Raw genomic sequence first — 576716 nt, forward strand, 5'->3', positions numbered from 1 at the left:
CCTTGATTATCACTACAAAAGGTTTTTTTTCTCTCCTGCTGGTAATAGCTCACCTTAAGTGATCACTCTCTTTACAGTGTGTATGGTAATACCCATTGTTTCATGTTCTCTGTGTATATAAATCTCCCCACTGTATTTTCCACTGAATGCATCTGATGAAGTGAGCTGTAGCTCACAAAAGCTTATGCTCAAATAAATTTGTTAGTCTCTAAGGTGCCACAAGTACTCCTTTTCTTTTTGCGGATACAGACTAACATGGCTGCTACTCTGAAACCTGTCATAGATATATTACTCATTTACATTTTCCAACATTTGTTTTGGGGGAATTTATGTCTCACATAACTCCCAAAGTATACTTAAACTTGCTAGCTCAAATTCATGAAGTCAATGGCATTACACTGGGGTGAGTTTGTCCCTTTAAATATTCTACATGGGTATTGCTTTGAGAACCTCCCAGTCACCTGGTTTAATTCAATCTGGATGCCAAAAGTAATATGCAGAGTTTCACACTGACGGCAACAATGTGGAGCTTCAGAATCTGTGCCACTGTGATGTCATAAGGGAGTCATTAGTGTAACAGTGGATTATGTTACATTGGAGGCCTGAAGCCCCATGTCAGTTAATCACCTTCCCCTATACAATTGTATGAAAGGTATCAAGCTAATCTTTCTGATCAAGTTTAATCCTTCTGACCTGTCAGAAATGTAACTATTCTCTGAAAGTGGGAATGCGTTAATGGACGTCCCAACTAAAGGCATCAATCCTTCAGAATAACATTTTTACATTATTCAGATCATTCCCACTTGTTTCTTCCCTCCTCCCCCAGGAGTCTGTTATTGATATAAAGGTTGAAGCTCAGGCAGCTTAACTGTTATGTGGAATGACCTTTACTTTTAATATTAATATATTATTGTAAAGTCTACGTGAATCATAAATGCAATTTTGGAATTCATATAAAATACCATGTGCTGAACCTATTGCAACTTTTCCTCTAGTCCTGTGGCAGGTTGCAAACCTACAGGTTGTGTGAATTAATATGCATCATATTCTTTCCCTTTTATTTACTTAGAGTGGTTTGCTGAGCAACTTTATCAAGAGTAACATTATCAAGAGCTTTCCTGCAAGCTTCTTTATCATATTCACATCCGTGCCTGCTCGACACTTGTCACTGTCAATCAAATCGCAATAATACGCAGATGATTTGCTCATTTGGTTTAATAAAATCTCTCTGCTTATTTGCACTGCAGTCATTATGCCACATAATTGCTCTGCCGCTGAGGTGAAAGGCAGCCAGTTGCCTGGGGGATAAGAAGAGACTATTGCTATATGAAGGATTTGTTTCTTTGCCTCTGTCTCTCCCTAGTCACTCATATCCCTAAAATTAATATTGTATTTGAATCTAGTCCTGCTATTCTTATGCAGGCTAACATTGTTATTACTTATTATTTGGATGTGAAGTCATTTATTTTTAGTTTTGATGTCCAACCTGTCAAGCTAAATTTAATTGTGAACGGCCACATACAATTTTTAACTGCCATTTAAACTAGATTCAAAATCCAAATTATAAAGAGACTATGTTCAAAGGAATGGACTGACAGGAAGTATAGCTACAATCGTTTTTTCCCAAGAAATCAAAGTATGATCTGCTGCTGCTGTTCTTTGGTGGGGAAGTGTGTGCATTCTTAGTACTTCATAATCTTCTTTGTAGTGGCTGGACACTGTGATTCAGGTAGAGAAGAAAATGGGGGCATTTATGCGCAAAAGCAGCCCTTAGGGTGCAAAACTAAGGCATCGATTTCTAGAAATGATCACAGAACTAAACCCAACTTACTGTTGTAAATCAATGAATGTTTTGTACTCCTTTTTCTAACAAATTCTACTATCATCAGAGATGGAAGAGGAAATAGGAAAGTCATATTACACAAGGCAGAGCTCTCCTAATGCACAGTTGATGTATATTAATAATTGCCATGGGGCAGTATTCAGGATTCCATCTTGGAGTGGGGCAGGGGCTGGGTGCCCAAAACTTCCATATTTTGAAATGACTTCAACGCTGTGAGTACTAATAACTTGTATTAAAGAAGGTAAGAAGACTCTCCTTAACTGCCTATGGTGGGCATCCAGGTTGAATACTCTATGCAGAGACGTTTAATTCCTCACAGATTTTTCCTATCTTGGCACTGTGCTCAATGGCAACTATGGTGAGGTGTCAGACAAACTAAGAAGTAACGGTTTAAATAACTTGAAATCACCATAGTCTGGATGTAGATCTTGAAGACCAGGGGAGCATGTTTTCTGATTGGGCATAAGCTTTCGTGGGTTAGAACCCAATTCATCAGATGCATGGAGTGAAAATACAGGAGCAGGTATAAATACATGAAACAATGGGGGTTGCTTTATCAAGTGTGAGGTCAGTCTAACGAGATAAATCAATTAACAGCAGGATACAAAGGGATACCATTTTAAAACCTTAAACTGAATGTGCTTCCTAAATTCTTATATGTACTGCTATCTTGATTGCAGACAAATTATTTTAGAAAGTTGGTAGTATTTACAAACATTTATTCTCTCTGTGTCACAAGTCAATATCTACATAGTTCAGCCATCTGACTGCTATATCAGTTAGAGGAGCAAGGTGTCGCAGTACACCCTCCATCTTCTAACTGCACTCCTTCACTATGTGTTTGACTATCTACATCATTTCTGCCCCACAGTCACATTGTGAAAATTGGGCTAGGCCAAATTTCCGCAATGTGACAGCCATCTAGCCATTCCAGTCAACAGCCTGTTAAATCTAGCCCAGGATCTGTGTCCCAGGTTTCAAAGAAGTGGATGTAAATGAGGGCTTTTAAAGTTCGCCAAGTTGCCTGCCTCTCTGACCCAAAGTTGCTTGCACTCTGTAAGGATGTAGCTGTCATTCCTGATAAGCCATTGTTCATGCAAGATAGGCACTTGGCTGGCAGCACTGGACAGAGTGCATGAATGGCTGACACAAAAGAATGTCAGGAAGTCAGTTGTGGCAAGTCAGCAGGAACTGCAGGTGTAGATGTTTTCTTCTGGAGGTGGGCAGATCATCTTGTGGGAAGTGTGTATTGCTCATTTGCACCTGTTGGGAATAATTTTTGGCCTTGTGTGCTGCCGGTGATTTTCATTCGTCATAGCCCTCTCTGCAGTTTTAAGGGTGATGGCATCTCATTGAAGATTTGGAGGAGCTAGATAAGCTAACACGTAAATTAGATGATAATGTGTGGCTACGGCAGTCACTGATGATTCAGGTGGCTATATTCAGCTTTGAATCAATGAGATGAGTGTGCTGAGTTCTGTCCCAAACTGTTGTACCATATTCTGCTGGAGTGAATACCAGCACAAGGACTGAGGTTCATAGAACATTTGCCTCTGCTCCCCAAGAGGATCCTACTAGCTTTTGGCTCAAGGAGGTGATCTTTTTTCTTTAAACGTTCTGAATGGGATTGGTATGTTAAACTCTGGTCTAGTTTAACTCCTAAATTTATTGTAAATTAATAAACTACCAAGAGTTGGTCTCATACTACTATAGACTTGATTTTCAGAATAACATACTTAATTTTGTGTGCAGTTGCCATAATAGATGGACCGTTATGCATCGATATGGCTACTTGTCCATGCAAACATCAGCTGCAACTTTCAAAAGATGCCTATGGGATTGAGTCTTCCCATTCCATCCAAATCCTTTTAGCACCTTTGAAAATCTCAGCCACAATGTTTTTCACAGACAGTTGTGGTAATTGTACATAAAGATTAGGAATGTAGTAGGATAGCACATTTTAAAAAAATCTGAAAAGTCACTCCATGTTGACAGCAGCTTTTAAATTTGTTACTGGACATTCCATATACAATTTTTTGAACAATCTAGTTTACTAATAGTCTAAATCCTCATATCAAATAGCACAGGAAATCTGACATCAGTATAATTTAAGGAGCATTCTGTTCAGTCTTTTCAGAAGAGCGATATCTAATATTATACACTCTGTAGTAATTAACAGTGGATTTACTATCTGGAAGAAGGTGTTTAAAGTACTGCAAAATGAAACACGAATATCTCCACTCCAGTCTCTTAGCTCTAATCTTCATCTTCCAAAGGAACTAAGGGATCCTTTATTTGCAAAGTGGAAAGAATTAAGGATAATTAAGATGAAGGTTCTGTTTGATGGAGGAAAATCTCATGAGGTTTGAAAGTATTCAGTTAAAATACAGTCTTCTCAGTTCACATTCCCACTTTTCTGAACTAAGAAATTGTGTAATGAAATGAACATGCCACAAATAACCAAACTGGACTTAAATATTGTAGAAATTTTACTTGCATTTTCTAAAAAGGAAAAAAAAGTGTGTGTGTGGGGGGGCAGTTGTTTTGTTTTTAATAACCAGGTCAATATAGAGGACAGGCCTAAAACCTAATAAGAACAGGAATTGAAAGGAGGATGTTCATTTGGGAAATGGGAAGGCAATATACAGGGAAACAAAAATCATCAATAAAGTTGGAACACAAAATGCAAACTTTTTAATGTTTGTCGCAGGGGGGACCCTCCCCCCAGATGGAATAAAAGCCTACAAATTGACACAAGGAAGGTTAGAAAAATGTAATCCAAATGTAAAACAGATACTGGCAGTTTATAGAGATGTAGGTTTTGACAGAAATTTTGGGCCACAATAATTAGTTACTGTAGAGGCAAGACACTTCAGTGGTACCTGCAGGGCTGAAATTCTGTCACCATTAAATGGATGGAAATTTTGCCATTGACTTCAGTGATTCAAGATTTCCCCCACAATTGTTAATTTTGGATAAACGTAGGCAAACAGCTAAGGTAGGCTGGAGTTTCTACACTGATAAAGACACTAATGACTAATTTGAAAGTGCTTGAGAGTGCTGGTAACTGAACACTCGAACAGCTAAACGTTTTGGTGTTTTATAAGGGTAGTCCTCTTGTGTAATATTTGAACAGCACTGTTACAATGTACTGTGGTGAAACATAAAAATTAAACTTGGAAGAACCCTGTTCATCCACCTAATCCATCTCCTTGCCATGCCAGTGCAGGACTGTTTGCTACACTACATTTTTCTAGTGTTTTGTCCTGTCTAGTTTTAAATGTCCCAAATGAAAGGGGTTCTGCTGTTTCCCTTAGTAGTCTATCCCATGTCTGAGTGTATTAGATGTTACCATTTACACTGTTATTTAACTGTACATAAATTACTTCCTATTGGACACATCTTTATTTGATTATTCTTTTATTAATGTTCACTTTCTTACTAAATTTCCCTGGAGAGCTAGTCACACTGTTTAGACATCTTATAGACCATTTGATTATTTATCCTTGACTACAGAGACTCCTGATCCAACAGCCACCATCCCAACACCCTTACCCTGAACTTCAAGAATTTTTTTATCCCGATCCAAATTTTGGGCTTGATTGTGTCTTTATGCACCGCTCTGAGCCAAGTGATATGCGAGCTACACCACCCCAGGAATAGCCCTGGCAGGCATTGTGCCTCAAGCACCCTCACTCCTCTGAGTCACAATGCCCTCCTTGCATCCCTCTTATTCCATGGGACTAGTACTTGCTGGCTTACCTTAGCAACACATTTCTACACTGCGTTCAGGTCAACCGTGTGGGTTGGCACACTGGAACAGAGCCACAGCTTTACTATTTCCTGCCCAGCTGCTCTAGCAGAGCAATAGTAGCTATACAGCATCTGTTCATTCCTGCATGCTAGGACCCAACATCGTCATTGGCTGTGCAGAGGGGTTCATGCTGTCCTTTATTTCCCTGCGTGAACATGTAGTCCAAGTCACAATCTAATCCTGTCAAAATTCGAAGGATGGTTCTTTTTTTCTTACTGTCCAGCTTTTGGAGTTATCTCCATCATAACTTCAATTAGAGATGTGCCTGGGTTACAACAATTTGGATCTTAACCCAGATTCCAAACAGCTCTCAGTTTGAGTTTATTTCTTAGCTTTTCGTTCACCCTTTGTAAAGAGAGGCTCAGATTCAAGCATGGATATCCGTCCTGCAAGTCCCAGGTAGGGTTTGGTTTGAACACTGCTCTAAGGAGGTAAGGTTGAGCTTTGTTGTGTTATTGTGTCTCCTACAAAATCAGTGTTCAGGCTTGTTTCTTTTCTGTAAAGGACCAGATCTTGCAAAGTCTTACTCATGTGAGCAGTCCTTACTTATGTGATCAGTACCATTAGGTTCAGTGGTACTACTTACTGAAGAGTGCCAAATCATCTTGATTTGGAATTGTGAGTATTAGCTGACCCAGACAGGCACATTCCTTGGTAATGTTTCATATTTTTCCATTTACTAGGATATTTTCTTCTTCCATGTTTCCAGTGAACATGATTTTAGTCTTCTGCACATTAATCCTGAGTCCAGTCTTTACTCTTCACATTCAGTTCTTTGATCAGCCAAATGCTAGATTTTTAAAATACGCAGTTTTTTAAAATTATCAACTACTTACAGCCTTGTTTAATATGTCACTTTACTGGGAAAGCAATAAGGAGATGAAAGAAGGTGAGTGACTTTGTGTAGAAATCTGGCTCCATACGCAAGTTGAAAAAAATATAGTTCTTTTTTATTATGTCTGATCATCTCTAAAATTATATAGGTATTCTTCAGTCAACAAATTAATTTTCACTTGAAAAAACACAGTTTTAAATTGGTTTCAATCTGTCTTTCACTCATCATGCTATACAATTACAGCTATAACTAGAGTTAGTAATGATATTATGGAAGATGCTGATCAAAGGTTGTTTACATAGGCTGTATTCACTGATTTGATGAAGTTGTTTGACACTTTACTGACTATTCTCTGCAAAATTGATTTCTAAAATACTGGTTCCTCAATCTGATTGATCTGTTATCTTCAGTTTTATTCTCAAGAATGTACAGTTACATGAATATCAATATCAGATACGTTTCTTACACATTCATTGTTTAAAGGCTTTCTATGGTATAAAAAGCGTTGTGGGGTGGGGGAGAGGGCATTAAAAAGGAAACTACTTACACCAATAATCAATAGCAATTTAAGTAATGAATAGCAAAGGGTTTAATGATTTTTCACAAAATTGTGCATAATCAAAGGGTAGTTCTGAATAAAAAGCCTAAGGTGACCAATTTTAGATCATCAAATAGAAATTAATATGTCTGTGTATGAATATAAATGTAGGTCCTCATCCTGCAAACACTTACTCATATATGCAGCTTTGTGCATTTGAATTCTGACTCTACTTACAAGCATAAGTGTTTGTAGGGCTGGGGCTATCAAGCGTATGATTACACTGCAATAAAACACCCGTGGCTAGTCCATGTCACCTGACTTGGGCTTGTGAGGCTTGGGCTGACCCTCGCAGGTCCCAGAACTGGGCTGAATGTCTACACTGCAATTTTACAGCCCGCAAGCCTGAGTCAGCTGACATGGACCAGCTGCAAGTGTTTTATTGCAGTGTACACGTAGCTACTTAAAAGCTCATTTGGAGTTGATGTCCATGTGATAAATGCATTTCAAGCTGGATTTTGCCATTCATTCTCTGTTGGGTAGCACCATACCCAGCGAGTATTCTCACTGAATAAGGAGGGCAGAGTTGGGCCATAATGTATCTCCCATGGGACTTATTCTGACATTACAAACCTGCAGCAGGCTTCAAACATCCAACTTTTTTTTAAATCCACAGGTAAAATGTTTCATTCAGCTCCACAAAATGTGATTGCCTCCTCCTCCCCCCCCGCAAAAAAAAATAAAACAAAACTACACTGGGCAGTGGCAATATTTGTCCTGGCAGTACTAGAGATTTTCAGCTTTCCAATAGGATCCAGCACCGAAGATACTCTACCCTAAAAATATGGCATTTGTAGGTATACAAAAACTATTTTAACTTATTTTTAGAAGTTGTTAATGGCTCTGAATTCTGAGCAGTAGGACTCATAGTAACCAAAGCAACTTGTTTTACAAATGGAGGAATTTGGAAAAAAAAATTAAATAGTTTTTCTGCAACATGTGTGATATGTGGAGAAAGCGTGATGAAGTTCTGTGGGATGACCTGAATCAGTCACATGTGGTTTTGCTACTCATGGACAATGCAGACAACCCAAAGTCATGCCAATAAAACTTGTACATACTACTATAATAGACACATATACAAACATAAGTATCAAAATATTTATATTCCGTGATTATAAATGAATGGTGAGGGAGGTTGGGGGCTGCCTCCAGGAAATAAGTATGTTTCTGGTCACCCAGCATGTGTCACAATTAAAGTTTATGATGCTGTTGTTTGCTGACCGAGGAGAATTCAAGAGCCCTCTCCTGCAACCCCACCATCTTCAAAACTCTAATTGAATTCAATAGGAACTCTGTGCGCACAAAGTTTGCTGGATCAAGCTCGATATCATATATTGTATATCTACCCTTTCCAATCTTGGTTTATACAGAAATTCTTTGATACATCTCTTCATTATATTATTGTCAGAGTCAATATGCTATCTGATCTTCTTTTTTACGGGGCTTATTCTATGACACACATCACTGTTATTTGATATCAGTCTCTTAACTGGACTGTCTTTGGTGGGAAGTTGGCATCAATATCAAATGATTATTTATCATAGCCATATCTTCCATTGGAACGCTCCTCAGTAGCTACTGGATTACTGTTGCACAGAATTCAACAAGCTGCTTTAAAATAAATAAATCCCCTTTCAAAATGTACAGTGTGACTTTTAAATGGGTAACTTCCTTTCCTGTCTTTTACCTAGTTTTCACTAAAGTTGAGCAGACACTCTAAATAAATGTTAATGAGAATGTATTTATCTCCTTGCCAGAACCAGGCCTGGAGCCAATTTACACAATCCAAGTGAAGCTCTAACAGCACCTTTAGCATCTAGGATGCACACTCATAATCACTTTGGGCATGTCTACACAGCAAAAGCTGTGAACAGGCTGACCTACTCTAGCTAGCTTGCAGTAAGCTAGTGTGGGTAACAATAGCCGTAAAGACAACATGGTGTGGGTTTCAGTATGGGTAATACCAGCCCGACACGGAGCCTGGGTATGTACCTGGCACATTAGCCTGCTGTGCTTCCCAGAACTCCATGCCGTACAGTGGGCATACACCTGCGACACCACCCATTGACAAGGTACACCATTCTCTCCTCTGCACATTGGACCAGCCAAACTTCCTGGGTGAAGAAGCAGTATAGCCAATCCCAATAGTTAAAAAATCATAAGTCAGCCTCCTGCAAAATCATGAGATTGGCTGAAAACTCCTGAGATTTTTAAAAATAACTTTCTTTTAAAAGTTGTCTCCTTTAATGTTTTCAAGCTTTCCTCTGCAAATTTTTATTTTTTAATGAAAGGTAAAATTTTCCTATGACCTGAGGAGCTGGGGCTTTAAGAAAAGCACCAAATATAATATAAAAAAAACTCATGATAAAATTGCAGGAGTTAGTTACAGAAGGAGAATGGCTAGAGCATGGCCATGCCTTTTTCCTCCTCCCTTTGGACTAGGTTGTGCACCAGAAGGCATTAGCAGGAAGCTGTTCCTATGATCAGGATACCAATTGTACCTGGTACCAGAGAGGGAGTTGCAGTATGGAGGAAAGTTTGGAGTTGCAGTATGGAGGAACCTTTCCCCCACTTCTTCCTTTATCCACCCGCAGTACGGGCAGGTACATCCTCACCCTTAGGATGATGGGGGAAAGGAGAGAGACACCAGCTGTGGTTAGCAGGAGACATTGGACAGAGCAATCGGTCATTCTGTTGTAATAAAGTGCAGGAACTATCACTCATTTCTAGAAGCAAAATGAATCCTTTTGAAGGATCTAAAATGTTCATTATTTTTTGTCCTCACTTTCCACTTTTCTTTGCACATACAAGGTCTAGGCAAGATCACAGTTTGAAATGCAGAATTCTATTGAGAGAGCATGAACATTCGCTATGTCTAGCCCAAGCAGAAGTTTAAAAGACCAGAAATCTTGAGTGAAAGCCTGTTGTACTAACACTGCCAGTCAAAGGATTCAGGGCTGCTCTAAACTTTGTCAGGCTGTAAGGGTCTGTAAAGGCCCCTGGTCAGGATAACACATGTGCAACTGCATTCCAGCCATACCCTTTCCATGCCCACTATATGTTTTGATAATTTCCATATGTCAGGGGAATCCCCGTGTGGTCCTAAGAAAATATCTGTTAGTTTAATTTGGTTTTAAAAATGAGCTCAGCTAACATTGTTATGTCTTCTCCATGTACAGACCAAAACAAGAATGTTCAGTCTGGATGACTTATTTTAGATTAAAGAAAACAAAACAAAAAAATAAGAAAGAACAAACATGAAGTCTCCCTGGCAGTGAGAACACAGTGACTTGCTCTGTTACATAAAATGGTAATTGCTGCACATTTTGTTTTGCCACTCATGAATAATGTGGCCATCCCAAACTCATGCCAATAAAACCTTTATACCAAGCCAAACTATAATGTGTGTTAGGACTCTGCGTGCCACTCACCCCCCACTTCTTCTTCTTGGTCCCAATCCTATGAAGATTTGGGCATCTGCTGCCTGGTGCTCAGCGCCCTCAATATCTATTGAAACTAATATGAGATGAGGGTGTTCATTACCTCTCAGGTCCATCTCCTCCTTCTCCCCCCTCAATGCCCAAGATGGTGTGGATCCTATGTCAGGGAAAATCCAAGTCCTCAGAACAAACTGATCCCATAGTGGCAAATCTTGCAGCTCCCCTCTCTGCAGCCCTGGAGACCTTAAACAGAGCAGTTCTGTTTCATGGAAGGAGAAAGGCAAGATGCCAGAAGCCCACATAGGGATCTGTATCCCCTGCCACCTGTGAATTGTTCTCCATGGGAATCCTGGATTCCTAGCATGCCTGGGTCCTTTAGGAGAGGCCAGATCAAGGGAGGAGGCGTTGGATCAATGAGCTTCGCTAGGCATGCTTGGCCCCATCCTACTGGAGTGAAGTGCTCGAGATGCAGGGGTGCTGCAACCCTAAGGTAACAATGGTGACAGTGGAGCAAATCCTTGGCAACAGAATGAAGCATCCTGGTCCCCCCCTATGAATCAGTTCAGTGTTGCGGGCAGTTATTCAGGCCCCATGATTGGATTAGGATTTGCACTGTCATAGTATACCATGGGATCATGACATAATTAATTACAGGTATCTGAACCTTACTCCCCCAATGGACAATTCCTGGTATTGCCTGCTCTGAATTATCCCTTTGCCCACTGACCTCATCACAGATGGATTTAGAATTAATGTAAAAACTGCTAAATATCCTAGTATTGCTTGGGCTTTATTGAGTTCTCTGTCTTTAGTTTACCTGCTATTGACAATTCCATATTTGCCACCCAATAGATTATCTAATTGAGGATTAATATGAAAAAACAAAGCCAATCTCAGAATCAGAAAAAAAATTGAAAGCTCATGTCCCACAAAGACAAAATCTTGAAATGCAAAAGGTTACACTATATCTATTATTATTTAGGGTTATTTGTCAAGTACTGGCAGTGTGCGTTGGTGCTGTTCAAATCTCAAAGGAGATACATTCTAAAGTGTAGAGTGGATGTTCAGAATCTTTTTTTTTAACCAGTTTGTAATTTGTAATCGTACTTCATTATATTCCATAATTAGGAAATTCCATCTTTCAAGCTGACATTTTTAGCAAACCAAAGTGATATTGATATCAATATTTATCAAATAAGAGCATATTTTGCACAAATTATGTAAATCAATTATCATTATTAATTATGCTGGTGCTATTCTGTGTGAACTGCAGAACTGGTCCTCATCTGTTTTCCATGTCATACAGTGTATATCATATGTTTCAATCAATAAAGTAGTGCTGTCACTTATCTGCCCATGGATTAGAATATGTGAATAGAACAGCTGCAGAACACCATCTAGTGGTGCTGTGTATTACCTTAAACTAATTAAATACATTTTAAACATTTCCTCACATCTCTCTGTGGTTATTTCTAAGGCACCTGTCATCACAGAGTGAAATTGTGGCCCCACTGAAGTCAATGAGAATTAATCCAGAGTATCTAAGGACTGTACAATTAAACATAGCACTAGGTATGCCTTAAATCAGTGGCTCTCAACTTTTCCAGACTATTGTACTCCTTGCAGGAGTCTGATTTGTCTTGCACACCCCCAAGTTACACTTCATTTAAAAACTACTTACAAAATCAGACATAAATATACAAAAGTATCACTGCACACTATAACTGAAAAATTGCGTACTTTCTTGTTCTTACCATATAATTATAAAATAAATCAATTGGAATATAAACATTGTATTTACATTTCAGTGTTATAGTACATAGAGCAGTATAAATAAGTCGTTTATGAAATTTTAGTTTATACTGGCTTCGCTACTGCTTTTTATATAGTTTGTTGTAAAAGTAGGCAAATATCTAGATGAGTTGATGTACATCATGGAAGACCTCCGCGTGCCTCCAGGGGTAAACGTACCCCTGGTTGAGAACTTAAATAGCACTACTCTCACAGTTGCCTTGTAGGTGTGAGAGTTGTTTTGTTTTTCCTGATGTATATATGTGCATTTGTTTTGAATGTTTTTTCCTTTTTTCCTATGCCATCCTAAAGTTGTTGTTCTGACCATAACATTAAGTATAAATGATTATACAGTACGGGCTTACAATTAAAAATAATAATTAATAAAACAAATGGCTTAGGGGACATATGGATTTTTATTATGAAAGCAGAGTTTCCTGAGTTTCACTGGCTCTGTATTTTACACGTGGAGACAGCCTGTCTCCCCCATAATCTCCTGAAAGAATTCAAATCAACTGACACATTTTAAGTGATAGTCCCTTGGTTTAAACTTGATGGAGCTGTTTTCCAGGGAATCTTTATGTGTGTATAGAAGGGGTACTTTAATAAGCATCTCAAGCTGGCCCAACAAACCATGAATCTCCTTGTCTTCAGAGCACAGTGCAAAGCCGATGTCTTTTTTTCAGATATTTGCTTGAGGGGATAAGAAGGGTGGGGAGATAAGAGATGGGGGTGGTAAGTAACTGGCGTTGATGGAGAAATGAGTTAGGATGCTTCTTTGTGGGGGATGATTCTTTTTTTCTACCTCTAGCAGAGGCAGCAAGATAAGTATTTATGTGTCTAAGGGCTTGTCTACACTGACACTTTACAGCGCTGCAACTTTCTCATTCAAAGGTGTAAAAAAACACCCCCCTGAGTGCTGCATGTTTCAGCGCTGTAACGCAGCAGTGTAGACAGTGCTGGGAGCTTCTCCCCTCATGGAGGTGGTTTTTTTATAGCGCTGGGAGACCTCTCTCCCAATGCTGGTGCTGTGACTACAGAGCCATGTTAAAGCGGTGCCACTTTAACGTTGCTAGTGAAGACATGCCCTTATTTTCTATGGGTGCTCTGATCCAGGTGAAAGGGAGCAAATTAAAAGGCTAAGGAAATAAATACAGGAAATATAGTTTCCATAATTGTTTAAAGTAAAAGCAGAAAGTATTCTTCAGTGTGGAAAATATCCAAAAAACATACCAAGCCAGATTGTGCTCTTATCTATAACAGAACAAATCCAGGCTTTCTGCATTTTGTTCAGTAGAATTCATTCAGATTCACACTGGCTAATGAAAGCAGAATATAATCCACTGTATTATACTCAAAGGATCATAAATTTTGCCCAACTTGTTGGACAACTTTCTTGTATTCCATTTCTAATGCAGCTTTTTCTTTCACACTCTAGTCTGATGACATATTTCTGTTTCAATGTTCTTTCTACCTGTTGTGCTTCAAGGGTGGACTGGGGATATTGTGGGTGCTGTTATCCGGACCTCAAAAAGAAAAGATGTTAGACTGAAAAAGGAAGAAAAGAAATGATGTTATATTGCACTTACACAATCACTATTTCTGAGTAATGAAGTAATGAGTATTACAATATGTACACAGAAAGAGGCAGATTTACTCTAAGATTACATGGGCATCCTTATCTTTGGCATTTCCTGACTGGACCCTTGGTCTGACTCAGTAGGGCCATTCTTATGTTCTCAAGACACCAAAGGGAGCATGATCCAGCCGTACGTGAATAGTAACAAGTAACTTTAAGGAAAAAATTCTGAAAATGTATGGTTGTGGGGAGAAAAGTTTCTTCTACTAGTGATACTTGCTTTGCCTCTTGGTACAAAAGTTAAAATGTGAAAATTCTGCCTAACATTATCATTGTGATGTATCTATTTAGCACTGTAGATGTACAGAATGGCATGGATCATGTCTTAGTGTGAGTTGTGTACAACATTCTGTACACTCTTGACATTACAAAGGCCAAGTACACTGTAATTTTAAACGTTTTATTTAAGTAGGGTGTGTGTATGTATATATATATATATATATATATACACACACACACTTACACACCCTACTTAAATAAAAATACACACACACACATATGATAAAATAATTCACCTGTATGTGCCTTCTTACTGGCTTTTGGAATAAGATCTAATGTGTCTAGTTAATATCCGATACATCTATTAAGGGACCATCTTTTTTTATCCTGTACTTTCAGGACAATGGGTTTCATGATCTAATGATGGATTTTCCATCTCTAACTTCTATGATCTTATTATTAAAACTATGATCATAATAAATTGCATCTATTACAGTTAGATCTATAATCATATTAGTATTATTCAGTTACCTACCTAAAAAGTATAGGTGGTGCAGTGACTGCTGTGTTCCACCTCAGAGGAGGTTGAGTGATTGCTGCCTATCAAGTCTATAAAGCATCTGGAGATCTTTTGAGATGAAAGGTCTTAGCAAAAAAAATTATGATTTATTACTATTATTACTACAGTACTTACAAAATGAACATAGGTTGCTTGGCATCAGGTCAGACTCCAAGCCCTCAGCCAATAATCAGGTAGATCAGGTAGACCTTGCTTTTTAAAGCAAGGTAAATAATTTTTATTAAGGCATTTTATGGTTTATAATTAAATAAAAAGTTTAAAATTACAGTGTACTTGGCCTTTGTAATGTCAAGAGTATGGTACTGGGGGGGAGGGGGAGTTTTTTTCTACTAGCGATACTTGCCTTGCCTCTTGGTATAAAAGTTAAAATGTGAAAATTCTGCCTTAGGATATATCTTCATTGGGATATATCTATTCAGCACTGTAAATATACAGAATGTTGTACACAGCTCACACTAAGACATGATCCATGCCCTAGACAGCTTGCGGTATAAGGTCCTGATCTTGCAGAGGGATCCACTCAGACAGACACACCCTGCAAGATCCCACTGATTTAAATCACCCTTGGATTGGGACCTAATGCAGACAAGACAAAACACAGTGGTGAAAAGATAAATGTAGAAAGGATTTCTGTAAGAAATGGGCTTTAAAGAAGAGACAGGAGGAGGAGAGACAGGGCTGTTAGCAGAAAAAAATGGGAGACTGTTCTAAGTGTCATGAACACAACATGAGAAAAGGTATCATGCTGAAAACAGGAGAAAGGAGTGAGCGAATGGAGCAGGAGAGTAAGTAGAATGTGGGGCGAGATTGTATAGGACTCTGAAGGTAAGAATGAGGAGCTTGAATATGATTAAATAAAAGATAGAAAATCAAGAAAGGCAGTAGTGGTATGGTTGGAACAAGAGAGGAAAAGGATTTTAATGGCATTTGGAAAGATTTAGAAGCATCATTTTGAAGATAAGCAGAGGAGGTGGTTATAATAATCAAGACAAGTGATGACCAAGGCATGAGCATGTTGATGATATGACAGGGACTTTAAAACCTGTATTTATTGATTTGTCATTTTCCCTATAATTTGTATTATATATCCAGGATGGCATGGATTTTGTTGTCATTTTCCAAACCTTGACAAACAAATGGCTTTAGCAATGGTATATCACGTTTGTAACTCCATTATACTGGACTCAGAGAAAGACCTAATTAGGAATAAGAACAGATTCCATTGAGTTTTATTCATGTTTTGCTTGTGTTATTTTGCAGCTGTGTAGGGCTAGACTATTGTAAGTAAAAACTGCTCACTGATATTTATGTATTAGAAACTGGTTTGTGTTAGTCAGCTGGCAGGACAAGATTGTTAGAATTTGCTATGTATGCTATCAATCTTTGAAGTGTTCTGAAGAGCCAGAGTGATCATGTAATCTGTCTGCAAGTTGGTCAAAGCTGCCAAGAATCTGATGGCTCATTAGGAGGACTCATAAAGGAAGCTGGAAGTATACAGGTTTCACATAAATTTTCTTAGATTATATAACACCATTAATTACAACTCCCCAAAGGAGTTCCTGAACTGATTAAAAGAAGCATACTTTACAACTTATTGATTCTAATGGAAAGAAGATTGTCCTACTTTTTTCCCTTTTAAAGCTCTCTTAGCCATTGCGTTCTTGTATGTAAGGTCCAGTAAAATTATACTGAACTGGTATCTCTAACCCTATTAGAAAGTGTTATAATTATATATCTGGACAATGTATCTAGTACTGTGTAGATAAGTGTTGTTTATCTAGCCCCTTGTGGTGATTTTTGTATATATCAGAATTAAAAATCCATTTAGGGAACATTTAGATTCAAGACTGATTCTTTAATGGAAATACCACATTTCCTTTCTTGACTAAGCATCTCCCAGAAGCCAGGGCACATTACTGATTGTCACAGCAGCTTTTCACCTCTGTTCAAATCTCTGTTTTGGATTACAAGAGAAATAAGTCTGTTGGTTTTAATATAGCCACTAATGGGTCTTTGTGTTCACCACAAAACAACCACAATTTGACCATATTCGCAGTTTATTGCTACGCAGAGTTCCAATTGTAGAACAGCAGAGAGATCCCAGGTCAGATATGAATTACTGTCACAGCATTATTCTCTGACTTTTAGAAGCACTAAAACAGGAGTGGGCAAACTTTTTGGACCAAGGGCCATATCTGCGTGGGGAAATTGTATGCAAGGCCAGGGCAGGGGGTTGGGGTGCAGAACAGAGTGCAGGGTGTGGGAGGGGGTGCGGTGTGCAGGAACGGGCTCAGGGCAAGGGATTGGGGCAGAAGAGGGGTGCAGAGTGTATGAGGGGGCTCAGGGAAGGGGGTTGCGGTGCATGAGGGGGCTCAGGGCAGGGATTCAGGAGGGGTGCGGGCTGCAGGAGGGAGCTCAGGGCAGGGGGTTGGGGTGCAGGGTGCAGGAGGAGGTGCAGTGTACAGGAATGGGCTCATGGCAAGGGATTGCGGCAGAGGAGGCATGCACGGTGTATGAGGGGTCTCAGGGCAGGGGTGCAGGAGGGGTGCGGACTGCGGGAGAGCTCAGGGCAGGGGTGCAGGAGGGATGTGGACTGCAGGACGGAGCTCAGAGCAGGGAGTTGGGGTGCACGGGAGTGCGAGTGCAGGGTGCAGCAGGAGGCTCAGGGCAGGGCGTTGGGGTGCAGGAGGGGTGTGAGGTGCAGGCAGGGGGCTTAGGGCAGGGAGTTGGCGTGCAGGAGGCGTTTGGGCTCCAGGGTGGCAGCGCCGCGCGCCAGGGCCAGGGCAAGCTCCACGCTGCGCTGCTCCGGGAAGCAACCAGCACTACGTCCCTGCGTGGCCCCTGGGAGAAGGGGGGCACAGGGCTTCCTGCGCTGCCCTTGCCACGTCTCCAGGTACCTCCCCCGAAGCTCTTATTGGCCAGGGTTCCCCATTCCCGGCCAATGGGAGCTGTGGGGGGCGGTGTCTGGAGGCGAGGGCAACGCATGGAGTCCTCTGCCCCTCCGACCTCCCCCCCGCCCCCCCCCCCCCCCGCGGCTCCAGGGATAGGGCTTGCGGCACCATAGGGGGCAATCACGCGGGTGGGATCCAAAGCCCTGAGGGGCCGGATCCAGCCCGCGGGCCGTAGTTTGCTCACCCCTGCACTAAAACCTCTCACCCTGTTGTCTTCTCCCACTTAAAGGGATTAATTCCCTGTAAGCCTGCAGTCACTGAATGTACAGCGGTGCTAAGCAGATGTAGAGTGGGTGTCAAACGCCGCCAGACCAGAACGGCAGTCTCTGACACTGTGCAGTGGTGTCATGTAAATGACTATATGCAATGCAGGGCAATGGTGAATCAGGTCCCAAGAGCCCACCTATCTGAATAGATCTGCCGAGGAAAACGTGCCCTCTGGAATAACTCTCTCTGCCATGGCCTAGCCACGATGCAGTCTCCTTAAATCTCCACGACAGCAATACTCTAGTACAAAATGCAGGGTCTGGCGACTGGCCCCCGGGCGGGATTACATGAACCCCGTGCAGGCTACAAGAATCGCGGGATGCGGTGCCCCCTGAGCAAGGGCGGTGAAGTCTACTGAAGAAAGGGTGTAACTGGGGATGTCAGAAATAGGGCCGGATTCTCAGCTACTGCAAATGGGCATCAGACCCTGCGTGACCCACAAAGCAACCGCAAGTCCGCATCCGCTCTGCAGCAGAGCCTGGTCTCCCTAAGCCACGGCGTCCCCCCGCTAAGCGCGCCCCGAGCTGCAGCCGCGGGCTGACACCGACGGAGGCCCCCAGCCGGGACACAGGGCTCCCTTCTCCCAGTTGAAGCCCGCGACCTAGAGCCCCCCCCGCCAGCGGCTCAGCAGGCGACCGGAATCGGGAAGCGCGCTGCAAGGAGCGGCCGGGAGCAAGGAGCTGGGCCTGGCTGTCCCCCAAAGGTGGGGCAGGTGGAACATCCCCAGCCCCGCCCCAGCGCCTGGCAGCTGCTAGGCTACCGCCAATCACAGGCACGTCTGACCCCACTAGTCCTGCCCCTCAGCAAGCGACGGTTCTGCCAGCCAATCGCTAGCATAGCAGAGAGCGGGACTATCAGCCAATCGAAATAAGTCATCTATCCGTTTACCCCGCCCCCAAGGAGTGACACCTGTATCAGCCAATCGTTGTCACTCACTATCGCAGCAATGCCCATTCCTAGTCATCCATGGCCCCACTAAAACCTCCCTCAAGTTCTCTCGCCAATCGTCGTCGTCCTCATTGGCGACGGGCAGCGTACCTTGGTAACCGGGTGCGGCCGCGTTTGGAGCGTCACAGGAGGGGCGGAGGTTTTGATTGGCCAGTGTGGTAGTCATCGAACCGCAGTCACAACACTTGTCCGGAAAGGTCGGCCTGTGATTGGCTGGCTCTGCGGCCAATGCGTGTCAGAGGCCGGCCGGATATTGCTGTTGGGGGCGGGGGTTAAACAGAGCTGTGGACTGGGGGAAGAGGACGGAGGCGCTGGCGGGGACTCGGCCGCGCTTGCAGTGAAGTGTCTGGGGAAGTCGTGAGGGTGAGTGAGGCTCTGGAGCCCGCCTGTGCTACGGCCCCGCCCGGTTCCCCTGGGTAGCGGGAAAGACGAAAACGCAGGGTCCCCTCCTTACAGTTAGCACAACAACGGCGGCCGGGTGGAGACAGTCTCCGCCGGAAGGCGAACGCGCTGAGGGCTGAGAGACCCGGTCGCTGCGGCGGTGGGAGGGGCTGCTGCGGGGTAGGTGACGGGGCTGCTCTGGCGGCACGGGGTGGGGTGGGACGGGAGCCAGGGGCAGGCGGCGGTGGCGGCCCTACCGGCTCTGCTCGCCTCGCGGCGGTGGGGCGGGCCCGCTCCCCTCACAGGTGCGGGGCGGTATCATGAGGCGGCGGGGGTGGTCCGGCCGGGGGCGTGCGGCGGGGCAGGGGGCTGGGGAGGCAGAGCCGGCCGTTGTCGCTGCCGAGGGGGAGCGGGCGGCGGGGCGCCGGCTTGGGTGGGCGAGGACAAGCCCTCGGCGTTATTTCCCCCTCGACTTGCACGCGCTCGTTTTCCAAGCTATAAACGCGGTGTCTCCGGCCGTCCCCGGCGCGCCCCGGCGGCTCGCCGCGTCTGCCTGCTCTCCTGTGACCTCCGTGTCCTCCTTCTCCTCCTCCCTGCGCTCTGAGCTCGAGCATCCCCAGCCCCGGCTTCTGTAACCTGCCCATTGAGCACAGGGGGCTGTGGGCTGCCCGCTTGTGCCTGTGAACCGGAAGCTTTGCAGGGCAGAAACGCATCAGCCTGGTGCAGCTTAACTAGTGGATTAGTGCGGTGTGCAATGACGGAGAAATAAAGGTAAAGCGTGAGAAGGGAATGGGGAAGGGACTGTCCCATGAGAACTGTGACTGAGACGCTGGGAGACCTTTGTATAAAGGTGTGGTCATGATACTGCCTTGAGGAAGCAGCGTTTGCAGACCAGTTTGACTGGTCAGAGATGTCTCAATAGTCCTGTTCATTCAGCATTTCTTATGATCTGATCCCAACAAATACCTGGTTTCAGAGGAACAGCCGTGTTAGTCTGTATTCGCAAAAAGAAAAGGAGTACTTGTGGCACCTTAGAGACTAACCAATTTATTTGCGCATAAGCTTTCGTGAGCTACAGCTCACTTCATCGGATGCATACTGTGGAAAGTGTAGAAGATCTTTTTATATACACACAAAGCATGAAAAAATACCTCCCCCCACACCCCACTCTCCTGCTGGTAATAGCTTATCTAAAGTGATCACTCTCCTTACAATGTGTATGATAATCAACAAATACCTGGGGGCTGTAATCCGAAGTGTGTGCTTGAGGGGGCAGGAGGGAGAAAACAGGGATGGGGCTTATTCCCTGTATCTTGAGTCCTGAATGTATCTTGTAAATTTGTTGGCTGGAGGGGTCGTGCTGGAGAACCTATTCATAAGGATGTGATTTTGAAGCCATAATCTGAGTGGGTGGATGGCTTGAAAATGAGTGGATGAAGTTTGAGAAGACTCAAAATCTGAGGGCTTGTCTGAGCTCTGTTAATATACCAATTTTAACTACTGAATGTAACTACATAGTTAAATCAGTGAAACACTTAGTGTGGCTGAAGTTTTATTGATATAAAATGCTTTATTTGTATCTAGTTGAATTGATTTTTTTCTTTAAAAAGCAGGCCGATATGGCTTTGTAGAAATTTTGTTGAAATTTCACGTTTTTACAAGTGCTGCTTTAAGTTTAAAGGAGCATTATTTCCTAACTTACCTGGCTGAATGTAATCAAATTGTGTAATGAAAAACAGGACCATTAGTCTTGACTGAGGCTAGCCACTGGTGATTATTTGATCTGGGAAAAAAGCTATTATAGCAGCCATAAAAGAAATGGACAGGCATTAATGGTGAATTGACTCATGAATCATTATCCTACAGAATCATATAGAAGTTATATAAAACTGTTACAAAATGCTTTAGAGAGACAAGGTAGGGGAGGTAATATCTTTTATTGGACCAGTTTCTGTTGGTGAGAGAGACCAGCTTTTGAGCCACACACAGAAGTTGTTCCAATAAAAGATATTACTTCACCCACCTTGTGTCCCTAATATCCTGGGGTCAACACAGCTACATCTACACTGCATACCAAAATACTTTAGTTACTATAACTAGAGATTGGGGGTGGGGGGAAAAACAGAAGAAATTGGGGAGAGAAATTCAGAGTTGGAAAGAGGTGGAGAAATGGGCTGTACTAGAGAGGAACTGCTTCACGCACAGAGGAGCTGAAATCTCTTTAAAGTAGATAAACTGATGTTAAATGGAAGGGGAGTAGTAGAGGCAGGGATCCAAATGGTAAGTGCCTCAATGAAATTCCCACTTCTACTGGAGTATTTTCTGTTGGGACCACTGATCATACTAAATACATAGTGTGCTTTTTGTAATGGAACACAATTTAAAAAAAAGGCTACAGAGAAACTTCTGCATTTTGTGACTTTATCTATTCCTGGCTGCATTTCTATGCAAATAAAAACACAATGACACACATGATGAAAGCTCAACAAGCTTAATTCCTTCATTGGGAATGGCAGAGACTTTCAAACTAATACTCTTAAAAGGCATATAGTCTTGCAGAGTCAGCTGATCCAAACCAGGGATGAAAAAACTTGCCCAAGCTACAGAATAGACTATTAGAGTGCCGTCCGCAATTGGACTTAGCTGTTTGTTGGGTAGCTTAGTTTTCTTGAATTCCCCATTGGGCGGTTGCAGGCCTGTCCAATGGCATCTTTGCAAAGAGGAGAGTACAGATAGAAATTCAAAGAGAATGGCTGAAAGGTGTTTATGTTCAAATATGATTTCTGTTGATTTTTATGAATGTTTAGAAATATCTTGGAGCGCTTTTGAACTAGTTGAGGTTGATTACTGTTTCAGAAACTTATGCAAAAAGAAAAGGAGTACTTGTGGCACCTTAGAGACTAACCAATTTATTTGAGCATAAGCTTTCGTGAGCTACAGCTCACTTCATCAGATGCATACCGTGGAAACTGCAGCAGACTTTATATACACACAGGGAGGAGGCATTGTTTCATATTCTCTGTGTGTATATAAAGTCTGCTGCAGTTTCCACGGTATGCATCTGATGAAGTGAGCTGTAGCTCACGAAAGCTTATGCTCAAATAAATTGGTTAGTCTCTAAGGTGCCACAAGTACTCCTTTTCTTTTTGCGAATACAGACTAACACGGCTGTTACTCTGAAATCAGAAACTTATGTTTCTGAAGTTCAAAATGAATGTTGTCATGTCCTATTAATAGGCTAATTAGATTTGACCCCAAATGTGTTGAAATCCTTGTTTGTTTTTTCCTTTATGACACACTTTTTAACTTCTAATTCTGTATGTTTTTAGGCTAGAAAGTGACATCAAAGTGCTGGAGAGGGTCTGGAGACAACATTTGCAGCCCTTTACTTGGGATACACGTTATGAACCCTTTCTGGAGCATGTCTACAAGTTCCTCACGCAAGGTGGATATTTTAATAAATAATATATGCATTGTTAATCACCTCATCGAGCTGTACTGCATAATATTACAATACAGATTTACATTTATCAAAATATAAAGCCTGTAACTATCTAAGTGACTTAAAATGAAGCCTCAGAATCCATCTTGAGAAAGAAATCTTGACAAGATAGCGTTATCAGAATGCTGTGGGTTTCTTGACTGTCACCTAGACAGCCATGAGGTAAACAGAAGGTAGCTCTGGTTAGCAGAGTCTAAAACTGAATCCTCTAACTTGCAGTATTATACTGCAATGTTTGCCTAAGTATAAGTCAGTCTCTTCATGGGAAACTGAAATCCATGACTACCTCATCAAGAGGTGGATATTAGTAACTTGAACCATGTTGAGTCTATCCAGGTTCTTGCAGCTGTGTTACTCTGGGCCAAGCTTTAACCTTTGTTGGACTTAAGGTGCGTACCTGGGACTTCTGTGTCTATTTGACATAAAAGATGAGCACAAATAGCAGGCTTCTGAAAGGTCAGATTTTTAAAACCTGTCTTCCATCCACAACTCTTTGTGGGAAGAGAGCAGGGAGTGCTCTTCAACATGGTTCTCACTCTCATTCTCTGGTCCTTCACCTCCCCAACCCCAGACTAGTGCTGGAAAATAGCAAAACTATGGATTGCCTTCTAGGTTTGGCAAGTCATGATTGTCATTGTTGTGAATCCAAAAGCTAACCTTGAATGCCTCTCTAGCATTCAATTAGGGCCATGTCAATTATATATTTTAAAGTTGGGCACTTGGGTGGGCCTATTTTGAGTGTAGATCTGAGGGCTCTTCCTCTATGCTATGTTTTTTAAAGAACTATCAGAGCTGCAAATAAAATAGATCTATTACAGATGAATGTGAAAAGCCATGAATAAAAATACTGGAAAAGGTTGCTGTTGGTTTGAATACTTATGATTCTGTATGTATCTTGAAAATTTGAATAATCCTACAGTGAATGTACCCTCTTAAAAAAATTAGTGAAGCAGCTCAGATTTACATAACATCTTGTTAGAAGTGGTTTGCCAAGGCTTTCCCCACTCTCTTCGTTGTGAGGACATTTCTGTATTGAGTTCTAGTACTGAGCAAGGTAGACGGAATATCCATATATTATTTAAATGGATAGTAAACTAAAGAGATGTTGAATACAGGCAGTCCTCAGACTTGCAACATAATTGGTTCCTGCAAATTGCATCGTAAGTCGAAACGTCATAATTCAGGATTGCAATTCACTCCATTGTGGGACCGAGTGTCATAAAGTCTAAATCAATTATAAGTGCCGTCCGTTGAATGTTGTAAAGTCAAGGACCGCCTGTACTAGTCTGAAGCAATCCTTTGTCAAAAATTTTAAGTCTGCATAGTTTATTTGTCAATAAATAAATGTGAAGGTTTCAGCATGGCAGTGGGGAGCATAGGGCACTGGCTGCACGGAGGTGGGAGATTACCCTTCAGCCCAGCCTAGCCCCCCAACCACCTTCCTCCTCTTTCACTCTCTTTTCCTCCCATGGACTTGGTGGTGAGGCTGCACCTGACCCGACACAGTGCAAAGGCTGGGCCTGCCTCAGGAATACACTCGGGCCCTGTATCTGCAAGCTAAGCACACAAAGATAGCAAGCGAGAGGGACAGCGTCTAGCGTACATGCCCAGCCTTGGCCCTGATCCAGATGTGGGGCAGGCAGGCTCATCCTGGCAGGATCCAAGTGTGGAGGGGCTTAGTGTGGGAGGGATCCAGGTGTTGGGTAAGAGGGTTCAGTGTGGGATCCAGATGATTGGGGGTGGGGGTTTGGGATGGGAGTGAGACTCTGTAGGGGGGTCCAGGTGAAGAATGTTTGGGACTCAGTGGAGAGGAGTCTGCATGTTGGGGGTGTCAAGGGGGAGTCTGGATGCATGGGGGTTGGGTGGACCAGGGAACAGCTCCATGTACAATGACCCATCTCTTCCTTTTACCCAAGCTGGGGAGTGATGGGGGCAGGAAGTGGGATGCGTGTGCATGGCACTTCCTGCAGCTGGGGGACACTTCTGGTATTGGGTGGGACCTGGCCCTGGCTGCTCCTTGCAGGGGAAGAGAGAGTCCTGTCCTCCCCAGCCCAGCCGGGACTAATAGCTGAGCCCCACACAGGGTAGAAGCCACCTGCCGGGACATCCCCAGCCCCATGGTGATTTACCTCTGCTACCTGTTTCAGGCACCCAAAATGACATGCCTGCAGTACTGGGAAGGGGGGCCTGCCCTCTATTGTGACTTCCCTTTCAGAAGTCAGTTTTCTTCAGGGAAGCAAAGAAATCTGCAGGGGACATGAATTCTGCACATGCTCAGTGGTGCAGAATTTCCCCAGGAGTGTGTGGAACAATCTGTCCCACATGTCGTCATTTATCAGGAGGAAGAACAACTAAAAGTTCAGTCTCAGACCTCTTCGGTCTTTTGCTTCCAAAATTCTCAGCAATGGTGAAAGTTATAGTGGTGGTGATTATGATGTGGATACTAGATCAGTTCTCAGACCTTTTACAGAAGACACCAGTCACATGGTAACTTTCCATCACTAAAACTAGTCTAAATTCTAACCAGTAACCCAGAAGTCTATGTCTTGGCCTACCCACTGAACCATAACTAATTCTCCTGTACTTAGAGTGAACACTTTCTCAGGCCTTCTGACTACTTAAGTGCAGTGGTGATTATTTCCTGGGTAAAATAGAAAGCATGATAGTCTTTCACTATATTAACCAGTTAAATACTTACAACTGACACATGTAAAATCTCTCTCTTCTGTGCAGATGGCTGAAGGACTGTAGGCAGCCCAGGCTATCTAATGCGATGGTTACAAACAATGAGGATAGGCTAGTATAATCTACTCAGTTATGTTGTGCCTGCCTCAGCACAAACATTTCCTACAGAAATGGAAGGCATCATTCCCTTGAACTCATCGCCCCAGAATGTTCCACTCTCTCTCACTTCTTTACTATACTAATCATTCATGTATTTAAATTGCAGAGAGACTTGTTAGTGGAATTGAAGTGGTTCATCTCAATACACTGAGTATTAGAAATGAAGACTGATTTGGAAGTTGATGTTAGATTACCTGTCAGTTTCTAATTTGAGGCTGTGGAGGCGTAATTTGCTTTAATCTACAGCTTTTACCACCTACTAAAAACTAAAGCAGTGTCTGCTCAGATTTCGGCCAGTGCCAGTAATAAAGAAAACCTGTAAGGAAGTGACTTGTGTGGAGTCCATGATTATGTAATAACAAGTAAGGTGAAATCTTTCAAACCTAATTCAACTTTGTTGGTATATAATTGAATAGAAGTTTTAGCTTGCAGCCTAAATTATTCAGTGTTATATAAAATATAAACTTGAAATGCTAATATATATTGTATATGTATTTAACAGAGACCTGAAACAGAAGAAAAGACCCTGACTGGAGAGTTGAGAACCAGTCCTCCACGCACCACTACAAAGAAACAGCTGCCTTCTATTCCAAAAAATGCTCTGCCGATGACCAAGCCTGCTTCTCCTGCCCCTTCATCCCAGTCTACGAATGGAACACATGCCTCCTATGGGCCTTTCTACTTGGAATACTCTCTCCTTGCAGAATTGTATGTTGCTTTAGTTTTAAAATATTTCACCTTTTTATCTCACTGGTCTTGTACTTCAGAAAACTTTAAATATCATTGTAGGGAGTAGCTTTAGAAACAGTTCTTGTATAGAACTTCTAAAACCATACCCAGGATGCTCATTTAAACACTAAACCCTGCAAAATTAATATAATCAGTTATCTTGGAGAGGAGTTGCTTTTTTGAAGTTTGTTTTTGGCTATAGCTTTGGATGGTCCTTTTGTACATAGGTATATTTGGATTTTAAGTTTGGTATCTTGGGCGCTAGGCATCCTCATAAGATGAAAAGTGTACACTAAATTGGTTTTAGGAAGGAAATATACTTTTTTAAAAATAAATAAATAAATGAAAGATAGCATGGCACCTTCCTGCTGGACATTCATTGGCTTTTAGTTAACCTATCTTCCTAATCACCACCGCCTAATATGGCGGGTGTATTGGCGATAGAGTAACCATACATCCTGTTTTGGCCGGGACGGTCCCTTTTTTTTAAGGCCTTTACTGGCTGTCCCTACTTTTTTGGCGAAAGTGGGCTTTTGTCCCATTTGTTCTTGCCCGCTTGATCAGATGGCAAGAGTAGACAGGACAAATGCCCACTTTTGTCAAAGGGTGCGGATGAACATGTGGTGGTGGGGGAGTGGTAATGCTGCCCTGCACAAGGGATAGGCAGGGCTTGGGCAAGCAGCGATGCCGGCTCCAGCCTGGCATGGGGGCCAGCCCTATATGGGGATGGGGGCTCAGGCCTGTGGCTTGGGCCAGCCCCACGTGGGAGGTGGTGGGTTCAGGGTGCTTGGACAAGCTGCAAAGGTGGGGTTTTCAGACTAGCCCCACATGGTATCCTGTTTTCCCTTTGGGAAATATGGTTATCCAAATCAGTGATTCCCAGATTTTCTCATACTGTGGACTGTTCCTCAGTCATGTGTGATCAATGTGCAGCAACTAAAGTGTCTACTTACATGGAAAGTCAATATTAGGAAAGCCATCTTCTAATGAATTTTACCATGAAATTTATAACGAGGTGGGGGGAGCCAATGAAATGTAACTAGTCAGCTTTCCCCGGATCACCAGGAAGTGCTTTGGACCACTGCTCCATGGATCAGTCTGGGATCGTGAGTGTAGGAGGGAGCATAAGATGCACATTTGTATTGCAAATTTTTCTTCTTAGTCATGTAACTTGTCTAGTCACTTCGTCTGGTGCATTCTCAGCTATGAAACGGATTTCTGAATGCAATTCCCTTAAGCCCTGATTCAATACTAACTTTGAAAAACACTTTTTCCATTTAAAAATCTTAATAAACTGAAGATGCGAGCTCTTTAAAAAGCTTTTAGTTCTATTTAGAAAGTTTACATACACTCTTTCATGCTGTGGGGCTCTAGTTAATCTTCTGACAACCTGAGTTTCTAACATCTTCATCAATTTAAGATGCTAGTGTCATGGAGTGCAGCGGAGAATAATGGTTTCCTGTTGCTAAGCAGTTGCTGATGGCATGGAAATCAAAGCCTGAGTGGAAGGCACTGATAACAAAGGTTTTTTTTAAAAAAGGGTACTATAACAAATGATGTTGTCTGACTTTGATGCTGGTACAGTCAGACAGTTCACTAGTTCATTGTTGGCCTTCTGTGTTCAGCTTAAAACAGACTTGTGAGTATGCCAGCTAATCAGGGAAGCCTATTTATAAATTGCTTTAGCTGAATACTGTTAACCATTCGTTTTCAGTGAATGGCTCAGTAAAATTCTATTTGGTGTTGGAAACACTAAATGTTGGAAACATACCAATTTTTTTCCCACTCTTGAACAGCAAAAATGTTGTTGTCTTTTTATCCACTCTCAGCATTGCAATGCTATTTCCATGATGTAATGGTGTCTACTAAAGGGCAAAAGCAATAGAGGAAGGTGAGGGGAGAAATTTAGTTGTAATCCATTGGACATGAACTGCGTAAAATCATCAAGTTAGTAACTCCATGACACAAAGTAGAGGGCTCAGCTCAAACTTGTATGACCAGTCTTAAACGACTGGGGAGTGGGAAGGGAGAAAATAGGGGTCAAAACTCAGGTCATACTTCGCATTGTTTTCTTGCCTTGGATTTAGTGATTCAGCCCTCACCTATTGCTCCTGGTACTCTGAGGCCTTACTTGTCTAAAATGATTTCTTGCACTTGCCTGCCCTCCTTGGTTGGCATCTTCACTTGCCCTATTCTGTTGCCACACCACTTTGCCCTTGACCTACAGTAGTTACCATGATTATGACTGAAAGCATTGTTTAAATTTCAAGTTAAAGCTTTGGTTAATATTAAAAAATAGAACCACAAGCAGTTATCCTTCACCACACCTGCCCCAAATCTGTCAAATTGTCTATAAAATCTCTCTTCCATTGCTGTGTAAGAGCCATACAAATGAGAAACTGACTATAGGAGGGAAAGTTCATTTTTCAGTAATATATTTAACAAGTCAGCACTGGGTCAAGTCATTTTCACTCTCCTCCTAAACATTCATTTCCAGTAACCTTGGAACAAGAGGCATAAGAATTTCCTTTAAATGGGGTGGGGGGAGGGAAAGTGGATTCTTTAGTCCCTTACCCCTCCCCCCGTGAGCACATCCACCCTTGGGATTGGAAGGAAAATATTTCTAAGAGTTCCTTGTTGAGATATTGGCAGCACAGCACTGGGCTGTCTTGTGTACTGAGAAGTCTTCTGCAGAATGCATATGCTAATCCGGTCCTCAGACAGCTCTTTATCCTAAATGACTGATTATTATTACAGCACTTTGGTCGTAAAGCAGAAGCTGCCAGGAGTTTATGTGCAGCCATCTTACAGATCAGCATTAAGTAAGTTCAGGAGTAGTTCTATTATTTTACCATATTTAAGGCATTTTGCACCAACTCATACAACTCTTCTCCCTTACAGTGTGGTTTGGAGTAATATTCATAAGACATGGCCTCTACCAGGATGGTGTGTTCAAATTTACAGTCTACATCCCTGACAATTACCCAGATGGCGACTGCCCAGTAAGTGCTGGAGTGATCTAACAACAATCATGAAACTTAGTTTCCTTTTATGGAGTTGGAGAATGACATTTGTTCAGTTCCTGGGACTGGCTTTGTTCACTGGTTGGTGAAGATTAGGAACACATTGCTGACTGGCTTGTACACGCTACCTACTGTCCGTGGAGGATCATCTTGTTACTCTGTAGCAACTCCACTGTCTGCATTGGGTGTGGGGTTGACTTTCAGGCTCGACCGGTCCTATTAGAGGTTTAGGACTTGCATTGTAGTAACTGTAATTATGACTCCTGGATCATAGTAGCCTTTAGAGGAGTGGTTGACTACTTAAAGTATTTTCTTGACTCTTAAGCTTGGGTCAAGGTGGGAATGGAGCTGTCATCTGCTACTTTGTCTCAGTAACTTCGTTTCCTTTTGATATGTAAAATGAAACACTATTCCTGTGCCTTTGTACAACTGGAATACTTTTGTTCCTTCCTAGGATCAAACTTTTTAGGACTGGCAGCAGAATATTGTTGGTTATGAAACTGGTCTCCTCCTTGGTCAATATGATTGCTTTCAGAGCACAATGAAGATGTGCTTAGCCAGGCTTTCATAATTTTTTTTATGATGGCAGAACATTACAGCCACAAACTCCTGAAGGAAGCAGTTTAATTGACCGCTTTTAAGAAGTAATTTAAATCCCTTTTAAAGGGACAGCATCAGTGGGGAAACTGTTTAAAAAAGAGTTGAAAATGATTAATTCTGCTCCTGTTCCTAGGTCCCTCTGCCAGTTTTGGTGTTTTAAATCATTTTTTCTATTAAAACTAACTGCCCTCTTGCTGTAGGAACTTACACAAACAATAGGAGAACTAACTATAAAGAGGAAACAGTGAACTGGCCAGACACAATACTGTCAGATGTTTAAAAGTAAAAATTTTTTTCCCCTCTTCTCAATTCAAGCAATGCAAGAGGTTGCTTCTAACAAAAGTGGCAGAGGTCCCCTTAAGGATTTGGGCACCCATTAACAGGGTCCTAAAAACACATCTTAGTGAAAGTTTATTATGAATCGGATTAACCATAGGCTTGAGTAATTTCACTAAAGCAATTTTGAACTTTTATCTTTAACACAGCGCTTGGTGTTCGACCTACCAGTCTTCCACCCACTAGTAGATCCCCTCTCAGGTGAATTAGATGTGAAAAGAGCATTTGCAAAATGGAGGTGAGTACTAATGTACTGGTGTCTAATACAGAAATGCTGAACCTCTGTCCCTCACTAACTACCTACTCTCTTCCTAGGCGAAACCATAATCATATATGGCAAGTACTAATGTATGCTCGCAGAGTCTTCTACAAGATTGATACGACAAGTCCTTTGAATCCGGAAGCTGCAGTGCTGTAGGTGTCCTCCTAAACTGTTTTGGCTATGTATTTAGAACTTCATATTCCATTTTCATTAAGCTTTTTGTTTGTTTCTTTACTTACAGACACAATACCTATGCCAGAGTCTAGATTAAACAGCTAAATTTACTGTATCATTTGTTTAGCACCTGTTTATGGTATACAGCATCAGATAGCTGAACAAACTTAAAATACCTCATTCCCCTAGCCTCCCCCATCATCTTGAAAAACCAAGACTACTTTACATCTTGCTAATTTCATATGGTGAAGTTTGAAGAAATGTCTCTCTTATAGATATGAAAAAGATATTCAGCTCTTCAAAAGTAAGGTGGTAGACAGTATCAAACTATGCAGCAGTCACTTATTTGATCAGCCTAAAATAGAAGATCCCTATGCAATTAGGTAAGTAGCCTATGCATTATACTTAATTCCATATGTTCTGCTGTTTGAATTCAAGCACAGTATAGCTTTTGATGCCAAGTCGTAGTATGCCATCACTTCTTGTCTAATAACCCTGACGGTTCCTTTTCCTCCTTTACAAAAATCCCTTTATACACACATCTGAATCAGGGTAGTTGACAGTTAATACTGAGAAAAAGCTTAATGCAGACTCGCGTAACACTGCTAGAGAGACAGGGTAGGTGAAGTAATTTTTTTTATTGGACCAATTTCTGTTGGTGAGAGAGAGAAGCTTTTGAACTTGCACAGTTCTAAAGGTCTGAGAAAGGTATTCAGCATGTCACAGCTAAATACAAGATGGAATGGATTGTTTAGAATAAGTAGTTAAAGCATTTCAAGGGACCATTCAAGGTGAAGTGGCTTGTTAACACCTCTCCAGTCATAAGGGATAAAAGGAGGAAAAAAGGTTTTGTGGGGGCCAGTTTCCTCCAGGACACAACTGACTTCCTCTACAAACTCCAGGTTTCAGAGGAACAGCCGTGTTAGTCTGTATTCGCAAAAAGAAAAGGAGTACTTGTGGCACCTTAGAGACTAACCAATTTATTTGAGCATGATGAAGTGAGCTGTGGCTCACGAAAGCTCATGCTCAAATAAATTGGTTAGTCTCTAAGGTGCCACAAGTACTCCTTTTCTTTCTACAAACTCCAACATTAACAACCTCCCTCAGAACACCATCCTTGCTGCTTGGATATCACCTCCCTGTACACCAACATCCCTCACAATGATTTCATTGCTGCGTACCTCAAGTATTTACTAGACTGGATAACCCTCAGATATCCATCCCAAACACACTGTCCAACTAATCCATTTCATCCTGATCAATTTTGCATTCACTAACAAACACTTGTTCCAAACCATGGGAACAGCCACGGGTATTAGAATGGCTACCCAGTGGGCCACCTGGAAGAAGAATTTCTGGACAAATGCACCACAAAACCAATGTATCTCAGATATATCATTGATATTTTCATCCTGTGGACAGACTGACTCATCTCATTGATGATTTCCACCACATCTCTTTAAACTCTCTCTAGAGTACTCCCACGCTAGCATCAATTTCCTGGACATCATGATCAGCTTCAGCAATGGAACCCTAAAGGCAACGATGTACAAGAAACCCCTGATCACCACACCTGTCTTCACAGATGTAGTAACCACCTCAGACACACCAAGAATTCTGTTACCTACAACCAGGCACTTGGATACCACAGAATAAGCTCTGAGGAAAAAGTCTGGGATATACACCTTAACACAATCACGGAATGTGCCACCCAGATATCCCAAGAGATGCTGTTTTGATACAGTAATAAACCCCCCTCTGACTGCACCTCTGGTTGTCACCCGCTGTGGGTTCCTGCCTATTGTAGTGAGTATCTTCAAACAATTACAACCCACAGTTGATGGGAACCACATCCTGAAAAATCTTTCCTGCACTCCTTCTCTGGCTGTCAAATTCCAGCCTCTCCAAGCTTATCAGAAGTAAGTTCCCCACAGACCAGGACATACCAATTCAGTGATACCATACCCTGGCAGAACAAGTGATGCAAAACTTGTAGACACATTTCCACTGCTGTGATCAATGCCCCCTTCCTCTACAACACACCTGTCAAAATCCATGCATCCTACACACGCCTATCACATGTGATGTACCTCATCCACTGTGCTAAATGCTCCAGTAACCACTATGTGGGTGAAACTAGTCAATCGCTACGCTCTTGAATGAACTCTCAGAAAAATAAGACACACACCATATCGCCTAATGGGTTAACACTTTTTTACAAAGCAGTGAGACTCAATCTGACCTCACTCCTCATTCTCTAAGGAAATCTGCCCAACATCTGCAAAAGACAAGCCTAAGACATTAAATTCATAACATTGCTAGATACTAAACATCATGGACTGAATAGATAAACTGGATTTATAGCTTACTACAATCTAGAACTCACTTAAACTCCCCAGCTTTTTTCCTCCTTTACCCCTGTGTCTGGAGAGCTGTTAACAGGCCACTTCATCTTGAATGGTCCTTTGAAATGTGTTAACTACTTACGCTTAAACCATCTGTTCCACCTTTTTATTTAGCTGTGACACTGTTTCCCAGACCTGAAGAAAAGCACTATGCAAGCTTGGAAGTCCCTCTACCTCTCCCTCCCTCCCCCAACAGACATTGGACCAATACAAGATATTACCTCATCCACCTTGGTAACCCTAGTCCCAGGATATTGGAGACACAGATAGCAAATGTGAAAAATTGGGACGGGGTGGGTGGTGGGTAATAGGTGCCTATATAAGACACAGCCCCAAATATAAGGACTGTTCCTATAAAATCAGGAAATCTGGTCACCCTATATGGGACCAACATGACTGCAACAACACTGCTAAATTAATATGTAAATTTCCTTACTGGTTATCCATTAAACCCTTGGCTTGCTTAATGAATAACTGATAAAATAAGCTGGTCACATTAAGGAACAGATCTGGTGTTCAGATAGTTACAAGTTGAACTTGCATGCTCATAGTTTGAACTGTTGCAGTGGCAATATAGCTCTGTGAAACTTAATTTTGATGGACCTGTCAGCTAATCACTATTAGTGTATTTAGCGTTGGTGGTGAATTCCTAATTCTTGGTGTTGGTATCAGCTGAAATGAGTATTTGGGTGCTTGACACTGAGCAGATATGTTGGATGAAATCTGTGATGAGCCACTTTGTGGATTAGGTATTTTTTCTCTTGATGCCGTTGGTGGGGGAAACAAAAGGTTTTGCAGCTCACTGAAAGCTCAGAGTAACATTAGAAATCTCCCCCCACTCATTGCTGGTTTTTTTCCTCTGAAGTGGGTAGCTGGGTGAGGGAACATTAAAGCAAAATGAAGTTTGTAACACTTCTGCTTTCTTCTATAGCTTTTCTCCATGGAATCCAGCTATACATGATGAAGCTAGAGAGAAGATGTTGACTCAGAAAGTATGTAGACAAAGTCCAACTTATTTATACTACAGTAACACTCAATGTATTGGGCACTATAGAGCAGGGATGGTCTTCATTTATTTTTGTAAAGAGCTTGTATTCTATATAAAATCCTACATGTACCTATAAGACTTTTATAAGTGGGTGTCAAAAGTTGGGCAGTTAAGTAAATGTCTTGAGTCTCAAAAGCACAGAGCACGCAGCAGCTCACTTACAAAATAATCTTGGCTACACAGCTCTTTGCTGCCTGGGAACTGTTAAAGATTCATGTGCTTTATTTCTCAGATGTGTCAAGTGATGGAAGTGATGGTTAATGACTAACACTAGTTACTGTCTGGTAGCCTGTCTGAGGTTGGATATGTTCAGTGTTGTGCTCCTGTTGCCTGAACAGGTGACTACTTAGCATCAACACAGTCACTTTCTTCATTTGAGGAGACTTGTTACCTAATGACAAATGAGTCAAAACTCCAGAACTTTCTAATTGCATTACATGTAGGAACTCTGGGAGGAGGGAAATGATTTACTAAAACTACTTGGATGCTGCTGCTATTCCCCTCAGGAAATGTCAGTTCTAGAACACTAGAAATAACTTCCCTAAACAATTTGGTCAATGTCATAGTTGCTTCATGATATACAAAATAAGAAGCACAAGCCATGGTATTTCCTGGTCACTAGGGATGCTGCTGTCACTCCCTATACAATGTACTAACGAAGGTATGTTACTGTTGTGATATCGATGGATTCTGGGAGTTTTGGACTCATACCCTAATGTAGTCTAATTACACCCATCTAGCTGGACTACTGGGTAAAGTCTCTAGACTTTGGAGATCAGGGGTAGCTAAGCTGATAGCTTTTGGGCAGGAGCACACCTTGCTGTGAAAGGCAGGAAATGGAGGAAGCTTTCTCTCATTTTTTGGGTTTTATTTACTATGAGGACAAGTCCCTGTTCCAAGGTGGGGATCTCCAATGGGTCTCTTCCACCCCTCCCCACCCCCAAAAAACACACACCGCTGCCCCCACTCAATCAGAAGTGTCTGCTGAACCACATCCGTGCATGGGAACCAACTGTGAAAAACTGACAGCACTCTGAAGTGCAGCATTGCAGAGCTTTATCTACTTGCAGAGAATGGAATTCCTATGTTGGTGGTATCCTTGCTGGACTGAGGCATTGCAGATTTGCAGGATGACTGACTTGGGGAAAACCCTCCACCAGCCACTGACTGCTGATCTTCTGAGATGCCTCTGATGGCAGGCCCTGCTGCTTTCTCAGCAGGCTCAGATTTGCATCTCCATGCATAAAGTCTCAGCTGTTGTGCTAGTCTTCTCTGGCCTAAACATAGGTTCTCTGTTAGGTCTCAATTATGTGCTGGCTCTACATGCTCCTTGGCAGTGTTCTCGGCAACATATACCAGATACTTTAGTCAGATTGCTCTTCTGTGGGTTCTGAGGCTGCAGGAGGATAACTTGAGAAATGCATTGTAGTTCTCTGGTTTGACGAACTCCCTCCTCCCCCCCCCCCCCCCCCCCCCCCCCGCTCACCTACTCTGAGGGTCCTGGTAAAGAGATTAGGAAGTCTTCCTCTATGGAACAACTGAGATTTGCAGGAGAGAAGTCTGCCTTGGTAGGCTTGGGGTTGTGCTGGTGGTAGAGGTGGGACTTACCACCACCACTGAGGTACATCAGGGCAACATCTGAACTTCACAACAAGCCTCAAAGAGTGAGAGGCTTCATTCTTTTTAAACGGAAGCCTAGGTCTCCAGCAGTCATTTGCTGCTTACTACTCTTGTCAGAGTAGGCTTTCTATAGAAACCTTGATAACAGCATTTAGTTGATTAAATGCCAATAACAAAAAAGAGCTCTGAGATCTCAATCTTTAGTGTCATTCTGCTACCTCTTGGCCAATTAACTTCAAATATTGTACATAAATTTTACTTAACTCCGACTACTGATTGTTACGGTTGAGACTTCGTGGATTTTAGTGGTGAGCCAAAATAGCTTATTTCAAAACAGGAGGCATCTGTCTGTGCCCAAAAAACTTGGGGAAACCGGGTCAGGCCTGTTGAGTTTTAAAGCACGTAGGAGGGAGGACTTCATCCAGGATCTCTTGCCCTCAAACTGAAATCTACATTGCAGCCAGCAACCCAGCAGCTGATTTCGTGTGTGTATGTATATACATAAAAAAAAAAATTTAGTTGATTTTTGGTGGATTCCTGGCACCTTCCCCACTTTTTTTTTTTTTGCATTTTGAACTAGCAGCTACTATTACCAGAGACTCTTGTCACTGTCTCTCTCAGACTTTCCAGGGCTGCCTTCCTCCTGGAGACTCTCTGGGCTTCTGCCAGCATGCTGACACTTCAAGATTAAATTTGTGGTGAATTAAGAAACCACTGGCTTACCGCCAAGGATGTGCTTCACTATTGGGGCACTTCTCATACCCACGTGGATCAGTTAAACTTTCTGCCTGGCAATGCTATCAGCATGTGAAACTTCCACTGCTCTCCCATCCAGTGGGGTATGTCATCTTGCAGAACTGGTGCATTGTCTAAACATAACATAATGGGCGTACACGTAGGTCTCTCGATACTAAAAGCCTAAGTGGAGTCTACCACACAATCCACAGCAACATGCTGGATAGACACATTCTTTCAATACAGAAATCTGCAACCTGATCCCCCTTTTTTCCTTTGCTAGATGCTAAAGTGAATATGTAATCTTCAGAAGATGCCTTACCCCCTTGCCTGTTGCCAGCTCCATTTACTAATCTACCCTCTCCCTCAATTCCAATCCTTTCTTTTGCTTGCTCATTCTCACTTCTACATCTAGCTTAGTAGTTGGGTAAGGTTTTTGGAGTGGTGCACCTTGTTCTCTACTGTTAAATGGTTTTCTAACTCTCATTCATCAGTTTTGAGGATCTCTTCCTACAATATTGGCATTCTTTATCACTGTTAAGGTTATTTATTTAGGACTCTTGAATCCTCTCTGGGTTTGGGAGGGTGCCCTCAGCCTCTTGCACACTAGGATGCTGTGGTGTCCAGAAACCTTCAGCAAAGCTGCTTCCATCTTCAAACCATGGATCCTATACACTAGTGCCACTATACTAGTGGATGAGTATACTGTAGTAGGACCAACTTGAAGTAAAGCACAGAACAAACCACCTTCCTGTTAGTGTATTTGTTTAGCTGTAAATGGGATTGACTCTACTTTTGACTACAATAACTTTGGTAGAAAAAATGGCAAATGCTTGTTATAAGGTGTTGGGAATGGGCCTCAATTTTTGTTCTGTTCTGTTTAAAAAAAAAAACAACCCAGCTTCTAGCTTTAGGTGTAGAGTAGCAAAAATGTACTGCAGCATTGAGATTCCTAATGTCATACTTTGCATGTCTATGGCATTAGCAATGTGTAGTGGCTTTCAGATTGCCAGGCTATCAACATATATTAAAATAGTAGCTAGGTTCCAGAGCATGCACTTATAATGTCCCTGTCTGAAAAGCAGGGATGGGTATAAAGATCTGCTAAGTGTAAAAATACCCAACCAAAAAAACTATATACTTTTTTTAAACACCGTTTAGTGGGTTCTGACTCTAACTTTGTTCTGCCTAGAAGAAGCCAGAAGATCAGCACTGCAAAAGCATGCAGGTGTCTGGGCTGTCATGGGTAAAGCCTGGATCAGTGCAGCCTTTCAGTAAAGAAGAGAAGACCATGCCTACCTAATTCTTCTGGACCATGATGCACAAAACACTTTCTATAGGTGGAGGGAATGTAATAGAGAGAGAGACGGCGAACTGGCAGTTTCCTTCTTGACAATGGATTAGTAAAAACTGAACGATAGCAGTGACTCAAGTAAACCTGCTCAATGGATTTTTGTGGACTCTTCTCAGTGTTTTACATATGCATTAAGTTTTAACAGCAGCCGAGAGGATGGAAGTATCTCTAAATATTGCAGTAATTCTGTTAAGGAAGACCACCTAGGATGGTAACTCCCAGGGCTCTAAAATGCCTGGAGGGTTTGTCTAAGCTTTTATTTTCCTTTCAGGAATAGCTATTTCAAATCTTAAGGAACTGGCAGAAGTATTAGCAGGAGAAACTGATGCCAGAGGTAAGCTGTGTTCCTATAAACTAATATAGCAGAGTTAAACACTATATTTAATGATTTTTAAATACATTGGTTTCTATTGTAAATACACTAGGATTTTAAATTGTAAATAGCGGGTTCAGTGACTCACTCCAACTAGCACTTTCAAGAAAGGCTGAGCTGAGATTGGCACTCAGCTTATGATATAGTACTGACTTGCAAATGGATGTTGTCACTAAAGCACACATTAGTCTGACAAGGAGAGAGCAGAGGGTTAGGTTTACTAGGCTTTTATTACATAAACACTAAAAATCAAAGCTTTTATTGGTGGTTTTGATCTAATAAAATATTAGAGGATGTTAGACTTCCTATGTGTTAAACCTTCAGGGATTACTAGGCTAGTTTGACTAATGTGTGTTAATAGTGACATCTTAAAAAATAAAAAAAAAAAATCATGTTAACCTTGCTGCATTGTTCCTTTAACTACACAGTAGTCTTGAAACAAATATCAGAGTAGCTGGTATGAAGACATCAGATTGTATGTTATAGATACTCTCTTTATACATAAATTAGTCTTACCTATGTGCTTTGTCCAGGGTACTAAAAGGAATCCTTAGTCTTGTGTGCACACAAGTTTTGAAATGGGAGATTTTTTTTTACTTTTGACACTAGTCCTTTAATGTTGGACAGTCTGAGGTCTGTTTTCTGTTTAACCTTTCTCATACACTGACATACCTGCTTCAGTTCCAGTTTCCAAACTCCACAGCCAGTACTCCTGCCTTGCTTCTCATGCTCACATTTTTTTAAAGAGAATCTACCCTTCTTAATTTCTCATAGTAGTAATGGTTTAATACAAAGCATGTTATCAGGCTACAACAAGTAGTGGCTCCCCATATCATATAGAATTCTTTAATATGTGTTTTTGTTTTTTTAAAGTTGCTAAATGACAAGTTCTCCATTCTAAAAAACCCAAACACCTCCTTAAAAGCAAGGAAACAAATAGTTTAAAGGCATCATAAATCATACACTACTACTGCTACACTAGATTTCTAGATTAAAGCAAGAAGAGACCACTGTGATCAACAAGAGCATAGCCTCTCTTATGCAGGAGGCTAAGACTTGCCTGAATTAATTCCTCTTTGAACTTTTTTTTTAAATCCACTCTTGACTCAAACTCTAATGAGGGATACTACACCACAACTTTTGAGTAGTTGCTCCAATAGGAATGTATCTAGTAGGCAGAAGTGCCTGTTCACTCCCAACACAACTTTAACTCTGACAGATGTATTGAAGCATTTTATCTTGGTAGCTAGGTGCAAATACATATTGGGGGGAGATTGCTTTAAGACATTTTAAGGGCCCTTCTAATGCTGGGTTATGGTGTCTTTCTGAAGTAAATTAGATATGCCCTGAGGCCAGTCTAAATTATATCAGTCTCATGGGTCTACCTGGGGTTTCAGTAGTACCCAAGCCCTGGCATGCCCCCTATACAAGGGCTTGGAAGGGTGGTCCCAGATGTCTTTCTCAGTTCCTGCAGTGTAGGGAAAGCTCCCTCTGCCAACACTGGGTCTTCCAGGGCCTGTGTATGCCATGTAAAGGAGATGGGGCAAGATCTTTCCCTTCTTACTTCCTAAGCAATAATCTGTAAGTGAGATGTTAATTGATGATTTTTTGGGGAAAAGTAACTTGTTTCTCAAAGGGTGTAGATGTGGTGTATCAATTTATGGTGAACTGAAGAGCTGGGTTTGCTTTTGCTCAGTAACAGAATAGTATATCCATAAACCAAGTTCTTTTAAGAAGTGTTTACACTGGGCGTGACTCAAAATACATTATAAAGGGAAGAGCAAAGTTTAAGGTGACTGCTGAAATTGTGTCAGAAGAAAACATGCTTAAAACAGCAATTCTCTGTCAGTGGATAACCTGACACAAGCAAGAGCAGGGTCCATACAGTAGTGTTAGTGAACAGTCTTCATCTGTAGCCAGTGCACAAGCTTCCCAAGAGATTCTCCTGTATTGTAGTTTAAGGTTACTGCTGGGGGAATTCTGCACCACTACACCATGCAGAATTTGCACAGAAATGAATGCATGTAGAATTTATTTCCGCCCCCCACAAATATGAGCTGCTCGCAGCCACTAGGAGCCTCAGGACCTGGCAGAGTCCAGCTTGCTTGCAAATAGACACTTGGGGAGCTGAAGGGTTCCTGGCAGTTGCAGTTCTCAGCATACCCTGAAGGAAGGAGGTGATGTGCAGGAAACTCCATACAAGCCCAGGACCCAGCATCACACTGTTTCTCCCTCTAGATCCCTGGGCTCTCGGAAGGAGGGCATGTGGGTGTCTGGGCTGGGCTCTAGGGAAAGGGGGGTGCAGGTGTCTGGAGTGGGCACCCCATGGCTGGGCTCTGGGGGAAGGGGGCAGAGACACAGGAACTGGGTTGTCATAGGGTTTCTTTAACTCTATGCCTGGGGGAATTTCTTTGTGGCTGTAGTTAGACATACTTGCTTACAGGTATTTTGAAATTACCAAAATAATTGAAACTGGTGTGATTATAGAGTTATTGTGACAAATAAAATGTAGAATTTTTAACTTTTTTGGTGCAGAATTCCCCCAGGAGTAGAAGGTATAAGCCTGTTTTCAGTTTGAAGCCAACAGATGAGTCTGCTTCAAATCAGAATCGATGGGACCCAAACTTAGAAGTCCATTTCTGAAACATATAAAGTAAATTCAACCTCTTCTGCCTTCAGAATAAATACAGCCCTCTTCCAAAGTCAGCGTGAATCTAAAAAAGTGCTTAAAACTAGATGTTTGCTGGAATGTTAGGCATCCACTGCTTATTTCCTCTCCACGAGGACAGGGATATTTAAAGTTAAACTGATAAACCAAGGGCTAAGTAACTGTTAGCTTTTTATGAAGGTAACTGCCATAGTGCTTCCATTGCATGTGCCATAACAAATAATGTTGGTCTTGTACCTCACCCTCCCTGCCTATAAAGGGACTGAGTCAAATGGAGTAATCTCAGGTTCTGTTACAAAAAGTGCTCTTAGTACTCCTCAGTTTGTAGGGTCTTGGTCACACTTTCCTATTTTAACCAGGCACTCTTTCACCCTCCTCCCCCTGCTGTGGGAATGACCTCCCAAAAACTAGATGCCTGATCTGGCAGAGACATATTGGTAACTTGACTCAAGGGAACAGTTGTTGGTTGATCCTTGTGTACACATGTTTGCAAGATTGGGCTTTACACCCTTCATTCTCTATGCCAGGGATTATGAATTTTCCCATCTGTGTAGCCTCTGCTATAGCAGCAGCTGGAAGGTGTACTATGGATAAGGCCCTATCACATTCAGGGTCCAATTTTGGTCAATTTCACAGTCATAGGATTAAAAAATAGCATATTTCATGGTTTCAGCTATTTAAATCTGAAATTTCAGAGTGTTGTAATTGTAGGTGTTCTGACCCAAAAAGGAGGTGTGTCATAAGGTTACTGGGTGGGCTTGCAGTACTACTACCCTTATTTTTGTGCTGCTGCTGGTGGCGGCATTGCCTTCAGAGCTGGGCAGCTGGGGGGTAGCGGCTGCTGGCCAGGAGTTCAGCTCTGAAGACAGAACTGCTGCCAGCAGAAGCAAGGATGGCATGGCATGGTATTGCCACCCTTACTTCGGTGCTACTCCCTGTAGAAAGGGGCTGTCAATCAGCAGCCACCATTCTTTACCTGCCCAGCTCTGATGGGAAACAGCACAGAATTAAGGGTGGTATGGCGTAGTATGGTATTACCACCCTTACTTCGGTGCTGCTGCTGGGAGGATGCCGCATTCAGAGTTGAGTCCTCGGCCAGCAGCCGATGCTCTCCGGCACTCAACTCTGAAGGCAGCACTGCAGAAGTAAGGGTGGCAATACCGTGACCCACCCCCTAAAATAACCTTATGACCCTCCCCATCCACATGTGCCTCTTGGGTCAGGACCCCTAATTTGAGAAACACTTGTCTCCCCTGTGAAATCTGTATAATATAGGGTAAAAGCACACACAAGACCAGATTTCACAATCTGTGAAATGTTTATCATGGCCATGAATTTGGTAGGGCCCTAACTATGGACAAGGCTTGCCTTTTTTACTACATCTCTTTCCCCCCCCCCCATGTGTCTCAGCTACATTAATAAACTGAAACAATAAAAATGCTTTTGCCTCTAATCCAGGGGTGGGCAAATTATGGCCTGGGCACTACATCTGTTCCTCCAGATCTTTTAATCAGGCCCTCGAGCTCCCACTGGGAAGTGGTGTCTGGGGCTTTCCCTGCTCTAGTTCTCCAGCTGCGGAGTGGGGTAGGGGTCTTGCCCCACTCTTCACGGCTCCCAGAAGCAGTGGCATGTCCCTCCTCCTTCTCCTACAAGTAGGGGCAGCCAGAGGGCTCTGCATGCTGTCCAAGCACCGACCCCACAGCTCCCATTTGTCAGGAATTGCAGCCAATAGGAGCTGCAGGGTTGGCACCTGCAGACAGGGCTGCGTGCAGAGCTGCCTGGCTAAACCTCTGCATAGGAGCGAGAGGGGGGACGTGCCACTGTTTCTGGGAGCTGCTTGAGGTAAGCACTGCTCAGAGCCTGTCCCTCCCTGACTCCATCCTGCACCCCTGCCCCAGCCCTGATCCTCAAAACCCCTCGGTCCCAGCCCAGAGACCCTCCTGCACCCCTAACCTCACCCCAGAGCCTGTATCCCCAGCGGGAGCCCTCCCACACCCCAACCCCCAATTTCCTGAACATTCATGGCCTGCCATACAATTTCCAGACCCAGATGGAAACTTTGCCCACCCCTGCTCTAATCTCTTGGACTCAATAACAATCCTTAACCCTTTCTGCCACATTTATACTGTGCTTCTGCTTAGAGGTGAAGAGGGTACAGCATAAATAAGGATGCAGAAGAGTACTGGATAAAAGCTATGAGTAAAAAACTTTCACGTAAGCCAAGTGACTCAGCCACTTTTTTGAAAATGGGATTTAAGTCACTTGACATTTTTGGAATCTCTTCACCGTATGGCTATGTGGAGAAAGAGACCTGCAGAAATTCCTCCTCCCTGACCCCCCTTTGAACATGTTCCTGTCTCCACTGTTTCCATGTCCAGTGCTGTTCTGAAAAGTGCAGCAGAGATGTCTTCCCCTTCCTTCCTGGGCTATGGGGGGGGGGGGGGGGAAACTTCCTGACATGCACAAATTCAGTCAAGTCATTCTAGCGCAGCAGCTCCATGCCACAACTCTTGCCTGGGAAGCTAATGTGTAACTAGCTCAAGCTGACTGTGTTTGGCTTCCAGCTGTAGGAGTTGGGGGGAAAAGGGAGTATTTAATGGCTAGGTTACACACTGACAGTGAAACTGGAATAGTCTCCAATTCCCTGCTCTCATACTGACTTAATATGTCCTTGAGTAAACCATTGCCTTATACTATAAATTAGGGTAAGAATGGATTTCTAGTTCCCACTCACCCCCCCAAAATCCCTACTTACTGTCCAGGATTCCCTAAAACATGGATCTGCATCCTTCTCTATGTAGCAGGGATTGGGAGAGAAGTGCAAAGAACCCCCTTGATAGCTTAGAGAGTTGGGAGTGAAATGAGTTTCTATGAGTTACAGAGCCTACTCCTGTCTGTGCTGCAAGGGCTCGCAGGCAGGTGTTCTCCATCAAAGGTAGCAGGCTCAGCCCTGGTGATTGCTTTTCTAAATGGGAAATCTGTGTCAGCTGGGCTTTTTCCTCAGAACACAGCAGAAGGTGGCTAAGTTTTTGCCCACAGCCCTCATGAAGAGGTTACGTGCTTTGTACACTATCAACATAGGCTTAAGGAGTATCTGCCTTTGTGTCTTCTTTGGAAAAGACAACATACAGCTACTTCGATCCCTCGAGGAAAGGGGGTAAGTAATTTTACTGATAATTAGTTTGTTAAAGAGGGAAGGGCTAGTGTTTTTGGTTAGAACAGAATTGTAACTCCATATTTTGCTCTATTTCAATTTTGAGTGTTCTCCCTGGCTAAAGACCAGGGGGAGGGAGGAAGGAAAAAGTTCCTAGGTAGCACAAAGTAAGAGCTTTCCTTCACATCCATCTTCTACTTCAACTTGTTTTAAAATTTTAAATGGAAAGATAGGCTGTGTAGATGCCATGACTGGATTAATGTCTGTAGAATAAAATATGTATCAGGGATGAAACTACTATCCTAACCAGCTTTTCTTGCTCAAAAGAGGCTTAGTCTATGTAGAAAGTGCAAGGTCTTTGGACTAGAGACTTACAAGGGGTAAATTTTAGTTTGAACAAATGAAAAAGCTATCCTTTCTAGCTCAGTTTTAAACTGTGAAACTCTGTCATTCCTGTCCAACTCCTCATGTGTTTCTCCTTTCTTTCTCTGTTTAATATAGCAGATTACCACATGTTGCACCAGGTAGATATGACTTTAGGAAGGAGATAAGCCTATACTTATACCTAGCCTAGGATCATAATGAACAGCAAAACTAATGTCTCAGCCCAGTTCTAATAGTGGATGAAATGAGTATGCTGAGCCTTACATTTACTAGTTTGGGATAAGCTATTGAGCAGTGTTGTAAACAATCAGAGTAGCAACGATCTTTGTGTTAAACGCTAAATGTGCATTGAAAATATTTCTGGAAACATACCCAATATGTGTGTGGTGTGCATGAGTAACTACCTGTCTTTAAGCTTAAAACCTCTAAGTGTAGTTTCTCTTCTGTTCACTCTACCTCTTCCAGAACTAGGGAAGTTGTGGGGGGAGGACCATTGTGATTTCTAGTCTGTTGCCTTAGCCACAAAAATATGGTTCCTAGAGCATGAGAATGGCCCAACTGGGTCAGATCAATGGTCTGTCTACCCCAGTATCCTGTCTTCTGATGCTTCAGAGGGAATGAAGAGAACAGGGCAATTATCAAGTGATCCAGCCTTGTCCACTCCCAGCTTCTGGCAGTTGGAGGTTTAGGGATACCCAGAGCAGGGGTTGTGTCCTTGACTACCCTAGGAAACAGAGGGTTATTAATAAGGCTACCTTTTAGTCATGGGTATTTTTAGTCATGGGTATTTTTAGTAAAAGTCACTGGCAGTAAACAAAAATTCACGGCCTGTGACTTGTCCATGACTTTTACTATATATCCTTGACTAAATCTTGGCGGGGGGAGGAGGAAGAGACAGTTCCTCCAATAAAGAATTGCTCAGGTGTGGAAATCTCCCCCATATCTTCTGCAGTGAAGATTAATGCAAAACATTAATTTAGCTTCTCTGCTATGGCCTTGTCTTCCTTGAGTGCTCCTTCAGCATCTTGATTATCCAGTGGCTCCACTGATTGTATGGCAGGTTTCCTGCTTCATATGTACTTTTTTTTTTTTTTTTTAAAGTTTGCTGTTTTTGTGTCTTTTGCTCATTGCTCTTCAGATCCTTTTTTTTTTTTTTTTTTTGGCATGCCTAGCTCAGCCTCCATTTTCTTAAAGAAAGAAGTCTGCCTAACGCATTAAGGAAATATTTCCCGATGAGTAAAACTTTGCATTTGCTTAGTTTCATTCCATACTCCTTGGTATCCTGACTCTCAAACACTTTGCCAGCGTGATTAATGGAAGGTCTATTGCGTGTATGTCTAAATTTAGTGCTTTTCATCTTTTCTTATGTCATTCTCTCTCTAACTGAAAGACACAGCTGATCAATTGCCTGCTGCTAGGGGAATCCGCAGAATTGTGTGCAATGTTCTTTAAGTGTAGCTTCAACAGTGCAGTGTTGCACTTGTAAAGATTTAAAGATGTAATTCTGGCTCTCATTTTCTTTTATATTGAATTACACAGTCACCCTTTGTCCCTTAACATGGTTTGGTCTTTCTTTTCTATTCCATTTGGCACTGCCCTGGAATATCAGCCTGCACTGTTAGCCAGCTGGTAAATGCAGGGGATAAATCTCAATATTGATACCAAAAATGGTTAATACAATTATAACTTATTCTTTTTGTAGTGACCCATTATTACACTTGCTAATGCCTTTACTAAATTTTAAAAGATAACTACAATTATGTTTAGAGCCATGATGCTTGGAGAATATGACAATACTTATTATTTTGGTGACTTGTTTTATTAATTGACATATCAAGCTAACAAAGATATTCCAGGAGGTTTCTGTCAACTAGTGACAAGCCAAGTGTCAGGGAAGATAACACCTCTTTAGCTGTAAAAATATGTTTATTACACCCAAGTGTCTTACACAGACCCTAAAATTCAGCTTTTAATTGTTAGTTATAAATGACAGGCTCTCAAGGCAAACAGACAAAAAATTTCCTCTCAAAGAACAGGACATGTCTCTTGTCTAAAGTTGGTGTAGATATCTTAGCTCAAAATATGAACTTCCAATATTTTTGTGTGTTAGAAATTCCTGACTTCAGAAACATGCAGTGCTGCAAGAAGGGGGTGATACATGGAAAGTTGTAAAATTGAGCTTTCCTTTATCCTCTTCCCTCCCCGCCCTCCCCCCCCCCCCCCCCCCCGCAAGGAAAAACCTCTAGTTAAACCTCTGCAGAGTTCTTGCTGAAAGTAACTAACTTGTTTTGTAAGCACTCTGTAAGCCTTCAAACTTCTAGAAAACCTTGATTGGCAAATGTTTTACGGAAGACATTGGTTACGCCTAACAAACTCCTACTTCTCTCAGTAATGCAAACCTTATAATCTTTTTAGATGCTTAAAGATGACAAGCCTCTTAAAATGTAAATTTACAAAACATTTGCAAATATACATGTTATTTAAATGCAACCATTTGATATAATTTCCATAATGTTGTGAATAGATGCATAAATATATGAATGTAATTTGAGATAAGACTAGTTATTAGTACAAATAGCCAATATTCTTATTAATTGGGGAACAAATTTGTAATCTAGTGATACTTGAAGCAATTTCTTCACCCAACTCAGAGTTCTCTCCAAAGATTCAAGAAACAAGGACAGTGACTTCCTTAATGGCTAGTCAAGTTTAAAGACTCTGAGTTGTCTTAAAGATCTGTTTTGAGAATCTGACTTGAGAATGATGTGGACTTAATTGAAGCAGAATTTCAACTCCTCTTAAACTCTGATGGAACTGAAGAAATATCTTAAAATGATATCTTAAAATTAAAATATCAAAATTTCTAAAGGTATTCTCAGAATTTTCAACCACAAGAAACAAAAGCAATAAGGAGAATACTGCATATATATTAAACAGATGACATAATCATGAGTGATCTTACTAAGTCCAACCCACAAAGGCATTGAGCTGATGAGAGCAGTTAACTTTAGACACACCCCTGAGAAGAGTTGTGCTGGCCTCCTTTCATGAAATTTTAGGAAAGAGACGGCTATAGGGTCTCTGAATTGAGAGAGCCAGCAGCTCCTGCTGGTCTGATATCCCTCAACTGCATACAACAGCCTCTCGCCTCTTTTCAGCTGTTCTACAAGCAAGACAGCTAAGGAAAAATAGCCACACAGCAACTTTAAGAAGCATCGACCTTAGACTTCAACAAGAATTGGTAAGATGGAAGTTAGCCAAAGCACTGACAAAGAATTAACATTTCAATATTCCATTAAAATCATTACAAGAAAAGTTTATTGTAACTTGCGATATTAATCTATCACCAAATTCTTTAGCCCATTTATTCTTGGTGGGAAGATGGAGGCTAACCAGGGGTAAGCAGAGAAATTTTGGGTTTGAATGCTGATTTAAGATTCTTTTAATTTTTAGTTAGTTTGCCTGTTACAAGAAAGCTACTTGACTATCTTCTTAAGTTAATAACTTAACCCTGTGAAATCAATTTAAGTATTTAAGATTACTCACCTTTATTTATAAACTGTCTAGGTTATCCAGAATAAACCAAACAGGACTCCTGTGCCCTTAAATTAAATTATTTTCCCCATCTATAGACTGTTATTTGAGAGACACTAAGATGGTACTCACTACTAATTTTGGTTGTCTTGTACCAAGAGAAGACCATCCCTGCCCCAGCAAGCCATACAGAAAGGATTGTAACTGAAGTGACCATTATGTTGTATTTTTAATCTTAAAATAAAATAGTTATACTTAATTGATTATTTTGCATACCTTTTAATTGGTGTGGTAATGAACTCCATGTGACTAAAATGGTGGCTGTCAATCCCTGAATTGGCATGCAAAGAGATTTGGCTCTTACCATATCTTGTTTCTCTAGAGTATACGTTTTCAGTAATTTTGGAATAACGTTATTTGGCATTCGACACTTTCAGTCCTACATAGGTTATGACAACCTCTTTTTGCCTGTTCTCAGTGGTGTTTGTGACAACTCTCAAATTAAGAGGTGCTTTGCAAGCTTTACATTGCAATCATATTAGGGTTTGTCCAATTTTGGGCTTCTGAACTTTGACTAGTGGCCAAAGTCTATATCCTCTTCTTTAAAGTAGAAATGAAGTAATTGGTGTGGATTCTAGTGATCCTGTACTAAAAGCTTTAAACTGAACAGGGCCAAATGCAATTTTATTGAGACCTGCTCAGAAAAGAGTTGGTGTGTTTGTGGTTTTTTTTGGGGAAGGGAGCTGTGATGTGTTAGTGTCTTAATTTACTGGCCCAAGGTATAGCTTATCCAGGTCTTGAGAACAGTGCCTCATTCTTTACTGGTGTTTGCAGTTTCATTCAAGCCTGTAAGTCCACCAATGTCAGAAAGGGAGTTTTTCACAACTTAGAATTGTGTATGGAGGTAAAAACGGATCTGAAACGCTCTTGACCAAACACACAGTGTTGTACAGGTTTCCTGGGGAGATTGGACCATTTCATTAAATTGGAAATGGAACGTACAGACTCCAAATTTGTGGCTTCTAAACAATTGCAAGGCTTTGGAGGGCTTATCAGTCACATAGGCAAGGTAAATCTCTCCAGCCCAATAGGTAGAGGACTTACACCTGTTACTCCATGAGCAGTTTCAAGCCCCAGCCCCCTGTGAGGTTGGAAGGGGTGGTGAGTGCCAAGTACCTTTCTACAGACTATATATTTTTAGTAATATTGGGGATAAATAAGAAATGGTACCAGTTTAGGGTACCCCCCGCCCATTAGTCACATGGGGTTCTTGGTATGCCTTAGGGAACACCAGGATTAGAAACAAGCAGAATAATCATGAATATTCTTAATAAATGAATTCTTTGCATTAGTCTTCACAGCTGAGGGAGATTCCCAAACCTGAGCCATTCTTTTTATGTGACAAATCTGGGGAACTGTTCCAGATTAAGGTGTCAGTAGAGGAGGTTTTAGAACAAATTGATACATTAAATAGTAATAAGTCACCAGGACCAGATGGTATTCACCCAAGAGTTTTGAAGGAACTCAAATGTGAAATTGCAGAACTACTAGCTGGTTATGTAACCTGTCATTTAAATCAGCTTCTGTACTAGATGACTGGAGGATAACTTAATGTGATGCCAATTTTTAAAAAAGGCTCCAGAGGGTGATCCCAGCAATTACAGGCTGGTAAGTCTGACTTCAGTACTGTGTAAATTGGTTGAAACTACAGTGCAGAACAGAATTATGAACATAATTTGTTAGAAAAACCATGTTGACTCTTCCCTAAAGGGAAATCATGCCTCCCCAATCTACTAGAATTCTTTGAGGTAATCAACAAGCATGTGGACAAGGCTGATACGGTGGATATAGTGTACTTAGATTTTCAGAAAGCCTAAAGCAAAGTAAGCTGTTATGGGAGAAGAGGGAAAGTCCTCTCATGGATTGGTAACTGGTTAAAAGATAGGAAACAAAGGGTAGAATAAATGGTCATTTACCTCTCTCCATTCTGAAAACTAGCATTGTCCTTCAGGGGCCTGTACTGGGACCAGGGGTAAACAATGAGGTGGCAAAATTTGCAGATACAAAATTACTCAATAGTTAAGTCTAAAGCAGACTGGGAAGAGCTACAAAAGGATCTCATGTGACAGAGCAACAAAATTTCAGATGAAATTCAATGTTGATAAGTGTAATGCACATGGGAAAATATTCCCAATTATACATAAAAATGATGGGGTGTAAATTAGCTGTTACCCCTCAACAAAGAGATCTTGGAGTCATTGTGGACAGTTCTCTGAAAACATCCACTCAAAAAAGTTAATGTTGGGAATCATTAGGAAAGGGATAGATAAGACAGAAAATATCAAAAGCCTCTATATAAATTGATTGTATACCCACCTCTTGAATACTGTGTGTAGATCTGGTCGCCCCATCTCAAAAAAGATATATTGGAATTGGAAAAGGTTCAGAAAAGGGCAACAAAAATGATTAGGGGTATGGAATAGCTTCCATATGAGGAGAGATTAATAAGATTAGGACTTCTCGTCTTGGAAAAGAGATGATTAAGGGAGTGGGCAAACTTTTTGGCCTGAGGGCCACATCGGGATTCAAAAACTGTATGGAGGGTGGGGGTAGGGAAGGTTGTGCCTCATCAAACTGCCTGGCCCCCGCCCCTTCCTGCCTCCTCAGAATCTCCCACCCATACAACCCCCCCGATCCTTGTCCCCTGCCCGCCCGCTCCTGGAACCCAGAACGCTGGCAGCATGGTGAGCTGAGGCTGTGGGGGAGGGGCTGGGGGCTAGCCTCCCTGGCCATGATGGATCTGGCCTATGGGCCGTAGTTTGCCCACCTCTGTGATAGAGGTCTATAAAATTATGAGTGGTGTGGAGAAAGTAAATAAGGAAGTGTTGTTTACTCCTCCTCAACACAAGAACCAGGGGTCACCAAATGAAATTACTAGGCAGCAGGTTTAAAACAAGGAAGTATTTCTTCATGCAACAGAGTGGAACTCCTTGCTAGAGGATGTTGTGAAGGCCAACAGGGTTCAAAAAAGAACTAGATAAGTTCATGGAGGATAGTTCCATCAGTGGCTATTAGCCAGACTGGGGCAGGGATGCAAAACCTTTCTCTGAAGTATCCCTAGACTTTGTTTGCCAGAAGCTAGGAATGGGCGACAGGGTAATCACTTGATGATTACTTGTTCTGTTCATTCCCTCTGAAGCACCTGGTATTGGCTACTGTCAGAAGACAGGATACTGAGCTGGATGGACCATTGGTCTGACCCAGTATGGCTGTACTTAGGTTTTTAAATTGAAGAAACAGACTAAAAACACAAGCAATAAAACAATGGTTACAATCTCTTCTGCATGTCCCTCTGTGGAGAGTTTTCAATAAAGATTATACCTTAAGAGGGATATGTTGTGGTGGAAAACACTTCTTTAGGTGAACTAAAACCTAATGAGGATATTCCCCAAACCAGCTGTGGGTCCTGTCTCAATGTATCCTACATAGATATCTCAACTGGCTAATATAGATGGGGAAAGGAATTTAATTTGAGTTGGTGACTCCTATTTGGTTTTGCTTGGATATCTTAGGAAGTTTATAAGTGAGCAAAGGTTAGTGATCTTAACTAAGAAGGCCTGGGAAACCAGAGACTCATCTAAATAGATTACTTAAAAGAAGTGGAAGAGTTCAGACATAATGAATAGTCTGAATCTTTCATTTAAACTATATCCCAAATTTCTGTTCACCCAGGTTAGCTGATGTACTACCCTATCTGGTGTTTAATGGGAGAGGCACCTTAAATGATGGCATTGCAATATTTTTCTTGAAATGTTTTTAATCCTTTGGCAGTGCTTGTGTGAAGGCCAGCTCACCAGTGGTACTGAGGTCTCGGTGATGTCATGTTGCAGCAGTAGTGCTTGGCTAAAAAGTTTCTGCTTCTTGCTGCTGTTCACTCACTTGTAAAGGTGTTGAGATGAAATAACTGTCTGAACCAAGACTGTGTGCAAGAGAGTCTAAGTGTAAAGCTGTGTCTTAGTTCAGATGAATTTATGATAGTTTCCATAGTCTCACTGAAGGTGGAAGACGCACCTCTTCTAGAGATTTAGCAGCTATTTGAATTAATCCATCAGCTGCTGTCACCTCACATGCTAGCATCTTCTGCTCCTGAATATGCAGCAAGGTCATAATTATATTGCTTTTGTCTTTGTGGTAGGGAAATTCTCAGAGCCTTTTAAAAGATAATTTAACTTTTTGTTTGTTCAGTTCATTTTCTGAGATCCCTTTAGTTCCCTCTGGATTCCTCAAACTTCCAAACCCTATGAAATCCTAACTCCTTCCTGTGTCTACTTTTAAATTATTATTAGTCATGTAAATATAAATGCTTATCAAATAAGGCATGGTCTTGCCATTTCTTAAGAATCCTTAGTTTGTTCTGGTCTTTTTGAGTTTGGTAAAGAGTGGCTGAAGCATTGCCGGATAGATAACTAATCCTGCCCATTAACAGCTTATCAGTTATATCATATGACTTCAGTGTATTTTTACATAAAACATCTTACCCTTCACCAAACAAGGTATAGTGCAGCTATTCTAGGAAGGGCTTGCATTTAGATACAATGTGTAAATAAGCTTCCTTTCAGATGTTTATCTTAAGCACTGGAGGGACACACAGGCTTTCAACAATTGAAGAGGAAACATGAGTTGGAAAACATTTTACAAAAGATATGGGTTACTTCTAACCATTAATGTTCTCAAAGTTTGAAGTGTCTATGAACAAAATCAGTTTAAATAAGGATATTTCTAGACTTCCTTGTGGGGGGTTACAACTGAAGATTTTTCTCTTTTACAAAGAGGCCCGCTTTCATGGCTTAGGATGCTTTATCAGAGCTATAAACCAATAAAGAATATCCTCCCACCTTTATACAAGCAGGTCTCTTTCTGAAACAAATCCTAAGTTTATTTTCTTAAGATACAGATCAGGTCTATACTACTCTGTCTTGTACAAGGAAGGTGCCCTGTTGGTTTGCCTTTTGACCTAATGGCTCCTAGATTTACAGTTTGTAATTAAAGGTTCCTGTCAAATATTCTATACAAGGCACAAATCATAGCAACACTTACTGATGTTTTTAAAGAAAATGTTATAAAGCTCTGCATTCCAAAGTCAATTTAAACACCTGTTGGAGGTAATAAATATAGTCTTGACAGATTTCCTTAAATAGTGCATTTCAATAAAAATAGCTTCTAGTATTGTGGTTGCTCTATTTCCCAAGCATCTGGTGTATGAAATTACTGAACTTTTCAGAGTAGCAGCCATGTTAGTCTCTAAGGTGCCACAAGTACTCCTTTTCTTTTTGTGAACTTTCAGAGATACTTGCAATTAAAGGTAAGATTGTATGCAACCTACCATACATGGCATCAGTAGTCAGGTCTAGCCCTTAAGCTCCTGTGGCTGAAGCAGCAGTGGTTTTATTTCCCCTGTTGCATGATGCCTCTCCTGGGGTGCGGGAAGGACTCTGGCTCTCATTTGAACAGTCTCTACCATTGAATAGTATCAAAACACTATCACCACTGCAGGATCTGAGTAACAGTAGTGACTCTGAACAGAGCTGCTAGTTTTACTAGATTGCTAAGTAGCAGAGAAAGACAGCATTACACAGATTCACCTTTAAAATGTGAATCTGTATGTTTCTTAGTGGCCACAGCTAAGTAGACTTGTAAATTGTAGAGGTACAGTCAGGATTTCATCCGTACTAGCTGCAACATGATGCTGTAGCATTCTATGGCTGTCCAGCCAAAATAATATATTCATAATAGCCCCATAGCCATCTGTATGGCTTGTCTCCGCTCAGAAAAAGCCACCAGTTGGGGCTTGGGTGACAGTTTCTCTTTCTTCATGCAGAGGCACAAACCAGTGATTCTTTGCCCACAGGAAATTACATCAGCTAACATTCAGTACTTGCGATGTTTATAATGTCTTTATTGAAAAATACACTTCAGACAAAGTAAGGTACAGTATTGTAATAAGAATCTGACAGTTCATAAATATTTTTACAGAAACACTCAAAACCGCTGTTGAATCTTTGTTATGCATGTTAAAAAACAAGTTACTGGTTAACTTTTGTTTTATTTTAATTCAATTTAAAACTGAATTAAATCCTAATAGTTTTCCATTCTAATCATTATTGAAAACAAGGAATTTAAGTAGCTGTTTAACAAATCTTGAAAGTGATATATGCTGTATTAGTGGTCAACAATACTCTCCTCTACAGGTCAATCACTCCCCTGCCACACAAGTACATATTCTACAGCCCAGATCTGAGGCTGTGCTGTGCCAGCAGAGTGTCAATGAAATTTGTCTCACTTTTCACAGCTGACTTAGCATTGCCTGCACAGGGCTATTTTTTTTTTTTGGGCGGGGGGGGGGGTTAATTGTACCCTGCCTTGTACATGGCCCCCACCACCTGGGGCAATTAAATAAAAAGCACAGGGAGGAACGCCCTATAGTTTAAGAACTGCTGCTTTAATGCTTCCTCAGTAATAGATGTACTTAGAAACATGTCAGCATGTTTCTAAGTACATTTTCCAGATTTATTATATGCATCAGTTTTCGGGAGAAGAAATGGCACCTTCATTGGACTAGACTTAATCAAAAGACATTTTTAAAAAAGCCAAATTGAATATAATGCACAAGAAAGATACGGCTACCATCAAAAAAATGATTCTGGATATTGAGTTTGAAAAAAAGCAAACTTCCCCTAGCAGTACTTGCATACACACAAAGAATTAGTTTTAGCTTAACATCATTTACTGACAGGGTATCTAGGGGATGTCATATAAATAGGAAGTCATCACTTTAATACAGAAAAACACATTTTAAGCCTCAGCCATTTGAAAAATATTTACATTCAAAAAGTGCCATTGCAAATATACAGCAAAACTAACTTGTTTTTTAAAATTTATGCTTCACAGCCCTATCAAAAGTGCCTCCCCTTGAACTTGAGTTCACTTTAAAACATTGCACAGCTAAAAAATGCATTAACAGAATTGCCTACACAGCAAAGTGCCCATACATTAAAACAAAACAACCTGATCCTGAAGAGAATCTGTTTAGGTAATTTCATAAGGTATTCTTTCCCTACCTCATAAAATTTTTTTTCCCAGTCTGCTCTGAAGTCCAAACTGGGCTGTCAGCATTCCTCACTGTAGCACTAGAGATCATGGGTCATCCCTACCACAGAAACAAAGCTTACACATGAGTAATTTGAATATCTTGGTGCAATACTCCTGGATCTGACCAGTAATAATGACTTGCTAGTTACAGCAAAAAGAATAGTAAAGCACCAAGTAAAACAGTGTATGCAGCTGGGGGCTAAACCCTGTACACAAAATTCCTATCACAAGCTAGGAAACTATATTGAGTACATTGTCTCAGCAATAAATATCAAAATAGTTTAGAAAGCAATTTAATTAAAAACTTGCATGTGTCCTCATAGTAAAGCACAGCATATAAGCCATGCCTGGGGTTAGCCTCAGAGGTGGAAGTATGACTTTAGCGATGTGCTTGACCACAATAGGACAAAGTATGCAGCATCAGTCTCCACTCCCCTTTATGGGAGAGTTCAAAGACTCAATGCCGTCTAAAAGGAGATTTCTGTTTGAAGGTCAAATACTACCATTTTCAGCTTGGAAGATGCTCAGCATTCACCTCCTCAAAACAGAATGGCCAGGGACAGATGAAGAAAGAGTATCTGCTCTGGAACACAAACAATTGACTAAACTCAGTGAGAACCTCTATCATTTGCTACATCTTGTAATCTTCTTAGTAGAGCAGTGTGATTCTCCTGACAGATCCGTTTGGCTGGTGATTCAGTACCATCTTCCAAGAGAATGCCTCTTTTCTTTGTGGGGGTCTCTCCAGTTCTAATCATGCTGTTAATCTCGCTCAGCCTCTGAAACATAATCATAGCAAGAATAGGAAATGTGGATATTCACAGGTTCATAGGATGATTCTAAAGTAAAACCCGTCTCTTTTCCAACCTTGCATATGGGGAGAATGTCATTCACTGACAGACTGAGTAGCCTTGACAAGGATTCCATATTGGTTTGTTACTCTCATGTGCACCAAAGCATGACCATATATAAACTTTGAAGGAAGCCGTGAGTTTCAAATCTACACCATTGGAGGGTATCAGTCTATCATGAGCATTAATTTAGGTCTATTTATTCCAGCATTATCTTCTCCCTTCGTTGTAACCCCTATTCCTGCTATGTCCCCTTCCACTACTGTAACTAGCCTGTATCATTATTGGCATGTCAAACACTACATCATTTTCTCCCCTTTATCGTTGCTTTTCTGTTACTATGGAACTTGTTGGAGTGAAATGTCTAAGGAGAATGTTCTCTCTAGTCTGGGTCACTGTCTTGCTAGGGTTTTCAGTTACTCCGTGTGAAATCTATGAATAAAAATACACTATCATATTTCATGTGCATCAGCTCCCTATTCTCAGTCATTATTTTCTCTTTGGATAGTGCGCTGTAGAGTTACTCCCTAGCTTGCCATATACTAAGTCCCATTTTCAAAAGTGACTTAGTCATTTAAGTGTAACAGAAAAGGCAGTTTAAAGCACTCTAATAACTGCATGTGCAACTTTGCAGGCGCAATATTTATTTATAGGCAAAAACAACAGCACTTGAGAGCTAGCTATGTGAATGCACCCGCAAATCTCACATCTCTCTACATGTCTTTTTTTTTTTTTAACTTGCAAAAAGGGATGCTACATTAAGGGCTCTAAAAATAATACAACTCTCTCCCTCCTCCCCCCCCACAATTTTTGGAATATTAACCATTTACTCTTACCTTAGAGGGGCTGCTGCTGAAGTAGTAGAATATTTTCTCTCGCGGAGGAAGTGTAGACTCATTTTTGTGTGGTGAGATGTAGACTGAGTGATTCTGAGACAGCTGAATTCTGCGGGGGGAGCCAATTCTTACAAATGGATAAGGAGATAGTGGAGGAGCATCAGTCTGTTAAGGTAAAAGAACAAATCAATCACTACCACTTTTTCAACAGAGAGACTAGTGTAGACATAAGGTCCTTGACTTTTTTTTTTTAAATGCAAATGGATGATCCAATTTACTCTATCCCGAAACATGGTAACAGATACTGTAATCTTTATAAAGCACAACGCTACTCTTCTTCATCAGAATTCAGAGATGCATACTTCACTGAAGGGGGAGGGCACTTTCTTCCTCTTGAATACGAAAAATACAGTTTGGTATGGCACCAAGGATCTCAAAATTCTTTTATGAACAATTAAAGCCCCCTCCATCCTGGAAGATAGGGTAAGTACAAATGCTTATTCTCTGCTGCTACCCTTTCTTTTTTTAAAGTGAAAAAAACACCTCTCTCATGGTTGCTAATTGCAACGCAGGTGAGGTGGCAAGAGCACTTTTACTATGTGTAAGAACACCACACCAACAGCAGTTGGTCCAATAAAAGATGTTACCTCACCCACCTTATTGCTCTAGTTTTTATTTACTAATGAAGGTAATTAAGATCACTTACAGCATTGGTGGAAGAGTACTTCAGGGCAAATTCTTTCATGTGTTCAATATAGATGTTGTTATAGAACCGAATAAGGTCCCCTCGCTCCTCCTCTTCAATATCACTGTTTGTGCCTGTCAGTCGTGTGGGAGTCGGGGGTGCACTATTCGGCTGTGGTACTGGCAGGGTGCTGCTAGATCTCATGACAGGACTAGAGTCTCTGCTAGCTGGAAAGGGAAGAGTAACATTACAACCCTCTTATCTGGCCATTACTATTAAATGCATTTCAGAGTCACTTCAGCACCAGTTGGTGCTCTTATTAAAAAACAAAAAACACACATTAAAATTGTTTAAGCTCTACGGTTGGCTGCACGTTCATCCTGTGGGAAAATACTGCACACAAAGGGACAGAATTAAGGTTGGGTGGGCAACTATTAAATCTGGTATTTTCTAACGGTGAGTGCTTGATACTGCAACCTAAATGTTCTTTTAACTTGGAAATTACCTTTTTCAAAATTTTTTTTTAAAAGAAAAGTTTAAAAAAAATGTGCAAGCGTATCAAGCCCCACCTTCCCACAACTACTTCATAAACAAGGTTTGATCACTGAAGCTCCAGGGCAGACATTAGCTAGAAGCAGCAGAAAAGGGGAGGGAGAAAGAGAAGGAATGGACCACTGAGTCCTGGGGTGGCTGGTGGGCCATATACCCACGCTTGTTCTTACCTCCGCTCTCTTCCACTCCCTTGTTGATGAAATTTTGAAGCATGAACTACTCAAAAGTCACAAGCAGCCTTGAAGATGGACACATTAGGCACCCTAAATCTAGGGATCACTACCAACATCCTCTATAGCGATGTTCATGGGGCGGTGCGATGGCGTTAAGTCCGAGCACGTAAGCATCAATTTCTTTGTGCTTTAGAAAAAGTTGTACCTGCACTCAGGGAATGGATGTTCAGATTAGGCCAAAGCAGGGGGCCCTGAGAGAGAAGTCCCTGACATGTGGATGGAGAATTTTTCCTCCTGTCATGCTAATGTAAATGGGGTATTCCTATGTTCAAAGAGAAAGTTAAGGGTCATGGGGCGTGTGTGCAGTGAGAACACCTCCCAAGGGCAAATGGACTTTGAGTGAATGTTTTTTTCAGTTCTCTTAGAGATGGTGCTGGCCTGCCTCAATTCTTGCTAAGGCGATCTCGCAATTAAACTCTAGTTTTTCTCTAGACCTAGAAAAGAAAGAGGAGGCTGCTGCACTTACATTTAACCCCAACTACTTATAAAGGCAGCCTGAACACGAGTAACCACTTTTGATACTTGCTGGTATTCATTTTGTCTGGGGACAGTTTACTTTACAGGGGAGTCTTCTGCAGAACAGCACTAACTGGTGCATCAGACTAGTGGCTTATGGGTCTGCCAGCACACATCGCTTCAGACAAGAGTGGGGGTCGACTGCTATAAAAACCCAAGCCAAACCTGAGGGAGACTGGCTGGGTTAGGGACAGCAAATATCAAAAAAAGCCTCTACTTGTTCGATAGAAATTCTCCTGAGTTGTAGTCATGAATGATGGGGGTTTAATTGATGTTATACTCAGCTGTAGAGACAAAACTGTAAAGGGCAGCTCCAGTATCGAGCAAATTTACTTGGAGTTAAATTCTGCAGCTGTCTTGTTACTGAAATATTACCATACCTGTCTAAATTTAAAATAGCTGGTTGCCCAAGAATTAAACCATTTGATTTTTACTACTCTATTTTGAGGTAGTGAAATCCATACATGAGAAGTGGTTGTTCAAATCTTCTTTGAAGCTAGATAAAACACTTCCTTTCCCCAGGATTAACATTAAGATGACAGTTCTCTTAATGGGGGAGGACTAGTTCACATACAATTGTTTGGAATCACTTACTTCTATCTTTACTCCTCTCTGTTGGGGAATTCTGCTGGATACTGCTATCACTGCTGCCAGAACGATGGCGTGGTCTTCTGCCCTTTATCAAGACGGCCCGATATACCTGCAAAAAGCCAAAGAGATAAACAAATTGAAGGAAGCCATATATGCAAGCAGCAAAGGGTTTGTATGAAAGATCAGTACTTGTTAAAGAGATGTTTTTATTACAAGAAAAACTAAAACAATATTGACTATCCCAATATACATCCTTAGAAAAGAATATTTTTGCAGCCTAATTTTTTAACCCTTAATACCATATATTTAAATGCATCTTCCTATTTATTTACAAGAATATCACCAATGAGGGCACTATACCTTAGGTTTTAAATGAAGACATTTAGAATCTAAACCAAGTTTTGTCAAACAGCATGTAGTTAAGAATTTTGGATTTAGCCATCCTCCTCTTCAAAAACTACTAAAAGGTATTGGCAACCTGCACTGTACCAAGCAGGATTTATGGAGTTTAAATTTTGGGGAAATAAATGGAATCCTCTTGGAACAAAGGAATTTATACCATTTCAGTGTTAAATTCCACTAGTGAAGATTAAAGGTTGTTACTCTAGATTCCCTTTCATGGAATATACCTGAAGATGGTAGCTACTATAAGTAATTGAGGGGCTCAGTAAAAATATAAACCCCATTACTTCAATATTAATTGTACTTACATGACTCCTTGCTTGTGGTTGGGTCCTATAGCAGCGCATGATGTTCTGAAAGGACTTATCTTCCTTTGTAACCTAAAAAAAGACAGTTTTTTTTATTGGGTGGGGAAATGCAGCTGCCTTACACTACTAGTAATCCAGATAAATTTTGTTTTACTGTTATGAATAAAAAGCAGATGTGTATTTTATTCATCTTACCTTAGCCATTACATAAACGGCACACATTAACAGCTGGTCTAAATGTCTGTCCATCATGAGCTCAGGGCACTGTACCAAGGAAAACTCAAAACATGTCCAGATTTTCTTCCTCAACTCATCAGAAATATCCAGTTTGACACAGAGATCCCGCAGCCGAACACTTGCTAAGTGATAAACCTTTTGGAAGGAAGAGCATTGATTAGGACAAAATCAAGCTCTTTAAACGTACATGGCTTTCTAAACATAAAACTTTATCCACTATAGTAATTAATGAAAAGGAAAGCTCAGCATGTTTTTTTAAAATATGAGCTGTTTAAGACCTCAGATCAATAGGCAGCATGTATGTGTACAATAAAATGTCCATTTTAAACCAAATTTGGAAACTAGTTCCTCTTGCTTGCCTGACAAGACCTGGGTTCAAGACTGTTTTTCCCTTGTAACAACCAACACCACAGATTTAAACCAAAGAAGGAACACGCTGTGTTTTAAGTACTTATGATACTAACGCCTACAGGAGAAATATGACTCTGAACTCCAAGTCCTGGTAGGCAAGTAAATAGTTTTCAAAAAATTGGTTTTAATATATAAACAGCCTGTTACTAATTAAACAATTTTACATTGTTCTGTATGTTTCCAGTAAAGCCCATGCTGCAGTGACATGACATTTCATAGTGGAAGGTACCTTTCTAAAGAAGAGACACAGAGAGCCAGTCTTTCGGGGTTTGCTGCTGCTGATAGTAGAGAACTGCTGGTTTTGTCTTTGTTGGTCTCCAGGAGGAGAGATCTGTTGAACTGCAACTTGGCCTGGTAACTGAAGGGCCGCCCCACTCATCTGAGTGTTAAGGGTACCACCAGCCAGGGTCTGGGCACTGAGTGGCTGGATGGAGCCAGAGACAGCTTGAGCCTGGCCACCTACATTTACCTGAACTGGGAAGAAAGTTATTCCTCCATTTTCATTGGCAATGCCTGTAATTAAACGGAAATGAATTCAGTAATGGGTGTCTTCAAAACCCCAGCCATGCTTCCTGAGCACCAGTAACCTTTCTAGTGATGAACAGTTATTTAATAAGTGTGTAGTGGCAGGTAACAGAAAATGTTCCGGAAAGAACACGGAGGAATCGTGATCATAAATGGACCAAATGATAACTGGCTAACCTTAGTTACTTTCAATCAATGAAGAGGAGGCTAGTTAAACAGATGACTTCTATACAAGGCAGTTGGGAAGCAAACATACGTTTGCTCCAGTGTTCAACAGCTAAATAGTACCCACGCCTTTTCCCATTTATTACTTTCCTGTTTTATAGCCCCCAGGCCTTTGTTTTTCATTTCCTTCCACTCCCACATGTCTACCTACTCTTTCACTCCCTACTGATAAGCAATTCAGTGTTTCTGGTGGTAATCAATGCAATCCGTTCCCCCAGAGCTTCCCCCTTACCTTGTACTGGTATTGTAACAGTTTGTCCGTTGTTGGCTGTGACAGTGGCAGTTGCCACAGTAACCAAAGTCTGTCCAGGCCCTGGAGTAACTGACACAGTTTCAGGTGTCACATTCTGCACTGGCACAGTATTCACTACAGGCTGCTGTGAAACTCTTACAGGAGTTCCACTGTCAGGGGGATTATCATTATCCACAAATAGCCTTCTCCTAGTAGGGTTGGTTGTAGGAGAACTGTATCTGTCATACAGTGTGGTTGGAGAAGACGAAAGACCTGAAGATACTTTAAAAAAAAACCAAACAAACATTTAACGTGAGCTTTACACTTCAGTAATGCTTAAGCTTTATCATTGCCCCAGTGCTGTAAAACTTCATCTAATCAAACCAATGTCCTCTAGAACTGTTCCCAGCTGGGCGTCTTTAAATCTCTCTGAAGCCACAGTGGTGAATAACACACAGTATTTAAAATATCCTGTAAGATGGGAAGGTAGTTTTAGAAGCTGTGGTCCTGTGATAGCTCATCTGAGAAACAGGTTGGCTATAATATAACACACTTTAGCAGAAGCAACTTTTAAAAGCCAACTTAATTACTATATGAATAAGATGTCCATGTCACATGCAACTGTCTAAATAAGGCTGCCATTTCAGTGTATTACTAAAAAAGCAAACTGTTTTAGCCAAACTGTTATTAAAGAACTTTTAACTTAATCTCATACATGAATAAATGTTAGAGAAATTACTTGTTTTTTGTAAATGAAACAATAGCCGAGGTGTTTTTTGTTTTTTTTTAATTATTATTCCTGAATAGTCAAAAACATACTACAACAGTTTGTGGGGCAGGGAAAAGTGTAGCAGAAAATCTTAGATTGCTGCTTTTTGTTCCTTAATGATTAAACCCAATAAGTGAAGGATTTATATGTATGATCCTATCCTTTGTAGCACTAATTACAATTAGTGAACACTACAACAGACCTTAAGTTTACTTTTCTCTGATGTTTTTCTTGCTCTTATCCCCAGGTTATACTAATGCTACTGATAGTCACTCTTATATAGAAAACTCACTAAATTCTCAAAAAGAAAAGGAGGACTTGTGGCACCTTAGAGACTAACAAATTTATTTGAGCGTAAGCTTTCGTTGCATCCGACGAAGTGAGCTGTAGTTCACGAAAGCTTATGCTCAAATAAATTTGTTAGTCTCTAAGGTGCCACAAGTCCTCCTTTTCTTTTTGTGGATACAGACTAATATGGCTGCTACTCTAAACTCTTAAAGCATTTTACCAAAATGGAGCAATTTTATCATTGAGCAAGAACTTAGGAGAACCATAACCTCTTCCTGTATTCTATAATAGAACATCTACACTGTCATTTCATAGATTTCATTTGTAGGCTAATAAGGTTGAACAAAGATTTCAAATGAAATATTATAGGTTTTTATTGCATCTCATTTGCTCTAATGTCAATATTAGAACTGGGCAATTTTTTTTTGTCACAATGAGTTCTCCTCCCAGTGTTCTGAAACTATTAATGAATTCAGGTCAAACTGGATGAATAACCTGGGCCTAGGGAAAGCAATTTAAAAATAGTCAAATGTTTTATTACTTCATTTTGACAAAGTTTTGAATTCATATTTGGCCACTTTTTTGTTAGTATACCAGCTCCACTAAAATTAATTATTTTTTCTGAGTTGACCAAAATGTTTCACTTGATGCAAAATATTTTTTTCTGATTCAATTACAATTGAACTGGATTATTTCTCAATTTGGCCTCAAACTGGGCAGCTGCTCTTTATGGGGACTTTTAAGGCCCACCCTGCCTTATGAAGGCCTCACTTGGGGGTAACTAACTGCCCCAGGCAGCTGCTTAGTTGAGCACCCGGACCTACTGAAATGGTTCCCTCTAACTGAACTTGGGTAACTCCAAAGTGAAACAATGCTCCTGGGGAGGGGAGTTCCCAGGAGAAGCTTGAGCCAGAGAGCTGAGCAGGGAGCCCATCAAAATGGAGAACTTCCAGGAGTGCAGTCAGCAGGCATCCAAGCGGGCCTGGTCTCCCAGGCAGTGGCCAGAAGCCTAGCCTAGCAAGGATCGCCTGCTGTCCCTGGAGAAGAGATACTGTCAACAGACCACCCTGCACCCTTGACTCCTGAGAAGGACATTACTCCAGAAGGGGCAAGAAGTCTAAAACCAGGGGGGAAGAGCCTGGCCAGAGGCAAGCCTTGAACTCAGGTGGGGTACATGCACTAAGAATGACCTAATCACCCTGGTGGGGATGTTCAGGTGAAAGTTTTATTTTCTGCATTAGCTTTTCTATTAATAAATGAGATCCTCCACCAGGAGGTGCTCTTTAGCATCTGTCTGGACTTGTTGATATCCTGGTTGAGGGGGAAAAAAATCAAGTAAGGGCCCACCTGCAATGGGTCATATCTGTGTCAGACTGGAATGATGACAGTCCTCTGAACTGAAAAAAAATATTATTTGCTTCATTCTAGTCAATGCATAGTTGCAACTTTCCTTGACACTATTTGGAACACACATTAGTTATTTTAAACATGTAGCAATATTCTATAGCTTGTAGGAACTGCGTGCAGGCTACACATTTTATTTTTAACATCTCACCTTTTCCAAGCCCTCCAGTTTCAGCACGAACTTCACTGATCCTTCTTGGAGTCAAAGGAGAGCCTACCAGACTGTTCCCATTAGACCTTTCAAAATAGTGAGGTGGCATTACCTAAAATAATATTGATGTAACCGTTAATTTCAGCATATTTATTTAATTATTAAATGAATTAATTGAAGAATCCAACTGATTTCTAGCCTTGTTTAGACACTGATGCACTCTAAAAATCAGGCCAGTTTAAGCAGCACATTTTATCACTGTGTCCAATTTCAAAGAGCAAGTTACTGGAGAGGGGAATGAAACAAACAAGTGAGAGAGAGAAACCCTAACTTCATTGAATTCAATGATAAAACTCTCAGTAAAGTAAACAGCCAGGATTTTATCCATCTTATCTACTGGGGGGAAGGAGGAAAAAGGCACAAGTCATATCAATTTTGTAGAGAGAATGCAAAGCACTGCTATGCTCGCCACAGTTGCACGCCTAAAGGTTGCTGTTAATACCTTGTCTCATTTTAAATATATATTATTTTAGAAGATTGGACAACTTACTTCTGTTTTCCATCATTTTAATCATGATGCTACTTCACCTCAATATTCACGTGCTGGGAAAGACTTGCTCAGGTTCACTATGAGGCCTTCATATCCCAAATGCCCAATGGCTGAACTACTAAGGAGTGCCATCTAAACTGAACAAGGCCTCTTGAAACTTATAACAAGGATTAAAAAAATGAAATAGCTGTTACTTCTCACACTTACCTCCTCACAGGTAGGAACTTTGTTCTCATTATCTCGGATTCTGTCCCACAATGGAGATTCGCGTTTCCATGCCATGCTTTCCAAGATTTGCTCTTCGATATGATTAAGGTGTTTTACCACCTCTCTACAAAGGCCATCTTCTGCTCTAATAAAAATCTCTATTACCTGTGAAGTGAGTAGATATGAAACCTACCTATTACAATGTTAAACCAGGACATTGTGTGACCAATACAATAAGTGAGATCATCATACCTTTCATATGGGTTTATATTAAATTTGTGAAGCATCACATTAATCCTGACAGAAAAAGGTCTGTTCTAACTCAGTAATAGTATGTAACTGTCATACTAGTTCCCCAACAGCTAGATACAATTAAATCTAAATCAGTCAATCACTATAATTATAACTCTGTCAGACCAAAGTTACAAGATTTGAAGATAAATGTTTATTTTCAATAAGTCAAGAAGTGAAATAGGAAGTGCCCATTAATCCATGTAAACGTTGTGGTCCAGTGCCATTATTTTTTAACTAGACAATTTGGACACCACCAATGCATTACACAGTTAACAGTACATGATTTTTCCAGTTTAAATTTCTCCACCAAAACAAAAAACCCCACCCCACATATGATCGTTTTCATAACTTAGAAATTTAAGCAATTACACATCCAACTGAGGAAAAAGTATCTTGCTTCAAGAAAAAAGTCTGTAGAAGTAACCAGCATGACTGGTAATCATCACTTCACATGATCAAAGCCATTTACCTTATAAAAGTGATAAACAGGTACATCAAAGATTTCCGTAATTAATGGAAAAGTTCCAGGAGGCTTGTATGAAAAAGTAATTATCTCAAGGCAACATGCCAGGAGAGACCTGTGAAGCACATCCTGCTCCAGTATGGCCTGCAATACAAATATTAAAATAAACTTCAGCCTAGCTTAGAAAAACATGTCTACATTGAAGAAAAAAGGCAAACAAATAGTCTTTGGTTTGAACTTTATTGTATTAAAAAGTTAGATTTTTTTAAAACAAATATTGTATAACATTGTTTGAATTTACATACTCACATGCATTAACAACTCTAACTACAGATGGGTAAATTGCATTCTATTCTGCCTTTGCATCATAAGCAAAATTGTCACCTAAGTTCTGCTGCCAGAACTGAATCCAGAGTCAGTGTGCAATGCCAGTTAGAAATATCATCTTTGCACTTGCAAACTAAACAATCTAATATGGAAATTGCTAAGAGAATAACTTCACTATGGAGTTATCTTCCCTACTAACTTTGAATGGCTTAACAGCATTTCTCATGCTGTGCAACTAGTTTAAAAGTGAATTATCTGATTGATTGACTGATTTTACTTACTGATAAGTCAGTGTCTCCTAATCTTCTCTTTTCCTGCTCAATGACAGACTCTAATACCTTGTAGTAAAGAACCTCAGCAAGACGAAAATGCTTGCCAGCATTATCTGCAAGAGGAAAAAGATAATGAAAAATTATACTAAAAACACTCTGTATATCTGATTTAAGGTCCACCTATTGCCATTAGTTTTTTTACTATTAGCTTTTTTCATAAAAATGAGGATAAAAATAACTTTATTAAGCTACAGTAACAAATGTTGTGATTACGTTTATATAGCTTTTCAGCTTGGGAGATCCCAAAATGCTTTATGATGGGGTGGGGATGGTAAGGAGGTAGAAGAAGACTGGAAAGAAAGTGAAGAATAGCTTTTATTACTGAAGTCTCAGAGGGAAGTTTAGGAAGGCAGAATTTAACTGCAACAGAAGCTGGAATTTGACCAGGACACCAGAGCTACCAATCACTCTTAATCTTGCTATTTAACAGAATCTTTTGGTGAATTTTACTATAAGTACAGAAGAGGTGCATCAGTATCTCAAGGTACAGATACTCCTTCAAATTTCTATTGAGTACAAACAATAAACAGAAAGTAGCTTTAATAACTGGTAGATACAAAATGTCCCATATTGATAGAGGGAAATTGTCCCCCATGTTTGTCCTTCAGTAGCTGAACTGTTTTCACAGGGAAATCTGACTTACAACATTCTGATAAATTTTGAAAATAACTTGCTCTTTTGGTTGTGCTTATAAACTTCCAATATATCTGCCAAAATTTTCAATACAGTGAATAGCTTTTTCTCTTCTCTTGGATTCTTCTTGTATTAATTCTAAACTTAATATCTAGGTTTGGAAGGAGTTGATTTTTATTGGTAAATGTCAAACGTCTATTTCACCATATGCACAAGCCATTGAAAAATATTTACACTGACAATAACAAATGTACAGATAGGCAAAGAAAAAAATGCTGCTTGAGAATGTAGAGTTTGATTGAAGCATACTTTCTTTCTATATTTTGACATGTGATGTTGACAAGTTGTCTTAATGGTTACATGTTTTGAATCAACAGCTACTGTCACTAAATAATTTGTCTGCCTCCCGCCTACCCTAATTTTCCACAGCTATGAAAATTTAAATGGATACAAATAGAAAAAAAATGCTTGAATAAACACTGAGAGTCAAAATTATAACAAAAATTAAAACCAAGCCTAACTCTTTCTAATAAGTATGGTTTCCTATTTCCTGGAGAATTTCCACAGGTGGGCTAAAATTGCTATGGGATTTTTAAAGAACACAAGTGGTCTGGGCCATCTGTTTCATTTCTACTTCAGAAGACTATAGCATCCAAAAGCACTGTGCACCATAAAGCCATGCTGGCCATTTCTTCAGTGCTGACAGAGAAAAGTGGCACCTGCAGCACCTATTTCCAGTCCCCTTACCCCTGCCCTCCTTCCCAGAGGTCTCCCATTGAAGTACTTATGACATCTTATGTGGAGATAAATTTTCAGTGTGGACCCAGGGGAAAACATAAAAGGCATAGCAGAATTCCACAGAAAGGATATGTTGTGCAGAAATCTTAAATTTGTTGAACCAAAATGAAAGTCTCAAATTATAAATTACTTTTAAAAGAGCACAGTATTTTAAAGATATTTTTAATTCTTACATTTTATAAATAAAATGTCTCACCCTTGGAGAAATTACTGAATTCTCCCTCAGATTGTGTGAACTGACAATATACTTCATACATTTCTTTCACTCTTTTTGCAATAGATTGAGAAGGATCCCTGGAACATGCCCTGGCAAAATAAATATTTTTTCAAAATGCTTTACTAAGCAGCAAGTCAGACAGAGCCTTATCTACTTTTTATAAATCTTCAACATAGTAGTTTTAAAGCAGTAAAACTGATGATGATCTAGAACTTCTTCTATCGTGCAAACACCATGTGCCTAACTTTATGCATTGTGATTAGACCCACTCAAGGTGGACTGACTTAGTGATTTAAATCACTGATTTAAGTCAGCAAACAGAAATCCTTGATTTGATTTAAATAAATTGTAATCTAGTTTTCCATTTGTACCTTTTAGCTATTTCCTAAACAAAAAGTGATTCTCATCAGTAACTATTAAATCATATTGATTTGCAACTAAATATAGCCACTAAATTTTGGTACTTCTGTTTGCTAACCAGGATGATGCACTATCTATATACATTTATTTAAGCAATTATATCATAACACATTTATTCACATTTAATTTTTATTATGTTAGAATAGTGCATGATGCATATTTACTACCATTTTTTAAAACTGATGTGTCAGGCTCTATTTAGATTGAAACTGGAATCCAATTAAAAATGCACAAAACATTTTAAAATTACTAAATTCAGTTACCTTAAATGTGCTGGTTACATAAGTATATAAAAACATGTCTTGCATTTAAACCCGATTAATTAAACAAAGAAATATTACCTGTAGCTAGTGAACTGTACTGATTATTTCTGGTCACAATGTCCTTAATCTTTAGAACTAGAAGAACTCATCCTCTCACATTAGTTTTTATTCACAGACTGGAAGAAGAAAATAAGCTTTCCTGCTTTTTCTACTACAAATCGGGTTTCTTAACTTTGAACAAACTAGTTATTGAACTGAAATGAAGTAAATATTCTCTCTGCATCCTTAGAAGAAGCTACTGCCATCAAAGCTGGTTTGACTTCAACACACTCTGGTTCTAGGTGCTTTGCCAGTGACTTCCACCAGTTCTGTGGTTTGACTTTCTTTACAATTTTGGCAGCAAACATGTTCTGCTTTAATATATACTAATTAAAGTTAAGCACATGCACATCTTTGCAAGATCAGAGCCTAATATTATAATTTAACAGCATCTTTCCAGATCTTACTTTATAAAAGGGTATTAAAATATATTGATTAACAAGTTATAAAATGTAAACACATGGTATTCTATATTTAATATTCTCTTAGTGTGTAATGGTTTTAATTTTTTAGCTTTAAATAAAAGTAGTAGAGGAAAACAGACTTGAAGATACTTTTCTTACTATTTTCCTGTTTGAAAGGGGTCTGATCCTGCAGCCCGTAGTCATGTGAATAGTGCTTTTGAATGAAAATATTTCTATTAACTTCAAGGACAAATGTGAATAAAATTACTGGACCAGGACCTCCTCTGTGGGATTTTCAGACTTCTCTGTGGGACTCCTATGCCCTTCCACAGCTACATTCCAGCACCTTCCGCTACTCATTTACTCGACAAAGTTACATGATTTTACCTGTGTGTCTTGAAAGCATGTCTCTCTCACCAAAAGAGTTGGTCCACTACAAGATATTACCTTACCCACCATGTCTCTCTAATATCCTAGGACAGCGGTGGGCAAACTATGGTCCGCGGGCCAGATCTGGCCCGTTAGGGCTTTGGATCTGGCCCATGGGATTGCCTCCTGTGGTGCTACAGGCCCTGCGCCACTCTCAGAAGCGGGCGGCATCATGTCCCTGGGGCCGCAGAGGGCTCCATGAGTTGCCCTTGCCTCCAGGCACTGTCCCCTGCAGCTCCCATTGGCCAGGAACGGGGAACCATGGCCAATGGGAGCTTCGGGGGAGGTACCTGGAGGCGTGGCAAGGGCAGCATGCAGAGCCCTGTGCCTGCCCCCCCGCCCCCCAGGGGCTGCGCAGGGAGGTGGTGGCGGCTGCTTACCAGAGCGCAGCAGCATGGCTTGGGGCCAGGGTAGGCAGGGAGCCTGCCCTGGCTGTAGTGCGCACTGCTGCCACCCCAGATCCCTCCTGCACCCCGCCCCCCAACTCCCTGCCTGCACTGTGCACCCCTCCTGCACCCCAACCCCTGCCCTGAGCTCCCTCCCACAGTCCGTACCCCTCCTGCAGCCGAGCCCCCTCATAAACCCCCCACCTCTCTTCTTCCCCAATCCCTTGCCCTGAGCCTGTTCCTGCACACACACTCCCTCCCGCACCCCAACCCCCTGCCCTGCATACAATTTCCCCACCCAGATGTGGCCCTTGGCCCAAAAAGTTTACTCACCCCTGTCCTAGGACCAACACAGCAAATATAATTTACCAACAACAGGTGTAATACAAAACATTTATCTATTTTTAAACGGGTATTAGTTGGCCAAAAAAATCATGTGATCACACTAACCTGAGTATTTGCTCCAGATTTTCACTGGGGGCATTTTTCAGTCCTGTCAGCATTGTATGAAGACGGCTCAAGTTGTATGTTGCTATGGAAACAGGGGTCACATTGGGGTTGCTCTCTTTAATATACTTGCGGCCAGTAAGAGGTGTGGTAATTCTAAGTGATTTAGACTAAAAGACAAAAATTGCAAGATTGCATATCAGTTTGTTATAAAATTGCACGAGATACCCAAGAAATGCTAGAGAACAGCATGATAGGAGAAGAGAAAACAAACATTTCACATGTCAGAAAAGTTCTCTCTTACACTGCATACTTCATCATGAATTAAATTCACCTCCAAGTAACAATTTCCAAGGTACTTCTCCTAGTTAAGGCCTTTTACTTCAAACAAAAGATCCCAAAGGTTGCTTTCAAAGTGATCAAGGCGGATAAGAAATATGGTTTCTTCTACTGGCCTTGAGTCAACAAGAATCCAAACACATTTCAGACATCAAATTTATTTCTGAGTGTACCACAATGGCCTGCTGACAGCTAATGTCACATGCTGTCGTATGGGCAGAATTTGTTAAACAAATCTCTCTCCATCCATGTGTACTTTTCCACTTGATGCAGGGTGGTCAGATATATTTCTTCTTGTACTTTGAACATGCGCTGTTTAATATACCCAATACATTTTTGCCTACACTCTCACTAGCATTTTAGGTCAGGCTGGCTGGCCATCACAAGAAGTAAAGTGTGAACTGAAACAAAATATATGAACACATTTAGGCTCTAAAGCCCTTTCCATGGATTTTCTACCCAGGAACATCCTAACCATATTTTGTCTTTGGTAAATCTGAAGGGGATATTTTTATTATTATAGCTCTTAGGAGCCCTAATTATAGACCATCTCCCCACTGTACTGGCACTGTACAAATACAGAACAAAAAGACAGTCCCAGCCCCAAAGAGTGACCGAACTTGGTTCTCAGCTTTATTATAGATTTTTAAAAAAAAATCAAATAAAATGAAAATAAGCCACCTCTCAATGTCACCGCCTCCCCTGCTATCTCTGCTGCCTCCTTCCTTCTAAGGTTTCAGAGTAACAGCCGTGTTAGTCTGTATTCGCAAAAAGAAAAGGAGTACTTATGGCACCTTAGAGACTAACCAATTTATTTGAGCATAAGCTTTCGTGAGCTACAGCTCAATTCATAGGATGCATACTGTGGAAAATACAGAAGATGTTTTTATACACACAGACCATGAAAAAATGGGATAAACACCCATTATCAATAAACACCCATTTTTTCATGGTCTGTGTGTATAAAAACATCTTCTGTATTTTCCACAGTACGCATCCGATGAATTGAGCTGTAGCTCACGAAAGCTTATGCTCAAATAAACTGGTTAGTCTCTAAGGTGCCATAAGTACTCCTTTTCTTTTTTCCTTCCTTCTAAGTCTCTGTTCTATATCTCCCAACCTCCCTTGGCAAAATGACAGAAACATGAACAGTATGGTGTTTTTTTTTGTGGTCACCAAAAAGCACCAAAAAACAGTTACTTACCTTTTCGGAACTGTTGTTGTTCAAGATGTGTTGCTCTTGTCCATTCCATTCCAGGTGTGTGTGCGCCCACGTGCAGTCACTGGAGATTTTTGCCTTAGCCGTATCCATACGGTTGGCTGTGTCACCCCCTTGAGTCTCGCATTCATGCACTGGTATATTAGGCATCGCCGGCCCTATGCCCTCTCTGTTCCTTCTTTCAGGCAACTCCGACAGAGGGGCAGGTAATGGAATGGACATGAGAAACACATCTTGAACAACAACAACAGTTACGAAAAGGTAGGTAACCATTTTTTCTTCTTCAAATGCTTGCTCATGTCGATTCCATTCTGTGCAACTCTCAAGCAGTATCCTGGGAAGTGGGCTTGGAGTTCACCGTCTTGTGGCTTGCAGCACTGCTCTACTGAAGACAGCATCGTCCTGGGCTTCCTGGGTAGGCACATAAATTGGATGTAAATGTGTGGACAGATGACCAGGTGGCCGCCCTACAGATGTCCTGGATAGACACTTGGGCTAGGAAAGCTGCCAAAGAGGCCTGTGTCCTGGTTGAATGGACTGTTACGATTGCTGGAGGGGGCACCATTGCCTGAATGTAGCAGCAACGAATGCAGGCAGAGATCCAAGAAGAAATTCTTGAGCAGACATTGGGTGACCTTTCATCCTGTCAGTCATTGCAATGAACAACTGCATTGACTTGCGGAATGGTTTGGCCCTTTCAATGTAGAAGGCCAACGCCCTCCTGACATCTAGGGAATGCAACCTACACTCCCCCTCCAACTTATGCGGCTTTGGAAAAAGGACAGGTAAGTAAATGTCCTGGCCCCTATGAAACTGTGAGACCACCTTAGGCAGGAAAGCTGGGTGTGCCGCAGTTGGACCTTGTCTTTGTAAAAGACTATACAGGGAGGTTCCAAGGTAGGCACCCTAATCTCAGAGATCCTGAGGGCAGATGTTATTGCAACCAAGAACACAATCTTCCAGGAAATAAGAAGGAGCAAGCAGGAAGCCAGAGGCTCAAAGCGGGGTCCCATGTCTGCACAAGTGCCTCTACCCATACTGAGGGACCGAGTCCCTGACGTGAGGGTAGAGGCACTTGAGGAACCTGGCAGTCATGTCCTGGGCGAAAACCAACCCACCCTCAAGCAGCGGATGGATGGCTGAGAAAGCGGCCAAGTGGACCTCGATAGATGAAAGGAGCTGCAGTGAGGCCCACTCAGACTGAATACTTTTATCTGCGGTCCAACAAGTGAACCTCTGCTATTTGGCCAGGTAGGTCGCTCTGGTGAAGGGCTTTCTGCTGTCCACCAGGACCTGTTGGACACTGGCTGAGCACTCCTGCTCTTCTGCATTTAACCATGCAGCATCCAAGCCTTCAGGTGCAGCACTGCCAGGTTTGGATGCAGAAGACTGCTGTGGTTTTGGGACAGCAGATCCAGCCTGAGTGGTAGCCTTAATGGAGCAGCTACCAAGAGGTCCAGCAGTATGCTGTATCAGTCCTGGTGCCAAACCAGCCAACCGAGAGCTACGAGGATCACCTTCACCCTGTCCTACTTGATCTAGATGAGGACTCTGTGAATTAACGGCACTGGGGGGAAGGCATATAACAGAGCCCACGACCACGAGAGCAGAAAAGCATCTGACAGAGAGCCTCTGTCAATCCTCTGAATAGAGCAGAAAACATGGCATTTCCTGTTCTGCCTAGATGTGAACAGGTCCACCCGGGGAGTCCCCCACCTCTTGAAAATGATGCTGATCACTTCCAGATAGAGGGACCACTTGTGGCAAGACGAGATGGTCCTGCCAAAGCATTCCTGGCCCTGGGGAGGTGTGTGGCTACAAGATGGATGTCATGTTGTACATAGAAGTCCCAGAGCCTGAGGGCTTCTTGGCAAAGGGCAGACGTTCTGGCTCTGTCTTGCTTGTTGATATAGAACATAGCTGCTGTATTGTCCATCAGGACCTGGACTATCCTGTTTCTTATGTGAGGTTGGAAGGCTTGGCAGGCCAGGTGAACCGCTCTGAGCTCCCTGACATTAATGTGCAGGGAGTGATCATGATTCGACCAACCACCTTGCATGCTGTGATTGCCCAGGTCGGCTCCCCATCTCAGGTCCGAGGCATTAGAGATGAGGGTCACCAATGGGGAAAGAGCCGTGAAGGGAACTTCCTCCAACACTGATACAGGATTCTGCCACCAGGTGAGTGACAACAGTACGTGGTCTTGGACCCTGACTACACAGTCCATGCTGTGTCTGTTGGGGACATAGACAGATGCCAGTGATGCCTGCAAGGGCCTGCGGCAGAGCAGCGCATGCCGGACCATGTAAGTGCAGGCCACCATGTGGTCTAACAATCGCAGGCACGTGTGAGTGGTGGTGAGAGGGTGGGCTTGCATGCACAAAATCAGGCCTGCCATGGCTTGGAACCAGGCTTTGGAGAGGAAAGCTCTAGCCTGAGTAGAGCTGAGGACTGCTCCAATGAACTCTATGCATTGCACTGGAATTAAGGTTGACATTTTCTCATTTATTCGCGACAGGCGGAGCAAACCAGATCGAGGTGCCACTGTACCTGATCCCTTTATTAGCCAATTGTTGAGGTACAGGTAAATTTGAACACCCCAGTGCCTCAGGTAAGCAGTCACTGGCGCGATGCACATTGTGAATACTCTTCGGGCTGACAAGAGACCAAAAGGCAGTGCCATGAATTGGAAATAGCACTGGCCCAGCACAGAACAGAGGAAGTGCCTATGCCCTGGGAAAATGGAAATACGTGTCCTTCAAGTCGAGGATGGCATACCAGTCTCCCAGATCAAGGGAGGGAATGATGGAAGCCAGGAAGACCATGCAAATCTTCAACTTCTTGAGAGAGTTGTTGAGGCGATGCAGGTCCAAAATGGGTCTGAGGCCCCCTTTTGCTTTCAGGATTAGGAAGTAGCGGGAGTAGAACCTTTCTCTTTTCATATCCTGAGGGACCTCCTCCTCCGCCCCCAGGTGCAGGAGATTCTTCACCTCTTGAAAAAGAGGGATGGGGAAGATATTACCTTGAGAACCCAACAGTTTGAGGTCAGCCATGACCAGGCTGACCGGAAGGGGTGCAGGCGGTTGAGGAAAGAGTAGGAGGATGGATCTTGGGATGTGACTGGGGCACCATCCTTGAGCACACCCTCAACCTGCCTGCTTCTGGCCTCCTTGGTTCCTGGAAGTGCTAGGCTGAGCAGACAAACGGGAAGACGGCAAGAGTTGCTGCTTAGATTCCTTGTCTTTATCCTTACTCCTGTAGGTGCTCAGCTGGGGAGTCCGCCAGGACCTAGACTGGGGAGGCGGAGGGTGGAACAGCTTTCTGGCCTGCTAAGGGGTATGAAGGCCCAAGAGCGGAGGGCAGCACGGGAATCTTTAAGGCCATCAAGCCTTGAGTCCATGAGCTTGGAGAAGAGTCCTGCCGCCTCAAATGGGAGGTCCTGAACAGTGGCCTGCATTTCCTAGGATTACCCAGAGGACTGCAGCCAGGATCTGTGCCTCATGATCACTGTAGAGGCGACCACCCTGGCCGCCAAGCCTGTAGCATCCCAAGGCCTTCTGGAGGGCCCCTCTCACCCACTGCTGTGCCTTCTTCCACTAAAGCTGCAAACTCCTGGCCTTGGTCCTGGTGGAGGGCCTTCTCGAATTTGCTAAGTGAGTCCCACAGATTAAAATTGTATCTGCTTAACAGGGCCTGGTGGTTAGACACCTGAAATCGCAGGCTGGCCATTGAATACATTTTCCTGTCAAACAAGTCTAGTCTCCTGTTTTCGGGCGTCTCACTGACTTGGCCTTGCCTGTCTCTTTCATTAGCAGCAGACGCTACCACTGATGCCACTGGAAGATGTGTGTACAAATATTTGAACCCTTTTGCAGGGATGTAGTACTTCTTTTCCACCTTCATCGAAGTAGGTGGAATGGAAGAGGGGGTCTGCCACAGTTTTTGGCAATCTTAAGGATCCCTGGGTGGACGGGCAGCGTGGCCCCGGGCCGGGATGGAGGAGGATACAACATTAAGAGGTTGTCAGACTCCTCCGTGAACTCAATTTTCAAGTTCAAATTGGTAGCCACCCTTTTAAGAAGGGCCTGGTGCTCCTTGAAGTCATCAGTGGGACTACCTGTTTGGGAGGGACCCGCCACTGCTTCGTCCAAAGATGACAATGGGTTCACCTTCCCTCTCTGGGTACGGCTCCTCAGGTGTTGGGGCCTGCTGCGCTGACCCACGTTGGATTTGGTACTGTGTTCCGACTCTGGTGCTGGAGACAGTTTTGTCCGAGGTGGCCAGGGAGGAATGCTGGACCAGCATTACAGGCTCCAGTATGGGCACTGAGTGGGCTCTTCTTCTTTTGCTGCTTCTTCGGCACCTCTATGAGGAGGGCCCTCAAGTGGATATCCTGCTCTTTTTGGGCAAAAGTTTTTACAGATTCTGCACCTGTCCTTTCTATGGGACTCCCCCAAGCACGTCAAACAGCTGTCGCAGGGATCACTAATAGGCATTGGCTTGTTGCATGACAAGCATGGTTTGAAGCCGGGGGGAACAGGGCATGCCCCGCTCCAGGGCAAAATCCCACCAAACTAATCTAACACTTACCATAATGGCTAACTGACTTCCTACAAACTATATGCAAAGAACTGGTAACACTCTTGCAATGCAAGGCGAGGCACTCCAACCAAGCGTCATGGGCAGTAAGAAGGAACTGAGAAGGCGCAGGGCCAGCAGAGCCTAATATACCAGTGCATTAGCGTGGCATTCAAGGGGCGCCACAGCCAACCCTGTGGATACCGCTCAGGCAAAAATCTCCAATGACTGTGCACGTGGGCGCGCACACACCTAGAACGGAATTGACATGAACAAGAACTCAAAGAAGAAACAAAGTTTAACACAGCACAGATGTGGCTACATACTACTAAAAGCAGAAACAGCAGGTTTATAAATTGGTATAACATTTAAAAAAGGTGTTATTTAATTGGAAGTCGAACATGTTCTAAACTCACAGCAGAACAAGGTATAAAAACAGTGACTGACTGAAGTTTGTTACATGTGGATGTAATGTCAGAGCCACAAAGACTGAGGTTTTTTTAAACTGACAATTTAACAATGAGTTTGCCTCATCCATGTGTAATACATGCACATGTTCCAATATCTAAACAACCACCGTGAATATACTGTAGTTGAGATTTTCAAAGCCATCTAAGGGAATTTAGATGCATCTCCCATTAGTTTCACTTTGAAAATCTCAGTGTATGTCCTTTTCCACTGCCTACAAGAGAGAAGGGAAATATATATAACATTAGAAAGTGGGCCAGTAACCTATCCATGCACAGTGGAAGTGTCCTTTATTTTTTTGGGTCCCAAGCTAACAGTGCCTTCTGGAGAGGCCAGGGTAGGTTTATATCCCTTTTGAAATAATAATTCTGACAAAACCATGTAAAAGAGGCTTTCCAGTTCCCCCCTCAAAGACTCTCTCAAACCTGTCTGAGGATTGCACACTGTCAAATAGTACTGCATATTCTGTGAAGTCAGCTATGATGCTCATATATGCCCCATGCAGCAGATGTCAAGTAGAAGACAATATTCATCTATATACAGCTACTGAGATGAGAATTAAAAGGCCTACACCTATCTCTGTTGGGAAGATGCACACCAACATCAATGGTGTGGGGTACAGAATCAGGGCCCAAGCCTTCTGTCTGCATTGCTCATCTCTCTTATTCCACTGGAAATAAGAAAGCTGTGTGACAGGTAGGTGCAGACTGAGGCAGGAACTGACACTGGATGTCCAGTCTAATGATCGGGGGTCACTTTGGCAAATACACAAAGTTTGAAAGGAATCATATACTGTTCGTTCAGTCCTGCTCAGTAGACACCCAACTGAAAAAACAAACAAACATAGTTGAGGTCTAACAAGTAAAGAGCTCAACTACAGAGGAGCAGATAGATTGTAAAAACAACCAACCAAACAAACAAATAAAAAAAACCACCTAGGCCTAAAATCACAGACATTTTCCTATCAGTTGTCTTCACTACTGAAACAAGGTTTTCTTTCAGCTCTTTAAATCAGACTTGAACTCTAAAACAGTCTCTTCTATAGTCACTAGCCAACTCTCATGAGCATTTCACCTCAACAACATGAGAGCAGTCGCTCATGTAAATTAATTAGTACTGGCATGCTTTTTGGATGAGCATATAATACTTTTTTTGAATAAGATAAGATATACCTCCTAATTTTCTTTCCAGGACTGAATCAGTTCAGAATGTTATCTCACTGTAAAGCGCACACTCCTTTTGCATTTCTGTCATCATCAACAAGCCAAGTAAGGTAAATGAAGATTGTTTTACACAAAGATTTATGAGTAACAAGCTTTTGAAAAGTCTCAACATCCTTATAGTGTCAGTCAAAGAAGAACTGGCAGTGTGAGTAAAAAGAATGTTGTCAGTATAAATGCTGATATAGTTGGCAGCCCTAAAAACACTGCCTGCTAAATAAATAAATAAAAAAGGTAAATCTAAAATGCATACTCTGAACAAAATTAAAATATTAATCTATAATCAGTTATTGTAATAACCGTGCTGTCTGCCATAGGCAAATCAAACAGAGCAGAACAAAAAGTAGTCGTAATTAAGCAGCTGCATCTTTCTTTGACACAGCCTTACTCAAATCATCCACTGACTAGAAGAAACATAAAAACAGCCATGTAACACAGACTACGTCATACTCACTCTGTCAAAATGCTGCTGCAGATTATACTTCATTTGCACTCTTTCAGCTGTTTCCATTCCTGAAGCTGTGTTTAGGCACCTTCTCAGAGTTCCAATTTCCTCATCTGCATCCTCCCCCAGAAATATCCGCTCGTCCAGATTTCCAACTGACAAAACATACTCTTCATAGGCTTTGTTGATGGCTTTGCTGTAGCAGGAAAAAAAAAGCCTCAGATACTCAAAGCAAAACCTGTATAAACATCTGCAACAACTGATGGGTTGCTGCTTTATCTACTTATTGTATACAGACGCTCCCCGGGTTACGCAAAACCCAACTTATGCAAATCTGCATTTACAGAAAAATTCTGTAAGCTAGAAAGAGGAGGATTTTTTTTAAAATTTTTTTTTTTTTGCGTAATTGTCGGATATACGTTTCTGACTTACGCAAAATTCAAGTTATGCAAGGCGTTCCAGAACGGAATGATTGTGTAAGTCAGGAAGCATCTGTACATTTATCTGGTACTTTTGCCTGTTGGAAATTTACTGAAGATATTTTTAATCCTAATTTAATATTTGGGATTTATGTCATGGTCCATAATATAACAAGTAAGATAACAGCAAGAATATATATCTGTCTTTCCTTTTCAATTTGACAAGTGGCTATGCCACTTAGTAACAGCCACAGAGCTAACAGAAAGCAGTATTAGATTTGCCTTAGCTCCTCTAGCTTTCCATACCAGTGAGAAATCTGTATTTGTCTGGAAGTTCCTCCTAACTGAGAGCGCCTCCTAGAATCAATCAGAAAGTGATTCTGGGTTTGAAGGCACGTGTCACCAAAAAATCATTTTCAAAAGTCCTAAAGGATGTTATGTAAGTTTAAGCATGTTTTTCCCCCAATTATAAAAAAGATTGTTAACTAAAATTTTAGGTACATATTATTCTAAAATTATTTGAGTATGAATTAGCAGAAGCATATAAGGCAAATAAGAATTAAAAATAAATTAGAAGTGGGCAATATAAAACAGTCTGTAAGTGAATAGTTTTTAGGATCAGAGTATATTAAATTAGTAATCAGCTGTCCCTCATGAGAAAACAAAAGGAGTAAAACCGCTCACTGCCAGTACACTGAGAAGGAAAAACATAATGTTGGAGCTACTTACAAACTGTATGTAACAGGCTAGCTGAGGTTTCCTCTAGTGTAAGGAAAATCTTTGGGTGCTGAAGAGCTCGCATACCTAGACGTATGTCACCTCACCTTGTGACCTCTGGTGAATGATACAGAGGCATGGCTAGAGTGCTGCTGCATTCCAATGATCCCCAACTGCCTTTGCAGTCCGTGGGGGCTCATTGCTCTAAATTGCACTGGGACATAATCCATGCCTAAAGGAGGGGAGAAAACACTCTTGTCCTGAACCCTTCTTCTTTCCCTCCACAATTAGGCCAAATGCAGACGATCTGGCTCTGTGTGTACGTATGTTTTCACTTCAGAGAAATGCATGTGTGTCTAGGTCTCCCACTGTCTGAAAAGGGGATCAGAGTAACAGCCGTGTTAGTCTGTATTCGCAAAAAGAAAAGGAGTACTTGTGGCACCTTAGAGACTAACCAATTTATTTGAGCATGAGCTTTCGTGAGCTACAGCTCACTTCATCGGATGCATACCGTGGAAACTGCAGCAGACTTTATATACACACAGAGAATATGAAACAATACCTCCTCCCACCCCACTGTCCTGCTGGTAATAGCTTATCTAAAGTGATCATCAAGTTGGGCCATTTCCAGCACAAATCCAGGTTTTCTCGCCCTCCACCCCCCCACACAAATTCACTCTCCTGCTGGTGATAGCCCATCCAAAGCGACAACTCTCCACACAATGTGCATGACAATCAAGTTGGGCCATTTCCTGCACAAATCCAGGTTCTCTCACCCCCCCCCACCCCCCTCCCAAAAACCACACACACAAACTCACTATCCCGCTGGCAATAGCTCATCAAAAGTGACCACTCTCCCCACAATGCGCATGATAATCAAGGTGGGCCACCCCCAGCACAAATCCAGGCCTTCTCACCCCCCCCACACCGAGAAGATGAGTGAGAAGATGAGTGTGGGGGGGGGTGAGAAGATGAGGCCTTCTCCCCCCCCCCCCACACCGAGAAGGCCTGGATTTGTGCTGGGGTGGCCCACCTTGATTATCATGCGCATTGTGGGGAGAGTGGTCACTTTTGGTGAGCTATTGCCAGTGGGATAGTGAGTTTGTGTGTGGTTTTTGGGAGGGGGGTGGGGGGGGTGAGAGAACCTGGATTTGTGCAGGAAATGGCCCAACTTGATTGTCATGCACATTGTGTGGAGAGTTGTCGCTTTGGATGGGCTATCACCAGCAGGAGAGTGAATTTGTGTGGGGGGGTGGAGGGCGAGAAAACCTGGATTTGTGCTGGAAATGGCCCAACTTGATGATCACTTTAGATAAGCTATTACCAGCAGGACAGTGGGGTGGGAGGAGGTATTGTTTCATATTCTCTGTGTGTATATAAAGTCTGCTGCAGTTTCCACGGTATGCATCCGATGAAGTGAGCTGTAGCTTACGAAAGCTCATGCTCAAATAAATTGGTTAGTCTCTAAGGTGCCACAAGTACTCCTTTTCTTTTTTTGAAAAGGGGATGTTACCTCACACAGGGATGTGTGCTGCAAGACAGGCTCTATTTCCATAAATTCCTGCCTTTCTAAAGTGTGTTCAAATACACACACTCCCTCTTGCCCCCTTCACATTGAAGAAAACCTTTGACTGTTTCATGAAAAAGGGGAAAGGCTTTTACTACACCAAGAGAACAGAACCATAGGAGCATTCTTTCATTGGCTTTGTCTTCCCTACAAAAGTGTGTTCTTAACTCAAGTTAGCTAATGTGAGGTAAAATCTTAGTGAAGACAGGGAAATTTGTAATTTTCACACAAGATAGCTGGTTCAGTTAAAGACCATGGGGGAGCCTAGCCTTTAACACAATCTTACAAAATTCCTTGTCTTCACTAGGATTTTACCTCACATTAGCTAACTCAAGTTAAGAACAGACTTTTTTTTGTAGGGAAGACACGGCCATTAGGATCACAATATTCTGGTGTAAAAACTGCTTTTCTTCTGAGTGAAATTTTCAAAAGCACCTAGGTGATCTGATTACTTAGACCCTTGTGAATGTCTCAAGTTCCACCTTTTAAAAAACTCCTTATATTCCTATATCAAGATATTTAAAAAAAAAGTTAACTAATTTTTTCTTCGGTGGAGGAATCAAGGGATGGTTTTGCTCTGTAAAGGGGATTTTAAAAGATTTTTACTGTATGTCTCCAAGTATGTGGAAAATACACATTTGATAAGTAACAAACATTTGTTAGTAATTCATACATGATGTACACATTTTCTTTCCTTAAAGGAAGAGTATAAAATTTCTAACTTAGATACCTCTTTTCTCTCAAACACATACTAAAATTAAATAACTCTGATCCTCGATACTGTTCACGAGAGACCTCCTTTATATTCCTCTTCTCCCTTACATAATGCTGTGAACCTTTACTCACAAATGATTTTGAAATCATGTGCCTAAATTTTAGAAAACAACTCTTCATAATTGGAAATAACATGCTCATGCTCACCTGCCATTCTTCAAAATGGCCTATCAGTGTCCTGTGTACCTCTGGACCTAGAACCACTTCCCAATTAACCCAAGAAGGGATTACAGGACAAACATGGGCTCTTCAGATGGCGAGAATGGGGGCAGCACTAAGGCAGAATTTTTGATCTAATACAACCTTCTCATGGGTCTGAGACAACTACCAGGAGGCATGGCCACATGCCAAACATTGAATGGAAAAGAGAAGTAACACAGATATCTGTAATCATTTCTGAAGATCTGAGGGGAACAAAATTCATGCCAAGGCTTTTCAATATACAGTACTTTTACTGTCAAATGCATTTCACAGTTTGAATACTATCTAGCTCGCAAATCATATGAATAGATTTTATTTTAAAGACTTCCATTCAGCAAGTTCATTAGAACAAATGTTATGTCTGAGACCAGTTTGTTTTAAATAATTTCCTCCATTCCCAAACATTTTCAGACAAATAAGGAAAAAAAGGAATCTTTCTGAAAAAGGTTGGTTTTTCATCAAGAAATCCTCCTTCCATATATCCTAATTCATGTTCTCAATATGAAAATAACTGTCTGTGGTTCCACACCTCTCTCTATTAGGCAACACAAATAAAATAAATCTCTCTCTCTTTCTGGTACTCTGATCTCTAAAAAACCAGAAGGGATACTAAAATAATGGAACACAGCAAATAATTTCTTCTTCAAGAAGTATGAGCCCTGAAATATGTCTCAAACTGAGATACCTCAAAACAAGAACCTGAAAATACATTTAATTCAGGACTCCAAGCAATTACATTAATCAACTAGTTAATATTTTACTACCACTCACAGGTGCAAAACATAAAAACATATAATGTCAATACAACTGCTTTTGTTTTGAAATTTGGAAGGAATTTTTATGCAAAACACTCACAAGCTGTCTCCAAAACTCCCAGGATCTAAAAATCCTGTCAGATTTTCTTCCTTGCCTCTTAAAATCTGTAAGAAAATTTAGTACAGATGGTGAATATTTCAATACTGTACCATTTTAAAGCCAGTCATTAAGCAGATTTCTTCCCCCTCTACAAGAAATCTTTTAAGTCTATTAGACAAACCTTCTTGTCAAAAAGTTTCCTAATATATGGCTTCCAAAAATGTTCCTTTATGCCTTTGGCGTCCAAAACCAAACCATCATGTAAGGAGCAGAGCTTTTCAATGATGCAGGGAGGGTCAGAAGATGGTTTATAATCCTTACTGTGAAAGTCTTCAGGAAGGCCTACAAATTAAAGAGAAAAATGTGATATTTAGTTCTATAAATTCCTGTCCTGCTAACTACATATATCTATATAAAGAACATACATACTGCAAGACTAAAATAATTAGCCATCTTGAAAAGCACTGATGAATCTTAGAATGTCAACTTAATTTGACAATATTATCAAACACTACTTACAAACATTTTTAATCTGTGACAGAGAAAAATAATCACAAACATGTAAAACCATTTTGTTTCTAATGGAAAATTGATCAAATACTTATGAATTCTAAGAATTAATAAAATATAGCCAAAAAAATTGGTCCTAAGACAGATGTGGGCAAACTACGGCCTGCGGACCACATCCGGCCTGCAGGACCATCCTGCCTGGTCCTTGAGCTCCCGGCTGGGGAGGCTAGTCCCCTCCTCCCCTGCAACTACGCTGCCTGTGAGCTCCTGCAGGGCAGCATGGCAGCATGTCTGGCTCCGGCCGAGCGGTGCAGCTGCCAGACATACTGCTCTGAGCGGCATGGTAAGGCGGCCAGGGATCCCGGAGGCAGTCAGGGGACAGGGAGTAGGGGTGGTTGGATGGGGCGGAGGGTCTAGGGAGCGGTGGTCAGGGGACAGGGGTCTGGATAGGTGTCGGGGCAGTCAGGGGACAGGGAGTGGGGGGGTTGGATAGGGATTGGGGTTTTGGGGGTCTTGGGAGGAGCCGGTCAGGGGACAGGAAGTGGAAGGGGTCAGATACGGGGCAGGGGCCAGGCTGTTTGGGGAGGCACAGCCTTCGCTACCTGGTCCTCCATACAGTTTTGCAACCCCGATGTGGCCCTCAGGCCAAAAAATTTGCCGCCCCCTATCCTAAAGAGAGGCTTACAGGCTCTCATCATCACCAATGATTAAACTAAGCTAAATATAGGAAAATGTTAGAGGCAAATAAGCTAAAAGCTCACTGCACTGAAAACAATAGTTAAAGTCTGAAGAAAAAAATTATATTACTGACTCAATGGAAACATTTCACTATTGAATTATATGTATGTGTTTATCATGTCAATTTACATTTTGTCACTGTCTATCGTCTTTAACGAGAAAGCACTGGTTGATTTGCTAGCTTCCCACAATGGTGCTTTCTTTGTAAATAATATTCCTGGCTTCTCTATGCACCATTAACGAACTCCAGTTGTCTATTTCAGAGTGTACTGTATAATGCAAATCTGTTAAACAGTACAGCCTGTTAGAACAAAGAATTAATAGCTTCAAGATGTTTAGTCCTTTTCATGGATCAAGCCAATATTCTATTATTTAGTCTCTGCCCCATACAGTCTCAAAAAAAGGATTTCATTTTAGCAGTTTTCATGGTCTTGGATTGAAGAAAACGAAACTATTTTTTTCTACGTACCTTTAAAGGTAGGATTCAGAAGTTCCCTACGATTAGGACACTGTAGAGCATTTCCATACACTAGATCCAAAGCACATAGCAAGAGGTGGTAGGAATTGACTAAGTCATCACTGATCATGGGAAAATTTCCTATGTGATTAGAAATATACATAGGGTTAATTTACAATAATATAAGCTTTCAAGATTCTGAAAAAAATTCACTCTTCAGAGCTGATCTATAATCATAATGCGGAATCATATCTCAACATCTATCTCTTTGGTGACTGTAATAAATATCTGATAGAAAAAGGGAACGATAAACAGATAAACATTTGTGTGTGTGTTAACTTTACTGGTTATTACTACATTCTGTTTTGAAAACAAAACTAACAAAATGTTGACATAACAGGTTGGATGTTCCAGTCTGCCAAGTTCACTTTGTGGCAGTGAAGCAGAGCAGAAGGCACTTAAAGTGGTCAGAGAACATCCCTAGTGAATTCGCCCAAGCAGGAGGAATCTCTGCTAGTACAAAGCTGACAAATGTGGCTTTACTGCTGCCTATACCAGCTCCACTGCCTGGCTCTGCCACCTCCTGCACCAGAACCCCTCTCTACCCAGCATGGGAACGCAGGGAATGTATCAGAAGAGACAGACAATGCACAGTGGGGAAGAGGCTTTCCTTATTTTATATATATTTATGTAGTTTTTTATTTATCCCTTTATTTATTGAAGAGTCCTAATAATAATAACCTCCAATTTCATCAAATGGAAGCCTATCCATGACTCCAATCAGATTTGTTGGCCTTCTCTGCAATACTCTTTTTCTGCAGAATCTTTTTTGAGGTGTGATGACCAGAATTGAACACAGTATTCCAAATGAGAACATACTACGAAACTTATATAATGCTATTATAATATTTTCAGTATTGCTCTCTATAACTTAAATACAGACTAATTGCATTTACTTTTTTGATTGCTGTTATGCTCTGAGATGTTTCAGTGTGTGGTGGTATAACATACATAGAAGAGAAAAGAGCTGTGCACTGAGTAGAAGTCTTCACTGAGTTATCCATATCATGACAAGCTAATTTAGAACACATCGATGTGTACATATAATTCAAAGTCTTTTTTTAAGACGTATTTCCTTGTATTAGCTCACTACTACATTAGCAGTCTATTGAAATTCTACATTAAGTTCTCTTCTCCACACTAGATTCCATGTTTATTAAAAGATAATCATTTCATCACCACATTTTCAGGAAGAACAGCACTTTTGATGGTAGAAGCAGTTTAAGACCTCCAAAATTTTCAGAAGAGGGGTTGCAGGCAGGGCAGTAGGGAAAAGAAGAGCCAACTATGTTGCTTTCCCACTTCTCTCTGTAAAACACCCTTCCAACCTCAGGTTTGGAGCACTATGATTCTGGCTGACTCCCTTACGTTCTTGAGGTTTCCCAGCTCTCTGGGTCTGTCAGAGTACAGAACCATCATAAACTCTGATAGGTAGCCTGAAATCTGCTGTCTGCCCCACCTATTACACTAACAACACCTCCACGCCAATTGGCAACAGGTTCACTTTTCTATAACAGAAACTCCAATCAGGCCTGACAAATTCACTACACTGAACACTTTGCTGTCATAGTCTTTATCTATAAAGAATATTGTGTGATATCTTAAATGAAAGTCAGGATCATTAATATTGTGAAATGTAGGTACTGACTATATTTGAAAAGTTACGTCTGTATACCTCAAATATGTTCTATAGTATTTATCAAGGTGTTACTCCCCAGCAGAGGTGAAAAACTGGTTTTGCCTGACTAAAGAATGTGCATTCACGTGTGCCTAGGTTCATACATACAGTAAGCAGTGCAAGCCAAACGTAATGGCAGTTACACATTTGTATTTAAAGTGAACAGAATCTGAAGACAACTTGGAGCCAGCGTACCTGAAACAACAGGGGATTATCCTGACTCTAGGATCAAAACAGGGAGTTTTGGGGGATATAAGAACAAGCAAAAAAGCCATTTTAGTATCCATTTACTGAGGAAACCCCTTGTAGGGTGTAGGATATTCATGAAAATTTGGATCCTGGTTTTAACTGAAAACCAGCAGCTCTATCAAAGAATGAATCCTTGAAAGAAAATCTATAATATAGGAAAGAACGATTAATAAACGTAGGATTGCATTTTACGTTCTGTTTGATATGTGTAACTAGTTCTGTTTTCACTCATCTTCTCTCTGTATCTCTTAAATCTTAATCTTTATTAATAAACTTCTGATTGTTTTTGCGATAAATAAATTTCAGCGCTGTAATGTTCGAATGGTCTTGAGTTGCACAAGCAAAGCTGCATGTATACTGTCGCTCTGGAGACAGCTTACTTGGTATTTCTCAGAGCATAGAGTGGTTAAGCAGTGGCCACTACAGGGAATACTCTTGAGGACCAGGTTTCAGAGAGGTAGCCGTGTTAGTCTGTAACGGCAGAAAGAACGAGGAGTACTTGTGGCACCTTAGAGACTAACAAATTTATCTGAGCATAAGCTTTCGTGGGCTAAAGCCCACTTCATCAGATGCATGCACTATATGCATCTGATTAAGTGGGCTTTAGCCCACAAAAGTTTATGCCCAAATAAATGTGTTAGTCTCTGAGGACTAGGGGGTTCATGTTTACCTAGCTGTAGCCTGTACAGAGGGAGCGAGGTTTGTGGAGACTTGGAAGTCAGTATGGAGGCTGTTGGTTTCAAGGAGCTGACCCACAGCAGGCACAGATAAGGCTGCTTTATGCTATGGGCAGGTAGTGGTGAGGTACCTCACAACCCTAGGTACTTCTGGGGAGCATTACTCCATTCTTCTACAGTAATTTAGAAAAGTTCCCTCACTGCATGTGCTCCCCCTGCCCTCTTCTCCCACCCTCACTTGGATGGTCTAGTGCAGGGGTTCTCAAACTTCATTGCACTATGACTCCCTTTTGACAACAAAAATTACGACATGATCCCAGGAGCAGAGACTGAAGCCTGAGCCCACCCAAGTCACGCCACCCTGGGCGGGGGGACCCAAAGCCTGAGTGCCACGGCCCCTGGTGGGAGGGAGCAAAGCCTAAGCCCAAAGACTTCAGCCTCAGGAAGGGAGCCTGTAATCTGAGCCCTGCCACCCCGGGCTTGGTCTTCGGTCCCAGGTGGTAGGGCTCAGGCTTTGGCCCCAGCAAGTCTAAGAAAGCCCTGGCGATCCCATTAAAACAGTCCCGACCCACAGTTTGAGATCCCCGGTCTACTGATTTGGTGTGACTGGGGGAAAAACAAGGTGGGCTGACGAAGAAAGGGAAAATAGGATCTGCTACAACTATCTTCACACCCAGGGGAGGAACGGAAAAGAATGTGATGCTACAATATACCATCTGGGAAAATGAAGAATATGATGCATCTAGGATCACTGCTGAAGCTCTACATTTAAGGAAGGATGGGATTGAATGCTAGGGCACAGTTAGGAAGAAGAAATGTGAGGTAGGCAAGAATCAGGGTTGCTGTTATGGGGAGAGTGGCTGGTAGTTAGGAGTGCAAGTTCATGCCCTGAAAAGTCAGCTCTGCTTCCAATCAATCTTAGACATCTGAATTACCAGACACATAGATGAGCATGATTTGTTGGGGTGGGGGAAGAGTCAACATGGATTTTGTAAAGGGGATTCATTTCCCCCGTATCTACTAGAGTTCTTTGGGAGGAGGGGTGTCAACACACACATGGACATGGGTGATCCAGTGTCTATAGTGTACTTGGACTTTCAGAAATCCTTTTGCCAAGGTCCCTCACAAAAGGCTCTTAAGCAAAGTAAGCAGTCACAGGATAAGAAGGAAGGTCCTCTCATGGATCAGTAACTGGTTCAAAGACAGGGCACATAGGGTAGGAATAAATGGTCAGTTTTCACAGTGGAGAGAGGTAAATAGTGGGGTCCCCCAGAGATCCGTACTGGCAGCAGAGCTATTCAACATATTCACAAATAATCTGGAAAAAAGGGTAAGCAGTGAGGTGGCAAAGTTTGTAGGTGATACAAAACTACTCAAGATAGTTAAGTCCGAAGCAGACTGTGAAGAGTTACAAAGGGATCTTACTAAGCTGGATAATTGAGCAACAAAATGGCAGATAAGATTCAATGTTGATAAATAAAAAATTATGCACATTGGAAAACTATACATACAATATGATGGGATCTAAATTAGCGGTTACCACTCATGAAAGAGATCTTGGCATCATTATGGATAGTTCTCTGAAAATATTTGCTCAATGTGCCACAGCAGTCAAAAAAATCTAAATGTTAGGGACCATTAGGAAAGGGATAGATAATAAGTATCATAATGCCACTGTATAAAGTTATTGTACGTCCACATCTCAAAAACTGCATGCAGTTCTCGTCGCCCCCTCTCAAAAATACATTGGAATTGGAAAAGGCACAGAGAAGGGCAACAAACATGATTAGGGAGATAGAAAGGAGAGATTAAAAAGACTGGGACTATTCATCTTGGAAAAGAAGTGACTAACGGGGGATATGATAGAGGTCTATAACAGGGCTGGCGAAACCATGGATTGTGAGCCACATGCAGCTCTTTTACAGTTTAAGTGTGTCCCAGAGAGACCTCCCACATTCTCCCCCTACCAGACTGCAGGGAAGAGCTCAGGACCTCTGCCTTGCAGCAGAGTGGTAGGTTAGGGGCTTCTGCTCAGTGGGGAGGGAGGTTCAGCCCTGTGGGGCAAGCCTGCCAGGGCTTGTGGCTTCAGCAGGAATGGGGCTGAAGCTCCAACTTCTGGGAGATATGTCTCAGCTCTCAAACTTCTGGAAATTGTTGTCTGTGGCTCAGATGGTCAGTAAATTTGGCCAGCCTGCTCTATAATTAGGGCCCTACCAAATTCTCCATCCATGTTGGTCAATTTCACGGTCATATGATTTAAAAAATTGTAAATGTCATGATTTCAGCTATTTAAATCTAAAATGTCACAGTATTGTAATTGTAGGGGTTCTGACCCAAAAAGGAGTTGTGGGGGGATCGCAAGGTTATTAGGGGGTGAGGGGGTGTTGCGGTACTACTATCCTTACTTCTGAGCTGCTCCTGGTGGCAGCGCTGCCTTCAGAGCTGGGAAGCTGAAGAGCGGTGGCTACTAGCTGGGAGCCCAGCTCTGAAGGCAGAGCTGCAGCCAGCAGCAGCTTAGAAGTAAGGCTGGCCTGGTATGGTATTACCACCCTTACTTCTCTGCTGCTGCTGGTGGGGCACTGCCTTCAGAGCTGGCCGCCCAGCTCTGAAGGCAGCGCAGAAGTAAGGGTGGCAATACTGCAACCCCCCTAAAATAATCTTGTGAGCCCCCTGCAACTCTCTTCTGGGGTCAGGACTCCCATTTTGAGAAACACTGTTCTCCCCTGTGAAATCTGTATAGTATAGGGTAAAAAGCACACAAAAGACCAGATTTCACAGGGGAGATTTCACAGGGCCCGAATTATAGAGCAGGCTGGCCAAATTTACTGACAATCTGAGCCACAGACAACAATTTCCAGAAGTCGAGAGCTGAGACATATCTGCCAGAAGTTGGAGCTTCAGCCCCATTCCTGCTGAAGCCACAAGCCCTGGCAGGCTTGCTCCACAGGGCTGAACCTCCCTCCCCGCTGAGCAGAAGCCCCTAACCTACCACTCTGCTGCAAGGCAGAGAGGGGGGAGACCAAATTTCATGGTCTGTGACACGATTTTCATTTTCAATTTGGTAGGGCCTGATCTATAGTATTGTAAATGGTGTGGAGAAAGGAAATAAGGAAGTGTTATTTACCCTTTCACATAACGCAAGAAATAAAATTAAGAGGGAGCAGGGTTAAAACAAACATAAGACAGTACTTCTTCAAACAATGCACAGTGACCTGTGGAACTTGTTGCCAGGGGATGTTATTAAAGCCAAAAATATAACTAGGTTCAAAAAATAAATAGCTAAGTTCATGGAGAAAAGGTTCCTCAATGGCTATTAGCCAAGATGGTCAGTGATGCAATCTCATCCTCTAGGTGTCCCTAAGCCTCTCCCCACCAGATGCTTTAATTGAAGAACGGGATGGATCACTTAATAATTGCGCTGTTATATTAATTTCCTCTGAATCATCTGGCATTGGCCACTTCAGGAAGACCGCATACAGGGATAGATGGACAATTGGTCTCATCCAGTACGGCCATTCTTACGTTCTTATGCTAAAGCATGGGACTAGATGTCAAGACTTGTGTTATACAGCTTGATCTGTCATAGACTGCCAATGGATAAGGCTCTCCAAGTTTGTTTCCCCTCCTGCAAAACTGAAGTAAGTACTTGCCCACACAGAATTGTTTTGAGATGCTTATAGGAACACAGCCAACTTGAGATCTAATCAATTTAAAACACCGATTTAAAAGTAGTTTCAGCAGTAATGCAACTTTTTTCTGATTTTTTTTTAATTAGATACTAGGAAAATGATTGTAATGTTTCTCTCTCCTCTCTTGCTATGTGAAAGATGCACACAAACATAGGAAACTAACTGTAAATGGAAACATTGTTGTAGCCATGTCAGTCTCCGGGTATTAGAGACAAGGTGGTCCAATAAAACATATCTCCCCCAACTTGTATCTAAAAATGGAAACAGTCAAACAAATATACAAAGTGCTGTCAAACACAAAGTAAACTAAAAAATAACAGAAATAATATTTGCTAATCTTCCAGTTACAGTAGTATTAGTATCAATAGTAGATAATCAGAAGTGTGATTTTTAAAATTGATGGTGTCTCTATAACAGTAGTTTAAAAAGTCAAAATCCTTGATTGAAAGGTCCTAAGTATTATTTCATGCTCTTGGTTTCCAGAATCATTTTTACTTCTAGTTGAATCTCTCTCTAATGGTATTATTTTATAATGTCATGATGCCCTAGTTCTGCATTTGTCATACAAGATTTAAAACAAAACTTTGAACTACATAGTACAACCTCTAAAATAACATACATTTCCATCACACATTAAGAAACAATCAATTATAGAATTTGCTACTCTACTCCAGTAACACTTGACATTCACAAGTTCTGTACTCTTCAAAATATTAAACAAACTCGAGTACCCCTTTCTTTTCACACCTTCCAGCTTTTCCTTGGAGGAGAGGAGAGACAAAAATGCACAGATGGACAACCTGAACTACAATTATTCAGCCTGGAAGATCTTCACTTTGTTTGGAAAAGAGTAAGTCTAACGCTCTATTTCCACTGAACATGGTATACTGCATAAGCAGTTGTTATGGCCCCAATTTAATAAAGCAAATGAGTCTCACTGAATATACTGGGTCTTATGCACATGCTTAAGTGCTTTGCTGAACAGGAATGGAATTACTCATGTGCTTAAAGTTAAGCATGTGACTAAGTGTTTTGCTGCCTTGGAGCCTATAAGTGGAAGAAGGCTCTGACTGCCAAGCTCTTATAGTATGTTTCCTTAATAGAAATAACATTTGTAAAGGTTTGTGTGGTTCTGCATTCACTATTTTGCTATTATCTATTCCTAAAATTACAAAAAAGTTAATACTCCAATTGTCATTCCAATGATTTTTGGAGACAATTTTTTATTAATAATTCTGTATTTTGGGAAACACCAAACAGTATGTTCTAAGTCCAGCACGTCTTGCAGGAGTATGACAGAATATACATAACAATATTTATTAAAATTCCATCAAATTGCAGGTAATGGCATTATTCCTGGGGTTCATTCTTCTCTCATTCCTTTCTTCCTCTTCTTTTGAAATCAGGCTGTAAGTGGAAGGAGAAGTTTCTATCTTGTTAATATTATGTAATTTTTAAAATTTATATTCTACCTCTAACTCTTTTCACTGAGTGTGCAGAAATAAAATAGGCTAAAACAGGAAGGTTTTTAATTATAGTATTTAAGGTGGTATAATAAAATTGTAAATATAACTATAAATTTCAGCCTCTTGGTGTTTCTTATATACTTCAGGGTAATAAATTCCCCATTCTCAAGAGGTTACTGTAATATTTTATGCTTTTACACTTTTAATTGCTTTCCAAATTATTTAAGCTCTTGTGGTGGAGATCCTCATCATTCAGGCTCCTTCATATAGCATAAGAGGGCCAGAGTGGCATAAAGGGGCCCTTAAAGCTCACAAATCAGCCAGTCGAGGATTCTCTTGACGCAGATATGATGGAAACAGCCAGGACCCCTTCTGAAATCCTGTCCTGTAAGGAGTGTGGCCAAGGTTGCATAGTTTCTGGGCAGCCCTGAGGCCCATAGGGCAGACTGGGGAGGCAGCAGTAATTTACATGCCCAGGGCTGTCTAAGTTATATCAGGGGTCTCTCCAACTCCTGGAACAGCCCATGATTGGGAGGGTGCAAAAGTTGTGTAAAGCCCCTTTAATTCTCTCCCCCAGCCAGGGTTCAAGTACCATGCTGCACTTCTAAAAATGCACAAAATTTCACTCTGTAAGTTAGTAATCAGAGTGAATGGAGTTACCTTAGTTACATTCTGTCACCACCCTTTTTTTTTTTATTTTAAAAAAAGAGACCTTTTCCATCATGTCCTAATTAAGGGAAGTTATTCCCTTACTCTCAGTTTATGGAAAAGCACAATATTTAAATTGAATATTCTCCTTGCCTGAATCCAGGGGGAATTCTAGTTTCCTTTCTTCCAACTTGAAAATCCTTATGTTACCTGCCTGATAATACTGCTTCAAGTTTAGAAGCACAATATCTTCCCCTCTTCTTATAGTAACTGTAAAATCTTAAAAAAACTTGAGGGCTTATAAAGACCCTCCAGAATCCAGTAGCATTATGAGAGCGTAATTTTATATATATACATACAGTCAACCTTCTTAGACATTTTATTTCATTCTGGCTTTGTTCGAGAAGTTTTATAGAAGACGAGGACAGGTTAGCCTTATAAAGTGAATCTATTGTATCAATTATATGTGCACACAAATAGGTACTTACATTCTCTACGCTTAGGTACGTCAGAAATGACATGACATTTTTAACTTCTCTATATGTTTCTTGGTTCATCAGTATTGACAATAACTAATAAAAAATGTACTTTATAATCCAAGAGCTGACCAAAGTGAGCTAATTCACAGAGCAACAGATACTGAAGAAAAGGCTTACGTATGTTACTACAGTGTCATCTGCATAGGAAATGACTTTCGTTCTGGAGTTTCAATTTTGGGTTCTGCAATATTTTCTTTAATGATAATTTTTTCAGGACTGGTTATTTTCTATTGCTAAGGCAAATAAGAAAGGCAATAGATATCCTAGATCTCTAGTTTCCTTTTAAAAGTAGTATTTCTCTATGGAGGAAGCTATTTACAAATGTGGATGTTTAAAATGGTTAGCTCTTCGTGTACAAGGCATTCAGTTGTTTTATGAATTTTATCAGTTTTATTGGTGCGGGCTAGGCCACTGCTTCCCGCAGCTCCCATTGGCTGGGAATGGCAAACCCCAGCCACTGGGAGCTGCGAGCGCCCATAACTGCGGATGCTTAGGTACACAAAGTGTCTTGCAGCCCGCAGGGGCTTACCCTGAACAAACCAGGAACCAAGTTTGGGAACCCCTGCAAGCTATTCATTAACTGTCTTCCCTGCCAGTCACTGATGCTTAAAGTTACACAATCTACAGTTTTTATTATGGAAGATAAAGATATATAAAGGCAAATACATGTAAATTAGAATACATATTTCCTTTGATATAAAAATCATGAAGCTAATTAAAATAAATTAGATCAAACTCTTCCAATTCTGTGTATCCTGAATGTTCTTTTAAGTTTTATACTTTTTATTTACAGATTTATTTGCAAGCTATTAAACAAACGTTAGAACAAGGCAAGCTCTAGAAATGATACTGTGTTTACTTTTTATTAATTAAGTAGGTGCTGTGTCACAACAGTAAAATGAAAGCCTAAATTTAGTAAAACAATAATCATTGACAGCATCACAGACAAGAATAAATCTCATTTTAAGGGCACCAAAAGATTATTCCAAACTATATTTCCCCAGTCCACAGCATTTCAAAGAATGATCTACTATTTTTCCCCTTCCCAATTCAAATAGCAAAAACAAGTTACATTCTGCTCAATGCTCTATTTCCATTTTAAATGAAAAGAAATCAAGAGAGAGAGTTTAAAGAGTGATTCTCTGACAAGCAAGATAAAGAGCAACACAAACAGCAATAATACTAGATTACAATGATAGTAATCATTTAGTACTAATTTAGTACTAATCTTACAAAGCAAATAAAACCAGTCACTGACCTACTTTGCTCCAGACAAAAAAAGCTTTAAACAAGCAAATCTGCTGTATTTTTTGCACTGGAAAAGGAAGCTGCACACACTGATCTTCAGCCTGGGAAGCTTGTTGCACAGACAAGCCCCAACTTGTCATCAATGTGTGGTTGCCACGATAAGGATAACGGTCAACCCTCAAAACAAAACAGGCAACTTTCAAAGCAAAAAAATGCCTTTAATGACCCTGAAGATCAATTTAATCTAATAATCTTTGTTGCCCCACTTTTATATCACTACTAATTCTGTGTTTTAGGCTTACAAATATTATAAAATGTTCCCTCTCTTTGTAAGATGCTATAGGTTATATGACACCTATGCCAGGCCAGATTAATTTAAATCAAAGTGATTTAAATCAATAATTTTATTATGATTTCAAAGACTGGGGAGGCAGCTGTAATTTACACACCCAGGGCTGTCTAAGTTACCTTAAACTAAACCTTGATTTAAAAAGGTACAATCTCATATGTTAGCTTAACCATGAAACATGCTGATTTGAAACGGACTACAGCCTTATACTAAATTTGGTGCTTTTTGCTAACCAAGAGCATACACTGTATCTATACATTTATTTAAGCCATTACACATAACTACCTTAAATTGTGTTGAATACATAAGAAAAGTTACTCAAGTTTGAATGAATTAGTCCATCTCTGCACTTACTAGCTAAACTGAAACCAAAAACAATGAAGGCAAAATCATTTCTGCACAACAGAAATGGAAAGTACTGACATTCAGAAAAATGTAAACTATTTCTTCTATTGTAAAGAATGAAATATACCTATATATTTAATGCAATACGACAATGCAATACGAAGCTTGGGTTGACCCCAAATTCAGAGACATTACCCCTCTGATTTTACATATATTTTAAAAGCAGCTCCCTTTACTCATCTTGCGTGAGTGAGCCCTCCTCAAATGTTAATGTTTTGTATTTAAATATTAACAGACTATAGTAAGTATGGGCATTAACACAGGTTGTCATAATATCAAATTACATTTTAAAAAGGATTATTTATTTTAATTTAAACTAAAACAATCCAATTTTTAATTTTTTTTTTTAAAAGTCAATTTTTATCCACACTGATCTCTTCTATTCTAGGCAGAAAAGTTAAGCTGTGAATCAGAAGTTGCTCACCACTGAAAGCACCACCTCAAAAATCCACAGCTAGTCAAAAATATTAATTATAAATCCAGCAGAAGCAAATGACAAAACACCTACTCCCCTCATTCCTCAGCAGTTTCAAGGGTGGCAAAGCTTTGTCTGGCCAGCAGAAGAAAAAGAAAACTCTGTCTCTTTAAGGATTGCCCCCCTTTCCCTGTTTCCTCCCATCTTTCTGGAAACTCAGACTTGAGGAAGTGGTGGACTTGAGGAATGAGGTTTGTGGCAGACTGGCTGGATACGAGAGTAACCAGCATAAGCCTGTTGTTCTCCATTGCACCCAAGGGAAGGTTTTATAAGCCCTTCACCCTGCCTCGGGGCACTATTCTGCACTGGGAAGAAATTCTAATCCAAATTGGAGGTGTGGGAGCAAAACCAGGTTTTGGGAACTTGTGGGCATTAAGCTAGTTACCTTTTTGGTGCTAGGAAAGAATTTTTTCCCCTCTCACTGCCAGACTGCCCTGGAGAGAGGTGTGTGGGCTATGTGTTTTTTGTTCTCAGCAACCCTGGCACAGTGGGGTAGGTTAGATTATAAAATTCATTTTCTTGCAACATGGCAGGTACCCAGTGAAGGTAATTATTAAATGAGGAGTTCAGTTCCCTGATAAATCAGAATTGGAGCAGATTAGGAAAAGGCAACTGCTAAAGGAGAGAAATGGGTACAGCAAGGAGACAACCCCAGGTTTGGTCTTATCTTAGTCACCAATGGACATGAAAATCCACATCATGAACATCTGAATATGGATCCATAAAAGTTTCAAGAGGCTTCCCCCTTTTAGAGAGAGAAACTGCTGGGAAAGCTGAAAATGCAGCCAACACAAAAGTTACAAGACTAAGTGGTCTCATCATTAATCTTAAAAATGCGTGGAAAGGTAGAACTGGAGAAGTAAAGGCAGGGAAAAAGAGGGTCATGGGGTCTGTTGTGGAATGGCATCTCTGTGGAAATTCAATGGGTTAAGATATGCTGAACTTTTTGATGCTTATCTGATGTACGAGGATCACTTCTTTTTATTCATACATAAGCTATACTGGAGACTAACAAAGAAAGTTTAAAGCAAATGTCCATCTCTTACCTTTTGCATGAACAAACAGCACCCAACAAAACTGGAAAACTTCAGAGACTGTGCAAGGCTGTCGTCTTTTGGAAAAAAAATATCGTAAGAATATAATATTCAACAAACTCAACGCATTCACACTGACAAAACAGCATGCCTTGAAGTGGCCCATTACTTGATGGGAAATTAAGCACAAGTACGTAGGACAGCAAAATGCCTTCAAACATTTGTGGATATTAGTCTATGTGGCACAGTGGGTTAGTGAACTCGACTTTCATCTGTGAAAATGTAAGTTGAACCCCTGTCTCTGTTTGCACACATTAATCACAAAGCCACTACAATATTCAGACATCAGTAAAGTTTACTTGAAAAGGGCCAAGACTTGAACAGCAGACTTCTCCAGATAATCCTAAGGATGGGCACAACTGTACAGATAAGATTCCACAGTGCTTGCTCTCCTGAACAGCACTTTCATTGGGTATTACTAATCTCACACAGTTTATGCATCTTGCTCTGTGACTCCAATATTATCTTACCTGTACTGACCAAACCTAAATAAAGACTTTTAATAATGTAATTGATTTTAGTCTGCATTGGTTTTATATGATGTATTTGTATACAATGAATTTTTATTGTATATGTTTTCTGTTGGATTATTTGCCCACTACCAATCTACATAGCAAAAAAAATCATACTGAAGACTCAAGTTTGAGACCTGTGACATATTATTTATTTATTAAAAACAAAGTTCTTGTAGTTTAATTTCAGGTTGACTTTGTGGCTGGGGGTGCTTATCTTGTAAATTGTTTTTGTCACCACCAAATGAAGAAGTGAGAATACCACATGTGAAGAACTGATATTGCAGACTTCATGGTGTCATAAATCTGATCCTTAGTGAGGTATAAATGTCTTGTGTGTAAATTCACAAGGAATTAAACTATAAAAGGGTACTCAATTAAAAATTGTGAGTGAAAATAATTTATTCACTAAAAAAAAAAAGACAGATTCGCTTGTATTGGTATTTGCTTGTTTCAGTCTGTAGCACAGAAAAAGGCTTATTCTGTTTCAATAAAAGTTACCTGTAAATTAAGCAGCATCAATATTTTTTTTTTTACTGTAGATTTAAAAATTCTTATCTTCATACATATAACAAGTGTTGCAAAATTACTGAAGATAGTAATAATTAGCAATGTGTTCTGAGAGTCAGAGTACAGATGGCTTACAAACAAGGTGTTTAATCAGTGGGGTATGTAAAGTCCATCAGAACATTCTTGTAAACAATGAAATATGCAAGGTGTCTGGTATTTAATCAAGTGTATTTAGTGAAAGCCAGATTTTTAGAATTGAGTGCTCACAAAAATTGTGGCATGCATTTGTTCTACACAGTTCTACAAATCAGGCAATGTATTTTCAGTGTTCCTTGCCTCTTACTTCAGTTGGTGACTAGACAAAATCTACCCTATAGCTCTTCCATGTGGCCTTCATGTAAACCAACAGTTTATGTACTGCTGCTGCTATTTTGTTTAACACTGGCATATCAGCATTTTTTGTTTTGCTTTTATACCCAGATGGTATTCTATTATTTGTGAATACCTGTTTCCCAATGTTATGTTTTTCATTTTTATACAACCCCTGCAAACCCTTATAACAAGGAAATGGCAAGTTAAGGGAACCTTCTTTACCTTTCCTCAACACCCACACATCACATTAGTCACTCGCACCAATACTCCATCTCTGCAAGGATTCACCTCCAAGATACAAAAACACTATACATACAAAAAGAAAAGGAGTACTTGTGGCACCTTAGAGACTAACCAATTTATTTGAGCATGAGCTTTCGTGAGCTACAGCTCACTTCAGCTGTAACTCAAATAAATTGGTTAGTCTCTAAGGCGCCACAAGTACTCCTTTTCTTTTTGCGAATACAGACTGACACGGCTGCTGCTCTGAAAACTATACATACACAAAATCTAAATTGATACTTTGATAAATTCATACTTCAATGTGAGTTAACACCTACCAGCCAGGTGACCAAAAGAGACAGTCTACCCCCCCTACACAGTGTTCTAGCACCCTCCCACTTTCCAACAAGTACAGACAGGGGCTAGGCTTCTTATCAAGATATTACCCAGACTTTGCCTATAGACCTCCTCTCTAAGACCTCTGCATCAGTCAGGCTAACAGGTTTAATTCTCTAGCTGACAGATATCTGTTACATTTTTCCAAGCCTTTCAACAATACATTTGATGAACTAGGAAATGTTAAACTGCTATTGTTATAGATTAATCTAATGACTTGTCTACATAGGTAAATTAGTGCACAGTAAGGTAGAAAGTGAATGCATTAATTTCTGGACATTCTTACTGTGCACTAAGAGTGCCTTTGTGCACATCAGTTTAATGCACTTTGGAACTGTACAAAACTAAACTGCTTGCGGGAGAACGCTTAGTACACAGTAAGAGTGTCCACAAGGGGAGTAACTAGTATACTTTCAATTCACATCCTGGCTTACTGTGCACTAATATTCTCCTCTAGACCAGCCCTAAATCAGGATTTTGCAAATATTTGTCATTAGAGTCATTCCCTAATGGGACAAACACAAGTTACTCTGTACACAATTTTTTTTTTGGGGGGGGGGTGGAATACACATGTGAGGGCAGTGTGCGGACCCTCACTGAGTGACTACGCACGCACCTAGGAGGCTGCAGAGACCTGGCGGCTGCTTCTTGGGAGCCGTGGCCCCACACCCCAACCCCTTACCCCAGCCCAGAGCCCCTCCTGCATGCAAACTCCCTTCCGGAGCCTGCGAGACAGGGGAGTTTGGTTGTGCGCGATTAGAAAGTTGGCAACCCTAGCGCACACGTGAGAGAGATCAATTCCACTGTGTGCCTGCAACCGAAGAATCTTCTGCTGAGAATGCAATTGTGCTATAAATCCTAAGCAAAAAGTGTGGGAGAGAAAAGCATTCCTTTTCTCCATTTTTGCATTAGGCCAAATCATTTTGCCTCCCTAATAGCGGACCTCTAAAAAGAGGGATATTGGTAAATTTAATAAATCTTTCCATATTCAAATAATCCTAACTGTAGTCTTTGGAGATCTGAGTTTCCAGACATTATAAAGCTCTCGAGTGTTTGAAAGAATCCAAATATTTTCAAAGGGCCTCTCCTGTCATCAGTCATAACAATGCCAAATGTAAGACCAACTCTGCTATTTGAAAAAGACAATTGTGATTTTACTATTTTTGGTACCTCTCCCTCCTTTTCTAGGAAGGGGTCTGAACCCTGCTGAGGGTTACATATTGGTTAATGCCTTGTGCTATTGTTATACAATTTTACCCAATCAGCCAACTCATCCCAAATGAAAAATGCTTTGGTATTGAAACAAAATCTCTACTCAGAAAGTTCTTTTATTCTAGTGTCTCCAATTCCCCCGTTCAGGTTTTATATTGAAAAGTCTTCATATGTTCTGTTTGATCTGGCATAAATCTTGACCAATCCAGGTGGAATCAGTCTTCTATTATTTTTCCCTTAAACTGGTTACAGCTATGGTACCTAAAATTCTAATATCTGAATTACTGAATGATTTGAAAGGATGCTAGTACTTCCACATTAGGTCAGAACTACCTTTTCTTTATAAAGACTGATATTTTAAACTCCACATCACCAGTCCTTGCTTCTCTCAAAATAAACCACCGCAACTGACATGTCCTGTGCCACACCTGGTCCCCAGGATAGAATTTTGCTATGAAATTGAGACAAAAGTAATAAAGTCCATGTTTCCCAAGTTTTCTTGTCCTTCCACTTTTTAAAAGTTGCCTAAGTTGATTTGTACAACAGGTCTATTAGCCTCACCTACAAGGGATCTTTGTATGACTTCAAGAGACCTCATTAGTGCCTCTCCATTTCGGACAGTACTTCTATTTTGAAAGACTAAATTAGTTAGATGCTCCCATAAGTAATTCTATTTACTTTTTAAAATAAATCAACAAGGAATCCAGTTAACCTCAACATTCTCCTTTTCCCATTTCCTCTATTTCCCTCTCCAATAAGTTCTTTTTTTAGATTCTGCTAGACTAATCAAATGTAATTTGTCAAGAAGTCTTAATCAGCTTTTATTCTGTTGGCACCATATGCCTATACATGGAATCATCTTAAAAGATTTCCAAACCATTTTTTTTTGTGTGGATGCTCCTAAGTGTGATTTTTCCAGTTTAATCTCCAGAATCATATTAGATCTTCTCTTGGTACTATCCATGCTAACAATTCGCAAGATTTACTACTCTTATTACAGAATTATATATGGGATTTACTATAACTTTCTACTTCCATGTTATAATCAACTAATTCATTTTAATAACTGGTTCTGTTTCAAGAGTTTTAACTCTATGTTACAGCACATTCAATTTTTTGATCTTCCATAACTCAAAACCAGTATTTGGACAGTCCCAAATGGTCTTAGGAGTAAGGTTTAAATAAGGTCAGTTTTAAATATTGTACTAATATAAGAAGTGAGAAAAAGATTAACTAAGTGTTAGAAAGGGAAAATAAAGGCTGTGCACAATAGACATGAAGAATGCATCAGCTGCACAGATGGAAGCACCAATGAATGGTTATGTTTCCATCTTGGTTAACCAGTCAAAGGAAATCAAGGGAAGCCATGCTCAACATAAACTCAGGCAGATGAAATTTTGACAAGTACAGAATCAGAAAAAGGAGTTACACCAAACACGTAAAATCTATTCATGTACAGCACATAAAATCTATTCAGTCTTTCAACATGGCAATGGAATAGAAATTTACTACCATAAAGAGAAGCCCAGAAAAAAGAAGTATGACCTATTAATGAAACTGCAGGAATTACCAGGAGATAAACTGAATTAAAAAATATAAAACTAAAGCACCAAGAAATTATCAATGAGCATTGCTCCAAAATCTGTTAGAAAAAGTAACAAACACACACCTCTGTTTTCTTCCTCTTTGTTGACGAGGTTGATCATCTTGAGGATACGTGAAAATGTCCTGAAAAATGGGGGCATACTTCTTAAAAATTACAGCAGAAACAGTGAAGTTTCTCTCCAGTCTCTCAGTACGTTCTCTGAATTGCAAGGGTAGATTTGCCATGTCTTCCCATTTCTTCATCTTGTTAAAAAACTCAATCAAGCTGAGAACATTTAAAAGATGGGGATGAGTTTATTTTTATGAAAACTAAACTATAAAAAACATTTTATAATAAAACGCAACCTGGTTTACACTTCTTGTAACTGTTGACAACCCGCGTATACAGCTTGATAACATTGCATGATTACAAGCAGGCAAGACAATTAAAACTCAGATCACTCTTTGTTCATGAACAAGGTTGAGTTCAGACACCTAACAAGAATATTGTACCACTACTTGCTGGTGCTCAGTGTGACTTTACACTGCACTTTAGTGGCTTTTTTCCACATATGTACCATCAGTTGCAGTGGCTCAGACTACTCTGCATATTAAGCTTCCCCCATTTCCCTGAGCCACTTATCTACTTTGGCAGGGAAAAAACCACCCCTGCACTCTTCACAGTACTAAGAAAAATCTACAGCCACAGAAGGAAAAAACAGAACATGACTATGTGTCATTTCTGCCACGCTTTTAAATAAGCTACACCAGGGGCTCTCAAACTTCATTACACCTCGACCCCCTTCTGACGACAAAAATTACTACACGACCCCAGGACGGGGGAACAAAGCCTGAGCCCACCAAGCCCACGAAGCCCTTCAGCTTCGGCCCTGGATGGCAGGGCTTGGGCTTTAGCCCCCTGGTGGGGCTCAGGCTTTGGTCTCAGGTCCCAAAGCAAGTCTAATGCCAGCCCAGGCGACCCCATTAAAATGGGGCTGCGACCCACTTTGAGACCTGACCCACAGTTTGTGAACCACTGAGCTACACTATATTTTTCATTTGTCTTATGGTTTTATTGCCCGTTCTTCCCTGACTTCTAATTCCACCCCCCGCCTTGTCTTTTATAGCTAGATTCATCTAAATTTATATCCTGTGTCTCTATCTTCCTCTATTTCTTTTTGCTTTTTAAACCAAACTTTTCTGCATTTTATTTAAAATGTCCAACAATATACATTATTATTATACTATAATATATCTACAGTTTCCTGCTATAACCATTTGTATGTTACACTGCTTGATCATCACAAAACACAACTGCATTACTGATGAACATTGACTCAGGTGAGTCAATAGCTTTAGGAAATAATTTATTTTATTGCTTTTATGGATTTTAAGCATGTGATAAAAAGGGATGTGTCAAACTTTGGTACAAATCTTATCACCTACAGCATGTCACAGGCTGAAGTGTGGAAGTGAAATGGAGATTACTTACCTCTAACTGAAGGTTCTTTGAGATGCATGGTCCCTATCTGTATCCCACAGTAGATATATCTGTGCATCATGCACCTGAAACTAGCAAGCCCCATCTGTAGGTTTGTGCCTGTGCAATTATTCTCCTTGTGTTCTGAACTGATAATATAGGGGGCAAGGCAGACCGATGACTCTTCATTCCCCCTTCTCATCGCAAACCAGATAAGATTGAAGCAGAGGGGAACGAGGGCAAGTAATAGAATACAGATAGGGATTACACATCTTGAAGAACCTCCAGTTACAGGTAAAGAACTTCCATTTCTTTTTCAAATGCAGGGCCCTATGTGTATTCCACACATGGGTAATTGTTAAGCAGTCTTCAAACAGGAGAGGGTTCAAGGATACAGCTGGCATAAATGTCTGTAAAAGTACTGTCCCGACAGATGTATGTGCAAAAGAGGAATGGACTATTCCTCTTCTGCAATATTTTGTGTAATATTTTGTGAAGATCTGGATGGAGCTCCAGATAGCCATCCTACAAATGTCCAGCAGAGGTACTTCTCTCAGAGATGCCACTGAGGTTGTTTGTGCTCTAATGGAATGGTTTCCCACTTCATCTGGTAGAAGAATATGTGTCAACTGATAAAGAACGATGCAGCCAGAGAGCCACACAGAGTCTCTGAGAAGTTAATGCTTGTCCTCATGATTATTTATTGCTATAGCAATAAATAATCTTGGTGATTTCCTGACTGGTTTCTTTCTTTCCAGATAGAAAGACAAAGCCCATCTGATATTGAGAGAGTAAAGTCTCCTCTCCTCTTTGAAAGTATGAGATTTTGAAAAGGATACTACTGGCAAGTGAATAGGCTGATTCATATGAAACTTGAAAATTACCTTGGGGATGAATTTTGGACGAAGTTGAAGGGAAACCTTCTACAGTATGGCGCATGGCAAGTCAACCATGAGAGCACTTAGTTCACTTACACTTCTGGCTGGTGTGATGGCAACTAGGAAGGGGACCTTGATAAAAAAGTGGGACACTGAACATAGCAGTGGTTCAAAGGGTGGTCTGGTAAATACTGACAGTACAAGGTTGAGATCCCATTGAGGTGCTGGTTTCACCACCGGTGGTAAACGAGACATTTCAGGAATCTGATTGTTGTTGGGTATGTAAAAATGGAGTGGCCTACTACCAAATAGAAGGCACCAACTGCTGCTGGGTGGATCCACAGCAAACTAACAGAAAGCCCTGAAGTCTTCAGGGACAGGAGACAGCAGGAATATCTGCTGATTCTAGGGACAGCTGGTTCCATTGCATCCAGCCTGAGAAACGCCTGCATTTAGCTAAACAGCATTTTCTGGTGGAGTCTTTTTCTCCTCTGATTGAGGACAGACTGAATGGTTGCTGAACACGAACAGTCTACATCTGATATCCATCCAAAAACCAGGCCATGAGGTGAAGAGAGTTTGGATTGGGAGGTTTGATTTGCTGTTCTCCTCCGGTGGCTTGTTCAGGATAACAGGAGGGCCTCGGCTCTAGATGATCAGCCTAGTGCTGCTCTGAGGCAGTACAGATGGAATTTTCTTGTTCGCCTGGGAGGCAAACAGATCCCAAGATGGCATTCTCCACTGAGCCAAGATGTCTTTTAGGACATAACTGTGTATCTCCTATTTGTGGTTTGTAGAAAAGTTCCTGCTGAGATTGTGTGCCAGAGCATCCTGCACACCTGGAAAAAATGGTTACTCTCCTTCTCGTAACTGTTGTTTTTCGAGATGTGTTGCTCATATCGATTCCAATTAGGTGGTTGTGCGCAGCATGCACATGGGAAAGTTTTTCCCTTGCAGCAGACATCGGCTGTGCAGCCCCCTGGAATGGCGCCTACATGGCGCTCAATATATGACCCTGCTGACCCGGTTTAGTTCTCAGTTCTCTCCTACCCCCTGCACAAGCCAGAACATTCTTTCTCCGGTTAAAAAATGAGCCTACCTTCTCGTTGGCCGTGTCTGTTGTTCTAGATGAGCCTTTGCTTCCTTACAGGAGGCAAGCACAGATGGAACCTCTAAAAAGTATTGGAGCCTCCCACGTACAACTATCCAGGGGGTTGATGATAAACAGTGTCTTGGTGTCTCCCAGCCAGTTGACCCTTCATATTGGCTCTACTGCGGTTCATGGGATCCATATATTAGACATCCCAGATCCGTGCATGAACTGCACCTACCCTTTTGTCCTAGTTGATGCCACCAAGCTCTGCTGCAGTACACTGAGAAAGAAACTGAATCAGATCCTTCAGTACTGACGGTTCTGATGGGCATATCATCCTCCTCACCTGAGAAGGCAATCACTCCATTATTGCCATCCCTGCATAATGACCACAGGCAATTCCAGGAATTTTTCCAGATAGTTGTGACTGAACTCCAGATCTGTCTTGAGGAGATCCATGACATACATAATAAACTCCTGTGTATAGGGGCAGTCCAGTTATGGAACTGGTGCATCAGAAACCACATTGTACTCCGGCAACATATTTTCATCTTCGAGTGATTACTCATATCGATTCCAGTTAGGTGTGTGCACATGCCGCATGCAGAGTCTTCCGAAAGTTTTTCTCCTAGCAGAACCCATCAGCTTGGCCGTGGAGCCGCCAGGAATGGCGCCTCCACAGCACTCAATATAGGACCCTGCCGACCCTCAGCTCCTTCTTACCATCAGTGACCGTCGTTGGAACTGCAGCGACTTACTTAGCAAGCTCTCCTCATTTTCCCTCTGAAACAGCAAGGCCGGGCAGCGTCCTCCATAAAGGTACACCTTGCTGCTATATCAGTTTTCCACCCGGGAGCATCTGGATGCCCCGTCTTTGCCAACCCTATGGTTGGTCGGTCCCTCAAGGGTCTGGAACAGCTACATCCCCAGATCAGACAGCCTGTCCCCACGTGGGACCTTAACCTGGTCCTCTCCAGACTGATGGGGTCCCCATTTGAACTGCTGGCGACTTGCTCCCTTCTCTATCTGTCATGGAAGGTAGCCTTTCTGGTCGCCATTACATCAGCAAGGAGGGTGTCTGAGTTAAAGGCCCTTACCTCTGACCCACCCTATACAGTTTTCCACAGGGATAAGGTGCAACCTCAGCCAGTTGTTCATAGCAGTGGCAGACCGGATGAAAGGACTCCCCTCTCCTCAAAGTGGTTTCTTCTGACAATGAAATGTGTCAGAGGAGGACTGGACCAGACAGGAAAGGACATTGTTGTCAGGGCAAAGTGAAAATATCCTCTGGTGAGGTAAATGTTTCAGTCCATCATGGAGTTTGCATAGTCCCAGGGGTCAGGACCAACAGATCCAAGGCATGCAGGGGCATTGTCTTAGAGGCAGATCACGAAGGGGATCAGTTCTTATGCCCATGAGTATGCGCCTTACTCTTGTAAGAGGCACGAGGCAATTGTTTCTGAGACTTACAGTTTTGGCCTCTGCTCCGGAACTTGTGCTCAGAAAGGTGCCTGGATCCGACTGGGGAGACTATACTAAATAGACTATAAAAACTCTAAAACACTAAGAATACTAAAAACTACATACAAATATATTTACACATTCGGAAGAAACAATGTCAAGATTGCTTAGGACTCAGAGGATTCTGAATCAGGTCATGCAGCAGTAAGGAACTGAAGAGACATCAATCTGCCCCACCCCTTATATCCTCAGCTTGGAGCACAAGGAGAATAACTGCATAGCCGCAAAACAACAGACACTACTTGCTAGAAAATTCCAGTCTCAGGTACCTAGAGTGTGTGGAATACACACAGGGACCAGAACTCAAAGATAACATCTTTCTACTGTTTGAAGGAGAAAGAGTGTGTGTGCACACGCATGTGCGTAAAATTCAAGAAAATGTCTCATGTGACTAGAGCAACTTAATAAATTCTCACTTTCATTTGGTTATTACCACTAAGTACTTGAGAAAAATCAAGACAAGAATATGAATATTATGTATTAAACAGGTAGTTCAGCTTTTACTTGATTTTACCAAATAAACCCCCCCAAAACACCCCAACACACCACCACTACTTTTTATGGGCCTGCTTGTGATTCCTGAGGTTGAAAAGCCAGCCTCAGAGATAGAACATGCTCTGTTACATGCTAATGATTCAGGTGAATTGTGTGACTAGATATAAAATCACAACAAAGTCTGTTAAAATGATTTTAACCTTCTTAGTTAAACATCCTCATTCAGAATGATGGAAAGTATTAAAGACAGAAACTGTCTTTAACTCATGATAGTGTTAAGTTATATTGCAAGACCTTTGTTCTTAGACACTGTGCCCTGGTCTACACTGCGTAGTGTACACGATCTGGCAGGTAGTGAAGACATACCGTGTGTCAAAATGCAGGAAATAAGAGTGGGTTAAAGATAATTTTCAGCCTTCACTCTCAATTTCTAGACCTTTGCAGGTGAAATGCAGTCTTTTACATTTTAACAACATAGTTGCACTTTTAAATGAGAAATTACCTCTGTTCCGAACAGCGCAAGATTCTTGTTAAGGATACATAGTTTCCCTCGACTGTCCCTCTGCTCACAGTTGGGACAGCTTTTCTGCAAGCCACATATAAGGCACATGCTAGCCAGTGTAGATCATTCCCCTGTGAAATTAAACATTACGCCATTTAAAGGATAAACTGATAAATATTTCTTTTACTTCAGCTATGCATCCAATATGGAGAAAAAAGCAAAACATAATCCAGGACATTTCAAGGGAAAGTTTGTAAAGCTTAACTCAATTATTCAAAAGCTCTTCCTAGTTATAATGTAATGAAGGAATTTAAAAAAAAAATGCTAAAATTGGGTAACATCAAAATTACGAAAGCATCAATTAACTTACACTTACCAATTTCATGTTTAAGCCAAATTTAACATGGGGTATTTTGCATGCTTTTTTACTTCTAACAAGAGAAGATTATTTTAAATCTTCTATCACCTTGTGGATATGAGAGCAACTGCTCCTGGCTACTAGAACATTCTTCTTCCCCAAATGATTTATGGAAACTGTATATTGGAGTCTGTTTCAATCTACTTGTATGTCTACTTTACACAACTGAATGATTACCCATTTGTGTGACCACCACAAAAATAAACTCCTTTGACTATACTAAAAATTGTTCCTAAGGACACGTGTTCATTTTTCCTCAAGGGCTAAGAATGAAAGCTTTCAAGTTTGGGCTCTCCAGTCTGGCTGCACCCACAATCAATACAGTTAAAAACTTATACACTTGATCCAGTTTCATGTGTCTATTTCATCAAGGTAATTGAAAGTGTCACACAGATGAGATTCAAGGCATTTTCTAGCAGTGGGCACATATGTCCTTGTGTCCTGTCAGGGAATATCTTATTGGTAAGTCTAGCATGTCACTCTCAATGTTCCATCTGCAATATATGCTCTCTACCACAGCCATAATTTTCCTGGGCTGCCTGGCCTGCAGAAAGATGTATTAAGATGAGATAAACCTATTCCTGATAAACAATCAGTACAAAAAACAAACAAACAAACAAACAAACAAAAACATGGTAGCAATTTAAATAAAATCATAACACCTCAACTGACAAAGTACAAATCAGGGAAATCCTAACTGCGTACAGCAGACAATGGATAAAACGTGTTGTGCAGTAAGCTACTTTTTCTGCTGACAGTGAATTGTTTGCAGTGTCATTGTGTCTGTAATATCCTGGGACTAACAGGGGTGCATGAGGTAATACCTTTTATTGGAAAAAATTCTGTTTGGTGAAAGAGACAAGCTTTCAAGCTACACAGATTTCTTCTTCAGGGAGATGTTTGAAAGCTTCTACCTTCCACCAACAGAAGTTGGTTCAATAAAAAATATTACCTAACCACCTTGTGTCTCTGACACTGAGCTAACATTCAAAATCTGGAATTGAGGTAACAATTTTCTAAATTACCAAAAAGTTGGTTTTAAATTTGGTGCTTTGACCTCACTGTTCCTTTCCAAATAAATCAGGCTTTTGATGCATGGTAAGAGGTATTGTATTATGTGGAAAATGTCCCCTTAACTCAGCTTTTCTTGGTTTTCTAACCTTTGTAGTTTGGTGATTTTTTTTTAAACTACTTTTTTATAAGAAGTATGTAACGGAAGCTGGTATTGCATCCTTTGAGTCTGGGAATTAAATTATCATATGCTGGTAGGGCACAAGAAGCACAGGGTGCCGGCTGAGTGCTTGTATCTTAATTCTCCTTTAAATATATTTTTGCATATGAATAAAAAAAGTTATATTTGCACAGTAAATTCTATTTAATTGCCATCCTAGTGTATTCAGATATACATATTAACACTTTTCTTTACTGCCATATTTATTTTTTAAGAAAGTTACCAGGTAGAAATATTTTTCAAATAAATCTGAATCTCAACGTCATGGGATCAAATTTAAAAGCTGAGTTTCCCAAAATTGACCATACAGATGTACATGCACAGTTCTGTGCTAGATCACACATAGAAACTGTGGTTATTATGGTACTACAGATATTTGTACGTCCAATAGGTACCTATTTATATAGCAATAGGTATGTGTGCATCTATCAGATTTTCATTCAATCACAGTAGCTGTGTAAGCAAACTGGATGTGTATATTTTGGAAATCAGGCCCATATTATTTGTTTTCCATTATAGCTAGACAGTTTGCCAACCGCATTGGAAGAACAGTCAGTTTTATTACTTAAATTTTGAATTTTCTTTCTTTTAGTATCTGTGTCCTTGAGTTCTGAATTTTTCTTTACTTTATTCTGTTGTTTAATCCAGAAACTAGTGTAATATGTGAAATAAAACCTAGTTCAACATTTAGTAAAACACCAACACAAAAAAGTACTTTATCTGGATATAATACACGATAGCTGAAAAACATATCTGCGCAAATCACCAGAAAGTACACTATGGTAGAATCCCATTAGTCCATATGGGAACATACACTGTAAACGACTGAATTCTGAAAACAGCAAGGCAAAAAACCAACAGAAAAACTGAGGCTACTGCATCACACAATGTTAATTTATAAAAAACTCTTCATACCACCTGCAAATATTCCACATTATATTTTATAAAAGCAACAAAGCTTTAGACTTTGTAGACTTCACCTAAACTCCCCACTTTTTAAACAAAGGTTTAATAGACGGGAAGAAATTTGTATTAGACTCGAACACATTTTTGGGTCTGAGGAATGTTACAGAAATGGACACATGGCAATTTTAAAGGAATTGGGAGAGAAATATCCCGGTTTGCAAATATCTCAGACAGGACTGTTGGGTTTGGTCTCGATTAGGGAAAAGCTGGAGCCTCAGGTTAATACATCACAGATCAGGGAATCCAACCCTCCTTCCCTCAGGGGGCAACCACTAACATCCTCGCCCTTGCTCCCCAAGAAGAGGGACCTTAGGACTCCTGCCCAGAGGGCTACGGAGCCATTTCCTGACGCTGGGGAAGAGAGTCTCTGAGGCAACAACAACACAGGATGCGATTCCCAGAGCGTTCCTGGTCTGGACAGGTCGGTCACAGAGAGCCCACCTCCCCGCAGCTAGCCCTCTGCCCCGCCCCTTACCTCCGCCCCTCCCCGCTCAGCTTGGTCCCCCCGGGCCACCCCTCACCTCGGACCGCCCCCCCGGCCGCCCCTCACCTCCAGGGTGTAGTTACGCTTCATGCCCTGGTAACTGAGCCAGGCCTCGGCCCGGGCGCGCTCGTCCATGTTGAGGCTGCTGCAGAGTTCCTCATAGCGCTGTCGAGTGCCCCACTCCTCCGCCGCGGGGGAGGAGGCGCTGCCCCCGGCCCCCGCTTCGGCCTCCTCCTCCTCCTCGCCCGGCATCCCCTACCCCGTCACTAGAGGGCAACGCCGGCCTGCCTCACACTGCGCCTGCGCCGGCCAGGAGCTGCGTTCGAATCCAAACACCCGGGCGCCGAGCTCCGCCCCCGCCCCCACTCTGCACCCTCATTGGCCGGGAGGGGAGCCTCTACTAATCAACGGGCTCCTTGTGGGCAGGCGCAGTACACTTAGCCCTACGCAGCCGCCGGCGGCGGCGCTTCCGTGATCGATCCCAGCAAGCCGTGTCAAGCCCCGCCCCCTCCAACCCACAGCCAGGCAGCAAAAACTACCACTCCCAGCACGCACTGCGATGGCTCGGGCCCGTTGCTGCGGGGGCGGGGGGGGGGGGGAAGGAGGATGGCGGCGTCATGCGCCGCCTCTAGCAGGGGGCCCCTGGGGCCCGGCCGCAACCAGCCGCCTTGCCAGCGCCCCCGGATGCTGTGCCCTGAACTAGCGCCGCTTGGGGCCCGTGAGCGCGGCGGCCACGTGGCAGCGCCGCTGACGTTTAACCCGCCCCCAAACGGAGGGCAGGTCTCCCGCCGGCCACCCCCGGCGCCCCTCGGCGCAAGGCCCCGGGGAACCAAAGCGCGGGGTTTCCGTTTGCTGAATTTCAGGCCCGGTCCGTTGTGAGGGGAGGGCACGCAGTCCTGTTTCGCCAGGAGAACAGGGACTCTGCCATCAGAACGGCTGGGTTTTACAGCGGTTCCCTCGGTGTCTTGCTCTGTCATCTTGGGCCAGTCACAGACGCCTTAATCTCATCCTTACCAGCAAGGAAGGGAATACTTACAGACAGTACCTTGCAGGGTTACACGAAGTTAATGAGTGTTCACTGAATGCTGTGAGATTTGCAGCTAGCACAGTGAGGCATTCAATTAGTTAAAAAACCAATTTACAGAAAATTGACACCCCCCCCCCCAAAAAAAAAAAACCCAAAAACCTTTTTCTAATGCCAAATGAAATAAGCCAGGGGAATTCAGTACCCCAAATAAGTTTTAGACTTTTATGAAGAATAGGTTCCACAATTATGGGCAGTAACTGTTAATGGTGTATGCAGTCTTTCGTTTCTGATTTCAGTTTGGCTGCTTGTTGATAGTGATCAAAAAAGTCATTACTTTTGGTCAGTCAACATGAAATGAACTGGTAGGTCTCCATTTTCAGAGGCTAAGTAGTCACATAAAGTAAATGCCCTACTAGTGGCTCTTTTCACCAAGACTAGACAGGGAAATTGAACAACCCTCTCAGTGAAGTTTACTGAAAATCAGAGAAAGACCAGAACCTTTGAGACCTTTGCTATGAAAGGTGTTTTTGCTATGTCTGGTCTTGTACTAGTCAAGTTTCATGTCTAAATCACACATATTAAGAACCGCTGGGATGATTTTATACATAAAAGTGAAACTGAAAAGCAGTGAAGGGTGATTTGTGTAGCCTGAAACAATTTATCTTCCAAGAACTAGATTAGACATTTTTAGTCTAGTCTAAAAACACTAGATGGCACCAGAGAATTAATCTAAACAACATGAAAGATTACATAGCAACTTTTGTTAACATTTACTGTGACTCAAACCTATAGTCCCTACTGTAGCAACATTTTCATTTAATTCAATAGTATTTTAGAGCCAAAATCCCCCTGAAGTCAAGGAACAGAGTCCCGTTCATTTCAGTGGGAGTTGGATGAAGCCATGGGACTGGAAGACTGGGCTCTAAGATGCTAATTCTTAATAGACTAGTTGGGAGCACAAACTAAATTTACCTTAAAATATGACTAATGGGAAAAGAACATTGCCTTTTAAAATAGAATGGTAAGATTTTCATATGGACTTATATTCACATGCTTAACGTGAAATTTTGTCCTTTCTAACTGAAATTTTCCATGCTTGATTTTAGTCTGGGATGATTCTCCTCCCTCCCCCGTTTGAGCAAGCTGATTTGGGGGGGGGGGGGGGAGCTTAAAACCTTCTGCTCTGATCACTCAAAATGGCTAAACCTTTTCCATTTAAGGTCCTGATCCTGCAGATCCTCAGATGATATTAATTGCCATAGTTCATTTGATTTCAGCTGAGCTATAGCAGCTTACACAAGTTGAAGATCAGGGTTCATGAGCAGTCCCACTAAAGTTAGTGGAATTATTATTCACAAAATGCATAATGTGAAGCACATTAACAGTTCTTTCCAGGATTAAGGCCTAGATGTTCAGGATGAATAGATCCTCACTGAAAATTACCCAATAACTATTTACAAAAATAATAAAAACAAACCCGAGTTAGAAAGTTAAAAGCATTTTAAAATAGAGTCATATTCTCCCAGTGTGGGGGCAACCTTAAGTGAGGCAAAGTCTACATAGCTAGCTCTGTGCCAGCCAGAAAGATGTGTGCCAGGGGCAGCTGTTTTATGGCTTTTCTGTTAAGCTACATATACAATATTATTCTCAAGAAAAAAGCAATTATAAAATATTTTACCACAATGTTTTACTGACTAATGATAAATATACTAACTGATCATTTCCACTGACAAGTCTCCCTTAAAAGGGACATTTAAGAGAAAATATTTAGACAGAAATCAAGATAACAAAAACAACATAAAAGGTCAATAAGCCATGGGTCAGAAGTAAGGTTGTTATGTGGTGATGAAATATGCATATTTCCCTACCTTTCTGTGAGCCTGGGTTTTGTAAATGAGGTGATAACTACATTGTTCTCACTTAGCAACCATAACTATGTATTTTTAAATAAAGTTTTGTATTTTAAAATATACAGTATCTACCTTCTCTACAGATATTTCAAATTATGTATTGAAATCTTGTTGCTCTTGGAAAAGCAAGTTAACATGCTAATATGCACAAAGCTCAGTTGTGCAAAACCAGATCAACACACAACTTTAAAATATTAGAATCATAGAATATCAGGGTTGGAAGGGACCCGAGAAGGTCATCTAGTCCAACCCCCTGCTCGAAGCAGGACCAATTCCCAGTTAAATCATCCCAGCCAGGGCTTTGTCAAGCCTGACCTTAAAAACCTCTAAGGAAGGAGATTCTACCACCTCCCTAGGTAACGCATTCCAGTGTTTCACCACCCTCTTAGTGAAAAAGTTTTTCCTAATATCCAATCTAAACCTCCCCCACTGCAACTTGAGACCATTACTCCTCGTTCTGTCATCTGCTACCATTGAGAACAATCTAGAGCCATCCTCTTTGGAACCCCCTTTCAGGTAGTTGAAAGCAGCTATCAAATCCCCCCTCATTCTTCTCTTCTGCAGGCTAAACAATCCCAGCTCCCTCAGCCTCTCCTCATAAATCATGTGTTCCAGACCCCTAATCATTTTTGTTGCCCTTCGCTGGACTCGCTCCAATTTATCCACATCCTTCTTGTCGTGTGGGGCCCAAAACTGGACACAGCACTCCAGATGAGGCCTCACCAATGTCGAATAGAGGGGAACGATCACGTCCCTCGATCTGCTCGCTATGCCCCTACTTATACATCCCAAAATGCCATTGGCCTTCTAGGAAAAACAAACCTCATTTAAAATTTTAATTGCTTAACTCAACTCATTGTGTCCCTCTAACTCACTTCTCAGTGCCATCTAAGGCCCTGTCTACACTAAATTTTCAGCTACCAACACTACTGTACTGTTGCAACCCCCTAATGTAGACACTGCTTATGTCAATGGAGTTCTGGTCCATGATTAGGGCTCCTAGATGCTACTGCAATATAAATAATCATAGACTTTCCATCCCAGAAAGGGCCCTGGGAAAGATTGGGAATGACATTTCTTACAAGACCACTGGGTGGGTACAGGGAGCTTTGGGAGCTGATGGGGTTTTTACATGTATCACATTGTTCCTTGGTTTCACTTCCAGAAACAGCTTTACCTCTTTGAAAGCAATAGTTACAAATTGAATTTTTCCTCACAAAATGGCATTTTAAAACTCAAAGCCATATGTGTCTAATACTGTAGAGCAACTAGTGCACCTAACCTCATTGGTGATTCTACCAGAAATTGTGTGGCAGAGAAGTAAGTCAGATAGCTCAAAAATCCTTCATACATGGCACTATTTTGTGATTCTATTTTATGGTAGCTTCTGCCAGGTTGGTGATCTAGTTGAGCAACTGCAGTGACCTAGCTATGTAAACCAAATGGGTTGCAATCTTGAGGGACAAGGTAACAATGTCAAAATCTTTGCACTGGCAGATGACCGAGCCCAATCTGTTCATGAGGGTAGCAAGAGAATCAATTTAGGGGCAGATTTTGAAGTAATGGCTGCTACCTTGCCATCTACCTTGGAGACTAAGAAGTACTTCTCAAAGGAGACAGGATACTTATCAGTCATAGCTTGGTCCAGATTAGGCTAGTCCAAGTCAACCAATTCTTGGAGAGATTTGTGCATGGGGAAAGTAGTGCATACCTAGGAATGTTTTGTCCCAAATATGATTCTTAGCATTTCCAATTGCGTCATCAATGTAGCCCGTGCTTATTGCAGTATTGCCAACTCACAGTTTTATTGTGGGTCTTGCAATAGATGTTTTATTTAAAGCCTCAGCTCCCAGAGGTGAGTATTTCAGCTTTTTTTTTTCCTTTTTAAGCAGTAAGATACTAGCCCTTGTGTTTGCTGAGAAAAGCTTGAAAAAATGTGATCGGCATGCACCCTGAAGGCCAAAAAACAGAATGCAAATGCAAAACCTTTTAAAAAAAATCACCATTTTTTTTTTAAAGCCAATCATGACTTCTTGGGGCCTGACTCGTGATTTTTGAATATTTGGGGCTGGCAATACTATGACTGTAAGGGTTTGTGTGCGTTTGGGAAGAAGAGGAAATTCCTTACTTGAGTCTAGAAGATGTGTGTTGGGTAAAGTGGGAGGTAAACCAAAGTTATGTCTATACTTCAGGGCCATGTGCAGAGTACAGATGCTATATGCCCAGCTAGCAGTGTAGATTTGAGGCATGGCTTATGCGAGTAGATTAGAGCAGTGGTTTTCAAACTTTTTTTCTGGTGACACAGTTGAAGAAAATTTTTGACGCCTGTGACCCAGGGGAGCTGGGGATGAGGGGTTTGGGGTGTTGGAGGGGCTCAGGGCTGGGACAGAGGGTTAGTGTGTGGCTGGGAATGGGGCAGAGGGTTGGGGTACAGGGGTGAGGGCTTTGGGGTGGGGGTGCAGGCTCTGGGGTGCGGCCAGGGATGAGGGGTTTGGGGTGCAGGAAGGGGCTCCAGGTTTGGGGGGGCTTAGGGTTGGGGCAGGGGACTGTGGTATAGGCTTACCTCAGGCGGCTCCCGGTCAGCGGTGCAGCAGGGTGCTAAGGCAGGCTTCCTGCCTGTCCCAGCACCACGGACTGCGCTGTGCCCCGGAAGCGGCCAGCAGCAGGTCTGGCTCCTCGGTGGAGGCGCGCAAGCCCGCAGGCACCGTCGCCCCCCCAGCTCCCATTGGCCAGAAACTGGCCAATGGCAGTGCAGAGCCAGTGCTCAGGGCGGGAGCAGTGCACAGAGCCCCATGCCCCCCCCCGCAGGAGCTAGACCTGCTGCTGGCCGCTTCCAGAGCGCAGCGCGGTGTCAGAACAGGTAGGGAGTAGCCTGCCTTAGCTGGGCAACACCGCCGGTGGGACTTTTAATGGCCCGGTCGGCAGTGCTGACCAGAGCCGCTGGGACCCAGTGCCTTACATTCCACGACCCACAGTCTGAAAACCACTGGATTAGAGTACCTAACATGTCAGAACACAAGGGTACATACCCTACATATCTCTCTACATGTCTAAGCAGTGCTTCCCACACCTACACTACTACTTTTTAGCAGTATAGTGTCCCGCTGCCTCTCCCCTGCCAGAGTCTTTCCTCACCACAGTAAAAGGCTCCCTCCATTGCAAAAGTGCAGAGCTGAGCTATAGCCACTCATTTTGTCCGAATAGACACAATGATGATCAAAGCAGCAGGAAACACCTAAGATGGCACAGCAGCAGTCACAGCTGAACTGCAAGACAGAGTCTGAGGAGAGGCTGCCACTGGCAGGAAGACATGGTAGAAGAGAGCCCCTATCTAACAGGACTCCCAACTGTTGGAAATAGAGTAGGTAACAGGATGTCATCTCCCACATCCCAGAGAAGAGTTGCAGAGGTTGCAGGAGGAACTGTCCCCCATCATCTTAGACTGAAGTGAGGAAAGAAACAGCCAAAATTTCTCGTATACATAAAGGTGGCAGTAAAAGGGACGCCCAAAGCACCTCTTACCTGGGGCACTCACATGGGGTTTTGCACTCTTAGCACGTGCTCAGAGATGAGTTGGAGAGCAGGCAGGGAAGCAAGTTTTTTCTCTTACAGAGGAATCTCAGAATGACCCTTTCACCTGGACTTTGACTTATACTCTTTTCTGTTTCTCTTGGATTGTATTCCTTCCTTCTCTTTTTTATCCATCATCCTTCCACCTGAGGGAACTGGAAGAAGAAAAGCAGAGAGATGAGGCACGGGCTACCTGATTCCAAGACAATGACAGAAAGACACAAGGAGAGATTAGTCTCAATCTGCCTTATTTATTTAAATTAACTTTCTTCTTGATAGGTGGACATTCCATAGTCTCAGATTCATTTTAAGTCATGTAGGAGGAGGCTCTTGTACAGTGGTAATTTTGTTTTCCGTTATCTTCTAAATTGTTTTAAAGTAGAGTCCACAATGTTGAATTTTATCCAAAATTAAAAATACAGAAATAACACAGCATTTCCAGGGAAGAGAAATTATTCAGAATGTAGACATCCATCTCCACGTCCTCTTTCTTGGTCAGCCCACATCACCTCAACCAAACTCACCTTTGAGGAAAGTTCCCTTAATTGTTCACTTTTAACTCTTGATGGAAATACTCTTTTCTTCCCTGCAAGTGTATTTTAATTTTGTACATGCCTTCAAAACCAGTCATTTAAAGTTGTTCCACAGAGAGCAGATCCTCAGTTGGGGTAAACTGTCATAGCTCACTGACTTCAATCAGAACTATGACAATTTACCTCAGTTGAGGATTTGCCCCTGTGCTCTTGTTCATGTCATCAACATATTCAAGTACTTAACCAGATATGTTTCATTACCTCAAATGGAGTAGGATTTTGTCTTTAGAGAGTACATCACCACCTTTGTTCATGCACTGAAACAGAATCCAGTGAAGGAACACAAAGTTATTAGGCCAGATTCTCTATTTCGTTTGGTTCCTTTTACTCCACCTGAGTGGAAACCTCCCACACACATCCAGCAGGGGATACCTCCACATAGGAGTCTCCTCAGAAGGAATAGTGTTGACAGAGCCAATTCTCTACACCTCCCATCTGAACCAGCAACATGCAGTGAAGGGGGAGTGTGTCTAGAGCACAATGCGCTCTGGTAATCCCCAACTGATGTACCGTCCTTAGGCAACCAGTTACCTGTCTGCCTTTCCACCTACCCCTGGAATGCAGTGAAAGACGGATGCCATAAACAATCTGGCCCAATGTGTTTACTTGGTCTAATCTGAATTCTTTCCTTCTGACTCGAAAATCTTGTGCTAAACTCCAAGACTTTCCCCTGAAAAAAACCAACCAACCAAACAAATCACCTTTGCAAACCTCTCTGTTTTGTCCTTGTAATCCTTACATTTCCACTGAAGGCTTTTAGCATTAGAACATCTTTTAGTACTTAAAAGTAAGTGTGAATTACACCTGTAGCCATGTTTATTTGAAATATGGTCAGTACTTAATTGCAATATGCAAGTTCTGCTTCCTCAAGGAAAGTTTCATTGAAACTTACTTGTTTTAGAAGAAACATTTAATAATCAGAAATCATTTTATCTGTAGTGTCTCAATTTTACTAGAATTAGACTATTTGCATTTCAAACCTGTGGTTAAAGAAAATTATCAGGACTATTAAATTCTAGAATCAGAATGCAGACAATGCATTTTAATCAGCTACCACTCAATTCAGGAAATCAAAACTTTTTTATTGTCCTTTCCTCTGAGGTGGCTACAAAGAATGGCTCTCTGCTTACTAAAAATAACATTACCGTGTTAGTTAGCAGTCAGAAAGCTATTTGCTGCAGTGTACCGTCATCTACATTAGGAATTATTTCACTGTAGCTACACAGATGCAACCTCTCCCCTCTCAAAGTACATGCATGGCACTGGTATATAAGTTGAAAACAGGGTAAATTGCAGTCATTCAAATCCCACTTTACACCAATGCAGATTCTCTACACTAATACTGGTATAGCTAAACAGTGCAAAAATTCCTACTGTGGACAAACCTTAATAATCTTTACAATGCAAAGTACGTATTATGCATTACATCCCAAAGTGCTGTATAAAATATCAGATATACAAGCCATACACAGATCATTTAATCTGCCTCTTAAATGCAGCCAATACTAAGGTGAAACATTTTTTTGACAGTGTAGTGGTGGTGTAATAATTTAGGGGAGGAAGTGAAGAATACCATATCCAGTTGAAATTGCAGCGAGAGTTTAGGTAGAATTAACATCTTGGGCTGGAATTTTCCCAAAACAGCAGATTTAAAATCTCATCTGGTATACCAACACTATGAGCCTTGGATGACCACTGATATTCATGACTTGTTAATCAGGTGCACTTAGCTTCCTGAGGTGCTAACTCCATGCTAGGATATTGCATCAGTACCAATTTACAAGACTTGTCACTTCATCTGTACATATACAGAGTAACCAGATGTCCAGATTTTATAGGGACAGTCCAGATATTTGGGGCATATTTTTTTTTTTACATGGGCTCCTATTACCCCCCCACCATCTGTCCTGATTTTTCACACTTGCGATCTGGTCACCCTACCTATACACTGCGTCTGGGAGCATGCTTCCCAGCTTGAATAGACACGAGCTATCTCCGCTCAAGCTAGCAGGCTAAAAATAGCTGTGTAGCAGCACAGGTGGCAGTTCAGGCTAGCCGCCTGAGTACAACACCACTCAGAACTTCTGGGTACATGCTTGGGCAACTAGCTCACGCCACTGTATGTGCTACTGCTACCCCTGACTACGCTGCTATTTTTAGTGCTCTAGATCAAGTAGAGCTAGCAGATGTCTGCCTGCTCAAGCTGGGAAGCATGGTCCTAGCTGCAGTGTAGAGGTACTCACTGAGTCACCAACACCACTGCCTACACCAGTGGTTCTCAAACTTTTGTACTGGTGACCCCTTTCACATAGCAAGCCTCTGAGTGTGACCCACCACTTATAAATTAAAAACACTTTTTAATATATTTAACACCATTATAAATGCGGGAGGCAAAGCGGGGTTTGGGGTGGAGGCTGACAGCTTGCAACCCCCCATGTAATAACCTCGCAATGCCCTGAGGGGTCCCGACCCCCAGTTTGAGAAGCCCTGGCCTACACAATCTGTATATTCTCTTTCAAGTACTGATCCTTCTACAGTTTAACTTGTGAGAGATCTGAAAGGATTACATCCAAAGATGGAACGGCTACAAATCATATATAATTTTCTTTATCAACTGCTTTGAAATGTATGACTGTTTCTTCTCAAATGAGCCCTTAGAAATAAAAACAAAGCTACTGGAGCTTCTGCAGGATCTCCAAATTTAAAATAGGACAATGACAGGTTAAGTAAATTAGGTATACATTCATCTGAAAAAGGAGTAACAGAGAGCACACTCAAGACCTAGAGATAGGATTCAGATGAGAATAGATAAGATGGATGCCACTGAACTAACAGTGAGCAGCAGACTGAAACAAGAAGGCGCAGACAACTAGGGAGCGTACAGGAAAAAATATATTTATCCTGAGTGGCTTAAACTAAAGGGAGCAATGGGAGCTGCAGCTGCCAACGTAATCAAAAGATTTAGACAAGCACTTAAAAGGTAACAGGATACAAAAGCAAAACAGATTGATCGATTTAGATGGACATTATGGCTCTCCCAGTCACATCCACCTTCTGGCCTAATATTTTACTCTAATACTAGAAATAAATGGCTTTAAAGCAAATCAAATTTTGGGCCTAAACCTTGACAGTCTCCTCTTTCCTAACAATAGCTATCCGGTGGCATATTTCAAAGACTGTGTGGCTATTAATGGTTTATTTTGTTTATAGGACCAGAGTTTTATTTTCAGTATAATTTGGCTGTTCGTTTCCCTTCAGATTTTCATAAAAATTAGAGATTAAGATTCATAAGGTTATCTAGTGCCTTTCCCTGGCTCTGCAGGGTGTGATATATCCTTCATGTTTTAAAATTACCTTATTTTGTGCAAAATAACCTGATTTAAAAAAAAAAATTGTTCTTGGTTCAGCAAGTTATCTTGTTATAATACTATCTCTGAACAACACTGATAGAATCAGCACAATACCCATATAAATGCTACAGGAAATAGGCTGAAATGGATTCACTCAGAAACAAGGGAAGAACACCAGTAAAGTTCCTATTAACTAATTCACAGAATTTGTATGTAGTTAAATAACCTTGACTTGAATTCTTAACTTTGAATAACTTCAAGTTTTATATTTTGTAACACATCTTAAAATGTATTTTAACACCTTGGAATCTTACTAATAGCTTCACCTACACTGCTCACAGATATAAATTTAATCTGTATTCATGTTAAAAATTATTTTCATGTATCAAGGCTGACATCATGGGTAGTCAAAGAATATGTTTAATAAAAAATAATTAAACTTCCATTTCCTCTATAGAACATCATAGAAAGTAATTCAATAAATTACAAATGACTTTTTAAGACGCTTGTTGAACTACAGAAAGCAAATTCAGACTACACAGAACACAACTGGCAAATATTGCAAATGTCCAAAAGAAAAACTGGACTAAGACTTGTATCATGAAGCCTGAAACAAGGGATAGAAATACAAGGCAGTAACAGCTAAAGTTCTTTTAGTAACTACCAACACACACTTTATCATCACCTTGGGTATCCTTTTAACTGCAACTTCAGTATTAGTGTAAATCTACTGAAGTTTCCTTACAACCCTTAACTTTATACAACCATATTTGCATATTGTTTAGCTGATAGTGGGACACATTTTTCCTCTTCCAATTGATAATGATTAAAAATAAATCCAATACATTATGTTCAAGTCTATATCAGCCTTAATTATTTTAAACTGCAATTGCCTTATTACATAGAAAGAGAATCACTAGAACGGTAAGCAAACTCACTTGACCATAATTAGGAAAATACTTTATTTAATAAATTTGATATAAATTATGTTTTAGCCACAAGATTTAGTATTTCTTTTGTGGGGCAAGGGTGTTGTTGAAATATTCCATCAGCAAACTAAGTTAATAACTGTGTTTGAAAAACTTTGGCTATTTCATAGATGCATCCTAGTTAAACAAAAGTGCTATATTACAAAGGGCAAAAATATTAAATATGCAATACATCCCTTCATGATGAAGAATTGCTACACCCCTCTCTTGGCAGGTTTTAATTTTCACTATTGCTAAGACACTGTATGAAAGGCCAAAAATCAGAATACTATTGTGGGAAAATACAGTAACCAGGACAATCCAAATGGGACTTGTATAATTGTGTAATTACATGTAATACTGCTTCTAATCATGGGGTTAATTATTTTGCACATAGAAACATATAATGTATTGGAAAAGTTCTTGGTAAAAAACAAAAGTCTTGTTTACTATACAAGCGAGCAACAGAACTATATCAAAATATACAGTTTTGTTTTTTTTCAAATTTATCCCTTTGAAAAGCTTTTTTCAATGATTTCTACTAGTACCTGTATCTATTCTCTCTGAGCACTTCCCTATCTTGGGCCACAAATGAGATAACTAAAGTCAATCGAAATCTCAGTTCAAACATGTAAGTGTGAATCTGGGCCTCTACCATGTCAGAGTAATAGCAGCTTCAGCAGAAAGAGGAATCATATCACACATCAAATATGAGACTGATTTTATACAGTAAAGGGTTCTAAGGATTTGGGTTTGAACAGATGTCTTATGCCCTCTTATTATTGTTTACAGGAATAACTTATCTGTCTTTACTATTCAAAGTGCTTTTTTAAATTTTAAATTGGGCAACTCAGCATAATATATAAACTAAATCCTCAAGAATGATTTTGGGTAACATTTCGTCATAACGTTTAGTCATATTTAAACCTGTAGAGAAGTCTAAACTCAAAATGAGTTTAAACCATCAATATTCTTCTTTACCATTATTATCTGGTAATCCCGGGAGGCATTGTTACATAAAACACAAATAAAAATCAACACAAACAAAGCAAACAAACATTTTTTTACATGAAGTATGCAGTGTTGAAAGGTCTTTTCAGTGGCACTTCATGACAGTTTGCCTTTTCTGAGTTTTGGGGATACTATTCCTCAATCAGGACCTCGTATTTCTGTGGTGGGAGCCCAAAACTTTGCAAGGTTTAAACTAAATAGGTCTCTGTGGTGCCAAAGTAGGATGAGATAGGAATATTTTGTGTCAACTTCCCTTTACTGTTATCAAAGAACGCGTTTGATCAGCAAAAACAGTCCTATCTCCTGCCAGATTAACATATCATAGAGGGTGTGTTTAAAAACAAAACAAAACCCGAAAACAAGTATAGAAACCAATGTAAACTTCCTAAACTAACTCAGCTGAGGTAACAGATAGCCAGTTTAACTGGCTGACTGGGAAACTTTTTTCCTCCTTTTAAACACACTTGTACCTGAATTGGAAACATCAGCAGTGCATCGCAACACTATAGCATTTTCATGTAATTAAAGCAATGGATGGTGATTTAGATTCTACAGCTTTCATGACATTCATTAGCTGCCCAAATTATTGCTGAGTTTTGATCTGTAAATTATAAGTGTCAAGGAGGCTGTAAAACTATATTCAAATTAAATCAATAATATGCCTAAAATATTCTGTGTTCACTGCAAATATATTAAATATACAGCTCTTACTGAGCATTATTTTCATAAAATAACCTCCCAAAATTATGCCATTTGTTGTAATTTTACACCATTGTGTATTGATAGTACATACAAGTTCAGAAACTTATGAACTTCAAGAAATATTACATGCAAAACATCTCTGAAAGCAGTTTGCACTTCTAAACAAATACTGAAAGTTGAGTCAATAAATCATTTGATGAGCTCAACACTGGGCTATTTACAATGAAATAATTAAAGAATAAATTCAAAATTAGTTCATAATTTAAGTACATAGTCTGGGGTCAGTCTTCATCACTAGAATCTGAATCTTCAGATGAAGACGATGTACTGTCAGATCCAGATGAAGCATCTGCTTTCTCTGAACCCTCATCTGTGCTGTTTTCATTATGAGAGCTTGGCTCTGTTCCCCCTTTGTCTTCCTGATCTCTAACCCTAGAATTTTTCTCCTTTTCCTCTGTAGGCTTGGCTGATCCTGTGTCATTGTTTTCAGCATTCTGTACATCAAAAATATTGGATTGGGACAATGCTGGGATATGAAGATTAAGGCCTGGAGTGAGAAGCATCCCTGGATAAAGTATATTGGACAAAAGTAATGGGTTAAGAGCTAAAGGGTTGGCAGCAGCAGAGGACGTAGAGGGAGAACTTGACACAGAGTCTTCACCACCATTATCTGCATGTTGGTTTTCTGTCCTTTCTTTCTTTACAACTGGCTCTTTTGAGTCATTTCCCTTTTTCTCCTCTGAAACAGATTCTGTTGACTTTGTTAGGAGTCCTCCCATACCCAGCAAGTTTGGTAATCCAGCCATTCCTGACAGTAGCATGGGAAACATGGCAGCCATATTCTTAGCTTCTCCTCCAGTAGTTAGTCCAGCAGGCATTCCCATTAATCCTGCTGTTACTTGAAGTGATTGCAAGTTCTGCAGGTTTTGCTGTAAGGCCTGAAGAGTAGATAGATCCACTCCTGGAAGTAATCCATTGGCTAGCAAAGGGTTGACCGAAACATTTGCTGCTGTTGCAGCTGCTGCTGCTGCAGCTGTTGCCTTGGCAATCTCACTTTTAGGCCGTCTCCCTCTCCTGCTTACTTCTTCTCGTACAACAGGCCCAGTGAGAATACGGTCAAACATACCTTCAGGAAGAAATCCCTGAAACAGATACATTCTATATTAATATATGAAAATGAATGCCACTACAGGAAGATAAGGTTAAAGATATGTCGTTAAAATTAAATACTCAAGAATAGTTCCAAAAACTATTCTGTTTAACTAAATTTAGCACAGCAGTTTGATTAACCAGACAACTCCCTGAAAGTTTGTGACTGATCTGTGCTGCCACTTCCCAAAGGTACCTCATTCAAGCCTCAATCCTGCCATGAGCCCTGTAACCCTGAATAGTCCTCTGTACCCACGTTGATACCTACTACCTTTAATGGGGCTCTCCACAGGCCCAGAGGATCATCCTCACAGGGTTTATTGTAGGATTTGGCCTAAGCAATCTGAATTTAAGATTTAAAATCTAGTGTGGATTTAGGATCTTTCAACAGATTTTAGTGTAATTTCCAGATTCCAATAATTTATTTGATTTTTTTAAATGCCTAGTTACTGTGATTACACAGGTAACAGAGCTATCTAATATAACAGGAAAAATAATTGTGCATTTTAATGTGGAGCCATAATCTGTGAACATTTTAATGTTTATTAGTATCTATTTCATCCTATCAAATTTCATCCTTTCTTCACATTTCACACAAGCTACTAAAGACTGAAAGTCCAAATAAATTGAAATCGAAGACACTTAAAATCTTCTCTTGGGACCTAGAATGGTGTTCTGCCATCTATGTAAGTCCTATCTAATGGCAAAGATAGGACTCTAATTGTGCTCTGGTGTTCTTTTTGAAGTGCAGTTTTGCCTTGAAAACTGACTATAAAAATGGCACCACAGGATTCAATGATTGTAAAATATGAAGTTTGCTCAGTATACAAGATCCCCTAATTTTAAAAAAATTGTCAGCCCTCATTCAACCAAGGATTTGAAAATCAAGCTCTATTCTTTCTGCTTTCAGGATCACCATTACAAAAATCTACAGGGCAAATTCTATTCTCTCTTATATTGTGGTAATCATTGTCACCAGTTCTGCTCCCGGTTACTGCTGTGATACTTCATTACCCTAAATGGAGGTGCCTGGGTATAAAAGAGGGCAGAACCTAGTCCTGCAACTGGAACTTTACAATTCTGTTGGCATATTAACCAGAACAGAATCTAGCTCATTGTTAGCTGTACTGGCGCTGTTATAACAATAAGAAAAAAAAATAGTAAAAATTACATTGTCACTAAAGCAAGTGCTCAGAACTTTCAATAAATGTAAGGATGAGGTAAGTAAGAAAATACCACTTTAAATACCGTAGTACTTATGATTAACTGCAAAAACCTAAAATGTTGTTAAATAAATAAAAACCTGCAATCCTCCGCCTGAGGCTGACTGTGTACAGCAAATGTAACACAATCCCTACCAGTTCTGGCAGGTGGGTATACAGACTTCACAGGATTACCACCAGAAATTATCTTCATCTCTATGGGAGACATGAGGAGTGGAAGGGTAAATAAAGTTCCCCAGAGCAGGATTTTGCTATCCAACATTTTGAGGCCTGGACCTCTAGTCACTTATATTTGCATGGAAATAAAGGATGGTGGGTTTACAGCTATGTGTCCATAGGTGGGTGGTAGTGGTGTTGTGTGTTTAAAAAAAAAAAAAAAAAAAGCACATCCCAATAAAACAAAGGACAGATGAATCAGATATACAGTTTTCACAATGAAAATATATGCATGCTATTTTGCTGAGCCTGCAGACAAAAAACAGCATCCATAATTAAGTGAAATTTTCCCTTTCAACTTACTGGGGTACAAATCTCAAATAAAATGATCCGTGTTATTTTGATCACTGCACTTATAACAGACTGTCACTTTTTACAGATAACAGAATTTGGTTTTTGGGTTTGTTTTTTCATTGCAGAAATAAAAACATCCTTGTAGATTCCTTCTTCCGTACCACATGTCCCATGAGATTTGGATATTTCCTACTAATTCTACAGAGAGGGGAAAATTTGTAAGTGGCCTCAGAAATTGTGGTCACAAATTTTTGTGTACACCTATGTGTGCACAAAGTCTACATTTGGTAAATTAGGTTGGCACATGCACAATTATTTGATCTGCAAATGTGAATGCAAACTGTGTGTCCACGAATAGCTGCAAATGCAGTTTTTCAAATTGTATATTAAAATTTGATCTACAATGTAGAAGGGGCTGCAATACATATATATTCTTAGAGCTACATTCATAAGTCCTAACCTGGGAAAAACTACACATTAGATGCATCTTGCTGTTGGCATTAAGCTGCTCCAGTGCCAGTGGGAGCATGTTCCTTCTGTTACACATTTCTAGTAGCACATACAGAGTGGAGAGCCAAACAGAAGGAACTGCGTGGGTGAGGCCAGGGCAGCACAAACCATTCTCCTGGAAATTAGAGGGCACAAGACACTAGAGTAAAATTTTCTGAAGTGCCAACTGATTCAGGAGCCTACGTCACATATGAACATGAGACTATAAGCAATTCAGAAAATTTTGCTGTAAGTCTAGTTTATGATCTCTACTTTAAAACCCTGCTCACTGTAGAGCTGTAAATATTAAGCATATTTTTTTAGTTTACAAGGACAGGTGTAGGACACCCCACACAATTGAACTTTTGCTACATATAAATCTCGCTTCCACTGGAATCTGCCTAACAGTACAGTTCTGAACTAGAAAATAAAATGCAGAAGATAATAGCTATTTTAATAAATAGTTGTCTCTTAATTTAGATACGTAGTATAATTAAATCAATCTTCAAAAATTCTACTTGCTCATTTTCCCAGGGCAAGTAATTGTATTTTGATGGCGAATTAAAATTTTAATTTTGTAATTACCTTCATCATTGTGGCAAAGGAGAGAGAAGTAGATACCATGGGTAGGCAGGCAGATTTTCCTAAGAGCATCCAAAGGTATATTAAACAATAGTTGACTGACTTTAGTACCTGAATCTAATGCTAGTATCTGTCTGTCTCTTTCTTTAAATAATAATAAAAAAAAAAAAGAGAGCAGACTTCACATCATAGATCATGATATTGTTCATCCTGTAAATACTCACAGACTGTTTCACAACATCTCCCCATTCAGGAGCTACTCCATACTCAGGATTTTCTTTCAAGAATCTGCACAAGTCCTTCAGCGGTGGAGCAAAAGCACCTCCCACCTAAAAAATAAAAGAAACATTTCTCAGTTTACTTTGGATTTTCCTGATTTGATACTCTGGTTTCATTTATGTCTTTTTCAAAAAAATCAAATGTAACCTGACCGCATTAGAAAGCAAAACAGCACTCCAGGTTTATCATTAGTTTCTGTCAGAATGGAATAGAATAGGTACTCTTTAATTTGTTCCAGATGTCGGCAGCCACTAAACTCGCACAGAGCAACTTCAATATCTGACAATCTTACTAATGTAAGATTTAGTATAAATGCCAGGGCTCATTTCAGAAGCGTACTGAAATGGGATAGTGTCACACTAATAATGAATATGTGAAAATAGGTGTCAAAGTTTTAGAAGGAGAATTCATACTCCTTTTGTTTATTAAAAATGTCTTACCTTTTGGTGGGTGAATCAGTTCTACCCTATGACCCCTGAATCTGCTTTTCTTCTTGTCTAATAAGAGCTGCTCTTTCTGGCAGGGTAAACTATTTATTTTCTTATACTTTCTCCCACACACAAAAATCAAACTTTTAATTTTGAGTTAAGGTTGCTAAACAGCATATCCCATCAATGTAACCCATAAAAAGCAAGGAAATAAGCAGTTAAGTCATCAAAAACTCCTGTAATCAACTCCCCTTTTTACATCTCATCATGATATGGAAGGGGAGAAGTACGGTTTGATCTAGGACAGAGCTGAATGAAAGAAGGAGAGGGAAGAGGAGCGCTTCCTCTTTGTTTTTCTCCACTCAAGCTCCTTTCAGCTGAAGCCTCATTTTTAATTCACACTCCCCATGTCCTCCACATCTCTGTTAACTGCTAGACCTTCTCTAACCAGCTCTTCATCCCTCCTTGGCAGTGACGGATTAGCCACTGGGCCAAAGGGGCCTGTGCGTAGTGCTGGGCGGGCGGGGGGCTGGGCAAGCCCCCGTGCTCTGACCCCATTTCTCTAGCAGGGGTGCCGGGGGGCCCACGTGCACTTGTTCTGGTCCAGGGCCCCACAAAACAGAAATCCGCCTCTGCTCCTTGGCTCCCCACGGGGCTGCTGCATGGAGAACTGAGAGAACCAAAAAGGAAAGAGCAGAAATGAGCCAGGGGATCAGGGATGTTGGGGCAAGGTAGTGATTGGGAACATAGAAGGTAATGGGGCAGGCAGTTTACAGTGATGAATCTCATTGCAGCAAAGGAGTATCACTGTGCAGGCAGCTTGTGGTGGGGAGAGCTCAAATGTCTCTGCACTGGGACAACCTCCTTTGATAGGGTTCCCCAGTGCTGTTGGCTCAGCTCCCTGGGGTACACTCTGTTCTCCCATGGTGGTATGTGTGTCAAGGCACTGACACTGGCTCCTCCTGGGGCTGCTACCTCAGTGCATTGGGGAGCTTAGGGGAGTCCTTCCAATGCTGGTACAGTCCTTGGTACAGAGACACTGGGATTCCCTCATTTTAGACCCCCCGCCTTCCCCACCAAACACACATATCCAGGCCTTCCTGAATCCTGCGCTCCATCCAGGCAGCTTTATGAATGAGTTGGAGGTATTAGAGGGCCTAAAAATTGGGCACTGGGGAGCGAGTGGCTAGCAAGGGCAAGGTGGTTTGGGGATTTTAGGTGGAGAAGCATGTTTTGACTAGGGGTCCTCAGGCCACAGAAGAGGCTTCGGAGACCAGTGCTTTTGAGGTAACGGTGCTTTATTTCCCTGCACATTACCCTTCCTCAAAGCCCAGCTGAATTCCTTCATGCCCTTCGCAAACCCTGATCCATCTGCCTGCAATTCCACATCCCTACCCCAAGCCACATCTTTCCCCCAGAACAGTTCCCTTTACCCTGCTATGAAACCTGGCAACCTGACTCAATGGACATGTTGGTGAATCAGAATGCAGGTTGGCAGAATGAACACAGAAACAGCTGACAAATCTGAGCAATTCTACTGGTCAGTCCGAGTGCAAGAAAACCTATTCAATTAATTTTAAAAACCTTGAAAGTAGATGATGTCTGAAATATAATAGAAGGTATGTGACACGTTTAGAATTTCTGGTGTTTGTGGCTGTTTAGCTACAGTCATCCAAAGAAGTGTATGTAAAGCAAGGCAAAACTTCAAGGGGGCATTTTTCAAGTGTTTTCTTTGGAAAAGTTAGCAAACTTTTTATTAAGAAAGATTACATAGATCATTAAATTGTCCTCTGAAAAGTTGTAGTGAACTTGCTGAAAGTGTAATTCTCAACACAATCATAACTAAGGAATCACTACTTATCCAATATACCCCTCCCCCCTTCTGTTTGTTCTCTCTTTGTTTTATCTCCCATTAAGGCTCCTTTGTCTCCATCACCCATCAGAGGCTACTCACATTTGTCTTTGGAAGTGACAGACTGGACATGACTGAGAAGTCAACACTCGCCAAAAGATGCTATACCATCAGCGTACTTATTTTCTATTCTAAATATTGGTGTGAACTGTAGTATCTTGGATACCACTCCATGCCAAAACAGTAACATTATAATAGCAAGCCCTGTATTTGTGATAGATATTTAATACCAGTAACACTAGCGTTGAGATCTATTCTTGATCAGACAACACAAAATGCTGTCTTTGGAGAATAAAAATCATGAGATGTCTAACAGACCGAATATACAACCATATAACCTGAAATGAATCATGCATGGAGAGGATTTACACACTCACAAAAAATCAAATGTTGAAGAAACAGGACTGGAAACTTTATCATTTTGGCTGTGATCTTTGAGAGCTCCTATTAAGGAGGATTGTGATGGGTCATTACTTTGACAGAAGACCTCCAAGGTTCTGAAGAAGTGGTTGGTGATCATTTTCCCCTCCAAAGTCAGTTTAGAACAAATATAACTGCGGGTCTTGTGATGCTGAGGATTACAATTTTCAGGTGACATTTAACACTAAGGCCTTGACCTCTCATACCACAGCAATTTTTGCAAGAGCAGGGTTGTTAATCCTGGTGTTCTGGCCCAATTCAACTTGGGTAATTATGTTCTGCCTACCTACAATTCTCCCTGTTATTTCAACTGGATAGGGCATTCTTCACTTTCTGTCCTAAACTGTCGAGCAATATTCCTGGGGACTTTTAAACGGTTAAAACACTTCCATGATGGGTGAAGTGATTTTGTAAATAACTTTGAGATCCTTCTGCACGAAAGGTGTTCTATAAATGCAAGCCATCATTATATGTCAAGCATCACAGACTTCTCAGTAAAAGTTACTACACTTCTGTAATAATGGATATTTTCAAGAATTTACAGAACCAACACCAAACTACATCAAGATTCAGCCTGTTAGTGAAGCGTACTTTCAGTGTTCTACAGTAAAAAGCCACATCATCTGCAGGCTTTGGCCTTTAAACTTTTGCCTTCAACCACACAATAATACATCAGTAATCTACTAATTCACACATTGGTGAGGCTTATTGCAAACTCCACTTAAGCAACAACTAAACACATGCTAAAGTAGTTTATGAAACTCTCCTTCCATTATGTAAGAACTGTTCCTAGTAGACGGATAATAGGAAATACTAGAAAAAAGGTTTTCTATGCAATTTTAAATATATTTAAATTAATTTTCAGTAACTTGTTTTCTTTATTGTTAAGTTTCCACCGACTCCTTGGATCCCTTTTCTCTCTTCTTATTCCCGCAGTTTCCTAAAGCCCCTTCCGAAGCACACATTGCATCCCTCTTGTTGAGTTCCAGGTCATTTTCAACAGTAACTAAACTGAGAATATTGAATAAATTATTATTTAATTTTTGAAACAGAAACTGAAAATTGAAAGTGTCCAGAGGTTCAAAGGTACTGGGGCTCATGAGACGAGATCATTTTAAAACCATCTCACCTCTTGGGTCTTTAAGTACATGACCCTCTAGTGTTAGCAGCCCATCATTAGCTAAGGGGACATTTCTTCTCCTCTATCATCCTATAAGGGTACAAGAGGATGAGAGGAGAAAGCTATAGATTTTGTGGAGTGGGATATGCTGTGCTTGTACAAGTTGAGCCACCAGAAGCTGTTGCAAGAACCATGATGAAAGAGAAGAAAGGAAATTTTCACCTGCTAAGTAGAGGTCTGCTTGTGCCTAATTTTTAGGCCCGACCCAGACTCAAGCCCACTTGAGCAAGTCAAGTCATTTTCCAACCCAACCCAGACCCTTTCCCACAAACCTTAGTCAGCATCATCACAGCCACCTCTTGCCCAAGGAGCTGACTCTCCTCCTCCTCCAGCCCAAGGGGTTGCCGTGGCAGCAGCTACATGCCCCGCTGATGCCATCCACTGCCCCTTGCTGTGCTGCCTGCGCTGTGGAGGGGGAGGCGCTGTGCTCCTTTCCACGCTCACTCTGCAGCATAACAGTGCAGCAAGGGGAGGATGGCCTGTGGCATGGGGCATGCAGCCGCCGCCATGCCAACCCCACAAGCGGGAGGACGACAACTGACCTGAACCAATACCAGGAGGGTCCTTTTGTTTTCCCATCTGACCCAGACCCAACATTTGTAGTTGTGCCCCACAGGATGCAGGTCAGGTCTACTCTTGCACTTGCAAACCTGGTGAATTCTTTTTTGCACTCACACTACGAATCATGCAGAAATTACTGGCAGCTCAGCCCGCTCAACTCTGTAGATTTACCCAACACACACACAGTAGCTCTAAAATGGTCTTTACCCTGCCAGGACGCTGCAGAAGAAATGTCCTTTAATGAGCTGTTAACATTAGAGGGATATGTGTTTGCAGACAGAAGAGTGAGGTGCCAGGAAATCTAGTCATTAGTATGTCTGTTTAAATAAAACTTTTAACCCAAGTAAGAGGCAACAGCACTTCAGAAATTTTTAATAAAATTATTTGCTGGAAATATTTATACTAAGTTAACTCTGGCAGGGATGGTCTAGAAATATCCAGAGAGGGGGTGACAACTGCATTTTAGCTTAAAAAAAAGTTTTCCATCTTCTGTGAAAGAAAAATTACAGTGTTAAAACATCAATTTAAGAATATCCCCCTAATAAGCTTAAACAAATCCAGAGCAGCTCCCACTTATCAATCTGTTTTTCCACACGGTGACTCCAACCTTATAGCTGCATTTTCACAGTACTTGATCATTCAGAATTTACTCGTTATTATGAAGCCTCAGTTTAATACTGTACTATTCTTAGTAGATGAAATTCACCCCAGAGCTGGGGGCTCCTGCATGGCCCTATAAACTTCTTCAAATTTTTTAACATGGGTTTGGAGTAGTGCATAGGACATTGTGCAGGCCCTCTGCATTGGCTGAACTCCACTGAACAGAAACATACAATGCTGTATATTCACTTAGTGCGTGTAATTTTGCACAGAATCTCCAGAATAATTTTGCAGCAACTTATTAAAGTTTCTCCGTTTACTAAATCCTGATTTAAACACTATAATTACGCTTCATGTCCCATTTACAAAACAACTTAATAAAACAAACTTTAGACTGTGCATAAGGACTTCCTAGCAGAAGATGTGAAAACTTCATTTCACATAAATTTTGTGTTTGGGGAAAGGGTGAGTGGACACAGTAATATGATTACCTTTCTAGCATTTCTTCTATTGATCAGCTGAACACGTTCTTCACCAGTGAGACTATTAACATCCAGTTTATTAGGGTTTCGACAACGGTGCCTTTTTTGTTTGGGCCTCCCATCATGAAGCTGCATTCTCTGTTTTAGAGGGATTTAAAAAATGAATTATAAATCTTAGTCTTCTAGGAAAACTACTTACAAAAGTGCTGAGAAAGTTGACTTGTTTATTTATTCTTATAAACCACCCTCTCATTTTAAGGTAAATGCTTTCATATTTCCAACATCACAAGCAGTCTTACCTTGTACAGTAACTTCTCACTTAACGTTGTAGTTATGTTCCTGAAAAATGCTACGTTAAGCAAAACGATGGTAAGCGAATCCAATTTCCCCATAAGAATTAATGTAAATGGGGGGGGGGGGGGGGGGCTAGGTTCCATGGAATTTTTTTTCGTCAGATAAAAGACTATATGCATATATACACACACACACAGTATAAGTTTTAAACAAACAATTTAATACTGTACACAGCAATGATGATTGTGAAGCTTGGTTGAAGTGATGAAGTTAGAGGGTGGAAGAGAGTGGGATATTTCCCAGGGAATGCCTTACTGCTAAATGATGAACTAGCACTTGGCTGTGCCCTCAAGGGTTAACACATTGTTAATGGAGCCTCACACTCTACAAGGCAGCACGAATGGAGGGAGGGGAGACAGCATGGCAGAGAGAGTGACACACCGTGTGTGTGTGTTTGTGTGAGAGAGAGGTGCATGCTCCTTTAAGTACAATGACACCACTCTAAGTACATTGCCTTTTTAATGACAAGTTTCAGAGTAGCAGCTGTGTTAGTCTGTATCCGCAAAAAGAACAGGAGTACTTGTGGCACCTTAGAAACTAACAAATTTATCTGAGCATAAGCTTTTGTTAGTCTCTAAGGTGCCACAAGTACTCCTGTTCTTATTGCCTTTTTAAGTAGATCAGCAAGTTGAGACAGCAGCTGCGGCCAGCAAGCTGACAGGGCTCAGGACGGAGGCATGTCCCCCCGCTGCCCTGTGGAAATAGGTTAAAGTAGTGGGGAGCAGGAGCGGGGGAAGAAGACACCCTGACATTAGCCACCCACACAGCTACCTCCCGCACAGCAAGCAGGAGGTCCTGGGAGCAGCTGCAAGGCAGAGGGCAGGAGCAGCACATGGCAGTGGGGGGAGGGACAGCTGACAGCTGTGGGCAACTGATAGCCTGCTGGACAGCTGCTGCAGAGGGAACTTAGGAGAGTGGGGAGCTGATGGGGGGCTGACGGCCCATCCTGGTTCCAAGTCCCCATCAGCTAGCTCCAACAGGCTGCTCTTTCTCCAAGCCGTGGACAAAGCAGGCAGCTGCCAAACGATGTTATAAGGGAGCATTAAGCAACTTTAAACGAGCATGTTTTCTAATTGATCAGCAACGTAACAACAAAATAACGTTAACCGGGAAGACTTTAATTGAGGAGTTACTGTACAGCTGTTGTCTTCTGATTTTAAAAACTGAGACAGAGTCTCAAAGCAGCGCATGGCCAAATCCCCTGCACTACTCTGAAAATCTCAGTATAAAATTCTGGACATTCATACTATGTTCTTTTAAAATTTATCAATACACTTAGAATTTTTTTTCCAATTATACATTTACATATCAGCTGGTCAACATATGGTAGAGTAATGGCATTCACTGGGATGTAATGAGTATGAAACACTAAGTTGTCACTCCCAGTTGCCAGTTTGCTGGGGGAGGAGAGTGGTGGAAAGGACAACAGAAAAAGGAAAACTGAGGTAACAAATGAAATAGGACGCTCTTTGAGATGTGTGATCTGTGTTCCACACATGGATACGCATGCACACCACATGTCTGAGTCCAGAATTTTTTGCAAGTAGCATCTTTTAACCCACACATGTGCAATGGCTCTCCTTGTGCTACAAACCGAGGGCATAAAGGACGGTCTGGGCCGATGCCTCTCCAGTTCCTACTCTTACCTAATATCCAAAAAATCCGGAGCAGAGGGAAGGGAGTGGAATACAGATAGGGACTGCACATCTTGAAGAACCTCCAGTTACAGATAAGTAACCTCCATTTCTTCTTCAAGTGATAGTCCCTATGTGTATTCCATAGGTGAGAGATTAACAAGCAGCATTCAAACAGACGGTGGGTGTGAGGATGAAGAAGTGAGAGCTGACTAATACTGCTATCCTTACAGCTGTATCTGCCAGAGAAGATGGACCAAAGCATAATATATTGTGAAGATATGCAAGGAGCTCCCAGTAGCTGCCCTACATCTCTCTTCTAGATATCAGCCTCCTGGCAGGGTAGAGACAGATCTGGTCTACACTACAGGGTTAGGTCGAATTTAGCTGCGTTAGGTCGATTTAAAAATGATTGTGTCCACACAACCAACCCCGTTCTGTCGACCTAAAGGGCTCTTAAAATCGACTTCTGTACTCCTCCCCGACGAGGGGAGTAGTGTTAAAATCGACCTTGCTGAGTAGAATTTGGGGTAGCGCAGACACAAATCAACAGTACTGGCCTCCGGGAGCTATCCTAGAGTGCTCCATTGTGACAGCTCTGGACAGCGCTTTGAACTCCGATGCACTACCAGCTACACAGGGAAAGCCCTGGGAACTTTTGAATTTCATTTCCTGTTTGTTCAGTGTGCCAAACTCAGCAGCACAGGTGACCATGCAGTCCCCCAGAATTGCAAACGAGCTCCAGCATGGACTGAAAGGGAGACACTGGATCTGATTGCTGTATGGGGAGAAGCATCTGTGCAGGCCAAACTCTGATCAAAAAGAAGAAATGCAAATATATTTGCCAAAATCTCACAGGGCATGTTGGACAGAGGCTACAACAGGGATAGTTCCCGGAGACCAATACCGTCTGTTGGGGGAGCAAACGGAGACGAAGAAGCGTCTGTTGGAGCTGCAGGAAAACCAACAAGAGCACAGACCCCCGCTGCATCCACCGTATAACTGCATACCTTCCTTCTGAAGTTCCATATCCGCCTCACCCAGATGCCCAAGAATGGGGGGGTGAGGAGGGCGCGCTCCGGGCACCCAGCCACTCCACTCCAGAGGACGGCCCAAACAACAGAAGGCTGTCATTCAAACAGTTTGATTTTTAGTGTGGCTATAACAAACAATGTGGCCTTGTTCTTCCCTCCTCTCCCGCCCCACCTGGGCTACCTTGTCCGTTATCTCTTTTTTTAATTAATAAAGAAAGAATGCTTGGTTTCAAAACAGTAGTTACTTTATTTCGAAGGGGAGAGGGTTGTTGGCTTACAGGGAATTAAAATCAACAAAGGGGGTGGGTTTGCATCAAGGAGAAACACACACAACTGTCGCACCGAAGCCTAGCCAGTCATGAAACTGGTTTTCAAAGCCTCTCTGATGCGCAGCGCGCCTTGCTATGCTCTTCTAATCGCCCTGGTGTCTGGCTGCTCAAAATCGGATGCCAGGCGATTTGCCTCAACTCCCACCCCGCCATAAACGTCTCCCCCTTACTCTCACAGAAATTATGGAGCACACAGCAAGCAGCAATAACAATGGGAATGTTGGTTGCGCTGAGGTCTGACCTAGTCAGCAAACAGCACCAGCGAGCTTTTAAGTGTCCAAAGGCACATTCCACCACCATTCTGCACTTGCTCAGCCTATAGTTGAACTGCTCCTTACTACTGTCCAGGCTGCCTGTTTAAGGCTTCATGAGCCAGGGAGCAAGGGATAAGCTGGTTCCCCAAGGATAACTATTGGCATTTCAACATCCCCAACGGTAATTTTCTGGTCTGGGAAGTAAGTCCCTTCTTGCAGCTGCTCAAACAGCCCAGAGTTCCTAAATATGCGAGTGTCATGCACCTGTTCCAGCCATCCCAAGTTGATGTTGGTGAAATGTCCCTTGTGATCCACCAGTGCTTGCAGCACCTTTGAGAAGTACCCCTTGCAGTTCACATACTGGTTGGCAAGGTGGTCCAGTGCCAAGATGGGGATATGCAATCCGTCTATCGCTCCACTACAGTTAGGGAACCCCATTGCAGCAAAGCCTGCACATTTCCCAGAGTCACTACCCTTGATAACAGAACATCAATGATTGCATTGGCTACTTGGATCACAGCAGCCCCCACAGTAGACTTGCCCACTCCAAACTGATTCCTGACTGACTGGTAGCAGTCAGGCATTGCAAGCTTCCACAGGGCTATCGCTACTTGCTTCTCAATTGTCAGGGCAGCTCTCATCTTGGTATTCCTGCGCTTCAGGGTGGGGGAAAGCAACTCACAGAGTTCCAGGAAGTGGCCTTACGTATGCAGAAGTTTCACAGCCACTGTGAATCATCCCATACCTGCAATACTATGTGGTTCCACCAGTCTGTGCTTGTTTGCCTGGCCCAGAATCGGTGTTCCACTGTATCAACCAGTCCCCCTGCTGCCATAATGTCCCAATTGCCACAGCCCGTGCTTTCAGGAATGTCTGTGTCCATGTCCTCATCAAAATCCTCCTTGTGCTGGCGTCTCTTAGCCCGTTCTGCATATACTCTAGGATAATGCACGAGGTGTTTACAATGCTCACAACAGCAGCAGTGACGGTGAGCTGAGCGGGCTCCATGCTTGCCATGGTATGGTGTCTGCACAGGTAAACCAAGAAAAAAGGCGCAAAACTATTGTCTGCCGTTTCTTTCACAGAGAGAGGGGTGACTAATGCCATGTACCCGAAACCACCCACGACAATGTTTTCGCCCCATCAGGCACTGGGATCTTAACCCAGAATTCCAATGGGCAGCGGAGACTGTGGGAACTGTGGGATAGCTATCCACAGTGCATCACTCTGTAAGTCGATGCTAGCCATGGTAGCGAGGACGCACTCCTCTGACTTAATGCACTTAGTGGGGACATACACAGTCGACTGTATAAAATTGATGTCTAAAAATTGATTTCTATAAAATCGACCTAATTTTGTAGTGTAGACATACCCACAGTTTCAGAGATGTAGCAGAGGTTCCTTGAGCTCTGATAGAATGAGCCCTCACTCCCTCTGGGAAGAGGAGGAAAATGTGAGCTAGCAGATAACACAAAGGATAATACAATCAGACATCCATTTCGAAAATCTCTAAACACATACAGCTTGACCCCATGATCTCTTTGCTATGGAAAGAAATAGTTTAGATGTCTTTCTAATGTCTTTTGTTCTTTTTAGGTAAAAGGCCTACTGGACAAAAGGCCCTTGTAAGTAAAAGGCCCTTTGGACATCCAGAGAATGCAGCCTCCTCATTTCATCCGAGGCACGTGGTTAAGAGAGGAAAATAGCAGTAAGTGGATGGTATGAGTCATATGAAACTCAGAAACTTCTTTAAGGATGAATTTGGGGTGGGATGTAATGAGACTTTTTCTTTATAGAAGTCAGTATATGGCTGGTTTGCCGTAAGTGCCCCCAGCTTGCTGAATCTTCTGGCTGATGTTATAGTGATTAGAAAGGCCAACTTCATAGACAGATGGACCACAGAGCATGTGACCAGAGGCTTGAGGGGATGCTGGTGAGAAATGACAGAACAAAACTGAAGTCCCACTGAGGTGCAAACTTCACCAACAGTGGAAAGGATCTAAGAAGCCCCTTCAAAAAACGAGTTGTGAAAGGATGAGTGAAATCATGTGGTTATCTGCCAGAGGATGAAAAGCACTGATTGCTGCTAAATGCACCTAGAAGGAACTGAAAGTGAGACCTGGAGACTGATAAGTAAGAAAATATTCTAGGATAGCAGGGATTCCAGCCAGTTCTGGTGTTGCTGAGCCCAAGTGGAAAAATGCTTCCATTAGGCTGAATAACATATCTTAGTAGAGTCTTTTCTGCTTTGTTAAGGATAGATCGAACCATTCTGGAACATGAGCACTTTACATGTGATGCCTATTCAAATACTAAGCTATGATCTGCAGTGGTTCTGGAATGGGGGTGCCTGAAAATGCCTTTGTGTTGTGTTAGAAGGTCTGGAAATAGGCAGATGTTTATGGTGGCTGAGCTGAGGCCTTCAGTAGATCTGTAAACCAGAACTGTCTCAGCCAATTTTATACAGATTCACAGATTCCAAGGCCAGAAGGGACCATTGTGATCATCTAGTTGGGCACAATAAGGATGACTCGAGCTCTGTCTTGAGAGATTTTCTATAGAACTTGTGGTATTAATGGAATGGGAGGAATGGCATACTTCAGGTGATCCTTTCATAGTAGCAGAATCAGAATAATAGAATATTAGGGTTGGAAGAGACCTCAGGCAGTCATCTAGTCCAATCCCCTGCTCAAAGCAGGACCAACCTCAACTAAATCATCCCAGCTAAGGCTTTGTCAAGCTGGGCCTTAAAAACCTCTAAGGATGGAAGAGCAGAAGAGCATCTCCCAATGAGACCCTGCCCAGGGCTGCTCTGGGGCAGTATGGGGGATGTTTTTGTTCATGTGTGAGGCAAAAAGGTTTGAGGCTGGCATTTCCCATTGGGTGAAGATCTTGCTGAGAACCAAACTGTGACTTTCCCATTCATGGGTAGCAGAAAAATGTTTGCTGAGATGTCTGCTAGGGAATTCTGCACCCCCTGGTAAGTATACTCCTGAAAGGGGTATGTGATGGCTGATGCATCATTCCAGAGGTTGACTGCCTCTATACAAAGTGGAATGGGGCTCTCGTTTCCCATACTTGTATATATAGAATATAGTTATCCTAATGTCCAACATTACTTGAACATGCCAGGATCAGGTAAGTGGGAGGAAGGCGTTGCGGGCTCAATGAACCCCTTGAGTTCTATTCCTTTGCATTCTGGACTCCCTAAAGGTCCACAGGCCCTATGCTGTATGATCACCCATATGACCATCCTAACCTAAGAGGCATGCATCAGTCAAGATGACTGCGTTGGGAGTCAGTGTGAAGGAAGGGATCCCCACCTGAACTTTGGCTTTGTTAACCAGATGACAGAGTCCAAAACCTTGGATGGAATTGCCACCAGAGATAATTGATGTTATCTCTCTCTGGTGAGTACACAGAGAGAAGACAGGCTTGACAACAATGAAGATGAAGCCTGGAAAATGACATCATGTGTGTACATGGTGCCATGTGGCTGAGAAGGGAAAGGCAAGTTCTGATTGAGGTCTGGGGTCTGTAAGTGACCTGGTGTAGGACGAGAAACTTGAGTCCACTTCCCGTCAGAGAATCATCTCATTAGAATGGTCCCTGAAAAGGAACTGTGAAGGGGGTTTGTGGGTAGGAGTAGCCAGAAACTCGATCAGACAGTTGCCATGAATAACTTCCAGTACGCATTTGTTGGCAGTTAGGGCCCTCCAGTTGCGAGCAATATGGGTAAGGTGGCCTCCAAAAATCAAAAATGATGTGGCAACAATAAAAGGTATGTGGGGGTTTCTACAGTCTCGTAAAAAGAAACTCTTGGACTAAGGGCTGAAATAAGATGCTGCAGAGATTGTATTCTTGGGCCTATAAAGCTTCTGTCTTTTAGTGGTGGTTCCTGAGGATAATGATGATAAAAGAGCTGGGTAGGTAGTCCCACCTTATACCTCTGTCGATGATATTTTCTTTTGGGGGCATGGGTATAGAGATGCCAGAGAGTGAAGAGTTGTCTTTGAGTCCTTGAGGAAGCAGAGAGATTCATCTGTCTCCTCATGAAACAGATTGATCGTATCAAAGGGCAGATCCTGGATGGTAGTCTGTACCCAGGACAAGAAGTAATGGTCTCAAGTTGCAGTGGGGGAGGTTTAGGTTGGATATTAGGAAAAACTTTTTCACTAGGAGGGTGGTGAAATGCTGGAATGCGTTGCCTAGGGAGGTGGTGGAATCTCCTTCCTTAGAAGTTTTTAAGGTCAGGCTTGACAAAGCCCTGGTTGGGATGATTTAATTGGGGATGGGTCCTGCTTTTGAGCAGGGGGTTGGACTAGATGACTTCCTGAGGTCCCTTCCAACCCTGATATTCTATGATTCTATGAAATCTGAAGATTGTAACCATAAGTCTCTCCTCATAACAAGGGCTGTAGCTGTTCCTCTAGACCAGTGGTTCTCAATCAGAGGTACGTGTAAGAAAAAGACTGGATCCTGGACTACTGATAGTACTGATGGCTGCACACCAAGGCTGGCAGGTTGGGATGGGAGAATTACTCTGCATCCTTGGGATAGTCTCTTCCTCTGGAGTGACAATGTCCCAAAATAAAGATGATCTCGACAGGAGGGGTGGATGATCAGGGAGAGCAAAAATGTCCTCCATGGAGACAAATATCTCAGACTGTCAGGAGGTGTGGGGAGAGTTCACTGATGGAGCCAATGGAACAGGAGTTTCCCTGGTTACAGTGGAAGTCTGATCTCATCTGGACCATGTTGCTTTAGGCACTATATCTGCTCTAGATGACGATGTGAGCATCAGAGGCTGTTTGGCTTGAGCCTTCGCCATAGGAACCAATGCTAGAATCAGTGGATCTCTACCCTTCCACACCATCTTCTCCTGCTGAGAAGATTTACTCGGGCCTAAGTCCTTGATGCCTGTGTGTGAAGGCTCTTCTGACTCTGACAGGGTTGGGGAGGGCTCCTTTCTCTTCAGAGCAGTCCTCAGAGAAGACAGTTTGTCCCTTTGCCCTTTACTCTCATTGGAAGTGGCTTAGAAGTCTTAGCCTCCAAAAGCCTTAGCCTTCATTCCCAACTTATGCTTGAGGAGACTGATGTATTGCGGGTGGAGGGGTCTCTCTGATCTGGATCTGATTGTTGTCTCATAGCCTTCTCCATTAGGTGTTTCCTAAGCCTCAGTTCCCAACCCTCATGAGTTCTGGGGGGAAAGGAGCAGCAGATGCTGCACTTGGCTAAGAAGTGAGCCTTACTCAGGCAGCAGAGACACTATTGATGTTCACTACTCACAGAAATGGAGCAATGGCAGGAAATGCAGTTTTTGAACCTCAAAATCCCAGGCATAATCTCAGCCTTCTTGGGGGGAAAAATTCCTTCTTGAGAGGGGTGGAGGGGAACAGAAAATAGCTAACTATACTATATGAGAAAAATACTAAAACTATTTACAATATATTTACAGAAGTGATACAGTAGAAAGGAGCTGAAGATATCAAAGATTTCAACTCAGACCATCCAGTGGTAAGAAGGACCTGGAGAAGCACTGGCCCTCACTGCTTTACTCTCCCAGTTCAGAGTACAAGGAGAACTACATAGCATATGAGGGCCAACAATGCTTGCAAAAAATTCTGTACTCGGGCGCATGCAAACCCATGTCTGGAATATACATTCAGACGATCACTTCAAGATGAATGGTATGTTCTGTACTAATTTATGGCAGACTCCTCAAGATGGCCTATAGGCTGCACGACAGCCCAAAATCTCTACAGTGATCACCACTATGGACTCTCAACGACCTACTTGACATGCCCCCTCCAGCTGGAAGTTGCTCAAGAGATCGCATAGTGACACTTACATTGGACCTCTGGTACTCCTGTGCTGGGGAAATTGTTCACATACTTCACTAGAGCAGCATGTAGGGACCACAACAGGAGGCACACCTGCCTCCTAGAGTTTTTACTACCTCTGATGTCTCATACAGTCATTGTTTTTAACTATTACCGTAAAAACTATATAAGATTAGATGTTTAATTTATGAGTGTATTCACTGCTTAATTTTACTATTTGACCAAAAAAACTGGAAACAGCATTTGGCTGAAGTCAAATTTGGAGCAGACTGGTGGCTACGACAATAACGATAGAAGAACATGTATTACATATTTATTCTAATATAGCAGGATTATTTACAATAACAGAATCCCATAGTTAGTCAAGATCATAACTTTGGAAGACGAAGAATTTGTTAGATATGACTGTCCCTGTTAGCGTGAAGAGTCTGCACCTGAGGGGCATGTAGATGATCAAGGTGCACTTTTATTATTTATCAACCAATCAGCATTCTGAAGACTTGACCATTAAGATAGATAATAAACACACTGTTTAATGGGCACAGACAAGATACTGGAATAAAAATGAAATATTTACAACAGATTGTATTAATATACTTAGCATCCTCAACCTCCTAATACCCTGACAGGTTTACCAACAGCGCAAGGACAGAATGGACAGGCCTGACACGAACCAGTCACGAAGAAGAGGAGGAGGAGAAAAAGTGGCTGAGAGTCTATGATACAGGTAGCTGGAGAATACTGATGCCTCCTTTTAGTTATTCAGCTTCTAATAGTTATTTGAAATTATTCTTAAACTGAAATATTAGAATTTAGTCCAAAATTTAACCAAATTTATATACACCCAGTGCAAGACAAAAGGTACACAAACAATTCCATTTTGAGCTCATCATTTCCTGCTTCCCCTTTTGTATTTATAAAATTGCAATTTTCAGGAGTACTTTACTTCTGGGTATACCAGTTTATCCTATATTACTTCATATTAAAACACTTTTAGAGAACAGAAAATTTTTGGTTTTAATCCCATAAATGTGATAATATCCCATTAATGTCTGTTATGTGCAGATTTATGGATCAGTAGATTGCAAGCTCAGAGGTATCAAGGTGGGAACAGCAAATCCATTTGACATTACTACACATTTAAAATATAGGTCCCTATGATATTTATTCCACTGTAACTAACTTACTCTTCTTGCATAATTGTGAGAATGCACGCATCTATTTTCAGTATCATTTATAAGTAATGAAACATCACATGAATACATATTTCCTAATTTTCATTAAAGAAATATTTGAAATGGATTAGTCTCCATAAAAAATGGCAACAGATAATGCATCTTGCTATTGATTATTTTTTATTAGTGATTAAATGCTATATTCCTGGGCTGGCCTTAGTGTACAAATTGCATGGAGATGGGAAGAAGATAGATAGAAATTAAGAGACCATCCCATAGACTTCCGCTTCAAATCAAGTGAAAATAAAGAAAGGGGGAAAAAAGAAGAGAATAAGGAATCCCAGGTGGTATATATTACAAATTTAAATACAATATGCAGAGGCAGAATGAGACTCACTATTTAGTTGAAGCAGAGTTCAAAAGAATACTCACAGGAATAAAAGCTCCTAAATCTTCAACATAACCAGGATGTTCCTTAAGCCATTTTTCTAAATCCTTCCTTTTTGGTGCATCATCACCTGCCAGTCTTGTTCCATCTTTCAGGTTAATGACAGGAACTGGGCTTTCTTCATCAAGTAGACCTTGGGACTGAGCATAAGTAAGTGTTGGGTTTATTACTGGAGCAACTTGCGAGGTGTTAATGCCTGGACTAACCTGTAGAAAGACAAAATATTCTGAGAAACACGCAATACATTGGAAAACAAATGTCACAAAGAATTTGTAGGTGGTCTCCAATTTAGTTAAATACACAGCCAATTACATTCTGAAAGAGATCTATATGTAATTTTCCATATTGTAATTAAGCAATACCATAGATGTGGCTTTTTGTTTGTTTTTAATAAAAATCCTTTCCAGCTCACATTTAAAAGATTATAAGTAAGGTAATACTTGAATTGCGGGATGATCATCAAAAAATTGTGAACAAGTCATGGAAAATTGCAGAAAAGTAACAATGGACCTTATTATTTGGAGTAATGAAGTCCATTTTTACTTTTGTGCGATTTTCCACTTTCGGCTATCCATGGCTGAGAGTGGTGGCTCCTGCTGTTGGCTGCCTGGGGCTGACGGAAGGAGCCAGGGCTCCCACTGTCAAAATTGCAGTGGAAGTGTAATATTGCAGAATCTGCAATTTTCACAATATTGCAAGTTAAGTAGGACCTTAATTATAAGCTTATACTGAGTAATTCCAGATGAAATCATTTGAATGCTAAAGTTTAGCAATTATTTGTTCGCAGCACAATATGCTCAATTAAGAAATTCAGAGTAAAATTGAACTTGTATTTTGGATATAGAATCAGATTTACTTACATGATTAGGTGGTTTATTTCTATTTATAAAGAGGATGTCAACTCCTTCTACATTCTTCCTCCTTCCTCTCCTCTTTTTGACTACAGGCTGGCTGTCGACCATCACTCCATTAGCATTAACTGTTAACTGATTGGAAGCACCTATCAAATTAATAATGCATATCATTAATGAGTCAAAGGTGTGTTCCATTTATAATCAGGAACACATTCAATAAAAAAGTTCCATAATTTGAAATAGAGTAGTTTACAGATAATTCCCACATATAAACAAAAAATCAAACTGCTAAAGAGACCCTGTAACAAGTACAGAAAAAACAAAAGGGATCAATAAATCATAAAAAGAAAAGGAGTACTTGTGGCACCTTAGAGACTAACCAATTTATTTGAGCATGAGCTTTCGTGAGCTACAGCTCACTTCATCGGATGCATACCGTGGAAACTGCAGCAGACTTTATATATACACAGAGAATATGAAACAATACCTCCTCCCACCCCACTGTCCTGCTGGTAATAGCTTATCTAAAGTGATCATCAGGTTGGGCCATTTCCAGCACAAATCAAACCTGGATTTGTGCTGGAAATGGCCCAACCTGATGATCACTTTAGATAAGCTATTACCAGCAGGACAGTGGGGTGGGAGGAGGTATTGTTTCATATTCTCTGTGTATATATAAAGTCTGCTGCAGTTTCCACGGTATGCATCCGATGAAGTGAGCTGTAGCTCACGAAAGCTCATGCTCAAATAAATTGGTTAGTCTCTAAGGTGCCACAAGTACTCCTTTTCTTTTTGCGAATACAGACTAACACGGCTGTTACTCTGAAACCAATAAATCATAGTTGCAGCTGCTAGTACTATTAAAATTAAAACGATCAACTATTTTTCCATCTCCATTGTACAAGGGAAAGATTTTTTTTTAACTCCAAATGATTTAATTTAATTTTCTATTACAGAAGAAGCCATCAGTGCTTACTGCATTTTATTTCTTTATTTGCGAACCAACATCATTCAGTGCTGTTAGACTGACCATGATTAGCTCAGAACAGTGTTTTTAGCAGACAACCGCTCCAAAGCCGGCAGGGATGACAACAGTTTGAGAAGGGTCCCCCAAATTGGTCCCCCCAAAAAAGGAAAGCAAGTGTTCTCAGACCAGTATTCTATATGTAAATATCACTCACCAACATAATGAACCAATTTTAAAGTAACATGTTTTGGACTTAAATTCCTAGAAAGTTGTACCCATTTAAGAATCTCCATCAAGGTACTGACAAGCTCAACATTCAACATATGAGACACTACACCATCTTCCAAAATAATGTCTTAAGAGTAACTTAAAAACATGGGGGGGTTGAGTTTTTTTTGTTTTAAATCACAGTTTTTCACCTGTCTTGATTTTTCACCTTTAAGGGGGAGCTCCCCATGCATACTGTATGTGTGATCATCTTAGGGTCAAAATGCAACCTTAAATATACACAAAAATGCAGCATCTTTTTTCACTGATTAGAGGGAACTCCACTTACCTTCTATTGTCCTCATGGGGGGGCATGTGGCAATTCCATTCTATCCAGTCCTTAGCTGAACAGGATAGGCAGCTGCTGCACTCACATTCTTTCCACACATTTCCCCACATTCTACTGTCACCTACATTCACCCCTACTCATATTTCCCTCCCTCACAGTTTCTTATCCATCACATTCTCTTTCTCTTCCATACCACATTCCTCTGCACTCTTTCAGCTCCTCTCACTTTGCCTTTATATCCTGCTGCCACCCCTCAGATGGCCTCCTGATCCCAACATTCCCTAGTATCCCATCCTATCTGTACTCTGCTTCTCAGAATCCTTTGATTCATAGTGCCCTGTCCAGTTCCCTAACCCACTCCATTCCCTGATAGTCCCTACAGTCCCATTCCTAACACCTCCATATTTGCCCGGCCCTCACAGAGTGACTAAGGGGACACTATCTTCCCTGAGAGTAGCCTGGCTTCAGAGCCATTGGAAACCAATAGGATGGCATCTATCTTTGCTGAGGGCAGCCTCACTTTCATCTGAAAAGGTCAAATGGATATACAATGCACCTTGCTAAGGGAAGCATGTGCCTTCAGACCCAGATGGTAATGGGATATGGGAGCCATTTTAGATGAGGGCAGAAATTTGCAAGATTGAAGAAAAAATAAATGAATGAGAACCCTTAAAGACCCAAAATATTGCATAAGTTGACAACACTGTTATACATGTTTAATAGGCTTAAGGATGTGAGATGTATTATCCTGTTTTAAGTTGAAACTTGACATACCAAGTTTCTACTTCTGTATTTTTATGTAGCTTGTATTCAACAAAATGATTTCAATAAGCTTCCATTTTACATAAATGAAAAATGTGTACAGTTTTCTAAGTGAAAGATATATTTTGGAATTGCTGTAACTTGAGCTTAGATTTTAAAAAAACTGTGTAAACAATTGGTCAATATTATGAACATCTTAAACATTGTGTCTACTTCATGTTTACACACATTACTTTTCATAAATGTTACTCACATGCATAACTCAGGTATATGTGAGAGATTATGTCTCTATACGAGTCATTATGGTCTACTTGGTTACAATTTTATATATATACACACACAAACACAATTACATTAAGTTCTTAAGAAGCTATTGTAATGTACAGGGTAAATAATATCCCTTTTAGACATTTTCTGAATACTTATTTATAAAATAAAGCTACTGAAGACTACTAGGCTAAATATCCATAGAAAAATCTAAATACGAGTTTACTACAATGAGACCATAGTAGCACCAAAGAAGTCATGACACCATCACAAGAACTAGAAGGCATCCAATGAAATGGAGAGGTAACAAATTTCAAAAGTATAAAAGGAATTCCCCCCCCACAAAAAATGTGTAATTAACCTCTGGAACTTAATGACTTTCATATCTATAATGAGAAATGGATCCAAAACAAATACCTAAATCTAAACATCCCTGGTATGAAAAATTGAGGATCCAGATCTTAAATTTGTATCAGAGGCTATTTTCTAGTTGTAACACATATTTCCGATTGAAATAGAATACAGTTTTGTTATTAAGATTAATAATACAGAATATTATTAAGGATCACAGTAGTAAAGCACAAAACTGTCTCTATCCTACTATACTTGACTGTTTGATTGCCTCAGACACAGGAGACAGATTACAAAGAGCACAGAAAATTAACACAGATAGAAAATGGCAGACAAAGTATAATGGCTCTTTGTTTATTTCCCTACAATGTACACTGTCAAAGAGATTCTTGTGACCAGGGAGCATTATGTAAATTGACACTATAATAAATCATAATGTTTACCTGATTCTGGTAAGGATTTTGGAAAATTGACAAGGCTGGTCTCTGAAGCATTCTGGAGCTCACGAAGCCGAGCCAGGTATTGCTGCTGTCCTAACGTGCCTTCTTCACTTTCAAACAGCCTTTTTTGAGAAAACCCCTGCTTCTGAAAAGTCAACTTCAAACCACCTTCCTGTTAAACAAATGCCAGGGTTAGAAGACTGTCTTCTGAGACAGAAATGACTACTTCATAGTTCAGGATTCTCACATAAAACACATCTATTACAGAAGAGTTGAGGGAAAATGAGATCACACAAGACTTTAATCAAGCCTTGCTTTTCTTCAAAGTAACCAGTCTAACCAGAAATTTTACAGGACCACCTTTCTGAATACAAATTGTGAAAAAATTAATATCTTAACTGAAAAATTCAGATACTGAACATCTATCTACTTCCTTAATCTCATCCTATGCAAATCCCAAATCCAATTACTAGAACAGAGTTCTCATCTATTTGTACTTACTACCAACAAATCTCAAATTACAAACACAGGAAATGGGTATTTTAGACACCTCTAGTATGTATGTGAAACTACAGGATTTAGTTGTAACCTTTTTAGAAGCACATGAAATTATAAAGTGCTAATTTGAGTAGGGCATGCTAAAATGTTCAAAAAAAGTCAAACTCACTGGAAACACCTATTATTTATGCAACTAACCAGACTGTTAGAAACTGCATAAAACAAACCATTTGAGGAAGCATCTTAACAGCAGGATTTCAGAAGTTTAAAGAGGGACATACATTCAATGATGATCCCTCTAGTAGGATATGTAAATTTAAAAATGCCCAATGCCCAAAAGAAACATATCCAAATACCCGTAAACTAATGTGCAAAGGAAGTAAGAGTGAGAGCAGGCAGCCACTTGCAGGTAAAGCATGCCGCACACCGCAATCGCAATCAGGTCCTAGGGCAATAAAAATAAACATACGTCATTGATTTTCACTGTAAACTCCTTTTCTCGTACATGCTTCTTCACCTTTGGCATCTGTGGCGACTGATCATGTTCTTCCTTAACACCTGCAGTTGGGGGAGTTGGTGCACTAGGTTCGCTGTAGTCTGCAGCTGCACCCGGGCTGTCCAGAAGTTTGGTTGTGTAGAAAGATGCTACTGTATTGCTGTCATAGCTTCTTCTTGCCGAAGGCCATTTACCTTTCAACACTGTTTGACAAATACTGTCTAGTCGGTTAATCATAACTCGATCCTAGAAAAAAAGAGAAAACTTTTTACAAAGGAACTGCTTATAAAATCTATACATGATGCCATTCAGAATGCAAACCCTACTCTTCTACAAAGAAGAGTAAGGATAATCTTATGGTTAAATCACTGGACTTGCACTCAGGATTTGGGTTCAATTCCTGGCTCTACAACATTTTCCTGTGTGGCTTTGGATAAATCACAATCTCTCTATACCTCACATAACCATTTGCAAAATGTGGACAATGGTACTTCCTTTCTTCTACCCTTTGTGTATCTTGTCTATTTTGGTCCTGCTCCTGCAAATACTTAAGCACATGCTTCGCTTTACTCACATGAGTAGTCCCATTAATTTTAATGGGAATACTCTGGATAGTAAAATGAAACAGTGCAGAAGTGTGTGCAGATTTTTGGCCATGACCATTTGGGGCAGGGACTATCACCTAACATATGTAGATGCTACAATAATATAATAACCAGCCACAAATATAAAAATAAATGTGCATGCTCTTATTCACAGTTCCTGTTGTCATGTTTGAATCTGTTCCGCTCCCGATTCAAATACCTTAGGTCACAAGCCGGCAAAGCACATATTTAATTTTAAACACACAAACAGTCCCATTGAAAAGTCAAGCACGTACTTAGACCTTAAGCAATACATGCTGAATTCCCCAAATAAAATGTAAGGGACCCTTTTAGAACCTATGTAATATAAAAATAAAATCCATAAAGTTTGCTGATACCATTAGAGCACACATATTTGTCCAAGAAATAAACTGCCCAACATATAAAATGCTCTTTACAATTCTCTCCTAATCTTGATTGTGTTCTACACCACCACATTCAGAACAAGGGCCTACATTTTCAAAAATGATTAGTTGTTTTGTTATGCCTCTATTTGTGGGTGTTCATTTTGACACATTCTAAATGGGCCTTCCACCTTCCCTAAGAAAATTAGACCATTTAAGAAGAGCTCAAGTGATGCTCTTGAAAACTGAAAATCATGAACATTGAAACCAAAGTTATTTTTAAGAAAAATATTCATGATGTTAATGTAGTGGAGATTAAAAGCTCCTGAATTTCAGATACTAATACTAATCTCTCTCTTCTGAGCTCCCCCACCCTTTTTGTCTCTTCCTTTGTCATGAAGTTCCCTTTCAGGCCCTCCTCAGCTGCTTGACTTCTGAAAACAATGCCTTCATCAGAAGCTTCCAATCTGGCTGCGTATTTTCAAGCCTCAGTGCAATCCATGCCTGCCTCCAGTGAATGAGATCTTTACCACTGCAAATTGAGAAACCAATAGCTATTTTTTTTTATAATATAGTACATGCCTTTAACAAATACAATGAAATTTTACTCTAAGACTGTGTTATAGTTATCTACATAATTTAAAACAGTTTTGTAGAGGGGAACACAGATTCTTTGGAAAGTAGCATGTAGAAGAATTAGAACACCACCAGTGACCCTTACATTCTACAAAATTATGTTAAAATAACTTTAGAACTACTGAATAAAATATAAATCCCAGAAAATTCAAAAATGAAGTTGAATCTACTTAAAATCCAACTAGCATGTCCAAGAAGGTGGTGATTTTATAAGCCAGATGTTCTGCAAACCATAAGCATAGCAGGGGACTGTGAAAACAAGATTAGCTTTAGACGCCCATAAAGTATTCCTCTTGGATCTTCTGATTTTCACGTCAAGTGTCAAAGCTAATCTAATCTTTCATTTTTAAAATAATATCTATCCTTTTCCATTGTGAAGGCAATTGTCAAAAGTATATTAATCACTGGGATTAAAGTTTATATTTTAAGTATACATTTTAACAAATCACAAAATCTTCATAGTTTGCCACTAGTACAGTTGAGAACAAGCCACTAATGCATGTAAAAGGATAGATTTACTCACCATGCAGTAAAAAACAGTTACCTACCTCTCGTAACTCTTGTTCTTTGAGATGTGTTGCTCATGTCCATTCCATTCTAGGTATGCGTGCGCCCACGTGCACCACTGTTGGAATTTTTTGCCTTAGTGGTATCCGTAGGGCTGACTGGCACCCTCTGGAGTCCCGCACTCATGCACCAGTATATGAGGCATCGCCGACCCTATGCCCTGTAAGTTCCTTCTTGCCGGCAACTCTTGCCAACAGAGGGGTAGGAGGGCCTGTCATAGAATGGACATGAGCAACACGTCTTGAAGAACAACGGTTACGAGAGGTAGGTAACCTTTTTTCTTCTTCGAGTGCTTGTTCATGTCGATTCCATTCTAGGTGACTCACAAGTGGTATCCCTGGAGGCGAGCTTGGAATTCACGGCCATGCGAATTGTAACACTCCTCTGTCAAAGCTGGCATTGCCCTGGACCTGCTGGGTGTAATGGGTATGGAGGTATGGATGGATGACCAGGTAGCGGCCCTGCAGATATCTTGAATTGGCACCTGGGCCAGAAAGGATGCTAACGAGGCCTGCGCTCTGGTGGAATGGGCGGTAATGATCGTCAGCAGTGGTATCTTTGCCTCTTCATAACAAAACCTGATGCAGGTGGTGATCCAAGAGGAAATTCTCTGAGCAGAAAGAGGTAGACTTTTCGTTCTGTCCACTACTGTGATGAAAAATTGTGTTGACTTACGGAACGACTTAGTTCTTTCTATATAAAAGGCTAGTGCTTTCCTATCGTCCACAGTGTGTAACCTGCACTCTTTATCAGATTTATGAGGTTTTGGGAAGAGGACTGGTAAAAATATGTCCTGATTAGTGTGAAACTGCGAAACTACCTTGGGTAAAAAGGCAGAGTGCGGTCGCAGTTCAACGTTGTCCTTATAGAACACCGTGTAGGGTGGCTCTGACGTAAGCACTCTGATTTCAGAGACCCTTCAAGCCACCAGGAAGGAGACCTTTCACAAAAAGAGCAGGCAGGAACAGTTGGGCAGGGGCCAGGGAGGGGCTGCTGCCAGGTTCATGAGCGTGCAAAACCAGTGCTGGTGAGGCCAAGCCAGGGAGACCATGATAACTTGTCCCTTGTCTCTCTTGATCTTTGCCAGGACCCTGCTGATGAGAGGAATCGCAGGGAATGCGTACATCAGGTTCCCTGACCACGACAGGAGAAAGGAATCGGAGAGGGAGTCTTTGCCCAGGTCTTGCTGTGAACAAAACCGGTGGCATTTCCTGTTCAGCCTGGTGGCGAACAGGTCCACTTGGGGAGTTCCCCACCTCTGAAAGATCATGCAGGCTACCTCCGGGTGGAGCAACCACTCATGGCGAGAGGAGAAGTCCCTGCTGGGGTGATCTGCTAGCGTGTTCTTGACACCAGGGAGGTGACAAGCTTCCAGATGGATTTCGTTGCTGATGCAGAAATCCCAAAGATGGAGTGCTTCTTGGCAGAGAGTCTATGAATGTGCTCTCCCTTGCCTGTTGATGTAGAACATCGAGGCAGTGTTGTCCGTCAGGACTCTCACCACCTTGCCCGACAGGTGAGGTAGGAAGACTGCATGCCAAGGGGACTGCCCTGAGTTCTTTGACGTTTATGTGTAACATCATCTCCTCTGGGGACCACATATCCTGGGTCTGGAGGTCACCAAGGTGCGCACCCTAGCCGAAATCCAAGGCGTCCGATACTAATTCGATGGAGTGATGGTGGGTGTTGACAGAACCCCCTGTAGGAAGATTGTGTGATCGGTCCACCATCACAGTGAGGCAAGTACCATAGGGGGAATGGTAACAACCTTGTCCAGGTGATCTCTGGACTGGGAATAGACCATTGCCAGCCATTGCTGCAGGGGCCGCATCCAGAGCCTGGCATGGTGGACAATGTATGTGCATGCTGCCATGTGACCCAGCAGGCGCAGGCAAACCCTGGCCATAGTCAGGGGGAACGCAGAGACCTCTGCGATGAGGTCCGTCAACGTCTGGAACCTTTCTAACGGCAGGAACGCTCTGGCGCAGGTTGAGTTGAGCACTGCTCCAAATGAACAAAGACTTTTTGTCATTTACCAGTAGGCGGCACATGGCTTGCAGCACCACATCATCCTCTTGGAACTGAGACATGGAGTTGCCCTTGATTAGCCAGTCATCAAGGTATGAGTAGATCTGGATACCCCAACATCTGAGGTGAGCAGCCATCACCGACATGCAATTGGTAAACACTCTGGGTGCTGTTGCCAAGCCGAACGGGAGGACCGCAAACTGGTAGTGGTGGGGGCCCACTGTAAACCAAAGGAAGCGTCTGTGACCTTGAAAGACTGCTATGTGGAAGTCCATGTCCTTCTAGTCAAGGGCAGGTCTCCCGGATCCAGGGAGGGGATGATAGAAGCCAAGGAGACCATGCTTCTTTAGATACTTATTGAGGTCCCTCATGTCCAGGATGGACCTCAGACGGACCTTGGCCTTTGGGATTAAGTGGTACCGGGAATATAACCTCTTGTTCCTGTAGTTGAGAGGAACTTCTTCCACCGCACCCAATTGCAGCAACCCCTTTACCTCCTGCATGAGGAGACTCTTGTGAGAAGGGTCCCTGAAGAGGGACCGGGTAAGGGGGGGGTAGAAGTAAACTGTAGGATATAACACTCCGCCACGGTATTGAGGACCAGCGGTCTGAAGTTAGCCAAAGCAGCAGAAGTTCCAGCAGAGTAACTGGCAGCAAGAAGGAATTCAGGGTGGGGGGAGCCAGCAGCGCTCCTCATACCACGCCATGCAGGCGCCACTCCACAGGGTGCCAGAACCGGTCCCCTACGGATACTGCTAAGGGAAAAACTTCCAGCACCAGTGCATGTGGAGAGCACACACACCTAATATGGAATGGACATGAGCAAGCACTCCAAAAACTATACATTTTTACCTAGCACTGTCCATCTGGTCCACCCATGTGCCTCTCTTCTCCTTGTGTACCACATCACAGGAATAAAGGGGGGGATTGCCAGACTGCCACCATCTCAGTTCCTTCTTTACCACCAGTTCCCAGTAGGAGACCAGGAAGCGGGGAAAGAGGGCAGGTAGTGCACTATACATAGGGAAAAGACATCTCAAAGAACTCCTGTTACTACAAGATGAGTAACCCATCCTCCTTCTTCCAGGGATTGTCCCTATGTGTTGTGCACTTCTGGTGATTCACAAGCCGTGTCTCTAAGGAATCCTAGAATCCTATGACATACATTGCTTCTCTAGGCAGGGTAGTTTTGCATCAGATGCAGTTGTTCACACCCAGTACACAGTGCCTAGCGAAGGTGTATAAAAAGTGCCAGGTCGCTGCTCTGCAGATTTCAGTAACAGGGATATCTTTAAGGAAAACTACAGATGCTGCGCCTGAGCTTTAACTGAGTGTGTTTTCACATTGCTTGAATGTATTTCTGGTGTAAATTAAGCAAGGTGTGACCAAAGACAAAGAAAAGCACATTTACATGCATGGTAAACAAAGCCATCAGGAGAGCAAGTGGGGAAAGATGACCACTTAATCTCGATGGGGTATGGAGAGTGCACCCCCCACCTCCCGAAGCCTTCCTGCCTCTTGAAGCAGCACCACTGAACTTTGGGAAGATATAAAGAGAGAAAGCCATTTTGCCTTCCTTGGCTTTTGCCTTCCTTCACATGAGAGACTAAAGGGGCCAGAGCTCTTGAAATCACAGAATAGTGGATCCTTTAACCAAGCAGTTTGAAGTCTCTGGGAACTGAATACAGATGAAAAACCTGCTTAAGCAAATATTGCAACTTGTTGAAAGTAAGTTTTAATCTTAGAAGCGTATTTTTACTTTTGTTTGCTTGTAACCTTTTCTATCTTTATTCCTTATACTTGGTATCTCTTAAACATAAGACTTTTTTGTTTAACAAACTTGTTTTACTTGTACTATACACCAACTCAGTGTGTTAACCCCAGTTAAGGTAATAAGCTGCCAGGTACTGTCTCTTGAAGGGTGCAGCAAACTTAACTTCTATAAGTTGTCAGTGAGAGGGCTGGACACTACAGGGCAGACATTTTGGGGGAAATACAGGACAGGGAGGGTCTTCGGGTCACCCTGCAAAACGTAACTGGGAGGTGGAAGCCAGAGTGTGCTCTGCATGCTTGCATGCTGGCTGTTGATGTCAGGGCTATAAGCCACAGCAGCATAACATTTAAGACATCCAGAGTTCCAGGCCAGGCAATGACTAAACCTGACTGGTCTGATTCGAAACCCAAAACATCATATCGGCATAGTCACAACAGGATTCACCCCCAGCTTACTATTTTAACTCGTCTATTTTAACCCCAAGAAAAATGACCCAGCTATAACATTTGAGCCTGAAAATGGTATTACAAACTTACCTTTGGCCAATAGGATGCAGCCAACATGTATCCACCTTGCAAGAGATAGCTGGAATTTGGCGTCCCGTTGTTCAACTGGAAACAGTCCTGGGTCTCATCTTGTGTGGTGCTCAGAGAGGCTACGCTCTCTTCGTCATATGCTTTGATGTGAGGGGTTCCTTCTGCTAAATAAAAGTACTACATATAACTTGAAGCTGTATAGAAAAATATACCATAGGTTTTTTTTTTAGGATGCTCATACAAAGTATGTAAAGATTTGGAAAGAAAAATTTGAACACGAATATAAAACGAAAAATGAAATTTTTATTCTGGGTATATGCAACGCTGATTTTTAAATTAGGAGTGCTGAAGCTCTTTCATGTAAATTGTGAACTACTACTACTCTGCACATAACTATATTCCTGTTCTCTTTTCTAGAGCTTAACATGTGAAGTATTCAGATATTTCAAAACAGGTTGCTTGCTAAAGTCTGATATGAAATCCCTTGTGACCATTTTAGAACACACACATTTCAATTTGAAGTGAAACAAAATGTGATTTCAAGACAATAAATCAATTCCATTTTTAAATAGAAAAGTAAGCATGGAAAGCAAAGTGGTTGTCACCAGAGTGTGGTAAATCTATTGAGGAGATATTACTTGTTATATGTGGTCCATTTCACTTATTAGATGGGGTGTAGAAGGCTCCATTTGCCTCCCCCAAATTTTTTTAATATGGTATGTCTACATCATATTACAATTTTAAACACTCATTTTTAAATTCTGAGTTTCTTTTCAACTAACATTCCACTGTTTCTTCTTCTCCCCTGACCCTCACATATTTTCCATACATCCCAACCTCCATTTTTTATTTCTTTCCTCTTCCAGATTATCTCCAACAGAAGAAGAAAATCAGGGATATTATGTCTCTGTGTTTGCACAGTATAAATTTCCTGGTAGCAAGGCCAGACATATTTTTAAACTAACAACCAATGCTGCGTAGGAAAGAGTACAGATGCAAGAGCAATGTGAGATAATTCTGCAAGGCTCAAACTTATGTGTAACAAAAAATGCAAGATTACAATTGCGTACATAAGTGAGAGCGAAAGATGGAGATTTTAATTGTTTTCATTGCTTAAAATCAGTTAATACCATATATTTTAGTTATGCATTGTGTGGTTAAGTTACGGAGGATGGGTGGGTGAGAGTGTGTGTGGTTTTTTATTTTTGTAGAAAAAGCATTTGTGTCACAACACTCCACTTTCTACAAAAAAGTGTTTCCATTATCACTCTAATAATAAAATATTGATAAAAAATGCTACCCACCACTTATTTGACAAAATATTAAAAGTTTCTATGGTAGAAGACCACAATTTGCCTCTGTGCTGAGCCCTTCCCCGCTACTCCCTGATCCTGGACCAGATGTGCATCAGGATGGTCCCAAGCATAATTCAGCACAGTCTGAAGGACATTGTAAATAGTACCTACCAATAGCACCAACAGACTGATAAGGCAGCTTGGGATCAGCAGGGTGTAGTGCAGTCCCAGCAATGTCTCCGTTCTCTAAACACAGTTAATGACTAACCTAGCTCCACACCACCAGATGACCCCCGTGCAAGGGAGACTGAAGGGAATATCATCTCATAGTGGCTAAACTGGCTTTGCACCCAGAATCTACTTGTGGCACAGCACCGAGCAGCCACAATACAAAGGTGAGAATGCCCTAGATAACAAAAGGTAACTCATAACATGCTTGTCAAATCTCAGCTCCCAAATATTAATACTTCAAAAACTGAAATGGATTTTGAATGCTTGGGACCACCAAAAACCTCTCTATTTCAAACTGATATGTAACCCATTTTTCCACTATTCCCCCCGCCCCTTCCATGAAGGTCCAATACGTAGGGCCTGCTGAAAACTTTCTTCCTCTAGAGCAGTATTTCTCAATGACCAGTCTGTGGATCAGAGCCAGTCACTCAGATCTCCCTGACATAGTTTAGGAAGGCAGCAGAAAGGTTCCTTGTATCAAAAAGGTTGAGAGGAACACTGCTCTAGAGCAGTGGTTCTCAAAGCTGGTCCGCCGCTTGTTCAGGGAAAGCCCCTGGCGGGCCGGACCGGTTTGTTTACCAGCCGCGTCCGCAGGTTCGGCCGATTGTGGCTCCCACTGGCCGCGGTTCACTGATCCAGGCCAATGGGGGCTGTGGGAAGCGGCGTGAGCCAAGGGACGTGCTGGCCGCCCTTCCTGCGGCCCCCATTGGCCTGGAGCGGTGAACCGCAGCCAGTGGGTGCCGCGATCGGCCGAACCTGCGGACGCAGCCGGTAAACGAACCGGTCCGGCCCGCCAGGGGCTTTTCCTGAACAAGTGGCGGACCGGCTTTGAGAACCACTGCTCCAGAGAGCCCTGTAGGTAGGGTGGAGGTAGAAGTGTTTTGGCTATCCCTTCCGTCAGCTGAAGTATTGTTTTCATGCAGAATAGGACAGTTGCTAAGCATGCAAATCCTGGGATTATAGAAATAATGGCAGTATTAACAATGGTTTAGTAACCAAAATTAAAATCACTAAACAGCGAGGCATTTGTTACAAATATTGTCCTCTCAAAAACTGCTTGAACGCAACAGATTGGTCTAAAATACTAGTATCTGTCAAGTGTGCAATATATAGAACAGCTGCTCAAAAGTGCTACGAATGGTGTATTACACATTAAAAAAAGTACATATTAAAGAGATGGTGCATAATGAATTGCACTGAAGTTAAGAGAACCTTCCAGCAGTTACCAAATCTTTAAAATGGAAATTTCTAATTAAACAGCAACAGAAAGACAGACAGACGGATTTACATTCCCTAGCTGACATTTTACAACTCGAGGGTTGGACACATCATTGGTTACATAGGCTCAACTGGCAGGTGGTGGAAAGGGCAGGAATACCGTCCCTATTACTAGAACCTGCAGCAATTTTACAGGATACTGCCACTAAACCTAAATTGTGTTACACTGTCTAAGCCAGTCCTCCTCCTCCTCTTCTCCTTTGTTTTATCAGTTTCTTATCAACAACATCCCCTTGACAATGCCCATTTGGTCCTGCAGGCAGAGGAGCATTGCAACATCAGAGGTTACTCAGCCAGTAATTCTAACCTTAGCTTTAAACCTTAACACTAACCTGTTGTTTACCTTGGTCATCTCCCTCCTTGACAGTCAAGGCAGAGAGATTCTACTAAAACAGGTTTAAGTAGGAGTGATCACTTTAGATAAGCTATTACCAGCAGGAGAGTGGGGTGGGGGGAGAGAAAACCTTTTGTAGTGGTAAACACTCATTTTTTCATGGTTTGTGTGTATAAAAAGATCTTCTGTACTTTCCACAGTATGCATCCGATGAAGTGAGCTGTAGCTCACGAAAGCTTATGCTCAAATAAACTGGTTAGTCTCTAAGGTGCCACAAGTACTCCTTTTCTTTTTGCAAGGCATAGTGTGGAGGGAGTCACAGTGCAAATGTCGTCTCATTCCTACTCAGCCAATATAGCTCCTGATTTAGAACAGAGGTTCTCAAACTGGGAGAGCACGAAATGTATTCTGGGGGAGCACGAGAAGCTGTAGGGGAAAAAAAACCTGACTGCAATCATTCAGAGCTGGGTGGCTAGAGAGCTGCGGATGCCTGCTAGACAGCGCTGCCACCAGCAAGAGCGGAGAAATAAGAATGGCAATATCATACCATGCCACCCTACGTCTCCACTGCTGCTGGCGGCGGCGCTGCCTTCAGAGCTGGGTACCTGACCAGCAGCTGCTGCTCTCTGTTCTGCCTTCAGAGCTGAGTGGCTAGAGAGTGATGGGGTTGCGGCGGGGGGGGGGGGGGAGGGGAGAGAGATAAACTGCTACAGACACAAAGAAGGGGTATGCAATCAAATAAGTTTGAGAACCATTGATCTGGAACAGCCCTCTATTCCAGTCCTGAACTCCCATGCCACCCCAACTGTCTTAGTTCTGACTGCCAGTTTCACTTGCTGATTCATTTTGACAAATGGAATTGAGTATGCAAATGAACTGTAGGAGGAGAGTGATGACTAGCTGATTTACTTCTGATGTCACAATGCCTCAGAGACATGCCATCTAGTTGACTGTTAGGCCTCACTTGTTGCTAAGCCAAATACATACTATAGTCAAGATTTTTACCATATGAAATGTATCAATAGATTTGCTATGGATGAGATTTTCAAAGGTACCTAAATAACACAGGAACACAAATCCTAATGAAAAAAAACAACACCATGGAACTAGTGCTCCCAAGCCACACAGCTGATTTTGAAAATTCTATCTGTGTTCCTAGGCCCTACACTAATCCACAATCTCGTTTACATTTTCTGAATAGTTTTGAAGCCTGAATATCGGTGCAAAAATGCTTGAAAATTTGTCAGTGAATGCAAATACACGTTGCACTGTGTCACACAAGCATAAATGAATGAGCAAACACCCACTTATATAATATGCCAATATCCCATAGTAACAAATTACTCACAACTGACCCTTGATGTTGCAGCCTAAAACCTTACCATTCGTGGTGGGAAACCAATCCTAACCCACACAACCCAACTCTACTGCCAGAAAGTTAATGATCACCATGATATAACATTTATTGTACGCATACTGGAAACCAATTTAAAGCAGATCTTGAATATTAGCACTTTTAATGTATTTTTCTCTCCATCACAGAAAACAGAGCAGAGGGTTATATTCTTAACAGTAAAACTGTTGAACTGAGTACAAGACATTGAGAATCATGCTCCCCCATTGTGTAATTCCTGTCATGAAAATCTTTGAGCTAATGCTTTGCCAGAATATGGTCCTTGTTGTCACAATTCTTTCTGCTGTTGGGAAAGTACTACATGACACGATAGTTTGCTGCTTTAGGAAATACTTTAAGATGAGGAAAGGAACAGACAAATAGTGTGCAGGGGAAACAAAAGGGAGGCACAGAAACAAAAGGGAGATTTTATAAAAGGAGGGCCTGTTGCTCTAGATATCTAAGTTTGGTAACCAAGATTGCCCATAGGTGGGTGCTGAGACAGTACCTCAAATTACTCTTAATGATCTTTGGCAGATTGCAGGACTGAGAGTTTTCAAGAGATACTTAAGAGTGGTGTAGTGATGTGGGACAAGGGATGAATGAGGAGGGAAAAACAGAAGCAGTACCAAAAGAACCTAAATATAGGAGGAAAGAAAAGAAATGGGGAAGAAGAGGAGAAAAACATTTTTGCAGAAATTCTGGCAATTCATCCCTTCCTCCCACACCTGAGTCAAATGCTGAACACAGCTCTCTATGGAATCAGTCAACATGATGCTTTGAATCGACAGAGGCATTGATAGGAGGTGATGGGAAATACAGAATATTTGCTTTCGTTTTTACTATGTATTCTCCTATTCCTATGCCTTTCAGATGTCTTTCAATATTCAGTATTTTTAGTTTTAAAATTATGATGTAGTAATAAGACTTTTGACACTTACCTCGCTTTTGTGCCTCTTCGTCATCACTGTCACTCTCTTCAGATGACGACGATGATGACGACGATGATGAAGATGAAGATGATGAAGAGGAGGAAGATGCTGACGAACAAGATGAGGATGAAGAAGAGCTGGATCCTGATTGGGAGCGTGAACAAGAGGAAGAGGAAGAGGATGATGAAGATGACCTGGAAGAACAGGATGATCTGTCTGAATCAGAGTCAGAATCAGAGCTAGAGTCTGACCCTCTTTTGTTGACTCTCTGTTTTTTGGAAGCAGGGTTTGGAGTTAGGGGCTCTGTCCTTGCTGCAACCATACGCCTGTCAGTTTCAGTTTTCACGCCAGGTTTGTGGTCTGTAGTCTGTAATGGCGTGCCATTCTTTGGGCTCAGAGGTTCAGATTTCATCATTGTCCGTGTTTCCTCAGTAGACATAGATTCTTCTTCAGACGACTGAGGGTCCTCTTTAAGGTTTTCATTTTTAACTTTTGTATCCTCAAGAGCATTCCCTTTAGTATCTGGCAATCTTGACTGAGGTGCAAGAGGAGAAGCAGACAATGCCATCTGATACTGATGTAAAAGTGGAGTAGAAGTTCTTGATAGTGCCACTTTATTCTGACTGTAGTTCCTCTGGGCAGACATAAATGAGAGTTCAGGATCACGAAGAATGTGATAGTCTGTTCTGCTAACCCCATGTTTAGCAGCTCCAATAAGTAAATCCCTGTCATGAGTCCCACACTCCCACCAGACTGGCAAGTCTGGATTTGGCTGACAAAGTTTCAAGCGTTCAAACAGCTGTGGATGTCGGAGAGCCTGTTCTCGTACCTTCCTCAAGAGTTCAATGCGATATAAGGTCCGAGAAGCACGCTCCTCAGTAATTGGTTGGATAAAAATGGTTGGGTCTACAAGTTCTATATAAAAATAAAACAAATGGGAGTATCTGGCAAACAAAACCTTGTAACGCAGATTAGAAGCAAGTGACATTAACCAGTTAACAGCCAAGTCCCACAAAACATTAACCTCATGTTCCACATTAGACTTTTCCCCTTTTTCTTCTCCCCTAATAAAATTTTGGAAAGCAGACAGAGTTGTAACTTTTTGGAAAGAGGAAACAAACAATATTTTGTACGATCAGTATTAACTACATGATTCAAATATTTTTTAAAACATACTGTACTCTATTTTCCTATGATACATACCTTCTTTTGAGGGAAGGCGACAGACTCTCCTGCACATAGACATAAAAGCATACAAGTACTTCTCTAAACTCTCATCAGTTTTCTTATGTAGCCTAGCCATGGCTCTAAATTTTGTCCAGTCAAATCGACCCCCGTCAGGATCAAACACCACTCCAAATGTGGATACAACCCTGTAAAAATCAGCTTCTTCTCTTCTCGTCCATCTGGATTGGCAATAAAAAGAAAAAAAAATCAATCAAGTTTGGACATTCAGTAATTTTCTTAATATTATCACCTGTGATCATTAGTGATTACAGCTTTAAAAAAATTTAAGAAGTCTTTTTGAGTTCCTATAGGCTCATGCATTTAAACAGAATACTTATTTTGCACAAACCTTTGTTGCCTTTCAATCTTGGCAGCAATTTTTGGATTTAGAGCAGCTTCTTCATATGGAGGCTGCATCACAGTGGCCTGAACTGGAAACGTTGGTTGGATTTGCTGGGCCTGCCTGTTCTTACTAGTACGTTGGTAGGCTGTTATTAGGCGTCGCAGACGTGTTGTTAAAGCAGACTGAGTGGGCCAATAAATTTTGTCTCCTTCCATCATCTGACCGTCTATATTAAAAGAAAACAACCAAACTCAAAGAAACAAGTCAATTATTGATAGTGTCTCAGGTTCTGCACTACACCTAAAGCAGGGCTGCGCCAAGCCATGATGTAGCCCAGCATGATAGGATACTATACGTTCACAATAATGATCATATATGAAGTTTAATTTACTTTACCTCCGTCAGCTATTACTAGATCTCCTGGTGATGAAGCATCATCCTAAAAAATCCAAGATTTGAAATAAATCAAAAATATAAATCCATCAGAGATGCAGTTAAAAAACACACACCTTAGATAGATAACTAACAAAAATAAAATAAGAATAATAATATTTTGTTATATTTTAGACAACTGGCTATTAAGGCATCTTTAATATGAAGGGATCACCCAAAAATACTTTGTCAAAGACTTCTGTGAGACTTATACTTAAGCTGTGCATGTATAGGAAATATTAAAAATGCTAAAATAACTAGCTCCACAAAGTTAGAAGTAACATTTTCATTATGATAGAAAGAACTAAAAACAGATGCATATCGTACCTCCATATCATCTTTAAACATTGCTGGGGCTGGTTTATATTCTGGATCTTCTACATCCCTGTTAAAATTTCAGCACAGTAAAATAATCCATTTTAATACTCTTTTAAAAGGACCTATTCTGTTTGTATTATGCAAAGCAATTCTAAATCAAGATGGATTTATTCTCTGGTTAACTTTCTACTGGGAAATCTCAGTCACTGTACTTTGGAGGGGAAAAAAACACTACAACAGGAACTATGGCTTCGACATTTTCCCTCTTTCCTGCCCCACAATCACCCCAAGAGGTCTTCTATGTCTGTGGCCCTAAATTGTGGCCACCAAACCTCTGTCTCATGAAAAATGAACCACCACTCCTCTTTGGAGGCTGTCAATGCTACTCAAATTGATTTAAAGGGGTTGCTGTTTAGCAACACTAGGCATTCCTGGCCTCTAGAGAAAAGGTTGACTAATATGGTAGCAACTCCCAATTCCTGCTGGCTTTTGTACTGAGGAATCAAACTCACATCTCTCATATAGCAATGCAAAGCACTATCACTGCCACATGGATAACCTAAGTTTTTATGTTACCAATGAATTCCCATGTCTAAATATTGTGCTATAAATACACTGGGCCTGATTTTCTTTTCACTTACACTGGAACACACCAGAAATAATGTCATTTACATCAATCAGCTTACACTGGTGTAAAAATAGTGTGAGAAGAGAACCAGGCCCAGTGTATAAGTTTAGTTCAGTTTACATCAAACAGCTTGTAACTAAACATTCATACCCATCAATGTAATCATTTGCTCTCTGTTCAGCAGCAACTGCTTTCTCATCTGGTTTGCCCACTCTTTCCAAGAAACACAGTGCAGGATCTGCTCTAATAGTGTTGTACTTTTCATACCCTGAATGGGAAGAGGCAACAACATAAAAGTGATTTTTTAAAAGAAGGCATAAAAGGAAACGAGGAAAGGTTTGTGTCGGGGAGGGTGGGGGGGAAATATATATATCTATTTAGTCATCCAGTAATCCTTATTACTTACCATGCTTAAAAACTCCAATTAGGAGGGATTTATCTGCATCTGCATCCCACCACTCTGCAGGGACCTCAGAATGCTCTGGCTCAGGGACCCAAACATCAACTTCACTGAAAAATTCATCAATAAAACAAACATAAATCTACACAGGGAAGGATGAAATTTAATTTGTCTTTGTTATTCCACATTTTATATCTCAATTTTCAATAGAAAGCAGCAATAATTTTACATATCCAAACACACAAAAACCAGCCTCTGATCAACAAGCTAAACATCATTTTATTCACAGCTTCCAGGTCTGTTAAAAGACAGAGTATATAGGCCACATTCTCTTTTGCAAAAATATCTGTCAGCTGTCATTCCAAGAAAGAAAAAAAAAAGCACTGACATGCATAAATCATAAACAGTGCAACATGAATGAAAAGGACAATTTTTTCACTGAGAACTGAGAGCTTTGGTAATTTGCAGCTAAATTAAAGCACATAAATTACTTTTGATGGCACTGAAACCAATGAAGGTTTTGCCATTAACGTCAATGAGAGTCAAAAGAGATCCATTATCTGAATTCTGTTACTAAAAAGCATGGGAATCCTGCTGACAGAGTATAAATCAGGTGAATTTTTATTTGTCCTAAATATATTTATATTTCCTAAAACTTTGAATTGCTAATGATAAAAAAGTAAATACAACAAAAACAGTTTTTTCATGGGCAAAAATGGTAAATTTTACTTGTTCTTCCCTGAGAGGTATTCTGAATTTTTACTTAATAGTCTACATTTAAAAACAAGCAAAAAAACTTCAGTATAGTTCACCTGGCATCAACTCCATCAAACACTTTTTGGCATTCATTACCAATGACTTCTTGTTTTAAGTAATACAGCATTCTTACTCGAAGCAAGACCCTAAAAACAAGCACATAGAAGAAACAGACATTAGAACGCTATCAATATTTATGTTTGGAAGGCTTTTTTTGTGCAATTAACTAGTTACTCGTTTTTTTTCAATTCTGCTTTTTCCTGAAATACAGGGGAAACTGGCAGTGATCCTATACTTAGGCTGCCTAACATTTAAGATTCGTACAACCTTTACCTGAGAATCTCTAAGACGGGGATCGGCAACCTTTGGCACGCAGCCCACCAGGGTAAGCCCCCTGGTGGGCCGGGCCGATTTGTTTACTTTCGACATCCGCAGGTTTGGCCGATCGTGGCTCCCACTGGCCGCGGTTCGCCATCCCAGCCAATGGGGGCTGCGGGAAGTGGTGTGGGCCAAGGGATGTGCTGGCCCCTGCTTCCAGCAGCCCCCATTGGCCTGGAGCGGCAAACTATGACCAATAGGAGCTGCGATCGGCCAAACTTGTGGACGCAGCAAGTAAACAAACCGGCCCGGCCACCAGGGGGATTACCCTGGTGGGCTGTGTGCCAACGGTTGCCGATCCCTGCTCAAAGACCTCCATTCTTTGCAACAAGCCTTTGAAATTCAAGAGGGAAAAAGGCCTTTGGCTAGAGACATGCCTTTTCTTGTCCCCTGAAATTCTGTTCAGGTTTGGCTGAGTTATAAACTGCTAAAAATTGCCATTTCCCTTCCCTCACTTGCATTCCTCAGGAAAAATGCTGGCTGCCCACCAATATCACGTTCTAGAAAGCCAGGCCAACGGCAAAGCATCACTGCCACACACTATACCACATCACTGCCACACACACTATACTGCCAGAGCAGCAGGGAGAACAAGAGTCAGTCTGGACAAGCCTCCTGCCCCCTGCAAGAACCTTCCAGCATCCAGCAAATGGTCCATCTGCCCCTTTGAGGGAACTACATGCAACAGGAACTCCTCAAACTCATGAGGGAGTGGGAGGAACACCGTCAAAAGATGAACTTGGGAGCTTAAATTCATAACTTTGCTACATACTAACAATCGAGGACTGAACAGAGACACTGAATTTATTGCTTATTACTACAATCTATAAGCCCATGGGCTGCATGTCACATAGGCTGGGGAAGGCTGTGCCTCCACAAACAGCCCCGTGTGGCCCCACCCACTCTCCTCCCTGAGCCTCCTCCTGGCTTGCTCTTCCCCCTTGGCCCCAGCCCAGGCAGGCTGCTCCTCTTTCAGGGCAGCGTGTTGGGGCTAGGGCAGCCGGGACTTGGGGGGTGGGGGTGGGAGGGGGAGACACCCAGCATTGGGGGGCACCAGGCACTGGGGTCACACCACCCAGCACTCAGGGGCAGGAGGCACTGGGGCTGCCTGCCCTGTGCTTGGGGGAAGCTGGGGGCATTGAGGCTGAGGAGGCAGTGCACCGGTCACCCTGAGCTCGGGGGGAGTGCGCCCTGCACTTGGTGGGGCTGCGTGCTGCCCACCCTGTGCTCAGGGGGGAAAGGGGACAATGCGCCCACCCTGCACACGGGACTGGGGGGGCTGTGGCAGGGGCCTCCCCCAGACGGCGATTCACCCGCCACACCTGTATAAGCCATTTAACCCCCAAACCTCCCACTCAGCTTTTTTCCCCCCTCTATGACTGGAGAGATGTTAACAGCACTTCACCTTGAGTGGTCCTTTGAAATGTGTGTTAAATATTAATGCTAAACATTCCGTTCTAACCTTATATTTAGCTGTCACTCTGAGCACGTTTCCCAGACCTGAAGAAGAACTCTGTGTAAGCTCAAAAGCTTGTCTCTCTCACCAACAGAAACTGGTCCAATGAAAGATATTACCTCATCTGCATATCTCACTAGAAACTCACTCATTTGTTTCCAAGTCCAAATGTAACTGCCAAACAAACCTACACTGTATCTCCAGAGTGAAAATCCTGACCCCACTGACATCAGTGTGATTTTTTCGCATTGACTTCATCTGGCCAGGATTTCACCCTTGACTAAACTAAGCCAAGGCCCCATGGTAGTTGCCAAACTACTAGCCAGGCCATACGTGAAATAGGAAAAGCCAAGCTTGCAATGTTTTAGTCACATACCTTGCTAAATGCCGTAGTGACAAATATCATATAAGGAGTGGACTTTTATCAGTGTTAGTGAAGCTGACTCTTGTAAAAGAGAATATATTGGGGAAACAGCTCTCACAAACAGATAACAGAGCTGTCAAGCGATTAAAAAATTAATTGTGATTACTCGTGTGATAAAAAAATCATCGCGATTAATCACACCTTAAACAATAATAGAATACCATTTATGTAAATATTTTTGGATGTTTTCCACATTCTCAAATATATTGATTTCAATTACAATATAGAATACAAAGTATACAGTGCTCATTTTATATTATAAATATTTGCAGTGTAAAAATAAAAGAAATAGTATTTTTCAATTCACTTAATACAAGTACTGTAGTGCAATCTCTTTATCATGAATGTTGAACTTACAAATGTAGAGTTAAGTACAAAAAATAACTGCATTCAAAAATAAAACAATGTAAAACTTTAGAGCCTTCAAGTCCACTCAGTCCTACTTCTTGTTCAGCCAATCACCCAGATTGTTTACATTTGCAGGAGATACTGCTGCCCGCTTCTTGTTTACAATGTCACCTGAAAGTGAGAACAGGTGTTGGCATGGCACTGTTGCAAGATATTTAAGTGCCAGATGTGCTAAAGATTCATATGTCCCTTCATGCTTCAACCACCATTCCAGAGGACATGCGTCCATGCTGATGAGGGCTTCTGCTCAATAACGATCCAAAGCGGTGCTGACCAACGTACGTTCATTTTCATCATCAGAGACATGTCACCAGCTCCAGAACTCGTGTTCTTTGAGATGTGTTGCTCATGTCCATTCAACCTAGGTGTGTGTGGATACTGCTGAGGGAAAAACTTTCGGCACTGCTGCATGCGGTGAGCACACACACTTAAGTTGAATGGACTGAGCAATCACTCGAAGGAGGAGGAGGTTGATTTTCTTTTTTGGTGGTTCAGGTTCTGTAGTTTCCGCATCGGAGTGTTGCTCCACACCTCATCCCGCTCAGATTTTGGAAGGCACTTCAGATTCTTAAATCTTGGGTCGAGTGCCGTAGTTATCTCACACTGGTACCTTCTTTGAGTTTTGTCAAATCTGCAGTGAACGTGTTCTTAAAACAAACACACTGGGTTCCAAAACTGCTATAACATGAAATATATGGCAGAATGCAAGAAAACAAAAAGCAGGAGATATACAATTCTCCCGCAACCAGTTCAGTCACAAATTTAATTAACACATTTTTTTAATGAGCATCATCACATGGAAGCATGCCCTCTGGAATGGTAGCCAAAGCATGAAGGGGCATACAAATGTTTAGTGTATCTGGCACGTAAATACCTTGCAATGCCGGCTACAAAAATGCCTCCATTGTCACTTTCAGGTGACACTGCAAATAAGAAGCGGGCAGCATTATTTCCCATGAATGTAAACAAACTTGTTTCTCTTAGCCATTGGCTGCCCAATAAGTAAGACTGAGTGGACTTGTAGGCTCTAAAGTTTTACATTGTGTTGTTTTTGAGTGTAGTTATGTAAAAAAAAAAAAACTAAAATAAAATAAAAATCTACATTTATAAGTTGCGCTTTCATGATAAAGAGACTACACTATGGTTCTTGTAGGAGGTAAATTGAAAAAAATTATTTCTTTTATCATTTTTACAGTGCAAATATTTGTAATAAAAATAAAGTGAGTGCTGTACATTTTGTATTCTGTATTGTAATCGAAAAAACATTTACCTACCTTTCGTAACTGTTCTTCGAGATGTGTTGCCATGTCCATTCCATTCTAGGTGTGCACACAACCCACGTAAGCAGCCGTCAGAGATTTTTGCCTTAGCAGTACCCGTAGGGCTGGCTGTAGCGCCCTCTAGCGTCCTGTGCCCATGCCGTGATATATTAGGCGCTGCCGGCCCAGGCCCTCTCACTTCCTTCTTGCCAACAACTCCGACAGAAGGGTAGGAGGGTGGGTAATGGAATGGACATGAGCAACACATCTTGAAGAACAACAGTTATGAAAGGTAGGTAATCATTTTCTCTTCTTCGAGTGCTTGCTCATGTCAATACCATTCTAGGTGACTCGCAAGCCGTATCAACAGAGGTAGGCTTGGAGTTCACCATCATTCAGCTTGTAGTACGGCTCTGCCAAAGTGTCATCTCGCGCCTGCTGAGTCAGTGCGTAGTGCAACACGAACATACGGACGGACGACAAGGTGATGGCCCGACAGATCTCTTGAATCGGCACCTGCACCAGGAAGACGTCTGCACTCTAGTGGAATGAGCTGTCACAAACGCTGGTGGGGCCACTTTCACCAGCTCATAGCACTGGCAAATGCACGCCATAAACCAAGACTAAATTCTCTGGGCTGACACCAGGCAGCCCTTTATCCTGTCCATGACAGCAACAAACAACTGTGTTGACTTACGGAACAGCCATGTTCTATCAATGTAGAAGGCCAACACCCGTCTGATATCCATCGTATGCAACCTGAACTCCTCATCTGAGGCTACAGACAGAGGACTGGTAAGTAGATGTCCTGGCCCATGTGGAACTGGGACACAAACTTGGGCAGAAAAGCTAGATGCAGGCGCAGCTGGACCTTGTCCTTGTAGAAAACTGTACTGGGTATGTTATTGCCCTGATCTCCGCCAAGCCGACATTATGGCGACCAGGAAGGACACCTTCCAAGAAAGAAGCAGGAGAGATCAGGAAGCTAAGGGTTCAAAGGGAGGGCCCATGAGCTTCCAGAGCACCAGATTTAGGTCCCACAGAGGAACCGGATAACGGATGTGCAGGTTCAGGTGCTCTAAACCTTTCAGGAACCGCGCTGTCATGGGATGGGCGAAGACAGACGTGCCCTGAAGCAGAAGGTGGAATGCAGAAATGACCACCAGGTGCAACTTGACCAAAGACAGCGACAAGCCTTGAAGCTTTAAGTGCAGCAAATAGTCCAGGATGACCTGTAACAAGGTCTCCTCAGGATGAACGCACTTGTCTGAGGTCCAAAATGCGAAGCGCTTCCACGTGGCTACATAGATAGCCTTGGTGGAGGGCTTCCTACTGCCCAGCAGGACCTCTTGGACCGCTGCGGAGCACTCTCCCTCGTCCGAGCTCAGCCATGGAGCAGCCACGCTGTCAGGCGCAGCGACACCAGGTTTGAGTACAGCAGATTGCTTTGGTTCTCGGACAGCAGATCCAGATGGAAAGGTAACTGCAGCAAGTCAGCCACCAAAAGACTCAGCAGCATGCCAAACCTGTGCTGGTGAGGCCATGCTGGTGCAATGAGAATGACCCATGCTCTTTCTTGTTTCACCATAAGCAGGACTCTGTGGAGAAGCAGCACTGGCAGTAAGGCATACATTAACACTCCTGACCATGGGATCAGGAAGGCATCCAACAGGAACCCTTAACCCCGCCATATAGGGAGCAGTGGTACTTCCTGTTCTTGTGGTACTTCCTGTGGTACTTCCTGTTCTGCGGGGACGCAAACAGGTCTACCTGGGAAGATCTTCCAACAGTGGGGGACAAGTTGACCACCTCCAGATGGAGGGACCACTCATGGCGAGAGGAGAAGGTCCTGCTGAGGTGATCTGCCAGGATGTTCCCAGTTCCAGGTAAGTGAGCAGCCACCAGGTGGATGGCGTTCTGCACACACAGGTACCAGAGGCTGAGCGCCCCTTAACTCAGAGCAGAAGACCTGGCGCCGCCCTGCCTCTTGATGCAATACATCATGGCTGTGTTATCCATGAGGCACCACCTTGCCTGTCAGATGGGTCAAAAACACCTGGCAGGCCAGGCACACCGCCTTGAGCTCCCTGACGTTGATATGAAGCGCGAAGTTGTGCTGCATCCAGCGGCCTTGGGTGCTGAGCTCGCCCAGGTGGGATCCCCAACCCAGATCTGACATGTCCAAGACCAAGGTGAGCAACAGTGATGGGGACAAAAAAGGGAACCCCCACAGCACTGACTTGGGGTCTAGCCACCAGTTCAAGGACAAGAGGACGCGGTACGGCACCATGACCGCTCGGTCTAGTGGGTGCCTGCTGGGAACACAGACCGTTGCCAGCCACGTTTGCAGGGGTCGCAGATGAAGCCGGGCGTGCTTGACCACATATGTGCACATTGCTATGTGGCCCACCAGCCGCAGGCAAGTGTGGGCCATGGTGATCAGATGCCTCCTCACGTGGGCAATGAGATCCACCATTGCCTCAAAGCATGCTTCTGGAAGGAAGGTCCTGGCTTGCGCGGAATCGAGAACCGTTCTGATAAACTCTATGCACTGGACTGGTGTCAATGTGGACTTTTGTGCGTTTATTAACAGGTGCTGGTCATTGCAGGTGGAGCATACCACATCGAGGCTTCTCCACACCTGTCCCGGAGACCTGCCCTTGATAAGCCAGTCATCTAGTTACAGGAAGATCTGGAATCCCCCCACCCCCAACATCTGAGGTAAGCCGCTATGGGCGCCACACATTTCGTGAACACCCTGGGGGCTGAGGACTGGCCAAAGGGTAGCGCTGTGAACTGGAAATGGCACCCCGTCCCTATAAAACGCAGGAACTGCCTGTGTCCTAGGAATATGGAGATATGGAAGTAAGCATCCTTTAAGTCAAGAGAAGCGTACCAGTCCCCTGGATCCAGGAAGGGGATAATGGAGACCAGGGAGACCGTGCAGAGACCATAGCCTCCGGGATTAGGAAGTAATGGGAGTAGAATCCTCTTCCTTCCATGTCCCGAGGAACCACCTCCACAGCCTCCAACTGCAAGAGCTTGTGGACCTCCTGAACCAGGAGTTGCTCATGAGAGGGGTCCTTGAAGAGGGACAGGAAAGAAGGGACGGGAAGGAGGGGTATCCACAAACTGCAGGTTGTAGCCCCGATATGCTACGTCCAGGACTTAGCGGTCCAAGGTAACTCACGACCTGGCCGAGCAGTAGGGTGAAAGGGGTTGAGGAAAGGACAGGCAGGATCTGGCTGGCTGACTGGGGCACACCCTCAAAATGATTGCTTTTGGTGCCCTGGGTGCTTAGTGGGTCCAGGTTGGGCTGGAAATCAAGAGGAGGAGGGACGACGGCGGCTAAACCCGGTGTCCCTTCTCCTTGTAGATCCCTGCTGGCCTCGCCAAGGCCTCAACGGTGGCGGAGGTTGGAATGGCTTTCTGGCAGACTACAGTGAGTGCATACCCAACAAGCGAAGGGTAGCCTGTGGAGCCTGGTGTCCGTTTGATCAGAGAAGAGCCCAACTCTGTCAAAGAGAGGTCCTGAATAGAGGCCTGCATCTCCTGGGACAGGACCGCCGTTTGGAGCCAGGAGTTGCGTCGCATAACCACTCTCCCTGCCAATTCCGCCGCATCCCATGTCATTTGCAGGGAGCATCTGACTGCTGTGGTCCTTTCCTCCACCAGGGTACCAAATTACTGACCCTAAGGAAGGGAGTCCTGGAACTTCTGGAGACTCTCCCATAAGTTAAAATTGTACCAGCATAGCAGGGCCTGATGGTTCGCCACTCATAATTGTAGGCTGGCCACTGCATAATTTTTTCTGCCAAATACATCAAGTTTTTTGGCTTCTTTATTCTTGAAAGTAGAGGCAGTGGGGACCTGCTTGTGCTTTTCGCTGGCCGCAAACACAACCAGCGAGCCCAGAAGTGGGTGAGTATAAAGGTACTCAAAACCCTTGGCTGGCACAAAATATTTTTTCTCTGCCCGTTTCAAGGTGGGTGACCTGCCACGGGATTGCTTATCCAGTGATCCCCCGGCCCTGGAGGGGTCTTAATGACTGGCTTGCCTTCTCAGGGAGCCGTAGTCTGGTCCTGTGGCACCGGAGATGTCACAGGAGCAGGTGGAGACCTGTGCTCTCTCTGCTCCCAGGCCTGGGATGACGAAGGTGCAGGCAGGGTGGTGGTCCCATACTGCTTACCAGAGTCAGTGATGGACTTTTAAGAGGGCCAAGAGCCCCAGCCGCAGAGGCATGCTCGCGCTGCTCTGGAGAATGCTGGCAGACAGGCCTGGTCCCTCTACCCGATGACCCTTGGGCCTTCTTGCTCTGCGCTTGCGAGTGCTTCTTCGCCTGCTTCTTCGATACTGGCAAACAGTGCTGAAAGGAGCCATACGCTGGTGCGGAGGCCGAAGTACTCGGTGCGGCCTGTGCTGAGGGCTCGGAAGTGTCAGGCGGAGAGCGGACTCCATCAGGAGGGCTCTGAGGCAAATGTCCCTCTCCTTCTGGGTGCGAGGCCGAAAGTTCTTTCAGATCCGACAACGCTCCTTAATGTGTGATTCCCCCAAGCACTTAAGGCAGCTGTCATGGGGGTCACTCACAGGTATAGGCCTGCTACAGACCAAGCAGGGCTCAAACCCAGGAGCTCGGAGCATGCCCCATTTGGGGCGAAGTCCCAGACAGAACCTTCGCTAACAGCTAACTATGCTACTTAACAGCTACTTAACACTAATTACAATTAAACAAAGACCCGAAGGCCCATGGAAGAAAACTGCTAGCTCTTGACAAACAAGAGAGGCGCTCTGACTGACCACCACGGGAGGTAAAAAGGAAATGAGAGGGTGTGGGCCGGCAGCGCTTAATATACCGCAGCATAGGCGCAGCACAGGCGCAGCACACTAGAGGGCGCTACAGCCGGCCCTGTGGGTACCACTAAGGCAAAAATCTCCGAGGGCCATGCACATGGGCGTGCACACACCTAGAATGGAATCGACATGAGCAAGCACTCAAAGAAGAATCAGTATATTTGAAAATGTAGCAAAATATCCGAAATATTTAATAAATTTCAATTGGTATTCTATTGTTTAACAGTGCGATTAAAACTGCAATTAATCGTGATTAATTTTTGTAATTGCGATTAATTTTTTTGAGTCAATTGCATGAGTTAACTGTGATAAATCAACAGCCCTAATAAATAAGTATAATACCTTACATTTTACATTGCTTTATATTCATTCATGCTGAGTTCTATTACACTAACATTACTCTAAAGTTACATGCTATAACCTTTGCGGCTTTGCACAACTGTGTTGCTCTGTAGACAGAAGGAGAATACAAGAAGGCTTGAGACATACTCTCAAACCAAAATCCTTTAGGCATTCTGCTATGCTTGGCTACTGCAGACAGGAGCATACATATGGAGCCAAATAAGAAAATGTCTGTAAGATTTAGTGTTTTTGTAGAACTATGAATTTTATTCATGTTCCGCTTTCCCCAAAGTGCTTTTTACTTATATTAAACTGTTTAAACAAGATGAGATGTGAAGAATTGTGATCTCTGTGTTAGCTAGAGAGTCATTCCAGAAAAGAAACAGATGAACAATTTTGTTGATGCTTAGCTAACATGCCCTCTGTTCCAAGCTGTAAGTGGTGAAGGCTGTCTCTAAAGTTTTGCTGATTTCTGGAATACTATGATCAAAACAAGGTAATAAACTAGTTACAAACTTTGCCCTGTTTAGTGCAGGGTCTGTGCAAGACTTTCAAAACATGTCAAAAACAGTAGATGAGAAGTAATGCAAAGAAATGATGAAACCCTCAACTGTAGTATAAAGAGAGCAAGAGTGAAGCTCAGATTTTGAGAGAGCTTACAAACTACACTACTGCATCCCAGATTGCTGGTAATGTATTCTTCTTTCTGTATTACACTGTTTTAATCTTTGACTAATAATCTTTGATTAATAAAACTGATTGAGCCTAGCTATTTATTTACTGAGTTAAATCAAACCCATAACAACCTCTAAAGTCCAGATGCCTTGCAACCGTTTTAAAACTGAAACGTATCTGTATCTTCTAATGCTTGTAACCTCAACATATAGTTTAACCCAACAACACAAACCCCCAGACTGACAGAAACACAGGAAACTGATGGTAACATTTTGGAAGCTGAGATTTTGCAGCAAGGGGATAGACAGAGAGCTGCTTCTACTCCTTCCTGCCTTTTATGGGCAGCTCCAAGCCACCCAAACCCAACATGCTTGTTGGATGTTTGGCACCGACCAATAGGTGCATTCTTAATAAGAAAGGGCCAACAAAGACCAGCAGGTGCCACACCATCACCCAGAGATGTGTGGCCCACCCTCCATAAGCCTGCCCCACAAGCAGGTGCTACTAATACCTCCTTCTGCACAACACCCACAATTGTGAATTCTGTGGTTCTGCAGAAGTAGCAGACTTCCCAGATCTCTGTTCACAGAATGATAAGTTGGCAAAGAAGCAAGGAAACAAACAATATTTGTAAGATGCTTTGGAAATGTACAATAAAATGCCATAAAGGTTACTACTACTACTAGAGCTATGTTACTTTCTGCTTCGGAAAATCATCGGTGGGGAAAAACGATTGCCCCTCCGCCCCTTTTTGTTCTTTAAGATATACTTTTTAATCTTTTAAGAGTATAACAATGAAGAGCTAAAAGAAAAAATAATCCTTTATACAAACTGAAAAAATACGTTCACACATTTATACTAGTACTTACTTATTGCAGTGATGCTTTATGTGTTTTTTATATCCTTCATCTTGCAGTAGATGTTCCGGATTATATTTTCGAAGCCATTCTGCTTTATGTATATCAAAAGTGCTAGCCTGAGTCTTCACTTTCTTTCCTTTTCTACCCCTCGGCACAGGTGCTGACAAACCTACACAAAATGAAAATACAAAGCAATGGACAGTAATGTACAACTGGCAGATGCTTTGTAGTGTTTTTTAAATTAATATATTCTAAAAGAGACGTAAACTCTGGTGGTGACCTCAAATGCCATATGGGATACCAGGCTCATTATAGGTCCTTGGCCTGTCAGAAAGGGAATCTCTAAGAGGTGTATTTCATCATTAGGACAGAAAGATAAAGGAGAGATTGCTTGTTGTCACTGTTAGCACACAGTGAACTAGGTTTCAGTGAGCAATGAACTGGGAAAGTCTACTTTACATACAGTATACCAACCCATAGTGGAAAGCCAGCAATAGCAAAGAATGGGAAAAAGGAGAATTTGCTTTTCCAATCAACCTTTTGAGATAACCTCAGCAAAATCCATTTACTTTAGTTATTTAATTATTCTTTAAACAAAAATTTTAGCTGTTTTTTTCACATACTTAGAAAATGTTGATTTCTTTATCACAAAATTACATACAAAAAGTTGTCTAATTACAGAAACACTTAGTTCCTTACCTAGATGATTCTGCAGCTCTCGTGTTTGCCCATCCTCTGTTGGGGTGATGAGATCCCATATAAAACTTTTTATCTTTTCATCTCCTCTGTAGTGAACAAGGCAATATGCTAAGAGTGCTCGGCAAATTATCTCCACGTCCTGTTCATTTAGTTGCCTCTTGAAGCGACCATGTGACAAAATCTCTCTCCAACGACCCCACCTGATCCAAAGTGACACACCCAGCAGAATTTTTAAAATACAATACTCAGGCAATCTGTATATGAGTATTATTGCAAAAGGAACAACTTCTTAAGATTTTGTGGTTTTCACTTTTTTGGTGTCTTCGGAAGCTTAAGCTCCTAGAGTCCAAAGGACTGTGAATCACTCAGGCTTCAGATACCATGATGTTGTAAACATCAAAATAACCGTTTCAAATGAAAATCTGAAGAATGTGTATCTCAAATATGGATTATTGGTTTAGGTTTTTCAAAAATCGTTATTACAGTACTGCTAAATGTACACACACTGTCTCTCTCTTTATGTGAACTACGACCAAGGTTTTTGTTCCCAAATGTTAGGCTCATAAATAATAGGCTTGATTTTCAAAAGTGCTGAGAATCTGCAAGTTCCTATTCAAACCAGCTGGAACTGCAGGGTGCTTAGTATATTTCAAAATAAGATTGCTTACGCACCTAATTATGGATTTATAAGCCTAACTTTAGGTATCTCTTTCTGAAAATTGTGTCCTATTTTTCCAGACTGATTTTAAAATGAACACATACTGTATGTGCATTATATTACGCAATTTCTAACTCTGCATAGTTCTTTCCAGTGAACACTTAAAATTTATGTATAATCCATGGATTAACAAATTTCTCACATTTTGATTAAAAAGGAAAAACCTCACTCTTTCTATTAAACTTTTCAGAAGAGAAAAGACTTATATAGGGTACAGAACAAAATTCCCATCCCAAACAGATTTCCCCAACGTGTCTCATGCATACAACTCTGATTTAAAAATTGATAGATAGTTTGACAGTGTTATTGGTGAGCTGCAGTTCATCTGAGCTCCTGAGAGCACTCCTCTTAAGAGTCGGGGAGGATGAGAATTAAAAATACAGAAGTACATTAAGAGTATATTAGAAGAATGACTTAAAATACTGAAGAAAAAGGAAAGGAGTTATGCTGCCAGTGTATCTCATACTTTACTAGTTTATAAGTCTCAACAGTTGGCAATATTTAAAATGCACATAACCATTTTACATCTTAAGATCTGTAATTCATTCTTGTTAATAAAACAAAAAGTATATTCCATAAATAGGATTTAGTATATTTAGAAATCAACACTATGTTGTGAGTTTCACTTTAACAAAATAGAGTATATTTTACCCATAGACTAATAAGTTTTTCTCCACCCGAAAGCACTCTGTTCTTCCATATCCACTAGAGCGGTCACAAGGCCTGCGGAGTTTTGGTTTATCATCCCCTTCACTCTCTGCTTCTGATAACTCAGCCAGCTCATCTTTTGTGGCACTAAAGGGTCTTGTTTGCTTCCTAATTCTTGGGGTATCAATAACCAGGCTGTTCTGTAAAATTTTAACAAATATTATTTAAGACAGAGTTGGTAACATTTTCTAAAAGTACCTGACATAATTTTGAGAGGGCAATTTCTATTTAAATTTCACATTTACACAAACATCAAAGAAATTCCTAGCTGTAAACCAATTATAGAATTCTTATGCAACAAAACAGACATTCTTCATTCTTTACTCCTTCAATGAGACCAATACATTAGATGTACATTACAAACTAGATGTAACATTTTATTTTGTTTGTACTGAATACTGCCATAGATATTGGGGACCAGTTTCTTCCCTATGCTCTTGGCAATGCAAAGGAGACATAAAGCCATTTTAAAACTGACAACCTAGTGATTCCTTCAACACAGGGGTGGCGTGGCCATGAGCAACACATCTTGAAGAACAGTTATGAAAGGTAGGTAACCGTTTTTATTTCGAGTGCTTGCTCATGTCAATTCCATGTCCCATCCTCCTACCCCTCTGTTGGAGTTGCCGGCAAGAAGGAACTGAGAGGGGGAAGGGCTGGCGGCGCCTGATATACCGCCGCATGGGAGCGCCACTCCAGGGGGTGCCACAGCTGGCCCTATGGATACCACTAAGGCAAAAATCTCCGACAACTGTGCACATGGGCGCGTGCACAACTAAAATGGAATCGACATGAGCAAGCACTTGAAGAAGAACTGACATTGTGGCTCTCTCTCACACTCTTTCGAAGCGCCTATGGTAGGGGTTGTGACCAATGGAAATCAAGCAGTCAGACTGGCTCTTGTGTTCCAGCCATTCTTGGGTGCTAAAATGGTCTCCTGGGTCATTTGGGAACCAGATTTACATTAGAAAAGCCCTGAACCTGCCTACTAATGCACTGACTAACCAAAGAAGTCAATTTAAAATAACAAGTGTGATGATTAGTTTTGGTTGAAAAAGTTTCATAAATCCAACACTGCTATCCTTAAAGGCCAAAGGTTTTAATATTAATTTGCAAAGGTGGTAACTTGATAGTTCAATCTCTATTGAGAATATTCAACTCACATGAGCAACATGATTATGAGAAAGACAAAAAGGACCATTAAAAAGAATGTACACAAATGAAAATATTCACACACAAAAAATACTTACTCTACCACTGATGGCATCTATATCTATTTCTGCTTTTTTGGCCCATTTCTGCCAGAAGTTAGGATCATCTAATGAAATATCAGTTCTATTTCCAGATGCAACAAAACTAGCCTGCAATAAACATCATCATATTCATTAATGGCATTAAACTGTAATACAGAATGACTATGTTAAATATACACCAAATTATTCTTTTTAAATACTAAGCCCCTCATGTTCAATGTGTGCATCAAAAATGCTTCTAAGTCCATAAATTCACAGAAAATTAAGGCAGCAGCTAAGAAAGGAGATGCTAAAAAAACATTGTAGCCTCCATCAATTTGGTACTGACAAAAAGCACTAAGAGAGTACATCCTGACTGCCAAAAGCTGGATGGTGGACAAGATATAAACTACTGAGAAAAATATTTCAGGATTATTATTGATTCATGCTCTAAAAACTTTGCTAAAACATGTACATGCCAACTCTGAGCTTGCAGAGTTAGAAGGGTTTCTCTATTTAGAAGATACTCCCAGCTCCTTAAAGGGATCAGAACATTTAACTAAATACATAATACTGGCAGAACAGCAGCAGCAAAAATATTCCCATGCACAGAAAAGTGATGGACAGCATCCTCTAAAAGACATTACAAAAAGAAAGTATCTAAATAATCAACTGCAGTATATCCTTGACCAAAAACATGCCATAAGATCAGAGGAAAGAAAACAAGAGCAGGACCTTTCATTTTGAAAAGAAATCTCACAAAGATAATTTGAATCCAGACCTGTCCTACAATCAGGTGTCTAATTAAGAATGATGTTTGGTAAAAATTACCATATATACTCGATCATAAGCCGGTTCGTTTATAAGCCAACACCCCCGAGATGGATAAGTAAAAATGGAAAATGTTTATGACCCATTCATAAGCCAACCCTATAATGCAGGGGTCAGCAAACTTTGGCTCCCGGGCCATCAGGATAAGCTGCTGACTGGCAGAGACAGTTTGTTTACCTCGAGCCCTCCGCAGACACGGAGGAAAACCTAAGTACACGAAGTGTCCCAGCACGCCAACTGCTTACCCTGATGGGCCAGGACAGCAACTGGTGGGGAAATTTGGGGGGGTGGGGGAGAAGCTGGGGATCAGGGAGTAACCCCTGTGACCACCCCCCACATGACACCACCCCTAGCCCGGGGCTCCTGCACTCTCCCTATCCCACCCCTTCCCACCTTATCTGGGGAGGGCCAGGGGAGGACGTCTCTGGCCTAGCTGGAGCTGCTCTGGCAGGCTGGGCAGCGCAGCCGCAGCATGTTCCAGTGGGCCGGGCCGGGCGACCACAGCCTGCTCTGGGGGGCCGGGCGGCGCGGCCACACCCGTGTAGCCAGGTTGAGGGAACAGGGGGAGCGATGCAAAAAAAAAAAAAAAAGAAAAAAAAAAGTGCCACCCACTGCGGCGCTTTTACTCACCCAGCGGCACTCCAGCGGCCAGCCCTCACTCGCTCTGGGTGTCTTTGGCGGCACTGAAGGTCCCGCCGCTGAAGACCTGGAGCGCTGCCGGGTGCGTAAAAGCGCCGTAGCGGGTGGCACCTTTTTTCTGGATCGCTCCCCCTGTTCCCTCAACATGGGAAAATTTAAAAGATGCCAAGAAATTGACAAGGTGCCACTTGTGCTCAGTGGGGGAGCGATCGCTGCCCCGCTCGCTAAGCCACTGGGCCACAGCCTGCTCTGGGGGGCCGGGCCGGGTGGCGTGGCCACAGCCTGCCAGCCTCAGAGCTGCAGCTGCTTCTGAGGCTGGGGGGAGAGCAGCGTAGCCAGAAGCGGAGAGACTCTGGACCCGCCTCTTCCCTTCTGGCTCTGCTGCCTCTCCTTGCCCCCTCTGTTGGGGGGAGGGGCTGTGCCCCACCTCTCCCCCTCTCTATACCCATTCATAAGCCAACCCCTTTCTCTGATGCTTCCCTTTTTTACTAAAAAAATTCGGCTTTTGAACAAGTATATACGATATATAGATCTCCATGTGACTGCCAAAGAGATCTCAAGGCAACAACACAGAGAATAGGCCACTCTAACACATCAAAACTGTAATGTGCCATTACATAATGCACCTTTAAAGTCTTCCGCCCCTTACATTCCCTTTTGCAGCAGTTTCTGACCTCCCCCCCCCCAACCCATAAAACACTGCTACCTTCCTTCGGCAAGCCCAGAAAACTTAAAAGTGCGGTGTGGTCATTTGAAATGTTTCAGATGAGAGGCAGACTAGTGTTTAAAAAAAAAAAGTTGGATGGACTTTCTAAAATGTTTATTTATTCTACGTACCATGTAACTTAGGATACACAAGACATACAGCAAGGTCTCACTGGTATGCATATTATAGCAAAGGAACAATTATAGGCAGGATACAAGGAATTCTGAACATGTATGCTAAACCCAACAAAGGCCCTGATTTTACATATAGGTCCACTTGGGCAAAGGGTTTCACCTGAATGGAGCCCACTGCAGAATCAGGACCTAAATATTTATATTTTTATGTAAAGTGAATGACTCAGTAGTGTTTGTAACCTGTCAATTTTGTAAAAAGACTACATGGCTATGACTCCACAATCATCCCTCAATATATCACCTGAATCTTCAGAGGAGACCTGGAGTGGAATTTTCATAAGTGTATTTCCCTCAGAACTTTTAAAGCAGGAAAGACAGAGCTCTACAAATTTTAACATAAGGAACTACTCAGCACTGACAGGGAGGAAGGACTAGATGACCCCAGGAAGTCATCCTTGCTGCTTTTAATTCCTATGACTAATTTAGCATAACAGAGAAAATAACTCTCTGAAGAGGCCACATCACCACTTAGGGATTTCATCTTACACAGACCTTGTCTACACTACCGGGGTAAGTCAACCTAAGGTACGCTACTCCAGCTACATGAATAATGTAGCTGGAGTTGATGTAGCTTAGGTCAACTTAATGCGGTATCTACACCGTGCTGCGTCAACGGGAGACGCTCTCCTGTTGACTTGCCTTAATCTTCTCGTTCCTGTGGAGTACCGGAGTCGACCAGAGAGCACTCTGTGGTCAATTTATGGGGTCTTCACTAACCCCACTAAATTGACCGCTGCTGCATGGATCGCAGCAGTGTCGATCTCCATTAAGTGTAGACATGGCCATTCAGGTTTCATTTAAGTAGAATACATTAAGGGAATGTTCTGATTTCCAGCCCCTGGTAATTTAAATTAGGGATTTGGGGGCAGTTTAATGCCAAAGACAGACATGCAAATAACACTGGCATGGGAAGAAAAGGTAAATTATATATAAAAATACTTTTTGGTTGTTCTCATAAAGAAGAGATGATAGCATTAAGCTTCCTGATTCTTCTTTCCTAAGATAGGTTTCACAAGAGAAACCTAACTCCACAATCAATAAGTTTAAATGGATCCTCAATCAATATAACTGCATGCATATTCTGAGATCCATAGAAAGCTAAGTTCTTCTGTCCCCCTCAACCTTTTTCGTTCTTTTTATTTCTGCCACTTCTGTCTGCTATAGTGAATGTTATATGTCAATGGCCTAACCAATTTGAGAAAGTTTATAACTCCCCATAATTCACATTGTTTGTATTCATTCTTGAAATCAAAAAATGCTTTAAAATTATTTTCAAGGGAAGCATTTTAAACAAAGAGATTTAGATGAATACAATTAGAAGTAGCCATAAAATAGCTCAAACATGGCCCTTGCCAATAACCAGCATAGAGTATATTCTATTTTCTGTCTTAAATGTAAATGCTGTCTCTAGCACCAGTAAGAAATTAGTATGGAATTATTTTCCTCAATTCTATCCTTGTCCCACACCCTCAGTTTCTTTTTCTTACATTTTATAGATCTTCATTTCCTCTCCTATACAACCATCCTTGCTTTGCTTTTCAAACACCTAACAAGAAAACAATATGGATAAAGAGATGCCTCTGCATTTCCAGTATAAACCTGAGTTATTCTTTAATCCCATTCAACACTTATTTGCTCGTATGTGCTTTACACCTGCAATGACTGTCTTAGTTTATGTGCTACTGTATGAATAAAGCAAAGCAAAAGTATTCTCAGTAACTGTACGTCCTCTATATCAAAAATATATTAGTAGTCGTTGCTTTTAAAAAAAAAACATAACAAAAATAAACACCAGAAGTACACAGCTATTGTTTTCCCAGCACGTGGTCCATACTTTTGAGTATGCAATTTACTCAATGTATGCCATGCCAATCAGAGATTTTTCCATGTGCACACGTCCATATAGGTCTCTCTCTAGTGACATCAGTATGCAAAATCTCTCAAGTACATACACAAAAGGTAAAGTAGACAGAAGTGTGCGCATGCAAAAGAACAGATGCAACGTGGGCCTCAAATTTAAAAACAAACAGTCCCATGAAATTCTTTGCTGACACAAAGTTCTACAAATCTCACATTCTGAATCTAAGCAACAATAAGAATTTTCTTAAATAAAAGGCAGAGTAGCATGATCAAATGGAAAACAAGTTGCTGCTACTGTACCTTGGCAAACGTTGAACCCCTTCCTTCGGATTCAATTGTGATAGTTTTCGTACGGCGCTGCAAGATTTGGTCTATGTCTTCTTCACAGAATTTAGAGCCCTCATCCTCTTCATCCATAATAGCACCATAGGCACCCCTTCGAAGCAGGTCTTCTATTTCTTTTTTGGAAAGCTGTTGGATCTGTACAAATAATTAAAGGTGTTTTTGTTTTAATTTGTTGTAAAAATGGATGAAAAATTCACAAAAGCATATGTGCAGTATTTTTTCTACCTACTTCCATGACCAATATTTTTATAATTAAGTTAACCTTTCAGATTTGTAGATTTAGTATCTACCTTTTTATAATTAAACAATAAAAACAATAAAGTGATAAATACAATTATATTAAATTTATATAAATATTATTATAGCATATTTCGTGTACCCTTGCGTCTACATTTGGGCACCTATTGAGTACCTTGATGAATCAAGGCTTTATTATATGTCATGATTCATGTGGGACTCGGGGAAAAAATAGCTTTGTGCCCTAGTTTAATCAATATCTAAAGATGTATATGATCACCAGTATAACTCAATTAACTCTTCCTTTACCAAACTACGATATATCAAGGTTTGATTGTGGAGCTAATGTAGTCCTGCCTTCTTCCATACAAACAGAAAGCTGCACAGAAAATGAGATAGGAATCCTGTCTCACTGTTGTGAAGAATTTGAAACGAATGTTGTGAAATGTGAAGCATAATACTTTAATGATTCTAGGTTCATGGTCTGGCATAATCTGTACAAATAAAATAAATAAAGCCTATACCATTTAAAAAAAAAATGTGGAAAGCAAAATATTTCACTTTTTCAGATACGTCACCAAGGCAATTATCTACCCTGTGGTTTAACAAGAAAAGATGGAGGAAGTAGTCTGTGCAAGAGTTCAAAGCAAATTTATGGCTAAGCTTTTGAAGACATTTCCAAATGTTCATCTTTGCCTTCATCAGAAAGCATCACATAGCTATGCACACAATTAAAAAAAAAAAGGCCCAAGAAAAAAGTTAAAATTAATTAAGCTGTTTCCTTGCAATTACAAAAGTAGCTTTAAAAATGGTAGTTATTCTGGCCAAAAACAAAAAGTCTACATACACCACCAACACTATTTTCTCTTCCACTCATGCTCTGTAAGACAGCTTTATCCAGACCCAATTTCAGACTTGCTCTGTCAAACATCTCTCTCTCATATGAGTTCCGAGTTATCAATCTGTAGACCTTTACTGCTTTGTTCTGACCAATCCTGTGACAACGGGCTTGGGCCTTTGAAAGAGGAAACAAAAATAAAATCAGGTTTCTGCCTAGGAGCAAGATATATTCCTTCATCTAAGAAACCTGCTGCGTTATAAAGTAATCTTAAAGGAACACAGTCTACTTGAAAACAAATCAATGTTTTTAAATGGAAGTCGTACAAATACAGAAGAGGTCTGGAAAGTTAAAAGTAGTCTTGAAAAGATTGATTAGTAGGAAGAATGCAGGTGAAGTGGTCTAAGTTGCATGATATCATGTTATTTAGCTCATAATTAAATCCTATCTATATATTTGTTCACAGTACTGATCTCTCCACATCACTCCAGTCAGATGCTAGACAAAGTCATTTGAGGATTTCTGAGATTTTGATTCCACTTCCTTTTCCTTAAATTCGGTCCATTTTCTAGGTGATCTTACAACTGAAACATTTTTGTGCTAATCTAAACAGAAGGTTTCTAGTTTTAATTTTAATCAATTATTTCTAGTTTTAATAAGTGATGAAAAATCTCTCCATCTTTGCATTATTCTTTTATCTACTTGTATTAAGAGTCATCTCTTTCTTCCCCTATGTCCTTAATGGATAACTTCAGTTTTCTGAACTTGTACATATTTTATTAGTTCAAATTTCTCTTGTGTGTACCCCCACAACCCTTTTTGTATACTAAATAGTCCTCTTGATGCAATCTTCAGTTATTCTATGAGATACGCAGCAGAGTGTCCACAACTGTATGCCAAATCCCAGCTGTAATCTAAAGAGCATGATGTAAATAAGGAGACACGTCCCCCCCCGATTCTTACATGTGATACCTCTAATTATAATTCCATGATTATATCTACTTCTTCACTTCAACATCACTTCACATATATTATTAACTTTTCTCTATTATTTACACAAAGTAATTTTTCTGCACTGATAATGAATAGCCAGCCACTGGCTTTCCACTGCAATTTTTGTGTGTGGATAGTTTCTGAAAGTCATTCCCACTCCTTCTCTAACACTATGAGCATCACAGAAATAACTGAAACTTAGCATAGGCCCAAATTCTTCTCTAGTTCTACTATTATAAATCCAGAGCAGTTCCATTAACATTTATTCAATTAATTATGTATGAGAGAGTAAAATCTGTCCCCCAATGTGTTCTGTGATATCCTCAAAACCTTCAGAGTTTTATAATCTCACTAATAGTTTGCCTGTATTGCACTTTATATACTGCAAATTTATTATGATTTAAGCAGAGAACTAATTTTATTAAATGAATAAAGAAAGTCTATTTTGAATATTTTTGGGGAGAAACAGGAAAAGTTAAAGAAGAAAGCCTTTCAAAATTTACATTTGTATTCGGATTTCAAGACAATTACAGAAAATGGGATGGAAAAATATAGCTCTGATTATCAAAGAGACAGTCCAGCCAAATACAGTTGATCTTCTGTTTGTATACTGTAATCCTATTGTAAAAAAAAAAAAAAAAAAAAAAAAAAAAAAAAAAGCTCTGTTATACTGTTACTGAAATATACAGCATGGTGGTTTTTATGCTCCAGTTATAACCTCAAATGAATTTACCTGGAGATCATTCTGAGGATTCCAGTCAGAATCAAAAATTATACATGTATCAGCTGCAGTCAAATTAATGCCTAATCCACCAGCTCTGGTACACAGAAGAAACACAAACCGATCAGAGTCTGGTTTGCTAAACCGATCAATAGCAGCTTGCCTCAGATTTCCTCTCACTCTCCCATCAATTCTTTCATATAAGTACCTAGAAAGTGCAAAAGAAACCCCTTATTTAGAAAAACAGGTATTACAAAAGCACAGTTACCTATCTATTATCTACAATAGAAAAAAGTTATCTTTGCTTTCTATTTACCTCTCATGAACAGCACTGATTTGGATACACAGGTGAATGCAGCTAAACACAGGGATGGATTTATATGGCCAGCTGCAACTTTCTTACTTTAACACTGGGAAAGTGTGCTATCTGTCCCGACTTGCATGTACCAAACATTTAATTGGATCCAATGAGGGGATTACAGGGCTCCCACCATATAACCCATAACTCAGCCCACACTTCTGAATCATCTCTCATACTCCCAGAGAGGGTATCAAAAGTGAAATCTCGGTATGCAAAGCTTTCAGGTCTTTCCTTCTCCCATAGGCCTGAGGTCCACAAATGAAATCTCACGTCTCTTTTACTTGTGGGAGCTGGCCATCTGGCCTTTATCCATACTGGATACTGGCTGCAAGTTGCGACAAATTAAACATTCCTACAAATGACTAATATTGATTTCTAAGTCCTATGTCTATTTAATTAAACTGTACTTCCATGATGCTGCAAGGAGGGTGAAAAATACCATCAGGCCTCTGACAATTTGGCCCCAACAGGAAAAACTCCCTACACATTAACATGTGTGATCATCATAAAAACACAGCTCCTATGCTATAATTACAGGGACGGAGGGTAGAGCAGCAAAATGGGACAAGAGGCTCCAAAAGACGCAGGCAGAAGTTTAAATTAATGAAGGGAAGGACAAGGAGTTAGCTTCCATTTTCCTCTGGCTGCCCAATCGGAGGCAGTGGGGCCCCACTCCGAAAGTCCCACTCCCTCTGGAGCTGTCTACCACATTTCAAGTCTTTAACAGGGCTCACAAAATGAGTGCAAATTATAACATACTTTGGTTTCGTATTGTAATATGCTAAATTGTCTCATCACATACGGGATTATTGGGTAATCAGTATAAAGCAATGTTTAGATAACTGTCACTTGAGAAACCAGTATTGCATTGTGAACAAGTATTCCTTCTAAAAATAAATGAGTCTTTCTTTAAATTTTAGCCCGGTTTATATTTGATTAGCATTTTTTTTTTTTGCAAAGTGTTGAACATTAGCCTAACTGTAATATGTAATAATTTCTATTAAATTCTAAACTAATAATTTTGTTCTATCAAGCTCTCAAGACCAAGCAAACTGGAACAAGAATAAAGTCAACCCCCCCCCCCAAAGTCTTTAAAGAGGCACCAGTGAAACTACGTTTTCCTTAAGAAAAGCTGACAAAATGAAAAACCTAGTTAAATTATTGCTCCTTTATTAACTTTTATAATTACAAAGACTCTTGTACTCTTGCTGTAATATCAAAATATATGTGCTTTGCTCCCACATCTTAAACCATAGAAAGACCACATGCAGAGAAATAAGCGGAGTAAACTGCAAAATTTTTATTTAATTGTCAGTAGAAAGCTTCACAAGCATTTTTCCCCCTTGCTGACCAACCATAAAATGGCACAGCAGATAATCCACAGGCATTCTGGCAGTCAGCCATGTTTCTGGTGTAATGCATTTTGTCATGTATTAACTCTGACAATTCTAACCAAAGAGCAAAGCCAAACAAGTTCATACCTCTATGGCATTCAAAAGAGTCAACCTGTTCAGATGCTGCACTAGTCTATGTATTATTTGCTTATAAAACAAGAAACATCTTTTTATACACATTTTTAAACAATATCACAAAATCATATGAATTGAAATCAAGATACTGATACAAGCTGAATTCCTCCTTGTGAGTAATTGCTAATTTGTACCGCAAGCATTGAAAAAAAAACATACAACTACGGTCCTAAATAAAATTGCATCATAAAGGTTATTAAATATATAAAATGCAAAGTCTTTCCAATATATTTTTGCATGCAGTGTGAAACATTAGCTATATATAAGAATGGTACCAACTTTGCTTTTTTTTTTTTTTAATTTTAGTAGGTTGCAATCATTTATCAAAAAGATATCCCTGTTGAGAACAGCACACAGAGTTTATGAAATATGTAGCATTCTACCTTTTATGTATAAGGTAGTCCTCAAGGATGTCAAGACAGCGCACCATTTGAGAGAAGATAAGCACCTTATGGCCTCCTGCTTTCATTTTTGGAAGAAGTTTATCAATGAGGACCAATTTACCAGCAGACTGGATCATTGCTTGTAGATGAAAATCAGGAGCAGTTGGGATATATGTTTCCCTAAACTCCCCAAGGATTTTCTCTTCAGCACCTGTCAAATAATAAAAATATATGACTAATCTCAAAAGAAATGGTGGTTGTTGTTTTTTCACCCACACAACAAGTTAATGATCACACAGATTGGTTAACCCACTCTATTTCACTGTTTAACTGTTCCCTTTGGGGCAAATTCTGTCCTCCAACCACAGCCATTTTTAAAAACAAAAACAAAACAAAAAACACAACACAACCCAAACCACACATTACAGGCTACAGCTGTAAGTAAAGACAGATTTTTTCCCACAGGAGGGAGCATAAATGGAAATCTTGGGAGGGATTCCCCCTCTCCCCACAAGCCACGCTCCCATATGCTGATGTGACAGCACAAAGGGACAAGAAAAGCCCCCTTACTTGGCTTAGGGAGAATTCCCCTAGCAATGGCTCTCCATAAGGCTTAGGGTTGCCACCCCTCCCAGACTGGCCGGAATCTCCTAAAATCGGAATCGATCTCCTGGTGGCTACTGAAACCAGTCCAGGAGATTTTAATAGGCCAGTTGGAGCCGTGGCAGCAGTGCCTGCAGGCAGGGGAACTAGGAGCCGGATATGACAGTCACTTCCGGAAGCAGCCCAAGGTAAGCGCCGCCTGGCTGGAACCCGAACCCCAAACTCCCTCCCACATTCCAACCCCTTGCCCCGGCCCTGAGCCCCGTCCCGCACCCAAACTCCCTCCCAAAGCCAGCACCGTGCACCCACTTCTGTGCCTGAAGCCCCCTCCCACACTGCAAACCCCTCTGCCCCACCCCCCAGCCCAGACCCCGCACTCCCTCCCACGCCCAACCCCTTTCTCCAGTCCAGTGTAAGTGAGGGAGGATGGGAGGGGAGGAAGAGGAGAGAGTGAGCAAATGAGGGAAGGGGGACGAAGTGAGTGGGTGGGTGGCCTTGGGAAAGGGCGGGGACAGGGATGTTGCCTTGGGGAAGTGGCGGGGCAGGGGTGTTTGGGTTTGTGCAATTAGACAGTTGGCAACCCTAGTAAGGCTGCCATTAAAATCCTGTTGTAGGAGGCATGCTGGGGGCAGTAAAGGTATATTTGGTGTCAGGAGAAGTGTGCTGCAGAAATTCTAGAAGAGTAGATATCTATACATAGCTAGGGATGAGCTGTCTAAGAGGACGGGAGGGTCACATTGGCCTTCAGAACAGTCCAAAATAAAGAAGACACACAGATGGCTTAAAGAGACAGAGCACATAATCACACCTGTCTGTCTATCTTTCTGAGTGGCCCTAAATTCATCAGGCCAAATTCACATTTTATGTACCTCCTCTGATGGCTACAGATTTCAAATAAGTTACACCTGGGCTGAATGGAGTAATTCATTTTAAAGTTAGTTATGACAAAAAGAGAAACAATATTTGGGCACATTGTTTCAGAGAATGGAATTTAAGGAACAGCAGTTGGCCTTATCCCATCAGAAATTTGAGTATACCCGCCGAAATAATTTACAAAGGTTTCAGAAACATTGTATTAACACAAAACTACCTTTTCACACTATAGGTTCACAGCTACAACATTCATAACCAATACAATTGTAATTACTGATTAAAACAAAGCCACTGGTAGCTAAGAATTTTGTTTTTTTGAAACCAGAAGAGCATAGAAAAGAAGAGATTACTCACCTTGTGGAAAAAGAAAAGGAGTACTTGTGGCACGTTAGAGACTAACAAATTTATTTGAGCATAAGCTTTCGTGAGCTACAGCTCACTTCATCGGATGCATTCAGTGGAAAATACAGTGGGGAGATTTATATACACAGACAACATAAAACAATGGGTGTTACCATACACACTGTAACCAGAGTGATCACTTAAGGTGAGCTATTACCAGCATGAGCGGGGGGGGGGGGGGTAACACAGGGACGTCGACGGACCTTTTCTAGTGATTATCAAGGTGGGCCATTTCCAGCAGTTGACAAGAACGTCTGAGGAGCAGTGGGGGGTTGGAGGGGGGAATGAACATGGGGAAATAGTTTTACTTTGTGTAATGACCCATCCACTCCCCGTCTTCATTCAAGCCTAAGTTAATTGTATCCAGTTTGCAAATTAATTCCAATTCAGCAGTCTCTCATTGGAGTCTGTTTTTGAAATTTTTTGTTGAAGTATTGCCACTTTTAGGTCTGTAATCGAGTGACCAGAGAGACTGAAGCGTTCTCCAACTGGTTTTTGGATGTTATAATTCTTGACATCTGATTTGTGTTCATTTATTCTTTTACGTAGAGACTGTCCAGTTTGGCCAACGTACATGGCAGAGGGGCATTGCTGGCACATGATGGCATATATCACAGTGGTGGACGTGTAGGAGAACGAGCCTCTGAAAGTGTGGCTGATGTGATTAGGCCCTATGATGGTGTCCCCTGAATAGATATGTGGACACAGTTGGCAACAGGCTTTGTTGCAAGGATAGGTTCCTGGGTTAGTGGTTCTGTTGTGTGGTTGCTAGTGAGTATTTGCTTCAGGTTGGGGGGCTGTCTGTAAGCAAGGACTGGCCTGTCTCCCAAGATCTGAGAGAGTGATGGGTTGTCCTTCAGGATAGGTTGTAGATCCTTGATGATGCGCTGGAGAGGTTTTAGTTGGGGGCTGAAGGTGATGGCTAGTGGCGTTCTGTTATTCATAGGGCCTAATCACATCAGTCACACTATCAGAGGCTCATTCACCTTCACATCTACCAATACGATATAAGAAGATGGGTGAAGGAGGGTGGGTAGTGGAGAACCCATAGGTGGACATATTTTAAAGAAACAGTTAGTACACAAACCGAGTAACAACTTCTTTTTTGAATAGTGTCTTTATGAGTGCTCCACCTCAGGTGACTTCGAGCAATATTTCCAGATGGAGGAGGCAGCTTCAGAATAGTTCAGAACTGAAGACAGTACTGCAGAATCAAGTGTCAAATCAGATCTGATGGAATGGATCAAGACGTAATGTTTTGAAAACGTAAGTACTGAAACTCATGTACAGGCTCTATATATTTCAGATACCAGCACTTTCTTTTATAATGCTGTAGATCTTGCTTGTGATCTGGCTGAATGTGCTAACACCCTTTGGGGGGGAATGAGCACACACAGCATCATAACAAGCAATAATACCAGATATCCATCTCAACAGTCTCTGAGCAGAGATCAAGGACCCTTTGATCTATCTGCAAAGGAAATGAAGAGCCTATGTGACTTCCTAAATTTTTTCATCCTATTTAAGTAGAAGGCCAATGCCCTTCAAAGATCCAGGGCATGTAAATAGAATTCCTGTAGAGAACTATGTGGCTTTGGGGAAAACACTGGAAAATGAATGGACTGATTAAGGTGGAACTCTGATAGAACCTCAGGTAAGAATTTAGAGTAGGGACATAAGGACACCTTGTCCTTAAAGAACGCTATAAAGGGGAGGTTCTGCCATCAAGGCTCCAATCTCCCGATCCAACAGCCTACATGATGACTACTAAAAAGGCCATCTTCATAGACAAATGCAACAGAGAACAGGTTGCCAGTGGTTCAAATGGAAATCTTACAAGGTCACTGAGTTCAAGGTTAAGGTCCCAGGTTAAAGCAGGGTTTCTAGTCTGCGGACAGAGATTCCCCAAACCCTTAATAAACCTATACAATATTGGATGAGCAAATACAGACAATCCTTCTACCAGAGGATGAAAGGCTGATATTCTGGCCAAATGGACCTTAATCAAACTAATTTATAACCCTGGTTTCTTTAGATCCTACAGATAAACCAGGATGACTGAAAGTGGCACCAAATCAGGCAGGAGGCAACAACGACAACACGAATGGAAGAATCTCTTCCATTTCTGCAGGTAAGTAGTGAGGGTTGATCTGTTTCTATTATTCAGTAACACCTGTTGTACAGACTAACACGGCTGGTACTCTGAAACCTGTTGTACTTACGTAGAGCAGGAGGATTCTAACCTCATGAACCATTGAGGAGCCACACCTTGAGGCAGAGAATTGCTAGGCTGGGATGAAGCACATGACCCATATCCTATAACAGAAGATGAGTAATGGACGGAAGTTCAAACGATGGTTGGGTACATAGGTGAAACAGGTATGGGTACCAAACTTGTCTCAGCCACGTCAGCACTATAAGGCTAACTCCGGCTCTGTCTTGTCTGATCATGTTCATCACACTTAGTATCAGCAGCATTGGAGGAATTGCATAGAACAGACCCTTCTTCCAAGGAGTGGTGGCCCAGATCCCCTCTTGTGCAGGAAAGAGAAGACTTCCTATTCCTAGCGGTAGTGAAGAGATACACCTCTGGCAGTCCCCATCTTATGAATATGCTGAGGAGAAACTGGTGTCTAGATCCCATTCATAATTCTGTGAGAACTGTCTGCTGAGGAATTGTTGTTCTGAATACCTTGGAGGTAGATCTCTGAAATTTGGATCTGATGAGCTATGTACCAATCCCATAGCTTCATGGGTTTGGCACGCTGGAAGGAGGATCTTGCTCCTCCAAGCTTGTTGATATAGAACATGCAGGATATGTTGTCCGCCGTGACCCAAATTGATTTGCCCTGATGAGGGGTAGGAAATGAAGGAAAGCATTCCTGACAGCCCTGAGCTCCAACAAATTGAGGTGAGTTCCCCATTTCAACTGTGATGCATCAGTCACTTAAGGGGCTGGGTGACGGAAAGGGACTCTCACACAGATATTGAGTTAATTTTTCCATCAGTCTAAGGAGTTCCTCACACATAGAGAAACTGTCATCTATCTATCCAGTGGGTCTCTGACTGGAGAACTGGTCATTCTGAGCCAACCCTGGAAGCAGCAGAGACATAGCCCTGCATGATTGGTCCAAAGGTTCAAGCTGCCATGTGTCCCAAGAACTGAATTTCTATTGTGGTTCAACGGTCCCCTGAATTGCTCACCCCAGACCTGACAAGGTTACAAATCTGTCTAAGGAAGGTAGTCTCTGGCTGTCAACAAATCCAAATATGCCCTTATAAACTGTATCTTCTGTACAGGGGTTAATATGGATTTTTTTTTACATTAAGCTGCAGACCCAACTCCTGGTACAGAGCAAGGGCCATCTGGATGGAAGACAGCACTGCTTCGCAGGAATGGTTGCCAAGGTACAGGAAGACTTGGATCGCTTCTTGTTGGAGGTAAGCAGCCACTACTGCCAGGACTTTCGAGAACGCCATTGAGACTGAGGAAAGGGCAGCACTCAGTATGGGAAATGATCTTGGGACTACAGTGAAACATTGGTATTTCCTGTGCAATGGGTGAATCTTTATATGAAAATAGACATCTTGTTGGTCGAGGGCCAAAAATCAATCCCCCTTCTCTAGTGAAGGAATTATAGCTGCCAGAGTTACCATCCTAAACTTCTCAGACTTTACAAATTTGTTTAGAAGTCTTAGATCTAAGATCGGTCTCCACCCTGTGTCCTTCTTTGGTGCAAGGAAATACGTAATCCCTTGTGTTTATAAGCTCCTAAATTCAAAAAAAGTTCACTTCTTGCCTCGATAAAAGTTTGTGAGAGGAGTCCCTGAAGAGGAATGGGGTGGAAGAGAGGGAGTGATATAAAATGGATGGTTTAACCAATGTTATGACTCCTATGACCTACTTGTCAGCAGTGAACTGCCTCCAAACATACTGAAAATAGGCAAGGCAGTCTCCAAAGTGGGAGAGGTGGGCTAATGGGCACAGCTGTCAATACAGAGATGCAGGGGGATTCAAACCCTGGATAGGTGGTCACAGAGGGTGGCTGGGCGTCCCTCTCTCTCTGAAATCTAGGTCTCTTTCTGGGTGGTTTGGTGGATTTAGGGAATCTGGAATCAGAGTCCTTCAGATTCTGCAATGACTCATGTTTTCCAAGAACAGTTTATGACCACTGAAGGGAAAGTCACATCACAAATGGTGATGTGTTATTGCAGGATCGTATTAACTAGTCTAGGAGACATGACTAATGTAAACCTTGGGAAGTGCTTTGTGCATCAAAGGACTCTTTTCAACAATGGCCTAAGACAAAAACAAACTGTTAGTTTAAGTAGGTTTCCCAGGAAATCTCTAGGAGGAGGGGCAAGCAAATGCACGCACTCTGCTCAAGCAAGAACTCTGCCTTTGAAGCTTTGCCTACAGGAAGGAAACTTTTGTCTGCTGACCACCTGTTACATGAGGACAGATCAAAGACCCAAAAACTATTTAAAGAAGTAACTCCCAGTTTAACAAGTGATCTTGTTCTGAGAAAAAGAAGTTATGAACTGGTAACCCCAGAAAAAACCCTTAGTGGGGTCTGAAGGACTGTTCACTGGCCAGAGTCCTTGTTGGAGTAGAGGTGATCTCTGGTAAGCTTATTAGCATCCTTGCATGTATTTTTATTGTTTTAAATATATTTTCTCTGTAATGCTTTTACCTTAAGAATAAACACGCTTGCTTAGACAGAGCCATGTGGTAACCGAACTGTGGCAACTACATTGTTTACTTGCTCTGTGGAAAAAAGAAAAGCAGGCCTGCTTAGGCAGTCTGACTTTGCTGGGGAATTCCCAGTCTAGGCCGGGAGCTGTGCAGACTGGAAACACCATGGTCAGGAAGGAGAGACATGCATGTCTCTGCTAAGAGAGGCAATACTCGGGAGCCAGAAAATTAAGAGTGGGTGCCTTGGCTAGACTATAGAGGGGAACTACAGGTGCAGTTGCCCTGAACTATGACACCAAGAAGGAAGTATATCAACTGAAAAAGTCAGTCTTTTAATTTATAATGTTTTACCTTTGATAAGATAAGGGTGGTTGCAGCACTTTCTGAGTTCCATCATAGTGTTAACTAGATTGGGTACATTAGCTTGGCCAGCTCCTTTTGACAAGAATGCAAAGTTCTTCTCCAAAATTGCCCGATAATATTTCTTCTGGATATTAGTTAGTTCTACTTCAATTATAGTTTCTTCCTTGGGAGCTAACTTTTTCTCTACATCTTCCTTCAACCGTCTCAGCATCATTGGTTTCAGGATAGCTTGTAACTTTTGCACCTGAATAAAATATATATATATAACTGGAATGTATGCAAAGGTAACAAAGAAGCTTAATTTAACATTTTACAATCTACATTACCTGCTTGCCAGATTTACATGAAATATTTGCTTGGAAGGGACATAGTCTCACTCTCAGAGACAAGTTACCAAAGTAATTTTTCAAGTGCTCTGATTAAGAAAGGAAGCTTTTAGCATTTGTCAGCAGACAGCCTGGCCTCAAAGAGGAAGAACTTGAATTTCCATTAATCTTATTCCTTTATTTATCATAGCCACATAATTTGTTATTTAATAGGAAAAAACGAATTATTTAATACCAAATAAATAGCAAATCTTTACAGGTTATATTTCATTTAGAGATGTTTGTTCTGTGCATCAAATTTGTGATGCTAAGTACACGTCCTTGGCTTGCTTAAAAATTTGAGAGGGTGAACCCTCTCTTTACCGTCTTGTGTCATGAAGTGAAATTAAATATCTATATGAAGAACTGATCTGCGTGACGGTTGATAGTAAGTTAGTCACCCAAATTCTTTTGGCACTGACTGAAAGGGCAGTGGAGGCAGAAAGGATTTAAGTATAACCCATTTATAAACCATAGTATTAAAGAGAAAAACAAAACAAAAAACATCCTCAAATTATTCACTCAAATTGGTATTTTGCAAGTAGAAAATTAAGAAGTTGTTTATATGTAGTACCTGCTCCTCCGTTTTAAGGTCCCCAAATTCCTGCATGAATGTAGATTCAGCAGGAAAACGCAAAGGTTCAAGAAAATGAAGGAGGCTAAACAGTTCTTCTACTGTGTTCTGCAGTGGCGTGCCTGTCAACAGCACTTTGTGCTCCTATATAAAGACATAGATGTCACATGAAATTCTTATGTGCACAGTTAGCAAAATGTTTTTTTTTTTTTTGTTTCTGAGCACTAACATCGAATTGATTTCAGTACACAAGCACTAGAGATCTGATGGTTTATAAACAAAAGGAAGAGCATCAGTAAGCAAACTATTTGAGAACCAGAATTTCTCTAAACTTTACATTAATATCATGTGTCCAGTGGTCTATGGCTAAGATACTATGTTAATAAACTTCAAACTACATTATTAATCTGTGAACAAAAAACTCTTGTTACAGCCAAGTAATAAAGAAATAGTTACACACTTTATTTCCCTCTTTCTAATATTCACATACACTTCTCTCTCAATAATTACTGAAGTTTATAGTAGAAATTAGAATACCAAATTTGACAGTTGATACATTTAGTCTAGTACTGTGCTTCTGACAGCAGGCAATATCTAATGCTTCAACGTAAAGTAAAAATTTATAAACTCAAAAAAATCCCATAATGCATCTAGTCATTTGTGCATTATAATACATGAATAGTCAATGGCAATGAATTCCTTTTAGAACCTTCCAGGAGACCAGACCATGGCCTCAGGCATAAGGTGTTATAACCCTTAAATCTTAAGCAAGTAAGTTGCAAACATATAAGCAATATCATCATCCAGTTCCTTTTAAAGGTGTCAATATTTGTGTATACTAAGAAGTTGAAAAATACTGTATAAATAAGAACTATGATTGCAGTTAAAACTCTGATTCAAAATAAATTAAGCTATCAGAAACAGATCTAGTAAAATGGATTCTGCTTATGCAAGTTGCATTTCAATCCCACAAAACTATATTTGAAAAGGTTTCTGAAAATTGTACACCTTAAGCTGCGAAAACTATCAGTAGTGGAATAATAAAACTTTCATAGCTGCCCACATATAAAACACGCTCTTTATGTCTAACAATTAAACAGCCTTATAATTTATTGTAGTATTCTCCCGAACAGGAAAGAAATCTCATTAAACCAAGTAAATGAAATGCAGCCACTCACAAGATTCATGAGTTTGAGTCCCTCCAGAAGTTTGCAATTTTTATTCTTCAGCCTGTGCGCTTCATCAATAATAACACACCGCCATTCAATTGCATTGAGTTCTGGACAGCCACCAAGAATCATTTCAAAAGTGGTGATAATAGCTTGGAACCGGTAAGTACCTCGAATGATACGCCCCTAGAGATTTATTAACAAACGTAACAGTTTGTCACATTATCTTGAATCTTCTCATTTTTCATTCTCAAGTTGCCAGTTTTGCTACTGAAATATAATCCAGTAGTGTTTTAAATCTTGAGGTATAAATCCTTTTCATCTTACCAGAGACTCACTACGATTGTGCAATTCTATAATTAATACTAAATGAATAACTGTCCATTTTCAGTAATGCTGTGTTGTTTCATGGACAATAAATTTCTAACCAATTTGAGTTGCTTTTCAATCATTAAGTGTCCTATCAAATAGAAGCATTTAGATAATAACACACTCTTATCATCTGAACAAAAGGCTATCTTAAGCATCTACAAAATGGAATCTAGACAATCAATCATAATACTGGATGGGACACCATTATGCACTAGTAAACTGTAAAAATTGCATATCAGCCACTCAGAATCAACTTATTCATAAAAATTCAACATTTAAAAACCCCTGTAATTTTAGCAATATATATGTCCGTTCTGCAGAAAGGCAGAATACAATAGTTCACACAGTATAGTGAGCAACTATCACTGTCACAGCCTATTGCACCAAACCTCAGTCACACACTTCATATCATTCAATATAACAAAAAACATTTTAAATAGAACTTTGCCTAAAAGAAAGTTCATACAACATGGTTTTCCTGTTTTGGATCAACATTTTGGTTTTGAAAACAAATGTTTCCCTTATATTTTTATATTCTGCAAAACCTTGATCTTTATATAGAAGAAAAAAGAGTAGAGTAACTCCTCGCTTAAAGTTGTAGTTATGTTCCTGAAAAATGCTACTTTAAGCACAACCATGTCAAGCGAATCCAATTTCCCTACAAGAATTAATGTAAATAGGAGGGGGTTAGGTTCTAGGGAAATTTTTTTTCACCAGACAAAAGACTATATTATATACACACACACACACACACATATATACACACACACACACACACGGTATAAGTTTTAAACAAACAATTTAATACTGTATACAGCAATGACGATTGTGAAGGTTGGTTGAGGTGGTGAAGTCAGAGGGTGGAAGAGGGTGGGATATTTCCCAGGGAATGATCTTACTGCTAAATGATTAACTTGCACTGGCTGAGTGCTCAAGGGTTAACACATGGTTGTTAATGTAGCCTCACACTCCACAAAGCAGCACGAATGGAGGGAGGGGAGACAGCGAGATAGAGAGACACACCATGTGTGATAGGTTTCAGAGTAGCAGCCGTGTTAGTCTGTATTTGCAAAAAGGAGTACTTGTGGCACCTTAGAGACTAAAATTTGAGCATAAGCTTTCGTAAGCTACAGCTCACTTCATCGGATGTAAGTAATCTAGTTAGATATGCGTTAGATTCTGTTTTGTTTAAATGGTTGATAAAAAGTTGTGCTGAATGGAATGTATATTCCTGTTTTTGTGTCTTTTGTAACTTAAGGTTTTGCATAGAGGGATTCTCTATGTTTTGAATCTGATTACCCTGTAAGGTATTTACCATCCTGATTTTACAGAAGTGATTCTTTTACTTTTTCTTTAATTAAAATTCTTCTTTAAGAACCTGATTGCTTTTTCCTTGTTCTTAAGATCCAAGGGTTTGGGTCTGTGTTCATCTATGCAAATTGGTGAGGATTTTTATCAAGCCTTCCCCAGAAAAGGGGATGTAGGGCTTGGGAGGATTTTGGGGGGGAAAGACGTTTCCAAGCGGCCTCTTTCCTGGTTATATATTTATTAGACACTTGGTGGTGGCAGCAATAAAGTCCAAGGGCAAAAGGTAAAATAGTTTGTACCTTGGGGAAGTTTTAACCTAAGCTGGTAAAAATAAGCTTAGGGGGTTTTTCATGCAGGTCCCCACATCTGTACCCTAGAGTTCAGAGTGGGGAAGCTACCTTGACATGGAGATGCACACTGCCCCTTTAAGTACTCTGACTCCTCTCTAAGTACACTACTTTTTTAAGTAGATCAGCAAGTTGAGAGAGCAGCTGCTGCCAGCAAGTTGCCTCCCTCCTGAGCCCTGTCATGTCCCCACCTTGCTCTGTGGAGATGGGGAAAAGGAGTGGCAGGGAGGAGACACCCTGACTTTAGCACCCCTTTCCCCATTCTCTCCCTCCCTCCCCCCACACAGCAAGCAGGAGGCTCCTGGGAGCAGCTGCAAGGGATAGGGCAGGAGCAGCACAAGGCAGTGGGGGGAGGGACAGCTGAACTGCCCGGCAATTGATAGTCTGCTGGGCGGCTGTCACACAGGGAACTTAGGGGAGCGGGGAGCTGATAGGGGGCTGCCAGTCCACTCTGGTTTCAACCCCCACCAGCTAGCGCCAATGGGCTGCTCTGTCTGCAAGCAGTGGACAAAGCAGGCTGCTGCCAAACAACATTATTAGGAAGCATTGCGCAACTTTAAATGACCATCTTCTCTAATTGATCAGCAAGGTAACAAAGAAACAACATTAACCAGGACAACATTAAGTGAGGAGTTACTGTATTATCCTGTAACAGTTCCATTGATATTACGGCCTTCCCGCCACAGGCACCAACGCTGCAAGTTGTTCAATGGGCTCTGTTCAGGCACAGGGGTCCACCTGGGAAGAGCCCAAATGAACTACTTTCACCACTGTGGCCTAGATCAGAGTCCTGGATTACTTATTTTGCTAAGACTGCCATATTGTTTATATCTCAGAGCACCTTTAATGAAAACATTATGTATTGCTCTTGGAAGAATTATTAATGTACAGATAAAATGATCAATCACATTATGTAGGCACTGATCCTGACTCCATAGTTAAGGATGAATTCATATCATACATATCGCAACAAATAAAATACATCAGTGAACTACTGTAAACTTCATAGGCCATCAGATTATTGTTTCTTTGGGTTCTGGGAATCTAGAACTGCTCCGTTTAGTTTCACTTATAATTTTGAAAATGAAGTAAACAGAAAGGTGGGGGAAAATTTTTTTTCTCAGACCTTCTTTACACAGTATGAAGTAGTAAAATAGGACACAAGTCAATTTAAAAATATCTTTTCCATGTTACATTTGATGTTTAGAATTTAGGTTTTGTATTTTGAAAAAACTATAAAACCAAATATAAATGTAAATTTAATTAATATTTTTAAATGAAAAAAATGCCTCTCTCAGGAAGTAAAAAATGGCCTTTGTAATGCTGGAAATAGCACACAAGAATCAAACAGTTTAGTCTAAGACAGGGCATATGCAAAAAGAAAGAACGTAAATGATGAAAATGAAATCAAATTTTTTTTTTAGTTATTTCAATAAAACACAAGTTACTAGTAATACATGTAAATTTTTTAATATATACAATTTGGATCTCAGTAGTGTTCATTTAAATCTTGAAAGGGAATTAATAGCCTTATACAAAGCAAGTAAATTAATTTTCTTTGAGACTATGTAAAGCTTGGAGAACTTCACTTTCTTTTCCATCTACTCTGCAAATTCAGGCCCAGATCCTGCAGTTGACTATATTTGGGCTCACCCTCGCCTCCCCATAGAGCCCTACTGAAGTCAGTGATGGGTTACACCATGCATAGTCAAGTGCAAAATTGGAGGGGCTCAATGATCTAGAGGAGCTGGAACAATACCAATTTTACCACATATATTAAACTCACCCATTATCACACACTAAAGATTGATAAATAGTAATTAAAAATATATACTCTGATGTAAAACGGCTTTTACTAAGACACATACCACTGATCTCTACCGTGTGATTTTCCTAGTTGTTATCTGAACTGGGTTACTAAGTTAGCCAGTAAGCTAGTGTACAAACACATCACTACAATACCTGTGAGTCCCTGAAGTACATCTCATACTGCTGTATCATCTGCCTGCTAACCATGCTCCCATGATATACCACGACATTAAGATCAGTCCATGTGCGAAATTCTCTTTCCCAATTGGTTATAGTGGAAAGTGGAGCTATGATCAGGAAAGGCCCTCGTATACCAGTCAGGAGGATTTCATAGAGGAATGTAATTGACTGGATGGTTTTGCCAAGACCCATTTCATCTGCTAAAATGCAGTTTCGTCTGAAATTACAAATATTTGTTATTAGGCTAGAGGGAACCATAAATGTTGCACTTTTACTCAAAAGGACACTATCTGAAAACAATTAAGGTTCATAAAAATATAAGTCTAAAACAGATAATCAAAACTGAGGCAGTGCAGAATAGGCTCAACGGTATTCCTCCCACTGTAATAAAAGCATGAAACTGGGTACCCACCCAGAGGTCGAACTGTACCTCTTAATGTAAAAACCCAGGAGGCAGTCAGGGAGGAGGAGAACTCCACAAGGTTCCTCTTGCAGAGTTTTCTTCAATTCTCTCTCTCACGGTAGTGTCAGCCTAACCACCGTCCTCCCAGTAAGACTAGGGAATTAGGCTACAAACCACACAGATTCGCTAGAAGGATCTACTGGAGGTGAGGTCCTGTGACCCTACATCAGCTCCTGGCTCTGTGCATATTCTGTGGAGGATCCAGCACACATGGGAGGGGTGAGTACCATGCTTGGAATATCCCATCTGCATCCAGATATAGGACCTATGATGTCCCCATCCCAAATTTTGGCCACTACAACTAGGACAACAGGTTTAAGGCCCCCAGTGCTAGCTTAACACTGGTAACATCCTTATGTCTAAGCTCCTGGAATGCTGTAAATATATGCATTTCCTTATGTTCTTTCTTCAACTTGTTTGTCCTTATGTGTGCTTTATTACTTTTTGAGACACAGAAGCCGGCAGTATAGAGACCCCCACCTGTTCCTTCCACAAGTCCCTTCCATTCCATTTTGTGCTATAAATGTTCAAAACCCTGCTGGTGACTTATTTCTGGAGCAGTCTTGGCTTGCCCTCAACCTCCTCCACCTTCTAATGGTTTTTTACTTCCCCTTTCTCTGGTACTCCAATAAGCAAGGGTCTGACCCTTTTGTCTTCCCTGCTTAAATGATATACTGGTGACCTGTGCACTTCACTGTCTTCTAGGATCCAACTTCCAGTAAAGTGCAGTGTTTGGGGTTTAGTTAAGTAAAAAAAACATTAATAGAACTTTTTGTTTGTTTGACTTTTAGTTAAAATAAAATCTCAAAGACTTGCAAAAGGATGCACATATCCAGACTGACAATCTGTATAACAAATTTCAATTGAAAGCCTCTTAAATATTTTCCTAGGTTTAACTTTTCCGCTTAAATACAGAAAAGTCAATGCAAATGAAACTAAAGCACTATTCCTTCACGATAATATAGCAATCCATTTTACCTGTAATATAATGTTGAAATTTACATCAAAATGTTCAGTGCCCTTACCTATTGTACCAGTTGAAAAGGAGCCAGTTGAGTCCTTCCAGTTGGTATTCCCTGAGCTGGTTGCCATTTTTATATTCTCTGGACTGTTCTAGCTTCTTCCAGGAGTTAGGAGGAGGTCGGTCCTTAAAGGAAAACAAAAATATTTTAAACTAAGCATAAATATTTTTCTGTTTCCAAAACATCTCTGTACTCTGTTTTTCCTCAGAGAGTGACTTGAAGGATTATGAGTTTGCCTGTTTTTCTGTGGTTGGGAAGGTTCTTGTTATTGTTACTCTCTATTGATTAAATTAATTCATGAATGTGAATTTACATACATTTATTACACATATGCCTAGAGCTCACGAGAAATGCTTTATTAATAAATTGAAAAACATATAAATCAAAATCAAATGTAACTGACTTTTTAGAAATAAATGCTAATAGTTAAAAGATTGCTTTGAATGTTACAGGAAGGAAAAAAAGATACAGTCTCGGCAGACTGAAAAGGCCTACTAAATGTTTGTTCAGATGACACTTACATCAAGTTTGCTCTGTTTCCCCACCCAACCTCCCAAAAGAATTAGGTAACAGATACATAAAACACTTCTGGAAAATGGTGACATTTTAAACAAGTACCAGAGGAACTGAGCAAGATATTAGCAAAAGAGGCTAATATGGCCTTCAAAAATGAAGAAATAAACTGCAAAGCCTGCACATTAAGCAACAAGGAAAAAACCACTGATTTTGTACAAAAAGTCATGCACCCTCTCCACCCCCTTGATTATTTATTTTGCCATAAAATAAAATCAGAGTTTTACTATATATGCCTTTTATGGTACATCGTGACAATGACATATACGACTTCTCTTTCAACAAAAGTAATTTATTTGTTGTACATAATTTTCTTCCTATTAAGTTTTTAATTTGTTCAATTATTATCAAGAGGAGAAAAATAAGTCAGGAAATAGCTATGGAGTATATTGTGACAGTTATATTTGCATATTTGCTCTGGTGTGGAAATGTAGGACCTAATTATCTCTCTGTTCATTTTAGTAGTGGATTTCTCTACAAAAGTGTTTTCTCCACTCACCTTTGTAAGTTCTACAATGGTAATTTACTTTCTATTACTCATCTCTTATTTTAAAGCTTTGCAGAAAGTTATCAGAATACTTCTGTAATTTTTTCTGATTAATAAAGTTAAGTATCTTACTAACAGCTATATATGCAGGCAGTATACGAGAACAGGAACATTTACAGTAGAACCTCATAGTTGCAAATACCAGAGTTACAAACAGTCAACCACAGACCTCATTTAGAATCAGACGTACGCTATCAGGCAGCAGCAAGATTCCCCGCCCCACCCCAAAAAAAGCAAATAGAGAACAGTCCTGTTAAACAAACTACTTTAAAAAAAAAAAAAAAAAAAGGAAAGCAGCATTCTTCTGCATAGTAAAGTTTCAAAGTTGTATTAAGTCAACGTTCAGTTGTAAACTTTTGAAAGAACAACCATAACGTTTTGCTCAGAGTTATGGACATTTCAAAGTTATGAACAACCTCCATTCCCGAGTTGTTCATAACTCTGAGGTTCTACTGTATCCGTACTTAACTGAGAATGTCTTGTCTGGGTAATAAAGTTCACAGACCTATTACAGTAGGTCTTCACCCTATCTGCAGCTTTGGAGGCAGAAAAAGAAATGTCTGTTACTTGCAGGAAGCGAATGGACATTAAGATTGGACAGTCCTTGATGACCCAGCCAGTTTTAGTTCTGCCTCCATAAGTGCAGGCAGACAGTTCTAGACTCTCCCTGATGCAGAATATACCACATCTGTGACCTTAACATATAAAAGAGAGAGCTGTAATGCATAAACTTGTAAGAGTGTTTTCAGTACACCTTACAGATTTTCAGTGAAACTTATACTATATTTTAATACAGTCAAAGCTTTAAAGCTGGAAAGGAAAAGTCCTATTTGACAAATTAGGTATATTTTTACCAATCTCCTTGAATCAGGCCTGGAAGCTTGCAGTTGTTCAAAATCTTCTATTTTTGCCTGGTCTACATCTTCTTTTAACTCCCAGGTGCTGTCCTCATATGGCAATGAACACCATTTTACTAGGTAGTAAATAACAGGCTGCAGGAAAATAAATCCTTAATATTAGCAATTTGTGTACTATAGACTTGAAGCAAAAATTATTGTGCGAGTTTAATGGCTTGAGTTTAGCAGGAGGTCAGACAGATGGTCATAATGGTCTCCTCTAGCCTTAAAAAAAATAAATCTATGAATATGTGACTCTTACAGCTGAATTTAATGTTCTCCATTCCCTTAACATAATTTTTTGTTTTTGTCATCTCATGCTTTTGTTTTGACTAGGTTTTTAGGGCATTCACTTTGTATTTTATTCTTCTCTAAATACCTAGTACCTAGTAATACTACAAAAAATGAAAAGGCATTACATTCTATAGAGTTTCTATTTTCCTTAGAGGGCTCAAAATACATATTGAACAAAAGGAGTGACAAACACACACACACACACACTTCAGTCAAAACCACTGATGAAACTCACATCATTAAGATTTTATTCTGAAGTCCACTAAAATAAAAACATGTGATACATCCACAAAACACAGAGAATTTGTGTTCTTGGCTTACTTCAAGCTACATTTGGTCAAATATTTACCTCACCAGTGTCCTTATCTTCACAAAAGGAGACTTCTAGCACCCGGTCCACTTCAACATAGTCAGGATTAAAAGGTTCTTCTTCCATCTACAATTCAAGAGTAATATAATTAGTAATCTGGGGTTATTTGGAGAGGAGATCAGTGCTGCTGTGATTTAATACACCAGCTTTTACCTGTTTAGGTATAAATATAAGTAAGCAGTCTCAATCTAATGCCTGTGAGCTTCTGTCCACATTATCCACCTCAAAACCACTGCTCTGCTGTGATACCTACCGAAAACTTGACAACGGTTAGGCTGCTGGTATACAGAGACCACAGCCTATCATACTGACCAGTTTCGTCTGTTTCCTTGTTCTCCCTCGGTCTGTCTATATCCATCTGTTGTCTCTTGTCTTATACTTAGATTGTAAGCCCTTTGGGGTAGTAACTGTCTTTTTGTTCTGTGTCTGTACAGAGCCTAGCCAGGACCATGGAGTTCTGGTCCATGACTAGACTCCCAGGCACTACAGCAACAGAAATAACAATAAAAACAACACCACCAAACAATTAGAGACAAATGATGCCACAGAGTGACCTAGCTCAAGAGTAGAAGTAGTATTGTAATTTAGGATTGAAGTACCCTGACATCACTATGTCAGGAAGTCTGCACTATACCCATACTCTGCGTGTCTGTCAGTCATTAATAGAATCAGTCTCTCCTGATCACAAAGTTACATAATTAATCCTGACTTTAAAAGACACAAGTACTTAAGTAACTACAGATGACATTCTTTTGGATCAAATAAATTTTAAGGAAGAGAAAAATCCAAGACCTTTTTATTTAGCATTAAAATTCAACCACGTAATTCAAAATAAATGCAAAAATAAAGAAAGAATTTGTAAAGCTTTTGGCAAGCAAAAGTCTAATTTACTGTGTATTTTTCTTACATCTGCAAAAAAGTGGGCTCTTTGTGCTTGCCTCAGCTTGAACCGTTTAATTTTCTGCTGGATTCTTTTATCCTTCAAAAGCTGCTGTTCTGTGGCCCATTCACAGTGAAGATAGGAGCTAAAATTATAAAACATTAAGTTAAAATATTATTACAAGAAAGTTTTTATACTTATTTTATCCTACAGGTTCCACAATATGCAATCATCGAAAGAGGACAGCAATGTGTCTTCACATACATTTTTATGTACACAATATGTTCTACCATGTTGTTCAATCAGTCGATTCCCCCTCCTTCCACATACATGCACTTTAGATTGACCCCATGTGGTTAAGGCACCCTTAATGAATAACATATCAATCACCTTTTCCCTCTCTAGAGCTCAAAGACATTTTAGGCCCCAATTCTGCAATGTATTGCATATGGACTGATTTCAGCAAGCGGATGGAACCCCATTGAAATTGATGGGGCTCCATACAGCTGCAGCAGTTTACTCACACACCTCACTCTGCAAGATCAGGGTCTTTGCTCATGCAGTGATAAGAGAATTAACATCTTAATAGAAATAGCTTATTAGAAAAAAAAATCTTGCTAAGTAAGTTTCAGTTCTTTTAGTGAGAAAACTTTTAAACCCCAGAACATCTGGGCCCCAATTCTGGAGATTTACACCGAGGAGTAATAATTTGATGAGATTATTCACATGCATAAAATTAACCAAGTGCCCAAGTCTTTGCAATTGAAAGATCTTAGTGATGAGAGGAAAGACGTATAAGCCATATGAAAGAAGGCTCTTTTTCATCATCAACCATTACTATTTTCCATTTTGGATTCAAGTTTATCATGCCTGTCTCATTGGCTTCAATAATTGTGATTGTATCCAGGTGGTCCAGTTCAGAACATCATCCTCACCTCAAGTGTGCCAGGAAAAGGGGGAGCTTGTAGCTAGCTTCAGTTGCTCCTCTCTTTGTTTTCCAAAGTGGCAGCCTAGCTCACTAGTCTGCACTTCTGGTTCAACCTTTGTTTTATGGCTGCAAGCTGAAATTCAGATTGGGTTCCCCAACTCCCTGTTGCATGGCTCCGAGGAAAAGGGTAAAGAATACACACTGTATCCAATTAACTCCCTGTTACAGGGAAACCTGGAAATCTAAAGGCGGCTGCTGGCAGGACCCAGCAGGGCAAAGCCACAGGTAACACAGTGTGGGAACTTCTGTAGCAAAAATGCTGAATTCCCCGAATTCCTAAATTCTGTAGGAGCAAAAATATATAGTACAGAAGGGCCTTATTTAACATGATGCAACACTTCACATATCTTAAAGCTTGTTTCAGGCTTTCTACAAACTCAGGAAGACAACACTCTTGTGATATAATACTTACTAGTTCTTGTATTTTACAAAAAATTCTTCTTCTTCCATTGTCATTCCAGCAGATATCTAAGAAAGTAAATTCAAGATTTTTTAGACTCATGAACATTTAAAGCACATCTTAGAATAAATAATTCCCTCGTGTACACACCACCCTCATTTTAGTCACAATTACTCACTTCTTTCTTCACTATCCTGGAGGATAAAATTTTATCTACAATTGCTGCATCTTCTTCACTTGGATTCTCCTAATAAATGTGGAAAAATAATTAAATGATTACAGTCAGTACTAGGCAATCTCTTTAGAGATGTATAAGGCTGAAAAAGCCTGGGAAACACAGTGGAACGTTAAAAGGCCAGCATGTACTGCAAAAACAGTTTCTTTGTCTCTTTTTCTTAATGTACATAAACTTTCCATTTCCTTTCAGCCAGTGACAAAAATCTTTCAATAAATCTTTCCCTGGACTGGTTATTAACTTGTCACTTTGTTTATTTCACAAAATCCAGATGAACACAAAATCAGTATTTTTAAAATGTGTATTCTAAAGTAATCATTGTACCTTTTACTTTGGTGAGGTCAATTCAATTCACTTTCTGTACCATATATAACCAGAGAAGCGGTACTTTATTGTTCAAAAATTTAAGGATGTAATGCTGAAGTTCCAACATGTGCTAGCATTTTGCTGATCCATCACACTATTTTTTCTTTCAGTTAAAGTATAAAATAGTTTCCATGTTTTTTAAAATCGAATGCTTATTTCTGTGAAGCTCACACAGTGTCACCAAAGCCCCCTCTGGGTTCTATATATTAATGAAAATGTTAGATTGAACTGAATACAGACCCTTTTAATAAACTTCTTTTCTACACAGTATGCAAGATGTCTCAATTTTTAATAGGTACTTATCTTTAACTGTAACTTAATTAAGCTGGCTAATATTTTTGTCAGAGAAGGAAAAGCGTTAATGGGCCATTTAGCTGATAGCGTTCATGAAAGCTTAGCAAGATGCCAACTGCATTTATATAAAGCGTATTTTAATAATAATCATGTTTTAATTTCTAATTGTTCTGCTTGAAGGTTAAGATGGTTTATAATATTACTTTATTATAGGTGAGATGTGGCATTATTCAGCACAATATATCCTATGTAAGATATGGATATCTTATAAAGCAAGTTTTTCAAAAACATCTCAATAGGTATTTGTTGGGTTACTTCTTATCCTCGTAGCAAGGTCATCTGGAAGCAACAATGGTTGTTTGAGTATAAGAGACTACATAAGCATATGTTGATGTCTCATGGAAAGTTAAAAATCATGGTAGTACAGAATGCAGAATTATCTCTAGAATGTTTGTCTTTTCTTCCTTAGCTTTTTTAGAATTTCAGAATGAAAACAGGGCATGGCCTCTCTTCTACTGTTTACTTTCTAAAATCATACCCGTCTCTTTGAGTCATCAAAATAATTGATTAGTTCGACATCAAACTGTGATCCTAGTTTTCTATGATAAAAAAACCCCAAAATTTGCCAAAAAAACCCCCATAAAAATCCATGTTTTTCCCAGACTAAAATGAAACGCTGAACTTGAATTTCCCTAGCCACAATTTATACAGGTATCAGTTGAACATAATGTGTTACTGATATATTTACATTTTTAAGCAAGTCTGAAGCCTACCAGTGCCATTATCATTATAATAAAATAAAATTAACAGAATTGTGATTTGTATTTCTTATATATACACACCAAATACTTCTATGTCTCCATTCTGTATTTTCAGCTAATATAGTTTGGGCTGTCAGCCTGGGCAGCAGGGCTTGGATGCCGCCCAGAGCTCAAGCCCAAGCCTGCAGCCCCGGGCTCAGGTTGACAGCCCTGGTTCTGTTAATATGGACAGCCGGATAACGGAGGCACAGTAGAACCCTGTTTTATCTGAATGTGTTTTTATTTTTTCACAAAATGTAAAAACTAAAATGTACTGTACAAATGCAAATTCTGTATTTTTCCATGGCAAACAGATTTCTAGGATCTCAATATATCACACAGAGGATGTGTTCTGACACAGAATAAGCAGCAAGCAACATATTATTTTTCATTAACAAACATCTTGTCTTAAGAAGTCAAGCTCTCTATCCACAATTTGCCAACTGAGGCTCCCCAGACATCAATCTTTACAAAAAAGAAACAAACAAAACAAAAAAACCCTCTCTCAATTTATGAGAAGATAAACATTAATTAAAAATATAAATACAGAGAATATCCCATAACCAAAAATACATACATTGGTAATACCTGCTACATACTTGTATCTTTAGTGAACATGTATAACCTCTCATTTGATATACTTTTTATTTTTAAATTTCAAAAGACAAAAATCTTTAGAAGCTAAACAGCCCATTAACAGGCAGCATTCACACCGTCAAAGAACTCTGAATTTACTCTGATAGTTCAATATCACCATACATTAACAAGAATTAAACCTATGTAAATAAACTGCAGGATTATGCTGCAAATTGCTATCACCCTGCACCTCCACAGCCGCACCTGCAGTCCCACCCACAAATTCTTTTTTGCCAGCACTACTTCGAATACTTCAAACTCCATCTTTTGAACAGCTCCCTTTTTTAAAAAAACCCTTTCCACAAAAATGTCCTTCCTGCCCCTCAAACCATGGAATTTTCCTTCATAGTTACACTGGTCTGAAGTGCTTGACAGTCCTTAAAGTCCTTAAAAAATAGGGTATACGGTGGGTCTGCCATGAGAGCTGCTATTTCTCCTGCCCGTCTAGCAGAAGTGATTGTCACCAAGAATGCTGTCTTCACAGAAAGGTGTAAGAGGGAGCAAGTGGCTAGGGGTTCGAATGGTTGTTGAGTTAAGCAAGATAACACTAAGTGAAGGTCCCACGGGGGGTAAGAGGTCTAATGTCTAGGTCTAGGGATTGAAGTCCTTTGAGAAAACGTTTAGTGATCGGATGAGCAAACACAGAGGTACTGTCAATTTTATTGTGGAAGGTTGTAATAGCAGCTAGGTGGACTTTGATGGAGCTGAAAGAAAAGCCAGATTGTTTGAGGTCCAACAGTAGCCAAGTATAAGAGGAAAAGGTGCAGACATAGGAGGCAGTTATTTAGTTGAGCACCATTGCGTAAATCGCTTCCACTTCTGGAGATAGGTGGTGCAAGTAGATTGTGTTCTGCTATGTAGGAGCACTCTTTGGACTTTGTCAGAGCATGCTAGTTCGTTTTGGGAGAACGATGTTGGAACCAAGCTTTGAGGTGAAGCATGGACAGGTTGGGGCGGAGAAATCGGCTGTGTTGCTGCGACAGGAGGTTTGGAATGAGAGGCAACGAGATTGGTGGTCGAGTTGACATCCTGGTGAGTAATGGGAACCACGGCTGTCTGGGCCATGCTGGGGCAATCAGGATCACTTTGGCACGATCTGTTCGTATTTTTGTCAGAACTCTGTGGAGAATCGGGATCGGGGGAAAAGCATAGAGTAAGTTCCAGTGCCACAGAATCATAAATGTATCTCCCAGGGAGTGTTTGCCCAGTCCTGCTCTGGAGCAAAATTCGGGGCATTTCGTGTTTTTCGCAGTTGCAAAGAGGTCTATGGTTGGGTAGCCCCAAATGCGGAATACGCTGGTGATGATCATTTCGTTTATCTCCCATTCGTGGTCTCAAGGAAAACATCTGCTTAATTCATCTGCTGTGGTATTCATAGCCCTGGGAAGGTAGGGGGCTGATATCCGGATATTGTTCGCAAGGCACCAGTTCCAGAGTTTCATAGCTTCTGTGCAAAGCGAATGAGAGCAAGCTCTTCCCTGCCTGTTTAGATAGAACATGCAGGCGATGTTGTCTGTCATTATCTATACATACATACGTCCAAGCAGATCTAAAAGCTTACTGTCTTTATCAACTGGGGCGGAGCGGGGATACTGGTGCTTGTTCTTTTGGTTCACTGCATCAACTACCAGCGAATTAGGTGCTGGATGAGTGAAAAGAAATTCAGAGCCCTTGGAAGGGATGAAGTACTTGCGGTCCGCTCGTTTGCAGGTAGGTAAGCTTGCAGCAGGAGTCTGCCAGATGGCTTTCGCAGGTTCCAGAAGAGCTGGATTGATCGGCAATGCAATCCTGGAAGAAGAAGGCGGCTGCAGAATGTCCGTTAACTCATGCTGCTGTTCAGGAACCTCCTCCGGATTAATTCTTAATTCACTGGCCATTCTTTTGAAAAGGTCTTGAAATTTTGAAAAGTCATCTGAAGATGATGGGGGAGGGGGAAGCAGGGCTTTGTCAGGCGTAACAACTGAGTCTATTGGGTTAGAGACAGGTTGTGCCTGATTCTGCACTTGTGATGGTGCTGTCTGGTGACTGGCATCGGTGGCAGGTTCGTGAGCTTGTGGTGCTGGGCCGGTATTGGGCCTGGTTGAGGTGGCATAGCGAGTGTGGTCTCGAGGATAGGATGCCCACGGGGCCCAATATTGCCACTGTAGTGGGAAGGGCATAGGTGGTGCCATCCACGGGTTTACACACCACAGGGCAGGATCCTGAGAGTATGACGAGGTGATGTTTCTATGACCTCTATTAATTGTGGTCTGAGGATGAGACACTTCATATGGTGAAAAATCCTCCTGGAGACCAGCTTCCTCCTCACTGGAGGAAGGCTGTTCGGAGCCTGGCTGAGCATTTGGTGAGAAGCAGGCATTCAGTAAGGGTGACTGCAGAACGGGTGACACAAGCACGTCACTTGACTGTGTAAATTGTAGTGCTGAAGCTCCTCTGTGTGGTGAGGGCTGTGCGAGAGGAATCTGCTGCGACAAAAAGTTCCTCTGCACCGGTGTCTTCAAAGTCGTTTGGCTGCCGGCCAGCTCAGCGGGTGCCGGGAGAGCGGTGATAGCCTGCGGGGCATCAGGCACGTCCGCATGTGTCAGCACTGCTTCCACCGTGGTGCCGAAAGGTGCTGAGAGGCAGGCAACTGGAAGCCTGAAGCCTCGGCACCAGAGCTCCATGCTACTGCCGCAGCCCCAGGCGGGTTTCGTGCAGCACTGGAGGAGCCCGGTGCGTCAAAACTGCTCAGCCAGGGGAGCGCTGGGAGGGAGGTGGTAGACCTGCCAGGAGAAGCCTTCTCCTGCGAAGCTCGCTTTGTGGCTGACAGAAGGTGATTTTTTTTGAATTTTTCTTCATCTTCTTAGCGGCGTGGGGGCTGTGGTCAGGAGCAGAGCCGAAATTAGCACCTGGCTCTGAAGCTGACCCTAAGGATTTTTGCAGCAGGAGCAGCTTTAGCCTCAACTCCCTGTCCTTTTGTGCCCTAGACTCAAGTTTGCTGCAGTGGGCACATTTTGGGGGGATGTGGGACTCCCCCAAACATTTTATGCATTTTGAATGGCCATCAGACAGAGGGATGGTATCCTTACAATTAGAGCAGTGCTTAAAGCCTGGGGAGCCAGGCATGCCAGGAGCGGCTGCACTGACAGGAACTAAGAGATTTTTTTTTTTTTTTTTTTTAAAAGAAACTAACACACTACTGGTAACACTAATAACGAACACTATTGGTAACAAACGAACTATCTAAAAGGTAAGAGTAACAAGGGAGAAAAATGACAGGTTTCAGAGTAGCAGCTGTGTTAGTCTGTATCCGCAAAAAGAAAAGGAGTACTTGTGGCACCTGCTGAGCTTTGTCTCAGGCTGGGGACAGTAGAGAAGGAACTGAGGGGTATTCTGCACGCGTACTATTAAGGTACACTCAGAGCGAAGGGGGAGGGGGGAAAGAGGAAGCTCTGCGCATGCGTGACTGGTACGAGTACTGCTGTAAAAATCTCCGAATAAAGGCGCAGGGACGCACCAGCACCTAGAATGGAACACCCACAGGGACAGCTCTCGAAGAAGAACACTGAAGCCCTGATAGAAAGCCAACTGAAGTCAATGGGGATATTTCCATTGGCTTCAGTGGGCATTAGATCAAGCCCTCAGTAAGCCAGGGCTGCCAAACCTGCAAGAAACAGAAGTAGCAGCACTCCATCACTTTGTATTTGGAGCAAGCGGTTACCTTTGCAGCTTACTCCACAGCACCTGAAGAGGAAAGGTACCTTAAGCTTCTCAGGTTGCTTCTACAGCAAAATTTTTATATAGTGAAATGGAAAGTTAATCTGTTGTGGTGAACACACACACCATTTTCGTTAGCAGCCTGCTCTTGGTAGCTGAAAAGAGTCTTTACATGGACAGTAAGAAGCCAAAGGGAAAACCGATTAGGATGCTAGTCAGTTTTCCTCTCCATTCAGTCTGTGTGTAAAGTGCTGCAGTTCTGCCAACTCTGCCAAGACGGTGAAATAAAAAACCAGGGACAAAAGGAACAACAACAACAACAACAAAAGCATAAAGAAGCAGAAACAGAAGAATTTAAAAAAAATAAAGGTATCAAACATGGCAAGGGAAAGAAAAGGGAGAAAGAAGGCAAAAAAGGTAAAAAAGAGAAAAAAGAAAAGACAGGCATAAGTGTGTGGGTGTGTGCAGTTTATAAAAGAAAAAGAAAAAAATGCAAAGGAAAAATGTCTCGCAATTTCCACAATTTGTCAAAAAATATTCCATATCTCAAGCCCTAAGTTATTACATATAAAACAAAAATACAACTAAACAAAAAACCTATGTTAAAAGAAAGTTAAGGTTTCAAAGTCCACCATTCAGAAGTTCAGTAAGATCAGAACAAAGGTTGCCTGTGCAGCCATAATTCCGCCCCCTTGTGCAAATGCATCTTAAGACAATTTTTAATTACATGATCACATCATATTTTTTTCCCACACAACCCCTTGTCAAAGTGTGCAGGGTTTTTTATAGCAAATACAAAAAACAAAAATTCCATAACGTGGTATCAGACTGACCCCAACGTGGGCCATCAGCAGAACTGGAACTGGCAGGAAATGAAGGGTAGGAATAAATGGTTAGTATTCATAAGGGAGAAAGGCAAATAGCGTGGTCTCCCAAGAATCAACATTGGGATCTGTGCTGTTCAACATCTTCAGAAATGATCTAGAAAAAGAGGTGAACAGTGAGGTGCAGAGGATATAAAATTACTCAAAGTTAAACACACACTTGGTCAGTGAGTTTCATGGATATCTGCTGACAGCAAAGGCACATTGGGACTCCGTTCCCTCCTAAAATCTGGAATAATGTATCTAGTGGTTACAGATCCTCTTAGCCTACCTGTCTGTCTCCTTCTGCCTGTCTCCTGGAATGTCCCTCAACAGCATATCCCCTTCAGTTCTTGTCAGTCCCTCTTCTATTACTCTTTGCACATAACAGTCCCACTCTGCTCCTGTCCCTGCCTAGGCCACAGGTTCTCAATCTTTTGGGGCTCAGGATTCATTTGTAAACCTCGATGGCCTGTCACAATGCATTAAATAGCTTTAGTGCAAAACACATGTGGTTTACTAAATATTTCTTATCCACAATATACAATATCCACATCAACAAAACAAGTACTAAATAACTACAACTTACACACCGTAGTGGCAGCTCCTGTGGCTCCTGTCCATCGGAACTAGCTGGGCTAACCTCCTTGTTCCAGGCACTGTGACCTCTGGGGTTGCAGCACCCCTCAGGTTTGGACCAGCCCCTCTGACTCAGCACAACTTACTCAAATTTGCCCCCTCATCCTACATCATGTGAGCAGGACAACTGAGCCAAACCTGAGTAGCACTGCAACCCCATGCACAATATTGCAAAATGCCCCAAGTGGGGAGCAGAGCCCAGCCAGCCCCACATGTCAGGAGCTGCCACTGCAGAATGAACGAGGGGTAGGCTCTGCAACTCCCTCCCCAAAGACAGGACCTACCCCGAGCTATCAATTCCCCAGGCCTCCTAAGCAACCCTCTGACACACATGCAACCTAATTTTGGGTCATGACTCCACAGGATCAGAAACCCTGGCCCAGACTGTACCAGTCTTCATACTCCTGTCCATCCCTTAAATATGTTGCTATTTCCCTTCTCTTATCCCCTGTACCTGTCCACCAATAGACTGCTCTTCCCCCTTGACTCTATTACTGAACTCCCTGAATTCAAAAAAGTTGGCTTCTGTCTCCTCCTTGCTACCTAGTTTCCAACAGGGGGAGTATTGAGAACAAGAGAGAAAGGCTCCTTATTCTCAGCTCTGGTGCCCACAGTCACAGCAGTCATCAACAGCCAGAAGGAGCAACTGCAGGAAAAGTCCAGTTCAGCTCTGGGCAGGAACATGACAGTTCTGTAGATGTGGAGCATGCTTAGTGGAGATGCAATGTCCTGAGAATTTTGCTGCCATTTTCTAACAAACCTCTTTGGAGCATGTGGAAATGGTAATTTTGAGAGGCTTATAATGTGGCTAAATTGGGGTGGATTTTCAAAAGAATAGGTAAAGGCATTTCTCTGACCCTAGGATATACCACCTACCATATTTCAAGTCCCTGCTCAAAAGCATGAGGTGCCATAACTTCTCAATGAAACAGCTGCAATAATTTTGTAACATTTGGCAAAACAATGTAATTTTTTCTAACCCTGTTCTCAATAATGGATGAACTGTTTTTGCTGCAGCTTTCCAAAAAAGTAGTATTTATGTCACACAAGATGACCTGAAAATTGGAAAGGGGAGGATAACTGTATGGAACCTGGGCACTTGCTACTGTGCATCATAATTACTGGGTAACTGACCTAAGTCAGCCAAACATGGCTAACAAAATGGGCTTTACCCATGATATAGTGAAGTTAGTTGGAAGATTCACACTACTCACAGTTCTGGATTTTTACGTACCACAAATAATTGTAAGGGTTGCTCAGCAGGCAAAGGAGCAGAACTCTTTTTGATTTTCACAGAAACTTTAGCCTCTTCCTCTGACTGTTTTCCTTCTCCTTCTTCAGCATACTTTTTTCTTTTAACTTGACGATTTGATCTTCTCTTCTACAATACAGTAATATCAACATAATATTTTTACTGAAAATTCTTTCTAGCAAGAACTGCTTATATTGATTTTTTAAAAATAGTCATTCAGCTACACTACATATTACTATAGAAAATTTAGTGAGCCGTAATTTTGATAAGTGCACAAATTTAAAGAAAAAAAGTAACTGTATAAACAACAACAGGGTGGGGAGATTCTAAGCCAAATTTTCGACCTACAAATCTTGTTAATGTTTCTTTAAGTTATACATAATAAAATATAAAAGTAGTTAAGTGGCTTTGTCTGTATTTACAGCTAAGAAATGAAACTGGAGTAATGTTTTCTGGATATTTACGAACAAAATTCAAGTGAGAGCTATTTTGTTTCATGAATTCACTGTAATTTCTCCCAATAGTAATTTCATAAGGATAAATACGGAAGACCACTGTGTGCTATTAATCTATCTAAACCAATAACCTATAAAGTGAAGATTTACACAATATGCTAAAGTGAGTCCTCTATTAAATAAAAGGTCCTTTTTGTATAAACCGGTATTATGAAGACTCTCAGAAATTAAGAAAGGGAAGAGACCTATCAGATCATGCCAGTCATACTGCTGATACTGTATGATTTTTATTAATTAATTATTATTATTATTTGTTTTCAACAAGTATACTGTCCATTCCATCATCTCCTCTACGGGTCTCGATCAAGGTTATTCTAGTATAACCAACATCAACTTTGAGATATCATACACATTTCAGCTTAATGTTTTTTTACTTTCTTTAAAAAATCTCATTACTAGACTATCCCACTCTTAACAATTTCTCTCACTTTGGTGTTATAACTTTCAAATACTTGCAGATTTTACACATTTAACCATTTTAAGCTTAATGATAAAACCACCTTTACAATCTCTTAATTATTTTGATGAGCTGATGACTAACAGGAGACTGGATAACAAAGGCAACTGCAATCAGTATAACAATTAACACAAAGTCTGACAACTAACTGATTTGAAAACACCGATTGCCTACGAAAATCTCTTATTTTGGGCAATGAATCAGCAGAAGTATAGAAATAAGACAGCTCTACAACTCCATACATACTGGACTGAGCTTTATAGCAAAGTAACTGAATCACACGGATTTACTCTGAATGAAGCACTCATTTACAGTAAGGTGTTTCTCTAATTAGCTAGCAATCAACAAGGCTCTACACCAAATATGGCAAGTGCCAAAAGCTTCTGCAGAACTTACACTACTGCATCAGAGTGAAAACTGACCAGTCTAGTCTGTTATCTGAAACATTAAAGCTATGAGCCACAGTGGAAGCAGGTGTCGGGGCAATTCATTAAGCAGAAATAAGGTGTACAATAGTCCCTGACACACTTTTGCAGTAGCCAAGAGGCTCTTATCTATTTTAAGGGTTTTGTATAGAGCCCACCACCATAATAACTAAGCATATATAAAGTAAAGTATATTGAGGTCTCCTGTGGAATCCTTGGAGTCTTTCATAACTAGTAAAGTGAGAAGAACAGAACGTTTTACTTGCATTGAATTTATATTGTGGGAAGGGAGGGCAATTTTTAAATGGGATGGGGGGGGAAGAGGATTGGTTTAAATATCTGATTATGGCAGGAATGCTCTCTCAAGAGGAAGATGGTGTGCCCAATGAGGAGGCTGAACTCCAAATTAATAAGAGGTTTCAGAGTAACAGCTGTGTTAGTCTGTATTTGCAAAAAGAAAAGGAGTACTTGTGGCACCTTAGAGACTAACCAATTTATTTGAGCATAAGCTTTCGTGAGCTCAGCTGTAGCTCACGAAAGCTCATGCTCAAATAAATTGGTTAATCTCTAAGGTGCCACAAGTACTCCTTTTCTTTTTGCAAATTAATAAGCGTTCCCCTGAGAGTCTGTTCCATAGTATGAAGACCTCAAATAAAAATACTTTATCTCTAGCTCTGACACTTTTTCCCTGGGTTTTGTGAGCTGCCTTGCTCCAGAAAAACACAAACATCCTAAAAGATAGCAGATGGAGATGTAGTGACAGAGCAGGGTCCTAATCTAACAATGGCCTTGAAGATAAGGATCACAACCTTAAACTGAAACCAGAAGTGGAATGTGTGTGTGGGGGGGAGGGGGAGGAGGTATGAATACAAAGAGATTGCTCTTTTTCCTTCCGTAAGTGAATGCCTACAAGAGACACATACCACCCAGAGGCTAATACAAATAAGAAAATTCCCCTGAGGAGGATTTAGAGATAACATCCCCTTGGGAATCCCAGACACCTTTTACTTCTCAACAAGTAGAGGATTTGGGAGTTGGCTTTTCACTTAGGTGAGCCCCTAGACAAGTGAAGATAGGCAATAACAGTAAACACAAAGCAAGAAAAGACACATCATGGTCTACAACAACACAGAAAAGAAAAAAAATGAAATAATGCCAAGAAGAGAAAGATATCGTAAACATTAGGCAAATTGTATTTTCTAAAAATTATCAATTTGATCAACTACGTTGCTATAAGGGCTATAAGTTGCTATAAGTTAACTCACGCGATTAACTCAAAAAAATTAATCACAATTAATTGCAGTTTTAATCACACTGTTAAATAATAGAATACCAATTGAAATTTATTAAATAATTTGGATGTTTTTCTACATTTTCAAATATATTGATTTCAATTACAACACAGAATACAAGTGTACAATGCTTACTTTATATTACTTTTATTACCCAATAGTTGCACTGTAAAAATGACAAAAGAAATAGTATTTTTAAATTCACCTCATACAAGTACTATAGTGCAATCCCCCTATTGTGAAAGCGGAATTTACAAATGTAGATTTTTTTTTGTTACATAATTGCACTCAAAAACATAACAATGTAAAACTTTAGCGCCTACAAGCCCACTCAGGCCTACTTCTTGTGCAGTCAACCGCTAACAGAAACAAGTTTGTCTACATTTACGAGAGATAATGCTGCCCGCTTCTTATTTACAATGTCACCTGAAAGTGAGAACAGGCGTTCACATGGCACTTTTGTAGCCAGCATTGCAAGGTATTTACATTCCAGATATTCTAAAGATTTGCATGCCCCTTCATCCTTTGGCCACCATTCCAGAGGACATGCGTCCATGCTGATGACATCCATTAAAAAAATAATGGGTTAATTAAATTTGTGACTGAACTCGTTGGGGGAGAATTGTATGTCTCCTGCTCTGTGTTTTAACTGCATTCTAACATATATTTCATGTTATAGCAATCTTGGATTATGACCCAGCATGTTGTTTGTTTTAAGAACACTTTCAATGCAGATTTGACAAAACGCAAAGAAGGTACTGATGTGAGATTTCTAAAGATAGCTACAGCACTCGACCCAAGATTTAAGAATCTGAAGGGCCTTCCTAAATCCGAGAGGGACGGGGTGTGGAGTATGCTTTCAGAAGTCTTAAAAGAGCAACATTCCGATGTGGAAACTACAGAACCCAAACCACCAAAAAAGAAAATCAACTTTCTGCTGGTGATGTGTGACTCGGATGATGAAAATGAACATGTGTCAGTCTGCACTGCTTTGGATCGTTATCGAACAGAAACCATCATCAGCATGAACGCATAAAATAAAAAATGAATATAATCATCACAGACTTTAGTATACAGGGAGAGCATATAAGTGAAAATAATTATGCTCAAGCCTATCGGAATGGAGCTCTGTCCGTCTGTATTAGGTAGTCGTTGTCAAAATGGGTTTTTTTATGCACAGAGAAACCATAAATTTACAGATATCCAAATGCTACATCATAATTAATAAAACACAGTAGTCAGCTATCTCTGAAAGGAGGGCATTTCAGGAGAAAATGTAGGCAGTCATAGAAAAAATGTCAGCTTATCAGTATGAAAAAAGAAACTAGAAAGGGATTTAAAGAAGTTAAGAGAGCTAGATAAAAGGTCAACTGTTCAGTCAGACATATTTCAAATCCTAGAACACTTGCAATATAAAAAGAAAAGGAATACTTGTGGCACCTTAGAGACTAACAAATTTATTTGGCTGTAGACAATGGATCGTGTGGTGTGGTCTGGATGAAAGCTGGAGGAATGTAGGTAAGTATAGCAATCAGTAGGTTTCCTGTAACCCAGGAACCTATCCTTGCAACAAAGCCCATTGCCAACTGTGTCCACCTACCTATTCAGGGGACAACATCATAGGGCCTAATCACATCAGCCACACTATCACTACCGCTGCATAAAACAGAACTCCAGGTAGCTAACTACTATTACGACTGCTATTACCTGCTACAACTGACATGATACCACAGTAGCACTAACACAGTCAGTTTTAAGATCAACTGCTCCTGACGCTACCTAGAGCATGGTCTCAGAGCATACTCAGCTCCATTTTTATTGGTTTAGAGAGGAAATGGCATTCTTCTTACACTGATTCTCACAGGCTACAAAGAACTTAGGTGACTTCCTAAATTCCTTGGGTATGATTTTCAAAAATGCATAAGCAATTTAGGACTACAAGTCTCATTCAAAGTAACTTATGGACTTATAAACCTCTTCTCTTCATCTTAACCAAACAAAATATTATCCAAAGCAAAGTGACTACAGTTTATAGAGATTAGCTACTTTTGTGCTCCAACTGGCAGGAGTTTTTCCTGACTGATGCATAAAGAGGCATATAATTCAGTCAGCAATGGAGTATCATCCTTCAGAAGACATTCAAAGAAGGTGCCTCTAAGTTCCAGAGTGCATGGTATTTAACAAGTTCAAAATTACCACACCATTGCAGGTAAGCCTTGCAGTACAGCTACACAGAGTTTGGATCTTGCAATTTAATTGTTATACTACAGCTTCATGGACACTGCATCAATTATAAGAAGCTATGGCAGTTCACCACTAGTACTACAAAAATTGAAGTAGAAAGATTCTAGGAAGGTGTGTTCATTCCAAATGGAATTGTACCACTTCATGCCGGTGGAAACCTCATCCATGAAGATGATGATCATATAGAAATAAATTTAGAGACCACTGATGGAAAGAGTATCTTCCATTCATTGGCTAGAGTGGTATTTTAAGAAGAGTCTACAGCTACCCAAACATCACAAGAAATATCACTGAAGTATGGGAGAGAACAGTTACTTCTTCTCCCTTGAAAATCAGAGTCTCTTACACACTGTGCAGCATTTGAAAAATCTAGAACACTTCCACAAGCAACACGCCTTGAAAACATTTTTGAGATGATCAACTGTGTCTGTAGGCAGAACAATCTTCTTGGCACAGAACTGTGTACAAGTCAAGGTAAAGACGACTCTGGTAACCCTTGCACTCTCGACAGAGATCATAATGATGAACAAGATGATGGATAATGAGGTTGACTAAAAATGTCACCAACCCTATTACATTTCAACGATACCTGTGCAGCAAATATATTATTAGAATTTGTTTTGCCCTTTAGATTGTTGTTGTGATGCTTTGAGGTCACAAAGAAATACAATTTTGTGTGTCTTGAAATAATACACAGAGTGATTAAACTAACAGAAACAAATGCAAATACTTCTAAGTGGTCATTTCAATGTGTTGTTGGTGTCGTTATTTATCCCTGTTTCTATGGTAACGGCACCACTAGATAGCTCCACATCATAGCTCATCTTAAAGGAGACATAATAGGCTTTCAAATGATGTATGAACTGCATGTGTATAGAGAGGGTACATTAGGCAGATCAAATTGGTGGCCTATCAGGATTCAATCCAAGTCAGGATTGCCTGCAAATCTAGCTGCTGCCACCTCAGGACTCCAAAGGCTGCCTCAAAGTTTCTCCTTTGTAAGGAGTCCTCTTTCCTATCTGTGGTGTCTTTTGTGGGGAAATTCCCTTTAGTAGCTACTGCAATGTTTTGAAGGATAAATGGAGGCGAGAACAACTCCCTGTGTGCTTGAAGGATGGTTTCTTCAATGCGCTGAGAACTAGACTGAGGTTCCAAGGCAGAGTAAGCTATCTGACATGAGAAAAAAGGTGAAATGAACCTTGAAGTCATAGAGTGTGAAAATACTGAAAACCCCTCAACAGGTAAGTGAAAAGCTGTAAGAGCAGCCAGGTGGACTTTGATGGAGCTCAGTGACAAGCTCAGGATTTTTGAATTCGAGTATATGAGTGAGGTGCTAGGAGGGAGAAAATGCCCACTGGGTGCATCAGAAGTGGAACTGCTTCCACTTTTGCACGTAGGTCTTTCTCATGAAAGGTTTCCTACTATTAAACAGCACATTCTGTTCTTTGAAAGAACAGTCCATTCTACACCCAAGAGTTATTGAGGAGCCAGGACCTGAGATGTAGTATGAAGAGGTGACAGTTTTCAGAGTAACAGCCGTGTTAGTCTGTATTTGCAAAAAGAAAAGGCATACTTGTGGCACCTTAGAGACTAACCAATTTATTTGAGCGTAAGCTTTTGTGAGCTACAGCTCACTTAAGTGTAGCTTTCACTTCACCTTTTTTTTTTTCACCTTTTTTCTCATGTCACTGTAGCTCACGAAAGCTTATGCTCAAATAAATTGGTTAGTCTCTAAGGTGCCACAAGTACCCCTTTTCTTTATGAAGAGGTGAGTCAATGTGCTCGATTCTTGGGTCAGTTTTTGTCAGAGGAGGGCAAAAATGTGGCTAAAGAGATAGGCGAATCAGGTACAAGAACCATATCACTGCCTTGGCCAAGCTGGTGCTATGAAAATGATTACTGTTTGTTCAGGGGCCTTAAGAAGTAACAGTGTTGGGGGACAGGCATATATCAGAATCTGAAGCAAAGACATGAGGAATGCATTTCGTAAGGAGTTGCAGCTGCGTCCTGCTCCTGAGTAGCATCGCAGACATTTTGTGTTGGAGGGTGTTGCAAAGAGGTCTATTTCCAGAAAGTCCCAGGAAAGAAAAATCTTACATAGGAAAGGATTGCTCAACCTCCCATTCATGGTCCTGGAAAAAATGCCTGTTCAGTGTGTCTATGATGGTGTTCTGCAGACATAGTAGATGTACTGCTGTGATTTTGAATTAGTGGTTATGCACAAGTTAGAGAATTATTGCCTCTGTGCACAAGGACTTGCTCCTTCTGGACAATTTATATAGTACATGATAACTGTTGTCTGTCATGACTCTGATCAAGTGGCCCTTGATCTCAGGTAGGATGTGGCTGCTTCTGTACTGAACTGCTCTGAGCTAAGCCAACTGATGTGAAGAGCAGACTCCTAAGGAATCCATCTACCTTGCACCATGAGGCCCTCACGGTGGCTCCCCCAGCCTACTACAGAGGAATTTGTGGTGATGATCTTTGTAATGGTATGGATGCAAGAATGGAACTCTCATGCAAACCTTTTGGGGATCCTTCCAACAACTGAGAGAGTCGAGAACTTTCTGAGTAACAGAGACACACTTGAACATATGTTGTGCATACTGGGACAGTAGACAGTTCTGAGCCAGGCCTGAAGGCATCAGGAATGCAGTCTGGCATGAGGTGTTACGACTGTATAGGCTGCCACATGGTTCAGAAGCTGAAAGTAGGCCACTGCTATAGTTTCAGGGCCCACCAGAGATGAGGTTGGAGAGGCAAACTCATGTTTTTGTGGGAAATATGCCCTGGTGATTGTGGAGTCCAGGGTGGCCCCTATGAAGTTTGTGTGTTGGATAGATGTCATGGTAGACTTTTATGCATTGATTCAAAAGCCCAAGGAGTGGAAGAGGACTAGAACTTTGTTGGTTGTTGACAACCTCAGGGAAGGAATGACCATTGAAGAACCGGTTGTCCAGATGGAGACTATAACTATTCCTATTTGCCGCAGATGGGCTGTGACAACCAAGAAGCTTTGTAAAGATGCCAGGTGGTCAGATAGCTGAAAGGAAGTATTCAATACTGATAGTGGCTGTTGCCGATGACGAACTGTAGGAAGTATCTGTGAGCTGGATTCACTACCATATACTAATATGCACCCTGAAGGCCAAGGGCCACAAATCACTCTCCTGGATCTAATGATGGTTTTATTGCTGCTATGGTTACCATCTTGAACCTTTGTATTTGAATAAATGTGTTCAGAGCCCAGGATTCGTCTCCATCCTCCTTTTTTCTTAGGTACCAGAAAATACTAGAAGTAGAACTCTTTCCAGAAGAAAGAGAGGGAAAGTGGTTCAGTTGCCCCCAAGAGCACGAGGGCCCTCCTGGCTTCGAAGATCCTCAAAAGAGAGAGGGAGGAGACATAGTGGGTGAAGGGAATGGAGTTGAAATGAATGGCACAGCCTGATGTCATGACTTCTGGAATCCATGTGTCTGTTGTGATGTGCTTCCAAGAAAGATTGAAATAAAGATGATGTCTTGTAGGATGTCTAGTGGAGTGGTGCAGCATAAAATCCAGATTGTGAAATGATTCATGACAAAGATCAAAATGGTTGTTCAGAAGAAGTTGCCAACTGAGAGGTGACAACAGATGGTCCTTTCTCATGGCATCTGGGCCTCTTTTTGAGTGGTTCTACAGTTCTCTGGGAAGTTTGGTAGGGAATCAACTGAGACGATTGGGCTGTCTATGACCTGCTAAATTTTTTCTTGGTTGCCCAGCAATCAGAGGGTTGCTCTAGAATTCTTAATGAATGAAGAGATTCATCTGTATCATCACTGAAGAGCTTGGGGCCTTTGAATGGAAGTTCCTCCACTATATTCTCGACTTCCCTGGGGAAGGAGGGCTGCAGCCATAAAGTATGGTGGATAGCTAAGGCAGCTGCTGTGGAATTAGAGGCTATGTCAGCTGCATCCAACGAAGCTTGCAAAGAGGGTTTGGCAATCCTCTGACCTTCAGTGACAAGAGCCTGGAACTGGGTCCTTCTGGTTTTGTGGCAAAGAGAACTTGCTGAAATTTGTGGTGTCCTATTTAGTTACCCTGATTTGTAATGCAGCCAAAGAACAGTTTTTTGCAGAAAGTTCCACACACTCAAACTTCTTGTAGTGAAGATCAATCTGTTCTCTGTTTCTCTCATTTACAACATCATCCACTAGGGAATTCAGGATGGGGTGGAAAAAGAGATATTCTGAGCCACTGGCAGGTACACAGTATTTCTTGTCCACCCTCTTGCAAGTAAGCAGTGTAGTGTCTGGTGTCTGCAATATTAATTGAGCTGCTAACAGAAGAACATCATTTCTAGGTAAGGCTATCTTACCTTTGGGAGAAGTGTGTAGGATATCTGCCAGGGCATGTTGTGGCTCCTGGGCCTCTTTCAAGGAGATTTATAAGGATCTGACTATCACCTTCAAGAGCTCTTGGAAGACTTCAACATCATTTGCAAAGGATGAGGGAAGAAGCTACCTGCCTTGTCTGGAGAGGAAGAGGAACTTGTTAGATGGTGCTGCCTTTTCTTCAACTTTTGAGGGTCATCTTGAGGAAGGTGGTCTTGAGGTACTGGTGACTGCACCTCTTGGCAGTTCCTCTTTTGTGAGGATACCTACTAAAGACAGTCTCCATACAGGACCCTAGATGCCAGAAGGCCCATTGGGGTGGGTCCTAAGGGAAGGAGGAGGAGCTCTGAAGGTACTCCTGCCATGGAGGTTGTCAAGTCAGTTGTCAGCTGGTTCCTAGGGTCTCTTCCTTAGGATACACCTCAGAGAAGGTTCAAATGGGGTGCAACTTCTCTCATGTGTCAAGTCGCAGCTTATCTGGGGCTAGATTTTTTTTTTTCAGATAGTCCTTTGTATCTGGGAGGCCGAAAAATTTCTCCCAGTGAAGAACTTCCAGAACTGAAAAATATTCCTGCCCTACACTTGGAGGGCCTGGTTAGAGCCCATTTGCACTTTGGGGCACGATTAAATAAGTATGTAAAATCTACCACCGAAAACCATCAGCAGATATGGATATTTTTATTTTCTATGATGCAGTTTGTGCCATGAACGTAGGATGGGTTTAGACGTTACAGGGATCACAGACAGGGAGGGAAAGGAAGTAGGCAGAAATGGCTAAAAGGGACTACTAGAGGGAATACAGGATCAAGGTTGGTTGTTGATGGGAGGATACCGCGCACATCCCTATCAGTCTGAGCTCTTGTCCAAAATGTTGCCCCACTGGCTTATGAGGCAGAAACAGATAGTCAGAAAAAGAAAAATATGCTTCTTTTGTACAGCACAGCACACATTTAACTGCTGACAACTCCAGACAGTTTAACGCTTTCCTAGTTTGTCTGGTTCCTCCTTCTCCTATTCTTCCACTCGAGGTAAAGTTTTGGAAGCACTTCTAGCTAATTCTCCTCCAGCATCACCGGGATAATGAGAGCCCAGTAAGTTCTGTTCTTCCTTGGATGAGAAAAGTTTAGGCATTTCCTTGCACAGCCTGTGGCTACCTTGTAGATATACTTCACTGTAGGTTGTTGAAGAAATCTCTATCATTGCATTCAATGATGGAGGATTACCAAGAGGAGTATACCTCTGCCTTCTACTTCTTTCTGGGCTTGCCTGACATTCTTGTGCAATTTGTGGTCTTGCAGCAACTCAGTGAAAAGGACTGACTCCTAGCAGGGAAATTTTCAGGACAAAAATGCATAGCCTAGGCAGAAGATCAACGCTTAGGATCTGAGGACCTCCCAGCGCAGAATATTTTACATATTGCTTAATGTACTCCTGGTGACTAACTGTCCTGTGACAACAATTAATGGCCACAGACCAAGAAAAGAAAATGGCATTTAGTGTACAACAAAGAGCTACAAATTAATAAAAACTGATGACATCACTACTTGGAATATTAAAATATCTGAAAAGCTGGTAGAGAATTCATTTTATTTACCATAGGTACTATTTAGAATGGCAGTATTTATCTCAATATTAAAACTAAACAGACTATCATCAGCTCAATATATGCCATCCTGTACAACAATTTTTCTTTTTAAAACTAACACCAGTGAGAATTTTCATCTAGATAAGGACTCATCATCCTAGGATTGCTACATCTATGGTTTCACGCAAGCCTATGGTGTTTTTAACTTCCTTTTGTTAGGAGGTGTTTATACCCTTCAAAAATTTTGCTAGGCCTTGCCAGTCAAGCTATATAAAAAATAGCGCTGTCAAGTGATTAAAATAATGAATCGCGACTAATTGCGCGATTAAAAAAAATTAATCACTGTGAAACAATAACAGAATACCATTTATTTAATTAGTTTTGGATATTTTTAACATTTTCAAATATACGGATTTCAATAACACAGAATACAAAGTGTACAGTGCTCACTTTATATTTATTTTTCTTACAAATATTTGCACTGTAAAAAATCAAAAGAAATATCGGTAGTATTTTTCAATTCACCAAATGAAAGTACTGTAGTGCAATCTCTTTATCATGAAAGTTGAACTTACAAATGTAGAATTATGTACAAAAAGAAACTGCATTCAAAAATAAAAACGTAAAACTTTAGAACCTAAAAGTTCACTCGGTCCTACTTCTTGTTCAGCCAATCACTCAGATAAACAAGTTTATTTACATTTGCAGGAGATAATGCTGCTTGCTTCTTGTTTACAATATCACTTGAAAGTGAGAACAGACATTTGCATGGCATTGTTGTAGCCGGCACTGCAAGATATTTACGTGCCAGATGCGCTAAAGATTCATATGTCCCTTCATGCTTCAACCACCATCCCAGAAGACATGCTGATGACGGGTTCTGCTCGATAAATATCCAAAGCAGTGCGGACCAATGCATGTTCATTTTCATCATCTGAGTCAGATGCCAACAGCAGAAAGGTTGATTTTCTTTTTTAGTGGTTCGGGTTCTGTAGTTTCTGCATTGGAGTTTTGCTCTTTTAACACTTCTGAAAGCATGCTCCACATCTCGTTCCTTTCAGATTTTGGAAGGCACCTTAGATTCTTAAAGCTTGGGTTGAGTGATGTAGCTATCTTTAGAAATCTCAGATTGGTACCTTCTTTGAGTTTTGTCAAATCTGCAGTGAAAGTGTTCTTAAAACGAACAACATCTGCCGGGTCATTGTCCGAGACTGCTAGAACATGAAATATATGGCAGAATGCAGGTAAAACAGAGTAGGAGACATACAATTCTCCCCCTCAAGGACTTCAGTCACAAATTTAATTATGTATTTAAAAAAACAAAAAACAAAAACCAAGCATCATCAGCATGGAAGCATGTCTTCTGAAATGGTGTTTGAAGCATGAAGGGGCATACGAAAGTTTAGCATAACTACAGGTTTCAGAGTAACAGCCGTGTTAGTCTGTATTCGCAAAAAGAAAAGGAGTACTTGTAGCACCTTAGAGACTAACCAATTTATTTGAGCATGAGCTTTCGTGAGCTACACCTCACTTGAGCTGTAGCTCACGAAAGCTCATGCTCAAATAAATTGGTTAGTCTCTAAGGTGCTACAAGTACTCCTTTTCTTTTAGCATAACTGGCACATAAATACCTTGCAATGCCAGCTACAAAAGTGCCATGCGAACTCCTGTTCTCACTTTCAGGTGACATTGTAAATGAGAAGTGGCCAGCATTATCTCCCATAAATGTAAACAAACTGGTTTGTCTTAGCAGTTGGCTGAACAAGAAAGAAGTAGCCTTGAATGGACTTGTAGGCTCTAAAGATTTACATTGTTTTGTTTCTGAGTGCAGTTATGTAACAAAAAAGTCTACATTTGTAAGCTGCACTTACATGATAAAGAGATTGCAGTACAGTACTTGTATGAGGTGAATGAAAAATACTACTTTTTTTGTTTGCCATATTTACAGTGCAAATATTTGTATTAAAAATAACAAAGTGAGCAGTGTACACTTTGTATTGTGTTGTAATTTAAATCAATATATTTGAAAATGTAGAAAAACATTCAAAATATTTAGAAAATTTCAATTGGTATTCTATTATTTAACAGTGCGATTAAAACTGGGATTAATTTTTTTAATCGCAATTAATTTTTTTGAGTTAATCGCGTGAGTTAACTGCGATTGTCAGCCCTAATAAATAACATCAATAAACTTTTATTGATAATCATTTTTATGCCACCTTATAGCCATAAATCTCAGAGCAACCTTCCAACCTTAAGTTTGGTGCTGTGTTTCTTGTAAAAAGCTATCCAGTATCTTTGTATTCCTAAGATAAAGCATGATGCTCGGCATCATCAGAAATTTTATGGTGATGTTTACTTTTTATTTTTTAATGACCTGTTAAGTCTAGAATAAGTTAATTATTATAGTTATATAAATGTTTCCACACATTTGTGTTGAAATTTAGACACAGTAGAACTATAATCACCACCTCAACGCAGCTTAGTTATAACACTTTAGCCATAATCAGCAATTTATTTCTTGTACAAGGAAGAGTGTTTGAATCATTGGTTTCATAGAATCATAGAAGGTTAGGGTTGGAAGGGACCTCAGGACGTCATCTAGTCCAACCCCCTGCTTGAAGCAGGACCAATCCCCAATTTTTGCCCCAGATCCCTAAATGGCCCCCTCAAGGATTGAACTCACAACCCTGGGTTTAGCAGGCCAATGCTCAAACCACTGAGCTATCCCTCCCCCAAATGTTTACAGACATTTGGTCTCATGTTCACTCATTTAAGAGCAGAAACCACAGAATCAGAAACATCAATTTATATAAACTCAATAGCAATAAAAAACCCTCTGCCTTCACTAGTAAGTATCACTAATGTCAAAAAATATAATATTTTGGAGTTTAAAGCTATAATGGCACAGAAAAATCTTCAAAAGCAAAAAAAGAAAAATTATGAATACTGACCTGAGAGTCCTCATCTTTAAATGACCGCTGTGGAGTCTGCTTAGTATCAGACATTTCATCTGAAGACTCATTCTTTCTCTTCTGCTTTTTACCCAATGTGATTATAAGCTTGCTGTTTCAAAACAAAAATAAGACAATGTTAAGACAGACTGTTTATGCACTATTGTGCATTTTGTATTTAATGTCTGGGACACTGACCAGGACAAAATAACTTTAATTTCCTTACTCTTTTTACTACCAGTACCATAGAGTCCCACCACGTCACAAATGAGAGGAGAAACGTAGGCCTAATTCTACTGATTTTGCCACTGACTTCAGTGGGAGTGTAAGACTTGACTTTTTGTGATTACTTAAGAACAAGGAGGCAACTTTACAATAGTTAGCATTTGATACTACTCCTGATTAAATCCCCAAAGGCCTAGTGGAAACATCTGTATTTCTCTCCACAGGCAAATCTCTCATGTATTCCTCAACAGTGTTAATATTTTAATTGAAATGTTTAAAAGTAAATTTATGATAAGCAAATGTGGAGCTGAGTTGACAGGGTACTTTTAACTGCATAGAGAGCTACAATTTACCATACTTATCTCCTCCAAATTACAGTACCCCCTAGATGCCATAATTTCTCTCTCTCTGAAACATGGAACTTCTGATATCTTTACTCATACAAGAAACTTTAGTTTGACAACAACAGTTATACATTACACAATTTAAAAGCAAATCCTATAATATGCAAAATTCATAGCATCAAGTAAATTATTAGATGGTAAAAATATGAAACTGTGAAGTCTGACTTTTTGCAATTTCACAAAAGCAAAAATTTGAGAAGCCTAGGTTTATCAACAATGGTTTCATCAGCACTTCGGAGGACCAGAGCTGTGCGGCAAATTATAATTCTACATGAAAAATACTAATTATTTCTTAGTTTAAATTCTGAAATCACACAGAGAGGGGCAATATCATTAATATCATTATTTGTTTTTAATGATAGGGTGACAAAATACATGGGTTTTTTTCATTTTTGAAATCTGACAAGTGCTACTCTTCAAGTGTATTCTCAGAGGAATAATCACAGAGTGATTACAAGCAAACAATCATGAATAAAATGATGTCCTTAAATATATACTTTACATAATATAGATTTGATAATTGCATACTATGTTAACACTGAGAAAATTGCTTTAGCATACAAATATCTTCTCCCACTTCATGGCTCGGCCTAAAGACAAGACTTTGGCCTTTATTCACAGCCAGTAAAATTATTTTCATCAAAGCAGCCTGAAGAAAGTAAAACGCACTAAGCAAAAGGACTGACTAGCCTTCAGCCTCACGTTTTCTCCTAGGAAAAGGGCAAAATAAGACAGGCTGATCATAATAAATACATTACATCTCCAACAGTCCACAGAGAAAATACAAACCCCGAAATGCCAAACTACCAATTCACTACTGATAGTGTCAATACAATAGTTCCCAAAATACAAAGCACAGTTGCATTTCAGAAAGAGACCAACATTTTTCACCAATTATTAATATCCAACCAACAAAGCAAGAATTCTTACTGGGAGGGGGAAAAAGGCTTTTAACAAGTAGTTTTCTTTCTGCTATATAATTTTGATTTCTAGTAGAAACTGAAATGTACGCTTAAATTTAGTGGCAGTAAACATAGGTTGGGCAATTCTAAATTGAAGGGGAAGTGCTTGCACATGTCTGTGGGATAGAAATTGGCTCCTGGCTTCCCTCACACCTCTGCCCCATCATATATTCTTTCTGTTAATTCTTATATATAAAAAAAGTTATTTTTCATTATCTCAAGGAATAAATTTTAAAGAATCAACACACTGATTTTCATATTTTTTCTTCAAAAGTAGCTTGGTTTCTTCTCCCTTGTGAATACTAATGGTTGTCTATTAGCATTTATTCAAACTTGAGAAGCTGAACGAGGTAGTTTTGTTCTTCGATGAACTGACTTTTCCACAGTATTCTAGCTTCATTTTCCCTTAAAGCACAATCCTTCAGACCTCCATGGATCACCCAAACTTGTTAATTCAGGTTTCCTGATTGATTGCCAATTGGTGTCCGTTTTATGGAAAAGTGTTTGACTTGGTCACTGCAACGTATGGCCTAGTCTAGACTAGAACTTAAAGGTATGATATCGGCATGTTAACTAGGATATTTTAGAAGTACAGTGTAGACAAGGAATACTGCATATTACACATGCTAAACTGGTTACGTTAAAGCAGTGGTTCTCAACCAGGGGTACATATACGTCTGGGGGTAGACAAAGGTCCTTCCAGGGGTACATCAACTCATCTAGATATTTGCCTATTTTTACAAGCAGCTACTTAAAAAGCACTAGCTAAGTCAGTACAAACTAATATTTCATACAATTACTTGTTTATACTGCTCTATATACTATACACATGGTGTAAGTACAATATTTATATTCTATTGATTTATAATTCTATAGTAAAAATGAGAAAAAATTCTCAGTAATAGTGTGCTGTGATACTACCAGCTACCTTCGAGACACCACTGACTTCCTGAGGAAACTTCAATCCATCGGTGATCTTCCTGATAACACCATCCTGGCTACTATGGATGTAGAAGCCCTCTACACCAACATTCCACACAAAGATGGACTACAAGCCGTCAAGAACACTATCCCCGATAATGTCACGGCTAACCTGGTGCCTGAACTTTGTGACTTTGTCCTTACCCATAACTATTTCACATTTGGGGACAATGTATACCTTCAGATCAGCGGCACTGCTATGGGTACCCGCATGGCCCCACAGTATGCCAACATTTTTATGGCTGATTTAGAACAACGCTTCCTCAGCTCTCGTCCCCTAAAGCCCCTACTCTACTTGCGCTATATTGATGACATCTTCATCATCTGGACCCATGGAAAAGAAGCCCTTGAGGAATTCCACCATGATTTCAACAATTTCCATCCCACCACCAACCTCAGCCTGGTCCAGTCCACTCAAGAGAACCACTTCCTGGACACTACAGTGCTAATAAACAATGGCCACATAAACACCACCCTATACCGGAAACCTACTGACCGCTATTCCTACCTGCATGCCTCCAGCTTTCACCCTGACCACACCACACGATCCATCGTCTACAGCCAAGCTCTGCGATACAACCGCATTTGCTCCAACCCCTCAGACAGAGACAAACACCTACAAGATCTCTGTCAAGCTTTCTTACAACTACAATACCCACCTGCAGAAGTAAAGAAACAGATTGATAGAGCCAGAAGAGTTCCCAGAAGTTACCTACTACAGGACAGGCCCAACAAAGAAAATAACAGAACGCCACTAGTGGTCACCTTCAGCCCCCAACTAAAACCCCTCCAACGCATTATTAAGAATCTACAACCTATCCTAAAGGATGACCCAACACTCTCACAAGTCTTGGGAGACAGGCCAGTCCTTGCCTACAGACAGCCCCGCAACCTGAAGCAAATACTCACCAACAACCACATACCACACAACAGAACCACTAACCCAGGAACTTATCCTTGCAACAAAGCCCGTTGCCAATTGTGCCCACATATCTATTCAGGGGACACCATCATAGGGCCTAATAACATCAGCCACACTATCAGAGGCTCGTTCACCTGCACATCCACCAATGTGATATATGCCATCATGTGCCAGCAATGCCCCTCTGCCATGTACATTGGTCAAACTGGACAGTCTCTACGTAAAAGAATAAATGGACACAAATCAGATGTCAAGAATTATAACATTCATAAACCAGTCGGAGAACACTTCAATCTCTCTGGTCACGCAATCACAGACATGAAGGTCGCTATCTTAAAACAAAAAAACTTCAAATCCAGACTCCAGCGAGAAACTGCTGAATTGGAATTCATTTGCAAATTGGATACTATTAATTTAGGCTTAAATAGAGACTGGGAGTGGCTAAGTCATTATGCAAGGTAGCCTGTTTCCTCTTGTTTTTTTCTACCCCCCCTCCCCCCAGATGTTCTGGTTTAACTTGGATTTAAACTTGGAGAGTGGTCAGTTTAGATGAGCTATTACCAGCAGGAGAGTGAGTTTGTGTGTGTATGGGAGTGGGGGGGGATGTGAGAAAACCTGGATTTGTGCAGGAAATAGCTCAACTTGATTATGTAAAGAGTTGTCACTTTGGATGGGCTAGCACCAGCAGGAGAGTGAATTTGTGTGGAGGGTGAGAAAACCTGGATTTGTGCTGGAAATGGCCCACCTGATGATCACTTTAGATAAGCTATTACCAGCAGGACAGTGGGGTGGGAGGAGGTATTGTTTCATATTCTCTGTGTATATATAAAGTCTGCTACAGTTTCCACGGTATGCATCTGATGAAGTGAGCTGTAGCTCACGAAAGCTCATGCTCAAATAAATTGGTTAGTCTCTAAGGTGCCACAAGTACTCCTTTTCTTTTTGTGATACTTCTGTATTTTTATGTCTGACTTTGTAAGCAAGTAGTTTTTCAGTGAGGTGAAAGTTGGGCGTATGCAAGACAAATCAGACTCTGGAAAGGGGTATAGTAGTCTGGAAAGGTTGAGAGCCACTGAGTTGGCGCCTTGACTCCCCTCTAGGCTTTTACTAGACCATTTTATCATGTTAAAGGCAGGCTTGTCCACACCAGACTTCTAAAACATGTTATAACATGAGCCATCAAGCCTTTAAATCCTAGTCTAGATGATTTAGGATTGTAAAGAATGTAAAAGTACTTGGGGAAATCCATGAGGTCAGAACAGTCTAAACGTCTAATTCTGCCAGCCTCATGTTGAGTAGTACCTTGCTCCACAAACAGTCCCATCAATTTCAATAACCCAGATTGTCCCTCTTAGATTTACATGTGGAAGAGACACTCTGCACACTGATCTCCCAATCCCATGCTGAAGTGGGATGGATGACAACTGCCACCTGGACACTGTCGTCCCCCCGTCCCATATAGACTCCAAGGAGACTACTCCATGGATAGGTGAGGAGACTGGGAGTGCGGATGGGTTTTGTTTTGTTTTTACAGTGGGATGTTGGAGTGGTCTGGGAAGCCACAGCCATGGATACTCCCAGATAGTGAAGCTCTGTTGGAGCTGTGCTGCCAAACAACCAAGAAGGGAGGAGCCAGGTGGGGCTGGATCTGGTGCAAAAGCACAGAAGTGTCTTTCTTTGTGAATCCCTCAGCATCTGCCAGGGATTTGGGGGCAATTGGGCTAACAGCCCATAGGATAACACACACATCACAGAGCAGAGTCAAAACAGATTGAATATTTTTACACATTTATCTACATAGTCTTAACAACCAATCTTGTTTTGTAGCCACATGTTTTTCACCTGTCTTTCAGTAGACTCTTAGAGATAAGAACATTATATTTTTGTACTTTCATGGAAATCAACATTCTGAAACTAATTTTAATCACTTGGTCAGCTAATACCAAAGAAACACACTTGTTTCTTTTCTCTTCACAGAAGTGACCAACTGAGATGATTTGCTCTTGTTCACTGTTTGGGACATTTGGGACAGAAGAAGAGAAGAGTAGTAAGCAATGCAGGCTCAAATTCATAAACAATCAGTTTGCCCTGGTGGCAGTCAGAAGACCAGGCACTGGTTGAAAAACAGGAATCCTACAAACTCCAGTAAATTTCCTGAAGAAATGGCTAAACATATAGACCCACCATCTTCTAGCAGGCATTCCTTCACATGCACATTAACTCTCCTGTAAAATGAGCACTGTAGCTACTAAGTGGGATGGCTGTCAGAGACCTTGTTAGGAATAAGTCCTATGTCACTTGGATTTTATAACACCATGCTTGGGGTTCATGTCCTGCTGTGGTTATTTATTTTGGAAGTTGTTTGTTGTTCAAGGAAGATATTGTCTCTTTCTCCAACCCATACTTGGCAGAGGCGGTCAAAGGTTCCTCATCCCCTGCCTATCGCTGAAGGAACTAGTCGTCTGGGTGGAGGAAGAGCAATATTGCTGAGTTACAACTGAGTAAGTGTGGGCAGGTTCTATTAGAAGGATGGAATTTGTGGGCCATTTCTAACCATGAGCCAAAAATGGAATGTCAGGATTTAGCAAACACATGAGCAGTTGTGATCTCTTCTGTTGTACATGGACATTATATGGGAACAATTTGGCTGGATTACTGTAACATACTTTATGTAAGACTGCTATTGAATATCATCCCAAGTGGCAACTACAGCAGAATACAGAAGGCATACTTACATGTCCATACTCCAGGAACTCCACAACGGCTGCTAGTTATCCAGCATAACCACTTCAAATTCTTATTAGTATTTGAACGCTTAAATATTGGATCAGAGTATTAGAATGACCATGTGTTTCTTCACATCCCATTTTGATATATCAGATTAAACAAGACCAAAACTAACAACTCATATAGTATTACATCCAGAGAATGAAAGACCTAAGATTTTCTGTCAAAGGTCTGTGATTCAGGAATGTTCTATCAGTGAAGTCAGAATACATCTATTGCATACCTCCAGGTGACAAAGATAATTTTTTTCTTTTACTTATTTGGGGTGATAATGTTTTACATTTGGGTTGCACCACATAGGAATGGCTGTATAATTTAGGATATATTTGAAGAGTTAATAATGAATAAGGCAAAATCCCCCTTAGTTCTTTTTAGGGCACACAACAATGCAGTTTATGATAACAAAAGGAAATTCTGAACATAAGAATTACTGTGCTAGATGTGACATTAGTTAAAAAGAACTTTACAAAATTATGTGTACAATATGATGATGAAGGTAACCTCAATATTTCTTGGGGAATTTAATTTCTTAATGGTCTTGTCCTGTACCTCATCACAGCATCACTGAAGCTTTTCATTAGCCTCCCATGCTATCCAGAGTTTAACTATATGTATGAGAGCATGGCTGTAATGGAGTTACAAAATATAAATGTCAGGTTTGGTTTTTTTTTAAGCAAATAAACAGCACAGAATTCATTACACCTATGACAGAAAAATGCACTTATTGACATTAATGTTTATTGTCTCCATAGTGGAATTCCACATTTAATCACCAGGGAAGCCCATAATAAATAGATGTGAAGTCAGAGCAAAAGCAAAGGGAAAATTAAATCAAATCCTTAACACCTTGCTGAAAACCTAGAATAAGGAAATGGTTTTGCTGTCATCAGATTGTTACTGTACAATAAGCATGTCAATTCACTGCTAATTAACTAGATTCCATAACCAACCCATAAAACAATTTACTTGAAGATCATCAACCAAATTAATTTTGGTAATCCTAAATTAGTAAACTCTCATGTACTCCTGTGGATACTGTATTACAATAACAAATGGAACTTACTCATTTATCTCAAGTAACATTTATCCAATTAACTAGACATGGAATGTAATTGATTTAGAACCTGATTCAGTGCCCACTAAATGCAATGGGAGACCGTCCATTGCCTTCAGTGAGGGCACTGGATCAGGCCCTTTATTCCCCTACTTCAAAGGTGATATAATCTGTCTAGGAGCAGGCGTTCTCAAACTTCATTGCACCACGATTGCACCTAGAAGGGTCGTATAGACACCTGAGCCCACCCAAGCCCCACCACCCTGCATGGCAAGGGCCAAAGCCAAAGGGCATTAGCCACTAGTGGGGGGCCTGTAACTTAAGCCCTGACACCCAGGGCTGAAGCCTTCAGGCTTTGGCTTAAGTGCCGGGCAGTGGGGCTCGGGCTTCAACTTCAGCCCCGGAAGGTGAGGCTGCAACTCCAGGCCCTAGCAAGTCTAATGCCAGCCCTGGTGACCCCATAAAATGAGCTCACGACCCACTTTGGGGTTCCAACCCATAGTTTGAGAACCGCTGGTCTAGAGGTAGATCCTTAAAATTTATATCTAACCGTGGTAAAAAAGGCTTTAAAGGTAGAAAAATTCACACTGTTGAACTTTGAATGGCAGAAGTGTAACATCCAGAAGCTGTTACGAAAGTTTTATAAAGGTCTACATTAAGACCCAAATGACATCCCAAATTATGTTTATTAATTTAACAAGAAAAACAGATGGTTCTCCGACTCTGGAGAAAGTGTGACCTGGAACTCATTCCTTTTTGCACATCAACAATTAGCAAATTCCAATCAGTTAAACCTGGGGAAACTCATTAACCATCACGGGCATTGCACAAGGAATCACTCAGGACAGAATATGATCCTCAGAACTTTTATGAGCCACTCAGTATTCAGAAAAACAGACCCAGTTTGACACACTGAATTTGCATCTCCGGTACTTGGAATAAAACAATTTTTATTTGTAAATTGAGACTATTTGATATAGAAATAATTGAGAAACAAACATGGGACCCTCACAATGTCTTTTTTTGGGAATGACTTTTCAAAGTGGAACTGCTTTTTAAAAAACACAATTACAACTTCTTAAATACACATGACCCAGTCAGTTCCTGCCACTGCTGTTTACCTTTATTAAAATGTCAATTACATTTTTATCTGTTAGGGGAGTAGTCTCCATTGCATCCCATATTAGGTGACATACCATGTCCCCCCCTCCAGGAGATAAATGGTTTTATTTCTTGGTTTCTTCACATTGTAAATTTTTATTTAGTGTGCTTGGATTTTAGGATGGTGAGGGCCTTGTCAGAGAAAACATGTATTTTTGTCTCCTAATTTCCCCCCAGAATAATGAAGTTTGAAATCCCAGTGAGAGAAATTTAATATCAATGTTCTCTCCCAATTTTGGATGATCTGGACATATCCGAAAAATTTTATTCCTACGAGAAAACCAAAAGTTTTCAGTTATATTTCAGGCTTTTTCCCCCACACTATGCACCTACACCTGCAAACATATCACATGAGCTCATAGTACTTAAAACAGTGAGTAGTCCTATTAAGCTTGATTATTAATTATATTATGATGATTAAGCTGGAATTTTCAAAAGGGGCTTACAGGAATTAGGTACCCAGTTCCCACTGGACTTTCCTCTAACTACCGTGGGCCACTCTGCAAATCCTATCCTTCCATTTATTTTGCAGTAATTGCTCATCACTGTACAAAAACACAGGAAGAAACAAATCCTGCCCTGAAGAGCTCACATGGGACAGTGTATGAGCTTGAGTTGGCTTTAATGAAATGTGATTTTTTTTTTTAATTTGTATGTTTTGCTAACAAACTCTCCTGATTCTTAAATGTCCTTATATTGATTTGGTAAACTTTTCAAGCAAGCTTTTGTTAATTATAGGATTTAATTTTTTTAGAAGATTAAAATAAAGTTAAAAATAGATATTATATCAACATGAGGTTATTATCTACTCTCCAGCCTCACTTTTCAACTAATGAAAATCTGAATTACATTAAAAACAGGATTTTGGTCCCATAACTAATTGCTTTTAGGAAAATATTTTAAGAACAGTCATTTTATTAGTTCTAGATATTATTTTTGTTATTATAATGGTAACAATTGTTCCACTGCTGGCAAGGGATCTAGCAGGATTTCCATTATGAACCCATATAATGTACGGAATTAAACATTCCCTGTGTTTAAAATTGCCACGTCAGATCTTTGCCAAACATTTTTCTCTCTCGTATCACTATTTTTACTTTATATTTTATTTATATATTACATATTATAAAATATGTTTAAAGAACACAAACTTTGGTTGAAAAATTAAGCACTTGAAAGTTAGGAAAAGCCATATTTACAGCTGCCTGTGCAAATCTACAAATACTATATATGTAATTTTAACAATCCCTCAACATCTATCATCAGCAGGCTTGAACCTTAAACCTTCATCGTTGCAGCATACAATGCTACCATTTCAGTTATTAGACATTAATTAGCAGCAGGAGACAGTTATCACAGAGGGGGAACTGCCAGTAGGGCAATATGCAGCATCTGGGTGGGAGTGGGGGTGGGGAGGTGTTACTGAGGGGGAGGCTCTATCGTTGCAGGAATTGGGGGGGCTCCTGCCTCAGGTGGCATGCATATACGAGGGCATACACCAGTGGAGGCATATGCTAGATGCAGTGGTGGGGAACTTAACCCAGCTCTCTTCTTTGCCCACCACCTCCCCTGCTGTAGCTGCTCCCAGATTTCCCCAGAACAGAATGTACGCCTGCTGCAGCAGCAGCAAAATCCCAGCCTTGAAACTTTTGTGTTATTTTGGAGAGCTGCCAACATTTTTTCTGAGGAATACAAATGAGAGAAGGGAAAGAAGAATTACTCACCTTGTGCAGTAACGACGATTCTTTGAGACGTGTCCCCCTTTGGGTGCGCCACTGTAGCTTGTTTCCTTGCAATGCTGCCAGAGAACTTCGCAGCAGTGTCCATTTTGCCCGCGCATGCTATGTCTCCCCCATGCCTCACCACAAGGCTAAACCAGCACGCACGGGGTAACCCACCTTCATGCCTTCTCTACCGCAAAGTCCCTGACAAGAATTCTCAAGTAGAGGGGAGGAGGGTGGGTTGTGAAGCTCCCATAGGGACACACGTCTTGAAGAACCATTGTTACTGCTCAAAGTGAGTAACAACAACTTCTTTTTCTTCTTCAAGTAGTGTCCCTGTGGGTGCTCCATTGTAGGTGACTCCCAAGCAGTATCCTCACTGGACGGCTGGGGCTTCGGAGTCAAATCTGTTACGAATGACAATAACGTGGAGCCAAATATGGCATCAGAGGTGGACTCCCCAGTAATCACATAATGTTCTGCAAAGGTATGGACTGACGCCCAGGTTGCCCCTCTACAGATTTCTGAGACAGGGACATTCTTGAGGAAGGTGACAGGGGACCAATCTTCTGCAGAGAGTGCGAATATCAGCTGGAGGTGTCATGTTGCAAACCTGATAACATTGTTTAATACAGCTGGAGAAGCATTTGGAGAGTCTCTGGGTGGATATTGTTGAGCCCCGGGATCTCTCCGCAACAGAAAGGAAAAGTTTACAAGACTTCCTAAAATCCTTCGTCCTATTCAGGAAAAAGGCTAGGTCTCTCCTGACATCTACTATATGTATAGTATAGCCTCCCTGTTATCACAGTGAGGCTTGTGGGAAACGCAACAGTTCCATAACTTTAGTGCTTCTACGCAAAGGGAGGACGACCTGGCTCTTCCCGGCGGTCAGGAAGGAACTGAGGGGGGTTAGCCTGCATGCACTAGTTAGCCTTGTAGAGGGACACAAGGGGCAATAGTGTCTGTTCATCTAGCACATGTGCTGCTACCAAAATTCGCTGATTAGCAGCACAGGGACGCAAGCGCACTTACAGTGGAGCATCCTTAGGGACACTACTCAAAGAAGAAGAATGATTTTTAACAATTTATATCTCAGCAAAATCAACATTGAAATCATGAGATAAAGAAATGGCAGTTGGAAACAACAGAGGTATGAGAAACTTCTCAAAGACCAGACCATAATAAATAATAATAATAAAAAAATGGAAAGAACATGACAAACTATAGGAGTTACTACCAGCTCCCCCTACAATAAAGACAAGATCTAAAAGAACTACTACTTAATTTAGTGTTCAACTTTAAAGCAGTCTGATTTTCTGAAACTATTTAGCAACCACAATCTGAACATTAGGCCCCTTGAAGGTGCCCCAGACAACAATTACTAGGCACGTTAGAAATTTTTTGTCATTTGTCACATATATATGCATGCACACACGCACACTTACTAACTAAAATGGAAGCAGCAACCATTATTGTTAAGACTGCTCAAGAATGTCCATTCTAGGCTTGTTTTCAGTTACTCATAGATTTTCAAAACTTCAGTATTTGTGCTAAAATTTTTTTGCCATGGTCTCTGCCTGACAGTGCATTTTTATGGATATTTTCAGCAGAAAATGTTTAAATAATTTCTGAGTAGATGGAGAGTGAAAAAAATTAATATTTATGGTTCTGATTGTGCAAACACATATATGCTTAATATTAAGCATGTACACAGTCTCATTGAAGTGAATGGAACTACCCATGTGCTTGAAATTAGACATATATGTGTCAGATTTCACAGGACTGGGGCCTAAATTAATACACAGTAGTTGTACATGCATTTTATGCTTCTTGTTGACAATTCACTGCCACCGTGTTATGGTTCTTGTGTGTAAAAAGCAGACATGACATTCTGATAGAAAGTTCTGCACATTCTTATTTCCCTGCTCAACACACACTTCATGCAGAAAAGCAAGCTTATAATCATATTAATTCACTAGTTCATAATTTCAAAATTAGGATATGCACCATTAAGGCTGGTTTCAGAGTAGCAGCCGTGTTAGTCTGTATTCACAAAAAGAAAAGGAGTACTTGTGGCACCTTAGAGACTAACCAATTTATTTGAGCATAAGCTTTCATGAGCTGAAATTTTAACAAGATAAACCATGGATACAGTTTCAGTTGTAATTCTGAACGTTCTTACTTTGTTTACATTAAGTTAGTCTTCTTCATACAACAGCAACTTTCATTTGTATAACTCAGTTCATCCAGAAGGATCAGAAAGTGCTCTACAAGCAAACTATACAGAGATCACTCCATCCACCAGTAAAACCCAGCCACCTCTGGAGTACAACACAGGTCTTTAACAGCACACAGTAATAGTACACAACAGAATAATATAGGAAAGTAACTAGCTCCATAAAATAATTAAACTATTTGTGGTTGCAATTAATAAACATGCTGAGGTTACCAGACCCATTAATGATAAAGTTTCTAAACTGTAAAGCATAGTTAGACAAATTCCTTTTTCATTTTTAAATGTCAAATTACTAAAAGTCTACTGGAGTAAATGGGAGTCTTTTAGGTGACTTCAATATACTCTGAATTGGGTCCAAAATAACCAAAATTAAATGTATTATATTTTTGAGTACTACACTACTGTAAATTTGGATTTTACCTGTCATGAAATCTTACTTGAAAATGAATCCATACCGTCATGGATAGAACAATGTCATGTGAACTGAAAACTGACTGATGAACTGTAAACAAAGGGTAATGACAACTTATTTATTTATTTTGATTTATACAATAAGAAGGGGGAAAGTCTGGTGTGGTATACCACACGGATTAGTTTTAGATAAGGTCTTATTAAATACATTAATTAATGACCCAAAAAGGGGAGTAAACAGCATGCTACTGACATTCACTGATAATATTAAACTGGAAGGAGTTGCTAATACTAGTGAAAAGAAAGATTAAAAATCAGGGCAAAACACAACCGAATGTGATTCAACTTGGAAAGCTGTGAGTTCATACAGCCTGAAAAAAGATTCAAACACACAAGTTATTAAACAGATGGGAGAAACCTGGAAAGTAATGATGCCGAAAGAGACCGGGGTAACAGTGGGTGTCAAAAAGGAAGGGAATTATTCAGTGTGGTTCACCAACAAATTTAGGGAAGAAATTAAGCCCAAGAAAATTTAGGTTGAAAAAAAAAAAAAAAATCAGGAAGTTTCATCAGATTGTTATTCATAATGTTGTGGAATAGCCTCCCAAGGTAATTGGAACATTTAAGAACTAGATGGCACAAAATTCTAGATAATGTACAACAGGGATTAACTTTACATTTTCAGGGAGATTAACTGGATGACCTAAAAAGGACATTTCCATATCTGTCATCTGAGGATATAATACCAAATTCAAGCACAGATAAAGTCATTGATTTAATATCACTATTCTTACCCAAAAAAAAAAAAAAAAAAAGCATATTTTGGGGGAGGAGGGGGGACACACAAATGGTCACGACTTCTGTTTTAAACTTTGTTTGAAAGTTAATACCTCAAATTATACACTGTCTTTTAAGACCACAATGGAGGAATGGGTCAGTAGTAAATCAGAGGCAGGAGTGCCACCTACCGAAGCCCTAGCAACACTTTCTACAACACCTTAAACATCCTGTGCAGTTTTCCCACCAAGATATTGACACATCTTGACCCTGCTAAACTTGCAAAATTTCAAGGGATGACAGAACAAGTGTGCATGGATGCAGAATACACAGTAATTAAAATAAATAAATAAATAAAATGTGATTGCAAGTTCTCTGTTACATCTTCTGGTCTACACCACAGTTTCTCAGGCATCTGCATTAATGTTTGTTTGCAAATATGCTAATTAGATGTCCAGTTTCTCTCTATATAGTATCATGGATCTCATCTCAAAAGAAATGCTGAGACTGATAAAAAATAGCATTGATAATACATCAAATAAAATTTAAAAACTCAAACCAAAAGGCAACTTAATAAACAAAAACAGATGGGTTCAAGATAGTTAGAGGAAGAATATCTATGATTAATAAGCAGTTTCTGTTCCAGTCAAATGTTTGCAATTTGAAGGGAGTTAAAAGGAAATTTTAGCCTACTTACCCAATTTTTGTTTTGTCTTTAATTTTGGATGAGGAACCAGTTTTAGTTTTTTTGCTCTCCTTGTCCTTTGGTTTGGATTTAATTTTTCTACCTTTCTTTTCCTCTCTTCCTTCAGCCGAAACACTGGGAAAGTTTTCAGGGCTCATTACTCGTGGAATGTTTCTCTCCCCTCTCTCTTTTGCTTTTGCGATTGCCTCCGATATTATGCGATTAGCCTTCTCCTGCTTACTTTCCGATTCTACTTTTTTCTTCTGTTTCTTTTCCGACATTGCCCTCACCTGGGTATTCTGCAATTTAGTATATGTCCCTGAAACATCAGTCTTCTTGGAGGAAGGAGGCTGGAAGAATAAAAACATTTTTTAAAGAAAATAAATATATTTCAAAATAAATTTGCAAATACTGTTCACCGAGTTCTACAGCAAAGTCAAGAATACATATAAACGCAATAAACAAGGAAAATGATTCTGTATTACTCCACTATGGCGTGGGTTCCTGAATAAAGTATACCAACAGTTACATTTAAACTGGTTCTACCTACAGAAAATCAAGGAGAAATAGATTTTCTAAAGTTCTCATAGCCTTCTTTACCAACCTCTGCAATTAGACGCTCCAGTTCTTAATCTCTGAAAATGTTTTATGGATTTAGAAGAGATTTCCCCAAGCTATTTGCTTCACAAAACTTGAAAGAGTAGTGAATTAATAAAGGTATAGCATCAATATACCTCTGAAAATAGTATCAAAACGGGAATAATTATCCTACAGTTGAATAGAAAAACCGCACTATTTTACGACCAACAAAACCAGATATTTGAACAAATCAAGGCTTTCAAAAAGAACAAACACAGATTATCTAGTTTTCTACATCAGTAAAGTAGTTAGGAAGCGTACGTTTAATTTATTTAAAATTACATAAGGTTATACTGCTCCTGGAAGGAGTTAACTTTCACTTTTTCCCCCCTTTGTCACTGTTATATCTATAGAGAATTCTTTATGCTAGAACTAGGAATTCTACATTCAAATTAACAGTCTATTTGAAATCATCTAGAAGGCATGTTGTTTAACCTTAAGGAATAGAAAGAATTTCCTATTCAAACAGACAAAAAATAGCAGATAACAGTTCTGTTACGTTCTCACCCGTAAATGTGCCTCTCACTACAGCATGGGGAAAAGACACCAGGAATTTCCAAACACATTTTCAAGCCAAATCCAGTGCACTTCACTGAATAATTTTTCTATACGTGCCTCATCAAAGGCTTAATAGCAATGCTGCAGCACTGAGAAGGACACAGGGTTTAGGATCGCTCACTAAAATGCCACCTTAAGGCCTACAAGCTATAACAAATAACCAAGACCCGAGAAAACAGCAACAAGCTCAAGATGGCGATGCAGCACGACTCCCGCAGCAGCAGCCAGTAATAAGGAAGGTTATTCAATCCCATTAGCCTTTTAGCCCAAAGAACCCCTCCTCCTCCCACTCATTCAGGCTTTCACTTACCCTTCCTCTTGGCCTCTTCACTGAAGACATTTTTGGCGTCAGACAAAGGCTTGCCCTCTGCTTTTTCACCACCCCAGGCAGGGCTCAAGAAAAAAGCATTGAAAGAAGATTGCTAAATGGCCTATTTAGCAAGCTGCAGCCAAGATATGCACAACCCTCCATAAATACACACTGTGATTTATCAACATATTTCCTCCTTGAGAAGTATACATCCACTGTTCATCCTACTCAGGTATGACAAAGACTACCATCTCCCCTAAAGAGCAGAATTTCAACAACAGCTGTTAGCCGATAGCCAGATTCCAACAAAGCACAGAAAGAAATGAATGCACAAAGCATCAAAATGCATCAGCATGAATATTAGAGATGTCGTTAAAAATACTGACTCCTTCTGCGGAAGTAGGCCAGCAGATGGTGCTACCAGTTATTATTCCATTAGACTCTGCAATTTAACCCCCAATGGGCTGCTTTTCCCTACATGTGGTACAGTAGTTAACTCTTACTCTTCCCCCTCCTACAGTAATGAAAAGATTGTATTTTACATAGGTAGAAGCAATCTTGCAAACTATCAATTCCAAGTAACATACTAGACACTGCTGCAATTTTACATTTCTGTCAAGTTTATTTGAAATAATCAAAATCTTAAATAAGTCTGGAGAACAAAATATTTTCTAGAGCTCAATATAAAGACACCGTAACAAATTTAGCCGAGAGGATAAAAGATAGGCAAAGTAGACTGTGCACTAAGCCTTATTTTAGACATTGAGAGTAAGTATTTTACTACAGAAATTTCATATAGAACAGATCACTAGAACACAAAATGGAAGCATTCCTTTTCTTGCTGCTGTTTCTTTTTTTCCCCATGGAGAAATAAACAATACTTTGAGCTGGAGAGCATTCAGTTAGATGGAACATACGCAATAATGAGCTCCGATTTATTCAAAGGTTTATAATTTTGTTTAACATAGATGAAATATTTTACATTTTGATTTTAGCATTCAAAATTAAAATACCACACAAAGGCATCTTGTATCTTTCTAATATTTAGCCTTATTTCCATCAAACTAGGTGAGCAGGTACATTGATTATTTTTAAAGGTTATTTAAAATATAGAACATGATAATTACTCCCTCTCCCCTGGCAATTCTATTCTTTTCACAATCAACTTCCCCCTTCAAAAAACAAAAAACCATATCAGGCAGGGTTGTCATTTTTCCAAACACTATTTATCATGAAAACAATAAATGACAATCACACTTCATGGGGGGTTTCATTTAAATGTTCACTATAATGCTACAGTGACTTTGAGCTTTTAAGAGTTTACATTGCTTAGGCTTCACTTTTATTAATAGTATGCTTTAATTCACAAATACGTTACTTACTTCAGAATTAAGTTCCCTGTCAGTTGAGAATACAAGTGATATAGACATAAGTAAGTTACTGCTTTTGTCAACATTATTATTTTGATTTAAATAAAACATCTCTGTGTTTGTTGTTTATATCTAATGCCGTCCCTTCAGTTTTAAATTATTTGGAGGTTCTAAATAAATAAAATTACAAAGTGCTTGTGCATTATAGTTGTAATACATACAGTAATACAAATTACAACAAATTTAACATTAATAAAGGTGTGTTATTTTACAAATTAAGTAAAACACACTGTACCAAATATGTTTTTCAGTCTATTATTAAGTATCTAGGCACAACATTCTTGTTACTGGGTTCTTAGTAAAATTTCAGGATCTGATCCAATGAAGTTGGCTACTGAAGCTGATGGCAGTCTTTCTATTGACTTCAATGTGTATTTTATCAGGGAGTGTTTCTTGCATCCCAGGCTTGTAGAGAACACTACACAAGCAGCAAGCTTAGTAGCTAGAGAACAGGAGGTACACTTTACTATTCCAGGGCAACATCTCTGGCCAATCTGGAACAGGCATTATGAGAACGAAGGAAAACAGCAGTGAGTTCTCCTCCGCTAAATAAAGATCACAATAAACCAGAATATAAACCTTCATTGAGAGAGTCATCACTCTGATGGACACCAAAAAAGAGGAATACTGAAATATATTGTCAGGGGGGTGGGGCATGGGGTGGTAGTGACAAAACCACAAACACACCCTCGCTCCCCAAAATAAAAAAAGTTTGCATGAACTTTGCAACCAAATTTAAAAATAAAATATAAATAAAACAAACAAAAGCAAAACTAATTAAATTTTATGTACTCATCTTATTAGCCATTTAATTTTCTGTAATATCAATATTGCAGCTTTTAACTACTTTTAATTCAATGAACATAATACAAAGAACTTGAAAAAATTACCCAGCACTTGCAAGGCAGTGTGACAAACCAAAAAGGTACTTCCCCTTTTTGTGGCTGATGATGACACTCTAGATGAGGATATCCCTTTGTCCAAGGCTTAAAATGCTACTCCTTTACTTTCCAGTGTTCAGATAGAAAGATTTCTCTAGCAAATGTGCAAGGGAGAGGGGATGTATTTAGAACTTATGATTTATTTGAAAAATACCTTTTTAGCTCGTAAGGCTGCAAAAATAATCTTCCAAATTTAACTGAATATAAACTGAAGCAGTGTTGTCTTCTTGAGACTGCAAAAAGACAGCTCCAGGTTATCTTTGCTGGTGCAAACAGCTTTGCCAAGCAGCAGCAATGTGAAATTAACAAGGCTCTAGTCAGTTTCCTGCTGCTATTCAAGATCCTGTGGACAGCAATGAAATTGTCAAGAATCATGACAATTTCATAGTGCAGCAGCTGCTTGGGAAAGTCATTAGCAGCAGCAGGCACAAGGAGTTTAACTATTCACAGGGCAGAACAAACAACAAAAGTTGAGGGTGGAGTGAAGAATTCCTTTCCTATGAACCACCTCACTGCCCTCAGGGGAGAGGCAGTAAACATCAGCCCTCTGAAGTGGCCAAGAAGCTCTGGCATTCTGTACCCCAGCTACTAGACTTTACGTCAGTTATGACATAAATTACATTTTTGACACCAGACTAACACAAAATCAACCAACTCCCCAAGTACAGTCCAGGGACAGAACTGTGATACAAACCTCTTCCTTCCCAGTAGCTGGGAGTGCTGCGCTTGCAGGGCGTCTCATCAAGCTACAGCCCCTAGACCACACTAGTAGGTGTCTGGTAATTTATTTTTTAAGTCCTCTGTGACACAGGAGCTCCTAGGTAAAGAGTTCTCCCTTGTTGTTTACAAACAGTTCTCAACTCAGACTGGACAAACTAACCACACTAAATATCTTACAAGATACCAGACTAACACAAAAACAATCAACTCCATGAGTACAGTCCAGGGACAGAACTGTGACACAAATCTCTTTCTTCCCAGTAGCTGACGGTGAGCCTCATCAAAGCACTGCCCCAGACCAGTGGTTCACAAAGCCGGTCCGCCACTTGTTCAGGGAAAGCCCCTGGTGGGCCAGGCCGGTTTGTTTATCTGCCGCAGATTCGGCCAATTGCAGCTCCCACTTGCTGCGGTTCACCACTCCAGGCCAATGGGGGCTGCGGGAAGTAGCTCGGGCCCAGGGATGTGCTGGCCACCTTTCCCGCAGCCCCCATTGGCCTGAAGCGGTGAACCGCGGCCAGTGGGAGCCGCAATTGGCCAAACCTGCGGACGCGGCAGGTAAACAAACCGGCCAGACCCGCCAGGGGCTTTGCCTGAACAAGCGGTGGACCGACTTTGAGAACCACTGCCCTAGACCACACTCGTGGTAGGTATCTTTTTGTTTTGTTTTTTAAGTTCTCTATGACACAGCAACTCCTAGGCAAAGAGCTCACCCGCAATGTTTGCAAACAGCTCTCAACTCAGACCAGGCTCACCACACCAAACACATCTTAAAAGATATTTATCCATAAAGAGTAACATGTAAGACATCTACAGAAAGCTTGTAATTTGTCGAGACTCAATCATTGTGAGATGTATGTAAAAGTAATATTTAAAGAATAACGTATTTATATTGAACCTATGCTTTATGGACTTGGGGTAAAAATTGATCATCAGGAAAAATATATATCAGTGATGGCCCATTCAGGGAGGAGAAAGTTCCCATAATGTCCTGTCTAGCTGTGGATGCAATACAAAGCTCAAATGTTTAGCCTTGCTCAATCCCAAATCTTTCAATGGAAAACCACCAGACAACTGAAAACAATCAAAACCTCCTGAAGATTTAAAAAAAAAAAAAAAAAAAAAAGGGGGGGGGGGGGACGACGACGTTACAAGACTAGTTTCCATTCATAGATAGGGCAAACCCCTATGACTATTTCAATATAACAGAGGAAGGAGAAAGACCCTCAAAGAGCAATTTCCACTCAAAAAAAATTGAATCTTGGTTGCCATGAAGCCAGCCAGCTCTGGAACAGACTGAACTGGGGGGTTGGGGGGGCCGCGCGGGGAGGAAAAAACCTACTTTATTAGATAGGAAAGATTATTATTAGTAAGTGTAGACTCAGGTAAAGACTTTTATTACTTTGTTTTGTATTAGAACCATTTGCTTCCACTACTTCCTCTTCTTTCTAGTTAAATCTTTCTTCTTTATTAAATAAATCCAATTTTATTATAAATTGTTCACAAGTGCTGTATGGTTTACAAGAGTGGTGATTTCAAGTATATCTAGTAAACTGGAGTACACTGCTCCTTTTTGAGCATAAGATCTGGGATTTCTGAATAGCCAGTGTCGGGGGTAGATATCACAGGGGAACAATTCAAAGGGACTTTGGGACTGGAGTTCACCTACTGTTAACCTACAAGGCAAAGACAGGGTGGATGCAGCCCACAGAAGAGTGGTTAAAAGGCTGGTAGCACTCAACAAGCAAGACTCCCTGAAGTGGTAACAAGGTGACACTCAGTCTTGAATACCCTTGAGAACTGTCACATTTTCCCTTAACAAATTTTGTGACAAAGTGCATATGCCATCATTTCCTTTTAGTAGTAACTCAATACTGTCTGAATCAAGTTTTAGGGCCATTAACCATCCTAAAATTTGAGCTCCCAATACTAAACCTTCAATACTAAAATCTACTTTAATACAGATATAATAATTCTGAGGATTGGAAGGCAGAAACAGACACTGCCAACTTTTTTGTCAATGTATTCCATGATCAGTTCCTATGCAAGAATAATGTAGTTGTCATCTTGGTATTTCCTAATTTTGAAAGTAGTAACACTGTTTATGAACTGCAAAGTAATGTCACAATCTTGCAAACACACATGTACCTAACTTTAAACAGGGGAGTAGTGACTCAATGAACTGGAGTACTCTTAGGGGAATTCTGCACCAAAACATTAAAAATTCTGCATGTTTTAAAATTCTGCATATTTTATTTGTCAAAACAACACAATATAATCATGCTAGTTTCAATTATTTTGGTAATTTATTTCAAAATATCTGTCAACAAGCATGTCAATACAGACAACAAAAAAGATTTCCCCAGGAGTACAAAGTTAAAGAAACCCCTATGACAACCCAGTTCCAATTGGGCGATATTAGAGGAGGCTGTGTGGGGCCCACCAGCGCCCAGACACCTGCACCCCCTCCCCCAAGCCAAGCCACAAGGCACCCCCAGAGACAACTCCCACATTCCCTACCCCAGGGGTTCTCAAACAGGGGGCTGGAACCCCTCAGAGGGATCACGAGGTTATTATATGGGGGGTAGTGAGCTGTCAGCCTCCACCCCAAACCCTGCTTTGCCACCAGCATTATAATGGCATTAAAATGTTTTTAATTTATAAGAGGGATCACACTCGGTGGCTTGCTATGTGAAAGGGGTCACCCGTACAAAAGTTTGAGACCTACTGCCCTACCCTCAGAGCCCAGACTACCACATTCCCTACCCCCAGACCCAGTCACAGGGCACCCTCAGCCCAGATACCTGCACCGTTTCTCCCCACCCTCTTTACTGTCCTGCTGGGGGATGTGATGCAGTGCAGTCCTGCCCTTCCTCACCCTTTGCCAGAGCCTCTCCCATACCCAGGCAGATGAGAATCAAGCCAAGCAGTCAGTGTGAAGAGCCCCTATCCCCACCAGGCTGGGTGCTCCACTCACTGCGAGCTGGAGAGCTAGGCTCTGCGGAGTCCAGCAGCCCCTAATGGCCACCAGCAACTGTGCAAACCCAATTCTCCAGAGAAACATGAAATTCTGCACAGAGCATTAATTCTGCACAAATTCTGCATTGTGCAGTGGTGCAGAATTCCCCAGAAGTAACTGGAAGACATCCTAAAACAAGAACAGTAAGAATTGCTTTAAGGCCCAAATCCGAGCCCCAGGGCACAGTCTGAACTTGGGAGTCCATCTGGTCTTGGGGATGGAGGAATTTCCCCTACCATGGAAGAGGAAATGTTCAATGGTCACTACTCCAAATTCATAGCTTGAATAGTGTCCACAGTGTGTGCCTCCTCACTATGTAGAGGAGAGCAGCTAGTAGAATTTCTAGCAATGAATCACCTACCGAAACCTACACTGCACAGCAACACAGACACAGCCCCATAGTGAGGTGGGTTTAACACAGTGAGAGTGCATTTCCCTGAACATGCTCCCCAAATCCTGCCCTACCTGCTCCAGAAACAGAACCACACCAGTTCTGCTATAAAAGCTCCTTCCATGCCATTTAGGGATGGGCAGGACTTGCACTTGAGACTTTAAGCTGTTGTCATTTATCTAAGGCTATGGCTACACAAGAGAGCTTAAGCAATGCAGTTGCATTGGTGCAGCTGTGCTGCTCAATCTATCTCCTGTAATTGCTCAAAGCCAACTAGAGAGCTCTGCCATGGACTTAATTAATCCACCCCCAATTAGTGATGGTAGCTCTCCAGCAGACATAGCGCTGTCCACACCACGTCGTTCAGGGGTGTGAATCACCTATACCAACATAAGTGGTAGACACAGACACAGTGCAGTATAATTCCAAAGTCTGCATGTGTGTAAATTCAAGACTTCATATATCCATCTCCTGAGCAGCCAACAACCTACATGCACGTCAGGTGCTGGTAATGAGTCTTCTGGCTACTGACCTAGTGAATTTTGTGTCAGTGGTTGAATTGTGTAAACCTCCCCATACTAAATACACACAATGAATCTTCACTTATGTATTAACATGTCCAAATAACCTTATTAAGATCCTGCCCCACTCTTAAGGAAAGGAGACTATGGGGTTACACATTTGCGTCTCAATGTTTTATATAATTCCTTCCAACAGCAGTGGAAGTATGTACATCTTTGAGAAGTTACTGCTAGGGAATTTTATGCATGAGAATGTAACAAAACATTTTTTACATTACAATCACCAGAATAATCTTCATCTCTTTATAATCTAGTACTGGTGAAGAGATTAAAAATTTGCAGGGTCAACCAAAACATGTAACAAAGTATGGCTTTCTTTTTTTTTTTAAATATTCCCAATTATTAGTATTACACATGGTATGATTCAGGGGACTTTACAGTTCCAATTTCTCACACCAGGGTAATAGTAGATTTTCTTAAGGGAATATATTTTAGATAATATAAATTGTAAAATTTTATTCAGAAATTAAATTCTGAAGAATTTGTAACCTAAAGTGGCTTTTGAAGTCTGCTAAAATAGGAACAGTTGATGGTTTTAATCAATAAAACATGTTGATTTGCAACTAAATATAGCCTTTACACTCAATTTGGTACCTTCTTTTTGTTAACTATGCAGATACACCATAACTACACGTATGTAGGCCCTTCCCATAAGGGGACCTCTGAACCTGGCCAGGGGTGTTCTGCTTAGTCCTCTTTGCACTGTGTACTACCTCCAAAGGACTACAAAACTTCCAGTTCAATCATAAGGGCTCTGCACTGAAAGGACTATACATCCTATGATGTAGTAATTGACATTCTCTGGGACATTTTCACCTTGACTCTGTGATCCTGTATCTGGGCCGAAGTTGAAAGACAGGAGATCCTACTGGTAGCCTGGAGGGCTGGCTAAAGGAAGTTGGAGGGGCAAAAAAGCGGATAAGGATGAAGTGACTGAAAAAGAGGATCTGGAGGTTCATGCGAAGGGAAGGCTAGGCCTGTAGCCAGCGGTGCTACTTCACCAAGTTAGGAGGCCCAGTGGGATAGGACCTAGTAGCAGTTGCCTATGTTTAGATCAAGAGATTTGGTAGACTAGGCTGCTCCAGATGTCCCTACTGAGGCCACACAAGCAGTATTAAGGCCACACCGCACCTGCACATTTATTCCTTCTCAGCAGCTGAGCCAGGAAGTGCTGATCATACTGGCAGATCCTGAACTGTGAAACCCAGGCAATTGTGGAAAGTATGAGTATCCCAGAGATTATCCTTGTTTAGGGAGACCTTGGTCATCTGATGTGAAAGTTCTTGTGCTAGGGAAAGTACCTCTTTCCAGGGCACCGGAGGTAAAGAGAAAGAAGCATTTAAGAAAAGCAACTGCCTGCATAGAGATGGTGGCTGTTTTATGACTTGATGATTACCAGCTAAAACTGTGTCAATTTTCACCTGTTCTACACAAAAATGTCTCACCCCGGTTATCTGGACTCTCTCTGATACATCAGAAACTCTTAGTGCTTCCCTTGAACTCCCGTTCACCAAATATGCCATTGCTAGACAGTACCTGGGATTTTAAAACTAAAGGGGAGTACACACTCCGGGAGGTGATGAATTTGTATATTATTAATGGTGAATGTTCTTGTGTAAGGTTAAGTTTTGTTTTTACATAAAGCAATACAGGCATAAGTTTACTTTAATGTTTGGAAGTTGCCACCATTAGCTGAAACTGTTGTAATGCCATCTTATTGGTTTGTTGCAGTCCTTACAGTAGGTACTCTATTTTATTCTATTGTACTATCATTGTATTTTGCTAAATTACTTCTAAGTAAAGTTGTTCCTTGCTCCAACTTGAGTGTTTAGTGCTTCTTTAGAGCAACAGTATAAATTGCCCTTATCTGCTAGGGCTGCTATATGATTTAGGCCAGAATTGTTCCTGGAAGTTACCCAGATACCCTAACAGAGATATATAGTGCTTATCAAGGTGGAGGCACCACAAACTGTCATTCTTCTTAATAGCAGAGAGCTGCTGTGAATGGGTGGATAGAAAATTCTCACCTATCCAACACCACTGTTAGGACATTCCCAGGATTTCCATTTTCTTCAAGAATATCAGGCACCCAGGCAAGAGGTAAGCACTTGCCTGATTGCAGGCAAACAAAGAGAGAAGACTTATGTTACACACACATTTATTCAGATTCTTAATGTTTACTTCTTAAATTATGTCAGAAAATGGTGAATGACATTTCTTATTTACTAGATGATACTGTTTTACATGCGATTTGTGTCAAGCTACAACTGGATAAAAATTGGAATTCAATTAAAATGCACAAAACCAGCATTTTTTTAACAATTTTTTTTATTAGTTAAATAAAACTACTTAAATGTTCTGGATACTTTTTTCTTACATAAGTTTATCAAACAGGTCTTGCATTTAAAACTAACTGATTTATTAAACCAAGCAAGTATTATCTGTAATGAGTGAACTGCAGATTGTTTCTGGTCACCATATCCTTCCAGATTTTAGGACAAGTATATCTCAGTTTTTATTCACTGATTGGAAGAGGAAAATAAGCTTTCCTGTGTTTTCAATTCCCAACTGGTTTCTCAACTTTGAATGAACTAGTCATTGACCTGAACTAGCTGAATAAACTGAAATGAAGAAAATACCTCTCTGCAGTTGCAAAAGAACCTACTGCTGCCAAAAGCTGGTTTACTAGTTCACTGAACTGGTAGAAGTTACTGGCTAAACACCTGGAAACAGAGTTAATTTGAAATATAGATTATGGTAAATTTACATGGAATATAGGATAACAATTTCATATTTAATTTTAAATTGGTTTATAAGAAGAAAAATGTATTTAAATTTAAAAATCTGATTCTAATAAAAATCAGCTTAAATAATTTTTGTCCTCTCTGATAAGTGTCAAGATCCTATGACATGAAAATGCAAGTCACCATCCACTATACATAACAATTGGGCTTAAGGTGGTTGAAATTATTTCCATTCCTCTATGTTCATCTTTACATTCAATCCACTGAAGAATAATAATAAACCCAAAACCAAACAAGCAATGGTATCATCTCATATAGGCAAGGCAAAAAAATGCCATATTTCTAAGCCAACCTTTGACAGCCACAAATTCCTTGGCTCTAAAGTACAATAGGGCTTATACAATGAGAGAACTTGAATTTTCAAGTATGAAATCTCCTAAGTTGCTGTTTCAGCTCCCAAGATATTATTGTGCACTGACATGCAGGTAATCAAACTGTGCTGCCTGATTTTTATCCAATAGTTTGCTTATAGTCTTCTTGACAAAAAGCAATTTCACTGCATCAAAAACAAAGGAGCAATAAAGTATTAAGCACCAACATTTCTCCAGTACATTATTTTGACTAAGTGGTTAAATATCAGCATCACTTAGTATCTCTACATTTTAATATCCTCATTCTTCAGCTCATCCTCAGTAGATTCCAACTTTGCTTTCCGCCCTTTATTTCTCTCCATCTTTCCTGTGCACTGGAGACGCACTAATTTGCACCAGTGACTTAGAGACCCATGGCAATTTACTAAATTTTGTGTATTAGTGTGAACACACAAAAAAGCCCTTGGTAATAAATTGCACTGTCCTTTGTTCACTTATGACAAGTGCAATTTAGTTTTATTGTAATATTTCAATAGCTAATTTTTTTTAATGAAGCAATAAAAGATATCACCATATTGTTCTGATATTAAATTCTTGCTGAGAAGTACCGAGACTGCCTTTTCTATGTGCAAATTCAGCCTGCATACTATGATGGCTCTTTTGTAATTAAATTGTGCCCTCCCAGAAACACTTATGTGTTGACCATCTTCTTTTCTATTTCAGAAAGTCTTGTACCCACATGTTCAGACCTGGGACTATACACGACCTTAATTTGTTGCTAATGAGAGTTCCATGTGTGGTTAATATTTTTATTTGTATTTCTCCAGAGCTTGTCTCAAGACTCTGGGCAAATGACAAAAATTAATTTATAATACTGCGGTGGTAGTACACAGCTCTAAATGTGTCAGTTCCAGCTACTACTGCTTACAGTGTCAACACTCTAAGGCCCTGATCCTGCAAAAAAATAATTGAGATGCCTAACTTTAATTGTATTAAATCAAGAGGACTACTTACGTGCTTAAAGTTAAGTACATGCCTGTCTTTGCAATACAAGGGCCTAAGTTAGGACCCTAAGACTTCTGTAAAGTAATATTTCCTACCAACCTCAAACAAAAGAAGTCTCTGTAAAGGCAGAGTTGTTGTAGCCATGTTACTCCCAGGATACAAGAAACACAAGCTGGGTGAGGCAACAGCTTGTTTTGGACCAATTTCTGTTGGTGAAGAGATAAGCTTCAGGTCTGACCTGAAGAAGAGCTCTGTGCAAGTTCCAAAGCCAGAGGAAGAGCTCTGTGTAAGCTTGACAGCTTGTCTCTTTCACCAACAGAAGTTGGACCCATAAAATATTTTACCTCAACCACCTTGTTTCTCTAAAGACAAAGATTAATTCAGAAGGCCAATCTGGAAAGGAACAAGCTCTTTTACCTTTAAGTGTTTGACTCAAAAGGAAGCCGAGCATTAGCACTTACTTCCAGAACCACAGAGATCAAGAAGAAAAACAAAGGCCCAAACAGAACACAGTGCCTCTGTTTGCCTCCAAGACTGGAACACTAGCAACACCCTAAATGTTAACCAATGTAAGTTATTTGCTGAACAATTATAAATTCTTACAGCTATGACCCAAAACAAAGAAGAATTCAAATTTCAAATATAATACAAAGTGAAATGAATAAAGGACACTCTGCTTTACGAATGAATGAATAAAAGGAAGACAGTCCCCTAGTCACTGAAAGAGCTGATGAATTTCTAAATAATTTTAAAAGGACAGGCTGCAAGAACAAGTATTGTATGGATACAATCCTACTTGGAAACAGCCCCATATTAAGCAGAAAAGAGCTTTTCGCCCTTTTTCCCAGGTCTCTAGCTTCCCTATGCAGCTGGGACAGTTCCTGGTCATTCATGCTTTTGGCTACCACTGCTGTGGCTGCCAGAGATGGCCTTTTCTCCCATTCTTCATTATTCCACCTGCTAGTGTTCTCACTCCCTGTTTTGGGCGCTTAGCTTTAGGGTGATCATGGAATAGGAGAACGCAGCTGGATTCACTCTCATCCAACCCATCCACTCACAAAGAACCACTTCAGCACCCCCATCAGAAGACATTCCAAGAGTAGAATAAGGAACTTGAGAAAGGAAGAGAAAGTGTAATAGGAAGAGAGGGAAACAGGCCTGCCACTAGCTTCCACTCATATGGGAAGCAAGTAGTAACCCACCTTTGTTCCCCCAACAGGTTTGGGTAGAGAATTGAGGCCCACATAGATGGGTAAAGGATTACTAGTGTGAGAGGTTTACAGGGCATGTTGTCGGTCCTCCACCAATCTGGATGATTTCTCACAACCCTTGGTGTTTTGGTGCTTTTTTGGGGGTGGAGGGGGAGGGAGGAAAGCATGCTATTTTAAACAACATTGACCACAGCTACTAGTATTTTAAAATATTGTCAGGATTATTGGGAAAACTCCCCAAGAGTCCTAAGGATTTGTAGATTGTCAACTGCTGGGCATGTTATATATATATTCTGGTGAATCACAGCATAATGGAACTTGAATATCCAAATTTTGGGCATAAAAAGGCTACCCATCCCTGAACAGGCTTTCTTGGATGCATTTGTGTTATTGGGCTTCTTGGTAGTAGGACAGGGTCGGGCCAGATGGCTACAGGAGAGTAATAGAAGGCAGACGTATTAGCCCCAGGCTAAGTAGGTCCCTTTTCTCTGGGTAAGGTAACAGGGAAGTTTCCAGAACAATCAGAAACCTTCTGGAGACAATTAAGACAGGCTGATTAGAACACCTGCAGCCAATCAAGAAGCTGCTAGAATCAATTAAGACAGGCTAATCAGGGCACCTGGGTTTTAAAAAGGAGCTCACTTCAGTTTGTGGTGTGCGTGTGAGGAGCTGGGAGCAAGAGGCACTAGGAGCTGAGAGTGAGAACGGGGACCGTTGGAGGACTGAGGTGTACAAGCATTATCAGACACCAGGAGGAAGGTCCTATGGTGAGGATAAAGAAGGTGTGGGGAGGCGGCCATGGGGAAGTAGCCCAGGGAGTTGCAGCTGTTACACAGCTGTTCCAGGAGGCATTCTAGACAGCTGCATTCCACAGGGCCCTGGGCTGGAACCCGGAGTAGAGGGCGGGCCCGGGTTCCCCTCAAATCCTCCTAACTCCTGGTCAGACACAGGAGGAGTCGACCTGGACTGTGAATTCAGAAAAACGGCCAAGCTGAGGGCTGCCGTGAAGCTCCAAGGCGAGCAACTCCACCAATAAGCGCAAGACCCACCAAGGCAGAGCAGGAACTTTGTCACAGTAGGAAAAGGGAGAGTAGCATGGGGGAGTGGGAGGGAAGAGAAAGCCGATCCTCTGCATTCAATGGAGGCAAATAAATACAAACTAGCTTATATTTTTCATCTGAAGACCTCAAAGCATTTTAACAAAGGAGGCAAGCCTCACTACTTCTATTTTAAAAATGGGGAAACTGAGGCATGCAGCAATCAAGTGACTTGCTCAAGATCTCAGAGCAGGCCAGTAGCAAAATTGGGAATAACCCACCTCTCATGAGTCTCAGTCTAGTGCTCTATCAACTAAGCCCATGTTTTCCCCAAGAGCACTGGTGAGGGGAGAACCAGCAGAGTTCCCTCCTCCCTGAGAGAATACCAGGTTTCACCTAATACCCCCCTTCTCCATGTAAGAGAGGCAACAGGACCTTTACTATCTCTCCTCCACTGTAGTCCTTCCATTTTCTCGCGTTACTAAAATCCTCCTATTCCTTTCTCCTTCATTTCTGTACTCTTCTACCACAAAGGTCATAGGTAATGAGTATAAAGGGGGATTTCTTTATTACGGCCGTTGAAGGGAAAAAGCCCACCAAAAAACAACCCTCCCCCACCCAAGACTAAACAGAACAAACAAACCCCACTACCCTTTACTTTACTTCACTCTACAACCCAACCAAACATAGCCTGTGCTTCCCGGTGTCAACACATATGGACTTTAAGTGACGGTGGTGCGGGCCAAGGGATGTGCTGGCCGCTCTTCCCGCAGTTCCCATTGGCCTGGAGTGGCGAACCGTGGCCAGTGGGAGCCGCGATCGGCCGAACATGTGGACGTGACAGGTAAACTAACCAGTCCGGCCCGCCAGGGGCTTTCCCTGAACAAGGGGCAAACTGGCTTTGAGAACCACTGTTTAAGAGGATCTAGTAACTGGAGTCCTTTGAGATGTGTGGTCCTTTTGGGTATTCACTGGGGGTGCACATACACTCTGTTTTCAGGGGACCAGAATCTTTTCAGTAGCAGTGTCTATTGGTCCACACCCGTGTCCTTTGCCTCCTTGCGCTTTCAACCGAAGGCATAAGGGGTAGTGCAGACCTACTGCCTCTCCAGTTCCTACTCTACTGCAAATCCAAGAGGATACAAGCATAAGGCAAGGAGGGCAGGACACGAATAGCCATAGAGACCACATATCTCTAAGAACTTCCGTTACTATAGAGGTAAGTAACCTTCCTTTGAGTGCTGGTCCCTAATGGTATTCACTGTGGGTGACTCCCAAGCAGCGTTAATTGAGAAGGTGGGTGTGAGGAAGTGCTCTGCACCACAGCTTGCAGGACTGCTAAACCAAATGAAGCATCCCCAGCAATGGCTTGAATCAAGGCATAGTGCCTGGTTGATGTGTGACTAGAACTCTAAGTTGCATCTCCACAGATCTCCGAGAGTGGGATTCCTTGCTGGGAAGCCATGAAGGCAGCTTGAGCTCTGACAGATTGAGGAGGAAGGTCTTCCATAAAACTCAAAGCCAAGGAGGATACAACTGGAAATCCATTTCAAGAGCCATTGGGAAGATATTTTCGGTGCTTTCATTCTCTTAACAATGGAGACAAATAACCTTGGAAATCATCTAAAGGGCTGTACTCTGTCAAGGTAGAAGGCCAGAGCTCTGTATATGTCTAGGTTGAGATGACTGGGACTGCTACCTTCTGTGACAATAGGTCTAGAAACGTCCAGATTCCAACAGGTTAACATAGGTCTAGAAACGTGAAGGATGCCATCTGCAAAGCTGAGGTGAACCTGAACTGTTGTGGCCACCGCGGTCTTATTCAGGTAACTGTTGACTTGTTCCACTTGATCTTTCAGAGGACATGAGGTTGGAGTGGGATGAGAGGGAAGGTGTACATCAATGGTTCTGAACATTGTGCTAAGGTGGCATTCCCTCTTGACTTGTGCCCCTGAATATTTCAAGAGCAACTGGCAGGACACCTCCCATTTCCCTGGCTTTCAAAAAGGTCCCATGATGGCAACTCCTGCCAACAAAAAAAATCCACTGGACCACCACCAAATGCAGCTCCCACTCGTGACCCTTGTAAGGCAGTCTGCTAGGGAATTCATTATACCTGGTAGGTGCATTGCAGAGAGGATGATCTGACGCTAGATGATTCCAGAGCTTGATCTCTTCCCTGCAGAATGAGGCATATCTTGCTTCCTACTGTGTGTTTAGACATGACCATTAACTTGACTTGGATCAAATGAAGGACAAGAACCTCCGGCATGTTTCATGAGTTAACTGAAGTTTGAGAAGGTTTATGTGGAGTACGAACTCTTGCAGAGTCCAGGTAGCTGTCCAGGTGCGCATCGCAGCCCAGAAGAGAGAGATCTGTAATGAGTGTCTCTGTGGGAGGGACAAGAACAAAGGCAACCCTTATACAAACCTTGTCCCTCTTCTACCACCAGATAAGTGACATGAGGACACTGTGACAAAGTGAAACACTTTTGTTCAGGGAGTCTCCGCTTTGAGCATAGACCTTCCTCAGCCAAGCTTAGAGATCGTAAGGGTGGACTCTTGCAAAGAGAATCACACAGTCATATGTGGCCATGTGACATCCCAAAAACAAGCAGGATCAGACTGTCATTTGACTTTTTTCAACCCTCAGACATGAGGTCTCATCACAAGGAATATGCACTAAGTAGGCTCTGGCTGCAGACATGTCTAGACTGGCTCCAATAAATTCTATAGATGTTGCAGGTGTAAATATGGACTTTCCTGGATTTATCTGAAGTCCTAAGGAGCGGCACTGGTCTAGTAAAGAGGGGACTGCTATCTATACCTCCTGATATGATCATATGATCATCCTATGAGCAGGCAGTCATGTAGGTAGGGAAATAAGGAAATGCACTGATGGGGCAGGTGCACTCCCACCACAGCCATGATTTTTGCAAAAACCCTCCAGGCCATCGAAATGCCAAATGGCAGTGCCTTGTATTAGAAACGCTCTAGGCCCACTGTGAAATCTACCAATCTCCTGTGTGCTAGACAGATGTCAATATGAAAAGAAGCACTGTTCAAATTAACAGCCACAAACCAGTTTCCTTCATGGGAGGAGATAATAGCAGCCACGGTAAACATTCTGAATCCTGAGCAGCAGATGAAGATGTCCATTTACCAGACATCCAGGATAGGTCTCCAGCCCCTTCTCTTTTGAGAGATTAGGAAATATTTGGAGTAAGAACCCTCCCCCTGAAATGAAGGGGTACTGGCTCAACACCCACTAACTAAATTAGAAGGTCCACCTCCTGTATGAGGGTGCTGTATGATTGACAGCTCTTGAGCATCTCATCACAATGTCTTCTCGGTAGGCTGCTGCATCTAGAGTGAGCACAGCAGTGGTGCGGTGTGTCTGCCATGCTCCACCCTCTGGGTTTTCTCGGTGCCTCCTAGATCTTCTGCTGATAAGACCAGCTGAGGGGTTAGCCAGTAGCTATCCAGCAGTGGCTTAGAATATTTCCTGTGAGGAGTCAGGGTATATATTCTCAAGGAACAGACAGTGAGAGAGTCCTTAAAAGAGAAGCGACTCTCTGGTTTTTCCTCACTGAAAAGGTTGTTACCCTCAAAGGGGAGATCTTCAACCACCACTTGGATCTCCTTGGGAAAACTCAGTAACTACAGACAAGAGATCTGCCTCGTGAGCACTGAAGTCACCATGGCGCAGGAAGCTGTGTCCACTGCATCAAGTGATGCCCGTAGGGATGATCCTGCAAACAGCTTCCCCTCACTAGGATAGCCTAGAACTGAGGCCTATATTCTTGAGGTAGTTTATTGACTAAATCCAACAGCTTGTTGTAATTAGTAAAGTCATATTTAGACATAGGTGTCTTGTAGTTCACAATTCAGAATAGTAGGTTGGATGAAGAATAGTTCTTTCTTACGAAGCAATCTAGCCTCTTGACATCTTTAGCTGAAGAGGTGGACCTGGGCTGGAGGAACCTCTTCCACTGTGACCGCTTAGACAACCCGAGTGTTCAAGGCAGGGTCGGGAGAATAGATATTCCACCACCTGGGAACACTTCTTTTCAGCCCTCTTAGAGGTTGGGGGACTAGTGTGCACCAAATGTCCTTAGCAGGCTCTAAAATGGTTTCATCACTAGGGAGAGTCACCATGGAAGGAGCCTTAGACTAGAGAGGCTCTCCAGAAGTCTGTGTGTAGGATCCTGGCCTTCATCCAGTGGGATTCGTAGGGTTTCTGCAATCCTCCTCAGAAGCTCCTGGTACTGCCTGTAGTCATCTGGAGAGGAGTGGGAAGGCCAGTGCTACCACCTCATCCAGAACTGAAGATGACAATTTGCAGATTCAGTGGTACTGATTGTTCCTGCTCTCAGGAGGCTGAGGCTCCTCTCTTGGAGGCAATTTCTGTCTGAAACGGTGATCTGGGTTTCTTAGACTGGGGCTTGAGAATATGGATTCCAAGAACTCCAGTATGGCCAGTGGTTGTGATCACAATGTATGGAAGTGGGCCCCAAGGGCGGGGGAATACCAATCGTCTCTAGCTCCACAGTATGGACCCAGGAGACTCTGGAAGCCCTGTTCGCACTAACGTTCCTTCTTGAGACCATGGGAACCTTCTGTTCATCCCCAGATTAAGAGTTACCTGGCTCTATATGCAGAACCATCAGTATGGTGTGACTTGAGGTAGTGAGGCCAAAGGCGTGCCCTGGCGAATAGTATTCCAATGATCCTGGTGCATCCACACTCTGTCTAGTGCTCAGTACCGGTGAATGATATACAGATGGCATAGTGATGTCTCACTTGAACCTGGCCTGACAGGATCATTTACTCTGTAGTCATGTAGGTCATCAGGTTCCTGAGAAGGGTGTAATGAGGTCTGGCTGAAGGAGAGCTAACAGGAGACTTCAGCACCAGGTAGTCTACTGGCGCAGGCTTGTATCACCAGTGGGGAAGGCAAATGCGTCTTCCTGTCCCTTTGCACCTTTGTGGACGTTTTCAGAGCACTGGAATCTCCCGGTATCATCTTTGTCAGTCCAAGTTCCCCATGAACTATAGAGGCACCTTGCTCCAGGGCATGGAGTCTCACCTGGTATCAAGGAAGTTGGCAAAGCAGTCCTTTTCTTTGAGAATGTAAGAAGTGATTGTTCTCTTCTTATGAGGGTGTCTCTCTCCTGAGGGTGTTTCATCATCTTTTCCTTTTTTTGTTTCGTGGAGTCCTTGGTTCTTAGGGTCTCAAGCTCAAAAGGTGCCTGTGTTGGAAGAACACTGCCCAAAGGCTCCAGCTGACAAAAAAGAGCAGAAGGGTTCCAGATCAGACCAGGGCCTCATGGAAGCTTCCATCAGGTACCTATGGAATCTGACCTTCCATGACTGCCTAGGATGAGGGGGAAAGGAGTGGCAAATCTCATGCTTCAATAGAATGTGTAATTTCCTGAGGCAGCGCAGGCAGCTCTTGTGTGGGTCACTCACCAGAAAGACCCACCCGGCACTGCTTGAAGCCTGGGACCTTGAGCATACTAAGTGCCCCAAATGATAGGGGAACCCTCTTGATCCCCACTAACTATAAGCTATATACTACCTACTAAAATAATAAACTATTTACAATATATTACAGATGGAATAGCTAGAGCTATAAAGCTACAGACTCAGAAGGGCATCAACTCAGACCACAAGCAGCAGAGTAAGCAACTGGAAAGGTGATCGGTCCGCGCTGCTCCTTGACTGAAAGCATGAGGCAGCGCAGGGTGCAGGCTTGGAACCAACGGACACTGCTATTGAAAAATTTGCTTTTGCCAGACACAGAGCACAGGAGTATCCATGAAGTGAATACCCACAGGGACCAGCACTCAAAGAAGAATGGTTTCAGAGTAACAGCCGTGTTAGTCTGTATTCGCAAAAAGAAAAGGAGTACTTGTGGCACCTTAGAGACTAACCAATTTATTTGAGCATGAGCTTTCGTGAGCTACAGCTCACTTCATCGGATGCATACCGTGGAAACTGCAGAAGACATTATATACACACAGAGACCATGAAACAATACCTCCTCCCACCCCACTCTCCTGCTGGTAATAGCTTATCTAAAGTGATCATCAAGTTGGGCCATTTCCAGCACAAATCCAGATTTTCTCACCCTCCGCCCCCCCACACACAAACTCACTCTCCTGCTGGTAATAGCCTATCCAAAGTGACCACTCTCTTTAAAATGTGTATGATAATCAAGGTGGGCCATTTCCAGCACAAATACAGGTTTTCTCACCCCCCCCCCCCAAAAAAAGGGGGTGGGGGGGTGAGAAAACCTGGATTTGTGCTGGAAATGGCCCACCTTGATTTTCATACACATTGTGAGGAGAGTGGTCACTTTGGATAAGCTATTACCAGCAGGAGAGTGAGTTTGTGTGTGTGGTTTTTGGAGGGGGGTGGGGGGGTGAGAAAACCTGGATTTGTGCTGGAAATGGCCCACCTTGATTATCATACACATTTTAAAGAGAGTGGTCACTTTGGATGGGCTATTACCAGCAGGAGAGTGAGTTTGTTTGTGTGTGTGTGGGGGGGGGGGGTGGAGGGTGAGAAAACCTGGATTTGTGCTGGAAATGGCCCAACTTGATGATCACTTTAGATAAGCTATTACCAGCAGGAGAGTGGGGTGGGAGGAGGTCTTGTTTCATGGTCTCTGTGTATATAATAAAAAGAAAAGGAGTACTTGTGGCACCTTAGAGACTAACCAATTTATTTGAGCATGAGCTTTCGTGAGCTACAGCTCACAGCTCACGAAAGCTCATGCTCAAATAAATTGGTTAGTCTCTAAGGTGCCACAAGTACTCCTTTTCTTTTTGCGAATACAGACTAACACGGCTGTTACTCTGAAATCTGTGTATATAATGTCTTCTGCAGTTTCCACGGTATGCATCCGATGAAGTGAGCTGTTATAGCTCATGCTCAAATAAATTGGTTAGTCTCTAAGGTGCCACAAGTACTCCTTTTCTTTTTTCAAAGAAGAATGTAATTTTAGCATCCTCTATCTGGATAACCCACCAGAACTAGAAAGTAATGTTCTAAATTGCCTCTGAGTGTGCCAAGCCGTTGGCATGAGGAGAGTATAAATCTTTCAGTCTAATGGTTTCTTCTAAAAGCATCCCAGAATTGAAATGCAAAACACACATTATAATAAGAATGATAAACCTACGTTCTCGTATTCCATGGCCTACCAACACTAGAAACATTGTGTAATGGGGTGGCATGCACCTCTACCGAGTGCCCCCTTCTGGTCGGGTGCGTCTAAAATCTTTAAACAGTCCCAACTGTGGTACTGGGCCGTACCCCCAGGGCTTCCTCCCTGGAGGCAACGGTTTCATCCTCTCCGGGCCCTTCCTGCCAGGTAGTTCAGATCCCTTTCTGGGGGCTTATTGCTGTCCAACTGTAGGCCAATTCCCCAGTGGCTTATGGGGGGGACCTGGGCCCACCCACAACTCCAGGTCCCAGCCCAGGAAGCCTAAGAATAGCAGCCATGCACTGTCATGTCCCTTTAACAAAACCGTTTTCAGTTCCCTGGGCCACTTCCCTGTGGCCCCAGTCTGCACCCATGCTTCACCCAGCCAGAAGCTCTTTCCTCACTCCCCTGGTCTCTGCCAGCATGGAGCTGTCTGTGGTGCTACAGTTCCCTTTGGCCAGCCAGGAGCACCATCTTCACTCCTGTGGCTCCAGCAAGGAACTGCCTGTCACTGGCACTGCAGCTCCTTTTCATATGGCCCTATTGGGCCCTCACTGGCTGCTTCCTGCAGCCTCTCTCATTGGCTAGCCCTTCGCATCCTGTCTAGGCTTCTCAAAGGACCTAGCTCCACTGCTCCTTTCCTAGGATGCATGTGGCAGGATCCTGAGGCCTCCAGGAGGAGGGACTCTGAGCCTAGTCCACCCTGTCAGACACTGACAGACCAAAGTAAATACTTTCAGGACCAATAACTTTTCTAAACACTGGACTGAAGCCACTGAATTTTCTTTCCCTCCACAATACCCTGAAGGTCAACAGACCTGGACTCTGTCAGACCAACATGAGGAGCAAAGTAGTAAAGGAACTCTGAGAATTCCTTACCTCCAACCTCAAGGCATTCAGAGCTATAGTTCAGTCAGGAAAAAGTATTTGGGTGACAAACTGATGGCCTAAATACTTAGAAACACAAACATTCTCACAAGAATGAGTTTCACATACATGTACATACCGAAAACTGTGCATAAACATTGTGTAATGGGGGTGGCATGCACCTGCAATGTATTTGCATATATTGTTTCATATGATAATCCTGAATAGCAAGCATACACTGGGTGTTTTGCAAATAGGAAAGCGTGCACAGTTCTTAAAGCGTGGACTTAACTGGGGAGCAACAACCTGAAAAAGGGTTATATGATTCTATTTAGCCAATTGTCTTGGGTTCAGCTCTTTGAAGTCCTCCCTTCCTGGCAGTCTAACCCTTTCTCCTTTACCCTCATCCAGTTTAACATAAATTATAATGATTATTTATGCATTCCTCTACCTTAGTTTACCTGCCTTCTCTTTGACAGCTGGTGTTCTTTAGCTGCAGCAGCTGGCAGCTGCTTTCAAGGCTCTTAAGAACTAAGGTTACTCTTCACCACCTACTTCAGTGATTTAATAGAATTTCTACAGCAAGCTGACAGAGCAATGCTTAACCCACAGTAGCTGTAGCTTCCACAATCCAGTGAAGGAAAAAGGAACCCAACTCCTAAGAATGTGCAAAATCTCTTTTAGAACTATTTTCTTATCCCTTTTAGAGCAGTGACAATCGAAGCCAAAGAGAGTATGGAGTAAGTCATGGAAAGCATAATAGCGTTTTTTCCTAGTGAGATTACTTACAATAACTTGAATCTTTCTTCTGAATATTTGAATTCTATTTAAATATATTATATTGCCTGAAACAACTGGTGCCATTTTCTAAGGCAGTTCCTAAAGTTTTTTTGAAAATTGTAGATAAGAACAAGTATTCCCTGTTTTACAGTATGATGTTCTGAACATACAAGCACAAAAACAAAGCTCAAATTCAAAGATAATGTTCTACTTCTCCAGTAAAAGAGTACTTATGTACAAAATCATTTCAGCTTTGTTTCAATAATCATATGCTAGCTATGGTTAGAATTCCCCTTCCTCCACCCACCCCAACAACTACAGGTAGAGGCTCTTGTCACTACCAGTGTAGGTTGTTTGGTGAAAAAAGGTCTTGAATACAGAGATGTTTTGCAGATTGAAATGCCAGTCTTCAAAATATGAAGGGAAAATACCACTAACAAATGCAAAGTCACAAGTCGACAGCTGCCACTTTTTGTAATAGAAACTGATTATTTTCTTTTAAAGTGGAACGAATGCCAACAACTTTCAAGGATGCAAAGCATATGTCAGTTGTTTCTAAAACATCTAAGTTACATTCCTGGATTCATCTTTCAGAGACTTCGCATCAACATTCTCAATTATGGTAACAATCTAATATAACATCATCTTATTCAGGGATATTCTTTAGGACAGGCATTCTCAAACTTCATTACATCTCGACCCCCTTCTGACAACAAAAATTACTACACAACCCCAGGAACGGGGAACGAAGCCTGAGCCCGCCCAAGTCCCTGGGCAGTTCCCTTTGGCCAGCCAGGAGCACCATCTTCACTCTTGTGGCTCCTGGCTTGTAACAAGTATATCTTAGAAGCCTGTAAGTACCCTCTGTCATAAATATAAAGGGAATGGTAAACACCTTTAAATCCCTCCTGGACAGAGGAAAAACCCTTTCACCTGTAAAGGGTTAAGAAGCTAAGATAACCTCGCTGGCACCTGACCAAAATGACCAATGAAGAGACAAGATACTTTCAAAGCTGGACGGGGGTGGGGGGAAATAAAGGGTTCTCTCTGTCTGTGTGTTGCTTTTGCCGGGACCAGAGCAGGAATGCAGGTCAGAACTCCTGTAAAGAGTTAATAAGCAATCTAGTTAGATATGCATTAGATTCTGTTTTGTTTAAATTGCTGATAAAATAAGTTGTGCTGAATGGAATGTATATTCCTGTTTTTGTGTATTTTTGTAACTTAAGGTTTTGCCTAGAGGGATTCTCTATGTTTTGAATCTGATTACCCTGTAAGGTAGTTACCATCCTGATTTTACAGAGGTGATTCTTTTACTTTTTCTTTAATTAAAATTCTTCTTTTAAGAACCTGATTGCTTTTTCATTGTTCTTAAGATCCAAGGGTTTGGGTCTGTGTTCACCTATGCAAACTGGTGAGGATTTTTATCAAGCCTTCCCCAGGGAAGGGGGTGTAGAGCTTGGGGGGGATTTTGGGGGGAAAAGACATTTCCAAGTGGGCTCTTTCCCTGTTATTTTTGTTAGATGTTTGGTGGTGGCAGCAATAAGGTTCAGGGACAAAAAAGGTAAAATGGTTTGTATCTTGGGGAAGTTTTAACCTAAGCTGGTAAAAATAAGCTTAGGGGGTTTTTCATGCAGGTCCCCACATCTGTACCCTAGAGTTCAGAGTGGGGAAGGAACCTTGACACCCTCAAATAGTTTTTCTGTACTTAATGATCTGATTTTTAAGTCATATTACAGAAACTTTCAGTCCAAGAATCAAATACCGTAAGAGATTCAGAATTTCCTTTTTTCAGAACAATGCTCCTGTTTCTAGCCTTCTTGCATGTCTTGAAATATCAGACTTTTAAAGTACTGACTTGCTGAGGAGTGAATATTTCCCACCTGAGTGTTGGAACAGTTGAATGTTTGAAAGGAAAATTCCACATTTTGAAAAATAGAGTACATACTTCTCTAGCAGGGTTGGGGGTTTTTTTTTTGGGGGGGGAAGCGATGGCAAGAAAAGGAGGAGTTAAGCAGAAGCTGCTTATAGACTTGAAATCTCATAAGTAATATTGCATGAAATACAGTAACTCCTCGCTTAAAGTTGTAGTTCAGTTGCTGAAAAATGCTACTTTAAGCAAATCCAATTTCCCCATAAGAATTAATGTAAATGGGGGGGTTAAGTTCCAGAGAATTTTTTTTCGCTAGACAAAAGATGTGATCTATACATACACACACACATATATATATATATATATATATATATACACACACACACATATACACACACAGTACAAGTTTTAAACAAACAATTTAATACTATACACTGCAATGATGCTTGTGAAGCTTGGTTGAGGTGGTGGAGGCAGAGGGTGGGATACTTCCCAGGGAATGCCTTACTGCTGAATGATGAACTAGCACTTGGCTGAGCCCCCAAGGGTTAACACATTGTTGTTAATGTAGCCTGACACTCTACAAGGCAGCACGAATGGAGGGTGGGCATGGGAGGGAGACAGCATGGCAGACAGAGACACACACTCTGTGTGTGTGTGAGAGAGAGATGCACACTGCCCCTTTAAGTATGCTGACACCACTAAGTACACTGCCCTTTTAAGTAGATCAGCAAGTTGAGACAGCAGCTGCTGCGAGCAAGCTCCATCCGTCATGAGCCCTGTTGTGTGTCTCCCACCCCCCACACGCTCTATGGAGATGGGGTAAGGGGGAGGGGAGAGGAGAGAGAGGGAGGGAGGGAGGGGGACACCCTGACATTAGCACCCCTCTTCTCCCCCTCTCCCCTGCACAGCAAGCAGGAGGCTTCTGAGAGCAGCTCCAAGGCAGAGGGCAGGAGCAGCTCACGGCAGTGAGGCGGGGGGACAGTTGAACTGCCGGGCAAGTGATAGCCTGCTGGGCAGCTGCTGCACTGGGAACTTAGGGGAGCCGATGAGGGGCTGCCAGTCCACCCTGGTTCCAAGCCCCTACCAGCTAGCTCCAATGGGCAGCTCCTTCTGCAAGCAGTGGACAAACAACGTTATAAGTGAGCGTTGCACAACTTTAAACAAGCATGTTCTCTAATTGATCAGCAATGTAACAACGTTAATCAGGACGACTTTAAGAGAGGAGTTACTGTACTTCAGTGGGCACCTGATTCAGATTCCTACTCATTCTACTTCTGTCCTTTTTTGCATCTGAGTGGACTGACACACAAATGGGTCAAATGGACACCACATTCAATGGATTGCTCCATTTAGATATAAGTCCAAGATATGCTTGACTTTGTTTCCTCTCTAGCTAGACAGCTCTTCTTCCAGCTACTGAACTTGCATAATTAGCACATGATTTTATCACTAGGTTAGCACTTTTCAGATAACTGAATTACTTGATAGTTTTCTGAATGTTGTCAGCCAGACATCTGTTGCATCTAATAATATTTATAAATTTAGTTGTACCTTTGTGGCTCTCTTCTGCAACAACAATTTAAGGACTATTTTCTAAATTGGGGGGGGGATTGGTCTAATCTCACTGGCATATGTGATAACTCTGCAAACATGTCTTGACAGAAGACTCCTTCCATGCCTGCCATCTGCTAATTAATTCTTGAATTTGTTTCAATATTATATTTGGCATCGTAGTCATCACTTGAATTCTAAATACATCTAACAGACCCTGCAATTATCCCAGAAAAAAATATTCAAAATAAACCTAAACCAGAAAATATTTTGAGAAAAAAATACACAAATTTGCAAAATCAAAACAGAATAACCTAATAATGTTTGACAACCAGAACAATCTCAAAGGGACTTATATAATCATTACAAGCAACCATTACTGCTAGTTAAAATTCAACAAAAGTAATAAAGGAATGATTCAACCACCTTAATTCTATCCAAAGATGGATAAGTAGCAACAGTAATACAGTGCCAACTGCATAAATCCAACACTAAAGAACGATCCTCATAGAAAGATACTACAACTCCAAATGTCTTTGCCACTTCCCTGACTAACATTGTACAATAGCAAACAACACTAGTAAGCAGAAAAGAAAACTACGCAAAAATAATAATAGATTAATTAGAGACACATGAAATATACAGTATACCACACAGATTTTAGTGGTCTTCAGTATTTTTCATTTTGTCTTTTTTTTCCAGGCATTTTATGATTTCAAAATGTTTCTGAATTTTAAGATGCTTTCAGAATTATCAGAACTTCATAAAATTGAATAATAGAAGGCTGGCACTATTGTAACTATGTTCCACATAAAAACTATAGATACTTGTTTCACTTAACATGTAAGGATGATTTCAAATTATTGAAATTATAGTGAAAACCATGGGCTGAATATATGGACTAAGATAAGGACTGAAAGTGTACTATATATAATTTAGTTAAACAGATATTAACTTAGAAAGAATCACATTTCAAGTGTTTAAGTAAAACCTTTGATTAATATAAAAAAAAGTCACACACACCCCCCCCCCCCCCCGCACTTGTGTATTTTGGATATTTGACAGCATTTACTGTATAGACTCCAAGATCAGATGGGACCATTGTGCTCATCTAGTCTGGCCTCCTGTATAATGCAGGCCTTGAACTTTCCCAAAATAATTCACAGAGCATCTCTTTTTTAAAAAAAAATCCAATCTTGATTTAAAAATTGTTAGTGATGGTAAATTGTTCCAACTATTAATTACCCCAACTGTTGTTAACTTACACCTCATGTCCACTCTGAATTTGTCTATCACCAGCTTCCAGCCATTAGATTGTATTATACCTCTCTCTCTGCTTAGCCTGAAGAGCCCATTATTAAATAATTGTTTCCCCATTTAGATAGGTGCTTACAGATTATAATCAAGTCACCCCTTAACCATCTGTGTTACACTAACTAGGTTGTGACAGTTGAATCTATCATTATAAGGCATGTTTTCTAATCCTTTAATGATTCTCATGGCTCTTCTGAGCCCTCTGTAATTTACCAACGTCCTTCTTGAATTGTGGGCACCAGAACTGGGCACAGAATTAAAATGACAGTTCGACCAATGTCAAATACAGAAGTAATAGATCCTCTCTACTCCTACTTGATATTCCCCTTCATATTTATATCCCAGGATCGCATGAGTTTTCGGCCATATCTTCATATTTGTGCTCATTGCACCATTGCCGTATATTAGCTCTTTAGAGTGAATATCACCTATGGTTAAGAAGAACAAAATGAGTCCTGAGCTCCTCATCCATAGACTGGTACAATGCAGGGGGTCTATGAATGGAATAGCCATACAGGAATATCTGTGCATCATGGATAAGAGCAGATGGTGGAGCTACATTTACTTGAATCCACTGGCCCCAAGACTCCAAGAAACTAATACTAAGGGGTTGTAGCTACTATTCCAGTACAAGACTGAAGTTCTGTGCTCTGGATTGCTGTGTGTGTAGATTACACTTCCGTAACCCTGCTGTATAAAGCCCAATTTCTCAGGTTTTACGCAGATGGAATGGATGTCACGCTCTGATATTAACACAGTGTATATATGAAAACAAATTTATACACATACACACAAACATATATACACATGCACTAATGTATACCACACCAAAAGCAGCATCTACAAATCTTGGAATTTCATTCACTTTTTTCAAGGGGGGCATGACAAATTCATTTTACAAATGCAGTGTCATCTGTTGCTTAGTAACAAGAGAGCAAGCAAGTACAGTTAAGATCTTGTGCTCACCAGCACAAATACAGTTTTAGTTTCCCACTCAGTCTGAAAATTGCACAGATTTTTAATTCGTTGAATATATTAATTACAACAGTAAAGTTAGAGTATCTGACTTTCAGCCAGAAAAGAAAAATTTGGAAGTTAAAACTACCATCACTTTATCCTATTTCATCCATGTGTATAAATACTGCTGCTCAGATAAAACCTCTCTTTGCTACTACAGTCTGTATTTCCCTCCTTTAATACATGTAATCAGTCCATTAACAATAGTGGTGGCAGCATACTTCCAGGAAAATGCATAGAAGAATAAAATTAAGTGCAATGGCCATAAAATGCTCACTGAAAAAATATGTATTTTACAATATCTGTCTACACTTGTTTTTATGTGGAACGCAGTTACAATAGTGCAAGCCTACTCTTCTTTAGACTGATAGTGCTTAAAAATTAATATGAAATCTAAATATGTTAAAACCTTTTCTGTTTTGTTAGTTAATAAAATCAACAAGACCATCAAAAAAGCTTAATAAATGTCAGGCAATCTGAGATCCTAAGATTATGAAATGGAAAATTATCTAAGTCAAACTAAAAGTTCTATCATCAAATTCTAGTATGTTTTTGTTTTAAAAAAAATCCCATAAAGATTAACATACGATTCCTCATACATTTCCAGCATCTCAGACTAGAGTGGATAGGTTTTAAAATCCATAGTACAATTCCATTTGTGTAAATATTTTCAAAGTTAAGAAAAAGAATATTAGCAAACCAAAGCTTTTTAGAGGATTTAATGTTCTTTGTTATTAAGGTACACTGTGGTAAACACGTTTAATATTTTGCAACACCTTAGCAGGTATATTTAAAATTATGAAAATGAAGTTTTGAGTCTTACATTAAGTTTTTAAGATACAAATGTTCTCAAATTCCAAGATGACCTCTTTCATTAATGGACTAAAATGCCATAAATTCATTCTCCAGTTGTCAAGCTGAACTTATTACAATGGATGTTTCACAATCTTATGAACTCCTAAAACATTAAAATAGTAATGCAGTGGGAGAATTCAACAAAATTTGCACAAACTCAGTTAAACTACTTCAAACGATGTTTCCATAATCATCAATCAATACCACTTTGTATTTTCTTCTTATTGCATTGATCTATAATAAAATATGCACAATTGAAGACTATAAAATTTATGGTTAAAGAGAATATTGCATTGTTCTTGATGCGATCAAATTACTGCACCTACAGAAAATATATCATGACCACAAAACATTCTAGATTATACCAGCTTTTACACTGCACATGACTAAGTTTTAGTGACCATGGCATGTTTTAAAAACTAATGTATACTGAAATCAGAGATACACAAGTAACATTGCTATGAACGTATTTCATTTGAAATGAGCATTTTCAAATGATAAACCACAGTAAGTTCCTCTTTTTTCCCTAATTTAAAAATCAATTTTAAAAGCTGTATCCAAACTTATACCTACTTAATGAGTTCTTCCCCTAAATGACAGGCTTTATCTAATAGCTAGTTAATAAAACACTTCATTAAAAAAAAAAAATTCAGTCTGACATGGTATTTTTTCCACCCACGGTCACAAAACTATTAAAACTGGTGAAAATAATCAAACCAACTGGTAGTTTTCTCAATATTCAAAAGTTAACACACTCACCAGTATGGGAAAAGGTGTCTGAAAAAACACATGGGCATTCCATCATAAGTCATTTAAATAGCATATAAGGAGGGCACACAACAGACCTCCCTACCCAAACCTATTCCAATTCCAAAGAGAAATGGTCTTCTGAGAGCAGGATAGCAAGTGTTTCTGAACATTATTTTGCAAGTGAAACTCATAAAACAAGCTTCTCTTGGATAATACATTCTACAAAACTATAAAATAAAGAATTAAACACTGGGAATTTCAGCTACAATCTTATTAGTTTTCATATAGTATACTTTAATATCGGACAACAGAAAACCTGAAGTATTTTCATAAATTTCACTCACTATTCAATAAGGGAAGATTTTATTAAATATTTATTTTAAAAACTGTAAATGTTTAGCTTTCTGTTACAATATGTCTCGTGGTTCTTTTGCAATGCATATTAGATAACCAGTTTATTTTTGAATAAAACAAAAGTCTGCCCTGTTAAAGAGAAATTAGAATCATTATTATGCATCTATGTTCAGACTGCTCATACACTGTATTTTTGTAAAAATATTTTCATAACATTTGGTTTTGCTAGTCTCATTCCAAAGTTGCAGGCAAGGCTGACAAGGAATATGTGAGGTAAAGTGCTTTGTTCTCATAATTAAAATGAGCTAAACCTTCGGTACGCCTCAAAACCTTCACTCTAATTATGTCAGTTTCAAAACTCTGTATTGTAACTGATGTCTCATTTGAAGATGGGAGTATTCTTAAGAGAGACTGAACCATACAACAGTAATAAGTCTTAGCAGCAGGAAGAATTTTGTTAGACCTACTGTTCAGTTTGGCTTGGATCCTACATGCTCCTCACATACTGGACTAATCCATGAATTTCTCGCAACTCCACCTCTACTTTTCCTGGAATCCACTTCCTGTTCACCCTTCACCTAAGTATGCACACTCGAGGCCAATAGCCTGAAAGCTACTGTTAACAACTCTGGTTTCTGTTACTCATTTTCCTGGCAGGGAGCTCAGGCTCTGCTTCCTTTGCAGTACAGTATGCAGAGTAATAAGTAGGATCATATTTCACCACTGACTGCCATTCCATGAATCTCCAGGTTATAGAGGCTTTTTGCTAAGACAGAACTGACAGAAGCGACAAAACCAGCCACTATGGGCGGTCTCCCATGACCTTAAAACTAGTATGTTACTAAAAATGATCAAAATCTTAAGAAAACATCTATATTTCATCTTAGCTGATCAAACCACTACAAAGCCTAGAAACGTGCACATACAGTATGGACCAGATTCATAACAACATTTACAAACAGCAAGATTTTTTTTAAAGAATGTTGCAGTAAAAGAAATGCAGAACTAAATTTGGGTACAAACATAAGCAGAGGATGAAATAATGAAGTAGCAAACATAAAAACAAAGATGAACTGTGCTGCACCAAAAATACTTTCATTTTTTATCATGTCACAAATGGAAATGGTAAGTAAGGTGAAGGACAATTTTGTAAAATATTTTTTCCTCATAGACACTGTTCAGCTTGTTGTCTCAAATTAGAGAGTCTATAAAAAAAAACAGTGTATCAGTAAGAAGGATCTAAAATGGCAAAATAATAGTTCGTGTACATTTAGCCATATGTCTTCTAACATTTATAATGTTTACATAGGCAGATATGTGACACTGGTTGCTTCAATTTGGAAATATAAAGTCTGACAATTAGAGAATAGATTTCTTACCTATTTTCCGCCTGCCAAACCCTCTAAATTAAATTTCCACTTAAAATTAGCATGACCATTTATATTACTTGTCTTGTTTATATACCAGGCTTACCAGATGATATCGCAGCTATGGAAAGTGTTTCATTTCTATTGTTTAAAAAAGCAGAAGTAAAGTTTCATGCTTTTGCAGCACTAGAGACCCAGCCCTGGCAACTGAATTCCTCTCTTTACCAACAGAACATGCCGCGATCAGTAGCAATGCCAGTTCCCTCGTGACTGATATGATCGTATCCTGCACTATTATGGGCAAATCTTATGGAATTAAATTAAACCTTACTGCATTAAAGTTTAATACCTTTAGTGTCCATTGTATTGAAAACACAAATGTTTGCATACTACTGTGGGATTGTATGGAACTTCATTCGTAGGGGCACTGCCAGATGATCAAGGGAAGTGATTATTCCCCTATATTCGGCACTGATGAGGCCTTGGAGAATCCAAAGAAAGGCTATTTATCTAAAAATCCTGGCTTTAAACAGGATCAGGGCTTTTTGTTCTGATCCCCAGCAAATGGTCAGGACTTCCAGTTGACAGAGGGCCCCAATCCTTAGGGAAAGGTTGGAAGGACTGACACATGCCAGAGCCCATGTTGAAGAAAATACATGAGCCCATGTTGAAGAAAACCACCTCTGTGCGCCAAGAGGGTATTTCATCCATTCTCATTTAAATGGACCCTTGGCTCTTCTAAAAAGATCAAAATGTGACAAGGTAAAAATATCCATTGATACATACTGCATAAAGTTTTGCAAACCACAAACTATTAAATTCATGACTCGGGTCCCAAAAAATCCTGGGACTGAATTAAAAACCTATGAAAATGTTAAAAAGCAATAAATGTTGGCAGCTTTTTTATTTGCCTAAGGGCCCCAATCCTTAGGGAAAGGTTGGAAGGACTGACACATGCCAGAGCCCATGTTGAAGAAAATACATGAGCCCATGTTGAAGAAAACCACCTCTGTGCGCCAAGAGGGTATTTCATCCATTCTCATTTAAATGGACCCTTGGCTCTTCTAAAAAGATCAAAATGTGACAAGGTAAAAATATCCATTGATACATACTGCATAAAGTTTTGCAAACCACAAACTATTAAATTCATGACTCGGGTCCCAAAAAATCCTGGGACTGAATTAAAAACCTATGAAAATGTTAAAAAGCAATAAATGTTGGCAGCTTTTTTATTTGCCTTTTGGTTTTTGAGCCTGTAGGGTACATTCACGATGTTTTCAAGATTTTCCTCTCAACTGAGAGAACTAGAAACTTGCTTTAAAAACAAAATCAGAGATTCTCACATAAATCACAGGACTGCAGTAGCTAGATTAAGAAAAACACCAAATATTGCAAAACTTATGATAAAACCATGAGAGTTTGCTGGCTGTGCAGCATTGCCAAAGGAGCACTTCATAAGTCCAAAAGTTTTTAAAAAGTATTTATCCACTGGAATAGAAGTTCGAAAACAGGCACCTGTTGATTTACACAGGTAGCTCAGAAACACATAAACAAATGCATACATACACGTGTGTGTATATATAGATAGAGAGACAGACACACACCCATTTTATTAAGCCAGTTCCTTAGGGTTAATTGTTCTGCACATGAACACGTAAGTCTGCAATTAAAAACTTACACAAGACAGGGACTTTCTAGCTCAGGGGACTGATAGCAGCATATGGACTTTTTCACGAATAGAGTGGTGACTTGAATCTTTCTAAACAATGATTTAAAGCAGAGGCTCTCAACCTTTTTCTTTCTGAGGACGCCCCAACATGCTATAAAAACTCCACTACCCACCTGTGTCACAACTGTTTTTCTGCATATAAAAGCCAGGGCTAACATTAGTGGGTAGCAAGAAGGGCAACTGCCTGGGGCTCTATGCCAAAGGGGCTCCTGCGAAGCTACATTGCTCAGGCTTTGGCTTCAGCCCCAGGTGGTGGGGCTCAGGGCCCTGGGCTTCAGCCCCATGTAGGGGAGCTTCGGCTTTCTACCCTGGGCCCCAGCGAGTCTAATGCTGACCCTGCTTGGTGGACCCCTTGAAACCTGCTCACGGCCCCCTGGTTGAGAACCACTGATTTAAAGCATTTCTCTTTGAATTCTGTTTGATAGCCAATCTGAAAAGGCTCGGTTGCTTCAGTCCCAGTTCCTGGTGGATAGATGTACACATTAACAAAAGCCATAGTCAACTACTGGCACCCTTGCTGGATTTAGCCCATACGAAGTTAGAACTAGAGGTGGTCTCTCTATAACTTACTTAAAGGAATATTGCCCTTAGGTAGCTTTTATTTGCATTATTAAAAAGGACTCAAGTCTACAAGAGTCTCAATAAGGTATTTATAGACACCATTAAATTTAAAAAAATAAATTTTTAACATAACAAAAAGTGATTATTTGTGTTATTGTAGTTATTACCACAATAGCAAATTGGTAGTCTATTACAATCTGCTGAATTCCTCCAATGGATAGGTAATATAGTCCGGGGTGGCCAATCTGTGGCTCCGGAGCCACATGGGGCTCTTTAGAAGTTAATATGCGGCTCCTTGTATAGGCATCGACTCCAGGGCTGGAGCTACAGGTGACAACTTTCCTTGTGCCGGGGGTGCTCACTGCCACTGTTCCCTCTAAGCTGTGCACGTGTGCACATAGATCCTAAACCCCACGCACACAAAAATTTGCACAGAAGCACAATTTGCACAGAAGAAATTTTTTGCACACACGGCCTGTCAAAAATTAGAGGGAACATTGCTCACTGCTCAACCCCTGGCTCTGCAACAGGCCCTGCCCCCACTCCATCCCTTCCCACCCCATGCCCATAACCTGCTGTGCCCTCACTCCTCCCTCCACCCCACCGCAGATCCTCCTGCATGCCACAAAAGGGCAACTGCCTGGGAGGTGTCAGGAGGGCTGCCAGTTGGTGGGAGGCAGTGGGAGCGGACGAGTTGATGGGGGGAGGAGGGGAGGCGCTGCTGATGTATTACTGTGGCTCTTTGGCAATGTACATTGGTAAATTCTGGCTCCTTCTCAGGCTCAGGTTGGCCACCCCTGATATAGACAGTCAGATGGATTCAGAGTAGTTTGAAAATTAGACGTACAGTAAAAGCTCTGTTATCCGGCACTCAGTTAACCAGCATTTCTGATATCTCCCAATACAAACCTTCAATCTAGTAACCGGGACTAGTATACTGCCCAGCATGTTATTCAATTGTACATTCTGGACTCTACTTTTATGCAAAAGAGGCAGAAGACAAGTAAGCAAGCTGATCTCAGGGATTTATTTAAAAAAAGCAGCTTCCAGGGAATGTGATAGGGTCATTACAAATTCAGCCCAAACTCCAACACCTGCTACATCTACAATGATAATTGATGTTGATAATGATGACCCTGAGGCACTGCAAGATCCTGAAGTGCCTTCTGAATCAAAGATTAAATTATGTTCAGTATAGTTTTAATGTGAAGTGTATTTTTAGTGATCTGGGTGTACACCATACACTGCCCATAGTGATATGTAGTGTCATAACCTACTGTATAGAAAACTTTATCTGTATACGCCTAAGTGCTTCAAGAAACCAACCACTCTGCAGTGCAGTACTGCTACTGGATTGGTGAGTACCTGTATACTATTTTATACTTTATTCATTTTATTGTATTCTAGTTCTTTGAAAATTGGTATTCCATTGGTAAACTATAACTCTCAGTTAACCAGAATATTCAATTAACCGGCAGCCCCCAGTCTCCAAACATGTCGGATAACAGAGCTTTTACTATAGTTGACCTTCTACCTGACTGCTTAATCAGGTCAATGAAACACCTGAAGCTAGACTAAATAAATCTGATTTTCATAAACCGTTTTATTGCACTGGGAGTTTAATATAGCACATTCCTCTACACTAAAGAATAGCCTGATGACTGCTGAACACCATTTTTTGTTCACCAGTTTATTCACTATGGTCCAAATATTTTTCTTGATGCACAGTAAATAGGCTGTGCATTGAGGAGGGTCACAGCTGTCATTATGGCAAGAACAAATCGATCCTTCGAGACCTCATCTATAGTGGGAAAATATATTGTGCTTGAAACATGTTAAACAATGCGGTAAACACAATTTTGAATTTATGGACAAGGAAAGTCATGTTTAAAAATGCTTCAGCTGATTGTGGTTAACCATATTTTTTAAATACAACTGTCCTTCGTCCACACTGAAAGCAATTTTTTAACATCATGTTATTCAACATATTTTCTAACACTATTCTTTTTTCCAGTACAGAAAATACCCCAAGCATCATTCTTATGGCTGCAGTATCACAGGTGAACACCTTCTTCTGCAGAGCATAAGAGAGAGTAACTGAAGAATCCAGCAACCCTTACTCCTCACTTTTTCTTGGCCTGACCCACTCCCAAAATCCTCTAGTTAGACTGCATGGCACACAGGAACCTGTAACACCTAGATTAGCCACTCATATCCATCCCAACCTGTGCAAGAGAACCTCAGTGATTTTGGTGTGTTCAGTGTGAGAGGAGGTTCCTCATTTTTATAAAGTAAATTAGGTTTTGGTTTTTGGGTTTTTTTTTTTTTTTTTTTTTTAAAAGGAACCAGAATCTCCTATACATAAAAAGCAATTCCATGATATGACAGTACTTCATGTCTAATTTTTTTTATACTTTGAACACGGTCAACAGAAAGGAACACATTAATGCACAAACAGAGGGCATCACTGGGAATGTGGGATCGCAGGATTAAAAGGGTATTCAGGACACAAAATTTTGCAGTAGTTTGAGTTGGAAATTCCTCGTGAAACAAAGAGATTACCTGTGCAAGTACTCTTTCCCTCACCTGCAGGCAATCAGGTAAAGAGTTAGACTTCATGCCCTATCTTTTAATTGATTTGGGTATTTTCAGAGGCCACTGAGAGCATCTTTTCCCTCTGCCAAAGAGATTCCCTGTAACTGGAAGGCTTCAGCTCATTGAGTTCCTCTAATAGGAGTAACAACAGGTTAGATACCAAGGCAGTAGGTCCCTTGTAAATACCTAACCTAGGTAAGTACTACATCAATACTTTCAAAATCCCTCTCAATCCTAGTGGTACAGAGAAGCCCCACTAGTGTCAAACCTTATAGGGTAAAATTCACACATGGTAAAGAGGGCCAGCATATGGCAATCTGAATGACTTAATCTGTACTTCAGGGATATATCACAGGCCTATTATGCACAGGCATCTGTGTACTTCCTGCATACCATGAAGAGGGTTTCTGTGTTGATCCCAGACAGGGTGGCAGAGAGACTACAAGGAGGTACACTAGAGGACAAGCCAAGGAATCTGTAGTTACAGAATTTCAGTGGCCCCAAAACCCACTGCAACTGCACAAAGTGCTGCAGTGGTTATTCTAATTTACAAGTTGTAATAGTAGCTGGGGAGAGGGTCCAGGGTCAGAACCATGTGTCTGGATGAGGGCAGGGAATGGACTTCACTTTCCAACTCTCCTCTATTGTATCCACATAAAACTTGCTTATTTCAAGCTCTACGGATCTATCAGATACGGTTCTGATTTCAAGGTAAAATGCTGTTGAACTGCTTAGTTAATACAGTCTACACGACAGTAACAAAACTCTCAGCATGAGTTAAAACACAGCTCCCTCTCAAATACCCCCGTAATGAAGAAGGATCACCATTCAGCCTTATGACTGCTCTTGTGCAGTCCCTCTTTCTAAGCAGTACAGACAGCAGTAACCAAAATAAAAGACATGGAAACCCCACAGTTTAATGTGTAGTTTTATTTTAAGCGTCAAGCTAATAATCTTGAAGTAAATTAGCGTTTTATGGTGGGAGATCCCACAAAGAGTAGGTTACAAGCGAGATGTAGAAGAATTCCTTAAGTAAATATATTTTCCTCCTTCCATGTTAAATAATTAAATGCAAAAAACCTATGTTAAGATAATGCATTTAACACATCAAAGTAAGGAATTGAAAGTGTTACACAACAAACCTCATGCCCGTCAGCCACTAAGCCCCTGAGGTTAAAAACATTCCCTTGTGGGCATGTCACTGCATAATTGTCTCTTATGGAGACTTGCACCTTCTTCTGAAGTACTGGCCTTCATTGGGAAGCCAAATATCTGACTGAACAGATCACAGATCTGTTCAAGTATAGCACTTTTCTATGCTCCCAAATCAAGCCATGCTAATTCGCTTGACTACTTACATTATACACACATAGTATTTTATGTGCAGACAAATTAAAATTGGCATAGGATTTTTCACTTCCTTATTTTTCTGATTTAATTTTGTAACAGTGCTGGAATGTAGGGTTTAACATTTAATTTATTTTCTCTCTTTTTAAAGAGGAAAAAAGATTGCTTGTGGCTAATAATGTTAACAAAATTTTCAAAACATAGATGACTAAGGCTGATATGGTCAAAAGTAAATAGCGGCTAGAGAGAGGTAACTAGTGGTGCTCCCTAGGAATTTGTACTGGCACCAGTGCTGTTCCACGTATTCATAAATGATCTGGAAAAAGGGGTAAACAGCAAGATGGCAAAATTGGAAGCTGATACAAAATTACTTAAGATAGTTAAGTCCAAAGCAGACTTCAAAGAGTTACCAGGGGATCTCACGAAACTGTATGATTAGCAACAAAACAGCACATGAAAATTAATGCTGATAAATGCAAAGTAGTGGGGATTATGTTTTCCAGGCACATTGGAAAACATAATCCCCACTACTGTTACCACTCAAAGATTTTGGAGTCATTGTGGATAGTTCTATGAAAATATCCGCTTAATGGGCAACGGCAGTCAAAAAAAACCCTAACAGAAGGTTAGGAATCATTAGGAAAGGAATAAAAAGAAAAAAATATAATGATGCCACTATAATAAGCCCACAGCTTGAATACTGCATGCAGTTCTGGTCACCCCATCTCAAAAAAGGTACACCAGAACTGGAAGAGCTACAGAGAAGGGAAACAAAAATGACAAAGGGGATGGAACAGCTTCCATATGAGGAGAGATTAAAAAGACAGACTTTTCAGCTTGGAAAAGAGAGGGGATAGAATATAGGTCTGTAAAATCATGAACAATATGGAGAAAGTAGTGTTATTTACTCCTTTACACAACACAAGAACCAGGGGTCATCAAACGAAATTAACAGGCAACAAGTTTAAAAAGAACAAAAGCAAGTACTTTTTTACCCAACGCTCAATCAACTTTTGGAACTCGTTGCCAGGGGATGTTGTGGATGCCAAAACTACAACAGGGTTCAAAAAAGAATTAGGTAAGCTCGTGGAGGATAGATCAATGACTATAAGCCAAGATGGTCAGCGATGCAACCCCATGTTCTGGGAGCCCCTAGCCTCTGACTGCCAGAAGCTGGAAGTGGACAACAGGGGATGGCTCGCTCAACGATTGCTTGTTCTGTTCATTCCCTGTGAAGCACCTGGCATTGGCCACTACTGGATGTCAGGACACTGGGCTAGATGGACCCATTGGTCTGACTCAATATGGCTATTCTTATGTTGACAATCAGCAAAGAATTAAAGATGGTAGTATTCTGAATGCCAATCAACATTGTTTTATGGAAAGTGAGACTCAAACTTCTTTTTTTTTTTTTAAGGAGATCACAAGTTTGGTTGATCACGGTAACTGTGTTAATGCTAACTTAGTCCTACATGACATTCTGATAACATTATGTTATGCACAAAATCAATGTGGCACATATTCAATGGATTAAGCATTTGTTAACTGAAAGATTGCAAAAAAGTAACTGTAAATGGGGAATCATCATCCAAAGTGGGTGTTTCTACTAGAGCCTTACAGGGATCTGTTCTTAGCCTTATACTAGCCAACATCTTGAATATAAAATATTATGGTAAAATCTGCAAAGATACAAAACTTGATGAAGTGTTAAATAAGGACAAGTCCGTTACACAGACTGACCTGGACTGCTTGGTAAGGTGAATTCAATTGATAGTCATACCTTTTAATATAGCCAAAAGCAAGGTCATACGTTTAAAAACCAAAGAATGTAGGCCACAGTTATAAGATGGAGGACTGTATTCTGGAAAAACAGGGATTCTTAAAAGGACTTGAAGAAAGGAGTAAGGGATTATGGTAGGTAACCAGTTGAACATAAGCTCCCAGTGCAATGCTGTAGCTAAAAGAGCAAATGTGATTCTTGAATGTATAAGTAGTGGAATATCAAGTAGGATTAAGGAAGTGTATATATGGCATCAGTGAAACCATTACTGGAATGAAAAAGGATGTTAAATGTTCAAAAAAGATGTTCAATTGGAGAAGAGAGCTACAAAAATGATTTAAGGTCTGGAAAACATGCCTTATGTGGAGAGACTAAAGCTCAATCTATAGTATATCCAAGAGAAGGTTCAGAGGTGACTTGATCACAGTCTACAAGCAGCTACAGGAGGAAGAGATTTCTGATAGTACATAGAAAGGCATAAGGAGATTAAATGGTTGCAAGGTGAACCTAGTCCTAGACCAATTCAAACTAGAAATAAGAACACACAAAAAACAGTGATGATAATTAACTTTTGGTGATGTGGTGATTCACCAATCACTAACACCAAATATCTTCCTAAAAGGTATGCAGCAGCTCAAAGTGAACTTCTGGGCTTGATACAGAAGTTACTGGGTGTGGTGCAGGCCTGTGTTATACAGGAGTTCAGACTAGATCATAGTGGTCCCTTCTGACCTTACAAATCTGAGTTTAAATGGCTCGGTGTCTTTCAAGTTCACACCACTGAGTTCAGTGGCGTGGGGTGAGTGTACATGTTTGGTGATGCAAGCTATAGAGTGGAGTTTTCTAAAAAGTTAGATTAACAGGACAGCATTGCACTGATTTACATGAATTCAGGTCTTGCTTATCCTGGTTTTCTGTGTTTGTTTTTCTGGAAGGGATAACTTGAGAACTAGTAAATGTATGAAATCACAAGAACAAAAAAGCTAACTAAAATCGAAGATGAAGTGATTTTTACTCAGTAATTTTCATCAAACACCTATTTAACATAAGCATATACCTAACAAACAGGTGAAAATGAAGATCACTTTAAAAAAAGACTCAACACAGCCACCCACTCAATTAAGGGCTAAGAAATCTAATCCACTTCTCGTGTCCTCCACAGAGGCTATAAGCAACAAAAGGCAATAATGCAGGATTTAGCATTTCTGGTATTTAAAGTTTAGGTAAAACAATGAGTTTTTCTCCTTAGTTCTTCAGGCTTTCAATGAAGCAGCATTTTTTTTTCCATTCCCCTGAAATTCAACAGGCATTATAGCTTTCAGGACAGATCCCTGTCTTTCTACTCACTCAACATAGTCAAAAAGTTACCTAGTAGGGAATATATACAACTGGATACACTGCAGGTAGTAAAGTAAAAGCATTATACTATGAGAAAAATAGTCCCTCAAATTCTTAAAGCTATACTTTAATCTTTTTTATTAAAACGAAAAACTTCTTAAAATGAAAAGGAGGACTTGTGGCACCTTAGAGACTAACCAATTTATTGGAGCATAAGCTTTCCTGAGCTACAGCTCACTTCATCGGAATACAGACTAACACGGCTGCTACTCTGAAACACTTCTTAAAATGTATTTGTACCTAAATACACATTAGTGACAAATTCTTACTCTAACAAAAATAAGATGTAGACCGCAGCAGTCACACATAAGGTTCTTAGTTTCAGGCAAATACTGTAGTAGTATTTCTAAAACTAATTCTGTTGTAACCATTTTAGTACTTAAGGAAGCTAAATTATAGATATTATTCATCCATTTAGATAGGAGTATGAATTGTAAGTGTTCAGTGTAACAACCAATGTTTATATTTAGGGTTTGACTTTTTTAGGGATATGGGTTGTAATTTCTTTTCAAGGATAGAAGAGTTACTTATTCTTTACTAACAAATGACCAACAACAGATCAGATATTTTAGAGTTATCTGTGGACAAAGAATGAATACTTACCAATATGATTAAGTTCACTGGTACAATTAAGCCATACCCTCCCAAAAAAGGGCTACATACCTGCCCTTGCAAGGCTATACGATTTCTATCTTGTAGATGCCGATTAGAAACTGAAGAATGCCAGGGATGCATCTGACTTTGAGACTCTGTCCGAGCAATATCCGATGACTGTGTTATTTGCTGTGGGGTAATATGGTGTTCTAGGTCATGCTCTAATATGTGGCTTGAAGTGTCCTGAACAAATGCTGAATCATCAAATTGGGGTAGGAGGTCTTCCTGAAGGAGGTCCTCTGGATCAAGTCCTGTAAATGGTTCAGCTTGAGACTCAACTTGATGAAGTAAGTTCTCATCCAAAGATGAAAAACCATTGCTTTCTATAGGATCACTGAAATGGCTTATCTGAGAAGCAGAACCCGCAGAGGCTGGAAAATTAATGTTCACAGGAGAGAGTTTTGAACTACTGAAGCTGCCCTGAGAATGTGCTGAATGCAACATCTGGAAACTATTTGAATTCAAAGGTGTGTTAGGATTCAAGAGGTGCTCGGTGGTTTCTTGCTTGGTCCCTGTTTGAGATGTAAAGGCATCACTTCCAGTATAATCAGATAAAGGATGAGTTTGTTGGCTAGTAGAAAGAGCGGTAGAAGACTGTAAAAGGCTAGTAGGAGAAATGTGGTTATTAGAGTAAGAATATGGAGAAGGAAACCGCTGTGTATTATTAACAGAGCAAGGAGTCATAGTTGGAGATTGTCCATCAAAGTTTCCTTCTTGATTCCCACAAAAATGTATTGAAGCACTGGCATTTTGAGAAAACTGTTGAACAGAGAGAGGCTGCTGTGAAGTTGATGGATTAGCAATTTGAGGTGGATGAGTAACACTGACTCTGCGTGGAGCAGATACGTTAACCTCCATACAGTTTTTTGGCTGATTCAGAGAGTCTTGCCCTGTGTTAATGTTGTTTCTGCTTTGTCGAGACTGTAGTGAGGCACACTGATGCTGCTGTTCGTTGGCCTGAAATAAGGCAAAGTCATGGTGTGCTACAAAACTTTTATTTTGCTGCATAGACTGAGAATGTCCTTGGTGAAAAGGGGACCCATTTTGATTTGGAACAGTTGTGTTAGTTTGATGACCCCACATAGGACTACCATCAGCCACATCAGGAAACATTCCATTGGATTGGTTTTGTGGATGGATTGGTGAGCAATTAAATTGAGTGTGTGGTGATAAAACACTGTCAGCTGGACTGCTGAAAGACTGATTTACTTGAAGTTTCAATGAATCATACTGATTTAACTGCTCAAATTCACTCATCTTTTGTTGAGTTTGAGTATCTTGCACATGGTTCAATGAGTCTATGTGCAAAGGCTCAAATTCTGCACCCAAGTTCAATTCATCAACTAGTGAAACAGGTCCAGGTTGTACAAAGGCATCATCCGACAAACCTTCTAACGTCTCGCTAAAAAGGTTGGCATCATCAAAAAAATCCATCATAGGATCAGTCATCTTGATACGTCCACACCGCTTCGTCTCTGAACTCCAAATGGAGTCAATTTAGCCTCTCTGCAGTGAGTAGCAACAGATTACTTCCAGTAGTCACCACCTTATCCAATGCATGTCAACATCCATTAGTGCTTCTGAAGAAATGTATGCCTTAAACTGTAAAAATATCCTAGGGAAGAAAGAATAAGAGCAATGACTTTAAACTTGTTTTTCTGGAGTTTTATTTTATTTAGTTTTTATTTCCTCCTCCCCTGGGTATTAGTTTGTCAATTTTACTCTATATTTAGATAAACAATAGTGAGCAATTAGACTCATTTTGGCTTTTTTAAAAAAAAGCAACAAAAAACAGAAAAGACTGTCAAATTCTAATAATGAATGGGCTGCTTTATTTTTGTATCTGTGTCCCACAAATAAAATATGTAACTATTCATTTATTTCCTTTCCAATTTTATATTTTATATAGTTGAAGTAATATTACATGTAATGATTCTGTATATTCTAGATCAAGTAAAATCTGAGAGGAGAAAGGAAACAGTCCAAACACTGGAGAGAGACAAATCATTGGGAAACAACTTTAGTAAGATGAAGCTCAGATAACCTATTTCTTTCCATTAAACTGAATGAGTGCTTGGTCATTTCAATGAAAATCTTAATTATTCAACATTTTTGTTGTGATTTTCAGTCTAATTAACCTGTCAATTACCATTACACATTAATAAAATGGTTAAGTCACATACTGCTCATGGATTTTGTGCTTTCACAATGGCAACCAGGAAATATCAAGTAATGTATTTTTTCAACATTTTAATGTTTAAAAATGCAACAAACTGCAAATCAACTCTAGGTCAAATTTTTATAAGTGAACACATGCATAATTGTGTGTAAGCAATTGTGAAAACCTGTCCCTTTGCATATAAATAAGAGGTGGGTATGGTAATTATTCTTCAGCTGAACAGAACAAGTTACAGAAACATTACATTAGGTTTAGATTAATTTAATTTAAACCCACTTAACCAAGACACAGTAGAATCCACAAAGGCATAACTATTAAACAACTTTTACTGTATTTGGAATCAAAATTTTCTGCTTATGAGGTCAAATCCCCACTGAAATCAACAAATACAGAGGGCAATCACCACTGGCAGGATCAAAACCATAAAAAAAAAAATCTTGCGGAGAGAGTATGTATATGCCAAAGGAAAAAGAGCAACTCATCAAGCTTTTGAACAGAATTGGCTAGAAATTTATTGGCAAAATTGAGCTATTCACAAGGTCCCTGAAATACAACATATTCATATTTCCATTCAACACAACACCCAATATGCAAGCTTGAATGAATTATGTTCTATTACTGCTATGTGTGATAGTTTGACTTCCTAGATAAGCAGAAAACTTAGTCTTCAAAAATACTGAAGAAATTACTTTAAAATATGTATTGGTCTTCTAACAGCATTCCCATCTCGTACGTAACTAACACTAACATTCAGATGGAAGAAAAAGTTTTAACTCTTGAAACCCACCATTGCTAAAACTTATCCAGGCTCCCCCAAATCTCTCTCCTCCAGTGATTGGTGAGGATGGAGTACTGTGTCCAGTTTTGGGCCCCACACTACAAGAAGGATGTGGAAAAATTGGAAAACATCCAGCGGAGGGCAACAAAAATGATTAGGGGACTGGAACACATGACTTATGAGGAGAGGCTGAGAGAACTGGGATTGTTTAGTCTGCGGAAGAGAAGAATGAGGGGGGATTTGATAGCTGCTTTCAACTGCCAGAAAGGGGATTCCAAAGAGGATGGATCTAGGCTGTTCTCAGTGGTAGCAGATGACAGAACAAGCAGTGGGGGAGGTTTAGGTTGGATATTAGGAAAAACTTTTTCACTAGGAGGGTGGTGAAGCACTAGAATGTGTTACCTAGGGAGGTGGTGGAACCTCCTTCCTTTGAGGTTTTTAAGGTCAGGCTTGACAAAGCCCTGGCTGGGATGATTTAGTTGGGGACTGGTGTTGCTTTGAGCAGGGGGTTGGACTAGATGATCTCCTGAGGTCCCTTCCAACCCTGATATTCTATGACCGACTCCCTGGATATGACCTCTGAACAGCAAGTTTTGTGATCTTCTGAAAGCTTACAGGGGCCCAACCCATATCCTGCAAAAGCCAATAGCAGTCTTTCCATTCTTAATGAGAACTGCATCAGGTTTCATGATGAGAAAATATCTAGTATGTAAATCTAGTTAAATGCTGATGCTGACAAAGAATAAGTTGACAGCCCTTCAAATTCTGATGCCTTCAATGCATTAGAAATGGCTCTGCAGTGGCTTGAAGAACAAGAAGAAAATGAGGCAATGCACCATTCTGCAAATTAAATTATGATTTTGAGGTGTTCAATGTTATAAACTGTTCAACCCACAATTCGTTTGTAAATTAGGGTTTGCACTGATAGATGCGTAAGGTCCATGTGAGGTACTTCACTATTACTAGCTGGTCTACTTCTTTAGGCAACGCCAACATCAGCAAGCCCTAATCTTGCATTTCCCCACATAAATAAAAGAGATGTACAAGGAACCTGAACATCTTCAGAAAATAAGTAGAAAGGGAAATAAAGGTGGGACTATCTAAATGCCCCAGAAGACCAGAGTATATTCTCTTCATCATTCTAATCAGTTGTGCTTTGGAAGAAAAGCTAAATATACTTTCCTCTACCAGATTTCGTATCAGTTATGTTAACAGAAAAATATACCACACAATTCAGTATTTTGAAGTGAAAAATTATGAAGATTGATGTTTCTCTTGTTCATTTGTGTTAAGCAAAATGTGAATAAAGAGCATATTTTTAAAAAGCATTGCTAATAATCAGATTTCCCACTTTGCACATTCATAGGCATATAGCATAAAACAGAAATTGTATTATCTACCTTTGACCAAGGAGGGGTGGAAGAAACTAAAGCAGAAGAACATAACCAAGTTAGATTAAGTATGACGTACAAGTACTGTAGCTGATAGTAAACAGATCTAGTTCTGAGGGGACCCATTAAATCAATGGACAGGTTTACTATATTTATTAGCTGTCTGTCCATCAAGGACTCCTGTGTTTAAAAAAGATCAGTTTTAAATGCCTGCATAATTGAAAATATTTTAAATGAAAATATATCCCTCTGGTTTCCAACTACTATCTAGGGCAAGATACTAAATTCCCCTTCAAAGGAGGGAATGAAGAAAAAAAGTAAAGTCCATTGTTTACAAATGAATGTCATACCACACATTAGAATGAAAATACAAAATATTGTTATAAGTATTACTTGCACATACATAATTCTTGTGTACTTCCACAGATCTCAAACTGCCACCTTTCATAAATTGGATGAGTGGGCACAAATTGTCCCCCAGGTCACATACGTAGTTGACAGTTCTGATGTTCTCCACCCACATCAATATTTTGTCTACCTGAATGCTTAAACACTATGCACCCTTGAGGAAAAAACTGTGTAAGATAGAAACCAGAAAAAGCTGTGTGTGACTGAAGTTAGATAAAGCTAACCATGGTTTGTGCTAAACATATAAATAAAATCTTCCTTCCACTTTAAGAGGCACCCTCTGTGTCCTAGACCCTTAGTCCTCCTGTCTTTCAGCACTGAAAAAAAAGGGGGTGGGGGGAATATAAGCAGCCAAGCTTTTTCCACTACAAACTTCTGTAAAAGTCATCAGAATTGCATAAAATTGGAAGGCCAAGCAAGACAAAAAAGGAAGAGGCGGAGAATGCCAGTTTCAGGAATTCCAACACAAGACGTAAAACCACAATTTGAGTTCCCAATTGATAAATCATCTGGCATCTCTGCACTAAAGACAGGATAAATATTTCCAGGCAAGTTAGTTCTTGGAGAAAACCAGTAGTTTCTTATAACAAATACAGACAGCAATTAATTTAAGCGGCAAAGAGTCCTATGGCACCTTATAGACTAACATACGTATTGGAGCATAAGCTTTCGTGGGTGAATACCCACTTAGTCAGATGCATGTGTATTCACCCACGAAAGCTTATGCTCCAATACGTATGTTAGTCTATAAGGTACACAGGACTCTTTGCCGCTTTTACAGATCCAGACTAACACAGCTACACCTCTGATACTTGACACCAATTAATTTAAGCAATTCTAATTTGTTTAAAGTAGTAGTTAGACATACCAGCAGCTTAAAAGAGACAGCGAAGCAAAATAAATTTCAAAGAAAGATGAAGCTCAGAAAACTGGATAGGTAGATTCTTGTTAGTTTAGTAACAATTCCTCTTTATATTACATATTATAGAAAAAGTAAAGGACATAAACCAACAAGAAAAATTGTTTAATCAGACGTTGCCCTTGTAAGACAACATGGAAGCAGCATGCATAGCACCATTGTTGTGGTCAAGAGAACACTTCTACTCGAAACCACTGTTTTTGAACACTTATGTAAAGTATGTAAAAATGTTATCCTTTTGTCAGAAATGTATCATGTTTGATCCAGAACAAACACAAATTTCTTTGGAAAGTTGAACGATATTCTGCTTTGGAACACAACCCTTCACACGAAGACATTTTCCAAACTTGTTTTGGTGTTTGTACAAACAACTGCTTTGCCAACCTTTTCTTGCTCTCTATCACAAACAGGTGGGTAGTGATAGAACTGCAGCACTGTGTTAGCACTACTTAGCCTTTTTTAGCTGCCTCCCTCCCTGCTAACAAGGTAGTGTGTTAGGAAACACTGCCAGCCTGTTACAGATCAGTTACAGGGAAATTGTAAAAGGAAGAAGTTTAGAAATCTAATCCTCATCTTTAGGGCTGCATGCCCAAGTTAACAAATAGAGATTCTGCAAGATCAAGCGGGACACAAATTTCATAGCCAAGTATCCCTTGCGGAAGATGTCCTTCCAGCATACTTCCATTTTAAACAAGAGTAGGGAGTCTAGACTTCAGCATGTCAAATGATTGAAATTACGGTAATAGCTTGAATAGGCAGAATGTGTAAGATACAGTTAGAATGAATTGGTACCTGCTCTTTTATCTCTAAGTTCCTTTACTTTAACTTTTTCTTCCATTTTGGCAAAACTACATTATTTCAGTGTTTTGAAAGGAAACTTAAATTCCAGATTCAAGGCAACTGGAATTCAATGAGGCTTCCAGATCAAATCTGATTTGCCACCTTTGTGCATATTCAGATGTAGTATTTTGTGACAAAGTAAAATTTTATCTGGAAGCCTCACTGAATTCCATGACTTTATAGGTTTTAATTCTTATCCATAATGGGGCATTATTGCACAAGGTTTAATGTTAATTTGAAGGAAAAAACGAATCTGATCACAAGCTTCAGATGGCAAGGTCATTTTATAAAGGTTAAGGTTTTTTTGTATTGAACACTTAAACATTAATGAACTGCCTGTATGAAGCCACTGGTACAAGTGGTGACTAACCAAGATGAAGAATACATTCTTGTTAGAGTTTTCAGAGGTCACTGATTACCTCTTATTAGCTAATATAATGTACATTTGATAAATTCATCATTTCAGGTTTCTCTCAAATATGTTTAATTTTTTAATCAAAAAGTGGCATTTTAACTCAAATTAATCTAAAATAGTTCCAGAATTTTTTTCAGTGTAAGCAATAAAATACAAATACAATGAGCAACATGTGTTCTGTTCTTATTTGATTTCTCTCATTTCTTGCAATCTCACAAGCTCAGTATTTAGAGCTTAGCTACATGGGGAAACTGAGCAGCACAGCCATTCCAGAATAATTCTGTGTGGATACTCTATTTCAAAACAAATGCAACTTTATTCCAAAATCATTACTCCACTTTGTCTAAAACGAATAACCAGGACACTATCTACAATAACCCTTGTCTTTTCTCAACTGAAACATGCTTTGCCATCTGTCATCTTCAGTCATGACATCACATTTAAAATGTAATATGTAAATTCTTTGTGATGGGAACCACCTCCCACCTTTACTTTGTCATCTCAATGACTGGTCATTCAACAAAGTATCTAAACTTCAATCTACTCAGTTTTTAGTAATGCATAAGAGATCTACTTCAAATCAGAGATTAAACCCTCAGATTTTTAAAAAAAAAAAAAAGTGGCTCCTTCAAATAGGTCAAAGTGAGCAGAAAATTTTCTTAGGTGGGTGTGGCGATGCCAAACCATCAACTTCTGCACAACCTGAGCTTCCATTTAAAATCAAATGAGTATGTTAACCCTTAGTTGTCAAGGAAAACAAAACATTACAACATTTTCCAATTAAAAACAGGGTATAAAGCAAAGCAGTGCTGTTCCTCTCAGCCTGCCCACAGTCCCTCTCCAGCACTTGGACATATTTTCAGTGCAGTTTAGGTTAGTTTTCACTGCTTATTTTCAGAACCATTTAAGCAGCAATAAAACTAGTAATGAGCAGGACAGTTTCAGTCTGCTGCTCATAAAGAAAGCTGTGAGCAATAAGGGGTGGCAAATATCAAAACTAAGCAGGAGGATCCAGACTGGACTGAGGCTGAGGTAAAGTAACTGTTTTTTGCGCATATACCTCATAGAGAAGATGAGGAAGGACTAACACACAGAGAGAGTGTACACTTTCTCCATTCCATCAGTCAAAGGGGTTAGTGATTAGGATTCAAATGTATCATACCCCAACTAGTCAGAAGCTATGAAAAGATAGACACCCTAAGTGGAATATATGTATGGCTGGAAACCTGGTCGGAAACAGTAACTACCATTTTCCCAGCAGCTGTGGAAGCTTGGCTTTTTACCTGGCATTGCCCCTGGTCAGTCTTTGGTTGGTATGTGTAGTCCTCTGATTTGAGTGTCTTGTAAATTCTGTAAGAAAGTGTGTGAGAAAGGATGGGATTAAGGATTAATGGAATGAATCAGCAAAGAAACAGACATAAAAGCTAGAGAGGTTGTTGGGGGAAGGCGTGGTGGCAGGAGATAGGAGAATGAAAAGGAAAGCATAGTGGTGAAGTTATAGAACAAAATATGGGGAAAGAAAAAAAAAAGAGGAAAGATCATGGGGGGAAGGCCATGCATGGAGAAAAAAGACAAATGAAAAAGGAGTGAAACCGAGAAGGAAAAGAGTGTAAAAAGGCAAGAAACAGCAAGTTATGCTTTTAAACATTTATTAAATGGAAAGTTGATGGACAGCATCACAATTAAATAAAGAACACCATAAAGACTACGGAACAGTTAGATTGCTTTAATTGCAGAGGCAGTGGGTTTTAGGGACACGGGAGCTATTATTCTTCCTGACTAGTAGGCTCAGTCCTTCAGCTAGAAGATGTCAAGTAAACATTCAGCTCAATCGCTAAACACAATATCATCACTTTTGCCTATTGTAAAAAAAATCCCTGCTCCACACTGAGATGGCAGATTGTTGAAAAGTACAACCACTCCCTGCAGAAGTGATAAAACCTCAGTCATCAGTGACTGCTTTCATGTGGAAATTTGAGACATCATCATCCACTTTAAGGTTAGTGTCCATTCAGAAGGCCGAAGAGGTTTAAAAAAAGAAAGCTCAGTTACCGACATGAGGCAACAAAATTCAAAATTCTTGTAAAAGATGGGAGTTCGTTCATTTCTCTAAGACTATAAAAGATCAAATGAAGGAAAAGTTTATATATTATACACAAAATACACATGCACCGTTAGTGTTCTAGCAGGGAGGGAATTTCTTGACCCATTCTATTCTAATTACAAAGAAATTTGACCCTGATCCATTCAATTCTTGAAAGTTTTTACAAAAAATGATTCTAGCTCTAAACTCAGAGAAAGTCTTTCTGCATATAGAAAAAAATTCATTTCATTGTAACAAGCAAATGTGACAGCAGTGGAAACTGGATGAAAGCATGGTAGTGGTAGTATCTGATGTAAAGCACTGGGAACTATAGCTAGGAAGGAAGATCTGAAGTTTTGTTTTTTTCTTTTCTTCTCCCCACCCCCGAAAAAGTTTCATTTTCTTAGACTTAAGAACTACCCTCCAAAATAGTAGAAGAGACTTGCTTCTTACTGGGCAGAGGTTTGCCAAAGAAAGTGTAGCGGTATTCTTGTTATATCTTACTAAGTTAAATGACACATTTTCATGTGCTATGTATGTTCTTGATTATCAAATCCCTTAGTCCAGTGGTTCTGAACCTGTGGTCCCCAGACCTTGGGAGTCTGGAGATATATCTAAGATTTCCACACAGATCCGCACCTCCATTCGAAATTTTTTAGGGGGTCCGCAAATGAAAAAAAGGTCGAGAACCACTGCCTTAGTCATTGGCTAGACAAAAAGTACACAATACCAGAGATGTAGACAACAGCGAAGATGAATGAAAGCTTTTTTTTAATTAATTTCATAAATTATATGTTAAGAAATAAACTGATATTTTAAAAACTTTTGTGGTTTTCTCTTGCACAATAGAACTAAATCCAGACATTCTCTCTCCAGGATCAGAGACATTCACGTTCTTATTTTTTGTGTTATTTTCATCTTAGTTAAGGTTCTCTTCATTTGACAAACTATAATGATAATGTAAAAGTTATTGCTCTTTGTTTCCAGAGAAAAAATATGCTAACATGGACTTAAGGTTGAGTGTATATATAGGTATTTTACAGTTATAAAAAACAACAACTATATAAGTATAATTGTCCCTGAAACATTCTACACCATGGAAATTCAGAGTTAAAATGAAATCTTATGCTAAGATTTGTTAATATGTTGTTGATGTGTTACGGTACAGAAATGCATAGTTAGGTTAACTCTGCCCTGCTACACCACCATGCAATAACTATACACTATGACTAAAGCATTTTATCATCTGTAGTCAGACAGATTCAACTGATTTTTCCCCTTTCATGGCATGACTACAGGGCAAAGTTAGGTTACTTGGTTATCCCACCTGCGCATTTCCATACTTTAAGATTAAATTTTAGAAGTCAAGATATACATTAACATGGATTTTTCTGTATTTATAATGCTTATTTTGGAATAATTAATCATCCTTATATCACACATACTAAGATTAAGTTAAGGTTGAGGATATATACTTGGTGCTTGGAAATTTACTTTTGAATTAAAAATTTCAGACAAACACTGAATTCAAACCCAAAAAGCAAATGTTTACATGTGATATTTCCTGTAATATGAAGAATGGAAGAATCAACCTTAAAGCTTTAAAATAAACAATAAACAAACAAAGTAAATAGATAAATTTAAAAAAAAAAGTAATTGTAGGAACATGTTCACCAGGATGCCCTGGCTGCTTTATACTTCTGTGGAGCAGCACAAAGCAGTCAGAGCATGCTGGCTAACTGAGACGGATTTACAACTCCCAGCAGCACAAAGTATACCTGCAGTTTCTGCCTCCCTCCTGCACATCATGCCCAAAGTCACTGCTCCATCCTGCACTCCCCACATCCCCCTGTACTCAGAGGCCCTAGTTTTCCCCCTCTCCTCCCTAACTTCTCTGCTGACAACATCTGGTGCAACAGGTACGTTTTTGACAGCAAAATTTAGGATTAATGGTAAATGTTAGATATTCTTCATAACTCAGTTTCAGTCCGCAGAGACAGACAGATGATGTCCTACTTCAGATAATTACACAAAAAATGGCCATTTGGAAAGAGGATATCTTTTATTACTCTCAATGTGAGAAAAGCCAAGCTTCCCAAAACAGGGAAGACAGTGGCCCCTAACAGCAGAAAGGGTCACTATCTTCTCTGCTGAGTGCAGCTTGGCCTCAGTCCAACTGAGAACAATCAGACATGGCAGCAATTTTAAGAGGGCACTTCTTCATGGAATTCTCTGTAACAGATTATTTGTCAGCCTCTGCTGAACAATAAACTTTCAGTTATGAAGAATACAGCAAAAAAATACTATTAATCCAAAAATTATTCCTTCAAATGCAGTCTATGTAGCATACACACATTTTAGTTTTAGCTAGAAGGGAAGTTTGAAGATGTGTTACTAATATCATTAGGGACAAAAGAGCTTTGAGGCCAGTTGCTTCTGTTCTTAAAGGACCTATTTTAAAATCAATTTTAACTCAAATTAATGGATTTATTTGTAAGTTCACAGACAATTATTGTATATTCAAAAAGTGCTGAAATATTGGGGTGTATACATTGTATTATATATAAATTGATAGAATCACTGCTACTTAATTCAACCTCAAACATGGAGCTGCAAATGGTGCCTTCATAATATGCTGAAAAGTTGTGTGTGGGTTTGTTTTTTTTTAAATCCAGCATAGCATGACCAATTTCTTACATATGAAAGTAGTAGATGTTTAGAGAAGAACAACAAAACTAGAATATGGGTGTCCATTTAAAAAACATCTCAGATTCTTCCTAAAGTCAGATCTTTTACTACTATACGTGGGTATATTCTGCTCAGTAAGTGAATGAAAATACATATGCAGTATGTTTCAGATTATATTTATTCAAAGCATTAAAAAGCATATCAAAATAAAAACCGAAACAGACTCATGAAGTTCTCAGTCCTTCTCTTTGCCTGGAGGAGGAAAGTGTATAAAAGACCTCTGTTGAACGGAATCTCCATCCACCTGAAAACTCTAGTTTGAAAATGCAGATTATTTTCCCAGAGTAAGAACGGGTTCCCAGAGTAAGAATGGGTTCATTTTACACTCCATAAAAGTAGTTTCATAGACCAACTTTTGAATATATACATAAACTCAATCATTCGGTTCCTCTCGCTCAAAAAAATCACCAAGATCAGGTGGCTGAGTTAAGACACTGATACTTGTTAAGAGATTATTCGGTTCCTAAAATGTGCTTTTATTAGTCAAAACAGGTTCAAAATTACTGCAACCTAATGCAAACTCTTAGATGATGCTATGACGTTAACTCTCTGATTAACACAGAAGAATCTGAAAAATAAACGGTCGAAAGTGAAATGTTCTTACTGAATTTTCTTCATTCTGTAAGATACTTGACAAAATCACAAAAGTCAAAAATCAAAAGAATCCTTACCCATGAATTAAGAGTGCATATCCTTTGTGAAGAGTGAAGTAACTCAGGGTGATACCTACCCCAAAATAGGTAGCTCATTATCATTAGGGACCTGAAAGTAAAGCACAGTAACAAAGGACAAATCACAATCACACTTCAAGATCATATCTTAGCATCTGATAATTCAACTACTGAGTACATCTATGGCATTGATCACTTGGGAAACATGAGAATTTACATGTATTCATAAATAAGGGAGATTTTTAAAGCAATTTTGCAAACGTCTGTTTGCTCAATTCCCTAAGATAAGTGAAGTTATTTTTTTTAATATGACTGGAAAAGGACAAAATGAAAGGGAGAAGGACCATCATTGTAACAGATACTTTGACAGTTTTTGTGCAGGAATTTTAAAATTTTTATGACTACTTAAAAGTGCTGAATATAAAGAATATGATAATTTTCAAGACTGAATAAATCGTGTTCTTAAGGGCTGAGGTTGAAACTTGCCAATGCTTATCCATTAAACTATTTATCTGATAGCAGAAGGGAAAGCCGAAGGTTGCTGTGATTACACACCAGGGCTTAACAGATGTACTTGCCAATATCAAGTAATATTGCTGAATTGGGGGAAGTGCACTTACTCGACAGTCATGCTCCAATCCCCCATTGGACATAGCGGGGAGTGGAGCCCACAGAGCCTAGAAGAGGCACCAAATGTGCAAACACACTGCGGGGAAGGGGAAGGGTGAGGGGAGAAGTAAAAGCTTCTGGGATCCCTGGAAGAGAGAAAACACAATGAAGCATACCATCCCCCTTCCCCAATGCTGCGTGGGAAGGAAAAGGGGGGAAATAAGTGGATTTACATTCTATATCAATATGCTTTTATAGCTAGATTTCCCCATACAAAAACATGATCCTTTTCCTAGGCAGATAAAGCAGCCTTAAATTCTGTTAAATACAAGCCTTGTCAGGAGATTTTTCTCAGGAGATCTTTCATTAATGTGCACTCACAAATTTATTAGTTGATGTAAAATTAAGAATAACATTTTATTTTTTGAAACTTCACAATATTTTAAGCAGGATACAACTCATTTTCCATATATCTTCCAAACAATGCACAACACAGTTATCAAGATAACAAGAACTGTTTGTCATAAACTGGTAACTTCACATTAAAACTGTACTTAGTACACACTCTTGATATACATGCTGCACTATCTGCCCTTCTTTTCTCACTTAATAACTTGTAAACTCATTCTAAAGTTGGTAGACTGAACTATGCCTAGCCTACTTAGAGGCTGTTCTATGTTAGGAATTTTTGTACTCTAAAAATTGATGCAAAAACAGAAATTGGTTTTGTCTAAAATAATTAGACAATTATTCTGAAACATCCTCTAATCGGTCCTCTACTGTCTTAAGTGATATGCAAGAATTTTGTATAAGAATATCCACAAAAGTTTCTTGTAGATTTTCTTTTTATACTGTGATTTCATATCACAACAGAAAAAAATTTGAGATCCCTTTAGAGATTCAAAAACCTCTCTTCCCATCTGCCAATCAAGGTGAGAACCCATACTTCTAGAGAGTTTAACAGTCAAGTATTACTAAATACAGAAACACAACTTTTCTAAATAATAAAGAGTTAATTGGTTAAGAAATACTACAAACAGGCTAAATTATAGCATAAGGTTTTGCAATACACAGATTATTGGTATTTTATTTACAACATTATCTAATTTAATCTGGAAAAAATAAACCATGATCTCGCAATCAAACATTTCCCTCCCCACTAGTTTACAAATTAAGAATATCCCAATTACAGAAAACTGATTTCTGCACTTACCAACTGTGGCAAACATCGACTTGCTTAAATGTTTTGTTATCTGAAACATAGCTGTCAATCACAAATTCTCTCTCAAATTGATTCTGTCAATAACTCAGAATAGGAAAGAGAGGATTCTCACTCCTGAAGCCAAGAGAGACCACTTGCTTGACCAGCCTCAGATATTAAGACAACCATGGAGTATTTGTGTCTTTGAAGAATCTTGTGTTAAAAAGAAAAAAGAAACAAAGGATAAAGTAATGAGAAAAACAAGGGATTATTAAAGCATTGCAAAGTGTTACCCATGCAAACAGATAGCTCAATGACAATTACACCGATACGTTCATAAAAATAAAATGTCTATGAAAAACTACAGAAAGCTGCATGCACGCAGCTTAGTCACAGTCAAAAAGAAAAAATGGGATCAAGCCCATTCTCATCTTTCTTGTTTACTTACGCAGTATTTCTTTACTTTGTGCGGTCAATTAGTGATTTTGCCAAACTTATAATGAGTAGTTACATGATGCATCAACTCAAAAGGAGTTCAGTTAAGCTTCTGTGGTTTAAAAGGGAACCCTATTGTTTGTCCTGAAATGTGTGGATGGGATTAATATGTTGTATATAAATTATAGGGACCAATTTTATCAACTTGAACTGGAATAAAGATTTTTTTCCAAACACGGCTCATTTGAACAAAGCTATCTGAGAGGCAACTCCTTTCAAAAATGATCTGCTATTACCCAAACAAGGAGACCAGTATTCTTTTGTAAAATACCAGTATCAAAAAATTTAAAAAATTTTAAAAAAGGATCTTCCTCTGCATACATGTACAAACTGTATAACTCTGAGAATCCCTAACACACTCTTGATGGAGCCAAAGCATCACTATTAAAAAAAAAAAATCATCTGGAACCATAAACAAAAATAATGTACCATTCAATTTAGACTCTCCATATACATTAGTAAAGAGTGGAATACAATATTTATTTCAGTTTATTTTGCATAACCACTCTGCTTCAATTGTAACAAATTGTGATATCACATACAACTCATGATAACAGAAAACTGCTAAGTTAAAGACTATTTACTTCTATACAAAAAGCACTTGGTCATAAGCACATCCAACAGAAGGTTTGATTTCAAATAAGACTATAAGAAAAGGAGTACTTGTGGCACCTTAGAGACTAACCAATTTATTTGAGCATAAGCTTTCGTGAGCTATAGCTCACTTCATCAGATGCATACTGTGGAAAGTGTAGATGATCTTTTTATACACACAAAGCATGAAAAAATACCTCCCCCCACCCCACTCTTCTGCTGGTAATAGCTTATCTAAAGTGATCACTCTCCTTACAATGTGTATGATAATCAAGTTGGGCCATTTCCAGTACAAATCCAGGTTGTCTCCCCCCCACACACACAAACCCAGTCTCTAAGGTGCCACAAGTACTCCTTTCCTTTTTGGGAATACAGACTAACACGGCTGTTACTCTGAAATAAGACTATAGTTCAAACATTGTAGAAAAAACTTGCTGGATTAGAATATTTCTTTGCAAGCACTGGTACCAACACAAGTGTGTGCTGCACCTTGTCAGTAAAGTTGATTTTAACATGTTGAGATAAGAAAGAGTTAAACATCCTTCAATATTCTGCTCTTAGAAAAAGGAGATATGCTAATCCAAAACTTCTGTATGGGAGAAAAACTGTCAGGGTCCAAAATTACTGGGAAAAGGAACAAAATATTATCTTATTCTACTCTTACAAGATTACTTTTATCTGGCTTTTCCAAAAATTATCTATGAAAGGTTCTGTAGTGATTTTGACAAGTTTCAGGATTCCATACAGTGAATCCTGGTTCACTTTATAACCAAAAGTGAACCAAAGTTCTCCATTTCCTCACCCAAATATAGCTTATCTGAACATGCCAATATGAAGAACATACTTTTCCCTTGGAAGATCAGAATGAAATATATACTTTAAGTGACCTGTGCGGAAACCAAGGCCTATTATAAGATTAGGAAAACATTTTAATTTTGGGAAGGAGGTAAAAGGTTTATTTGCTTTTTTTCATTATTTAGGATAAAATATGAAATGCTTCTAGTAAGTTTTTAGTATTTATAAAAGTAAGTGACAACTTAGGAGACAACTACAGAAGCTCTGCTACACCCAAGATAGATTCAAATCATCATTCAAGTTTTGTCACAAGTTCTGCCAATGCACCTCAAACTTGATCTGCAGTACCCCCATTTCTGTAGTCCAAGATTTTTCCTGAGCAATTACGTGGAAGTTGTGTGATATGGACAAATATTCACTAAGAACCAGGTGAAAGCTCGCTCTCATTTTCTCTTGTGGCCTAAAACAAGATTTCATTACAGATCTCCAGAGATAAAATAATGACCTTCTAACCCATTTCACAACCTAACCTCCTTTCATCGTACAACTCTACTAATACACATTAATCTTAACCTTCAGTAACTCCAGTATTCCAGTTTCAGGACTGTCCTGGTGAGCTATTGCCAGCCACCAAGTTGTGTGGTGGTTTTCTGACCTGTGACAACTTTATTACATGAACAAGGGTGTAAACAAAAGGTCAAAGCAGAGGCCATATTTATTTTGCTGTTGACTACGGCTGATTTGAACACAGATTGACAGTACTGAAGACTATTTACACATAAGCATAAGTAATTTTTTGTGCAAATTCAGAAAAACGGAATTTCAAGCCTCAATGAAGCTCAGATTAAGGTGCCACAGATATTCCTCCAGATATTACATTATATATTGTGCAGAACAAGTGCAGTTTCAGGCTCCCTCTCATCATCACATTTATTCACAAGGAAAGCCCCACATCTTTGAGACGAAGAGCACATAAAACTTCTTTAACATTATAATAGTCAAATCTGTATTAGAGCACATTATCGGTCGCAAACAATGTATTGCACAAAAGTTTTAGACTTCCTTAATAGAGTGCCTCTTTTCTAACTTAAAAACAAAATAAATTCAAAGTGACAGTATCTTAAACTGTAAGTATCTTAATGAGAATTTCATTATTTTTCACAATTATGGTTTCAGCAGAGACCATGGATTCAGAATACCTTCTTGAATTCTAGACATCTCAGCACAGAAGTGAAAAGATAGGAACACGTGAGCTCTTATCCCATTTTAGCATCAACACCTTTTGTCACAACCTGTTTCACTGCCACCCATCAGTAAATTGGCAACACACACTTATTTCACAAGCATGTTCTGGGGATTATAATTGTGAATTTCTCAGAAGACAAAAGATCTAGATTAGAGACTAAATTTTATTGTGACTTCTGAAAAATATGGATAAATATTTTGAAAAAGTGTACATTGCAGCCATCAAGAAACAAAGACCCAATGCCCGATTCTTTTCACATTTACACTGGTTTTACCAACAGTTTAATTCCACTAACTTCAATGGCGTTATGCCTGAGGTACTACAGTATGAGACGAGAACCAGGCCTAAATTCATTTTCAATAATATAGCGGATAAAAAAAAGTCTAATGATTTTTTTAAATAAAAAAAGCCAGTTTTAATTTAAATTAAATAAGACTTTTTTTTAAAGTACCTATTTAAAATGTAATTTTAAATTGACAATTTATATTAATAAGGGCTTAACTCACTATAATCTACTAAAATAATTTAAACTAAATACAAAATATAATGTGTGATATATTTGCTGCTAAATTTTCACGAATTGGTGGAAGTCACTGGTTTAGCACCTGGAACAAGAGTTTGTTGAAGTGTTAAACCAGCTTTTGGACAGCAATAGCCTCTTCTGAAGGTGCAGAGAGAATACTTTCTTATTTCAGTTTATTCAACTAGTTTAGTTCAATAAATGCCTCCTTCAAAGCTGAGAAACCAACTAGGAGTTGAAAAAACACAAGAAAATGAGATCTACTACTTCTAAAGTCTTGAAGGACATGGTGACCAGCCACAGTCAGTTAAATTCGCTATATTATAGACAATACTTTCTTTGTTTAATAAATCAGTTTGTTTTCAAGGCAAAACACGTTTTGATAAACTGTTTTCCCCTTATGTATCCAGCACACTTAAAGTAGTACTAAATTTAAAATGCCATTTCTGTACATTTAAAATTTAATTTGAATTTCCATCCAATTAGAGCATGACACAGATTTTAAATAAAAAATTAAATCTAGTAAATAAGAAATGCATCATTCACTATTTTTTATCAATTAAAATGTAATAATTAAGAACCTAAATAAATGTAAGTTAAGCTATGTAATTGCTTAAATAAATGTATATAGATCTAGTGTATCCTCCTGGTTCGCAAAAAGCAGCATTAAATTTAGTGTAAAGGCTATATTTAGTTGCAATCAACACGTTTTAATGGTTGCCAGCCAGTGAGAATCAACCTTTCTTCAGGAAAATAATGAAAAAGTGCATGCAAAACATGATTAAAATTGATTATTTAAATCAAAGTTTCCTGCATGTTCATTTAAATTGATTCAAAGTGGCAATGTGAATCAACCCACCCTATACAGAAATGAGAGCAAGTTCATGTTATTCATATTATTAAAGGGATAGAATATTATGCCATTATATATGTAAGAAAAAGTCTTCAGAAGCTATTACAAGTTTTTCCTCTTATGATATTCAGTAACGTGTTAAACTTTAAAGTAATAATAGGAGGCTATTAAAGTTTATTTACTAGTGAAAGCCTATGCAATTTTCTAGAATGAATTTTGGCAGACTATCTAAACTTCTAATTTTTTTAAGCACAGAAAACTGTTTTTATTCCTGTTATATAAAGGAGAGTAGCTAACACCACACTGAAGGAGGAGATCAATTTGGTACCCCCTGTTCGTAAATTTTCTATTAGGTAGATAAAGCAGAGTCAAAAAATTGGTATTTGGCCACAAGAAATTAATAGGATTGCCTCATCTTGTGATAACTCTACTTTTTATGCAAGTACAAGGTTGATTTCATAAATTAACAAAAACCTCAAGTGTCAGTGTTTTTGAGGTCAGACTAGATCAGTGGGTCTCAAACTTTTTTTTATTGGCGACCCCTTTCACACTGTAAGCCTCTGTGTGCGACCCCCCTAATAAATTAAACACACTGTTTAAATATATTTAACACCACTATAAATGCTGGAGGCAAGCAAGGTTTGGGGTGGAGATTGACAGCTCGTGACCCCCCCCATGTAATGATCTTGCGACCCTCTAAGGGTCCCGACCCCCTAGTTTGAGAACCCCGGAGTAGATTATCACAAATATCCCTTTTGGCCTGGAAAACAAAACAAAAAGGTAAACCAGAAAAAACCCCAAGGAATATCAAAGTTATGATCCACAAATTCACTCAAAGTTATACATAGTAGCCAAACATGTTAATATCAGACATCTGTTTGGCGTTCAGGCTGAATCAAGTTGGAGGTCTCAGTACAAATGTCCACAACACACTGGCACCTTTGTCGTAAAACGAGCCAAGAACGGAGCGAAACTGAGGACAGAACCACCACCTCACCCCAAGTATGTTCCCTCCAGTTTTATAAATGAAGCATGGTGGCAGGGTAACATGAAAGAGAGAACTTTAGTCTCAAATGCTACAATACAAACACCTTAAATGAGCTCTCACTAAAATGTAGCTGTGTCTCTAGCTGCACATGCACCATGCTGAAAATATACCCATACAATAAATTGAACTCAGCATTTCTAAATATTTACCTCTCTCGGTGGGTGTTATTGATTAAAATGCTTATATGCCTAACATGTGCTTTCACTTGCCACATTGCTCTAATACCACAATTTATTTTTGTTTGCATTTTACAGTTCAATATTTTATCAGTTCCTCCAACAGGTGATCTTTTTAGACGGCAACAGCATCTAGCTTTTTTATGTATTCTTTATGAGAATGTTGCACAAAAAATGAAATACCAAAAATTTACATTAAAAAGAGGAGAGTCTCTACGTTCAGATGGCCAATGGCCAAACAAGTTCTCTCTTGCCTATATGAGCTGGCCAGAGAAATAAAAAATGATCGGCACACTCTGATCATATTTGAATTAAGTGCTAGCAACTCATATTGGGGTTATTGTATCCCTGCAAATTCAACATGGTGAAGATAAAGAAAAGTCTTCACTCCTTCCTTTCGCTGAACAGGAAAGATGCCTCTCAGGGAGTCCAAATGACAGTGGGAATCCAGATGTCAGTTCTTAGAACTCTGGACTCACAAAATCCCATGACTGGGCTTTGGGTACATCCATTAAGGTGACTTCAGATCCTTCACGTTCCCGAAAGCCCTGCCTCTAGTCTGGCAAAGAGGCTGACTGAGAGAAAGGGGAAAACAGAGTGCAGTCTGAGCCTGAAAGAGAATGAGATTTCCTTGAGTGTATTGAGGAGTCTGCTCCTTAGTCTGAAAGGAACAGTGGCTGTAAGAGGAATGATCAGAGAAGTAAACAGACTGACATGATCTATACAAGGTAAGAAGAGCAGAGAAAATTTACTCAGGACTCAGTTTGTGGTTAGCATAGGAATCACAAATATTACTGTAACCCAGAACTACACAGGAGCAAACTAGAACACTGCATTCTCCTCCTTCTGCTCCAACTTCTGTTCATCATTCCTACCAAACAATGCAATGCTCCAGAGTCTAGACATTTACTTGAGGTAGACACAAGGACTTATACAGCAGGCCTGATATTTGGAGAACAAGGCAACACATTAAGGAATCCTACCTGACAATCTCTACAGAGTTGTGTGGCTGACCTATTCATTTTATAATATCTCAAGTATGAGTTGTAGTTTACATTAAATGAAGTTTGTATCAAAATGTTAAATTAATAAATAACACAACATAAAGAACTGCTAGTGCTCCCCACACTGGGGTGGAGGGCTGGCAGCATGCTGAAATTAAAACATACCTATTACCTAATGTCATAGGAGTAGAGCAGTATAAAAATGAGACTGACACAATTTTATTAATCTCTCTCAGTCACTGGCTCTTGTCTATTTTATAGAAAGGAAATACATGAACAAGGTCTGCTTTGAAGGCCTTCACAGTCCCTGTGTGATGGTCCAAATCAGAGCACTTTACAGATACAATCACTAAAAACATCCCCCCTCCCCCTCCACTCTGAGCTTTCATCGTTTACCTAATCAAAAATGACTAGGAACGTATGGCTTGACTTTCAGAAGCCCTCAGCATCCACTGCCCATGTTGAAGTCAGTGGGATCTGAAGCTACTCAGCATCTTTTAAAAAAATCAGATTAGTCATAATAATGAGGGACAAGAGTCCAACAAGTCTGGGGGGCAGGGGAGTTTGGCTACTCTTCACTGTAAAGATCTATTAGGAGCTTATATACCGAACCATTTGCTGACACACTATATATGTGGCTGAATACTAACAGCTTAAGTAACACAGACTAAGTTAACGATCTTAGCACCTTTGAGTATATCTTTATACTCAAATTACTGAAGACACGTTTGGCATAATATTTCCCTATTTGTTTCCAACGTCATGCAATGCACAATTGGCAAATTGCATATTGTGATGTTCCTAGAATGGCAAAATATTGATTGTTGCTGACAAGCTTTTGTTGAAGATATCCTATAAGTAACTATGGAGAATATTTTTCCTGTGAACGGTTAATTGTTATGACATCTATGACTGTCAAAAGCACAGCTCTGTGAATTGCTTACGTGAGAGTAAGAATTTATTTTGTATATTCTTCATGAGTTAAAAAATGAATTTAAGTCAGTGGTGTTTTGGAGCCCCATCAAGCAAGTGTGTCTGAACAGTTAAAGAATTAGCAGATGCCTACAAGCAGGAACATATCAGGTTGTCTTTTTGGGTGGAGACCACATGACTGTCAGGAAATAAGCAGGATATTATTTTGCTCTCTCACTTAGGTAATTATCAAAATCTGAAGTAAAACAAATAGGTTGTAAAATTTTGTTTACCAATTGAAGGAAGTCCGCACAAATATAATATAGGCTATTTCACCTACAGATATAAACCAAAATTCACAACCCTTGCTAGATAGAAACTCTGTAACTGCTCAAAGATATTAAAGGAAGTAGAAACTATTTACCTACAAAGTCCAACATAGTCTTTCTAATAAGAAAGATACTCAGAAGTTTTCAGCTGTGACTACTCTTAAATTAAATGAAAAAGATGGGATAAAGCTTGCACCTAACAAGCTGGTGTTTCTGGATTGGCACAAAAGTTAAATGGGGTACAGGAACCTCCTATGACAGACAAGCCTACTTTTCTTGTGGTGGAAGCTCAGAGACAACTACTTTTAAAAGCAAAGTCACAAGACTTCAGAGAAAAGGGGCAGAGAAGGTCAGAACCCTTTCTAGCACTATCATGGCTGTTGCAGCATTATATTTATTAATCCTTCCTTTTTCTCTGTCCACAGTCTCCATTTGCTCCTCAGCAACCATGCCTGCTGGCCCAAGGCTCTTCAGTCTCTCCGCTGTAGGAAACACCAGATCTATCTGTATCTCCTCATGGTGAGTTGATACTGCTTTCATTAAAGTTTTTAGTTACTGTGGGTATGGTCTTTTGCATGCAAACGTGAATATGGAGGGTGAAAACCTTCCTAAGAGATGAGGGCCTTGATTTCACCTTTGCAAGAAGAGACTTCTTGAATGTTCTCCCCCCCCAACCTGTCTGGGAAAATAGGTTTTCTTCCACACCATCCTGTTTACAGTAGGTCCCCTTGCCTCAGCCGAAAGCTGTCACAAGCCTCCCACCTTCAGCGGAGACACGCTCGCCTGACATATATTGTGCCAATCCACCTCACACACCCAGTAGGGAGACAGCCTCAAAATGACGACCCTGACCCTGCCATCCCAGGGCCCCAGTTTAGACCCCACCCCGACCTGGCCTATTAGCAACCCCCACAATCTGCACTCCAAACCTTTTCAATCTGCAGCCTCCCATCCCCCCCCCCCACACACACACACCCCGCCGCCCCGCCTGGTGGAGAAGCCAAGTCCGCTGCCCGCACCCCTCCCTTGCCTCATCGGTAGCCAGATCCAACACGCCCCCTCGCCCAGGGTGCAGCCAGCTCCGTTCCGCTCGGCTCCCCTCCCCCCCGCCCAGGGGGCGGCCAGCTCCAACCTCAGCCTCCCTCTCCACCTGCACCGCCCCGCACCCGCCCGCTCAGCGGGCAGCCAGCTCCAACCTCGCCACTCTTCCCCCGGCCGCCTCGCCCACTTGCCGGGTAGGCAGCCAGCTGCCGTCCCTCTCCCTCCGCCGCCTGCCTGCCCGGTGGGGAACCAGCCCCCGCCGACCTACCGTAGGCTGGGGCCGGCTCCAACCTCTCTCCCGCCCCACCACCCTGCCTCGGGCCCAGGCGCTGCCGGTGCGAGGGGCAGGGGCGACCCAGACTGTGCCCGTCGCCCCGCGCCCGCCCTGCGAGGGGGCGGAAGCAGGCTCAGCCGAGGCAGGGCGAGAGCAGGCCCGGCCGCGCCGTCCCCCCGCGTGGGCGGGGGGAAGCCAGGGCCAGCCCGTGTCTCTGTCACCTGAAGCGCGGCCTGCTCCGGGGGCGGCGGGGAGCAGCCCGCCGCTCGCACGCACTCACCGCCGGGTTCGCCATTACACGGCCGCGGCCGTCTGGCCGGCACGCGTGGGGAGAGGCGATGCCCCGCGCCTGACAGCTCCCTGCCTCGGCCAGGCGCCGGGGGAACGGGGCGGCGGCGGCGGCTCCCCTCCCCCCTCGGGGAATTCCCCTGCCTCTCCGGCCCCGCGGGGTGCGCAGGCCACCGCTGGCTAGGGGCACCACTTACCGGCCGCTGGCACAGGCCCGGGAGGAGGAGCGGGAGGAGGCGGCGCGGCGTGATTTGCTCTTCCCCCGCCCGGGCAGGGAAACAGGAGGGCTATTGGCGAAGTTTCACTAGCTCCGCGCCGCGACCCCACCAGCCCCAGCGAACCCGAGGGGACGGGCTGGAGGGGGGGCACATTTGCATATTTGTCAGCCACTCGCTGATTGGCCACCCGGCCAAGGGCCGCCTCCGCGGGCTGACACGGTGCCTCTGCGGGGGGGAGAGCGGGAGCGGGTCGGCGAGCCGGGGAGGAGTGAGCGAGGGGTGTGAGGAGGGGAGGAGCGTGCGCAAGAGGCGGCGTGGGGCGGGGAGGCGCGCGCGCGCGCGCGAGTCCCCTTCCTCGAGACGCCTTCTCCTCACGCTTCCACAACCCGCAGGGGCGGGGGGGAGCCGCCCTGGGCGGGGGCGGGGGCGGGGGCGGGGCCCCCGGGCAGATGAAAGAATCCGAGCCGCTGATAAAATGGTGCGCGAGCGGAGCGATGAGCTGATCCAATATGGCCCCCTTCCCTGACAGAAGCCAATCCCGGGCGCGTTTACTCTGGAGGTTCCCGCAGAGACCTGGATACTGGGTAGGCCCCGCTGCCGGGGAAAGCCAAAGGGAGAGTGGAGCGCTCCGGCGGACAGTGGCGCCCTCTTGCAGCGGCGGGCGGCCGCGGCGCACGCCCCCGGCCGCGGCCTCCTTTCCCCTCGCCGGTCCCAGCCCTGCTGCCCTGGCTCTCGCATCTGCTGCGCCAACGTGCAGGGAGAGGGGACAGGGGTTGACCCCCCTGGGGGAAAGGACCATTTCGTCTCACGGGCATCCCCGTTAAATACCGACCGCCCCCCGCCTCCTCTCCCACCGTTTTCCGCATCCACAACTCCCGTGGGCACCCCGCTCCCTGAGGAATTCAGCTTCATGCTGCGTGCGGCGGAGTAAATCCGTTGTGCGTTCCGCTGCGGTTCTGTCGCCAGGAACTTCAGAGTCTCCCCGAGATGTGTTCGCTGTTAGCCGCTACTTCCCTGCAGCAGGCGTGCGCTGTGGCCCTGCCTGACTTTTAGGTTCACTAAGAAAACTGCCCTAGTGTTTCCACTTCATTTTAAACGAAGAAAGACACTTACCCCTTCTTGGTTCCCAGGGGGCATACTAGACACAGTACTGATCCCAGCCTCAGATTCGTTTAAGGCCACTTTTCCAAAGGGCCTCCAGCACTGTGCTAACAAATGTGACCGTGTATATATTTCTACGTGCCAAAAAAAAAATCTACCACTATAGCTACAAATTATAGTTATTTTATTTTGTCCTTAAATCACACTTTTCAACCATAGTTCTCACAGCTTTACAAAAGGGGGTGAGCATTCTCACCATTTTAAACAGACAGTACTTGATGCACAAATACTTTGTGTGCATCTTTTACTGGAATACATTTGAAAATGTCTTAAATTCTAGGTCTCCCCAACCCCGAAATAAAACTACGGTTTCAACTCTCTGTAATCTGTGGGTTCTCTTGTCTGAAATGTCTTCCATCCTCAGCATTTTTGTCATTAGTCCAATATCAAAATATTTTATATATCTGATACCCTGTATAATATTTATGTACCACAATAATGTCATTTTAAAGACTGGACCATGCACTTCCTGAATAGCTCAGTTAAATTTTAATATATGCACACTGAAATATTACATAGGTCTTAATTTGTTGTACTTGTTTGTGTATTAATTTATGACAAATTGAAAATGTGATATTTGGATACCCCTACTTAAGTTTTTTTCATTCAGTATCTGGGCCCCCAAGGTTTTAATCCTATGTCCAAAAAGAGCACCACTAATCAGTAAAGTTTTTAAGTTTGTAAACTCTCTGCTACTTACTAGTCCTGATGAATTTCCCCCATTTACTTCCTAATCTCACCCCCACAATCTCAGCAGCTCCTTACATACAATATTTTGGGAAATAATATAGCTGAGTTTTTCCAATGATTTCTTGTCTCCCAAAAGAAATGAACCAGCACTCCCCTCACCCATCCCTCAAAGCAAAATAGATAATGAACAAACTTACACAGAGAGAGAAGACATATTTTTATAATAATTTCAAATTGGCATTAGTCAGCCAGTTGTCCCACTTCTGTAATGTGGCTGTCAGCACCATTATAATTTTGGTAAATGCTCTCAGAGCTGTAGTCAGGCAGAATGGTAGAGTCTTAAACTAAAAATATTGGGCCAGACTGGCATAACATGTGAGTCACTAGTGCAATTGAAGAATAGGAACATGGAAATAGCACTTTGTACATCCAGATAATATTGTATTTTGCTCACTTATTGCCTGGATGATGAACTGCAAAGACCACATTTGGAAGCTTATGCTCTGAATAGGAAGTTCATCTTCATAAAGTCTAAAACAAATGCTTTCTGTTATTTCCTTGATGATTGAGAGGGGGAGGAACATACAAGTCTGGTCCTCTAGGACTTAGACAGTGGTTTCAGTCTTCAGATGATGGTTCAGGGAGTTTTGAATCCCTTCCTTTTTGGATGGGTTGGAGGTGGACAGATTTGTATAACATCAGTTCAAAGGTTTGATACCACATTTTATGGTAGAACCAACGTACTGTGATTTCCAGGAACCACTGGTTCACCATCATGTGAATTCATGTGTTAAAGAGGACCACTGTCTTGGTCTGAAGCCCACTGAAGTCAAGGGAAAGGTTCCCAGTAGCCACTGGGCTTTGGATCAGTCCCTAGAGTCCATTAGTGGCTATGTGGAGTACTCTCTGGTTAAAAATCATGATGTCTGAAGAGCATGTAATAGTTGGGGAACAGCGTTGGGTTAAGGAGAGAGCTGACTAGCAAACTGTGGCTGAAGGTGCAAAAGGTGGTAAAAGATTGCCTAGAGAGGATAGGCTTGCAAATGGAAATTAAATGATGGGAACCTTCTGCTAGAATTGCATTCTGGCTGCTACCCTCTGACCCAGCTGTGCCTTCCATTCTACCTCATGCTAGGGAGCTGCTGGACATGTTTGCTTTAAGCAGGAACTAGCAAAGGGACTGCAGTCAGGGATTGCTGAAAACAGTTTTGCACTGGTGTGAGATGTTACCTGGAGCAGCAGTAGTCATAAGGTTTCTTTCTAAGTAAGTGAGGGCAATTAAGCAGAGAGGTCTTTTCTGGTTCTCTCTTGATTGACTGAATTGTCATTTGAATTCCAGCACATGTAGGGAGCTACTGTAGGCTGGGGAGCCAAGCATTTCTAAAAGGCCAGAAACTGCCAAGAAAAATGCCTGGGGTTGGAGTGGCAAAGGGGGAAGGCAAAGCTTCAAGTAACTGATTCAAGTCTGAAAACTTAAATGCTTTCCTAACTGTAACTGCCAGAAGACATACTGAACTGGGAATTTTCCCAGAAGGAGAGTCCAAACCTCTTCATGACTGACAAGTCCATCCTGGAGCTGCAAGCAGAGGAAGCCCCACTGAGGGAGTGACAAAACTGGATATAATGAACATCTGTGTCTATAAATAGGGTATTTAAACATCAAGGGCTGGAGCTTGGCTGGTATTAGCCAAGCTCCACTGACTTCCAGTTGAGGATCTGGCTCCAAAAACTTGCACCCACAAAACTATAGGTGAAAAAATCACCTGTGCCTTTTTGAAAATTTGTCACTACAAATAACTACATAAACTCATCAGCATTGCCATTCTCTACAGCTGCAACTCAGTTGCTCCTGAAAATCCAAACTTTTTTTTAATTTTGTCATCTCATATTCAGAACTCATCTACTGTATATTCCTTGGGTCTAGCTGTTTGCTGTTACACTCTACTACATATACCAGTGTATAAGCATTATTTAATTAATAAGTAATTGTTAATTCATTGTGCCTAAGAGATGAGTAAATTATAGAGATGGACATAAATATATAATTTCCTTTAATTGTGCAAATTAGGAAAATATGACAATACAGAAAGGAAAGTATATGCCACAGAACCAATTTAATAAATTCTTGCTTCCTAAGGCATAAATATATTGGAGCAGATTGGATGGATTTAATTCAATTGCATTTAGTGAAATTAGATCACTACTAGTGTAACTCTCAAATGTTTGTATATTATGACCTTAATAACTTGATGCTCAGAAAATAAATAGTGCTAGCAACTATTTTTGGCAACCAGAGCTGTAGGCACCTAGACACAAGCTTTCTCTGACCCAGTTGTTGCACACAGGCAAAATGGGTCTGTCATAAAAATAAAGGGAAGGGTAACAACCTTCCTGTATACAGTACTATAAAAATCCCTCCTGGCCAGAGGCACAATATCCTTTTACCTGTAAAGGGTTAAGAAGCTCAGGTAACCTGGCTGGCATCTGACTAAAAGGACCAATAAGGGGACAAGATACTTTCAAATGGCGGGGGAGGGTGTGTGGAAGAGAGAGGCTTTTGTCTGTTCTGTTTGCTTGGCAGAGAGAGATCAAGAAAGCAAGCAATCCAACTCCATTAGAATTACTAAGTACTAGCAAGGAAATGCGTTCGTTTACTTTTGTTTTGGCTTGTGATTTTTCTCTGTGCTGAGAGGAAGATGTATTCCTGGTTTTCTTTTTGTAACTTAAAAGTTTTTGCCCAGAGGGAAATCCTGTGTTAAATCTGATTGCCCTGTGAGATTAGCTTCCTTTCTAATTTTACAGAGGTGCTTCTTTTACCTTTTTTCTTTCTAATAAAGTTCCATTTCTTTTAAGACCCTGACTGATTTCTCTATTGTCCTAAGCCCCAGGGGTTTGGGTCTGTGATCACTTTGTAACCAATTGGTTAGGATATTATTCCCAAACCTCCCCAGGAAAGGGGGTGTACGGGCTTGGGGGGATATTTTGGGGGAATAGGAACTGCAAGTGGTCCATTCCCTGATTCTTTGTTAAATCACTTGGTGGTGGCAGCATACCCTCTGAGGGCAAAGAGTTTGTGCCTTGGGGAAGTTTTACCCTAAGCTGGTAGAAATAAGCTCAGGGGGTCTTTCATGCGGGTCCCCACATCTGTGCCCTAGAGTTCACAGTGGGGAGGGAACCCTGACAGGTAGACCTAACCATCTTTTAGGTAGTAACCATATAAACATATTTTAAATATTTTGTGGCTTGAGTCAAAAATTGAAACTTTTAAATGGTATTTCAAAGAGATATTCTTATGACATATTCTTCAAAATATTGCAAAAACAAACAGATGTCTTATCTATATCTTACACTACTAAAGTGTATACTCTAAAAATCTAACTTAAATATTTATACCCACTGTTTTCACATTTCAGTTTGGAGAATGAAAATAAAGTCAATTTCACCTTTGTTTAGAATCAGTTTTTATGCTACAATATTTGCTTTTCAAACAAGACAGTCAGAGGGGTGTATTTTTTTGAAGACCACTGTCTTCCACGATACATTAAAAGTTACATTAACATCTTATTGGCTAAATTTTGAACCACATAAAGCTAGCAAAGTCTATTTTTTAGAGAACTTAAAGTAGGCTGAAGTAATCTTTGGATCAGGCCTTTATAGAAAGTGAGATTCTTAGGACATTACTCCTGTATGGGGAAAATCACCCCTTTGCAGAGGATCGGTACGTGGCCAAATCAAAATACTCCTGTTGACTTTAATGCAATAATGCTAACCTCAAGCAAAAATGATGAGTCAACCCCACCCTCTACAATCATGACGGACTTGAAAAATCAGAAAGTTTAGAAGAAAAAAAACTATACCTTCTGGCTTATTTACCTTCTGGTTTTTGAACCTTTACAGTACTATGGGTTCATGTTTTCAAACTTCTCAGTAACCATAAGGGCCAGCAGCTTTCATTATATTAAAAAGAAAATGAATGGTGTGATTGTAATAGTCACATGACTAACACACTGTTGTGAGACTTGCCAACTCTATTTTATTTTATTGCAATGCTATTGTAGGGCCTAATTCAAAGCTCATTTACATTTACAGAAAATTTGAGGATGAATGACCAGAGAGGTCTATTCTGATAATTGTGGCTAGGGTCCCCCGTCATCATCCCATGTTAAATAACTCAGTAGTATCAAATTCTTCAGCCTGCTTACTTTCTCACAAAATTAGTGTCTTAAGAATGATCAGAAGCAGGAAGACTAGATATTTGTATTTAAATAAAACTGCTCAGACAGTAATTGAAACCCACAGTACCCTTCAGACCACTCGCATAGCCGCAAGCTCACCTACGCTGATACTTGTTTTCTTCTGTAAAATGCTTTGAGATCTGTGGCTGAAAATCTGGAAGTTCTAAGTTATCACTTCTCTTTATGGACTTCAGTCTGTGCTCACTTTCAGATTGATCATTTGTTTGTACTCATACTTCTTCTCCCACTCCTACCAGTCATTGCATAGGGGTGATAATTTGCTGGAAATAGGTAGGGCAAACACAGTTTAGTATGCATAAAAAAGCTAAGTGGTCACCACTTCTCACTAATAAAAGCAGCCCAACTCTTGGTTTGATTCTACGTGACGGGGAGGGCTCACAGAAAGGGTGTAGTCTTGCTGTGGCCTTCATTCAGAAAATGTTTAAGTACACGGTTAAATCTAAGTAGAAGCATAGACTCCATTGACTTACATTTTAGGACAAAAAGAAAAGGAGTACTTGTGGCACCTTAGAGACAACAAATTTATTTGAGCATAAGCTTTCGTGAGCTACAGCTCACTTCATCGGACAGAACGCTGATTTTTGTTCTAGTTTTTGTAAACTCCAGACCAATTACTTAGAGAAGGCATTTGCTAGCCGCATTGGCCGTGCTTAACTTTAAGCATGTGCATAAGTGGTTTGCTGGATCAGGGTCTAGAAGCTCTCAGGCAGGTAGGACAAGGTGTCAGTGTGTGACAAACCTGGAGGGGGAAGATTCTTGAGATGCAAACATACTTCGCCAAATGTCAACTTCACCAGATCTGATGGCTCCTCTAGGTGGCAAGACTGGAGTTCACAAAAAAGAAGAAGAAGCAAAAACGGGGGGGGAGACAAAACAGACCCTGGGGCTGCAAACCGTGATATTCCCGTTTATGGAGGGTAGCATCATTTATTATAAGTGGCATAACTACAAGTGGGTGCAGCCCTCAGTACATGAGTCAGTTAAAATGGTGTCAGGCAAGGATTTTTCTGTTTTGCCTTATCACAGACATGCGGACATAAAGCTTGCTTCAAAATTGTCTATTCATTATACTTAATTTTTCTTCATTCCCATTCTTCTATTAGACTTTAAGAGTGAAAACATTCTGAAAATTGTTTTCACTTGATGCAATGTCTTATATTCTAAAACAACAAGCTTCAATAAGTGTCCGACCACAGGGTGCCTGTCACTCCAAGCATAAGAAGTGTGAAGGTTTGGGATTACTTTCCTCAGAAAGAGGGCCATTTATCTGATGCTACTTCATAACAATCATGATTCCAGTGCTTAATTTGTAATGAAAGATGCAAGGGCTCAAGCAATTCCGTGTTGAGGCTCAAGCAATTGTTTTAGTTTCATAACTGATATGGTGAGCCCAGAGGTGCCGGGGCTATGAACTGCCAAGCCCAGAGATGCCAGGCTCAGCCCTTGCAAGCCCTGGCACAAATTAAGCCCTGCATGACTCAATCCTCAGAATCTGAAACATAAGGTTCCTCTTAACTTTTTGCTGCTTCAACTGCTGAATATTTAACAAGAGCTCTTGCTGCCCCCTTCTGGTATTTAAGTAGATAAAACTATCACTCTTTCCTGCGAGTTTATGCATCAGTCAACATATTTGATAGATTGAATGAATGAAAATTAAACCTTTTGCTTTTAAAAATACTTTTGAACCCCAAAACAACTTTACTATTAAGAGGTTTCAGAGTAGCAGCATGTTAGTCTGTATTCGCAAAAAGAAAAGGAGTACTTGTGGCACCTTAGAGACTAACCAATTTATTTGAGCATAAGCTTTCGTGAGCATCCGATGAAGTGAGCTCACGAAAGCTTATGCTCAAATAAATTTGTTGGTCTCTAAGGTGCCACAAATACTCCTTTTTACTATTAAGGGCTATAATCTCCCAGATATACTGCAACTTAAAATAGGTGTATATCTGTATGGCTAGTTTTTGCTATAATATGATATTTTGCTCTTTGATGAGGCCCCTTGTGATGCATGTACAGAATGAAAGCGAGTTAGAGGTAGGGTTTTTTTCCCCCTATGAATTTTCTTTATTTGGATATTGGTCAAACCTTTTGAACCAAAGCTTAAAAAAAATCTGCAAAACTAGGTCCCATTGTACTAAAACTCTGACTTCAAATTTACGTATGCAAATAGTAGCTGTATCCAGTTTGGTGTCTGTAGATCCAAATGTGGTTGCTTTCATTTGGATTGATAAATAGAATTTTTGTATGGTTCACCCACTAAGAAATCCATTTAAAAATCTGGCCCTTAAATATTTAATTTCATAAACTTGGTTTTTTATATATAGAATCATTTTATTAAGAATTTGGTTCTTATGAGATGCAGTGGATCTGATTGTGCTTTCATGTCAGTCTTACACTGATATTTAGTTGACTTCAGTGAAGCTACTGATTTACATTGATGCAAATATGAGAACTGATCCAAGTGCAGTCTCGTGAATTAAACACAGGACTAAGGGAAGGAACTCCTATTGTCTAATCCTGGCTCTGTTGACTGGCTGACTAGTTTTGGGGCAGTCACTGAACATCTTTGGCCTTGTCTAAAGTAGGAAGCTCTCCCCTTGCTCATAACTGGTGTCAGCAATAGTGCTAGATAGTTTCACTGTAAGTGTGTAGGTGGGGACAAACCTTGTTCAGTACCATTAGAAACGAGTTAAGACTTGTAGTCTACGTGTAGTATATACCCAGAAGGTGCCAGGCAGTTTCAGTGCACTAGAGAGACTCTTGCAGCACATTTTCCATGCCCAGCAATTAGGAAAAGTAAAGAAATCAAGGTTTTGCACACACCATGAAATATGAGAAGTCCTACCAAATATTATGTGGAAACTTAATTGCACATTGTCATTGCCTTGAGATGAGCCAGTAATATACCTTCCATAATAAATACAAGAAACTATTTAAATAAAACATATTTAATAAATATTTAATTTGATATTAGATTGGGTAAAGAGGTGCTACATTAAGAAACAGTTGCCACAGTGTAAATAGATGTGTTATTAATCCAGCATGGCCAGAGACAGCGTTTGGCAAAGTTATGGCTGGCAGCATAGGTGTTGGTCCTCCTAATCTGTCCTTTTAATCTGATGGGTGAGCTCTTTTCCTCACGTATTCACCTCAACAAATTTAACAACCTAATTGGGACTAAGCAGATAGTATTATTGGAAAGTTTCCTTTAGATAACTCTGAAGAGTCAGAAAATGTGAAAGGCTTTGGAACGAGGCACAGACTCACCACAGTGGCGCCTCCTGCTGGCTGGGAATTAGCTCTGTCAGTAGTGCACCTTAGCTAGTGGTGTCTTGCCCAGCGTTACTCTCTTGGTCTCTGCCATCAGACCCCCGTCACTCCTGGACCACAGCATCTGCTTCTGGACACGGCCTTCTGGCTGTGCCCGCTCCACTGGCTCTCCCCCATCTTCCAGGGGATTGGCAGCTTGTGGTTCTATCACTTGCCTCAGTGGCTCACTGCAGTCCTCAGTCTAGCCCCTTCCTCCAAGGGCAAACTGCAGTCTGGCTTAGCCATTCTCATCACTGGCAAAGGGGTGGAAGGAGAAGCCCAGGTCCACCCACTACTCTGGGCCCCGACCCAGGGACCCTCTTGCGCAACAGTTTTGACCCAGCCCTCGAGCTCCCACTGGGGAGTGGGGTCTGGGGCTTGCCCCACTCCTGTGTTCCAGCCAGGAAATGGGGTCTAGAGCCTCTCCATGCAGCTCCCGGAAGCAGAGGCATGGCCCCGCAGGGCTCCTATGTGCAGGGGCAGCCAGGGGGCTCCACTCTGCATGCTGCCCCCACCTCAAGCACCACCCACGTAGCTCCCGTTGGGGAGCACTGCAGGGGCAGTGCCTGTGGACAGGGCAGCATGCAGAACTGCATAGCCACACCTCCACATAGGTTTCAGAGTAACAGCCGTGTTAGTCTGTATTCACAAAAAGAAAAGGAGTACTTGTGGTACCTTAGAGACTAACCAATTTATCTGAGCATAAGCTTTCATGAGCTACAGCTCACTTCATCGGATGCATACTGTGGAAAGTGTTGAAGATCTTTTTATACACACAAAGCGTGAAAAAATACCTCCCCCCACCCCACTCTCCTGCTAGTAATAGCTTATCTAAAGTGATCACTCTCCTTACAATGTGTATGATAATCAAGTTGGGCCATTTCCAGCACAAATCCAGGTTTTCTCTCTCCCCCCCCCCCCACACAAACCCTGTTAAACCCTGGATTTGTGCTGGAAATGGCCCACCTTGATTATCATACACATAGTAAGGAGAGTGATCACTTTAGATAAGCTATTACCAGCAGGAGAGTTGGCGGGGGGCTGTATTTTTTCACGCTTTGTGTGTATAAAAAGATCTTCTACACTTTCCACTGTATGCATCTGATGAAGTGAGCTGTAGCTCACGAAAGCTTATGCTCAAATAAATTGGTTAGTCTCTAAGGTGCCACAAGTACTCCTTTTCTTTTTACCTCCACATAGGAGCAGGAGGGACTGCTTCAGGGAGCTGCTTGAGGTAAGCACCACTCAGAGCCTGCACCCCTATGCCTCCCCACATCCCAACCTGCTGCCTCACCCTGATCCCAGACCAGAGCACGCTCTGCACTCCAAAACTCATCCCCAGAGCCCCCACCCCCAGGTGGAGCCTGCACCCCATCCCCTGCCTGATTCTCCTCCCACCCTCCAAACCCCTCAGTCCCAGCCCAGAGAGCCACCCTACACCCCAAATTCCTCACCTCCACCACCCACTCTCCATACCCTGAACTTCTCATTGATGGTCCCATGCCAGAGCCCACATCCCCAACCAGAACCCTCACCCCTTCCCATACCACAGCCCCAGTTTTGTGAGCATTCATGGCCCACAATATAATTTTTATTTCCAGATGTGGCCGTCAGGCCAAAAAGTTTGCTCACCCCTGCTCTAGCAGCAGCCACTTCCTGCTCTCCTGGACTGCCTACTTCCCTGGGCCACTTCCCAGTGGCCCCAGCACCTTCTCTGTCCCTTTTGTATCAGGGCCCCAGTCTGGCAGTCATCAGCCCTGAGCTCTCCCAGCCTCTCCTAACCCTACCCAGCACTGCTCTGTCTTAGGCATTTCTCTAAAAGCCACTTTTTCTCCCTTTGTCTTCTGAGGAGTAACTTAACTCCTCTCAGCCCTGCAGCCTTCTTATAGGGCCCAGCCTGACCCTGATAGGCTGCTTTCAAGCCTCCACCTGATTGGCTCCCAATAACCCCTTCCATGATCCTCTCTGGCTTGTTTTAACCCCTTCCACTCCAGAGTGGGGCAGCTGCCCCACTACAGGCTTGTCTAAACAAATGTTATACTGATTTAACTAAATTGAGGAATTTTGGGGAACTGTTAGTGTAGCCCTTAGGCAGTTTTAAGTTATACCAAGACTGAACTAGCCCGTGCCAGGCCCCAGCATCGAAGGAGCAGAAAAGTGCCTCAAAGCTAGTTCCTTTCCTACCTCTCTGCCCCCTTTAGCCAAAGATCTGGCCCCTTGTATAGCTTACGGACCACATTTAGTAATAACCACAAATATAATACACTGCGACATACCAAGAAAACTATATACACTGAACTGTGCTTATTCCTCAATAATGATGGGGAGACCCAGTGTGAATTAGAGAGTTGGCAAACAACCATAATTAAAAAAATAAGTTGCATATGTATTTTATTCAGTTATTTTGATTGTAGCTTTATTATATTTCATATAATAGTAATTATGAGTTCCTCAAACTGATTCCTTATGCACTGAATAAATTCAAGTATCTTTTGAATCTTGATTTGCTAATAGCAAATATTTGAAATGTGCTTGCTAGTGGATTGGTGAGAAATATATATGACATATCAATATCATAATATTCTTAATAAAGAATAAATTAGACACTGAAATTCACTTTTTCTCTTTGCAAAATATTCATGAGCAAATTCCCAAATTTATCTGTTAGCTAGCAAACAGCACATTGCAAACCTTCAATATCTGAACTTTGAAATGTGTGCTTGCATAAGTTACATGTAGTTTTATTGTTTACATTTGTCTGTATCCACCTATTGTACCTTGTCCGATAGTTAGAATGTAAGCTCCTGGGGGGGTATTTTAGTCCTGAATCATGAGTAGGGCTCCTAGGCCATACGGTAATACAAATAATGACAGGCTTATACATGCTAATGAAGGGCTCACCAATAGTTCATCACTAAAGTTTCAACTTAGTGTTTTTTATTTTATAAAGTTTACTAGGTATAAAATACTCCTGGAAAAAAATCGAACTATCTCCTTGACCGGAGGCGAAACAACTACGATACATTATGCAAGAACATCTTTTTCTGTAAAAAATTACAGAAACTGAGATTATAGATTGGTCACAAGACTACTTCTATGCTCCCTTCCCCCCCCGCCCCCCCCCAAGATACACTCCTCTCATCTTAAGCTCTCACAATGGAGAGCGAAGGCGCATTGCCATTATCCAGCCTCATCTAGTTAAAAACAACACACTGAGCAATCCAGACAGAACAGGAGAATAATCAGATTCAGGAGAATCTAAAATTGTTCAAACTCATGCAGGAAGTTGATTGCAGAACTCTGTTAGGGAGCAGTGACAGTAAGTCAATGTTATGGGACACAGTGCGTGGTGATAAAGACTGTGACAATAGGACAAGATATATAGAAAAGCTCCTATATCTTATTAAAAATGAGATGGGAAGAAAGGCTGCCTGATTATAACATATCACTATTTATCTACCAAAGGTTTAAGTGTCACTAGACAGCTCAGTAGACAAGCCATCATAGTAGGGTTGTTGATTTAGTAGAGATTAATTATAGCCTCCAGCACACCAAGTTTATTATGTCCAATAAGCATGACAAACAACTGGAGGAACAGGTTTGTCTTTACACATGATAGTGTTCTTCCTCAAGGCCTGACTCATGAAAGAATAATTAGGTATTTAGGTTGAACTGCTTATATTTCGTGTTTAATGCATGTGTAGGATGTAGATTTTTATTTTCAAATGTATATTCCAAAATTCATTTGGATGATCCTGTAGTCGTTGTTCTGGTAATACTCCTCTAAGTGATTGAGATCAATGGAACATTTGAATCTTAATTTTGACTGTTTTGGGGATGAAAATCTCTTAAAGATAAGAATTTTCTGTGGATTGGAAACATTAGTTTGTGTCAGAAGGGGGAAAAAAATACTGGGTACCATTGTGTCCATAGGCCCAGCCTTGAGTAAGGACAGGGGTGTAGGTGTAAGCAGCACCACAGCAGGGGAAGACCCAGGAGGAACTGTACCTCATGCACTCATTGCTTAGCATTTCATCTCTGCTCCCGGAGTTAGTTATCTGCTTCTGGCTGTTACCAGTAGTATATTAAGAAATAGCTGTACTGGCTTAGCTGTACTGGCCAGCATGTCAGCTCTGCCCACTCCTCCCAGTGTATTCAAAGCCATAGTCTAGCCTAATTAAAATGCAATGCCTTCTTATAATGCAATGGTGTGCCCCCACCTGAAAAACTGATTGCTGTAAATTCTTTTCTCCGTAAAAACTGACATCTGTCATGAGTAAGTAAGTTTTTTATAATTGGCAGTATTTATTTTTAAGCATTTTCTTCTAATAAACTTTCACAGTTGCAGGAAATTATGAAGAGGTCAGATAATTTCTCAGTAGATTCTGAGACCGAAAAAGTTAGCTTCATAACCAGTAAAACATATGTAAACATCACATGTCAAAAAGGACCAAGTAAATATCCTTAAATCCAACTCTAAATTCTCAAGCAGCATTTTTCTTCCTTTGCTTATCAGTAACTTTTCAATTATTGCGGGAAATACTTTTTGTCAGTTGGTATGTATAATTAGTAAATGCTGATTTTACTGTAAAAATCCATTCCTTCCAACCCAACTCATAAACTGCCCAGAGTTACTTTTAATTTTGCTGATGGAAGAATGTTGAGTGGTTGGTTGTTGCTAGGATATTTTTTCCATTGCTTATTTTATAGGATTTTGTATTTAATGTCCTATAAATTGCTGATATAATGTCATCTTAGGACCCTGATGAGGACACACCAGTTTCCCTCAAAGGCTTTATGTTCTCAGCTTTTGATATTGGGGGGTGGGGGTCATGGGTCTTTGTGGCCTGCAAAACACTGAATAAATTGGTGGCTCAAACAGGGCTTTATCAAAAATGATCCTAGCTAAGGATGACTTAATTTGGATTTTATTGGACCAAGCTGCATGGCTTCAAGGTTGGCCTTCCACCTGATTTGCCCAAAGACCTTGGAGGGAGGTGCTGTAAGGCCTAGTAAGCAATGATTGCAAACACAAGAATCAAGGGTAAGGTCTGATGTTCCAGAATCCAGAACTCTGATCTCTGGGAGAGTAGAGATTATGACTCCAGCCTTTGACCAGTCTCTCCCTGCACTGAAAGGAGGCCCACAGGTGAGAAGTGCTGTGTCAGCAGCAACATCATCGGATTCCTTGATTGTAGTTCCAGCTGCTGCTCCATGCGAGTCTGGAAGACTGAGATGAAGAGTTTGTGAACCCTCTTGTCCTCGTTAGATGAGATGTCCCACTCTCTTTATTCTACAATTGTTGGGTGTGGTTGTGTGCAAGCATGTCTGTATAGACACCTATCAAGATCACACATGGGAGGTGTCACTCATCTGTCCATAGCGTGGCACCCCCTTTAAGCGTTGTGGGGAGCATGTTTGTGAGTCAATTATCCCACTGTAGGGAGTTTGCAGGGCACATCTTTCTAGCAGGCCAACACTCAAACTTCTGGCCAAAGTCTTTTGGCTGTTTCTCCTGCTGTCAGGGTCCCAGGTGAAATAACAAAACAGCCTGCAGTTAGCAAATGGCTTTAAACATCAGAAAGGAAAAGAAAATATCCCTTCAGGATATGGGCCTACCTTAATTCAGAGTTCACTGGGTCTCCATGCCAGTATTAGTCTCTTTTCCTCCCCCACATTGTTTAAAATGCCCTGAATATTGTCTCAGAACTTTCATTAATGTTCTGTGACATGTTTAAAATTTTGTTTGTAAATTTTGGTACATAAGAGTTAAACTTATGCTTATCATAAAAGGTTCTGCTGAAGTCTGTATTCTAATATTTCTGCAGGGTTAGAGGGAAGGGTTGGCCATTACACAAGTTTTGAAGTATAAGGCAGAAGCTTTATTATTGGCTCTGAGGTCATTGTTAAATACTAGATGATGACTTATTTTCAGTGTTTTTTAAATGAGCTCAAGTAAGATTTGATTGTGGGGCTTTTTTTGATTGGTTGTATACCCGAACCAAAGAATTTTACCAAAAGGGCAGCCAACTCTTTAGATCAGTGGTTCTCAAACTTTTTTTTCCACGGTCCACTTGAAAATTGCGGAGGGTCTTGGCAGGCCACTTAATGATCTTTCCAAATGTTGTTTGTACCGTTAGCTAACTATTGTAAAGCACTTTGGATAAAAGCGCTATATTAAAAAATCTTAAAAATAACTGTTTTGTTCTACAAATAGAAGCGCACAACTCATATTTTAATATCAGTAGTCTACCTTTCTAATGCGATGGATGTGCTCTCTTCCCCCACCGTGGCAGCCCTTGGGCTAGCAAGGAGTGTTCTCTCCCCTGCCACAGACCTGAGGCTAGGAAGGAGGGCCATCTCTCCCTGGCAGCTGGAGCTGGGGAAAGTCACCTCTTTCTCTAGCCGCCACAGCCCTGCATGTCCCAAATTCCCCCCACCCCCTCTTCTCACCCCATGGCCCCCTCCCGCCTATTCCCCGTCCCCTCCCAAGGCCACCACCTCACCTTACATGTGCGTCTTCTCCAGGGGTGAAAGTAAAATACAGCTCTTACCCGTACAGGTCCCACTCTCAGGGGCTGGGCCTCAGGGGGAAGAGGTGGGGCCCGGGGTGTAAGTAAGTTACATTTCTTACCTGCACAGTCCAATCAGGAGCAATCCACCTCTCCTACATACTTCATGGATCCCTACTATTGCATGACTTAGCTATTACTACTATGAGTACTGTCTGTAATAAAACTTTACTATTGGAATAAGCCTGAAAACTCACTGTCACATTTTTCTCCTTGTCCTCCCTCCTTCTCCTCCAGCCAGGCTGCAGAGGTGGCTAGGCTCCCCGTTCCCCGCACTCTGCAGCGGCTCCTACAGGGGCTCCCCGTCCCCGCACTCTGCAGGGGCTCCCCTCTAGCTTGTAGCAGGGAGCAGGAGGACTGACTGAGGGAGAAGCCTTCCCAGGTAGACTGCTGCCTGCATAAGAACAGTTTAAATTTAGCTGAGCTGTTCACTCCGCAGTCTGAACCCTGGATTGGGGCTATTTCTGGCTTCCTTGTTAATTTCACTCAGGATTGTTGCCCGGAGCGGGGGAGGGGGGAAGGTGAGACCAAGGCAGGGGCAGAATACAATAGCCATTTGGCTGCACAGCTTAAATCCAGAGCTAATAAAAGCCAGTGAAAGGGGAAAACTCACTGTCACATTGGTTTCTCTCCTCCCTCCTCCTCCAGCCAGGCTGCCGGAGGCGGCTAGGCTCAGTGCTTCCCTGAACCCTCGCACTCACCAGGGGCTGCAGTGACTCCCCTCTAGCTTGTAGCAGGAAGCAGGGGGACTAGCTGAGGGAGAAGGCTCCCCAGGGTGCCTGCTGTCTGCATAGGAACAGTTTAAACTTGCTGCTTCCTCCCTGGTTCAGACTGGGATTCCGGGCTCTTTCTGGCATCCTTGTTAATTTCATTCACAGTTGTTGGGGGCGGGGAGGTGAGATCAAGGCAGGGGCAGAATACAATAGGCATTTTACTGCACAGCTTAAATCCAGAGCTAATAAAAGCCAGTGGAAGGGGAAAACTCACTGTCAGGTTGGTTTCTCTCCTCCCTCCTCCTCCAGCCAGGCTGCCCGACTTGGCTAGGCTCCCTGTTCCCCCTCCCCCACCAGGGGTTGCAGCAGCTCCCCTCTAGCTTGTAGCAGGGACCAGGGGGACTGGCCGAGGAAAAAGCCTCCCCAGGATGCCTGCTGTCTGCATAAAAACAGTTTAAATTTAGCTGTTCACACTGCAGTCTGAATCCCAATGAGGAGCTATTTCTGGCTTTCTTGTTAATTTCACTCAAGGTTGTTGGGGTGGGGTACCAAAGCCTGGGCAGTTCTTTTCTGCCCCCTGGATGAGGCGATCTTCAATAATATAATACACAAAAAATACAATCAAAATCAGGAACCATTTCCAGGTTCAAATCTATCCCATTCCCTCCCCAGCAGAGGATCATGGTTGTGATGTCCAAACTGTTTGCAGATCCTCTTTGAAATGTTACTGTTTAAAAAAAAACCAAGAAACATGGAGAACATGGTGGGAAGATGTGTTCTGATGATCGGGGTTTATTTTGGGCAAAGCAATTTTGGTAAAACAACTAAAGATTCACAGGTAAAGCAAATAGCCCCATAGACAAAACCCCAAAGGGACTGGAGGGGAAAACTGGATATTCAGGGAAACTATTGTGCCTCCTTTGAAAGAAATAGTAGTTTTCATTCCACCCTCTTTATATTTGGAATTAAACACCTGAAATATCTTTAGGACATAGGGGCTCAGATCTCTTTTTGTTTTCTGAGTGTCCGTGTCCTGCAGAGTGCGGAGGCTGAAATTGACAAAACTTTAAGTATCTTGTATATTTCATGGCAGCTATTCTAGTTGTCCTTCATTCACCCCTGTCTTCCCCTACTAATAACCATGTATTGGTGTGCCCCCTGCACACTTTTATGTACCTGGGAGGGAGATTAAACAATCCTTGATATCTGACTTGCTAAGAAATAGGGAGTGTCTAGGGAAAGCGGGGCACTGGTGGGCATGGCGCAGTGGCTGGCTGGCTATGGTTTTTGCCTTGGTTACTTAATCCTTGACAGACCCAGCCCAGCGGCACCTGCTGACTGGGATTCCACAACCTCTCTTTGATAACCTATTCCAGTACTTAATTAACCTTATAGGAAAAAACACTTGTAGCTAACATCTAATCTAAATCTCCCTTGTTGCAGATTAAGCCAATTACTAATTTTTTCTATCTTCAGTGGACATGGAGAACAATTGAGCAGCATCCTCTTTTATAAAATACCTTAATACATTAGAACACTGTATCAGGTCCCCACTCAGTCATCTCTTCTCTAAACTAAACATGCCCAGTTTTTAACCTTTCCTCATAGACTAGGTTAGAAAACCTGACCTGTTGCTTTTCTCTGGACTCTCCAGTTTGTCCATCTTAAAGTGTGGCTCCCAAAATGGGACACTATATTCCAGCTGAGGTGCCAGCAGTGCCAAGTAGAGTGAAACATTACCTCATGTCTTATATACATTATTGTTAATAGATCCTAGAATGCCTAGTGGTTTTTTTTTTTTTTTGGTTTTGGTTTTTACAATGGCCTTACATTGGCCCATATTCAATTTGTGATCTACTATAACCTCTCGGATTATTTTTAGCAGTACTACTGCCTATGCATTTATTCCCCATTTTGTATTTGTGCATTTGATTTTTTTCCCTTCATCAGTTGAGTACTTTACACTTGTCTCCATTGAATTTCATGATGTTGATTTTTAGATAAATTCTCCAATTTGTCAAGTTTCTTTTGAATTCTAATCCTGTCCTCCAAAATGCTTACAACCCCTTCTACTCCATTATACACGTCACTAATGAAAACACTGAATACTGAGACCAACCTATTAATTTGACCTTGTTTTAATAGTTGTATTACTTTGGTTTTAGTTTAATATTAATAATAGCCCAGCTTGATTTTTTTTAAATAAAGTTGATACTGACTCATTTATCTCAATAAGCACAATGGAATCAGATGGTGTGAGGACATGGGTGGTTACCAGCTGGTCAATGTAAAAGCCTGACCAGCTCTCCACAATTAACCTTGGGTTCTCACCTAGGGATGGGTTACAGAAGATGTGAGGAAAGAGGGGAAGGACTGGGATTTCTTTTTTTAAAAAAGGGTCATGACAGTTAGATTTTTTTCTTCATACATTTGACTGTAATTTGACTGTACCTATAATTAACCTGTAATACTCCCTGCACAAGACAACATTGTCACAATCCAAGGCAACTGCACCTGTATTCCCCTTCCATGACCTCTGGAGGACACCCACCCTAGGCCTCTAGCTCCTCAGCCATGATCTCACTTGGGCAGAGAGGCCTTCTTCCCTCCCTGTCCCTGGTGGTTTTTTCCAGGCTTCACATTTCACTGCCTACACTGTGGTATTCCAAGCATGCTAGAGTGCCTAAACTGGCCAGTGTCTGCACTGTGCTTTCTCTTTGAAGGCTATGAACAGCTATAATTGCCATCAGTGATAAATTACCACATGAGCAAGCACCTTTATTCTTAAGGTGAAAGCATTGTAGAGAAAACATACAAGAAGTTCCTATATGAATGCTAAAAGCTTATTAGAAATCATCCATGAGTCTTATGGAGCCTCAGTAGGCCAAAAGTCATTCCAACCCTTCCCAGGAAGCATTGTGTACCACCCCCCGCCCCCTCCCCCCGCCATTGGACAGAATGCCCTGTCAATTTGCTGAGTGAAAAAGGCCTTGAGCCAATTTAAACTCAGGGTCTTTATCCAAAAGTGTCTCTTGATCTCTGGATAATCCAGTTTGAACGAGTATGTGTGAGCCTCTCCACATGATGCTTCACCACTTCATGGTGGTGGTACTTCTCTGGAGGTGTTGCAACCTGAGTGAATTTGTCTAATCAGACCCCATTGTTCTTAGTTCCTGGAGGAGCTGTGAATACCCTCCCCCATGAAGTTACATAGAATCCCTGGCCCACAGTGATACACAAACTTTATACAGAAAGCTCTCCCAAAGCTATTAAAGGAAATTGCCATATTTGTCACAATCATTAGGGCCACAATTTTAGTAGAAAATAAAAGTTTACACATCCATGCCAATAAACAAACACCTTTTTACATAAGACATACAAATTAGAGGTAGTAAAAATTTTTCAAAACAATATTTTTGTTGGGAAATGGCTTTTTTCAAAACTAAGTTTTCCAAATGTTTTTCAAAATTCAGTTAGCTTTGACAATCTCACAATTTCATTTTTTTCTTCCCTTTGTGGTTCAGTGGGGGAAGGAAAGGGTGCAAGTTCATCTCCCTTTCCGTACACCCCCCCCCCAGTAAACAATGTATCAGGGATATAATGCCTCACGGTATGAGGCATTGCTTATAATTGTCTGGTGTTGAAGACACTTTCTGTAAGGGCCAGTTGTTCCATAATGGATAATTATGAGTTTTAGCACTTTTTTTCTGAAGAATTTGGTATTGACCAGTATCATGCAGGTTACTGGCCTAGATGGACCATTAGTCTGATCTGATATGGAAATTCACATGAACACCAAATCCTGGAAATGCACATATCACTGATTCTGACTGCCTTTTGTCTACTCAATGTGAATAAAGTATTCGTAGATTGTATTAAGGAAAAGAAGGAACACCTTGTCATGGTATACTGTACATGTCAAAAGGGGATGAAGAGGATTATGAATCAGACCTAAAAGGGTGTAAAAATGAATCAATAAATCCAAAATGTATTGTGAGAAAAAAAGGATTACCTAGGAAGTGAATAAAGCCAGTGAGTTTCTTTAAATAAATGGACTGCGAAAAGACATCTGACCACTAAGAGATACTGGAAGGAATTTAATAACCCAGGAACAGGACTTCGCTAAAGAATTTAAATCTGTTTTTTTCAGTGTTCAGAAGGTAGACCAAAGATTAGATGTTAAAAATGGAAACATTGCTAGCTTTTCTATTACCCTCTCTCAGAAACAGACTAGTAAACAGACAGTAACTGGAAGAAGAAGAAGAAGAAAAAAAACCCAAATACGTAGCCCTAGAGCTGAAGAGGTTACACCACAATCCTGAAATGAAATGATGAAATTATTAGCTCAGTAACAGATTTTTGAATAGCTCATTGGATTGGAAAAGATAGCAAAGAGGCATATTGCAATTTGTTAAAAAGGGTTATGGTGAATGACTCTTCTTAGATGTAGAAGCTATTGTAGCAGCTGCTTATAATTCATAAGAAAACAAAAATTCAGGTGAGGTGACATTACATTGTGTTTTAAAGTCTAGAGAATCTACATGGTATTTTAATGAGACTTATTGGGGTATAAATCTTCACAATTCTTTGGTCTGTAGTCAATGTGCAAGCATGCTAGGGGTGAGGAGGATTGGAAGAGGAACCCCAAAATTGAACTCTACATCCTGCCTGTGATTCTAAATCAGTATAAAGGTGAGCGTCTGTTAGGCAAATACCTATAATGAATTATGTCAAACCTTGTGTAACCCAGGGTAACACTGTAGTGACTTTGTCCCCCTCCAGCAGCCGGACCATACATAGACTGAGTCTGTTACTGCTTCCCAGTTCATGGTTCTGGTCTTGGTCGTCTTGATCAAGAAGTAGAGGCTCGTGCTTCTAGATCCAAAGGTCCCAGGTGTAGTCTCCAGATAGCCCAGTGGTTCCCAAACTAGGGGCACCGCTTGTTCAGGAAAAGCCGCTGGCAGGGCGGGCTGGTTTGTTGACCTGCTATGTCCGCAGGTTCGGCTCTCACTGGCCACGGTTCGCCACTCCAGGTCAATGGGGGCTGCAGGAAGAGTGGCCAGCATGTCCCTCGGCCCGCGCCACTTCCCGCAGCCCCCACTGGCCAAGAGTGGCGAACCGCAGCCACTGGGAGCCGCGATTGGCCGAACCTGCGGACACGGCAGGTAAACACAAACTGGCCCGGTCCACCAGGGGCTTTCACTGAACAAGCAGTGCCCTGAGTTTGGGAACCACTGAGTTAGCTTACCCAGGCATATTGTTAAGCTTGGCCTGTCAAACTCTGGTACGTTACTGTTTAGATTGCCTATATCAAAATAAGAAATTAAGTGATTATCTGGAGGGAGTACAGTCATGTGCATTGCATTTAATGGGTTGGAGCCGATGCTGAAAAATTACTGTACAATTTAAACAATATATATTGAAAATGTTTAAGAGCATTTCTCTTTCCCTTCATATTTTCCTGGCTATTAGTCTCGTTCCAAATAATTCTACTGTGCTTCTAGATTTGTATTTAACATCTTGTCAAAGGACAGTCCCTGCTAGCAAGAAAGTAATAAAATCCTAGCAATCCATACTTAGAGCAGTTTTATATTTCTGGTTTTCTTCTCTCTCACAGTTGAGTTTATGATGGCTCAGGTGCCACCGCTTGCTATAATATTATCAAATATAGTATTAAATAAATGCTGAAATATGTCATAATATAACCGTTCTGGATGCTTTGTATGCATTCAATGCTCTTGTTTAATGGCATTATCAGGAAGACTAATGGATATTTTCAAATCACACTTGCCTTAGTGTTGTCCAAATTATTTTCATCTGCAACTGAAAAACATAATTATGTACTGAGTTAGTTTTTGCTTTATCAAATTCCATTTACATATGGGTACTACAGCAGTAGGAGCAAGTATTCTAACAATTTTGTCAGTGGAGCCCTTCCCCCTTGATTCAGCTTATGTTTAGGACAGAATTGTGCATTTTACACAAATGTATTTAAAGCGAGTATAATGAAGACCAGTTGAGACAATCAGTTGCCAAACCACTTTCATACTAGCAGAAATATGAAGAAATCTCTTGTGTAGCAAAATAATGCTGTGAGGCTGGCAAACCAGGTGCCAGTGCATGCCAAGTCCCCAAGGCCTCATTGAACACTGACAGATGCATAGCTGGAAACTAATCTGGCTCGCCTGTGTTACTATTGTTAACACATTTTTATAAATCTAATAACTATTTTAAGGCTTGATGAAATGCTTGTGAGTTGCTACATACATTCATTTCACTTACCTTATAACATGAGATACAAATATTATAATATTTGTGTTGGCTTTAAAACTGTAAACCTCCACAGTCAGGAGAGAAGCATTACCAAGTATGAAAGGCTAGTTTACCACAAAAGTTGTCATCTCCTCTTCAACAAAAGAAGGCCTATAAACTCCGGACAAGCCATTGTGGAACAACAGGATAAGAGACTTTGTTGATTGCTTCCCCAACCCATGAAGAGGAGACATGCACAGACACTCTTCCCTGCTATGCTTGGTTGGTGAAATCTAAGTATTGAACCCCCAACCAGTTTGGGGTTGTGCCTTGGTTTGTAACACACTGCCCTGAGGTTGGTACTCATGGTAGTGAGACTTTACAGACAGTTTGACAAATGTATCAAGTCCTAATGCCCCAGGGTACGCAGAAATAATGATCAACGATGTCCCTTTCACAGATGGGATGAGTGGTGTGGCTCTTACATAACTCTACACTGCAGTAACACTAAAGTGTGTCTCACTTCTGATTCTAGAATCCAAATTGTAAGTAAGACTGAAAGGGACCTCCATAGGTCATTTAGTTCAGTCCCCTACACTCAAGGCAGGACTACATAATGACTAGACCAGCACTTCTCAAACTTTAGCAACCTGAGGACCCCCATTTTGATTTAAAATATTTCACAGACCCCCACGCTGGCTTCTAACTTTCCCTGGGAATGCTCCACCCCTGCCTCTTTCCTCCTCCCCTCCCAGCGCCTCCTGCATGCCAATAAACAGCTGTTCCGCAATGTGCAGGAGGGAGGGAGAGGAGTTGATCAGTGGAGCCAGTGGCCCCAGACATGACTCGCAGACCCCCTGGAGTGCCCTCGCGGACCCCAGTTTGAGAACCATTGGACTAGACCATTTCTGACAAGTATTTGTCTAACTTGATCTTAAAAACCTCTAATGACAGCAGTTCCATAACCTCCCTAGGCAACTTGTTCCAATGTTTAGCTACCCTGACAGTTAGGAAGTTGTCCAACCTAAACCTCCCTTCATACAATTTAAGCCCATTGCTTCTTGTTCCATCCTCAGAGATTAAAGAGAATCATTTTTCACCCTCCTTCTTGTAACCTTTATGTACTTGAAAACTGTTATCCTGTTCCCCTCAGTCTTCTCATTTCCAGACTAAACAAACCCAATGCAAATCTTCTAGACAAAATACAGATTCCTTTTGGAGGCCATGCCAAAAAAGATACTTGAAGAAAAGCAACCTAAAACAAGTCTAGTGCAAATGAGCAAATTGAAACTATACAATTTGGTATTCTTTAGACTAAATATAGGGAATACTGTGGAAAACTTATTTAAAGAAAAAATATTTAAGTACAACCCAATCTATCACCACACCTGCCAACATTCACCTCCCCCTTGTGAATGTTGGCAGGTGTGGTGATAGATTGACTTGACTGTGATTGACTATGATCTAATTTTCATACATTTGCATACACACCCAAGTTCACACTCATTGCCTGTTTGTCGTACTTCCACCCATTTCATGCATCACATACATCTGAACTAGCATCCACTCCAGCCTGTCTCCGCCACTGATGCTCATTACACACATACTCCCCCAAAGCCTACTCTACCTATCCCATTCTGCACCAGACACTGAATACATGTAGCCATTCATTCTATACACCCATGTCCACACTTGCTCCTACATGTATGTACCCATTCTGATCACATCTCCTCTTTCACATTAGTCATTCAATGCACACCTCCCATCACCTACAGAAATAGCTCAAGATACATGAGCAGAGGGAATACACATCACAGGCCCTATTGTTTATAGGCAAAGCCCAAAGAAAGGATGGTGTTTGCATTTATTAGTGAGAGTCCCATGTTTCCAATAAACACCCTTGGCTTATGTCTGCTCCTGTCCTTATCTCCACCCCCATCAGCCAGAAGCCCCCCATTGCACCCACACAGGAGGGCCTATAAGGCCCACATCAGAAGCTGAGGCTCCCAGAGTCCTCAGCTTCCCCTGAAAAAGGCAGCTGCGGAGGAACCCCACTGCCTCAGCTTCCTCCCTCATGTGCCAGTGGTACTGAACCCACAGACCTAATTATTCCTCTTACCTTAGAAATCCGTTAGGGAAAGCCCTGATTGCCTTTCCCTTTTTCATCCTGTCTTCAGAGGATACCCAGCTGCCCCTCCATCTCCAGTGTTTGGAAGCTTGGAAAGGGGGAGATGGCTGTGATGGGGCTGCGTCCCCTTGCCTTGAACATTTCGGCATCCTTTCTGTAGGATTAGAGGGCAGACTGAGCTCAGCCAGCTCCTACCCTGCTGGCCCTGGGGAAATTACATCCCTGTGGACAGGGACTCCTAGTGATAGGGCCTTTCCCCAGCGAGTAGGCAGGAGCTACCCTAGGCCAGCAGCATTGGAATAGGTCACTGGGCTCACTCTGGGCTGGGCCTTCCTGGGTGAGGGAGCAGTGCACATTCCCCCGAAGATCCTAGAGCAGTCTCTGTGGAGTGGGGGATGTTAAGGCCCCAACTTTTTGAATATTGGACATTGGTGGGGGGAGAGCAACTGGATACCCCAAAAAGCTAGGAAGGAAGAGAGGCTCTTGAGACTGGCCTGTAGAATAGGCAGTCAGGGCCTTTACTAGAAGACTCCCAAGGTAAGATGGAGAGCTCTGCCCTAAGAGCAAAAAGGCGGGGGGAAGGAGGGCTGGAGACCACAAAGAACTATAGAGCCAGTAGGTAGCAGCAGACTGAGCTATTCACTAGCCTCGGTCTTTTGTTTATGTTGGGGGGTGGGGAGAGGGGATAGACCTCTGTACCCTATGCAGCCTGAGGGACCAGAGGGTTTGTCACCCTGTAGCAGCTCTGATTGGTTTGCTATCCTCAGGAGTGATGGGAATGAGAGGACAGAACCAGGGGGTTTCCCCCATAGACTCGGGGTCTTCTCTGTAGACCCACAGATGGCTCTGAAAATCTGTAGAGCTGACAGGACAGCATCACTTCAAGGGCTTATCTACATGGAGAAGTTAGTGTACATTCTGACTGCAAGTAGGTAGCCCTTTGTTACTCCTCATATCTTCCAAATCAGAGTTACTTCATTTACAGACCAAAATAGTACTTTTCTTTTAATGTATGGAATAAATAGATTCTGCCTTGAGGATCTAAAACAGAATTGTAGCAAGTTAATATATAGATCTTTCTTCTTGTTTGTGAAAGACAAGATGGATAGAATCCAGTTGGATATCCCTATACCAGCTGAGCTTACAGTGCTCTTTTATAGATTGGTTATAATGAATCCCAGATGTATTAAAATTACATTTTGATTCCAAGACCCCTTCTCTAACCACTTTAGTGCTACATCCCCATAATATAAGCAGATGGGTTGATCGGGGAGGCTGCTCAGGGCTTCCTGCTGTCTCTCTCATAAGCAGCAGGAAGGAGGACTGGTCAAGCATGCTGTTCCCTAATGAACACTGTTTGGGCTTTGTGCAGTGCCTTCTGGTAGGCATGTTTTAGAGGGGATGTCTCTCTGAGCTACTGGCAGGTGCAGGCTGCCTTGTAGAACTCGCCTTGCACTGGATCAGTGAGAGAGAGCATTGGCCTTGCAGCCCAGACCAGGCCTGAATACATGATATATAAACTACAACACAAGGGAGTAGACCGCTACAGGAAGAGTTGTCTGGTTGCAGAAATGACTACTAAAAACCTGCTGCCTATTAATTTCATTTGGGGACTCCTAGCTCTTGTGTTATGAGAAGGTGTAAATAACACTTCCTTATTTACTTTCTCCACACCAGTCATGATTTTATAGACCTCTATCATATCCCCACTTAGTCATCTCTTTTCCAAGGTGAAAAGTCCCATCTTATTAATTCTCCTCACATGGCAGCCATTCCATACCCCTAATCACTTTTGTTGCCTTTTTCTGAACTTTTTCCAATTCCAATATATCTTTTTTGAGATGGGGCGACCACACCTGCAGGCAGTATTCTCGATGTGGGCATACCATGGATTTACATAGAGGCAATATGATATTTTCTGTCTTATTATCCATCCCTTTCTTAATGGTTCCCAACATTCTGTTCACTTTTTTGACTGCCGCTGCACATTGAGTGTATGTTTTCAGAAAACTATCCACAATGACTCCAAGATCTTTTTGAGTACTAATAGCTAATTTAGACCCATCATTTTATATGTGTAGTTGGGATTGTGTTCCAAAGTGCATTACTTTACATTTATCAACATTGAATTTCGTCTGCCTTTTTGTTGCCCATCACCCAGTTTTGAGAGATCCTTTTGTAGCTCTTTGCAGTCTTCCTGGGACTTAATTGCCTTGAGTAGTTTTGTATCATATGCCAATTTTGCCATCTCACTCTTTACCCCTTTTTTCCAGATCATTTATGAATATGTTGAATAGGACTGGTCATAGAATCATAGAATCATAGAATATCAGGGCAGGACCCATCCCCACTTAAATCATCCCAGCCAGGGCTTTGTCAAGCCTGACCTTAAAAACTTCTAAGGAAGGAGATTCCACCACCTCCCTAGGCAACGCATTCCAGTGTTTCACCACCCTCCTAGTGAAAAAGTTTTTCCTAATATCCAACCTAAACCTCCCCCACTGCAACTTGAGACCATTACTCCTTGTCCTGTCCTCTTCCACCACTGAGAATAGTCTAGAACCATCCTCTCTGGAACTACCTCTCAGGTAGTTGAAAGCAGCTATCAAATCCCCCCTCATTCTTCTCTTCCGCAGACTAAACAATCCCAGTTCCCTCAGCCTCTCCTCATAAGTCATGTGTTCCAGACCCCTAATCATTTTTGTTGCCCTTCGCTGGACTCTCTCCAGTTTATCCACATCCTTCTTGTAGTGTGGGGCCCAAAACTGGACACAGTACTCCAGATGAGGCCTCACCAATGTCGAATAGAGGGGGACGATCACGTCCCTCGATCTGCTCGCTATGCCCCTACTTATACATCCCAAAATGCCATTGGCCTTCTTGGCAACAAGGGCACACTGTTGACTCATATCCAGCTTCTCGTCCACTGTCACCCCTAGGTCCTTTTCCGCAGAACTGCTGCCTAGCCATTCAGTCCCTAGTCTGTAGCTATGCATTGGGTTCTTCCGTCCTAAGTGCAGGACCCTGCACTTATCCTTATTGAACCTCATCAGATTTATTTTGGCCCAATCCTCCAATTTGTCTAGGTCCCTCTGTATCCTATCCCTGCCCTCCAGCGTATCTACCACTCCTCCTAGTTTAGTATCATCTGCAAATTTGCTGAGAGTGCAATCTACACCATCCTCCAGATCATTTATGAAGATATTGAACAAAACCGGCCCCAGGACCGACCCCTGGGGCACTCCACTTGACACCGGCTGCCAACTAGACATGGAGCCATTGATCACTACCCGTTGAGCCCGACAATCTAGCCAACTTTCTACCCACCTTATAGTGCATTCATCCAGCCCATACTTCTTTAACTTGCTGACAAGAATACTGTGGGAGACCGTGTCAAAAGCTTTGCTAAAGTCAAGATACAATACATCCACTGCTTTCCCTTCATCCACAGAACCAGTAATCTCATCATAGAAGGCGATTAGATTAGTCAGGCATGACCTTCCCATGCTGGCTGTTCCTGATCACCTTCCTCTCATGCAAGTGCTTCAGGATTGATTCTTTGAGGACCTGCTCCATGATTTTTCCAGGGACTGAGGTGAGGCTGACTGGCCTGTAGTTCCCAGGATCCTCCTTCTTCCCTTTTTTAAAGATTGGCACTACATTAGCCTTTTTCCAGTCATCCGGGACTTCCCCCGTTCGCCACGAGTTTTCAAAGATAATGGCCAATGGCTCTGCAATCACAGCCGCCAGTTCCTTTAGCACTCTCGGATGCAACTCGTCCAGCCCCATGGACTTGTGCACGTCCAGCTTTTCTAAATAGTCCCTAACCACCTCTTTCTCCACAGAGGGCTGGCCATCTATTCCCCATGTTGTGATGCCCAGCACAGCAGTCTGGGAGCTGACCTTGTTCGTGAAGACAGAGGCAAAAAAAGCGTTGAGTACATTAGCTTTTTCCACATCCTCTGTCACTAGGTTGCCTCCCTCATTCAGTAAGGGGCCCACACTTTCCTTGGCTTTCTTCTTGTTGCCAACATACCTGAAGAAACCCTTCTTGTTACTCTTAACATCTCTCGCTAGCTGCAGCTCCAGGTGCGATTTGGCCCTCCTAATTTCATTCCTATATGCCCGAGCAATATTTTTATACTCTTCCCTGGTCATATGTCCAACCTTCCACTTCTTGTAAGCTTCTTTTTTATGCTTAAGATCCGCTAGGATTTCACCGTTAAGCCAAGCTGGTCACCTGCCATATTTACTATTCTTTCGACACATCGGGATGGTTTGTCCCTGTAACCTCAACAGGGATTCCTTGAAATACAGCCAGCTCTCCTGGACTCCTTTCCCCTTCATGTTAGTCCCCCAGGGGATCCTACCCATCCGTTCCCTGAGGGAGTCAAAGTCTGCTTTCCTGAAGTCCAGGGTCAGTATCCTGCTGCTTACCTTTCTTCCCTGTGTCAGGATCCTGAACTCAACCAACTCATCGTCACTGCCTCCCAGATTCCCATCCACTTTTGCTTCCCCTACTAATTCTTCCCGGTTTGTGAGCAGCAGGTCAAGAAAAGCTCCCCCCCTAGTTGGCTCCTCTAGCACTTGCACCAGGAAATTGTTCCCTACGCTTTCCAAAAACTTCCTGGATTGTCTATGCACCGCTGTATTGCTCTCCCAGCAGATATCAGGAAAATTAAAGTCACCCATGAGAACCAGGGCATGCGAACTAGTAGCTTCCGCGAGCTGCCGGAAGAAAGCCTCATCCACCTCATCTCCCTGGTCCGGTGGTCTATAGCAGACTCCCACCACTACATCACTCCTGTTGCTCACACTTCTAAACTTAATCCAGAGACACTCAGGTTTTTCTGCAGGTTCGTACCGGAGCTCTGAGCAGTCATACTGCTCCCTTACATACAGTGCTACTCCCCCACCTTTTCTGCCCTGCCTGTCCTTCCTGAACAGTTTTTAACCATCTATGACAGTACTCCAGTCATGTGAGTTATCCCACCAAGTCTCTGTTATTCCAATCACATCATAATTCCTTGACATCACCAGGACCTCCAGTTCTCCCTGTTTGTTTCCAAGGCTTTGTGCATTTGTATATAAGCACTTGAGATAACCTGCTGATCGCCCCTCATTCTCAGTATGAGGCAGGAGCCCTCCCGTCATAGACATTCCTGCCTGTGCTTCCTCCCGGTATCCCGCTTTCCCACTTACCTCAGGGCTTTGGTCTCCTTCCCCCGGTGAACCTAGTTTAAAGCCCTCCTCACTAGGTTAGCCAGCCTGCTCGCAGAGATGCTCTTCCCTCTCTTCGTAAGGTGGAGCCCGTCTCTGCCCAGCACTCCTCCTTCATGGAACACCATCCCATGGTCAAAGAATCCAAAGCCTTCTCTCCGACACCACCTGCGTAGCCATTCGTTGACTTCCACTATTCGACGGTCCCTACCCAGGCCTCTGTTCTGGTCCCAGAACAGACTCCTGGGGGTCACCACTATTTACCTCTCTCCCTTCTAAAAACTGACCATTAATTCCTACCCTTTGTTTCCTATCTTTTAACCAGTTACCAGTCTATGAGAGGACCTTATCCCAAGACAGCTTACTTTGCTTAAGAGCCTTTGCTGAGGGACCTTGTCAAAGGCTTTCTGAAAATCTAAGCACACTATATCCACTGGATTCTCCTTGTCCACGTGCTTATTGACCCAGATAATTCTAGTAGATTGGTGAGGCATGATTTCCCTTTACAAAAACCATGTTGACTCTTCACCAACAAATTATGTTCATCTGTGTCTGACAATTTTGCTCTTTACTATAATTTCAACCAGTTTGCCCGGTACTGAAGTCAGGCTTACCGGCCTGTAATTGTCGGGATCACCTCTGGAGCCCTTTTTAAAAATTGGTGTCACATTAGCTATCCCCCAATCATTTGGTACAGAAGCTGATTTAAATGATAGGTTACAGACTACAGCTAGTAGTTCTGCAATTTCACATTTGAGTTCCTTCAGAACTCCTGGATGAATACCATCTGGTCCTGGTGACTTATTACTGTTAAGTTTATCAATTTGTTCCAAAACCTCCTCTACTGACACCTCAATCTGGGACAGTTCTTCAGATTTGTCCCCTAAAAAGAATGGCTCAGGTTAGGGAATCTCCCTCGCATCCTCAGCCGTGAAGACCAATGCAAAGAATTCATTTAATTTATCTACAATGGCCTTATCATCCTTGACTGCTCCTTTAGTATCTCGATCGTCCAGTGGCCTCACTGGTTGTTTAGAAGGCTTCCTGCTTCTGATGTACTAGCAAAAAATTTGCTCTTACTTTTTGAGTCTTTGGCTATCTGTTCTTCAAATTCTTTTTTGGTGTTCCTAATTATATTTTTACACTTCATTTGCCAGAGTTTATTCTCCTTTCTATTTTCCTCACTAGGATTTAACTTCCACTTTTTAAAGGATGCCTTTTTTCCTCTCACTGCTTCTTTTACTTTGTTGTTTAGCCTTTTTTGGTTTTCTTACTATGTTTTTTAATTTGGGGTATACGTACAAGTTGAGCCTCTATTATGGTGTCTTTAAAAAGTTTCCATGCACCTTGCAGGGATTTCACTTTTTGCACTGTCCCTTTTAATTTCTGTTTCACTAACCTCATTTTTGTGTAGTCCCCCTTTCTGAAATTAAATGCTACAGTGTTGGACCACTGTGGTGTTTTCCCAGACACAGGGATGTTACATTTAATTATATTATGGTCACTATTACTAAGTGGTTCAGTTATAGTCACCTCTTGGACCAGATCCTGTGCTCCATTTAGAACTAAACCAAGAATTGCCTCTCCTCTTGTAGGTTCCAAGACTAACTGCTCCAAGAAGCAGTAATTTAAGGTGTCAAGAAACTTTATTCCTGCATCCCATCCTGGGGTGACATGTACCCAGTCAATATGGGGATAGTTGAAATCCCACATTATTATTGAGGTTTTTTTATTTTAATAGCCTCTCCAATCTCGCTGAGCATTTCACAGTCACTATCACCATCCTGGTCAGGTAGTTGGTAAGATATCCCTACTGCTATATGCTTCTTATTAGAGCATGGATTATAGAACATAAAGAGATATCCATGGATGGAACTTATCTCTTTCAGACAAACAGCTCATCGAGACCTTAAGGGCGGTTTTAAAGAGAAATTTAATATAACAGAAAACATGTTTTTATCAGTCTCAATTCAAACTATTTATGTATATTTATGCACTAGATATCCGACCATATTCCCTGTGTCTGGAGGAATGAGCACAGGGTTGGGAATCAGGAGTTCCTTTAATTCTAATCATGCTCTCACTGACTTGCTCTGTGGCCTGGGGCAAGACACTGCATCTTTCTCAGTTTCCCAATTCATAAAATGGTGTTGATTTAAAAATTCTGTGAGGGAGATACGACTGTTGGCTATTGTCTGTACTGGGCTTTGAACATATAAATACATTAATTTTTTTAAATTAAAATCTAAACCTTTAAAACTAATTGGGGTAAGCACGTTTGTGAAGTACCATATTGTATTTATCAGTTTGATAGATTTATTTTTTTAGGCAGTAAAACACAGCTTGTGTTTCTAAAGGCAGAACAGATTGTTGTGGTTCCATTTCCTCAGTGTATAGAAACACAGACGTATTTGATAGTGCAACATTCTGTTGCTAAGGTGAGGAGACAAAGACTGGCTTAGATGGTTGAATACTTCCTGTTTGTCGGTTCACCGTCTTATTTTGTTAAGTTCATAAATTGCAATCTACTAGTGTCCAAATAAACCCTGAGCATATCCTATCCATAAATTAATTAGAGGAATAGAGGCTTTCCTTTTCAGCCTGCTACAAGGAGAGGGAACATTATTAGACTAAACAAGTTTTCACATAAGGACTTGAAACTTAACAACAAAATAAACTGGGGAAAGAACAGCTGCTTCCCTTGTACACTTATTATGGTTCTTTGAGATGTTTTGTCTATCTTATATAAGAATGGCCATGCTGGGTCAGACCAAAGGTCCATCTAGCCCAGTATCCTGTCTTCCGACAGTGGTCAATGCCAAATGCCCCAGAGGGAATGAATGGAACAGGTAATCAAGTGATCCATCCCCTGTCGTCCATTCCCAGCTTCTGGCAAACAGAGGCTAGGGGTAGCATCCCTGCCCAACCTGGCTAATGGCCATTGATGGAGCTATCCAAGAATTTATCTAGTTCTTTTTTGAACCCTGTTATAGTCTTGGCCTTCACAATATCCTCTGGCAAGGAATTCCACAGGCTGACTGTGCATTGTGTGAAAAAATACTTTCTTTTCCTTGTTTTAAACCTGCTGCCTATTAATTTCATTTGGTGAGAACACTGTTGGTGTTCACGCACTAACATCAGCGTTCTTTCTGCAGCCAACATCAGCAGTAGAGAAGTGCAGGTCATGAAATACCAACTCCTCTGGACTGCCCACTGTGTACGTATGCCTGACACTTGCCTCCCGAAGCAAGTACTTTTTTCTCTGTTAAGTCAGGAAAGAAGGGCTCGCGGAGGGCAGCAGAAGCGTTTCAAAGACATACTGAAAGTACATCTTAAAAAAAAAAGCATCAACTGAACAAACTGGGAGGACTTGGTGCAGAACGGAAGACCGTGACGACCCACAATACACCAAGCCACAACTCACTTTGAGGAAAACAGATGTGCTCATGAGACAGAAAATGGACAAAGGAGGAAAGAAAGGGCACAACACTCCAGCCAACAATTGTCTCCTCCAAGACTACACTTGTCACTTCTGTGGGAAAATCTGCAGGGCAAGAATTGGGTTACTCAGCCACTTAAAAACGCACCAATGAATGCCCTTGGCAGATATCATCTTTGCATTGAGGGACAGCCAAAGAAGTTGGTGTCCACGCATGCAAATTTGGAGTTCTAGCAAGAACTCTCTGTAGGGGGTAGCCAGGCCTACCTTCTGTATGCCCTCATGCTTCCCAGCCAAGAGCATAAAGGGAGGAATAGCCTGAGCATCACTCTGTTTCCTTACTGATTACTCCTGGGGGAATTCTGTGCCACTGCGGGTACATAGAATTCATGTCCCCCACAGATTGCTTTGCTTTCCCGCAGAAAAATGACTTTCTGACAGGGAAGCTGCAAGAGCAGTCATGCACCACTTCCTAGCCACACAGGTAGGTACATCATTTCAGGCACCTGGAGCAGCCGGCAGAGACGTAAATCACTGCAGGGCTGGGGACACCCCAGCCAGAGGCTCCAACCCGAGCCAGGATCAGCTGCTAATCCTAGCTGGGCTGGAGGTGGGAAAGAACAGGATTTCCTCTTTCCCTGCAAGGAGTGGCTGGGGCTGTGAGACCCACCCCCAGAAACCTCCCCTCAGCATCTTCCCGTTTCCTGCCCCCATTGCTCCTCAGCTGAGGGGGGAGGGGTCCACCGTATAGGGAGCTGTTCCCCATCCTCCCAAGCCCCATGCATCCAGACCTTCCATACCTAGACACCCCAGCAAGCCTCACCCCATATACCCAGATTGCCCTGGCCTTCCATACCCAAATCCCACCCCATTGAACCTCAACCCCTGCATGTGGAGCCCCCTGCACCCAGACTCCCTGCCTCCGGACCCCCATCCCTGCACCCAGATCACCCCCCACTAAGCTCCCTGCACTCAAACCCACATCCTGATGAGCCTCACTCCCTTGCACCACCCTGAGCCCCCACATCCAGCCCCAACGCCACTGACCCCCCAACTAGCTTCACCCAGATCTCCACCCTACCAAGCCCCACTCCCCCAGCACCCAGACCTCCCTGCTGAGATCCTCACACCCAGACCTCTCCGCTGAGCCCCAACCACTTTCACCTGGAAGCCAGAGTCCCACTGTCCCTGCACCTGGAGCCCCCCAATGAGCCTCTGTGCATCCAGATCCTCCCACACCTAGACCCCCCCACTCAGCTGCCTGCACCCAGATTGTCTCCCACAGAATCCTCTCACCCCACACCTGGATTCCGCCCCCCCTGAGCCCCTTGGATCTTGCCTGGTTGAGCCTGCCTGCCCCACACCTGGTGCGCCTGGTGAAAAGGGGCAGGGCCCCAGGGTATTTCAGGCCTTGTGGTGTGTCAGGGTTGAGTGCAGACTTACCACTGAGTCCATGTCCCAGGGAGTGGGGAGGCTGCAGGGTGATCTCTCACTCTCGTGCAGCCAGTGGCCTGTGCTCCCCAGTGCCATGCTGAAGCCTCTGCATTTATTTATTGACAAATAAAACTTGCAGCATTTTAAAATATTGTTTACAGAATTTTAATATTTTTGGCACAGAATGCCCTCAGGAGTAACTGATTCAGAATTGCAAGGAGATTACTCTGAAATAGTGAGAAAGGAAGGCAGGCTATAGCACCTACACACTCAAAAACATTTTGAACTATAGTTGCTGTACAAGGTAGGCAATTAATCTTTCTTCTTAGAGCAGGGGTGGCCAATCTATGGCTCCAGACCCACATGCGGCTCTTCAGAAGTTAATATGCGGCTCTTTGTATAGACACCGACTCCGGGGCTGGAGCTACAGGTGCCAACTTTCCAATGTGCCGGGGGGGGGGGGGGTGAGGGGCTCACTGCTCAACCCCTGGCTCTGCCACAGGCCCTACCCCTACTCCACCCCTTCCCGCGCCCTCCCCTGAGCTTGCCATGTCCTCTCTCCTACCCCTTCCCCCCCGCCCCCCGAACCTTCTGCAGGCCACAAAACAGCTGACTGGGAGGTGCGGGAAGGGAGGAGGAGAAGGCGCTGATCGGTGGGGCTGCCGGTGGGCAGGAGGTGCTGGGAGTGGTATGTGTGTGTGTGTGTGTGTGTGTGTGTGTGTGTGTGGAGCTGATGGGGGGCTGCTGACATATTACTGTGGCTCTTTGGCAATGTACATTGGTAAATTCTGGCGCCTTCTCAGGCTCAGGTTGGCCACCCCTGCTGTAGAAAGTGTTGTCATTATACCATAAGATGGTATGGCTGACATACAGAAAGTAGAAACAACACATAAGCATTCCAGCAAGTCCCCAGAGCTGCATCTATTGTGTTGAACTACACAACATTACTTTAATACTTCTTTATACAGACTAACATGGCTACCACTGTTAACTCTCACTGATACTCTCCAGGAGACCCAGGCACAAGGGGGTACATTTTTCAAAAATACCTGTGATCTTACACCTCCATTCAATTATTGGTGCAAAGATACCTGATGTGAAGGTGCATATACTTGTCTTTTAAATTAGTTGCTTGGCTTTTGTAACATAGTTGAGTACAGTTACAAAAGTGAGCATGTAGTTGAATGCAGATGCAAGATTGAATGCTGGATTGAGGCCTCTGTGAAAACGTTGCTCACAAGATAATTTTGGAAATGAAACAGGGTTATAGCAGAATGTTTTAGGCATCTTAAGCAACACTACATAGTTCCAGGCTGTGTACCTATCTAACTCAGATGCTGTCCCTATTAAGTATCCATCAGATGTAACTTCAGGGTTCTTCCTGCTCCTGAATCCTTCTCTAAGCTTTTATTTTGCTACTTTTGTTAACAAAATATTGCTACCACAGAGTAAGCCTTGAGTTGCATGTTTCAGTACAAGAGGATCTAGAAGCCTGCTTGTGCTAGGCTCTGAACAAAGGAGGGGCGTGGAGGTTAGGGGTCAAGTGTTCTATGGGCTGCCAGGCACTGTGGCAGCCACTCCAACCTGCATTTTAATGTCATCCCTTGTGTATGTGGGCAGCTTACAGGGAATGACACACAGGAGTGGAAACAGATCAGACCCCCACAATATTTAAATTTTGGGGGCGCTAGCCTCCCCTCCCCTTGTGAAATTTTGGTTGTGGCCTTGGACATCAGTGCCAGGGCTGCAACTGTGGTGTTCACCCACTTAACCCTTTATTGGCCTTGCTGACTGGCTTCTCCCCTGACCTATACCCCTTCCCAGTGCTTAATTTGTGCCAGAGATGAGCCCCAGCACTTCTAGGCTTGGCAGTTCATAGACCCTGCACCTCTGGGCTTACTGCATCAATTATGAAAGTTAAAAAAAAAATCTATTGAGCTGTGGCACCTTTCTCACTACAAATTGAGCATTGCCCCTTCCAGTGTTCTAGTGGTGAGTGCTCCTGTGGTCAGCTCTCTCACTAGATGTTGCATGCCTTGTTTTTCTTCCTGCACTCATGAAAACCACCTTCTATTTGGATTTTTAATGTCGTAGAATCATAGAAGATAGGGTTGGGAGAGACCTCAAGAGGTCATCTAGTCCAACCCCCTGCTCAAAGCAGGACCAACACCAACTAAATCATCCCAGCGAGGGCTTTGTCAAGCCGGGCCTTACAAACCTCTAAGGATGGAGATTCCACCACCTCCATAGGTAACCCATTCCGGTGCTTCAGCACGCTCCTAGTGAAATAGTGTTTCCTAATATCCAACCTAGACCACCCCCACTGCAACTTGAGACCATTGCTTCTTGTTCTGTCATCTGCCACCACTGAGAACAGTTGAGCTCCATCCTCTTTGGAATCCCCCTTCAGGTAGTTGAAGGCTGCTATCAAATCCCCCCTCACTCTTCTCTTCTGCAGACTAAACAAGCCCAGTTCCCTCAGCCTCTTTCTCATAAGTTGTGCCCCAGCCCCCTAAACATTTTCGTTGCCCTCTGCTGGACTCTCTCCAATTTGTCCACATCCTTTCTGTAGTGGGGGGCCCAAAACTGGACGCAATACTCCAGAGGTGGCCTCACCAGTGCCGAATAGCGGGGAATAATCACTTCCCTTGATCTGCTGGCAATGCTCCTATTAATGCAGCCCAATATGCTGTCTGCCTTCTTGGCAACAAGGGCACACTGCTGATTCATATCCAGCCTCTCATCCACTGTAATCCCCAGGTCCTTTTCTGCAGAACTGCTTCTTAGCCAGTCAGTCCCCAGCCTGTAGCAGTGCATGGGATTCTTCTGTCCTAAGTGCAGGACTCTGCACTTGTCCTTGTTGAACCTCATCAGATTTCTTTTGGCCCAATCCTCCAATTTGTCTAGGTCACTTTGGACCCTATCCCTACCCTCCAGCATATCTACCTCTCCCCACAGCTTAGTGTCATCTGCAAACTTGCTGAGGGTGCAATTCATCCCATCATCCAAATCATAAATAAAGTTGTTGAACAAAACTGGCCCCAGGACCAACCCCTGGGGCACTCTGCTTGATACCGGCTGCCAACTAGGCATCGAGCCATCTCCTGGTCCCCTCTCTCCGGTTCAGAATGTTGTGTTGATGTAGATACCAAGATCATAGGTGCCCTTGAAAGGCCCTCAATAGTCAGTTTGCTTTTATTCCTGTCTAGTTATCTATTCTTTTGAGGGAGGAGGAAGAAAGAGTATTATACTTGTTACATAGGTAGGGCTTTAGAATTCTCTTGAAGCAGCACCCCTTTTGTGTAAATTAGAAGAGGAGCGTTGATTCATATGTTGGAAAGGGAATCAGAGCAGCACCATTACCATGTTAATCCAAGACTCGGCAAAAGACCACAAACAAAATAGTAAGTACTCCTGTCTCACTACCAGTAGTATTACATGTAATTACCTTGCATTTGGTAGGAACACTTACATGATATCAACACACATCAGATTTGTTTCCTTTGTGGAGCTTTCACTGTTTCTCTTGTTAAGTAGGAGAAATTTTTGTTTATAGTTAAATGGAAGGTGACAGTGATGTCAAGTTAATGCTCAGCCAATTAACTCATCCAACTGGCTGAGCATGTACTGGCTGAATTATAAAGCATATATCTATCACTCATTAAAATCACTTCTCTCTGCAGTGCATATGCATCTATAATGGGTCTGATTTTTGAAAAATTGCCTCCAATTTTGTTATCACCGTTTTGTACCACCACTTGTAGGTGCAAGCAATAGGATTTAGCTGCCTAGGTACTGACTGCACCTGACAAGCTGGCAGCTTGTATCCTCAAGCTAGCAGACTGACTTATGTAAGGAATTTTTCCTATGTATGTCTGTTACGAGAGGTCTTGTATTGGGACAGAAGTAGGGAAATGGAGGCACGCATGTTGCAACTTGCCCAACGTCACACAACAAATCAACAGTGGAACCAGAAAAAGAATCTGGGTTTCTGGACTCCCACACCAGTGCGCTGTCCACTTAGCCCTGCTGTCTCCTTTGCATTTGTTGACAGGTTCATATCAAAAATGACCTTCCCCCTCAAACTATTTCATAAGTGCTGGTATTTGACTTCTATCTACAAGCTGAAAGATTTGACTAGGTTGGCTTGTAGATGAATTATGATTTGGGTATATATTTCCAGTCACTTCAGGATTTGTGAAATGCTCTCCCAAGGCTCCCCACTAGGTGGTGACTGAATACTGGTTCTTCCTTTAACAACATTAATACTTCAGTGCTATACAATACTCCTTGCTTAGCCTGCAGTATTCGTCTTTTTTTTTAAAGTTGAGAAAACAACTATTTAGTTGTAATCTCTAAAGATAGAGAATAGAAAATACAGGTTTCCAGGTCCTCTCTTGAGATGACACTGATCTTAATTCTTACTTGCCATTGTTTACATTTACATTCAGCAGAATTTTGAAGCAAGAGTCCAAAACTTTTAGCCATTATAAAAAAAAATTGTCCCTATTGTATTTAATGGAACTTCTAGATTAAAATATTCGTATAAATGGTTAATGCAGGAATTGTTCTTGCTGAGTATTTTTCAAGTATTTTGTTTTAATAGGTAAAAAAATACATCTTTCTTCAAACTGTCCTCAGTATAGTCCTATTTTGGGAGCAGTGGTAGGTTGAGGAGATGAGGAAAGTCCTCTCAGGCTTCTAAATTTCAGGATGACTAGAAAAGCAAGGCCCATTGGGACTGCATGAACACTCCATGGCATTGAACACTCAGAGCAAAGGTTATAAGAGGCTATGTCCCTTTCAACTGCCTCAGTTCTTCTTTTTCCATGCTTAGCAAATAAAACCTTTTTGCTCCATGTCTGTATAAACTTGCTGTAGTTTAGGTAGTGCATGTGCAATTGTATTAAGATTGCTGCCCTGCCTCTGACCCAGCTCTGATCAAGAGATCTGGATAAAGTAGTGTATTTTGTGCAACATATACCTGGAGCTGAAGGCACATAATGTTTGTGCCCTAGGGAAAGCTACTTTCCAGATAACTAATTAGCATATTACATATTAGGCCTGAAGAGAGTAGGGTGATCAGATAGCAAGTGTGAAAAATCAGGATGGGAGCGGGGAGGGTGATAGCCCTACATGATACAAACCCCTAATATTGGGAGGGTCTGGATAATATTGGGACATCTGGTCACCCTAGAAGTGAGGCACATCTAGTTCCAAGCCTTTCTAATGATGGAGTCCCTACATGCTAGACTCTCAGATATATATTTTAGACAGAGCTCCATTTCCGTTGCAGGGAAAGAATAGGCCTATGTTGCTTTGAAATCTGGTTTCAGCATGCATTTCCATTATTCTTCCTTCTTTCCCACCCTTTGGAGACCTTTGGTCTCATTTCTTTGAGGCATGAAGTAGAATTGTCTCAGATTACTGTATTTAGGGAAACTGAAGTTACTTCAGAAAATTCAAATTCCACAAAATGGTTACTTCCATATTACTATAAGATTGGCTATGAGAGGTGCAAGCACTTTTGCCTAAAATCAATCTCCAAGACTAAGATTTTCCCTCTCTACAGTGCCCACAATTCCCTTTTACTTTAGACATATTTTGAGAGCTCAGCAACTGATGATCACGTCTTGTTGTTTGAAGCTGGGCACCCAGGAAGTGGGGCACTCAAAATCAGAGACCACTTTAAAAGTTTGTGTCTCAATTCTTATACATACTCTGTAGTCCTACTTTCATTTCTTAAATAAAATAAGAGGGTGGGTTGACTGTGTTATACCAATAAAATAAAAACCAGCAGGATCTTATTAAAGGGAAAAAGGCAAAATACCACATTTATTGCGAATACAGAAAGAATCATAGTAAGCAGTTAGTTATAGCTATAACATTCCATTCAATCACACATTCATTCGTACACACACACACACACACACACAGATTCTGCAAGGTTGTTATCCTACTTACCAGCCTTAGAGTTGCTCATGCCAAGCTACTGGCCAGGTGGCCTGGACATGAGGAGGGAGAAGGGCCTTGTCAGATGCACATCTGTTGCTCCTGGAAGTTGGTTTGCAGAATCAGACCCCAAAGTTCTCACTTTCTAGAGTCCATTTTTATAGGAATTTCTTCCTATGACAGTCTATGGGAATTGCTTCATCATGCTGTTGCTGAATCAGTCAGCAGATGTCACATTCCTGATGGCTCTGTGCTGCTAGATGTTATCTTGTTCTTTGGTTCTCCCATTCTTGAGGCTGTTGGGTGGATTCCAGTCTGCCCTCCGGGGGTCCTCTGGTTATTTCCACTTGACACCTTCTTCAGCCGATGGACACTGGATTCTTAGGCTGGCACCTCCCTGATCATTCAGTTATTATCCACACCAAGCATCCATCCACATACATCCTCTATCTCTATTTTAATCACAAATAACAAAGCAAGATGAATACAACAAAAGGGCAGGGAGTCTCTGGGTGCTGTTTCTGTTGTTACAGTGTATTGCTTTGAGTCTCTCTCTGTGTGAGTAGTTGTTGTTACAAAGAATTGCTTTGAGAGCAGACTCTGTCTTAGAATGTACTAACACAATTAGCAGCTTGCAAGTTTCACACGTAGAGGGAGAGAAACAGTACCAAAAACCAAGAGACCTCTTAATTAGTAATACCCTGGAATTTAAACTATGGGGAATCAAACTCATTTGTGATTTTAATACAGAACTTCTTTAATATGATCCAACAGCTGTAGGGGTCTATTGAAACAGGAGTGGAAAAAAATAGCATATTGAGATACAAGGCCCCAAGATGTCTGTAGTATTCTGCTTCTTAAGGCAATTTTCTAAAGAAGTATCTTTGTCTAACCACACACTGTTTCTGCAACATTTATGATCAGCAGATCTTTCTTTGGCAACTTTTTAGCACACAAGTACTCCTTGGGAATATCTCCTTTAATTTCTCATTGCTAGCATGTTTTAGTCCTTCCTTTCTGTGGGTTAGGACTTCACACATGACCATTCTTATAAGGATTACTCCTTTCTCACCCATGTTCTAAAGTCTTTCACTTGAAAAAAGTTAGCACTTAAGGATTCTGCCCTAGCACCTGAAATTCATTATTATCTCTTGTGTGTCCAACATGGGGAAGGGGAAAAGATATTTTACTTGTTGCATTGCAGTCCCTTTTTTGGAGGAGAAGACTTTTTTGTTAAACTTTTCAACTAAAGAAAGCATTATTATCCTGTTTATGTAAGTGACCTAAAATTATATTTGCTGTCTGTCCCATGGATGTTTATTGCCCTTCTGTCAGGAATTTTCTGAAGTATTAGCTGTTTTGTTTTGGTTTTTTTTGTTATCTGAATGGGTTTGTTTCACAAACCTAAAGCTTCTGGCTTCTCTCCCCCTGCTTCTGCTGCATATTATAGAAACAGCCTTTCATCTATTGATGTGTTACCAACAACTCTCTCAACAACAGCCAGGCTCTGGTTGGCTTCAGCCAATTCTTGTTTCCATAGCAACATAACTAATTTTCCATCCTGTAGTTCCAGTTTTGAAAGGAAATGCATAATAGTCAAACAAATGAGAATCCACATTTCATGGTCAGTTTAGAACACCACCTCCCTGTTTTTATTTGACTACAGATCTAAGAGAATGTTTATCTCTTTTGTCTACTTAAATGGATAGAGAAATTACTTAGCAACTGTGCTTTACAAACACCAGAGGAAACAAAGAGGAGAATACTCAGTGTTGCAGCATGTTACAGAGCATATTGTACCATCAGAATTATGAGAATGTTTGCACATTTTTTTTCCTCACGTGGCACTGAGAGAGGGTCAGTTTGATTAAATAACTAGTACAAGATCCCCAAGGACTAGATCTTTGTTTGTATAGTTGTTTGACTGTACACAGAAGTTTGTGGTTTCATGGGACTCCTGCATTCTAACTGATATTCAGAAAGCAATGCATATCTTAGCTAAGAAGAGTATTTATCTCATAAGAACAGTTTCTCTTCATCTCTCCCTCCTGTCCTCCCTTCCCCCCCCCCCCAACCCTGGGAAAGAGAAAATTCTCAGGAATGAAGACTTCTCTGAGAAGTTGTGTGCAAATGTATTCATGTTTGACAGCTGAGTTCTAATAAGTATAAACAATATAGGTCATAGTAATGCTACGCAGCAAATTCTGGCAGAGGAAAACTTGGCAGCTGACTAAACTGTAAATTGGAGGATTGAACATTCAAAATTCATATTGGAGAGGCCTGGTCTCAAGTAATTTTATTCTTCATGTATTCATTCCCAAGCCCTTTACAAATATTACATAGACATTTATAGCTACTGACTAGAAAATATTTCAGAATAAAGTCTGGCTATTCCAGCTATGTGCAGAAAGTTTTAAAACATACATATGGGCCAATAGTGGAGACAGCATTCCAAATCTGACCTATTGCAGCAACGGTTTTTAACATTCCTATCCTGTGAGTATGATAAAGGCCAAGAGACTTCACTTTTCCTCTGCCACTCTGAGAAATCTTCATTAGCTGGATTGTGTTGAGTGGTAGTTGCAGAGTTGGTTCAGACTGCCTCTGCTTGAAGATAACAGCGTATTTTACACTGAGGAAAAAATATAGCACAGAACCTCTGATCCAGATACCCAGGTTATTGGATCCCAATCTGAACTTTCATAAACTTTGATTCATGCCCACTATTGTCAAGCTATTTCCACATATAGTACAAGTCTAAAATCCACACAAATAGACTGGAAAGTAGCAAGGGGCTGGGAAATACTGAACCCATGATGCTAACCCTGAGTGAGCTACTTTAAAAGGCTCCCCATCTTGACTAATGCCATGGGAAATATGAAAATAATTATTCTAAAACCTTTCCTTCTGGTCCTCCCAGGACAAAGTGGCAATAAACATGGACTGTATTCATTAGGGAAGAAAAGCTATGGGTGGGGATTTTTAGGTGTGCTGGTGCTGACCCCCAGTTCTGCACTCAGCTGTTGCTTCTGGGTGTTGTGGGGCCTTAGATCTGCTTGTGAGAGGAAACCAGGGCCTTCAGAGCTAGAGCTTGGCAAAGAAACGTCCTCACTCCCTTCCTCCTAAACTTGTTCCTTTTGGTTTTTTTTCTCCTAATCGCCCTAGAATCTGACGAGTGCTGATTAATCAACAAGGGAAAACCCTGTCCTTCTAACTTTCCCTCTTTCTTGCAGTTCCACTGGCTGGGATTTCTGTCTTTCATGCCTTTGGGTTGTAAATTTGCCTTATGTACTACTACTTCTGGCCAGGTCTGCACCTCTTTTCCACATTATCCATCAGACCTTGCATCCCCAACAGTCTTGAGAATTGTCACTGTTGCACAATACGCCCATATTGCTATCTAATCATTGTACAGAAGAGATGTGATCTCTTACTATATTCTTAACAAATGAATCTCTGTGGGATTCTATAGAACTTTTGTACAGTTATGAGACTTACTATTCGTGCATGCTATCCTATTATACAGCTATAGTTTGACGCTCTAGTGTACTTGGCATAGCTATTTGCAGTGCTACACTATATATTTACTTTAAGAACAGTTTTAAAAGTCAGCTTTTTTCCTAGAAACAAACCAAATATGTCTTAATGCACTCTGTGGCATTACTAGCTTGTAATTAGTAGTGGATGGATCATTACTATCATCCATCTACTATAAGCAAATTATATGCCACTCTTGCCTACTCAGAACTCTTGTTTTATCTGCTGGGATAGAATGCTAGTTGGCATTTCATAATTGAATACAACTGAATCGTTCCTTGGCACCTGCTGGAGACTAAGGCCTTGACTGCGTTTAAAAGTTAGGTCGGCATAGCTACAGCACTTCACTCCTGAGTGTTACAGCTGTGCCAACCTAATCCCAGTGCAGACAGAGCTAGGCTGACAGAAGATTGCTTTTGTGGACCTAACTACAGTCGCTCATGGAGGTGGAGTTCTACAGTGACCGAAAAAGTCCCTCCCTTCACTGTCGGAAGTGTCTGCACTATGGTGCTACAGAGGCATATTTACTGTAGCCCCCTTAGTCTAGACAAGGCCTAATATTGGTACATTCTGTATTGCATGCTTGAGCTTCAGGTATACACTATAGTCTTGCTCTTCAAAATATGTTGTAAGTATGCCACTGATTCTTTCAAGGCCCCAGTAAAAAAAGACTGATTTACAGTTCAGTTTAATGCAGAGAGCTGTTTGGTTTTCTCCCTACCCCCCGCCATTCCTACTTTTCTTTAGTTTAAAGGGATGTCTGCACTATGGAGGCTATACCAGCATAGCTCTGTTGTATAGAAGCAGCCTACGCTGACAGAAGGGGTTTTTGTCAGTGCAGGAATGCCACCTCCCCAAACGAAATTAGCATTTTTGATGGAACCCGTCTTCCATTGACAAAGCTATGCTGACAAATCCCCCAATGTAGATGCAGATATTTTGGTCAGGGATGTGGGGTTTTTCACACCCCTGACTGACATAACTATGACAATATAACTTTTCAGTATAGACCAAGCCTAAGACTCCAGGTGTGGCCTGAGATACGTTGTTAAGCCGACCTAAGCCCCGGTAGAGACACCTCTAGGTCAATGGAAGAATTCTTCCGTCAACCTAGCTCCTGCCTCTCGAAGCGGTGGATTTACTACAGCAATGGAAAAACCCCTTCTGTCACTGTAGCAAGTGTCTGCACTACAGCAGTGTAGCTGTAGCGCTTGTAGTATAGACGTACTTGCTACCACCACTCAACCCTGCTTCATTGAAATCAATGGCAAAAAGTCCCATTGGTTACAGCAGTGGGAGAATTTCATCCAAGGTGTCCACGCAGGCCCCTGAAGGCCAAATCTCTAGACAAACAAGAGATGAGGGCACTCAATGAATCACAATATTGAACCCTTATTTATAGTTGTTTATTTATTTTAAAAGTGCTTTGCAAATGGCCAATTATTTCTACAACACTTCATGAATACAATAAGTATCCCAATTTACTAGTTTTGGGTACACTGCTTCTTGCTAGTTTCTCTAAGGGGACAAATTCTGATTCAAAGGTAGGAGTCTAACTCAATAATTCCTGGTTCCAAGTCTTGTGCTCAGACTCACATCTCTAATGTTGAATCAACAAAAAACCTATTCAGACATATACTGTGTATAAAATAAACATCTCATAATAATATTGTGGCAGACCTCAGATATTATCAGAATATAAAGCTGTAAATATTTACTAGGTAGGACAAGTTTGTTGCTGTGACAGCATAGGTTTCTTTCCTGCAACCTGCCAATATTTCCTGGCAACTAAGCTCCAGGGTATTTTTAAAGTTAAAATTAAACAGAATACTTTGGGCAAGATAAATGTGATTTACCAGGCTAGAACAAGTGCTAATGAAAGAGAGCTTCTTAGCTTGCAAATCTGCATTCTGCTGGCTGCAATATGCTATAGGCCTTTATTATACAGTGCTTGATTGGCAGCATTGGTAGGTTGTCACAGAAACCAAACATTCTTGCTAACAATGCAACAGGAAGGGCTATTTAGCTATGAGTTCTCTTCCTTCTTCAGTCCTACAGCACGGGGATCCTATAAGATCTCGACCTCAGACTTTCATACAGAAACATCATTCGCTTAACTTGCTTTCGGAGCTTAATACCAAGATGGGCTGCAATACCAGCAAGAGTACAACAGCGGTGGAATCTGCTCAGAAGCCAGGAGAACAACCTGAGAGGGAAGATAAAAATGAGGACACAGGTGCTGAAACAACTGCAAATGACCTCCATAACTCATCTGTTAAGGATGGTGTTTCTGATATAACAAGCTGAAATTGGAAACTACTGCTCCACACACAGAACGTAACTATGAAGTATACAATTTATTTACTGATGTTTCTGGCTGGAGCACACAGATTCTGTCATCTTATTTCTCTACAAACTGAGGGGTCAATGGAGGGGGATGGGGGAAGAGGATTTCTTCTGGATAAAATCTTTCATAAAGAATCTCAAGGAATCTTCCTGGAAATACCCACTGTACATCACTAATGGATGTAAAATTCTGTCATCTAACTAGACTAAATACTGAGAAAATAGAGAGAGAGCTCTTCCCTCGTGAATACTCAAGGAAAACTGCATACTTCTCTGGGATAGGAACTAATCAACAATCAATGCCACTTTCTGGAGACTGGCAGGTCTGAAGCGAATTCACTTTGACATCAATAGACTCTAGCTGATCGAAACCATTCCACGCTCAAATCCTGTGTTTATGAAATAGCTTCTGTTTCACATGACTATTTTCAGTTTAAATAGCAATTTTACTAGTTTATAATATGCCTGTATTGTACGTGAAACAATGCATCTGATTTTATTTGAAAAAATTCAGACATAATATCTTGGAAATGTTAACTAATTCATGACATTTCACAAAACTCTAGCATAGTATTTTGTGGATTTTATGAAATCTTAATCACATTTCAAAACAATAACGATTTATCAAGCTGGAACATGCGGCTATTTACAGTTCATTTTTATAACTATGATGGAATCTGATTCTGCTTTCACTATTTAAAAAAAATTGAGTATAATTTTGTAATCTCCTGCATTTGAACGCTTTTCTATATTTGAAATGCATACCAAATTCACAAAACTTTATTTGTGTTTTTCAACAAGACTGTGTAACTACAGAAGAAAAGCTATTTCCATCCAGGTTAACTATGTCTATATTTGCCCGAGGGGGAAGGATGACAGTTAAAATTCATCTACTAGATGATAAAATAGCATATTGTAGTTCCTTCAGTTCTTTAGCACTTGTACTGTAACTATGTTAACTTGAGTAACATGATTTTTTTTCTTTTATAGTAACCTTTAGACAAATTTTCCTCTTCTGTTCAGGAATTGTCCATAAACCTACAGTTTTCTTCTTCATAATTTGAAATCAAATTCTTGAGAAAAATTCTTGGTCTGTGGATCAGTTGTGAGCTGTTCATGTATTCGGTACCTGAAATGAAATTTGTTTTGGCTGGGCATGTAAAGGTACTTGTAAGATTCCTTTCTGTTGTGTGGAGGGGTGTAACTCAGGCTCAAATCAGTTTTTTATTTTAAGGATTCAGGATGTATATTCTGTAATATTTGCATGAAATTCAAGAATGTATATAAGTACAGTCCAGTCATTCAATAGTTAAACAATGTTTTCAGCAGAAATTCTATCTAAAGCCTTTGTAACCCAACCCAGCAGAATTGGGATAACAGATTTTTGATTGTACTCTGAAAAATTCATACACCTATGCATCTGGATGACTACTTCTGTGATGATAGTAGGCCTTCACTTTGTTCCTTGATTGCTATGTATATCTGTAATGCTAATAACTCAAGAACAAAAATCTAGTAAAAGGTGACTTGCTTATATAAACACTTTTTATTTTAAAAGTTGTATGGGGGGACATAATCATTCGTTTCAGAGCTGAATCTAAATTTCATTTCATTTAATGGTAACTCCAAAAATTGGTAAGATAAGCTTTGTCTACTACTTTGTTTGAACATTTCTAAGCAGCCAAAGAAATTAATCCTTCAATTTCTTGAAAGACATTATTGGGCAGTGAGGAAATCTAGCTTTCTGGTGATCCTGAACAAATTCCAGGTTGGAGTGGGATTTGCACACCAAATTTTAGTCCATTGCAAATGAAGAAATCTTTGAACACTCAGAAGAGTGCTTGGCTACTTGCTGTTTTAAACATTCAAAGGCCAGCACTAAGGTTTGAAAAATATTGATATCTCAATTTGGAACATCATTTGAAGAGATTCAACTGCAGTGTCCTTTAGTAATGAAATATCTCAGTTGGGAGAGTCAAAGCTCCGATAGAAGTGTGTGTGTGTGTGTGTGTTTCTCATTCTGAAGGGGCATGTACTCTCTGTAAGAGTGAATAGCAAGTGGCATAAGCCCTGCAACATATGGAGGTAGAAAACAAATGGAGTAAAAAATGCTTAGGGTACTGAATTTAAAATGATCTATTGTTTTACTTTGCAGTAGTAATATTGTCCTAAAGATTAGATTTCTGTCTTGATCTAATAGCCCCATCTGGCCTTAAAATCTATGATTTGTGTTTTGAAACTGATCTCCCCTTTGCTGGTTTACACCAGTGTAACTTCATTTGACTCCTAGTTTTACCTGATATTAAGCAGGGGAAGAATTGGACCACATGGGTGACTTACGCAAGTTGGTAACCTGCAGTCATTGAAAGACCATGCTATGTACTATCAAACATTGAGGCCCAAAATGCTCTTATTTACCACAGTATTAAGTCCAGTCTTACACACACTGGCATGGTTGCACTGTAGTCACTTTCATAAAGCTGGTGAAGTGGAGGAGGTCAGGTCCATTGTTTTGTGCTATGTAAAAGTGGATTAGCTCTAGATTTTAAGCAAGTCCTGCCTGAGTTGTTTTTTACATTGGTGCAAACATGGTGCATGATTCTCTGGTGAGAGCATGAGCTGCTTTGCACATGAATTCTTTGAGGGAGAAAAATATTATTTTACACTCTATTCTTAAAGGATGGGAAATAAAGCTTTCTCAATCAGAAATAGTGCAAGGAAAGAAACTTTTTTCCCCAAAAACATCAAATTATTTTCTGCTGAAAACCTTTTTATTTTTTAATTAATGTTATGCTGAGTAATCAAGTCCATTAAAAGATGCAAAAGGGAGGGGTGAATTAGTAAAGTTTAAGATCTCTGCCAAGTATTTCATGCTAGCAACAGACAGTTCTTCCCCCTTCTGCTCTGGTGCTGGTGGCAAACAGTAATGAAATAGAGGCATTCTGGATTCCAAATAACTTCAAAGTTTCTAGACCAGCTGCTAACTTTCTGAAATCATGTTGATAAATGTGGACTAATCCTACAGGCTTCACTTAAGCAAAATCCCCCTTTGCCTTTTAGTTAAAGTTACAGGTACTCGACTGAGTAGAGACTGCAAAGTTAGGCATATAGATTTTATGTTGGTATCCTTTCTGATAGAAATTGAATTTTTTTGCCATGAGCGGAGAATACCCAAAATGCATGGAAATGTGTGCAAGTTCTTTCAAGCTTATCAGTAGATTCTTTCTCAACCCCCCACCAGTGCCATGCAAGCTCTAACATGCCTCAAGTTAAAAGTTAACTTTAATCCACCAGGTTTCTTACACAACACTCAGAGGCTACAAAATATTAACCCTTTTGAGTTAAACCACAAACAGGAGCAATTCTGTTCTTAATTTGCTTCAATGCTATAAGATCTCATTTAAATAATACTCATGAATGGCAATATTATTAAAACATCCATGATTTGTTTGATTCCTATTGTATCAAGTTATGTAACTGACAGATCTAACCCTAAAAATTCAGATTGGAGAGTGCTTGGGTCAAATCTGTTTCACTGGTGATATAAGGGGTACTGTCATAACATATAAAGAAGCACCCAAACTAACTTGGGTTAATTCTCTATCATCTGAAATAGAGAAACTTCTGGGCATTGGCAAAGTGGCCTCAGGGTTATCGGTAGCTGCTATTCATATTCTAATGGTGTGCATAGCACATGAACTTACAAACCTGGGAGGGGAGGCTTGGTAAACATAAGCCTGAGTAGTTGATGAAGGGGTAGGTTCACATAGTTAGCACCAGGAGCTAATCTTTTATGTCAGGGTTTGATATAGTGGAGAAGGGTCCATGTATAGCTGCTGATGGGTAAAGTATTCATCGTAACTGCATTTCTACCTCCAACAAGTTTGCCCCTACCCCAAAAATGCATTAAACTTTGGTTGTGACGCAGTTATAGTTGGTACACATGCACTATAGCTGACACAAATCCACACAAAAATGAGATATACTATTAAGTGGCTTAAACATTTTATATACCCTCTACTCCTTCATTCAGAAGCATGGACCTACCCATGACTGCCTAGGAAGAAGTACTGCAGAAAGGGATGTGGGGGTCATAGTGTCATCACAAGCTAAATGTGAGTCAACGGTGTAACACTGATGTAAAAAAAGCAAACATTCTGGGATGTATTAGCAGGAGTGTTGTAAGCAAGATACAAGAGGAACAAAAATGATTAAAGGTCTAGAAAACATGATCTATAAGGGAAAATTGGGGGGAAATTGGGGTTGTTTAGTCTCGAGAAGACAAGATTCAGGGGATATAAATTTTTAAATACATAAAACATTGTTACAAGGAGGAAGGAGAAAAATTGTTCTCTTTTAACCGCTGAGGATAGGATACAAAGCAATGGGCTTAAATTGCAGCAAGGACAGATTAGGTTGGACATTAAGAAAAACTTCCTAACTGTCAGGGTAGTTAATCACAGGAATAAATTGCTTAGGGAGCTTGTGGAATCTCTGTCACTGGAGATTTTTAAGAGTGGGTTTGACAAACAACTGTCAGAGTTGGTCTGGGTAATACTTAGCCCTGCCTAGAGTGCAGGGGACTGGACTAGAAGATCTCTCAAGGTCCCTTCCAGTCAGGGGTGAATAACTTAAAGGACTTACTAGTATGCACAAAGGCTGGGGTCCTGGGCAAGGTTGGGGGGCGGGGAGGGGGGCTCAGGCAGAAGGGGTGGGGTTAGGGCCAGACTCCACCAGTCATCCCTTCAGCGCTGCCCAGCTCCGGCCACTGCTGGGAGCCCCAGGCCTTTAAAATTGCTGGGCCCAGGGCAGCTGCCCCTTTTGCCCACACCATCAGTGGCCCAGCCGGCAGCGCTTTAACGTCGACTGTGTACTGGCCTGTACCGGCAGCCACTTTCTTACTGGTACGCTGTACGGGCTTGCTTTCACCTCTGCTTCTAGTCCTATGATTCTCTGATTACCACTGTGAGCGCATGTTATAGACAACAAGCCTCAATCTTAACGTCTGCTTACCCTCTCCTCCTATTCTGCCAGAATGCCAACCTTTCACCCCTCTTCTACATGCAATCCTTTATCAAAATATCCCTCCCAACACAGCCAACTATTAAATCAAATGTCCACAACTATGAGTGGGGGCAGTATAATCTTGCAGTGGAGGGTAAGAATTAAGATTAATATGTGGGCTACAGTATATAATAGTTGAAGGTGTGTGTGTGCGTGAGTGGAGAAGTAGAAGGTATGGTCTGTTATGTGGCTTAACTTCATTACCTTGCTGTTCTGGGTCCATGTCCGATGTATGTAGCAACTCAAACTGTTACAAAATAATTTATTGTGAATCTTAATTGAAGTAGATTTTTAATTAGATGGAAAAATAGATATTGTGGATGATCCACTTTGTTTGGTCCTGGTTACAATTAACTTGAAGTATAGGACCACTTTTGAACTGATGCAGTAAATCCTGTCCCCTAGGGGCAACATTTTAATATTTTACTGCTAGATTAACTTTTAAACCATTTTAAAATCAGGGGTAGTATAGTCATACCCAGCGTAATTAGCAGTATGCTGACCGAGGGCTTGATTCAACTTCCCCTTAATAAACCTGATTTACTTTTTTTTTTTTTTTCCCTTGGATCAGGCCTTTGCTAAGCAGAAAGATAACTTGTAAAATATATCAAGCTTGGAAAATTTAAAGCCACTAGAACTGCAGAGTTGAATTCTTTCACAATAGGAATGTGAATTTTACTCTTCATTTGTTTGGGTACTTTAGGTAACATCATCACAGGGTATCTAAGCACCTCTCCCAGTATTGATAGTGACTCCTCACAACATTCCTGCAAATGAAGAAATACTGTCCCCATTTTACTAACGGGGAACAGAGGCACATAGAGATTAAATGGCTTTCCCAAGCTCCCCTAAGAAGCCTCTGACAGAATTAGGATTTAAATTCTGATTTCCTGAATTCCAATCCAGTGCCTTAAGAATATTATGTTTATATACCTCCTCAAATGTTCCACACTCTTATTCACAGTGAGCACATTACTTGATCTCCTGAAACAGGCTGCCTTGATGGTTCATGGCATTAGTAATACTACGTCACAAATTCAAATTCAATCCAAGTTACCAGTGATCACCTGAAAGTTGTCTGGTGTCGGTCTAATTTCTACTGGAAGGATAGCCTCACCTCAGACTTTCCTTTGCTAGTGATACTGATTTGTGCCCTTATTCACAGTCTTCACAGAGTGTCTGAGGGCTGCATAGGTGTTCCAAGCTCTTACACACTTTTACTCTTTTGGGTGGTTTCCTGAGGGAATGGATGAAGAGGATGGCAGTAGTTGTGCAAGCTCTTCTAAGATAAAACTTTTCTGTAGATAAATATGACCGCAGTCACCTGTGCTGTCAGCCTAGCATCTTTCTTAAGCACAAAGTCACACAGGCAAAAATAAAATAGTTATTAAATTAACTGCATCGTTACAGTGCACCTTGAGATGAAAATATTCTGTATATAAATCATTCATTGCATTTACACGCCACTATTTACCTTTTGCTTGTACAGCCCATTCCCACCTAATTGACCCCCTTCGCCTAAGTCACGCGTTGTATCCTTAAACAATGCAGTACTGCACTTTGTACTTTATCTGTAAGGGATGGTATGGCACACTGCTCATTTGGAATGAATGATGTGGAAATGCTACTGTACTACCACATAGTGATGAGAATTTCACATGCTTTTTATGCAATCAAAAACAAAGCCTACAGCTTGGCAGTCATAACAATGGCTCCACGCCCTGCCAGCTTTCCTGACTGCTGCTACAGTGTCGCAGATACAATGGTAATTAACCCAGTGCACACATAGAACATCTAGGAGAGAGCTCTTGTTGGACCCTTAGAACAAAATCTAACTGCCCTTTCCAAAATGTGCTCTGTGCTCTCCATGCTTAGTTAAAGATGTGTAACACTAAAACATTTGTTAAGTCTCCTATTAAACTGTGACCCTGCTGTCTAAACTGACTATTAACCCTGAGGCGGAGAAGAAATAGCAGGAGAAGACGTCTCTTGAAAGACCTCCCTTGCTGTACCATGTAGTGACTTGGGCATCTGCATCTAGTAGTTTAGGATTAGCACTGAGCTGTTTTATGTCTCAATAGTTGACCACTCTAGGAGCTCAGTAGATGGTAGAATTGTTGCTTTTGAGCAGTCCTGGATCTAGATGATTTCATTACATCAAAACAACAGCAACAACAAAAAACCGCAACAATCCAAAAGATTTGTTGAGCATCTGCTCAATTCAGCCCACCCTCAAATACCAATGCAGTCAATAGGTACTGAAGGTGCTTGGCACTCTTTGGAGGTGCTAGGTGCTGGAAGGATAAAACCGTAATTCAGCAATCTGTTACTGAGCCTTATTTTGGCCATTTATGCAGAGCACCTTGCCAAGTGCTTTATTGCCCGTGAATATGAGAGAGCAGATAAACAATGTTTTCTCTTATCCAAGTATAAACCTATAGCTTATTGATGTCTCTAACAGACAATGTTAGATTAGCTCATGGAAACACTGAAAACCCAGTGACTAGAAAACCTCTAGGATGGGGGGGGGTTGTTTGTTTGTTTGTTTTTTGCACCTTACTTTATAGCAAATACAAAAATAATGGGACATTACATTGACATTAGAATCTCATAGTAAGCCAATGGGTGTGCGTGTATGTGTGTGCACAAGCTTCTGAACAGAGATCTTTAAATTCAAAAGCTCTCATGTACAGTGAAGTCAAGAGGCTATTGTGCAATTGCTGGCCAGTAACCTATTCTCCACATCATGCCTATGCACTCTCCATTTATAATACACTACTTTTACTTTTGAGTCACTTGTTTAGTTCCGCTCCTATTAAAGCTGGCAATTGTAACATTAATTTTTAAAATACTTTCAACTATCCTGTCTAACTTACCACTTCTTGATAAAATGGCAGAGCAGATGTGTAGCAAAGAACTTGCTTCATTGTCTGGTTACATGCTGTCTGTTAGAATGATGTGGGGGGGGGGCTTTTAAAATCATATTTTCAGACAGCACTTGGATGAAGAGATTGTGAAGACTTGAATTATTTGTACTGTCATTCTTGAGCAAATTGCTTCTCCCATGTCACTGAATTGTTGTGAGGGCATAGTCATGGATGTACAAGAACATAAATATGAAGACCATAAATGATCCTAAAAATGGTAGTATGATTTGCTGGTTTCAGAAACCCAATTTGAGCCGGGGAGATGCTGGCTACCTCCTAGGTTCCTGATCATCTGTAGCAATCACTGAGATTGCTAGCACCTTGCAGTACTGGTCCATTGAGAAAGTGGTTAATGTAGTCCTCCTTCATTTCTGATGAAGTGTCATCACCAGTAGTCGATCTTGGGGGCCCTGACTGTTTTTTTTAAATCTTGCTTCTGAAGCGTATGTCTCCATTTGTGAGTCAGTCTTTGCTTGTGAAACACTCCGAAAATTCAGCACCTCCTTTGATGCAGAGATCTTGATTCATGTCATTGTCCTATTAAATAAGTTTATTGTAATGATACACTGATCTGATATGGGACCTACTTACTGTACTGGGTGCCATCTGAGGTCTCTCGGAAATACAGATATCATCACTTATGGGGATTGTGGGTCACTTATAGCTACAGTACTATGCACTTGGAAATTATTGCCTTTTGACTTCAGAAATAGCTTTTGTCTTTCCCTTTAGTATAGTTTTAAAACGTACTTATATTCACTGATTCTGACTAATTATTAACTCTACAGGATGGAATAACTTTTAACGAGTACTTGGAGATGCTTCAAGATAAGGAACTATAAAAATGTTAAGTTGCTGCTATTCTATTAAAGGCACACTATTAAATGTTTAAACCCAAATCCAACTTCCCTTACATTCTCTCATCTTGTAACTCCGAAGCTTCAGAGTCCATTGACACAGATCTTGAACTTTATTTTGCAGGCCCACTCAAAAATACTGAGGTTGCCTCTCTTGAAGAGTATGTAAAAATTTTACAGTAATGATGTACTAATTGAACCTGATTGTGTAAGACCTGCTAGTATATTTGTGGGTAATAGTTAAAACAAATTTCAATGGGCTCTAAATTTAAAGCTGAAGAGGTTTGGCTTAAATCTTTACATCATTAAGCCAGATCCATTCCTTTTGTGCGTACTTTTTTTTTTAATAAAAAAACTAAACTGTATGCTATATATATTTTTGTTCCCTGAAGTTGATGATTACATCAGTGTCTATAACTTTAATGGCTTGAGTGCTTTCATCTTGTAGATTGGAAAGCTATACTGTTCAATCAGTTTTGAGTCACACTGAAGGGTTTTATTTTTGTAAAGGATTTTTACAGTAACTTTTGTTCAGTTACAGATAGAACAGCAGTAACTTTCACATTCACAGCATCGTGGGTTCTTATAAACATGGTGATGACGGATTGTATCATTAAGGCACAGCCATGAGTGGCCCTGGAAACTCTGGAACCACCAGTTAGGAGGTTCAGTGTGTCCTGCCCTCAGGAGCCAGCCAGTCTTGTTGGACAGTTTGGAAAAGGGTATTACCCTAACTCTTTCCACCTCTTTAGATGCTAACCTGAAGCAACCCTTGTACTCACAGAGTAGCTCAAGGGCTCCAGGTGTGGGTGAATTCTGCCAAGACTCTTAAGAGAAGAAAGGCTCTTTGTGACTTCAACTCATTGTGTGGCTCCTAGTGGTTAGCCCAGTCTGGCCTGTATCACTGTGGACAATCTGCCTTATATATTAATTGTTCCTTGATCTGCTCTTTTTCACCTACAGAAATATTTACTGAAGGATCTCTTGATATTTTTGACATATATGTAATCTAAGTTTATCAAATGCAGTGTCATGCACTGTTTCATATGAGACTGTTATTCTTATCCTTTATTATTGGCATATAGTTCATTACAAGCCATTTACCTAGAACCTATGTAAATTGATACACTCACACTAAGCATTTTATATTTTTTTTTAAAAAGTTTTCATTCCATGGTAGAAGAAATGGTATGTTCCTGCAGATCATGGAAACAAAACTGCCAATTCTGTACACAAATCCCACATTCTGACATACCATATAGATGGTAAGAGTGGAGAATGATGATGTAAATCAGTGATCTGGATTGGAATTTGTGTGATTTGATGTATCCTAATTTTGAAATTAGGAACAATCCTTCCCATCTACAGTTACAAATATTTTGTAATTAAGTATGATACCAAGTAAACATGGAGTGTATGAACCAGAAATCTGCATCACCTCCTTTACCCATGGAATGTTTGATGCATACAAAGCTATTTACAGAGAGCAAATAAATGTTGCAATTCTAGGAATGTGTTTGCCACTGAAGCAAAACAATGCATGAATTGTATAAGAAAATCTTTCTATATAACTTAAGGTAACACTAGAGGGCAGTGATGTAACAGGAATTAAAAGACCGACCTACTAGAAGATGTGGAGACACTTTTGTACTAGCACCTAATGGAAAATGTGTTCTTACACAATTATTCCAGCTCTGTTTATTGGCAAAGCTCTATCTATCTGTACTTTTTAAATCAAGTCTATACTCTTACACAAAGTAAAATAGTTTTTTTTTTATTAATGTGAATTATGGAGTTAGAAAATGCAGCATTTTTAAGTTGATTATTCTAAACATTTAAAATAATTATTCCAGTATCTGTATTACATAATGTTTTCTGTTTTCTAATCTTTATTGACTAATTTGGGCCACATTTTATAGCTCCAAATGTTAGAGGGGTGTATTGAGACCTACAGGATTTTGGGTGAGGGGTGGGAATCCATCTCTAATCCACTGAGCTCTTGGATAGTGATTTAAAACAGCAGTTTTAAATCATAATACCTGAAAGATTGCAAGAAGGCACCACTAACTCTCAGAAATAACAGAAACAAGTACAATAGATCCTAATCAAAGGTAATAAGCTGAACTGGCTTGACAGTGGCACCCTGTTTAGAGCCCTTCAGCAAGATACAGGCTAACTCTAAAATCAGCGGGTTGCTCCCTTTTCCCCCTGTCTAATCTAAAAGTACCACTGCAGTTTGTGAAAAATTTATCAATAATGCTGTAATGTTTTAAGATGGGGATTTGCAATTGTGCTGTCTCTTCAGGAAGTACAGATTTGCCTTTTGGTTTTAGCACTCCTGGGAGTGCACAGAAGGCCAAAGATTTAGGTTGCCTTTGTCTATATTGCATACCTTAGATTTCTATGCAGTCAAATCTAGCAGAGAGTGCTCTGTTCTGGCATAAAAAAAAAAATAGTTCCAAATTATGTCAAACATCATCCATAATAAGATCTTTTTCTGACTTAACAAGTTGGGAAAAAAGTAACTTTATTTCCACCAGTGGAAACATACAGTAGATTTTAAAAAATCAATTTTAAATTAAATGCATCACACCCTCTTGTACTGCAGTCAGAAAACTAATTACTTCTAAACATACGGTAATATGGTATGACTAGACGATATCATTAAGAAGCTAAAAATTCCTCATATGAAATAAATTTATACCAGAGAGGAAAAATACTGATGACTTATTCATAAGTGTGTTTAAGTACAGCTAGAGAACTCTAAAAGTCATGAAACCTTAAAGGCAGACTTAGCAGCACTAATCATTTACTATGTCTTACTCCCCTATTAAATGAAAGTTGTAACGTTGAATTTAAGAACATTTTTGTTTTATCCATATATAGTACATTAAACAAAACTGTCTAAAAATTGCTGGTCTCTATAATAGTCGCTTCTTTCTTGTGTCCATCCAATTCTTAATGAAGTATCAATCAATGCTATTTTATAGTCACTTTTTATTCTATCCACTGTCTTCATTAAGAACTTAGAAAAGTCCACAGAAACGCAGTGAAGTTAGACTTAGGAGGTGAACTACTCACAATGTATTTGTATTCACTGGAAACAATTTAGAGAACTGCCTTAAGTAAAAACAGGGTCTTTGTTCAGAGGTTTTTTGTGTGTTAGGATGTTTGCCACTGCAGCAGATAGATCAGTGATTTTCAATCTGAGGTCCACATACTATGTCTAAAATTTCCAAAGGGGTCCACAAATTAAAAAAGGTTGAAAACCACTGACATAAATAATCTAATAATGGAAGGAAACAAAACACTAACAAATTTGGCATCATGTTAGCCTAAAGATTGATTTTGTTTGACATTGTATAAAGATCACTTTTGTTTAAGGAAATTGGGGGCAGGAGAGAATCCAAAGATTTTTCTGACACTTGGAGTGTAACTGGGACAAGGACTTTCTCTTTTTGTTATTTGCTTGTACAATGCCTACCAAAATGGGCCCTTGATCCATGGTTTCCTAAGGGCTACCATAACAGGAAAATTATTTCCAAGGTAATTCTAGAGACGTCATTATAAGACTTTATGTACCTTCTATCACTCAGTCCTCACTGCTCAGTTGTACACACCTCTCTAATTGCCATAAAAGAGAGAGCTTGAGGATTCCAGTCCTTTCTATTCTGGCATTTGGTGAATTGCTTTCAATGTTGTGACTTAAATGTCTAACGACTACTAATGTTTGTGGTGGTTGTGCAACAAATGCTTTGAACATCAGGCTGAATGCTTACTTTCTACTGAGCTACAGTTTGCTCTTATTCATTCAATACACTATGGAAGCTGGGCCAGATTCAGCACTGGTCTAAGCTTAAACCGAGATTGAATTTGGCCCTCTCGTATCCCAATACCGAAGGAGGTAGAGCTTTATGAAAAACACCAAATATCATAAGACTTGCGATAAAATTGCAAGAGTTGTCATCTTCTCTTACACTTAAATTGTAAGCTTTGTAGGGCGGGGGCTGTCTTTTTGCTGTTTGTTTTAGCACAATGGGGTTCCTTTCCATCACTAGCGCTCCCAGGCCCGACAGTAATACAAATAATAATCTCCACTCAGGGACTGCAGAATCGAGAACTAAAATTCAGAACTGTTGTATGAGCACAATCCATAGCTGAACAAAATAAAACAGAGCCTACAATTTAACCTCTGGACAGGAAAACAAGCATATGGTCTGTTTCAAAAAGTTAATTCATGTGAAACACCACCATCCAGCTCTTAGATGGAGATTCTTCAATTTCTCATCTTGACAGAAAACTTGGGGTCTTCTCGCATACCTCTACCCTGATTTCGCAACACCTATTCCTAATTCTGAACACATTCAGAATATAGCTTCCCTTCCAAGTGATGATAATTAAGTAATCATGAAAAATAATACTAAAATTAAAGTGAAATCTAATTGTTCAACCTACTCCAATATCTGCCAGAAGATTTCAGTAGGTAACAGTATTCTATGAGCTGCCCCCGCTGGAATTTGTTACTGGTGGCAGCCAAAAAAAACTTGTACACATTAACCTGCAGCTATGTTGACAAATAATGGAAAACTATTTGTACAAATGCAAAAGCTTAAGAAAACAAACTTAAAAAATTTACTCTGACACCATTGTGTTGAAAATAAATCATTTTGCTGACTGGATATTTTAAAGTTTATTAAAAGTAAAAAGAATTCTTCAGTAAGGTTTTTATCCGACAAAGCCATATTAGAGCTAATCAATTTGAGGGAAAAATATATTGGAAAATCATTCTTATATAAATGGAAACTATTATAATTTAAAAGGGTGCAAATGAAACCATACATTTTTGAAGGAGATCAATGAAAAGCACTTTATTAGAAAATATAAATCACTTTTTAATTTCAGATGCAATAAGAAAAAACACTCACTTTTTCAGTTCCGTTGAAATTGATTGGTAACACCTGCAGAGAAAAGCAGCTTTATCATCTCATTATCAGTCAATTAATATTCAGGTCTAAATGTGAATACTATTTCAGTTAACTATAAACGGATGATTTTATTGAAGTGTTAATAGACCAGGAAAAGCAGACTTCCACTCTGGTAAATGAGGTCAGCTGGGAGGGAGGGGATCAAAATGAGTAGTTCTGTGCAGGATCTAAAATCTTTTCAATATTTCTGCAACTTGAATGGTCACCTGCTTCAAATAAGAATCCATTTTACATTATATGAAAGTGACATGAGTGAGGTGAATAAATCTGCAAATCGTGTGTGTGTGTGCGCGCGCGTGTGCGTGTGTAAACTGTGCATACTTTTTAAAATTTTTAAAAAGTCAACCTTTTTTTGGAATATATAAAATTCCCCAGTCAGTAATGGAAACCTCAAGTATATATTGTGCTGGCTCTGGAAATCCCATTATTCTGGTGCTAAAATCTGTTTTGACATGCCTTGGTGAGCAATACATTCCATCTCCAGCGTATGCACTCTAAACACTATTTAGGAGTAGGCCCAAGTACCTCAGTTCTACTGATTTCTGGGGACAAGGATTGGAAATGATAGATGTTCTCTTATAGCAGCGTGGCGACTCCCTGATGATGTAAAATGAGAGAACAGGCAGCCATTGGTTGCTGAAAAACCTATAGAGGACAATTGGAGGGTATAGAAGGGAGGAGTGGAAAACTTGTTCCATGGAAAAGAAGGAGAGAGAAAGAGGCTGGCTGGGACAAGGATGTTCTAATGGTGTCTGTGCATCTCTCTGCTCTGTGAACATTTCCCTCTTAGATTCTATGACATGTATCAACCCATAATCTTGGGGTAATACCCAACTTGAGTTGGTCCAAGCTGCAATGAGAGCTATAGTTGTAACATCAAGAAAAGGTGGTGACCAGGTGAAAATGGCAGGCATTGTACGAAGTGATAAGTATGAGTAAAGTAGGATTTAGAGGGAATCACTAAAGGGCCTCACTAGAGGGCCCCATTCAGTCCAAAGCTTTTATTTTCTATTTATAGCCCCCATGCATCACAATATTATAGAGGTACTGTCACACTCCATAGCTGAGGCTGCATTCTGAAATGGGCTTAAAATGAGGCCTAAATTTCTATTTCTTTTTCTCAATGTAGGTGGCCTTTCATTGTGAAATGTCCACGTTAGTTTGTGTCCCTTTGTGACCACCCATTAGGAGTGCTGTGATCTAAGCCTCTGTTGCTCTGGATCGAAGATATTTCAAGCTTCTGGAGCTTAAACAGAGCCTAGACACTACCCCAGTCTCAGGATGCCTAGGCACAGTCTCAGTGTATAGACCTTCTATCTGGCACCCCCCACTTTGAATGTAGGAACTTGCTGTCCCACTGCCTAGCACTGCTGGGTTCAGCGCTTACCCTTCAGACTCCCTAATACTTAAACACACCCTCTTCCAGAACTCCACCCAGAACACGTGAAGTTTCTGGTTTGCAGTTTCTCAAGGGCATGCAGTAGCTGTGAAACAGTCAACATACTTATATTTTGAACATTCTAAGACCTTATTGCTGTTTTTACTTCATCATGTAAACCACATGAGAGTACGGATCATACAAAACAATAAACATCTGAAACTGCAAATGTCCCTTACTTGCTAGCTCATCCTTCCCTTTTGTGTCCTTGGGGAACCATCTGGGCCCTGGAAGGCAAGTAGGCAGGGTGTCCCCTCCCCATACAGGCTGTTGCAATGTTAGCTGGTCTCTCTCCCCCATGGAGCCTCTTATTCAGCTTCTATGACCTTGCTGTCTCCTGCTCCATGCTTCATTTTCCTGTCGGTTTTCCCTGTTCCTGTGTGTCGTGTTATTTAAACCTACTTGGCTTCCTTTGTTCTGTCTTTTGGTTAACTTTCCAATGCTCCTGCCTCCCCCACGCCCCTTCTGCTAAACTGGATTTCCGAGGGTTGAGCTGCTTTTTTTAACATAACCTTTTGAGAGGTTTAAGTACCAAGTTAACCTTAAGTAATTCCCGTTGTATCTTTGTCTGCTACAGAACCTGTCAGCAGTGGTGGATCCACATACATATATGCACTCACAACAAACAATACAAGTTCACAATACAATCAGAATTCATAAATTCTATGGATTATAGCCCCCAAATGATCACAATTTGTATGTCCTTTGAATGCTATGTGTAGTTTTATTTTCATGAATGTTTAATAAGTACTACTTGAAATTGTGCCATGGTTGAAATTTGTCATGGAGGTCAGATTTTTAAAAAAAATCTATGGGTATCTTTTTATTTAAAAAAAAATCTACATGTTGTTGAATTTGAGTCTAAAATACATATACACACAAAAATAAAAAAGTAGGCTTGAGGGTCACTTTTGCAGTTTTTGTCATAACTAACAATATATGTACAATGGGCAGCCATAGGAGAAAACCTTCTCTGTCAGCTGTTGCACTTGTGGCACACTTCTGGAATCATGTCCTCAGCCAATCCTTCTCACCTGCATATATATATATGCCTCTGGGTTTTTTTTTGGTTTAGTTTATATTATATTATATTATATTATATTATATTTTATATTATATATAATATAAACGAAACCAAAAAACCCAGAGGCACTGAACACATGAACTTCACTGTGAAACACTTAAGGTAGCTACCTTAGAAACATATCTGATACAGAGGTAAAGAGAAGTTAAGACACCCAACTGCGCATACCATCTCATCCAGACTCTTTACTACTTCTGTTGCACACTATAGCCTAAACTCTGCTCTCCAGGGATACCAGCCTTCTGTTACACCCTCCCAGCTCAACCATCTCAGGAAACATCTTTAACTAATTGCATTGGGAAGAGGTAGTTTGGTAAAGGTGTGTCTTGAAAGGTAGGTTGAGGGGGTAAGTAAGGTGGTTTAAGGTCTAATATCCTTGGTTTGTGTCTAATGAGTGTAGCAAACTTAACTCACAAATTTTATGGTAGATTAGGTCTATTATTTAAATCTATCAGACAAAGGTGTAACAAGATCAAATGCTTGGAAGTCGAAGCTAGACAAATTGAGATTGGAAATAAGGTAACTAATCATTGGAACAATTTTTGAAGGATTGTGGTGGAATCTCTATCACTGGCAATTTTTAAATCAAGATTGAATGCTTTTCTAAAAGGTATGCTCAGCAGTTCTCAGACAGTGGTTGAGGACCACAAAGTGGGTCAAGATCCTGTTTTAATGGGCTTGCCAGGGCTGGTGTTAGACTTGCTATGGTCCAGGGCTGAAGCCTGAGTCCCACCTCCCAGGGTTGAAGCCTAAGGACTTTGGGCCAGGGCGGCAGGTTTCAGGCTTTGGCTTTGGTCTCCCCACCCGGGCCAGCTGGTCTCAGGCTTTGTCGCCCCGCCCCCCGGGTCGTGTAGTAGTTTTTGTTGTCAGAAGGGCATTGCAGTGCAATGAAGTTTGAGAACCCCTGGGCCTCAAATAGAAATTATTTCAGGAAAGTTCTATGGCCTGTACTATCCAGGAGGTCAATGATCCCTTCTGCCCTTGAATCTATTAATCAACCTATTCAGGTTCTGAACCCCAAAAGCTGATACTGCTAGTGATGAGGCCAGTTACCAAATGGGTATTATGTTTTTAACTTTAATGTTATAAGAATCAAGAGCTGTATTCTGATACCATCATTCACGCTGAATAGAACCAGAATCTGGCCTCAAATTGTTAAAACTAGTTAATCTGGAAGACTTCCAACAGATCTAGTCCCTGCCCTGTGACAGTTTGGATGGACCTTCCATAGCTCTTGTAGTCATTGGAACACACAAGCCTTTCTACTACATCAAGGTGTGCAGTCCCTAGGGAAGGACAGGTTATATACATATAGTCAAACTATAGAAAACCTGACATGGTGCTAAAATCTTACTGCTGGCATTCTTGTCTGACAATTGTATTTGTGCAATTGTACTAGCCTTAGAGCAGCAAAGAATAGACAACTTTTCAATACATACTGCTCAATCCTTTATTTTGCTCTACCTTGCATCATCTTTAAGAACCTGCTCCCTAGATCTCTATGCTATCACTCCTCTTACTGGATTCTAGGCTTCTTTCACCATAAAGTGACCTTAATAGAGATTGTCTTTACATACAGTTCCTATTCTCATAGCAGTGCTTAGTCATACAGGTTGGTCTTATTAAGTATCTATCTAAGCTGCTCGGCATGACTTCTCCCCCCCCCACACACACACCCTTTCCCACCCATTTTCAGGTTACCAGCAAGCATCTGAGACTGAAATTAAAAAGAGGCTTATCTGATCTTCTCAAAAAGCAAATGTTTACTAAATAAACTTAGTCACCCCAAAGTTCCTCACCTCATTGATGAGTTCTTCCAGTAACAGGCAATGGCCAGCAAGAACCCTCCTGCACCCGCAGTACTTTCCCCAAAATCAAGCAGTAGGTCTCAACACCAGCTTTTTCAAAGGGCCTCTCCATGTAAACAATTTAACTAGAGCGGGGCAGGATATGGTGGTTTTGTCCTGTGAACATTTTTAGATTTTTATTTTTTAAATTTTCCCATCCCAAATCATGACAAAGTTGAATTGAAAATCTAGGAAAACCTTTTGATTATTGGGTCAAGCGAAATATTTTGTTGAGATCGTGACCATTTTTTGTGCTATAAATTAACTTACATTTCAAAACAAAGTTGCTTCAAAACAAAAAATGGAATTTTTCATTGAGAAAATAGCTTGAAATTTTTTTGAAAACAAAATTTGTCAAATTTCCCAAGAACAGTTTGTTTTGATGAATCAATATTTTTGATCCAAAAAAATTATTTACCATCTCTAAGTTTAACAGAGCTCTTATTCCTTGTCTGTCCACTAATTCCTTCCTGCTCATAAATGCAACTTTTGTGCTGAATTTGTGTCTTTGTAATAAGGTTTGGGGCATATCAGACATTTTCTTGGTCAGTCATGATATATAACATGGGAGATCCTATTTTGAAAAAAGGGGGATTTAACTTTCTAAGTCCTTTATAGTTTACTACCTCTCTGTGGCTAACAAGGTGGAACGCTGCATAGATACAGTTATTGTCTCCAAACTTCATATATGCTGGGCACGGAACCAAAAAAAAAAAAAAATCCTGGCTATCCACTCAAAAAACTCAGCCCTCTGCCTTGTGACCTAAAGGAGCTGCTCCACTCCTTCGGTCAATAGAAGGAACTCTTGTAGAAGGCAGTAGCCTGCAAGGTATGAGAGAAAGAGACAGATTCTGCACTGTCCGAAGAAGAGTTGATTTAGCACAGGATACTCTCTAGCCTTTACAGCTTATAATCTTACCTGTCAATATGCCCTCTTGCCTCTTTCAAGTGCTTTTGTGTTTGGCTAGAAAACATACCCACTTCTGCTTAGAGACACCGTTTTAATGAGTTACAAACTCAACAATCTCTATTTGGCATTGTACCCAGTACCTCCTGAACCTCTAGATTTGGTATTAATCATTCTTCCCATGCATGAAAACTGCAAACAGCACAGTGAAACCAAAATGCCCATTGACATAAATGATCCACATACACTTAATTTCAGATTTAAAAACAAGCAGGTGAAACTGAGCTGGATGTAAGGGTAATAAATAGCTGCTTCAGTCATTAGCAAGCTTTCCCCACAATCCCTAATTATCTAATTTATCTAAACTTGTGAGGCATAATACACTAACCACTGCAAAGGGTCCAGACAATCGTTAGTAGACTCCCTCCCTGGATAGAGTAGATGGTGTAAAAGTGTAAACTCCATTAAAATCCTTTTTAGGGACCATCCCCCGGGGCAAGATACTTCTATACTTAAAGGGATTGTTATCCTCTCAAATGGAAATTCTCTTTCCGGCTTCTATATTATAAAATACAGTTATTGATCTCAGATTCCCCACATCCCATTCTTCTATTGAACATTCATTAGAGAAAACATTCATTAGAGAAAACTAAATCTTTTTACACTCAAAGTCATGGTTTAATTTTATTGGGGTTAGTGACCTTTGGTATCCTGGCTAGTTTGTCAACTGGACTAAGAAATGCATCTGTGACCCTCCCACAGAACATTTGTGCTTGTACTTCTAATTTCCCTTATTGTCACTCACACAGGCACTTGCTATATATTGTCATTCTGTACAACTGAATGTTTTAGTCCCATGCTAGCTGCCTGGCCTGTAGTAAAAAGATTCTCTGCCAAGTATTGAAGTCTACATTAGTCTACAGTATATGGAATTATTTCTAAGTACAGATTAAAATTCCACTTTACCCCATAATCACCATAATTTAATCCAAATATGAGAGTGACATGATAGCTCTGCTCAGTCTTGCAGTCCGTGGGCAGTGGTACTAACTGCTGACCTTAGGTACTATTTTGGACATTTTATGGTGTTCGTTCTATTCCATTCTTTCATTCTGTCAGAAATCCCCTTTAAGTTGCCTTACTCTACATGTGGCAGGAATAATGAATCCATCATTGATACAAAACCAAGGCAGGAAAAACATTATCATTGTTTGTCTACTAAGACATTTTCTCTCTTCAGTAAAACAGCAGTGAGTGAGATCTTTGAGATTCATCTGGAGTTCCTGGGTAGCTTTTGTAATGTGACTCCTCTACTTTAGAAATGTGAAGAGAATATCATTGAAAGTACACTAGTAATTTATCTCTAGGGATGTGAAAGAACAATTTCACAAATGTTACCTGCAGAACTAAGTAAACGGACACTCAAGGGAAATCCTTGATGGGAAGAAGTTAGGGACATAATAATACGTTTTGCTTCCTTATACATCCTCACTGAACAATTTTGCCAAAGCCAATTTTACCCCTTTGAATATTTCACATATCTTTCAATTGTGAAGCTCTGAAGTGGAGCCTAATCTCACTGAGACTGGAGCAACGTTCCCTGTTTCACTTTCCCAAGGTACTTTAAAACTATTTCTTGAAAAAAAATCCAAATACCTGTCTTGAGGCAGTAATTGACTGATCTATTCATTTTTCAAATGTTCAGTACATTTAGGCATCTCTGTATGGTAAGGTGCAATATGGGCAGCCCTCTGGTTCCTAGATCAGAATGATCAGTACAACATCTGTCTTGTTTGTCCTGTATTTTTCTGTCTCTATTGTTCAACACCTTCTGAAACGTATTGTAAGCTAGACAGTTAGGAGGTGCCTGCTTTTAATCACAATTGCCAGCAAACCTTTTGACCTAATGAGCCACGTCCTGATCAGAGCTGTGAATACATAATGTTAATTATTGGCCCCTTTTCAGGTATAAACTCTGAAAAAGAATTCCTCCCCCCCTTCTCCCTGCAGTCTGTGCTATCTTTAATCAAGATTTTGAGATCACTTCTACCAAAAGTGCCTTTTGAGACTTCTTTGTGTTGTGACGCATCACATCAGGTTGCATCAGCCACATCAAGTTATGTTGTGTAATGTAACATGACATGACTGGCAAAACCAACATGACATGAGATAAGAAACTTTAAAAGGTGCACATTCTGAAAATGCAGCCACAGAGATGATTCCCAACCTATAGAACATCCATTCTGACTGTTTGACACCCAAAGTTTTGTAAGTAATTGAAAGAGAAGTGTTGTTTTTCCCCCTTTAGCATTAGATTTAACTGTGAACATACAGTATTTCAGAACAATATCAGGTATACTAAGGAGAATTGCAAAAACAGGCTCCAGTGAATATTGCTACCAGCTATTGACCCATTGCAGCTCAACAGAAATTATATTCTAGCTTTAACAAGTGTGAAGTGTCCACAGATTTCAGGTGATACCCAAAATCACGTGCAGTTGACATTTAGAAGACCGCTTAATCAGTGCACACCACATACTGCATGTGTGTCACCACACTTTTTCTTACTTTCATGGTCCTTATAATAATGGTGGTAGGAATAAACTACAGTCTGAAACCCTTTGGGGAACCCAAGGGGAAAATGTTTTGGGATGCTTGATTTATTAAAATTATTACATGGGATGCTCACTAGCTGCATAAAATAACTTGCTGGGTTGAAAGGAAGCATTATTTCACTTGTGTTTAACACAATTCATTGGAGTGAAGGAGACAAGCAGGGATACAAGAAAGAGTGGAGATAAAATGAAACCAGAGATGAGATAAACCAAAAATCTGTGCCATGGATAGATCTTTCTCTTTGTTCCACCACCTTAATTAAAGTCCTTGGTATATTTAGGGGGAAGGGTGCTAGAGATGGGAAAGAAATGGCAAACACAATTGCATACATCTTTATTGTTTACTCAACTAGCAAGGAGCAAATAGCTGTTTGGGGCATGTGGATGATTTCAAAAGAGGAGACAAAGACATAATTCTCTTTGTATGCAGCTCTCAGGCACTGTGCATATGCCCTAGGCAGGCATTCCTAGTGTACTATAGCAAGCAGTTAAGAACATAAGAACGGCCATACTGGGTCAGACCAAAGGGCTATCAAGCCCAGTCTCCTATCCTCTGACAGTGACCAATGGCAGGTGCCCCAAAGGGAATGAACAGACAGGTTATCATAAAGTGATCCATGCCCTGTCACCCAATCCCAGCTTCTGTCAAACAGAGGCTAGGGACACCATTCCTGCCCATCCTGGCTAATAGCATATGCCCTAGGCAGGCATTCCTAGTGTACTATAGCAAGTAGTTGTTGAACCCTAAGGTGACAAAGGCTATGTCTACACTACCACGGTAAGTCGACCTACGCTATGCAACTCCAGCTACGTTAATAACGTAGCTGGAGTTGACATACCTTAGGTCGAGTTACCACGGGGTCTGTCCTGCTGGGGGTCGATGGGAGAAAATCTCCTGTTGACTTACCTTACTCTTCTTGTCAGGGGTAGAGTACAGGGGTTGACTGGAGAGAGATCAGCAGTTGATTTGGCGAGTCTTTACTAGACCCGCTAAATCAACCGCAGGTGGATCGATTTCAGAGCATTGATCCCCGCTGTAGTGCAGACCTGCCCAGAGAGTAGTTAGGAGACTTTGACATGCATGTAACATACTGAAGTTGACAGAAAACTACTTTCAACAGCTCTAGAAAAAACAATTTATGTAAAATATGAATCAGTGATATTTTGGAATCACTTCAGTTTGTGATAGTCAACATAAATCTTGGAGTGCTCAACTGCCACTGTTATTTCTGGATATTTTCTAGATTTTTGCTCTCCTTTTTACAACCAAATATGCTCCTTTTCCATTTTGTCTCTCTAGCTCTCTCTCCCCCATCTCCTTCTTCCATTTCCCCCATAAACTTTGTTTTTCTCATTTTCTGAGAACCCTGAGACCAGCCCTTTCTTTTAGCAGAGGAGAGGGAGTTGCACTCCCTTGGACTCTGGTCTACATTAGCCTTTAGACTGAACGGTATGCATTTAATCACCCTCCTGCCCAAAACCAAAACTAAATAGCCGGAAAAATATGTCTTGTTGGAAAACCATGTGGCTGCTTATGGGTTTACATCTCATTTTCTTTCCCTCTTTCGCATTTAGTATGCCTTTCAAATTTGTCTTTAGGAATCAGAAGAGAGAGAATGAAAAAAGCATAGGAGTTATCTCCCAGCAACAGGAAGCTGGAGGTTTTTTCTCCCCCTGCATTTACTTCTCTTTACAATGAATTGAATATTGTGGATGATGCATCTCTATCCACTATCCTTCATATAAAGGTGATAGAATTACTAGAGAAATAGACATCATGTACTCATCTTATTAGTTTTTGGACACCTTTAATATAGAACCTACTTCTAAGGCATGCTGAGAAGCTGCAACTTCCCACTGTCTTTAATGGTAGTTGCATTGAGGTGCTTGTCATTTGGGGCCTGATCCTCAGAGGTGACTATAAAATAACATTGTTGAAAACCTCAGAATTACTACACCTGAAAAACATGGAGATGAGACTCCTTTACTTGATAATTCATCATCTGCCTATGCATGGTCCTTTTCCTCCTGGATGCCCTTTATTTGTTGCTTTAAAGAGCATATTTGAATTGAGCCTGCTTAATTTAGCAGTGCTCCAGATCAGCTAGTTTGAGAAATAGAAGTTATTATACAACAAACTCTCCATAATGATTTATTAGGCTTCATGTGAACTACAGTTAGAAAATATCATGGCTGTCAGATTTATTTTTTACACGTTGTTTAGTTGTGTTTTGGTCCAGCAACAGTGCTGTACCATATAAACAAATCTAACGAAGTCAGCCATCCCTTTTTAAGTGTGTATTTGCTGTTAGTGAGAACTAAAATAACACCAACCACCAATCCCTGTCTGAAAAGAATAGCTGGTTTGGCAGTCTTGGCAACTGCCTAAGATTAAAATGCAACAAAATTGGTAGCAACGGCAATATCTGGATCAACAGCAACAAACCAGCGCATCAGAGGGGCTGACACCAAGATAAGGCCAGGCCCTTAAACAAGGTTCAGATATGAACAAATCAATGGGTACAAATATTTTTTAAAAATATTGCTGATCTGTCAGATTAGTAAAATATTTATTAGAGTGTAAGGGACATTTTACTGCCCATATATTTACCACTTCTTCCTCTTCCAATAAAATCCAGTAAGGTTCAGTACCTCTCATGAAACAAAAGGTAGGAGTTATCAGAACAACTAGAAGCACAAAAAGCCCTGCTAAAAATAGCAGCAGCTAAAAGCAGCAGTTAGTTAGGGGCAACAGTTATTAGACTATTGCTTAGATACCACCGCTATTACTGCATATGGGCTAAAAATAAATCATCGGTCAAATATTCATTTTCTTCTTATCCAATGTTCTTTCTAAGCAGAAAGGGTAGAACTGATGATCTGAAAGAGATGCATGCTATAAATAGACTGGTTAAGAGGACCTGGACACATCACTGGGTCATCAGGGAGGCTTCAAGAGAACCAGCAAACACCCAAAGAGGAAGCTACAGAGGATTTTGGGGAAGCACAGAACATATTGTCAAGCCAGCATGATGTGGTAGGAGAGGGTGCAGAACACATCACCGGACCCATGAGAGAAGAACAAATATAGTGTCCAGATGGGATAACGAATATGGTGCCTTTTTTCTTTTGTTATTTGTGGTCCTCATGAAGGTCCTCATGAAGCACCACAGAAACTTGGCCTCAAAGGCAATGCAATGCATCATGGGAGAGGTAGTCTGGCATGGGAGTACATCTCATAGCGGAGAGGAGAACATAGTAATGAGGGATTTGAAACAACAGCTCCCATTAGGCACTGTGGTGGCTCAGGCAGATGCAGAGTTTAATGTTCTAACACTTCATTCTCAGGCATGTTGAGACATTTTGTTTTGATCCAAAATGTCAAAACAAAATATCTTCCAAATCCACAATTTTTCTGAACATTTTGTTCTAAGAAAAGTTATTATACTTCTCCTTTTATGTCCCAGTTCAGGGCAAAAACAAATGTCCTACCATTAGACACCTTTTTTGTTTTTCAGTCAGCTCTAATTAGTGTGTGTGACATATGCCAGCCAGTATCTGTCTTGTGCAGATGTGTAAAGGACTTCATTGTTTGGGCTGGCTCAAAATTGAGCTGTGTAATGTTCACCCCGAGTCAGGATTGGTACTGAAGATTGGTGATATTTGGAGTTGGGTCTAGTGACTGAAGAAAAGTCATACTAACTGTGACAGGGGTATAAACCCCTCACTAGGTCTGAAAGGGGTAAAGAGCAACTCTGAGCACAGACACCATGGTGGTGGTGGAGCTGAAAAGGAAGCCAGACAGACAAGGCCGGGACAAGGACCTGCCGTGGAAGCTCCTGAGAAGGGACACAGTGGCAGCTCCTTTGGGAAGAAGAGCATACCTGGTAGGCCCAGAAAGACCAATGGTGCAGTTAATACCTTTTCTTCAGTACCTTTGACTACAAACTGAAAAGCTTGGGCTATAAAGTATGGTGTGGGGAGTACAGCTGTAAGGCGCTCTTGGGTATGTGGCCTTCAGTAACCCTTGCAGGGCCCTGAGCTGGAGCCCGGTGGAGTGGGAGGGCCCGGCTAACAATCAGAAAGGGGTATCCTCTCCCGTTGTTTCTGCTCTTCCTCCCAATCTCAGCCTCTTGAACATGTTGCCTTCTTAACATTTCTTAATGAAGACAATATTCCCTTTCCATAAGGTGTGTAGCACCACTGTCCCGTACTGTCTTTAGGACTTCTCCTTTGGACAGGATGGCAGGGATAGAGGGCACAACTGCAACAAAGCTGACGGCAGCATCATCATGCCCCGTTTACTTGCGTGCAGCTGGTATTCCAGAATTCTTCAGTCTCTGGAGCAAATACTGTCCTAGATTATACTTGTGCAGCCCCATAACTTAAGAGTGGGGTTACACTGGTGTATCTGAGGATGGAGTTTGGGCTCTTGAGAGGAGAATTTATACTAATGTCAGAATGATGGATAAGGGGTTGTATCTGTGGATAGGGCTAGGATTGGAGGTATTTCAATGTATTGTGAATTTTATTTCTTACCTTCCATCTTCTGCAAAACTTGTGATTCCTACATGCTGTCTCATGGAAGACGTTATTCAAATGTCTCAGATACCAAAACTATGCAGTGTAAGAATTTTTCAGTTCAATTATTTTCCACTGATTTTATAAACAGTGTTGCAATGATGTTCTTAACACTGTAGGAAAACAAATGGAAAGCTATTACTCTGTGTCAAATACCAACACAGTGGAAACAGGAATTAGTTACTGAACAGCTCGGTACAGTATTAATATCTTACTTCCTTAGCCAGATGCAAGGTGCTTCCAGAGAGAGATTGGGCACCTCAAATTCTTGATTTTTAGGAAGACTTTTGACTCAGTCCCACACAACATTCTCATAAGTAAACTAGGGAAATGTGGTCTAGATTAAATTATTATAAGGTGGGTACAAAACTAATAGAAAGACCATACTCAGAGTAATTATAAATGGTTTGCTGTCAAACTGGGGGATGTATCTAGTGAGGTCCCACGGGGATCAGTGCTGGGTCCAATACTAGTCAATATTTGTATTAATGACTTGGATAATGGAGTGGAGAGTATGCTTCTAAAATTTCAGGATGACCCCCAACTGGGAGGGGTTGCAAGCAATTTGAAGGATAGGATTAGAATTCATAACATTGTTGACATATTAGGGAATTGGTCTGAAACCAACAAGATGAAAATCAATAAAAACAAGTGAAAACTACTGCACTTAAGAAGGAAAAATCAAATGCTCAACCACAAAATGGGGAATAACTGGCTAGGTGGTAGTACAGCTGAAAACTAGGGTTGGGGGGAGTTATAGTGGACCACTAATTGAATACGAGTCAGGGTGAGGCAGGAGCTAAAAAGGGTAATATGATTCTGGGGTGTATTAACAGGAGTGTCTTATGTAAGACGTGGGAGGTAATTGTCTATCTCTATCTGGCACTAGTGAAGCCTCAGCTGCAGTACAGTGTCAATTTTGGAGCATCACATTTTAAGAAAGATCTGGACAAATTGGAGAGAGTCCAGAGGAGAGCAATGGAAAGGATAAGATTCAGAAAACCTGACATATGGAAAGGTTTAAAAACAAAAAGTGAGAAAAGAAAACTGTGGAGGGAATCAATAGCAGTCTTCAAATAGATTGAGGACTGTTATAAAGAAGGATGGTGATCAATTGTTCTCCATGGCCACTGAAGGTCAGTCAAGAAGTAATTGGCTTAATCTGCAGCAAGGGTGATTTTAGGTTAGATATTAGGAAAAAAATGTCTAACTATAAGGGTAGTTAAACCTTGGAATAAGTTTCCAATGGACGTTGTGGAATCCCCATCCCTGGAAGGTTTTAAGAACATGTTAGACAGACACCTGTCAGGGATGGTTTAGGTTGACTTGGTCCTGCCTCAGTGCCGTGGGCTGGACTAGATGACACCTCAAGGTCCCTTTCAGCCCTACATTTCTGTGAGGCTACGATTCTTTTGGCTCAAATTCATAAGTGATATGTAGAGTGGTGGGAGAGTAACTTAGGTCCACTTACACCCACCCTCTTAATAGATAAGAGACTTTAAGTGGATGAGAGTCACTGTTAGGATAGCTCCATTTAAGGTTTCTTATACATCGCTTCCAAGTTTGGCCCTTTGAAATCAACCAAATGTGACTTAAATGTGAGCTAAAGGGGCTCAGCACCTTGCAGGTTCAGGCCCCAAGAGAAGGGTTAAACAATCCTTTCATGTAAAAACTCAATTTTCTGGTGTTCTCACTTACATTATACTGTTGACAACAGGTGGCTACCTATTCAAACAGAAGAAGACAAGGATAATTCACTTTAGTAGATAAGAGATGAAATAAGTGTACAGCTTGGATATGTGTATAATAGGCAATCTGTATGCAGTAATAACATTTATCTAAAATATGCATATGGGAAGTGTCTGTCAAAGTTTGTATTCTGCTGAAGTGGATTATTTGATTTAGGGAACCTGCCTTGTTTACAGATCTAATCTGTGTTTCATAACAGATTTCAGATTACACCTCTTTAAAATTGTGTAGAATTTAGATGACAAAATTATTCTGTTTCTGTTTTATTTAATTTTGATGGTTTCTGGCAATCTTTTTTTCACATTAGACACACAAAACAGATAACATGGCAATAGAAAGAGTCTGTTTGGTAGAGTATTATGGTGGATAAAGCTGTTAGATGCTCAGAGTTCATGGCAATAGTCACCTTGGTCACTATCTATAACAAAACTTGCTCCCCTTCCCAAAATGTTGTCTTGTTTACATTTTCTTGTTAATTCTTACCTTAGTGTGAACCAGCATACTGGCACCTACTCTGTGACAGGAAGGATTAGTGAGCAGTTGTTAATATTCAGAAATAATATGACAGAGATACACCAGCATAAAGGTGGTCTATTAATTTCTTAGAGACAACACATTGTCTCTGTAAGGCAGCCCATGTCATCTGCCTGCCAGCCTGCAGAATACCGAACACACTTTTGAAGCTAGGACATTTTAGTGTATTGCTGCCAGACTCGGTTTGCCACATAGTTTGGCTCTTTTAAACAGTGTAGATGGTAATGCTATTACCTAGAACTTGCGATAGTAGTATTGACACAGTGAATCAGTATTCATGCTGATGAAAGGATCAGTTTCAACACTGTATGGCATTATGCAAAGTCAGGCAGTATGAATCTTGGCTCTGATCTTTATTTTTACTAGTAATATGAAATTAATCTTAACTGCTGAGTTAATTGGAATGAAAAAGGTGACATCAAAATCAGAAATAAGCCTAATGAAGCCCATTAAATAATTTAATGATTACATAATTGTATTCATTTAAAATTCAGGAATCGAACACTTCAAAATTAATTTTGCTGTCTTAGTATCTTTTTTAATACATTTATTTAGTCTAAAGGGAAGATTTATTTTCCTTTGACCGGCATTTTGCCATTAATACATTCTCATTATAAAGAGAGAATGTTGTTTGTTGAATATGTTTGTGTGACCATTTATTACATACCAGGGAAAAGCCTGTTCAATAGGGAGATCACTGCAATTTAAACAGACTTAACAATCATGACCTAATAAAACTGTAAATTGAATGAGTGGAAAAGGTATGGATAAAAGGCCTAACGTGCTTACACCTGAATAATAGAGGCCAGCCTTTTGGCTGACCTCCAGCCTTTTGTACATGCATATTTTTCTATGTGCATGTAACTATATGTACAAAACTGCATGTCAGGTTTTGACCAAATAATAGTGAGAGAGAAGACTTTCTCCCCCCAAGATATGTGAGCTATTCAAGTTTCTTTTTTCTCTCTATAACTAAGCTGCAAATTCCATATCTTATAGTTTAGCTTGTAAGTGTAAATCTAGATATGATAACCATTCCATTTATTTTTAATTCCATGTGTCTCTGTTTTTAGTCTTGGTCAATATTACTTTTATGTGCATAGTTTTATGCAGACATCCATTAAAAAACCCTATAACCTCTAAGGAGAAATGTTGAAAGGTAAAGAATTTTGGGACCAACACCCCAATCCACTTCAGACTCTACTGGCCATGGACGGTTGTCCACTCCCAATGACTTGTGCAGCTACCAGGCTGCAGCAGATGAATGCAAGAGGAGAAGCTGAAAGACTAAGGAAGAGATAGGTGTTTGCTCACAGTGAAGATTAGAGAAAAATGAGGAATTTGACTTATTTTTATGCTACCTTTCTTTAGTCTGACATGGTTGGGTTTTTTTTAATTGCACTTGTAAATATTTGTCAGATGTGCCTCTTATTTTAATTTGATGGCTTGGAGCACAAGCAAGTGTGTGAGAGGGATGGGGGTGAGAGGTAGGATCCTTGTCTCACTGCAATCCCCTTGTTGGGGCTGGGCACCTCCACCCATCTTCGCATGCTGAAGTGGCAGATGCCAGTTTCAGCTCCTGCAGTGTCTTGCCCAGGCCTGCTGGGGGCTGCTGTGAGGTGGGGTTGGCGGCAGCAGCAGCAGAAGCCTGGGATGAAGGTCATCCAGATGGCCAGTACCATGTAGTGAGTCTACTCCCTGAGATAGGTTTCAGAGTAGCAGTGTGTTAGTCTGTATTCGCAAAAAGAAAAGGAGTACTTGTGGCACCTTAGAGACTAACCAATTTATTTGAGCATGAGCTTTCGTGAGCTACAGCTCACTTCATCGGATGCATACTGTGGAAACTGCAGCAGACTTTATATATACACAGAGAATATGAAACAATTTGTTTCATATTCTCTGTGTATATATAAAGTCTGCTGCAGTTTCCACAGTATGCATCCGATGAAGTGAGCTGTAGCTCACGAAAGCTCATGCTCAAATAAATTGGTTAGTCTCTAAGGTGCCACAAGTACTCCTTTTCTTTTTACTCCCTGAGATAGGAACTAGCCTGCCACCTCCCCACCCACTTTTTGGAATAGGACCAGCCCACTGACCCTCCCTTATCATAGAATATCAGGGTTGGAAGGGACCTCAGGAGGTCATCTAGTCCCACCCCCTGCTCAAAGCAGGATCAATCCCCAACTAAATCATCCCAGCCAGGGCTTTGTCAAGCCTGACCTTAAAAAATCTAAGGAAGGAGATTCCACCACCTCCCTAGGTAACGCATTCCAGTGTTTCACCACCCTTCTAGTGAAAAAGTTTTTCCTAATATCCAACCTAAACCTCCCCCACTGCAACTTGAGACCATTACTCCTTGTTCTGTCATCAGCTACCACTGAGAACAGTCTAGATCCATCATCTTTGGAACCCCCTTTCAGGTAGTTGAAAGCAGCTATCAAATCCCCCCTCATTCTTCTCTTCCGCAGACTAAACAATCCCAGTTCCCTCAGCCTCTCCTCATAAGTCATGTGTTCCAGTCCCCTAATCATTTTTGTTGCCCTCTCCTGAACTCTTTCCAATTTTTCCACATCCTTCTTGTAGTGTGAGGCCCAAAACTGGACACAGCACTCCAGATGAGGCCTCACCAATGTCGAATAGAGGGGAACGATCACGTCCCTCGATCTGCTGGCAATGCCCCTACTTATACATCCCAAAATTCCATTGGCCTTCTTGGCAACAAGGGCACACTGTTGACTCATATCCAGCTTCTCATCCACTGTAAGCCCTAGGTCCTTTTCTGCAGAACTGCTGCTGAGCCATTCGGTCCCTAGTCTGTAGCGGTGCGTGGGATTCTTCCGTCCTAAGTGCAGGACTCTGCACTTGTCCTTGTTGAACCTCATCAGATTTCTTTTGGCCCAATCCTCTAATTTGTCTAGGTCCTTCTGTATCCTATCCCTACTCTCCAGCGTATCTACCTCTCCTCCCAGTTTATGAGCACCTGTGGCCTCAACGGGGTGGAGGGGGGGGAGCGAAAGCGGGCAAACCCACAGCAGTTTGACAGGGGACTCTGCAGCCGTTCATATCCTGCAAAATTCTAAAACTTATCCATGATGCTGCCATGATTTAGAAAACTCCACAAAACTCGTAATTTACAAAGGGCCTTAATCATAAAATCAGCTAACCCTTATGAGATTACTACCAGTTTGGGTTGATATCATTCAATACAGAAAAGATTTTAGAGCAATAAAACCTAAACCTTAGCCCAAACCCAAACTTGAGCCTAAATAAAATCTAAATTGAAATGTATAGACAGTCTTCTAGACCTGTTAGACACTTGCTGTTTATGTGAAATACATGCCACCGATGTCTAGATTTGCCTACTTCCATTGCCAAATGTATTTATAAATGAGAAGCCTGACAATCCAAACATACCTACCCAATTAACACAGCCCCTTGTTCTGTACTTAAATTTATTATGGGCCAAAAAGTAGAGGCCACAGTCTGTGTGTGGAAAAAGTGCAGCTGCTATTGGATGCAATTTTTAACATGCAATTAAACATGCATACAAACATGGCTAAGTGCCCTAACTAGCCGCCAGCTTTCACATTTGTGGTAACTGTTCATAAGGATGGGCACACTTTTATTTATATCTCCTGAGCTGAGAAATAGGTTCTTGTGGTCCACAGGTACTGTTCACCCTAAGTCTGCGCTACAAAGAACCATGCTAAACTTTTTTCTTGACTTGAAGGAAGTCACTTAGACATATCAGTTACGGCAGTAATAGGTTCAATCTAGGTTCAAGGCCACTGTGATGCAAGGGCTGTGAAACCCTGTTATGATGGCATTACAATGTAAAATTATAATTGCAGAAGAATTTCAAAGCAGGCCTATAGAGACTATAATATGATCCCATTACCATGCCATTAGTGTTTGATATTACAATGCCAAAACAGTTTCAGTTGAACTGTATGCAGAGTGGAACCTATTGCAATGTCACTTTGATGCCATTACAATGTGAATTAACAATGCCAAAATGATTTTAATGTAATTTTATGATCTACTAATTATAATGCCATTACCATACGATTATTATGTGAGATTACAATGACAAATCAATTTTAATTCAGGTCTTTGAATATGCCATTCTAATGCAAGTCCATGGAAAACAGGTTGTGGTGATGCCAGAATTATGTAAGATTCTAATGTCTAAGTAATAATTTTTTTATTCCAGGGAGTCCATTTTTAATGGTAATATGAAACAATTACAAGAGCAAATTACAGTGCCAAACAAGCTCATTGCAATGGACATCTTGTGATATCAATGTCACCTTATGAGAGTTTGAGAATCTAAGTGAACTTACAAATTCCAGTTTGGTTTTATGAACTCTCTGTATGTTTTTGCCCTTATGGTTTTCTTTCACTATATCCTTGCTTCATACCTCTTATGTTAAGGGGGGGGGGGGGATTGGCACTGGGTCTCTGCCACTGAATGAAAAAGGACCATCAACAATTAAATAACTTGCTTTTGTGGGACAATGAGCTGCCTAACACCCAGGGGAAACTGTTCTTCCAGGTGGATTGATAACCAAGGAACACCTGACAAAGACTTGAAGTCACTGAGGTGATCACCTTACAAAGGGGACTGCAGTTTTATAAAAATGACTTGCTCTGGCAAGCGGGATGGGGGTGAGGAGCGGACCAGAAGCAGACAAAACTGAACAGGAGGATTCCTGGATCCATTGAAAGGACACAGGCTGAATCTCAAAAGACTCTCGAAGTTGTGAGGAAATTGAGGCAGGGATTTGTATGCAGGTTTTGTTGTTTTTCTGTAGATCCGTATATCTCTTCTGTTGGCTACAAGTAAAGCGTTCATATGTTACTTACACTCTCATGTAGACCCTGAGAGGACAAATAGTAAACCAAAGTATCCACAGCTCCAGTAGAACTCAGTGCATGCAACAGGTACTGGGGATGGGGAGGCTTGTGAGAGCTGGTGCTCGTTTAGGACGTAGGTAATTGGACTACATGGTCCTCACGGCCAAGAGGGAGGCCTGACACAGTGTGTATCGAGATGCTCAGAGCCAGAGAGATAGTGTCCAAATTGCCCAGCCTCAGCAAACCAAGAGTACATGGGACTCAATGTTTGGGTCTAGGACATCAGTCTGGTGAGCGTCCCACAGGAAGAGCTCATCCAGGATTGTAACAAACCAGCATGACAAAATATGTGCATATCTCTTCAGGGACACAGTTTGTTTGCCAGAAATGCTGCATGAATAAGAGTTTAATGTAAGTTTATATACACTTTATGGTATACTAATTCCAGTGTACTATGAAAACTAAGTGCCATATTTATGAGCATGGGTGATTTTTACCATGGATTGGGAGAATTTGAAAATGTTTGCTTCAGAGCCTGCAAAGGTGGTTTTGAAAAACATTGTCAATAATTTTCTAGTAAAAAGAAACAATACAATAAAACAGTTGCTCTGACTAACTACTGTATGTTATTTTTCTTTAATGCACTTGTAAGATACTCTGTGCATTCTACACAAAGATTTAAGATCATCCCTATTTTAAAAATCTTGCTTTTAATACTATATATTTTTGCTTTAATTAAAGACTCTCAATAACCTTCTATGGTGTATTTTTAGCCAGGAACAACGCAATAAAACTTAGAAAAAAGAAATGTTTTTTCCCCGCTAAAGATCCTAGAGCTGGTGAGTTTCATTTGGTCTTGGATATAATTCTTCAGACATCTTTCCCTCTCTGCTTTCAGGCTCAAACTGTCTCTTCCTTAACACCTTTTCTTCTGTTTCTATCCCAAGAACTTCCTCTTTAATAATTCCTGTGTTGCCATGCTATTTTTCAGTTACCAAAAAGTGTCTCTTGGTATCAATGTCCTTTCATTCCTCCCCATGCTCTCCATCTTTTTGATGTCAGTTCCATTCTTTTCTTAGGGTTTGTCTGCACTGGCAGAATTACAGCACTGGCATTTACAGTACTGCTCAGAGAGCGCTGAAGGAAAACCACTGTTATGTGTTCACACTGTCAGCTGCCTGCACAATAGTGTGTTCATACTTGCGACACTTGCAGCGGTATTCAGAGCGATGCACTCTGGGCAGCTATCCCACAGAGCACCTCTTCCTCTTCTGCCGCTAAGAGTTGTGGGAAGGCGAAGGGGGTCATGAGGCATCCTGGGTCCTGTCCCAATGCCCCATGATGATTTGCTTCACATCCCAGCAATCCCTGTGCTTCCGTCTGCATTTGGTGCCATCTTTCAATGATTTGTGTACTGTGCGCTCTGCTCTGCCTCTTCGGTCTGCAGGAATGGATCCCAAACTGTTGACCAGTATGCTGCTTGCTCTTACTAACATGCCACGAGTGGCAGTGGAGTTATTCCTTAAACTACAAAGGCAAGAGGAGCGTGACATTGATCTTGCAACACGTAGTAGCTACAACACGAGATTGCTTGTGGCATTCACGGAGGTGCTGACCACAGTGGAACACTGCTTTTGGGCTCAGGAAACAAGCACTGAGTGGTGGGATCACATTGTCGTGCACACCTGGGATGACGAGCAGTGGCTGCAGAATTTTCGGATGAGGAAAGCTACATTCATGGGACTGTGTGATGAGCTCGTCCCAGCCCTGCAGCTCAAGGACATGAGAATGAGAACTGCCCTGCCGTTTGAGAAGCGTGTGGCAATTGCACTGTGCAAGCTGGCTACTCCAGACTGCTACCGATCGGTCGCTAACTGATTCAGAGTGGGCAAAGTTGAACGTTGGACTCATGTTGACAGAAGTGTGCAGGGCCATTAATCACATCCTGCTCTGAAAGACCGTGACTCTGGGAAACATGTGTGACATTGTGGATGGCTTTGCACAAATGGGCTTCCCTAACTGTGGAGGGGCGATAGATGGCACGCATATTCCAAATTCTGTCAACAGACCACCTAACCACCGAGTACATTAATCAGAAGGGGTATTTCTCAATGGTTCTCCAGGTGCTTGTGAATCATCATGAGCACTTCACGGAAATTAACGCAGGCTGGTCCAGAAAGGTGCATGATGCACTCATCTTTCAGAACACTGGCCTGTTCAGGAAGCTGCAAGCAGGGACTTCCTCCCCAGACCAGAAGATCACCATAGGGGAAGTCGAAATGCCCATCGTGATCCTGGGAGACCCCGCCTATCCCTTAATGCCATGGCTTATGAAGCCATACACCGGGAACCTTGACAGCAGTAAGGAGGGGTTCAACAACAGGCTGAGCAAGTACAGAATGACTGTTGAGTGTGCTTTTGGCTGTTTAAAGGCCTGCTGGTGCTGGCTCTATGGGAGGCTGGACCTGGCCAATGATAATATTCCTATACTTATAGTCGCATGCTGTACGCTCCATAATATTTGGGAAGGAAAGGGTGAAAGCTTCACTCAGGGCTGGAATGCTGAGGCTCAGCACCTGGAGGTTGAATTTGAACTGCCGGAGACCAGGGCTATTAGAGGGGTGCAGCGCAGGGCCATGAGGATCAGGGATGCCTTGAGGCAGCAATTTGAAGCTGAACACCACTAATATTTGTTGCTATGCTTGGGAGTGCAGTGCTTGTAATGCTAGGAGGTGATTGTGATTGGTGCAGAAGATGCACAATGAAGATTTAAGAAAATTGCCTGTTGCTTCACAGGGCTCTCTTTGCTTTCAATTAATGGAATAAAGATTGTTTTCAAATGAAAACAATTCTTTTATTGAAAAACAACAACTGGAGGACACACACACACACACACATACACACAACAACAACAGCACTGAGGGGAAAGGAGGGTCCCAGGAGGAGGTGGGGTCCTGGGACGGTTAAAGATTTGTGTATGTCCAGGAATCATATCCAACCTTCTCCTTTGGAGTACAGTGCAGCGGGTACTGTACTGCAGAGGGACAGGTGTGGAGTGCAGTGCGTACTGGGAGTCTGCAGTGCTGGACTGTGATGGGGGAGGAGTGGAATGCAGTGGGTACAGACTGGAGCCAGGAAGTTTATAAGAGTGTGTTGGCGGTGTCTGGGGGGGTGCGTGGGAAAGAGTTTTGCCACAGTAGAACTCTCACTTGTTAACATGAAAGCCATACTTAATATCTTATTTAAAATGCCATTTCTGTTTTTTCCTCCTTTTCTGTATCTGTAATAAAAGGTTAAAACAATTTTTAGTGGTGTGTTTGCCGTGGTACTAAGCAGGCCTCAGGTTTCTGTATACCAAACCTTGGACCTTGTTCAAAGCTGTTTAATGTTGGACAGTGTCAGGGACATAGTAACACCTTTCACTGTTGGGCCCATTGATTCCATCTACACCAATACAACAGACAGTAAGATACTTCTTTCCTGCTTGAGGGAGGTTCAGGGTCCAGAGGAATGCTTTAAAATGGTTTGAGTCTTTCTTGGAGGGATGTACCCAAAAGATAGTAATGGGAAACTGCATCTTCCCCAGTAGAACTCTCACTTGTGGAGTCCATTAAGGATCAGTTCTTTATCTTGTCCTATTGAATATCTGCATATAGACACTAGGGGACTGGTAAGATAATGCACTCAAGTGCCAAAAGTATTACAAATGCATAGCTCTATCTACCCTTCACCACCCTTGCTACCAAAATGACCCAGTGCTTGGAAGAGTTCAGCTCATGGATAAAGAACAGGTTGTTGAAGATGAACCCAAGCAAGACAGGTTTGTGCTGATTGGGAGAAGAAAGCACTCTGAGGAATTCACAACCATGGCGACTCTCCTTTGTTTGAAGACACAACAGCAATTGATCAATTCAATCTGCAGTTTTACAAGTGCTCTTGGATTCCTCGTTGTTATCAAACTCTCACATACTCTTTGATGCAGCTATATGAGCTAGTGCTTTCTATTGTCTTTGGTTGGCTAGGAAACATCACACGTGGCCTAGGTGCTACATGCCTGCATCACCTATCAGCTAGACTATGGCAGTGCTGTGTATCTGGACATGAACTTGTGAGCCCTAAGGAAACTTCTTCTAGTATCTAACATCTCCTCAGCTATACGGGCTACTGTGAGCACATCAAATCTGTCTACCACCCTCTACACTGGGTTCCCATAGCATATCAAGTCTAGTTCAAGGTCTTTGGTCCTTATTTTCAAGGCACTGAATGGCTTGGCCCAGGATACCTAAAGGTCACCTAAAAGTCCAGGATGATGGTGGCTGACAATTCTCCTCTGTGGGCGCAATGGAGATGCCCATTGCAGAGGTGAAGCTTGTCTGTGCAGAAGGCAGAACTTTCTAGGGGACTGGTCCAAGATTGTAGAACAAACTCCTATAGTAACTAAAGACAATCGCAAACCTCACCATTTCTCATTCCAAGTGCAAAATCCACTTCTTTGGCTTTGCTTTCATTAATATAAACACAAAACATGGTCTATATATCTTTTATATTAAAAAGGATAGACAAACTCACGAAAACACAGCCATTATTCACTCACTTTACTGGAAAGGGCTGAGATACTACAGTGATGAGGTCAGCATAAGAATTTCTCTAGAATAGAATAATGCACTGATAAGTAACTTTGAATTGCTGGAAAGCCACCGTGTCCTTAAATGGATTGTAGAGCCCATAATAATTGGAACGTTACTTCCTTACTGTCATGTTTGCTTTTTGTCCTTTATTGCATAATCATATCTCCATGATACAAACATGGCAAACACCATTGCATCATTTAGTGGCTGAACATTTGCAATGGAGTATCCTTCACTCTGGACTCCACTTTCCAGCTGATCTTGCACAGTTCAAAGGCTCCTTTATCTCCTCTGCTCTCAGTCTTCCCCATGAAACCTTTTCTTCAGACCTCTTTCTTGTTTATCTGAAGAAGAATGTCCATCCTTCATTATGATCTTACGTAGCCAGGCAAAACTAATTCATTGCAAATCCGTAGAGATATATTTATAAAACAAAAGTGGGCCCCAAATGGGAACATCTGGATCAGGATGCAGATTTCCAAGCACCTAAAGTTTGTATATGTGTGAGGGTAAATATTTGGGTCAGACTCTGGTTTTGGTTAAATAAATTAATAAAGTAAAATGGACATGAACTACAAAAATAATAATGCTGAAACAGACAAAAATAAGGAAATCTGAAGCCCTAAGATGGTATCTGTTTAATCCATTCTCCTTGTACAGACAGCACATGATTAGATCCTGTTATAGAGTTTTCCACAACAGTGAACAATATTACATGCCACCAAGAACCCGTATTTCACCAACATTGCTTAAGTGCGGAAACTATTTTGTTGTACTTAGGGTGCGCAGATGTCCCGATTTTATAGGGACAGTCCCGATTTTTGGGTCTTTTTCTTATATAGGCTTCTATTACCCCCACCCCGTCCCGATTTTTCACATTTGCTGTCTGGTCACCCTAGTTGCACCACTTCTACACAGACAGTGCCAGTTTCTTTGCAAAGTATCCAAGGGATGCAACATCATCTAAAATGTTTTGATATACAGTATTTGCTCTGTTGACAGTGTTTTAGAAGCAAATGGCTGAACAAACATTCTGAATGTAACTAGAAAATGAATGGTAGTTCAGTGTTTTATGGTGAGAACTAGAAGCTGAACCATTTTATGAAACAGTGGGCAATTGCAGTACAATAAAGACAACTTAGCCTTATGCAAACTATATTATTTAACTAAAAAGAAACAAAATATCAGCTTGTGGTTCTCTTTTGTGTGGTCAGGAACATTGCTGAAGCTGGACTAATGCCAGGGTAAAAAAATACTGGAAGATTCAGAGTGCCTGAGAAATAGAATTGCCAGTGCACTAAAAATTAAAGGAACTCAGTCAACATAAATAATGAACCAAATATTGATTGAAATCCACAATGTCTCAAATTTTTTTCTTCTAGCCAGTCTTCTCAGTCAGACTATGGTTTCAAATATCAGATTATACATTTAAATGTTTCCCCCAAACATTCTTTCTATTCAATATAAATTACTATATGTAGCATTCATGCCTTGATCTTCAGCTGCCATGACAACAGGATACAGAGAAATATATTTCCATAACAATCATGGGCAATGTTTAGTATCACTGCTACTTTTTGTGAAAGTGCTGCTTGCTCCAAGAAGAAAATAGCATAATTTTCTTTAACTTGAAAGGAGCTTTTGTTGTAATAATTGAAGGAAAAAAGTGCACAAAAATTATCATGGGGGGGAGGTCAATGAAAGGATACAAAGAAAAAGGTGGCTGCTATTTCTATAGTGACTGAAGATTGACTTTTTTGCAGTTTTTGACCAACTTTCTTAGTGAGTTTGTTTGTTTGTTTGTTTTTAGAGGAAACTGTAGTTAACTGAGGTCACCTTTTCTTCAGGTGGAAGGTTATTTAATATATGCATAACACAGAAGAATTCCTTAATAGATTGTAACTGGTGTATGTTGTCTTTTAGACTGAGGTCTTTTGAATCCTAGAGGCAGAGTCTGATGTACTAAGATTAAATTTCATATTCATATATTTTATGTGGACATTGCATAAGTAATACATATAGCATCGGTGGCTTGCTCCTTCTCCAACTCAGGTCAATGGAGAGTATCATGCTGGGGTACTTAGAAATATTTGTATTTTGTCCTTTGATTTGATTTGGCATTACCTCTAATTTACATTGCTGATCCAGTGAGCTAGTACTGTGTTAGCTCTAGTTGCTGGGTTTTTTTGTTTTTTGTTTTGTTTTTTTTTACTAAACCCAAAGTCAACTCATGACTGCCTGCGGTCATTAAAGCTTCCCTCATACTTCTCACAAGAGTATGGGTGTCCTAGTCAAATTCCAGTTAGATTAACTACATTCTTACTAAAACTGCCTCTTCAATTTCATTTAGATTTTTCCCGACCTATACTCTTGTGCAATGTTATCTTAAACTCTTGCCAAATTCTGCTCCTGAGGCAACAGAATTTCAAAACTCAGAAGTGTCTTTTCCAAGTATTGTACTGTTACAAAAAGTACATATTCTGTACTGCACATTACTAAATAAAGGTGCAACTATGGGATGTTGTTGCTCCTGGAGTATTCCAATCACTGGGGACAAATTGGTGCTTACTAACAAAAGAGTAAATCCCACAAAATAGGGAATGCTAGGAATCTAGCAGAACTCTTGGAGTATTTTTTTTTTCAGAGTAAAATTATTTACTGGCAGATTAAATTCTGCAGTCTCTCATAGCTGCAGATCAATAGGCTTGGAAGAATTTGATTTTTTTTTAAATCCGTAAACATTGATTGCACCGTACACACACAAATGGACAGAAATATTTCCTCAGGTGATTGAAATGTACAGATCGGCAAAGTAAGAAAAATGTTGCCTGAGAATGTATTAGTTTAAGAATATTTATTTTTTATATTTTGACATGTGTATAGACAATTTGTGTTTTAATGGTTATAAATTTAACTTTTTGAATGTCAGTGTCCACTGTCATTAAATAATTGTTTCTCCCGTAATTTCTTGCAACTGTAAAAATCCATAAAATTAAAGCTTAAAAATAAACCAATATAGCCCATTAAAATGATTAAAAATAAGTTCTGCAAACCTATATATAAAACACTGTAAACATTTTAGATGGGCCATTAAAATGGATCTGAAAACTTATGATTCTTGTGGTTGGTACAGAGTAATATATTTTATATTGTTACAGAATTCAAGTTGCTTTCAGGATTCTTGAAAACCCTCCATTGTCATGATATCTACCCCCCCGCCCCTCCAAAAAATTGTAGACTTGAAACAACACCACACTATTAAAAGAAATGCTTCTGCACAGAATGCTGGTGCCATGTAGATCATAGGTCTAATTTAATTATTTTATTAAGATGTTTAAACAAGACTCCAGAGTTAGAAGAGAATGTGTTTTTTCATAAAAGCAACTTTAAACTTTTATTTTAGTTCTGCTACCCACTTTAAGGGGCAATGAGGAAATCTCAGAAGAGTTGGATGTTGGGTTCAACTGAGTACCCAGAAGTTTGGATATGTCTCCATATCTCATATATAACCTATCATTTTTGACAGGTTTCAGAGTAGCAGCCATGTTAGTCTGTATCCACAAAAAGAAAAGGAGTACTTTTGGCACCTTAGAGACTAACATATTTATTTGAGCATAAGCTTTCGTGAGCTACAGCTCACTTCATCGGATGCATGCAGTGGAAAATACAGTGGGGAGATTTTATATACACAGAGAACATGAAACAATGGGTGTTACCATACACACTGTAACGAGAGTGGTCAGGTAAGGTGAGCTATTACCAGCAGGAGAGAGAAAAAACCTTTTGTAGTGATAATCAAGGTGGGCCATTTCCAGCAGTTGACAAGAACGTGTGAGGAACAGTAGGGGAGAAAAATAAACATGGGGAAATAGTTTTACTTTGTGTAATGACACATCCACTCCCAGTCTTTATTCAAGCCTAATTTAATGGTGTTCAGTTTGCAAATTAATTCCAATTCAGCAGTCTCTCATTGGAGTCTGTTTTTGAAGTTTTTGTTGTTGTAATATTGCCACTTTTAGGTCTTTAATAAAGTGACCAGAGAGATTGAAGTATTTTCTGACTGGTTTTTGAATGTTCTAATTCTTGTCATCTGATTTGTGTCCATTTATTCTTTTACGTAGAGACTGTCCGGTTTGGCCAATGTACATGGCAGAGGGACATTGCTGGCACATGATGGCATATATCCCAAAAGTTCAAAATCTAACAGGCTTTCATTGTGTGTTGTGTAAAACATTCTCATCAGTATTTGAAATCTGAGATTTTCACATTCCATTTCACATTTTTGAAAATAGAATAACTTTTAGGAATAACCCTGCATGCTTTTGAAGTGAAAATGAATGCAATTTGAATGGGAGATTGTTTTGCTTTTGATTACAAAAATCTCAACATTTTAGCAGTTTTGTTTAGACAGAAAAACATCAATTTTCAGAATAAAACGAAAAAATATGAATATGTGCATGCTTCAATGTCAAACAAGACCTATGGTGAAAAATTAATGAAAATGGGTTTCATGATCACAAAATCACGTGTCTGTAAGTAAGACAAGAGAGAAAAGTCATTTATTTTTCACTTCTCTAATTTCTCATGAGATTTCTAGTCCTATCTCCTTCCTGTTGGCTCAGAAATTGTAATGAAAACCAACATGGCTTGTGTTACTTTGGAACTTCCAGTTCTGGTCTTGGATGTGACTGTGTTTCATGACAATGAAAATCTCTCCCTCTCCTCTGCCTGCTGTAAAATTCACAGAAGCTATTTAATATTAGACAAAAATACCCTCAGGCTTAGTCTGTATTTTGAATCTGGAGCAGTTTTTGTTTTATCCAAACTGTCTCACCTACTCATTCCTTGTGTTTCATTTCACAACAAAAGAAAAACCATGCAGCCATTTGTTCATCCTATTTAAAACTTTGTGAGGATATAGAGAGATACTTAAAATAGCAACCATGGAACCAATAAAAAAAGTAAAATGAGAGGATTTGTCTGTAAAGTTCATGGATGCCTTATGCAGTGAGTATCATTTGAAAGTCTAAGTAGTAATTCCAGCCATATATGATGTTAAATTATAGATTGCTGCTCTTCTGACTTTCTCTTTCCAAATCTTCTCAATATGGGTTTGATCCTGTTCTCATCGAAGTCAGTAAGAGGTTTGCTACTGAATTCCAAGGGCATCAAATTGGACCTTATGCTTCTGTGTAGTTTTAAAATATTTGAAAGTGAACATGTCTTTAACCTTTTATTTTCAGATTACTCTTTTATGTACTTCCCCTCAATATTTAGAAAGTGAATCAGAAATAAGGAATTTAAGGATTTGGAATGGTGTCTGCTTTTTCAGGAAAAAGGAAGTTTTGTCATCTAAGTCCTTTGACGCTCTTTCTCTGCAGACTTGCTCATCTTCAGGCTTTACTCAGCGATCAGCTGGGATAATTAATATCAGATGTTAAATAGCAGACAAGTAGTATTGCTAATTATCCAAACACACTGTACGGCAGTGCATGTATTGTCTAGAAAATTCAGAGATTATGAAGCAACAGAGTAGATACAACATGGAGACTGCTTAACTGAGCATTCTGCCTTATGTCTGGCATTGTATGTTTCTTCCTCCAGTCTTAAATATAATTTGCCCTCAAATGACACATTTCTTCATCTAAGACACTTTTCAATACCTGCATTTATAGAGAAAGTAATCATTTTTAGTTGAGTTATTTTCACGATATTACCAATGCTTCTCCATGTTGTCCATCCACATAATTTTTAGATGCTCTAAGGAAAATCCAGAAATTATAAATCACTAACCAACGATGACAGGGAGAAGAGTGCTAGATGTTTTAACTTCTGTTGCAAGGGAAAGTGAAAATGATTACAACTAGTCACTGAGCAAACGGATACATTACCCAGCATAGGGAACTTTTACAGGACCGGAGAGATGACTGCTCATTTTTTCCCACACATCCTAAGCTAAAAACTGAAATTATTAGTTCCATCTTCCACTCCTCCCCAAACTCACTTAACCCTCACCCCACAAAAAACCTTTGTAGTCTCTTTAATATTGGAATCAGCTACTTAAATCAGCAGTACTTGTGTAATATTTAAGGCCCTACCAAATTCATGGCCATGAAAAATGCATCATGGACCGTGAAATCTTTCATGTGCTTTTCCCCTATACTATACAGATTTCACAGGGGAGATCAGCGTTTCCCCAATTAGGGGTCCTGGCCAAAAGGCAGTTGCAGGGGGTCACAAGGTTATTGTAGGGTGGTTGCAGGATTGCCACTCTTACTTCTGTGCTGCCTTCAGAGCTAGGCAGCCAGAGAGCAGAGGCTGTTGGCCAGGCACCCAGCTCTGACGGCAGCGCCTCGCCAGCAGCAGCAGAGAAGTAAGGGTGGCAATACCATACCATGCCATCTTTACTTCTGCGCTGCTGGTGGTGGCGGCTTTGCCATCAGAGCTGGGTTCCCGGCCAGCAGCTGCTGCTCTCCAGCTCCCAGCTCTGAAGGCAGCACCACCACCACCAGCAGCGCAGAAGTAAGGGTAGCAGTACCGCAACCCCCCGTACAATAACCTTGCAACCCACCCCCACAACATTTTTGGGTCAGGACCTTACAATTACAACACTGTGAAATTTCAGATTTAAATTGCTGAAATCATGAAATTTATAATTTTAAAAATCCTCTAACTGTGAAATTGACCAAAATGGACCATGAATTTGGTAGGGCCCTAGTAATATTACTTCTGTATTTCTGGGTAATACCTGACACTATTTGTGAGACCACTCTTATTTAGGGAAAGTTCTTTTTTAAGCTGGTGCCTCAGAATACCTGGAATAGGTACTTAAGGCCATGTCTACACTACAAAAGTACTCCGATTTTATAGAAGTCGATTTTTGGGAACAGATTGTATAAAGTCAAGTGCATGCATCCACACTAAGCACATTAAGTCGGTGATATGCGTCCACAGTACCATGGCAAGCGGCAACATTCCCAGCGGTGCACTGTGGGTAGCTATCCCACAGTTCCCGCAGTCCCCACTGCTCATTGGAATTCTGGGCTGAGCTCCCAGTTCCTGATGGGGCCAAAAATTTGTCGCAGGTGGTTATGGGTAAATGTCGTCAGTCAACCCTCCCTCTCTCCATGAAAGCAACAGCAGAAAATCATTTTGTGCCCTTTTTCCTGGATTGCCCGAGCAGATTCCATAGCACTGCAAGGATGGAGCCCGTTCAGCTCACCACAGCAGTTATGACCATTGTAAACACCTTGTGCATTATCATGCAGTTTATGCAGAACCAGCACCTGAAAAACCAGGCAAGGAGGCAACGGCAGCGCGGTGATGAGGTCATGAATACAGATTTCTCTAAAATTGCAGTCCCCAGCAATTTGGAGATCATGGTGTTAGTGGGGCAGGCTCATGCCGTGGAATGCCGATTCAGGGCCCGGGAAACAAGCACAGAGTGGTGGGACTGCATAGTGTTGTAGTTTTGGGATGATTTCCAGTGGCTCCGAAACTTTTGCATGCGTAAGGGCACTTTCATGGAACTTTGTGACTTGTTTTCTCCTGCTCTTAAGTGCAAGAATACCAAGATGAGAGCAGCCAGTTCACAAGTTCACAAGTGAGTGGCAATAGCCCTGTGGAAGCTTGCAATGCCAGACAGCTACCGGTCAGTCGGTAATCAATTTGGAGTGGGCAAATCTACTGTGGGGGTTGCTGTGATGCAAGTAGTCAACGCAATCATTGAGCTGCTGCTATCAAAGGTAGTGACTCTGGGAAATGTGCAGGTCATACTAGATGGCTTTGCTACAATGGGATTCCTAACTGTGGTGGGGCTATAGACGGAACCCATATCCCTATCTTGGGACTGGACCACCAGGGCAGCCAGTACATAAACCACTTTTCAATGGTGCTGCAAGCTCTGGTGGATCACAAGGGACGTTTCACCAACATCAACGTGGGATGGCCGGGAAAGGTTCATGATGCTCGCGTCTTCAGGAACTCTGGTCTGTTTAAATGGCTGCAGGAAGGGATTTACTTCCCAGACTAGAAAATAACTGTTGGGGATGTTGAAATGCCTATAGTTATCCTTGGGGACCCAGCCTACCCTCTAATGCCCTGGCTCATGAAGCCGTACACAGGCACCCTGGACAGTAGTAAGGAGCTGTTCAACTATAGGCTGAGCAAGTGCAGAATGGTGGTAGAATGTGCATTTGGACATTTAAAGGGTCACTGGTGCAGTTTACTGACTCGCTCAGACGTCAGCAAAACCAATAATCCCATTGTTATTGCTGCTTGCTGTGTGCTCCACAATCTCTGTGAGAGTAAGGGGGAGACATTTATGGCAGGGTGGGAGGTTGAGGCAAATCGCCTGGCTGCTGAATATTCGCAGCCAGACACCAGGGCAGTTAGAAGAGCACAGCAGGAAGCGGTGCGCATCAGAAAAGCTTTGAAAACCAGTTTCATGACTGGCCAGGGTACTGTGTGACACTTCTGTTTGTTTCTCCTTGATGAAAACCCGCCCCCTTGGTTGACTCTAAATTCCCTGTAAACCACCCGCCCTCCCCCCTTCGATCACAGCTTGCTTGCAAAGGAAATAAAATCACTATTGTTTAAAAAACATGTATTCTTTATTAATTGATTATAAAAATAGGGAGATACTCAGAAGGTAGCCCGGGTGGGGTGTGGGAGGAGGGAAGGAAAAGACCACTTGAAAACTTGTTGAATGAGAGCCTTCTGTTGCTTGGGCTATCCACTGGGCTGGAGTGGTTGGGTGCCCGGAGCCTCCCCCCCATTCTTCGGCGTCTGGGTGAGGAGGCTATGGAACTTGGGGAGGAGGGAGGATGGTTAAACAGGGGCTGCAGCAGCAGTCTGCAATCCTGCTGCCGTTCATGAACCTCCATCAGACGCTGGAGCATGTCTGTTTGATCCTGCAGTAGCCCCAGCGTTGCCTCATGCCTCCTCTGATCTTCCTGCCACCACCTCTCTCACGTTCATCGGCCACTTTCCTGTACTCTGCTATCGTGTCCCTCCACACATTGTGCTGAGCTCTGTCAGTACCGGACAACTGCATGAGCTCAGAGAACATTTCATTGCGCGTGTGTTTTTTTTCGCCGCCTTATCTGAGATAGCCTTTGGGATGGAGGAGGGAGGCTTGAAACATTTGTAGCTGCTGGAGGAAAAAAAGGGAGTGAAGTATTTAAAAAGATACATTTTACAGAACAATGGCTATACTCTTTCACAGTGAACAACACTATTCACATTACATAGCACATGTGATTTTGGCACAAGGTCGCGTTTTGCATCTTATATTGAGCGCCCGCAGCTTTGGTGTTAGAGATCACACACGCAGTGCCGGGTAACAGAATTCGGCTTGCAGGCGGCCATGGTCAGCCATAGTCTTTCGGCTTCTGCAACCTTCGTAACAGCAGCACCGTCCTCTCCCATACCAAGCAAAGCACATTGAGTTGGCCATTTAGTGCTGCAGTTTTCCTGTTAACGTGCAGCAGCAGAAACCAAACTAACCCCTCCCCATCCAGTTCTCTGGGATGATTGCTTTACCCCTTACCCCAACGCGTGGCTGGTATCAGGGAAGATCCCTGCTAGCCAAACGCGAACAGCTCAGCACCAATGTCCCCCTCCCCCACCACATGGCTAACTGTGGGGAGGATTTCTTTTCAGCCACAGGCAAACAGCCCAGGCACCTCTGAATGTCCCCTTAATTAAATTCCCCTATTTCAACCAGGTTACCATGAACGATATCACTCTCCTGAGGATAACACAGAGAGATAAAGAAAGATATTGCTTGAATGCCAGCAAACACCAGGACCATATGCTGCCAGGCTTTGTCATGCAATGATACCAGCATGGCTACTAGCATGGCGTGGTAAAGTGTCCTACCATTTGAGGACAGAATAAGGCTGCTCTCCCTAGAAACCTTCTGCAAAGGCTTTTAAAGTACCTCCAGGAGAGCTTCATTGAGATGTCCCTGGAGGATTTATGCTCCATCCCCAGACACATTAACAGACTTTTCCACTAGCTGTACTGGCCACGAATGCATCCCAAGTCCTCAGGGGTACTTAATCATTAGAAAACTCTTGCTTTTGTAACATGTATTATATTTTAAAAGGTACACTCACCAGAGGTCCCTTCTTCAGCTTTGTTTGGTTGGAAGGGTATTTCAGTGAGGGTGATAAAAAGATCCAGGCTGTCGGGGAGAACAGTGTGCTGTGTGCTCTCCTCAAGCTCGTCCTCCTCCTCATCATCTTCCCCGTCCACAAAATCCTCAGGCATGGTGGAGAGTACTCCATTATTGGAGTCCACGGACAGGGGTGGGGTACTGGTGGCGCCCCCCCCCCCCAGAGTTGCATGCAGCTCAGCATAGAAGCAGCATGTCTGGGGCTCTGTCTTGGAGCGTCTGTTTGATTCTTTGGTTTTCTGGTACGCTTGTCTGAGCTCCTTAAGTTTCATGCGGCACCGTGTTGCATCCCTGCTGTAGCCTCTGTCCTCATGGCCTCGGAGATTTTTTGAAATGTTTTCACATTTCATCTTTTGGAACGTAGTTCTGATAGCACGGATTCCTCTCCCCATACAGCGATCAGATCCAGTACCTCATGTTTGGTCCATGCTGGAGCTCTTTTTCGATTCTGGGACTGCATGGTCACCTGTGCTGATGAGCTCACCTGGCCAAACAGGAAATGAGATTCAAAAGTTCCCGGGGCGTTTCCTGTCTACCTGGCCAGTGCATCTGAGTTCAGAGCGCTGTCCAGAGCGGTCACAATGGTGCACTGTGGGATAGCTCCCGGAGGCCAATACCTTTGAATTGCGTCCACAATTCAAACCCTAATTCAAAACGGCGATGTCGATTTCAGCGCTAATCCCATCGTTGGGGAGGAATACAGAAATCGGTTTTAAGAGCCCTTTATGTAGAAAAAAATGGCTTCGTTGTGTAGATGGGTGCAGAGTTAATTTGATTTAACGCTGCTAAATCCGACATAAACTCATAGTGTAGACCAGGCCTGAGTGGAAGCTGAAGTTGGGTTTCACTATAAACGTACAGTAAAAAGTTTAAAAGTATAAAAGTATAACGTCTGTACCTATAAATGTTATGTGCCTCCTTACACACACCTAAGTCATATTCTCTATACTTCTGCTTAACCAGATCTTCTGCTTAACCAGATAACCTATGTACTTTCCTAGGTAAATAATATGTTGCACCTATGTAGTGCTTTTCATGCAAGAATCTCAAGAGCAGCATTTTGCAAATGTTAATGCACTGAGCATTAGTATACCAACGAGTGTAATACACACAGATGCACAAACTAAGGTTAACTAACTTGCCTATCACCACAATGTGATTTTTATGACAGGCGGAGGGGAAAAAATGCAGGAATGCTTTGACTCCCTTCCCTAACCATTAGACAGCATTAACCCATGTGAACAATCAGATATCTAAAACATCTTTCTTTGTATTTCTCAAGAAAAAAGCAGCATCCAAATGAGCTGGAAATCTGTGATATTACTATGTAAATACTATAGGTGACAATACATTTTATGTTAAGGCTAATGAGAATTGCAGAATGTATCTATGATTGATGTTTCTGTCTGTACTTATATGTGGCCACATTCTCACTGATTTAAAAGTGAATCTGGATTCATTTTAAATCAGTGCAATAGCAATAGGCATTGGACAGTATAATTGAATGACTGCTATTGTAAAGGCCCCAAACCAAAGGCAACTCCCATGCTTGAATACTTCTTTAAGATGCATTTGAGGTTGTGAATAAAATTGGTATTTTTAAGGGGAAAGAAACCTTAACAGTAAGTTGAAGATTTAAAACACCAGTGACTGAAATTCAGGTAGTTCAGAGTTCAGGTTCTACTTAAAGGAAGCAAAAACCAAAATAAACACTGGATATTATGTCAATACAGCCATCTCCCATTGATGGAAGGCACTGTAAAAGTATGAAGTATTAATATAATTTGGAATGAGTGCCCTGATCCTGCAGTTGACCCTGGAAGTGAACTTTTGTGCCAGCACTGTCTGTTTGCAGGATTGGGGCCATACATAATATCATCAGCTAAAAATGTTCAGTTGAATGTTGCACTCCAGTGTTAAGAGGATTTTTGTGTGTAACCTCTATGCACTGTTAGAAAAACTGGCCCACTGATTAGAAAAATCAGTTTTCAAGGAGTCTGAAAGTTTCCTGATAAAGTGGTGAGGCAGAATTTTCCTTACATGAAAGACATAAAGTTTATCGGAAAAAAGTCCCCCCTCCCCCTTACGTCTATTGTAGTCTTTTCAAGCATGACAACTAAAATATTTTTTAGCTACTTGTTCCAGTGGTTCAATATATATCTTTTATATCTTTTATATTTGATCGTTTAAAGTGGATAAGATGGCATTTTAAGGTCACCTATGCACGATCAAATATGATGCTGACATTTACAATACATTTCCATTGCTTCTCACATGTTTTTTGTAAGGTAAAATCAAGTTTCTCAAATTTTAAAAGAATTTCAAATTAGATACTATAATTACATATGACTTTTGACTGAACACTCAGTTCAGCTGACTGAATCCTCATTTCCATGTTATACACCATTTAAATATGCTTTGAGGATTCTTATCCAGATATAATGTTATCACTATAAAATCAACAATTTCTATTTCTTCTGTTTTCACACTAAGATCATGAGAACAGGTTCAGTAAAGTATCAGAAATACCCTATATATTGACAGCTTTTTAAAAAATTGAGTATTACGCAAACTGAATAATTGTTGTTAAGAAGGTAAATGTATCCGATGAAGTGAGCTGTAGCTCACGAAAGCTTACGCTCAGATAAATTTGTTAGTCTCTAAGATGCCACAAGTACTCCTGTTCTTTTTGCAGATACAGACTAACACTGGCTGCTACTCTGAAACCTGGTATTATAAGTGACAATCAATTACAATTCTGTATAGTTATCTATTACCAAAAGTGTTGTGCCATAGAGCTGAGCTGGGTTTGGCACAAAAAGTAGACATTTAGCAATGTATGAAACATATAGCATATCTTGCCCAATATTAATGCACTTGCTGAGTATAGAATGAATGTTCTGAGAATTTACAAATAATTATTTCAATTAGTTTGAGTTAAAATGAATTAAAATAGATCCTTCAAGAAATTTAGTATCTACTACAATTTTTTTCTCCTAATGTTCTTAATAATGTATTGTTTTAGTTTTCAAACTTCTCATAGGCTCTGTCTACACTGTGAGCTAGGAGTGTGAATTCCTCCCTCCCCCAAAACTCATGGTAGCCGGGGCAGGGGCAGTAGAGGTATGCTGAGCGATGTGGAGTATGCACCCACTTTCAAGAGGGTTTGGGACTGAGGTCACACGCTGTCCTTGGCAAAGATAGCTGATCCAGACTGTTCCTCTGTCCCAGGAGTATAGGGAGATCACTATCTCCTGTGAAGGCAACTTTACCTTTTTACTTAGGGTAAAATTAAGGATGTGTGCCTGCAGGACAACGTGGGAGCCAGGAGAGAGGTATTCAGGTTTGTGTGTGTTCAAGAGGATATAGTTGGGTGCTAGAGAGAGAATTGTGTGCACAGGACAATGTACAGACCAGGAGGAATCATGGAAACTGGGGTGTACCCTGCAGCAGTTTTGGTGCTCAGGTGATGCAAAGCAGCTGTAAACTTAGTTTAACTGGCCACTATGGTCTGGCTATTTTGTTCTGTTTCAGAATGGAGTTGGGCAGCCAAAGCATACCAGTGAATCTGAATTTAAAAGTTAAATAAAGTTTGAGTCTTCCCGTGTCCAAATGAGAACTATCACATGGTAACATTCTTTGACACTTTTGGTTAGTATTCCAGTATGAAATTGTCTAAAAAACCAGGGAAATTCCCAGACCAAAACAACATTAAGATGGCATTAAGACTGAGAACATATTAATAATTTAGGATCAAATACATTCCATAGATGTTGAAATTGTCTCTGAAAGAGGCATTATAAACCCAGGAAATTCAGTTAAGGATAAACTTATAAGAAATCCAAACATGTAGGTATAGAAATGGACAGTTAGGAAACCAAATAATTTTAACCTGGCTTTGTAGATACCATCCAATAAATATTTCAGTGTTTAGGCATTTTAATATTGTGGTTTTACATTACATTACTGATATAAATTTTTTTAAAGAAACATCAGATTCATCACACATATGCATGCTTACAAACCCCAACAGCGTAACTACAGATAGAAGTTAAAGCTGTTTGGATGCCCTACCTATGAATTTCTCTACCTTTAAGATTTTTTTTAAGTGTTAAGGTTGAACTTTAAAGGAGAGATTTTTTTGGTTTATAATGTTTATTTCTGGGATAATTTTAATTTTCCTGTAATGTGTTAGCTTGAATTAGCAATGAGTATTCTCAATCTTAGCTCCAGTTTAACATGATCTTTAAAAGATTCAGTTATTATAAGGCTATGAGACACTTGTTTATAGTTTTGGCTATTTTAAGTAATTTCAGAAACATTTTAACATTTAATTTAAAATACGTGAACTTTACTATCACTTTAGACTGCAACTAGAGCTAATGTTGCCCTTTTATTTGTGAATTATCTGCTAACAGGCTTGTTTTAATGAACATGTTAGGTGCCCAGAATTGTCTTGAGAAATATTTCAGTAAGCATGTTTCAAACTCAAGGTGTTTGTCAATTATTCACTTTGACTATGTAGCATTTGACTTTTAGCCACATCAGCCATGTGCAGGTCCCTGATTAGGGCAGATTAAGTTTTTATAAACAGGAGTGATGGAAATTTAAAACAAACTAGCAAGATTTCAAGATGGGTGCCTGAACGCTTAGTATAACCCCTTAGGCAAACTTTTATTCAGCCATGTATTGCAGAAAATCACTTGTACAAATGTTCATGAATGATGAATATGAAGGTTTGTGAATACAGTCAAAGTAAATCCATAAGTTTTTACTCAAACGAATTGAGAATGTTTTTTGCAGTACTAGTATAGTTCTAATATTGACTTTATTACAGCAAGTGTACTGCAGGATTATCACCCAGTGAGGAAGGTCCTCTGTCTTTAGTCCACTAACAAAAACAGCATCCGTGTTAAATACTTACAGTTTATGCTTTTTTGGGGCCAACTGTTTCATCTGATCATGATTAGCCTCATAAACAAATCTAAGCTTATCAGAAGTCAAAAGAAGATATTTTTTTACTTGAACTCAGAATTAGGATGTTCTAGGGACAACAGAAACCTGCTAAAACAGTCTGGGTTTTGTTTTTGAATGTCTTTATTCTAATATAGTGCCATATTGGAACAAAATGTCAATTGAATATAAATGTCCAGCTGCCACGAACTTCTGAAACAAATTATTTTTCTCTCCAGATTGTTTGTGATATTTTAAACAAATTCATGAAGTCTGCACCCAAGCAATAAGCAAGGGTCTTGTAACGTAGACAGTTTGTGTATGGGTATGCATGTAGCACTGATGTGAGAAGAGAAATAGTTCTGTTTTATTAGCATCCAAATTACAATCACAAAATGAATTAGCCTGTTGAATATTTTCTACTTCATTAACATAGTACAAATTCAAAGTAAGTCCAGTGACATTGATTCTATTACTCTGAGTACTATACAAGTGTAGATGAGAATAGAATTTTGCTCTTTATGGTTTTCTTTCAAACTGCTTTATCCATTCCAAAAGTCTTAATTAAGTGTGAATAATATAGGTTTAGAAAGTCAGAACTCTTCTCCATGCCTTGGGAGCTAAACTTTTCTGTGGTGGCATAGTTGCAGAATAGTAAGTTGGAGAGGCCTGAATAGAGAATTAACCAGCATGAGTATTGCTGTTAAACTGCAGATGTTTAAAATAGGGAGCAAAGAGTTAACAGAATAATGATACTTATGGCACAGTGGAATCCTGGTTCTTGACTAGAGCTCCGATGTTACGGTAATACAAATAATAAATACTAATAACCCTCAATTTATCACTTTTCCCCAGCTGAGACACTGTTTCCATGACTCAGAAGGAAAGAACCTGTGATTGAGTATTGTGTTTCTATGTTTTCTTTATACATGTATCTTTGTATTACTAGGGCACTATTATGATATCTAGTGTCTTGAATTATTGATTAAATGTCTGTACCATCCATAGGGTTGAAGTTGAACTGGGAGGTAGCGTCGTGTAGAAACACATGCACTCTAGGGATCTTATGCTCTGTATCTATTGCACTTGGAAAACAAGCTATGGCGTGACTGGCTGCAGCTGTCACTGCTAGTCCTGAGTAGACAGTGTTACAGTATTCCGCAGACGTGGGTTATTATAGCAATGTCTGCGTCCAAGAGGAGTAGACATCAATTTCTTGCTAGCTGAAGATGGAATAAAGGATTTCTGTCTTTGCTTTAGCATGGGCATCCAGATGTAGAACTGAGACAAGTATAGCACTAAAACTGTGCATTGCCCTGAGGACTAATGGACACTCTTGACCAGTGAGGCAGTCATGGTATTTGCTAGGTGTTTGAAGTATTTTCCTAGCTACTTCTCACTTATTGTGGTCAAAACCTGAGCTAGCTGTTTATTACCTGTCTGTTGCTTGATGATGTTTGAGCTGCTGCATTCCAGTTTCTGCTCCAAATGGGAAGGATTTTTTTTTCTGCTGTTCTATATGTAGTCTATGTATAGCCAGCAACTTTTCCTTCAGTCAAAACTGTTTCTCACTCTCCCATAGCTCCTTGCTGAGCTTGGAGAAAACATTGCTTCAGCTGTCTTATCCAGTTAACTTTTTCCATCCCATGTACTGTGTGATCATGAATCATAATATTAAAATTCTGGTACATTTCTCGCTGAAGAAATCTTAGTCTTGCGAAAGATGAATTTTGATTGTGCTTGAAAACACTCTTCACCAAACTGCTTCCTTGAAATAATGTACTGGCTAGTAGGATCCTACTTGTTCTTTCTGATTTCCTGACTGACTTTCTTTTATTTTATGGCACTGACACCATAATAAGTTTAAAAAGACAAACACAAAATACACTCTTTATATAAAGCATGTTCCCTATGTAATCCACACACCTTCTGGGTGTGGTGTTCTGACCCATCTAGTGGCTCCCAGACCACTTAAAGAGAGCGATAAAATGGATCTGCTCTATAGCCTTACCTAAGAGCCATTGGCTTTTAGCTCATGCTGTAGAGCAGGGGTGGGCAAACATCGGGGTGCGAAACTGTATGGAGGGCCGGGTAGGGAAGGCTGTTCCCCCCCAAAAAGCCTGTCCCTGCCCCCTATTCGCCCCCTCCCACTTCCCGCCCCCGACTGTCCCCCTCAGAACCCCCGACCCATCCAACCCCCCTGCTCCTTGTCCCCTGACTGCCCCCTCCTGGGACCTCCTGCCCAAAACCACCCCCCCGGGATCCCACCCCCATCCAACCCCCCTGTCCCCTGACTTCCCTGACCTATCCACACCCCCGCCCCCTGACAGGCCCCCCCAGGACTCCCACACCCTATCCAACCCCCCCGTTCCCCAACCTCTGACTGTCCCAGAACCTCTGCCCCATCCAACCGTTCCCTGTCCCCTGACTGCTCCCCGGGACCCCCCGCCCCTAACCGCTCTCTGTCCCCTGACTGCCCCCCCCAGGACCTCCTACCCAAGGTGTTCACTGCTGCGCGTGCACGCTGCTGCCACCCCCTTACCATGCCGCCCAGAGTGGCAGGAGCTCGCAGCCCCGCTGTCCACACGGAGGAGTGGCTGCGTGGAAGGAGGAACAGCGGGGGAGGGGCCAGGGGTGAGCCTCCCAGGCCAGGAGCTCAGGGGCTGGGCAGGACGGTCCCGTGGGCCAGATGTGGCCTGCGAGCCATAGTTTGCCCACCTCTGCTGTAGAGGCTTATGCACTGAGGTCCCAGGTTCGATCCTGCCCGCTGACGACCGGGGTCTGTCAGCATTACACCTACACTGGGTGTTTTGGATAGAGAGAATAATAGCCTTTGTTTAAAAATGTATCAGAATACCCTATCTGGTCTTGACAATTATTCACCATGATATTTCTGTTAACTTGGAAGTGCCTTCGTTTTTCACAGAAAATAGGTACAGTAGCAACTGCTTTGAACAACAAAATGTCCCAGAGGTCAGTTAACATTGTCTTTTCTGCTGCCCAAATTACTTTCAGCTTTGTTGCTACACTTCCATTCACGCTTAAGAAATATGTCAGTGACATTTTTCTGAGAGAAATTTTTTCTGGTGTGACCCTCATGTTAATTTGAACTCAAGTCTTTGTAAAAACTTTAACATAGTACTTAAATGGAAGAGGTGGAAAACAATAAATATAGGAAGCTATATAAGAAGTTTTTCGTTCCATGCCTTCATTCGGTTCACCATAAAACAATATTCATGCATCTTATCAAGTATTTATATAGACAGCTGGCAGTTATGCAATTTGGTGTATCAAATATATGTATTTTTAAATCATAGAATATTAGGGTTGGAAGAGACCTCAGGAGGTCATCTAGTCCAACCACCTGCTCAGAGCAGGACCAACATCAACTAACTCATCCCAGCCAGGGCTTTGTCAAGCCAGGCCTTAAAAACCTCTAAGATTGGAGATTCCATCACCTCCCTAGGTAACCCATTGCAGTGCTTCAGCACCCTCCTTGTGAAATAGTGTTTCCTAATATCCAACCTAGACCTCCTCCACTGCAACTTGAGACCATTGCTGCTTGTTCTGTCATCTGCCACCACTGAGAACAGCCTAGCTCCATCCTCTTTGGAACCCCCCTTCAGGTAATTGAAGGCTGCAATCAAATCCCCCCTGACTCTTCTCGTCTGCAGACTAAATAACCCCAGTTCCCTCAGCCTCTCCTTTTAAGTCATGTGCCCCAGCCCCCTAATCATTTTCGTTGCCCTCCGCTGGACTCTCTCCAATTTGTCCACATCCCTTCTGTAATGGGGGGACCAAAACTGGATACAATGCTCCAGGTGTGCCCTCACCAGTGCCGAATAGCGGGGAATAATCACTTTCCTCAATCTGCTGGCAATGCGCCTACTAATGCAGCCCAATATGCCTTTGGCCTTCTTGGCAACAAGGGCACACTGCTGACTCATATCCAGCTTCTCATCCACTGTAATTCCCAGGTCCTTTTCTGCAGAACTGCTGCTTAGCCAGTCAGTCCCCAGCTTGTAGCAGTGCATGGGATTCTTCCTTCCTAAGTGCAGGACTCTGCACTTGTCCTTGTTGAACCTCATCAGATTTCTTTTGGCCCAATCCTCCAATTTGTCTAGGTCACTTTGGACCCTATCCCTACCCTCCAGCATATCTACCTCTCCCCACAGCTTAGTGTCATCTGCAAACTTGCGGAAGGTGCAGTTAATCCCATCATCCAGATCACTAATGAAGATGTTGAACAAAACCAGCCCCAGGACCATCCCTGGGGCACTTCGCTTGATACTGGCTGCCAATTAGACATCAAGCTGTTGATCACTACCCGCTGAGCCCAACATTCTAGCTAGCTTTCTATCCACCTTATAGTCCATTCATCCAATCCATACTACTTTAACTTGCTGGCAAGAATACTGTGGGAGACCGTATCAAAAGCTTTGCTAAAGTCAAGATATATCACATCCACTGCTTTCCCCATATCCACAGAGCCAGTTATCTCATTATAAAATGCAATCAGGTTGGTTAGGCATGACTTTCCCTTGGTGAATCCATGTTAACTGTTCCTGATCACCTTCCTCTCCTCCAGGTGCTTCAGAATGGATTCCTTGAGGACCTGCTCCATGATTTTGCTGGGACTGAAGTGAGTCTGACCGGCCTTTAGTTCCCCAGGTTCTCTTTCTTCCCTTTTTAAAATATGGGCACTATATTTGCCTTTTTCCAGTTGTCCGGGACCTCTCCTGATCGCCACAAATTTTAAAAGATAATGGCCAATAGCTCTGCAATCACATCAGCCAATTCCCTCAGCACCATTGAGTGCATTCGATCTGGATCCATGGACTTGTGCATGTCCAACATTTCTAAATAGTCCTTAACCTGTTCTTTCACCACTGAGGGCTGCTCACCTCCTCCCCATACTGTGTTGCCCAGTGCAGCAGTCTGGGAGCTGACCTTGTCTGTGAAGTAAATATGAGATCTGAAGACTTCTTTATTCTTTCTGTAACCCTGAAAACTCTCTGTCTTAAAAGCAGTTTCATAACATCTGTATTTTCATGTAATTGATAGTAGACTGAGCTCACAGCGATACTAAAAAGGGTGGCATAGGCAAAAATAAAAAATATTTTTTGTAATACTCGAGTCAATAGAAGTAAGTAATCTCATCTTGGCTTTCCAATCTCAGGATGAGTTCCCCACCCCTTCTCTTCTGAAAGCTCTTCATTTTATTTCAATCTAGTTGTGGCTATACTAATAAAAAGGATAATATTTTAATGCTTGCCAGCTTGTCAAGATTAACTGGATGTTTGGGATACTTTTTATATCTTTCATTTCTTCATCTGTAACAAGAGTTGAAAGATATATTGTAGAAAACAAATTTTTAGTTTATTCTCCCCCCACCCACGTCCCCTCAGCCTTAAGTTTAAATAGTCAGCAGTGTTGTACGGACTTCAGCTTGATACTCTGTATTTTAAGCAAGCATCTGGTCCATACTACAGCTCTTGGGAAGTTGACTTTTGTTTAATTCCATGTCCGACTACATTTTATTTAGTAATTATCCTAGCATTAGAGTCTATCGCTGTTGATAGTGTGGAGAAAGCAAAATGTGTTTGAGAATGTATATTTGTATTGAAAACATTCTAACTAGAATTGCACAAAATTCACAATGCTATTTATGATTGTCTGTTTTAGTTTCCATGTGGTCAAATTTAACTTTATTTTCAGTGTTAAATAGCTTTGCATCAAAATCGTGCAAACTCAAAAATAGGCCTATTTTCTCCTAGAAATGGGTAATTCAAAGAAATTTTCAAAGAAAATGTCACTTTAAAAATAATTCAAAGCAATATGTACACATCAGAATTTTCACATAATCTTCAAATCTTTCGTTGCATTATGAATATTTTGCACTGCTCTGGTCACAACCTATCTTTTCAATTCCATTGCTCAGAGGCATCATAATATAGTAACTTTAGATTGTAGTATGATCATTTAATTTGCGAAACTGAATTGATTCATTGACAGATTTCTGCATCTTGTGAAGTAAACAGACAAGAAGGAGGTGGATAATTAAGGGATCTGCACTATGGGCTTAGCTCCTGCAGTCATGTGATTCCATCAGAACCTCAGCTATCATTTTAAAAAGTGTTTTCATGGATGCAAAGAATAGGTTGTGTAGTTCGTCGTTGGCTGCGTGTGTGTGTGTTCTCTCTGCATGCTGTACTGACTCTGGCCAGTCAGCTCATACAGCAGGCTCTGATGGAACGGCCCAATAAGACCACAAGACTTGGGTTTAGTAGTGAAGGCACCTGGCCAGTTTTATTGTCAACAAAGCATGGTATTAGCACCCTATACATGCTACAAGTACACTTAATATGTGTATGCCCATGACAATGGATTCAGCTCAGTGAATGGCAGGACTTTCTGTTCTCCCCTTGGCTGGCCAAAGACATTCCTCCTGAGATCCCCCTTTATACATTGACACAAACAATTTATGTATTGCCCCTCTGATGTAGTTACCACCCTTTACCTTGTACATGTTGATTTCATCAAAACATCTCTATTCATCATGCTGTTATCTGATCTGATCTTTACAAGGGGGTCAGTGTGTCCTTGTATCATCTTTGGGGAGTGTGTTTGTACCCTACTTGTTATTAGGGTGTTCTGGTACCACCCTTCTGGACTGTATCTATGTGAGTGTCCTTTGCCTAGTACTTCTCAGGAATGTGTGTGGTTTTGCAATAACAGACCTGTTCCGGCCAGGTTCTGTGAGCTTGCACGCAGGCGTGTTTTATAACAGGGCCTGCTGTCTGCTCACAGCCTGACTTTTGCTTAGTTGGCTTTATGTCAGCAAGGCTGGACCACTAATTTAGTTCACGCTTCAAGCCTCATATTGGGCCTCTTATACCAGGCCTCACGTTTCAGGCTCTCTTTCTACTACAGGTTGAACTGTGACCCAAGTGTAACTGGTGCAGTGATGTCTGCCTGAGTCGGCAGACAGCCTGAAGCGATAGCTCTTACAAGAGTGAACAGCTCCATGTTTGCTTCAAGAACCATGGCGACCCACCCCCATGTACTCCAAGTTGCAGAGCTTTGGGGGAAATGCACCAATGCCATCCAACTCCTCTGTGTTTGGCAGGAGAAGAGTGTAGCAGTCCCAGAGCGCCCACCAACTTGCTCAAGCAAATACATGGTAGCTTCTGGGTTACATAATAAGGCACCACTGTTGTCTCTGTGGGAGGGGATTCTGCTGCTACTCTTGCTGTTCCCATGTCACCAGGGGGTCTTGCTGCCACAGTACCAGACACTCTGGGAGGGGAGCTACTGCCACTCCAGGGAAGGAATGGAGTCATAGAGCAGAGTCAGGGTCACAGAGGAGCCATGTCACAGCCAACAGTCGAGGTTGAACATTCAGAATGGAAAGTTGTCTCCATAGCTTGAGCCAGACTATATATCTGGGAACTGAAAATGATTTATATTCTTTTTGGATTGAGTGTAGAGGAGGGGACACATGCATGTTAAACAGTGGGTTACACAGAGGCACCAGATTGCCTTAATCTGGCCTTGGAAGTATGAGTTCATGGTGCTGATTCTATTGACCAGCCACTGACATTAAAAAGTTAAAATTAATTAAGTGAGAGAGGAAAAGTATTCCTGTGGTTCGCTTTGTCTTTGTATCTTTGAATGTAAATTCAAATAATCCACTTTTTTAAATGATAGGATTTTTTGTACACTCAAACCAATATGTTGGCAAAAGAGGTTTTCATCTTGAGATTTGTAGCAAATTTGCATTCTGGAGATCATTGTGTTTGCCCGTAGCAAATACACTGACTATGTGCCTGCTGTATTCACTGCAGCAGGAATGGCATATTCCTGATTTGGACAAGAAAAATGGGTGACATTCATAATGTTTGTTCAGATTTTTTCCTGTTTATGTCCTATTCACAATCTCTGAATGTATCATGCACATGACTTGCTACTAGCAGCTGCAAGAGCAGCTAATGATAACATTCATTCTGTCCAATGCACTGCATTTCACCCATATAATTGCTAGAACACAACCTCCTACCTAGCTCTTAAATCAGTTGCTTAATTTTAAATGGATGGAACACACAGCTCTTTTATGGAGATATAAACTATATAAGGTAACAAATGCTTTATGAAATCTCTTAATTCTGTGGCTTTTCTGCGGACTCTACCAAAAAAAAAACAAAACCCAAACACAGAACATATAAAGGGTATTTTCATCTCCTTCTGTGTAATTTAGCAAATACCCTGTGGTACCCATTGGTGATATGTGTGTCTGAGACAAAAAGGGGTAGTTATCAGAAAAGACTAGCTCAGGGAGAAGGTATATTCAGCATTTCCCCTCCCACTTTTGTGTATTCATTTATCTATGAGAAACTTGTGGTATCCATGACAACTCTACCATTTTGTTCCTGTGTGTTTCTTGGAGGAGTTCCTTTCTCCATGGGAAAACTGCAAAAGCAAAAATAACTAGCAATAAAAAAAATCCAACCCTATTTAGCAAAGTACTTGACCGCGTGCTCAATGAAGCTTAAGGACATGCTTACGTTCTTTGCTGCATAGGGTACTTTCCTGCATTTGGGCCTATGGGCTTACTCTCAGCAGCTGAGTGCCCTCAGCTCCCACTGTCTTTAAACAGAGTTAAGGGTGTCCAGTACATCACAAAAGTGCCCTGCACCTTGCAGGACTGAGTCCTAATGGCATGTTCATCACTTTTATAATCATCCTGCTAGACTAACTTGTGGCAGGTAAGAGGTAACACAATGTCTACTCTGTGTGTCTCCCAACACCTGCCTCTTTGGAAATGCACCAAATGTTTTCTGCCAGGGTTGACATCCTTGTAGATAAGAGCTGAGCTTTTCTATTTAAACATTAACTAAAAAAATCAGTCTATGCTGTTCTGTAAAATGATTAATGCTTTTTCAGGGCAAATCCATCATTGGTCACTGGAGGTAGGAAATGTCAGGAAAAGTTATGGTTTGTTAGCTTTTACTTCTTGACATTATACAAGAAAGTAATTGAGGTACAACAAATGCCATGTTGTTTTACCTCATATATTTATACAGCAATGTGACAAGATGAATATATATGTTACAACACATCTGGAAACAGTGATATAACTGGTATCTTTCTTTCTAGTAACTTATCAATAGTGACCAAATACTCTTCTCTCCAAAATCTAGATGTAGCAAAATCATGGTACCCTTACTATCTATTATTGCCCTATTATATACTATTGTATAAAGGTTTTTAGTACCCTTACTGTTCCTTTAACCATTCTTCCTCTACATTGTAGATTTCTTGGATCCAACCAAGATCCGGTGTAGTCACAAACTTACAATAAGCATGTCACACGACTAGCATTTAATGACAATTTTTGTTATGCAAAAATACAGTACAGTATGAATACTAGGGTCAAACTATCTCCATTATTTCTGTATACATTGGCATGAGATTGGTTGGTCAGGAACTAAAATGTAAAGGAATCATTTAGCAGTGTTTCCTTGAAAGCATGGTAAATAATTCAAGGTATAAATATATTTTTCTGTAAGAACCCATATTCAGTATATTTTCTCCTATACATTTAGTGTAAGAATCACCCATTTAATGTAAAGAATTTATATATAAATAGATGAAATACACAAAGTGTGATTGTTAGAACATTAACATTTACAAGTATATTGGGGAATTGTTAGCATTCAGAATATTTTCATATTAAATTCACTGAGCCAAATGCTGAAATCTTTATTCATTTCTATTCCGTCAAGATTCCCACCTGAAGGAGAGTTTTGCCTGATTTAAGGGATTCAGGGTTTGGCTCTACATTAATTGTTTAATATATATATGATGTGAGTATCTATTTTGCATGTATACAATGCTCTTAGTATTATGTGTGTCTCTTTGTGCATATGTAATATATATGTGTATGTAACATGTAAGTTCTACAATGCCACAAGATCTCAATGATGAAAAAGCACCTCTGGTGCAGTCAAAACAAAGGTTAGCTTTCTAGAAAGCTATTTGAAAGGTTTCAGATCAGAAGCTAATGACTATAACGCATAAAAAAATGTGTGTAGATTTTGCTAGCTCATATTCTCTACAAGGACTCTAAATATTTGCAACTAAAGAAAGGAAAGTCTTTTTGTAGGAACTTGTATAATGAGTGGAATATACAAATGCTGTCAGTTCAAAACCTTTGCTCGCCTCAGGCTAATGAATTTTAACAATGTTGGTTGAAGTTCCTCCACTTAAGGCAAATGATGTCAAACTTTATTTCGTTGTATATCTATTGCTGTAATGGGCCTAGCTAAAACTCCAGATCTGAATATGCTCAGTCTTTGGAAAAGCTCAGATGCTGATCTGGAATGTAACTTTGCACCTCAGGCTGGGGTTTTCATAGAAGCCTGAGGGAATTCGGAGCCCAAAGCCTCTTAGTCTCCTTTGAAAATCCCAGTCCTAGGCAATGTTTCTGCCTAATCAACGGAGGGCGCGTGGAGGCTTCTCCTATCCCTAACCTGGCTGAATCCCAAACTGGAGACTAAGAAACTAGGACTGAAAATTTAAACCTCAATCATCCACCTGGCATCACAGTGCGGATATTCTTTCCTAAGGTTTTCCTGAAGACTGATGAAAAGCAGTACTTAAAGGGGACAGCATCATTTTCTCTGACATCATAAGCAACCACCCCTAAAGAACAACGGATGTTGACCCAAATACTTCATAACCCCCTATTACTGAAGAGGTGGAACACCACTTACCTCAGGCCTATGATATATGGCCTGCGTATGCATGGCTGACTTTTTGTGCACTGATTCTATTGAGTTGGCATTTTTAGTTTCAATTTGTCCATGTTCTTCTCCTGCAGCTCTCAAAGAATTTAATGAGCCTTTACTGACTGACTAAAATGGCTCAGGTTTGTGAGCATCTGTCCAGAAGATGATTATACTGTAATTCTTTAGAAAGTCCTGAGTCTGCAGTTTGATCATGTGCAAAACATGGCACATAGGAACTGGCAAGTCACCATTGCTCCCCCAATACCACGCACAGTGACAGTGGGTAATAAACATAGGAAGAATATCACTGAAGGTAGCCTGCACATTTATTTCTGCTTCACAGAAAAACTAGGTTGTGAGACCCTGTGAACAGATAAATATCTGTGAGTGAAATGGCTAATGACAAAAATATAATCTATATAGCAGCTTTCTTCCATTAGGATCCCAAAGCATTTGACCAATTGATTTATACTATATAGATGTATAATTTCAATTTGTACTGAAATGCAGCCACTTCTCAACCAAACACAGTTGATTCTGCAAACTGATGGTCATGTAAGCTGAGGGTTGGAACTCAGGCTCAAGCCCAACTCCCCTGCCTTCCATCTATACACAGATTGCATTAACCCAGAACTTGGGCCCAGGTTCTCAGGACCCCAGGGGAGTGGAGGGTCCATGTTTGAGTCAAGATGGGACCCAGGGTTCAAGCTCTGTTGCTTTGTAGTAGATGCAGCCCCACTGGACTTGTGCTCTGGGCATCCATCAAACTATCCCACCAGCTGACTTTGTCCTCTGGACAGTCAAATTTGGTGAACAGTCATGGTTTCCCACACTACACAATGAATAAAGAGTAAGAGCGGCTACATTTGGACAGAGCTAAGAAGTTTCGGACATGGGTGGTTGGACTCGGGCCCACATAATGCTGGGCAGACACTGGAGCCCCAGGTTGGGACCCAGGGTTCAACAGTTCCTAACTTGGGGTTACAAATGACAGTCGATGCTCAAGCCATAGATTAACAAACCCAGGGTCTACTAACTCAAGTTCTACTAACCCTGGGCCTACACTGCAGTGTAGACATACCCAAAAAGTCCAGGGAACCTGATCATGCATGAATGAATGCTGTTGTCTGGTCACCAGATTGCTTCAGACCATTAGCCTAAGGGCTAATCTGCACTTGAAAGTTGTAACGATATAACTATGTTACTCAGAGGTGAGTTTTTAAATCTATATAGTTCTTCTGTTATAAGCCCTAATGAAGACTTCTTTATGTTGGCATAAAGGTCTCTTATACCTGTATAGATGCTACTCTTCCCATACAGGAATAACTATCCTGGCATACAGCTCCTTTATAATGATATAACTGCATCCACATTAATGGCGTTGTACCCCTTCAACTAGACCAGGATACTAAAAGCAATACAAATTTATTGTGTATACAAGACTTAAGAAAAGGCGTGTCAGCTAAGTGCCTTACTGGATGAGAATCTCATCTTCTCAGACTCACCCAATTCTTCCCATGTCACAAAGGGCTCACTCCTATTCAGTAGGCTTATTGCTGAAATCTGAAGTTTGATTTCCATGAGTATCCTAGTTTGTGAGCATAATATTCACTTTCTGTAAGTGTTCATGTTAGGTAATATTGATTTCTTTCCTCAGTGATTATGCAAAACCCCAAAAGAAGGTGTAAACTTGGCTGAAACAGTCATTTAAATCATTTTAAAAGATTTTTTGTGCTTTTTTTTTCAGTATTCACTCATATGTAACGTTTTGAGAACCAGAAGACCAAGATGACCTGTGGTAGTTGTCATTTATCACTGTGATTTGGATGGGAGCTTTCAAGTGGTTTTACAAACAGTGATAAAATATATAGAAATATATATATACACACACACACAGAGACACACACACATGCATGGTCCAAAAGAGTTTAGAAAACTCGGTCTGCAGCTCTATCCTGTTAGGTTCTAGTATTCTCTGACTAGGCAGAAATGCACAACAACTTGCAATTTTGGTAAAAATATAAACTTTTAAAAGATGTCTCCAGTTTCACAATTCTAAAGCTTTAGAACCTGTATCTCCTATGACTGTCTGTCTGCTATATGGCAAAGGCTGCATCAGATGCAAAAAGAAAGTTGGATGGGGGTAGGCAACTGAATATGAATTAACTCACTGGAGAAATTAAAGAGCTGCTGATGCTGCATAGGAAACTTTCAAACACATTCTGTTTAGATATTCTTCTGCCTATGTATCACATAGAGGTATGTGGTTTTGCTTTGCCTAGTTTCTATTATTGGACTGTTTTGCATGAAAATGAGAGCTTTGTTTTTGAAAAAATATACTTGTTCCTTCTGCACATTTCCCAACAGAAGTCATGGTTTCCACAACTGATTGCTGGAAAAAGGATTTTGTTGCAAGTAGAAGATAATAAAGAGAGGTGGGCCAGTCTGTTTAGTATCTACTTGCCTCGAATGAAAAACAGTCCAAGCTTTTGCCAGTACTTGGAATTCTTTTGTTAGACTAAACAACTTTCCTATTATTATTATCATTTATGTTTTTATAGTGCCTAGGAGTCCCAGTCATGGATCAGGACCCTATTCTGCGAGATACTGTACAAACACAGAACAAAAACACACTCCCTGCCCCCAAAGAGCTTAGAATCGGAGTATAAGACAAGAGACAAATGAATTGTCTCCAGGGGGTAATGGGAGTCTCCAGTTATTTAGTATCCTATCTCTACCAGTGACTAGAACCAGGTACTTCAAAGGAGGTGCAAGAAACCTCATTGTGGATAACTGGCTACTTAATGGCTCTTAGTGATTGGCTTATACATTTGTACTTTGTACTTTTATGCTGCTTTTTCTCTTTTGTTTAGGGGTATGCATATCTTCTTCTGTACTGCTCGCTACTCTGCACTTGTTCCTTAGGAAGCCTCTATACTGAATATAAAGATTTTAATTTCCTCTCTTTTGACTTTCATGTCTCTTTTGATTAGCTTCCTCATTTATTTGGCAACTTCCTTTCTAAAGTTTTAGTGTGTCAATGTGTATTTTCAGCATGATCCCTCCCTGGGGATTTTGAACCTAATGATATTGTAGTTACTATTAGTTACTTCTTGAACCAACGCCACCATGTTACTTAAGACTAACTAGAGAATAGCTTGGCCTCTTGTGTGCTCTAGAGCTAGCTGGTCTAAGAAGAGTTTATTTTTTAAGGTGCTGAAAAATTACTTCTCTAAACCTTTTCCCTTTCTGATATGGCTAGTTTATATGCAGGTACTTCAAGGAATTCATTATTAATTTTAGTTGCCTTCTTAATTTGATGCATCGTTGTACACTTGAAATCTTTTTCCTGATATAGCAGCCAATAGTAAATCCTATAATATATTGGCATTCTTATGACTTGGTATTTCTATTGATACAGTACTGTTTGGCCTTCTCTGCTCAAACCGAACTGGAGGTGGGAAAATAGTGTTAGTAGCACTATGCCCAACAAATTGGATGTTTATCTGCTTGGGGTGAGCAGCTAAACAGGGTAATGTCGCTTTGTGTCTGCAAAGGTGCCTGCTCTTTCTGGTAATATTTTCATTGGGACTCATGCTACTGCTCACTTCAAAACTGGCTGCACAAAAAAAAAAAAAGAAGAAGAAGAAGAAGAAGAAGAAGCGGGGCAAGAAACTAGTGAAAATTAGAAGACTTTCAGCTTTGGGTATGTCTTCAAACACAGATATTTTTTTCCTTCCTGCTGTATACCATGGCTCTCCAGCAGATGGCAGATCAAATCTGTGTTTATATGATTTACATGGTGCTCTAAAAAGCTTTAAATACTTATCCAAATTCAATAAAACTCTGTTCATCAAATCACATGCTTAAGAGTTCATTCTGTACATGGAAATGATATTAACTAGTTTCCCAGCTTCCCTCACTCTCTGATTATATAAAAACAGATATTATGGGTCTTGACTTAAACCTACAAACCCAAGGGAATTCAAAGCTAAGGCTGAAACTTTATCTTTGAACAGCTCCGTGTTCTCCAGGCTTTGCAATAAATGTAGATTAGAAGCTTTTTAGTTGATTTTATATAAAGAGTAAGCAGCACATTTTTCATCCCATCTTCTTGCCTGCAATAACAGTATTTGTGACCACAACTCTACAGAAAACCCCTTGCTTATGTGGGCAGGACAGGAAATTACATGTGCAGATGTATGTAGCTAGATTTGTGCGCACACAAATATGGATGTTTGTGCATGCAAAGAAGTGTAAAAGCCAATACTGCATGTCCATTGAACGAGTCAAGCTGTAGAATGGCCCTTACTGAAATCTCCCAAGTTAAGAACTACCAATAGCATAAACTGCAAGAAAGGCCATTGTCATGCCACATCTAAGGTGAACAGAGAGACGTGCGTGGGTGTGTGTGTACGCACGCGTTGTGTAATTTTTAAAAAAAATCTGTTAGATTGTAAAGTCTGTAGTCTTGTAGTTTAAAGCACTAGATTGGGACTTGAGAGATTGGTTTAAGTTCCTGGTTCTGCCACTGATTCCATGTGTGATCTTGGGTAAGTCTCCCCATATGTAAAATAAGGAAAATAATACTCATTATCTCCATGCTTTGTCTTGTCTATTTTGATTGCAAGTCCCTGAAGTGCAGGGACTTCTCTAACTGTGTGCATGTACACCTAGCACAATGGGACCTGGATCTCAGAGGACATCTAAGTGCTACTATAATACTGCTGATAATAGTAGCTACTTTATTCACGTGACATGTAGAGAAAACAACTTTCTAAAAACATGACAAAACTGAGGTAGGCTCTGCAGTTACTATGCATTACATTTAAATGAAGATACAGCAAAAAGTCAAGCAAAGTAATCAGTGAAGGAGTCAGACTAAAAAGAACACATGGAAAAGAAAATGTTCAGAAACCCTATCAAAGACTAAACAAGGTACAGTGTGGTTTACAGCAATTCATGTAGTCACTTGAATAATTGGATTTTTTTCAGGTCAGGCTGTTTCTAGCTCTGTCACCAAACATGGATTCATATTAGACCCTTTCAGATTCCAAGTTTCTGCTTCCTCTGTGTTTTGAAAAGTTAAATGTCTACCTTCCATTGTACAAGTCACCAAGAGCTTTGGGTTGAAAGAACCCTGGGTAACACCATAATTTACTCACTCTTAGAGGGTGGAGTATCAAATCTGGGCTATGCTCTAGCGTCATTAAGTATTTGATTCCCATTGCAGTCAATGGGAACTACATGCCTTGTGCCTCATTTTCCTCATCTGTAAGGTGGGGATAATGATGATGCTGACTTATTTTGTAAAGCACATTGAGAACCACTGTTGAAAAGTGCTATAAAAGAGTGAGACATTATCATTTGCTTATTTCAATTAGGAGCATAGACTGAATCTAAACAATCTAATCTCACAACTATTGTTAATCTGCAACAGAACCTTGGCACCTTTTTGTGATTAATTTGGGCACCAGTTATAGACCTGGAAAACACCCAGAATCCCAGTCTTACAGCTGTCAAGAACTAGTTCTTGGCCATTAGGGAATCATTATCAGTTTGTGCCATCAGTTACTGGTAGTTGTATCTGAGCTCACTTGTCACAATGACCTGGTTTTGGAGTAACTGACCAGGAAAACTCAGTCACAGCATTTCATTTTGTGGTATACAGTTCTATAGTCTATTTCTTACTTCATGCTAAGCCACTATAACAGTAATCAGCCATATCTATACAATACTGTATGTTTTTCTAAGTCACTGAGTTTTGTGTTTCTGATGTAAGTAGAGTCTGACATCAGGTGGTGAGCTGTGGAAAAAGACTTCAGAAGCTGATCTTGTCTGCATGGATGCACCCACCTTGCCTAGGTGCTCTTAAAGGCACCCAGAGGGTGGTGTGTAATTGTCCCAGGTCACTGGGTGGGGGCTCGAGCTGGTTTTGTGTTATATTGTTAAAAAAGAGCCCCTAGACTCTCAGCATGATGGGACTGCTTGCCCGAATGATCACTTGTGGCTGGTGTTGGATCCCCAGTCTCCTTGTTATTGGGGCAGGAGTAATAAAGGGCTGCTATCCTTGTTGTGTGAACCGAGGGCAACAGAACTGTACCTTGCATACCCCAATGGAGAGACTCGCCCTCAACTGAACAGCACTTGCTAGGCAGGAGACATGGGTTCCAAAGCTCAATGAGTTGAGAGAGGGTGAGGACAGGTACTTGTACCTGGTGGTGTGGGCCCTGTTTAAGGGTCCTAGACACCATCTGACCCTTCCTCTCTCCATGGTATAATAAAAGAGATAATTTAGACTCAGTTGAGAGTCTTGTTACACATTGCAGAGCTGATATCACTGATACCTAGGTCTAAGTATTAGACCTGCTTTGGGACAGTGTCTCTATTGCAAGAGGCTGCCCAGTGTGCACCAGCAGTGAGGCTCCCCCACTTTCAGCTGAAATCACTGAGACCTGAAATCACTGACAGCTGTGTTAAGTGTGTGTGTGGGGGGGCTCTGAAGACCTCTTGGCAAGTGGGCAGCTGGTGGAGAGGTGTGGCAAGCATCCAGCAGGGCGGCTGGCAGAGAGGTACGAAGAACAGGGCAGCTGGTGGAGAGGCGTGGCAAGCGGCTAGGAGGGCGGTTGCTAGAGAGGTGTGGCAAGTGGCCAGCAGAGAAGCTGGTGGAGAGGGCCAGAGCAGAGCCCTGCAGAGACGTGGCGATCGGCCATTGAGGCGATGGGCGAGTGCCCGAGCATTGCAGTGTGTAAGGTGCCTCCTTATCCCCCCTGCCTTCCACCCAGGGTGGGAGGTGAACTCTGTGGATGAACCTCTGAACTCTGGGGCTGCACTGGCCAAGGATAGCAACTGTGAGTGGGGTGCAGAGAAGGCATGGCCACATTAAAGGGACTTTTGGGTTCATAGACTCAGGACCCTGAGGGGAAAAGGACACTGCCCAACTTACGTGGGGGTGGGTCTTCTGCTCATGGTTTGTGTTTATGAGCCCTAGTTGCGCTGTTTTCCCCAATTAATGCTGAGTTAATTCCCTCCTTTTGTTAAAAGTTTTTGCTACAGTCAGACTCTGTGCTTGTGAGAAGGGAAGTATTGCCACTGAGAGATGCCCAGGGGGTAGAGTGTAATTGTCCCAGGTCACTGGGTGGGGGCTCGAGCCGGTTCTGTGTTGTATTGTTGAAAAGGAACCTCTAGATACTGAATCCGGCCCTTGTTGCTGCTGGCTCCACCTGGCAGAAGAGTTACACTTAATTAAAAGTAGGGGAGGCTCAGGAGGAAAGCTAACACTTTTTCCACTGGACATAGCCAATATACTTCTCTTACAATGTTTGTTCTTCAGTTTAAGCAGAATTTCAGTCTCTCTCTATGTAAAGCAAAAAGGAAAACCTTGTTTGTTCTAACAAAACTATAGATTGAATCAAATATATTGGATGCTCACTTACAGTTAGGCTGTTGCATTTGGCACAGGAGATGTTAATGCCTCTTATGAAAGATTTATAGCAGGGGTGGCCAAACTGTAGCTCTTTTACCATTAAAGTGCAGCTTGCAGAGTCCCCCCACACGCCACCTACCATACGGGGAGGGGAAGGGGGGGGGAGTTCGGGACCTCTGCCTTGCAGCAGGGTAGTGGGGTAGGGGCTTCTGCCCAGCGGGAGGAGAGTCTCAGGGCTTCTGCCCAGTGCGGGTTGGGAGCCTGGGGGCTGCAGCCCCACTGGGTGCACCTACCGGGGCTCTGGGCTTCAACAGGAGCAGGGCTGAAACCCCGAGACTCAGCAACTATGCCTTGGCTCTCGAACTTCTGAAAATTATGATATGTGGCTCGGAGGATCAGTAAGTTTGGCCACTCCTGCTTTATAGAATCCTACACACCTCACAGCCTCATGTTTTCTGCTAAAGTCCTGCACATTTTCATTTATTTCTCACAAAAATATTTAATACAGAATAATATGATCAGGTACAAACTTGACACACTGAGTAATCCATAATATGCTGACATTTCAGTATAATGTTAGTATTGCATTAGACTAATATGACACTAATACAAAATGACAGAAAAAATGACTAATCCAATAAGACTTTTATATACTACTTTAGGGCTGCCATACATGTCTGTTTTAATTCACCTGAAACCCTGCTTAGATGCAGATTGGGAGCTGCATCTGAACACAGAGGAAGGGGAAAAGCCTCTTAAAAAGGGGAAATAAAGACCATTTCAAATATCATCCAGCAGATGTGGTGGAAATGATTTTCCAACAATGCACTTTATGTGCCAAGAACTATGGTAACCCTTTCCCCACAAAGGCACATCACAGAGATTGCCCACAATATTTCTTTGATGAAATCCTAGCCCATTGAAATCAATGGCAAAACCGCTATTAATGTCTGTGGAGCCAGGATTTCACCCTCTGTGTTTAGAAGTCAAGTAGTAGGTAAATCTGTTCTGTTCTGGTAGTTTAGTTTTTTGCCTATCCATTATATGTAGACTTCCTAAATTCATATTTAGATGAGACAGAGGTAGCATTATACTCTAAAACATGTACTGTACATGCTTTTGGCAATGCTCACAACATTTTCTTGTGGTGAGTAAGATTCTCATGTCCTTTTCTCCTGGCCAATGTTCATAGCTTCTCCCCTTATGTTGTCTCAATATGTAGTCCATATGTAATCCATGCCAAAGGGCAATTTTGTATGTATTTTACATTTACAGTAGATGATCTTAAAATAGAAACAGTATTTTGAACACATTATTGACTTTACCCCCCATAACTTGTGTTATTTCCCTATTCTAGCACATAATGGAAAGATTGTTGTGCAGAAGCTTAAAATGACCCTTTTACCCACTTAGGACAGCTAGTAACAAAACTTCAGCTCAGCCCATTATACATAATTGTTATATAAAAATGAGAAAAAGTTGAAGAGAGAAAGATTTGAACAAATTGGCTGTTTTAAGTCAAGGAAATTTGATAAGGGGGTCTTTAAGGCTCTTGGTGAGGTCACATGTTGGCATGACAATAAACTGAAAGGTTCTAGAAATGGGTGGGAGCTTATAGTGAAAATCACTGAGAATGTATTTTGATGGAATGAGATTGCTACCACTTTTCTCGACATGGCTTATCTGGGTGGTGGTGGGGGGGATGTTTTGAAGGAACTGGGTGTCACCATTATGGCTGTCACTGCTGTTCCTCAGCTTCCTGCTTACTAGGATTCCAGGATCTACTGGGCCATTAGGTCTTGATCATCCTTAACCTAAAAGATGTCCTGACCAGAGGGAGGGAACCAGTTGACATCAGCCCTCTCCACATCCGATTTGGCTAAATCCTTGGTTGTAAACCTTAGGTTCCTGTGTCATTTCCTCACACTTTCTATCTATCTTTCCTATCCTCCAGACAAGACAACTTGATCTTTCACAACTCTGCTGTGACCCTGTGACCAGGAAGACTAGCTAAAAGCAATGCCTTAAACAGTCCATTATTGGTAAAAGTTTGCTACCTCTCGAAATAATGATTAAAACTACACCGGGCCTGTAATTTTCGAGTAACTAGCTTACAAGTAAGTGAGATAGAAGGTGCATTTTCTATCTTTTCCTTGTCCTTTCTTTCTTCCAGTATTTGAATGTCTTATTTTTGTCTTAAGAGGAACAGGATTGGACTTCAGCAGCAATAACTCAAGACCAATTAAAATAACTTTGTTTTCCCCCTAAAGGACAGTTAATACCAGCTTTAATACTACTTATAGGACTGTTTAAACAAAGGATTTTTCCATATACAAATTCTGTACAACTAAAATGAAAGAGAATGGGAGAAATTGTTAAAATGAAAACATTACCTAATTCTTTAAATTTAAACATGCTTTAACTGTGTGGTATTCTTTTCCTGCCAGATTAAGAAAAGATTCAGATGTTTCTGGTGCTCGCTATTACTATGAGAGTAATCCAATGACAACTCGGCTAAAAAAGCAAGTGAAATTCTTGAAGGTAGAGCAGCAGTAGGGAGGTGGTATTTGCATTTGTGAGACCAGTACTGAAATACTGTGTCCAGTTCTGGTGTCAACACTTTAAAAAGAAGGTTGACAAATTGTTCAGAGTTAAAAATCCAAGAGCTACATGAATGATTCAGAGTCTGGAAAATATGCCTTTATACTAGTGTTTCTCAAACTTATTTAATCGCACCCCTTTTCTTTGTGTCTGTAGTGATTTACGCCTCCCTCACCCCACCACACAAGTACATATACTGATAAAAAAATCAACATGCAACTCTCACTATTTATTAAAAACAGTAAGGCATTGATTCAAACAGAGCCAACGATCCCTCGTAATAAGAGCAAAAGCAAAACTGTGATTGTGGTTGATGCTTACGATTAAATGAGCACGCTGTGTCGTAGCAAATGGATTAACGTAGGGATGGCAACAACTTTGTATAATACTAGGCAAGCTTAACAGAAATCCATCAAAAGGCACAGCACCATCTGAGGACCTGATATGTCTGGAGGAATCAGCTTTGCTAATTATTCATTGCTGTGGGTAAAATGTGCACAGTAAGTCCCCGGAAAGCTTTGCACATTCCCCTCCCCCCGAATATATTTCACACTCCCCTGGGGAGGGACCACCTCCCCAGTTTGAGAATCTCTGCTTTATAGTGAGAGTGCAAAGAAGCTCAATCTATTTAATTTATCCAAGAGAAGGATAAGAGGTAACTTGATCATGGTCTGGTACCTACCTGGACAGAAGATTTTTGATAACAGAAGGTTCTTTAATTTAGCAGATGGGGTAGATCTGAGTAGCTGAAAGTGAAGCTCAACAAATTTAGACTAGAAATAAGGTGCATATTTTTAACAGTGAGAGAAATTAACCGTGGGAACACATCTAGCAAAGGATGTGGTAGGTTCTCTATCACGTGAAGTCTTTGCATCAAGATTTGGATCTCATTTCGATGTAATGGGCTTGATGCAGGAATCCCCAGGCCTGTTTCTTGCTAGAGGGCAGATGAAAAAGAGTAAAAGTTTCAAAAATGCCCAGGTGACATAGGAGCCGTTAAGAGACTTTTGAAAACGGGACTTGGTAAAATTTTCAAAATTTTCGGTATTTTTGAAAAATGTGATACGGCCTTATGACTTACGGATCGATGAATTTTATGTGCGATTCTGGACTACACGTAACTGCTACGGCACTAAACAGTGGTATTATTAACATGTTATTTCTTCTTAAGCTTGACAGCTACACCCTCCCCTTGCACTGACCACTTCATATACAATATTTTTTTCCTGGAATGTTAAATATTTCTGTGAGGTTTACCCATTTCTGATGGTTCGTAAACTTCAAAAAGTGAGAGGCCTCCAACAGGCCTACCCCATCTCTCAACTGGGCCGCAGGAGCAAAGGCTATCTTATGTAGAAGGAGAGATCTTTCTAAGGGCTCCACTGTCCTGGTTGTGTCTTTCTAAGGAAGAAAGGGAAGGAAGCAAACCTCAGCCATAGAAACATGGCCAGAGGTATCTGAACTGTGGGAGAAGCCAAGGACCAAAGTGCTGGGCAGTGACATGCCTGACATATATAGCTGAGAAGGGTTTGTCACTTATGAGTTTTTTCCTGTTGCTGAGGATTTCTATGGATGTGATGCATCTCTCTGTGATGGGAAAGGCGTAGACTGGCTGCATAAATCGGTGACTTTGAGCACCCATCTGGCGGGGTTATTTCCCCCCCACCCTCTCCAAAATAAGGCCCTCAACAGTCGTCTCTCTTGTCCCTGGCCAGAGATGGACTTGAAGGGACACCCTGATACCATAGCTTTGTTGCACAGTTGAGGAAGTGGGTTATTCTGGGATGGTTAGCTTCCCTCTGAGTCAAGCGAACAGCATTGTGATGGGGTAATGCACTGATGGCAGTGCCATATTTTGGATGAGACACGAAAACCTGAAGTCTTCAGTAAATCTTCTCTGGCACTGTTTGCAAGAGCAAGAATGTTTTTACCCCAGTATCCAAATGAAATTCCCACCTAGGGATTTACTTTTTATTCTCCCAAATTCTCCCTGCTGTTTCAGCAGGACTTCCTATATTCCTTCTTACATGCTATGTGCTAATAAACAACTGTTCTGTTTTAACAGCCAGGAGGCTTTACTCCAATGGACAAAGTAAAAACATAGGTGATAAGATGCAGTTTTCTGGCTCATCCCAATATAGAGAGATATGTCCAAATCCCCCACCTTTGACGCCCCCCCCCCCAACAGGAAGAAAACCCTCTGGGTTGTTTAGTTTTGGGACATCCAGATTTACAGGTGTACTTTTGCTCTTGCAGTTCACTGCAGATGAAAATATTGGCATTTTTATGACTATCTGACTGCATCCCCAAGTCAGGGAGTTAGACCCATCTTGTGTGCTGTCACTTGTACCCTCTCTTAATTGTATGTGCAAATATGGAGTTTGTTTCTTAAAATCAGGCTCTTAACAAAAGGTTCAAATAAAGATTAGCAGGGCTCTTTTTTTGATATTTGTCCCCTTTCCCAATATGCTTCATTGTTGGAATATTGTACATAAACGTTAAAATGCAAGGTGTGATATTACTGTGGATCTAATTTGTGTCTGAAGATCTAAACCTACATTTCTCTTTGGTTTTATATACAACCTGTACTTGGGTACAGTTTGCGGAATTAAAGAGAGTGGCAGTGGATTTCTTTACTTTACTTGGTTTTAATCAAACCCACAACATTATTTTAATGTATTTAACATTCCTTAGGGACTGAGCGTGAAAGAAAACAGGGATTTTGACATTTTACCTGCTGCTGCTAAGTAGCTCTTAATGTAGCCTGAATAATGTTGCATATGTAAATTGTACAAGAGCTCATAAGCTTGGAGAGCTTATTTGGAGGTTTGCCATGCTTAATGTACTGGACAGTTCAAAGCTCGCCTCACTTAATATATGGGATTAATGTTTATAAGCTCAACATTAACTCTGTAACCCACTGAATGGTCTGTAAGGTACAGTGTAAATGCAGGAAAGGAGTTTGTGCTGGAATATAGGGGCATTCCCTGCCTCACATTCTATCGCTAATACTGGGAACACCTTAAAGGCAGAGCTGAGGGAACAGCACACAACCCTTTTTTTTTTTTTTTGACAATTTTTCAAAGCTCCCTAACTGTTTCATGGGATTATTTCATGTTTGATTTAAAATAAGCAAAGGCTCTTAGAACTGAAGCAACACTATCTACCTTATCCTCCGCATACCTCAACAAACCTGTTTCATTTTCGTACATAGTCAGCAGACTCTCCCTGCAGCTGTAAACAGAACATTGTCACTTTAAGATATTATTACTTTATAGCAAATAACGTAAAGAATTGATTCCTCCCAAGTCATCCCCTACACAAAGTGCACACCATTCATAGAAATATTAAAATTGGGGAGAGACCTAAAGTGCTTCCTCTGAGAAATAGAAGTATGCATCAAAAATGGAACAGGGTAGGACATTTATGCTAGAGATGGTCCCTAATCATTGTTAAACACTTTAACAAAATGGTAGACAAGATATAACAGCCATTTGAAAGCTAAGCAGGTACTTAACCTTCCCGTACCCTGAGCCATAGAGTAAAGTACTCCTCTTTAGCTCTTTCCATTTAATAGAAGTTTGAGTTGCTGTGTGTGTGTGTACATATATATATATATATATATATATAATGTGAGGGGTGTGTGTGTGTGTATATATACATATATACATGCACAGGCACACACACATATATATTCTCTCTTTCTCTGACAGATTTTCGTTCTCCATGACAGACAGATTCTGTGGGGTTCAGGGGAAGACTCCCTGCTGGAGTTAGAGGACCTTGAATTAAGAGTACTTACAATTAAAGGAGAAAATGGCATCTGAGGTGCTACAGTTTCCCCTATAGTTATGACGGGAGATAACTTTGGTACTATACAAACTAATGGCTGGCAAATATTGACTTTTTAATGACTGCTCTTAAGGGTACATCTAGACTGCAGCTGGGGATATGACTGGGAAATACCTGTGCTGCCCTAGCACCCGTGACCCCTGTGGTAACTGGTCATGTTGCTAGCCTGTGCTGAAGACCAGGCTGCAGCATCCTCACTTCTACTTTTAGCCCACTGGATTAAAGCTAGCATGGTTATATCTCCATGAACTGCAAATTGCTACCCAAAGTATATCATCGCTGTGGGACTAGCATATTGCTGTAACAGTTTCATGTGACGGGGAGTATGAACCTTCAAAGCGTTTCCAGAACCAGACATGCTGCACCTGAGTTTGAAGGGAAAGGAGAGTGTAGAGAAAGAAGGAGGATCTGTAGGCTCCATAAGATACACGGGGAGATTTTTTGCCACAAAGTAAGATTTTCTCACAGTACAAATATTCACCTCATTGGATCCAATTCAGATTGTGAGCTGTTTTGGTGAGAATCCTGTAGTCCTTTTACTAAGCATGAAGGAATCAGAGCTGATGGTGAGTTTACTCCAGATACATGGTTTTGAATAAGAACAATTTATTTTAGATACACGTGAAGCAAAAACAGGCTCATAATATTCTATATTTAAGTCTTTCTCTCTGACTCCTTTTGACAGTCACCTTAGTCCAAATGTTCGAGCCCAGAAGAACTGGACTTTTATCCTTTTTTTGCTGTCTCAGAGAAGCTTTTTAATCAGGATTGGGAGTGAAACCATGTGCTGCTCATTAGCACAGTCGCGAGCATATTTTTTGCTTTTAATTTAATGAACCTAAGTGAATAAAGAAAAAATAGGGTAGAGATTTGATCCCTTGGAATACTTGAACTAGTTAAGATTCACGGTGGACAGAGCTGCCCCACACTGTCTTTGACTAAAATGGCATGTACACTACTAATATATAATATGGTGGTAAATATCTGATTAGCACACAGCACAGTTATAAGTTCTTCAGCTACAAGACTTAATATTAGTCGGAAGGTATGCATAGTGCTTTAAGCTTGATTTTTTTTTAAGAACATACCTATGGGAGTGATCCTTAACTTCTAAACAGTCTTATCATAACATGATATTTGTATTGCATGCGTGGTGTATATTATGTTGTTGAGAGGCTGTAGCTTCTCCATAGTGTTGGTTCCAACCAGATTCCATTTTGAAGTGTATGACCCAATGGATTACTAGGAGGTACTGATCAGGCTTTTAGATTGACTGGCTGGTATCTATACAGGTCCCAAAGAGTCTGCACCCACATTCATTACTGAAATAAATGACTCAGCATCAGTTTTAGAAATTGTATTAAAACTATTAAACAAAAACATAATCAAGAAAATACATCATCAAAGCTAAACTATTAATAGTAAGAAGAAAGCAATACAACAATCAACATTAAATCAAGGTAAAATCAACTACACTTAATTCTGAATTAGAATTAAACAATCAGATTAACAGGAAAAATATGAACCCATCTGATTTCCTAAAAGGTCCCTAAGGAGGTGGCTGCCATTGACTGTAAACCCCAACTAAAGATTGTACCAAAGCCATATAGATGTATAAGTTGAAGCTGGGTGAATATTTTCATTCTGAAACCAAATTGTCTGAACCACAACCTCAGAGCTAATTACAAACCTTTCTCTTTAGACTTCAACTCTTGTGTGTTGGCTAACCAATTCCTTCTCTCCCCACAACAGAGCGATTGTAATACAGACTTTAAAAAAATACTTTTGATTCGGCAAAATTTGACCACTCTTATGTATGAAAAATGCCAATTTCAAGTTTTGCAGGATTTTCAGACAGAACACACGCTAATGAATAATTTTATGAGACCATGTATAGCACTGTTCATCCAGGGAGCTTTTCTTTCAGGTGGACTTCGTGGCTGCTCAAACACACATGCAAGCACACAGCTACCCTTCCGCTTTCTCATACTCAAAATAAAAAAGGCTGGGATGTTTCTCAGCTAATAAAAAATAATAATAAATAATAATAATAATAATAAATAATAAAAAACAGAAAAAAGAAAAAGATACTTAAGACTAATGGGGATGCGCAAACCCTTCAGCTCACATTTTTGGGGCTCTCCTAGCATAGGAGCTGGAACTGCAGTCAGGGAGCCAGATGGTGATGATGCTGGCACAGCACTTCTCACTAGGAGGGCCTCCTTCAGGCACAAGGAGAGCCTCATCAAAGGCTGGAGTTGACAACAACCAGGCATGACTTCCTCTCCCCAAGGTGATCTACCGTGAGGGTTCTAGAACATCAGCCTTCCCTCAGGTGGCTTGTTAATCCCCAAAGTGAAGCTTCTGGGCCTTACCCTTAATCCTTGTTGTTTGAGAACTTCACTTACTCAGTTTTTGGCCTTTGTTTCCAAGATCCTCAGACAAATCAGCTGTGAGGCCTACCTTGGAGCCATGCAATCTGGTCCAGTCAGGTTTGAATTTGGACATTATTTGCAAGCTTTAACTTGGAAAAGTACCACTTAAATCAGCAATTTAAAAATGCTTTCACTGTTTTGCAGACCACAGATGCTGTAAATCTGTGACCACGCAAAAATGTCAAAAATACAGCCACGTGAGACCACATTTGATTAAGCTGGCATTTCTTGATGACATTGTGTCATCATTTTAGAGAAAGTTCAACACACAAATCCTATTAAATAAAATAGCTGATTGCTGGGATTCTTTTTCAACAGCCAGTCACTCAGCTTTCATCCATCAGCAAAATTAAAAATTAATTGAAACAATTTATAACTAATCTTGTTGGTCTTCTTGCAAACGAGAGAGTTTGATTTATAGCCCAGCTGCAAAATAGAAAGATTACTTGTCAGTGTCTTGTCAGCTTATCCTCTGGAATCTTCATCTTCAGAGGGAAAAGTTTACGTAAAAACCTTTCAAGAAGAAACCCACATTTTAAAATTTTATGCTATTGTCCCCACAGAAACCCTGTTTTACACCCCTACTGCCCCCACCACTCACAATAACTTTGGGTTGGAAATTTTGTTTGGCTTCAGAATGACCAAAAGATATTCTAAAAGTAAAGGAGATTGACCATTACTGCCCCCCTGCACTTCCCAAACTTTTTTAGTTGTGTCATTAGGAAAACCTTAATCTGAAAAGTTGGCTTTTGTCAAGCATTTCTTTGTCTCCCTCTACTGTAATTAAAATAAATGGCTGGTTACCCACCCTTTCAAACTTTTTCCAGTTTGTTAAATTTCCTTGAAAACTCATGCCCAGTATGTTTGAATAAAATAGGTCATAATTAAGTTGATAGTTTCTTGCTATGGTTAGTTACGGCCTACTATTAATGTGAATGGGTTGCATTTCTTGGCTCTCTGGTTTTGATTTCAGAGGTGTTGAATGTCAGTTTGTATCTGAGATCAGCACCTCTGAACATTGAGAAGAGTGTGTTGGTGTTGGATGCTTTTACCTGACTCTGTAAGAGCAGTTTACACCCACACTGATATCCTTCAAAATGGAATAAAGTTTTCAAGGGAGACCCTGTACTTAAAAAACAGTAGAATCAATACTATCTCTCAAAACTGTCAGAAACTTCAGCATACTCACTTAGTGGGTTCTTTTTACAGCTTCAGAACTCTCCCTTTAGTGTGTGTGTGTGTGTGTGTGTAAAAGCCAGTGTCTTTTGCAGCTGTGGAACCAGGTTTCTAGTCTGAGATTTGCAAGTATGTATGATTTATTATAGCTAATATTGCCACCAGAATCCCATTATAAAGCTAACTTTAAAAGTTAAAAAAAAAAAAAACTTTCCTGCATTCAGATATGACATCTCGAATGTGTTCTGAAAAATAGGTGAATTAAATACTTTTTGAGACTTAAAAATGGCTCCTTTTTGAAATTTTTGCAAAGGGTCTAATATTTTTGTGCATGCCCCTCTGTCTATCCAATAAAATCACATTACACCACAGCAATTGAAACATAGGTAGATTTTTTCATTGGCTCCTCCAAGAGGCAGTTTTTGAAGGCAGGAATGGTAAAATGTTTAAGAAATTATTTGAAAATGAAACATGATTCTCCATCATTGAGACTGCCAGAGAAAAGAAAAAGCCAAAAGAGAATATATTCTATCCTGGCCACTGTCAGCAATGAATCATTTCAGTGACCCAAACAAAGGTAATGGGAAGATGTATTGCTCCTATACAGTGTGCTTGCATTGGTGACCATTACAAACCTATGAGTTGCTTGTTGACAGTGTGTTCTCACTGACTGTTTCTTTCTACAACAGCTTAAAACTAGTAGGAAAATCTGAGTGGTGCATTTCACTCCTTCAAATTGAATAATCTGGTTGTCTACTATTCCATTTTCTGAATATGTAACCATCATTTATTGGCATAAAAGAAAAACAAAAGGTGTTTAACCCCTCCCCCAGCCCCACATACTGGTAATGTTGTTCTGTTGTGATGCATTTATTTATATTTAATCATAATAATGTATTTATTATGTTGGCAGTGTAAGATTTATGATGGCTATAACTATTCATTTCCTTGTTTCTAAGTGTGTGGTTTTGTAAATGAGGTGCTAGTTAAGTACCTTGTTGTCACTCAGCAACCTTAGCTATTTTTTGAAATGTCTTTTTGCACAGGGAATCTCTATTACACATCGGTAACATGCTGTCAAGGTTCCTTCCTCACTCTGAACTCTAGGGTATAGATGTGGGGACTTGCATGAAAGACCCCCTAAGCTTATTCTTACCAGCTTAGGTTAAAAACATCCCCAAGGTACAAACTTTGCCTTGTCCTTGAACAGTATGCTGCCACCACCAAGCGTTTTAAACAAAGAACAGGGAAAGAGACCACTTGGAGACGTCTTCCCCCAAAATATCCCCCCAAGCCCTACACCCCCTTTCCTGGGGAAGGCTTGATAAAAATCCTCACCAATTTGCATTGGTGAACACAGACCCAAACTCTTGGATCTTAAGAACAATGAAAAATCAATCAGGTTCTTAAAAGAAGAATTTTAATTAAAGAAAAGGTAAAAGAATCACCTCTGTAAAATCAGGATGGTAAATACTTTACAGGGTAATCAGATTCAAAACATAGAGAATCCCTCTAGGCAAAACCTTAAGTTACAAAAAGACACAAAAACAGGAATATACATTCCCTCCAGCACAGCTTATTTTACAAGCCATTACACAAAAGAAAATCTAACACATTTTCTAGCTAGATTACTTACTCACTTTACAGGAGTTGTAAGGCTTGCATTCCTCATCTGTTCCCAGCAAAAGCATCACACAGACAGAGCAAACCCTTTGATCCCCCCCGTCCAGATTTGAAAGAATCTTGTCCCCTCATTGGCCATTTTGGGTCAGCTGCCAGCCGGGTTACCGTAGCTTCTTAACCCTTTACAGGTGAAAGGATTTTGCCTCTAGCCAGGAGGGATTTCATAGCACTGTATACAGGAAGGTGGTTACCCTTCCCTTTATATTTATGACACATGCACACCAACATTACAATGTATCTCAGTATGCATTATCCTACTCATCTTATAAATGAACAGTTTCCTTTTCCCTGGACCAAATTGTTTTTTCATTTAATGCTGTTGGAATTATATCTCTTGATAGTTCTCACCTATGTCTGTTAAAATGACAATAGGCCAAATTTATCCCTAGTATAATGACTCTAATGACTTCAATGGATGGATTTGAGTCATACTTGCTCTAATTCCAACACTGAATTCCAATGAAGGTACAGGCTTCTATTTTCTTTCCACCCCTTCCTACCCTTCAGGCTTATTGTCTCAAAGAGTGAGTTACTGCATGTGGTTACAGAGGGGTGTCAGCAATTTCATGTGGTGGATTTGAGAAAGCAAGCAAACAAAAAAAGACTTCAGCTTTTTAGAGCTGACCATCTGCTCTGGCTCCAAGTCCCCCCTTTACTCCCACATTCGCCTGGAAGGGTGCACTTTTCTGTTGGATATGTTTAGCTAGTTAGCATCATTAGAATGGATGGAATTAATCTGGTCCACAATCTTTTCGAAAGTTAGTAGTGAGGAAATAAGGGAGTCCAATTAGACCTTGATCCTGCAAATGCATATGCACTTACTTAATTTAAGTACACAAATAGTCCCATGGAAGCTAATAAGGCTACTCACATGCTTAAAATAAAGCATGTGCATAAGTGTTTGCAGGACTGGGGCCCAAGGTTTTGTCTTGCAAATGAAAAATGAGGAATTTTGATCTCTAATGCATGGGTGAGTATATTTTGTATATCGTCATATACATGACAAGCAGGGCCCATCATATTTTGGTATGGCAAAAATAAAAAAACACCATAAATTAAAAGTATTTGCTTTGCTGAGATACTTACTATTTTGCAGCCCTGAAAAATAATGCAGCTGGGTATGATGGGAAAAAATGAACAGCAAGTGATAAGTGCTTAAATGGTACCATAAATCACATTTTAGAAGACTGCCAATATGTTTACAAAATGGATTACTCTGGACAACTGGGAAAAAAATGTAAAATAAAAGAACACACTGTACCAAATGGCAGTAATAGAATAGCATCTCTGCAGCAGTACATGCTGTAACTTAAATTTGAGCAAAACTATAAAATGAAGCTATTCTGGTAGCAGCAATGCTCTGTGATAACGCTGCCTCTTCAGAGTCATATTTTTGAACCAGGCCACAACAGGTGTGCCTGCAGAAATACAAATTTTTGGATGCAAATGGGCACAAAGAAATACTTCTACATGCCATGACCCCTTCTTAGCTTGCAAATATGTATTTGCACATGCAAATGCAGAGCTTTGCTGGTGCAGCTATTTCCCCATTTTGCTTTTGTGTAGGTTCACCTCCACTCTCCTTTGATGTCATGCTCAAAAGCCTGTCATCAAATGGAGTCTAATGGTTAGAGCCGAAGACTGGGAGTTGGGACTCATCCCTCTATGCCTCCATTTTCTCACCTGCAAGTGTGTCATGATCATAATTCCCAGGCAAACTTGCCTAAGGGAGACTGTGATGTTATTGCCAGAAATCTCAGACAGCTATGATTGGGCTGATGCTTTGAAGTTACACTCCTACTCCTGCCTTCTAGAGGTGGGATTTGACAGGAGAGATGCCAGAAGGATGATGGCCAGTATCCTCTGATCCAGAGCAGATGCAGGTGAGGCTGTTTGAGGTATGACCGTAAACACTAAAGTGTCTTGGGCATCTCTGTCTTACTTCCTCTCATATATCTGAGTCACACTTGCTCTAATTCCAACACTGAATTCCAATGAAGGTACAGGCTTCTATTTTCTTCCCACTCCTTCCTACCCTGATATTTAATGTGATATTTAATGGATTCAACCTGACATACTTAAAGAATCTGATTTTAACCATCCTATTTCCTTAAAGATTGATTTCAAAACTATCAGGTTTATTTTTATAATGAAAGCAAAGGGCTCCCATTAAACCTAAAATGGTTATTTGCTTACAGAAAGTTACAGGAGCTGTTTCTCCCTCCTTGTGACTATTGAATGGAACATTGGTCTGTGCCAAGAAACTGTTATTGGGCTGTTATGAATAAAGGTGGGCATGAGTCACCAAGTTTGAACTAAATCAAAGTTTTGCCGAAGCTGAACATTGTCTAGATCTGAAGTTTTAGTTTGACCTGTTATAGAGATAAGGCTCAAATCAGGATCAGAACTTCCACGTTCAGGGTGTTTGGATCTGGGATTTTGGTTTGGACCTTTCTCTAATTTCAGAGGGGGTCCTCACATAGTGTTCATGCAGACTCTTTATTGCTGTAGAATATTCCATTAAACACTTTCTTATTTGGTGAGGGCAAATAGATTAAAGACAGGTGAGGATACAAGAAGAGTTAATTCTACACGTACCAAATAACAAAATCCTGGTTGATACAGAAGCAAGAAACATTTTATCTTTAAGATTATGCACAACAATTTTAAAGAAGCACTTAACTATGAATCATATAAACACTATGTGTGGTACAGAACTATTTATAAATAATTATTTTTAAATTACAGCTGGCATTTCTGAGCCTTAAGCGCCTGTTTGTTTGTCCTGGTTTAACATCAGAAGAACTTCAGCAAGTAAACAAACATTTTGTTTCCATATTAAATGGGAGAGCTAATCTATATGTCTATACTACATCAAAGACCATGTTTACAGAGTGATACAAACTTCATATTCTATGTAGCCATTCCAACTGTAACCATACATTGAACATCATGGGGGAAAAAGTAATAAAGACTTAATGCTGTCTTTGTTTTATTTTTATGTTTTTTCCCCCTGATCCGTAAGGTATTAAAGCAGCTTGGACACTGGGCTACAATTTTCTTTAAGTATAGTGGGCTTCCAAGTTTTCCAGACAGCTGGAATCTTCAACAAGAAGGGCTATGAAAATGGTTGTGGGCAAGAAAGAGACAGGCTTCTATATGAAGGAAAGTTAACATTCCAGGGATTATTTAGTTTGGAAAGGAGAAGTCTAAGAGGATATAGGCTGGTAGCATGGCCTATTCTTAAGGATGACCAACACTTCCCATTATAAGACTGTTCTCTTGCCACTCTTTGCCAAGTTTTAACTGTTCAGGCTGAAATTTTTCATGGCAAGTTTCTGCCTCAGTGAATTTTTTGAAAAAATTTCAGCCAAAAGAGTTCAGCCATTTCAGAGAACTAGGCTAGGGAAACAATACATGGCTTTGCCCATTTTAAAAAAAAAATTGTGGTCACATTTGCTTTGAACAGCTCTAGCTCCCTCTCCCCCACACTTTGGAGTAGGGACTTGAAATTTGACAGGGCAGTGTTTTCTTTGTGTCAGGGATGGATCTTTTATTGTCCCTCTGAAAATCTGCCTACATTTGACCAAGGTATAAGACCTTGAAAAATCTGTCTGCCTGTGCTCCATGGATTTTAGCAGCTACATTTCCCAAAGATGCACACTGAGCATGCTCTAGCACGGCGCAGAACAGGACTTTCCCCTGCAATTGCAGCTTGTGTTCTGTCCTCTCCATTACACTCTCCTCCTCGCTGGGCCCAGGAAGCATGGAGGAGAAAGCTTCCTGATTTGGATGTAGAGGGGACCAGGACTGGATGAGCAATCTTAATTCTGGCTTTTCCTAACTGCTGAATGCCTGATTATGCAACTTTAATGTTCTTTGAACATAGCTTTTGTGTTGGTGTGTGTAATGGGATGGATGTTTTAATGAGTGCCCATTAGCTGCTCCTGCTTACCTGTTCCTGCAATATGAGGACAAGGGGACACAAACTAAATGAAAAGCAAAAAATAAGCAACTCAGATTTAAAAAAAAAAATCAATGCAACATATAATTAAATTGGGGGAGATTGTGCCTCAGGACAGCAATGTGGCAAACAGCTCAGCAAGACTTTAGAAAGTATGAGCTATGTATGTGGATAAGAATAGCAGCTGCAGTTGTACCAGCAGGGGTAAAAGAGGAACAATTATCACTAAAGGCTGAATGAACCCTGTAGGATCTGGTTTGTATGGTTTACGTGAATAAGACCCTGCACTGTTTACTTTGCAGAGGTTGGCAATGGAACCACCCTTACTGGCTCAATTGGAGGTTTGGGTTTTGAGAGATGGCCTGGCATGCCCTCAAACACCCTCTGAATCCCAGATAAGACAGGGGAAGAGATGAGACACTGGGGATTCATGTGAGCTAGCAGCAGGAGCCAGTTCACAGAACTGGAAGGATGTCCACTGGGTTTATAGCTGAACTACTACATATAGTTCTATCAATCCCCATAGCACAAGGTGAGTGGTAATCATAACAGGACAGTTTCTGCCACTCTTTCTGATGAGTTGTACCTTTCTCCTTTATTTCAGTGTCAGTCAGAATGGCAGAATCTGAGGACGAGAAGAAATTTTCCCTATTGAAGTATTTAAGGTGTATTAAAGTTTCACTCTGGGGGGTCAATGGTGGATGCTTCAGAAGAAGGCAAAAAAAAAATCCAAACCAACCCTATTAGACTTGATGGACTATTGATATCATCCAGTGTTTTCTGAATGGTGAAGTTGACTTTGCTGCATATACATATTACAGAGAAAAAAGCTACGTGAAAAGAACATTATTGATGTTGCAAAGTCAAACATGCAAAAGTTTGGAAATGACAGAATTAAGGCTTTTGTGCATTATGAGGCAGTCTTCAATTACATGACCACATGCTATTTTTTCCCACAGGACTTTTGTTTCATTCAGTGCACAGGTTGGACTAGAGTCACTTATTGAGCTACTATTCAATATTTTGTTTTATTCTAATTGTTCAATGTTTGCCCTCCTGGCTTATGTACTGCAGACTATTTCAAAGCCTGTTATGAAGTCAGAAATAATTATTTTCTTTATTGGCTTTTCTATAGTGCTATATCTGTATGATATGAATGCTTCACAAACATTAATTTATCTTCAGAACTCCTCTGTGAGGTGAGAGGCTGCTATTATCCCCATGGTACTTATGGGGAACTGAGTCCCGGAGAGTGTCAAATGTTTCCACTAATGTGAGGTGCCCGGTTTGAGACATCTACTACCTAACTTTTCAGAGTGCTTAGCATCCTGTATCACTCAAAGCACAGCTCCCATTGAGTTCAGCTTCAGCTAAGAGTGCTCAGCTCTTCTGCAAGCGAGACCTCAAGTCTGTGATAAACACATGATTAGTGACCACCGTTGAAAAGTTTTGGTTTTAAGTCACTTGGCCAGTTTCACACAGGAACGCTGTGGAACAGGCAGGGATAGTTCTCCAGGGCAGCATTCAAATACCTTAACCACGAGACTGTCCTTTCTGTTCCTCCAATCCACTTCCTCATTCTTTACACACCTTCCAACTTATGCAACAAATACACCCACTGAGCATGTCGACTGAAGAGGCAAGGGTCCTCTGGAAGAAATAGTATGTGATCAAGTTATTAAAGACTGTATCATAATGCATGTGTTCAAGGAGGATGAATTGCACCATTAGACTTAACTGTGGCATATCCTAATTTATGAACTATGCTTGACTTTGAAGCCTTAACAAAGAACTTGTAACATGGGTGTGTGATTTCTCTGGTTTAAAGAGAAGCAAGTTGGAAAAACAGAAATTCCATCATATGGCATCATATTTCCACCTATATGGGGTCATCAGTAGGGTAGGAACTTTTAGTTTCACCACGCAGACCTCTGACATTTGAACTAATGGAGCAGCTGATGATGATAATAGGTTGTAACCCACTGAATGGACCAGGACTAACGGGGAATGAGATGCACATTTGTCCAGAGGGTTTCAAATGTAATTGTTGACAGAAGACGAATCATGAGATTTGGGAATGCTGGGTTCCATTCCAGGCTTTGGAGGGAGTGTCCTCTAGTGGGCACAGCCAATTCTGCACATCGCCCCCCCAAGCTTGCCCCCTTCTGCCATGTCCTCGCCAATGTGTTCTGGTGCCAGTCTTTTCTCTCTCCACTCCTGACTCCTTGTCCCAGGCCCATTTTCCTTGTATACCTCGTCGCAGTCTCCACACCTGAGGCTTCTTGTCCCAGTCCCTTGCCCAACCAGCTCTAGTTACTCTTCCCTTCTTCCTCAGGTCCCAGTTTTGCCAGACACCTTTCCCTCTCCCTCTGCCCTCCCCTGGTCCAGCTTTTCTCCCGTTTCTATCTGAAGTAGGCAGCTTCCTCACCCACACTGTCTGGATGTCATCGTGGATAATTAAGACCAAGAGAGACAGGCTACCCACTCTCATTTCCAGTACCTAGCCCCACCTTATTTCAGAGCAGTTGGTCGAAGACATGGGGAAAACTCAGCTTTGCCTCCATAGTTCTGGGCTGGATGATGCTCAGTTGCTTTGTGGGGATGGCGCATGCAGAGTCTGGTTGGAACTAGGCAATATGAGAGACTTATGCGTGCTCAGCAAGAACATAATTCAGATTTTAACTGCTAAAATCTTAAGAATCTCTACTGATTATGTGCAAATTTTAATCCCCCCGACCCTCCAGAGACTTGGCTAAATAATTTTGCCAAATTTGGATGGATTTTCACAGGGATAGTAAAGCACATATCCTGACACAAAGTATTAACCCCGTCCCCACACACCTAATTTCAAGTCCCTGGCCCAAAGCAGAGGGGAACAAGAGCGTTTTTTAACATGGGCAAAACAATTTTTTTCTTAGCTTTGTTCTTTGAAACAACTGAACTGTTTTGGTTGAAATTTTCCAAAAATATAGCCTCAGGCAGATGTTTGGCTTGAAAAATTTTAGCCGATACAGTTAAAGTATGGGAAATATAAAAGGAAATATAAAAGTTAAACTATGGGAAATATAAAAGGAATTGAAAAAAGGGCCTTATAATGGGAAGTATCAGGCAACTGTAATAACAGGCAGCTCCACCAGCCCAGCTTATATTAAAGACAGATTTCTTTAACAATAGGGACAAGTTATTCCATAATCCAGTCAGAATTCTCATTGAAATGGAAGTTGTATGCATAAAAGTAGAGAATATACCCCCATTATATTGCACTACATATTGTGAATAAAGAAGGGAGTGTGGCCTATGGAATTCATCAGAGAGTTGGGAGCCAGGAACTCCTGATTTCTCCTACCGGCTATGACTACGACTTCCTGTGGTGCATGCTTCACTTCCATCTCAGTTTCTGTAAAATGGGAAAAATACATTACTTTCCCAGTATGTTGTGAGGCCTCATTAGTTCACATTTGCACAGTACTATAAAAATATGAAGCATTATATAAATACTAAATATCATTATATGGAATTCAACATTACTTCAATGTATATATGTTTAGATTGTCAAACATTTTACATCACAAGGAGGAGCGGAGCAGTTTAGAGTTGATGAATTGTTAACTCAGTGTGCTTTTACAAAAAGCCTATTACAGTGAAAACCAATGGACTCTGAATACTGCGGTTGGCTGGGTGCATTTTACGAGGTTTGTATGAGTGAGATACTCTAGCAGAATGGTATTAGATACTTCTATATTGTTACATGTAGAGAGTACTTAAATCAATTTAATCACTTTCATTTTCCACTTTAATGATGCTAAACTAACAAACGTTTACATTTTTCTTGGGTCTCATTCTTAGTAGAGTTTTTGAGACAATTTATGATTTTAGAGTGTCACAGTGTGAACTGCTACCATAAATCATCCTGGAATACTGCTTGTTTGTATCTTTACTTTTCTGTGCTGGATTGAAAGTACTATTGTAAGCCTATTACATTCAGAAAAAGGAGGGTGTCAGCTGTACGTATACAGAATAGAAGAATTAACTCCCCCCCCCAACAATTCCATCTCCTGGTCTAAAAGGGAACAAAATATCAGCAAAAAACATACATAAGGGACCACACCATGATCTAGTGAAATCATTGTGAGGACATTTGTCTGTTTCCTTTCAATAAATAGAAGTAAAGTTTTTTTCTTTTTTCTTTTTCCCACTTGTACCTTCAAAGTAATGGCCATAGGTCGATCAATATATCATTCTATATAATTATGGAATATATTTGTCAAAAGCAGACACTGACATGTCTGCGTAGTAAGCAATTTTTAATTTTGTCCATTTTAATATTTTTAAAACTATCTTAAAATATTCTAGTCTCTCATTCTTTGTCTCATTTTTCTATTTCTTATAGCAGTTAGGAAAGGTCCCAGTTTAACATCTCTTGATACTTTAAGTCATATATTTCTCCACAGAAGAGGTACAGCATGAGTAGTGGCAGTCAAAACTTTCTCACGATGTCTCAATATGTTTCAACCATGAATTGTGGGGAGACAGGGTACTTCCATCTTTGATCCCATTTAGCCCTTGCCAACTTGGCTGAGACAGATAATTATTATGTCAACTGTGTTGATAGGTTTTTTTGGGAGGTGGAAACCTGTCCCCTAGAGCTTTTCCCAGTCCTACTGCTGCTACTAGCTGGTCACTTCTATCATTCTGGAAGCCAATGCAAAACAAACAGCAAGCCACTCAGTTCATCCATATAGAAAATAGTATTTTAAAAAGCCATATGGGAGATAGAGAATCCAAAGTGATACACACTATAAAGGTATCCCGGTTTGAATTTTTGAATAACCACTGATGATTTAATAATGGTTTTACTGATTTTTTTCCAAACTTACCAGAAAAAATTCCATTCCTTTCAGAGTAAATCTGGTAATTTTCATGCCAAAGCAGTTTGCTTTGGTTGGTGTATAGGGAGGCTAAAAATAATTCTTATTCCACAACTTAGTTCTATTTTAGCCATGAAGACATGATCATGATGCCATAATTCCAAGCAATTCTGTCTGACGTTCATGTAGGGAATTTTCAGAAAAATTTTGGGCCCACTCCAGCAATCATTACTCATGTGAGAAGTTTTATTAAAGTCAATGGAACTACTCAGAGGAGTAGGAGTTGTGAGACCAGTTCATTATTCGGTATTTATAGGTAAAGCAAATGGATAATATGTTTGCTCTGGATAATTGCTATGGGAAAAATCCTTCAGTCCTTATTTGGGCAAAACACAATGATTGTAATTAGTAAGGACTGTAGGATATAGCCCTATAAGCATTGCATTGTAGCGCACACATTCTTAAACATGAATTACTTTTGTGAGATGAGAACTCTCTTTGCCTCAAGGCACAGTCAGTGTTACTGCTGATTTGAATTACATTTGAAATTTTCCATAAGATCTATCTAAAATAGAATCAGTGAAGTAATTCTAATAATTTCCAATCATTATCAAACCAGAACAGTTCCTGGTTCTCAACCTATCGTTACGTTAGGAGAACTACTCATGATGGATAAGAGAGTAATTACTGACTGGCATCCTTTGTTATCAAAACAAATGTAGCAAAAATGGATTTGTAGATTTCTGAATCACATCTGCAAGTGGAATCTTTCCTTTAAAAACTTTTTGATTGATTCAGTTTACCCATGAATAAAGAAGGAAAAATTCATCTTATTGCTTATTTCTTGGCATTTAAATGCACTCACTGCAAAATACCCAACAAAGTTTGCTTGTGGCTTATTTAAATGGGAAAGAACACATGTGGGTAGCTAAGAAACACATTTTTGGAGGCTATTATCATTCTCTTCCCAATTCGTAATCCTAAATATAAAAGTACTTGCCTGCCCCTAGGTAGCATTGATGTGTAACTGTCTTTTGATGGTTGGATATATTTGGCATTGATATGAAAAACAAATTCATGAATTGTATATACTAATTATAATCTTAGAATCATTGTTAAAGATCAACATATAAAAGTTTAGCTACTGTGTCTTTGCATGAATATAATCATCTATACTAGAATCCATGAGGAATTACAATAACAGTGATTCATTCATAATTCACGATTTCCATTATCTTCCTTCCACATTTAGTATGTGGTAAAATTTATAGCTTCATTTACATTGTTTTCTATGAATAATAGAAGAAATACAGTGAAGACCATGGGAAATGATCTTGTTGTTGCAGATGTACTCTGAAGCAAATCTACATCACAATACAGTATATTGCCTCCTGGATTACAGTATCTGCAGAGGCTGCAGCTGCAAGGGGGACTCTTCAAATTGTCTTCATTAAGTATAACCTCTTTCTTCTTTCAGAGTAGCAGCCGTGTTAGTCTGTATCCGCAAAAAGAAAAGGAGTACTTGTGGCACCTTAGAGACTAAGGTGCCACAAGTACTCCTTCTCTTTCTTCTTGAACTTCAAAGCAGCATGGTGATGGAACCTTGAATAAATTGCTGTAGGTAAATTAAATAGTTGCAGGCTTAGTTATTCAACTACAGCATAATATCTTCAATTAAGTGCCCTCATAGACAACAAGAGGAACAGGAGTACTTAAATGAGCAACTGCAGTTTATTCGTATGTTCTCATTACAAATGATCCTGTATTAAAAAATAAAACAAAAAAATTACCTGTAACAGGCTTTGTTCTGAATATATAAAAGCATGTTTTAAAATCCAAACAAACTGGACATAAAAGAGAATTGCTTTCAACAAAGAATTTAACTGCCATGAAGCAGAGACACTGTCTTAGAAATTGATTGATGGCATTTTTGAAAGGAATCCTTAATATAAATATATAGAGAGAAATCTTTGGGAAATATTTTAGGTTTTTAGCAAAATGGTAGTCTTGAAAATATAACAAAATAAAATCTTGTCTATGATAAATTAGATTTAAATATTTTCTGATACTGATACTTCACTGGGCTTTTCTCAGCATGTAGATAGCCTGGTGATGTGTGTATATACACATTTGTACATACATTTTTATAGATAAAGAATGTGTGCACATCATACTGTTATGTTTTATGTCTCAGTAGTTCAACTGTGGTGGTACCTCTACAATATATTATTTGCAGTTTGATATGACCAATATAGGGAAGACATTATAGCTAGTCCAATCCAAATGTAGTCTCTCTAGAAAATATACATATATATATATTCTGACAAAGTTCCTCCTCTGCCTTGGTGGGTCCTGCGCTTATTGGTGAATTTGCTCGCATCAGAGGTTCACGGCAGCCCTCAGTTTGGCCACTTTCGTGGCTCAAATCTGCTGATCACTCAGTTAGCCTCATCACTGGCCAGCATGGGGAAAAGGAAGAAGAACAATCCCCGCAGTCTCTGCTGATCCACCTAGTGGATCGGGGAAGAGGCCAGAGACCTTCCCCTCTGGTGGAACCCACAGTCCAGGTCAACTACTTCGGTATCAAGTAGGGAGTTGGGGGGATGGAGGAAACTCGGGCCCACCCTCTACTCTGGGTTTCAGCCCAGGGCCCTGTGGATTGCCGCTGCCTACAGTGGCTCCTGTAACAGCTGCGTGACAGCTACAACTCCCTGGGCTACTTCCCCATGGCATCCTCCCATCACCTTCTTTATTCTCACCACAGGACCTTCCTCCTGATGTCTAATAATGCTTGTACTTCCAGTAATACACCTTCTCACTCAGCTTCTTGCACCTCTTGCTCCCAGCTCCTCACACGCACACCACAAACTGAAGAGAGCTCCTTTTTAAACCCAGGTGCTGATTATCCTGCCTGTCTTAATTGATTCTGGCAGCTTCCTGATTGGCTGCAGGTGTTCTAATCAGCCTGTCTGCCGTAATTGTTTCCAGAAAGTTCCTGATTGTTCTGGAACCTTCCCTGTTGGGAAACGGAACGTCTTTTGCTTGCTCCTCAGCTATCTGCTTTCTGTTCTTTCCTAAAGCCCCCTGGCCCGGATTTTTCTTACGTTTTGCACCTGCCTTAGTCCCCCCCGACCGGGCCAGACGTTTTTTTTGTTTTCTTTTCATTCTTTGTGGTTTTTTTTCCCGTCTACGTCCTTCGCCAGCACCCGCCCCCCCCACGCCTGCTTTCGGGCGCAGCTACTTGCCTCAGCTGAGCCCCCGGAGGAGGGGGGGGAAGATTGCCGATTTGCTGTCCGGAGGGGGGAGTGGAAACCCCCAGACCCAGCCGTTTTGCCAGCAGCTCGGACTTTACAACATTCTTAACATGCCGGAAGCCTTGGAACACAGCCAACACGGCCGGAGAAGAAGATTTCAGCAGACAGAAGAAATAATTCAAGAGAGCTATAAATCATCGTGAAGAGGGCCGTAAGACTGAGTAATTTTCTGAATTATACTCTCGTGGGGGGGAGTTTGACTGTGATTATTTGCGTTCGTGGCGGCACAGGGGGTGTGGCGTGGAGACCCCCACCCCCGATCCAACGGTGCCCCTACCCTCCCATCGTTATTACAACTGTCACGGCCCCCCCGCCGTCTGTCCCTGCTGGCAACCTGCCATCTCCCTTCGGATCCAGCTGTCCGCTTTGAACTTTGCCTTCCGGACCGGACATAAGAGCCGACCAACCGAGACTCTTTGGACAAACGTGTGTGGGTCTGCACCCCCCCCCCCCGGATTGCTTATCCCACAACTTGCCCCTGTTACTGGACCCCGATTTTGTTCCCCCCCTCTTCCCAGTCCCCCCCCTCGGCATTCCTCCCCTTCCTGCCCGCAGCCTAGCGGAAGGAGGGGCTACTCCGCTTTCTCCCCTCCCCCCTCCTCCTTCTGGTGTCTCCCTGTCTCTCCCTGCTCACAATGGCGGGGAACGAGAGGGGCGAGACTGCTTCAACAAAATTAGTTGTCCCTTCCCCACCACCACCCCTGCCCGACCCTCAAGGCCCCCCCCACCACTATTGTCAAGATACTTGCCACCCCCCCTGCTGGGGCACTGGTAGCAGGAGGCACCAGGGTGATTGCTGCTGCTGCTGCACCCACCGCCCACCCAGATTCTAGGAAACCCACCCCGGTTCGCCGGAAGGGCCAGGGCGGGTGGAAAGGAAAGGGCCCCGCTAAAACCACTGTGGCCTTGTCATCAACCGTGGCGCCCCTCCCTGCGTTTCCCTCCACCAGCTCTGCGATTGTCCCTCCCCCGGCCCCCAGGACGTATGCCCGGGCGGCAGCGGGCTCCCCCCTGCCTGCCGCCTCGTCATCTCGCCCCTCCCCCGCCTCCGCCACCGTCACCAGCGGCCGAGGCCCTTTCCCCGCCTTGACCAGGAAGTACGGCGTTCGTTGCCTCCTGGTGCCCGCCTCGCCCCACGTGGAGACATACGTGCAGGCGTTGGCGAAGGTGGTAGGACCCACGGCTATTGTGGCGGCCTCCAAGATGTATGGGAAGGTCGTTTTCTTCTTAGCCTCGGAGGATGCCGCCCAGGAGGCGGTAGAGAGGGGCCTGATGGTGGGGGGGTGTTTGTCCCCCTAGAACCGTTAGAAGACCTGGGCGTTCGCCTCGTCCTTACCTCTGTTCCTCCCTTCTTACCCAATGCTGCCCTGTTACCCGCTCTTTCCACCCTGGGGAAACTTGTCTCTGTCATCAGCCCTCTCCCGTTGGGCTGCAAGGACCCCACCCTCTGTCACATTTCTTCGTTCCGCCGGCAAGTGCAGCTTCTACCACCGGCAGGGGCGCGTGACGAAGAGGCGCTTGAGGGGTCCTTTCTAGTCCCCCACCAGGGAGCCCGCTATCGGGTCTTTTATTCTACCGGAGAGGCCCGGTGCTACCTCTGCCGTTCAGCGGGGCATGTCCGCAGAGACTGCCCTTTGGCCCGGGGGGGAGGGGTACCCGAAACCCCTGAGACCCGGCAGGACATCGGCCCCGTCGCTGCCGACGCCCCTGGCTGCCCAGCACCTGAAACCAACCCTCCTCCTACTCGACCCATCGCTGCTCCCGTCCAGGCCCAAGAGATACCTTCCTTACAACGCCCGGGCGAGCAAGGGAGTTCCACCCTTGCAGTACCAACCCAACAGAGCCCATGGAGGAGGGTGTGGCAAGGATATTATCGGGTATAGGAGAGGGCCCTCCCCAAGGAGAAGCCCCCACCCCTCATGTTGCCCCACCGCTACCTCCCCGAACCCCTAAACCATCGCCTCCGCCCCCCGACACGACCCCTGCTAACCAGCCCCCAGATGACGCTGTGGAGGGCTGGACCCTAGTCCAGGGGAAGCGAGGCAAGCGGAAGGCTCGAGCTCCGCTGCATCCACCCGACGCGGAAGCCCCCCGGAAGACCAGGAAAGGAGGCACTGCTATCGAGCCTCCCGCCACGGCCACGAGCGAGATCCATCCGCTGGTGTCGGGAGGGGAAGACGGACTGGCATTGGAGGGCAGAATCCCCCCTCCACGGGAGACCCTCCCCTCCGAGACTTCTGAGGACGCCCCTTCTGCCTGGACGCTACCCGAACCCCCCGTGGACCCTGAGGCGACCGTTGAGGCGGGCCCGAGAGGAGAGGCCCCCGGGGTGGCAGGAGTTGGCCTCTCCCCCGTGTACGTGGAGATTGAGGCCCTAGATTTGACCCCGGTCACCCAGGGAGGGGATAATTTGCTGCCGGCTGGCCTCGAGCTGGACAGCCTTACCCCAGCCTCTCTTTCCCCATGCTCCCTCCCCCTAATTGCCTTCCTAGGTGAGCACCCTGCAGAGGGTGGTCCCCCACCTGATGCCATGGCCACTAAGACCACCATGGAGCCAGCACCTAGCATTATTGGGAGCCCCCTCCCTTACCCCTTAACCCTTGACTCTGCTCAGGAGGCACTTTCCTTTTGCTGCTTGCCTCCTGCACCCCAGAGCCTTACCCCTGCCCCTGCCCCTACCCCTGCCCAAGTTCCCACCTCCTGCACTGTTAATGCCGCCCCTGGGGTTATTTCCTTTCCGCCTTTTGCAGATTCCCCCCAGGGAGCAGTCTTTGCACTTTCTAGCCGCGACCCATTAGGAGTGGCAATTTTTCCCCTGCCATCCCCCTCCACCCCAAGGCGTGGAATGAATTTAATAACCCCAGCCTGTCAGACGCCCCGTCGGTGGTCCGCACCCTGTCTACCCGCCTTAGCGGACCACGAGGCTGTATTAAGAGGCCCATCAGGGACTACCTCGGGAATTGTAACCCCACCCCCCCATGAGTTGCGGCATGTGCTACGGACGTTCCTAGAGCACACCCGTGGTGCCCGCGATAGGGCACAGCTGGCTCTTCAGCTATGGGGGGACTTTGATCAAATCCTCCAGGCCACAAAGGCCCTTATAAAGGAGGGCAGGGGGCAAGGAAGGCGCGGTGCTGCGGCCTACGAGCGAGCCCGCAGCTTCCGACGCGATCTACTCACCCACGGGATGGGTCACGGGTTGCTGCGCAACCCGCCGGGGGCCCTGAATACCCCCATCAATACGAGGCCCCCACCCCCCCAGCCCTCTGCATGACGCCTTTTATTATTGCGACCCTGAATACCAGGGGCTGTAGGATGGCTCTCCGCAGGTCCCAGGTGCTCTCTTACTTTCGGGAAGGAAGGTACTCTGTAGTTTTCCTGCAGGAGACCCATACGGACCCAGCCGCCGAGGATAGGTGGCGGCTGGAGTGGGGGGACGGGGTATACTTTAGCCACTTCGCGACCTGGCAAGCTGGAGTGGCGACCCTGTTCTCCCCCAACCTACGGCCTGAGGTGCTAGGGGTCAATGAGGCTGTGCCGGGCCACCTGCTGCACCTTCGAGTCCGTATGGAGGGGCTCGTGGTTAATCTTGTTAACATATATGCCCCGCAAATGAGCTCCAGGCGGCCACAATTTTATCAGCGGGTGTCCGACTTTCTCGGCACCCTGGATTCGCACGAGTGCCTGGTCCTGGGAGGGGACTTTAACACCACCCTCGAGGAACGGGACCGCTCAGGGGCCGAACCGAGTCCGGCCGCTGCAAATATTCTCCAAGGGATAGTTGACCATCACTCCCTCGTGGACGTCTGGCGTGACCATCACCCAGATGATACCTCCACGTTTACCTTTGTCCGGGTGGAGGCCCATCGGTCACACCACTCTCGGTTGGACCGTATTTACTTATCCCGTTTCCATCTTTCACAGGCCCACTCATCCGCCATTCGGCCGGCCCCATTCTCCGATCATCATTTAGTCACTGTAACGGTCTCCCTCCGTGCAGAGAGACCGGGGCCGGCCTATTGGCACTTTAATAACAGCCTGTTGGAGGACAAGAGCTTTGTGATGTCCTTCCGGGAGTTTTGGCTGGCCTGGCGAGAGCAGTGGCGTGCCTTTCCCTCGGTGCGGCGATGGTGGGATCTCGGGAAGGTGCGCGCCAAGCTCTTCTGCCGTGACTACACTCGGGGCACCAGCCGACGGCAAAATGCGGCGATAGAGCAGTTGGAACGGGAGGTCTTAGAGATGGAGAGGCGCCTGGCCGCTGATCCCGAGGACCCGTCCCTCTGCGGAGCGTGCCGGGAGAAGCGGGAGGAGCTCCGGGCCCTTGAGGACCACCGGGCCCGAGGTGCCTTCATTCGGTCCCGCATCCGCCTCCTTCGGGAGATGGACCGCGGCTCCCGCTTCTTCTATGCCCTGGAGAAAACGAGGGGGGCCAAGAAACACGTCACCTGCCTTCTTGCGGAAGACGGCACCCCCCTCACGGATCCGGAGGAGATGTGTGGGAGGGCCCGTGACTTCTACACAAGCCTTTTCTCCCCGGACCCGACCGATCCTGACGCTTGCGGGGTGCTCTGGGAGGAACTCCCCACGGTCAGTGTGGGTGACCGAGACCGACTAGAGCTGCCTCTCACCCTGGCCGAGTTCTCGGAAGCCCTCCGTCGCATGCCCACCAATAAATCTCCGGGCATGGACGGGCTGACCGTGGAGTTTTACCGCGCGTTCTGGGACATTCTCGGCCCAGACCTAGTCACCGTCTGGGCTGAGTCCTTGCAGAGCGGGGTCCTCCCTCTGTCATGCAGGCGAGCGGTGCTCGCTTTGCTGCCGAAGAAGGGGGACCTCCGCGATCTACGAAACTGGCGTCCCGTCTCACTCCTTAGCACGGATTACAAAATCGTAGCAAAAGCAATCTCGCTGCGGCTAGGGTCCGTGATGGCGGACGTGGTCCATCCAGACCAGACCTATACTGTCCCGGGTCGCAGCATTTTCGACAACCTCTTTCTAGTCCGAGACCTTTTGGAACTCGGGCGGAGAGATGGTCTATCGTTTGCCCTCCTGTCTCTTGATCAGAAGAAGGCGTTCGATAGAGTAGACCATGGGTACCTCCTGAGCACTCTGCGGGCATTTGGATTTGGACCTCAGTTTGTGAGTTTTCTCCGGGTGCTGTATGCCTCCGCGGAGTGTTTGGTTAGGCTCAACTGGACCCTGACTGAACCGCTCAGCTTCGGGCGAGGAGTGTGGCAGGGGTGCCCCCTCTCGGGCCAGTTGTATGCTCTGGCGATCGAGCCTTTCCTCTGTCTCCTCCGCAGGAGGATGACAGGGTTGGTGCTGCGGGAGCCGGAGCTGCGGCTGGTCCTGTCGGCATACGCCGATGACATACTCCTCGTGGTCCAGGACCCGGGCGACTTGGCGCGAGTGGAGGCATGCCAAGCCATCTATTCGGCAGCCTCCTCCGCCCGAGTCAACTGGGTCAAGAGCTCTGGCTTGGTGTGGGACTGGCGGTGGGTAGGCTCCCTCCCACCCACACTTCAGACCATCTGGTGGAGTGCGGGTCCACTGCTCTATCTCGGCGTTTACCTTTCCGCCACGCATCCTTCCCCGCCGGAGAACTGGCAAAATTTAGAGGGCGGGGTGATAGAGCGGATCCAGAGATGGACGAGGCTACTCCGATGTCTCTCCCTCCGAGGGAGAGCACTGGTGCTTAACCAACTAGTCCTGTCCACGCTCTGGTACCGGCTCAACACCCTGGCTCCGGCCCCGGGTTTCCTGACCCACCTCCGGAGATTGATTCTAGAGTTCTTCTGGTCAGGAATTCACTGTTGGAGTTCTTCATCTACCCCTGAAGGAAGGAGGGCAGGGCCTGAAGTGTCTGTATACTCAGGTCCGCGTTTTCCGCCTCCAGGCCCTGCAGAGGCTCTTTTATAGTGCACGTAGTTCGGCGTGGAGCATACTGGCGCACGCCTTCCTGCGCCGTTTCCAAGGGCTTCGATATGACCGGCAGCTCTTTTATCTTTCACCGAGGGGTTTTCCGCGAGACCTCTCTGGGCTGCCGGTCTTCTACCAGGACCTCCTCCGGACCTGGAAACTGTTTCTAACAACCAGGTCCGTGGCGGCCACCGTGGGAGCAGATCTCCTCACGGAGCCCCTGCTACACAACCTCCAGCTCCGTGTGCAGGTGGCGGAGTCCCACTCGGTGCGCCAGAGGTTGGTCCTGGTGGAAGTCACGAGGGTCGGAGACCTCCTGGACTACGACCGGAGAGACTGGCTGGATCCCCTGACGCTCGCTCGGCGCATGGGACTCTCCAGCCTTCGTACCCCCCGGCGCGTACTTCAGGAGGTGAAGGCCGCCTTGACCCCCGCTGCTCGGGCTTATGTTAGCCGAGCCTTGTGCGAGGGCGCACCCCGCCCATCCCTTACCCCAGGCCCGCCGGACTTTTCCATCGGGCCCCCACCCCGTAGATCCCAACAAATCCCTCACCCTTTCACTGCAAGCCGGCTGCACGAACTGCAGCCGGTTAGCTTTCAAATTGCTCCACGGAAATACTTATATACACTTACGCTTCACACCCTTCACGCCCACACCCTGGTGTCCCGCCCCGATACAAAGTGGCGGGATCTCCTGCCACCTTTGGAGGGTGAGCAACCTCGGTGGGCCAGCCTGTATTCCACCTTGGTCCCAAGGCCCGTCGGGGACATCAGTTGGCGGCTCCTTCATGGAGCTGTGAGTACGGGCGTGTTTTTGACACGGTTTACCCCCATTCCGGACACTTGTCCTTTCTGTAATGTGAGAGAAACCCTGGCGCACGTGTATTTAGAGTGTGCCAGATTGCAGCCCCTTTTCCGGCTCCTCACAAATATTCTATTACGCTTCTGGCTTCATTTTTCCCCCCACCTTTTTATTTATACACTTCCCATCCATGGCCCCACAAAGTCGCGGGATCTTCTGGTCAACCTCCTCCTAGCTTTGGCTAAAACAGCCATTTATAAAACCAGAGAGAGGAGGTTGGCCCATGAAACGTCCTGCGATTGTGGGGCCGTTTTCCGATCCTCAGTACATTCACGTATCCGGGCGGAGTTCCTCTGGGCGGCATCCACTGACTCCCTTGAAGTCTTCGAGGAGCGGTGGGCGCTGTCTGGGGTTCTCTGCTCGGTGACCCCGTCCGGTTCCCTCCGTCTGACCCTTTGATTGAGGGGAAGAGCGAGAGACGCCAGCCCCAGCCGTTGCCGCTGTGGATACCATCATTCCTGTCATCTAGGAGGGGTCCTATAATACATGGGTGTCTACCCCCCCCCCAAACCGCCCACCCCGCAGCCGTGCCCATCTTACCGGGCACTCTCAGGAGAGGGAGGATCGGTGACACTGGGCGCGGCACTGGGTAACTCGAGGGGGTGGAAGACCACGAGCGTCGAGGAAGCCCTCCCGCTCTAGGCCACCAGGTAACTCAGGAGGGTGGAAGACCACGAGTGTCGAGGAAGCCCCCCCGCTCTGGGCCCAGGCTAGCCTGAACACCTCTCCCTCCTGAAAGCTGCTGTGTTATACCTTCTGATTGCGTTGTTTTGTTGCATAGTTGTTTTGTTTTCTTTGGTAATTCTGTAAGCGTTACCAATAAACTTTCTTTCTGTTTCAAAACAAAAAAAAACCTTCCCTGCTCCCCTACCCAGGGAAAAGGGACCTCCTTCGCTTGCTGCTAAGCTATCTGCTTTCTATTCTCTCCTAAAGCCCCCTGGCCTGGGCTTTTCTTACTTTTTGCCCCTGTCTCAGCTTCCCCCCCGACCAGGCCAGACGCTTTTTTTCATTTTGTTTTTTTTTTTTTGCTGTTTTTCTTTGCTGCCGTTCGAGTGCTGGTCGGCTGCCAGCTAGCTGCCAGCCCCCCCACACCTGCCCTTGGATGCTGCTACTGCTCCAGCTGAAACCCCCGGGGTGAGGGGAGGACTGCCGACCCGCTCCCCGGAGGAGGGGAGTGGAAGCCCCCAGACCCAACCGTTTTGCTGTATGTTTATGGCCGAGAGGAATCTTCTTATCTCTCCGACATTCCTGGCCTGCTGAAAGCCTCACTACAAAACCAGAAGGAAAGAGAGCCGACAGAAGAAACCGCCCAGGGAAGCTACGAACCATCGTGGAGGGGGCCGTAAGACTGAGTAACTTTTGAACTGTACTCTCGTGTGGGGGGAGGTTTGACTGTGTCTTGACTGCGTTTGTAAGGGCACAGGGGGTGTGGCATGGAGCTGCCCCCCCGATCCATCGGTGCCCCCCCCAACACTACTGTAACCGTCACGGCCCCCCCGCCGTCCGTCCCTACTGGCAACTTGCTATCTGCCTCTGGATTCAGCTGCTCGCCCTGATTCCACCATCTGGACCAGAAACAACAGCCGACCAAAGGAGACTCTTTGGACAAACGCGCGTTGGTTCACGTCCTCCCACCCTGGACTGTCCACCCCACAGTTTGCCCCTACTACCTGACCCCAACTCCTGTTTTCTCCCCCTGTCCAGTCCAATCCATTTGGCCCTCCCCGCCCCGCCTGCAGCCTAACAGGGAGAAGAGGTTAATCTGCTTCCTCCTCCCCCCTCCTCCTTCTGGTGTCTCTCCTTCTCTCCCTGCTCACGATGGCAGGGAATGAGAGGGGTGAGGCCCCTCTAACAACCTCAGCTGCCCCACCCCCACCTATCCCCCCGCCCGAACCCAAGCCTCTCCCCCACCACTGCTGCCAAAACACCTGCCACCACCCCCGCTGGGGCATCGGCAGCAGGAGGCATCGGGGCGATTACCGCTGCTGCCACACCCACCGCCCCCCCAGATTCTAAGAGAGCCCCCCCAGTTGTCCGGAAAGGCCAGGGTGTGAAGAAGGGAAAGGGCCCCGCTACAACCACCAGGCCCTCCATGGCAGGGGCTGCCCCCACCACTGTGGCCTCGTCATCGACCATGGCATCCCTCCCCGCTGTTCCCTCCACCAGCTCTGCGAGCATCCCTCCCCCGGCCCCCAGGGTGTATGCCTGGGCGGCGGCAGCCTCCCCGCCTGCTGCTGCGTCATCTCGCCCACCCACTGCCTCCACTACCATCAATAGCGGCCAGGGCCCCTTTCCCACCATGACCAGGAAACACGGCATCCGTTGCCTCCTGGTGCCCGCCTCGCCCCACGTGGAGACATACGTGCAGGCGTTGGCGAGGGTGGTAGGACCCACGGCTATTGTGGCAGCCTCCAAAATGTACAGTAAGCTCGTCCTTTTCTTAGCATCAGAGGCTGCCGCCCAAGAGGCGGTGGAGAAGGGCCTGGCGGTGGGGGGGTGTTCGTCCCCCTGGAGCCACTAGAGGACCTGGGCGTCTGCCTAGTCCTGACCTCCATCCCTCCTTTTCTACCCAATGCCGCTCTGTTACCCGCTCTCTCCACCCTCGGGAAACCCGTCTCTGTCATCAGCCCTCTCCCGTTGGGCTGCAAGGACCCCACCCTCCGTCACGTCCTCTCCTTCCGCCGGCAAGTGCAGCTTCTACCGCCACCAGCGGCACGTGACGGAGAGGTGCTCGAGGGGTCCTTCCTAGTCCCCTACCAGGGAGCCCACTATCGGGTCTTTTACTCCACGGGAGAGGCCTGGTGCTACCTCTGCCGATCAGCAGGGCATGTCCAAAGAGACTGCCCCTTGGCCCGGTGGGGAGGGGCACCCAAGATCCCCGAGACCTGGCAGGACATCGGCTCCATCGTTGCCGACGCCCCTGGCCGCCCGGCACCTGAAACCACCTCTCCTCCTGCTAGATCCACCGCTACTTCCGCCCGGGCCCAAGGGACACCTCCCCTACAATGCCCAGATGAGCGAGGGAGCCCTGCCTTCCCTGCTAACAATCCAGCAGAGCCCATGGAGGAGGGTGCAGCAAAGATAATACCGGGCATAGGAGAGGGCCCACCCCAAGGGGAACACCCCCTCCCCCATGCTGCCTCACCGTTACCCCCCTCAGCCCCTGAACCATCGCCTTTGCCCCCTGACACTACCCCTGCTAACCAGCTCCCAGACGATGCTATGGAGAGCTGGATCCTAGTCCAGGGGAAGCGAGGCAAGCGGAAGGCTCGAGCTCCACTTTACCCATCCGATGCGGAGGCCCCCCGGAAGACCAGGAAGGAGGGCACTGACACCGAGCCTTCCGCTCTGCCCACGAGTGAGATCCATCCGCCGGTGTCGGGTGGGGAAGACAAGATAGTACTGGAGGGTAAGATCTCCCCTCCATGGGAGATCCTCCCCTCCGTGACCCCTGAGGAAGCCCCTTCTGCCTGGACAGCACCCGAAACCCCCGCGAACCCTGAGGCGACCGTCGAGGCGGGTGCCAGAGGGGAGACCCCCGAAGTGGCGGAAGACGACCTAGGTTTGACCCCGGTCACCCAGGGAGAGGATGACCTACTGCCGGCTGGCCTCGATCTGGGCAACCTCACTCCAGTCCCCTTTTCCCCATGCTCCCTCCCCCTAACCACCTTCCCGGGCGGGCACCCTACAGAAGGTAGTCCACCACCTGATGTTGTGGCTGCCAGATCCACCACAGAGCCTGCGCCTAGCATCACTGGGAGCCCCCTCCCCACCCCCTTAACCCTCGAATCTGTTCGGGAGGCGTCACCTCTCAGCTGCTTGCCTCCCGAAGCCCAGAGCCTCGCCTCTGCCCCTGCCCCCACCCCGTCCCTGCCCAATCCACCTCCTCCTGCAATGCTATTGCCGCCCCTGGGGTTATTTCTTCTTGCAACCCATTAGGAGCTGCAATTTTCCCTCCGCCATCCCCTTCTACCCCAAGGCTTGAGACGGACCTAATGACTTTGGCCTGTCAGACACTCCATCAGTGGTCTGCACCCTGTTTGCCCGCCTCAGCGGACCACGAGACCGCACCAAGAGCCCCACCAGGGAATAACCGAGAAATCGCAACCCCACCCCCCCATGAGCTGTGAAAAGCATTGTGGGAGATTTTAGAAGACGCCCATGGCTCCCGCAACAAGGTACAGCTAGCTCTTCAGCGATGGGGGGACTTTGACCAAATCCTCCAAGCCACAAGGGCCCTTATAAGAGAGGGTAGAGGGACAGGAAGGCAAGGTGCCACGGCCTACGGGTGGGTCCGCAGCTTCTGTGATAAATTACTCACGGGATGGGTCATGGATTGTTGCGCGACCCGCTGGGGGCCGCGAACACCCCTGCCAACAGGGAACCTCCACCCCCCCAGCCTTCCGCATGACGCCTCTCATTATCACAACTTTGAACACCAGGGGCTGTAGGATGGCTCTCCGCAGGTCCCAGGTGCTCTCTTTCCTTTGGGAGGGGAGGTACCCTGGCCGCCGCGAACATTCTCCGAGAAATAGTCGAACATCACTCCCTAGTGGACGTCTGGCGTGACCACCACCCGGATGACACTTTCACGTTTACCTTTGTCCGGGTGGAGGCCCATAGGTCACACCACTCTCGGTTGGACCGTATTTATTTATCCCGTTTCCATCTTTTACGAGCCCACTCCTCCAACATTCGGCCGGCCCCATTTTCCAACGATCATTTAGGTACCATAACAGCCTCCCTCCATGCAGAGGCCAGGGCCAGCCTATTGGCATTTTAACAACAGCCTGTTGGAGGATGAGGGCTTCGTGACGTCCTTCCGGGAGTTCTGGCTGGCCTGGCGAGAACAGCGGTGTGTCTTTCCCTTGGCGCGGCGATGGTGGGACCTAGGGAAGGTGCGTGCCAAGCTCTTCTGCCATGACCACACCCAGGGCATCAGCCGACGGAGAAATGCGGCGATAGAGCAATTGGAAAGGGAGGTCTTAGAGATGGAGAGGCGTCTGGCCGCCAGCCCCGAGGACCCGTTCCTCTGTGGAGTGTGCCGGGAGAAGCAGGAGGAGCTCCGTGCCCTCGAGGACCATCGCGCCCGAGGTGCCTTTGTTCGATCCTGCATCCGCCTCCTTCAGGAGATGGATCACGGCTCCCATTTCTTCTACGCCCTGGAGAAAACGAGGAGGCCAAGAATCACGTCTCCTGCCTTCTAGCAGAAGACGGCACCCCCCTCATGGAACTGGTGGAGATGTGTGGGAGGGCCTGTGACTTCTACACAAGCCTTTTCTCCCCAGATCCGACCGATCTTGGCGCTTGCAGGGTGCTCCAGGAGGAACTCCCGATGGTCAGCGTGGGTGACCGAGACTGACTAGAGCTGCCTCTCACCCTGGCCGAGTTCTCGGAAGCCCTCTGTCACATGCCCACCAATAAATCTCCGGGCATGGATGGGCTGACCGTAGAGTTCTACCGCGCGTTCTGGGACATCCTTGGCCCAGACCTAGCCACTGTCTGGGCCGAGTCCTTGCAGGGCGGGGTCCTCCCTCTTTCATGCAGGCAAGTGGCGCTCGCCTTGTTGCCGAAGAAGAGGGACCTCCGCGATTTACGAAATTGGTGCCCCGTCTCGTTCCTTAGCACAGACCACAAAATCGTAGCGACAGAAATCTCGCTGCGGCTAGGTCCGTGCTGGTGGACGTGATCCACCCAGACCAGACCTACACTGTCCCGGCCACAGCATTTTTGACAACCTATTTCTAGTCCAAGACCTTTTGGAACTCGGGCATAGAGACGGTCTGTCATTCGCCCTCCTGTCTCTTGATCAGGAGAAGGCGTTTGATAGAGTGGACCATGGGTACCTCCTGGGCTCTCTGCAAGCGTTTGGATTCGGACCTCAGTTTGTGAGTTTTCTCCAGGTGCTGTACGCTTCCGCGGAGTGTCTGGTTAGGCTCAACTGGACCCTGACCGAACCGGTCAGCTTCGGGCGAGGAGTACGGCAGGGGTGCCCCCTCTTAGGCCAGCTGTACGGTCTGGCGATCGAGCCCTTCCTCTGTCTCCTCCGAAGGAGGTTGACAGGGTTGGTGCTGCGGGAGCCGGAGCTGCGGCTGGTCCTGTCGGCGTACGCCGATGACGTTCTCCTCGTGGTCCAGGACCCGGGCGACTTGGCGCGGGTGGAGGCTTGCCAGGCCATCTATTCGGCAGCCTCCTCCATCTGCGTCAACTGGGTCAAGAGCTCTGGCTTGGCGGTAGGGGACTGGTGGCAGGTGAGCTCCCTCCCACCCGTGCTTCAGACCATCAGGTGGAGCGCAGGTCTGCTGCTCTACCTAGACATTTATCTTTCTTCTCCCTTCTCCGCCGGAGAACTGGCAAAATTTAGAAGACAGGGTGATAGAGCGGCTCCGGAAATGGACGAGGCTACTCTGATGTCTCTCCGTCCGAGGGAGAGCGCTCGTGCTTAACCAACTAGTCCTGTCCATGCTCTGGTACCGGCTCAACACCCTGCGTCCGGCCCCGGGTTTCCTGACCAACCTCCGGACATCGATTCTAGAGTTCTTTTGGTCAGGAATGCACTGGGCCCCTGTTGGGGTTCTTCATCTACCCCTGAAGGAAGGAGGGCAGGGCCTGAAGTGTCTGCACGCTCAGGTCCGTGTCTTCTGCCTCCAGGCCCTGCAGAGGCTCCTCTATAGTGCAGGTAGTTCGACGTGGAGCATACTGGCGCACGCCTTCCTGCGCCGCTTCCAAGGGCTCCGATATGACCGGCAGCTCTTTTATCTTTGTCCGAGAGGTTTTCTGTGAGACCTCTCCGGGCTGCCGGTCTTCTACCAGGACCGCCTCCGGACCTGGAAACTGTTTTCAATGACCAGGTCTGCGGTGGCCACCATGGGAGCGTATCTCCTCGCAGAGCCCCTGCTACACAACCTCCAGCTCTGTGTGCAGGTGGCAGAGTCCCGCTCGGTGCGCCAGAGTTTGGTCCTGGCGGAAGTCACGAGAGTCGGAGACCTCCTGGACTACGACTGTGGAGACTGGCTGCATCCCCTGACGCTCGCTAGGCGCATGGGGCTCTCCAGACCTCATACCCCCCGGCACATACTTCAGGAGGTGAAGGCCGCTTTGACGCCCGCCTCTCGGGCTTATCTCAACCGAGCCCTACGCGAGGGTGCACCCCGCCCACCCTCTACCCCAGGCCCACCGGACCTTTTAATTGGGCCCCTACCCCGTAGATCCCAACAAACCCCTCACCCTTTCACTGTGAGCCGGCTGCACGAATTGCAGCCGGTCAGCTTTCAAACCACGCCAAGGAAACATCTATACACACCCACGCTTCACACCCTTCACGCCCTCACCCTGGTGTCCTGCCCCGATACAAAGTGGCGGGACCTCCTGCCACCTTTGGAGGGTGAGCAGCCCTGGTGGGCCAGCCTGTATTCCACCTTGGCCCGTTGGGGACATTAGTTGGCGGCTCCTTCACGGAGCTGTGAGCACGGGCGTGTTTTTGACGCGGTTCACCCCCATCCCGGATACTTGCCCTTTTTGCAACGTGAGGGAAACCCTGGCACATGTATATTTAGAGTGTGCCAAGCTGCAGCCCCTTTTCTGGCTCCTCACGAATATTTTATTATGCTTTTGGCTACACTTTTCCCCTCACCTTTTTATTTACACACTCCCCATCCGTGGCCCCACAAAGTCACAGGATCTCCTGGTTAACCTCCTCCTAGCCTTAGCTAAAACAGCCATCTATAAAACCAGAAAGAGGAGGCTGGCCAATGAAGCGTCTGTAGGGCCGTTTTCCGATCCTCAGTACATTCATGTATCCGGGCGGAGTTCCTCTGGGTGGCATCCACCGACTCCCTTGACGCCTTCGAGGAGTGGTGGGCGCTGTCCGAGGTTCTTTGCTCGGTAACCCGTCTGGTTCCCTCCGTCTGACCCTTTGATTGAGGGGAAGAGCAAGAGACCCCAGCCCCAGCCATTGCCGCTGTGGATACCATCATCACCGTCACCTAAGAAGGGTCCTATCACATGTGGGTGTACACCCCCCCCCAAACTGCCCACCCGCAGCCGTGCCCATCTTGTCGGGCACTCTCAGGAGAGGAATAATAGGTGACACTGGGCATGGCACTAGGTAACTTGAGGGGGTGGAAGACCATGAGTGTCGAGGAAGCCCCCCCGCTCTAGGCCACCAGGTATCTCAGGAGGGTGGAAGACCATGAGTGTCGAGGAAGCCCCCCCGCTCTGGGCCCAGGCTAGCCTGAACACTTCTCCCTCCTGAAGGCTGCTGTGTTATACCTTGCGTTTGCTTTTGTTTTGTTGCATAGTTTTGTTTTTTCTTTTTTGGTGATTCTTTGTAAGTGTTATGCAAATCAAATTCTTTTCTGCTTCAAAAAAAAAAATCACTCTTCTGTAGCAATCTGGCCTGACCCTGTCACAATATATGTAATATAAACATATATATATATGTGTGTGTGTGTGTATCTATATCTATAATATAAAAAACTTCTAGCCCATCCATTTTTTTTAAAAAAGCTACTGAAACCACAAGAGAGCTATTAAGTCACTGCCAGTGTCTTTTGCTTCTTACACATCAAATGTGTGGTATATTATGATCCTAATTTTAAGTACTGCAGAGATCATAATGGTATTTTTTAGTAAAGATTTAGTGCTTAGTATATAAAAGGTATTACAAAATGTACCCAGAATGTGATTTTGAAAGTTCCAGGTGTAGGAGGGCTGAGAAAGTTGGGAAGTAGATTGTTTTGAACAAATTATATGCTTTCATTCAGTTGATTTTATTCTATCACTTTTCAAGTGATTGATTCCCAGCTAGTACTCAGGGAAGCATTCTTAAATTAGAAGTACCCCATATAAAAGAGTATACAATTTACTAAAAATAACTGACAAATTAGCATTAAAATATAAACAATGATCATTAAAAGGACTGGTGTAAATTTTACTTTCACAGAGCTCTGTATTTTTTAGGATAAACAGAGAAATTTCTATTTAAACAATGTAATCTGACTGAGTTCTATAAATTATTACCCCAGGCCAGTTGTTGAACACCTATTCAACAAGATCTCAGTTCATTTCTTCATTGGTTTCTTTCTAGCTGTCTAATGTAATCTTTTCCTGTATTGGGTTAAAATAATTTGTCCAATTCTTACAGGCACAAAGTAAGTATTTGCAGGGCTCATTCCTGGGTCCCTTAATATTTTCTTTATTCTTTCCCCTTACTGAGTTCATAAGATCTCACCATTCGAGCAGCATCTCTGCACTAGCAATATTGAGTTCTACTTTTTTGTTTCCTAGCTTCTATGCTGATACTAGGTTCTTGTATAACTAAATATTTATAGATGTGTAAGGTACATCAACAAGGTACATCAATACATCTCTGTACCTGGCCAGAATCATCCTCCTTTTGTTGACCTTTGAGAATAAAGCACCCAGTTCTTCCACCTTACTCACTTTGAATAGGACCTTACTCCACTAGCAGGCTTGTTGCGTGAAATCCTTGCTTAAGTGAAGTCTCTGCTTCTTCTGGTCCTGTACTGGTTGCAAGGGACGTAGGCATTTTATTGTGTGTTGTTTTACTTCTTGTATCATTTAGATCAGGGATCTCAAACTCAAATCACCACGGGGGCCACATGAGGACTAGTACATTGGCCCGAGGGCCACATTGCTGAAACCTTTTCATACAACGATACAAAAGTATAGTCAAAAATGAAAAAAATGAAGAGTAATATAGTATGCTATTAAAAGTCAATGTATTAACTTTTTAAAAACTGTAATGCAAAGAGGGGTTTTAATAAAATATAAACACTCAGTAATGCACCTCACTCAAATGACAAAACATGCATTTACTTTTAGAATTACTTTGGTTAAAGCCCCCCCTCTGCCTCTGGCCCCGCCCCACTCCATCTTTTCCATTAGGCCCTGGCCCTGCCCTGCCTCTTCCCACCCCTTCACCATTCCAACCCCTTCCCCAAAGTCACCGCCCCAACTCTGCCCCCTCCCTGCCTCATTCCAACCCCTTCCCCAAATCCTTGCCCCAGCCCTGCCTCTTCTCCACCTCCTCCCCGGAGCGTGTTGCATCCCCGCTCCTCCCCCACCCTCCTGGAAAGTCCTAAGAGCCGCCAAACAGCTGTTTGGCGGTGGGAGGCGCTGGGAGGTAGGCGGAGAAGCGGGGACACAGTGCACTCGTTGGGGGAGTGGGACTGGGGAGGAGAGTTTGGCTGCTGGTGGAGTCGGCGCCTATGGCGGGCTGCAGGAAATAACTCTGCAGGCCGCATGCGGCCCGTGGGCCGTGTGTTTGAGACCCCTGCTTTAGATTGTTACTTAATCTGGTCAACAATTCTAAACACTGCAACTACTAACTCCTTTTACAAATTAAATTTTGATCCATTCCTTTAAAATTTCATACTGAAGTTATTTTGGTCTCCAACTATTGATTCTCTCTAGACTCCTGTTTCTTTTGTTCACTCTTCACAGATTATTCGGAATCATGTCACTTGCTTAATTTTTAAGTATTTTTGCAATCACATGATGCTTTGTTTATTCTGTAAAAGTGGATAATGTAATCCCTGGTGGCTGAGGTGGGCGGGGTGGGGCAGTACAGAGCCTTAGTAGAGTATGCACAGGTAGCCAGGAGGTCAATCAGTGTCAGGTGCAATGGTTGGAGTTCTCACATGGGTCAGTAGCTAGAAGATCCAATCCAAGCAGCCAGGTCAGTGGGTTGGGGGAGGCAAGATCAGGTGAGATGGCAAGGCAGGATCAGGCAAGGCAAGAAGGTAGGGCTCGGTGAGGCAGTAGGTGTAGGCAGGAACCAACAGGCAATGTTGCTCAGACAGCTATCTCTTCCTCGTCCTGTTGTGGCCTTTATATAGTCCAGATACTCAATGAGACTGCTGCCTGTACATCCAATCAGGGGTTTGGGGCATGTCTGCTGTGGGTCTGTAGGCATTTAGACTAAGGGGTCAGGGGAAACAGTTCAGTGCATTGTCATGACAAAGCAGCTAAGGATGTTACATAAGGACCAGATGGGCTTTGGTTCAATAGTGGGGTCCTGACAGCTAGCAATTAAACTGAGAATTAATATTTTAGCAGTCTCAGTATGGACTGTTATGGAAATGTCTCTTAGAATGAAAATAGACAGAACACTGTACTGTGCAGATCACTGAACAGATCAACAATGCAGTAGAATCAATAATATACAGCTGTGGCAGAGTAAACTGTCACTGGGGGAAAAGAAAGGAAAATGCTTTGAGAAGCTAGGCTTACCAAGAAGCATCTGCAAAAGGTTTTGTGACTCCCTAAGGAATTAGAACTAGGGTGTAGTCCAGGTAACTCAATTTGCCTAATTATCCTTGGTAAATCCTCTGGGAATGACAGAGGTTCTGGGGCCCTATACCATACAGGCTCAGCTCATGACAGAGGGAGGAGGAGGGGCAATGCCAGAGAAAGCTAGGTTGTGCAGAGAACAATTACAAGAATAGCACCAGGGTAGGAAGGATACTAGAAGAATAAAGCTGGGGGAGGGCATGCAGGTAAAGGCTGGAAGAAGTTCTCTTGCTTGAAACAGCCTCCTTACTGCATGTTGAAGAAAGTACAGAATTTCGGCACACAGGTTGGGACCTGGAAGGCTATTCTGATCACACTTGGCGCACGCTGAACATGGGCGGACGGGGGGACGGGACACATGCATACATGGGGGCTGAAGGCAACTGAATGTAAATGCTGGTGCAATAAATACCGATGCATCTTCAAGAACTGCCGCATCTCTGGATTCCTTTCTCCTATCACTTTTATGGTGGACAGGTCATTCTGGTCATTGCTGAAACACTGGAATGCGTTACCTAGGGAGGTGGTAGAATCTCCTTCCTTAGAAGTTTTTAAGGTCAGGCTTGACAAAGCCCTGGCTGGGATGATTTAATTGGGGATTGGTCCTGCTTTGAGCAGGGGGTTGGACTAGATGACCTCCTGAGGTCCCTTCCAACCCTGATATTCTATGATTCTATGATTTTATGATTCTATGATAGTGAGTACTTTGTGACAACCATACTTACTATTCTTAGTATGCATCCAGACCAGGCAGTTCCTCTGAAGTGTATGTTTATGAGTACTCAGAATAGTCTCTCAAAGCAACATATTGACATATTCGGATGGGTTGTGTCAATGGTCTAGCCCACAGGGCTTAGAGGTAACAATAAGATAAATCAATGCTAGATAAGTCTTGCACCTCCAAATCATCCTTCAGGCACCATTGCATGTATTGAAATTGAAATGCCTGGAAGCAAACCAGAAAATACAATAGTGTAGGGTTGACTTCTTATACTATGATTTAGCAATTTATTAACTCTTGGTGCAAGGGAGTGAGTTGTAGAGTAAAAGCTTTGGGTTAGTTTATTTTACTTTCAGTAAGTTTGTATCACACACCTGTGTTTTTCTCAGGTGTATAATTAGCTGAACCTCATATGTTCAGCTAATTATATATCCAAATGAAAAAAAACCAAACCAAACAATTTATATATAGTGCTTTAAAGAGTAGCCTATTTTCCTATGAATGAATTTGCAGAGATATAGGGCTATAATTTCAGGTAGTGTAAATCAGTGTGGTTCCACTGAATTCTTTTTTACACAAGCTGACGCTGTGACACATAGCTCACAAAAACTCCGAGGTGGCTTCCTCTGTAATATCAATACACAGCATACTTTATTCTGCTATTGTATATTGTACATTAAATGTTCTCAGTTAAGTTGGATATAAACCCAGCTCAAAAATAGGAACCACACTAATCCGAAAGAGATGTACTAACACTCCAAAGAGATGTACTAACACTTTTGTTTGCGTAGTTATAGCTCCTTGGTTTCTGCTCAGGCCTCATACAGAAGATCCTATGTTTAACCCAGTGCTCACACTTGTTCTCATTTTCCTCCAAATGATACTGTGTGTGCGTTTGTTTTAGTATGTTTAAGTAGTTTCCTGCTCATCTCATTCCCAAAAAAGAGTGAATCTTAGAATATTAGAAGCACTCAGAAACACGTATGAAAGCATATTACAGAATCACTTTAGCATTAGTTATAAAGGCCATAAACATTCCTCTTTGAGTCTGTAGTATTTTCATGTCTCTTTACATAGACACATTTTTGAAAAATTTGAAGTGTTCTGAAATGTATGACGATAAAAAGAACATATTCAGGAAAAAAGGTTACTAGGGTGCAAAGGAAACCGGAAATAAATCTGACTTATCAACACAAAATGTGGGAGAACTTACTCAGTGTATCTCTATCAGCTAGGATTCCATCCCCACAACCCATACATGTTTCAAGTGACTCCTGGAGCTCAGGAAATGTCCCAGATTCAAGTACCATATCTGTGATCAGAAAAGTTGCAGCACAGGCAGAGAGACAGCCTAAGCTTCTCTATGCCAATCAGTCTCAGTCCTGTTCTGGGGGGAAAATATAATCACAAAAGCAATGTAATTGGTATAGAGCTGCTAATACATGAATACCTTATTGCATACCAGTGGTTATTGGTGAATTGCATGCCAAACTATAATCTATTTTAGGTGGGGGTGCCACATAAAACTCATCCTTATTGCTATCTGCAGGAAGGTTGAGAATTGATGTGATCCCTGGAAAGAGTAGGGCAAGCTGAATAGCCACTACTTGTTCATCTGAGTAAGTAAATGAATAGCTATGATAGGTCTTCCCTTCTGTAATTCTGCGGGTTTGTGGTATTTCTCTCAGGGAGCCTGTGTACCGCTCCAACTTTAGAGTAGTACTGTTTACTTTTATTGTTCTTATTTTACCCACTGTCCTAAATAGAATTGAGAGTTTCAGGGAGGATCTTAAGATGTTACCACAAACAGATGTCAGAAGGGAAAACAATCCCCATGTCATGAATACATGGAAGCTGAATGTAAAAGTTTATTTTGGGTTAACAAGAATTTACACACAAAGGCTGTTTTATATGGTACGTCATTCTTACAACTACAGTACCCACCTGCGGAAGTGAAGAAACAGATTGACAGAGCCAGAAGAGTTCCCAGAAGTCACCTCCTACAGGACAGGCCCAACAAAGAAAATAACAGAACGCCACTATCTGTCACCTTCAGCCCCCAACTAAAACCCCTCCAACACATTATTAAGGATCTACAACCTATCCTGAAGGATGACCCAACACTCTCACAAATCTTGGGAGACAGGCCAATCCTTGCCTACAGACAGCCCCCCAACCTGAAGCAAATACTCACCAGCAACCACATACCACACAACTGAACCACTAACCCAGGAACCTATCCTTGCAACAAAGCCCGTTGCCAACTGTGCCTACATATCTATTCAGGGGACACCATCACAGGGCCTAATAACATCAGCCACACTATCAGAGGCTCGTTCACCTGCACATCCACCAATGTGATATATGCCATCATGTGCCAGCAATGCCCCTCTGCCATGTACATTGGTCAAACTGGACAGTCTCTACGTAAAAGAATAGATGGACACAAATCAGATGTCAAGAATTATAACATTCATAAACCAGTCGGAGAACACTTCAATCTCTCTGGTCACACGATTACAGACATGAAAGTTGCGATATTACAACAAAAAAACTTCCAAACCAGACTCCAGCGAGAGACTGTTGAATTGGAATTCATTTGCAAATTGGATACAATTAACTTAGGCTTGAATAGAGACTGGGAGTGGCTAAGTCATTATGCAAGGTAACCTATTTCCCCTTGTTTTTTTCTACCTCCCCCCCCCAGACGTTCTTGTTAAACCCTGGATTTGTGCTGGAAATGGCCCACCTTGATTATCATACACATTGTAAGGAGAGCGATCACTTTAGATAAGCTATTACCACCAACAGGAGAGTGGGTTTGTGTGTGGAGGGGGAGGAGGGGTGAGAAAACCTGGATTTGTGCTGGAAATGGCCCAACTTGATTATCATACACATTGTAAGGAGAGTGATCACTTTAGATAAGCTATTACCAGCAGGAGAGTGGGGTCGGGGGAGAGAAAACTTTTTGTAGTGGTAAACACACATTTTTTCATGCTTTGTGTGTATAAAAAGATCTTCTATACTTTCCACAGTATGCATCCAATGAAGTGAGCTGTAGCTCACGAAAGCTTATGCTCAAATAAATTGGTTAGTCTCTAAGGTGCCACAAGTACTCCTTTTCTTTTTAGTGGTGCTGCAGTAACACAAGGTATAAAGTGCTGACTAAGCCATGCATCAGGTAAATAAAACTGCATATTTTACAGTATAAAACAATGTCTCAATGGATGTGGAACCCATCTTGCATTCTTAGACCTACTATACAAATGATCTGATTGATAAAATATGAAAATCTGTTTTTAGGAACAAAATTTTATTAATAATTTGAAATACAATTATTGATCTATTGTCATAGCCAGATGCTGGAAAAATTACTCTTCTGGCTAGCTTCTTTCTGCCCTGACAGACATGTTTCCCTATTTCATCGCTGAAAATTAAAGGAACTAGGATCCCCACATTTATCTTCTATCTATACCTGATATCCTGAATAAGTCAGTTCTTCATTACATGGTGAGAGGGCGAGAAAGATCATTTCTTGTTCCAGTCACTCCCTATTAAACAAAATCATAAAAGCAACAAAGACATATGTAGGATATTGTGGACCTACTGCCTGTATCAGAACTCTAGAGAAATATTGGCTGAGTCACTTGTCAGATAATTGTTAGATAATGGATGGAAGAAGTAGTTTACTATGGAATAATGTGACTGTGTTGATAGCATTATCATAAGCTGTATCAGTTTTGCCTTGGCTGCTTATTGTATATCTTGTTAATTATGACTTCAAATATGTCCATTCATTATTTCCATTATCCTCATTAGAGTATAAAGAGCCAAAGTCTGCCTCTAGATGCACAGATGTAATTCTCATTTACTGCAATTGGAGTTCTGCACATATATATCTGATGGCAAGATTTTGGCTGTATATCTTTTTTTCTATTAAAAGTTGCTATGATTCATGATCTGATTTCAGATCAGTTTCAGTAGCAAAAGTGCATATGATCAGAGCCCTAGATTTGTTAATGTTATGACATGAATTTGACAACTTTGCATGTGCCCTGATTTTATTCATTATTTTAATTTGGTCTTTGTAAGCATTTAATCATGGGTACATTGCACCTTCCAATTGTAATAGCAGTGGATGTGGGAAGTTTGGATCTGGTTCTGAAATTCAGATGTGGGGTAGATTTGAATCCAGAATAATAGTTCAGGCCAGTCTCGACTCGGTTGTGATGAATAATCCTCTTTGTTCATGGATTACCATTGCTGAAGGTGGTTTGAGTTTAAATAACTATTTACTTTCATAGTGATTTCAAAAAGTTATTCAGCAGCCTTTAAAAAGGTATTTATTTCCTAATGATATGGAATTTACAGACTTTGAAGGGGTGATGAAGGGGCTATAAAGTCTCTAATCCCGTTTACTTAAATCTCCATTTGCTGTAACAAAGCTCCTCCTATTTTTGAGGTTGCCTGACACTTCCTACTATAAGACTCCATTTTCAGTTGATTATAACTCTGGTAAACTTTAACCATTTGGGCTGAAATTTTCCAGGCTGAATTTTTCTGGAAAATATCAGAATTGGTTCGACTGTCTCTGAGAATGAGGCTAGGTGAAACTATGACCTGAAAATCAAAAAGGAATCCTATGAAAATTGGAGATGTGGACAAATTGCCCAGGATGAGTATAAAAGAATAGCACAAGCATGTAGAGACAAAATCAGAAAGGCTAAGGCACAAAGTGAGTTACACCTAGCATGGAACATAAGAGGCAATAAGAAGAGGTTATTTAAATACGTTAGGAGCAAGGAAAAGGCTATAGAAAGTATAGCTCCTCTACTTGGCCGAGAAGGAGAGCTAATAATAGATGACATTAAGAAGACAAGGTATTTAATGCCTATTTTGCTTCAGTCTTCACCAAAAAGGTATGTTCTGACCAGATACATAACATGATTAATATTAACAACAGGAGGGAAGGAATGCAAGCCAAAATAGGGAAAGAACAACTAAAGAATTTTAGGTAAGTTAGATGTATTTAAGTCAGCAGGCCTGATGAAATGCACCATCAGGTACTCAAAGAACTAGGTGGAACAATCTTGGAAACATAAGTGATTATCTTTGAAAACTCATGGAGGACAGAGGAGGTCCCAGAGGACTGAAGGAAAGGCAAACATAATACCTATCTTTAACAAGGGGAATAAAGAGGACTCGGGAAAGTATGGATGGGTCTGCCTAATTTTGATACTGGGAAAGAAACTGACAAGTGCAAAATTATTCATACAGGAACAAAAAATCAATAACTGGCTAGGCAGTAATACTGCTGAAAAGGCTCAGAGTTATAGTGGACCACAAACTGAATATGAATCAACCATGTGATGCAGTTGCAAAAAAGGCTAATTTCATTCTGGGGTGTATGTAACACATGGGAGGTAATTGCCCTGCTCTGCTCTGGTGAGGCCTCAGCTGGAGTACTGAGTTCAGTTTTGGCTGCCACATTTTAAGGAAGATATGGACAAATTGGAGACAGTCTAGAGAAGAGCAACAAAAATGATAAAAGATTTAGAAAACCTGACCTATTAGGAAAGGTTAAAAAAACTGGGCATGTTTAGTCTTGACTTTGCAATCTTAATGTTCTTTTAATATAGGGGGTTTTGTGCATAGTATTGTACACAATTAGGCCATTTTGAAAATATGAATGTTTAGCTTTGAACTCCTTCTGCAGTACTCAGGTTTGAATATCATGCTATATATTATTCAGAAGGTACATTTCCTTAATTTGCCTACAGGTTGAATATCAACAGAAAACTCAGTGGGAGGCTAGTCATCCATTCGTGCAAACCTTATTTTTTCTCCTTCATGAAAAGTTATTTTCAATATGCCAAATCCCTGAAATATAAAAATATAGTTCTCCCATTGTTGGGTCCCTTGATGCTTGCTTTAGCTCAGAGCCATATCTCTAATTAACACATCATCAGAATGACAGCTCTGTAGTGATTCAGCACCCTGACAGATCATTAGAGCATTTCCCATGTAAGGATATGTTAGTGTAACACATCATCAGCATATTATCACTTGGATGATGTATTGCGCAGAGCCATGGCACTGGTCTAAAGGAAGCACCAGGGAACCATGTCTCCTTTTATACTTATAGGGGTTTTTTAAGAATCAGTAAATATGAATGGCTATCTTTCATGATTCTGGAAGCAAACACTGTTTAAATTACATATATTTAAAGTGTGGGTTGAGTAGCTTTGCAAGGCCGGGAATTCACCCAGCTGGAACTTCAAGAACAAAGGGTTTAAATTTGACTTTGGATTTGTACGTTTGAATGTGTCTCATACATAATAGGGTAGGTTTCTGTTCAAACAAAGACTTTTCTCCAGAGTCTTCGTTCATCGTTGTGAAAACTAACATGCCTGGGAATAATAGCTTTTAAACATAGGTCAGTCACAGACATTTTCGATTCAGAGCAGTGTGTGGATTTGGGAATAGGAGGTTGCACCACACCTTTACTTCTCATAGCTATATTTTGAGGACAAATGGGAATAAGGGCTTGTCTTTACGAACACTTAGTTTGTGGCAAGCTGGTGTGTAAATCTACACTAAGTAGCAGCCACACACTAAGTGTCTATGTGGGCCCTGCTGCTGTGCACTAAAAGTTCCCTAATGGGCTTTGATATACTCCACTTTGAAACAGGAGTACATCCAAGTGTGCTAGGGGAACTTTTAATGCATGGCAGGCTAGTACGAGGTGGATTTACACCTGAGCTTGTCGCAAACTATGTGTTCATATAGACAAACCCTAAGTTAAGAGCATACACTTTCCTTAGGAGAATTGGGATGTGCATGCCATTACTCTATTCCAAAATTAAGTACTGATCCAGAAGAATCCAAGCAATACTCAAGGCAGTTTGTTACCCAAATAAAGTTATCTAAAAATATAACTGAGTTGGACATTTATCACTTAGTCTTATCGCTAATCTTGTAATCATGTTATGAAGACGAAATTGAGACACTAAAATAATGAGAGCTGGAAAAAGAAAATTGCTTCTGGAGTTCTTTGTTTTTGAGGTTTCTGTCTGCATTGGGTGGAATTTTGGTGCCACTCTAAATATATTTTCATTGTTATAGTTATAAAACAGGAGGTCTTTGACAGATGATGAGCAATTATGAGCAATGAGAAAAGCATGCTCTGTCTACGTATGGTCAGTGTCACTATCAGTTTAGTGCTGAAATTCTTGTATTGTGTCTCATACAACCAGTAGTTATCTTCTGAATTATGCTGTGAATTCTATGGGCTGAATTCAGCTCAAGCATAGTTAGGTACAATACCATGAAGTTAAAGGAGTTTTGTCTGCTCATTCTAAGGTTTTACTTGACCACATGTCTCTAAAAGAACTGCATTCCAACCCAGTCATTTCACCCTGTGCTGTTTTACCCATTATGAAACACAAGCTATTTGGCACTGAGTAGGTATGTGGATGGAAGACTGTTAAGAAAAACCTAGATTCTACAGATGTTGGCATTGGCATATGAGGTGGTTCTCTTCAACCAATAATAAATCTGTGCTTTAGTGCAGTGTTAGATGTTGCAGTGCTGGTGGGTCAGATTTGGGATTATGGAGCATATGGCATTTTTTTGTAAGATGAAAGGTGTTAACATTGGTTATCTGGAGAGTTTCCAACTCTGGTAATTAAGTCCTGTAGTTACCTGCTGCAATTTGAAAAGGATAACGGTATCTTCTTATGTTGTGTCCTAAAAACTGATGTGCTATTAAACAGTTGCCATATTCAATGCCAGAAGTGGCTCCATTTCATTGATGGTAAAATTATTCCTTATCTGCCTCACACAAGAGTTCTGAACTCAATTAATGTTTGTAAAGTGTGCAGAAATTATTCAGTGAAAAGAAGTCATAAATGTATCAAGTGGTGTTAGTTGATTTTTTTTTCTGTGATGTGAAGTCACCATTTGGGTGTGCTTGTGGGCCACATATGAGTATGGTATAACATTGATAAGCAATGTTTTGTAAAACTTTTCTCTTGTTTCTGCATACCCCTCTTTTCCTCTACACCCCCCTAAAGAAATCTCAAACTAGCAGCTCTGCCCAGATCAAGCACTAAAATATCAGACATAGTTTTGAAAAAACTTTGTCTTTTCAGTTTGCAATATAAGGTTGCACTAACGTATTAATTAGAGATATTGAAGGCACAAATATTCATTTTTAACAACAAAAAATAGTGAGTATATAGTTAGTAAAATGTACATCTCAGAGCTCCCCATGGACTGCAGCTGAATTTTTACTTTTTGAGAATATTGGCAGATTTTGAAACTGATTAGATATTGAGAAATGCTCAGCTGGATTCTGTCTGGATTGAGCTTTTATTTTTCTTGGAATAGCTGTGGAATGGGGGTCCTTACTCCCATCTGAACTTTTCTGCTGCAGCTTTCCAGATCTATTTTCTCTAACTGTAGCTAGTTCCTTTATGACTTGAAGAAATATATTAGTTTATTCATCAGTTACAATTATTATAATAAGAAAAGGAGTACTTGTGGCACCTTAGAGACTAACCAATTTATTTGAGCATGAGCTTTCGTGAGCTACAGCTCACTGAGCTGTAGCTCACGAAAGCTCATGCTCAAATAAATTGGTTAGTCTCTAAGGTGCCACAAGTACTCCTTTTCTTTTTGCGAATACAGACTAACACGGCTGTTCCTCTGAAACCAATTATTATAATATTGCCATTGGAGTCCACCTTGGTAATAAATCTGGCAATTCTTTTCCCCTGAATAAAAAAATAATTAAAATAAAAATAGAATGTGCCAGTGTATTTGTATTACAAGCAGAATACAATTGTGTGCTATAATTCTAAACATTTTAGTCGGCACAGTGTGCTATATCTCAGGAACTAGAACACGAAGGGTTTCATAATAACGCCCTATTTCATGATGTGCTCTAAACACAATTCTCAAAAGTTTTCCAAAGATAAAATTGCACTTAGTCTTTAAGTTAAAAGGCCAACACTGTGATTCCAATGTGACTTAGGATATATTACTTTTTTAAAGTAAAGCATGCCCATGTGCCCATGGGAGATGAGTGCACATACTTGAGTCAGACAAAATTTGGGAAAGTTTTTTCCATGCCACAATCTTGCCCCCATATGTTCATCCTCTGTCCCTAGTGTTACAGTCCTGTGCTTTCTTGAGCAAAGACACTGCACCTAAATCTCACACTTCTGGCAGTCCATCACTGGCTCTATAATAAGCTTTAGGGTGAAATCCTGGTCCCATTTGAAGCCAGTAGCTCCAGGATTTTGTCCTTAATTTTATTTGTTTGTTTATTTAGGTGACAGACTATGGTAATATCTAGCATCAGAAAGTCTTAGTTATATCATGTTTGCTATTTCAAGAGAGTGGTGAATAGTGACTGCTCCAGCTCACCATGATGGGTCATTGATGCTGTGTACTTCTAGGGTTCTCTTTGGAAAACATTCATTAACTGTTTGTGGAAATGCGATACAGTGAAGTCTGTTGAGCCTGCAACCTCATTTGGGTCACAACCGTGTGTGGTGGTGGTAGTGGTTGATTTTTTAGAAAATTGTCCCATGTCGGTATGCTTTAAGTTAGTCCAAGGAATTTAACTGATTCAGTTTAATCGGTATTCTTTATAATGTAACTTTCAGTTGAATGACATCTAAAGCGTCTCTTTGTTTTGAATTTATGAACTAGAATGGCACTAGGATTGGGCTCACGAGTGAAATTCACCCCTCTGTTGTGGGCCAGCCCAAAGCCTCTCTATACAATTTCAGTCCTACGTTAGGCCTGTGCTGTTGGCTCATGTAGTGCACAGGCCTTGTGTTGTCCCTCTGTGAGCATGAGTAGACGCAAAATGTAGAGGAGTTATTCGTACAGATATACTGGCGATTATTTTCATTTTGTCATCTATCTTGACATGTCATAAAAATGCCAACACCTGGAAAATAAAGTTCAGTCCTTGGAGAAGTTTGTGGGATGCATGAGATTTCATATAGAACTCATTGAGATATTGGTGATTTCCTGCTTCCCACTTCCTTGGTTGACTTTGTTTAGAGCAGTGGTTCTCAACCTGCCGCCCATGGGCCCACAACGGAAAATAGGTTGAGAACCACTGGTTTAGAGCATAACTTACTAGTTTGTTTCTTGGTGAGGAACTTGCAGCACACTTCCCTTTGGCAGATGCGCCCTCCTCTTTATTCTTTGTGTGTAGACTTAATTGTTCTGCATTCCCACGTCCCCTCAGCTATAGTTTATTTTCAGGTAATAATATATGAATTACAGTCATAAATGAAGGTACGTCTTATAAAGACAATTCAATTCATCAGTTTTTTCAGGAGTACAGCACACTAATTTTATGTTAAAATCCATCCTTCACATGGGACGGAGTATACAGCCTTATGTTTCAAGGCAATAAGAGAGACCTGTGAAATATAGAGAAAAAAAGAACAAAGACAGAGGACAGAACCATGCTTAAAAGTCATAAAGAAGATCTATTAACTATGTATAGTAGCTATTTGAGATATGGAGTTTTACGTGAAACGGTCTAGCTTCTGACTGGTGCAGAAAGGCGTTTCCTGCCGTGGAGAGCTTGCCCAGTAGTATTTTCATAAACAGCTGTTTTGCTATAAGAATTTGTGCTGCTTTTAGAACAAAGGGCCTCATAAATCTTTCCAGTACCTCTGTCAGGATCATTCTTTGAGCTGTAAGAGTAGCTAAATCCAACCTAGTTTTCGTGTAAATTCTCCACCTTTCTCTTTGCTTCTCAAAAGAACAAACATTTTCTTTAAAGCTGTACCTGCTTCCCATAACTTCACAACAACCTCATCCCCAAAAGACTGATTTTATGGGCATAACACAGACTATCCAAGTAACTTTGGTAGGATCTGACATGCCTTTCATACACCATTGGAAGAAAATGTCATAGGGCCTAATCAAGATCATACTATCATGTGATTAGTATTAGAACATATGAAGAACAGCATACCTATCAGCAAATAAATTCCAGAACTTTGAGAACTTTGCAGGTTGTCTAATAACTACATCACTACTTTTTTTCTAGCTCTTTCTATTGTTCTTTATGGAAAGGGAGTAAAATCTTCAAACATTACAGTACAGCATTTTGTTAAGATCTACATTTGTAATAAAAAATGAAGCTTCTGTGAAGAAACAATATTTAAATTTACAAACAGTTCCCAAGTTTAAGTAGAAAACAATAAGGTGGCTTAATGCAAACTGTGACTAGAATTTTAATATAAAACAGATCCTCAAGGGATTTTTTAAAGATGTGTGTCTTGTAGCACTAAATATGCATTTAAAATCTAACTCTTGGGGATTTTTTTCCCTTCCAACTATGTCTTTAGTAGCCAGCTGTATGAGCACAGAAATACTGCTTCAAAGCTCCGTTTAAAATTGGAATGTCTTGAATTTATTAAAATACGTCAAATACCTGAATTTGTGCAGTGTGCAAATAATGCATGTTCAAAATTCTTTACAAACAATGCTACACACTGGTACATAATATCACCATTATATAAATGGTCATAATGGGGAGATAAGTGACTTTCCATGGTCACACAGTAGATCAGTGGCAGAGACTAGACTACATTTTGGGAGTTTCTGAATGTAAGTCTCATGCTCCACTCTTAGAACAGAAGATATGTCTACACAGGAATGTAAGCCCAGGCTCTGATGCCCCAACCCCTCTTCCACCTACCCACAAAACTCTGAGACTAAAACTCAGGTTGTCGTACCCTATGGAAGGTTCGAGCCCAAATCCAGTTGGGATGCAGGGTTCAAGACCTATTGTTTTGCAGTCTGGATGCATCAACACCAGATTCAGACCCTGGAAGTCTGCCAATGCCTAGAAGTCCCATGGGCCAGTGGTCTTTGTCCTCTCTATCCCATTAGTCACCGATTGACTCCCAGGAAACGGTAGCAACCCCTTTGTTCAAGTACAGCTCGGCATTTAACCCTTCCATTTTACTCTGACCGCTGAGCTGCAAAAACAGTGAACCTTTTCCTGCATTTGCAGTGACCACTGACCAGAAGTCCGCTTGTTGGTCCAGAATCTGTGGTGTGTGAGGCCAGCAAAATGTTTGATTTCAGTGAGAGTACCAGGAAAGACTATGCCTCCCAGCAAATAGCAGTGGAGCTGGAGTGTTGGAAATTTACCAGACTGGTGACCAATGCAGGGAGCAGATTAAGCGGCTCAAGACTGACCGCTGCAAAGCCAGGGACCAGAACTGCATTTCGGGGAACTCACTGTCATCATGCCCATTTTACAAGATCTTTAACCGCGTGCTGGGTACTGCGCCTATCATGGAGCAAACAGTGGTGCGTGATGACCTGGTCAGCAAGGATGGGTCCCCGCTGACCCCAGAATCTAGCATGTGAATGGATGGGAGCCATCAGCAGGTGCAGGATGAGTGCACTGAAGTGACTCTAGTGATGAAACCCAACCCTAAGAAGGCTTTGCTACAGAACCAGCTGCAGCATAGCATGGGGCCATACTGGGAGGAGCTTTTTGAACCCCTCTCCCTTCCCCAAAGGAGCGGCACACCATGGAACCAGCAGCAGAAGTGGAAAAGACAGAAGAAGTTTCTGGTTCCATTTTTGTGTTTATTAACATAGCTGTGGGAGTGACTTCCATTTTATGAACCAATGCGAAAGTTATTATGAGCCCTGGGTACCAACATATATCAGCTAATGGTGGATTGCATGACAGTATCTTGGCGTCCCCCATCCCCCTCTGTGGAATTCAAAATGGAGACCGCGAAGTACAAGCAATGAAACAAGGCTCTAAAAGTGAATTTTTGTTCAGATAGGCTGTATGTTAAAAATAAAAACCTTATATTGCCTTCCCTATAAGCATAACACTCTGTACCAGCCCTACAGTGTAACGAGCTGCCTGCAAACAGTGAACTGTAAGGGAGAGGGGGTTTGAAATGCAGTCCAGAAGTGTGCTGGGGGTGAGGGGAGGAAGGTGGATGCAGATGGAGTTCTGTGTGTTTGCATGCAGACATAACAGGCTTTATCGGAAGCTGCGGGGAGGCACCAACCCATGTGGATGCTAACGCAGCATCCTGTTGATTTCTTCATGAATGTTAATCCAATCCTAGGTGCTGATGGCTGCAAACTTTTCCTGGAGAAAGAACTCCAGAGATGCAGTCACATTTTGGGCAAAGGTGTATTTTTCAGCGCCACATCAATAGCTGACTAGCCTACTCCACTTGTAGATGTGCTGTTCACTCACCCTATATTTGAATACTTTGGTGGCATACACAGCTGGCTTTCCCCCTGGCAGCTTGGAATAAAACCTCTCTTTGCCACTCAGGAACCATGAGAACTGTTATGTCCTCCAAAATGTGGAATGTGAAATGATAGAGGAGGCTTATGTAGAATACCACACCAACAACAAATTCCAAAGCCGAAACTGGTCTGCAATTTTTAGAAAAAAGCAGATGTGATTTTTGACTTACAGGTCTCTGTGCACATCTGTCACTGTAATTAATCTGGCTGTGTCCAGGGAGCTTCTGTGGTCTGAAGTGTCCCTCTAACAATATACTGAAGTATAGTTTTACAGTGTGACATTTTATGTCCTTGAAATTCCAAAAGGAATTTTTCTGTGCTCGTATACTGAGACACTTGAGACGACAACCTTCCATGTCTTGTCCGCTTCCATACCCATTGACCTCTACAGCCTGTGTACCTCGACAGCTCACCCACATACCTTGATGGACTGGTTCAAGAGGAAGCTTTTCTGTGATGAATTTATAGTTGACATTCTGGATAGGGCCAACAAGCAGGTCCAATACCAAAGAGAGAGCAACTTGCAGCAAGGGAAAGGCAGATGGGAGGCAAGCAGAAAGGCTCAGGCTGGCTGCATAGCTTGAGGAGGGGATTTCACTGCAGCAGCAGACCCATGCTTTGCAGTTTCTGGAAGAGGAATGGCAGTTAAGGGAGGAAGTAGAACTGTTGGAGCAGCAGCTTTTGCTTATGGCCACAAGATGGCAGGCTCCTGCTGCACCTGCGCCATTGCCTGAGTCCCCTCCATAGTATAACGTGCTGCAGACCAGGAACTGTTGGGCACAATTCCATGGCTGGATGTGCATGCAGTTGGGCCCTCTCAACAGATGGACAGGCCAAGTGCACCCCCTGCATTTCCACATAGAGAACCCTTCTGCCATGGATGCCTCCACCCGCCTGCCTCGGCATCCAGTGTGTGGAAATATGAAAAGAAGGGAAAGGAGAATGGGGGCCCAATGGCCATGCCATAGTTGGGATTTTCCATCTTGGAAATTGTTTCACTGTTTGTACTTTTTCATGTGCTTTGTTGATGGTTTCATTTAAGATTTTGCTGTTACTGGTGTTTTGGTGTGCTAATGACAGGTGGGCTGAGTGGCAATAATTTATTATTGTGCTTTTTTAATAAAAGCTCAAAAAGATAGCTTTTACTTTATTAAAAATTGTATTACCATCACATCATATAATGTGTATTTCAAATAATAAACCTATGAGAACACTTGGAAGTTGTATGCGAACACTATTTCTTTGTCAATTCATAGCTGTAAAGCCATAGTTCTACCACTCCCCCTCACCATTTTGTTAAGTGCTCACATCAGTCATGAGTTCACTGTATGGCAATCAAGCTCTCTCTCTCTTACCTAATGCACTGAAAGCATTTCATTGCCAAGCGCATTCACAATGGTACTATTCTCCCTCTTCCATTGGCTCATGCAAGTCCATGATGCGGGAGCACAGATCATCCCTGACTTCCGTTGCCCAGCTGCATCCAGCTCCAGCCGTGGTAACTGCCCTTCCTGGCTGAGCGTACCAGTTCAGCAGTCCATCGCTGTCACAGGCCATTCAGGGGGGAACGGCTCACCTCTGGGTTCACAAAGACTGTGAAAAGCACAGCAAGCCACAGTGATATGGACATCATTGATGACACAGGATTCCAAATGCGTCTGTACACAGTGCTGGTGGGACTTCAATCTGCCACCATTCAACACCCACCCGAGAGTGTCATTAACCCTTTTTTTGCCAGGACATCTGAGATGAGGACATGGTTTCACAAGCCAAGGCAAAAGGCGGTACGTAGGGTCCCCAAGAATCACAGTGGGAACGGTAACTTCATTTATGACAATGCTATTTGGTGGGAATAGTGTCCCAGCCTGTCCTTGAATGTAGACTCCCACGCAGCAGAAAACCTGGTATCATGGACTTTTCCAGTGCAGCCCACACTGATGTACATAAATTGGCCTCTGGTCCACAGGAGACTGCATAACAATGGAGTGAGTTAGTACCCTTTTCAGTTTGTGTTCTCAAGTGCTCCTTGAGGACGGCAAACTATGGGCACATGAGTCCTATCTATGGCCCCAGAGCAGTTTGGAAAACCCCATTCTCTCACAGCCAGCAATTACTTCAGGAATATCTTTTTTGCCTGCCATCTTGGGGTAAACCACATGCCTGATTGCCTCAGAAATCTTCTCCACCACTTTACTCACAGTTGACTTTCCAACACCAAAGTGGTTGGCGGTGGACCTGTAGCACTCTGGAGTAGCCAGCTTCTAGACTGTTATAGCAACCCACTCCTGGACCAGCCTGGCTGCCTTTGCATGTGCCTTGATGCTGAAGTGTCAGGAAGCTGCTCACAAAGAAATGGAACTTTCTTCATAAGAAAGTTCTGGACCCCCTGCTAGTCATCCAGTGTCTGCATAATGACATGGTTTCCACCAGGCTGTGCTTGTGGCCCTTGACCAGAAGGACCTGTCTACATAGGAGGCATCAGAGTCCATACTGAGTGTCCTGAGCATCATCAGCCAGTTTCAGTCTGCCATGTATGTGTCCTCCGCCTCCATCCTTAGCTCTGTCAGGTGCCTTTGGTGGTCAGTGTCTCATGGGAGTTCTGCCTATTTCCTTAAACAAGAGTGAAAGCGCAAGTGAGAGAAGTTCTTCAAATGGTGACTCTTCCATGCTGCTGGCTCCAGTTTCTGGGAGCGCAGGGACTGAAATGACTGCTTGGCAGGAATTGTGTTGACAGGCTGCTCAGGCTTCCCATGATGTGCTGGGTGGACACTCAAGTTTTTCCACACTACACCACAAACAAAGAGCTACAGCAGCCACATTTTGGGATGAAGCTAGGAAGTTTGGGGTATGGTTGGTTGGACTCAGACTTGCGTACTGCAGTTTGGATGATGAAATCTCAGGCTAAGGCCTGAGTTCAGAAATTCAGCAACCAGTATAGATGCTAAAATCCTGGGTTCTCAAACCCAAGTTTTGCTGACTTTCATTCCACTAACCCTAGGCTTACGTTGCAGTGTAGACATACCCAGAATGTCTTTAGTCCCTATATAATAGGCTTGCCTCAGCTACATCCAGACATATTAGACGCACTCCTCTACCCATTGCAGGTGCTATATTTCAGAGTTTTGCTTCTGTCCATTTGTCTCCACCATTTCATTACAAAAGCTAGGCAAAGCTTTCAAGCTCTTCAGTTTTAGCAACATTCCTATGCCTAGAACTCTGGATTACCAGTGTCTTAATTTCCAGCACTACATGCTAGCTACTTTTTTTCCTGAGTCAGCAGTATTAACTGTCCATTAGAGACATCATGAGTTCTATGAGGCAAAGAATCCTGTTTATTCAAACGTGTCTATGACTGTGCATTCCAGCCTGTGAGTGGGGCAATGTGCCACTTGTGCGGCACAAATGTTGAAGGATGACCTTGATACGCTGTCCCTTGAATGGAATGTCATTTTGGATGTACAACATTCAGAAGGTAGGACAGTAGTTCTATTTATAACATTAAAGCACCAAAAAGAATTATCTTTCCAGGAAGAACTGCTTTCCAGAGGTGATACTCCCGGGAACAGCTTACGTGAGAGCTTGCCTACATAGTGAGGTAGTGCACCTTGTGGAGGTGTGATTTCTAAAGAACGCTAATGTGCTATCCATAAACTGAGAGGACCCTGCTGGTGTGCTTTCACATAGTGCTGTTTGAAACAGTACAGCATTAAAGAGCACTAGAGAACCTTCCATGTGCACCAGAAGGGCCTATTCATGTAAGACACTGAATAGCTGCAAGTAGCTGTGTAGTGAATTACATCTTTTTTTTTAACTTTCACTTGTCTACTTTCAGTGTAGTTTTGTCAGTGAGTGAGTCTTATGTCTTTCAAGGTCTAATAACTGATCAAACCTACCTAGAGATTAATTGAACTAAACAGGTCATGTAGACAGTGAAAAAGTGGGAACTGCTAGCTTAGAGGCATCTGCAAAAACAATCCCGGAGCAGTAAATGCAGATTGAGCATCACAGCCACAGTACATACACCTTGCAGTCGCTTAATGTGTTTTGTTAAGTTACTTTGGGTTACATTTCTTTGTTGTACTATGTTGGAAACTAAAATAATGTCTCATTTAAATACTGACAAATGTAGACTGTTTAAAGAGCACAGGTAGGAAATCAATCAATTTTCAACAGGATAAAAACATGAGAATGTTTACTATTGATTTATTTTCTCATCTGCTTTTAAATAATGTTGGGCTGGCTTCTTTTGCTAAAAAGGCAACTTGCAAAGAATTATTCCTCTAAAAGAGTGGTTTATGCATTCATTTTTAGGTTTATGCATTCATTTTTAGACCTCAGAGAGGAGCAAGCGTACCAGAGATATTGATTTGGCAAAGAAACCGCATTAGATCTCTGTGTGACAAGTTAAAGTGGATTTGAAATGCCAGAAGCAGAGGAGCCATTGCTCTCTGTAGTTGTCAATGTCACATCTGCCTCAGGTTTTCTGGCAATAGGGTGACAAGAAAGGGTTGGAATATGACTGCAACCAGCCAATCCACCACATGTAATGTGCACAGATCAATGTATAGGAGAAAAATCAGTATCACAGGCTTATTTTCTGAAATGTTACTGGTGTAATTTCTTAGGCCGACAGTGTTTTGGCAGTAGGGCTGATTTGCAAGATAAGGGAAGAACTTTTATACATGGATTGTCAAGTTTGACAATGTTCCTTTAACCTGGTTTAAATCTCTTTAGTTGTATTTATGCTCATTAATATTTCATATTCTTTAAGACCTAAATGGTAGCAGGAAACAAACTGGTTATTGGCATTTGTAGCATAAATTCCTAACGGGATTTTTAACCTTGAATCCCCAAGGTTATATTAATGCCACCAGAGCTATGCAAAGGATGGAATATGAAGGTCTATAGTAGAAATTTTCAGAAGGGTTCAGTACCCACAATAGAGGCAAGATTTTCAAAAGAGCTTAGGACTATGGGTAAGTGACCATATGTGTCACAATGGGAGCTGTTGGATGCAGAGCACTTGAAAATCTGCCCCTACATGGGTAGGTTTATTATTCTTAGCTTAAAATCCTGCTGCATCACTGCTTAAATTCTTATTTACTGAAATATTGAAAAGGTTTTTTTTTACCATGTTAGAAACTGTCATAAATATTACAATGAAATGTGATACTGGGTTTTGGTTTTCTCCTGATGATGATTTCATTAGGGAGTTGATATGATCTTGGGTCTTTCTTGAAGAGCTACTCCCTTCTGTGATCTCTTCTATATTTATTCTATGTCTGTTTTATATAATGGAGTCAATGTGCTTCTCTTCTGGAAGAAACAATGTGGCAAGAGGGACAATTTGGTGGAAAACGTACAAAAAAGTGCATATAAAATAGCACTGTAGCCTACACTCCACTCAAACACATTTTTCAGATAAAACAATGAGTGTGGCTTTAAAACTCCACTGTTCAGAGCTACAAACCAGGTAGATCATGTTGGGAAAGCAGAATAGCATTAAGCTGCAAGACACATACCTGCTCCAGGCTAAGGTGGAGTGGGAGGAGAAGAAAGGTGTGTGCAAATGCACATCTATCAACGTAAAAGCTTTCACTCTCTTGGGCCTCCTCATCTAAACTACAAATAGGGAAAACCTTTGCTACATGAGGTTTCACACATCGTTCAGATGTAGCTGGGATCCAAATGGAAAATCCAGCATTCAGGGATATCATGAGGGTTTTGTGACACTCCCTAGATGATTTTGGAGCCAGAACCCTATGAGTGGATTATTCTGATCCATAGAATTTTAATTTGAGGTTGATGTTTGAATTATTTCTTGTTAATATTCTATAGTTTACTTATGGGGTTCAGAACATATTGTACGTGTAAACACAACAAAATGGAAACTGCTTATAAACAAATGTGAGGGCTGTTACAACTTAATGACATGAAATCTGCCTTTTAATCTGATGACTGTTGTGTTCTGGGTTTCAGTGGTGACAGTCGTATATTGGCTAGCCCGATAGAGAGTTCTAAGCAGTATGTCATAGACTAAACAAAGGCTTGGGGAACTGAAAGGCTATCATTGTAACACGTAGTGAATAGCTGCAACTTCTAGTGCAAAAAAGGCAATGAATATTGGGTCACTTCTGTTGGTGTTGCTTGACTGTGGATCTGATTCTATTCCCACTAAAATTAGGGGAAGCTTGGCTAGAGTCCAAGGAACATTACATATTTCTGGAGATTGTGTGATTCGCAAATTATAAGATAGGGACAGTAAAACAAAATTCAGAGCTGGTCAAAAATCGGAATTTCTGTACTATTGGAAAATCTGATATTTCAAAATTTACTTTCATCCTTAAACAGGACAAAAAAAATTGAAATATTTCCATTTTTCTTGGTATGGAAAGTTTAAAAAGATTTCAGTTCAGACATGAAAGATTTTGACATTTTTTAAAAAATATTTTGACATTCCTGGGTCAAAACAGAATATTTTGGTTTGTTGAACTAAAGTGAAATGTTTCTTTTCAGCTTGGATCAATATTGAACTGCCTCCTCCTGAGCTGACATGGTGTCTCAATGGAGTTGTCGTCTGGGTGCCTCATGGCCGCATTCTTCCTTACGGGGTGGGCTCCTTGAATGGACTACATCTCATGATGCACCATGGTCTCCTCTTTGGTTGAACCACTACAGTGCATCATGGGAGATATAGACTAGCCAAGGAGCTCAGCCCATCACTCAAGTGAATCATTACAGCAGCTTAAGCAGACGTAGATTAATGCTGAACTGAAACAAAACAGATACTACAGTTATCTCAAATTACAGTGAAATCATGCAGTACCTCACGTACAGTAGCAAAGGGCAAAGCTAATCTTTTTAATGGTGACCGCTAAATAAATTTTGAAGGCAAATGTACAATAGATAGTATTTCTGGGTCATACATATACATATTTTGGTTAAACTGCAGTTTTAGCTCAAGAACGTTATTTTATTTGCTCAGAAATTTTATGTACGACAGAGACAAAAATTAGTCATTTCAAAAGTTAAATGACAGGGTGAGAGCCTGTTTTGAACCTTTGCGGTGAGGCTGAGGTAAATGCTTTTCCCCATAAAGCCTCTCCAGTTTGCCTGATTTTTCAAGCACTCCCCTGATTGTTCGTTCAAAATGGTTTCTGTCCCTTTTTTCATCTGTGGTGTGTCTCATTAAACCCTGGGACTTGAGCAACGATATAAAAATTTAAAACACATTCAGAGGTACTTTAACATACCACGTTCAGAGTTTTTATTCCTTCATTTCAAAAGGTGCTTCTAATTGTGGCCCTTTTGTCCCTGATTTTTTTGTTAGATTTGTGCCTTCCATATACTAAATCCCTGAGCACTGCCCTCGTGTTGCTTTGATAGGTTCTCTCATGCTGGCTTTGTGGATGATCTCATACTGGAATAGGATATGTATAATGATCAACCATAAAACATTTTTTATGTTATTAAAATGTACCTTTGTAAGGTACTTTTGCTCTTTCTGCACACACAAGATTAAAATTAAAGACAAGTTGGACCTAAAATAATTGCTACCAGTTTCTACATAGCCTTTTCTGTCCTTATTAATGGTTATTGTCCTTATTAATGGTTCAAAAAATAATGTAAAAAATACTAGTAAATATGTTAGGTTCATTTTTAATGTATTTACATAGTTTTGCTTTATAATTTCTACTAATTTTTGTCTCAAATTCTTATTAGCGATTGTATAAACATTGCAAGAGCAAGGGTTAGATTGTTGGCAGCTCCTTCATTGACCTGCAATGAGGGAGGGGCTGACTGGTCATGAAGTAGCAGGTCACAGTGTATTTTCCTACATGCTTGTGAGCTCTCTGAAGCACAGTGCCTTCAGGAAGTCCTGCTGGGGAAGGGCGACTGCACTGCCCTCAACACAAGGGAGTACCTTTTTAAAAATGCAGGTCAGCCCAACTTTATTATTATGCTCAACTGCCTCTTTCTCTCCCTTCCCCTCCCCCCCCATGCCAGCAATTCTCTTATCAGGTACATATTTTTCGTAGTGTGCTTTTCCTAATAATCAATAATTACTTAAATTTACATTAGAACTTAGTGAAGATGGCACGATTCTCAGCAAATACTTGAAGCATACTGTTCCTGAGTTAGTGTCCATAATCATCTCTTTGGCTTAATTTGTAGCTCATGAACAATAACACAACATCAGCTTAATCTAAAACCTTATCTGTAGGGTTCCCCAACAGGAACTCTTCTACCCTAGCGCTCTCAAGCTGGACAGCCACTTTCACCTCCATTATATCTAGGCTGGGGCTATTGCACTTACCACTGTGCAGCCACTTAGTGAAAGGCTATTTAAAAGGCTGGGGTGGTAGAAGAGGGGAGTCCCGGGCCCTTTAAACAGCCCCCAGAGCCCTGGGCTGATGCTGCTACCCTGGGTGGAGGGTGGAGGGTGGGCTGGGGCTGTCAAGGGGTGAAAGTAAGTTGACTGATTTACTGGTACGCTGGGGCTGGCTCTGACCCCCTCACCCCCACCCCCTCCACCTTAGGCCCCGCCCCTTCCAGGGGCCAGAGCTGGCCCCAGCATACCGGTAAGTCACTCGACTTACTTTCACCCCTGCTCAGGGCCCTGAAAAACTTGACAGCCAGGCCTGCCCAAGAGCAAGACCTTGTATGAGTCACCTCAGCATCGTGGACTAATCTTCTGCTATTCAACTGCACGTAACTTTCCCTTTCATCCTCCTGTCAATCTAGAAGCCACCCCTGAAGGGTTCCAAAGGCCTCCCTGCTCTGGTTGTGTCCAACTGATATTAATAAGCCTGCAGAATCAGCAAAATCTGAAGTTTTTATTATATACAGATAATGACAGCAGTATATATTCCCCCTCTCCCAAAATGATTTTGTTTATTAAGGCTGCTCAAGATCATATTCCCCAACCTAATCAATTAAAAAAAAATCAAGGAAATCACCAAGTAAGCCAACCTTAATTCACATGCCTTAACAACCAGACATCATACCGTACAAATATACTCCCCTAGACCCCTTGCCCAGCCAACATGTAACCAGTCGCTATGCTCACTCTAAAATATGCAGCCTTAACTCGAGTCACAGCTGGATTATATAAATTATAGCTACATATGTTCTGGTAAAGTCTAAAATATTTTCTTTTTACATGGAAGAGTATGGGGTTGGCGTTCCAGTTGTGTTTGGGTGTGATGTAGAAGACTTAGGTGTGTGAGCTGTGGTTGGTGCTGTAGTCAAAGTGGAAGGATTTTATTTGGGGATATATAAAAACACACATCTCCACACTATCCCTTTACACACAATAATGGCTATTTTCTTATAATAATACCGCTGGGCAATAATGAAATGGTAGCATTTCAAAAACAATTAAGTGTTCCAAAAGATCTCCACTATAGCCCTGTAGAAACACTGCAGGCATTCTGACTTATCTTTTATTTAGCAAACAGTTTTACCCATTGTTTATTTTTTGCCGATGTATTAAGTTCTAGTGTTTAAGGATGATTTGTGTATAATAATAATAATTTCCTTTTCGCTGTCACTTGCTCAGCAAGTTTAATCACAGATATTCATTTTCACCAGTTAACTTGGGGAACATGCCCATTTGTTATATTCTCTAACAATTACATTAGATGGCACAGCCAGTAACTATAGTAAATATTTTTCTATCTGGTTTCTTCATTGGTTCTCTTTACTCTTTTTGATATTTTAAGATCTATTTGAGAATATATGCTGCATTACTGTGATAATACTCTGCTTTGTATTCTTTGTGTGGACAGCATTTTACCCACCATAAATTAATTCTAACAGGTTCAAAGCCACACACAGGTGCTTTACAACACTTTTGCTCTTGACATGTCTTATTGAGCATCTGTGTTGATGAGTGTTAGCTAGATGGTGCTAGAGCCTTCTAATATCAAAGCAGTGGTGGGCAACCAGCGGCCTGTTAGGGTAACCCACTGGTGGGCCGCGAGACAGTTTGTTTACATTGAATGTCTGCAGGCATGGCTGCTCGCAGCTCCCAGTGGCTGAGGTTTGCCGTTCCCGGCCAATGGGAGCTGCGGGAAGCAGCATCCAGCATGTCCCTGTGGCCCTCGCTGCTTCCCATAGCTCCCTTTGGACGGGAACAGCAAACTGCAGCCACTGGGAGCTGCAGGTGGCTGTGCCTGCAGATGGTCAGTGTAAACAAATTGTCTTGCGGCCCGCCAGTGGATTACCCTGACGGGCCGCAGGTTGTTCACTAGTACCATAACTTCTGTTTTGTTAAGCTAAATTGATTGAGCTCCTTGAGTCTATAAGACATGTTTCCTAATTGTTCAGTCATTCTTGTGGCTCTTCTCTGAACCCTGTTCAATTTTTAACATCCTTCTCCAATTGTGGACATCACAACTGGACACAGGATTACAGTACTGGTTGCACAGTGCCATATACAGAGCTAATATAACCCCTTCTCCTGCTATTTAGCTTAATAAAGATAGTATTAAGGGATGACTTGACTACAGTCTATAAGTACCTATGTGGGGAACAAATATTTATAATGGGTTCTTCAATCTAGCAGAGAAAGGTATAACATGATCGAATGGCTGGAAATTAAAGCTAGATAAATTCAGACTAGAAATAAAGTCTTTTTATCTAACTTCTTGTGTGCCATAAACATAAGTCTCACACAAAATAGTTCAATTAGAATCCAAATTCCAACGGTTGTCTCCAAATTAACTGTCCCTTCTTGAATCCTATTTATCCTGAGGTTCCATTGTTTTAATGCTTTCAATGTAAAGGGAGGCCTTTTTGGGCAGAAAGTTTGGGTTTTTTTTAACACTATTGTGCTCAGTTCTTATACAGTCAACCTGGGCCCTCATGTAAAGTCTTGAACAATATCAGATTTTGATATACTTCCAAAAGTTTGAGCAAGTAGTGTGGCTGAATTATTAGTAAGTATTACTAATGTGACTTGTGCTTGTGCACAGTGAGTACAAAGGCTGGGACTGTGACTGGTCTTTCCCCAGGGTTGCACTGGGGTGCAGGAACAGAGTCCTCTTCTCTTCTCTTCTCTTCTCTTCTCTTCTCTTCTCTTCTCTTCTCTTCTCTTCTCTTCTCAATATATAACTGGTAGCCACAATCTGGCTCTGTTTTTAAACTATATTGGAAGAGTTAAAAACCAGTTTTCAGAGTAGCAGCTGTGTTAGTCTGTATTAGCAAAAAGAAAAGGAGTACTTGTGACATCTTAGAGACTAACCAATATATTTGAGCATAAGCTTTCGTGAGCTACAGCTCACTTCATCGGATGCATGATGAAGTGAGCTGTAGCTCACGAACGCTTATGCTCAAATATATTGGTTAGTTTCTAAGGTGCCACAAGTACTCCTTTTTTTAAAAACCAGTGACATCCAGTGAACTTCTGTCTGCTCAGTTAACAAAGGCAAAGCAAAATTTTAAAGGGAAAGACTGAAAGATGAATGGTTACAAAGTAACAGCAGCTCCAGCAGCATCAGAAAAAGAAATTCTGTTTTCAAAAGAACTTAGCTGGCCACATGTCTCTTCTTCTCTACCACCCTCCCAAATTATTTTTGCTGGGTAATGTCTTTTAAAATGTAAACACATCTCTAAGAACAAAGTCATATTTTATTGTTTTTTAAAAGAGTTCACCAAAAACAGTCTTGTGTTCCTCTTTCTGTTCACCTTTGGGCTTTGGTCACATTGTACAAAGACTAAATTGAAGCTGTGATGAATAAAAGGCACAAGGCAATCAAGGACTGACAGGAGACAGTCCACTGAGCAGCCAGCCATTGTGCTTTTCAGAAAGTACTAGCTCTCTAAATTAAAGACATAATTGAAGACAAGGAGATTAATATAAAACAAAAGCCAGTGACAGCATAATGAAAATCTTACCATTGTACTTATAAAAGAGTACCCCATTGCACAGGCTAAATGAAAGAAGTCAGTGCTGGACATATTGGCCAGGACACAATTGTGCAAAAGATTCTGTCTCTGTGAGAGGACTTCAAAGGTTAACTAAGGGGGAAAAACACATCATAAGTAGAACACTGTGCATTATGAGAGACGTGATCACCTTTACTGGACAGCTAGCTATTGTACACAAAAGAGTAGTCTCCAGGCGCACATCGAAAAAGGAACTGAACCAAGAAATTTGTTAGAGGAATATCTTCATCTTCCTAATGCAATGAAAGCATTTTTAACAGTACTTTTACTATAAAATCCCTCTTATTATTATATGTAATCTAAATGGTGGGGTATGGCCTACTAATAAATCTAATGGTTTGTGGTCTTGGGGCAATATTCTGTCTTCTCTTACACCCATGAAACCTGGTGAAGTCAGGAGGCAAACAGAGAGGTAACTGAGGGCCAAATTTGGTTCTAAACTTGCCCTTAACGTTATTTACTGGTGGGCAGTGACCTTACATGTAAAGTATTCTGAGACCAATGTGATGCCTGCTTTCTTTCTTTTTCCATTCCATCTCATGTTTTGATATCTGCCCTGACCCACATGCTTGGAGGAAGTTTTGTCAGGCAAGTCAGAACAAGCTGCTGTGCTTGAATTGTTTTGAATTGTACTAGAATAGGTAAATTTGCAGCTTCCCTCACCAAGAAACCCAGTGCATCACTTGTGTCACCTTCCTGCACACATCCAACCCTCAGTTCAGTTCATTGCTGGAGGAACAAGGACTGCTTGCCTTGGTCACATGATCAGTACATTTGTAATGCAGTAGCTCCCAAAAACTTCAATCAGACCCCGGTCCCCCTGGTCCTAGGCACAATAGAAGCACCGAGTAAGATAAATTTCTTGGCCTGAAGATTTTACAAGGGCATGAGTTTTCAAAGCAGTCACGTGACAAATTTCAAAGTACCATGGAGAAGAACAAATTAATTAGAATAATCTAGAAAAAACAACTGGCTAATGAAACACCATTTAGACTTTGTTTTGTTAATGCAGGTATTAAGATTGATGTCACTGGTCTCATGCTGTAAAATCAACATTAGATGAGAAGGGCAAGACAAACAAAAACTAATTTATGGTGTTGCTCACAGTGATTTGAGAAAATTGCACTTTAAAAGGCTTTTCAGTGATGTCACTACTATATTTGTAATAAGATTATGTAAAGTGACATTAACAAAGTGATCAAAATTAATTAATTAATTCAGAGAATTTTAAATAATATATCCTAATGTAAAATATTTAAAAAAACTTTAAGTGTATTTTTGACATTTTTAGACTGTTTTGTGATCCCCAGAAGTCTCACTTTATTCTGAAAATATGGTCACCATGCACATGTGCCAAGTTCCAAAAATGGGAGGAATAATGCTTGCTTTATGCCTAATCTATTCTAAGAGCTGGCATATCAGAGTTCTCAACCTTTTCAGAACAGTGACCCCATGTTACAACAGAAAAAAGTTCCTGGGCCCTTATTTCATCTAACTATTAAGAAAGGGAGGGTGATATTCACACTCCCCTTCCATGGACTACTTGGGGCTCCCTGGGCTTGTTTGTAGTCCCTAGTTTGATAACCCATGAAACTGGAAAAGGCAGTTAATAGCATATCTATGGTACCTGTATCCGTTTGCCAACTGAACTCGTTAAGGATGAGGAAAACACTAATGTTGGCAGGAGACTTATAGTACTGGACACAGTAAAGAACAAGGACCTTCTGCTCTACAGAAAAGACAGGGATAATTGGTCTGCTGCCAAGCCTTTAGCCTCAAAAGTCCCAAGTCCCATATGGGAATGAAAACAGATTTGCCTCTTTCTTTCTGACAGTGGATCCACAGTAAGCCTGAATGAGGCCACATTATTTTGCCCAAATATTAGTAGAACAATGTGTTACATTGGAATCTCCTTGGTGAGGGATCGTTTCTTGCTATTTGTTTACAGAGAGCTCAGTATGCTGGGGCTCCAGTCTTGATTAAAGTTTCTGGGCTCTACTGCAAAATACATGTTTGATTATGATAATACAGCATATATCCATTTGAGGTGAACATTAGGCCATTTTCACCATTCTGCACAGGGATGAAACCATGACCTTTTAAAAATTTTTAGCAAAAAATCATAGAGAACAACCCCAGAATATAGATCTATATCTGATAAAGCAGGGACTTGAACCAGGGTCCTACAGCCCAGGGGAGTGCCCTATCCGCTACGCTGTTAGCTGCAGTGATTGTGTTTTCTCTCTGGTTTTGACCTGAAAACACTTCCCAACAAAAGTTTTGTTGAAACCGACCCTTTCACATACACAGTTTTGGTTTCAGTAAATATGCATTTCTGACCACAATATCATTTTGTTGAAAAATTCCTGGGTAGCTCTAGTTGTGAGGCCAATTCAGCATTGAACCATACAAGTGAGCATTTTTCATATTAATTATGTAGGTTCCTGTCTATCACAAGGCCAATCTGGGCAGAAAGGGAAAGGTGATACAAAAGAGCCTTCCTTAGAGGAAGAGAACATCCCCTCCGCTCCCAGCTGGCTGGATCTGGAAAGGTCTTGAATGGTTGTTGCCCAGTAGTTTGAGTTGATTTTGCTCTAGTTCTGAGTGTTTGGGAATAAAGCAAGCCTTGAAAAAAAGAATGTGAAGAAACTTGGAGTTGTGACTCTGTTTTTCCATCCTGGCTTGTGAGTCTGTACGTTAGCTTATGTATATCATCATTTTGGTATAGGTTACTTGGGAGTGTCCTTTCAATAACTTGTAAAGATAAGCTGTCCTGTTCTGTGTCTAATGAATGTGTCTTATTGTGCCTGGCCTTTGATATGTGCTGCATGAAATTAATATTCCTTATAAGTTTTTACATCTTAAACTGAAAATAAAAAAACTGTAGAGAACAATAAGAGCTATCAGGCTGACTTGTATTTTAGTTGAGTTGATTGGTGTTCTAAGTGTTCACAGTTTGCATTGTCATCTTTCAAATGACTGTTAAATAAACATTCTTTACCTCCTTTGTACACTTGCTTTCCTCTATCTTGGTCAGTAGGTGAACGATCAGCCCCTGTTACCGGGTTGATGGGTTAGGCAAGCTTAGGGTGACCATATGTACTGTTTTGGCTAGGACAGTCCCATTTTTAAGCCCTGTCCCACCTGTCCCGAATTTTTTTGGCAAAAGTGGGCATTTGTCCCATTTGCTCTTGCCAGCTGATCAATGGGAGCTGTGGTGGTGCCTGCAGGCAAGGGCAGTGCATGGAGCCCTCTGCCCTCCCTCCCTGAGGGGCCACAGGGACGTGGTGCTGTCTGCTTCCGGGAGTGGTGCGGAGCCAGGGCAGGCAAGGAGACTGACTTAGCCCTGTGGCACCATGGGGTGGGGGGCAATCCTGCAGGCTGGATCCAAAGCCCTAACAGGCCAGATCCAGCCCGCGGGCTGTAGTTTGCTCACCCCTGCACTATACTCAGAATGGGAAATCGCCAGGGTATCTCAGATACTTTAGCATCGTACGGTAACTTTTGCAGTATGCTGTCTTTTCAATGGTGCTGACTTTCTTTGTTGCCCTTAACTTTATTTCCATGCACTTTTTTTCTGAGGTGGTTAATTTACCACTTTCTCTAATGCACATTGTACATTCTGTTCAGCTTTATAGGGGCATGGTTGCAACAAAGTGGACCTGATTCTGCTCCCATTCTCCCACTAGAATTAGTAGCAAAACTTTCATTGATCTTTGTGAGAGCAAGATTGAATCCACTGTGCAAGTTTTCTGACTGATTTATTACTATATCATGTATAGTACTTTAAATCACCCTTTAAAAAAAAGCAAATGTATGATGGACCTGATTCTCCTCTTGCTCTGAGTATAATTCACACCTATGCAGAGGACCACCAAAAATCTTTTGCACCACTTGAATCCTATGTTGGGTATGAGAATTTGGCTTCAGTTGAACTATTTGTATGAATAAAGAGGACATGTCTGAGCATTTGTCTCACAGTTACACCTTTAATCAGTAAGTCTAAATTAATAGTCATTCTGAACTATTAATAATTCACAGAATATTAAATAATAAGGAAAAACACCCATTAAATGATATACTAAACATACTAGACTTTAAGTTACAAGTTTAAAAAAGAGAAGATTATAATTCATTATATATATAATGTTTGGGAAAGGAGATTTGGTAGCATCCTATGTGAATTTTTTTGAAATTAAGATACTCGGAATATACCCATGTTATGAGTGAAAGGTTCTGATACTGTACGGGCCCAGTGTTTCATTAGTCATAAGTTGTAGAAAAGTTCTTTACTGAGCATGCAAGAGGCGAGTGTTACTTGCAGAGAAGCTTGTATTTGTCTAGTAGTGGCCTGTCCCCAGTTTACATTCCTCAGTGCCTCCACCCCATGTCAACTAACCTAGGTCCCTGACCCTGTTTCTCGAGTTCCACTCGTCACACTGCACAGAGTAGTAATGGCATAACAGTTTCCCAGAATAAAATAGTAGATGAGTGATGCAAGTTTTATTTTGTTCAGTTTAATTTTATTTAGTCTAATCATGGGAGATCCTGAATGAACTCTGATAAAGCACTGAAGGCCTGTAGCTGCCTCATCAACAAGGTTCATCCTGTAGGAAACTTTGAAGAGGTGTCTGATGCTGAGAGTGGATGAGCATCCTTATCCTCAGCATGGGAAGTTATTGTAGTTTGTTTTTTACTGCCAAAGTGCCCCTGGGCCCCAGTTGTGGATCAAGGCTCCATTGTGCTAGGTGCTATACACCTGTAACAAAAATATGGTCCCTGTTCAGAAGAATTTACAAGTGTTCAGCATCTCTCAAGACTGGGCCCAACCTTAACTTTTTTGGAGAGCAGTTAGATTGTCAGTCTTGACTTCAATGGGAGTAAGTCCAGGTACTAAATATGGGCCTGATCCTTAGTCCATTGAAATTAATGGAATTCCCTTATATTAGAATCTAATTGGTGTGTATTATTATATGCTGATTTTTCTCCATATTATGATTTATTAATAGATTTTTGTTTAAAATACTCCCATGAGACACTTTATGGTGGTAAAAAGAAAAGGAGTACTTGTGGCACCTTAGAGACTAACCAATTTATTTGAGCATGAGCTTTCGTGAGCTACAGCTCTCACGAAAGCTCATGCTCAAATAAATTGGTTAGTCTCTAAGGTGCCACAAGTACTCCTTTTCTTTTTGCGAATACAGACTAACACGGCTGTTCCTCTGAAACCTGTCTTTATGGTGGTAGGTATTTACTTATTCCCCACTTTTCAACTCCACTTGTCAATCTTCCATGGCATTAGTCTGGTGCCAATAGGAATATATGAAGGAATGAACAATTTTATTACCTTATTTACTTTCTTGAGAAACGCGTAGTACAAGAATGATAAAAACACACAGGAATTAATAGGATTAAGAAAATTAAATGCCTCCGTCTTGCCACAAAGTGTCACCTTTGCACCATTCACTTATGAACTGGATAATAGTTCTCTGGGGCAGGAAAAAGTATTTATATTATGGAGAAGCCTGAAAAATCTGGATGTGGTTTGTTATTGCTGTTTGGAATTTCTCTCTATACATCTGAAGTAAGTCTGCTGATTTTTTACTAGAAACAAAAATATCTAAAAAAATAATAAACAGAAACAATAGCATGTCTTTAAAATTCCCTAGAGAATAGATCATGGCCATGTAATTACTGACACCTGAAGAGATCAGCTAGAAACCTTTTTCTGCCATTTACAGTGCTTGTTTGTTAGAAGTTTATGACCTGCTAAACCAGTGAGTTAATGAGTGCATTAACTCACCGGATTCTTAATCTGAATCATAAAGACAAACTTGTGCCCAAAACAGCAAAAAGCAGATGAGTCATGAAGACAATATCAGCACTTGCTCTAATGAGCAAAAAGAAAATAACTATTTTTAGAAAGATCCATGTTACCGTTAGGCATGCCACGATTGTAATTGTAGAAGTAAAATATCATAGAGTACGTTAGTGTACTGCAGTTTATATATCTGACTAGTTAGTACGATTATTGATTTGTGTAGCATCAAATGTTGTCCAGCTCTTCCATTTTTGTGGAGTATGATCATTAATAATGAATTTGCATTTTGCTTCATTATCTGTTTTGGACACTCCTCAAATTTATTCATTTATTCAAAATTATTTGCCAAATTATTTGAGGGTGAAACCCATCCCTGTGCATAAGGCCACTACAAGGTCCTTGAGACTCACTTGAAGCCAGATTTTGATATCCTTACCCATATTTAGTATCTTACTCCATAAATAGTTCTGTTGTCTCCAGTGGGACTACTATACACTGTAGCTAAAGGTTTTGCTATCTAACCCTTAAGCCAGTATGAAGTGGTGCATATGCCTTGTTCTTGCCTCTGAATGGGGTAGGTTTGACTTTCAGTGAATAATTTTTGGTCTCTTTGTTTGTTTGTGTGCTGTTAACTATGAGTACTGGATATTCGGAATATTAAATGTTTTGTCTGGACACGAGGTCACATGATTAGCTTGTTTCCTGATTGTTTAAGCACACTCTTTTTGAATCAGTTTCTTGCTAAGAATTCTCACTACTACACATTTGAAATTGTGTTTTCTGCGTATATTGCAAGATTCACTGAAAACTGGTTATTTAACTAGCACTCATGCAAGTAAACATGCATACTAGCCTATAAAGGGAGGGTAAACCCTAAGGGAATGTGAACACAGTCTAAGTGAATTTGGTTAGTAATTTAAACTAATATTAGTGATTTTTGCACTATTCATCCATTTTATTTCTTCACAGAATCCATGTTTTGTTGACACCTCTCCCCCACCCCCAAAACAAACTGGAGGAATCTGAGTATCACAGTCTTTGTTGGAGTTCTTATTCTGACCTGCAGAGATATTGTTGGTGTTCCATGTAGAATCCAACTCCAAAGGTATGTTGTCTTTTCGCACTGACTTGGAAAAAAACTTATCTAAAATGTGAACTGAGACAGTTCCTCAGCTGGAGTACACTGCCTTGAAAGATACTGTTCTCAGACTAAAAACTAGCTGAAGGATACACTGAACCAAGACAATCATCTGCATGGTTTAGAATGACATGCAGATTCTGAACAGGAATTGTTCAGTTGATGAATTGTTGATATGAATAGTGCATACGTAGGACAAATCTCAGCTGGTGTAAACTGGTGTAGCTCCACTGAAGTGAATGGAACTGCGTTGGTTTACTCTAACTGAGGACCTGGACCTATCATTATAAACAAAATCAAATATCTTGATGTAATTCACAATATGCTGATGGATTTTTAAAGCCTATCAGTGAACTCTGTGGGAGCTGAGAAAAAAACCTCTACCAGACAAAGCAGTGGTGGGAGATAATATAAAACTGAGGATCAACTTGGTAATAAATGTGGTTAATCTTTTTATTCAGTGGCATTCCAGAGTCAGAAGTGAATCTGAATTTCTCAATATAAGCTCAAAGACCATAAAGCAGGTTTGTTTACCATCTGCACCATCCTTTTATTCCCCAGAGGCCTATGAAAAGACAGTCTCTGACAATGGAGCACAAGTTTGCTGAAAGCAGCAACAGCAAAGCTCTGAAGGCAAAGCAGCATCTCTCTGAACAGCAGCTGAAGTGGGAGAAACAGCTTGTTTTTCTCCCACAGGTCTGAACAATTGACACATGTTTACATGACTGAAAATGGGTAGAAACAATTCTCATGAGGCCATATTCATGGCTATATTATAGCAGCAAAGACTGCGTTTTCTGCAGATCCTGAGGAGGTTTTTTTTTTTTTAATCCTTTGAAACCTTTTATATCCCAGCTCAAGGACTAGGTGGGCTTAAATTCTGTGATCTCTACAGAATTCAAGAAGGGAAGTTGGTGACTCCTCATGGTGCGCATTGAAACTGTGCATTTTAATCTAGAACAGCAATCTTTGAGCCAGCAGAAACCACTTTTAAATAGATTTATTAAATCTTGAAGAGCGAATGCTTCATTTTCCAGTGTTTTCTTTTGTATTCAGTGTGGCTGTGGGCTCATTATAGTCACACATTTAAACAGAATACTTAAGAATGCAAATTTCTTTTCTGTGTGGCACTTGAAATTCTAATGCTGAGCCAGCATGCAGACACAACTGCCATCAAGACTGGTTATTAGATTGATGTACTGTAAGCACCATCTCTTGTTTCATCAGATCCTTATGAACTGTGGTATATTAATTAAGGTCTCAAATCCTGTTCTTAGGGGAAAAAATTCTAAAGTACAAATTAGCATTAATAGGTGCAATAATTGTCTGAAAATGTATATAATTTGCCTCCAGCATATGATTCTTTCTCTGTGAAACAATAACCACATGTATGTGTAAGAGATGTAGTGTACCAGAAGGTGTGCAGGAGAATATAGAGGACCAGGATATTTGGTGATAAGAGGAGGAAGGACTGTCTTTGTAGTTTAGATGCTAGCCTGCGGATAAAATGGGCATAGTACTTCCCTAATTTACAGAGGTATGGTTAGGATTAATCATTAATGTTTGTATGAAGGCTAGGGAATAATAATAATATTACATAGTACTCAGACCCTATAATGATTTTGTGTGTGTATGGGAGAGAGTGGGGAGTTGTCCGTATAGGTAACTAGATACAGAGCTAACTTTCAGAGTAAACCTTGGATGTAATATTGTCCCGTTATAATTTCACAAATGATGGAAGTATGGCATTTTCCATGAATATTCCAAGAGTACACTCAATTGATAGTAGTTTTAATATTTGTCAGTTATCTACTTAATTACCTAAAGCCAGAAGAATAATCAGATTGTTTCTAAACTACAAATGCTTATTTAGAAACACCTGGCAACCCTGCAGAATTTTCTCAATGAAATATCCCATTGACTTGAGTGGATTGACTTTACTTCCTGAGCAAAATTAAGTGAGGTCTGCAGGGTCCATCTCATAATGATTAAAGGGAAAGAAGAATCAAAAGAGTATAGTTGAAATAATACTGATGTACATAGTATACCCGTCATTAGTTAAATGAAGGAAGATATCTGCAGTATGCCAGTCATTCTGTTGCTTCAGAAATACAACTAAGAGTAACCCAGAATCTACTATAATACTTTTAATAAAAAGCGTTGCATAACAACCACAAAAATCAATTCCTAGATGTTACTGCACTCTGAACAGTCTTACTCAATTTGGGTGAGAGGCAACATATGCCCCTTGTGTCTCTGATCCTGCACCTCTCTTTGGATTGAGTAAAGCAATTTTAGTAGCAGGGTTGTTAATTCTCATTTGAAAAAGAACAGTGGGTTAAGCTATATATTTTAAACTATTTTTTTGCATAGATTTACATGGATTGTCTCTGGTTTTGAATGCGTAATTTTGCATATGCAGTTGTGTGTGCTCACTATTTTCTGCCACTGTCATTTACAGGAAGAAAGAAAAGGAGTACTTGTGGCACCTTAGAGACTAACCAATTTATTAGTCTCTAAGGTGCCACAAGTACTCCTTTTCTTTTTGCGAATACAGACTAACACGGCTGTTACTCTGAAACCTTACAGGAAGAAGTGGTTTAATCTGCATATGCAGATAGAGTTTGTGCAAGCAAGATCTAGTACTCAGAAAAATGCACGTGATTTGTATACAGAAACTAAATGTATACACAGAGGCCGCTGTCATCACCAACATTTGTGAAAGTGTGCCCAGGCCATTATCGCAGAACAATATTCAGGAGCTTCATTTAAACATATAAGTACAATATAAGAAAACATACTGCTGTACTTAGGAAGACCTCAAGGTACAATATGGATGTGGTGTACCTCTTACGGAGATTTTAAGATCTCCAGAAAGGTACCATATGTGTGAATAAACATGTCATTCCAAACGAACACAAGATCAGTTTTAGGTATTCCAGTTGAAAGATGGCGAGCAAAGTTTTCTGACTGGAAGAACTTTGGGTTTAATTTGAGCTTCTAACTTTGGTGTGTATTAAGGCGGTTAAGGCTTCTGAATGTCATCAGTGTTGGTATACTGTGGCTACCAACTTAAAGAAATTTTGTGGTGGTCCCACTAGATTCAAAAAATATTGTGGGTTTTTTAAATCACCTCCTGTATATAAATTATGGGCTGAGATATGTTCTCGAATACTCATTGATGTTGAAGGGATGTCTGAGAGAAGTTGAATATGAGGTACAAATTAAAAAATGTAGGGAATGGAAAGGAAGCTAAAGGAATCAAAGACATCTCAATGGCCAATGAGGTTGCAGACAACCAAGGTATTTTTAAACCTATTAGGAACATAATAAACCCTAGGTCAGATATAGGTCTGTTGCTAAAAGCAGATGATAAAACTGTAAATAGTGATGCAGAAAAGGCAGAAATGTTCCTTAGATATTTCTGTTCTGTATTTGTAGCAAAGCATGAGTCTATATCCATCCCATATAATGTTTTGGATGGAATAGAAAGTTTACCATCTGTAACAAAGGAGGATCTGAGTCCATATCTACTGAATTTAAATGTTTTCAACAGCCCCAGAGTGTCCACTAGTGTTAAAGGAACTAGCTGAGGTGCTATCTGAACTACTAGTGTTACTTTTTAACAAATCTTGAAAAACAAAGGATCGGAGGTCTGCCAATGTAGTTCCAATATTTACAAAGGGTAAAAGGGATGACACCTAGAGCTGTGGACTAGTTAGTCTGACACTGATCCCAGGAAAAATAATAGAATGATTAATTCAGGACTCTATCACCTAAGAATTAGAGGCTAAAAATATAATAAATTCCAGTTAACTTAGTTTCATGGAAGACAGATCTTGTCAAACAAACCATTTTTTGTTTTTTTTTTGACAGGATTACAGATCTGGTTGATATAGGCAACTGTGTTGATATAGTATATTTGGATTTCTTGAAGGCATTTGACTTGTACCACATGACATTTTGATTAAAAAGCTTGCATTATATGAAACTAACAGGGCACACATGAGATAGATTAAAAAACAGACTCATTGATAGATCTCAAAATATAGTTACTACTGGGGTGAAATCAATAAGCAGGGTTGTTTCTAGTGGAGAGTCGCAGGGCCTGGTTCTTGGTCTAATACTATTTCGATATTTTTTATCAATGATCTAGACAATGATGTGAAGTCTTTGCTGGTAAAGTTTCCAGAAGACACAAAGATTGGTAGCGTAGTAAATAATGAGGACAATAGGTTACTGCTGCAGAGTGATCTCAATCTCCTGGTTAAATGGTCACAATCCAGCAAAGTGTGTTTCAATACAGCCAAATGCAAGGTAATACTTCTGAGAACAAAGAACTCAAGATGGGAGACTCTGTCCTGGACTCAGAGAAGGACCCAAGCGTCATCGTAGATAACTGCCTCACCATGAGCTTTCAGTTCAAGGCTGTGGCAAAAAGAGGAAATGCAATACCTGGATGTATAAAAAAGGGGATATCAGTCAGAAGCAGAGAAGCTATCTTGCCTCTGTAGCATTGGTAAGACTGCTACTAGAAGTGTCTCTCCAGTTCTGGTGTCCACACTTTGGCAAGGATATGGCGATGTTGGCGAGAGTACATAGGAGGGCCATGAATGATCCAGGGGCTGGAAAAGCCTTATGATGTGAGGCTTAAAGAGCTCAGCCAATTCAGTCATAAAAAGATGGTTGAGAGTTGATCTGATCACTGTGTATAGGTACTTACACGTGATAAAGGTATAATAGTGAGGGGCCTTGTCAGTCTCTTTGACAAAGGCATAACAAGATCCAGTGACTGGAAGCTGATGTTAGACAAATTCAACCTTGAAATAAAATGCAATTTCCTGTCTGTGAGAGTAATTAAACATTGGAACAGCTTAGAAGGAGCTAGATATACTGTCGCTTGGAGTCTTTAAAATGAGATTAGTTGTTTCTAAAGTGTATGCTTTAATCCCAGCTCTGGGAGAAATTCTACAACCCATGTATGCAGGGGTTTGGATTGGATGGTTGTGGCCTTTCTGGCCTTGAAATCTATGGATCTGTGAATCTCTGAATCCTGTTCATTCCTTCCCACCCTTCATGGATCATGGAGAGGACAGGAAGTTCTGCATTGCCCTGAGCATGCTCATAACACTTGCAGCTCTGCAATAAAACAGTGACTATAAGCAAATCTTATGCTTCAGGACTTCAGCTGGTCACCTGCTGTGGTCAGGAACGAATTTTTTCCACCTATTTCACAATTGGTCAGATGTTTTCTGGTTTTTGATTTGTTTTCAGTCCTTCCTCTGAAGCATGAGTGATTGGCTACAGCTGGAGGCAAGACTCTAGATGGGGTGGACAATGGCTCTAAGGTGATACAGACAATCCTTTCTAGATGCCTGGTTGTATGTCTTGCTTGCATGCTCAGGGTCAAGCTGATTATCGCATTTGGGGTTGGAAAGGAATTTTTCCCCAGGTCAGGTTGTCAGAGACTTTGGATATTTTTAGCCTTCCTCTTCAACATAGGGAGTTGTTCACCTGCTAGAATCATCTGGGCATGTCTCACCTAATCAATTCCCTCCCATTGCTGGGGCTACAGGTATTGGTGGGATCTCAATCTCTTCTGTTTTCTGCCTGTGGTACACAATAGTTTAGTTTCCTGAGAACTGAATGCTTTTGTCTAACCCAAATTATTAAGGCTCAGTCTAGAGATAACTGGGTAAAATTTAATAGCCTGTGATAGACAGGAGGTCAGACTAGATGATCTATTTGTCCCTTCTGGCCTTAAATTCTATGAAACTCTAACCTGGGCATCTAAGTCCATATTTAAGGCAAAAAATACAAGTAGCCAGATTGTGACCTAACTTTGCAGACGTGCAAGAGAGTGAGGGGCCATTAAGACACTTCCTTACTCCTTGAACCCGCTACCCGCATTACAGATAGCAGCCTTGGGGAGGACAGTAGGGTCACAATCTGTCTAGACCACAATCTGGTCTGCTTGAAGGGCAGCATAATTACACAATGCCACTTGCTGGGGTCTCATGACAAAGCCACAATTGAACACTGCCAATGGTGCTGAGCTCCCATTGACTTAATTGGAAGTCACAGGTGCTTAGCAACTTACTTTAACTATAGGTTTCAGAGTAGCAGCCATGTTAATCTGTATTCGCAAAAGAAAAGGAGTACTTGTGGCACCTTAGAGACTAACCAATTTATTTGAGCATAAGCTTTCGTGAGCTACAGCTCACTTCATCGGATGCATTCAGTGGAAAATACACTGGGGAGAATTATATACATAGAGAACATGAAACAATGGGTGTTATCATACACACTGTAACGAGAGTGATCACTTAAAGTGAGCTATTACCAGCAGGAGAGCCGGGGGGTGAGGGGGGAAGGAACCCTTTATAGAGATAATCAAGGTGGGCCACTTCCAGCAGTTGACAAGAATGTCTGAGGAACAGTGCGAGGTGGGGGGGGGGGGGGATAAACATGGGGAAATAGTTTTACTTTGTGTAATGACCCATCCACTCCCAGTCTCTATTCAAGCCTAAGTTAATTGTATCCAGTTTTCAAATTAATTCCAATTCAGCAGTCTCTCGTTGGAGTCTGTTTTTGAAGTTTTTTTATTGAAGAATTGCAACTTTTAGGTCTGTAATCGAGTGACCAAAGAGATTGAAGTGTTCTCCAACTGGTTTTTGAATGTTATAATTCTTGACGTCTGATTTGTGTCCATTTATTCTTTTACGTAGAGACTGTCCAGTCTGAGCAATGTACATGGAAGAGGGGCATTGCTGGCACATGATGGCATATATCACACTGGTGGATGTGCAGGTGAATGAGCCTCTGATAGTATGTGGCCACTTAGGCTTGAATAGAGACTGGGAGTGGATGGGTCATTACACAAAGTAAAACTATTCCCCCCCGCCACTGTTCCTCAGACATTCTTGTCAACTGCTGGAAATGGCCTACCTTGATTGTCACTACAAAAGGTTTTTTCCCCACGCTCTCCTGCTGGTAATAGCTCACCTTAAGTGATCACTCTTGTTACAGTGTGTATGGTAACACCCATTGTTTCATGTTCTCTATGTATATAAATCTCCCCACTGTATTTTCCACTGAATGCATCCGATGAAATGAGCTGTAGCTCATGAAAACTTATGCTCAAATAAATTGGTTAGTCTCTAAGGTGCCACAAGTACTCCTTTTCTTTTACTTTAACTATGTGGATTTAGATTATTCATTTGAGGCATCCTTATTTGGAAAATCTCTGCCTATGTCTGTGTGATGGAGAGAAAGTATTGGTTAGGAAACAGTCTTCAGTTTCAAGCTTTCAGGGGGTTATTATAAAGAATGAGTTATTTGCAGCTAAAACAAAGTTAGAAAATTGTGGGACATTCTTTGAAAGTGTCTCTCTTGCCCACTTGTTTTTATTCCAAGTCAGTTATAACTGCCTTTGTACAGGATATTCTCTGACAAACATTTCATTGCATTTTAAAATCAGTTTTAACCAGTCTTAAACTGAATTTAATAAATTGTACATGTCCCAGCCTCACAAATGCTTTCACAGCGATCAAACACTCTTTTCCTGACAAATTTCTCTGCACGAGATCACAGATGAAGTGAAATGAGTGTGATGGTCTTGGTCCCTCGTGGCACTTCTCTATAATAAATCAACCACTCCTGTCATTCACCATTGTTCCTTATCTGCAATACAATTCCTAATGCAATAATGAAAAAGGAATGGGGTTTGTATATTGCATATATATTACCTTAAGCCCTCAAAGAAAATCTGGATTTGTAAAGCCACAAAATATGTTTACAAAAAAGACCTGCTGAGCAAGATGTCACTCAAGTTAAGATATCCTGTGTACCATTTTAACCACTAATGATTAAGGATATGGGGCTAAGTGGTATTGTTTATACCTTTGTTTCTCTGGCCTCTGAACCTTTAAAAGACCACAAATAGCTTTTCTTTAAAATTAAGTTTAAGAACTTTTTTTAATTTCAGAACCCCTATCCCACTGCAGATTGATCTGCTGTTATTTGCTTATATGTTATAAATTACCTGGAACATAAACCAAACTTACTATGTAAAATTATCATTGGGTCAGTTCCGGCACTCCTTGCTTAGTCCATACTTAAGCAAAGCTCCCAAAGACATGATTGTTCTCAAGAAGCTGATTGATTTGGGCATGTAAAGAACCCTCTGGCCTGCACATAGTGTTATGGATGTGTAGGTGTGTTCAATAATTTCATTCTGGGAAGTATTTATCTTTTGAAGGTACTGTTTTCTGTGTATTAAGTTATAGCTGGGCAGGTAGACAATGCGTAGCTTTGTACCTGAGCATCTTTAATCTAAATGTGTAAAGGGGGATGGGCTCCCAAAATGATAAACGTAATTTTATGAGGACTAATAAACCAGCTTCAAACCATTAACTAGCATGAATGAGCAAGTTGAGGATGGATTCATTAATTTTTAAACAGAGCTCTCTTTGTCACTCTCTTTGTATTTTTTTCTATCCTAATTTAAGGTCCACAAACACTTACACAGGTACTGATTGGTTAGAAACCATTATCACAGAATCACAAAAAGGAAGATCATGCTTCATCATCTTGATTAATATCTTTGAAGAGGTATCAATTAGACCAGGAAGCAGAAGACATAACTGACTCGGACTTCAAGAAACTTTTGATACAGGGCCTTTGGATTTACAAATACAAGGAAAAGTTTCACAGATTGTTAGGATTAGAAGAGACTTCCTGGATCTTCCAGTTGAGTCCTTCACATAATTACAGTCAAGGTTAAGAATATTAGTTTTAGTTTCTTTGACTATCTGCTCTTCAGGGTAGGCACTGTGTTTTCATGTGTTTCTACAGGGCCTAACACAACAATGGTCTGATCTGGACTTGTGCCTACTAGCATTTCTGTAATATATATGTTAAATAATGATAGATTTCTATTCAACAGACAAGTTTAAGAGGGGATAGAATTGTAATAGGTAGCGGACCGTAGTAGTGGTTTATACTCGGTTCTGACCGAAGCAAAATTCCCATTGAAATCAATTAGTGTTTTACTGAGTAAGGACTGAGTAGAATCTGAGTAAAGATTTCAGTTCTTTGCTGAGGCTATTGAATGTGATAAGTGCAGGACAGATTCTACCGGTGACACCAGTTGAAGCTGCTACAGGGAACATGTCAGAATAATTAGACAAGCAACTTGACAGAAAAAGAACAAAACATTGCTAGGCAAAAAGCCTATGTGAAAGGTATGGCCTTGTCCCATCATGACACACACAACGTTGTGTTGCATTTTTTCCTCTCTGAAGCAGTGTTTGAGGTAGCTGTCTCTCATGATTTCTTTTAATGATGTTAAGATAAAACCCCGGAATGGGATACAAAACGCCATCTCTCTTCCTTGGATTTATCCGTGATTCTCTTGTCTGCCATCCCCTGAAAAGATTGTGAATATTTGCTTTCTCCAATCCCATTAAAATTGTTAGACAATTTAGTGCCATCAGTGCCCTCGCACCTCTGAGCCACTCTTGGCTAGCTTTCAATGGGTCTGACTGGTTGGGCAAGCCACCACAGAGGTAAATGTTTCCTTTACCTTAGCAAAGCCTATAGACTGAAATGGCCAATGATTAATTTGTTCAGATTCCCATCAAAATTCATGACCCACAGATGTGCATTGCAAACCATTTGTGATGTTATTGACATGAACTGGGACCATATAGATCATTGTTGCAACCAGGGTCCTGTAGTGGCACCAAATCTTGTATAAAGAGGGTCAAATAAGGTGTCTAAGACAAGGTTATTGTTTTCTGGTTATGATTATGCCATCTTTGTATGCATGTATCATTTTTGTATTTAAAGTTATAAGTATTGGCTCTATACTGTCTGTATTTCAAACTTGTGCTATGCTTCTGGGTGACACCCCAGACAGTTTGGCATCAGCTCTGCCTAGCCTGCTTGATAGCCCATTAAGTACCGTCAGCTCTACAGTTGGCCCATTGACAGAAGGCAGATATTCCTTGTGACTCAGCAAAGTATGCAGGGACTTTCCCATGTGACTCCAAACTCCATTTTGCTGTAATTTTCCACAGCAAATGGAAACAAAGAGGTGTTCTTACACATGGAAAAGACTATAAAAGGCTGATGCCTCATGTCCATATTGTCTTCAATCCTGCTTCATACCTCTGGAGGACTTTGCTACAAACGGAATCTCTACACAAAGGACTGATGACCCATCCCAGCTCTGGATGTACTCCAGAGACTTGATTTGAACCTGCAGTTTATTTGATCACTGCTACAAGCCTGAACCAAGAACTTTGCCATTACTGTATGTAATTGATTCTATTTAACCAATTCTAGCTCTCATTTATATCTTTTTCCTTTTATGAATAAACCTTTAGATTTTAGATTCTAAAGGATTGGCAACAGCGTGATTTGTGGGTAAGATCTGATTTTTATATTAACCTGGCTCTGGGGCTTTGGGATCGAGAGAACCTTTTTTCTTTTTCTGGGGTATTGGTTTTCATAACCATTTGTCCCCATAACGAGTGGCACTGGTGGTGGTACTGGGAAACTGGAGTGTTTAAGGGAATTGCTCATGTGACTTGTGGTTAGCCAGTGGGGTAAAACCAAAGTCTTCTCTGTTTGGCTGGTTTGGTTTGCCTTGGTGTGCATAGAAACCCCACCCTTGGGCGGTAACTGTCCTGCTTTAAGCAATTTTCCTGAATTGATACTCTCAGTTGGATCCCACCAGAACCAGCATCATTACACCATATAAGACACCACTGGGCATGTCTTGTCTAATATTTTTTTCCACAAAAAACTGTATGAATGACACAACCAGAAGCAGCTTTCCATTGCTGAACTAACACATATGCAATGTCTTCTGGCTGTCAGGCCTTATTTGCAATGAAGTATAGATCTCTTCTGGGTTCTTTCACATGCTCGTACAATTCATTTCCTTTTGGCCTTTATTGTTTATGTGACCTAAGTAGTCTCTAAGGTTAATGCATTGTTTCTGCCGCACTCGGCCCTTATGCTCTTGAGTAATCAGCCTTGATATTGGATCCATGGTGTTTTCTATCTGAGGATTTCAAAGTGTTTTGCAAAAATTAATTAATAAGCATGTGAGGTAGGAAGGTATTTTTAATCCCATTTTACTGATGGAGAAATTGAAAGCACTAAGAAGTTAAGTGAATTGGCCAAAGTGGTATAGTGAGTCATGGGCAGAACCAGGAACAGGGCCCCCAACTGCTAATTCTCTGTTCTAACTGCTGGACTAAGGACTTGGTAAGAAATTTTCAACTGTTGGGTTCTTTAAATCTTTCCTTCCATAGACCAGTGGCACTACTTCTGTGGCTCTGTAGACCACGGGTGATGCACTACAGAACTGTTGCACTGGATCACGCTATTTCAGTGACCTGTAAAGCACAAGACAGCCCTATCAAAACTTTGCCTTATGTAAAAGGAGAGATGGTGAGTCCTAAATAGCTTTTGCCAGAGTATTAGAATCTCCCATTCTTTCCCATTTCTTCCCTGATTCGTTAATTGTTACTTCCCAGGCGAGAAGGAAATAACTATGTAGCCTCCTTTGCATCTGCTGAAGAGAACATGAGATTGATTTTACAAAAACACTCCTAATTGCAGAGGTGGTAATAAGGGGTCATGTTTTGTATTTAGTTCTGACACATTGGGACTACAAAGCTAATCATTGCCATCGTTGGTGTTCACCCAAAGCATGGAAGAAAGAAGAAAAACGGGAGTGATGAACACTAGTTTTCCTACCACTTTTCCCCATATGGGGCAGAGATATAAACTGTCAGTTACGTCCTACAATGAAAATCATGCTGAATTCCAAGAGGCTATATTCAGAGAGAATGTTGAACAGTGGTTCAATTCACATTTTCCATTAGTGCCACTATAGTTGATGTTGTGTGTGCTAACATTTTCACTATAATCCCCTTATTTTAAGGAACTTGTAATTTCACTGCAAACATCTGTGTCTGGCTGAAATTTGTGGGTTTTTTAAAAAGGTTTGGCTAGCAGTTATATATTTTTTGTCCAATTTCCTTTTTAATGAACTATAAAAATAGCCAGTATGAGAATTCTTGAGTAATCAAAGCCAGTAAAGTTCTAACATTGTTTACATCATGACAGAAGTTTCGCTTCATTCATTTCTTCATTTCTACATTAAAATAATTATAATTAACCACATAGTCTGTCAGTCTAACACAGACCAAACTGTATCTTTTAGAGTAGTTCATATCAATCACCTATAGCACTCTTAGTAGAATCAAAACCAAATCCCTATGTCTATGTGATGGCCTCCAACTTGGCTGATAGTGTGGATTTGAACCAGGGACTTCCATAGCTGAAAATATGAATGTCTACAAATTGAGCTAAAAAGGCCAGAGACTCAAGGTAGGAGTTGTAACAGACTCATCTCCTCTGATGTGATGTGTAATGTAACACTGGCTGACCAGTGAGCTATATCTAGGGGCTGTAAGAAGTGAAATGGAAGCTATATTAGTATTGACTGTGGTGTGACTCTACTTTGGGGTAGGAGATCCTATCCCATGAGAAGACTCTTAGACTTGGAATAGGTGCTGGGGTGCTACAGTGTTAGTGATGCAGCCCTTCTGCATTGGTGTGAATATCTGCGACTACTCCAATTGTTTAAATGAAGTACGGAAATACCGTCTCTAATTCTCTCACTTCCTTGGCAGTAGCCCACAGGCTGTTGTCCCTTCTGATCTCCACTTAGCTCCAGAAATCAACATTTACTTGCTCGTGGCTCTCTGAAATGAAGGTAGGGTTTCAAGAGGCAGTCACGCCGCCCTGAACAGAACAGCACACTGCCTATAATCTTAACACAACTCTAACAGATGGTATACATTAGTGATGTAAATAGGTTCACAAGGATTGTTTTAATGAGTTATTTAACTGTTTATAAAACTTTGACAGTATTTGTTAATGTGTTAAATACTTATTAGCTATGTTTAGGTGGCCCCTAAAGTAAACAAAGAGCATGTAGCTGTTACATGTTATAGGAAATTACTTCAGGAAAAGGCCAAACCAAAATGTGTAACAAAAACCACTTAAATTTCATCAATAAGCCAGGGGAGGATTTGACCCTTAAGCATGACCTTGCAGTTGAGCGCATATAGCTTCTACTGTTTTTTGCACATCCAAGGTCAATGCGCGTTAATAAGTAAGGATGAGGATTCTCCGAAGTCAAGAATCACCTTCATATTCCTCCCATGCCTCCTGTACAAATGCCATATTGTGTCCAGGAGCTGAGGTTTAAAATCTTTATCTGTGTATGCCTAGGCTTTTGGTGCTTTATGGTGGGGTTTTATTTTTTACAGCTTAAACAATTTTATTATAATTTAGGTAGTGTCATTTCTAAACATCAAAGTTATTTGGTTTTTGTTTGGTCATGTATGGTTTGTAGGTGCATTTGAAAACAAATAGTATGTGATATTATGCTGTTCAGATTAACGTAATATGAATACAGATACCATATTTATGCACAGCATCTACAATGTTCAGTACTGATGGAAGATATCACCTAATGATACTGTTGGGAGTGGTCCTGGAAAGACGACTTTTTGGACTTGTGAAGGAATTTACGAAAAGAAAAATATTTGAAATCTAATAATGCTTACAGTGAAACTGGGAGGGAAAAAATGTATAGCCTGTTTTTATCAGATGATACAATACTCTTGGTAAACAAATAAATATCACATTTGGCAAAGGTTGGTCCCATTTAAAGGTACATAGTGTTAAGCTGCTTTTCAAAGCACAAGAAAAATTTTGCAGCTAAACCACTATGGAAGTACATCATAGTTATATAAACTAGAAGTAGATTAACTATGCAATAAGACACGACCAGCCTAGCATATCTGAGCAGTTATTGCATAGGTCATGTAGCGGTGTTGAGGCAAGAAGCCAAAGGCTGAGTGGCTTTAACCAGCCGAGTGGCTTCCATGTTCCAAACTGTGTAATGATCCCTTAGAAACACAATGTGCTGAAGTCCATTTCTACTGTTGTAGAGAAAAAGATCCATCCAGTAGCTAGGTGTTACTGGTCATAAGACCATATCATTGACAAGCATTTCATTATTAGGATTAATTATCCTGAATGTCATCATGGCAGGTTATCCTTAATAAACAGTTGACTTACAGAATTATGCTAGAAAGTTACTTATAAGTTATCTTCTAACATTCAAAGCATCAAGGTCTGTTGAAGCACAGCTCACACATGATGGAGAAGTGCAACATGCTCTAGCACCATCGAGTGGCAGGCTCAGGGTTAACTCTACGCTCCCCTTTCCACTGCTTCACAGACAGAACTATTCCAAATGCTCAAACTACTTTCCTCAAAAGACACCTCTCCCTTTAGGACCTCTCAATACTTCCTCCATGGCTCTCCCCCTCTTTCTGTGAAATCCCTTCCCAACTAATCCAGAGCATCCACTCCTCTTACATGGAATCATCTTCTAGGGCTTTTGCCTTTATCAGTCACACTGCCACAATAGCTTTGGGGCTGGTTGATTGGCCATCCTTTTGCCTTTCCCAGAGAGTAGACCTGCCATTTCAGGATTGCTCCAAATCCCCAATGGGATTGGAATCTTGCTACTCATGCTAAATTTTGGATCTTCAGGGTATAGATGTTACTATGCTTTCCTTTCCTTTGGTACATGAATACACATGCACACGTTCACACACAGATTAAAGAGCATTGGAAATAGAACTTCTTTCCATCCATCTCTTTCGAAGCACAGCTCATTGGGGTCCTGGAAGAATGACTGAGAGGTCCCTTGCAGATATCCTGCAATCAGATATCTTTAACTATTAGAAAATAATTATATACAAAGCCAGACTCACTGAATATTTTTAGAAAAAGAGCCTATGCAGCAGGAAAAGCCATGCACCCAATAAAACTACTTTCCCAATATGTCACCCATAAGTTCTGGAAGCAAAATGTCTCTCCTGGTCTTAAAGAACTTTCAAGATCTGCATGAGGACTTGTGATGCAAAAAGATTATAGAAATGAGTATTTGAGGCTCTCAAATACATTCTTAATCACATATTGTCACTCCCATGAACGTTGATACAAATAAGTAAAAAGAATTGTGAATGTCATTGAGCTGAACGTATGGGTTTCAACTCTGATCCAACAAAGCACTTATCATGTTTTATTTCAAGCATATGAGCCATCCAATTACCACACCAGGTGATAACAATCCATTGGAGTTGGTGGAACTACTCGTGCTTTGATAGATCAGGGCCTTTGTTAGGGGGCTTATTCCTTCACCCACTTCCTTCCCTGGTCCTTCTTGCATGAACAGAGAGCAACAATACCCGAAGTCCAAAGGTGCAAACAATTCGATGTTTCTTGGGGTGAACTTCCAGCAAGCATGATTCCAGTTTCCTTCCTTAGTGTCCCCCTTCCCAGCTCTGACACCACAGAGCCTTACACCTGTGTCCCTGTTCCCATTCCTGCCCTTAGCCAAACATGATTCCAATTTCCCCACCCCCATTCCCTGTTCCCATCTCCCCCACCCACACACCCACCCCTTAAGGTTAACCTGTCCCCCTTATTTTCAGGTTGACTTGTTTTTTCACCTCCCTTTCCTGGAGGGCCATAATCTGAGTCTTCTAGTAGCTTGTTTGCTGACCAGATGTATTCATTATTTGCAGCTCCTTTGTGACCATCAGCTAGGTAATTTGCATTTACACAGAGGCTTACTAGCTTGCTTCTGGATCCAAAGCTGTAAGCAGCTCAGACACTGTCTTAAAATGGAAACATTTTACTTCCACCAGAGTTCTGATTACTTTCATCTCCTGCTCCAAATCACACAGAGATCCGAAAAAGAAAGCACAACCTATTGTGGCCCCTTTTGGAGCCCTAACAGGATTTTAATTAAGTACCATGTTTTGTTTACATTTCTTTTACCCCTTCTCCAATAGACACTCCACACGTCCTGAGAAAATGCACATTCCTTCCATATAGTTTAACCTCCATAACATTAGCCATATTAATTTTACACAAAGTGTAACTGCCTCCCATGCCCACAGAGTTTTCATGCACACCCACCAAAGCAACAATCCATTGAAGTTGGTGGAACTACTCGTGCTTTGATAGATCAGGGCCTTGATTATTAAGAATATTTGCTAATACTTTTCAGCTGTATTCACCCAGCTGTAACTGCAATTTTCTTTTCAGGAAACATATAAAATGATCAGTAACTCTTGCAGCTCCCAATGAATAATCAAGTTATCAAGCTAATTAAAGGGAACACTGTCTACCCATGACATCAGGTGCAAAATTGTCACTAATTATGAATTTGCTCGGTACAACAGTGATTCTACATTAATTATGTTTCATTCATTAAAAGGAACATTCAGGATCCAATCAAAACTGTACAAGAGCAGAGAAACAGGCAGCGATCGATCCAGCAGGGATGCATTTATCGTGTCTAGTCTAGACGTGATAAATTAACCCCCGTGTGCTCTCCCATTGACTCCTGTACTCCAGCGCCGCAAGAGGCGCAGAGTTGATGGGGGAGCAGCAGCAGTCAACCCACTGCGGTGAAGACACCACGGTAAGTCGATCTAAGTACGTCAACTTCAGCTACGTTAGTCATGTAGCTGAAGTTGCATAACTTAGATCGATCCCCTCCCCCCCCCCAGTGTAGACCAGGGCTTAGACTCTGACTACTTATCCACATTCAACTCACCCTAGTGAGATCTGCAAGTGGAAAGCACTAGAGAAGGATTAAGTATTATTGTACTTACATGCCGTCCAACATCTGGTGATCGAAATAAATAAATAATTTAGAAAGTGTACATAAATTCCCGCACAAACTATCAGAAGAGTGTGCTTTCCCTATTTAAGGTTATGCTACAACAAATCCCATTATGTGAAGATATTTGCATGTATTTTTATGGCACGTAAGATGTTTGAGAAGTGCCTTGTACTGCTTATACTTCCAAATAAATAATTTAAAAAAACCCATGCCAAATTTCTAATATTGTTCCTACTTTCTTTCATGATGACCTTTGTAAGGAAAGGGGAGGAACGAGTGTTAGGACTTCATGGAGCTTAATTATCACTTAATTAAAGCCATAAATAGAACTGGGCAAAATTTTTCAGCTGAAATTTTTTGGGGGTGAAAAATGCACATTCAGCAAACCAAAACATTTAGCAAATTCATGTCTATTTTGTGTAATTGTACAATAGGAAATAATTTAAAGTCTGACTACTTCTCTATATTGAACTGACTCCAGTGAGATCTACAGCTGGCTAGCACTATAGAATGGCTAAGTGACGCTTTCAAAATGGAACATTTTGATTGTTTTGAAATCATTTGTTTCAAAATTTTATTTCATTTTATTTTTTTAAATTAAAAACAATTCTCAATCAATTAAATTGAATAAAAATTATTATTTTTGATTAAACTAAATGTTAGTTCAACCTGATTTCTCTGCTGGTGTCAACTGATGTAAGTGGAGCTGTGTCAATTTGCAAGAGCTCAACATTTCACATATATTGTAACCATCATTAACTATTGTCTGCCCTAATGGGCATTGTTGGGGAAGTTTTGTGTGTGTATACTTTTGATATTTGTAAGAAATATTGAAAATATTTCAATATTTTAGTTAGTTTTGCAAGTATTAGAGTTTAAATCACCCAAGCTATATATGTTAGATGCTGTTAGACCTGTTGAAATAAGTATACTCTCTTTCAATAAGGCTCAGCTGAAAATGAAACACGAAAGTGGACCTATTTTATCTCCTGCTGGTCTATTCCCTCTTGTTCTGTAAATGTCTTGAATCAGTTTATGTTCTGAACTAATTGCTTGCTTTCTCTTCAGATAAGAGACAGTGAAATAGCTGCATGTAATAATGATATCTTCTTAATAAGGCTTCTGTTTGTTTAAACTTTAAACAAAAAAGAAGGCTGAATATATACTGTATATTATCATATGAAAGAACTCCAGAAAGTGCCTCCCTCTTCAAAATGCAGAGTGGACTTGTCTCAAAGTGATTCCAAGTGAAGTGGAGGTTATAAAGGGAGACTATTTGACCATGAGCACATTCAAAGCCCATATTGATTAATATAAACACATTTAATCATCTGTACTAGAAAACATTTTAAATTACCTTGCAACCACAGCCAATGGACTTGTTAGTTTTGTATTCAGTTTCATTTAAATAGTGCTTACAACAGCATGGCTTCATTTAATTCATTTTTGGTTGGTTTGCTTGTTTTTTTTACCTGGTGGCACTTGGAATATTTTTTTGCAGGAAGCATGAGGACACTTAGTGCAGTTCTAATTCAGTATTTCTACTTTCCAAACCCTGGATCTGTCTGTAATTATACATCATGGATATGAATCAGCCTTCCTTGTACTTAAAAATTAAATAATGAAAGATGACAATGTTAACTGGAGGGAATGATAAGAAATGCTGTCAAAACTGAGTTTGTGTACCTCATTCTCATCTATGAAAAATGACCTGCTTCAAAAAACAAAAGGCTTGGACAAAAGACCATACATTCTGTTCTTCTTACATGAAAAATAAATGACCAGACATTTTTCTGAGATATGGAAAATGAAAGCGTGCTTGCAAAGTGCATTGTAGGTTGGTTGGAGAAAATATCTCATGAATTCTAATTGAAAATATTAGAATGAAGTGCTACTGAATACAATAGCATTAGAGGGCAAGCTATTTGTTACAGAACATTTTAACTAGGATGCTGTAACAACTCTAATCCTGTAGTCTCGTTATTTCCTATAGATAAACATTTTTGCCAATGTTATGTAAAACCCTAAGATAATATATTGTAGACTGGATGTTAAAAGACATTAGGCTTCGTCCTGGCACATGTGGGAGTCGATAGGAGTGTTACCACTGAATTGAATGAAATCAGATTAGTGCTTATATTCTTCCCTCCAATGACCCCAGTGCAGCTCCCACTAAAGACAATGGAAATGTGCTTGTTGACTTCACCTGGAGTTAATTGGACCCTGTATGTATTGATTTTCAATTTAAATACAAAACATACTTAGTCGCAGCTCTACAACATATGTGCATGTAATTCCTATCAACAGTTTGGAACTACCTGGGGAAAATATATGCCATTTTTTATGATGAGCTACAAAACTGGAGTACTGGGTCATAAGCATACCTGAACATTTAATCTACTTCACTGTTATGGCACATGCCTGATCCCATGGGAAATATGAGTGCACTGAAAGCTAAATATAAACCTCAGTGAAGCATTATTTTTACTGATATCAGTGGGTTTGGATCAGGCTCCAAGTGTGTGTACTTACATGTCTGATATAAATCAACTTAATCAAGGATATTCAGAATTAAAATTTAAAGTCTGTGGTGAAAGTTCTGCTTTAAATTTCACAGTGTCCGCAAGGTGTTGCATCATGAATAGGGATGTGCATTACAATATGGCTTGATCTGAGAGTTAGTCAGATTTTCAAAGGTATTTAGGCACTTGGGTTGCAGGCACCTACTGATAAGAGGTAGGTGCTTTTGAAAATCCCACTAGGCATCTATTTGCTTTCTTAGACACCTAAATATCTTAAAAAATCTGGCCTCAAGTGGCTTAGGAGCACAACTCCCATTGAAAGTTTTTAATAATGGGGGTTGTGCTCCTAGACCACATAGGTGCTCTTGAAAATCCCATCCATTCAGCTCAGTTGGGTGAGTTAAGGAGGTAGAGTCACATCTGAGTGCTCAGTTTTATTCTGAATTTCCTGTTGTGGGTTTACTGCACAGTGACATCCCTTAAATAACACCTTTAAAAATGAATATATTGCATCTCCGATTAGTTCCCCCCCCCAACGCATTTGCATTCAGACACGACACACACTGATTTTGAGTTTTAATGTGTGTATATAAAAGGCCATATTTCATATTACTGGCAGTCAGTTTAAATTTGTATAAATCTGATAACTCTGAAAGCAATAATCACAAAGTGAAACTAATAAAATTATTTGCATTAAAACATATATTACATGCTGGGGAAATACCCAGACAGAAGCTATTAAACAGATACTTGGTTTCAAAATTCTACAAAATAATTCTTTAAAATAGGCAGTGGAATTATATTCTGAAGGGCAGTGCTGCAGATTTACATTACAGGATGGTGTCCAATTCATATTCCTAATTCTTTTCATTACTAAAGTCTCAGGAGTCCATAATGCTGTAGAATATACCCAGGTATCTATAAAACAGAACATGTATCTTGGAGAAATGGATTTAGTTTTTGCAACAACGTGATAGGGAGATCAAAGAGCTAGCTGGCATTAAAATGATTTAGATACATTTGTCATAGGCAGCTGTTATGCTAATCTCATTTATGCAGTTGTCAGCTGATAGGTTCTGATGAGCGAGCTTAGTGGGAAAATCATTATTAGATCCCCATTGTGATAAATGTTATTTATTACTGTCAAATGGTATTAATGTTTGATTCAAAGATGGGAAATGGGCATCATCTACATGAAGTTCATCCATTCATGGTCAACAATAACAAAGGGAGCCGTTGAATTCCAGCCAAACGAACTTCATTTCTCTGAGAAAAAAGAATAATGGATTTAATTTGCATATGTTTTAAAAGGGTAATGAAGTAATATGATGTTTATCTTGGTTGAAGAGTGATAATTTTTGCTGGCATGACTCCAGCAACATTTGAGGCATTGTGCAGCATTTGCTGTTCAGTTGGTGTGCAAGGGGCTTTTCAAAGCAGCAGGTGCATAAAGGGGGACAGAGATGATTTATTCATTAGGCCAAAAAACAAACAACCCCCCCCCCAGCAATCTGGGTATCTTCCCCACACCCCCCAGGACTCCAGAAATGTATTTGCAACCATCTTCTGTCTTTTCCTCTACAATGTTGATATCTTCTGATATATATTTTGCATTCCTTTTGTCTCATTGACAATTTAATTGCATACAACACCTAATCTATCACTCAAGACACTTTTTTACTCCCTCTTTGTTATGATTTGATTTTCTGTTTCCACTTCATCCAAACAGATAAATATGCAGTGTGGATAGTTTGGAATAGGATCCTACTGTCAGGCAGAGAGAAACTGGAAGGTGGTCACCTAAGGCTGCTTACCACTGGGTATTTATTTATTAATATTTTGGCAAACTGGCTGTGCAGCTGGGCTCTAAGCTCTTGAAAAGTGTTTCCTTTGCTTGTGAATTTGCATGGAGACAATGCTCCTTCGCCTCCCCACTCCAATATAGCTGCAGTGATGTAACTGCATACAAACTTTTTAAAGACACCATAATAGAGGCTCAATTTAAATATATACCCCAAATTAAAAAACATAGTAATAGGACCAAAAAATTGCCACCATAGCTAAACAAAGTAAAAGCAGCAGTTAGAGGCAAAAAGGCATCATTTAAAAAGTGGAAGTTAAATCCTAGTGAAGAAAGTAGAAAAGAGCAAGGCCTGGTCTACACTGGGGGTGGGGGAAATAGATCTAAGTTACGCAACTTCAGCTACATAATTAAATCTACTCTTCGCTGCGGTGAGTTGATTGCTGACGTTCCTCTGTCAACTCCGCCTACGCCTCTCGCAGCGGTGGAGTACCAGAGTTGACGGGAGAGCACTTGGCGGTCTATCCTGTGAGTAGACAAGCCCCAAGTATAGTGTGAAAATATAACTCGGAAGGCCAAAAAAGAATTTGAACAACAGCTAGGCAAAGACTCAAAAAGTAACAGCAAATTTTTTTAAAGTACATCAGAAGTAGGAAGCCTGCTAAACAACCAGTGGGGCCACTGGACGATTGAGATACTAAAAGAGCAGATAGAGATGTCATTAGAGGAGGTTTTGCAACAAATTAATAAATTAAACAGTAATAAGTCACCAGGACCAGCTAGTATTCACCCAAGAGTTCTGAAGGAACTCAAATGTGAAATTGCAGAACTGTTAGCTGTGGAATGTAACCTATCGCGTCAATCAGCTTCTGTACCAGATGACTGGAGGATAACTAATGTGATGCCAATTAAAAAAAAAAAAGGGCTCCTGAAGCGATCCTGGCAATTACAGGCCAGTAAGCCTAACCTCAGTACCAGGCAAATTGGTTGAATCTATAGTAAAGAACAGAATTATCAGACGCACAGATGAACATGATTTGTTGGGCAAGAGTCAGCAGAGCTTTTGTAAAGGAAAATCATTCCTCATTAATCTACTAGAATTTTTTGAGGGAGTCAATGACCATGTGGACAAGGGGGATCCAATGGATATTTAGATTTTCAGAAAGCCTTTGACAAGGTCCTTTGCCAAAGGCTCTTAAGCAAAGTAAACTGTCATGTGATAAGAGGGAAGATCCTCTCATGCATCAGTAACTGGTTAAAAGACAGGAAACAAAGGGTAGGAATAAATGGTCAGTTTTCAGAAGGGAGAAAGGTAAATAGTGGTGTCCCCCAAGGGTCTGTACTGGGACCAGTACTATTCAACATTTCATAAATTATCTGGAAAAAGGGGTAAACAGTGAGGTGGCAAAATTTGCAGATGATACAAAACTACTCAAGATAGGTAAGTCCAAAGCAGGCTGGGAAGAGTTACAAAGGGTTCTCACAAAACTGGGTGTCTGGGCAACAAATTGTCAGATGAAATTCAATATTGATAAATGCAGAATAATGCACATTGGAAAACATAATCCCAACTATACATACAAAATGATGGGGTCTAAATTAGCTGTTACCACTCAAGAGGGATCTTGGAGTCGTGGATAGTTTTCTGAAAACATCCACTCAATGTGTAGCAGTAATCAAAAAAGCTAACAGAATGTTGGGAATCACTAGGAAAGAGATAGATAATAAGATAGAAAATATTTTATTGCCTCTATATAAGTCCATGGTATGTCCACATTTTGAGTACTGTGTATGGATATGGTTCCCCATCTCAAAAAAGATATATTGGAATTGGAAAAGGTACAGAAAAGTGCAACAAAAATGATTAGGGGTATGGAACGGCTTCCATATGAGGAGAGATTAACAAGACTGGAACTTTTCAGCTTGGAAAAGGGACGACTAAGGGGGGGGGTATGTTAGCGGTCTATAAAATCATGACTGGTGTGGAAAAACAAAATAAGGAAGTGTTATTTACTCATTCTAACAACACAAGAACTAGGGGTCACCAAATGAAATTAATAGGCAGCAGGTTTAAAACAAACAAAAGGAAGTATTTTTTCCACACAACGCAGAGTCAACCTGTGGAACTCCTTGCCAAAGGATGTTATGAAGGCCAAGACTATAACAGGGTTCAAAAAAGAACTAAATAAATTCATGGAGGATAGGTCCATCAATGGCTATTAGCCAGGATTGGCAGGGATGGTATCCCTAGTCTCTGTTTGCCAGAAGTTGGGAAGGGGTGGCAGGGGATGGATCACTTGATGATTACCTGTTCTGTTCATTCCCTCTGAAGTACCTGTCATTGGCCACTGTTAGAAGATAGAATACTGGACTAGATGGACCATTGGTCTGACCCAGTATGGCCATTCTTATGTACTTTTGTGTAATCTATTGCTAAATATTTTTTGTGAGTTAAAACCAGATATTCTAATTCATAGATTCCAAGGCCAGAAGGGACAATTGTGATAACCTAGTCTGACCATCTATAGAACACAGACCTTAGAACGTCACCAAAATAATTCCTAGAGCAGTGGTTTTCAACCTGTGGTATGTGGACCCCTAAGGGGTCTAAGGTTTCCAAAGGGGTCTGCACTTCTATTTGAAATTTTTTTGGGGTCTGCAAATTAAAAAAAGTTGAAACCACTGTCCTAGAGCATATCTTTTAGAAAAATATCTAATCTTGATTTAAAAATTGTCAGTGATGGAGAATCCACCATGACCCTTCCAATGATTAATTACTCTCACTGTTAAAAATTTGCACTTTATTTCCAGTCTGTATTCATCTAGCTTTAATTTCCAGCCATTGGATCATGTTATACCTTTCTCGTTAGATTGAAGATCCCATTATAAATATTTGTTCCCCATATTTGTTCTTTTAGACTGTAATCAGCTCATCCCTTAATATTCTCTTTGTTAAGCTAAATAACCTCAAAGAGCTCAATCTATCACAATAAGGCAGATTTTCTAATTCTTTACTCATTCTTGTGGCGCTTCTTTCAACTCTCTCTAATTTTTCCAACAGCCTTCTTAAATTGCAGACACAAGAACTGGAAAAGAGAATTACACTACGGCCTGTGCCAGTGCCAAATGCAGAGGTAAAATAACTTCTCTACAAATACTCATGATTCCCCTGTTTATGCATGCAAGGATTGCATTAGCCTTTTGGCCATAGCATCTTGCTGGGAGCACCTGTGCAGCTGATTATCCATCATGGCCTCTAAGCCTTTGTCAGAGTCACTGGTTCCCATCCTGTAAGTATGGCCTATATATTGTATTCCTTGATGTTTACATTTACATGTAATCATACTAAAATGCGTATTGTTTGCTTGCATCCAGTTTACCAAGCAATCCAGATAGCTCTGTAGTAGTGACCTATCCCCTTCATTATTTTCCACTCTAATTTTTGTGTCATCTGTAAACTTTCAGTGATGACGTTTTCTTTCAGGTCATTGATAAAAATGTTAAATAGCATAGGGCCAAGAACAGATACCTGTAGGACTGCACTATAAACATACCTGCTCAATCATTTTGATACCTAACAGTTAGCCAGTTTTTAATCCATTTAACGTGTGCCATGTTAATTTCATCTCTTTCTAGGTTTTTTTAATCAAAGTGTCATGCAGTACCAAGTCAAATGCTTTACAGAAACCTAGCTATATTACATTGCTATTACCTTTATCAACCAAACTTGTAATCTCATCATAAAAATATGTTAAGTTAGTTTGACACAATCTATTTTCTATAAATATTTTCTATGCCATGTTGATTGGCATTAATTATATTTCCCTCCTTTGATTGTTTATTAATTGAGTCCCACATCAGCTGTTCCATTATCTTGCCTGGGATTGATGTCAGACTGATAGATCTATAATTACCCCGGTCATCCAATTTTCCCTTTTTAAATATTGGCACAATATTAGCTTTCTTTCAGTCTTCTGGAACTTCCTCAGTGTCAACATTGACAGTCCAGAGAGCTCCTCAGCCAACTCTTTAAAAACATTTGGATACAAATGATCTGGACCTGCCGATTTAAAAATGTCTCAATTTAGTAGCTGCTGTTTAACTTCCTCCTGAGATACTAGTGGAATGGAAAGATTCTTATCATATGATGAGACTACATCATTGTCTTCTTCCCAAATAAAGAACAGAAATATTTATTGAACACTTCTGCATTTTCTGAATAATTGTTGTTAATTTTGCCACTTTCATCTAGTAATGGGCCAATAGTATCATCAGGATTCTTTGTTTAAAAACATCTTATTGTCCTTAATTTTGCTGGCCATAGATTTCTTCTTGTATCCCTTTGCTTCCCTTGTCTATTTTCGACAGTTCCTAGGTTCTGATGTATATTCATTACTTTCAACTTTCCCTTTACATATTATTTAATTTATAATTCCTCTCTAAACCAGATTTTTTTAACCAATATGGCCTTCTTCCTCAATTGTTATCTAGTTTTTGGTAATCTAAAAATGTGTTCTTAAACAATTTTCAATTTTTATTTACATTTTTCTGATTAAATTCTTCGTCTCAGTTTATTCATCTCCTAATTGTTTTCAGCTTTGTGAAACTGGCCCGTTTAAAGCATCAAATGTGTGTGTGTGTGTGTGTGTGTGTGTGTGTAAGTGTAATTTCTGGTTTGGACTTTATTCTCTTTATACATTGTAAAAATGATCAAATCATAATCACTTGTGCCTAAGCTAACATTAATTTTTAGTTCTGTGATCAGGTCCTCATTATCTGTCAAGACTTGGTCTAATATAGAATTCCCCCATGTTGGCTGCAATATGTTTTGAGTTAGGAAGAAATGGTCATCTATACTTTTTAAAAATTCCAAGGATGTTTTAGTACTGGCAGCATGAGACCTCCAGCATATGTCACTGAAATTCAAGTCCCCCAGATCAGTTTTTCCCCTCTACATGTTATAGAGATACTAATACCACATCTTGAGCTTAATCTGTTAAGACATTGATCCATAAGCATTCAAGATAATTTTCTTCCTAGTTGTCAGTGAGTCTGAAACAGGTAATGCCATTTTTTGAGATAGAGTGCAACTCCTTCTCCCCTTTAGCTCCTCGATCCTCCCTAAATAGGTTTAACCATTGATTTTAACATTCCAGTTGTGTGAATCATCCCACCAGGTTTCAGTAATATCAATAGATCAAATTTATGCTCATAAATGAACAATTCCAGTTCCTCTTGTTTGTCAAACTCCTGGCATTGGTTTATAGGAAATTTAAGTAATTTCTTATCTTCATGTTTTTTAGTTCCTTGATTAATTTTGTTGTCAACCTCTTGATTCTGTGCTAAATGAGTGTTCATATCATCCCTCTTTTTATGCCTCCACTTTTGTTATTAGTTTAATTAGTTTAGTCCTAACTATTCTAGCCAGCCTGTCCCAAAGGGATTGGTTCCCCTTGCACTAAGATGAAGGGCATCCAGATTATATAGCCCCTCTCCCCCAGTAGAAGCAATCCAATGTTCCACAAAATCAAAACCCTACCCTACTTTCCAGGCCAGTGGTTCACTTCCAAAAATCTTCTGCTTTCTGTTTTCCTTCTCTTGTGGAATAGGAAGGTGCTCAGAGAAGTTCGTTTGGACATTCTTCTTTTTAGTACGCTTCTGAGTTCACTGAAATCTTCTATTATCTGCAGGATATCTTGTGACACAGTGTCATGCACCATCACAGTGACATGCCCCCTAATGGAACTTTGCCTTTTGACTTCAGCAGCCTATCCAATCTTAGAATGACATTTCGTGTAGTGGCTCTGGGAGCAGAGCACACCATCCTGTTGTCTTTTTTCTCCTTACAGAATGTTCTTTCGATTCTTCTGAGTACTGAATCTTCAGCAAGGATTGTCCATCTTCCTTGGACAGTCAGAGAACTCTTTGTGGACTAGCTTGCTTGTCTTATAGTTTGGGCCAACCTGCCATCAACTGGAATGTCCCATACCTCTCTCCATTCTCTTGGACCAGCTGGATCTTGAGAAGTATCTTCCAGAGTTTCCATGCTGAGGACATGATATGAAATGGAAACTTTTAGCTTTGTGGAATTCCTCCTGGTCCTCTTCTTTCCAGTGGGTGCAGTCTGCTCATTTTTGTCTGTCTCCAGTCATGAAGAATGCCAATTATGGCGCTATCAAAGAACTGCACATTTTAATTGTTCATTACTATACACCAGGTATCATAGAATTTAAACAGCATTATAGGAAATAAAATCATTTGTATATTTATTATTGATAATCAATATGAACTACTTAATCATCTCTGGGAACATCTGCAATAATTTTAGACGAACTGTAAAATAGATAATGCTGACAAGAGTCAATTTTCCCGCACATCATAAAAATACACTCTCTCTTACACTAGTTACTTTAAAAGATCTTGAGAGAACGGGCCTTGCATCTCTTTCTGAAGGTCAGATTTCTTTGACCTCTCAGTGAGGTAAATAGAAAATTCTGCCTCTAGGTCTCCCCCCATCTATCTAATCACTGAAATATGGTGAAAGAGTCCCAACTAATCTTAACTAGGAGGCTACGTGGTGCTGTCTATGGGCTTATTCAGATTCCCACTGAAGAGAGTGGAAGGACTCTGTTGCCTTAAGTGGGGTTGGGTTATGATTAAGGATACACACCATGTGGAGCCTTATACATTTTAAAACAATAGTTTTCAATGCATTTGCAAGTAAACTGCTGGCAAGCACTCACTACAGAACAGTTCTATAGAGCACCACAAAGGATTGTACTCCCATTGACTTCAGTGGGCTTTGGATCAGGCCCTGTGTAACTGTACAATCTGCACCAGCTGAAGTTTCTGAGCAATCTCCAAGGGTAGCTTTAAGAAGGCATATTAGGATAATTAATTCAGGATGTAACTGAAACATGGATCACTATATGGGAGTCTGCATCTGGAAGGAAAGTTTGTAATGTACTCGGATGCTGATAGGGGAAAAAAGCCCTCCCATATGTTGCTGTTACTACTGAAGGGCATCATTCTGTAACTTCTGTTCATTTAGGGACCCTCTCTCAGGTGAGTAGCCCCACTGATTTTATAGTGATCACTCACCTGAACAAGGATTATTCAGCTTGAGCAAGGGTTGCAGAGCTGGCCCCCATAAGACACAAGTGGCCAAAGATCTAGAAGGGCCAGCAGATTGTGAACCTTGGGGTCCTAATGGACTCCGAATTTGTCACAAGACAATCATAATGCACATCCGTCCAGAAATGCCTTCTTTTGGCTTGCTGGAGGATTGAGCCCCTTCCTCTGGATGGGCACTTAGCCACTGATTCATGCTTTTGTCACTTTGAGGCTAGATGACTCTATTGGGTTATAACTTGATCTGACAAAGCAGACCAACCAAAAGACCAAAGATAGTAAATACTATCTGCTAAGTGTGGGTGACCGACTGAAAGCACACAACACTGATACATCTCACTGTACTTTTACTGCTACTCCAATCCCAGTACTATTTAAGAACTTTTTCCATTTTTTCAGTTTGATTTCTAGACCAAAGAGATTTCAATAAATATGTATAAGCTATTGAAAAACAGCTGAATTTTTGCAGGCTTATTGCAACTAGCTCTCTGGGGTTTGATTTTTTTCTTATGTGCAGAATCAGTCTTACCTCTTGTTGTTGCCTTGGTTACTTCTGGAAAGAATTAGAACTGATGACCATTTCTCATTATTAAGACTTTATTTAGTACAATATACAGTACAGAACATTTTGGAGCCGATCTCTCTTCTAATCAGTTCCTGGCATCTCCATTGCTTTTTTCTGTCTAGCTGGTATTATACTGGTTTGAGTTAAGATAGGTTTTAAAAAACCTTCACAAAAGAAAAAGCATGTATCTTTAGCCTGTTGTCTTACTCCCGCGAGGTTGGCCCATCGTTGTTCCTTTATATAGATAGATTTGTCTCAGTGTGTCTTCACATTGAGTTGTTTTGGGCTTGCTCCATTTGTTGTGATAGGAGTCACTTTGTAGGTCATATGAGATAAAAGTGGATCTTGTTGAGAGATTTGCTTGTCAAACTGTGTGATATATTCCATGACTACTAACTTCTGGAGAGTGTGGAATTGTTATGACATGTATAATATACTGTAGGATTCATTCTGAAACCTCTGAAATTCATCACTCACAAACTGTGGCATATTGAGTCACTAGCTTATCAGCGATACTGAAGACAGCTAAAATTGCCTTCAGCTTAGTAATAGCTAGTTGACTAGTCAACTCTGACACAAAGATTATCTCTGGAAATGGTACAAAATAGTCAATTATGATTATGTGTTTCTGTTCTTCCTCCTCATGGACACTGGCTACTTTTCTTTCTCATGTATTTCAGATATTTGTGTCAAGACTTGCTGTTTTTCCTTTTGGGTAAGTTTATTAGTCCTACAAATTTACAGAATTCTACTTTTACTTCACAGCCAGTTCAGGTAGAGGCCACCATGCAAGAGGGCAAAGCCAGTTGTAACATTTAGTGAATTCTAGATGACCTTCATGTTTCCATCAGAGGATGGGATGTCTTACCGATAGAGAAGTAACTACTGTATGCGATAGATGTTACTTAGTTTTCTAGTCTATACTATACTGTATTGCATCATACTATAATTTATATTCTCCAAAAGTTGTCCCTAGGCTGGTGAATAGACTTGTTGCCCATAAACAATGTTTCAGTTGCCTTACACCAGTCATTCTCAAGTGTATGCTGTGGCCTCCAAGATGTGCTACAAGGAAAACAGCTGCCAGTAGAAGCAGCTGTTGGGAGTGGGGTAGGGGAATGAGGCATCCCTCTGCTGGCATCAGTCTGATTCTGTGTGTCAGTGGAGTCAGGAAGAGGAGAATAGATCTCTTGCCAGCCTGATGCTGTGCATGGAGAAAGCAGTTCCCTTAGCAGTCTGGTGCTGCATGTGGTGGGGATCAGGGCAGGAGTGAGAGATATCAAGAGGGCAAATGTTACTTAGAGCACATGGTGGTAGGTAGAAGAGAGAAAGCAAGAGCAGAGGAGCACAAGGGATGAAAATAAAGATGAGAGAATGGGGTTAATTTGTTTTATAAACATGAGAAATCATATTTGAATTTAATTGTGTAAGTGTCTGTTTAGAAATGAATCAGACACTGAAGAAAACCTACTTTCAGTTTGATAGGCTAAATGATAAATAGGACATTAAAATACATGGTAAAATATTGTAAAGTGTTTGGCAGACTGGGAAGGGGATAGTCCACTTAAGGATCTGTATTGTATTAACTGGATTGCACTATGACAGGGGTTCTCAAACTTCATTGCACCGCGACCCCCCTTTGACAACAAAAATTATTACACAACCCCAGGAGGGGGGACCAAAGCCCGAGCCCATCCAAGCCCCGCCGCCCTGGGCAGGAGGGTCCAAAGCCTGAGCCCCATTGCCCCTGGCGGGGAGGGCAGAGGCCAAAGCTGAAGCCAAAAAGGCTTCAGACCTAGGCAGAGGGGCTTGTAACCTGAGCTTCATCACCCAGGGCTTAGGCTTTGGTCCCAGGCAGTGGGGCTAGGGCTTTGGCTTTAGCCCCAGGCCCCAGCAAGTCGAAGCCAGTCCTAGTGACCCCATTAAAATGGGGTGCCAACCCACAGTTTGAGAACCCTGGCACTATGAAATTATTTGGGAACCCTTGCCTTAGAAAATTAAAATTATGTTAGTTCTATTTTTATAGGAAGAGTAACCCTTCTGCCAGGTGAAGCCAGCAGCAACAAGGGCCAGGTTCAGTATCTAGGGGTTCCTTTTAACAATAAAATACAAAACTGGCTCAAACCCCCACACGGTGACCTGAGACAATTACACACCACCCCCTGGGCACCTCTCAGAGGCAATACTTCCCCTCTCGCAAGCACAGAGTCTGAGTGTATCAAAACTTTTAATAAAAGGAGGGAAGTAATTCAGCCTTAATTTGGGAAAACACTGCAAACAGGGTTCATAAACACAAACCATGAGTAAAGGACCCACCCCCAAGTAAGTTGGGCAGTGTCCTTTTCCCCTCAGGGTCTTAAGTCCAGCAACCCAAGAGTCCCTTTAACGTGCCCGTCCCTTCTCTGTACTCCACTCACAGTTGCTATCCTTGGCCAGTGCAGCCCCAGAGTTCAGAGGTTCATCCGCAGAGTTCACCTCCCACCCTGTGGGGAAGGCGGAGGAGGGGTAAGGAGGCACTTTACAAGCTGCACTGCTCGGGCACTTGCTCATCGCCCCAACGGCCGATTGCCATGCCGCTCCACCAGCTGCCCTGCTGGTCGCGCCTCTCCACCAGAGGTTCATCTGCAGAGGAAGGGGAGGGGGAGGGGACGGAGGGGGCATCTTAGATGCTCCGCTGCTCGGGCACTCATCGCCCCAATGGCTGATTGCCATGCCTCTCTGTGGGGCTTTGCTCTGGACCTCTCTGCCAGCCTCTCTGCTGGCCGCACCTCTCCTCCAGCTGCCCTGCCAGCCTGCTTTCCATGCCTCTCCACCAGCCTCCGGGCTGGCCACTTGCCAAGATGTTTTCAGGGCTCCCCACTTAACACAGCTCAGTGATTTCAGCTCTCAGTGGGGGACCCTCACTGCTGGTGCACACTGGGCAGTCTCTTGCAATAGAGACACTGTCCCAAAGGTTTTAAGGGCAAACACTATACTTTTTGAAACATCTTTTCTGTTTTTTAGTAATCATTTCATGATGCCTTTTAGAACAATTTGCATAAAGTCATCCGTTGTTGTCATCTCTAACATCTGATCAAAAGCTGGTAAATTAGCTTTTGACAAGTTTGATGTTTATCCCTATGTCCCACTTAGTCTCTTAGGCTCACTTACCTATCAGCAACATCCAGATAAGGCATCTGCTATCAAGAAAGATTTTTTTTCCCCAGCCAGAAACCTGATTGCTTTTTCATTGTTCTTAAGATCCAAGGGTTTGGGTCTGTGTTCACCAATGCAAATTGGTGAGGATTTTTATCAAGCCTTCCCCAGGAAAGGGGGTGTAGGGTTTGGGGAGGATTTTGGGGGGAAAGACGTTTCCAAGCGGGCTCTTTCCCTATTATACATTTGTTAGACGCTTGGTGGTGGCAGCAATAAAGTCCAAGGGCAAAAGGTAAAATAGTTTGTACCTTGGGGAAGTTTTAACCTAAACTGGTAAAAATAAGCTCAGGGGGTTTTTCACGCAGGTCCCCACATCTGTACCCTAGAGTTCAGAGTGGGGAAGGAACCTTGACAATCACTGAAACATAAACAAGCATAATCGGGATCAAAACATTTTAGTGTCCCCGTTTCTAAATACAACTTCACAGGTGTCTGTTGGAATTTATCATTATCCCCAGGATTGAGCAGCACCTTCCAAGTAAGCTCCACTTGTCTGTGTCTGTGCGATAGTATTTTCATGAAGTGAAGTTTCCAAGTCTTGAGTGAGACCATTGATTGTTTTGGTAATTGTGAAATTGGGAGTGTTCAACTTTGGTAAAATTTGTTCTCTTTCTGAGTTGACCGCTGTTTAGTGCTCAGAGAACATCTTCAGGGCTCCTGACAGCAATTGTGATTGACTGAAGGATTTTGCTTCATAAAGTTTTGATATCAGTTTCTAATAAGCTAACCTTACAAACTTCTGTAGCAAGGCAATGACTCACCAGTGCAGCACCTCCTGCTGGTCATACTGGGAATTAGCTCTTCCAGCCCAGAGCACCCTCTGCAGGCCGGTGTCTTGCCTGCCGCTGGCCCCATGTCCTTCCCAAACCCCAGTGCCCCTTTCCCTCAGGTTTATGCCCCAGCAGTACCCCCACTCTGGGTCTCCCCTCCCAGGGGAACCGCCAACCCTCTAAACCCATCTTGCCTCAGTGGCTACTGCCAGTCATCATCTAGCCCCCTTTCCCTGGGGCAGCCTGAAGTCTGTAATGGCCACTCATCATTGGCAAAGCGGTTGGACCAGCTGCCTCTGCCTACTCCCAGGCTACCCCTCTGTAGCGCCAGTACCTTTCCTGGCCTTTAGCAAGGCCTGCAGCCTGGGGGTTTTCCAGGCTGGAGCACCCCAGCTCCTCTGGCCTTCCCCCAGCCCTGCCTCACTCCAGGTAACCGTTTCTCCCAGGCAGCCAGTCCTTCTCTCTCAGAAGCTAGAGAAACTGTCTTTACGAGAGCCTGGCTCACTGGCCTTTCATAGGGCCAGCTGTGGCCTGATTGGGGCATGGCCCCAACTGTGGCTGCCTTTCCAATCAGCCTTCCCTATTGGCTCCCCCGGGGCAGCCCTTTCCCAGGGCTGTTTTAATCCCTTCAGGGCCGGAGCGGGGTGACTGCCCCGCTACACTTCATAAATTAATATCTCGTAAATTTACATTGTGCTACATGGAAAATAAAAGAAAATAGGTCCCTGTCCCAAACTTTTCACTGTTTAATTCAAAGACATACAACATACAGGACAGCAGTCCAGGTATGACAAAGTGCAGGACACTGTTGATGAGATCAGCACAGGCAGGCTTTGCAAAAGAAGGGCATTTTATGACAGGACTTGAAAGGGCAGAGAGAGTGGTGGCAGGAAGACTGAGCAGATGATTTGGAACTTATTTTTCTTCCTTGATATGCAACAACTTGGAGAGGTAACCCTCTCACCCAAATGTAGCTTTTGCAGGTACTAGCTAGCGATTTTCAACTCAAACCATTATTTGCCAGACTATACATGGCCTAATAGCACTGCCCTTTTTTAAGGTTGCCCAACACTTCCTATTATAAAACCCTGTTTTCAGTTGCTTATAACAGTTTGTTTGAGTAGTTCTCATGCCGGGTGTCTGCTACAGGTTGATTATTTTTGGAAAATGTCACATGAATACAGTCTGTACAGCTGGAGTTTGTGGTTCAGAAAATACATGAAATTCAGGAGGGTATTTTTTATGGGGCACCGTGAGCAGTAAATTCACCTCTAGCACCATACAGGGCTGTTGGTTTAACAGAGTTAAGGAAAGACTGTTACCTGTTGACTCAACAAACCCTTCTTCTTGTGGCACTTGCAGTTTCCTAGGAAGAGGTTCCAATAGAGAGAAAATCAACAGTACAGTTAGGCAGCACCTTTTCCCTACTGATTTCTCCCCCCTTCAAGCTATGGTACGACTGCTGAATTCTTGTGAGACAATATCAAAACTAACGGGAGCCTGTCATGTTTAGTTAATTAATGCAGATGGCAGGAACACAACCTGAATATTTGCAGGTGGTTATCAAATCAAATTAATCTGCCCCACTTTGTCTGGTTGGGAGTTAGTACAGTATTTCACCACATTCCTGGTTTTATGCTGAGAGTCCCATCTGTAGCAGTTAATAAAGAGTCACTTTAGGAAGACTGAAATTACATTACATTACAACTGACACTTCTAGGATTAATTTTACAACTTGTGATTTTAATTTGGGTGGAAATATATTTTAAATCATCTCTTGTCAGATTCTCATATTAAACATAATGAAACTTGATGATATTCTAATAACATTACACTGTTTTTAGTAGTTAGTTAGGTTGTATGAAAAGACCATTCAGGATAAGAAAATCGTGGATCATTTTAAAAGAAAATGTTTGTAGCACTGCTAAGGAAGCCACATAATGTTTTATGCATCTGGTTAGAGTATATAATCAGGCGTTTGAGTAATGCTAAAGATATTACATATATTGAAAAAATCAGTGAGTAATTTGGGCCTCAGCTATCTCCTCTTGAAGTCAATGGGAATCTTCCCATTGATTTAAAGGGGAGTTGGATCAGACCTGTCATATACATAGGCACCAAGGACACTCTGGGATAGAAGGAAGGCCAGCAAGCTGAGGGGACCAATCGTGACCCAAGAGAACTGCATAGTCCTTGTGAGATGATGACTGATTTTTGCTGACTTGTTGTGCAGGGTGTGTTATCTGAAGTTAGAAACAATGTTGTGCAATTCCGAGAATTGTTAATGGGGTTATATTCTTTTGATATCTCTGCTATTAATATCTGGCACTACTGTTGTGTGTCTTCACCTATGAGTTAGTAACTTTGTCCCACAATATTGTTTCCTCTGTGTAAACATAGTGACGACCATTATGTGCCAGGTGACCCATGTGATGTAATGTACTTTGAGAATGATGGTACTACAGCATAACATCTTGTAGTATTGTACATCACTTGGGAGAGCAACTAATCAGATAACACTGGTAACCATCTCGCTAATCCTTCCTACCACTCTCCTTGGTTATGTATTTTCCTAAATTCCCCTTCGTTCACCATCCTTCTTAGCTCAGGGGAATATACTCTGTTTCCTTTGTATTTCTCTCAGTATCCTGTATACTTCAAAGAGATATTCCTTCCGAGTTATCTTTTTTTCAAAGAAAAGTAGCTGCTCTTACCTTTGTGGAGTGAACGACATTACTAGAGTTTTTGTATCATTCTGATTACCCTTTTCATATCTTCTCTATTTTTATAAAATTCTTCTTCTGCTAGAGAGACAAGAACTGTTACTGCATACCAAATGTGGCCTAGAGTCCCTTATGTAGTATTAGGATGATTTATTCTGAGTTCTACTTTGTTCATTGTAGCTTAGAATCTCTCTCTTAAAAATTTAAAAACTATTAATCCTAGTTTGCAGATGGTATTAGGGTTTTAGCCAGTACCAAGACAATATTCAACTCCTGTTAAACGTTTTGTGGCATATGGCTCCTGGGAGAGCATTGCTTTTTATTATTTATTTTGTAACTTTGTAACCTTATCTTTCTTTGCAATGAATTGCAGATGTCATTGAAACCACTAACAGTATCAGCCCATGATTCCAGTCTATTTATCGTTTACAATTTTATTGCTATACTACTTTTGTCTTTACTGGCCCCATTCTCTAGTTTTGTTTCATCAGCTAATTTCTTCCCCTTATACATATTTCATGTACTAGGTCGCTGATGAAAAAGAGAAAAAAAAATGGGCCGAATACTAATTCTTATGGGATTCCACTAATCCCTTCTCTCACCAAAAACAGCTTCTGTCTGTGACATTTAAGTCAGTTTCCTATCAACACATGTGGCTCACCGCAATACCATACTTAATGACTTTGGACTGCTCTTTTCGATTGTGTGGTGCAGAGGGAAAGAGGGATAGAAAGACAGTGGAAGAGGAAGCAGAGCCTAAGTGATCTTTCTAAAATCCAAAAAACTTGGATCCATTTAGTTGACTATCCTCAATTAAAATATAGCTTTCCAGGTGATCCTCGGTTCTGTATTCCACTTCCTTTCCAGCTCCTGCACTAAAGTATGCTAGTCTGCAGATTCAAAGCTACCATCTAGATATCTGTTTAAACATCCTTGTTCCTTTCATGGTATTTTTTATTACTATTTATGTGCATTTCTAACTCACCTATTCCCAACGTATCAAGAGTAGGTAAAAAATTTAGGAAACGTGAAATTTTTGATTGAAAAAAGGGAACAAAATTCATGAAACATGTTTCCCATTTTTCAACCAGCTCTAATCTAGGCACAGGAGAGTTTGTAAATACATTACATTGCTAATGCTCTCCCCTCCCTTTCTCTCTCCATGCCGCTGAGCAAGTTTCTTTGAGTATTCTGGGCTTGATCCTGTCTGGCTGTGGAGTCAGTCTTCGGAGTTCCTGATCACGTTTTCCTACTATCTTAACTTCTTTTTTCATCATTTAGGAATTTATGCCTATTTCTGGCATCTGTCTTCCATACTCCTGTGTGGACATTGATTTAAACAATTTATTTAAATATTTTCAGCATTGTGTATTTCTTTTGTCAAATTATCCTTATTATCCCTCATAGGCCCTTCTGTCTCTTTCATTGACCTCTTATTTTTCAGGTATGGGGATCAGCTTTTTATTTTTTACCTCAGCTTTCCATGTATATATTTTACATTCTCTTCACTTATTCTATATTCCTTCAAATTTTTCTATGATCCTGTTATTTTTATATCTCATATTATGCCTCCTTCTTTTCCTTTATTAGTTTTTGTGTTCTTGTTTACCCACACTGGCTGTTTTGATTCCTTGGCTATTTATTGCTAGAAGGCATACATATTTTTGGCATACACTTATCTGTCTCTGAGCATTTTCTATTCTCCTTAGTGTCCTTTTCTTTCAATACTTCCTTTGATTAGATTTCACCCAAGATCACTTGTTTTCTTTCAAACTTGGCTGTGCGGAAATTCAATGGTTTTATTCTTCTCATCTCACTTTAGTTCAGCTAACTTTGTAGTCTTGCTGGATTGTTTTCAGTACTTCTTTACTATATACAGTACCTCTTTATTATATACAGGCCTCACGTGGGGGTAAAATGTGATGGTACTCTTCCACATGATATGCTCCTCACAGCTGGTTGTGCAGATGTTCAAAATCAAATCATGCATGCTGTCTGTGGTCGAATCTCCCTCACTGGGGTTCAAATAGACCCATGGGCTCTGTTGGGCTCCTCAGGCTTGGCTTTCTCTTGGTAAGGATTGTATGCCCCACTGGGCTGCTTGGACTTTGATCCCCTTTGTGTGGCCTCAGATGAGCTCCTTGGGTTCGGCCTCCTCTTGATTGAGAGATGGGGAAAAGTGGCGGCACTCTTCCCAAATCCAGTCACTCATGGTGCCAGAATCGGCCGTCACTCACAGCAGGTATTCGTGCAGATATTCGTAATGTGACCCTCCTTTTCCATGAGGTTTGATGAGCAGTGAAATAGTGAATACTTTAAATGTTCACTTTGTCATAGCTGATTATCTGAGTTCATAGCTTTTCAGTTATGGTTTTAGATTCCGCAGACATCACTGCATCAGTTGTCTGTTCCTCCTTTTTTATGTGGCCAACTCGAGAGACTTGGACCCTGGCATGAAGAAAGGCTGAGCACTCGCAACTGTAGCTAAAGTCAATGACAGCTGTTGATTCTCAGTACCTCTTGCAGTAAGTCAGTGTGATCTAGAGCAGGGGTTCTCAAACTTCATTGCACAGCGGCCCCCTTCTGACAACAAAGTTACTACATGACCCCGGGAGGGGGGCGGAGACCGGGCCCTGCTGCCTTGGGTTGGGGGAAAAGGGGCCACATCCCAAGCCCCACCACCCTGGGTGGGAGTGGAGCTCAGGCTTCAGCTTCAGCCCTGGGTCCTAGCAAGTTTAATGCTGGCCCTGGTGACCCCATTAAAATGGGATCATGACCCACTTTGAGGTCTTGACCCACAGTTTGAGAACCGCTGATCTAGAGGAATGAGCCCAAGCTTGGGAGTAAGGAGGTCTTGAGTTCTCATCTGAATTTTGCCATAGATTGACTGTGTGTGGCCTCAGGCAAGTCACTTTGATTTTGTCTCAGTTTCCTCATCTATAAAATGAAGGTAACAGTACTCCCTTATCTCCCAGGGGATTTGGGAAAATAAATGTATTCAACTTTGTGATGCACTCAGATATTTTGGTTATGAGTACCCTAGAAAAGACCATGAGGAAATGAATAATTCTATACTCAGTGCAGGGTTTATACCACGTGAAATAAATAATGCATGGTTATAAAGAATTATTGAATAGGGGGCTATTCACTGAGCTCTGATCATACAAAGCACTGAAGGAGGCAAGGTTCCTGGGAGAACACACCTTGGTTAAAACCACTGAATTTTTCCTGGTTTCATCCCTTAGTCATAAATCAGCCCAGATGCCCTTGAAAGGCTCACAGAGCTTGGTGAGACTTTAGTGAATGTGATCTGAGCATGAATTTGTATTGATCAGATGAGGTCCACATGGTTTTGGGTTTCCACTGAGAACCCTTGCTCAGCTCTAATAACTAACAGCATGTTTACTGCATCCCCTTAAATGCAGAATCATAATGAATTATACATCTTCACTACATAAGTGTGCAACTACACAGTTGTTCATAGGGGCTGGACTATTACAGTTCACAGTTTAAGAAGGATCTGAACACACAGGCTCTTGAACTTTAAAAAGATTGGGCCCAATTCATCTCTGTACTGCTACTGAATCCAGCAGAGTGACTAAGAGGAGTCAGTGCTCCTCCCTGATCACAGCACTGGGACTAAGAGGGGCTGACTAACTCATGTGCTGGCTGCAAGAGCCCCTCTGAGCCATTCTGGAATCTGGTAATGCCAAGGGCATAGAATGTCCTGGCTCTGTCCCTGGGTCCAATGTCAAGGGCTCCTAAGGAGGGTGGGGTATGGATATATGACAGCTTGTCAGGGAGAATATTGCTTATGAACATAGCACGTGGGTAAATGCTCCCCATTATTTTAAAGACAGGAACAACTAGAAGCATTTAAAATGAATAAGTAGTAAAACCATACTGAGTTCTATTAACTGAAGAGTTTGCAAATGTCTCCCGACCTCACTGTTTACCCTTTTTGCTCCCTAATTCTTTCAAAGCCTCATTTATTCAAAACTTTTGGATGAGCTTATAAAACCCCTGGATAAATTTTACTGTGTCCTGTATAGACATTTGAATTTAATTTCCCTATCTGTTGTGAGTACATTATAGTCTATGTTTTAAGTTGCAACAGAGAATAGGATCAGAGAACTAATAGGCTTAAAAGTCCAGAAGGAAGAAATCCCCTTTCTTTGAGCTTCTGTCAGCAGTTCAGTTTCAGTTTCTGGGGCTGTCATACTGTGGTTCATGAGAATCAGAGAAAATTTTAGGCTCACCAAAATCACAGCATTAAATGCTTTGTACTTGTAAAAACCACCCTTAACTTTGTGTGATGGAGAATAGGGATGTCAGCAAAATTTGTTTAAAATCTTATTTGAAAGACAAAACCCTCCATATCTTCTAGATTGGTGGCCTAGTTTACCGCTGGGGAAAACCCTCTTTCCTTGACAGATTATTTCCACTTTTCTTCTAGCTCTCCCAAATGTTCTCTCTGTCAAGCTGTAAAAAAATTACCTGATTAGTCTGATTAGATTTAGTTTCTTTACTTATTTTTTTCTTGATTTCCAAGAATACCAGAAGATGCGGAAAATTTAGCTGAAATCTGAAACCCTTTTTCAATAGCTAGAGGAAGGCCACTCTCAATGTAGCAGTTCATAAGGACGCTCTCTTTCTTTTGGAGTATTTCCCTCACCACCTGTTGGCAAATCTAAAATTCTTGCTTTTTGTTGCATTCTTGGAGCTCTAACTTTCATTTCTCTTTTTACAGAACCAATAAAGAACAAAATTCACCTGCTATGCACAATTTCTTAGCAAAAAATAGTCCCATTGAGATCTTTCTGGAGTTAGATTAATGTTTTACTTACGGGTTGGTCTGTAATGTTCTTTCTGGGTTTAACTGGAAGAATCATTATGCAATTCCTATTATGCAAATCATTATACATTAGAATGATCATTTGGAAAATGTAGCATATTTATTGCTGAATCTTTTCCCATTGCTGTCTTTCAAAGGTGAAGTAAAATTCAGGTCCAGCCCACCTGTGGTTATAAAAACAAAACCATTGTACTCTAATTAAGACAAGTGGTCTTAAAACTGTGCAGACATATAGTAACAAAACATTACCAACCCTCCAACAATATCCTAAGAAGAATTTTACTCCAATGGGTGTGGAGAGCTAGAGACTCCACGTAGTCCCCTGAGGCCTTTGCTGTTGATTTTACCACTAAGATAAATTTTCTGAGTTTTTTGTAAATATTTGGTTGAACCTGTCCCTCCACAAGCAGCTGTATGCTGGGTGGGGGACTGGTAAACATTCTGCAGTCCATTTGGGTGACAGAAGAAATAGAAATTCCTGCTGCCTGTAAGGGTAGATCTACCTTTCAAGCTAAAGTTGCAATTCTCAACTCGAGGAGACACTCGCACTGGCTTTGATCAAGCTAGCTCATTTAAAAATAGAGTTTAGCCATGGCAGCGGGAGGGGCAATCTGTAAATGTACATAGCTAGTAACTTGGGGCAGCTAGCCCCTCCCCCTGTTTGTGCTGGCATGGCTATGCTCTGTTTTTAGTGAGCTAGCTTGATCAGAGCTAACACGAGTACATACCCTTGAGTTGGGAGTTATGCCTCTCATTGCGAAGTGTAGACATACCCTCAGACTTCAAAGGGTACGTCTACACGGAAGCTGGAGGTGTAATTCCCAGTTTCAGGAGACACGCTCCTCCTAGCGCTAATCCAGCTAGCACACTGAAAATAGAGGTGCAGCTGCAACGGTGCAAGCTGTGGGTAGGGCTAGTTGCCAGATTACATACCCATCTGAGACGCTAGGTATGTTCTCAGAGTGGCTAGCCCCTCCCGCCACTCACACCACCATGGCTCCACTCTATTTTTAACATGCTAGGCTTGCGCTAGCATGCTAAAAATAGCTGTTTAGATGTTGCTTTGATGTTTGGACTCTCAAGTCTGGGGCGGGGGGGGCATGTGGGCTTGAGAGTCCGAACTCCAGTCCAAGGTGTAACATCAAAGCAATGTCTACACAGCTATTTTTAGCACACTACCCACAAGTCTGTCAACTGGGCAGTGAGGCCCATTTCAGATGCAGTGTAGATACATCCTCAGAGCCCAGCTAGGCTGCTCTGGGGTCCACACCATTAAATCTGTAGAGACAGGGATAGAAAGACGTGCTTTGGACTGATGGTCCTATATATGAACGTGACAATAATGCTATTTATTATGTGTGGACACATGGAATCCCAGCACAGACAGGCAGGTCCAGTAGCAAAAGTAAATTCTGATCACAAGTAAAGCAACTATCTGTGACCAAAAGCAGCCTGTACACATGCATGTGATTGTCTTTGTTTGTTCATTCATTCATTTCCCCCCTTTTTTCACTCTCCCTTCCCCTCCTTTGAGCAGCTGCTGCCACAGTTATCCCCAAATTCCCTTCAAAGGAATAAACTCCTGACTCTTCCTGCTCCCCCATCCGTACACAGATGCTATAGTACTGACTTATCTGCAGTGCTTCGAACAGGCAGCACCCGTTCGAGTCTTCTGTGAAAGACACATTAGCACAGATGAAAGAGAAACTCAGTGCTCCAGAGACGGCTTCTTTGCAGTAAGAAAAGGAGTACTTGTGGCACCTTAGAGACTAACCAATTTATTTGAGCATGAGCTTTCGTGAGCTACAGCTCACTTCATCGGATGCATACCGTGGAAACTGCAACAGACTTTATATACACACAGAGAATATGAAACAATACCTCCTCCCACCCCACTGTCCTGCTGGTAATAGCTTATCTAAAGTGATCATCAGGTTGGGCCATTTCCAGCACAAATCCAGGTTTTCTCACCCTCCACCCCCCCACACAAATTCACTCTCCTGCTGGTGATAGCCCATCCAAAGTGACAACTCTTTACACAATGTGCATGATAATCAAGGTGGGCCATTTCCAGCACAAATCCAGGTTTTCTCACCCCCCCCACCCCCATACACACACAAACTCACTCTCCTGCTGGTAATAGCTCATCCAAACTGTGATGATGTGTGTGTATGGGGGTGGGGGTGTGTGTGAGAAAACATGGATTTGTGCTGGAAATCCTCTGAGGGCAATTTTCAGGCAACCATAAAACCTGCAAGTCTGCTCAGTGACCAAAAAGCCATCACTCATGGCTAATGATCTCACCAGCCACTGCCCAATATCTGATCTTCTGTTCTTAGGCTGAGTCACTCAGAAGCTGGTGAAGCACCTGACTTCTTTCAACACTTCAAGCTTTCTCCTTTCAGACTTCAGATCTGATTACAGAACTGAGATAGCACTGGTTGTACTGGTGGATTGGTCCCACATGCTACAGACAAGGGGCAAACTGCCATTCTGTTACTCATCAGCAGTGTTCAGCACCATAGAGCACGATGCATAGCCAATTCATCTGAGAGACCTGGCAGAAGACAGTGAAGTGCACTGAACTGGCTCTAGTCTTAGATCCTAGAGATTCATGCTGCATCTCTGCCTCACCTGTGGGGTCCTGCAGCACTCAGTTCTATCCCTCCCTTTGTTTATCATCTCTGGGAGATATGAGATTCCATGACTTCAAAGCCAGTAGAAAGCAGAGGATACCCATTTCTACCTCATCTCCATACCAAACCCAGACAACACCATTGCCTAGTGGTTCTGAGTGAAATAAGCAACTGGTAAGACACTGGCTGGAACTAAATCCAGGCAAGAAGAATTGATGATAGTGGGAAGAAGAAAACTGTTTAAAGAACTGTCCAGAACCATTGCATTATCCTCAGTAGAGGGTTCCTGCCCTGATTGTCAATGAAGTTTGCCGTTTCAGAGTCCTTCTGGATTCTTTGCTGGTGTTGGATACACAAATGGTATCAGTAGCCAGATGCTACTGTATACCTTTATCTGGTCATGAAGCTGCACTCTGCCAGCTGGAAGCAGAATTGACTCATTGAGGCTGGAGGTGGTGTATTACTGCAATGTCCTATAGCTGAGGATGACCAAGAATATTATGTAGAAGCTCAAAATGACTTTACAGAGGTAGTATCAAGAATGGGAGTCCAGAACTAAAAGAACATAAGAATGGCCATATTGGTTCAGACCACTGGTCATCTAGCTCAGTCTTCTGACAGTGGTCAGTACCACATGCTTCAAAGGGAATGAATAGAACAGGGCAATTTCAAGTTGTCCAAGACTTTATTAGCCTTTGGCCCATGCCTGTGAAAATCCTGCTCTCTTGACACCAGACTGTCTATGCACATTGGGAGTCTATATTGTAATATCAGGCTGTCAAGGTTCCTCCCCCACACTGAACTCTAGGGTACAGATGTGGGGACCTGCATGAAAAACCTCCTAAGCTTATCTTTACCAGCTTAGGTCAAAACTTCCCCAAGGTACAAAATATTACACCCGTTATCCTTGGAATGGCCGCTACCACCACCAAACTAATACTGGTTACTGGGGAAGAGCTGTTTGGACGCGTCCTTCCCCCCAAAATACTTCCCAAAACCTTGCACCCCACTTCCTGGACAAGGTTTAGTAAAAAGCCTCACCAATTTGTCTAGGTGACTACAGACCCAGACCCTTGGATCTTAAGAACAATGAACAATCCTCCCAACACTTGCACCCCCCCTTTCCTGGGAAATGTTGGATAAAAAGCCTCACCAATTTGCATAGGTGACCACAGACCCAAACCCTTGGATCTGAGAACAATGAAAAAAGCATTCAGTTTTTTACAAGAAGGCTTTTAATAAAAAATAGAAGTAAATAGAAATAAAGAAATCCCCCCTGTAAAATCAGGATGGTAGATATCTTACAGGGTAATTAGATTCCAAAACATAGAGAACCCCTCTAGGCAAAACCTTAAGTTACAAAAAAGATACACAGACAGAAATAGTTATTCTATTCAGCACAATGCTTTTCTCAGCCATTTAAAGAAATCATAATCTAACACATACCTAGCTAGATTACTTACTAAAAGTTCTAAGACTCCATTCCTGTTCTGTCCCTGGCAAGAAGCAGCATACAGACAGACACAGACCCTTTGTTTCTCTCCCTCCTCCCAGCTTTTGAAAGTATCTTGTCTCCTCATTGGTCATTTTGGTCAGGTGCCAGTGAGGTTACCTTTAGCTTCTTAACCCTTTACAGGTGAGAGGAGCTTTCCCCTGGCCAGGAGGGATTTCAAAGGGGTTTACCCTTCCCTTTATATTTATGACACGCCCCCCAAATCTCAGCTAGGGTGGAACACTGGCTGGGATTTCTTCCTGGAGCTCTAGGAAAAACAGAGTTAATAAGACACATGCATCTCTAAATATACTACCAAGTACATAAAGACTAACAATATTTTCCACATCTCAAGGACGATTTTAACCAGTTGATTCTGGGAAACTTTCACGGGAGAGTGCATCAGCCACTTTGTTAGAAGCTCCTGAGATGTGTTGGATGTCGAAATCAAAATCTTGGAGAGCTAAACTCCACCGAAGAAGTTTTTTGTTAGTTTCCTTGACGGTGTGAAGCCACTTCAGTGCAGCATGGTCGGTTTGCAGGTGGAAACGCCGTCCCCAAACATATGGGCGTAGCTTTTCCAGAGCGTAGACAATGGCGTAACATTCTTTTTCAGTGACTGACCAGTTGCTTTCCCTCTCAGACAGTTTTTTGCTGAGAAACACTACAGGGTGGAATTCTTGATCAGGTCCTTTCTGCATTAAAACTGCTCCCACACCACGTTCGGACGCATCCGTGGTTACTAGGAACGGTTTGTCAAAGTCTGGGGCCCTTAGTACAGGGTCAGACATGAGTGTCGCTTTAAGCTTGTTAAAGGCCTTCTGACACTTTTCGGTCCACTGAACAGCATTTGGCTGTTTCTTTTTGGTTAGGTCTGTTAGTGGGGCAGCGATTTGGCTGTAGTGCGGTACAAATCGTCTGTAATAACCGGCCAAGCCTAAGAAGGATTGAACCTGTTTCTTTGACTTTGGGACAGGCCACTTTTGGATAGCATCCACTTTGGCCTGTAGGGGGCTGATAGTTCCTTGACCCACCTGGTGTCCAAGGTAAGTCACTCTGTTTAGGCCTATTTGACACTTCTTAGCCTTAACAGTTAGTCCTGCCTCCCTTATGCGCTCAAGGACTTTTTGTAGATGTTCCAGGTGGTCTGCCCAGGAATCCGAAAATATGGCCACGTCGTCAAGGTAGGCGACTGCATATTCTCCTAATCCCGCTAGGAGACCATCTACAAGTCTTTGGAAAGTGGCGGGTGCATTTCGCAGCCCGAAAGGGAGTACATTAAATTCATACAGCCCGAGATGTGTGATGAAGGCTGACCTTTCCTTGGCAGATTCATCTAGCGGTACCTGCCAGTACCCCTTGGTTAAGTCCAAGGTAGAGATGAACTGGGCCCGTCCCAGTTTCTCTAATAGTTCATCTGTGCGTGGCATTGGATAGTTGTCTGGGCGAGTTACAGCATTTAGCTTACGGTAGTCCACGCAAAAACGTATTTCCCCATCTGGTTTGGGAACTAGAACCACTGGAGATGCCCATGCACTTTCAGAGGGGCGGATTACCCCCATCTGTAACATATCCTGGATCTCCCGTTCTATAGCAGTTTTAGCTTGAGGAGACACCCGGTAAGGTTGGACCCTAATTGGGTGAGCATTACCTGTGTCAATGGAGTGGTATGCCTGTTCAGTCAGTCCTGGGGTGGCTGAGAACGTTGGCGCGTAGCTAGTGCACAGCTCCTGGATCTGCTGTCGCTGCATACGCCCAAGGGTCATGGAGAGGTTCACCTCTTCCACACCACCAGCACATTTCCCTTCGTAGTAAACACCTTCAGGCCACTCAGCGTCGTCTCCTCCCTGGGCTGTAAACTGACAAACCTTTAATTCTCTGGAATAAAAGGGCTTTAGAGAATTAATATGGTACACCTTAGGCTTTCGGTTGGAGGTGGGGAATGCTATGAGATAATTAACAGCTCCCAGGCGCTCCTGGACCATGAATGGCCCTTCCCACGATGCTTCCATTTTATGGGCCTGGAGCGCCTTTAAGACCATGACCTGGTCTCCTACTTTGAAGGAACGCTCTCTGGCATGCTTATCATACCAGGCTTTTTGCTCTTTTTGAGCATCCTGTAAGTTTTCTCTAGCAAGGGCTAAAGAGGTTCGGAGGGTGTTTTGTAGGTTGGTTACGAAGTCCAGAATGTTAGTTCCTGGAGAAGGTGTAAATCCCTCCCATTGCTGCTTCACCAACTGCAATGGCCCCTTAACCTCACGGCCATATACAAGTTCAAATGGGGAAAACCCTAAACTGGGATGTGGTACAGCTCTGTAGGCAAAGAGCAACTGCTGCAACACTAGGTCCCAATCATTGGAGTGCTCATTTACGAATTTACGTATCATGGCCCCCAAAGTTCCATTAAACTTCTCCACCATGCCATTTGTTTGATGATGGTAAGGAGTGGCAACCAAGTGATTTACCCCATGAGCTTCCCAAAGGTTTTTCATAGTTCCTGCCAGGAAATTAGTCCCTGCATCTGTGAGGATGTCGGAGGGCCAACCTACCCTGGCAAAAATGTCTGCTAGTGCCTGGCACACACTTTTAGCCCTGGTGTTGCTTAGAGCTACTGCTTCCGGCCATCGGGTGGCAAAATCCATGAAAGTCAGTATGTACTGCTTTCCTCTGGGTGTCTTTTTCGGAAAAGGACCCAGAATATCCACAGCTACTCGCTGAAATGGAACTTCAATGATGGGGAGTGGTTGTAGAGGGGCTTTGACCTGGTCTTGGGGTTTTCCCACTCTTTGGCACACCTCACAAGACTGGACATAGGTAGAAACATCCTTGCCCATTCCCTCCCAGTGGAATGATCCCCCCAAACGGTCTTTGGTCCTGTTCACCCCAGCATGGCCACTAGGGTGATCATGGGCTAAGCTCAAGAGCTTGGCCCGGTATTTAGTTGGAACTACCAACTGTCTCTGAGGATGCCAGTCTTCCTGGTGTCCACCAGAAAGAGTTTCCTTGTATAAAAGTCCTCTTTCTATAACAAACCTGGATCGATTAGAAGAGCTGAGAGCCGGTGGGTTGCTCCGTGCCGCCGTCCAAGCTCTCTGGAAGCTTTCATCTGCTTCCTGTTCGGTCTGGAACTGTTCCCTTGATGCTGGAGACATCAGTCCCTCATTGGATTGTGGACCTAGGCTTGGTCCCTCTGGAAGCGATATAGGGGATGGAGCTGTTTCTGTTGACTGTGAACCGCTCTCCGCTGGTGCACTATGTTGGGATTCAGGCTCCGGCTGAGCCTCTTGTGTAGGGTTATCGGCTGCTGCCAGTTCAGGTTCAGTGGGGCCCTCTGGTGTTGAGGTTGCAAGTACTGGATTCAGTGCTGACACGGGGTCTGGTGTTGGTTGTTCGGCTGGTTCCGGTTCTAGGACTGGTTCCGTCTGGGTCTCTGGGACTGGATCCACTACTGCTGTTGCAGACATTGGCCTGGGGTCCGGGTCCATCACCTCTGACTGGGTCCTGATAGAAGTTTCCGGAACAGAGCTAGGCCTCACGGCTTGTTTAGCCTGGCTGCGGGTGACCATTCCCACCCTCTTGGCCTGCTTCACATGATTGGCCAAGTCTTCCCCCAACAGCATGGGGATGGGATAATCATCATAGACTGCAAAAGTCCACATTCCTGACCAGCCCTTGTACTGGACAGGCAACTTGGCTGTAGGCAAATTGAAAGAGTTGGACTTGAAGGGTTGAATCGTCACTTGGATCTCTGGGTTGATTAAATTGGGGTCCACTAAGGAAGCATGGATAGCTGACACTTGTGCTCCGGTGTCCCTCCACGTGGTGACCTTCTTCCTGCCCACACTCACAGTTTCCCTCCGCTCCAAGGGTATCTGGGAGGTATCTGGGCCTGTGGACCTCTGGTGTGATTCCGGTGCAATGAACTGTAATCTGTTGGGGTTCTTGGGGCAGTTGGCCTTCACATGCCCCAGCTCGTTACACTTAAAACATCGTCCAGCTGACGGGTCACTGGGGCGAGGAGGGTTGCTGGAGAACGGGGTGGTGGGACGATAAGGGGTCTGGAGTGTTCTTTGGGAGGTAGGTGGGGCTTTGGGCGGCCCCCGGTAATAGGGTGTGGTCTGGGGTGGTCCCTTCTGGTCTCCGCTCCAACTGCGACCAGTTTTCTTCTTCTCTGCCACCTCCACCCATCTGGCTCCAATCTCTCCTGCCTCAATTACAGTTTTGGGTTTCCCATCTAGGATGTATCTTTCTATTTCCTCAGGAACACCCTCTAAGAATTGTTCCATTTGCATTAGGAAGGGCAAATTTACTGGAGATTCAACCCTTGCTCCTGATATCCAGGCATCCCAATGTTTTACAATGTGGTAGGCATGTCGGGTAAATGACATGTCTGGTTTCCACCTTAGGGCTCTGAACCTCCGACGAGACTGCTCGGGTGTTATCCCCATTCTGACTCTCACCTTGGATTTAAACAGTTCATACTTGTTCATGTGTTCTTTAGGCATTTCAGCTGCCACCTCAGCTAAGGGTCCACTGAGCTGCGGCCTCAGCTCTACCATGTATTGGTCAGTAGAGATGTTGTACCCAAGGCAGGCCCTTTCGAAGTTTTCTAAGAAGGCCTCAGTATCATCACCTGCCTTGTAGGTGGGGAACTTTCTGGGATGGGAAGTGGTACTTGGAGAAGGATTGCTAGGGTTTGTTGGGATATTCCGCTGAGCCTTTATCTTCTCCACCTCCTCCACATGCTTCCTCTCTTTTTCCTTCTCCTCCAGTTCTTTGGCCCTTGCTTCCATTTCTTTGTCCCTTGCTTCCATTTTCAGCCGCATGAGTTCTATCTGTCTTTCATGTTCCCTTTGTTTTTCCGCAGCCTGAAATCTGGCTAATTCCAGCTTTTGTCGAGTCGTGGATTTTGTCATTCTAACCTCTCTGTTTTTAACTAACTTTACACCCAAGGTTTAGAAATAAACAAACAAAACTTGGCTGTAAAATTTTGCTGTGCTGGAATAGAATACCTATTCTCTGATAGTGATTGTCAGCCTACAGAAAAAGACAATTCCCTTGTCTCTGCTCTGGGCCCAAATCAAAGCAAAAAACCTCCAACTACTTGGAAACCTGCTTACCAGCAGCCCAAAGGAAAAAAAAAAATTCCTTTTCAAACCTGTGCTCCTTGTAAAACAAAAAAAATCAAAATCCTAAAAAAAAACCCTGCCACTTTTGTCTCCAGGCAAATGGGTAGAACACACACCCCCTATTTACTTTTAGGAAGAAAAGAAAAGAAAAAAAAACAACTCTGGGTTGGAAGACTGTGAATTTCCCTGCAGGAGTTAAGTACCCTGCCTCCAGGCAAAGAAAACCTGCAATTCACAAGATAATCCCCTTTTGTCTCTGCTTGGCCACAGTTTCAGCTTTCAGTTTCAACTGCTTTCTGGACTCCTTTTCAAAGGAAAAAAAAAATTTCCTTTTTAAAATCTGTATTTCTAGTTCAAAAAAATCTCAACTGGATCTCAAAATGATTTCAGGTTAATCCCACCACTGTGCCACCATGTCAAGGTTCCTCCCCCACTCTGAACTCTAGGGTACAGATGTGGGGACCTGCATGAAAAACCTCCTAAGCTTATCTTTACCAGCTTAGGTCAAAACTTCCCCAAGGTACAAAATATTCCACCCGTTGTCCTTGGACTGGCCGCTACCACCACCAAACTAATACTGGTTACTGGGGAAGAGCTGTTTGGACGCGTCCTTCCCCCCAAAATACTTCCCAAAACCTTGCACCCCACTTCCTGGACAAGGTTTGGTAAAAAGCCTCACCAATTTGCCTAGGTGACTACAGACCCAGCCCCTTGGATCTTAAGAACAATGAACAATCCTCCCAACACTTGCACCCCCCCTTTCCTGGGAAATGTTGGATAAAAAGCCTCACCAATTTGCATAGGTGACCACAGACCCAAATCCTTGGATCTGAGAACAATGAAAAAGCATTCAGTTTTTTACAAGACGACTTTTAATAAAAAATAGAAGTAAATAGAAATAAAGAAATCCCCCCTGTAAAATCAGGATGGTAGATATTTTACAGGGTAATTAGATTCCAAAACATAGAGAACCCCTCTAGGCAAAACCTTAAGTTACAAAAAAGATACACAGACAGAAATAGTTATTCTATTCAGCACAGTTCTTTTCTCAGCCATTTAAAGAAATCATAATCTAACACATACCTAGCTAGATTACTTACTAAAAGTTCTAAGATTCCATTCCTGGTCTATCCCCGGCAAAGACCCAGCATACAGACAGACACAGACCCTTTGTTTCTCTCCCTCCTCCCAGCTTTTGAAAGTATCTTGTCTCCTCATTGGTCATTTTGGTCAGGTGCCAGTGAGGTTACCTTTAGCTTCTTAACCCTTTACAGGTGAGAGGAGCTTTCCCCTGGCCAGGAGGGATTTCAAAGGGGTTTACCCTTCCCTTTATATTTATGACAGGGGATGACCGGATAATTGTAGTCCTGTCAGTGTGACATTGATCCTGGGCCATATAACAAAGCAGCTGATACAGAATACAATTAATAAAGAATTAAAGGAGGGTAATATAATTAATGCCAATCAATATGGGTTTATGGAAAATAGATCCTGTCAAACTAACTCAATATCTTTTTATGATGAGATTACAAGTTTGGTTGATAAAGGTAATAGGGTGGGTGTAACATAGCTAGACTTCTGTAAGGCATTTGTCTTAAAAGACATTTTGATTAAAAGAACTAGAAAGATATCTAATCAACATGGTGCATATTAAATGCTGGCTAGCTGATATGTCTCAAAATGTAACTGTAAACGTGGAATTATCATTGAATAGGTGTGATTATAGTTGGGTCCCGCAGGGATTGGTTCTTGTCCCTATGCTATTTAACATTCTTATTAATCACCAGGAAGAAAACATAAAATCATTGATAAAGTTTGCAGATGACACAAATATTGGGGAAGTGCTAAATAATGAAGAGGACAGGGCTCTGATTTACTGGATTTGGATCTCTTGGTAAGCTGGGTGCAAGCAAACAATATGCATTTTAATACAGCTATATGCAAACATATACATCTGGGAACAAAATAATGTTGGCCATTCACACAGGATGGGGCATTCTCTCCTGGGAAGCAGGGCCTTTGAAAAAGATGTGGGGATCATGGTGGATAATCAGCTGAACATGAGCTGCAAGTGTGATGCTGTCATTGCAAGCACTAATACAGTCCTTGGATGCACAAATAGGAGAATCTCGAGTAGTAGAGAGGTTATTCTCCTTCTGTATTGGGCACTGGCGAGACTGCTGTTGGAATAATGTATCCAGATCTGGTGTCCACAATTCAAGAAGGATGTTGATAAATTGGAGAGGGTTCAGAGCAGAACCACCAGCATTATTAAAAGATTAGAAAACCTGCCTTATAGTTAAGGCTACATTTTAGTCACGGGTATTTTTACTAAAAGTCATGGACAGGTCATGGGCAATAAACAAAAATTCATGGCCCGTGACCTGTCCATGACTTTTAATATATACCCCTGACTAAAAGTTGGGAGGAGGGCAGCTCGGGGGGGTGGCCCTGTGGGTGCTTGGGGAGGGTGTGGATGGGGGGGGGCATGGCCCCAGGGAGGCACCATGGGTGCTTGCGGGGGTGGGGCGGGGGAGGGCTGGGGCAGGTTCCCTGTCCAGCTCCTGGGAAGCGGCGACCTCCAGCTCCTAGCTCCACGTGATGCTTCCACTCTGCCCCAAGCCTCCAGTTCTGCAGCTCCCATTGGCTGGGAACCGCAGTCAATGGGAGCTGCAGGGGTGGTGCCTGTGGGCAAATGCAGCACCTTCCTCCACTTATTCTCTTAGAGGCTCTGTTGAGGTTAGTGGAAAGACGCCTGTTGACTTCCGTGGCCTTTGGATCAGAGATTCAATTCTTTCTCAAGTGTTTTTTATATTACGGCAGCTAACGTTAAATCCAACACATTTCTTCAAACTACAAAATAAAAAAATCCCAGTGTACAATCAGTAGTTTTAATGGGATGTAAATGTTTGCTGGGGGTGGGGTGGGGTGGGGTGGGGTGGAGACTGTGTAGCCAAGGGCACTGCCAGAACCAGGGAATGGAGCCTATGCCCAGATGTCTACTCTTCTGATGGAACAACCTCTGCAATAGAATTATCATCGACATTTTCTTGCCAAAGTCGTCTATTGTGGATTTTAAATTGGACAGGGACAATTTGGCTTCTATATTTATTACAGTTGGGTGAAATTTTGCACTAAATATTTTTTCCAGATCATTTCATTAAATTTCCTTTTTTTCCTCATCTAAAAAGAGTCTTATTTTTTTCTCATCTTATCTCTGTTTAGCACAGCGCTGTAGCAGAGGCAGTAGCAGGAACAGTTTTAAAACCGTTTGTTTTTTCAAAATGACAGTGATGGCAAAGTAGTATAACTAGTGACTGCCTGTCACATATTAAGAAATTAGGACACCAAATTGCCCATGAGAAGTAGTGGCAGGAGATTTTAGTATATGACAGTTTTGTTATATGGATACCATAGTCTCAGTGTTTCTTTACTTATAGTAAAACTAGAGATGAGCCCCAGTAATTAGATCTAGGTCCCATCCTAGATTAGGTTTAATTTAGGATTTAAGGTTTGTATTTGAGGTTCACAGGGCCAGTTCTTACAATGTCGCAATGTCTAGTGCAGCTCCAAGGGGGTCTTCTGGGTGAAGGGTCCTAGTTATACATGAACTGGTTCTGGAAGCAAAAAAACAGGTCGAAAGTTGGATTCTGGTTCAGATGCAGTGGAACTGAAATCTTGCACACAGTGTGTGGCTCCAACTGAAGGAAATCTCATGAAAGTTCAAGCACGCCTTGGCTGGAAGTAGAAAATGATCCCCTTCTTGTTTTCAGTCTGACCCAGAACAAAAAACAAAGCAAAAACCAAACAGAATAAAGACACCAAAACAAAACACAATCTTTAGATCTAGGGATTTGGATCCAAATTCCCCCTGAAATTCAAAAGTGAGATATGCACTTCTGATTTTGTCTCATTGCTACAAAGTTATAATGAACAGCAAGTCAATATGTATTTAGCTAATTCCCAGGTGTTCATCATGGTGGTTGCTACTTATCGCACTTGTTTTACCATAGCAGAAATTCCGATGGTCACAGCTGCATGACTTGATGGAAAGCAATGAAATAAGAGAGGGTTTCCAAGTCAATATTTGTATTTTTTATAAATTCTGTAATCTTAACTTGATTCACAAAGACTGAGTTGCATAACTTAATATGCATGGAGATAAGACTGTAAATCCAATATTTGTGCTTTCTTTAGGACCTTCTAGGTGTAACTTTGAAGGTAACATGCAAATGTTACTAATGCAATTTAATTTTTGATTCTTTTTTTCCCTCCACCATAGGTAGAAAACAGTTTGATTTCACTGGGAGCAATGAAGCTCTGCAGTTCTGAAAATCAGGCCCCTACATTTTTAAAAGATGCAGATAGGTGCTTTTGAAAATCTCACTAGATACCTAACTCCTTGAAATGAAGATTTATTCTCCTACATGCTTTTGAAAATCTCACTATCTGCATCTTTAATTTCCTAAGTACCTCTAAAAATCTGACCCAAGTGTCTCAAGTTGGGCAACCAAAAACTAAATTATCTCAAATCAGTGAACAGTTTTGAACATTTTCGTTTAGATGTCTAGCTATTTAATGTATGCAAAAAATGATGGGTGCATGTGATCCTAAGAGCATCCCAGTGACATAGGACAAGGGGCTCACTGGTATCAGGTAATGAGTTTCAGCTGGCCTGACCAACTCAGTGTACCTCAACTCACTATGGTTATAATCTCTATCTAAAAGGGGTCATGTAACATATCCTTGGAAAATTCATAACTCACTGATCATTAGTATTCTCATGTGGTATATACATGTGGTGTGTATTAAGATCTATGAATATGTGCTAGAATTATGTTTGTTTGGAAAAGCAATGCATAAACCCAGTCTGTGTTAGACAAAGGAATGTGTGTTTGTTTGTTTGTTTGTCCAGCCCAGTCTCCAGGCATAGACAATGAAGGTTCATTTACACATAAGGTAAACAAAGCTAACAAGTGGGGGAAGAGACAGCTTATAGCAGGGAAGAGAGATTTTATATGGGTTATAAAGACAGATACTCAGGGTGTGACCTGTAGGCTTGTAGCTGGGCTGTGAGTTACATCAGCAAAGCATTGTAAGATACCTAGAGTTACAGGGCAAGTGGTGACACAACCTCTTACTGGTCTGAATTGCACCCTGAACCATGGAAGTCTATACACTGCATAAAAACTACTTTTGAAAATATGATCCAGTCTTAGCTTTTGCATTTTGCTCCACCATACTGGAAAGTATCTTCAGTTTTGCTTCCAAAGCTGGGTAACTAAACATGAAAGATACTTAGATTAGCAATCCTCCAACAAATGCTTTACAGTCACTGCAGGTAATGCAGGAGAAGGATAAATTACAGTGCATTTGATAGGTGATGGAGGAGGAGAGAGAATATGAAGAAAATAGTATTGAGATTTCATTGAGGAATAATAATTTTGCCTGTTTTGCAGTAATCTGAATTTAACCTATCGTTGGATTTTGAATATTTGTACAAATTATATTACATCCGATTAATTGTCCCTTTTTAAAGCTCTCAGATTCTGTTGTAAAGGTAAAACAGTAAAATAGCTGCACATCTACAGAAACTAGTGCATACTCTATTATATTTTAAATGTAATCTGAACAATTGTTGAGAATTCAGTAGATCAGACACTAGCACACTAAAGGTTAAGGAAGTTGGTGAACAACACATCCTATTGTCTTCAATGAATGTTTAAAACCTAATTTTCCAAACTATTTGCAGATCAAAACAGTTCCTTAAGCTAAAGCTACCATCTTAATTTGCTTTATCAGTCTCCACTTTCAACAGAAATATGTTTGCTGCCTTTTTTTGACCTTTGACTCGTGCTTTTTATTATGCAGATTGGATAAGGGCTACATGTAAAGCCAATTCAGTGTTGCACATTTACATAATGATTTGCCTCTTTAAGTTGGGCAGTTAAAACTAAATAGTTTCTGAATTTATTTTGAGAAATGGCTGCCTCTTTATTTAATGTTGAAAAGTGAAAGGAGTTGGTAAAGGGTCCTTATAAAATATTCTCTTTAAACACTACCTCGATAATTACCAGTGGAATAAAACCTACAGAACTGACATTAAAATCTTTTCTGAACATAAAGTTAGGAGAATGCTTATTAGAGCCAACATTAGAGAAAGCACACTACGCTCACATTAATAATTACTAGTGGTACAGGCCACGGTTAATTCCTTTTTAAGTTGGTGGAAACAAATTCTCTGTGAATGCCTGCAGCAGACACGTCAATAGAGAAAAAGGCTGTATGAGCTTTCTCTTTTAAGGCAGAAATGTGAAATGTTCTCTCTAAAATTTCTCAGGGAATTCTTTATAAAAGATGTTTTGTATGCAAACAGGCTACATGTCACAAATTCAAAATGAAATACAAAATAAGCCAAATAGTGGTGAACATCCTAAATGCAGAAAATAATATAAAATGCTTGGTACTTTAAATCTCATTAAAAACGCTAGCATATGTAACTTCCTAGCAACCAATCCTCAAGAGCATCCCTAGAAAGATGTTACTTCTCTCAGGACTCCCTTGTATAAGAGGTTTAATAAATGAAGCACATATGGAAAGTATATCAGTGTTCCCTATGTGTAGACATTCTCAGTATTCTCAAAAGCCTCATATCCAATTGTATAACTTCCTAATCTGATATAATCAACACAAAAACGCTGTGCTAAATTAATGCTGAGAATCTAATTTCAACTAACAAGAGCAAAGACAGCTACCATTAAGAATGAAACACCAACCTTAATTTCCCTCTCAACTCCGTACTGAACAAATGTTCCAGCATGGTTTGCAGGGTTCCATGCTGATTGAGGTGCTGTCTTTTGGTTGGAGGAGCTATAAAATCAAGTTCCAGACTTATTGTGGTGATTCAAGATGCCTTGGTGATGGTTTCCTGGCCCAATTCCGGGCTGGGTAATTATATTTTGATTGCGTAATTTCTCTTTTCACTTTCAACTCAATAGGGTATTCTTCTTTGCTGCCTGCCCAGCTGACTGCTGTGTAGCGTTAATATGAGCTGTTAAACAACTGCTGTGTATCACAATGCAACTGGCTGCATTTCAATCATAGGGAAAGTACTATTGATTTTAGAGTGCTTTGAGAATTGTTTGGAATGAAACAAGCTACATAAATGTGTTATTTTTATTTTTCCATTTGGTGCCTAAGTTTTATGGGTTCTTGTCTGGTAGGTAATTGTATATGACATATATACATATTCCAGTATCTGTAGGGTGACCATATTTCCCAAAGTGAAAATGGGACACTGCGTGAGGCTGGCCCAAGCCACTCACCTGAGCCCCTTGCCCTGACACGAGGCTGGGGTTGCTGGACCCTACCTGCCCTCTCTACCCGCCCCAACAAGGCTGGGGTTGCTGGAACCCTGCCTGCTCCCCCCGCCACCTGCAAGTCTGGGGTTGCTGGTCCCTGGAACCCTGCCTGCCGCCTCCCCCACAAGGGGCTGGCATCGCAGCTTGCCCTCCGCACATTCCTCTGCACTGCACTCCACTTTTTTGACAAAAGTGGGCATTTGTCCCGTTTGCTCTTGCCAACTGCCGAAAAAGTTTGGGTGGCCAGGTCAGGACTTAAAAATGGACTGTCCTGGCCAACATGGGACGTATGTCACCCTAAATATCTAGTAACAAACAGGGCAAACTGAAAAAACAAGAACTGCTGAAATTCTTAATGTCACTGATGTTGTCAATATTATTAGCCCTATTCATTCTGGACCTTGTTTTAAAAAACCAACCAACCAAACAAACACCATCAGACATCATGCAACTGAGAGTCTAATGTTTGCAAAGCAATTAAATGTGTCTGCGCAGACCAATCAAGCAGTTATATGCACAAATGTCTAATTGTGTGCTCTACAGTTCATTTGTGTATTCCAATATCCAACTGGCACATCAGTAGCACAATTTGCTCATGCATAATGGAACTCCGCGCAATTTTCAGAACAGGCCCTATATTTTAAAATGTCCCTTTAAAACACACACAGTAAAAAAATAAGGCAAACATGAACAAAGAAATAACAAATCCACTGACATTTTTATATTTCTATAACACCTTTGAGTCCAATATCAGCAGAACCTTCATGAATGTATTCATTGTATAGGACATATCTCCTAGACTACTAATGGTTCTTCAGTTCATGATACAATGTCAATAGAATGGTCAAAATTCCCACATTCATAAATATGAAAGTTTTCATTGGCATTGTATCAATTCCTTCAGACACCACACAATGTCACTGTTAGTGTCTGAGACACTTCTGTTGACGTCTTGTCAGACCCATGGGTCCATTAGACATGATATGAGGACAATGGAACTGTTAAGATTTCATCAGACTGTATTGTCATTATTGTAGATAGAGTAATAAACTTTACATTGTGCGTGCACAGCTGCTTTTTGAAGGTAAATATCCTGGAGGTTTTCATGTTTATCAGAGCAAAAGGCACCATCTACATTACATTACATTTTAGCTGTCAAATTAAGATTTTTTTAATTACCACTTTAGAACCCAAAGTCTATTTTTTTTATTGTGCTAACGCAAAGAAACAGCTTAATTGAATAATCCCATTCTGTTTAAGAGAATGAAATTAGTTCACACTAACAGCAAATATGCCAATTGATATTTCAGCCTGACATTAATTAAAAGGGTGAGACTAGAAACTTCTAGAAATTAGGTTTTTATTTGGAAAGACAGCTAACCTTTAACTGCTGCACAGTGGAACATTAAACAACAGACAGTACAGCGAGCTCCTAATATGATGCTAATTCTGTCACAAAACCTTCTAACATGATCGTGGTAGCTATTTTTTTAACAACGTATCCTTCAACTGTTATCTATTGGAAGCTACAATTGGCTAATCAGTACTGAGAATGATTGTTTGTATCTTCAAATCCTATCTTTATCCCTATCCCACATTTTGGATGGTCTTTGTAAGTGTATTTATCTTATATTTATTTCACTCCTACTAAATGCATTAAAAATTTTGATGTGACTTATAGATGTTTGCACTATATGTTAGTGTAATGTCTGTAATGTCTAATTGATAAATTATACTGAACTTGTAGCTTTAACTAATCATTTAAAATAAACAAGATCATAATTATCAGTTTCCATTTACCCATTTATTAAATAACAATGTTCACACTGAACAGTTTGATTTTGTGTTACAATAAGGCAATCTCTACATGATGACAGATGGTGTTTCATTTTGCCGACGCTGTGCTAAAGTGCTGTGAGTTGTGATGTGTTTGATTTTATTAGAGATCAGATTTAACACATGCATGCTACATAACTGCAATAGCATTCCCATTTCTCATCTGTAGGAGAAAATGAAACTGTGATGAAATGTAATATACTCACCCTCAGGCAGAACTAGTGGGATTGGGAATTGCAACATAATAAATCTAATGGATATTGCACTAGAGGACCCTAGAAATTTACTGTTATTATGTTCAGGCAAGGAACTTGGTTTTGTAAAACTCACTTTTATTTCACTGGCATCAGTGCAATTTCACATTATTTAACCGTTGTGTCCCAACAGTTTGTTGCATTGAAAAGTAACTAAACTTAAAGGGACAGAGAAGATAAAGAGCCCAGTAGGAAAAATAATAAAAGTCTGAACAATAAAGTGACTGCAGTTATTAAATATAAATTACTGCCTGCAAAGACGTATGTAGTTAACAATTTCTTGTCCTGATGTTCGTTCAACTGCATTTAACAGTTATTATATTAGAACAGTAAGCACAGAAGATACATCCTGCCTGCACAAAATTCGAAGTGTCCAAATTCAACTTTTTAACAAATAACTTTCCATAATGGGAATTCAAGATCATTTATTTTTGTATTGCTTTTAGGTGGGTTCCTCTAATAGTTTAATTTTCCAGTAACTCTCAAAGATGCTTCTTGACCTAATGTATGTCTTCCATCAGAAAGGTTTCCCACAGTTGGAACCAGCAAGTCTGTACTAGTTTTAGGAGTAAAGGATCTTAATTAGAAATAAATTCATGACAATTCCATCATGAAAAAAAGGAAGCATCACAGTGTAAAACACAACCTGAATTAATTATTCAGTAAGCTTCAATCTATTTTAATAATTTATTGTGTGAGCAGTATTTCAAAGGGCTTCCAAAATGGGATCTTTGTCCATGACCAGGGCTCCCAGGTTCTACAATAATACAAATAAATAATAATATACTCCTAATATTTATGGGCATGCCTGTTTGTATGCACAGAACTCCATATATCTCTTTTAAAAAGAGATCTTGGGTCACTCAGTTTGTTTATATGCAAAGTTAAAGGTACATTTTCTGAGGCCTTTGAAATAATTTGACCCATTGGGCCAAATTCACCCTTAGTGTGTAATTCCACTGATTTAAATTCCAGGATGAAATTGTCTCCATTAACTATAACTGGTTTACTTTGAACTGAATGGAGAACATGAATTTTTATCCCTTATATATTTAGTTTCCTTTAACACTTTTAACTCATTACAAAAGTTAATAGATACTTACATTAGCTACATGCACTTGTCCCTGGGACCATGACTGGGGTTTCATGAATATTGAGTTTTGGTAAAAAATAATTTACATCATGGAGCTTGATTACACTGTCAGAGGATCTAGTCTCTTTGTAAATCTACTGATGTGAATTTCCTCCACATCATGCAGTAGGAATGGTGGGCTCTCAGCTTCAGGTAGGCCTTAAGCATCTCACACTGGGCACTCAAAAATTGAGGCGCTCAGAAATATTGGATACTCGTGAAATTTTGGGCCTGAATACTATGATGACTTGATAACAGTAGGGATTGGGGAACACCTGACAGCCCTAACCGAGAGAGGAGAGTAAATCAAATCTAATCCACTTTAAAGAAAATGTAGACAATGATTCCAAAGGACTTAAGCTGTGCAGTGATCCTTGTATTAGCTGCTATCATTGTGTAACTGACCTGTGAGGTGACAAAACAGTCTATTAAAAACCATGGAAGATAACAGAAATTGGCATTCTATGCAAATAAGCAGAACAGCTTCCACTGGGAAGTGGAGCGAATTGTTAATTTGACCAACTGAAGTAGTAAACAGCATGTATTGCTTAACCCTGTAACTACTATTGACATGTATTTTGACATGGACAACCTCACCAATCATCACCCTCTCTCAGTAACCATTTTTGTGTGGATGGCTAATAAGGAGAGTTGTAGTGAGGCAAAGGTGAGCAACAACTCAATTTTTGCATTATAAGGTATTCAGAAGTTTTAATCTGGCTAGGCAGCATTTCTGCGGAAAAGGACCTAGGGGTGACAGTGGACGAGAAGCTGGATATGAGTCAGCAGTGTGCCCTTGTTGCCAAGAAGGCCAATGGCATTTTGGGATGTATAAGTAGGGGCATAGCGAGCAGATCGAGGGACGTGATCGTCCCCCTCTATTTGACATTGGTGAGGCCTCATCTGGAGTACTGTGTCCAGTTTTGGGCTCCACACTACAAGAAGGATGTGGATAAATTGGAAAGAGTCCAGCGAAGGGCAACAAAAATGATTAGGGGTCTGGAACACATGACTTATGAGGAGAGGCTGAGGGAACTGGGATTGTTTAGTCTGCAGAAGAGAAGAATGAGGGGGGATTTGATAGCTGCTTTCAACTACCTGAGAGGTGGTTCCAGAGAGGATGGTTCTAGACTATTCTCAGTGGTAGAAGAGGACAGGACAAGGAGTAATGGTCTCAAGTTGCAGTGGGGGAGGTTTAGGTTGGATATTAGGAAAAACTTTTTCACTAGGAGGGTGGTGAAACACTGGAATGCGTTGCCTAGGGAGGTGGTGGAATCTCCTTCCTCAGAAGTTTTTAAGGTCAGGCTTGACAAAGCCCTGGCTGGGATGATTTAATTGGGGATTGGTCCTGCTTTTGAGCAGGGGGTTGGACTAGATGACCTCCTGAGGTCCCTTCCAACCCTGATATTCTATGATTCTATGATTCTATTGGGTTTTTTGACTTTTCATCATGGGAGTCACAAGCATAATCAGTAGTTCATTTCCTTTTTATACCTTACTGACATGAATTTCTAAATAACTCCATAAATAATTGCCTTAGTTTAAATATGGAGCTATATTGTTGTTGAGATAATTGTACCAAAAAGGATAGGTTTGTACTCTACTGAGGTATTACACTTTAATGTCCACAGAGTAACTTATTTTTATGCCATTGTTAAGGACTTAGACCTTTATTGTTTCATTATCTTCCCATGATTTTTGCTGAGCTATAAATAAGTTAGCATAGTCTTCATACTTTAAAAATGAAGGATAGAAATGTGTTTTGTTTCCCTGATTAGTGCAATTTAGGGCTGGTACATAGTTGTCTGTTGATGTAGTCTCAGAAATAAAAAAAACATCTAAGCCACACTTTGGAGAATACCCATAAGTGTTTCTGGGACATGCAGCCAATAAGAGCAGCTGGCGTCACTCCTCAAGAGTCAATATCTAGCGTTTTGTTAACGTTATTTCTCTTCTTGAAAGAAAAGCAATGAAAACAATTGTGAAAAAACAAGGTGTGTAAAAAGAATCCTCTTAACCACTGCTTTGCCTCTGCATACGCTATACTATCGTATTATGATAATCCTCTCTGTCAATACCGCTACTTTGGTTGCATGAATGGCAAACAGTGGCAGTAAATTACATATACATCTATGAATTAATCAGCAGTCCTACAAAATACTCATTTTCATGGTTAGGCACACTGTAAACGTATGCCTTAGCATATTGGGATTAGAAAGCCATAATTATAATGCTAGTCTTTCGTTTGTTTGGCCAGCAATTTTTAATATATAAGTGCTATCCCCTGATTATTTGCACTTATATGGCCAGATCCTTACTTGGTGTAAACCGACATAACACTACTGAAGGCGAGACTATCAGAGTTTTGACTATGTCAGATGAATTCAATTGGGCCTGAGCCCAAATCATAAAACATTATTTGGATTTCTAAGCGCTGGTGTTTAGCTAGTGCGGAACAAGTAATGCAATGATTGATCCAGAGATGAAATGTGAAAAGTATGGTCATGAAGCCATCTTCAACAAAGAGTCTGCAGCTCTAATGATTTGTCTTTCTAAGGGTCTAGCTATCGGTGGCCACTCAGTAATGCAGCTGCCACAGTGCAAATCCCTAGGTTTGGCTGCCAAAGCTGCTACAAACCACTCTTTGCATCAATGCAGCTTAGGCCTGCTTCAAAACTGGGGTAAACTGCACTGGAGCCAACTGTGGTTCATGGCTTGTCTATGCTAAGATGTTGCAGTGCAGGGGTTGATGGGTGTAACTGGGGCAAATCTCCACTGTAGATAACATCCCTTCACTGTTTGAAGTTAATTTATGTATTGATATCGTCATGGTTATTTAATGCAATTCAATCCAAACTCATAAGTAACCAAAACAATTCTTCTACATGCTACCCTCACAAAATAAGTGGGAAAGGCAAGTGGAAGGTGGAAAATTTGGAGGCAAGAGGAGGTTGACAGACATCTTGAATACCAATGTCAGGGCCGGCCCACAATATTTTGGCACTGGAGGTGGGAAGCGCAAATGATGCCCCCATGCCCCTTCGCTTGGGCCAAAACTTTGAAAGGTCTCAGTTCTGCCTTCTTCCTGTTCTACTCCTCTCATGGTACTGCTCTGCTACCTACCCCAATAAAGGAGAACTAACAACTTAAAATGCCTTGTTCAAAAATTTTAAGTAACACTTAAGTTTCAAACGCCTGAACAGCAAATGTAACTTTTCTTGTTTGCATAGTAAACACTGGCATTTTTATCTGTTTGAATAATCAAAGTGGTGCTTTCCATGCCTTCTTGGTTGCAAAGATTTGAACTGCTTCCTGAAGGTCCACAGTCTGGGCCAGCTCATGCTCTATTGAGCTGGTTGCAAGGCTGACTAGCCTCTCCTGTGTCATTGTGGAGCGTAGATGTGTTTTTATTAACTTCAGCTTGTAGAAGCTGCATTCTCCACTGGCAACTGTTACAGGAAGTGTTAGAAGTATGCACAGAGCAACAAAAGCATTTGGAAACAGGGTAGTCTTCTTATTTGTGCACATATATTCTGGAACAGCCTTTGGAGTTGATCCTGCTGAAATGTATCTTGAAAAGGCTTTCAGTTCATCACCTAAATCACTCACATCAATATTGCACGTGTCATCAGGTGTCAACACTGTCTCTAGTGCCCTGCATTGCTGGTGTAGGTCTTCTTCAGGTATAGTGAGGAGTTTTGGAATATCATACAACATCCCAAATATACTGCTGGGTTCCTAGAGCTGCATGATCTTCAACTGACTGTATTGCACAATCTAGCACCTGGTTAAAGAATTCAACTCTGAATTATTGTTTGGGGTCTCTTATGGGATTATCCCGTGCCTTGTAATCAAAATGTCGTCTTCTTCGGTGACTCTTGTATTCTTGAATGGGTGGGAAAATAGATTCAGTGTGAAGTTCCTCTGCCAATTTCTGTGCACTCTTCAGAAAGTTTTCAAATCCCTCATCTGACCAGTAAGACTGTAGGTATGACTTTGCTTTGTCCAGTTGTTCCATTGCTCCAGATATATCAAGGTCAACACCTTGGAGTCTCTTGCTTACAACATTTATTTCAAACAGTATGTCATGCCACAACACTAAGCCACAGAGAAATTTTAAGTTATGTATGTTTCTGCTGATTCCATTTCGCTCTGCCACTGTTCTCCCACGAACAGTTCCTGTCACATCATTATCCTCCATAATGGCAACTATGGCATCATCTGTCTTCCCAGTTCGGTGTTTGATAGGCTTTATCGCCTCCACCAACTTTCCCATCGTGTGGCACTCAGCGGTTTCAGTGTCAGAGAGGATGTTCCCAGATGTTGCTTCAAAATTTGCCATCAATGAGTCGATGCAGAGAAAAATACATAGATGCTTTGAATTACATTAAAAAATTCAGCAGCCTCACTAGAAGCTGATGCTGCATCACTGACCACCAAGTTCAATGAATGAGAACTGCATGGGACAAAAAAAGCTCAAGGGTTTAACTCTTGGATCCGTGTCTGCACTCCTCTGTTCTTTCCTCTCATGTTAGCACCATTATCATAGCCCTGACCTCTCATGTCAGCTATTGCAATTTCCATATCTTCCAGCTTTTTAAGAAGCACATTTGTCATACCAGCTCCTGTAGTATCATCAATGTCAATAAATTCTAGAAAATGCTCTCTGGCAGTCACCATTGCAGAGACATTTTCACTAGGTTCTGTTGTTGTTACAAAATGCACCATTAAAATCATTTGTTCCATATGGCTGATGTCAGCTATGCAGTCCAGAATAACAGAATAATATCTTGCTGATTTCAGATCTGCCACAATCTTCTGTTTGACTGTTGTTGCCAGTAACTGTACGATCTCATTTTGAATTGTTTTTCCAAGGTAGTGACATGTGTACATTTCTTGGGTGGCAAAGAGTCCTGTGGCACCTTATAGACTAACAGACGTATTGGAGCATAAGCTTTTGTGGGTGAATACCCACTTCGTCGGATGCATTTCTTGGGCGGTGACTTTTCTTATATGATCCTGGAGTACAGCACCAAACTCAGCCATCAGCTCCACAATTTTAAGGAAGTTTCCATTGTTTGGCACATACAGCTGATCTGAAGTGCCACGCAGTGCTAGGTTTTGGGTAGCAAGCATTCTCACAATGGAAATGAACCTTTTCAGAACATTTTGCCAGTAAAGAGACTCTGATGCAATCTTCTCTTGATGCTGATCATCTATGGTGGCCTTTAACCTTAGTGTCATCTCAAGCTCTTTCCACCTATGGAATGCTCTCTGGTGATTTGCTGCCTTCTCATGGCATGCCAGATTTCTAGCCAGATTTTTCCAGGCCTTTGTTCCTGTAGAACTCAGTGTGGCTGGAACATTAGACCGGAAGAGTTTGCAACAAAAACAGTATGCAGCATTCTGGGTTTTTGAGTACATAAGCCATGGCCTCTCCACTTTGTCACCACTGGGGATTTCACGCCAATAATGGGTTGGATGGAAACTTCTATTTTCATTATCTTTGAGGAACATGAAGTTTTTCACTTGCTGTGGCCCATGCAGTACGAGGAAGTCCCTCAGGCTACTGCTTAAGTGGGTCCACAGTCCTGTATCATCTAGACTTAAGGAACTAAACTCAGCAGCAGCTGTTTCTTGCACCTCCACCACACTCTTCTCTGATCTACACTTTTCTTCAGGAATGTGCATGGTTACATCCATTTGAGATGGAGATATGGATGCTGCAGTAGCTGCTGGGTAACCTGCACTCTGACTAACTGGAAGATCAGGCATCTCCTCACCACTCACATCCTCACTGGGGCCGAAAGGTTCACCGTGAACATTTGTGTTTATGTATATCAGGAGAGCTCCTTCCTGCTTAGATAGAAAAGCTTCTTTTGCTGTCTTTCTTTTTCTGAATGCTGCCCTAGAGGGGCGTTTTCTTCTTTCACTCATGACTGCTGTTCTGTGCCAGCTATAGTGGCTCTCAACACTCAATTGAAGGGGACAAATAAGCAGGCTGGTAGCAGGGTCTGAGGGAGGGAAGATATCAGCATCTTAAGGACCTAACTGGCTTCTACTACTTCAGTTGACTGCCTGTTCTCCTCAAGCAGGTTCAGGGAAGCAGCAGGAACCAGGAAGCTCCCTGAAAAGCTGGTACTAATCAGTCCAGGCTCCTGGAGGTCCTAGAGAGGTACATAAGAGGCTCCTCCTCCTCTCTCTCCCTGCAGCTCCTACTGCTTTCTGTTATTCCCTCTCACCTTTTCTCCTGCCTGCCTGTTATGTCTCTTGTACCCTCCTTCCTCCAGCACAGCACTCCACCATCTCTATGCGTCTAGAGCAGAGAGAATACCTATGCACCAGCAGCAGATACAATTTTCTACACTCTGGGTCCTTGTGGCCTCCCCCCCCCCCCGCCCAGTCTGGCACCTGAGGCAGCACCTCAGTTTGCCTCATGGTAAGGCCTGCCCTGGCCAATGTGCCCTCTGTATCATCAGCAAATACAGGATGAACCATTCACATCTGAAACAGACAAGATTGAGAGCAAAATCCCACTATCTGACCCATACAACTAGGGTTCATAAGCAGTGTTAGAAACAGGGAGTGCTAGCAGTAGAAAAAAAGGATTGATGCTAGAGTGCTTTCCATGGGAAATGTTCCCTCTTGTGAAAAATAAAATCATGACAGGTACTAAACTGCACGTGTGTTCACTTTTGTCTTCATACATTTTGAATTGAAAGAGCAATCACAATGCGCAACTTTTTCCATCAAATTCATCTGATATTAAAAAAAACCAGCAACAACAAATAGGGACATATCACAGGATCAGCATCATTGGACTTAAGCAGAATGTCTGTCTTGAAATGGGTTCAGATTGAAATGATTCCAGATCTGATGCTTCTTTTTCAAATTCCCATTTTAGTTGTGTGTCATCCATGCAATACCTTACATAATCTAAAGTGAGATGGCTGATTGAGGGTGCTATTTTAGCCACACCATCTACTGCACTCTTTCTGGTTCCCTCAACCATGCGTTACCGAACGTGCATTGTCAGAAAGAATGGGAGATATTCAATAGAACATCAGCTTTTGAGTCGAAGATCAATATATGTCCCAATGGTTATATTTTTATCTTCAATAGTCTACATTAGACTTTTCCTGCCTGTCCTTAGAAAAAATATAAACCCAGCATATACTGCACGGCTGGAGCTTGTTCTTTAATTTAATTAAATCGTATTGTTGTAGTTTCTGCCCTCCATCCTCCTTGTCATCCAATATACTTCCCATTATCCCTTTCATTGACATTACTCCCTTCTGTCAGAAACTCTCTCAGCACTTCTTCAAAGACAGAAAACTAAAGGATTTTTATCAGCAATTTTAAATGTTTTCTTTGCTACATTCATTGTGTTGAGAGTCACAGGAGTGACTGGAAACCAGGGAGCCCAGTAATGGTATTTATTGCCTATACAACACTGAACTTGATAGGAAATCTGCGGTACTGCCCTGACAATATGAAGCACTGATACTTTATTCCTTTTGTGTTTTTGAACAGACCTGATCCCTACCGTTGCATACAAAGGACATCTTTTGAATAGGTGTCCTATTTATGGAGAAATGTATAGACCAAATGTAGGGAAGGTTTTTTTTTCCTTCCTCTCACCTTTTAATTGAAGATGAGGTAAGTGCACAGTAAATGGAGTCTGATTTGAATGTAATTGTCCATGCATGCTGGTGTAGGAACCAGGGATATACTTTTATAACCTGTATATTTACATGGTTGATCCTTTACCAAGGTATTTATGGAACAATATGGGAGCCCTCCAGTGGCCTAAATAATATTGTAAAACCCAGTAGAGATTAACCACTGTATAGTTCAGTGATAGACTCGACGATGGTTTGGTAGCTCATGAACTGTGACAGCTGCTTATCATGCTGTTCATTAATTTGTCTTATTCTTACCTTGTGTTTCCCCCACCCGTTATCTCTCATCTTATACTTAGTTTGTAAGCTCTTCAGGGCTGGACCAGCTCTTTGTTTATGGTTGTGAATTGCCTAGCCCTGATTGGTGTACAATCACTACCACAATACAAATGAATAATAAATAATAAAGTTCTTCCTTATACTTTATTTCAAGGGTGCTGGGATCATACATTGGTGAGGTGTGCATTTTATATAATTTCAATTATCTTGTTCCATTAGAATAACTATATATTGATTAATTCTCACCACTGTTCTAAAGAACAAAGGAATTAGCTGATTATTAAATAAATTCAGGAAAAAACACAGTTCAGTTATTTAGAAATGTGATAGCTACAAACCAGTAGATTTCTCTGAGATCAGGAACAGGACACTGGTACCTACTCATATATTTAGTTTCTAAAAACAATTAAAGAAAGATCTTTATTATTTTTAATGTGTCAGCCATTCAAAGCTTTGCAAATCTTTTAAAATACTGACCATTGATACCTATTGCATATATGCTCTCAGCCATTAAGAACAGGGAATAGAGGGAAAGACTTGCCTTTAAAATAGCAGGGAAACTACTGGAAAGTTTTAAACTAATGAATACCTAGAGTATGAGTTCCCCCAAAGACCTAAGGATAATTCTGATCACAAAAGCACATGCACAGTCTTCATTGACTCCATTGCCATTGTCAGGGCATATCTGCAATCAGAACATGGTGTATGGCTTTTTAAATTATTGGATTATTTTTATTTTAATAATTATACAAGTCCTTTGATGATTTAGTATATTCTTCTGAGCAGGTTCTTTCTGAACCAGCTTTGTAGACACAGTCCACACTGGATGAAAAGTTGAAACTCACCCCCAAGTCAATGGCCGATCAAATAGGTGGCGGGGGATGACTGCTTCCCAGTGGTCTTTAGATGTATACGTGGCACCCAGTTATTCAATTGACAAAAGTAGGTGTACAGCATGAATTTTCACATGGGGCTTGAGAGCGAGCCTACCTCATACTCACCTGGCAGCGGCAGGCCCTATCCCATCCGCTGAGGGTGTTGGTGTTGCATCATGGCACACAGGATCACAATGTCACTCACTCAAATTTGGCATGACTACCCCTCATGAGAAAGAGGTGGCCAGCCCA

The 576716-nt window shown here is 41.3% G+C and overlaps 3 protein-coding genes and 2 long non-coding RNA genes across 23 annotated transcripts; 3 read left to right on the plus strand and 2 right to left on the minus strand.

The window, feature by feature from the left end:
* Positions 1-19183: 19183 nt before the first annotated feature.
* AKTIP (AKT interacting protein) lies at positions 19184-38712 on the plus strand. 4 transcript variants are annotated; one of them, XM_048870614.2, is made up of 10 exons: positions 19184-19291; positions 22639-22754; positions 26158-26363; positions 29142-29206; positions 29286-29386; positions 30493-30581; positions 30659-30757; positions 31055-31162; positions 34116-34176; positions 37783-38712. In XM_048870614.2, exons 2-10 carry the CDS (start codon positions 22713-22715, stop codon positions 37888-37890), a joined length of 879 nt encoding a protein of 292 aa, XP_048726571.1. In that variant the 5' UTR covers positions 19184-19291; positions 22639-22712; the 3' UTR covers positions 37891-38712. The 4 variants fall into 4 exon arrangements, with proteins under 4 accessions (XP_048726571.1, XP_048726567.1, XP_048726569.1 ...); XM_048870610.2 differs by having other exon boundaries at positions 19185-19291; positions 37780-38712; XM_048870612.2 differs by lacking the exon at positions 19184-19291 and adding an exon at positions 19342-19489 and having other exon boundaries at positions 37780-38712.
* A 4762-nt stretch (positions 38713-43474) lies between these two features.
* LOC142068655 (uncharacterized) lies at positions 43475-98283 on the plus strand. 2 transcript variants are annotated; one of them, XR_012664558.1, is made up of 3 exons: positions 43475-44139; positions 92303-92398; positions 96592-98283. It is a non-coding gene; the product is annotated as an uncharacterized LOC142068655 (long non-coding RNA). The 2 variants fall into 2 exon arrangements; XR_012664557.1 differs by lacking the exon at positions 43475-44139 and adding an exon at positions 46752-47761.
* RBL2 (RB transcriptional corepressor like 2) lies at positions 53990-112005 on the minus strand. Its single transcript, XM_048870615.2, has 22 exons — positions 111715-112005; positions 108550-108680; positions 102666-102866; positions 97725-97789; positions 85208-85336; positions 83672-83832; positions 83491-83555; positions 78967-79153; positions 70692-70858; positions 68220-68329; positions 66542-66645; positions 65940-66077; positions 65177-65341; positions 64420-64531; positions 61808-62089; positions 61055-61338; positions 60373-60549; positions 60178-60249; positions 59471-59576; positions 57597-57802; positions 56891-57055; positions 53990-55982 (listed from the first exon to the last, which is right to left on the minus strand). Exons 1-22 carry the CDS (start codon positions 111898-111900, stop codon positions 55812-55814), a joined length of 3384 nt encoding a protein of 1127 aa, XP_048726572.2. The 5' UTR covers positions 111901-112005; the 3' UTR covers positions 53990-55811.
* A 10495-nt stretch (positions 112006-122500) lies between these two features.
* CHD9 (chromodomain helicase DNA binding protein 9) lies at positions 122501-314183 on the minus strand. Of its 15 annotated transcripts, XM_075118356.1 has the most exons (43): positions 314014-314182; positions 304254-304454; positions 303052-303186; positions 302432-302522; positions 298213-298279; positions 290009-291614; positions 247056-247393; positions 232718-232829; positions 218857-219003; positions 210272-210340; positions 210106-210161; positions 208733-208850; positions 207805-207891; positions 207120-207257; positions 205149-205270; positions 203634-203877; positions 199654-199830; positions 198476-198619; positions 197525-197780; positions 190600-190810; positions 188339-188534; positions 186622-186789; positions 185493-185672; positions 180981-181091; positions 179674-179870; positions 178305-178504; positions 177615-177774; positions 167009-167098; positions 166203-166306; positions 165947-166064; positions 165178-165235; positions 164815-164857; positions 164425-164644; positions 164052-164254; positions 162858-163763; positions 157386-157549; positions 150830-151102; positions 149866-150034; positions 146526-146665; positions 145650-145871; positions 134604-134732; positions 128957-129061; positions 122501-125921 (listed from the first exon to the last, which is right to left on the minus strand). In XM_075118356.1, the coding sequence occupies exons 6-43, from the start codon at positions 291446-291448 to the stop codon at positions 125061-125063; spliced, it is 8676 nt and encodes a 2891-aa protein (XP_074974457.1). In that variant the 5' UTR covers positions 291449-291614; positions 298213-298279; positions 302432-302522; positions 303052-303186; positions 304254-304454; positions 314014-314182; the 3' UTR covers positions 122501-125060. The 15 variants fall into 15 exon arrangements, with proteins under 15 accessions (XP_074974457.1, XP_074974461.1, XP_048726493.2 ...); XM_075118360.1 differs by lacking the exon at positions 303052-303186 and having other exon boundaries at positions 145650-145805; positions 314014-314183; XM_048870536.2 differs by lacking the exon at positions 303052-303186 and having other exon boundaries at positions 150878-151102; positions 157386-157546.
* A 281-nt stretch (positions 314184-314464) lies between these two features.
* LOC125620698 (uncharacterized) lies at positions 314465-362583 on the plus strand. The gene is made up of 2 exons (XR_007352290.2): positions 314465-314618; positions 360748-362583. It is a non-coding gene; the product is annotated as an uncharacterized LOC125620698 (long non-coding RNA).
* Positions 362584-576716: the final 214133 nt, after the last annotated feature.

Source organism: Caretta caretta, chromosome 12 (genome assembly GCF_965140235.1).
Source record: "Caretta caretta isolate rCarCar2 chromosome 12, rCarCar1.hap1, whole genome shotgun sequence".
Taxonomy (NCBI): Eukaryota; Metazoa; Chordata; order Testudines; family Cheloniidae; genus Caretta; species Caretta caretta.

What these genes read in the sequence shown, in the direction of transcription:
- AKTIP (XM_048870610.2), top strand. Translation starts at nt 22,713, where the DNA reads ATGAACCCTTTCTGGAGCATGTCTACAAGTTCCTCACGCAAG. An exon ending in TACTCTCTCCTTGCAGAATT is followed by an intron (nt 26,364 to 29,141) that starts GTATGTTGCTTT and finishes TTATTATTACAG; the next exon opens with CACTTTGGTCGTAAAGCAGA. An exon ending in AGAGCATTTGCAAAATGGAG is followed by an intron (nt 30,582 to 30,658) that starts GTGAGTACTAAT and finishes CTCTCTTCCTAG; the next exon opens with GCGAAACCATAATCATATAT.
- RBL2 (XM_048870615.2), bottom strand. Translation starts at nt 111,900, where the DNA reads ATGCCGGGCGAGGAGGAGGAGGAGGCCGAAGCGGGGGCCGGGGGCAGC. An exon ending in TCTGAATCCTACCTTTAAAG is followed by an intron (nt 83,833 to 85,207) that starts GTACGTAGAAAA and finishes TTTAATTTGTAG; the next exon opens with GCCTTCCTGAAGACTTTCAC. An exon ending in CTGTTTATCACTTTTATAAG is followed by an intron (nt 65,342 to 65,939) that starts GTAAATGGCTTT and finishes CTCACTTCACAG; the next exon opens with GTAATAGAGATTTTTATTAG.
- CHD9 (XM_075118359.1), bottom strand. Translation starts at nt 291,448, where the DNA reads ATGACTGATCCTATGATGGATTTTTTTGATGATGCCAACCTTTTTAGC. An exon ending in AAAAACTTATTAGTCTATGG is followed by an intron (nt 178,505 to 179,673) that starts GTAAAATATACT and finishes ACTTTGGATCAG; the next exon opens with GTGGGGTCGTTGGAGAGAGA. An exon ending in ATAAAGCATCACTGCAATAA is followed by an intron (nt 167,099 to 177,614) that starts GTAAGTACTAGT and finishes GCTTGTTTTTAG; the next exon opens with GGTCTTGCTTCGAGTAAGAA.